At 52.5% G+C, this 410,232-nt stretch overlaps 154 protein-coding genes and 2 non-coding genes across 156 annotated transcripts; 89 read left to right on the forward strand and 67 right to left on the reverse strand.

The window, feature by feature from the left end:
• Positions 1–9,550: 9,550 nt before the first annotated feature.
• BO66DRAFT_455291 (glycoside hydrolase family 28 protein) lies at positions 9,551–10,860 on the forward strand (the record flags this gene model as incomplete). Its single annotated transcript, XM_025652078.1, has 4 exons — positions 9,551–9,817; positions 9,871–10,296; positions 10,347–10,476; positions 10,529–10,860. 4 exons carry the CDS (start codon positions 9,551–9,553, stop codon positions 10,858–10,860), a joined length of 1,155 nt encoding a protein of 384 aa, XP_025502086.1.
• An 873-nt stretch (positions 10,861–11,733) lies between these two features.
• BO66DRAFT_455294 (alpha/beta fold hydrolase) lies at positions 11,734–13,031 on the reverse strand (the record flags this gene model as incomplete). The annotated part of the gene is made up of 3 exons (XM_025652079.1): positions 12,624–13,031; positions 11,873–12,568; positions 11,734–11,812 (listed from the first exon to the last, which is right to left on the reverse strand). Exons 1-3 carry the CDS (start codon positions 12,953–12,955, stop codon positions 11,734–11,736), a joined length of 1,107 nt encoding a protein of 368 aa, XP_025502087.1. The 5' UTR covers positions 12,956–13,031.
• A 1,463-nt stretch (positions 13,032–14,494) lies between these two features.
• BO66DRAFT_412852 (flavin-containing monooxygenase) lies at positions 14,495–16,050 on the reverse strand (the record flags this gene model as incomplete). The annotated part of the gene is made up of 7 exons (XM_025649379.1): positions 14,495–14,616; positions 14,680–14,819; positions 14,859–15,005; positions 15,045–15,268; positions 15,308–15,535; positions 15,580–15,831; positions 15,928–16,050. 7 exons carry the CDS (start codon positions 16,048–16,050, stop codon positions 14,495–14,497), a joined length of 1,236 nt encoding a protein of 411 aa, XP_025502088.1.
• A 698-nt stretch (positions 16,051–16,748) lies between these two features.
• BO66DRAFT_440193 (BTB/POZ domain-containing protein) lies at positions 16,749–17,669 on the forward strand (the record flags this gene model as incomplete). Its single annotated transcript, XM_025651228.1, has 2 exons — positions 16,749–16,871; positions 16,935–17,669. 2 exons carry the CDS (start codon positions 16,749–16,751, stop codon positions 17,667–17,669), a joined length of 858 nt encoding a protein of 285 aa, XP_025502089.1.
• A 1,240-nt stretch (positions 17,670–18,909) lies between these two features.
• Positions 18,910–20,558, forward strand: BO66DRAFT_393122 (uncharacterized protein). The gene is made up of 3 exons (XM_025647682.1): positions 18,910–19,947; positions 20,010–20,491; positions 20,541–20,558. Exons 1-2 carry the CDS (start codon positions 19,403–19,405, stop codon positions 20,293–20,295), a joined length of 831 nt encoding a protein of 276 aa, XP_025502090.1. The 5' UTR covers positions 18,910–19,402; the 3' UTR covers positions 20,296–20,491; positions 20,541–20,558.
• Positions 20,559–21,420: 862 nt separating this feature from the next.
• BO66DRAFT_403013 (cupin domain-containing protein) lies at positions 21,421–22,473 on the forward strand (the record flags this gene model as incomplete). Its single annotated transcript, XM_025648839.1, has 1 exon — positions 21,421–22,473. The coding sequence occupies one exon, from the start codon at positions 21,421–21,423 to the stop codon at positions 22,471–22,473; it is 1,053 nt and encodes a 350-aa protein (XP_025502091.1).
• BO66DRAFT_353102 (alpha/beta fold hydrolase) lies at positions 22,319–23,637 on the reverse strand. Its single transcript, XM_025644798.1, has one exon. The coding sequence runs from the start codon at positions 23,611–23,613 to the stop codon at positions 22,615–22,617; it is 999 nt and encodes a 332-aa protein (XP_025502092.1). The 5' UTR covers positions 23,614–23,637; the 3' UTR covers positions 22,319–22,614.
• A 279-nt stretch (positions 23,638–23,916) lies between these two features.
• On the reverse strand, positions 23,917–24,796 carry BO66DRAFT_327196 (uncharacterized protein; the record flags this gene model as incomplete). Its single annotated transcript, XM_025643934.1, has 3 exons — positions 23,917–24,146; positions 24,202–24,524; positions 24,654–24,796. Coding segments are annotated over 3 exons (696 nt in total), but the record flags the coding sequence as incomplete, so codon positions are not given.
• A 1,882-nt stretch (positions 24,797–26,678) lies between these two features.
• BO66DRAFT_440199 (uncharacterized protein) lies at positions 26,679–27,607 on the forward strand (the record flags this gene model as incomplete). Its single annotated transcript, XM_025651229.1, has 4 exons — positions 26,679–26,865; positions 26,930–27,171; positions 27,227–27,328; positions 27,383–27,607. The coding sequence occupies 4 exons, from the start codon at positions 26,679–26,681 to the stop codon at positions 27,605–27,607; spliced, it is 756 nt and encodes a 251-aa protein (XP_025502094.1).
• Positions 27,608–30,468: 2,861 nt separating this feature from the next.
• BO66DRAFT_327124 (O-methyltransferase-like protein) lies at positions 30,469–31,951 on the forward strand (the record flags this gene model as incomplete). The annotated part of the gene is made up of 5 exons (XM_025643932.1): positions 30,469–30,696; positions 30,749–31,030; positions 31,089–31,136; positions 31,201–31,727; positions 31,828–31,951. 5 exons carry the CDS (start codon positions 30,469–30,471, stop codon positions 31,949–31,951), a joined length of 1,209 nt encoding a protein of 402 aa, XP_025502095.1.
• An 855-nt stretch (positions 31,952–32,806) lies between these two features.
• On the forward strand, positions 32,807–34,575 carry BO66DRAFT_440202 (uncharacterized protein; the record flags this gene model as incomplete). Its single annotated transcript, XM_025651230.1, has 8 exons — positions 32,807–32,950; positions 33,029–33,065; positions 33,127–33,211; positions 33,391–33,595; positions 33,661–33,728; positions 33,787–33,962; positions 34,043–34,230; positions 34,432–34,575. The coding sequence occupies 8 exons, from the start codon at positions 32,807–32,809 to the stop codon at positions 34,573–34,575; spliced, it is 1,047 nt and encodes a 348-aa protein (XP_025502096.1).
• A 181-nt stretch (positions 34,576–34,756) lies between these two features.
• BO66DRAFT_353105 (uncharacterized protein) lies at positions 34,757–36,407 on the reverse strand (the record flags this gene model as incomplete). Its single annotated transcript, XM_025644799.1, has 8 exons — positions 36,333–36,407; positions 36,097–36,262; positions 35,949–36,001; positions 35,576–35,795; positions 35,459–35,509; positions 35,382–35,405; positions 35,218–35,325; positions 34,757–35,157 (listed from the first exon to the last, which is right to left on the reverse strand). Exons 1-8 carry the CDS (start codon positions 36,357–36,359, stop codon positions 34,757–34,759), a joined length of 1,050 nt encoding a protein of 349 aa, XP_025502097.1. The 5' UTR covers positions 36,360–36,407.
• A 993-nt stretch (positions 36,408–37,400) lies between these two features.
• BO66DRAFT_377583 (alpha/beta-hydrolase) lies at positions 37,401–39,106 on the reverse strand (the record flags this gene model as incomplete). Its single annotated transcript, XM_025645760.1, has 2 exons — positions 37,401–38,434; positions 38,530–39,106. 2 exons carry the CDS (start codon positions 39,104–39,106, stop codon positions 37,401–37,403), a joined length of 1,611 nt encoding a protein of 536 aa, XP_025502098.1.
• A 2,488-nt stretch (positions 39,107–41,594) lies between these two features.
• On the forward strand, positions 41,595–42,146 carry BO66DRAFT_403021 (uncharacterized protein; the record flags this gene model as incomplete). The annotated part of the gene is made up of 1 exon (XM_025648840.1): positions 41,595–42,146. The coding sequence occupies one exon, from the start codon at positions 41,595–41,597 to the stop codon at positions 42,144–42,146; it is 552 nt and encodes a 183-aa protein (XP_025502099.1).
• Positions 42,147–42,759: 613 nt separating this feature from the next.
• On the forward strand, positions 42,760–43,971 carry BO66DRAFT_412859 (uncharacterized protein; the record flags this gene model as incomplete). The annotated part of the gene is made up of 2 exons (XM_025649380.1): positions 42,760–43,514; positions 43,626–43,971. The coding sequence occupies 2 exons, from the start codon at positions 42,760–42,762 to the stop codon at positions 43,969–43,971; spliced, it is 1,101 nt and encodes a 366-aa protein (XP_025502100.1).
• Positions 43,972–44,796: 825 nt separating this feature from the next.
• On the forward strand, positions 44,797–46,517 carry BO66DRAFT_440208 (pantothenate transporter liz1; the record flags this gene model as incomplete). The annotated part of the gene is made up of 5 exons (XM_025651231.1): positions 44,797–45,690; positions 45,755–45,940; positions 46,015–46,121; positions 46,172–46,311; positions 46,372–46,517. 5 exons carry the CDS (start codon positions 44,797–44,799, stop codon positions 46,515–46,517), a joined length of 1,473 nt encoding a protein of 490 aa, XP_025502101.1.
• Positions 46,518–48,110: 1,593 nt separating this feature from the next.
• On the forward strand, positions 48,111–49,423 carry BO66DRAFT_412861 (2OG-Fe(II) oxygenase; the record flags this gene model as incomplete). The annotated part of the gene is made up of 4 exons (XM_025649381.1): positions 48,111–48,329; positions 48,363–48,511; positions 48,578–49,304; positions 49,367–49,423. 4 exons carry the CDS (start codon positions 48,111–48,113, stop codon positions 49,421–49,423), a joined length of 1,152 nt encoding a protein of 383 aa, XP_025502102.1.
• Positions 49,424–50,026: 603 nt separating this feature from the next.
• BO66DRAFT_440210 (uncharacterized protein) lies at positions 50,027–51,785 on the forward strand (the record flags this gene model as incomplete). The annotated part of the gene is made up of 3 exons (XM_025651232.1): positions 50,027–50,525; positions 50,906–51,295; positions 51,361–51,785. The coding sequence occupies 3 exons, from the start codon at positions 50,027–50,029 to the stop codon at positions 51,783–51,785; spliced, it is 1,314 nt and encodes a 437-aa protein (XP_025502103.1).
• A 585-nt stretch (positions 51,786–52,370) lies between these two features.
• Positions 52,371–53,239, forward strand: BO66DRAFT_327108 (carbonic anhydrase family protein; the record flags this gene model as incomplete). The annotated part of the gene is made up of 2 exons (XM_025643930.1): positions 52,371–52,818; positions 52,869–53,239. The coding sequence occupies 2 exons, from the start codon at positions 52,371–52,373 to the stop codon at positions 53,237–53,239; spliced, it is 819 nt and encodes a 272-aa protein (XP_025502104.1).
• A 371-nt stretch (positions 53,240–53,610) lies between these two features.
• On the forward strand, positions 53,611–56,128 carry BO66DRAFT_455321 (GMC family oxidoreductase; the record flags this gene model as incomplete). The annotated part of the gene is made up of 5 exons (XM_025652080.1): positions 53,611–53,629; positions 53,961–54,255; positions 54,386–55,298; positions 55,402–55,903; positions 56,007–56,128. The coding sequence occupies 5 exons, from the start codon at positions 53,611–53,613 to the stop codon at positions 56,126–56,128; spliced, it is 1,851 nt and encodes a 616-aa protein (XP_025502105.1).
• A 375-nt stretch (positions 56,129–56,503) lies between these two features.
• On the forward strand, positions 56,504–57,827 carry BO66DRAFT_412864 (FAD-dependent oxidoreductase; the record flags this gene model as incomplete). Its single annotated transcript, XM_025649382.1, has 5 exons — positions 56,504–56,532; positions 56,584–56,721; positions 56,770–56,873; positions 56,932–57,035; positions 57,108–57,827. 5 exons carry the CDS (start codon positions 56,504–56,506, stop codon positions 57,825–57,827), a joined length of 1,095 nt encoding a protein of 364 aa, XP_025502106.1.
• Positions 57,828–57,922: 95 nt separating this feature from the next.
• BO66DRAFT_127072 (uncharacterized protein) lies at positions 57,923–58,924 on the forward strand. The gene has a single exon (XM_025641963.1). It carries the CDS (start codon positions 58,019–58,021, stop codon positions 58,847–58,849), a length of 831 nt encoding a protein of 276 aa, XP_025502107.1. The 5' UTR covers positions 57,923–58,018; the 3' UTR covers positions 58,850–58,924.
• BO66DRAFT_377590 (uncharacterized protein) lies at positions 58,868–59,625 on the reverse strand. Its single transcript, XM_025645761.1, has 2 exons — positions 59,444–59,625; positions 58,868–59,393 (listed from the first exon to the last, which is right to left on the reverse strand). Exons 1-2 carry the CDS (start codon positions 59,607–59,609, stop codon positions 58,960–58,962), a joined length of 600 nt encoding a protein of 199 aa, XP_025502108.1. The 5' UTR covers positions 59,610–59,625; the 3' UTR covers positions 58,868–58,959.
• Positions 59,626–60,719: 1,094 nt separating this feature from the next.
• BO66DRAFT_440216 (uncharacterized protein) lies at positions 60,720–61,493 on the forward strand (the record flags this gene model as incomplete). The annotated part of the gene is made up of 3 exons (XM_025651233.1): positions 60,720–60,948; positions 61,011–61,063; positions 61,119–61,493. 3 exons carry the CDS (start codon positions 60,720–60,722, stop codon positions 61,491–61,493), a joined length of 657 nt encoding a protein of 218 aa, XP_025502109.1.
• Positions 61,494–61,842: 349 nt separating this feature from the next.
• On the reverse strand, positions 61,843–64,050 carry BO66DRAFT_472755 (glycosyl hydrolase family 43 protein; the record flags this gene model as incomplete). Its single annotated transcript, XM_025652983.1, has 12 exons — positions 61,843–62,086; positions 62,147–62,558; positions 62,621–62,711; positions 62,773–62,864; positions 62,925–62,968; positions 63,016–63,021; positions 63,076–63,220; positions 63,272–63,306; positions 63,367–63,419; positions 63,477–63,688; positions 63,748–63,839; positions 63,918–64,050. 12 exons carry the CDS (start codon positions 64,048–64,050, stop codon positions 62,055–62,057), a joined length of 1,347 nt encoding a protein of 448 aa, XP_025502110.1. The 3' UTR covers positions 61,843–62,054.
• A 1,833-nt stretch (positions 64,051–65,883) lies between these two features.
• BO66DRAFT_403030 (uncharacterized protein) lies at positions 65,884–66,684 on the forward strand (the record flags this gene model as incomplete). Its single annotated transcript, XM_025648841.1, has 2 exons — positions 65,884–66,560; positions 66,645–66,684. 2 exons carry the CDS (start codon positions 65,884–65,886, stop codon positions 66,682–66,684), a joined length of 717 nt encoding a protein of 238 aa, XP_025502111.1.
• A 3,408-nt stretch (positions 66,685–70,092) lies between these two features.
• BO66DRAFT_455334 (uncharacterized protein) lies at positions 70,093–72,056 on the forward strand. The gene is made up of 6 exons (XM_025652081.1): positions 70,093–70,191; positions 70,243–70,324; positions 70,509–70,716; positions 70,941–71,036; positions 71,136–71,617; positions 71,690–72,056. Exons 1-6 carry the CDS (start codon positions 70,133–70,135, stop codon positions 71,831–71,833), a joined length of 1,071 nt encoding a protein of 356 aa, XP_025502112.1. The 5' UTR covers positions 70,093–70,132; the 3' UTR covers positions 71,834–72,056.
• An 868-nt stretch (positions 72,057–72,924) lies between these two features.
• BO66DRAFT_403032 (uncharacterized protein) lies at positions 72,925–74,303 on the forward strand (the record flags this gene model as incomplete). Its single annotated transcript, XM_025648842.1, has 4 exons — positions 72,925–73,384; positions 73,464–73,621; positions 73,878–74,128; positions 74,201–74,303. The coding sequence occupies 4 exons, from the start codon at positions 72,925–72,927 to the stop codon at positions 74,301–74,303; spliced, it is 972 nt and encodes a 323-aa protein (XP_025502113.1).
• A 633-nt stretch (positions 74,304–74,936) lies between these two features.
• BO66DRAFT_393127 (uncharacterized protein) lies at positions 74,937–76,433 on the reverse strand. Its single transcript, XM_025647683.1, has 2 exons — positions 75,075–76,433; positions 74,937–75,005 (listed from the first exon to the last, which is right to left on the reverse strand). Exon 1 carries the CDS (start codon positions 76,298–76,300, stop codon positions 75,365–75,367), a length of 936 nt encoding a protein of 311 aa, XP_025502114.1. The 5' UTR covers positions 76,301–76,433; the 3' UTR covers positions 74,937–75,005; positions 75,075–75,364.
• Positions 76,434–76,667: 234 nt separating this feature from the next.
• Positions 76,668–76,757, reverse strand: BO66DRAFT_t223. Its single transcript has one exon. It is a non-coding gene; the product is annotated as a tRNA-Asp (tRNA).
• Positions 76,758–77,110: 353 nt separating this feature from the next.
• On the forward strand, positions 77,111–78,199 carry BO66DRAFT_127144 (uncharacterized protein). Its single transcript, XM_025641964.1, has 3 exons — positions 77,111–77,477; positions 77,560–77,963; positions 78,140–78,199. The coding sequence occupies exons 1-2, from the start codon at positions 77,336–77,338 to the stop codon at positions 77,871–77,873; spliced, it is 456 nt and encodes a 151-aa protein (XP_025502115.1). The 5' UTR covers positions 77,111–77,335; the 3' UTR covers positions 77,874–77,963; positions 78,140–78,199.
• A 1,653-nt stretch (positions 78,200–79,852) lies between these two features.
• Positions 79,853–81,244, forward strand: BO66DRAFT_327008 (pyridoxal phosphate-dependent decarboxylase family protein; the record flags this gene model as incomplete). Its single annotated transcript, XM_025643927.1, has 1 exon — positions 79,853–81,244. The coding sequence occupies one exon, from the start codon at positions 79,853–79,855 to the stop codon at positions 81,242–81,244; it is 1,392 nt and encodes a 463-aa protein (XP_025502116.1).
• A 179-nt stretch (positions 81,245–81,423) lies between these two features.
• Positions 81,424–83,188, reverse strand: BO66DRAFT_455336 (FAD-binding oxidoreductase; the record flags this gene model as incomplete). The annotated part of the gene is made up of 5 exons (XM_025652082.1): positions 81,424–81,697; positions 81,764–82,140; positions 82,190–82,590; positions 82,645–82,858; positions 82,907–83,188. The coding sequence occupies 5 exons, from the start codon at positions 83,186–83,188 to the stop codon at positions 81,424–81,426; spliced, it is 1,548 nt and encodes a 515-aa protein (XP_025502117.1).
• A 1,772-nt stretch (positions 83,189–84,960) lies between these two features.
• On the forward strand, positions 84,961–85,496 carry BO66DRAFT_440225 (uncharacterized protein; the record flags this gene model as incomplete). Its single annotated transcript, XM_025651234.1, has 2 exons — positions 84,961–85,389; positions 85,443–85,496. The coding sequence occupies 2 exons, from the start codon at positions 84,961–84,963 to the stop codon at positions 85,494–85,496; spliced, it is 483 nt and encodes a 160-aa protein (XP_025502118.1).
• Positions 85,497–86,706: 1,210 nt separating this feature from the next.
• Positions 86,707–89,092, forward strand: BO66DRAFT_393131 (MFS general substrate transporter). The gene is made up of 3 exons (XM_025647684.1): positions 86,707–87,024; positions 87,273–87,883; positions 87,940–89,092. Exons 1-3 carry the CDS (start codon positions 86,744–86,746, stop codon positions 88,869–88,871), a joined length of 1,824 nt encoding a protein of 607 aa, XP_025502119.1. The 5' UTR covers positions 86,707–86,743; the 3' UTR covers positions 88,872–89,092.
• A 2,451-nt stretch (positions 89,093–91,543) lies between these two features.
• On the reverse strand, positions 91,544–95,772 carry BO66DRAFT_455340 (ABC transporter ATP-binding protein). The gene has a single exon (XM_025652083.1). It carries the CDS (start codon positions 95,575–95,577, stop codon positions 91,591–91,593), a length of 3,987 nt encoding a protein of 1,328 aa, XP_025502120.1. The 5' UTR covers positions 95,578–95,772; the 3' UTR covers positions 91,544–91,590.
• A 1,262-nt stretch (positions 95,773–97,034) lies between these two features.
• BO66DRAFT_455346 (ankyrin) lies at positions 97,035–99,302 on the reverse strand (the record flags this gene model as incomplete). The annotated part of the gene is made up of 2 exons (XM_025652084.1): positions 98,876–99,302; positions 97,035–98,834 (listed from the first exon to the last, which is right to left on the reverse strand). Exons 1-2 carry the CDS (start codon positions 99,011–99,013, stop codon positions 97,035–97,037), a joined length of 1,938 nt encoding a protein of 645 aa, XP_025502121.1. The 5' UTR covers positions 99,014–99,302.
• A 5,312-nt stretch (positions 99,303–104,614) lies between these two features.
• On the reverse strand, positions 104,615–105,754 carry BO66DRAFT_440230 (uncharacterized protein; the record flags this gene model as incomplete). Its single annotated transcript, XM_025651235.1, has 1 exon — positions 104,615–105,754. The coding sequence occupies one exon, from the start codon at positions 105,752–105,754 to the stop codon at positions 104,615–104,617; it is 1,140 nt and encodes a 379-aa protein (XP_025502122.1).
• A 339-nt stretch (positions 105,755–106,093) lies between these two features.
• Positions 106,094–107,402, reverse strand: BO66DRAFT_440231 (terpenoid synthase; the record flags this gene model as incomplete). The annotated part of the gene is made up of 4 exons (XM_025651236.1): positions 106,094–106,129; positions 106,211–106,422; positions 106,479–106,858; positions 106,906–107,402. The coding sequence occupies 4 exons, from the start codon at positions 107,400–107,402 to the stop codon at positions 106,094–106,096; spliced, it is 1,125 nt and encodes a 374-aa protein (XP_025502123.1).
• A 1,257-nt stretch (positions 107,403–108,659) lies between these two features.
• On the forward strand, positions 108,660–109,813 carry BO66DRAFT_421613 (reductase with broad range of substrate specificity). Its single transcript, XM_025649972.1, has 5 exons — positions 108,660–108,873; positions 108,921–108,997; positions 109,044–109,127; positions 109,175–109,243; positions 109,293–109,813. Exons 1-5 carry the CDS (start codon positions 108,674–108,676, stop codon positions 109,691–109,693), a joined length of 831 nt encoding a protein of 276 aa, XP_025502124.1. The 5' UTR covers positions 108,660–108,673; the 3' UTR covers positions 109,694–109,813.
• Positions 109,814–109,997: 184 nt separating this feature from the next.
• On the forward strand, positions 109,998–111,380 carry BO66DRAFT_472763 (NAD(P)-dependent alcohol dehydrogenase; the record flags this gene model as incomplete). The annotated part of the gene is made up of 2 exons (XM_025652984.1): positions 109,998–110,017; positions 110,084–111,380. A coding segment is annotated over exon 2 (1,143 nt), but the record flags the coding sequence as incomplete, so codon positions are not given.
• Positions 111,381–112,767: 1,387 nt separating this feature from the next.
• Positions 112,768–113,929, reverse strand: BO66DRAFT_393134 (amidohydrolase family protein). The gene is made up of 2 exons (XM_025647685.1): positions 113,468–113,929; positions 112,768–113,402 (listed from the first exon to the last, which is right to left on the reverse strand). Exons 1-2 carry the CDS (start codon positions 113,906–113,908, stop codon positions 112,791–112,793), a joined length of 1,053 nt encoding a protein of 350 aa, XP_025502126.1. The 5' UTR covers positions 113,909–113,929; the 3' UTR covers positions 112,768–112,790.
• A 534-nt stretch (positions 113,930–114,463) lies between these two features.
• On the forward strand, positions 114,464–115,781 carry BO66DRAFT_377611 (uncharacterized protein; the record flags this gene model as incomplete). Its single annotated transcript, XM_025645762.1, has 6 exons — positions 114,464–114,486; positions 114,545–114,725; positions 114,785–114,852; positions 114,918–115,230; positions 115,290–115,350; positions 115,418–115,781. Coding segments are annotated over 6 exons (1,010 nt in total), but the record flags the coding sequence as incomplete, so codon positions are not given.
• Positions 115,782–117,861: 2,080 nt separating this feature from the next.
• Positions 117,862–119,252, forward strand: BO66DRAFT_353138 (putative glycosyl hydrolase). Its single transcript, XM_025644800.1, has 2 exons — positions 117,862–118,385; positions 118,503–119,252. The coding sequence occupies exons 1-2, from the start codon at positions 117,894–117,896 to the stop codon at positions 119,181–119,183; spliced, it is 1,173 nt and encodes a 390-aa protein (XP_025502128.1). The 5' UTR covers positions 117,862–117,893; the 3' UTR covers positions 119,184–119,252.
• A 739-nt stretch (positions 119,253–119,991) lies between these two features.
• Positions 119,992–121,967, reverse strand: BO66DRAFT_421617 (sugar transporter; the record flags this gene model as incomplete). Its single annotated transcript, XM_025649973.1, has 3 exons — positions 120,418–121,967; positions 120,085–120,352; positions 119,992–120,030 (listed from the first exon to the last, which is right to left on the reverse strand). Exons 1-3 carry the CDS (start codon positions 121,632–121,634, stop codon positions 119,992–119,994), a joined length of 1,524 nt encoding a protein of 507 aa, XP_025502129.1. The 5' UTR covers positions 121,635–121,967.
• Positions 121,968–122,367: 400 nt separating this feature from the next.
• On the forward strand, positions 122,368–125,449 carry BO66DRAFT_455377 (beta-glucosidase H; the record flags this gene model as incomplete). The annotated part of the gene is made up of 4 exons (XM_025652085.1): positions 122,368–122,488; positions 122,541–123,147; positions 123,211–124,462; positions 124,526–125,449. The coding sequence occupies 4 exons, from the start codon at positions 122,368–122,370 to the stop codon at positions 125,075–125,077; spliced, it is 2,532 nt and encodes an 843-aa protein (XP_025502130.1). The 3' UTR covers positions 125,078–125,449.
• Positions 125,110–126,874, reverse strand: BO66DRAFT_377622 (Zn(II)2Cys6 transcription factor; the record flags this gene model as incomplete). Its single annotated transcript, XM_025645764.1, has 3 exons — positions 125,110–125,959; positions 126,023–126,558; positions 126,626–126,874. The coding sequence occupies 3 exons, from the start codon at positions 126,872–126,874 to the stop codon at positions 125,110–125,112; spliced, it is 1,635 nt and encodes a 544-aa protein (XP_025502131.1).
• Positions 126,875–127,942: 1,068 nt separating this feature from the next.
• Positions 127,943–130,145, reverse strand: BO66DRAFT_472770 (neutral amino acid permease). The gene is made up of 7 exons (XM_025652985.1): positions 129,756–130,145; positions 129,685–129,698; positions 129,560–129,632; positions 129,172–129,503; positions 128,761–129,119; positions 128,513–128,710; positions 127,943–128,462 (listed from the first exon to the last, which is right to left on the reverse strand). Exons 1-7 carry the CDS (start codon positions 129,920–129,922, stop codon positions 128,232–128,234), a joined length of 1,374 nt encoding a protein of 457 aa, XP_025502132.1. The 5' UTR covers positions 129,923–130,145; the 3' UTR covers positions 127,943–128,231.
• Positions 130,146–131,929: 1,784 nt separating this feature from the next.
• Positions 131,930–132,335, reverse strand: BO66DRAFT_393138 (uncharacterized protein). The gene has a single exon (XM_025647686.1). It carries the CDS (start codon positions 132,273–132,275, stop codon positions 132,090–132,092), a length of 186 nt encoding a protein of 61 aa, XP_025502133.1. The 5' UTR covers positions 132,276–132,335; the 3' UTR covers positions 131,930–132,089.
• A 35-nt stretch (positions 132,336–132,370) lies between these two features.
• On the forward strand, positions 132,371–133,287 carry BO66DRAFT_472771 (LOG family protein; the record flags this gene model as incomplete). Its single annotated transcript, XM_025652986.1, has 2 exons — positions 132,371–132,405; positions 132,484–133,287. 2 exons carry the CDS (start codon positions 132,371–132,373, stop codon positions 133,190–133,192), a joined length of 744 nt encoding a protein of 247 aa, XP_025502134.1. The 3' UTR covers positions 133,193–133,287.
• A 352-nt stretch (positions 133,288–133,639) lies between these two features.
• On the forward strand, positions 133,640–138,081 carry BO66DRAFT_421622 (NACHT and TPR domain protein; the record flags this gene model as incomplete). Its single annotated transcript, XM_025649974.1, has 3 exons — positions 133,640–134,030; positions 134,127–135,305; positions 135,355–138,081. The coding sequence occupies exons 1-3, from the start codon at positions 133,668–133,670 to the stop codon at positions 138,079–138,081; spliced, it is 4,269 nt and encodes a 1,422-aa protein (XP_025502135.1). The 5' UTR covers positions 133,640–133,667.
• Positions 138,082–138,367: 286 nt separating this feature from the next.
• Positions 138,368–139,399, reverse strand: BO66DRAFT_472773 (uncharacterized protein; the record flags this gene model as incomplete). Its single annotated transcript, XM_025652987.1, has 4 exons — positions 139,046–139,399; positions 138,838–138,927; positions 138,721–138,745; positions 138,368–138,564 (listed from the first exon to the last, which is right to left on the reverse strand). Exons 1-4 carry the CDS (start codon positions 139,127–139,129, stop codon positions 138,368–138,370), a joined length of 396 nt encoding a protein of 131 aa, XP_025502136.1. The 5' UTR covers positions 139,130–139,399.
• A 506-nt stretch (positions 139,400–139,905) lies between these two features.
• Positions 139,906–142,011, reverse strand: BO66DRAFT_393139 (ankyrin repeat domain-containing protein). Its single transcript, XM_025647687.1, has one exon. The coding sequence runs from the start codon at positions 141,951–141,953 to the stop codon at positions 140,160–140,162; it is 1,794 nt and encodes a 597-aa protein (XP_025502137.1). The 5' UTR covers positions 141,954–142,011; the 3' UTR covers positions 139,906–140,159.
• Positions 142,012–142,389: 378 nt separating this feature from the next.
• Positions 142,390–144,364, reverse strand: BO66DRAFT_472775 (MFS general substrate transporter; the record flags this gene model as incomplete). Its single annotated transcript, XM_025652988.1, has 5 exons — positions 143,975–144,364; positions 143,583–143,925; positions 143,463–143,534; positions 142,864–143,408; positions 142,390–142,789 (listed from the first exon to the last, which is right to left on the reverse strand). Exons 1-5 carry the CDS (start codon positions 144,202–144,204, stop codon positions 142,390–142,392), a joined length of 1,590 nt encoding a protein of 529 aa, XP_025502138.1. The 5' UTR covers positions 144,205–144,364.
• A 1,226-nt stretch (positions 144,365–145,590) lies between these two features.
• On the forward strand, positions 145,591–147,067 carry BO66DRAFT_421624 (5'-methylthioadenosine/S-adenosylhomocysteine nucleosidase family protein; the record flags this gene model as incomplete). Its single annotated transcript, XM_025649975.1, has 3 exons — positions 145,591–146,119; positions 146,165–146,540; positions 147,019–147,067. 3 exons carry the CDS (start codon positions 145,591–145,593, stop codon positions 147,065–147,067), a joined length of 954 nt encoding a protein of 317 aa, XP_025502139.1.
• Positions 147,068–147,403: 336 nt separating this feature from the next.
• BO66DRAFT_455405 (uncharacterized protein) lies at positions 147,404–149,882 on the reverse strand (the record flags this gene model as incomplete). Its single annotated transcript, XM_025652086.1, has 1 exon — positions 147,404–149,882. The coding sequence occupies one exon, from the start codon at positions 149,880–149,882 to the stop codon at positions 147,621–147,623; it is 2,262 nt and encodes a 753-aa protein (XP_025502140.1). The 3' UTR covers positions 147,404–147,620.
• Positions 149,883–150,405: 523 nt separating this feature from the next.
• On the reverse strand, positions 150,406–152,327 carry BO66DRAFT_472778 (uncharacterized protein; the record flags this gene model as incomplete). Its single annotated transcript, XM_025652989.1, has 3 exons — positions 151,834–152,327; positions 151,399–151,777; positions 150,406–150,513 (listed from the first exon to the last, which is right to left on the reverse strand). The coding sequence occupies exons 1-3, from the start codon at positions 152,172–152,174 to the stop codon at positions 150,406–150,408; spliced, it is 828 nt and encodes a 275-aa protein (XP_025502141.1). The 5' UTR covers positions 152,175–152,327.
• Positions 152,328–152,497: 170 nt separating this feature from the next.
• BO66DRAFT_393144 (alpha-mannosyltransferase) lies at positions 152,498–154,441 on the reverse strand. Its single transcript, XM_025647688.1, has one exon. The coding sequence runs from the start codon at positions 154,140–154,142 to the stop codon at positions 152,721–152,723; it is 1,422 nt and encodes a 473-aa protein (XP_025502142.1). The 5' UTR covers positions 154,143–154,441; the 3' UTR covers positions 152,498–152,720.
• Positions 154,442–154,943: 502 nt separating this feature from the next.
• On the forward strand, positions 154,944–157,123 carry BO66DRAFT_377642 (C1 family peptidase). The gene is made up of 4 exons (XM_025645765.1): positions 154,944–155,144; positions 155,207–155,319; positions 155,404–156,279; positions 156,342–157,123. The coding sequence occupies exons 1-4, from the start codon at positions 155,048–155,050 to the stop codon at positions 156,777–156,779; spliced, it is 1,524 nt and encodes a 507-aa protein (XP_025502143.1). The 5' UTR covers positions 154,944–155,047; the 3' UTR covers positions 156,780–157,123.
• Positions 157,124–158,766: 1,643 nt separating this feature from the next.
• Positions 158,767–159,409, forward strand: BO66DRAFT_455409 (uncharacterized protein; the record flags this gene model as incomplete). The annotated part of the gene is made up of 3 exons (XM_025652087.1): positions 158,767–158,887; positions 158,956–159,161; positions 159,240–159,409. The coding sequence occupies 3 exons, from the start codon at positions 158,767–158,769 to the stop codon at positions 159,285–159,287; spliced, it is 375 nt and encodes a 124-aa protein (XP_025502144.1). The 3' UTR covers positions 159,288–159,409.
• A 518-nt stretch (positions 159,410–159,927) lies between these two features.
• Positions 159,928–160,988, reverse strand: BO66DRAFT_393146 (uncharacterized protein). Its single transcript, XM_025647689.1, has one exon. The coding sequence runs from the start codon at positions 160,896–160,898 to the stop codon at positions 160,110–160,112; it is 789 nt and encodes a 262-aa protein (XP_025502145.1). The 5' UTR covers positions 160,899–160,988; the 3' UTR covers positions 159,928–160,109.
• A 526-nt stretch (positions 160,989–161,514) lies between these two features.
• BO66DRAFT_326993 (SDR family NAD(P)-dependent oxidoreductase) lies at positions 161,515–162,318 on the reverse strand (the record flags this gene model as incomplete). Its single annotated transcript, XM_025643926.1, has 1 exon — positions 161,515–162,318. One exon carries the CDS (start codon positions 162,316–162,318, stop codon positions 161,515–161,517), a length of 804 nt encoding a protein of 267 aa, XP_025502146.1.
• Positions 162,319–163,739: 1,421 nt separating this feature from the next.
• On the reverse strand, positions 163,740–165,503 carry BO66DRAFT_455418 (amino acid transporter; the record flags this gene model as incomplete). Its single annotated transcript, XM_025652088.1, has 8 exons — positions 163,740–163,860; positions 163,907–164,388; positions 164,441–164,809; positions 164,862–164,936; positions 164,991–165,131; positions 165,188–165,220; positions 165,273–165,312; positions 165,376–165,503. Coding segments are annotated over 8 exons (1,389 nt in total), but the record flags the coding sequence as incomplete, so codon positions are not given.
• Positions 165,504–167,918: 2,415 nt separating this feature from the next.
• Positions 167,919–168,945, forward strand: BO66DRAFT_412887 (cytochrome P450; the record flags this gene model as incomplete). Its single annotated transcript, XM_025649383.1, has 3 exons — positions 167,919–168,396; positions 168,460–168,824; positions 168,901–168,945. 3 exons carry the CDS (start codon positions 167,919–167,921, stop codon positions 168,943–168,945), a joined length of 888 nt encoding a protein of 295 aa, XP_025502148.1.
• On the reverse strand, positions 168,908–170,862 carry BO66DRAFT_127415 (fungal specific transcription factor domain-containing protein). Its single transcript, XM_025641965.1, has 5 exons — positions 170,772–170,862; positions 170,393–170,709; positions 169,903–170,316; positions 169,557–169,795; positions 168,908–169,486 (listed from the first exon to the last, which is right to left on the reverse strand). The coding sequence occupies exons 1-5, from the start codon at positions 170,809–170,811 to the stop codon at positions 169,054–169,056; spliced, it is 1,443 nt and encodes a 480-aa protein (XP_025502149.1). The 5' UTR covers positions 170,812–170,862; the 3' UTR covers positions 168,908–169,053.
• Positions 170,863–172,661: 1,799 nt separating this feature from the next.
• BO66DRAFT_429999 (RmlC-like cupin) lies at positions 172,662–173,772 on the forward strand (the record flags this gene model as incomplete). Its single annotated transcript, XM_025650496.1, has 2 exons — positions 172,662–172,961; positions 173,029–173,772. 2 exons carry the CDS (start codon positions 172,662–172,664, stop codon positions 173,770–173,772), a joined length of 1,044 nt encoding a protein of 347 aa, XP_025502150.1.
• A 544-nt stretch (positions 173,773–174,316) lies between these two features.
• Positions 174,317–176,370, forward strand: BO66DRAFT_455432 (alpha/beta-hydrolase; the record flags this gene model as incomplete). The annotated part of the gene is made up of 5 exons (XM_025652089.1): positions 174,317–174,519; positions 174,624–174,899; positions 175,004–175,185; positions 175,267–175,631; positions 175,732–176,370. 5 exons carry the CDS (start codon positions 174,317–174,319, stop codon positions 176,368–176,370), a joined length of 1,665 nt encoding a protein of 554 aa, XP_025502151.1.
• Positions 176,371–176,783: 413 nt separating this feature from the next.
• Positions 176,784–178,764, forward strand: BO66DRAFT_455436 (flavin-containing monooxygenase; the record flags this gene model as incomplete). Its single annotated transcript, XM_025652090.1, has 3 exons — positions 176,784–177,406; positions 177,462–178,564; positions 178,627–178,764. The coding sequence occupies exons 1-3, from the start codon at positions 176,839–176,841 to the stop codon at positions 178,762–178,764; spliced, it is 1,809 nt and encodes a 602-aa protein (XP_025502152.1). The 5' UTR covers positions 176,784–176,838.
• An 898-nt stretch (positions 178,765–179,662) lies between these two features.
• BO66DRAFT_421628 (esterase) lies at positions 179,663–181,012 on the reverse strand (the record flags this gene model as incomplete). Its single annotated transcript, XM_025649976.1, has 1 exon — positions 179,663–181,012. The coding sequence occupies one exon, from the start codon at positions 181,010–181,012 to the stop codon at positions 179,663–179,665; it is 1,350 nt and encodes a 449-aa protein (XP_025502153.1).
• Positions 181,013–181,632: 620 nt separating this feature from the next.
• Positions 181,633–182,864, forward strand: BO66DRAFT_472785 (MDR family NADP-dependent oxidoreductase; the record flags this gene model as incomplete). Its single annotated transcript, XM_025652990.1, has 3 exons — positions 181,633–182,314; positions 182,442–182,513; positions 182,566–182,864. The coding sequence occupies 3 exons, from the start codon at positions 181,633–181,635 to the stop codon at positions 182,862–182,864; spliced, it is 1,053 nt and encodes a 350-aa protein (XP_025502154.1).
• Positions 182,865–183,119: 255 nt separating this feature from the next.
• Positions 183,120–184,054, reverse strand: BO66DRAFT_472786 (NAD(P)-binding protein; the record flags this gene model as incomplete). Its single annotated transcript, XM_025652991.1, has 1 exon — positions 183,120–184,054. Exon 1 carries the CDS (start codon positions 184,026–184,028, stop codon positions 183,120–183,122), a length of 909 nt encoding a protein of 302 aa, XP_025502155.1. The 5' UTR covers positions 184,029–184,054.
• Positions 184,055–184,507: 453 nt separating this feature from the next.
• On the forward strand, positions 184,508–185,650 carry BO66DRAFT_421630 (NmrA family transcriptional regulator; the record flags this gene model as incomplete). The annotated part of the gene is made up of 4 exons (XM_025649977.1): positions 184,508–184,612; positions 184,665–184,903; positions 184,968–185,326; positions 185,388–185,650. 4 exons carry the CDS (start codon positions 184,508–184,510, stop codon positions 185,648–185,650), a joined length of 966 nt encoding a protein of 321 aa, XP_025502156.1.
• A 574-nt stretch (positions 185,651–186,224) lies between these two features.
• BO66DRAFT_327174 (amino acid transporter) lies at positions 186,225–187,736 on the reverse strand (the record flags this gene model as incomplete). The annotated part of the gene is made up of 1 exon (XM_025643933.1): positions 186,225–187,736. One exon carries the CDS (start codon positions 187,734–187,736, stop codon positions 186,225–186,227), a length of 1,512 nt encoding a protein of 503 aa, XP_025502157.1.
• A 491-nt stretch (positions 187,737–188,227) lies between these two features.
• BO66DRAFT_455454 (aldehyde dehydrogenase) lies at positions 188,228–189,897 on the forward strand (the record flags this gene model as incomplete). The annotated part of the gene is made up of 3 exons (XM_025652091.1): positions 188,228–188,355; positions 188,410–188,775; positions 188,886–189,897. 3 exons carry the CDS (start codon positions 188,228–188,230, stop codon positions 189,895–189,897), a joined length of 1,506 nt encoding a protein of 501 aa, XP_025502158.1.
• A 957-nt stretch (positions 189,898–190,854) lies between these two features.
• BO66DRAFT_455461 (NAD(P)/FAD-dependent oxidoreductase) lies at positions 190,855–192,557 on the forward strand (the record flags this gene model as incomplete). The annotated part of the gene is made up of 3 exons (XM_025652092.1): positions 190,855–190,918; positions 190,988–191,544; positions 191,616–192,557. The coding sequence occupies exons 1-3, from the start codon at positions 190,903–190,905 to the stop codon at positions 192,555–192,557; spliced, it is 1,515 nt and encodes a 504-aa protein (XP_025502159.1). The 5' UTR covers positions 190,855–190,902.
• A 482-nt stretch (positions 192,558–193,039) lies between these two features.
• Positions 193,040–194,611, reverse strand: BO66DRAFT_455463 (NAD(P)/FAD-dependent oxidoreductase; the record flags this gene model as incomplete). The annotated part of the gene is made up of 4 exons (XM_025652093.1): positions 193,040–193,305; positions 193,356–193,926; positions 193,999–194,288; positions 194,371–194,611. The coding sequence occupies 4 exons, from the start codon at positions 194,609–194,611 to the stop codon at positions 193,040–193,042; spliced, it is 1,368 nt and encodes a 455-aa protein (XP_025502160.1).
• A 1,151-nt stretch (positions 194,612–195,762) lies between these two features.
• BO66DRAFT_353179 (uncharacterized protein) lies at positions 195,763–197,823 on the forward strand. The gene is made up of 2 exons (XM_025644801.1): positions 195,763–195,801; positions 195,873–197,823. The coding sequence occupies exon 2, from the start codon at positions 195,987–195,989 to the stop codon at positions 197,721–197,723; it is 1,737 nt and encodes a 578-aa protein (XP_025502161.1). The 5' UTR covers positions 195,763–195,801; positions 195,873–195,986; the 3' UTR covers positions 197,724–197,823.
• Positions 197,824–198,859: 1,036 nt separating this feature from the next.
• Positions 198,860–200,069, forward strand: BO66DRAFT_403077 (uncharacterized protein; the record flags this gene model as incomplete). Its single annotated transcript, XM_025648843.1, has 5 exons — positions 198,860–199,224; positions 199,309–199,568; positions 199,696–199,702; positions 199,966–199,979; positions 200,062–200,069. The coding sequence occupies 5 exons, from the start codon at positions 198,860–198,862 to the stop codon at positions 200,067–200,069; spliced, it is 654 nt and encodes a 217-aa protein (XP_025502162.1).
• A 1,221-nt stretch (positions 200,070–201,290) lies between these two features.
• Positions 201,291–202,820, reverse strand: BO66DRAFT_289637 (uncharacterized protein; the record flags this gene model as incomplete). The annotated part of the gene is made up of 1 exon (XM_025643162.1): positions 201,291–202,820. A coding segment is annotated over one exon (1,530 nt), but the record flags the coding sequence as incomplete, so codon positions are not given.
• Positions 202,821–204,245: 1,425 nt separating this feature from the next.
• BO66DRAFT_440268 (uncharacterized protein) lies at positions 204,246–206,307 on the reverse strand (the record flags this gene model as incomplete). Its single annotated transcript, XM_025651237.1, has 3 exons — positions 204,246–204,914; positions 205,011–205,770; positions 206,270–206,307. The coding sequence occupies 3 exons, from the start codon at positions 206,305–206,307 to the stop codon at positions 204,246–204,248; spliced, it is 1,467 nt and encodes a 488-aa protein (XP_025502164.1).
• Positions 206,308–206,431: 124 nt separating this feature from the next.
• Positions 206,432–207,352, forward strand: BO66DRAFT_440269 (uncharacterized protein; the record flags this gene model as incomplete). The annotated part of the gene is made up of 2 exons (XM_025651238.1): positions 206,432–206,514; positions 206,572–207,352. 2 exons carry the CDS (start codon positions 206,432–206,434, stop codon positions 207,350–207,352), a joined length of 864 nt encoding a protein of 287 aa, XP_025502165.1.
• A 2,960-nt stretch (positions 207,353–210,312) lies between these two features.
• BO66DRAFT_327011 (ankyrin repeat domain-containing protein) lies at positions 210,313–211,320 on the forward strand (the record flags this gene model as incomplete). Its single annotated transcript, XM_025643928.1, has 1 exon — positions 210,313–211,320. A coding segment is annotated over one exon (1,008 nt), but the record flags the coding sequence as incomplete, so codon positions are not given.
• Positions 211,321–211,757: 437 nt separating this feature from the next.
• On the reverse strand, positions 211,758–214,263 carry BO66DRAFT_430006 (nucleobase cation symporter-1 family protein). Its single transcript, XM_025650497.1, has 8 exons — positions 213,842–214,263; positions 213,752–213,781; positions 213,627–213,694; positions 213,347–213,563; positions 212,944–213,289; positions 212,717–212,887; positions 212,342–212,661; positions 211,758–212,207 (listed from the first exon to the last, which is right to left on the reverse strand). The coding sequence occupies exons 1-8, from the start codon at positions 213,915–213,917 to the stop codon at positions 211,780–211,782; spliced, it is 1,656 nt and encodes a 551-aa protein (XP_025502167.1). The 5' UTR covers positions 213,918–214,263; the 3' UTR covers positions 211,758–211,779.
• A 3,464-nt stretch (positions 214,264–217,727) lies between these two features.
• BO66DRAFT_393149 (spherulation-specific family 4 protein) lies at positions 217,728–219,238 on the forward strand. The gene is made up of 3 exons (XM_025647690.1): positions 217,728–218,326; positions 218,379–218,736; positions 218,818–219,238. Exons 1-3 carry the CDS (start codon positions 217,935–217,937, stop codon positions 219,133–219,135), a joined length of 1,068 nt encoding a protein of 355 aa, XP_025502168.1. The 5' UTR covers positions 217,728–217,934; the 3' UTR covers positions 219,136–219,238.
• Positions 219,239–220,170: 932 nt separating this feature from the next.
• On the reverse strand, positions 220,171–220,821 carry BO66DRAFT_127541 (uncharacterized protein). Its single transcript, XM_025641966.1, has 2 exons — positions 220,654–220,821; positions 220,171–220,594 (listed from the first exon to the last, which is right to left on the reverse strand). The coding sequence occupies exons 1-2, from the start codon at positions 220,739–220,741 to the stop codon at positions 220,305–220,307; spliced, it is 378 nt and encodes a 125-aa protein (XP_025502169.1). The 5' UTR covers positions 220,742–220,821; the 3' UTR covers positions 220,171–220,304.
• Positions 220,491–221,918, reverse strand: BO66DRAFT_393150 (DUF4238 domain-containing protein). Its single transcript, XM_025647691.1, has 2 exons — positions 220,658–221,918; positions 220,491–220,594 (listed from the first exon to the last, which is right to left on the reverse strand). The coding sequence occupies exon 1, from the start codon at positions 221,857–221,859 to the stop codon at positions 220,903–220,905; it is 957 nt and encodes a 318-aa protein (XP_025502170.1). The 5' UTR covers positions 221,860–221,918; the 3' UTR covers positions 220,491–220,594; positions 220,658–220,902.
• Positions 221,919–222,768: 850 nt separating this feature from the next.
• On the forward strand, positions 222,769–223,628 carry BO66DRAFT_127560 (uncharacterized protein). The gene has a single exon (XM_025641967.1). It carries the CDS (start codon positions 222,968–222,970, stop codon positions 223,469–223,471), a length of 504 nt encoding a protein of 167 aa, XP_025502171.1. The 5' UTR covers positions 222,769–222,967; the 3' UTR covers positions 223,472–223,628.
• A 417-nt stretch (positions 223,629–224,045) lies between these two features.
• BO66DRAFT_353186 (glutathione S-transferase omega-like 2) lies at positions 224,046–225,539 on the reverse strand. The gene is made up of 3 exons (XM_025644802.1): positions 225,095–225,539; positions 224,572–225,036; positions 224,046–224,525 (listed from the first exon to the last, which is right to left on the reverse strand). The coding sequence occupies exons 1-3, from the start codon at positions 225,512–225,514 to the stop codon at positions 224,358–224,360; spliced, it is 1,053 nt and encodes a 350-aa protein (XP_025502172.1). The 5' UTR covers positions 225,515–225,539; the 3' UTR covers positions 224,046–224,357.
• A 1,624-nt stretch (positions 225,540–227,163) lies between these two features.
• Positions 227,164–228,474, forward strand: BO66DRAFT_472794 (xyloglucan-specific endo-beta-1,4-glucanase A). Its single transcript, XM_025652992.1, has 2 exons — positions 227,164–227,751; positions 227,808–228,474. The coding sequence occupies exons 1-2, from the start codon at positions 227,420–227,422 to the stop codon at positions 228,211–228,213; spliced, it is 738 nt and encodes a 245-aa protein (XP_025502173.1). The 5' UTR covers positions 227,164–227,419; the 3' UTR covers positions 228,214–228,474.
• Positions 228,475–230,062: 1,588 nt separating this feature from the next.
• On the forward strand, positions 230,063–230,574 carry BO66DRAFT_127626 (uncharacterized protein). Its single transcript, XM_025641969.1, has one exon. The coding sequence runs from the start codon at positions 230,113–230,115 to the stop codon at positions 230,464–230,466; it is 354 nt and encodes a 117-aa protein (XP_025502174.1). The 5' UTR covers positions 230,063–230,112; the 3' UTR covers positions 230,467–230,574.
• BO66DRAFT_421635 (PLP-dependent transferase) lies at positions 230,483–232,350 on the forward strand (the record flags this gene model as incomplete). The annotated part of the gene is made up of 2 exons (XM_025649978.1): positions 230,483–230,795; positions 230,853–232,350. Exons 1-2 carry the CDS (start codon positions 230,683–230,685, stop codon positions 232,348–232,350), a joined length of 1,611 nt encoding a protein of 536 aa, XP_025502175.1. The 5' UTR covers positions 230,483–230,682.
• A 2,413-nt stretch (positions 232,351–234,763) lies between these two features.
• BO66DRAFT_440277 (YwbE family protein) lies at positions 234,764–235,258 on the reverse strand (the record flags this gene model as incomplete). The annotated part of the gene is made up of 1 exon (XM_025651239.1): positions 234,764–235,258. One exon carries the CDS (start codon positions 235,256–235,258, stop codon positions 234,764–234,766), a length of 495 nt encoding a protein of 164 aa, XP_025502176.1.
• A 1,035-nt stretch (positions 235,259–236,293) lies between these two features.
• On the forward strand, positions 236,294–237,498 carry BO66DRAFT_377670 (putative endoglucanase-1 precursor). The gene is made up of 4 exons (XM_025645766.1): positions 236,294–236,690; positions 236,749–236,873; positions 236,936–237,266; positions 237,337–237,498. The coding sequence occupies exons 1-4, from the start codon at positions 236,410–236,412 to the stop codon at positions 237,401–237,403; spliced, it is 804 nt and encodes a 267-aa protein (XP_025502177.1). The 5' UTR covers positions 236,294–236,409; the 3' UTR covers positions 237,404–237,498.
• Positions 237,499–237,988: 490 nt separating this feature from the next.
• On the forward strand, positions 237,989–238,646 carry BO66DRAFT_393155 (terpenoid synthase). The gene has a single exon (XM_025647692.1). The coding sequence runs from the start codon at positions 237,999–238,001 to the stop codon at positions 238,527–238,529; it is 531 nt and encodes a 176-aa protein (XP_025502178.1). The 5' UTR covers positions 237,989–237,998; the 3' UTR covers positions 238,530–238,646.
• Positions 238,647–239,419: 773 nt separating this feature from the next.
• On the reverse strand, positions 239,420–240,067 carry BO66DRAFT_472799 (uncharacterized protein; the record flags this gene model as incomplete). The annotated part of the gene is made up of 3 exons (XM_025652993.1): positions 239,819–240,067; positions 239,688–239,761; positions 239,420–239,548 (listed from the first exon to the last, which is right to left on the reverse strand). The coding sequence occupies exons 1-3, from the start codon at positions 240,012–240,014 to the stop codon at positions 239,420–239,422; spliced, it is 399 nt and encodes a 132-aa protein (XP_025502179.1). The 5' UTR covers positions 240,015–240,067.
• Positions 240,068–241,043: 976 nt separating this feature from the next.
• BO66DRAFT_393157 (uncharacterized protein) lies at positions 241,044–242,013 on the forward strand. Its single transcript, XM_025647693.1, has 3 exons — positions 241,044–241,117; positions 241,300–241,374; positions 241,483–242,013. Exons 1-3 carry the CDS (start codon positions 241,109–241,111, stop codon positions 241,618–241,620), a joined length of 222 nt encoding a protein of 73 aa, XP_025502180.1. The 5' UTR covers positions 241,044–241,108; the 3' UTR covers positions 241,621–242,013.
• Positions 242,014–243,663: 1,650 nt separating this feature from the next.
• On the forward strand, positions 243,664–245,213 carry BO66DRAFT_353203 (TauD/TfdA dioxygenase family protein). The gene is made up of 3 exons (XM_025644803.1): positions 243,664–243,926; positions 244,016–244,732; positions 244,801–245,213. Exons 1-3 carry the CDS (start codon positions 243,707–243,709, stop codon positions 244,956–244,958), a joined length of 1,095 nt encoding a protein of 364 aa, XP_025502181.1. The 5' UTR covers positions 243,664–243,706; the 3' UTR covers positions 244,959–245,213.
• Positions 245,214–247,037: 1,824 nt separating this feature from the next.
• Positions 247,038–248,321, reverse strand: BO66DRAFT_455482 (uncharacterized protein; the record flags this gene model as incomplete). Its single annotated transcript, XM_025652094.1, has 1 exon — positions 247,038–248,321. One exon carries the CDS (start codon positions 248,319–248,321, stop codon positions 247,038–247,040), a length of 1,284 nt encoding a protein of 427 aa, XP_025502182.1.
• Positions 248,322–251,160: 2,839 nt separating this feature from the next.
• BO66DRAFT_455486 (uncharacterized protein) lies at positions 251,161–252,447 on the forward strand (the record flags this gene model as incomplete). Its single annotated transcript, XM_025652095.1, has 2 exons — positions 251,161–251,683; positions 251,948–252,447. The coding sequence occupies 2 exons, from the start codon at positions 251,161–251,163 to the stop codon at positions 252,445–252,447; spliced, it is 1,023 nt and encodes a 340-aa protein (XP_025502183.1).
• Positions 252,448–253,268: 821 nt separating this feature from the next.
• Positions 253,269–254,138, reverse strand: BO66DRAFT_440286 (uncharacterized protein; the record flags this gene model as incomplete). Its single annotated transcript, XM_025651240.1, has 1 exon — positions 253,269–254,138. One exon carries the CDS (start codon positions 254,136–254,138, stop codon positions 253,269–253,271), a length of 870 nt encoding a protein of 289 aa, XP_025502184.1.
• Positions 254,139–260,526: 6,388 nt separating this feature from the next.
• On the forward strand, positions 260,527–262,605 carry BO66DRAFT_393159 (TPR-like protein). Its single transcript, XM_025647694.1, has 2 exons — positions 260,527–260,579; positions 260,645–262,605. Exons 1-2 carry the CDS (start codon positions 260,575–260,577, stop codon positions 262,410–262,412), a joined length of 1,773 nt encoding a protein of 590 aa, XP_025502185.1. The 5' UTR covers positions 260,527–260,574; the 3' UTR covers positions 262,413–262,605.
• A 547-nt stretch (positions 262,606–263,152) lies between these two features.
• BO66DRAFT_455491 (MFS general substrate transporter) lies at positions 263,153–265,279 on the forward strand (the record flags this gene model as incomplete). Its single annotated transcript, XM_025652096.1, has 4 exons — positions 263,153–263,665; positions 263,719–263,834; positions 263,881–264,986; positions 265,238–265,279. Exons 1-4 carry the CDS (start codon positions 263,439–263,441, stop codon positions 265,277–265,279), a joined length of 1,491 nt encoding a protein of 496 aa, XP_025502186.1. The 5' UTR covers positions 263,153–263,438.
• A 506-nt stretch (positions 265,280–265,785) lies between these two features.
• BO66DRAFT_377682 (glycosyltransferase family 2 protein) lies at positions 265,786–267,850 on the reverse strand (the record flags this gene model as incomplete). The annotated part of the gene is made up of 3 exons (XM_025645767.1): positions 267,559–267,850; positions 266,383–267,495; positions 265,786–266,318 (listed from the first exon to the last, which is right to left on the reverse strand). Exons 1-3 carry the CDS (start codon positions 267,767–267,769, stop codon positions 265,786–265,788), a joined length of 1,857 nt encoding a protein of 618 aa, XP_025502187.1. The 5' UTR covers positions 267,770–267,850.
• A 1,551-nt stretch (positions 267,851–269,401) lies between these two features.
• On the forward strand, positions 269,402–271,336 carry BO66DRAFT_127716 (Metallo-dependent hydrolase). Its single transcript, XM_025641970.1, has 4 exons — positions 269,402–269,915; positions 269,965–270,096; positions 270,153–270,455; positions 270,513–271,336. Exons 1-4 carry the CDS (start codon positions 269,639–269,641, stop codon positions 271,286–271,288), a joined length of 1,488 nt encoding a protein of 495 aa, XP_025502188.1. The 5' UTR covers positions 269,402–269,638; the 3' UTR covers positions 271,289–271,336.
• Positions 271,337–272,043: 707 nt separating this feature from the next.
• BO66DRAFT_127759 (putative endoglucanase) lies at positions 272,044–275,293 on the forward strand. Its single transcript, XM_025641971.1, has 8 exons — positions 272,044–272,339; positions 272,398–272,542; positions 272,598–272,796; positions 272,847–272,970; positions 273,019–273,135; positions 273,184–273,237; positions 273,284–275,095; positions 275,145–275,293. Exons 1-8 carry the CDS (start codon positions 272,237–272,239, stop codon positions 275,156–275,158), a joined length of 2,568 nt encoding a protein of 855 aa, XP_025502189.1. The 5' UTR covers positions 272,044–272,236; the 3' UTR covers positions 275,159–275,293.
• Positions 275,294–276,809: 1,516 nt separating this feature from the next.
• BO66DRAFT_353213 (MIP transporter) lies at positions 276,810–278,633 on the forward strand. Its single transcript, XM_025644804.1, has 4 exons — positions 276,810–277,455; positions 277,604–278,158; positions 278,229–278,299; positions 278,396–278,633. Exons 1-4 carry the CDS (start codon positions 277,173–277,175, stop codon positions 278,477–278,479), a joined length of 993 nt encoding a protein of 330 aa, XP_025502190.1. The 5' UTR covers positions 276,810–277,172; the 3' UTR covers positions 278,480–278,633.
• A 415-nt stretch (positions 278,634–279,048) lies between these two features.
• Positions 279,049–280,492, reverse strand: BO66DRAFT_421642 (uncharacterized protein). The gene is made up of 8 exons (XM_025649979.1): positions 280,422–280,492; positions 280,118–280,355; positions 279,833–280,040; positions 279,686–279,784; positions 279,486–279,601; positions 279,367–279,400; positions 279,286–279,307; positions 279,049–279,241 (listed from the first exon to the last, which is right to left on the reverse strand). Exons 2-8 carry the CDS (start codon positions 280,256–280,258, stop codon positions 279,085–279,087), a joined length of 777 nt encoding a protein of 258 aa, XP_025502191.1. The 5' UTR covers positions 280,259–280,355; positions 280,422–280,492; the 3' UTR covers positions 279,049–279,084.
• A 64-nt stretch (positions 280,493–280,556) lies between these two features.
• BO66DRAFT_353216 (o-methyltransferase) lies at positions 280,557–282,508 on the forward strand. The gene is made up of 5 exons (XM_025644805.1): positions 280,557–281,187; positions 281,255–281,381; positions 281,446–281,569; positions 281,624–282,084; positions 282,141–282,508. The coding sequence occupies exons 1-5, from the start codon at positions 280,915–280,917 to the stop codon at positions 282,455–282,457; spliced, it is 1,302 nt and encodes a 433-aa protein (XP_025502192.1). The 5' UTR covers positions 280,557–280,914; the 3' UTR covers positions 282,458–282,508.
• A 906-nt stretch (positions 282,509–283,414) lies between these two features.
• On the reverse strand, positions 283,415–285,665 carry BO66DRAFT_127857 (MFS general substrate transporter). The gene is made up of 10 exons (XM_025641972.1): positions 285,621–285,665; positions 285,081–285,524; positions 284,920–285,035; positions 284,806–284,872; positions 284,608–284,747; positions 284,284–284,557; positions 284,127–284,227; positions 283,889–284,078; positions 283,726–283,839; positions 283,415–283,660 (listed from the first exon to the last, which is right to left on the reverse strand). Exons 2-10 carry the CDS (start codon positions 285,325–285,327, stop codon positions 283,428–283,430), a joined length of 1,482 nt encoding a protein of 493 aa, XP_025502193.1. The 5' UTR covers positions 285,328–285,524; positions 285,621–285,665; the 3' UTR covers positions 283,415–283,427.
• A 1,598-nt stretch (positions 285,666–287,263) lies between these two features.
• Positions 287,264–289,710, forward strand: BO66DRAFT_327203 (uncharacterized protein; the record flags this gene model as incomplete). The annotated part of the gene is made up of 5 exons (XM_025643935.1): positions 287,264–287,681; positions 287,914–288,284; positions 288,329–288,663; positions 288,718–289,065; positions 289,113–289,710. 5 exons carry the CDS (start codon positions 287,264–287,266, stop codon positions 289,708–289,710), a joined length of 2,070 nt encoding a protein of 689 aa, XP_025502194.1.
• A 71-nt stretch (positions 289,711–289,781) lies between these two features.
• On the reverse strand, positions 289,782–291,241 carry BO66DRAFT_393168 (sulfurtransferase). Its single transcript, XM_025647695.1, has one exon. It carries the CDS (start codon positions 290,948–290,950, stop codon positions 290,096–290,098), a length of 855 nt encoding a protein of 284 aa, XP_025502195.1. The 5' UTR covers positions 290,951–291,241; the 3' UTR covers positions 289,782–290,095.
• Positions 291,242–292,353: 1,112 nt separating this feature from the next.
• Positions 292,354–293,767, forward strand: BO66DRAFT_455525 (uncharacterized protein; the record flags this gene model as incomplete). Its single annotated transcript, XM_025652097.1, has 2 exons — positions 292,354–292,572; positions 292,626–293,767. The coding sequence occupies 2 exons, from the start codon at positions 292,354–292,356 to the stop codon at positions 293,724–293,726; spliced, it is 1,320 nt and encodes a 439-aa protein (XP_025502196.1). The 3' UTR covers positions 293,727–293,767.
• Positions 293,768–294,681: 914 nt separating this feature from the next.
• Positions 294,682–296,086, forward strand: BO66DRAFT_440298 (uncharacterized protein; the record flags this gene model as incomplete). The annotated part of the gene is made up of 2 exons (XM_025651241.1): positions 294,682–294,726; positions 294,782–296,086. The coding sequence occupies 2 exons, from the start codon at positions 294,682–294,684 to the stop codon at positions 296,084–296,086; spliced, it is 1,350 nt and encodes a 449-aa protein (XP_025502197.1).
• A 1,177-nt stretch (positions 296,087–297,263) lies between these two features.
• On the forward strand, positions 297,264–299,110 carry BO66DRAFT_393169 (putative histidine acid phosphatase). Its single transcript, XM_025647696.1, has 3 exons — positions 297,264–297,497; positions 297,585–298,262; positions 298,331–299,110. Exons 2-3 carry the CDS (start codon positions 297,660–297,662, stop codon positions 299,048–299,050), a joined length of 1,323 nt encoding a protein of 440 aa, XP_025502198.1. The 5' UTR covers positions 297,264–297,497; positions 297,585–297,659; the 3' UTR covers positions 299,051–299,110.
• Positions 299,111–299,906: 796 nt separating this feature from the next.
• BO66DRAFT_403110 (uncharacterized protein) lies at positions 299,907–300,950 on the reverse strand (the record flags this gene model as incomplete). Its single annotated transcript, XM_025648844.1, has 6 exons — positions 299,907–299,963; positions 300,046–300,050; positions 300,172–300,544; positions 300,579–300,613; positions 300,685–300,883; positions 300,948–300,950. 6 exons carry the CDS (start codon positions 300,948–300,950, stop codon positions 299,907–299,909), a joined length of 672 nt encoding a protein of 223 aa, XP_025502199.1.
• Positions 300,951–301,125: 175 nt separating this feature from the next.
• BO66DRAFT_412918 (RTA1 domain-containing protein) lies at positions 301,126–302,161 on the forward strand (the record flags this gene model as incomplete). The annotated part of the gene is made up of 4 exons (XM_025649384.1): positions 301,126–301,294; positions 301,352–301,594; positions 301,662–302,089; positions 302,138–302,161. The coding sequence occupies 4 exons, from the start codon at positions 301,126–301,128 to the stop codon at positions 302,159–302,161; spliced, it is 864 nt and encodes a 287-aa protein (XP_025502200.1).
• Positions 302,162–302,859: 698 nt separating this feature from the next.
• On the forward strand, positions 302,860–305,826 carry BO66DRAFT_472813 (sulfotransferase family protein; the record flags this gene model as incomplete). Its single annotated transcript, XM_025652994.1, has 5 exons — positions 302,860–303,263; positions 303,356–303,531; positions 303,634–303,737; positions 303,812–304,161; positions 305,732–305,826. Exons 1-5 carry the CDS (start codon positions 303,143–303,145, stop codon positions 305,824–305,826), a joined length of 846 nt encoding a protein of 281 aa, XP_025502201.1. The 5' UTR covers positions 302,860–303,142.
• A 980-nt stretch (positions 305,827–306,806) lies between these two features.
• On the forward strand, positions 306,807–307,242 carry BO66DRAFT_440302 (DUF2406 domain-containing protein; the record flags this gene model as incomplete). Its single annotated transcript, XM_025651242.1, has 3 exons — positions 306,807–306,930; positions 306,998–307,069; positions 307,130–307,242. The coding sequence occupies 3 exons, from the start codon at positions 306,807–306,809 to the stop codon at positions 307,240–307,242; spliced, it is 309 nt and encodes a 102-aa protein (XP_025502202.1).
• Positions 307,243–307,938: 696 nt separating this feature from the next.
• On the forward strand, positions 307,939–310,232 carry BO66DRAFT_128051 (glycoside hydrolase family 72 protein). The gene is made up of 5 exons (XM_025641974.1): positions 307,939–308,335; positions 308,385–308,422; positions 308,470–308,495; positions 308,546–309,316; positions 309,366–310,232. Exons 1-5 carry the CDS (start codon positions 308,258–308,260, stop codon positions 310,070–310,072), a joined length of 1,620 nt encoding a protein of 539 aa, XP_025502203.1. The 5' UTR covers positions 307,939–308,257; the 3' UTR covers positions 310,073–310,232.
• Positions 310,233–310,832: 600 nt separating this feature from the next.
• BO66DRAFT_403114 (sterol desaturase family protein) lies at positions 310,833–312,130 on the reverse strand (the record flags this gene model as incomplete). Its single annotated transcript, XM_025648845.1, has 4 exons — positions 310,833–310,888; positions 310,954–311,628; positions 311,690–312,025; positions 312,085–312,130. The coding sequence occupies 4 exons, from the start codon at positions 312,128–312,130 to the stop codon at positions 310,833–310,835; spliced, it is 1,113 nt and encodes a 370-aa protein (XP_025502204.1).
• A 1,615-nt stretch (positions 312,131–313,745) lies between these two features.
• BO66DRAFT_128021 (putative monooxygenase) lies at positions 313,746–316,155 on the forward strand. The gene is made up of 6 exons (XM_025641973.1): positions 313,746–314,244; positions 314,297–314,376; positions 314,428–314,711; positions 314,765–315,082; positions 315,129–315,271; positions 315,324–316,155. Exons 1-6 carry the CDS (start codon positions 314,016–314,018, stop codon positions 316,139–316,141), a joined length of 1,872 nt encoding a protein of 623 aa, XP_025502205.1. The 5' UTR covers positions 313,746–314,015; the 3' UTR covers positions 316,142–316,155.
• Positions 316,156–316,833: 678 nt separating this feature from the next.
• BO66DRAFT_128539 (uncharacterized protein) lies at positions 316,834–317,609 on the forward strand. The gene has a single exon (XM_025641976.1). It carries the CDS (start codon positions 317,047–317,049, stop codon positions 317,509–317,511), a length of 465 nt encoding a protein of 154 aa, XP_025502206.1. The 5' UTR covers positions 316,834–317,046; the 3' UTR covers positions 317,512–317,609.
• A 399-nt stretch (positions 317,610–318,008) lies between these two features.
• Positions 318,009–318,444, forward strand: BO66DRAFT_455533 (uncharacterized protein; the record flags this gene model as incomplete). Its single annotated transcript, XM_025652098.1, has 1 exon — positions 318,009–318,444. One exon carries the CDS (start codon positions 318,009–318,011, stop codon positions 318,324–318,326), a length of 318 nt encoding a protein of 105 aa, XP_025502207.1. The 3' UTR covers positions 318,327–318,444.
• A 109-nt stretch (positions 318,445–318,553) lies between these two features.
• On the reverse strand, positions 318,554–319,806 carry BO66DRAFT_430033 (pectinesterase; the record flags this gene model as incomplete). The annotated part of the gene is made up of 6 exons (XM_025650498.1): positions 318,554–318,810; positions 318,871–319,064; positions 319,112–319,319; positions 319,367–319,449; positions 319,500–319,636; positions 319,690–319,806. 6 exons carry the CDS (start codon positions 319,804–319,806, stop codon positions 318,554–318,556), a joined length of 996 nt encoding a protein of 331 aa, XP_025502208.1.
• A 3,299-nt stretch (positions 319,807–323,105) lies between these two features.
• BO66DRAFT_421654 (thioredoxin-like protein) lies at positions 323,106–324,333 on the forward strand (the record flags this gene model as incomplete). The annotated part of the gene is made up of 5 exons (XM_025649980.1): positions 323,106–323,194; positions 323,260–323,359; positions 323,440–323,726; positions 323,809–323,989; positions 324,281–324,333. The coding sequence occupies exons 1-5, from the start codon at positions 323,114–323,116 to the stop codon at positions 324,331–324,333; spliced, it is 702 nt and encodes a 233-aa protein (XP_025502209.1). The 5' UTR covers positions 323,106–323,113.
• Positions 324,334–324,543: 210 nt separating this feature from the next.
• BO66DRAFT_t222 lies at positions 324,544–324,635 on the forward strand. The gene has a single exon. It is a non-coding gene; the product is annotated as a tRNA-Pro (tRNA).
• A 146-nt stretch (positions 324,636–324,781) lies between these two features.
• Positions 324,782–333,151, reverse strand: BO66DRAFT_377725 (putative polyketide synthase). The gene is made up of 12 exons (XM_025645768.1): positions 332,480–333,151; positions 331,915–332,415; positions 331,174–331,861; positions 330,660–331,118; positions 328,431–330,604; positions 328,282–328,378; positions 328,186–328,211; positions 327,182–328,099; positions 326,847–327,128; positions 326,713–326,787; positions 326,317–326,657; positions 324,782–326,262 (listed from the first exon to the last, which is right to left on the reverse strand). Exons 1-12 carry the CDS (start codon positions 333,089–333,091, stop codon positions 324,885–324,887), a joined length of 7,551 nt encoding a protein of 2,516 aa, XP_025502210.1. The 5' UTR covers positions 333,092–333,151; the 3' UTR covers positions 324,782–324,884.
• Positions 333,152–333,526: 375 nt separating this feature from the next.
• BO66DRAFT_393179 (thioester reductase family protein) lies at positions 333,527–334,888 on the forward strand. Its single transcript, XM_025647697.1, has one exon. It carries the CDS (start codon positions 333,643–333,645, stop codon positions 334,699–334,701), a length of 1,059 nt encoding a protein of 352 aa, XP_025502211.1. The 5' UTR covers positions 333,527–333,642; the 3' UTR covers positions 334,702–334,888.
• A 316-nt stretch (positions 334,889–335,204) lies between these two features.
• On the reverse strand, positions 335,205–343,528 carry BO66DRAFT_455555 (uncharacterized protein). Its single transcript, XM_025652099.1, has 11 exons — positions 342,878–343,528; positions 342,227–342,740; positions 341,049–342,171; positions 338,816–340,998; positions 338,621–338,740; positions 337,623–338,486; positions 337,287–337,568; positions 337,162–337,236; positions 336,773–337,113; positions 336,238–336,715; positions 335,205–336,185 (listed from the first exon to the last, which is right to left on the reverse strand). The coding sequence occupies exons 1-11, from the start codon at positions 343,435–343,437 to the stop codon at positions 335,295–335,297; spliced, it is 7,431 nt and encodes a 2,476-aa protein (XP_025502212.1). The 5' UTR covers positions 343,438–343,528; the 3' UTR covers positions 335,205–335,294.
• Positions 343,529–343,924, forward strand: BO66DRAFT_128609 (uncharacterized protein). Its single transcript, XM_025641977.1, has one exon. It carries the CDS (start codon positions 343,620–343,622, stop codon positions 343,866–343,868), a length of 249 nt encoding a protein of 82 aa, XP_025502213.1. The 5' UTR covers positions 343,529–343,619; the 3' UTR covers positions 343,869–343,924.
• A 439-nt stretch (positions 343,925–344,363) lies between these two features.
• On the forward strand, positions 344,364–345,202 carry BO66DRAFT_327123 (uncharacterized protein; the record flags this gene model as incomplete). The annotated part of the gene is made up of 2 exons (XM_025643931.1): positions 344,364–344,571; positions 344,631–345,202. The coding sequence occupies 2 exons, from the start codon at positions 344,364–344,366 to the stop codon at positions 345,200–345,202; spliced, it is 780 nt and encodes a 259-aa protein (XP_025502214.1).
• On the reverse strand, positions 345,082–346,571 carry BO66DRAFT_128746 (NAD(P)-dependent alcohol dehydrogenase). The gene is made up of 3 exons (XM_025641980.1): positions 346,301–346,571; positions 345,638–346,249; positions 345,082–345,571 (listed from the first exon to the last, which is right to left on the reverse strand). The coding sequence occupies exons 1-3, from the start codon at positions 346,475–346,477 to the stop codon at positions 345,275–345,277; spliced, it is 1,086 nt and encodes a 361-aa protein (XP_025502215.1). The 5' UTR covers positions 346,478–346,571; the 3' UTR covers positions 345,082–345,274.
• Positions 346,572–347,011: 440 nt separating this feature from the next.
• BO66DRAFT_128655 (uncharacterized protein) lies at positions 347,012–347,979 on the reverse strand. The gene has a single exon (XM_025641978.1). It carries the CDS (start codon positions 347,721–347,723, stop codon positions 347,115–347,117), a length of 609 nt encoding a protein of 202 aa, XP_025502216.1. The 5' UTR covers positions 347,724–347,979; the 3' UTR covers positions 347,012–347,114.
• BO66DRAFT_327032 (GNAT family N-acetyltransferase) lies at positions 347,886–348,837 on the reverse strand (the record flags this gene model as incomplete). Its single annotated transcript, XM_025643929.1, has 2 exons — positions 347,886–348,136; positions 348,360–348,837. The coding sequence occupies 2 exons, from the start codon at positions 348,835–348,837 to the stop codon at positions 347,886–347,888; spliced, it is 729 nt and encodes a 242-aa protein (XP_025502217.1).
• Positions 348,838–349,940: 1,103 nt separating this feature from the next.
• Positions 349,941–350,503, reverse strand: BO66DRAFT_128724 (uncharacterized protein). Its single transcript, XM_025641979.1, has 2 exons — positions 350,288–350,503; positions 349,941–350,185 (listed from the first exon to the last, which is right to left on the reverse strand). Exons 1-2 carry the CDS (start codon positions 350,382–350,384, stop codon positions 349,977–349,979), a joined length of 306 nt encoding a protein of 101 aa, XP_025502218.1. The 5' UTR covers positions 350,385–350,503; the 3' UTR covers positions 349,941–349,976.
• A 2,702-nt stretch (positions 350,504–353,205) lies between these two features.
• Positions 353,206–354,708, forward strand: BO66DRAFT_403125 (uncharacterized protein; the record flags this gene model as incomplete). Its single annotated transcript, XM_025648846.1, has 1 exon — positions 353,206–354,708. One exon carries the CDS (start codon positions 353,206–353,208, stop codon positions 354,706–354,708), a length of 1,503 nt encoding a protein of 500 aa, XP_025502219.1.
• A 383-nt stretch (positions 354,709–355,091) lies between these two features.
• BO66DRAFT_403126 (uncharacterized protein) lies at positions 355,092–355,436 on the forward strand (the record flags this gene model as incomplete). The annotated part of the gene is made up of 1 exon (XM_025648847.1): positions 355,092–355,436. The coding sequence occupies one exon, from the start codon at positions 355,092–355,094 to the stop codon at positions 355,434–355,436; it is 345 nt and encodes a 114-aa protein (XP_025502220.1).
• Positions 355,437–355,811: 375 nt separating this feature from the next.
• BO66DRAFT_128766 (DUF3716 domain-containing protein) lies at positions 355,812–356,785 on the forward strand. The gene has a single exon (XM_025641981.1). It carries the CDS (start codon positions 356,076–356,078, stop codon positions 356,628–356,630), a length of 555 nt encoding a protein of 184 aa, XP_025502221.1. The 5' UTR covers positions 355,812–356,075; the 3' UTR covers positions 356,631–356,785.
• Positions 356,786–357,857: 1,072 nt separating this feature from the next.
• Positions 357,858–361,897, forward strand: BO66DRAFT_128770 (hybrid sensor histidine kinase/response regulator). Its single transcript, XM_025641982.1, has 5 exons — positions 357,858–358,272; positions 358,392–358,533; positions 358,593–359,872; positions 359,931–361,597; positions 361,657–361,897. The coding sequence occupies exons 1-5, from the start codon at positions 358,040–358,042 to the stop codon at positions 361,875–361,877; spliced, it is 3,543 nt and encodes a 1,180-aa protein (XP_025502222.1). The 5' UTR covers positions 357,858–358,039; the 3' UTR covers positions 361,878–361,897.
• Positions 361,898–364,445: 2,548 nt separating this feature from the next.
• On the forward strand, positions 364,446–365,756 carry BO66DRAFT_353265 (glycoside hydrolase family 28 protein; the record flags this gene model as incomplete). Its single annotated transcript, XM_025644807.1, has 3 exons — positions 364,446–364,773; positions 364,825–365,244; positions 365,298–365,756. Exons 1-3 carry the CDS (start codon positions 364,546–364,548, stop codon positions 365,754–365,756), a joined length of 1,107 nt encoding a protein of 368 aa, XP_025502223.1. The 5' UTR covers positions 364,446–364,545.
• Positions 365,757–366,977: 1,221 nt separating this feature from the next.
• BO66DRAFT_421663 (peroxidase family protein) lies at positions 366,978–368,137 on the reverse strand (the record flags this gene model as incomplete). The annotated part of the gene is made up of 5 exons (XM_025649981.1): positions 366,978–367,261; positions 367,331–367,602; positions 367,665–367,712; positions 367,767–367,959; positions 368,032–368,137. 5 exons carry the CDS (start codon positions 368,135–368,137, stop codon positions 367,086–367,088), a joined length of 795 nt encoding a protein of 264 aa, XP_025502224.1. The 3' UTR covers positions 366,978–367,085.
• An 802-nt stretch (positions 368,138–368,939) lies between these two features.
• BO66DRAFT_403131 (uncharacterized protein) lies at positions 368,940–369,377 on the reverse strand (the record flags this gene model as incomplete). The annotated part of the gene is made up of 1 exon (XM_025648848.1): positions 368,940–369,377. The coding sequence occupies one exon, from the start codon at positions 369,375–369,377 to the stop codon at positions 368,940–368,942; it is 438 nt and encodes a 145-aa protein (XP_025502225.1).
• A 427-nt stretch (positions 369,378–369,804) lies between these two features.
• Positions 369,805–370,609, reverse strand: BO66DRAFT_455564 (uncharacterized protein; the record flags this gene model as incomplete). Its single annotated transcript, XM_025652100.1, has 2 exons — positions 369,805–369,862; positions 369,963–370,609. 2 exons carry the CDS (start codon positions 370,607–370,609, stop codon positions 369,805–369,807), a joined length of 705 nt encoding a protein of 234 aa, XP_025502226.1.
• Positions 370,610–371,485: 876 nt separating this feature from the next.
• BO66DRAFT_440323 (uncharacterized protein) lies at positions 371,486–372,650 on the reverse strand (the record flags this gene model as incomplete). Its single annotated transcript, XM_025651243.1, has 4 exons — positions 371,486–371,900; positions 371,956–372,076; positions 372,131–372,291; positions 372,340–372,650. 4 exons carry the CDS (start codon positions 372,648–372,650, stop codon positions 371,486–371,488), a joined length of 1,008 nt encoding a protein of 335 aa, XP_025502227.1.
• An 873-nt stretch (positions 372,651–373,523) lies between these two features.
• On the forward strand, positions 373,524–374,597 carry BO66DRAFT_393186 (uncharacterized protein). Its single transcript, XM_025647698.1, has 3 exons — positions 373,524–373,714; positions 373,811–374,078; positions 374,136–374,597. The coding sequence occupies exons 1-3, from the start codon at positions 373,631–373,633 to the stop codon at positions 374,243–374,245; spliced, it is 462 nt and encodes a 153-aa protein (XP_025502228.1). The 5' UTR covers positions 373,524–373,630; the 3' UTR covers positions 374,246–374,597.
• A 366-nt stretch (positions 374,598–374,963) lies between these two features.
• On the forward strand, positions 374,964–376,719 carry BO66DRAFT_377747 (Zn(II)2Cys6 transcription factor; the record flags this gene model as incomplete). Its single annotated transcript, XM_025645769.1, has 2 exons — positions 374,964–375,034; positions 375,099–376,719. The coding sequence occupies exons 1-2, from the start codon at positions 374,973–374,975 to the stop codon at positions 376,717–376,719; spliced, it is 1,683 nt and encodes a 560-aa protein (XP_025502229.1). The 5' UTR covers positions 374,964–374,972.
• Positions 376,720–376,935: 216 nt separating this feature from the next.
• Positions 376,936–377,535, reverse strand: BO66DRAFT_430046 (uncharacterized protein; the record flags this gene model as incomplete). The annotated part of the gene is made up of 1 exon (XM_025650499.1): positions 376,936–377,535. The coding sequence occupies one exon, from the start codon at positions 377,533–377,535 to the stop codon at positions 376,936–376,938; it is 600 nt and encodes a 199-aa protein (XP_025502230.1).
• Positions 377,536–379,722: 2,187 nt separating this feature from the next.
• BO66DRAFT_280179 (uncharacterized protein) lies at positions 379,723–382,181 on the reverse strand (the record flags this gene model as incomplete). Its single annotated transcript, XM_025643058.1, has 3 exons — positions 379,723–379,977; positions 380,119–382,006; positions 382,054–382,181. Coding segments are annotated over 3 exons (2,271 nt in total), but the record flags the coding sequence as incomplete, so codon positions are not given.
• An 885-nt stretch (positions 382,182–383,066) lies between these two features.
• BO66DRAFT_440327 (uncharacterized protein) lies at positions 383,067–386,972 on the forward strand (the record flags this gene model as incomplete). The annotated part of the gene is made up of 14 exons (XM_025651244.1): positions 383,067–383,931; positions 383,984–384,036; positions 384,093–384,589; positions 384,642–384,697; positions 384,755–384,933; positions 384,986–385,161; positions 385,211–385,237; positions 385,299–385,662; positions 385,774–385,858; positions 385,916–385,974; positions 386,034–386,250; positions 386,318–386,435; positions 386,490–386,581; positions 386,644–386,972. The coding sequence occupies 14 exons, from the start codon at positions 383,067–383,069 to the stop codon at positions 386,970–386,972; spliced, it is 3,117 nt and encodes a 1,038-aa protein (XP_025502232.1).
• A 183-nt stretch (positions 386,973–387,155) lies between these two features.
• On the reverse strand, positions 387,156–388,558 carry BO66DRAFT_421666 (zinc-dependent alcohol dehydrogenase family protein; the record flags this gene model as incomplete). Its single annotated transcript, XM_025649982.1, has 3 exons — positions 388,165–388,558; positions 387,713–388,102; positions 387,156–387,650 (listed from the first exon to the last, which is right to left on the reverse strand). The coding sequence occupies exons 1-3, from the start codon at positions 388,324–388,326 to the stop codon at positions 387,156–387,158; spliced, it is 1,047 nt and encodes a 348-aa protein (XP_025502233.1). The 5' UTR covers positions 388,327–388,558.
• An 864-nt stretch (positions 388,559–389,422) lies between these two features.
• Positions 389,423–391,332, reverse strand: BO66DRAFT_377758 (F-box protein; the record flags this gene model as incomplete). The annotated part of the gene is made up of 4 exons (XM_025645770.1): positions 391,294–391,332; positions 391,219–391,229; positions 390,347–391,162; positions 389,423–390,274 (listed from the first exon to the last, which is right to left on the reverse strand). The coding sequence occupies exons 1-4, from the start codon at positions 391,295–391,297 to the stop codon at positions 389,423–389,425; spliced, it is 1,683 nt and encodes a 560-aa protein (XP_025502234.1). The 5' UTR covers positions 391,298–391,332.
• A 745-nt stretch (positions 391,333–392,077) lies between these two features.
• Positions 392,078–392,947, reverse strand: BO66DRAFT_403140 (2EXR domain-containing protein; the record flags this gene model as incomplete). The annotated part of the gene is made up of 1 exon (XM_025648849.1): positions 392,078–392,947. The coding sequence occupies one exon, from the start codon at positions 392,945–392,947 to the stop codon at positions 392,078–392,080; it is 870 nt and encodes a 289-aa protein (XP_025502235.1).
• Positions 392,948–394,238: 1,291 nt separating this feature from the next.
• BO66DRAFT_440330 (2EXR domain-containing protein) lies at positions 394,239–395,168 on the reverse strand (the record flags this gene model as incomplete). The annotated part of the gene is made up of 1 exon (XM_025651245.1): positions 394,239–395,168. The coding sequence occupies one exon, from the start codon at positions 395,166–395,168 to the stop codon at positions 394,239–394,241; it is 930 nt and encodes a 309-aa protein (XP_025502236.1).
• Positions 395,169–396,679: 1,511 nt separating this feature from the next.
• On the forward strand, positions 396,680–398,281 carry BO66DRAFT_455586 (uncharacterized protein; the record flags this gene model as incomplete). Its single annotated transcript, XM_025652101.1, has 1 exon — positions 396,680–398,281. The coding sequence occupies one exon, from the start codon at positions 396,680–396,682 to the stop codon at positions 398,279–398,281; it is 1,602 nt and encodes a 533-aa protein (XP_025502237.1).
• A 916-nt stretch (positions 398,282–399,197) lies between these two features.
• BO66DRAFT_472837 (putative C6 transcription factor) lies at positions 399,198–401,932 on the forward strand (the record flags this gene model as incomplete). Its single annotated transcript, XM_025652996.1, has 5 exons — positions 399,198–399,245; positions 399,391–399,497; positions 399,551–399,965; positions 400,024–400,421; positions 400,476–401,932. The coding sequence occupies 5 exons, from the start codon at positions 399,198–399,200 to the stop codon at positions 401,761–401,763; spliced, it is 2,256 nt and encodes a 751-aa protein (XP_025502238.1). The 3' UTR covers positions 401,764–401,932.
• A 1,087-nt stretch (positions 401,933–403,019) lies between these two features.
• Positions 403,020–403,592, forward strand: BO66DRAFT_440333 (uncharacterized protein; the record flags this gene model as incomplete). Its single annotated transcript, XM_025651246.1, has 3 exons — positions 403,020–403,122; positions 403,151–403,489; positions 403,564–403,592. 3 exons carry the CDS (start codon positions 403,020–403,022, stop codon positions 403,590–403,592), a joined length of 471 nt encoding a protein of 156 aa, XP_025502239.1.
• Positions 403,593–410,232: the final 6,640 nt, after the last annotated feature.

The following is a 410,232-nucleotide window of genomic DNA, read 5'->3' on the forward strand; positions in this document are numbered from 1 at the left end:
AACCCTAATGTAAACCCTAATGTAAACCCTAATGTAAACCCTAATGTTTATATAGTTTATATCTAATAAATATAACTTTTTAACAAACAGAATACTTTCTAATATAGATAATTACATCTTTATAGAGATTTATCTAATAAAACTTTCTTCTAAGAAGGGCTTCTGTTTTTAATTATTCGAAATAGTCTGCTAGCCGATTATTATAATAAAGATTTAATAAATATTACCGAAGGTTTTTTTCTATAGAAATATACAAGCAGTACTTATATATAATAAGATTATTTTTATTAATTTTCTAATATTTAAAACCAGGATTATCTTATAAAACGGCAAGTTTTCAACGATATATTTTTATATTTTTATTTTAGATTCTTTTAATTAGATAATATAATTTCTTATTAATTTTAGAACAGAATAAGTTTTTATTTTTATATACTCGGAATGCTGCTGATATATTAATATATTTATTATAAAATAAGCTTACTTTAATAGTTTTAGAATATAACAAGTTTTTATATTTATATGCTCGGAACACTGCCGATATATTAATATATAGATTATAGAATACTTTTATTCTAATAATTTAGTTAGCTGTTTTTATACCGGCTTTTTAATTTTTTTAATTTTTTTAGAAGCTTAATATTATATAAATACTAAGTTTAGAACTCTTCTATAAAAACATCTTATTATACTTAAACTAGGATTTTACTAAAAATCTACCAGTTATTCGATGCTGCATCGACTTTAGAATTTTTATATTAAACAGGACTTCTAAGTCTTTTTTTATTTTCAACGGTAAATCGGCAGGATTACGCCTGCCGGACCGATGCTGAATAATAAAGTTATAATTATTAAAATATATATACTATCGAGTTTAACAGCTGTTTAGTTTCGGCTGCTTTATAAAAGTCTAAAGATTTTAATAATCTAAAAGAATTTTAACAGTATATAATAGCTTTTTAAGATATTAATACTAATACTTAAATAAATAAATAATAGCAAAAAGCTTTTAATCCGGGGTCGAATAATAAGTTTTAGTACTATTAAATTTTTTCGACCAGAATATAACAGAATAATATACTTTATAGTTATCTAGCTAGAATAATATTTCTACTATATTTTACTAAGAAATATTTGTTTTTAACCGGATCTTTCTCTAAAGATTAAAATGTCTTAATAAAAATACAATCTTAAAACTATAAAGAAGCTATTAGAATACTGCTGTTTTTTTACTAGTTAATACTACTTTTCCAGGCTTTTTTCTATTTTTAATATTTTTTAAAAGGAAAGTTAGTGGTAATATAATCAAAAAATAATTTTTAATAAAATACTAATAGAAGTTATAGAATCCTAAAAATACTTAGATCTTACAGTATATAGTTGATATCGGCTATATAAGAATATTAAATATCCGCCGAATATTTATCGATATACTATACGAGAATATAATATATACCAGAAATTCAATATAGTCTTGGTAAAAAGTATATTTTAATAGTTTAATATAAAGATCTGCTTTTTATAAGCGTTCTAATACTTGTTGTAAATAAAAAGTATAAAAAGAGCGGTTTTTAGAAAAAATAAGAATATTATCTAAATAGACTATACAGAAGACGTCCAGTATATTATAAAAAGCTAAATAGATATAGTTTTGAAATATAACCGGAGTGTTGGTTAATCTAAATAATATAACCAAATATTTAAAATATTTATAACGGATTCGAAAAGCTGTTTTCTATTTATCTTTCTATTTAATACAGATTCGATAGTATATATTTTAGATATTTAATTTCGAAAAATATTTGGCTTCTGCAATTCTATTTAAAATTTCTGAAATTAACAGTAAAAGATAGTAATTTTTAATGAAAATCTTATTAAGTCTTCTATAATCTATATACAGTCGAAGATCTTTATTCTTTTTTAGTATAAAAAAAATAGAAGCTCCCGCAGGGCTTTTTAAAAACTAAATTTATTCTAATCTAATATTTTTATTTATATAATAATGGAGAGATTGGAGCTTAACTTAAAATAAAAAATAAATAGATTTATACAGCGGGATTTTACTCTCTTTTAAATTAATAGTATGGTCTGAAAGTCTATACAGAAAAAATTATTAAAAACAGCTTAAAGAAAATATATCTAAAAAATTATAAAGTTCTAGAGGTAATATAATTTTATTATTTTTAATTTATAATTAATTTAAAGAGGTTTTATCTTTAGGTAATTATATATCTTTTAGAAGTTTTATTACAGCGTAAATATAAGTAAGATTTCGGCAGGTCTTTGTAAACTTATAAAAGATTAAAATCTTTAATATCTGAATTTTATACTACTACTGTTAATTTTATACGGATAGATAAATATATAGATTTTTTAAAGTAGTTATAGAGAGTAAAATAGGACTTCCGAAAAAATCTAAATCTCGGTTAATAGTTATATAATATCTTATAAATAATTATATAATTCCTCTTGAATTTGTAGCGGTAATAGAAATCTTCTATACTTTATAGATATTTATAATAAGACGGTTAATTGCAGCAATTAACAGGACTATAAAATAAGCTGTATTTAAACAAAATTACTAAATAAACTAATAACTAATAAGATTAATCTTAATATATAAATCTAAATCTATATAGGTTTTAAGAGTATTTTTAAAAAGAATAGATATATAGAACTAAGTAGCAGTCTCTACTTTAGACCAGTTTATTAAAAATATAAAAATTTCTTTAATTACTATCTTTTTTTTATTAGTTCTAGTTTAGTTCTATTCTTATTTCTATAGAAGTATTTATTAGCTAAATAATATTTACTATTATATTTATAGCAACAAAAAGTTTTCTCTTTTTGATTTTTTCTATTCTAAAAGATTTTCGAGAAAAAAAACTAATTATTTATCTGCGGAGATTCTGATCTTCTAACAACTTTATTTAAATAATTATTTTATATATCTGAATTTTGTTTTTTCTTTCGGCCTAATATATTCTAATAGTAAGTTGTAATAGATACTATTTTCTTACAAATATCTGGTAGTTTTAATATATATTTGTAAATATATCGACTAAATTCCGGTACCAACTTTAAGAAAAAGATTAATATATGTTTATAGTTCTGTTTAGGTTTAAAGTAATATTCTAAGATATCTAAATAAAAATAGAACTTTTTTAGATTCTAATTATTTTACTGATAAGCTTGTTCGAGCTGTTTTATTATATCAGACTATAGAATAATTATATTTCGAATAAGAAAGAAAATCTATTAAATAAAATAGTTTTAGAATTTCTTAGCTTTTTAACAGTTTTTCGGGGACTTTTTATTAATATATCGGTACTATCTCTGCCTGTAGATAGAGTCTAAATAGCTAACTGCAGCTAAAATCTTCTGATTTTCGGTATAATACTTCTAAGAAGCTCTCTTAAAAGTATATTATAGGTTACAAATCCACTCAGTTTTCTATTATAAACTAAATTGAAGTATAAAAATAGAGATTTTTTTAAGTTTAATTTCTTCTTTTTTCTGTTCTAAAGACGAAGTCGAACTGGTATAATATTATTAAGATTCTACTAGTAATTCGATATTTTTATATTTTATCTGTAAGAATCGAACTTGTTTTTTTAGTTGCTTTAACTGTTTTAATCGGTAAATAGTAGCTTATACTTCTTAAATATCTATTTAAGTTAAATAATTTATCTCTGAAGTAGATAAAGTGCCTTAAAATAATTTTAAAAAGAATTTATAAGATTTTATATTACTTTTTTTTAGATAACCAAAAAATAGAAGAATTAGAAATTATTAGAAACTATTTAATGCAGTAGATACGCTGGTTAGATAAGATAAGCAATATATATAGTAGAGAATAGTTAAAAGCAGTCTTTTTATTATTTTAAAACTAATTCTTAAGAAATCTCCTCCTCTAAAGAATTTCGGTATAATTTATTATACACAAAAATAAGAAGTAAACAGTATAATAATATAGGCATCCGGATTAAAAGCCCGGCGAATCAGTACCGACCTAGAAGCAAACTGTCTTACTGGTAGATAGAGGCTGCTGTAGGAGTAGGTATTATATAACATATATTATATTGGTTTAATAGATTATATCTAGGAATATACCAGCTAATTAGAATACTTACCGGGTCCTATCCTAGGTCTGATAAAGGTCCATCAGACCAACCCTTGTGGATTAGAATTTTTTTTAATAGGTTTAAATACTATTTACTGTCTGTATAATATAATTATATTTATATTCTTAACAATATAGTATATTATTATTAAAAATAGGAATTCCGGGAATTAGTAATTAAAGCTGAATAGAAAATAATACTATATTAAAATCTGATATAATATTATTTTATTATATAATATTATTCTGGATTGCTGTGGCCTGGTTGTAGAAGATACTATAAATAGATTATTTTAAATAATAAATAATTTTATTAGACTAAATTCTATATTAGTATTATTTATAAATTACTACTGGTAGTATATTAAGCTAAATAAAATATATATTTTTTATTATACTATTTAAGTTGGTGAAAGCTGAATTCTTAATACAATAAAAAATAGATAAAATATTCTAGTTTTAAGATTAATTATATATAATAATATTATCGCTAAATGATCCTATAATATTAATATTAGAGTAGCTGGACTATTATAAAATAATAATAGTTATAGTTAGTAAATATTTTTATTTAAAAATTATAGATTTTTAATTTATTATAATTTAAATAGTTTATTATATATTTTACTATCGCTTTAAAGATAAGTAAACAAGTAATATTTTTATGATCTAATAAAATTTTAAATAATTTAGCTGGTTATTTTCTCTTCTAATCTATTATATTATATTAATCTGATAGATTATATTTAGAAATATACCAGCTAATCAGAATGTTTACCAGGCTCTACTCTAGGTCTGATAAAGATCCATCAGATTAATCCTTGTGGATTAGAAATAAATAAAAAATTAAAAAATTCTATATATTATATATAAAATAATTAGAAAAAATAGTAAAATTACTAAAATTAAGAAGTAGAATAGGTCAGACACAGATAAAATAGGTATATTAGGTCTGTACTGTGACAACATTCTATAGGTATAGTAATAAGAATTTAATTAGAGTTTATAATTTTAGATTTATATTTTTTTAAATAATTATTCTTTAAGATCAACTATTATTACTATTAATTCATATAAAAAAAACTTTTAAAAATAATAAAAATATATGTTTTTATATATTTGGTTATAAAAAGTTTCAAAAAAAAATAAAAATAAATATAATATTTAAAATTATATTAGGGCTGATTAAATCAGTTTATTTGCTATTAATCTAATACTAATGATATAAAATTTTAAATATAAAAAGAGGAAAAAAAATAAAAATACAAAAATATATATCTGTAGTTTATCTGTTATAGAATAATTAGAAAGATAAATAAGATAAATATAATAAAGGTATTAAATAGGATTAGTAAGGCAGGCTCGGTAGGTGATGTATACAGGGTTGTTCTTATACTATTCACAGAAGTCTAATTTGAATCTTATTTTTAAATAAAAGCTTTTTAAATTATATAAGTTAGTTTATAGAATAATCCTGCAGAACTTTTTCTTTTATTAATTATAATTTTTCTAAAATTATATTATAAAATTCTAAATCTAATATTAAAAAAAATTTATTTAAAAAGCTTTTTTTTATTATAAAATTAAAATAAATTATATAGATTAAAAGAATAAATAATCTTTTATTAAATCTAATTATATTTCAAATATTTTATAGATTATATAATTTTATTTTAAGAAATATTCTTACTTTAACTATAAATTTAATATTAATATAAATCTAAATATTTATTTTAATATTTTTTAAAGTCTAAATAAAAATAGTTATTATGTTTTTTAAGATTAGAATTTTAATTATAAAATTATTTTTAGAAAATTTTAATAATATTCTTAGATTAATATACTACTAGTTATGCTTATTATATTAAAAATAAAGATTCTTTTTGAATTAAGTTTTTTACTAATATATCTTTAGATTTAGCTTTTTTTATTATTTTAATAAAAAATATTTTTTTAAAATAATTATAACTTAAATATTTAAGTTTTTTATAATAAAAATATTTTTTTTAACGAGTAATATAATACAGGTTTTTTTATTTCTATAAAATCTAAATAAGATTTTAGTTTTATTTTTATAATCTATAAATAAAAATTAATAATAATATTTTATATTTTTATTTATATTTTTAGAAATTTTAATATATATAATAGTATACTACTTAAAGTTAATATTAGACTTATAAAATTTAATAAAAATTAAACTTTTAAAATTTTTTAAAATATCTGCTTTACCGACTAGATAATAAAACTAAATATAAAAATTATAGAATTTTTATTTTAAGATTAATTTAAAATATATATATTTTAGTTTGATATTTTATTTTTAGTTTAGATTAATATAAATTTTAGTTAAATAAAATCAAATATTTCTTATATTCTTAAAAAAATATTTAACTTTAATTTTTTATTTGAAAAATAAATATCTATAGATATTATTTTTATAATAATTAGTAAAAATATATTTTTTATATAACTGGATTTTTATAATAATTAGTATTAGTTTTAAGTTTTTTTTAATTATAAATTTTTAATATTTAAAAATAATATTCTTTTTATTATTAAATATTAGAAAATTAAAAAGTTTTATAATTTTTCTAAAAATCAAGATTTTTTAGTTTATATTAATTATCAGAATTATTATAGTATTTTATTATATTTTAATTTAGAATATTTTATTTTTTAAAATTTTTTTTTTCTATTTTTAATAAATTAATATTATAGAATAGGATTTTTTAATTAATCTTTGATTAAATCAGACTTTTTTTTAGCTTATTTATTTTAGTTAATAAATTATTAATTTTTTTAAAATTTATTATAAATCTTTAATATTCACTTAAAAATATATATAGAATTCTTATTATAAAAATTATAAAAATTTTTAAATATAATGTCTTTATTAAAAGTTTTATTAATTTCATTTATAAATAGAGTTAATCTTTATCTTTCTTTTTTAAATAATTTAATTTTTAATATATCTTATATTATTATAATTATTTTAATATTTTAGTTCTAATACTGGTTGGTTTAGGATTTGGCTTATTTTAAAGTCTAATTTTTATTTATTAGTTTTATATAATTTATAAATTATAATAATAAAATCTTTTTAGTTTTAATAATAGTTTAATTATATATTAAAATTTAGATTAATTTTTTTTTATTTTTTAGTTATTATACAGCCTACAGCTATAGTAATAAAAATTTAATTAAAATTTATAATTTTAGATTTATATTTTTTTAGATAAATATTCTTTAAAATCGACTATTATTACTGTTAACTTATATAGAAAGAAGAAAACTTTTAAAAATAATAAAAATATATATTTTTTATATATTTCGTTATAAAAAATTTTAAAAAAAGATAAAGATAAAAAAATATATATCTATAATTTATTTATCATAAGATAATTAGAGAGATAAATAAGATAAATGTAATAAAAATATTAAATATAATTAGTAAAGCGGGCTGGATAGGCAATATATACGGGGTTGCCCTCACAAATAAAAGATTTTTTAGGCTTATAACTATTAAAGTTCTTGTTTTTTTAAATAAGTTTAATTAACTTTTATTTTTCTATACAAATTATGTATAAATATAAGATGAAAATAAAGTTAAAATAAAAAATTATAAAATTAAAAAAATTAAAAATTTAATAAATAAGAAAATAAATAAGATTATAAATGTCATATATAATTCTGATTAATTAAACTAAACTAAACTAAACTAATTTAAAGAAATAAAATTACTTGTTTACTAGTTTTCTAAATAAAAAACTAGAAATATTTACTAAACAGAAATAAGAATACAGGGGTGGAATAAATAGAGCGGGCTAGAACAATAGCTCTTATTCAGATAACTAAATTAAAAAGGCTAGGGCTTAGTGTTTTGATACCTAGGTGACCTTCCAGTCTAACAAAATCTAAACCAGCTCTTTTAATCTTTGCAGTTATTATAAAAAGATCTATATAGCAGATCTTGGATTATAGTTATATAATAGCTAACTAAGCTGGCTGTAATTATTTATAAAAATAATAACAGCTTTATAAATAAATCAATTGTAATAATATTTTGAAATAATATATTAAGATTTTAGATTCTGCAACAGTTATTTGTTTATCACACTATTTTACTACTTCAGCCCTTATATCTTACTTCTAATGCACCATAGATAAGCAAGGTAATAGGCAAATGGAATAGGTTTATATGTCTTGGCTCGCACTTATTAAGTGACATGTCTTGTTTAAGAGGACCGGCTTGTTGATTCTCGTAAACACCAATGGCTGGAATGAGTAATGTTAAAATGTTTAGGATTAGACCTCGGCAAAATACCGGAATCTCCTCACCGTGGATTAGTCCGATCAAGTATGAATCCACTCAACTCTTACTCAATACTTCTTGAATCTTAATTCCAGTGACCCCTCGTATTCTTCCGCGACTGACTACGGTGCATTACCGTGCTTTGACCCGATCACAGCCGGCTCTTGTATTCGGACGTCAAAACCCATCAATAGGAGAATTCCTCAAACTGTTGGGCAGTTTGCGAGGCAAGATCTGCCAAGGAACTAGAATAACCAAGGTCAGTTTGTGTATAATTCATGTCGAATGCCCTGTATTTCCTGCATTGGACAAGGGCGTGTTGTGGAGGTATCGGAGCGGTGCCGAAGTGGTAAGGGGTAAGATTCCGTTCCTGAAAGGGAAGAGCAACAACCACCTTGGACGCCCGCCACCCCGCCAGTGTTGATTATGCGGGCCTCGAGAGTAACAGGTATAGTCAAGTGCTCTATAGGTGACCTTCTGGTAGCAAGGAGCTTTGAGGAGATGGGCTTATCAGATGCGATGATTGGTGCAGCAACTCGGCTCGAGTGTGGCTGAAACAGCTGGAGGTTCGGATTTCCCCTGGGCGGTGATCCTGGTCATCTCCACTTCTCCCCGACCAAGCATTCTCGGAGCTCCACCGGACTATTCTAAGCATTTGCGTCCGAACTTGGCAGCCTTGGCCGGTTCAGCTTATCTTTGGCACTTGTTGATGGCCGGCTTCGCTCGGCAATTGCTGTCATATTGAGCCCCCACTCATAAATGCCGTCAATATAACCGTGCGTATGCAGAAGACCTGGGCGTGGTCCCGAGTACAGCGAACTCCTGGTAACTCCCCATGCAGTGGAGACTGTGACTATTCCCCATCAGGCAGCGAAATCCGGCACCACAAACGGTGCGGCTGTTCCAGGACGAACCTGGTTCCGCCACGGGGACATCCCTCCATCCCCGAAGCGAGATTAGCTGTCGGAGCTGGTGGGCTGTCCAAAAGAGTATAAAGGTAAAGTCATACCGACGCCTTGTACCTATCTATCCACCAACATTCACTCTCCCTCATAGACTCTCTTTACACCTGCCCACCCTCTGTCATTCTTTATTCTTTCCTACCAGCAAAAATGGTTCGTCAGCTTGCATTGGCCTGCGGACTGCTGGCAGCAGTGGCCGTCCAGGCAGCCCCCGCGGTACCGGCTCACCCGATGGTCACTGAAGCGCCGGACGCCAGCCTCCTCCACAAGCGAGCCACCACTTGCACCTTCTCAGGCTCTGAGGGAGCGTCCAAAGTGAGCAAGTCCAAGACGGCCTGCTCCACCATCTACCTGTCCGCCCTGGCTGTCCCCTCCGGTACCACCCTGGACTTGAAGGACCTAAACGACGGAACTCACGTAGGTATTGCCCGACGTAAAGTGCCAACGGTTGCGCTGATGGAGTCGATTAGGTCATCTTCGAAGGCGAGACCACCTTCGGGTACGAAGAATGGGAGGGCCCGCTCGTCTCCGTATCCGGAACCGATATCACGGTCGAGGGCGCAAGTGGTGCCGTCTTGAACGGCGATGGCAGCCGCTGGTGGGATGGAGAGGGAGGTAACGGTGGCAAGACTAAGCCCAAATTCTTTGCGGCCCACGACTTGACTTCCTCGACGATCAAGAGCATCTATATCGAGAACTCCCCGGTGCAGGTCTTCAGTATCGATGGTGCGACCGATCTGACTTTGACGGACATCACCATTGACAACACCGATGGTGATACGGATGATCTTGCTGCCAACACCGATGGTTTCGACATTGGAGAGAGCACCGACATCACAATCACGGGAGCCAAGGTCTACAACCAGGATGACTGTGTTGCCATCAATTCTGGCGAGGTAAACTCGACCCCCTTTGCTGAAGAGACCCAATCCTAACCATCCTGTAGAACATCTACTTCAGTGCCAGTGTGTGCTCCGGTGGCCATGGGCTGTCCATTGGCTCTGTCGGCGGTCGGGATGATAACACCGTGAAGAACGTCACCTTCTACGATGTCAATGTTCTCAAGTCTCAGCAAGGTACTTTCCCTGGCATTCCAGACCACGGGCCTCGTGCTAATCAACCCTTCAGCTATCCGTATCAAGGCCATCTACGGAGACACTGGCTCCATTAGCGACATCACCTATCATGAGATAGCCTTCTCGGATGCCACCGACTACGGTATTGTCATCGAGCAGAACTACGATGATACCTCTAAGACCCCAACCACTGGCGTCCCCATCACGGATTTCACCCTCGAGAACGTGATTGGCACTTGTGCGGACGACGATTGCACCGAGGTTTACATTGCGTGCGGTAGTGGCGCCTGCTCGGACTGGAGCTGGTCCAGCGTGAGTGTCACGGGCGGCAAGGTCAGCTCCAAGTGCCTGAATGTCCCCTCCGGGATAAGCTGCGACTTGTAGGGGATTTGCCGCTGGAGTCGGCTGGACTTACCTAGGGAACTGTTCTATCTCGCTATGGCTGTGGACGTACCAGAACATGCCACCAAGCGTCTAGTCAACATATCTATCTTCTGCTAAATGAATACTAATTTCCAGCCTCTACCTACCTGTATAGTCCATAGTCCACCATCGTAGCATCCCACCCTCACTTATGACGATCGCGGTGATTCTGACAGAGACTCTGCTGGGAATGACGGAGCGGCTTGAAGTTAACGGCGTAGCCATCCTGCGACTGGTGACTAGGGAGATAAAAGCCACCAGCGCGTCACTCTGGGTGCGTAAAGGGTCGTTTTCCATCTCTGTTGGCCACGGCCAGGAGAATCTGGAATGTGTCGCATGAGTACATTAGATGAGAATATGCATGTGTAGAATTGTTAGAACTGATGGTCCTAAATGCTTGTTCTTCGTTTTAGATGTCGGTACTACTCTCATAGTGCCAGTCCGCCGAAGCATAATTAGGTGCAAGCTATAGTGTCGCCGCCCCTTCGTTTAATCGTTCTGCAGCCAAATTAAATCCGCGTCGCTCAGCACAGGGGTTACGGCTCTTGAACATGAACACATAAACAAATCACGGACGAAACTAGAGATTCCGAGAGGGGGCGGGGTGCTTTTGAGAAATGCCGTGGCGATAGTGCAGGGTTACTCTCATGGACGGCGGATAGAGCAATCTGGAAAAGTGATGCATGCAAAACCAGATAGACACTGAAGATACACCGCGTCGGGTGTTCCTTGGCATATACAGTTCTTCGTTCTCCGACTCCCGCGTCGCTTTCAAGGCTCACCTACATGCATATTATGTTTGTCTCTATAGGCCTGGACCGTTCCTAGCAAGCCTCACAGTCCCTGTGCTTGAAGGAATTTGAATATTAACTGGAAGGCCTGGGGTGCGACCGTGTGAAGGTTGAGATTGTGTCTGGGGAGGGTTAGGGTTAGTACGAGACAACCATATCTCAAGACTGTGCAAGAGACTCACCCGGCAGGAAGATCATCCACCCAGCTTACCACATGCGAATTGTTGAATGTGGCCGGGCTATTCTCTAACTGTCCCTTACAATTGCCGCCACAAGAAGACAGATCAAACTGGCCCTGAACGAGGTAGACCGGGGCAGTGATGCGGGAGTATTGGATCGGGGAGGCCAGCAGTGAAGGGAGCTCCCCCACCGCGAAGGGCTCTCCCTCCACCGTCGCTGCCCACTGCGCCACCTGCGGGTCGAAGTGCGGAGCAGCAAAACCGTAGTAGGCCACGGCATATTGGTCACCGGCCGTCAAGTAGGCCGAATCCAGCGTGCCCCACCGAGAGGGCGACAAGGTACGCGCCTGGCGCAGATGCGACCCGGCCAAGAAATACCCAAAATAGTCGAAGGCGCTGCTGAAGCCGGTCAGCACGAGGGCGTCCACGGCGACTGAGGCGGCCGATGCGGCTGCCAGATAGCTTCCGTAGCTGTGCCCGACAAGCCCGACCTTGCTGACGTGCGGCAGTCGGCGAGCATAGTCCACCAGACTGTTCAGGACTGCTGTCTCCACTTGGAACTGAGCATCAAACAGACCGTCAACCCGGGATGACGAACCGACGCCGATGCGATCGTAGTTCAGCACCGAATACCCGGCGGCGACTGCGGCCTTGACGAAGTTGTATGGGTCAGATCCGGGGAAAGTAGGGTCCCAGTACCTGCACAGACATTTGTTACTGCACTTCACCCCTTTTCATTGGGTATGATACGTACGCTTTGGACTCGATGATACCATGAGTGAGAACCAGGATCGTTGCGCCGGTGCCGCAGAGCGTGCCTCCAATGGTATAATTGCTTTGCACGGGGCTGGCTGTAGACCCAGAGATCGGAATAGGGTCGGCGGATGAGCCAGAGTCGCGTCGGGTCAGATTAAAGACCAATGATGCTGCATCCCAATCATTGCTGATTGTGGTGTTAATAATGAACCGCGGTTCCTGCACAGTGATGGGGATATCGACCGCGCGACACGCTGGCGTTCCTTGCGATGGGAGCGCCCAGCAGCCGGCGGCGAGGAGAAACAAAGACAAGAGAGAGGCGGTGGCCATAGCTGCAGCGACAAGTAACCAGCGGAGGAGGCCTGTGAATAAGGTAGTTTCGCTTCTTTATGTCAACTTCTTCGCCCCCATTTATAGGGTTGGCGCAGGCCACTAGCCGGTGACGAGGGAAGACCGAAGGCAGCAAAGATGAGGTTCGAAAGGTCAGGGAACTTTCCGATATGAATACGACCTCGCCAATCGCCGTGCTGATCCTTCTTGGGATTCCACCCCCGGTGATTGGGTGTTTGGGGTGCCAAGAACCCCGAATCCGCTGACACGAGGCGCGAAACAAGCACCAATGCACCCTGACACGAACAGACCCCTCCCCCTGGCACTCTCAATGTCTCAGTCCCGGTTGCTTTGCTGCCAGAATGTCGACTGTAGATCATCCACCTTCGTATAGTGCGGCGGGAGATAACCGAAGGAGCCAGTCTGGTTGACGGACAGTACCGAGTTGTGACTACCCACTAGTCTCGGATCCACAATCTGGCAGACAACGTGCGCTTCCGAGATTGCCTCAACCACTGTCAGCTCGACATCAGCCCCAGGTACCTGCCGGTACATCCTTCACTCTGGTGATGGCGTCTTCCATCTATGTAAGAAAATGCCGCCGACCCCTGTGGCCTCTCAATATCTCTGGTGAGTAGTCTTGATCAGAAGGCACAAGTCGGTGGCATCCCCCGGCATATCCCCGTCTATGTATCACATTAAGAACTTCGCAAAGCTAAAGCAGATTCCGGTTCTGGTCGAAACTACTATGCTTCTGCTGGCCACCGAGTCCCACACACTCCGACTGGAATAATGTTGGTAAACTAGGGTTGACAGACAGAAGAACGACGTGGTGATATATACTCCGTAGGAATATCCGATACGGGTGATGACGGGCTCACTGTGCTGCAAGGGGTCCACAACCGACACGTGGAGAATAAGTCGCTGCAAACAGTTCAGAAATACCTTTTCATGCTGTCAAGCAAAGCCGGACTCACCAGCGACCCACCACATCACCACAAACCTTTACTGTTCCCGTGTAACCTGCGAAGTCAGCACCATGGATTGTCGAACTTGGCTGGTGCTTGGTCGATCAGCATTTGAGAGGAGTGGGTTTAACGCACAAGGTCTGTACAGCCAAGCCCAAAGTCTGGATAGGCCTTCAACAGGATGGGTCGTATTTGTCAAATCTACGCCAAGAATGAAATAAGGTGGAAACATGGATCTTCCCCGGCCTGGCCCTGGTTAAGTGACTATCCGTAACCGGCTTTCTCGCCATCCGGTCATTGATTAGGCCGCGTCACCGGCCATGAACCAGCGAGAACGTATTCGTTCCGAACAGGCGTAAATGTGATCTGCCCTTCCACAACGAAGGCAAAGATACCTTTGATTCTCGGCACGCCCGGTTCACAGCGGCCCTTATTGAATGATAAACCCATCCCAGTTCTGCAGAGCCTTGCGACACAGATCCTCGTATAATGGCAGCCCACCCGGGAAAGCCAACATCTCCCGCTTCCTGCCCGGGATGTTTGCCCCAATCGCGTCGACAATCCACTGGGACTACATCTCAATTGAAGCCGGGCCGTTGCTCAGTGCTGTTGGGCCATGCACAGCATAACACAAGAACATATTGGGATACCCCTTGCGGGTCATGGTCAGGAATGCGCTGGCGCCGTTATTACCTCACTCGTCTGCGAGCGATGTACCGGAAGTGTTGCGAAGCGCAGCAATGCGGGTTAGGCTACCAGCGAAACAGTTGAGCCCCGTCGCAAAGGCACTTGCGTCGACAGGATAAAATCCACCGTCTTCGGTGACTATCCCCTTGGGCCTGATAGCCGAAATGCCGTGACTTGCGTCGCGCACGTTAACCAACTCCACATTTGTCCTATTGAACATCTCGTAATAGTCTTACTCGAAACACGACCTCTTGGCACCGATCGGGTGTGGCGGCTCGAGAGGGGCCAGGATATCTCTCCTTGAAGGGTCGGTTATTCTCGCTCGCGTCCTCTTCGCCCGAAAGTCATAAGCCTCTCGGTTCGCCTTTTCGTTCGTCAGCAGGTGACTATACCCTCTGGGCGGAAACGCGAAGCCCCCTCGGTTGTATAGCTACTCATAAAGCGCCTCGCGTTTCTCCGATGGGACGTCAAAGGTTGCCTGCGGACTCGGCTTATCCAGATACCCACTGAATGTCTTTTCTCGCTGCATGAAGATGAGTCGTGCGTCCTCCTCAGGCGCATTAAGCCCCGCGGTGGAGAAAGTGTGCTGCCTCATGGGGAGAGCCAGGTTCGGCGTCCGCTGAAATACCACCAGCGATTCTGCTTGCTTAGCCCAGGACTGTACAATCTGCACGCCTGACGCCCCTGTCCCAATTACGGCAACCTTCTTCCCCTTCACATCAATCCCAGCTTTTGGCCAAAATGCCGAATGGCACACCTCTACTTTGAACGTCTCAAGGCCCTGAAACTCGGGGACAAATGGTTCTGCGGCAAAGCCGACACACGAAACGAGGAATTGCAAGCGCGTGACTCGTCCGTCGCCAGTTTCAATCCTCCAATTTCTCTTCCCTTCCGCACTGACATCGTACCAGGCCCCAGTCACAGTCTCTCGAAATCCACGTCCTGCTTGATCCCAAGCACCTACTCTACATGCAAGAAGTACGCCCTTAACTCGTCTGCAGAGAGATACTTCTCGGTGAATGCCCGTGTCTCCGAGACCTCCGGGATAGATAGTTGGTAGATGAAGCCCGGTGTATCGACCCGGCAACCTGGGTGAGTATTCCAGTGCCACACGCCGCCGAGGTCGGTGCCCGACTCGTCTATCCGACAGCTGCTCCCTAGCCTGCGGAGACTGTGAAGGAGGTTGGTGCCTGAAAAACCGGCGCCGATGATGACAATGCTCTAGCTAGGGTTCTTCGTGGGCATTTTCGGGCATACGTGATGAGCATAGCTGCGCGGCTACTAGGTGCGGAGATCTCAAATAATAATACTTCATACCGCTGCAAGCTGGCGGGGTGATTGGGGGTATACAAGGAAATTCTCAATGAAAGTACCGCACTGAGAAAGGAACTCCGGGATCATATCATACTTTGGAAGGATTGCTGCCCATGATACTGGCATAGCTTATTCGTCGGTTCGGTAGAGCTAAGGCACTGCGGGGCAATCCGTGCCTGTGTCCTGCTCGTCAAGGCTGACGGAGCATCATCGAAGACGGCGCTAACGATAGCTTCTGGATAAAAGCTATAGGACCCGGTAAGATTATGTTTCTCTGAGATTGGCTCTTGAGAACAAATCTGGCACGAACGAGATTATTGGAGAGGCAGAGGTCGGGTTACATTTCTTGGACATGGAGAGAAAGCCCTGAGGGAGTGACTGGGGCACAATGACCAGAGGCACAAGCAGCCCGTGAACACCGCCGAGTAATGGTGGTAAACACTGGCGACATCTAGTAGCATCTAATACAGTACTAGTATGGCTCTTTGATGACCGTATGTATTCAGGGTAAGATATGATCACGTTCGGCTTATGAGTTTGTGACGAAATTCTTTCTTCAACTGTCGGACCTGCACTCCGAATCAGACTGATACCCCTCTATATATAATTCAGCAATCAGGGGCCCCTTGAAAGTTCGTTTCGTCTACTATTCCACACACACACACTCTCTCTCTCTCTCTCTCTCTCTCTCTCTCCACACACACACTCCACACACACACTCCACAAACACACGTTTTGATGGTATTGACTCCTTCTTACCATAGCAAATGGCTTACACAGTCGGCAACCATAGCCTGGATCTGCAAAGTACCTTGACTCGGATCATGAGTTCGGGAGGATTCAGTGACCTTCGGTTTGTCTGCAATGGACAGAGCTTGAATGTCCACAAGGCGATTGTCTGTCTCCAGTCTCCGCCGATCAAAGCAGCTGTCGAGGGAAACTTCGAAGTACTTATTCTGCTACCGGGGGAGTGACAGCGATAGTAGGCTAACGAGCCGGACCTTGTCCAGGAATCCCAAACTGCTACCATCAACATGGACAACTTCCAGCCCAGCACGGTGACGGCGCTGGTTGAGTATTTCTACACCGGCGGGTATGGAAGCCTCTCAACGAGTGATAATGCCGTAGGCGTTTCGCAGACTCCTTCCGATCTTGAATCATCGTCTTCGAGCCCAGATACGGCCACACTTCTGCTTGACCATATTCGTGTTAACGCCATTGGTAATTATTATCAGGTCGATGGCCTTATGACCGCTGCAAATCAGAAGATCAAACACCTGCACGAGAGCTCCAAGGCTGACAAATCCTGGGTTGCAAGTCTTCCCGCCGCGATTCAGCTGGCCCTAAGCTGTACAGCAAATGAAGGCCTGCTTGACATCTTGGCTGAAGTGACTGCTAAAGAACTGGCTTCTATCATCCACCTAGAAGACTTCAATTCAATCAAGCCCATCTATGGGTTTGCCGGGAAAGTGCTGCATGGGTGCTGGGGAAGAATTCAGGGACTGTTGAATGAAAATGACCAGCTGAAGTCCGATTTATCCAGCAAGGATTTCGAGCGTCGGGCGGCAGAGCGTGAACATGAGAGAGTTCAGTCACATTATAGACGCATGGAGCAGTGCTTGACAGTCCTGAACAGCACATCGTTCTGCAGGAACACCAACTGTGGTGCGGAGTTCTGGTGCGCTATTGATGCCAAGGAGTGCATTGTCCGGTGCGGTAAGTGTCGGTGTAGGCACTACTCGTGATCGGTGGTTTGGCCTTGTGTACCTCAAAGATTCCACGCGGCCAGAAGGAATGATATCAGCCTAGAGAAATTATGATGCGTGGTACGGTGGGCTACTCCGTGGTTTTCTTTTTTCTTCTGTGGTTTGTTGATCGTAGCCGTGGAGGCTCAAATACCGTTCACCATATTAGTCTGCACCCAGCTACTCTTGATAGTTGTCTGCAGACTGTGTTCGCAGGTTCTTATAGGGACGTCGCCCTTGAGGCTTGCTATTTACCTACATTATTGGAAGCTATTTCTCGGGGATAGATAGACGCAAGACACTACTGCTAGCTTTTACCGTCCATCTGGACCTGCGTGAGTGACCCGCACGAAATTCAAGGCAGATCTGGAAGCTAGGTACTCTGGGCTTGTATGAGGGATGCCGGACGGTTCATGGGAGATTAGGAAAGAGAGTTGTTGGTACCTCAGTGATTGACCTCTGCAGTTGGTTGTTGGTTTTCAAGGTTGCCAAGGGTTTTAGTACAGCTCAACGAATTATCAGGTGTCCAATGAGTACGGAATACTCGGTGTTGGATTTGGCACGGGGGTTGGCGGGAGTGCGAAAGCCATTGCGGGCGATTTGACTGCATAGTCCAAGATGGGCTAGCTTTTATTGAGCACTACGTACCTCCATGGCTGACTAGAGTGATTATAGTCGAAGACAATCACAAATATGATATTGCGGAGACACAGATGGAAGAGTGGAGGAGAGAATGGCGAGAGTGACGAACACTGTTTTGGTTGTTGTGGTGGTGCTGGTGGTGTTTGTCTTTTGTTCTGCGCGGCTCGGTCGGGGACAGACAAACACTGCAAACCACGGCTCCAAGTAACGTCGTACGTCCCACGTGACTCGCTCCCTGTTGACTAATGGTGTTCTCTCATCAACAACAACTGCGCTCTGGTTTGCTACTGTGGTGAATGGAGACTCTAGGCCCACGATTGGAATTCGGCAGAATACCGTGGTACTCTCTCGACGTCTGACTATTCCTTCTTCTTCTCATAAGTGGACTATGTAAGGCTCCTAAAGGGGTTACCTTTAGTTTCAACCCAAGGTCTAGGTGCGGCTATATATTCCGGAGCAATAGCAAGGACGCTATCGTTTCGTCACCCGATAGATCGTCCCACCCCTACTGGGTCAACACTGCCGTTGGTCGGGCTACAAGTACGGAAAGGGCCAGCCATAAATACCTGCTGTGAGCTCAATCCCGGACTCGATCTCCCGTGCCTTGGCTTTCAGCTCGTCCACATCCCAGTTGGCCCAGGCTTGTCGACCCCGGAGGAAAGAGGCCTCTGAACTAGCAAGCCAAACAGTAAATTCGGCTGGCAAATTCACTGAAGATGCGTTAGCCCCGAATGATGACTTGGAGCACATACAACGTACCAGTGTTCATTGGCAACTGATCTGCCTGGCCGCCGCTCTTGTGGAAGATCTCGGTCTCTACCATACCAGGATGAAGAGTGGCCACAAACAGCGATGGGTTCTCCGCCGCCAGGTACTCCATCATCTTGATCAAGGCCAGCTTGGAGCTGAGATAGGCCGATAGTCCCGGGACCATGGTGGGCGGCAACACAGTGGCAGCAGCGACGGCAATGATGGCAGCGCCTGGACTAGCCCTGGGGAGAAAGCACTTAGCCGGCACCATCGTTCCTTTGACATTGGTCTGCAAACGACGTCAGAAATATTTCTCACTTGACAAGATAAACCTACTCTCGATGACCAGCAAGGTCTATCCCGAGCTCCGCACCGCGACTGCCAACTTGACCTTTTCGAACGATCCCCAATTCTCACCGCGGTTTTGGGAAGTGGTACAGATCTTCGTGGCGGGAATTCAACCGCTGACCGACATTGGCGGCGTCGCCATCTGGGAACTAACCAACGGGACATTCGTAGTATCCCCCGTTACAGTCCCTGGTGGCACACAGGCACTCTTGCAGACCTGGCTACAGCCTACCTTGGACCTACTGGTTCGGCATCAGATGAGCTTCAACTATACCATCCATGAATACACCACCTTCTACGACAGTTACAGGGAAATGAACCGGCCTAGCAACGTAACCGAGTACCAGATCGGCGGGCGCTTGATTCCACGGTCGACGGTAGACAGGAATCTCAGCAAGCTGTTTCATGCTCTGCAGACTATCACCGAACATGGAGCTGTCGTGTCTGGGGTGTCGTTGAATGTCTCCCGCACCCCCGTCCCGGATAACGCGGTTAATCCGGCCTGGCGCGACACAGCTATCTCCATTGTCATTGCCATGTAAGTCCTTGGTTCACTGCAAGACCATAATCGGGTTGAGGCACATCTGACTCAACACACAGGCCTTTTGACTACCACAAACGCACTGCGAACCGGATCAGCCAAGGATTAATCACCAACACCCTCCTCCCCTTGCTTGAGGAGCTGACCCCAGGAAGTGGCGCCTATCTCAACGAGGCTGACATCAACCAGCCCAATTGGCAATCCACATTTTATGGAAGCAACTACGTAAAACTGGCCGCTATCAAGCTCAAGTACGACCCCGATCATTTTTTCTACGCTCGCACGGCAGTTGGGAGTGAGTACTGGGTCGAATCGGCGGATGGGCGGTTGTGTCATGCGGTGTGATCATGGGGTTGAAGTAGCGATAAGTATTTGATACTTGTAAGAAAGGCCATATCCTCACTTTCTCTCGCGGTTACCTCCTCTTCGATGGTTATTAAGCCCCTATCCTTAACTACATGGACGTCTATAGATCTGCTATCCGCATAATCGACTGCTTAGTAATGTTATGAAATTGTGTGCTACCAAGCATATCTTCTGAGTGAGTCAGCATGGAATAGTTACTAGGTAGTTAACTAAATTACATCAAGGACCAACCCAGTCCTGTACTGGCCAACGAATTCAGGTTCGGTGCAAATCCAGGGGCAAAAACGTGTTCCGATACTCTTTTCACGTGGGATTGTAGGATAAACAGAATAGAGATTTTTTATCTTTCCCGTGTCATATTATTCGTGATCGGATGCGCACAGTTACTTGTGCCATCTCAGTTGTGTTGTGCAATATATGATGCGCCCCGGCTTTCCCGCCCTCCGGATATCACGGCAAAACCGGAAGACTGTCCCCAAGGAACTCGCTACTACGTCTTTTTGTCAAGGTATCAGTCTAAGACCATTGGACACACGGTAGGCACCGAAGTTGCTTGAGAGGGATCTAGTCTGTTCCCGGAGAGCTGATCCTGCGACCGAAAGACCGACTGCGCTCGAACAGTTTCTGAGGAAGCCTATGACGTATTCTGTACGATACGAAGGATGGTGGTAGGGTCTGGGATTATGTCATTCTCGTGGAAAGCCTGCAATCTGGAAGCACGGAAGCCCTACAAGGAGGGCTGAGGGATTTTGGTCCACTCGGAAAACCGGGGTTTTCAGCCCTACAAGGCACAGGCTCCACTCCCCTGATCCACTCACCAGTCTGGATTGGAGATCAAACCAGGATTTCTGGCAAACTCGACTGGAAAGCTTGACCAAGCTGACGCATTGGCCTTAGCCGAACACCAGGCTTGTGCAATCTTGACCCAAGGCACACTTCAAAGACTCCTTTCAAATGGCTGTCACCAACATGATGCCATCAATCTGTCGTCAGTGTACGGCTCCTCAGCATATAAAGCAATTAATCTGTCGGTTCTGGAGTCGCTCAACAGACCATCAAATTCCACTCTCCATCTCATCCTCGAAACAAGTCTAAATGGTAACGATGTCCGATTACTCGCCCCACGTGGCCTCTCTCCTGCACAAGAAACCGCATTACCACTCCGAGCTGGGCTCCATCCAAGCCATCACTGCCGAAGATCTCCCCATCCTCAAGAATCTGTCCATCAAGCGTCTACGTCTGGCGCGCAATGCGATCCGCGAGCCCCACTGGCACGCCAATGCCAACGAACTGGCCTACTGCTTGCACGGCAAGGTTCTCATCTCCATCCTCGACAGCGGTAACGAATTCTCCGTGTTCACCCTGAACCGGGGAGAGATGTTTTTCGTGGAATCTGGCTCTCTGCATCACATTGAGAACATCGGCGAAGGTGAAGCAGAGCTGATTATCTGTTTTCGCCACGAGCGGCCGACGGATTTCTCCCTCGCCGCCTCCCTGGGGGCGATGAGCGATACGGTCCTGGGCAACACCTACGACCACCACGCGTCTGACTGGAAGAACATCGCCAGGGATACGCAGACCAAGTATATGGTTCGCCGGCAGGGAGAGGTCGATCTGCCTCGCACTGCTCTCCTGCCCAACCGCCACAAGTTCGACGTCGAAGGCATGACGCCACCCACCTCCCATGATTTCGGCACCGCACGAACAGCCAAGAGTCAGTTTTGGCCCGCCCTGCCCAACATGTCCATGTATTCTCTGCGAGTGGAGGAGGACGGTATGCGGGAGCCGCACTGGCATCCGTCGACGGCCGAGATGGGGTACGTGGCTGAGGGTACAGGGCGCATGTCGGTCATGGACCCCGACGGGTCGGTCGATACTTATATACTGAAGCCCGGTGATGTGTACTACATCCCTGTGGCCTACCCGCATCAGATTGAGGCAGTGGGAGATGGTAAAATCCACTTCTTGATCTTCTTCGATCAGCCCATGCCGCAAGACGTGGGCTACCGGAATGCTGCCACCTTGTTGACGCCGGAGAGTATGGCTGCCACCCTCGGGGTAGATGTCAAGAACCTCCCCAAATTCCCTCACACCCCGAAAGATCCTCTGATTGTGAAGAAGCGCAACGAGGTGGATCCAGTGAAACCCAAGCTGTGAGGCCTTACCTTGGCTGTAGACTGGCTGGGTGGGAACAGCACCCCGAAGGAATGTTTCATTAGTGATATAGGTAAAGCATCTCACATTATGAGTATAGTGCATAGAGTCTACTCAAATAAGAAACACACCTTGCCATCTCCTTCAATGTCCTGGTACTCTCCCTTTCAATTGATCCACCACCCACTGTACTTCCTCAACCAAGATCTCCGGTCGCGTAATAGGCAGACTGTGGCCCTCCTCTAGGACCTTTCGAAAACGATTGCAGCCCGACAGCCTGAGTTGACCCGCCCGAAGCTCATCATTGAACAGCTGCGCCTGCTCGAAGAACCGTGTACATTCCTCCCTCTCGGCCCTCGTCCCATTTCCCATCCGCACTCCTGCCTCGAAGATCAATCGAAAATCCTTCGCGAAGTCCGCGCAAATGACACTAAGAGGTGCATTCCCAAGCACTTGCCGGGCAAATTGCTGTTCCCCGAGCAGCCGCTTAGCACTCAGCCTCGGGTTCTCTAGGGCACTGCCACGCGCGCTCTTCTTCAACTGAGCTTTTACATATGCCCGCTCTTGATCTGTCAGACGTGATCGTTCGATTTCATGCGTGACAGCCTCAATATCCACTCCGCGAGCGATGGCCGTGAATGCTGGCGGTGGAACGGACGGCTGGAACAGCTCGAACATCAGCTCGGTCGCAGATTCGGCCAGGACCATCCCCGCGACGGACGGCTGCATGGGGTCGAAGAGTCCAGCAAACGCTCTGGCACAGATGGCCCCATACGAATGACTCAAAAGGATATACGGGGGGGCCACGCCGATCACGTCAAGTAACTCCCTCAACTCCCTGGCCGCGGTCTGAGCCGTCAACATTGTCCCCCGATGAATCCCAGTACCACCTGGCCCGAGTTCGGAGTCGCCATAACCTGCTCGATCGTGAAAGTAGACCCGATGGCGGACGGATAGGAGACGTTGCAGGCGCAGGTAGAGGGCACTGGGGACGCCACCACCGGTAAAGAAGAGCACGACGGGGCTACCGGGATGACGCGGGGGGCCGCTGGTGGAGATAAATAGGCTGTGGGTCGATATGCGCACCAGGGCGGATCGAGTGCTTGTTTCCCACGGATTTTGGGACAGCGTTCGAATAACCATAATGAAGGGTTCAGGACGTTATATCGTTATATCAGTGTCGGATCGTCTCGGAAGAAACGAGGCACTGGCAAGGGGCTACGAGCGGGGAAATTGTGCATGCATTGCTGACTCAGACCCTTCATAGCCTGCATAGCCCATCTTACTAGGTCGTGCTATAGATCTAGAAAACCGGTAAATATACAAGCGTATCTGATACTATAATAGGACAAGTAACGGGAACAGCAAATAATAAAACCAATACATAGACCGAAGTATGGCACCTCCTACTGCACCAGACTTCACACCTCACCCCGAATTCCATACTCAGTCAGTGCACTTGGTGGCAGCGCTCACCCATCCAGTCAACCGGTTAGCAATATCAGAAGCGTAACAAGCCGTCGCCCCAGCTCCACTCAGATTACCAGAAGACGGGATAGACCAGGCACCCGAGTTGTACATTCTGGCCGCACGATAGAAGCCCGCGGCATTGGTCCGGGCAGACTTGTCGAGCAGCGAGGCGAGACCGTATCCATCAGCGTCGCTGGTTCCAATAGCTGGGGGGCATTAGCTGGGTGACCTAGAGAGACGTTCCCGATGGGAGAATCATACCTCCATCCTTGATCATCTGCACGATCTCCGTTTTAGGGCAGGGGTTCTTCACGCTGCCCCCGTTGTTGCAGGTCCCAGTGCCCTTGTAGCTTTGCATCAGGCCGGGGTTGCTGACACTGTACGTCGAGGTCGGGGCCCGCACGCAACCCTTGGACTCCTGCATCACCACCGCCAGGATGAAGCGGTGGTCAACTTTCGAGCTGGTCGCCACCTCCTGGATCGCATCGTACAACTCCTGGGTCTCAGTCGCGGAGTTGTCGGCCACTCCGAACTGGGCACAGGACTTGCCGATGGTGGCCTTGTTGGCACTCCACCTGTCAATACTGTGTTAGCTGGCAATCACGGGGACTTTACTGGCAATGAATTTGGGGATTGGCTTGCATGTTCTCGAATGAGACCCTAGAGGAACGGTTAGAACGGGCACCTGGACCGAGCATTGAGGACAAACTTACCAGTCAGACTGCGCGGGCCAGCCGGCGCTGGTCGAGCCGTCCCCGGTATACATGGTGTAGGAGTCCTTGCCAGCCCCTTTGCCATCCTTGTTATTGATGGAGGTTACTGCCAGCCCGCTAACAGTCACCGTCGCACTGGTAGACCGGGAGCTCAGACTATCGTCGCGCTCAGCGAGTTCGAGGTTGCGGTCGCCCACCGGAGCTGCAGAAGCAATTCCAGCCAGGGAACCGGCTCCCACAATCTGGTGAGAAAGATTAGTACGGGTATAGGAAGATGGCCGGGTTCTCTTTTCCCACACTAAGAATCTGTGTCCAACGCATTTTCGAATGTAGTGCTCAAGGAGATTGGACAGAAAGTAAATCACGAATTGAAGAAAAGAATGAGTGACTGTTCGAAATGCTGCTGCTGCAAAGGAGTGTGATGAAACTACTCGATAGCTTCAGAAATACTTGAGAAAGAATGGCTGAGTCGAAACCGGCTCGAGATTTTGGATCTGCTTGCTTGATGCCAGACCTACTCAGCGACTAGACATTCGACCCTTTTATACTGGGAAGTCCGGACAAAATTCATGATCACAAGTCAAAATGCCGAGACATCATTAGGAATGATGAAACATCATTGTTGGTTGGCAGGAACAACTAGACGGGCATTAGATCCCTTGGTGATATCTTAGAATAAGGGAGTGGAGAAATGATGGCCTTCAAAGACTCACGCTGGATGAATGTGATGTTACCAAAGGGTTCAGTGGGTCATGAGCACCCTTAATCTCCGTGAAGAAGATAATAGAGCAACTCTAGGTCGTCGGACAATATCTCCCGAAGGACTAAGCATCCGCGCTTATTTAGAAAACAGATGTAACAAGTTTACTAACTCCCAACAGGGTGATCAGGGCCCAATTGCCACAGTTTACCAGGACAGTTGTGTCAGGATGAGGCTGTGCAGCTAACAGCGACTTGTTACAGGTAACATGGAAAGTGGAATTCTGGAGTTGCGATGCGCGAGCTGAATATTTCAGATTGAAGGCACTCACAGAGTTCAGATTGGTGTAGGGAAGGGGTCCAGTTTGACCTAAGAGGCCCAACTTCGTGGACACGCGAATTGCCAGGTGCCGGTTGCTCACGATGATAACTCCCCCAAGTGGACGAATCGGCTCCTCAAAGAGGTGTTCGTGACTTGAAGTAGTAGGCTAGCGACGGGCAACAATGTAACATGGGCAAGCTAGTTTCTATTAGTTAGCAAGGTCTTCTTCGATATGGGGTCCTTTTCAGGATGATAGGTCGACTGGAGAGCCCTAACCGCTCCCGCAATGGCATACAGAGGCGCAGCGTGGGGGCCATCGCGCAAACCACTCCCGATGTCATCTCCAACATTCGGGCCCTCTTGGCGTAAGAGCTAGTCCCTGGCTAAGAACGGGCCGAATCAAGGGCTATGGTTGCATTTGTTGGTCCCAGCCAGTCAGCTCCACCGCTAGCCCCCAAGCTCAATATCAAGTTGTGCTCCCATGCGGAGTTTGAGGTTGGTGCTGACTTACCGGACCCTTGATGGGAGAAACGGCCCAGAATTTACCACCACACCTGAAGTTCCTGTTGCTCTTCTTTAATTCTCACTTTATTACTCATTTTTTTTTATTTGCGCCACCGAGACTTCGAGACCACAGAGTATTGTGGGAAGGGTACACATTCAGAGAAAAAAGGGTGGGGGAAGTCTGAAGAAGGTAGCACTCTGACCAGGGTTTGTTAGGTAAGTTTGGATCTTGGATCTTGGCATTGGAGCGCGGTTTGGAAGGAAAGGCCTTCTAATGGTGTCTGCTACGTCTGCAAGACTTGGACGATCAGGTCCAGAAAGAGACGCAGGCGTTTGTGGCTACTCGCAGGCTGCAGGTTTAGAAGCATCATCCACAATGACACTAGCTTGTCCGGGCCAGGAAACAATCTTGCCTGGTGAACTTCGCCGCATAAGAACCAAAGGGACGATGCCTTTCACCGCAGTCCTGATTTACAAGTTGAAAGACACTCACCGATAATATGCAAGCGTCAGGCTACCTCACACTCTACCCAAACGGCTGCCATCAAACCGGCCAGAAGTCCAATTCCAGACGTTTCCTATATCTCCTCGCAGGCGTTGTGTACCTATTGCCCTTCCTCTACATCGCTCGCCTCTTCCGACCGAGCCAATATGCGGGCTCGAACGGGCATACTCCACCAGACTATGGTATTAGTAGACCCTTCCATCGAGCTGTCACTGCGGCGAATGCTAACCTTAGTATCGCATGCAGCGTTGAGACAGCCTCTCTCCACTATCTACAGTCCACTATATTGGCGCACAGAATACAGCGCACCAGGAAAAGCGCATTCAGAAATTGATGATCTCTGGGACGCCATTCTCCCTTCCCATGGCTTTATTGCAGTTGACCGCCAATGGGCCGCCGCTCGGAATTGGCCGGACACTATGTCCATGCCTAACGACACCAGCAAGGGAGTCTATCTGCTCGAGGCTTACCTTCATTTGCACTGCCTCGTAAGTAACTCATATAAGGGAGCGCGGAACTGAGAGTAAAGAGCCTTGATTTCAGCGGATCATGCGAACCACCTTTTGGGAAGCCGTGGAGAAGCGACCCTTCAGCCACGCAAGCGGTCTGAGGCATGTTGAGCATTGCTTTGATGCCTTGCGACAGGTATGATACCATTGAAAAGCAAACATGAGACTTGCTGACCACAGTATCTACCAGGCCATCCAGTGCTACGCAGACAATACTCCGCTCTACACCTTTGGGAAATTCACGGCTGGTGATGGTCAGGTGCATCAATGCAGAAGTTGGAATGAACTTCGCGACTTTGACACCAGCCACACCGCTTGCTATCGAGATAGTGTCGAGCCGATTCCCCTGGGAGCTCATTTTGGTTTCTGTGACGACGGCGGTGACGGGTTGGAAGAAGGTGCAGATCCGATGTAACGAGATCCGTGATCCTCAAAAGCAAACAACCCTTGTCTGCGATAGCTTTCAGTCAAAAATATTTCACGTGAATAACGCATCGACGACCAAGAGAATGACGCACGTACGCTTGGATTCCGGTAGTCTTCATTACTGACAAAGATATCATACTGAAAGACTTCTTCCCAATAGAAGCCTGGAGTCTGCGTCTTTGTTCAGCCACTCCGTGGTAACCTGTTATATAAACGGACTTTAGTTTCAAGACCTTCGAAGTCCAAGGAGTCTTGGCATTTACTCGCAAGTCATCCACCATATTGGGTCTCGAAAGACCGAGATCGTGATATCTGATACTGTATTCGCGATGGCTGACGAGTCTCCCGAGCTTACCCCCGAGGTCTTTGAGGCCCGAGCAGACTTGTGTGTTCAGTTGACCCACCGGTTTATAGAGCTCAGCCGCGAGGTCTACAAACCGGATATCCGAGATTCGCCGATCACACACCGGTTGGGCCTAGTCGATTTCGATCTTCTCCGATTCCTGGGGCTATGTGTGTACGTTATGAGGCAATCTCGCAACATGGGTCACCGGCCCAGCCACCTCTTCCTCGCCCAGCTCGAGGTGGTGTCAGTGACCTGGGCCCGGTATAGTCGGATGTATGATGAGATGTGTGCTGGGCGACTACGGAACGTTGCAGACACCGACAGCTGGGTCGCCGAGTTCGGGCCCGAGATCCTGCCTGCGCTGGAGAGAGAGCGGCATCCGGGCTGTTTTTCCTCTCGACTGGTCACCCTGCAGGATGCCACTGTCCAGCGCATTGTCCGCGGAATCGTGCAGCAGTACCTCGGCGCGGAGGCAGCAGACCGGATGGGGATTGATAATCTCCCCACGGCGCCTCGCTCAAGCCAAGGAAGTGAAACGTGCCTGATCTGCCAGCAGCCGCTCGAGGAGACCCAAGGAGTGCCTCTCGAGTGGTGCAGAATCCAGTGTGGCTACGCCTTCCATTCCCAATGCGTGATAGAATGGTTCACGTCCCCGCATTCAGCGCACTCTGCGCCCAGATGTCCACACTGTCGCCAGCTGTGGCTGGCTCCCATGATAGGTCTCCTTGGAAGTGTCTGGCGAGAAGATCTGGCGCTGGCATTATTTATTCTCTCTCTATCAAGTATAGAATAGAGACACATTTTTCATGTGGGCGTTTCTTTGACCCACTTAATACAAACGTAATCGAAATTCAAATCGAACCTCCTTGAAACTAGTAAGAACATAAATACTCTTCTAAGCCCCGCCAGAAAGGACGCTTAGTACCTGTAACAAAGTAGACCATGCTCGGTGTCAATGAAAGGATCCACCCAAACATCTGATCCACGCCCTCCATGTGAAGTCGTTCATTGAGATGAGCAGAAAGTGACTCAGGGAGTGTCTGCTGCCACGCCCACCATAATCGGTCCAGCTGAGAGTGATGGAGGAAGAAGACGGGGTCCATCTGTCTGTACCTTGTCCATGTTACCAGTGTTTTCCGAAACGGGAAATGATTGACAGTTAAGACAAACAAAACAGCGGCAAGAAAAGACTAGTAGGGCAAACAGAATGAGGACAAAAAAAGCTACAGAGGCAGTGATCGTCCTCAAGTCATCGTACACCGTACGCGGGATACTCAGATGCAGTCCATCCTCCAGGGTCAGAACCAAGTCCGACTCGTCTTTGATCAGCAGCAACTGCTCGTTGGAGGAAGAACTTTTGATATTCCCCTGGTCTCTCAAGCCCTTGTCCTAGGCATAGTTACGCGACAGGCAGTGTGGGGAAATATATTGGTTGGCCAAAAGAACCTGGAGAGCAGCGAAGAAACTGGAGGGGACACACGATCCGTGGATGGTTTTGGGGTCATCGTTAGGATTCAAGCTCGGGCTGGAGCCCTACCTGAAGCCGTATGCCATCGCCGCCAAGCCCGCACTGCTGATCTCACACGTGATTGGCAGTTCCTTTCGCCAAAACCAGACTGCAGACCCAGTACACTGCATGGCCCGTGTAGCCATAAACATCGCGGAGTGTTTGCTCATTAATGGGTCAAACAGCGGTGCTGGGCTAGAAATTCGATGGTGTGGTGTTCTGGTCAGTCACTGGTCAGCCTGGATTGTCCTAGTGGGTATATCACACCAGGCAACAGTTGCCTACATGAGTTCACCGCGTGAATGTGTACCTAGGGAAAGTCATGGTAGAGAGTATGTCAATGTGCAGGTCGAGAGAGACGGTTGATCTTTCAGGCATTGCACAGCTTCGATGCACCCCAGCTGCTCATCCCTCGACAACGTTCGCCATTCTGGATGAACAGGGCACTCATTGTCAGGAGGCCTAGGAAAAAAGAGGTCTAGATAAAAGAGGTATAGACGGTGACCCAATCATTGAAACTCATTGACCGTGGTGTTGATGGGAGACTGACATGATTCTGAATATCATCCATTGTTCACAATGATTGACAGGTCGATTCTTTGTTGTCGCATTCTCTGTGAATTGTGGAATCTTAGGTAAAGCAAACATGAATTTCGGGATCAAACACCTTGTAAAACTGTCAGTCATAATGCCACTCAACCAACAGTATACCATAAAACCCTAGCCAGTGGATGTCTGGCAAAATATAGCTTTGGCCAGTGAAGTACCGCAGAAAGGACCAAGGCACGTTGGTGAGACAAATCAGCCGCCTTTGCTTGTCCTCGCTTGCAAAATGGATCATTTTCGTCTCTTGAATTGAATTCAGATTGATCATTCCTACCCATTCCTCTCTCGAGATTCCGCTTTACTGGTAATCGTTCAACCTCCATCCGGTCAAAATCGCACCGAACTCCTCCTCAACCTTCTTCAGTCTGGCGAATATTCCGTCATGTTCAGCATGAATCCTAGTCGAATTGTGGAGTTAGCAACACGCATTCAAGAACTGACGAAAGAGATCGACAGTCATCTACGGGAGAATAACCTCCAGGCCCCTAGTTTTGACGAAGACGGTCCCGTTTTGCTGGGCCTCTCGGGACACATGTTATCAGCCCGCGAAGAAGTCTTGTCGTCCACTCTTGAGCTTCACAACCTTTTCTTGGGGCCGTCAAATTGCCTTCGTCCGGTGGTGAGTCATCTAATAGACGGAAGTTACTCTCACCACTGATTTTCGTTTGCAGTTGAATGGAGTCAGCCTGCAGGCAATCTACAGATTCGACATCGCCCGCCACGTTCCCGTGAACGGAGAAATCTCTTTAAGAGAGCTCGCTGAGAAATGTGGATTCGACGAGGCCAACTTGCGTCGCACACTGCGATTTGCCATGGCATACCATCATGTCTTCCAAGAGCCCCGCAAGGGTTTTGTCGCTCATACCGCGGCCTCACGCATGCTGGTAGATGATCCCACCGCACGCGCTGGGCTCGGGTACATGTTTGAAGAAGTCTGGCAGGGATTTGCCCACGTATGCATGCCTTCTGCTTCACCTGGATCAGCCATGCTCTCATTCTTACCGGCCGTAGACACTTCTTGCGTTGGAACAATACCACAGCGATGATCCTGGGCGAACGGTCGGTTGATTGGTCTTCTGCCCCCGCCCTGCTCTTCAGTTACGCTAACTCATATGTAACTCAGGGTTGGGCTCACTATCTCAACACCGACATGCCTCCCTGGCAGTACTATTCATCTCACCCTGAAATGGCTCGACGATTTGCCTCTGCAATGTCCACATTTGCCAACGGCCACCATAATGCACCGTCCTTCCTGGTACAAGGGTACAATTGGGGTCAACTCGGGCAAGGGACAGTCGTAGATGTTGGCGGATCGAAGGGCAATGTCAGTAGTCTGGTAGCCCAAGACTACCCCGAGCTCCAGTTCATCGTCCAGGATCTGCCGAGTATGATCGACGGCGCAGCGGAGAGTCTGCCAAATGAGGTGCGGGATAGAGTGGCATTTCAGGCGCACGACTTCTTCACACCGCAACCCGTGCAGGCCGATGCGTATCTGTTCCGGAACATCTTCCACAACTGGTCGGACTCGCATGGCGTCCGGATTCTTCAGGCGCTGGTTCCTGTTTTGCGGCCCGGAGCTCGGATTATTGTGAACGACTACCTGCTCCCTGAGCCAGGGTTGCTGTCCCTGGTTAAGGAGCGTGCTGTCCGGTATGTACATACCTTCTGTTCCTAGACCTATGGGGACGGAATCGCTGATATGATTACCCAGGGACATGGACATGATCATGTTTACACTCTTCAACTCTAGGGGGCGAGAAGAGGCGGACTGGGTTGAGTTGTTCCGGAAGGCTGATTCTCGCTTTGCCAATTTACGTATTTGGACGCCGGAGGGAGCATTGATGGCTATTATTGAGGCCGTGTGGGAAGCATGAAGGACTACATAGGTGCAATAGTTTGTCTGATGTATTTACAGGAGTTCCATTGATTGTTGAAGTTCTCCCGTCGCCTTTCAGAGCCCAGCAATGACTCTGGATCAAGAGCACAGCGGGCGTTTAATAGCCGTCTCCGATCGCGGAAAAGTCGACTGTATCAGCGGTCTCGATGTCTCGTTTGGTGTCTATATTTCTCACGTTAGTAAAATCAGCATTCCAGTAGCTCTTGCTGTCAATTGCCCACCAAAGGGTGCATGTGCGGCGGCACGGATGAGTACCAGAGTAAGGATCACTGCGGACATGTAGTGGAAGGACCACATGGTGCTTTCGAATCACGGGAGGCAGGTCGAGAGGACAAAAGTTAGAGAATTACACTTGCGCTTTTGAACTTGGGTGAGGAGAAATTGATGTTGGAGTTTTGGGATCGACAACCCCAGGCGAGTGGGAATCGTCATAAATACCTAGCGCCTATCCGCATTGACACGAATCATTGACCTTGACCGGCAGTCACCCTTTTCGTCATGCTCGATGAAAAGTAACCATCAAACCACTCATCTGGCACAGTGCATATGCTGTGTCACAACGATGTAGATCAGCAGTCCCATTGTCAATTGTTGATTCTCAAGAACAGGCAAACAAACTGTAGCCCTTGCACTTGTCGCAGGCACAGCCCGTCGCCCCCATTTTGAAAACCCCCTCCGGTCATTTACTGTCCCTCATCTTCCAATTCTAAGCAGCCACGAAGAGAGTACTAATATGTGGCACTCGCAACTCCTCTCATAAATGAAATCTCATCCCCTCAGACGCGAGACGCACCTTCTTTTTCTTCTTTTTTTTTTCTTTTGGTAAGACAGGATGACTTACGTCAACGAGCACAGCGTGCTTGGAGTGGGCATTTTGTTCATAGTCAAGGGCACGGTGGCCATTACCACTCGCTTTTATATTCAATGCAGGAGTAAAAGACTGGGAGTCGACGATTGGCTTGCACTGGCAGCATGGGTACGCTATCTACTCCCTCGAAAATGGACTTAGGCCACCTAGGCCACCTCACTGATCCTACTTCGTCGTGTACGGCAGGTCCTCGTCACAGGAGAAGCCGTCATCATGATAATTGGTAGGCACCTGCTCCCTCCAAAACGTAACAATGAATGAAGCTGACGGTACGACATGTCTAGGCGCCGTAACGCACACGGTGGGCGCCCTCTCCCCTGTCGACATCGGCGCAGCCATCCTCTATTACGACGGATGGGACCGGATCTTGTTGGAAAGAGTAGTATTCACCTTTTCTTCAGCTTCAATCTCCCACTTACACGTCGCCTTCCCTTGCAGTTGGAATTTCCATTCGACATCATGCAGCCCCTTGCCCTAGCTTTGCTAAAGCTGTCTGTCCTATTCTTTTACCGGTGACTCTTTGTCGGACGAATCTTTGACATCGCCAGCTGGACACTGATTGGCGTTGTAATCGCCTGGGGGGTGACATTTGTGATTGCGCTGATGACAACGTGTGGAGCGATCATCACGGCCAATTTCGGCACCCTGAACGACCTCATGACCAGTTGTAGCCATAGCTTTGCCGTTCTGATTGCGCCGTCGGCATCGGACGTGGCCGTCGATGTCATCATCTTAACCATTCCACTGCCGCTGGTGAGCTTTTCTGCATGTATACTGGGTTAAGACCCCACCAAACAAGATGTTTCTGACCGCATCAGGTTCTGTCTCTCCACCTCAACTTGCACAAGGGCATTGGTATTATAGTGGTGCTGCTTGTAGGGTCAATGTGAGCGTCCCTCATCTCCTCATTCACTCTGTGCTAGTCAGCTAAACTACGATCCCAGGGCGACGGCGTGTGGCATCGCGCGCATGTCACTATTCGCCGAGATTCTCGGACCCACATGTATACTTTCCATCACCACTGTCTCCGTAGCGATGCTTTCTGGTTCCCATACTATTCAAATACTCGCAGTGCTCTCCACTCAAACCGTAGGCGGCGTATCCTCGACCGATGACATTGGTGAGTCTACTGCATACGCTTCACCTCAGCACTTATCCCTGCCTCAGACAACAGACGCAGCGCTGACCCAGAAGCCACAGGCATTGTCAGCATCCTCATGTTCGGGGGGATGCTCGAAACCGGGGTGGCGATCGTGGCGATCTGCCTCCCCATCCTGTACCGGATCGTGCGCGACGTCTCCCCCGGTGCTCAGCTGCACAACCTGGTCACGTTCCGACAGCTGCGAACGTCGAAGGACGACGATAGCTCGTCTCTAGAGGGTGCCAAGGTGGGTCCAGAGGCAGGTTCCACGCCTCGCAGATTCCGCGGAGTTAGTTCCCTCCTGAAGTGTGGTGGGTGGTGGGAAGAAAAGTCGCACAGAGAGGGCAATGGACCTGGAAAGAAAGCTAAGGGGATGGCAGGTGATAGCAACGCAGAGATGAAATTATCTTTGAGTTTTAAAAGAGAGCGAGGGACTGAGGAGCCGTAGCCTGGGAACGAGTCCACCGTCGCTCTCCCGAAGTTGATGCATCCCGTCGTCACGGCTGATGTGGTGCTCAATGCGCAGCAGCATTCACCGAGGAGCCAGATCTGGGAGATGAAAGAGATTCAACGTACGGTTGAGGTGGTCTGAGCCGAAGAACGGGGGCAAATCTACAATCTACCCTGTACTCCCTTACCCGAATCACACGACGTAAGCTTCCTGGGTCACAATTATATGAAATTATTCTACTAAAGAATGGATAGTTTTGTTTTTCCTCGCGGGTCAAGCTCCGCAAGATTAAAGAGATCTTGTTAAGGGCCAAGACTAGCCTCTACCGAAAGCTTCGTCCATCTGACTCCCCCTCGTGCACAAAGTACTCGCGCGTGACGGCAATTCCGGCACCATTTTCCAGCGACAACGGCAAGGCGCCATGATCCTTGACCAAGCCGTCTTCGGAATCATGCCGGGACAGATCGTCCGGGGTGTTGGCCGTCTGCGTCACCGAGACAGTGGTCCGCTGTTTGCTCGTGGGGCCGCCGGTGGTGTTGTACCCCGAGTTGGACAGCTCGTAGCCGCGCCGGCCGCTGTAAGTCCCGGTGCGCGAGTGGCTCCCAAAAACCAAGGTGCGGAGGACAGGAAGGCAGGAAGCGATGATGGCGATGGAGGCCTCGATCATGGAGACGGTGCATGTGATCATTTGTTCGTTGAGATGGGAGTAGATGGCTCGGATGACTGCATCGATCGTTAGACATGGCACTGTGCACTGCTTGTTGAGCTGATGGTACAACTTACTACTCGAGATAACGACCAAGACACCCAGCAAGAAGACGGAGATGACACCCCACTTTTGCTTCTTGGGCATCTTCAGGCGGGCGACCTGCGAGATGGGGAGACAGATGACTGTTCATGGGGTTAGAATCGAAGGGGTGGTCCGTAGTTAAATTGTGGTGTCTTACTGAAGACATCAGTGAAGATGTTGACTGCGACATGGTTAGCATTCCAGCAATTGCAAATCGGACACGGGGCTGCATACAAAGAATCGTTAACCAGTAGTTGATCGTCGATGGCTTGTCTGGGCACGCCACTGCATTCCAGTCCCATTAGTACTGCTGCTATTTATGACATCTCCACCGCATTCGCATCCACTTACATTCCGCATCAACCACGCTCCGCCATTGTCGGGAAGGAGGATAGCACTTGAAGACGATATCGAAGAACAGGACCAACCAGGTCGCCGCCAGAACGGCCAGAGTGATGTTGTACACGGTCTGGTACCGGGTGCGATCGGCGAGACGCTTGTAGAAGATTACCAGGCTGGCCTTGATGAGCCAGAGCGTGGTCACATAGAGGGTGGATCCGGGGATGATCATCTGTCACAGAGCGATCGATAGTGGCCGCAGTTAGTCTCAGCGTAGTGGGTGTGTAGAGGATTCGCGCGGGCTGCAGGCCTCGGATCGGGGCAGGGCACAGAGAAAGAGGGGCTCCGGGTTCGGGCGTTGTCCGATTGCTGTCTGTAAACTGACCTTCATCATGTTGATCATCTGATCTGAGTCCATGTTGGCCGCATCCGACATGCCTAGAGGACGTCCACCGTTAGATCTCTCTCGCACGGATCACTCTGCATGCAGGTGGATTTGGACAGCGGGGGAAGCAGCGATAGACAGTACATACCCAGGTTAAACATATAATGCTGGATGACCAGATCTCCGATCAGGCAGAGCGCCGCAGCCGTGACGAACAAGTCGTCGAGATACAGCCGTTTCAGCAACCGCCATCGCACCCAGAGTCGACAGACGAGAAAGATGCACGCGATGATGGTGACAATGTACCACGACACCTACCCACCGCAAAGTAGTACGTTAGCAAGAGAATACCGCTCCGAACAATCTCTGATGACGACGACCTACCACTTGGCCGGTATCTGGACGACCCATGGCGACGAACAACCCACGATGCGGGCAGAAGGTCACGACAACAAAAACAGACAGAGACAAGAGGGCATCTCTGCAGCAGCTGCAGCTGCTGGCAGTCAATATTAATAAACCGGGATCGACCCGCGCAGCCTGCCAGGGAGCGTTACGTGGTGAAGACTTTGGGAAAACCTTATCCCATGCTGGGTAGCTCGTTCTGGCGGTTTGTTTGGAGGAACCAGCAAATCCGCGAGTTTGGATCGGGGAAAGGCCGCAGGGACCTCCCTCTGGAATCCGGATCTGGATTCAATGGTGTGCGGTTGTGTGTGCCTGTCTGTGTGGTCTTTTCGTGGTGTGGCCACTGCTTAGGGGGGGGGGATGATGGGGTGGTGTGGTGGGCAGACCAGCACTGGAGGGGAGTATGGCCCGAGGCATTGGGACCCTCGTGGACCATACCATCTCGATAACCCTGCGTGACGGGGAATTGGGGATCGGGGTAGCAGAAGGAAATCGATAGTCTCTCCGAATGTTGGTGGAAATGGCCGTGATTGCTCCAGGCAAAACTTCGGCGGCCCACAGTTAGGGTTGCGGATCCACCCAAGTGAAACATTCTTCGGACATCGTCCGTCTCCCCTACAAAACACCTTTCTGCACGCTGCACGACATGGTACGCCATGTGCGAACTATTGATTTCTAGAATCCACTAACCAGTTCACACCGTTACACTGGGATCAACCGGATGCAGCCAGCTGTGCGTTGGAAAGATCACAGGTCGGGATGGAAGGGTAAGCTTTGTACGGATCAAACTCTATCGGCGATTTGGACGCATTCGGATTATGGAGTGACGATGATTCACGTAAATTAAAAATTGCTACACAGGCTTAATCATGCAATGAGCCCGCTGACAAATCCCACAATAGGAAGCGAAAGTCTAATAACAAGAAAAAGAAATTAATTAATAAAATCTGAAGCCGAATGGAATGTGGAGGTTCGCTATGCTGCGCTGAACAGACTTCCCCCCCCCCCCTATTTTCGATTCCTCTCCTCTCCTGCGCGCCTCCCCACTTAAGAGCTGGCCGCAGCCAACTCCACGGGATTCTGGACAACCGGGTAGTTGGGGTAGTTTGGCTTGTAGACCTTTTGGCAGCGCTGGTTGTAGGTGCCAGTCTCTCCGGTCTCGATGGCCTCCTCGTTACCCGGCACACCCAAAAGGGCCAGAGGTCCGTTCACCGGCGTGGCTTGATCCCAACCGGGGCCAGCGCTGGGGTCCTTGATCCAGGCAACAAACCAGTCGTTCATGTAGTCGGCCAGGTCCTGCTCAGCAGCCGTGACTCCGGTCAGCTTGGCGAAGCACTCGTTGCCACCGTGGAAGAAGGGGACCTCGCTGCCGTGGGAGGGGCCGATGTCGGGGATACCCAGGACGTTGGAGTAGTTGCCGAACCAGCGGTAGATCCAGGTGTTCTGCTCCTCCGAGCGCATGTCCAGGAAGTAATCGGTCGCGCAGTGGAAGCGGGCATCGCCATACGAGGCACCGCTCATCCGGGAGATGGAGGAATAGTCATCGGGGTTGTAGGCCTCCAGCAGCTCATCGGCGGGCACAAACGCCAAGTCGGCATCGTAGGTGCGGATCCACGAGGAGAAGTTCGTGTCCTCCGACCCATAGACAATGCCGAAAAGCTTGCCCTCCTTGTCCGAGTTACCGACGATCAGCGGCAACGACTTGGGGTAGTGGCCGTTGGCGAAACGGTCCGAGTAGTTGGAAAAGCGGGTGAGGTTATCCACGACGGGGCCAAACCACGTGTTGGAGGTCGAGTTGAAGTAGCTGGTCTGGAAGGCATAGGTATCCACCTTGCGCAGGCAGTCCAGAGTGTAGTCGTCGGCAGTGCAGTCCAGGGAGACACCCGCATCGATCATGTCCTGGACGACCTGCTTGAGGGCGACACCCACGGGCGCATTGGCCGGGCCAGACTGAGCGTTGGCCGACATCTCAATGGCACCCGCCAGGAAGGTGTCGGGGTGGTTCCAAAGGTAGTCATCGACGTGGACACCACCGGAGGAGTGACCTCCCAACACAATGCGCGACTTGTCACCACCGAAGGCTGTTCAACGCAAAGTCAGTGGGGACGGTTACCACGTGGCAGAGAGGGGGAACTGAGGGATGTTAAGCATTAGGAAAAAAAGTCAAAGTACGGACCTTCGATGTTGTCATAAATCCACTGCAGGGCGAGCTCCACATCCAGGATGCTAAAGTTCTGCGACTCGCCTTCAAGCTCGGGAGCATAGGGAGAGGCATACATGCTCTCACGGTAGTTGAAGTTGACGTAGATGACATCCTTGCGGGCAAAGTTCCATCCCTGCCATTGCTGGTTGCTGCTACCACCCGTGACCATAGCACCACCGTAGATGTAGACAAAGACGGGCAGGCCAGTGCCACTGGGGGGGGTCCAGATGTTCAGGTTGAGGCAATCCTCACTCTGGGCAACGATCGTCGTGCCGGACATGGCCTGGGCGCACGAGGGACCAAAGGCCGAGGCATCGAAGCTACCCCCCTCATAGGCGGTGGCAGCCAGGGGCGCCTTCCACCGGTTCTCACCCGCGGTGGTCTGGGCGAAGGGAATGCCCAGATAGACATTGGTGTCGTTCTGGGAGAAACCATAGACCACACCCTGCTCGGTGGTGACGCTGGGAGAGGCCTCGGCAGCACAACCCAGAGCCAAGGCGGTCGCACTCAGACTCAAGGCCAAATTGGCACTCTTTTGCAGAAGACCCATGATGACGATGGCAAAGATCAGTCAATTGATCTGCAAAGAATCTAAACTGTGCTTGGTCAGGAGGAAAAAGTGCTCAAGACCGGGCCCGTGGGAGGAGTATTTAAGGAGTTTGGGGGCCAGGGGGAGAATGCTTGCTCGCCAGCTCGCCAGCTCGCCAGACGGCACACCGGATCGACTGCCGAGCCAGCCCGAGGCTACCAAATTAGCTGGTGAAAGAACTTAGTCTCGTTTACACTTCTTCTCGATGAACGCTAAAGTACGACCCAGACCATGGTTACACCGTCTGTTCCTTCACCTGCGCTAAGACAAGACCAATGACTCCCCCTCGGGTGGGTTTTTCCACATGGCACCACACGTGGTGCAATGAGCTTGGCTTTCGACTATCGATTTTTCGAGTCAGTCCCCCCTCGGAAAACCAGGCAGGATGTACGCCTCTACGATATCACCTCGTGGTGGTGGCTGTTTTGCTGCATTCTGACTGCTGGGTTCGGAGTCTCTTCGCGAGAGGATCCTCTCTTGGAGCACGAAATGGTCGAAACGAGGCAGACACCGGGCAATCCGTTGGGATTCCTGACTAGTCGACGACTGATTTTACCTAATTGAATGTGCTATAGATGTGCTATCTGGATGGTATCTGAAGGATTGAGTGGTAGGATCTGCTGCTGATCGTCTATCTCGTCATATTCGGATGATCTGCCGAGATCTGGCTGCCCACGTGGGAGTTGAACGCTAGCCAAGACTGACTCACTAGCAGTAGACTATGTAACTTGCTTGGACAATGATGGTTCTCCTTGGTAAATTCTCCGACTAATACTATGAGCTGGACTGATTCTGAGTCGGATAGGGGCGTTTGGGGAGGGTAGGCAATTGCCCGGTCGACCGGACGAATATCCGGCTTCATCCACGGTCGCAGCCAGCTGCTAGCTGCTGCTGCATATCGGACGCCCTCACAAAGTCTCAAATGATCGATGTAGTTGCTTCCAGTTCAAATTATTGCAGAATTGGACATAATATCTCAGCGTCATTGATCTCCTTGGATAAAAGTAGAAGACAGTGTATTCTGTGCTTAAAATATATCTTGGTGAGCCATTCGGAATGTTCGGGTGGCAGATATATATTTCTATGAGGCCTTGCCCTAACCACCGGATGCGAGTGCACAGAATTTGAGAATCTGACACTATTTACCATTAAAAACAATACGCAGAATGCGATCCAAGAAATGACACAGCTGTCCTGAGCCATAAGATGTAGTCTACAATTGAGGATCACTATGAAGCATACGACATCGGGGGTGGGAATGTCAAGTCCTCCAGAACGTGCGAATTGCTATATATTGCTACACTCGAATACCATCTCAGCACGACAAACATGCCAAGAGCCAGGGGATTCGAACTTCGATCCCGGGCATTGACACGGTTTTCACCCTCGAAATGCGACCGAGTCGAAGTTGCATCATGCCCGGGCATTGAACCAGGGAACCAGCAGTTGGCCGCCCGAGGAGGAAATATCCACGGATGTCCACGGATGTACGGAGTAGTTAGTTATGCTATCATGGATGCAGCTTACGCAGCATAAGTGGGGAAATACCCCGAGACGAGACCTAGTCCAGTCCCTGATTTCCCTACAACCCAAAATCACATAACTAGGTAACTTACAGCATGACTTGGGATACAATTGATGGTCGCTAAACCTGCGTTCATCGCATCCCAAATACCATGTCGCATGCTCTTCTCACTCCCACAGAATCCACCCACGATGTCAAACTGTCATATTAATCTAAATAAATTAACAACCCGGGGCTCCAATCCACTGCCCGCCGCCACAACCAAGACAACTCCTTGGCGAACGCCTCCCACCTTGCAGCAGGCAAATTTACCCGCGTGATGATGGAAACCTTGGGTGAGACGTACGGGAGAGGCGGATGGCTGTGAGGCTAATCGGCCGGGTCCATCACCTTGTTCCGACGCGGTTTCAGGTGTTGAATTCTGTAACACTGGTCGTCGCAGACATCGCCCAAAAGCCACCTAGTTGATCATCACATCAGGGGTATAGGTGGTATAGATAGGTACTTCAACAAAGACAGAACTGAGGCAGGCTCACTCAAATTGAGACTGCCGATCGTGCTGCTCAGACGGTGCCATGACTGTATGTTCGCTTTGTTTTGTGGTCATGGAAGTTAGGGCACAATTCTTTCAGTACCATCTCATAGTAGAAGAACAAAGACATTCCTAAGCAAGGTGATGAAACATCTCGGCAAGTTACAAGGTCTCACATGTCGGTCCACGTAAAAGCTACAACTTGATGAACATCTTCGGTTACTTCATCTCTAGAACATGCCTCTATGGCATCCAACATGGGATCTTTAAATAGACCATAACCTGCGCATCCATCCAAGTCTGCTCGTTGAGAGCCATATTGGTCCCTCAACCCTGACACCGAAGAGGACCCCAAGTGCTTTTCCACCATAGATTCCACCGTACCAGCAATCATGGCCAGCATTGCAGACTCTGACTCGACGGCCGTCATGTCCGAGGGAGGCGCCATCGAGTGGGATCGCGTACGAGGGATCCGTGACACCACGCGGGCCCTCCTCGAAGCCGAGTCGCCGTATATTGCCATTCCCGCAGCCGCCCAAGTCCTCCAGATCGGACCACGCAGCCTGATCGTGCGGGTGAGATGGCAGTGGGCGCTCCGCGATCCCACTCGGGAGGAAGTCGGGGGGTTGGTCAGCACGCTGTGCGGACAATTCGCCCTGTTGCGGGCCCAGCGTCCCACGGCGGAGCCCTTCCATGGCTTCATCCAGATTGGGTCCGTCGTCGTCCTCTACACGGAGGTGCGGTTCATCCCTGCCCCGTGTCAGGGGGCGATGTGTATGCCCGGGGAAACGCTCTCGGGCCAGACCCGGAGCTATCATGTCGAGGAGGATAGCCCAATCCTGCAGCACTGGCTCAAAAATGAGGTAATGCGCGGCGCTCCAAGCCATCAGGAGTTGCTGGCTTGGGGAATCCCTGACTATGGACGGGTCTTTCGGAATGCGTAGGCTTTCTATACACGTCAAGTTATGTTAAATAAGATACGGAATCACCAGTGCAGGTGGTTTTATTCAAGTAATCTCACTATCGTCCATTCCTCCCAGTATGTGGTGAATGCAAGCGTCTCGACTCGCTCAGTTGCCAGTTCCAGGATGCAAATAACCGGCGGTCGGATCGGCATGATGCTCAAATATTCTCCACGTTATTCTGAGCCGTTATTGTTCGGAGAATCATAGGCCTAGCCGGAGTGATAATCAATCCAACAAAGATGTACGGCCTTCTGCATTGATCTCTGCTGGTACAAGTAACCTTTTCCCGTCAGCTATTGATCTCTCGTACAATAAGTTGCGAGCTTGGCGAGTTTGTAGGAGGCGCATGGTGATCAGGCTTGACAATCATTCCTCCGTTCCAAGATATGCTCATAGGCACCAAAGGCTGCACAAAATGCGGTGAGGGCGTCGCACCCTGCATGGGACAACAAACAAGGAACACCAAAGACACGTCAGGAACCTTAAATTTGGACTCGAGATACTTAGAAAGGAGATCTCCAAGATTCCCCTTTCTACCTCCTCTTGTCATGAACCGCAAACCTAGCCTCGCTATTGCTTGTATTCTCCCAGCATGACAATCACGGCGGACTCACTTTTCGATGAGGTAGGAGCGAGCTATGAAGCTGCCTTTGCAGACAATGCGCCGCTTTGTGCCTTCATCGATCAGGCCAGCAAGAAGTTAGCCCCCAACAGTCGGGTGCTGGATGTTGGATGCGGCACCGGCAAGCCCGTCGCGGAGATCCTGGCAACCGCAAGCCATCGAGTGCATGGAATCGACATCTCCCCAGGTATGGTCAAGATTGCCACGTCGCAAGTCCGGGGTCAGTTTGAAGTGGCCAACATGAACACCTTTCACCCTTGCCCGTCCTATGATGGTATCTTTGCGATTCTATCGCTGTTCCAGCTCACTCCAGGAGAGCTGTACTCGATGATCTTCAAATTTGCCGAGTGGCTCAGCTTGGGTGGCCGCTTAGCCCTCGCGGTGACGCCCAGCACCGGACTGTTGCCGGACAAATGCACCTACGATCCCATCTGGGATTGTGTGAGGATGCTCGGAAAGTACTGGATGAGAAACTACACCAACAAGGTCTTCCATTCGGAGGATGGATGGGCTCGCCTGCTGCAAGCGGCCGGTTTGGTACTCGAAATGGAGCCCGTTGACCACATCTTTTGCCCGACTGGCAACCGGGAATACACGCACCCTGAGGCTCAGCACTTCCTCCTCGCAAGGAAGGTTGAGCCGCAGCCTTTGCTGGGCCCGTATCCAGTTCCAATTGCTGAAATGCCTTCAGACTGTGTCGACCATCTTGATATTTTCACCGATCAGTGAGCGAAGACTTCAAAAGCCTCTCCAAGGAAGTCGCAGTGAATGGAAAGAAGGTGCTTATCCTCGGGCAAGACAGTTGGAGTCAGTATGCAGGCTGTGCGGAATTACAGTCCCTGCCAGACATCACCGATAACCTCCCATATGCATGCACCTGACTCGTTTGATGTCATCGTTGCGCCCTGGACACTCGATAAGCTTCCGAGCCTCAGACAGGCCATCGAGAAGACGACCCATGTGGCACGTCAGAAAAACTCACAACTTGTCATCCTCCAGGGAGCTCCTGGAAATGAGGCGGTGATGCACCTGAACGCGGCCGCGCGCTCACCTCGAATCCGCCACCAAGGCCAGATTCTGCAGAAAGCGGCGCAGCTGTTGACAACACAGGGGTTCGGGCACATCTCTCTAAAGCGTGTTCGTGCACATTATGCATTCCCCGAAGAGGACTTGCCAACCTGATGCTCGGTGGCTGCGGAATGTTTCGGCCGCGATCACACATCGACAGCATCCGAACTATGAGGTCGTCAAGCACATCCTGACTGCGCGGCTGAAGCTCCAGTTTCAGGGCAGCGCACACGCGGTGGGAATGGACATGGTTGGCTTGATTGCGAGGTCGAGCGATGCGGAGAATTGACCGCTCGAGTTGATGAACAGTAAAGTGAATATATACTCACATAATCATGTACCGAGCGATCTTCTCGTATCTTCGTTGAGCTCATGTTCAAAGTATGACTAAAGGCCTCCTCCTCGGGTACAACAAATTGGAATAAGATTATATGAGTACGGGGTATCATGCGCAGCCCCTGTTGGTGGCCCGTTAGGACAGACGCTTTGACCCAGTCGCTTACCCGTCTTTCCTGCAATTTTCGAGTGGAAGATTACCTAGAACGTGGCCATGAGACAGCAGAAGTGAGGAGCATGAAGAGGGGAAGTAGAAAGCAAGGGGTATAATACCAGGTTTATAGGGCTGTGATCGGGGGTGTTTCCCGAACCAGCCCTAGTTTCGGGGTCTTCACATTAACCCTGGCCTGCAATTGAATCAACAAGTGAGCTCCCCGCGGTTTCATCCCGTATCTCCACTAGATCAATACTCCTAATGCATGTCGAAGCTGGGTGATTGGGTGGTGCTGGTGTTAATCAATGAGCCTTATCGCGCAAAGATCACGCCAACATGTCGTGATGCACCAAGGCTTGGCCTGAGCTGCCACTGATAAATCTATAACTCCGCAACATCGTCATCTCCCAAAAGCACCTGGAGCACGGTCAAAATACCCAGACAGAAGCATGGCGGACCACGGTTCAACCTTGAGTGCTACAAAGCAGCCTGACCCCAAGATAAGTCAGGTTGTGGACTCCAGCTCGCCACCGCGCCGCACGTTCCGCTCCTTCATCTGGGACACGGACACGCACCTGAAAACCCCCGAGGAACGACGCTTGCTCCTCAAACTCGACGCAGCCATCCTCAGCATCGGATGCCTGGGTTTCTTCATGAAATACCTTGACCAGGGGAACCTAGCCAACGCCTACGTCTCGGGGATGCAGGAAGAACTCGGCATGTATGGCAACCAGTACACCTACGCCGGGACCCTGTACACGATCGCGTATGCCGTGATGCAGATCCCCAGTACACTCATCATCCAACGCGTGCGCCCGAGTATCTGGCTCGCTGGGATGGAAGTCGCTTGGGGCGCGTTCACCTTCGCTCAGGCAGGGGTCCGGACCGTCCCTCAGTTATATGTGTTCCGGTTCCTGATCGGCCTCTTCGAGAGTTCCTTCTTCCCGTCCCTGTTGTACCTGCTAGGCAGCTGGTATACCAAGACCGAGCTCGCGAAACGCGTGGCACTTTTCCACATGACCGCGCCCCTGGGCACCGCGTTCGGGGGGTACCTTCAGGCGGCCGTGTATGAGAACCTCAATGGGGCGAGGGGGATCGACGGCTGGCGCTGGTTGTACCTTGTCTGTGGGTGCATGACCGTTCCTGTGGGTCTGGCGACGTTTCTGTTCCTTCCTGACACACCGTATACCACGCGGGTGTGGTTTCTATCGGAGGAGGAGCGCGAGCTAGCCAAAGCGCGCGTCAGCAGGGCGGGCGTCGCGCCGCCGGTGAAGATTACCTGGAAGACGTTCACAGGCGTGTTGAACTCGTGGAAGTGGTATGCTTTTGTCATTGGTTATGTGGTGTGTACTCGGCTCTTGTTCTCGTTAGCAAATGAGATGGTGAATTTATGCTAACATGTCACAGCTGTACGGCTCCTCCTGCGGCGGCAACGGCTACTTCGCCATCTGGCTCAAGTCAGAGAACTTCTCTGTGGCTGATCGCAACCTCATTCCGACGGGGACTTCGTTGATCTCCGCCGCGTGTGTGGTGCTGTGGGGGTTTCTGTCTGATTATACCGGAAGCCGGTTTGCTTGGGTGCTTATCCCGCTGGTGAGTGGACTGCCTTGTCCATCTGGTGAGTTAGCCTGTGCACGGTGCTGATGAGAGCCGGATATGAACAACAGATATGGGGCCTCATCCCCAACTGTATCCTGGCCGTCTGGCCCCACAGTCTTGCACTGAAGGAATTTGCCTTCCTGACCATCGGGATGCAGCTCATGACCGCAGTGTTGTAAGTTGTCCGACAATGTTGCACCTTCCACTAGGATACTGACGGTCCAGCTACTCATGGGCCAACGAAGTATGCGCGGACAACAACGAGCAGCGCGCGGTGGTGATCAGCAGTATGAATGGCTTCCAGTACGCGGTCGCTGCCTGGTTGCCGATTGTCATCTTTCCGCAGACCATGGCCCCGTCGTTTCGTGAGTGTTTCTCGATCATCTCGGGATTTGTCCTAGATCTAATGGTGTTGTGTTGGCTAGGGTACGGCTTCCCGGCCACGTTTGGGTTGGTGATAGCGGCCATCATTAGTGTGGTGGTAATACAGCTGTTTGTTTGGCGGGATGAGCGGAGGGCGAAAGCACGTCTGGCGAGTCTGGGATCGGATGATGAAGGGGTTGTTGTGTGAGGTGTGGATACAGCAGGCAAGTGGTGTTGGTGACTACCGCCATATCGAAGTTGTCGGTGCTGTACAAATATCCTTGAATTCCGTAGGTGTTAGAATCTCCATGCAGGAATATGGATTCAAATGTTTGATTAGCGCACGGAAGATGCGGAAATACATCCCGGCAACATCACCGTTCTACCGTCATATGCCAACAGAATGAGACCAGGGCTGTGTAACAGGAATCTGCACCAGGGAAAGCTCCGGCCTGCTGTCTTCGATAGCCATAGCTGAATCCATATATACAGCAAATAGCCCCCAGCAGCACCACAGCGGCTAATTTTTGAGGTCCTTAAAATCGCCGCCCCGTCAGCAATTTCGATGACCTGAGCGACTTGCTGACATCATGGTCAAACTCACCGGACTCGACTGGGGTGCTACCACATTGGTGACGACCTATTCTTCTACTATGTATACATCGATTGACCTGTCTGTGCATGTTGCATGGGCCTTGCCTGTGATGCTGCCCCCCACCGATGCAGGGGCTTTAGGGATACGTCTGACGGGGGCCACGCACCCACTTGGGCTGCACTCGGTACTCCCTCCCTGGCGGTGGTGAATTTGTAATGCTTGGCACGATCTGCTGATTTTTGATTTTCTGTTTGGTTGTTTTGCTTTTCTCCTGAAGTATATTGCCAATGGCGAATGCTTTTCCTTGGGGAGGGTTCTTCCACAGCTAAGGGTTGGCAGACCATACGCGATAGACAGTCACACTGCAGGCAATCTTTGGGGAGAAAAAAGGGAAGTACATCTGCGATCTTCCTTCTGCCAGAGGCAAGAAGAAGACAATGTCAGAATAGAGAATAGCAAAAAGACATACAACAGAAGGGATTCGCTGGTGGTCACCCACCCAACTACTAACCTCCCGGCGTGTGGCTTAAGTACGGCTGAGCGGACGGGAAGCCCTGTTTTCCACACCCTGTGGTCGTATGTGCTTGCTTGCACCTATTGCAAAGCTATATACTGCAGCAACGCAGTGAATCAACTCCTTATCCACAATTGCCTGTTCACATTCACCCAGTCATCCAACCAGTCAAGGAAGATGGTGGGAGAGATTGATAACCGACGTAAAATGAACCTGACGGCGGCCCTGGGGCCTTGGTGCCTGAGGTGCCAGCTCACCACCCGCCCGGCTGCCTAGCTGCCTAGCTACCTAGTAGTTCTCCGATAGCCTCAAATAGAGGAATCAACAAGCCTTCTCCACCTCCCAGAGGCCTCATCAGAGCCCCCTACCTTCTCCGTCCTGCATCTTTGCTCCTCTTCAACTATTCTCGGCTGTCCGACCATAATTCCATCTCACCTGTTTGTTCATTCATTCCCCCCCACACTTGGGTAGAGAACGATCATCCTCGACACGGTCTCGTGATTCGTGTCCCTCTTCATCGCGCGTACAAAGTGCGGTTGATCCTGATCGTCCACGCGCTCCTTCGTCTTCTCCCACAAGAACCTGTCCACATCTATCCCTGGGACCTCTGAGCACTCGCGCAGGGCAGAAGGTGATCCCCTATGGCAGAAATGGCATCATGTTGGAGTGATTCCGACACGGAGGATGAGATGATGGGCCTGCGATCCAGTCTACTGAATGCTTTAGATGCCATTGAAACGCCCGCGGCTTTTGCATCCTCTGGAGAAATTGGCTTTGTCGATCCAGGGGTGTTTGTCCACGGTATGGGTCCAATCTACCTCCCCTTGGATGAATCACAAGCGCGACAAATGATCGAGCAGGCGCATCAGGCCCCCTATGGCAAGGGAAGCGAAACGATCATTGATACCTCCGTGCGCAACACCTGGGAATTGAACTCGGGTTAGTTCGAACTGCGAAGACCGAACTGGAACACCTTCCTCGAGCGAGTGGTTGCCGGTGTCGCGCGGGAGCTGGACCTTGACTCGACCGTTCATGCCGAGTTGTATAAGATGTTGATCTATGAGGAGGGAGCCATGTTCAAGCCGCACACCGAGTAAGTCACATGCTCGGCCAAATGTCCAATCAGCTATGTCTCTAACAAACAATCTACGGAGTGAAGTACAGAGAAGGCGCCTGGGATGGTTGCGACTCTGGTCATTGGTCTCCCTTCTGCTCACGAGGGAGGCGAGGTGGTCGTGAACCATCGCGGACAGCAGAAGACCTTCAAGTTGTCCAACACTCAATGCTCCCATGCAAGCTGGTATTCAGACGTCGTGCATGAAGTGCTTCCGGTCACCTCCGGGTATCGGTGGGTGCTCACCTACAATCTTGCCCTGGATGCTTCGCAACCGCGTCCCGCGGGAGGTCTCCAACCACCAGACACCTCGCATCTTTACAAGACCCTCAAGCTCTGGGTGGAGCAGGATGCAAGCCTCGGCCCTACAAGCCACTTCTGGTACCAGCTCGACCACGAATACACGGAAGCCAGCATTTCCCTCAGGGCCTTGAAGACGCGAGACCTGGCCTGCGTTCAGGCGCTATACGAAATCTCCACCATGCTGCCCGTGGATATCTTCCTCGCCGTTCTAGAAAAGATAGAGCACGGGACCTGTGATTATGATGAGGACGATCTCTGGCGGGACCCGTACAAGGTAATGTATTCAGAAGGCTTAAATCATTCCCTGGTGGATGTTACGAGCACCACGTATAAGGTCAAATCGCTGGTCGACCTTGATGGGAAAAAGGTGCTTCGGGGAAGGACGCTAGACGCCAAAAGTATTCTCCAGGCAGATTGTTTCGAAGATGTTTCCCCGGAAGAATCCTACCAAGGCTATTTCGGAAACGAGGTACGCCGACCGGGTTCCTCCCATCTCTTCACCACTGGCGTCGCTGATAGTATCTCGAATAGGGGCCGGATGTGACGCATTGGTACCGAGTGACGGTAAAACCTCCTCTCACCATATAGACACGACGTGCTGTGCTGATCTTTGCAATAGGCAGTGGCAGTGGTAGCTCGACGTTCGACCGCGTCGTTCCTTCCAGCTGGTCTGCCGAAGAAGTGATGGATGATGACGATAGTTCTATTCGCCTAAGCCTATTTTTGCATAGGAGCCCGCATTTCGAGTATGTAAGCTATGAAGATGTCTTATCGGCGTAAAACCATACTCTAATATTCTAACATGTTTCTTGTTTCAATCCATAAATTAAACTGAATTAAATTATTTTTGTACTTCTTCTGATCCAGGCTTTTTTATAGATCTGATTCGTAGTTTGTTTAGAATACATAAAGCAATTATTTTTAATCTAAAAGTCCGATACAGAAGTAATAGATATAGATCTATATTCAAAGCTAAATTAGACTAATTTAACTATATAGAATATATTATAAAATTTTGAGTAGACTTAATTTATTCTAGGTCTATCGAAATAAATATCTTTAAATAGAATATATAGCTGTAATATAATTTAAATCTAAAGCCTTTAAGATATAGTAGGAGTCCCAATTCTTACTGTCACCCGAAGCCTAGCCGACGACGTTCTACTACTACGCCATCTGCGTGGCCGCGGCATGTTGTACATGAAGAATGAGGATAACATCGAGTCAACTATCAAGTACTATGCTAAAGTTGTGTTAGTGCCGGATGCTGACCCGCTCTGGATCAAGACGCTCAAGGAGCTCGTGTTTGGGCTGTGGAGAAGGAGCGAAGAGAATCCAAGGCCGTCGTACCCCAGCGGTCGAATCTTCGCCGACGAGACAATGATCAAGATCCTCAAGGCCGCCTTCGGAACCGAGGATTCAGCGTTCTTCGAAGAAGCCGCCCGGTGTCACAAGGGCAAGCTGGCAATGGACTTCTTCGCTTGGGCTCAGAAGCAATTCGCGTGTGGTGGAAGTTCCTTCGCTAAAGTGCAAGACGGATATGACTTCGGTCTGCTTCGGGTCGGTCTCATCTGGCAACTATGGATTGCATTCTACGGTCCTCGCCTACCCATACTTCAAGCCGAGACATACAGCAGTAGCGCGCTTGGTTCTCCGGACTCAATTCATTTCCGACAAATTTCGGAACTGGGTGCACAGTGTTCATAGTCAAATACTAAGAAATAATGCCGCAGCTGGAGCTGAATCAGCAAGACGGTCATGCTGTAGTAGGTATAGCCAGAATTTATCACAACCTTTCCTACCTTTTAACGTGATACGTCTTATTATCTCGCTCCTTAGCTTGGTTCTGACTTGGCACAAGTATTGCCTACTCCCTTAGTCAAAAACACCGATAGGGTCCCATTCTTTACCCTCGGCTTCCTCTCCCAACTCGACCAGCAATTGGAAGTCGGCACGTTTCCCAAGGAAGAAGGATTCAAACCTTACAGAGAGATTGCCTGCGGGCTGCTCAGTCGAATGGACGTCTCCACCTTTAACGTTCATGAAAACTAGACCCATCTGATACGCTAGCGTACTATCAACGACTCCGAGATCTGCAAAATAACAAGGATGTGGAACTCGACCAAAAGACTGGCCCGGCCACACCAGAAGAGACACTGGCATTTGTCGAGTCACTGGTTCGTCACAGTCTCGACAATGATCTGATCCAGACCTTCTGGCAAAGGGTCGTCACCGGAGCCCCCAGCATAAGCTCATCCACATTCCACTACCTCCGGCTCCCCTTTATGCCTTCCTTCCTGCCATTCTGCCAACAGAGCCCTGCTCACCCATCCGTCGCAGGCTTCAGCCAGACGCTTGTGGCGATCCTCTACGCCTACACCAGCAACTACTTCGGCCTGAAGCCCAGCCGGCCACCAGCAATCTCGTCCGCCCCACGGTACAATCCTGTTGCGGCGACTGGTACGATATCAACAGCTTCCTCCGCGACCCCGTCAATCGAGTATGGGTACAGCCCATGAACAAAGAGCGTCGCGCGCATATCCATCAGAAGCTCGACCAGGCGCGCGTGGACTGCACTCACGAAACGGACCATTCTCGCTGGACCAACGCCAAGTTGGTGGTGACCAAGAACTTTGCCCAGGTGGGGGATTCCCAGCTCGCGTGGCAGCAGAGGAAACTCGAGGCCAGTAAGCAGATCCAGAGCTTTGATCAGGTGCGTCTCGCAATCCTGCTCCCAGATGACTACGAGAATATCGTGCGCATGCGCGCGCTGGATGTCCCGTCTGAGCAGCCTGTGGCATCGAGATCGGAGTCTACCCCTGCATCGATGAGCCAGCAATATCAGCCGGGCTTTTGCAATTTTCCACCCGCACCCAACGTGCCATTGCTAGCTGGGATGAAGAGGACAGCGGAGGAGGCGGACTTCGTAGATCTGACGTTGGATGATTGAGCACGTCGTCAATTGAGTGCATTTATAATTTCTTCGGCGGCTGGAATTCGTGGCGCGATCAGGGTCTTGCTGGCTGGAACCTCCGAGTGATTTACTTGGTTCGATTTACAGAGACACATAATCTGTGAAGGCTTGAGAGCGATTTGATCTGAAGGTGACTACAATGACCCGTCTGTTCTTCGGCAGACTTCTCGCTGGACATTGACGCTGGTCCCGGTACGCAAGCAGAGTAGCTCATGATTAGATTGATTTGAGTGAAATGTCAGAACAACTAGAATAACTGGAACTGGCTGGGGCTACTTTGTAGACAATCGAGATCCTTGATATTCACTCCCGTTGTGTGAATACTCTGATGAAGGATGTCATCATTCCGCAGTTCCACATCGCCGCGGGACTTACATTCACACATCTACAGTGACTGAAAGAAATCAGAATAGCGGAAATTTGATGAAGGGCTATATACATTCACACAGAGACCCGGAAGTAAAGTTCTTCCAGAGGATCTTCCGAACATAAGGCGAAAGAGCTTTGATATCACAACCTGGAACATGCCACACCTACACGTTCGTCCACAAAGCATCCACCATGAAGCATCTTACCCTTCTCCTCGTGGCGACCACAGCCTACGCTTTCTGCATCAGCGAGACCTTCCTATTCCCTCGCACTGCCGGTGATCAAGCCGCCATCAACCTCTTCAACTACACCGAGCTGGGAGGACCGTTCACGTGGCACCATATAAACAAGGCCAACGCTGCCTGCTCGCAAGGGAAGCATCAATCCCCGATCGACGTCCTCAGCGAGGAGGTTGACTACGTCGCATCCAGCAGCCTTGTACTCGATATCCCCGCCGCCGATGAAGCCAAGATTTCGAACCTGGGCTCAGGTCTAGAGGTAGCACTGGCGCAGGGCACTCTCAGTGTCAGCGAGGACTACCAGTACCAGCTGGCCCAGTTTCACTTCCACACACCGAGCGAGCATCGCGTGGACCAAGAGTACTTTCCGCTGGAGGTGCACTTCATCTTCAAGGACTATGGTAAGCTACAACCCAAACGAGTTCCTTCGAGCCAGGCCTCACATCACTAGAAACCAATATAGCAGTGGTAGCCTTCCTCTTCCAGCTCTCCTCGACCGGCGAAGCCGTTCACCCCTTCGATTCCATCTTCAACCATCTCGATGACGTCGACAGGCCCGGAACATACACGGAGACCGGATATCTCGACTTCAAATACTTGACCGCGCATCTCGAGACCCACGATATCTACCGATACATCGGCTCCCTCACGACGCCTCCGTGTACCGAGGGTGTGGCCTGGTACATCAGCGCTGAGCCGCTGCCGTTGGATGTAGTGAGCTTCAACAAGATCAAGCGGACTTTGAGGTTCAATGCTCGCTTTACTCAGAACGCCCTTGGTCGGGAGAATCTGCTGAAGGTGGCTGTTCACGCGGTGGATTAGAATTTCTGGAGGAATGCAGCTAGAACAAACGGCGAATTGTGGAGCATGGGAGATATTCTGGCGAGAATTGGGTTGTGCGCTTTGACTAGCCTATTGAAGATGTTGTAATCGTACACTCAGAAAACATCAGAAAACAAACAAATCACATACTGACCTGTGCTTCTAGGCTCTTGACATGGGCACTAGGATAGGAGGTGCAGTTCGGACTGTTATATCATCTCCGCAACGGGATCTCCATCACGTGGATGTTACGTTATGAGAGAATAGCTTCGGACCATCAGGAAGCATCTCTTGAATCACAGGAGTGTCGCCTGGAAGGGCATGATTCTTCAATTTGCCATTAGAACTACGATGCTCCAGACTGATCAAGCATGTGCAGTTGTCTCACCAGTGTGATAGAGGTGACACAGCCTTGAAAGCCCCGGGTGTATCATATGCCATTCAGGCATCGAAGAATAAGCCGGGCACAGTAGCATTGGGCGATCGCTCTGTCTCCAGATATCGGATGTCTGCACACGACGTACCATATATCACCTTTTAACCTACTACGCAACGTGCTACGCGTGAGAGTCAATACTCAAGCCCGCGGATTCTTTATAGTGGCCTATAGAGCTGACCTCCCGCATCGTCGTCATGCTTTCGCTCAGAGCCCACCTAACCATTCTACTGCTCGCCCTTGCAGGATATTACGGAGCGGAAACCAAACCACATAATCTGACAGAGGGGGTCTTTGGGGTCGATGCTAGCTTTGACTATGTGGTTGTTGGCGCCGGGACGTCCGGCTTCACGCTGGCAGCACGACTCGCGGAGCAGAAGCTGAGCGTGGCTCTCGTCGAAGCCGGCGACTTCTATGAGGCGGTTTGGCCTGTGGCGAAGATTCCAGGGGCAGTGATTGTCGGCCTGGGATCGAGTCCGACTGCAACCACTCCAATTGACTGGAATTTCATCACGGCCCCCGTCCCTGGCGCGAACTACCGCCAGGTACATTATGGCCGACACAAGACGTTTGGGGGTTGGTAAGAGGACACTCTTCGCCCGACTGTGTGTTTGAAAAGTATGTGGCCACGACACTGACTCCGTCTAGCTCAGTATGCAACGTGATGGTATACCAGAGGTTTCGAGCCACAGAGTGCCCATGCCATTGAGCCATGGATTGCTAACCGATCGCAGACCCGATAACGGCTCCATGCAACGGTGGGCCGACCTCGTCGAGGATCAGAGCTACACGTTCGATCAGGTCCTCCCTTTCTACCAACGAACGGCCACCTTCTACCCTCCTCAGAACGAGCTTCGACCCCCCAACGCCTCCGTGCAATACAACCCGGCCGCATACTCCCCGGCCGGGGAGCCCCTCCAAGTATCCTACCCGATCGACAGTATCCCATTCTCCAGCTGGATGGTCGGCGGAATGCAAGCGATTGGCATCAACGAGACACAAGACTTCAGCAGTGGGCATTTACTAGGTGCGCAATGGTGCCCCTTCACCGTCCGCCCATCGGACCGAACACGGAGCAGTTCGGAAGCTGCTTTCATGGGCGCCGCAGCGAACAGCGACCGTCTGGCGACGCTCACTCTCTACAAAACCACGATGGGGAAGCGGATCCTGTTCGACTCCGACAGGAAGGCTACCGGGGTGCAAGTCCGCACCGGGACATCAACGTACACCCTGCACGCCAATCGGGAGGTGATCGTCTCGGCGGGGGCCTTCCAGAGCCCGCAGTTGTTGATGGTCTCCGGCATCGGGCCCTCGGAAGCCCTAAGTCAACACAACATCCCGCAGCTCGTCGATCTCCCCGGAGTCGGTCAGAACATGTGGGATCACCTGCTCTTTGGTCCGTCATACCGGGTCCGACTCATCACCGGCACGAATATCGCCAACAACTACGCCTTTGCGGCCGAGCAACTCGCCCTGTATTTCTCCGTGCGGCGGGGTCTCTTCACCAACCCATCGGCCGATTACCTGGCCTGGGAGAAGATCCCAGATCCCCTGCGCCAGCGCTTCTCCGCTGATACATTGCGTAACCTGTCATGGTTCCCGCCCAGCTGGCCGGAAGCAGAGGTGCGTCTCCCCATCAACACCCCTAGCCCTCCCCCCCGGCTTCCCTCCGCTCCCTTCCATCACCAACTGACTCTCTCTCCCCTCTCCTTGCCTGAGAGGACAGTACATCTCCTTCCACATCTTCATCGGCGACCTGGCGAACCCGCTGTTCGACCAACCCAGAGACGGATTTATGTACGCGTCGATGATCGGGTCGCTGGTGGCGCCCAGCTCGCGCGGGACGGTGACGCTGGCGTCGAACGACACGGACATCCTACCGATCGTGCAGCCGAACTGGCTGTCGACGGAGGCGGACGCGCAGATGGTGGTGGCGATGTACCGGCGGATGCGGGAGGCGTGGCACAGCGCGGCGATGGCGCCCATCGTGATCGGGGAGGAGTACTTCCCGGGGCCGAAGGTGCAGACGGACGCGGAGATCCTGGCGGTCATTCGGCAGACGGTCATGACCATCTACCACGCGGCGTGCACGTGCAAGATGGGGACCCGGAACGACAGGATGGCGGTGGTGGATCATCGAGCCCGCGTGTTTGGGGTGAGTGGGTTGCGGGTCGTGGATGCGAGCGCGTTCGCTATCTTGCCGCCGGGGCATCCGCAGGCCACGTGTTGTGAGTTTTGTCTCTTTCGCTAGCCCAGTGGTTGCCTTTCGATTGTGCAAGGGGTGAATCGAAGGTGTAAGGCTGTTGTGGATCAAAGCTGATAAGTGGGTAGATATGCTGGCGGAAAAGATCGCGGCGGATATCCTTCATGGTCCTGGAAATGGGGACGGGAATGGGGACGACGGCGACGACAATGGGGACAATGGAGGAAATGGGGGAAATGGGGGTGGATGATGCTCTCCCGTAGATCACTGGGTTGGAATCTGTGTTGTGGTCATGGCGAATGTTTTGGATGACGGGTGTTGGCGGGAGAGACTTTTGACACCAAGGCAGCGAGGAAATGAAGCTATTCAACTTGTAGGATCTCATTAATGAGATTGAAGTTAGGTAGTGTACTGTACTGTACAGTACCGTCAGTATGTAAGGCGAGAGAAGGATCGCGGGGAGATAAGATCACGTGATCTTATCGGCCTATCGCCTGGTCACGTGCCCATCGCGATCGATCTCCACCCGCGCTGCTTGACTTATCTCCATCCCGCCGTAATCGGTCTCGTCAACACTCGCGAATCATCCATCCATCCATCCATCCATCCACCAGGAACGGAAAGCATGGCAACAAACACTATCGTGATCGTTGGGTGCGCTGCTCGGCCCATACTGGAAGCGCTTTGCTGATGATGCCATCTCAGGGCAGGCGTCTCCGGACTCACCACCGCCTTTCTGCTATCGCAAGACCCGACCAACTCCATCACGGTGGTCGCCAAACACATGCCCGGGGACTATGACATCGAATACGCGTCTCCCTGGGCCGGTGCCAACTACTCGCCGTACGAATCCCCCTCTCGTGGCTCTACTACACTACTGACACATTATAGAATGGGTGCAGCTGGTAGCAACCAAGCCAGATGGGAACGAGAAACCTGGCAACCGCTGCAGGAGATAACGGAGAAGCACCCAGAAGCCGGCATCCACTTTCAAGGTATCTTCACCCACCCTCTCTACCCGCCAGTGTCGCTCCAGACCTAAGTATAATTCAGACAATGTGATCTACAACCGCATCAAAGATCAAGAGACAGCGACCGGCAAGAACTTCGCTGCCCTCATGAACGCAGAGCCGTGGTACCGCGACGTCGTCCCCAACGTGTGTATTTGACCGCCACCCCCCCCTCCCCCCCTCCCTTCTTCTACACCATTCCACTAAGCCACAGCACAGTTCCGATCCATGCCCAAAGACCAGCTTCCTCCTGGCATTGACAGCGCCCAGACCTTCACTTCCGTCTGCATCAACACCGCAATTTACCTCCCGTGGCTCCTGGGCCAGTGTCGCAGAAACGGAGCCATATTCAAGCGCGCAGTCTTCAAGCACATCACCGACGCAGCACAGGCCCACCACTCCGGACGCCAAGCAGACATCGTGGTAAACTGCACCGGTCTTTCCTCGAAGACCCTCGGGGGCGTGCGCGATGAGACGCTCTACCCGGGCCGCGGACAGATCGTTGTCGTCCGCAACACGCCCGGGAAGATGGCCGCCCTGTCCGGAACAGACGACGGGGAAGAGGAATTGTGCTATATGATGACGCGCGCCGCCGGGGGCTGCACGATTCTAGGGGGCTGCTACCAGCAGAACCAGTGGGATCCGCTGCCGGATCCGAATCTCGCGGTGCGGATCATGCGGCGCGCGATCGCGGCGTGTCCCGAGCTCGTGGCGGAAGGGCAGGGCATTGAGGGACTGGACATTGTCCGGCATGGGGTGGGGTTGCGACCTATACGGAAAGATGGACCACGGGTGGAGCAGGAGTCTATAGGAGGGGTGGCGGTGGTGCATAATTACGGGCATGGCGGGTTTGGATATCAGGCTTCGTTTGGATGTGCGGCGGAGGCTGTGCAGTTGGTCGAGGACAGTCTGCGGCGGAGGGCGCAGGCGAAGTTGTAGTTGTGCTTTACGCCCATTTGATGCGGTGATAGAAGCGTCTCGTATCGACACATCCCGGGCCCACCCGCTAAGCGATATCGGTACTAGTATGATCTGTTGCTTGTGCCCTGCCAGGCTGAGATTCCTGGGTATATGACTTCCTTCCTTGCCTATCAATTATCGTCCAGATAAGATGCCCCCGAGTCCACATCATGGGCTTCTACAAATTCTCCTATCTCCCAGCAGAGCTGCGAACACAAATCTGGGAGGACAGTCTTCCGCAGAAACTTGGTCGTCCCATCTACCGCTGGAAAGAGGGGTGTTGGCAGTTGAGCCCCTGCGACCCAACCACCGGGGCTGGACAGCCTACGCTCGAGTTCCGCCATACGCTCTTGCAGAACGTACGGATGGACCTCCCACAGGTCTTTGTGAATCGGGAGGCGCGGACTATTGCCTTGAGATGGCTCCAGCGCCAAGGAGCAACGATCACAGTCGATCCAGCGCAGCAACCCTTGACGGTAGCACGGGTGTTCGACCCCATCCACGACGCGCTGTACATCTCCTCAGGCGCATCAGAGGATTACCTGCATTTCATCCTCGAGCCGTTCGAGCGACTGGAGGAGCTGGAGGGACAATCCGTCACCACCATACCGCCGGCCGTCCGGCAGATCGCGCTGGCCAGAGAGCTGTTCGTCAACTCTGCCGGCCTGTTCCACGACATTTTCCGCCATTTCCAGCACATCCAAACAGTCTACGTGATCGAAGACGTACCGCCGGATCTGGAACAGCCGATGGAGAATACGCTTCAGGACTGGTGGGAACTCGAACGTACCACTGGCGTGCGGATTTCGTGGGACTTTACTCGGGACCGGTTCACGCGACCCCTGAGTGATGCAGCCGATGACCAACGACTGTGGGCACTGCTCAAGCGGGCCAGCGTAGGGCTACGCCGGCAGTTGCCACCGGAACTGCAGGCTGTTTTTGAGGTGTATCCCGTTGTCGCTGTGCGAAGAGGAGCACAAACACCCAGATTAGACCAATGAAGTACTGTAGCATCAGCTGTCACGCAACTCCATTCCACGTACGAACCAATCAACTAGACGACTAGACTTAATATGTCCACACCAACCCAACACCCGATCGAACCATCGACTTAGCGAACAGCCTGGATCGCCGCCTCAACATCCATGAAATCATCCGCCCGCCTGGCCGGCCGGCCCCAGCGCACGATCCCCTCGCCATCCACGGCCCAGAACCCCCCCGCCTGCCACCGACTGCCGCTCTCCGTCGGCCGGTTCCAGATCCCCTTCTCGCGGCCCAACTTGACGATATTCATCAGCGCGCTCGGGCTCATCACGTGACTCCAGGAGGCCACCCCCGAGCCCCAGCGCGCATACAGTCGCCGCTCGACATCGACGATCACCCGCACCGGAGTCGATCGAGACCCCGACCCAGGCGCTACCGCCCCACCCACCGCCTCCAGCCACCGCGCCGTGGAGGGTGCATCGCTATGCGAGACCGCGACGAAGTCGAGCTGCGGGTGCTGGGCGGCTGCTAGGCGGAGGGTGCGGAAATCGGATTCCGCCACTGGTGATCTCGTCAGCATGGTCGGAAGGAAGGGGAGGAGGCAGACGAACCTGGACATCCGCAGTGGCGGAGAAAGAGGATGATCGTGGGTTGGCGGTTGGGGTTGGGCAGGGGGAGCTCGGGCGATGAGGGGGCGGGGTGGCCGAGCCGCGGCGGGGTGGACACCTCTACGGTGGACGGAGCGAGCCAGGAGGAGAGCTCCTCGGTGATGGTCATGATGGACTGTGCTGTGTGGATGCGGTGATACTGCGGTTCGATGTTGCTATTACTTCGGTGGTCAATGATTAATTGATGGAATGATTGATGGGTGGATGGTGAAGGGGTGAGTAAGCTATGATGCCATTGGTGGGGGCGGGCACGCGGGCGGAGTTCATCCGAGCCGAGCTTCTTGCCCTATCCATGAGCGGCAATGTTACTTACGGGTGTATTTACACTGAGTATTGTGAGTCTTCTGCCTGGCTAGCGGTAGAGAATGCGGGGTGCAGAAGGATTGGCACTAAAGCACTCAATCGTGGCCCGGGGCTGCATCCCCGGCTCGTGTTGAGAGGCTGACCTTATTTCCACTCTCCTTGGCGGAGCTGGCATCATACATGAATTTCACCGCCAACCAGGATAATTCAGGGGATCTTGAGTGTGTTCACTACTAGGATACCTCGGTCAATGCATCAGGGTTAAGTAGTGCAGACAACTGCTGCCATCGATAGCTGGCACGGCAGCGGGATAGTTGCTCAATAGTTCGGGACCAAAGCGAGGAAGCGAGGCTGCTACATGCGACAGATGTGCACTAGAGACCCTGGCTAAGGATTGCACTACCGGCTTTCTAGTCTGATAGGCCGCTAGAATGGGCCAATGCGCCGCTATCAGTAACTCTAACTCCCCCTCGTGAGACGGCCATCCACCCTTACACCTCGGTGCTTAATTGAGATCATCGGCCCAAGACAGGCGTCAAAACGCTGCTTAACGTAACCGCTCTGCTCTCCACCAAACAGCTGCACTTTTCGTACTCTGCAACGACCGCCAATCCAGTCAACCCGGTCTTAGCACCAGGGGATCAACAGGACTCGCCAAATCGACTTCCTTGGCTGCAACCCTCAATGGCCAGGGGACTCGTATTCGCAGATTAGCCGCCAGGAACAAGCAAACGCGATGCAGGGACCTCGTATCCCGGTGCTGGAGATATATTCTGGCACGACCAACAAGGCCAACGGCAGAGAACTATAAAGGCTGGGAACTACGCCCCCTGCTGCTCCTGTCCCAATGTTCTTTGTCCACCCTGATTTGTCTTCACCTCCACTCGTTCAATCCGTGTATCCTCTGTTGGTCAACATGCGTCCCTCTTTGCTTGTACTTACCCCTCTCTTGGTCACGGCCACCACGCACGGCCTCACTCAGCTGGAGGCTCTGCATCTTCTGAAGCGCCAAAGCAGCGGCAACGGCGCCTTCATCCCCGGTACAACAACCGTCTCCGACTGTCCGGAAGGCTCAATCCTGTGTGGCACCAGCAACACCTGCTACTTCCCCTCGCGGGGTGACACTTGCTGCCCAGGCGGGACCTGTACGTGCCCAGTATCAGCCTCCTCCGTTCCACTGTCAGCTAGCTAACCGACACCCATGCAGGGGCCTGCCCCGGCGACTCCTTCTGCCTTCAGGACCCCTACTGCTGTCCCACCGTACGTTCACCCATCCATCTTCCCATGCAAGACCATCGAGACTGAGCAGGTGTAGGGTCTGGACCGCGAAACCTGCGCCCAGCAGTACGGCGTGACCCTGACTCCGACCGTGTCGAGTGCCGCGGACGTTCCCGACACCACCACTCAACCGACCTCCGCGCCCTCCGCTCCATCCTCTTCCTCCACGTCCGTCGATGAGACACACAGCAGCAGCAGCAGCTCGACTTCCGTCCCTGTCATCCCGACCACAACCTCGAGCACCTCCGCGGGCGCTCCGTCCTCCGTGCCGACTTCCACCCCTGCTGCGTCTTCCCCCGCCACCGCCACTCCGTCGACTGGACTGTTCACTGGCGGCGCTGTACACGCCCGAGAGATGGCGGCCGGTGCACTTTTGCTAGGCGGAGTGGGAGTGATGGCAAATGTTCTGTGAATGAGCTTTACTCCGGAAGAAATGTGTGATATTGGCGCGGGTACTGTTATGGTAATATGGTGAGGGCTTAGCTAGTTGTCAGTAGCGTCTTGGAACAACGAAGAGGTTGATCATGTGTTCGCATGTCAAAACTACCCAGGATCGGATTTGGAATCTCTTCGTGGTGGTTGTAATCTAGACAAGTTATTCCACTGACTTGGTGGTCTGGACCCGATCGCAAGGGGATAGAACCGACGGATGCAGCTCCCAAGTTAGGGCTCGCGGGGCCGCTGGATGGTAATCCTGGCAAGGAGGTGCTACGCGGGACAATCGTTAAGAAGGATTTTCACAATTGCACCTGCCCTAGCTAGTAGCATCAGCGCTACGGAATTAAGGTTGCGAGGAAGCTGCTGTTTACCACTTTCGTGTTATTGTGAATACACTCCGCACCCGAAAAAAAGGAATCGTGATCAACCCCACGCATTTCCGAATTGCCAACAGTTATTCCGCTTCAGTCGCGCATTCAACATGGGCTCCGCACAAACTCCAGCCAGGCCGACCCACCCTAGCCAAATCCGATCTCTACGAGATGACCAAGCCCGCAATGTCAGGACCTAACAGCACGAAGAACGTTAGCCATCAAGCTCAACCGCCCGAAGAGCAGGAATCCCTACAGTATCCCCCGTTGTACGCAGAGAAGGTGACCACATTCCCACTGCCCTGCTTAACCTCCGCATTCAGCACACTGGTCCGCAGCGTCTGCGGCCCGCCGGAGGGCAGGAAGGCGACGACGTGCGTCTTGCCGTTGACGGTGACGAAGCAGTAGCGCTGGGTGCTGTCGCCGTTCCCGTACGAGATCTGCAGGGTATTCTCCCCGGCGACGGCGAAGTCCACCGCGTCGAATGTCAGAGTCCCGTTGTCGGGGCCCCCGAGCCAGCCGATGATCTCGGAGCTGCAGCCGGAGCAGGTGATGGAGGTGGCGGATCCGGCGAGCGTGCCGGCGGATTTGGCGCCGTATGTGGTGGTGTTAGAGACAGTAGTCCAGGTGCCGTCTTTGAAGGAGGGGGTCCAGGCGGCATCGGAGGTCTAGGTCGAGGGTCACTCAGTAATAGGGAAGCAACTAGGAGGATGAACAGGGGACTGCGTACTATTGTAGCGGTAGTTCCGCTGATCGTCAACGGGAGCCAGATGTAGGTGGACGAGGCCAGGTCGGTCGACACCCACCGATCGCCCATGTACCTGCCCTACGGTTAGTGCCTGCGATGGATCTCTGCGCGTCGGTGTATAAGAGTAAGCCCACATCACCAGGCCGTTCACATCGGCGACATAGCTGGTCTGTGAGCTGTAAGTCTCCGAGCCCGAGGGTGCAAAATCTGCCCAGTCCGACCAGGGCTAGCGGGAGTTAGCATCGTGTCCTATATTCATCAAAAAGTGTGCGAGGTGTAGCCATACCCCGGAGAGATTCGTCGCCGTGGTGTACTTGTTATCATTTGGGCCTGGTACTTGCGTCAATACGAGTAGTCACGGAATGGCATATACGTACTCCACCCTACTCTCGTCTGCAATTAGCATAATCACCAATTGTCTGGGTGAGTGAACCAACCGGACAGCTGACTGGCAAACATGAAATACGTGTCTCCGGTCTTATATACGGCGGGCGCCTCGTAGTCCGCCGTGAAGAGATGAACATTGCTTTCGACGGTCAAGTAGTCGGCCGACAGCCGGTCGATGCGCAGACCGTTGGCCCTCTGAAGGCGACATTAGAAGAGGGATGCGGCTCATGGTGCAACAACACCTACGTCTTCGGTGAGAAGATAGCCCGTCCCATCGGTATCTGCCCGATGTCCACAATATCAATCAAGTATTCATCATATCAAAGTCAAGAGGTGCCCACCTTTGAAGAGACCGAGATCTCGCGACTGGAACCCCAGCGGCCGCGACGCGTTCCTGAATTGACACTCCTCAGAACCCTGCCATCATCGCCAGCGAAACGAGTGAACATACAGATAGGTATACGCTCCGCACACCGTATCACTCGTAGCAACGCCTGCGCGGGCCTCCGCATAGCTCGAGTCATCGATGTGCAGCCACATGACGTATTTCTTTGTGTGGTCGTTGTAAATCACCTTGGGCCGTTCGACGACGCGGCTAGGCCCCAGATCCCCGGAGGCTTGCAACGTCAAGAGCTCGTTCTCAAACGTCCAGTCCAGGAGATTCTCGAGAGCAGAATCAGCATCCGACACCACGCATTGCATTCAGTCTGAAGGCCTCCCACCGTGCTAGAGTAGCAGTTGATCGACTGGAAGCTGGAGCCGGAGGTGTGGTTCTCGCCGATTATGTAATACACCCCGTCCACCTCGGTGAGCCCTGGAGATGCACATGCGGTCGCAGGTTAGTCTGCGCGCGCGAGGGCTCTCGGCGATAGTCTGACGCGGGTCTGCCTACCGGTGCCATGGGCCTGGATATGCTTGTTGGTCCCCGCCGCAGTCCACGTCGCGCCGGGGACGATGTCCAGCGAGGCGTGGACGACCTGCGCGAGGGGGATCAGGGCGACCAGGAAAGTGATAATGCGATACATATGGTTAAGCAAGTGACTATAACGGAGTGGTGTGAGGATTCAAGACACGTCTGAGGCGAGGACTAGCTGGTGGGCCTTGATGAAGAATGCAGACCATCTTATACCCCTCTGCCGTCCGCAGAGGGGTGTGGTGGTCTGCTGGTGGCGAAGCGTCATGGTACTCCATGATAGGCGGATAAATAAACATGGATGCCAGTCACACTTCATCACCTCGAATTGCGGGGTCGTGCAAGGGGAGTTGGGCTATTCCGACCGATGTTACATTTGCCCACTCCGTCCATTCTGCAACACCTGCATCATGTGCGCCGCTCGATCTGATCCTGGAGCCGCGGTTAATCAGCCCTTCGGGTCAGCGGCACGGCGCGTTGCGGAATCCAAGGAACAGCTCCGATGCTAGCCCTAAACATCGAGGGCGGCGGATTTCTTTTGCATTGACATCCCTTGTTCGGAGCTTGTCAGAAGCTAGCATTGCTGCATAAAGTCCGCAGCACCGCAATTTGTCTCTCACACACTCAGCAAAGCCTGACTGCAGATTGCGCAGCAGTGAATTCCACCATGTGCGCGATCGGGAGATCCTGGGACCTTCATCGTGATCTGGTCTCTATAGCTCAATAGAACGATTCTGGGTCATCAAACCCAGTAATCTACAATGGGAAGAGAAGAACTCGGACGAGGGTCTAGATTGAAAGATCCCTAAGCACAATGACATCATAGGAAAGTGTTTCCTCCGGAATGATCAAGAGAACGATTCTACTTGGCTCACAAGCTATGGTTTTCTTCTGCTCTTCTCTGCGATTCTGCTATATGCAGGCAGTGTCTTCCATCCGTTTCTCTTCGTGTACTGTACTGTACTCCGTACTCCGTAGGCAATGGCAATGGGGATTTGCGGGGTTACCGCCGTACCGCCTTCCATATCAGGCTGTTTTGCCGTCCTCCGCACGGACTCCCGCACCCCATCAAAACACAGACTGTGTAGGGGACCAATGGTCCCCCCACTGCACTCACACTGGTTCAATGTTATTTCAGATACTCGTACAATGGATGATGGAGAATGCAAGGTTCCGCAATTCATACAAGCAAGGATTCTTTGCGAGCGAGGTTGTTCTTGCACGCGAGCTGCAAGCTGCGAGCTGCAAGCCCTCACAGCTAGGAAAGCAGAGGAACGAGCACAGATCATATAGCTTCCAATCTCTTCGGCAGGCCAACCCGTACGGTTACTTACCATGATGATAGGACCACGCATCTTTGCTCTGTGCCCGGTCTATCTTCTGTTTTCCAAATCCTTTCTCTTTGTGCGGCCATCCGCCACTTCTTTGAGACTTCTGAACACAGGAAGAGGTCCACATAATGTGGAAAGAAATGCTTACAATACAGAGTCAGTGATTCGACAATTGCTTTGTCACAGTCTCTGCACTGGCAGTGATGGGGTGCATTGCTCTACATCTTGTCTTTATGTGCCCTTTGTTGCAATTCCTGACTCTTTATCTCTCTCTTCTAGTTCCTTACAATGCCACCCCGGGAAGACTCAGATCTTTACTTCCTAAAGCAACCAGACAATGAGAAGTCACACCGTCAAGCCCGCTCCATCTATCTTCTCCCAATGTTAGACTGGTTTATAAATAGCTGCAGATGAGCACCACCCCGTCAAACATCTTCATCATCCTTTGCTCTCCCACACCCTGCTCCCGGTCTGCAAGCACAGTTCCTCTTCCCTACCACTACCACGCTGCAGGTATGTCTGTCTCAACCCGTCCCTGTTGTCCAGAACCCAAGGTGGTTCCGTCTGCGGACCCCGCTCTTGACATGGCCGTACTGAAAAAGTTTGCTTCAAAAATGAAGCACCTTGCTCATAGTCTCCATCTAGATTGGACTTCTTGGCGGCTGGTGAAAGGGGGTTCTCCGGTTGCGCATGCGCTCGGCGTGGACCGAGATATGCTCGGCTTCGTGGATTTAGTCGACTTGACGCTGCATCTCATCCTCTGGCAGGACAGGCTCAGGGCGGAGCAAGAGAAGGACGTCAACTATGAAGGCGGCGTGGACTTGTGGAAGGCGACCGCGGGGAGTGATCACCGGCAACAGCTCGAATTCATCTCCCATCACTGGGGCTACTATAGGGGAAGGCTGCATGAGATGTGGACTGAGGGGTTCCGTAGAGTGATACATGAGAATGCCTGGTCTCGCCCGTCATGGAAGCGACCGGACTGGAAGGCCTACGCCATAGTCTGGTGTGAACCACAACTGCGTAACATTCTCTCCATGGTAACGAGTCCAGAGGCGCATTCTACAATGCGAGCTGCGGTCCATCATTATCTAGACCCTGCGGCGGTATCTCGACTCGACGAGTGCCGGCCACCGGTCCACCGGTTCGATCGCCCCTTCATGAAGCCGACTCAATCCGAGGACGATATTTGCCCCATTTGCCGGGGGGAGCTAGAGCCGGACAGTGGCGATTTTGTCTGGTGTAAAACACAGTGCGGCGCTACGTATCACGCACTGTGTTTTGAGCAACAGTATGTGCTCAGGGGTGGTATACGGAATATGCCATCTTGCCCATACTGTCGGGCCCTGTGGCCTAACTTTCCTCGGCCCTGCAGGCGTTCGTGTTCATGCCGGAAGCTGGAGCGGGGAGACTAGAAACAATCCAGAACAATAAATGGCGGAAGTCAGCCAATAACATAACGTCTTTCAAGCTTAGGATGGCTGGACCTCGTCCACTATGGGTGAAGATAAATAGTATACCCCAAAAGTAGAAGGCCAAGAAAACCATGCAGATTACCAGCTTGATCTCTATGGTAAAATCGCTATTCTTATACCTTGGGCTATCAATACAAGCACATGAATAGCAATCAAATCATTCTTCTTCCAGAAGCTAGCTATAGTTATATCGAACACACTTTCGTGAATTATTGCGACTACTTAGATAATCATCGGATACGGACGCCCAATAGCTATGGCAAGGTGCGTCAACTTGCAATATGTCGGGGAGCATGTGCATCGGGGACAGTCTGGCTATCCGGGAGAAACTTCTTACACAGTGGCCAAAGGGGTAAGAGCTGTCTACTAGGTACTTCCTGACTCAGATGAATCCAGACTACGTGAGGCTATCTGAACAACTAGCTAAGAACCATCGAGGACACCGGGGTGGGCGGGCGGTGGGCGGCAGTCTGGTTGCTGAGGCCGCAGGGCCGCCAACAATAGCACTTCGGGACCATGTACTTTTCCCATCCATCTATTTCTTCTACCGAGCCAGCTCTGTTGTAAGAACATTGAAAGGGCGCAGGTGCTCCGGGGCAGTAGACCTGTGTGTGTGTGTGTGTGTGTGTGTGTGTGTGTCTTCTCAGAGGGAAGTTTGGTCGAATAGAGAGGTGTATGGCAGCTGCTGTCGACCACTTGCGGAAATGCACCGGAACACCGTGGAATGATGCCGACCTTGGAGGTAGCTTGGGCGAAGATTTGACTGCGTCGAGGGGATCAGGTTCACGGGCGTGGTAATATGTCCGTTGGGCGCATCGATGTGGCGGCGATACCCTTCTGCAACTGAGATGAACGGGTCGGTCGGCTTCCGCGGGCTTCTCTGCAAGCAATAGGCACATTAGTGTTCATGTAGCATTCTGAGGGGACGATAGGAATGGGATTGGTTTGGGGGATGGGTGCCTCTGGTTGAATGATGGAGATTGCTGACCAGCCTCACTACTGCCCACTGCCTTCGGTAGTGAGTAGGGCTAGTAGGCACGGCCACATCCACGGCCCGTGTAAGCAACAAAGAGCATGAGAGATTGCGGGAAAACGGATTGAAGAGCGAATGCGACCGTTGCTTCGGAGGAAGAAGGAGTGGATGCTTTGGAAAGAAGGGGAAGGGGCTGGGAAATGCCCCGGAGTTGTGCCAAAGGGCAAAAGGATTGTCGAAGGGGGCATGGGAGATGAGGTGCGGATGGCCGCGATCTGCGTTTGCCGCACTTACGCACCGTCCCGTGACGAGATTGGCATGACAGGGGACGACGATTGAACCTTGAACCTTGAACCTTGAACCTTGAACCTTGAACCTTGAACCTTGAACTTAGAGCTTGCAATGCAAGTTCCCCAGAATTTCGACCATAACCATCGGCGCAATATCCGGTTTACGGAGGAGTACGGTCCAGTAGCCTGGAATCTTGGAGCAATCATGCGGTCCACTCTTGACTTCCTTCCATTGCAAGATCACCCTTGGTCGGGGGAATGGAGTACTCCGACTGAGAAGGGGGGAGGGGGAAGTGCCCTCAGAGGGCAGCAAGATTTCAATCTGGACTGGACCAGGGTCAAGCGATTGGTAACTTGTCCCTATGAATCCCCAACACTGTCTCCGGCCTCTGCGCACAACCACACCACAACTCAACGGATTTGAGACATTCATCGTATTCCAGCCCCCTTACCAGGATAGCCATCCACATTCGCAGCATCCGGTGTCCTGCTTTCTCTGCGAGCGAGCATGGCTCTCCGGTTCAGCAACAGATGGACATTGCCGCCATTGCCTGGGGTCTACGATCACGGACGCCCCCTGATTTACTTCCCCACAACCGCCCTTGAAGGTGGCAAAACGGTACCCATGAATAGGGGGGTGGGCTGGCTTCTGTTTGAGTTGAAAGTCCAGAAAGGGGAATATGGCCAGCCAGCGCTCGTCCTGTGTTATCTTGATGAATGGTGCACAAGTCAAGGATCAGCCTGTCTGGATGGATGGGCACAGTCAACTTGCATTCTCCGTCGAGAGGGAGAAGCTGAACTGAGACATTCGGAGAGACAGAGAGAGAAAGAGAGAGAGGCGATCCGAGCCCCAGCACAGCAATGCACCAGCGCAGCAATCCCCCTCCCCGGTCGCAAAAGTGCTGGCCCCCCTCTACAGCCCAGAAAATGTCCCCGTTCTTGGTATTGTCGTGCACTCGACCTGTGACCGTGTATCTCGATCGCTGGAGATATCTACGGAAGGCCTTCTTCGGCTTCCTCCCCTCCTTCAGGCTTGGGCCCACGATGAGAGAGTCCGTTTCTGGATCAGGAGGTCAGGCGGCATTTTCAAGAGTCGATCCTGTCTCACGACGGATGGAGAGGTATCCTACGATTTGGGCCGGTTTCTGGGTTTCTGGCCGTCAACTTCATCTGGTGTGTACGCTGTGAAGACCTGTCCTACAACCGGCCGCATTGCCTGAGACATTATTGCCTCATGCGCCGTCCCAGCCCCTTTGGAGCAAGTATGATCGGAGAGTTGGAAGTCCGGGAGCATCGGTTTCAGCATGGAAACCCTTGAAAGCCTGGTCCTTGTCGTCCTCCTTTCCAACTTGCGTTGTTGATTTACTTGCGTGACCTTTGGTATGCTCGGAGTCATCTTTCTCCTTCGGTCGTCCTCAGCAGCCAGTAGAAGTACAGGTACTCTGACGTCACTAGAGTCCGGCCATGACCATTCAACCTGCTCCCGACTGAAGGGGGTGTCGATATGGCATCAGCTTGGCAATACGACGGCGCCCGTCTCTCAGGTCCCGTCTGGCGCTATGGGGCAAGGCAGCGCCCCACAAGAGGTGGTATCTTTCTGGAAGCGATGCCAACCAGGTGGATGACAGCCTGAACATTATCGTTGGGTCTAGATCGCGTCCAGAAAGAACAGCCCGTGGCTATGTGGCTTTGCGGTGGCTAAACATCTAACCGGGACTCTGGATCCGAACTCTCAATTGCTTTGGGGTGGTTTCCTTCGCCATACAACAGCGATAGCCACTCACTTGTTCCCCTCCAGACAATCTTGTAGACGGACAACTTACCTGTACTGTGTAGATCAATGATAGATAGAAGCGAGAAACGAGGATTTCGGATACCTGTAATGTAGTCCGTATGCTACTATGCGCCCTTCACCATGCTCCTACTATGTCGGGTTCGAAGCCCTAAGACAAGCGAGAGCAGCTCCTCAACAGCAACAGCTAGCGTCAGGTCTAAGCTTCATCGCCTCACCGCGACACGTAAAGTGTCGCGAGCCCGCCACTTGACTTAGACATTTCCTGTCTTCTGTCTTCTATGCGCGGGTATCGAGATAGCACGTTAGCGAATTTCTCCATCGCTATTCACCATGGATAGGGACTCCAACAGCACAGAATGCAATCTTCCAGGCGATCGATGTCAGTACAGGTGAGTATGCTCTGCTTCCCGCTCGATGGCTTTCGACTTACGCAATTGCAGGTGCTTCGTTCGGACTCTGTATCCTCGGAAGTCTCCTGAACCAAGGCCACCACGCTCCCTTGGAGAGTGGCTCCAAGACACGGTATAGAGTTCCGCAGAGTGAAAGGCAGGATAAGACAGGGTCTGAATTCATGAGGCAATGGAGAGTCTAGTCTGTTTCATTCTTGGATAATGACTTGGACATTCAGACGAGCGAGGTTGATAACCTTCGCTGTCTAGTGATGAGGATAGAATATTTAACAGCAGGTTCGCATCCCGATATCCAGATATCCATTCCACTTCCCATCGCAGTCCAGCGCATTGTGCTTGAGAACCAGGCAGACATTCGTGAGTCGTCTTTTCGTCTTTTGTTCACACCGCAGGCATTACTGGTGGGAAGCAGCTTTCTTTCTGACGCTTCTGGCCGTAAGAGTGTGCTTGAAACCCAACGTTCTCCCTGTCTAGCGCTGGTGCATCGCCTGATCAACCGCTTTCGTGAGTGCTTTTCTCTATTAGGCCGGTGGGCTGGTTGATCACTAACGACGGCTTCTGTACCCGATAGTCTTGAGTCGGATCAGCCTGCGGACGTTTCGACATTTGGTTGATTCAGCCCGTCCACAAGTTGTCGAGAAAACAACCCCCTGTGAGGTAAGTTAGCTGTCCGGCAAGTCTTGGAACTGATACCTATACTCATCTGCTTTTCTTTTGCCACGATACAGCCAAGTCCAGCATCAAGACAACTAGAGCCTCTGCGCATTCGGAACATTCGATTAGAAGGTTGAACATGGAGACACTCCTGAAAGCTCAGACGCCAGGTATGTGCTTCCGGAGGCTCCGAGTCCTGGAGGTTAGTCGCTGATGCCCGCGGCACGCCAAAGCGGAGCAAGATAAACACAACGATTGTCGCCAACGAGCCGAAGATACGGCCAGACAAAAGTCGGCTGATTTCACAAGGCCTTCTCCTCGCATCCTGGACCGATCAAGACAGACAGCTCAACCTCCAAAGTCTGCCAACACTGTACCACCTACCGGGGGTGCAACTGCCGAGTCGAGTTCGGAGCAGCCAGGGCCGGCTACCACAGCCGGTTCCTGTGGGTCACTTGGTGGGGTAGAGAACGGTAGCTCAGGGCCTGCCAGCGCCGCCTCTGCTGCGACTAATGAAGCAGGCCAAGCAAGTCAGGGCCAGGGCAGTGATCCTCACGGTAGCCAGATCCAAGGCTCGAAGGATGCGGGGGATACAGCTGGGTCTCCACCTCTCAGCACGGCGGCTCAGACTGCCGAAGGAAGCCCTGTGGCTCATGATCCAGACGCGGGATCGAGTAATGGGAAGCAGAGTGGCAGTCCACAGCCGACCAACACCAATCCGACTCCGAACGCAGCGGCTCAGACTGCCCAGGTAAGCCCTGTTGATGGGCCTCCTATTCATGAGACGCGCTCAGTAAATGGGGAGCAGAGTACTGACTTGCAGCCGGTCAACGCTGTTACAACTACTCCGAACACGGCAGCTACCTCAAATCATTCCTCTGGCACACTTGGCAAGGTGAAGGATCGTACCCCGGCGCCTGAGAGCACAACGGATAACGGAACCAAATCCTCGTCAAGCACAGAATGATGCCATTTTTCTTCCCTTTTCTTTCTTTCTCTTTCCTGTTCTCGGGTGACCTTTTTTCATTTGTTTTCGGGTGACAGCAGCCAAGGTCCAATGCATGTAAACTCCACACTCCTCCCCTTGGAGGTCTTTAACCTTCAGTCCAGTTCCCAAGTTTGGCAATTTCATTGCCATTCTTGGCGAGCTTGTTGACGAACCGGATCTACGAGACCTCGATATTGAGAAGATGTGGAAAGCACTAGGGAATCTGCCATATTATCATTGTTCGGGATGTCTTTGTCTTCCTATTTCCTTCTCTCTCTCGTTTTCTCTACGATTTCTTTTTTTCCCCCGCTTTTTCGGTCTCCCTCCAGATGTGTGTCTCTCTGTCCCTCTTAACCGGCTGGCACCATAGCTATCTAGTGACCAGGCCTGTGTAATCAAAGTCTTTCATCCCACCCTTGGTGCTACTTTCTCACCTTGTCTCATAGCCCGCCAATTCTACGTTGCTTCCATCGAAACTCGGGATTGATCGCTGATGATAGGTTCACCGCGCCGTTCACATCCCCGACAGGAGGATACGAGATGCATCCGCCATTTTTTTTTCGCGCATGCTTCGCTGGTCAGCAATCCAACTGAGCCGAACCTGGACGTCCGACGCGGCCAGGTATCATGATTGAAGGGAACACAAGCGAACCAGGATGGCTCACGATTCGCGTAGTGTTCCCGGAGTGTAGATGGGTAGCGGTTGGTTTTGAAATGTTGAGACCAGAGGCTTTGTGTCACGTTCGGAATCGAGTAGCCACCCTGGGAGTGACGAGACCTACGAAGCTCATGAAGCCCCCCGCTTGGTTCTTCCTTAAAAGCCTGCTGCTTGCTGTCGGCAAGGACCAGGCTTTCAAGGGTTTCCATGCTGACATCTAATCAGCCTGTCAGCTCAGTCTCCTCGCACGGTGACTCCTTATCTTCACTTACCTTTGCGACTTCAACTACCCCATCTTTCATCCTAGACTCCTTTGACAATCCCTGGCCCAAAGGTACGCAAGGCATCTCTGCCCGATTTCTGCCCGTAAACCGTGAGGGCTGTCCAGCTAATGAGCCACAGTCGGACAGCAATGGTGCGCGGGTCCATGGGAACCGGTGGGCGACCGCGGGAGCTAGATGACTTGGGATCCCAACCAGACGTGCCAGAACGGGACCCGTCGCAGGGAGGAGCACAGGATGCAGCACAGGATGCAGCAGGAGAAGCCTCGGTCGAGCCACCCAGCGAACGTCCACGGGGGTATTCACAACGCAATACCAAAGGCTATGATGAGCTGGCAATGCTGCTGGCACGCGAACCGCCGGCGCTCATTTTCCGGCGCTTCACGGAGCTGAACACCAAAAATTTGTTGTATATGCAGGCCGAGCTGACATTTTACGAGATGTGTCTGCAGCGTCATTCAGAAGCGCTCGCTCAAGACCCAGATCCTGAGCAACGCCCCGAAGCGCACTCGGTGCTGGAAATACTCCAGCATCCCGAAAGCGAGCACTGGCAACAGATCTTGCAGGTTCGGGAGCTGCTACAGAAATATAGTGAGTTCTTGCCCTGATTCCCGTGTGGCCTTGTTCTTCTGGTGTCAGATCCTGACCTCAAACGCTGTAATCGCCTCAGATACCGCTCTAGAACAGCATCGGCGATTGCTTCAACTGGAACCCCCGCATCCGTCGGACCTTCGCAACCACCGGATCCTCAAGGAACTCGTGGACAAGAACCTTACACCCGGAGAATACGTTGACGTTGTCCTAGATCCCACCGAGCAGTGGGATGAGGTGCGTTGGGTGGAGGAGCACGTGGCACTCTGCAGTCCGGCCGAGGGAGCAGACCCAGTGACACGGTTTGCATACTATCACGTCGGGCCCGCGTTGTACAAACTTTGGGGGTATAAGAGAACTGAGGTTTTTTGCGCCGTTTCTTGCTTCCTTCCTTCCTTCCTTCCTTCCTTTGCCTGTGTCTCTATGTGTATTGAATCCTTTTGGCGTGCCATGGAGTCATAGTCCCGCATCAGATCACTGACTTGGAGAGCAGAGCCCCAGTTACGATAGGGAACGCGGGGTACACTGGGGATTCCGAAATCGTCGCAAGATCAATGTGTTCACACATTCTCTCTTTCTCGTCCTGACGAGCGGGACGATCGCCTTAGTGATGTGGGGATTGTCCTACATCAAGGGGGGAAATCAACGCCTGTGGTTTGCCATAGCCATGATCCTCCTCTTTGTGATTTTGGTTGGGCTGATGGTCCCCGCTCGACGGGCCGAAATCATTGCGATGGCAAGCGCGTGAGTCCAGGGAAACTCTCCTTCCTTTTCGCGCAAGTAAGGCGGCTGCTAATCGTCCGTGTGTGATGGCAGGTTCGCCGCGGTTGGGGCGTCTCTCCTGGTCAATTCGGCTACCGGGCAGAGCAACCACACTGGCTCCCCGCCCGCCCGGCGGGTCATTGATACCTCCTCATAGGTGTTGGGCGTGGCTCTGCGTGGCTGTTGTCCCATGTGCTCTTTTTCCTTGTCTATGTTCTTTGGCTTTCGAAACTGCGTAACAGATTGCAACTGAGATTTTGAATGCGTTTGGGTTCGAGTTTGGCTACGATGGAATAACCAGATTGGCAGGATTGACAGAAATGGAATGCTATTGTGAAATTTGAGTAGTTTTGCGGTGATGCTGGCCCCCTGAGAGTCGAGTGTAATCCGGACCCCCTCGCCCATCTGTAGCCAGCCCTAATCGGAACTCATACAAACGATGCCACTGGAGTAGAGGTCGAGCCATTGGGCGCTGCTCTTCTCAATGGTTGATTAGGGAGGCCTGACACACTTCCGACTGCCACTTACGACGGCCGGCTTCACTCACTTCTCTGAGTGCAGCCCTCTTTGCAGGGACGGACTCTTTGGGTCGGGGCAGACATCTGGCGGTTGGTAAGTTACGAGGTTGAACCGCGAATAAGTTACCTCTTAGTCATCTATGGCGGCTTGGTGCCTAAGGCATCGAGAATAGGACGCACGCATGACGGGCCGCTAAGGCGCCTGTCAGGCCGGCGTGGCACTGTCGGAGTTTATAGCACCTGCCAGTCGGTGCCCTCTAATCGAATATGAAATGAGATTGAGCTTGGAGCATAGAGACCCAGTCCCCCTCTTGCTGAGGTGGAGCGGCTGGTAACTACCAGTACGGACTATTATTGACTTCCCTGTTCCTGGATTCTGACAAGGTTACAAGGCGACTGACTGCGTTTAGTGACCGTGCGGTCTCCCGTACACCGAGACCTTCCTTCCCGTCTCCTCCTCCTCGACTTCACCTCCTTTCTACGTGCGGCGTTGCGAAAACACTAGTTTGCTTCCTTAATTTCCCTTCCTATGACAATACCAATCACTGTCTCACTGAAGAAATCCCGTCTAGTACAATATGCGGCCTGAAAAGCTCGACGACCCGGACAACCCCCAGAAACTTGAAGAGATGGCTGGCAAGGCAATCCGCCGGCCAAGTTGGGGTTATGCCAGTTTGGGACAGGTAGCCCACCATGAGCCCTAATACAAACTATGCCACTCGAGTGGCGGACAGGGCCGCTCAGGCAAGCCTTTAGACATCTGGCGCGGTGCCTCTTGAGTATCGTCAATCGACCAATCGAGACGGCAGTCACACAAGGGCACCGCGAAACACTCCCCCCAGGGACTCAGCCAGGGTTGACGACAGTGCAGACAGGTGTTTCGGTGCGGGGCTTCTTGTGGGTGCCCCAGTCCCCGTCCTCGACACCACTCCCGAATACAGCCGACGTGGGCGGCGAAGCCGCAGTAGCGCTTGCACCAGAAGATGGTCTCGAGCTTGTCTCCCAGCGGGCGGCAACAGATCTGGCAGTCGTGGCCATGTTCGAACGGGGTCGGATGGCGCGGTTGCTGCGTGTTATCAGTGCCCATGCGAGCAACGGCGGCGGTTCCCACATACTTCTGAATGCAGGCGCGGATGATCGGCTCAAACTGCGAATCACCCAAGGCTGCGAACGCCTGGTCGAAGATGGCCATGATGTGGAAGGCCTGCGACACCCAGTTTTCCCCATAGGAAGCTAGCCAGAGATCGGGATCCAGAAACCTCCGCGCCCGCCCCCTTCTCTCCCGGTAGAGTCGGGCCAGGGTGGGCGCGTAATGACCCCAGTGGTAAGAGACCAGCTCGAGGCCCCCACGGAGCCGCTCGTTCACCATTTTCCCGTAGGCGCTGCTCTCATCAATCGGGCACTGTTCCATGAGACTTGCTGCGGTCAGAGACTGCGTCACGGCTTCCAGGAAACAGGCAAGACCTTGCTGAGGCCCACCCAGTGCACGGAGCCACGGGGTCTCCTTCTGGACCACCCAGGAATAATGAAGCTCGGTATGGTGGTAGTACCAGAGTTGGAGGAAGACACGATCCGCGGCGCCAATTGCAGCTATGTCGAGAGGCGCATCAGATGGAGCACAGTCGGGGACAGACATTCTTACACCCAGTATGCTATTCAGTCGAGGCTAGGAGTGATTGGATTCTTGCGGAGACCACCAGGGGTGACCTGACAATGCGGATGTTCATTTATATACTCTGAACTTTACCCGTCAGCCCACATCAGTCCGGGCTAAGGATGTAAAGAAGCCGGGTAGTTTGTTTTCTCTTTGATGATGTAGAGACAAAAAATCGCGTGTCTTTTATTATTCACCGTCCCGATTGTGCCTCCCGTGGTGATTAGGTCAATGCGCCACCCATTGTAATGCAAGAAAGGTAGGCTGGAAGCAAAGGAAATGCAACAATGGGGACTAGGAAAGAGGGAGAAAAACAAAGAAGGACACGCGGAATCAACAAAAAGAGGATCTCCCCGACTGGGAGTCGAACCCAGGTCTCCCGCGCTTGTTCCTTGGCAGGAGTGACAAGCGGAAATCATGACCGTTAGACCATCGAGGAGGGGATATGACAGGTATTGATACTTTGGCTTTATGTTAGAAAGCTGCCCTCAACGGAGCGACGAGCTGCCCACAAGGCCACAACATCTTCCTCCTGCCGGTTCACTTACTTATTCTGCACCCCAGATCACAGTATAGTTACGGAGTACAGTGGGAGGATATGAGAATGCAATGCCTCCCTTCTGACTTATCCCGAAGGCATCCACCCATCCATCACCTTTCCGCCTACTGTAAAAGTATTGGGAGGCCCATACTGCCGGCAGACTACCATGTGTAGCAGGCGGTCAACAAGCCACCTCGCCTGCACGTCGCGCGTACTTCCGGAGCAACAACATTAACCATCCCCAACCACCATGCCTTGTCTGCACGACGGCACCAACTATTCTGTCAAGTGGGGCAATCCGCCTGCGACCGGCAGCGGTGGGGACTTGCCCTTTTTATTGTACTATGAATCCTCCCCTAATCGCGGCCGCGTCTCATTCAAACCAACGCAACCTTGCGACAAAGCCTGGCGTACAAGTGTCCGCATTATCGCCGCGATGATCCGCTCGCGTCGACTGTACCCTTGGTACGCTATGCATGACCATCTCACTCGCCGCTCTCGGCGCAGCGACCGCTTGGGCCCAGTCGCCCGCGCGGGTTCTCCCTGAGTCTTCCAACTATCTCGGCGTCGAATTCAACACCACCAACATCACTGCCGGGTCGCGGATTGATCCATCCAGTAAGTCCAGCTCAGCTGAATTACCTCGTACCCAAAGCCCATACCACCATCAGCCAATTACTCACCAATTTGCATCTCATAGTTACCACCAATGCCCCCCCAAGCCTCCCAGCCCACCCCCACGACACCCACGGCCGGTGCCAGCTCTTCATGCTCGACCTCTCTCGATCCCCGCGCAGGCCGTCACAGCCACCACCGGCTACCCGCTCGTTCCCGGAGTCGCGGCCAAAGAAACCAGCCGCCTGCACTGGTGGAGATTGCCCAGCAGGTCGGGCCCCCGGTGGCGGCGGATTACTTCCTGGCCGTGGAGTCGTCGGAGTAACTGCGACTGTCTTTTGGTGCTCCTGTGTGTGTGTGTCTGGAGTCACCGAGGCTGCTGTGGAATCTACGCGATGATCGAAGAGTATTCGAGAGACCAGTAGTGAAAGCTACTATCAACAACTGTTGTTCAATTGTCCTTCCGATCTGCTCTCTTCCGTACTAGAGGTATGTTGTTGTAGTATATCGTGACAATTTGTTATGTAAGATTCCTTTGCTGTCGTCTCCGACTACTCGATATCAACGACCACTCTTTCATACAGATGAACTCACGCTATTCCCTTCATCCTAGATCAAAATCAAGGGTCTGCAGTATGATAGCTAATCTGTGCTACACAAACCAGAAGAAATTCCAAAAGCAACACCCTGCCGCATGCAGGATGAGACGAGCAGCACGCCAAGCATCCGGCCCCTGCATATGCCCATGCACGCCAAAGCAGGCGACCACGAGCACGAAAGTTCCGCCGGCCCCCGCTCCCTATCCTTCCGTGCCACGGTTCGCAAGCAGTGATGTGATATGACGTGCAGATCCCCTGCAGATCCTCGTCGTGATCTCAACGACCGGTCGCGGCGAGGCGAGCCAGCAGACACAATCCGATCGGCCGCATGGGGCATACCTGCCTCGTACACGTGTACACGTGTACAAGGTATGTAGCACACGCATGTGCTGACATACTAAGCGGGGTACCTTGCAGCAGCAGCCTGGCGCTGACACCAAGCCACAACTGACGTGAGCTTAAGCCTGCACTCTCTTCTGCCAGTCGTCAGTGACGCTTGAGCTCAACTATCCTCCTTAGTCACCCGCCGCTCGGACTCTCCGACTGTATCGAGGTGTGATTTCCGACCGAAGGAACCTCGCGACGGAACAAGACAATGTGAGCGTTTGGGTCTGGGATGCACGTGACCACCGCGAGTATGCCGGGCTACGATGCACACTGCCACTGGATTGGAGAAGTCCTCGCTGCGTGATCCAGAGGGGACATGATGGAATCGCTGCATGTATTTCGCAAACGCTTACTCCCTTCTACTAAGGATCGGGTGAGCTGGTCTTCAACCCCAAGCTCGATCCGTGGCCAGAGCCCCGTCGCTCGTCGCTCGCCAACCCAGTTGAATCTTCCGTCACGGATAGTCCCGGGACAGGACCTGCTTTCCTGGCCTCCCGTATGGCGACGCTCCTTTCTCGCATGGGCAAAGGTTGGTCGTGGCTTCAATTATCAACTGCCCTCGGCGATGCAAGGTAGCAGTTATACTAGGGCACGCCGGATCACCTGAGAAGACCGTTCACCTGGCACGGACCGACGACAGCTTTCCACCACAGGTGCACCGAGCGTTCCATCTAACATCTTCCTCAGACATCTGAGCGCGCGACTCAGGCCAAGATTAGTACCTGTAGTCAGCACCAGAAAACAGCAGATAGATGATCATCCGACAAAGATAGTCGCATCGACCCGGCGACAATCAACCACCCAAAACTGCCCGACCGGTCGCAAACTCAATCAGGGCTCCGACACACACGCCATGCAGCAACAGGCATCTACCCGCAACCCCTCAAATCGCATCCCCCAATGCAAAATCTCATTCTAGGCCCTTGACCTCACCCCGATGACGGATGAACCAACGATTCGAAGTGGTCCGAAAACCCAAATGGATCGTCCGCGGCACACGCAACCCTGATTTCCCCTCCCCGGGACCAAGAGAGTTCGACCCGACGAGCAGAAAACCTGATGCAGTACCAAACCGCCACCACCTCCTGGACCATGCACGGTCAATGACGGAGTCAGGAGACAGCATTGTCCCCACAATGAGACGGGGGCTTCTCCCCGGACTGACCTTGTCTACGCGGTCTCGCCCAGCCGATCCGGTTGATGTCACCGCACACAGGCCTCTACCTGTCCACGGCACAGCCCATCGCAACCCCATCCCCACCGAGCGGTGCAGCTGTACACACCCAGACTCCCAAATCCACACTCCATCGCAAAACAATGACCTCGCCTACCGCCCCAAGCCCGTCCCCGCCCGTGCCGGAGAGCATCCACGCACTCGACCACGAGATCCGAATGCACTGGCCGCGAATCCAGCACCTCCTCGCCGAGCTGCTGGACATCACGCCGCCGCCCCGCGACGCACCCATCACCCAACACACCAGCGCACAGGACCTCACGCAGATCCGCGGATGGGCGCGGCCGGGCCCTCCACAGCCGCTGGAGACGGTCATCGCGGAGGCGCAGACCATCTTCGACCACCGACTGCGCGTCAACCACCCGCTGTTCTTCGGGTTCATCCCGTCCGGCACGATCCAGCTGAGCTGGGTGGGCGACGTGCTGGTGGCGGCGTTCAACGCGCACGGCGGCGGCCGGAAGGTCGGGCGGGGCCCGTGCGTGGTCGAGGAGGAGCTGCTGCGGTGGCTGGCGGCGCGGCTGGGCCTGCCGGCCCGCACGGCGGGCGGGGTGTTCGTGTCCGGCGGGTCGGTCGCGAACCTGATGAGCATTGCCGTCGCGCGCGACCAGAGACTCGACGGCGCCGCGCGCGGGGTCATCTACCTCAGCGAGCAAGCCCACTACGCCGTCGCCAAGATGGCGCGCGTGCTCGGGTTCGCCGACCGCCAGGTCCATCGCGTCCGCTGCAGTGAGGTCTTTGAGCTCGACGTCGGCGATCTGCAAGCGCAGGTGGTCGCCGATCGGCGGCAGGGGCTGCTCCCGTTCATGATCGTCGCGACCTGCGGATATACCGAGACCGGGACGGTGGATCCCCTTGCCGAGCTGGCGGACATCGCGCGGAGAGAGTCGCTCTGGCTGCATGTCGACGGGGCGTACGGCGCCTCGGTGGCGCTGTCGCATGCCCATGCGCATCTCGTGGCCGGGCTCGGCGCCGCGGACAGCGTCGCCTGGGATGCGCACAAGTGGATCTTTTCCTCCTTTGGCTGCGGGATGCTCCTGGTCCGCGACCGGGGCCATTTGTGCTCGACCTTCGGGGTGCAGTCCGAACTGATGGATCAGCAGGCTGGCGGCTTGAGCGAGCAGCTTGAGCCGTGGGATCTCAGCGTGGAGCTGACCAGACCCGCTCGAGCCATGAGTCTGTGGTTCATGTTGAGAGTCTTGGGTGAGGGGCGGATTGGCAGAATGATCGATTATGGCATCGACATGGCGGCCTCAGTGCAAGCTCGCTTACAGGCTCGAGAGGGGTGGGAGATCCTCACGAATGCGAAGCTGGGTATCGTAACCTTCCGGTATAATCCCGGAACGTGCTCGGGGGATGGTCTAGATAGAATCAACACTACGATCTCGGACAGACTGGTCGAAGACAACCTGGCAGGCATTTTCTCTATTCGCGTGTCAGGAGTCGTGGGCCTCAGGATGTGTTGCATCACTACGCGACTGAGCGAGGAAGATATCGATCAATTTATTCAGCAAGTAGACAAGACTGCGAAACAGGTGGGTAAGGATTTCTAGTGGAATGATCGAGCCTATATTTCCAGAGACCCCTCCTATCCCTATCCACTCAGTTCGGTGCTGCTCAGCGTATAGTAAGATAATTGCTTCCTATTGAAACTCCACTTCCAAGGGAGTAATTCCTTCATGGACACATTCCAGGTTCTCCTGAGCTCAGATATATACACAAGGTAACACTCTCATGCACTATCTTCGGCAATTGGGGTGATGGGCACATAATAGGAGAACTTGTTGCCAGGGTCGTACTCGGTCTTGACGGCCCGTAGCTCCTGTAACCGCCATGCCTCGTAGCCGTATACGGACTCCAGCGACTCATGGCCAAATGCATAGTTGACATAGGTCGCTGGCACTCTGGCTGGCTGGCCGTCGAGCATAGCGTCCAGTATGCCGCTGGCAAGTTGCGATGCGGGTTCCTCAAGACGGAGGGTGGGCAAATAAGCTATCATAGCAAGTCTAGCACGTGAGCGTTAGCTTTCCACTTTCTGAGTCGTAGTGCACGGGGAGGATTCCAAATCGTACACCCGACTATTATCATCACGATGGGGAAATGCGGAGCTACGAGGATCAATTGCTCGGGCCGCTGCCGGGTTATTCGCCTCGAACAGAAGAATGGACGGCTTGAGTGCTGGATACGCCTTCAAGTACGCATTGAACAGTTCATACGCCCGACGACACGCTGTCACGTTGAATCTCCGGAGACCAGTGGTAGACATCATCTTCGATAGTCCCTTCGTACAGGGCAGACTGACCCTGCCGTTGCGCGTCGCATCCGGCATGGCGGGATAGGGCACGGCGCCTCCGACAACGTTGATCGGACCCAGATTGTCGAAGGGCGCCAGGTACTTTTCTGCTTCGCGGTCGGAGCCAAGGAAATTGAATGACCACCAAATCACGGCCTCGTCACTGTCAATTGGGGACGCAACAACGCAGGGGTCTGAAACTCACATCGCTGAGGTTGAAAAGCGGGTTCCACTCGTAATGGCCGAAATGGAAGTCCAGCTCGAGCGGCTGGGTTCCGGTGCCTATGAGGTTGTTGAGTTCTTGGAACAGGGTTTCGAGCTTATCCTCCGTGTAGAAGTAGTTTCGAAAGTACCAGGTCTGGGTCAGGGGTGGGTAGACCTTGATCTCAAGGCTTGTCACGACACCGAAGTTGTGGCCAGCCCCTTTCATCGACCAGAACAAGTCCGGATGGTAATCGTTCGAGACGACGATGGAACTTCCATTGGCAAGAACCACATTCAAGTTCACAAAGTTGTCGCTCATCATCCCATACTGGCCCTGGTATCTCCCGTGACCTCCACCGATGGCTGGGCCAACATATCCGATGCACGCGCAGATACTGGTCGCTAGGGCGAAGCCAACGTCAGCTATCAGACTTTGGAGGAGCAGCAGGCACTTACTGGTGACTAGACCCTCTTTCCAAAGCGCATCGATCAGGTTTTGTGTCTCAGTGCCCCCTTGCACAGTGGCAGTCTGTCTCGTGCGGTGTACGGTAACATCCTGCAACAGGCGTAGGTCGATTCCCAGCCCTCGGAATGTGCCCTGAGACATCGGCCACCCGTGGCCTCGATTGACCGTGTAGAAGGGAATGCTGTTTCTGTTCGCATACTGGATCTACTTCACCTTAGCCAATAGTCGGTTCGCACCACGGAGGACACCTACCACGGTGGAGACATCGGACTCACAGCCGACTTGGGCGATGACCGTGAACTGGGGAGGCAGGAATTCGTCATATCGCAGGGTCGCACCCAGCCAGCGAGGATCGTCGGGGCCAAAGACACTGGATGCGTCGCAGAGTAGTGGGCCAAGCTCGGTTTCAACTTGGAATGCCGTCAGTCCAGCCCGCGTCATGAGACAGAGGCCATCGACGCAGCCGGTCGGCGATGCTTGTCCCAGGGACGACAGAAGGACCAGTGCCCAAGTGATGAGAATAGGGAACTGCATGATGTTCAAGACGAAATATGAGCTAAGAAACCTTTCCGGAAGTGTGAAAGGAGTAATAGGAAAGTATGAAGATGGGTAGATGACGAGATAGAGGATCGAGGTGAATCAGCAGTGGCACCAACAGGGCAGGTGGTGATACAGTCACGTCCACGCTCCGAGCCCTGGGAGAGAAGGAGCAATGAGCGCAGACCCCCTTTGCTGCGACTGCCACTTTCGGGCTTTCCACTCGCTCTCTCTACTTCATAGCGCCGTCCTACAACAGAGCCCTGAGGGAGTTGCATATGTTGGAGACACGGTCACATGATCGTGCCCGCGCAGTGTATGGTGAGTTTCGGCAGTCTATAGTCGAGAGTTAGAACACCTTAGACACTCCTGCTGTGCTGAACAGTATACATCTTGCAATCTGGCAACGTGCCAGAGATTGACATCCATCTCGTAAACTTGATTTGGGCCGACAGTTGACCAGCAGGGAAATTGAAGCCAGAAATCCAACATACAGATCATGTGTGACCTCAATTCCGTTACACTCGTGGATTGCGTTCCCTTGTACAAACCTGTATAAACCTCTACATCACGCTCTGCAAATTCCACTGTGGAGACCGATTGAATGTATCCCTTCGCGTACATGTGAGCGCAGAAACGAAGGAAAGGTCTTGTAATTCGGACATCGACCCTTCCTGCAGGTCGCAGGTCTCCGGCTAGTCCTGAGGCGCCGATGTTCGCAGCTTCCTCTTTATCAAGGGTACGAGCAAAGCTCCCGGGATCTCAACGATCGATGTCTATCAGCGTCTGAAGACCGGATTCAAGTCCGAATGTACCATTTCGCCATCTCAACGAGGTCAAGATCCAGGTCTTGTAAGTTGTTCTGTGTCAAGATCTTGGTGGATATATAAAATGTGTAATGGACACCTCAGAGGCTACCCGAGTAGATCAAGCCACGCCAACCCACCCTAACAGGGGTCTCCAAAGCTTACCCTCGTGGCTCTCCCCTTGTATGTATTTTCCTTACAGACGACGACCGCATCAGTCAAGCCAATTCCTCTGCAGTACCAGTCCACACTTCAAGTGAGTCAAGTCCAGCACAAGTAAACAAAGACGGTTGAATTGCGATGGGGGTAGTTCAACAACTGCAATTCCAAGAATCAAATCTCGGCCTACAGAACAAAGCCTGAATGCCACGCTGCCGCCAACCCTGGCCCTAGACTCTCATCCAAACGATCAACTCTAGTCCTTGGCGTCATCCCAAAGTCCAGCCCCACCGCGAAGAAAACTCAAGCATCGTTCCACACCGGCTAAAGTCTTGCAGTGGGCTGCAGCACGTCAACGGTCTGGATTTGGCTCCAATCTTCTGATTCCCAGCGGGGTCGTCTGTGATGCTTCCAGATGCTGAGTTGAAGATCCATGTGGTCAACTGAAGGTGTTATCGGTCTCTGCGCAGACGACACTTGACAATGAGCGCGAGATGCAGCCAGACTTGTCAGCCAACAGAAACAGCAACAAGCTGCAGGCAGCAGGCCAGTGAACCCACCGACTACCTCCGTGCCATCATCCTTCCAGTCCTCTAGCCTCGTGGGCTCCGGTGCCGGCCTACCCAGTGTCATGATGACACTAGTGGTTCTAGTCCCTGCCAGTTCCAGCAGAACCACCGACTAGTCCGACGGGTGTGTGCCCCTGCGGCGACAGCAGCATCCCGGGCAGCTTGATTGCCACTGAGCTCGAGCCCCTCCGACGTGAGCCATTGAGACAAGCTCAAAATTACTTGACGGAAGGCAATGTCCGCCATCGACGGATGCATTACCATCATCACTACCATCGCCACCGTCCTGACTCGTAGCCTGCCTCTATCGCCATCACCCATCATCGGACTGGAGCACTCAGATCCCTCTCTACCCACATGTGCCACGACGACGTTCAATTCGCCAACCATGCAGCCACCGTTCTTTGCGGGGTCATCCCACCTCTCACAGGTGTATCCGCCTGAACTTCTCGCCGTCGGGCTACCTTCTCCAGATGCGAACAGCGTCGGGCGTGTGCCTACAAGAAACGGCGCTACCATCGCCAGTCGCGGCAACTCGACCGTCGGGCGAACTAGCAAGGGGGTGTGGATAGCCACCGGGAAGGCAATCTCGTTTACGCAGGGGGGCCACCAGTTGCACTCGAAGGCGAGCCCATCAGTGCACCAGATCATGGTGGTGCATGGAGTGCGTCAAGGAACCACTCGACGACCGGCACACATCACATCTCCAAGCTGTAGCGGGTGTGGCCTGGTGCGACCGTGGCGAGACCAAGTGACGCCGAATGCCAATAGCAGGAGTGATTCAATCCCCTCACATCCAATGCTGGGTGCATCCCCGACCAGTCTGCTAGCTAACTTCACACATTACATAACCCTGACTAGGCTATTGAACGCGAGACTCGAGAAATGTAGCCGAGACTACTACAACCAAGTATGAAGAGTATTGTGAATTGAGATTTGTCAAGCAAAGTCTCTCGAGCGAATGTTGAATTTTCCTCCACCAAGTCATTTCATCGAGTGGTCACTTCGCTGGTCGGAGACTACAGAGTTTTCTCGGGTGGGGAGTCAGATAATTATTTATCACGATGCGACCAGTTTACGTTGCAGCCAGGCCACGTACTAGTGGAACACACTAAAATTTACTGTGTGTAGTGTAGTTAGTGTGTAGTCTGTGTCAGACGCTCCAGGGCTGTTGGGTGGTCTACCAGACTCATCCCCACCGGTGACACGGTGAAAAATCTGATACTTACCAGGGCCACGGATCAGATAAGACAAGATCGCGATCAGATAACCTGCATCACTGGGCGACCGGTGACTGGATGCTGGGTAAGTATTCAACCCTCACCGAGAAAACACTCACCGCGACGCGAGAGATTTGTTGTTCTCCACTGACAGCAGACCAAGACCAGTCCGAGAAATTAGCGATAGGTGGAAACGGCGTGAGAACGCACAGTGGGGGGGGGTGTGAGGGGGTGTGATGCAGCCAGAGGGGCGCCAATTCTCGTGCTATCCCAGTGCCCCTCTTTTCTCCGCTTGGCGGTACCGTACCATACATGCGTGATACCACCCCTCCCTTACCAACTTACAATACTATACAGACGTACAGTTCAATCTACACAGTACAACCAACACAGCTCCGTTTCTCTCCGTTCACCCTCTCCCTCCCTCTCCAGCCGGCCGAAGCCTTAGCCACTGCTCAAGAAACTCAAGAAACCCAAGAAACCCAAGAAATTCAAGAAACGAGCCGCCCCACCGTAGCTCCTGCGCAAACTTACTTGCCCACACTAACGCAGCCATGCCCAGCCAGCATAATCAGATGGCCTGGTGGATCGGAGCACATTTCCCACCTAGTACTTACTCAGTCAAAGACTGCTCTCCGAGTCACGCTGCGCTAGCCCCGGCGAAGAACCCCCCACGGCGATGACCACTGCTTATTCTTTTATAAAGGGCATGGACCTCCCCTTGCGCTGCACCTGCTCGACTTCTTCCATCCCACCCTGCCCTTTGGAGTTCCACCCTCACCCACCCCGCCCTCCAACATGTTCACCAAGTTGCGGGCTCCCTTCCGTCGGTCGACGACGGACGAGGCCGGCACCGCCGTCACCCTGCCCTCCCCCTCCCCCTCCCCCGTCGACGGCTCCAGCAGCGCCCTGCCCGGCGAGAAGAACGTCGAGGCCGGCGTAGCCCCCACCACCGACAGCACCAACACCGACTCGGACGAGGAGCACCCCGAATCCACCGAGGATCAGGCCGGTACCTTCACCGTCGAGGCCATCACCGCCACCTGGACCAAGGCCTCTTTGATTGCCGTCTTCATCAAGTACGCCTGCCCCCTCCCTTCCGCGTGGTTTCATCTACCCGACTACCTCAATCCTGAGTGCTGGGGCAATATACCGTTCCCGGGGAGAACCCCCGGACCCCCCTTTCTTTCAGCTCCCCAGCAACCTCAATCTTGAGTGCTGGGGCAGTATACCGTTCCGGGGGAGAACCCCCGGACCCCCCTTTCTTTCACCTCCCCAGCATCCGCAACTTCATAGCATACCCCAACAGCACCACTAACAGACCCAGCATCTGGTTCCTCTACTTCGTCAACGCCTTCCAAGTCGAAATCCTGTCCACGCTGGTCCCCTATCTCGCCTCGGCCTGGGACTCGCACTCGCTGCTCAATGTCATCTACGTGGTCTCCGACTGCTGCACGGCGGCCATCTTCATCCCGCTGGCCAAGATGATGGACGTGTGGGGCCGCGCCGAGGGCTTCGCCTTCATGGCCATCATCTCGACGATGGGGCTGATCATCATGGCGGCGTGCCACAACCTGCCCACCTTCTGCGCGGGCTACGTCTTCTACAACGTCGGCTTCTCGGGCATCACCTTCTGCGTCGACACGCTGACCGCCGACGCGTCGCAGCTGCGCAACCGAGCGCTGGCCTACGCCTTCACCTCGTCGCCCTACATCATCTCCGCCTTCGCGGGCCCCAAGGCCGGCGAGGACGCCCTCGGCATGAGCATGCGCTGGGCCTTCGGCGCCTTCGCCATCATCTTCCCCGTCGTCGCCGCCCCGCTGTACTGCATCCTGCGCTACAACACCAACAAGGCCAAGAAGGAGGGCCGCCTCGTGCGCGAGCGCAGCGGCCGCACGCTGACCCAGAACATCTGGTTCTGGGCCATGGAGTTCGACGGTACGCCCCTTTCCCTGCCCCCCCTTCATCCCCCCTCGAACTAACATCCTCCGCAGTGGTCGGCGTCCTCCTCTTCTCGGCCGGACTGGTCGTCTTCTTCCTCCCGTTCGACATCGCCAGCATGGCCCCGCACGGCTGGAAGACGGGGTACATCATCGCGATGATCGTGGTGGGGTTCTCGATGATCGTCTTCTTCGCGATCTGGGAGTACTACTTCGCGCGGGTGCCGTTCATGAAGCTGAAGTACCTGACGGACCGGACGGTGCTGGGGGCGTGCCTGCTGGACGCGACGTACCAGGTGTGCTACTACTGCTGGGACAGCTACTTCACCTCGTTCCTGCAGGTGGTCAACGACCTGTCGGTGGCGGACGCCGGGTACGTGAACAACACGTTCGACGTGGTGTCGGGCGTGCTGCTGCTGTTCATCGGCTGGCTGATCTCGCGCACCGGCAAGTTCCGCTGGCTGCTGTACTGGGCGGTGCCGCTGTACATCTTCGCGCAGGGGCTGATGATCTACTTCCGCCGCCCCAACCAGAACGTCGGGTACCTGGTGATGTGCCAGATCTTCATTTCCATTGGGGGCTCGGTGTTTATCCTCGTGCAGCAGCTGGCCGTCGAGGCCGCCGTCGACCACCGCCACGTCGCCGCCACGCTGGCGCTGCTGAACGTCGTCGGCACCGTCGCCGACGGCATCGGCTCCACCATCTCCGGCGCCATCTGGACCAACACCTTCGAGAAGGGCCTGTACAAGTACCTGCCCGCCGACGCCCTCCCGGACATCGACGACATCTACGAGGACATCGACACCCAGCTCAGCTACCCGGTCGGCAGCGCCGTGCGCACCGCCATCCAGGAGGCCTACGGCTACGCCCAGACCCGCATGCTGGCCGTCGGCACCGGCCTGTTCGCGCTGGCCTTCATCTGGATGTTCATGATCCGCGACATCGACCTGCGCAAGAAGAAGCAGGTCCACGGCATGGTGTGGTAGGCAGCAGCAGCAGCAGCAGCAACACAACCCACACAAAAATCACCATCACCATCACCATCACCAAAAGGGGAGAAGAAGGGGAGGGAAGCGCTGCTTCCACCTACAGATACCTGGCGCTTTGCCGTTTTTCCACGTTACCCCGTTTTCATCCGCAGCCCCTGACCACGGGCTGTTTAGTTTATACCTCTGTATCTAGTTTTAATTCACCTGCATTGCCTGCATCCTGCATCTGGTGTCTTGCTGTAGTGGGGGGATCGTGCATGAGTGCATACAGTTCTACAGTGTAGTCGGACGAACATCAAACTTGGCTTTTCTTGGTGTCTTGGACAGTCTTGGTTGTGTCTTGGTGTCTTGGTGTTGGTGTCTTGGACAGTCTTGGACAGTCTTGGACAGTCTTGGACAGTCTTGGTGTCTTGGACTCTTGGTGTTTTAGGCTCTTAGACTCTAGACGCAAAGCTTAGACGGGCGAGAACCGACTTGGCAGCAGCCTCAGCCACAGCCAGTCTCAGCGGGATTGCCGACCGTGCAACATGACACCAATTCATCCGGGAGTCCATCCCGTGGGATAGGATTTGTTCTCTGGCACCGGGGACAAGAAAGACGAGGATAAGTTACTAAAGGAGCAATGGAGTGAAAACTCTGCTCGTATACGATCCGGTACCCCGACCAGGTAAGGTAGCACCGCTCCAGACCAAAAGCAACCTAGGAACGGTGGCGTAACTAGGTCCCTAGTAGCTTCCAGCATTGCTCTACCTCTAGTCTACCACCACTCCATCGGTTTACCCTCGACTGTGCTATGAGCTGAGCTATGAGTATGATTATCAGTGCAACCACCGACCGAAGCGTCGTGACCGTGACCGGAAAGGACTGGATCCCGATCAGATAACTCCTTCCACTTCTGCGGAGAGCGGATTCAGCACAGTGGACCCCTCCGTAAACATGACGCCGACGCGCATGACAGGCCTTGGAATTCGGGCGGAAAGAGGAGTTTGACCTGGTCCACTGCTGGTGGGTTCCATGATGTTGTTGTGGGTGCGTGATGGGTTCGGGTGCAGCGCCGCTTGCCGGGCGCCGGTATCGCTACTTCCTGGACTCCAGTGGATGGTTATTGATTCGGTCGGCGTTGGTTTAGACTGCTGACTTGCAGTATCGATAAATTTGTTTTTGTTTACTGCAGAATTCCGGAGATGGGATGGGGAGGTGGTGGCCGGAGGTGAAGCGCAGAGATTTTATCTGATCGTGCCTCGTTCGCATCCACGGATTCTGAGCTTGACTAGTCTAGTGGGCGAGGTGCGAGGATTCGAGGGCGCCACGGTGGGGAGGGGGGATGGCTAGGGATTCCGGTTTTCACCATGTATGGATGGACGTCGGTAAGGGTAAGTGTGGTGATACGCATGGTACAGCCGTTGGTACAGTACTGTTTATTGTTCCTTAAGCGAGAGTGCCCGACCGACGTTCAAACAAGGTACGCTGCAGCTGTGGTGTAATGTTACACCACCTGCGGCAGTACGTATCTATAGACCGTAAAGCTGTACTACCTCAGAGTCCCAACTGACGTTCAAACAAGGTAGACTGCAGCTGTAGTGTAATATTACACCACCTCCTGCAGGCGTACGGTCTGTACTACCTCTGACGTTCAAACAAGGTAAACTGCCTTTGTGGTGTAATGTTACATCACCTCCTGCAGGTGTACGGTATGTACTACCTCGACGTTGAAACAAGGTACGCTGCATCTGCCGTGTAATGTCACACCACCGGTACAGTACACACGCAGGACGGTATGCTGTACTACCTACCGGACCGGACCTGCTGCTGTACTACCACACGACAAAGTAGCACAACATACCCGCAAACCACCCGCCTCTGCTGTGCAACACAATCCCAAACAACTGCGTGTAACCACCTATACCGTATGCTGTCCCACCTTACACAGATAAACTGTTACACAATACGCCCCATCCGAACCCAAACCCGACCGCACCGCAACCGCAACAGCTGCAACAGCTGCACCCGAATCCCCAAGCGGACCATGGCCCAATCTGATTAGACAACCGGCGGATCAGATAGTGGGCGGGCCCCGGTAGCGGTCGGTGGCGGTCGCTGGTCGGGATCTGATTAGATAGTTTAGTTGGGCTCGGCTGCGCTAGCTGGTTGGGGCAGCGGATAAATGAGCCAAGGTGCTAGGCGGTGCGGTGCCGTGCGGTGTGGTATGGGTGTATTGCGGTATTTTTGGTAGTTGTTCTTGAGCTGAGGTAGAGTATAGATCTTGAGTTGAGGGTGAGGATGCATATACTCCTTGTTCCTTGTGATAATCTAGGATTTTCCTGTAGGTTTGGGGGTAGAGAGAGTTGGTGAGGAATTTTGCTGTATAGTTACTCCGTACTATGTCCTACACATATCCAGAAGACGGTAAAGTTAGCACGCGGATGGCAGCACGGTGAAATGCTTAGATCTCCACAAATACAACAACACTGAATCGAGGAGCATATTCGCCATTCAGCCTACACATATTACGTCTGTATCCAACAGTCCCAGCTACGTGATCCATATTGTCAGTCGCATGAAATACTGTTCTCCGCAAATTGACAGATAGCAGGTGAGGTGTGTCTGTACATCCATCCTAGGAGACGGAAGGAGAAACGAAAATCTATTCTATTATTAAAACCACCCTACCCAAAAGCAGTTAATACTATATCTATCACAAGGACCATCAACAGCCCTAAGCAACAGTCTGATGCAGCACATTGGCGCGGTAGCTCTCCGACCGCTCAAGCAGCTCCTCATGCGTACCGGAATCGACACACCGGCCCGCCTCGATCAGGAAGATGACATCCGCCTTGCGGATCGTATTCAGCCGGTGCGCGATCGCCACGACCGTAATGCCCCGGGCGGCGCGCTCCAGCCCATCCTGCAGCAGTTTCTCGCTCTCCGCGTCCAACGCGCTGGTCGACTCGTCCAGAATCAGCAGCTTGGGCTTGCGGACGAGCGCCCGCGCGATGCTGAGCCGCTGCTTCTGGCCGCCCGAGAACTGGCTGCCGTTCGGGCCACACAGGGTCTGGTACCCCTCCGGCAGCGCCATGATCGTCTCGTGAATGTTGGCCAGCTTGCAGGCTTCCTGGATTTCGTCCAGGGTCACCTCCCGCCCCGGCGGCGCGCCCAGGCTGATGTTGAACTCGATCGTCCCCTCGAAGAGCACGCTCTCCTGCGGCACCAGCGAGATCGTGTCCCGGAAGGACACGCCCCGCGTCTGCGTCACGTCCAGGTTGTCGACCAGGATCGACCCGGAGGACGGGGTGTACAGTCGCTCCACGAGCGAGATGATCGTCGACTTGCCCGCGCCGGAGGGGCCCACCAGCGCCGCGAATTTGCCGGCCGGGATGTTCACGCTCAGCCCGTTCAGCACCTTGATGTCCGGGCGCGCCGGGTACGAGAAGTGCACGTCGCGGAGCTGCACGGTTGACGCACCGCCGCTGCCGACATGCTTTTCACTGCTCACGGCATCGGATTCAATGTCCGCGGACAGCGCAGGCGGCAGCCGGTCCACGTTGCCGCGCATCTTATCCGAGCCGATCTCGATCAAACCCAAAATGCGGGCCATGGCGCCCTTGGACGCGGTCAGCTCCGGGGCCAGGGCGAACATCTGACTCCACAGCAGGGCGCTGACCAGCAGGGAGAAGACCACAATCAAAAACTGCGTCTGCGTGTAGTTGCCGTTGGAGATCTGCTTGGCACCCCACCAGTACGCCAGGGCGTTGACCATATTGCCCAAGAAGTAGGTCATCGCCTGCCAGAAGCTGGCCTGCAGCGTCACCTGCAGAGTCTCCTTGCGGGGTCCGCGCAGCGAGCGCCGGTAGGTGCGCAGGGTCACCTCCTCGAGGGCCAGCGAGGCGACCGCCTTGATGGAGGTGATGGCCTCGACGCCGATGTCGACGGACTTGGTGTAGGCGGTCTCGTGCTTCTCCTCGAACTTGCCGAGCACGCGCAGCTCCATGAGGCCGGCGCCCAGCAGGAGCGGCACGAGGGCCAGACACACGAGGGCGATGCGCCAGGCGATGATGTGGGTCATCACGATGGCGGCGATCAGGTTGATGGTGATGGAGATGACGGTGCCGATGACGGAGCCGCTCAGCCCGGCCAGCGCCTGGCCGTCGCGCGTGATGAACGAGAGCAGCAGCGCCGGCGTGCGGCCCTCGGACTGGTGCCACTGCAGGTCCTGCTCGAACAGCGACCGGAACGACAGCACCCGCACCGTGTACACGATCTTCTCCGAGATGCGCCCGAAGCCCGCCCAGCTGACCACGTTGGCGAAGAACTCGATGATCGCCAGGATGAAGAACATCAGCCCGTAGAAGTTGCCGCTGCTGCTGATGCTGGACGCCCCCTTGCACGGGTTCAGGCTGCCCACCGTGTTACCGAAGATCACCGCTTCGCCCGAGAAGGCGCCGCCGACGATGGCCGAGCCGATCAGCGCCAGGAAAATGTACAGGAGGTGCGGTCGGAGGGCCGGCGCGTAGCCCTTGGCCAGCGCCCAGAGAGACTTCTTCGGGGTGTTGAGCTCCTCCGGATCGACCTCTTCGTTGGCATCGGGGGTGTTGGTGTTGCTGGCGTCCGAGGCCGGGCCTTCGTGCACCACCGGGGTCTTTGCCGTGGGTTCGTCGGTGTTGGCCAGGCTGCCCTTCTCGTTCTCGATCTCCACGTCCGTCAACGAGGGCTGGTCCGATCGGCTGGCGTTGTCGGCCGCGGGGGCATCGTCCTTGTCCGCGGCGGAAGACATGCCCTGCAGCTTGACGAGGTCGGCGTACGCCCCACCCCGGGCCATCAGGGTGGCGTGATCGCCCTGCTCGACGATTGTGCCCTTGTGCATGACGACGATGTTGTCGGCGCCGGTGATGGTCGACAGGCGATGGGCGATGGTGATCATGGTGCGGCCGCTGGCGATGTTGTTGATGGCGCGCTGGATACGCTGCTCACTGCGCGAGTCCAGCGACGCGGTGGCCTCGTCGAGAATCAGCACGGCAGGGTCCTTGATCAGGGCACGCGCCAACGAGACACGCTGCTTCTGCCCACCACTGATCAGTCGACCGCTCGAACCCACCATCGTCCCGTATCCATACTGCAGGGCGCTGATGAAGGTGTCGGCATCGGCCAGCATGGCGGCGTGCTTAACCATTTGCACCACCTCCAGAATCTCGGCGCCACGGCTCTGCGCCGCCGCCATCAGATCCTTGCCCTCGCGCACCTCCGCAGCGAGTTCCTCCAGCTGGGTGGTGAGGAGCGTTTCCTTGAAGCGGTGGTGCTCCGGGTTACTCGAGTTCATCAGGCCGTGGGCAATGTTCTCCAGCAGCGAGCGATCGAGCAGCGAGGGCTCCTGCTGCACCAGACTGAGGTAGCTGCGCAGATCCCGGGTGTTGATCTCGCGCAGGTCGTGTCCGTCGAACAGAATCTGGCCCTCGACGGGGTCGTACAGCCGCGTCACCAGGCCGGCGATGGTCGACTTGCCGCTGCCGGACAGGCCGACCAGCGCGGTGTGCTTCTTGGCGGGAATGCTGAGGCTGACCTTGTCCAGCACGGTGATCTCCGGCCGCGAGGGGTAGACAAAGGTCACGTCCTTGAGCTCGAAGCCGCCCTCGGCCTGGCCGTCAGTCAGTCGCAAGCCCTCGGTGGTGGTAGCGTCGATCTGCGGCTGGCGGTCCATGTCCTCGCGCAGCTTCTCGTAGGAAGCAACGCCCGCGATGAACAGATGGAGGAAGGGCGCCGTCTGACTGAGCAGGAGGGTGGCCTCGACCAGGATGAAGATGACGGTGAAGACGGCGCCGACGCTGATGCCACTGGTGCCGTCGCGGACATTGGCGGCGACTTGCTTCGCGCCCTGCCAGAAGGCCAGACCGTTGGCCGAGTAGGCGATGAAGTATAAGAAACCGGCCTGCACACCGACCGCGGTCGCCTTCTTCAGCCCCTCGGTCTCGGCGGACTTGAGCGCGGAGGCGAACTTCTTCTCAAGCCGCACGTTGGCGCCAAAGGCCTGGACGACGACCAGATTGTTGAGGGCCTCGGAGGCAATGGAGGCGGCGGTGGCGGCGTAGTCGGACATGGAGCCGGAGTATTTCTCGATGTAGTGGCTGCCGATGAAGGACATGATAAAATAGGCGGGGATCAGAGACAGGAGCTCGGCGGCCAGCTTCCAGTCCTTGATGAAGGCGACGATGTAGGCGGTCACGAAGAAGGAGATACTGGACAGCACGATGCCGACTTTCTCACTGGTGCCCGAGCGGATGGTCTGGATGTCACTGCTGAGGCGAGAGGCCACCTCGCCCGGGGGCAGCTTGTCGAAGTAGGAGGGCTCCTGGCGGATGAGGTTGCGGAGGTATTTCTCGCGAAGACGCTGGGACAGGCGAGCCCCGGAGAGGGTCCAGCAGGTCAGGTGGACGTAGATCAGGACGAATTGCGCGATGCCCAGGTAGACGATCAGGAGAATCTCGTGGTTGATGCTGCCTTGGTCGGAGCTGTCGCTTTCACCGTTGGATTCCGCGCAGGAGATGGAGTTGAAGTTGTCGAGCAGTTCACCGAAAATGATACCGATAATGGGAAAGGGGACGCCAGCGCCAATGGCGGCGACGATGCCGGTGAACAGTGTAGCGACTTCATATTTGGTGGGATTGCCGGCCAAAAGCAGACGGGGAAAACCCGCCAGCTTCTTGAGGAACATCTTGACAGATAGGAGGAGGAGGAGGTTGTGTCGGTGAATGGGAGGTTGGAGTGCGGGGAAAGGTGAGGCGCAATTCACAGGTGGCCAGCCATGCAGGTGCAGGTGCAGGTGCTGCTACGCCCTTAGGAATTGCCTGCACTCGCAAAGGGAAATCGCATGCGCACTTTTGGTGGAGGGACAGAAGAAGAAGAGGAGGAGAGGGAAGGGGAGGGGAGGAGAGGAGAGAAGGAGAGGGGAAAGAAGATGAAGAGAAATGGAGTCAGTGAAGGAGCAGCAGCCGCTACTGAAGAATGGAAGATTGACAGGGGACCAAGTCACTGGTTTTACGTAAGGTGAGGAACTTCGGAGCTGCTTGGCCGCTTGGCTAGAAGGGTAAAGAATGGGCACCGAAGAGAAAAAAGAGGAGTCCAAGAGGAGTCCAAGATAATCAATCAGTCCCCACTTGGAGGTATGGCCGTATGGTTCGAGTATGTTAGGGTATGTAACACAGAGTATGAAGGTATGTATGGTATGTATGGAGGGTAAGAGTGGTATCCACTGGTATCAACCGGTATCAAGTGGTACCGTGCAGCGGGCCCCGAAAATTCTTCCTCCCGCTCCATATCAATCAGCCAATTCATTGGTGAGCTACCCCAGCACGTCCCACTGCACTAGACTCTCCTAGCATTAGCACCAGAAGATAGGCAGGATCAGATAATTTCCCGGCCCAGCCATGGATCCTGGATCCCCTCACCAGAAGTAGTCAGTCTTTGGATGGCCACCGACGTGACCGGTGGACGGGTTGGTTCGTTGCTCGGAACCAGATTCGGGAAATCTAATCTGATCATCTCTCCCTGCAGTCACTCTCGCTCACAACACTCTCTCCAAATGGGAGGAAGAGTGGATGATGGGATTGAGCCAAAGTGGAGTTCGAGGCAAGTGAGACAGTCCAGTCTTCCCTCCCTTTGCCGGACCTTCCTTGTCAACCACGCGGCAAAGAAAAAAAAAAGGCAATCTAAAAGTAAGGCCACTCGGAAGGAAGAGGAGGAGGTGGCTTGAGTCAGTCAGTCTCCGGTCGGAGGTCGGAGCATTCACACTTAGCTCTTAGATTACTTGCATCGCTGCAGGCTACGGCGCGTATGGCGAATTCGCCTGATCATCATGTGCTTGGTCTCATTTAGCGTACTATTATGTACGGAGTAGCATTAGAAAAAGCAGGAATTGACAAAAATGAATCATGCGGCAGTGCGACTTTCATGCCTCAGGCTGCAGTAGCTCGTCACACGTGACCGTGCTTGGCACCGATATCGCATCGCCCACGAACAACAGAGAGAAGACAAGAAAACAAGAGTAAACCAACCCGGCCCTGAGATACAGAAGACAACAAAAAGTTCGAATTACTAGTCGCGCGAAGACCATGTGATAGTGGCCGAGCGGGCAATACCAGGGATGTGCGCGCATTCCAAGGGCTGATCTGATCAGTCACCTCTCATCGGCAACTCGCGCTGCAAAATGTAGGCATGTAGCACACTCTGGATCCCATCGTGTTTTTTTCTGACAGCCCACGCCAATGCAGTCCGCCCACGAGAATCCGTGACAGCCGGATCTGCCTCGAATTCTATCAACACCATGACTACCAGCAACCAACCTTGTTTCGCCGCGCACATGAGACAGGTATCCCCCTGGGGAGTGCGGGAAGACACCAGCGACGCATCGTGTTCCAGTAAACGACGAACGATCTGGTGCTTGCCCTTGATTGAGGCCAAGAAGATAGGCGTGTATCCATAGGCATCGACCACACTGACATCGACGTCGGGCCGGTGGAGTAACAGCTCGACCACCCCCAGACATCCCTCCTCCGCGGCATATGACACAGCAGATCGCTCATACATGTCTAGGTCATTCACTCTCACGTCGGGCCGACTGAGAAACCTTGCGACAATATCTACCTCACCAGATTGGGCCGCCAGGGAGAGTGAGGATTGACCTTTGGAATCCGAAGCGTTGGCATCGACACGGCTGTCTCCCAAGAGAGCGTCAACCATCGGCATCTCGCAGTATGAGACAGCAGTGTAGAGAGTGGTCACATGGTCGAAATCCTGGATGTTAGGAACCAGAATGTTAGGGTCCAAGTCTTCTCGCTGCAAGAGAAGCTGCACAAAGTCTACTTCTCCAACTTTGACAGCTTCTGATAAAGGAGTTCCGGCTTCGCGATCAGTTGGTACAGGTCCACCGTTCGGATCCACATCCTCGCGCTGCAGGAGCAGGCGTACAACTCTCGAGCATCGGCAACTTGTCGCCCACCAAAGCATAGAGAGACCCGTGTTTCGAAGCTTTTCGGAGGTGAAATTGCGTTTCCGCTGTCCAAGTGCATCAAGGATAAGCTGCACAATCTCGACATCGTCCTTCAGGAGTGCTTTCCACAAGGGATCAACCAAATCACCATAGGTTACTTGCTCCTGCAATACAGTGAGAAACAGTTGGACCACCGGCAAAAGTCCTTCTCCAGCAGCTGCACCGAGGGGTGTCACGTTGTCCTCGTTCCCAATACGCCAATCGATCTGAGGGTGCCGCAAAAAGATTTCCGCGAGAGTGAGATTTCCCGACTGGCAGGCCCAGAACAACGGAGTGCCGTCGTTGCATCTCACGTTGACATCAACTGTTGGATACGTCAAAAGAAACTTCACGGTCTGCTCATCTCTCCACATAGCAGCCGCGGCCAGTGGGTTGCTCGCAAATGCAACAATGTTTGCGTTGGCTCCTCTGTCCAAGAGCAACTGAGCAATGTCCAATCGACCAAGCTCGAAAGCCGCGAAAAGTGGTGTCCCCACAGCCTCATTGTAAGTGTTCACATTGCAACCGCGGCTGATCAACGCGCGTACCACCTCGAGATGTCCGGTGCACACGGCGATGATGAGCTCCTGTCCAGTCAGATGGCGAAACACGAGGCTTGAAAGGTTGGGACTCAAAAACTGCTGGCATGTTTTGATGCGGCACTGGAACGACATGACACAGTGGCTGAGATTTTTGACTGTTTCGATAGCAATGTCCTCGAGATCATCTGTATTTGCCGTAGGTGTCAAAGCATGTGCCGTTAACTCATCTATGATCGGCACGAGGAGAGAGCAGGAGTCAGGCTTCGCCACGGAGATTTCGCACAAGATCTTCTGTGTAAAGAGTCCTTCAAGCCCCTCGCGTTTCGTCATCGCCCAGAATTGTTCCAAAGAGGCCCAATCCATTCGGAGCAGGGCGAAACGCAAGATGAGGGTATAGAATCTCTCTATTCATCGGTAGGTATTAGAATCTTGGGTAGAAGTACGTATGGGGACGACCACTTGCTAGACACGAGGCGGAGTTCGAGGCATCGCCGGTGCTCTTTGGCCCGGTTCCAATCCTGAGGCACAATGTCGCTCAGAATGTCCTCCAGGATCTCAATGGGAAGACAAAACAAATCCATTCTAGCCCTGATAAATCCTTGGATCACGGCTGAAATGGATGTTGTTGGGTGTTGTTGAGGAAAAGACCTGTGAAGTGCGCAGAATGTTGGTGATGGAGATCGGTGATGGATAGTGGGAAGAAGAAAGATGACAGCAGGCAAAGGGAGTCAACAGGCAGAGGCTTTTCAGTGTGAGAGTGCGCTTTTCCAAGTGATAGAGGGGGGGTATATGGTGAGCAAGATCTCCCGATCTTGGATGTACCGCGGATCTAATGGGATATGAAATTCACTGGCAAATGTCAAAGGCGAGACACAGTACATGACTTTGTGCCTCTCGCAAGCCGTGATTGATCCTACATCCCATTTTGCTTTTCTCCTTTCAGTAAGCATCACATCTGCCTTCGTTGTCGTGGTCAACGTTTCCTATATCCACACCAACTGTTCGTACACATACTCCGACTTGGCTCAATCCCAGGCCAAATGAGCGCCAGTCTTGGCATGGCCAACTAGTATGCGGGGTAAGCCACACTAACTCAATTTCTCTTCAGCTCAGGCCATTTCCCACGGTTGGTCTGCAGATGGCCTGCATCGCATCCCTTCCAGATGGATCCCCTGTCGATATCATCCGGAGTGGCAGGGCTGATTGGTTTAGCTCTGCAGGTAGCCCCAGTCCTCCAATCTTACGTCTCGAACTTCAGGTCAGCACGCGAGGATGTCCAAGCTTATCTCGACGAAGTGAGGGCCCTGTCCCAGGTCTTGGATCGGATGTACACATTCCTCGATTCGTCCTGCATGACAAGCGACAAATTTCAGACGACTGAAGCTGTGCTTCTGCAAACAATCAAATCATGCGAAAAGTCTCTGCTAGAGCTGATTCGCATGCTCCGAAAGCCGGTCGGTTTGACAAAGAAACTGCTATGGCACCTCGAGAAGGAAAAGATTGAAAGCATTATTGCGCGGGTCCGGCAATGCAACCAGCTGTTCAATTTCTCGTTGACCGTCGAAGGGTGGTGAGCAACCCACTTCCTGATACTTTCACTGTCACCTGCTGACCATCAAAGGGCTCTTCTCTCGCAGACGCCCGCAGAGGTGACCACGATCCTGCAGCTTCAAATGCAGATGTCGGAGAAGATGCACAAAATGGTTGAAGCAGCGTCGTTATCAGTAGAATCAGCCAAGCTGTACCAGGACAAGACAAAGGAATTGGTGTCGTTGTTGGAGAATGTGTCTATATTCGCGAAAGCGGTCGGGAAACTGTCGGAGATCCAAGAGCGTGTGGAGGAAATCAGTCGCGGCATAACAGGTGAGCATAGATCTTTATCAGGTTGCTTCCTCCAGTATCTGTCGCCCCTACCACGCCTCCTGATGCCCTTCCCCATGGTGAAACAATGGTCGGTCGATTGTGGACCACGCCATAGGCAGAGGCATGCCTAGCCCATTCGAGTTGAATGATGGTTATTCCAAAGATGACCAAGGTATCTAGCTTCGGTCCCCATCGGGGGAGTTCTCGATCTTGGTCTGCTTCTAAGAAACAGCTAAAAGGGAAAGAAATGACACGGATGATTGCAGCAAATCTCAGTGTGCCGTCGCTTCAGCCTACTCGCAAGGCTACCCAGGGCTATATCATTGACGGCGCTAATGTAGGAGGGGCGACAGCTCGAGAACGTTAGCTTCCAGTCTGATTGATCGATCTAACTCCGAGCAAGACGAGCGGCAGATCGAGATCCTCGAATGGCTTGCGCGCGACCAAGCACCAGGACGCCACCATGAGATCCAAGGACTTCGAACGCCCGGAACGGGCAAATGGATCTTCGCTCAATGGCAATTCAGACAATGGCTCGAAACCGATACCTCAACGAATATTCTGTGGTGCATTGGCGGACCAGGGTCTGGAAAGTCGACGTTGATGTAATCACAACAAGTATTTCGTAGGATGTACTGGCTCGCTAATATCTCACAGGTCGTTTGTCATTGATGAGATCAAACGGTCACACACCGGTCCCGATGCTGGTGTTGCGTATTATTATTGCGACTATCGAATGCGCACTTCGCAGCCAATGGTGCTCGTACTCGGGTGCATGATCAAGACTTTTGCCGAGCATCTGGACAGTCTTCCACAATCCCTCAATGCACTATACGAAAAATGCCGGCGAGAGAATCGGCAGCCCGTTGTCGCAGAGCTTGAGGTCATCATAAATGATATTTGCGGTCTGTTCGAATCCCCCTTTGTTCTCATTGATGCATTGGACGAGTTTAGCCCCGCAGATATGACGCAAACGAGACATCTGGTCCGCCTCCTGGACAAGCTTGCTCGCAATGGCGCACGCGTCTTCGTGACAAGTCGATCAAGACCTGAACCCCTGTCCGCAGAGAACAATGTTGTACTAGAATATACGGCGGATAGCGAAGACGTCCGATCGCATGTTTTGTATGTTCTTAGGTCCGACGACATGATGGTGGACCTCTTAGATCACCAGCTCGAAGAAGAGATATGCAACACGATTGTCATTCAAGCAGGTGGAATGTAGGGGCAGAACGCTACATCTTCCGGTCGCAGCTGCTAACAACCGCACAGGTTTCTGTTGGCAGTCCTTCATCTTCAGAACATTCGTGACCAGGTTAGTCGAGCTGGTATTCGCAAAAGCCTCAAGACACTCAGTAGTGACCTGGGTGGCGCCTATGACAAATCCTTCGACGCTTTGTCCCACCAGTCCGCGGCACGAAAAGAGCTTGCGCTCCGTGCCTTGCGCTGGGTGGCTTGCGCCTACCGCCCACTCAGTGCACTGGAGTTGCGACACGCTTTGGCGACCGACGATGAAATTTGGGATTGGGACAAGGTATCCCCTCTCAGGCTCATAATCAGTAGCTGCTGCGGATTACTGTCGGTGGACGGAATGGAGGATCACGCACAAGTACGGTTGGTGCATCATACCTTGCAGCAGTATCTTCAGAGTACCCAGCCGGACTGGTATGCCAGAGCCCATACAGTCATCACTCAGACGTGCCTACAATACCTTTTGCTGGGGGAACTGAAGACACCTGAAAGCCAAGGCGAGGTCAAGTCCAAAGGCATTTCGAAGAGGGCCTTCAATGTTATTTCACATCCGCATATGCTTGCTCCAAGGAAACCGGAGAAGAATAACTCGGATTCGAGTGCAGACGAGATATTCATTCTCGTTGGATATGCGAAGGACTGCTGGGGCTTGCATGCTGCATTGGCGCCTTTGAAAGAGTATGTGAGTTTGGCCATGCGTCTTTTCAACGACCAGCCACGGCTAGAGTTCCTGTTCGCCGAGAACGAACGCATCCATGGACTGCATATAGCCTCTGGTTTTGGGCTTACGGAGCTTGTGCATTATATGGCAGAATGTGGTCATGATGTTGAGTGTTTCGACACTGGGTCTCAGAGCCCTCTTCATCATGCCTGTGCGCACAATCATCCGAACACAGCCCTCGAGTTGATCAAGCTCGGTGCCAATGTCTCTCACGTAACACCTAAGCGTGACACCGCGCTGTTTCTGGCCGTTGGAACTGGGAACCTGGAGTTAGTCAGAGTTCTCCTGGACAACGGTGCACCGCCTGGTCAGATCGCAAGGGATGGTTGGATTGCTTTGCACAAAGCCGCGGATATGGGATTCTTCGAGATTGTGGTGTTGTTGGTCCTCCGAGGAAGTTCGGTCTCGAGCAAATCCGCACGCAGATTGACTGCCTTACATCGTGCAGCAGGAAGAGGTCATATAGAAATCATCGAGTTCCTGATAAAAGAAAAAGCCCCTTTGGAGGCAGTCACGCATGACTTGTGGACACCGCTCCATGGCGCATCATCCAGCGGACAATCTGAGGCAGTGGAGTTGCTGTTGCAGCACGGAGCGAATCTTTATCATCAAAGCCTCGATGGGAAGACCGCACTGCACCGGGCTTGCCAAGGTGGACACGTCGAAACTGCCCGGGCTCTCTTACAGCGCGGTGCTGATGTCATGATCGGTGACTCCAAGGGCAACCTTCCCTTGCATATTGCAGCGCGGGAAGGGCACACAGCGATGGTGAGCTGCCTGCTGGAACATTCAACACAGCAACTGCTGCATTTGAACAAGGCTAAACGTACACCGTTGCTGGAGTCGCAATGGAGTGGCTCGCGAAGGACGGAAGAGCTTCTGATGCAGCGAACTCACGCCATTTCCGGCTCAAGTGTCTCTGATGACGCTGACTTGTCAGCGACCATACACCAAGACGATCCCGACGCAGTCAACCAACTTATCAAAAGTCGAGGGCTTGAAATCGACTCGCGAGACTCCATCGGTCGAACGCTTCTTCAGCAAGCCCTTCACGCCGAGTCCTCCAAGGTCGCACAAGCTCTTCTGGAAGCAGGAGCAGATATTTACGCCCGATCGCACATCGACGAATGGCAGCCGATTCACTTCAGCGCTTTGGCAGGGAACGCCGAATGCGTTGAGTTGTGTCTAAAGTACGGAGCTCAAGTCAACGCCCGGACACAAAGTGGCCAAACACCGCTTCATCATGCTTGTAGGAAAGGGGACGAGGACACGGTGCGGTTACTTATCAAGAACGGATGTGAGATCCGGGCCACAGACAGCAGGTACTGGCAACCGCTTCACACGACCGCGGATGCCGGCCACGAGCACATCGTCCGGATCTTGTTGGAGCATGGTGCCCTCAGTCGGTACAATGACTTGCAGTGGACAACCTTCCAGGACTTTGCGGCCCTGCGTGGACATCACAATCTGGTGGAGTTGTTTCGAGAACTGAGGTATTCGCGGAGGCCTTACAGTAAGTAGGCGGAGGGGTCGATAGAGAGGAGATCACCTCTGCAGGATGGCTGGTAAACGTGAGGCTGGATCAATGGTAAAAGATAGTTCACATATACTCAAGCAGTCAGCAAAGATAGATTGAATGGTCGGTGGCTTGTCTGAGATTGAAGCTTCTACACTTTGACAACGTGCTGAACTCTACAGCATATCTCAGTGCAGTCAGATCATAGCAAGGAAGATAGAAAAGAATGTTGTGTTGATGAGATCATGGATATAAGTTAACCCACCTGAGCGGATGGACGCCGCCTTCCTATTCTGGCTCACGCGCCTCTTTATCCGAGGGGGCAGAACCAGTGATCACGTGCACATCATACCAATACTCCAGGCCAGAAGTCCAGGCTTACAGTCATGGAATTCACTTGGAAAATATGATCACAGAATAGAAGAGCATCTCACAAAGCTGGTATCTGACCGAATCCCAGCGACTGGACCGGGTAGCTTGAGATTGAGGCTTGATGCGACAAGATTCAAACGGGGGATGCCCCAGGGATATATCTACAATAGATACCCGACTTCCGGCGACACAAATCTACACAAGCTTAAGGTTACAGAGCTGAGAGAGAATTTGTCAAGATATCAGTTGAATCGATAACATGAGCGGATAGCAAGAGAACAATCTAGTAAAATATGTTTCCGTAAATACACCCAGGTTGACAGCGAACAAATGAAAAGCCATGGTCGACGCTCAACTTGTACCAAGATTCTTATGAACAGAAACCCCATCCATCGTAGATCGTAATCATAGATGCGGACGACGATTGCGAGTGGGTAGGCTGCAAGAGAACACCGGCAATCAACGACTCAGTGCACGCAGCTTCTTCTTCAACTCAATCATCTCGTCCAGACGAATAAGCTGTGCCGGGTCGTACATCACAGCGAAACGCGTGGAATTCTTGCCGCGGATCTTCATCGTAGTGGCGATGGTAGTCGCAATGTGAATCACCTCGCGCATCGAGACAACGAGACAAGGCCTCTCGCAGTCTCCCCAGGCCAGCTGCGGTTCGGTCTCGTCAGTGTCCTTGGCCCTCGCCTTGCCCTTCCCCTGGTACTTGATGAACGGGATCGTGAGGTCGAAGATCAGAAATGACATGGGTGGGGCCTTCAGCAGCTCCTGTCTCCAGGCTCTGCCCAAGCAATAAATATCCAGACACATCTGGCCGGGCTCGCTATGATCCGCGCAGAAGTCGGTTTTGTGATTGGTGCAGTCAGCGAGAGTCTCACTGTTCGCAAGGGGCTTGAGCAGAGCGAGCTTGACCGGGTGATTTCCCCAGAATTGAGGTGTGGATGGTCCAGCGCCCAGTTGTGAGAGACCCGCTGTGATGAGACTCTCCTGAATGCACCCTGGGTGATCGATCTCAATCATGTCGCCTTGGGTCTGGATCAACAGGACGCTGATCTCTGTGTTGACAGCCGCGCGTTCCTCTGAAACGTTGAACGTGCGGTGTGCACGGCCTTGCTTGTGCTTGTTTGATTTGCGTTTCGCTTTCTCGCTTGCCTCCTTCTTCTTCCTCTCGTTGTACTGCTTTAGCTCCTCGTCTGTAGCACCTTCGGGCCACTGTGGGAATCTGAGGATAGGTCGGGCTTGGGGTGCCTTCCAGGGAAGCTCTTCAATATCTGAGTCCTCGTCTGGGTTGGTCGGGTTGACCCCAGGGTCTGATTGCTGTCCAGCTTCGACTCGTATCTCAGGGATCGCCCCAGCTTGTGCTTCATGCTTTGGTTGGTGCCTTGTTTTGTCCTCCACCTCTCTCAGTCCATCGTCAGCGCCGAGGTCCATGTAATCATCGTCAACATCTGTTAGGAGAACGGCAGGAGTATTTGAGACGGACTCAGTGTCGTGCTTTGCTTCGTGGACCACTCTGTTTTGAGCTCCGTGGTCGACGCGACCTTCGTCTTTGGGTTTAGGTGGCCTGCTGGCTTTACGGCTTTTAGCCATGAGTGAGGTTGTTGATAGATGTTGGTGGAAGGGGAATGGAATCTGAGGATGGGTTGCGGTGGTGGTTGGTCGAAAGAGTGTTATGGGAAGAAAGATTAGGGAGAGTAAGGAAGGGATAAAGAAAAGGGGAGAAGACGATGACAGAGTTGCTTGACTGCAGGACAGTTTGAGTCGGAGTGAATGGAGTGCTTTGTGAAGGAAGAGAGCCGTAAGTCTACTTGCAACGACCAAAGAAGTCCCTGTCACATGATCCCATCAACATATCCTTTGGATCCCCAGTGAATGTTTCGCTTCCCACAAAACACCAAGCAACTGCCATACACCCTCTTGTTGTGTTCCTCAGGTTCCATCCATGCCCGTGTAGGCTTCATGTCTCTGCCACGGCAAACCAGACATCAAGATAGCTCAACACCCGGTTCTTGCTGGGTCTCCTTTGTCATCTACCTCATTACTTACGACAAGAGGCTGTTGCTTTTCATCGGAGGATGCGAATGTGAAATTCTCAGACTGCAGCGCAGGCTGACAAGCATGCAGCAACTTGAGCCAGTACTGCGAAGACCTGATTCCATAGGCCCACGACCCTTGGAGGGAATAAACGATCGCGTCCACAATTTGTGAGATTGCCTTGTCCTGCCTGAACCGGCTCTTTACCACTATCGCAGCGTGAACTAGACGGTATGGTATCAGCTACCCTTCCTTTCCATAATTCCTGAGTGTAACTGACCAACCAAATCATCTAGATGGTGGATGTAGTCCCAGCACCGATCGACGGCCTCCTGCAGACTCTCGCCCGTGCCCCGCATAAGCCACGCCACACAGTTCATGCTTTCGGTGTCTACTCGACAGTCGTTCATGAGTATATGCTTGGGAAGGGAGTATAGATCATGGACGACGCCAATCTGAAGACAAGCCTCGTCCATGAGGAGTTGCACGGTCGGATCATCCCAGACGCTATCGGGGATGTGAAGATCTAGCGCAAACTCCATCCAGTGGAACAACATGAACATGCCCGTGCTATCAACGCGAGATCGCTTCCATTGCTCCAGGTCGTCTGAACAGGCCTTGCTTGGGCTGTGCTTTCTTGAGTGCATGGCCGTGATGGCTCTGTCCCTGTTTAGTACCGCGGGGCTATAGCCAAGAGAAGGGCTCACCTTTCTAGGTAGTCTGCCGCACGGAGGAATTGTTCCCTCCTCGGGCTGAGACGGAACATTTCAGCGAAGATTCCCCGCATATATTGCACATATTGTGGTTGACTATTCTTGTCACTGGCTAGCGGGCCTTCAGTAGCAAGTAGTCTCAAGTCACGCGGTAGGCTGTCAAGTCCTCGTCCCAAGTGCAATGCCTCTTCCTGGCTGAACCAAGGATATTCGAAGAGGTTTGCGAAGAGCAGCAAACAAGTCAGCCATTTGCAAAGCATGACCAGTCGGTCATCGCTGGTGGAATGCGGAACCATGAAGGCTACGAGCGCGGGCAAGCGCATCGCTCGGATGCGTGATGCTTTGCTCTCGTCTACGCTTGGGAGAACAGCGAGGACCTCGTCCATGATCTGGTCACACATCAACCTGGTGAAGGACGGGTGAGGGCCTCGAAGATGGGCTGTGGATGGAAAGTAAGCAGGCCATCGCAAACTTTGATCTTTCGCAGCCATAATGTCAGTATGCAGAAATTGCGACGATGTTGAAGCGGTTACCAGAGATTGAGGCTGACTTTATAGAACATAGCAACTAGGTAAAGCTCGCGGTTCAGACTCTTTAACGACTTTTTCCAACCTGAACGTCGCAACAAACATACCAATGCAAGTCGCTTGTTTTATACAGTCTATCCTCGACCAGTGGTAGCATTGTATGGCCGCGTTCGTGCAACTGACAAGGCATGACAAGAGCACTGGCCAACAATTCCAAGATTGGAAAAAGCCTATTACATGGGATAGAGTTTCTGGCCGGCCCCTTGCCGATACACTATACATGGATGAGGCGGCCACCGAACCAGGCCCAGGGCCTTCCCCGAACCACTCCCCGACAGCTTAAATCCCGCAATGACATCTTCTTGCAGCAAAACCTGGCGATCTGGGAGTCATGACTCCGGTCATTCGGTGCGTGAGGTTCTGGCTGTTTTGTTGCACGGCTGCTTTTCCTTGGAATGATCTTGGCAGTGGTTTCCTACACGATCTCTTACCCATTACAGGAACTTGTTGTCCCTGTCGACAAGTTATGGTGAGCATCCGGGTCAGCGGCCTTGACTATAGTTGGCGACCGTCCAATCGGAGTCTCTCCCACCTGTATGCTGGTGTAGCGAACCACGACCTGCACTGCAAGGAACTCTATCGTCAAGTCGACCCGACACGTCAACAAACATCCGGCATCATCTCAGCCCGTGTCATCTGCTCCAGTGCAATAATTCCAAGGTCACTGTCATCAGTCTTCGAGGACCCTGAGGACCTTCAACAAACTTGACATTACTCATTACCAAGGGCCCAATTTTGCTCCACCAGCCGCTTTTCTTATACTATCGGTCTCATGCACCTCCGGATTCCTCTTTCATCGTGTGAGATCCTTCCTTGATGCCCTGTCTCAACTCACATCTCATTCTCTATATCTTGCTAGAAACCCAGGACATTGGTCCTCACCACTGCCGATCGACAATGCCATAAATCGAGCGCACAACAGCACCCTCGTGATAATCCCCACTGACCTCCCGAAGCACTTTCCACCGATTCAAAACCATCCACGTTCTACAATGAAAACCCAACATCCTACGCGCAAGCGACCGGAGTACAGCGGCCCGGGCGCGACAATTAGCCGACGCTGATTTACCCGACCCTCGAGTCGGAGCATGTCCGGCGACACCCCGCATAAATATGACGACACATCCAGCACCCCTCCGACCGCAACAATTACCCCTACCTCACGCACGCGCAAAATGTCCATGACCGTGACAGACAGCAACCAACCCCGGGAGGGCTTTCCGCGCCCATTCCCGGGAACCCCCAACAACGTGCTCGAGCAGTTCCAGATGGCGGGGAAGGTGGTCGTTGTGACGGGCGCCGCCGATGGGATCGGGTATGCGGTGGCGGAAGCGATGGCCGAGGCGAGGGGACATGTCGCGTTGTGGTATAATTCGTGAGTTTGCCTTCTGAGGGTGTGGGTATGCTTCTCATCTGTGATAGCAACAATGCAGCGGTGGAAAAAGCAGAGGTCCTGGCGCGAGACCACGGGGTCAAGGCGGTCGCATACAAAGTCGATGGTCGGTATCGTTGGATGTATCGAGAAGCAAGACTGACCGGTAGCAGTGTCTGACCCGGAGAGAATCCAGGCCGCGTTGACGGATGTGATTCGTGACTTTGGGAAAATCGACGTCTTCGTCGCCAATGCGGGTATGACTTCGAGACCAAAAAAGAGGCAAACCGCTAACAATCTTCAGGAATGGCAATCTCCAAGCCTATTCTCGAGCAGACACTGGACGAGTACAGGAAGCAGATGTCCGTGAACGGTATGTCATGGCTTCCAAGGGCACTGACAGTCAGAACTGACTCTCGCAGTGGACGGAGTGGTCTACTGCTCCAAATTTGTCGGTGACATCTTCAAGCACCAAGGGTTCGGCAACCTGATTATCACCTCAAGTATGAGCGCGCATATCGTCAATGTGCCGGTGGACCAGCCGGTGTACAACGCGACCAAAGCGTTTGTCACGCACTTTGGCAAGTCGCTGGCCCGCGAGTGGCGGGACTTCGCGCGGGTCAACATCGTGTCGCCGGGCTTCTTCGACACGAAGATGGGCGCTGGGGAGGACTGCCTACAGGAGGCGTACCGGATGGCGGTGCTGGGCCGACAGGGGAACGTGAAGGAGATCAAGGGGTTGTACCTGTATCTGGCGAGCGATGCGTCGACGTATATGACGGGGAGTGATTTGCTGATCGACGGGGGGTATGTTCTGCCTTAGGCGGCTGTCTGGACTGGCTATGCTGCTTTAAGCCTGGAAGTTCTTGATCGTTCAGTTTGCGATCATCGTGATGTGCATCTAGCCGCAATGTATAATGCGCGTTGATAAGCAATAGATGAGGATAGGTAAAGCCCAGTATTGATCAAGGTGGGGTGTTGATGAGAAGCTTGGCTATTTTAGCGCGCGCACAGACAGCAGACCGATCCTAGCATCAGAGAGAATCTGTGAGGCTAAACGCGCATTCGGCGAGTTTACCCTTCCTTCGGTGACATCCGGCGAGTTTGGGGTTCAATCGGGATCAGAACACACCTGTTCACAAGAAAAGGGAGTATACATCCACAGACTAAAACAGCCCAGCAGCCCCAGCTAACTTAATGTTTACTTGAGCAGGGACTTTCGTCATACTTCTGCTGCAGCAGCTTAGCGCCGAGCGGAGTTCGGCATTTGGCATTGCACTCCCCGACCAAGACATCCCATCTTCTCCTCCCCCTCAAACAATCCAACGCCACTCCATCCACCATCAAACTCCCACCCACCTCCAAAAATGACTGCCTCCACCATGCGCGCATGGGTATACACCCAGTCAGGCCTACCCTCACAAACCCTGAGACCAACGACCACCTTCCCCGCGCCAACGCCCTCCTCCCTCGGTCCCACCGACCTCCTCATCGAAGTCGACTACGTCTCGCTGAACGCGATCTGCACGACGATGATACGCGCCCTCCCCCCGCAGCCCTTCTCCCTCGGGCTCCCCTTCCGACGCCGCATCGCCGTCCCCGAATTCGAGTTCAGCGGACGCATCCTCGCCACAGGGACGCAGGTGCCCGTCACCCGACCCGAACTGACCCCCTCCACCCGAGTCGCAGGCTGCGTCTCCGAGCAAGAAGTCTTCGGAACAGGGAAAGGCGCGCTCGCCGAGCGGTTGGTCGCGCCAGCTAGCCAGGTCATCGCGCTGACCAGTAGCCCCCTGCCCCTTCACCCCTCACCCTCCGCCCAGTCACAATCCCAACCCGCAACCCCACCTGCACCTGCACCGCAACCAGAAGAACCACTATCACCATTAGAAGCATCCGGCCTAACGGCCTGCGGCAGCACCGCCATACAAACCCTCTCCCTCACCGGACTAATAGCAGGGGACAAACTGCTCGTGAACGGGGGCAGCACGAGCGTGGGGATGCACACGATCCAGCTCGCACGACACATTCTCGGCGCCACCGGGACGATCGTCGCAACGTGCTCATCGCGCAACGCGGCGCTGGTGGGCTCGCTCGGCGCCGACGAGGTCATCGACTACGTCGCGCACGACCCGCTGCACGAGCATCTCCGCGCCCACCACTCCCCCCCCTCCTCGGCTGCCGCAAAAACCCGCCCCTTCGACGCGATCATCGACTGCGTCGGCGACGCCTCGCTCTACCGCCACTGCGCGGCGTACCTCGCCGAAGGCAAACCCTTCATCAATCTGGGACAGATGAACGCCGCGCCCGGGTTCTGGGGCCAGCTCGCGTGGGCGTGGGAGCAGGTGGCGCTGCGGTTTTGGCCGGTCGTGTTCGGGGGCGTGCCCCGCGGGTATCGGTTCTATAGCGGGCGGCCGCGGGCGGAGGATATGGGGCGGGTGCTGCGGTTGGTGGAGCGGGGGGTGGTGCGGGTGGTCGTGGATTCGGTGTGGGGGTGGGGGGAGGTTCCTAAGGTATGTTTATGTTTTCTTGCTCAGGGGGGATGGGTATGTGCTGACGTTGAGGTAGGCGTATGAGCGGATGGAGAGTAAGCGGGCCAGGGGGAAGGTTGTTGTGAGGGTGCGGGGTGAGGATGCGTGATACTCGCTGGTGGTTTCCTGAGGGGTTTCGGATGTTCGTTTGGATGCCGTTCCAGAGATTGGGTAGATTGAGTGATGGCGGATCTGTGGGCGGAGGAGGGATGTTTTCAGCTACGCAGCCAGTTGAACACGACTCTCATGTACACATTCTCGGAGGTAACGGGACAAACACTTATGTGTGTCATATTGCTGCACCCATGCCCCTGTAGTCCGTATAGAGCTGTAGCTTACAGTAGTGAGAGTACCACTAAGAATAGCATCATAACAATTCACCTTGACCCCTGTTCGTTGACACGAACCAAAATTTGATAGATACTATCCGCGAGGGGGGAACCCCCACACTCCTTGTCAAGCAGTTGCAATATACCGAGCAGACTCAAACCCAAACGAAAAGAAGTAGACAGGGTAAGATACAGGAGGATTCCCCAGACCCCTCATATTTCTCATGATCACAACCCATACAAATACACATTCGACCCGCTTCGGAAAGATAATGCTAATGCACACAACCCTAGATAGAGTATGCACCACCTCCCCCGGAATCATGTCTACCCAATCCTGTCAGCGGGACTGCTCACTGGGATAAGATACCTACTCGGTGGTCTGCCGTTAGCCCAGCTTTGCCGACCCAGTTGGCCACCTGCAACTTGGAAGGTGAGTGGAGGGTCCGGTGTGGTGGAGTTCTGGCCATCCCGGGAGCAATGCCGCCCGAGCCCTAAACTGATAGGCGAGTAGCGTCTGACTCCAGCTGGACTCGGGAAGCATTCCTGGATGTCTAATCGATCCAAATACCCCAGTATAGTACCATCCATTCCTTCTTTCTATGCATGTGACGGCGGCCCTGGGGTCTTAATATTCAAGGTACCAGCTCGCCGCCCACCCGGCTGTCTTAGCTAGTTCTCTGATAGCCTCATATAGAGGAATCAACAAGCCTTCTCCACCTCTCAGAGGCGTCATCAGCATGTGTTCCACACGACTGGAACCCGGTTGCGTGTACACTATACGCAATAGACACGATCATCCCAGATCGACGCCCGCGATTGCCAGTCTCCCCAAGCAATCCACGGATAAGCAACAGAGATGAAAGCGCCTCGCCCACTGAACCAGCCTGTTGATAACTATACATAGAGCGAATCAAGAGACACGACTATACACCTCCACCCCACCTAAGCCACCCCAACCCCACAATTCACCACCCCCGCAACACAGCCGCCACCCTCGGAAACAACCGCAGCGCATTCCCCGCATGGATCTCCACCATCTCCGAACCATTAAACCTGCCATTCACCTGAATCGTCGGCAACGTCGCCGCGATCTGATCACCGGGAACATACGGATCTGCAAGCACAAGCAATCAGCACGACCGTTCCCACCACACACACGGGAAGAAAAAAAGAAAGGGGCGGGACTCATACAATCCGTCCCGGTCAGGATCCTCCCCGTGCCCAGAAAACTCTTCAGCGCCGCCAGCTGCACGGCGGACGTCGCCGACGCCGTCTCGAAGTAATACCCGGCCAGCTGGGCGAGCGAGTCGGCGACGCTCCGCGCGCCCATGAACTCCATCGACGCGAGGCCGGCGATCCGCGCGGCGAGGTAGGGCATGGCGCCGCCGCCGTGCGCGAAGATCAGGGTCGCGCGCGGGAAGCGCGCGCGCTGGCCCGTCAGCAGCAGGTTCTCCATGGCGCGCACCGTGTCGAACGGGTATTCCGTGAGCGGGAGGGGGTGGCCCAGCGCGACGGCGGGGCAGGACGGCGCGGCCGGGTGCACGAACGCGGTGGCGTTGCGGGCGCTGAGGGCGGCGAAGATCGGGTCGAGACGGCGGTCGCCGAGATACATGGTGCCGTTGAAGTTGGTGTAGAGGCCGATGCCGGGGAAGTTGAGGGTGTCGAGGCAGAACTTGGCTGGTTAGTTGGGGGTGGGGAAAGGGGCGGGAGGGGGGAGGTGTGGAGGGTGTACTGTACCTCGAGCTCGGCGAGGGATTCGTTGATATGCGGCAACGGTAGGAGGCACAATGCCCCCAGTCGGGTGGGGTGCGTTTGCGTCCAGTTGTGCATTTGCAGGTTGATGCGTCGGGCGAGCTGGCTGGCGGCGGCGGCGTCATGGCGCAGGAAGGCAACGCCCGGGGCTGTGATGCTGACGGTCGAGAAGTTGATGCCTCGTGCGTCCATGGTCGAGAGGTGGGAGTCCAGGGTCCAGTCGGGGACGGGGAAGTCGTCTACATATAAGGTGCCATTCTTGAGGGGGTAGCCGGCGGCGATCAGGGCTTCCTTCCAGATGGGCGGGATGACGTGGGAGTGCACGTCGATGATATAATCGGCCCCAAGAGTGCTATGGCTGTGGGCGTGGGCGTGGATGAGGGTTGTGGTGGCGAGGCCCAGCACGATGGCTCGGAGCGAAGGCATGTTGAGCCGAGTCGACTTGAGAACGGAACGGAAGTGAAGAAAGGATTTTTTCGACGGGAGAACTGGGGGATCGCTTCATATAGCGACGCGTATGCGATAACTAGTCTCTCGCTAGCTAGTTAGTATTGTTCCGGTAGAAACCGGTGATGCGCCGGAGCCCTACGGAGGATAGTATGGTACTATACTTCCCACACGCTAAAATGACCGGGGAGCATCACTAAAACCGTCCGTTGCATTGCCGGCTCAGCTAGCTTGGACTAGGTTCAGGGCTACGGACTAGTGTGCGTTTAGAGCTATCTGGTAGCTGCATAATCAGCTCATGCCACGCCCAGACATGGATGAGATCCTGTCAGCACTAACCCGCGATCCGGTTGACACCGATGGAGGCCAAGGAATTGGCAATATCCAACCCTGGTCGTTCTTTGTTCGATCGCACACAACCTATTCCCCTATTAAAGTGCGGTGGTACTATAAGAGGTTTCCTTTTCCCAACCTACTAACCCGCAGAGACGATGAACATCCACACTCCCAAGAGATTTGCACCTATCGCCGTCTCCATGACTGAACGACCCAACGAGGTAACTACATGGCTCCGACCAAGCTTTCATTAGTGACCCCATATTAACAGAAGGTTAGGACGCCAACCGCGGACCCTCCCTGGTTATCATCAACGCCACCTTCACCGCCATGGCCACGCTCACCGTCATCCTCCGCATCATCGCCCGTGCCTTCATCCTCAAGAAACCCGGCTTGGACGATGCAATGATCGTCGCTGCGACCATTCTCGCCATTCTGAACGTGGTCGTCTCGGGACTAGGTACAGTACCAGACCTCTCTTCCCCTTCAACATGACCCCAGCCTCAGCTCACGACCCAGGCGTCACCCACGGCACCGGAAAACACACCTGGGCCCTCAACCCCAGCGACGCCGTGCCCGCAGCCAAAGTACGCCCCCGGCAGGCCCCCGCAGCATCTTCCCCAAGCAACCGATCATCAGACTAAACCCACAGCTCCGCTTCATCACGCACATAATCTACGTCCTGGCCAGCGGAAGCATCAAGATCTCCATCTCCCTACTCTACCTACGCCTCTTCCCGACGCTGCGCGGCCCCACCCTCGCCACCATTGGCTCAATCACCGCCATGACCACCGCGATCTTCCTCGCCACGATCTTCCAATGCTCCCCGCTCGACGCCGTGTACAACCCCCGAAAGTACGCGCACGCCGCGTGCCTCGACGCCGTGGCCTTCTGGTCCGCGACGGCGGCGCTGTACCTGCTCACCGACGTGTGGGTGCTGGTGCTCCCGGTTCCAACGATTCTAGGTATTCCTTGCCCCGGCCACTGCTCTCACCTGCCAGGTCGGTTCTGACTCGGTCATCAGGTCTCCAGGCCAGTCGCAGGAAGAGACTCGTCCTGACGGCGCTGCTTTCGCTCGGAGCATTGTGCGTGTCCCTCTCATCTCGTCTCACCTTACCTTACCTGACCATGACATGACGCTAAGAAGGGCAGTGCCTGTATCGCCAGCATCGCGCGGATGGTCTACATCGTCCGACTGTACCGGGGCGTCGACCAGAGCTGGCACAGCGTGGACGTCTCGATCTGGTCCGGGGTGGAGCTGGCGCTGGGGATCGTGGCGGCGAGTGTTCCGAGTCTGAGGCCGGTGCTGGACCAGCTGGCGCCGGGAGTGTTGTCGTCGGTGGGGCGGAGTCGTTCTCGCGAGTCGGGGGCAGCGGGTCAGAGGCGGTTGGCTGGGCCGTTCCACGAGGATATTTCGCTGGTCCGGTTGACGGGAAAGGGAGGGGATGGGGGTTGTGGTTCGAGTGCTAGTATTCTGCGGGGGTCGTCTGGGGGGCAGTGTCTCGCAGGAGCGTAGATAGGTTATTCTCGAGCTAGCTTCTTTGAGGTTGGAAGGTCTTGGGGGCTTGGACGGCAATGAAGGTGTGCTCAGCTGGGAGCGGACACAGTCAGAGCCGGCGGTGTCTACACCTCCGGGTCCATTCGTATGATCGATGAATACTGGATGCATCATCGAATAGTCGGTCAGAGAGAATGGAGCGTCTGGAACAGAATAGGCGAATGAGGGGTAGACGGCGAGGGAATAAGTGTCTGGTTGGATAGCTTATCATCCCTTGCAGGGATCCCGGGACCCCGTCATGCAGGGAGTCGTGCTCCTCGTGCTGTTGGGTGAGTCGCGACAGACCATCGCCCTTTGCTTGTTGATGACAGACGGTCACGGAAGCACTACTGGCCATTATTCCGCCTGAGATGCTTCTGCCCGTCATCCTGCTTCTGCCAGTCATCCATGGTGGTGTTAATCAGTTGAACTGGGGCGATCGACGGTGGACGGGATTAGGGCTTTCCCGGTCAGCCACCCGCTCCGGAGGGTTCCCTCCCCACCGTGCAAGATTCCTTATCGAGACTCACAGGCAGACCGTCGCCTCACTGACCCATCAAGCCCACCCTTGGTGGGCTCCCGGTTGATCCTTACGCCCAGAACGGTCTTGTCTCAGCTGTATCACGATGCATCCATCTCCATTGACAGATCGCCGCGCCAAGGGGTCGAGATCGGATGCACGCAGTGGCATCCCCTAAAGGTGGCAGGATCATATACCATGTACAAGACGTGAAAACATACTCAGGTAGTCTGCCTACTGCCTCATCTGTCCTTCAGCACTGATCCCCTCGAAGGCGACAACAGCGCTGAGACCGGGAAGTCGGATGGCTGGCGGTAGGCTGAAAATCGGCGCTCGGTCGGCGACAGATTTGGAGAGGTGGAGGTGGAGGTGGAGCCGCCTTGCCTCGGCAGGTCACGTTACTGAGTGACCTCAAGCAACCAAGACATTTCCACGGGAGATACACCCACCTTGCCTTATCTGAACGAGACCTCCGGCTGAGAATCTGCCGTTCGAGCAAGACCGAATTTTTCTACGAGTACGAGTAAGAGTACAGTACCTGAGTCCGTCGATGGGCCAGCCCAACAAATGCCGAGTGGAGACAGAGCGGTGGGCCGCTGAGTCAGCCGGGTAAACTCCGCTCCGCGATCGGCCCTGGCCCCGCCGCATCCACCAAGTGAGGGCACCAGCAACGCTACGCCATTAAGAATGCGACCAAGACACCGAGTAAGAACCCTGAATTCCCCCCGCCCCCGGAATTTGATAGTGCGTTTCAAGGCAGTCCAACTGCCAACATGACAGATGAAGTCACTTGGGCTCTTAGATCTCCAACAATCAACACCCGATGCCTCTATCCCCCGTCCAAATCCCAAATTCCAGCCACGCAGCATCGCCAACCATGATTGGCTCCCAGAGACAAAGCCACTGTGGACGAAAGTCAGCAGAAAACTTCTTCCCTCTCGGAACCAAACACCACTTCAATCTCCCTCCCGAGCCCAAAAAGCCAGTCGCGCGACAGAGTTCACCGACCCATGAGTCGATCCAGGGCGGATAGGCACGAACGACCGCGAACTGGCTATCCACCAGCAGAAAATTCACGAACCAGACAAACCAGCTCAGGCGCCAAAAGTTCGGCGGATGTGCCTGGCCAGGATCCAGGTCCCCCCCTCCCAGCCACCGCTAATGCAGGTGCTAATGCAAGGAACAAGGAACAGGGTTTTGCAGTGCCAGTGCCTGCCAAGCGTCGCGCATCTCCCTACGTAGCCCGGTAAATCGGCCTATCTTATCAGTCCAGTCCGGTGTGGCGGGTTGCGGGTTTTTCGGCCCTCCTTGCAGGACAGACCGTGGATGTGGATGGGGGATGTGATCCGTCACTGTGATCCGTCACTGTGATCTGTGGTCGGGGATTTGGAGTGTGCATACGTAGAATTTTCTCGGTAGTGGAGACACAGCGATGTGATTGATTTTTCCTGTCTGTGTCTCAATGGACAGATAAAAGGGAGGTGCCCGAGAAATACCATGCAGTTTCTCACGCTCTTCCTCTTGCTCTCCCCCCCCCCTCCCCCCTTTAACTCTCCACTACACACCCCAAAATGCACACCCCAAGACTAGCCCTGGCCCTGGCCCTGGCCCTCGCCAGCGGCACCACCGCGACCAACCACACGGCCATGACCCGGGCCGTGACGGCGCTCACCACCCTGCAAAGCTACTACAACCCGACGACGGGCATCTGGAACACGTGCGGCTGGTGGAACGGGGCCAACTGCCTGACGACGCTGGCCAACCTGGCCCTCAAAAACAGCACCGTCAACGCCACCATCGCCACCGGGGTCATCGAGAACACCTTCCGGGTGGCCACGAACACGAACCCGTACCCGGCGCGCGGGATCGACGCGGACTACACGGCGGCGAATGGGACCGCGTACACGATCCCCGGCCAGCCGACGGGGGCGGCCAACGCCTCGCTGTGGCTGGACGGGAGCTACGACGACGACATGTGGTGGGGGATGGCGTGGGTGGCGGCGTACGACGTGACGGGGGAGCCGGATTATCTGGCGCTGGCGGAGGGGGTGTTCTACCATCTTGTACGTTCTTTTCTTTCATCCTTTCCTTTCCATTCCTTTGCATTCCTTCGGGGGCCGTCTCTCTTACTTCAACCGGAGGGGTTATTGCTTGAACACATGCTAATATGCACTGGATAGAGCCGCGCCTGGCCCTCGCTCTGCGGCAACGGCGGCCTGGACTCGGACTACACGCACGTGTACGTGGGGGCGATCAGCAACGAGCTGTTCCTGGCGCTGGGCGCCTCGCTGGCCAACCGCGTCGCGACCCCCAGCGGCCGGGCCTACTACCTGGACTGGGCGAAGCGGCAATGGGCGTGGTTCGAGGGCAGCGGGCTGATCAACGCGGACCACACGATCAACGACGGGCTGACGGGGGCGTGCACCAACAACGGGATGACAGTGTGGTCGTACAACCAGGGCGTCATCCTGGGGGGATTGGTGGAGCTGCACCGTGCCACGGGCAGCCACGCCTCCAACTCCACGTACCTGACTGCCGCGGCCCGGATCGCGCAGGGGGCGATCGCGGCGCTGGCCGACGAGGACGACGTCATCCATGAATCGTGCGAGCCGGACAGCTGCGACTCGAACGAGACGCAGTTCAAGGGGATTTTTATCCGGAATCTCAAGGTGTTGCAGGGCGTCGCGCCGAATGAGACCTACGCCCGGGTCATCAATGCGTCGGCGGCGAGTCTGTGGGCCAATGATCGTACTGAGGCCACGGGGTTCGGGGTCGATTGGTCGGGCCCCGTCGATGCGGCGACGGTCAATGCCTCGACGCAGAGTTCGGCGCTGGACGCGCTGGTCGCGGCGATCTGGTAGATGCCCCCCCCCCCGGTGTTGGTTGGTGCATTTGGGTTGGTTGCATTTATAGATTAGAATAGACTTTTGATGTGGGATTGGGGAGAGTGCATTGTATATACTTGCATAAAAGCATGCGTTATTTATACTACACATCGAGATGCTTAGCTTGAGTTCCTGTAGATGTACAAGACATCTACACCCCAAGGAGCCTGATATCCGCCGTGATCGCGACCAGCGGCGCTGCCTGTGGGACCCGACAGCGAGGTAGCGGGGCCGCATTGAACCCCCCATCGGAGTGGAAATTCTCAATTGGATACTGTCAGGCTGACGGACGTCTCTCCCAAGTGCAGTGTAGCTTGACACATAGGTACAGACATGAACTATGCAGTATGCCCTGTTGCCTCAGACCTCTTGAGTGGGAACAACCAAAAGTGCGAGCACCGTGGCTGTCCAACCGAAACAGCGGCCCTATATCCTGACGCTTCTCGCTGGTAACCCCCTTTCCTTGGTCTTAGGCACTAGCTGTTCGACTTTGGTCCTCGTCCTTCCGGAGATTCTGCCAGCCTGCCTGGAGGACGTCCCTACATCCAATGCTCATCCCGTACTGTTGCGAAGATACACTCTCTATCCCTTAGCTAGAACATTCAATATGGGCTATACTTCTGCGGAAAGGAGCGGGACAAGGTCGAAGAACATAGTATACTGTATATGTAAACCCAATCATAGGACCAATATATTTACAGCACCAACCCCATGTTGCTGCCATCCTTCACAATCAGTGCAAGAAGAATCAATGGGCAATAAGTACACACCCTCAGACAACCCACTAAACATCCTCAGCATGAACAACCTCGTCCCCCTTCCCCTTCCCCTCCCGCCCAGCCTTCCCCCCCTCGACTCCACCGCCCACCCGTGGAACCGCTCCCGGCCCGTCGAAAATCACCGCGATCTCCTCCAGCGAATACCCCTTGGTCTCCGGGTACCAGAAATACGCTGTGACGCCGAACACCACCAGCACCGCGATGAACACAATATAGTAGCGCCACTCGATCGCATCCAGCGCGATGGGGTTGACAAAGGTATTGAAGAACATGGCCACGATGGTGGCGCACCACGTCACCGTCAGGCCGCGGGAGCGGAGGCGGTAGGGCCAGATCTCGCAGGGGTAGGCGGTCAGAAAGGGGGTTCTTCGCCATCACCTGTTAGCACAGTGCAAGCTTGAAGGGGTCAGGTCGGAAGAAGGCAAACTTACAAGGCAATGCAGTAGCCCGCGAAGAACACAAACAAAAACGGAATGACGGCGGCGCCCGTCGCGGAGTCCCCGGTCGACTTGAACGAGCCCGACAGCGCAGTCACCAGCACATAGCTGACCAGCATGATGCCCGCCGAGGCCAGGAACAGCGGTCGGCGACCCAGTCGGTCGATCAGGTACGCGCCCAGCGCGGCGCAGCCCAGGTCCCACATCTGCAGACACGCCGAGATCAGCGTCTGGTCGCGCACGGAGGTCACGCCCACCGAGGTCAGAATCAACGACAGATAGTACGAGACCACGCCGTTGCCGGACCACTGCGCGAAGAACCCCAAGCTGACGGAGATCATCAGCCGCCACCGGTTCCCCGGCGTTTGCACCATCTCCGCGTAGCTGCCGCTGCTGTGGGCTTCCTGTTCCGCGCGGATGGTGGCTCGGATGGTTTCGAACTCGTACTTCACCAGCAGGGAGGAGTCGTCCCCTGCCGCATGGTACTGGGCCAGGATTTTGCGGGCTTCCTCGTCGCGACCCACGGACAACAGCCAGCGTGGACTCTCGGGCGCCCAGAGGAACCCCGGCAGGCCGACCACGGGCACCAGGGCCTGCAGGACCGAGGGCAGCCGCCAGGACCACGAGGAGGGGTAGGTGCGCGAGGCGAAGACGACCCATGCGGCGACCGTGCCACCGACGTACCATCCGGACATGAACAATGAGTTGAGGATGCCACGGTGCGTCGGGTAGGCGATCTCATTGATCAGCAAGGGAACCGAGTTGCCAAACATCGCCGAGGCGAAGCCCAGGAACAGCCGAGCCAGCATAAAAGCCACGGGGTTGGGGGCGGCCGTCTGCAACGCAGTGCCGAGAGCGAGAAAGACATACCCCACGTACACGCCGGGCTTGCGTCCGTACTTGTTCGCAATCCACGAGGCCGTCGGGTATCCGACACCACAGCCCAGCCAGTAGATGGCATTCAGCCACCCCAGCTTGGCACCGGTGGGATGGTTCATGAAGCTCTTCCATTGATCCAGAGCCTCAAGACCGTTCATGAGGGATCCGTCAAATCCGTTGGCAGAGGAGAACATAACCAGAGAGAGAATAATGAGGTTGAGGCGCAGGAGATGGCCTTGTCGATACCAGGGACTATCGCCAGCTGGCAGGACTGCAGCAAGCTCATCCCCTGCAGTAGGCTTTTCGCGGATGTCTTCTTTGCTCGAGCCCATCTTGACAAAGGTTCTAGATGAAAAGGTGGTTAAGAAAACCAAGAAATGCTAGACCAGCCACGAGGGAAAGCAAAGGTTTTATCCCAACTGAGAGTCCCTATTGTTCCGATCGGATGGTTCATTTCACGCCTTGCTCAGCCGGGGTAAGACTTTTTCGTATGGAAGCAGAGTATGATGCAAGCGAGGTAAAACCTGTTCCCATCGTGGGCAAACTCCGACCTTTTCCTTGTGGCTGAAAACGCGGAGAAATGATACGAGCAGCCAATGGAAGTCTAATCCGTGCGCTCGTCAACCCATACAATCGGCCATCGGCTTGTCACCCGGATATGCAGCAATACCCGGGGTAGAAACGGGAGGAGACGTGGAGAATTGTTGGGGAGGGTTTGGGGGGTCGGGCCACGCGGGAGGAGCGGAGAAACGGAGAAAAGGAGAAACGGCGAAAAAGGCGAAACTGCGGACGATGGAGCCACTGGGTTGATGACACTGACAACCAATCATGACGGCATTCGGTATACCGTCTGGTGTACAATCAAAGCTTGGGATCCACCTCCATGTTCACTCTGCAAGTTACTCATCGGCGAAGGTGTTAGGGTCAATTGTCGTCGCCGGGGTTGGGTTCTCGTTAATTTCAGCGAACATATCCATAATCGCTCGCATTCGGCGACGCAGGTAATTCAAAGCCTTTTCCCTTCTCCTTTGTTCTTTCTCATTGCGTCCTGGACATACCATCAACATGCCGTTCGTTGAACCACCTCCCCCGGAGACGAACAGCGCCTTCGCCCAGATCGCAAATGCAGATCTGGAAGTACTGTTAAAACAGCTCACACTCGACGAAAAGGTCGCACTTCTGACGGGTAGGTCCAGCACCATAAAGTCAATCGCATCGCTAACGCACGGCTCTCGCAGGCGATGACTTCTGGCACACGGTCGCCATTCCCCGCCTCGGAATCCCATCGATTCGACTGTCTGATGGCCCGAATGGCGTCCGCGGCACGCGCTTCTTCGGCAGCGTCCCGGCAGCCTGCCTACCGTGCGGAACCGCTCTAGGAGCCACATTCGATAGAGATCTAGCGGAGGAGGTGGGCGGTCTGTTGGCGGATGAAGCCAAAGCCAAAGGCGCCCACGTCATCCTCGGCCCAACCATCAACATCCAACGAGGGCCCTTGGGCGGGCGAGGGTTTGAATCGTACTCCGAAGACCCTCTTCTCTCGGGCATCATGGCTGGCCATTACTGCAAGGGACTGCAGCAGAAGAACATCAGTGCCACCCTCAAGCACTTTGTATGTAACGACCAGGAGCACGAGCGCATGGCCGTCAACTCGATTGTCACAGACCGGGCCATGCGGGAGATTTATCTCCTCCCTTTCATGCTTGCAATCGGGGTGGAGAAACCAGACGCGATCATGACGGCCTACAACAAAGTGAACGGTATCCACGCCTCCGAGAGTCCAAACCTCCTGCAAGACATTTTGCGGAGCGAATGGGGCTGGGACGGGCTGCTGATGAGTGACTGGTAAGCGCAGTTCCTCGTACCATGCGAGCCATAACTAAAAGCAGACAGGTTTGGTACCTACAGTACATCCGAAGCCGTCCAGGCGGGCCTGGATCTGGAAATGCCAGGTCCCTCCAGATGGCGTGGCAGTGCTCTTACCCACGCAATCACCGCCAACAAAGTTTCCACGGCCACGCTAGACGCTCGCGTGCGAGCTGTTTTGAAGCTTATACAGAAAGCCAGCCGATCCGGGATCCCTGAGCATGCACCAGAACAACAACTCAACCGCGAGGAAGATAGACAGCTTCTGAGAAAGATCGCGGCAGAGGCAATTGTCTTGCTCAAGAACGAGAACAGCGTCCTTCCGTTGAACAAACACAAGAAGATCGCCGTGATCGGTCCCAATTCGAAGATTGCGACCTATTGCGGCGGGGGTAGTGCTGCGCTGAACCCATATGAGGCCATTTCACCGTTTGAGGGCATCACATGTGTAGCTCAAGCTGACGTCGAGTTTGCACAAGGCGTGTACGGTCATCAGATGCTGCCCTTGCTCGGTAAGCGGCTACAGACCAGCGATGGCCAAATGGGCTTCACCCTAAGGATCTTCAACGACCCACCAACCGTTCTCACCAGGCAGCCACTAGAAGTCAGACACGAGACGGACGCCCAGGTCTTCTTTCTGGACTACAACCATCCCGAACTGCAATCAGTGTGGTATGCTGAAGCCGAAGGCGACTTCATCCCTGAAGAGTCTGGGCTGTATGACTTCGGTCTCTGCGTCCGTGGCACCGGAAAGCTCTACGTGGACGGAAATCTGCTGGTGAACAACGCCGACGTACAGCGACCGGGGCCCAGCTTCCTCGGAAGCGGCACAATGGAGGAAACTGGCACGCTAGACCTTGTAACCGGCAGATCCTACAGGGTTCAGGTGCAATGGGGATGCGCCAAGACTGCAAAATTCAAGATTCCCGGCGTGGTAGATTTTGGACATGGCGGGTTTCGATTCGGTGCATGCAAGCAGCTGTCCCCTCAGGAAGGAATTGAGCAGGCGGTGGAGCTAGCTGCCAGTGTAGACCAGGTGATCCTCGTGGCCGGGTTGAGCGCTGAGTGGGAATCAGAGGGCGAGGATAGAACCAGCATGAGCTTACCACCACACACTGACGAACTGATCTCACGGGTACTCGAGGCGAATCCCGACACAGTCGTTGTCGTGCAAAGCGGAACACCAGTTGAGATGCCATGGATTGACAAAGCCAAGGCTGTTTTGCATGCATGGTATGGGGGTAACGAGACGGGCAATGGTCTGGCCGATGTCATTTTCGGTGACGTGAACCCGGTAAGCTCACGCATCTCATTGAATTTCATTTTCAGGACCCCGACTAACAAGATCATCACACAGTCCGGTAAACTTCCTTTGACCTTCCCCCGCCGTCTGAAAGACAACCCCACATACTTCAACTTCCGCTCCGAAGGCGGCCGAGTCCTTTACGGAGAGGACGTGTACATTGGATACAGATTCTATGACGAAGCGGAGATCGAGCCGTTGTTTCCTTTCGGACATGGTCTTTCTTACACCACCTTCGTACTGTCAGACCTGTGCCTGGAGCGGAATGCAGATAACAACGTCCATGTACGCTGCAAGGTGCGCAACACCGGCACAAAGGCTGGCGCAGAAGTGATCCAGGTGTATGTGGCTCCAGTACAAGCTCCACTCAAGCGTCCTCAGAAGGAACTCAAGGAGTTCCGGAAGATCCGTTTGGAACCTGATGCAGAGCAAGCAGTCACAATGCCGCTTGATCTGGTACGCGCGACCAGCTTCTGGGACGAGAAGGCCAGCGCTTGGTGTAGTCACAGTGGTACATATTGGATTCTGGTTGGCACCAGTAGCCGTGGACATTTCCTGGAGGATTCCGTGGACGTGGAAGAGACGACATTCTGGTCTGGAGTTTGAGAGAATCTAGTGCAAGTAAAACAAATGTCAATTCATGTTGGGCGAATTCGATCTGTATCGACCCAGGCCTGTAAATTCATCGTATTCACACTTTCACTGGTGTCAAGCCGAGACAATATCTCGGTAGCGAGACGGATGTACTCTGCCGCTCTTTCTGCTTCAGGCTCGCCGGCCTGGAACGGGCAAGTCAACATGACGGAGGCGATATCCCGCACTTTGTAGGCTAGATGAAGACCGTTGATTTCCAGGTTGAGTTCCGGAACATTGTAGAGCAGAAAGAAAAGCTGACGACAAAGCTCCTCCCTTGTCCGCCAGAGCATTCTTGTGTCTGCAAGGGATGTGTTCAAGCCCGGGCTATCGGCTGCTGACAGACCTTGCGCCGCCTGCGAAGCCTCTAATTGGTCAAGGAGCAGGCTCTGCAGCCAGAGATGAGTAACGTGGATGTTGACACGCATGGACTCAAACGACGACCGTAGCAGAGCAGAGAATTCATCCGAAGCCAAGTCCTGGAGGGAGTTGCCCGATACTTCCCAGAGCCGCAGCGATGGTGGCACATCGTGCAGCAAATTCTGCATGCACTGTAGCCGGTCCCGCAGGTATGCCAACCGGACATCAGTGTCTTGGGCTCGAACACAAGCGCAAGGTTCGGCTAGGCCGTTCTTCGGATGAGGGCTGCGGATGGCAGCCCAGAAGACGCGTGAGTGAATATTGAATCCGGTGGTCAGACATGATGTCGGGACAGGCGGCATCAGCACCTCGTGCTCGAAGATAAACTCGTCGTCAACCTCGAGGGGCATCAGATCGTCGGGGTTGATTAGTTGGAGCTGAACAGGATCTAGATACGAGAGCCGCTCGCCGAGCATATTCTGCAATTGCGAATGGCTAGTGAAAGCAGATAACGTTAGACAGTGTACAATTTAGCGGCAATGTGGAAGTCGAACTTACACAAACCCATAAAACACCAACCAGAAGCCCTTCTTCCGCAATTGCGTCTCAATGCAATTTAGCCCGTCGTAAGCCGAGATAGAATGGAGATTCAGAAGACGAGCAAACTGCATCGACTCCACATCCAGCATCCGGGCGCGATTATGGTCTCCCAGCTGCAGAAAGGCAGCGAAGAGCAGGAAGGAGGCGGCAAACTTCTGGAAATTGATCTCGTCAAAGTAGTAGGACGTCCTCAAGCCCAGGTTCTTCTCGTAGCAGAAGCGAACCATCTCACGGCGCGTGGCAAAGCGCAAGGGAGGGTCGTGCGATCGGTACGACCGGAACTTGCTGGGCATCGTCGCGACAACCACTGCGGCAATGGCGACGGTCAAGGCAAGGAACCCAGTGTCTTCCTCGTGTCGGCCTCGGCGCAGGCATTCTTGGAAAGAGGGGCGGTGAACGATGGGAACGAGGGGGTAGACGTGGTCCAGATAATCTTGCATGATGCGGTGGAAGAGAGTTTCCTCGCACAGATCGTCCGCGGCGCAGATGCCTGCCTTGCGATGGCTTTCATTCGCCGGCCGGGGCTGTTGTACCACGGCCTGGACCACACTGATTTGGGACCTGCTGAGTGTTACCTCGAGATCTGCCATTCATTGGAAGAGACCGAACATACCGTTTTTTCGGGCCTCTGGTTTTACAGGGGGCGAGAAAGGTGCAAGGCCGATTCAATCGCTCGCAGCGCGCGCATCGTGAATTTGGTGCTCCAGATGGAGAGTCTGGGAGCTGGCATTTGACCTTGCGCTTCCGGCAGAGATCGCAAGCTTGTGTGGAAATGTCAATGCGCTGAGAATGGGGCCGGAGAGGGGGCATCGTGATGCATTTTGTGTAGACGATAGACTAGTTCAAGCGAAGAAGCTGAAGATCCCGAGGGAAGACCGAGCCGAGACGAAGGTCGGTACGGCGACAGCCTCCTTATCGCGACCGATAAGAGTCACGTGTGTGTGTCTTATGTGGGGGACGTTTCTGCCACCGCCTAAACCTACCACTTTCCGGCCTGCTTTTTTGGACACTGTTTGTGGTCAAAATCCGAATTTCCCTCGCGAGGTTGCGAGTGTTCTGCCGGGGGAAGCGGTGAGCATAGTGGTGTGGAGTGCAGGCCAAACCTACCACTTTCCAGCTCCAGTTTTTGGGGACTCTTTGTGGTCAAATCCCGAATTTCCCTTGCGAGGTTGCGAGCGTTCTGCCGGCTAAAGCGGTGGATCTGGCGGTGTAGCCAGATTTGCTGGTGCATCTGTAGCAGAATGCCTCAGGCTGCAGTTCCCTAAGATACCATGTCACACCCGCGACTCTAAGACATGCCTGATGCGCCGTACAGTGCCAAGTGCCCACCACCTATACACTCACATACCATCCAGACCTGTATCCGTACTTCCAGTGCTTCCAGCTGCTCTAAGCATCAACTCAACCCCTAAAACCACTGTCCAGCGTCATAATTCCCGCAGACTTTCGTGAAACCCGGTACAATCGGACAACCCGGAAGCCGCGGGAAGGTCACCTCAGCATCGCATGCCTCTCTTATCGTCAAGCTATCGACACAGCCACGTTCCTTCTACAGGGCATGGATTGACACGGCATTGGGCTGTTCCAGAGCCATTGTCCCCCTCCGACGCCGGACTCGCGCAATGTCGATCACGACATTTCCCCGGACCGCGTTACGTACAGAAAACTCCACATGGCTCGCTTCCCCGCAACCCCAGTTGTCAAAGTCATACGACGGAGCGGCCATGACGCGCCGACTTTCCCCAGATCCCATCCCCGATGTAACCTTACGTCGTTGCCCAGGCTGAGGGCCGAGGGCGAGTCGCAGTATGTCCGAACCTGGGGTTGTCGACGTAACTATAGCATCTGCAGAGGTCTAGACTACGCACTTCGGAAATTGCAAACAGAACACATGTCATTCAAATCAAGTCTCCTAACGCCTTTATGCCATGGAATAGTGATATCACGATGCGACCGCGGTCATGCAAACAACGCTCGCTAGATGAAAGCCCTTCGGATAGCAGAAGTCCAGCTGCTAAGACTCAAGACATGATGCATCGCGGGTAGTAAAACATTAAACTATAAGTGGGAGAATGCGATCAACGAGATCCGTCGTCATTGGTATGCATCGCATCGTCAACGAGAAGGTCGTGTCATGTCGTAAGAAAGAGAACACCAAGTCGCATGTTTAGCTGTCGGTATTGGCGCAAGTGAAGCTGTTGCTGTTCGCGTCGTCGTGGATGGCGGTGCCCGAGGCGTAGAGACCCAGGACACACAGGATCAGACCGAACAGAGCAATGCCAATGTTGAGCACGGTGAGGGCAATCTTCTTGGGGCTGGAGAGCCACTGGCCCCAGTTGAGGTGGAGCCAGTAGACACCGCTGAGACCGTAACTGAACCAACTAGCGAAGAGAGCGCTCTGCAAATCGATTAGTGTTGTGCTGGATGATGCTTACGCGAGCAACTTACAATCAAACCGTTCAGGTCACTGAAGACGGGAATAGCCTCGGCAATGATCCAGGCAACGACCCAGCAGGAAAGGCCAAGGCCGATCCAGATGGAAACCGAGCGCCAGCCGCGGCTGTGAATGAGATCGGACTTGTGGCAGGTGCGGAAGTAGATGTACTTCAGACCGATGTGACCGTTGACAACACCAGCACCAACAATCTAACCAGGAATTAGTTCATGTCCGTCTAGGTAGAGAACAGGCGACTTACAGTAGGAATGGCAATGCCATAGGCGATCTTCTTCAAGAGGGGACCGGCGGAGCTCAGGGCGGGAGACTGGACGTCCTTGCCGACGTAGTAGTAGACCACAATGGCCGCGGTGGTGTACAAGCAGATCTCAAAGCCCTGAAGCATGAACAGCGACTTCTTGAAGTCCTTGGGCTTCTCCATCTCAGCAATCAGGCCGAAGAAGGCGACGTGGGCACAGTAGGCGAAGACGATGTTCGAGACGGCGCTGAAGGCCCTGTAAAGAGAAGTGTCGACCGTGGCTTCGATGATACGACCGGGGTGGTCCTGGACGCCGACTCCAATCATGGTGATCATGACGGCGCTGAAGATACTCAGGAAAGCTGGGCCACCAGTCAGCGAATGATCCAGAGCGGAACGATCAGGAATACTCACAGAAGAAAGAGATCCAGGTCATGCCCTTCATGGTACGGGGAACCGACAGAGCCATGGAGATGACCATACCGATCACGCTGAAAACAATCGAGCAAGTACCGTGGTCGGTGATGGTGTTCATCATGACACGGAAGGTCAAAAGATGGCTGCCCATGACGAAAATGCAGAAGAGGAACTGGCCCAGGCCGAACAGCTCACGGCCGAAGGGGCCCAGCAGGATTTCGCCGGCATCAGCCAGGTTCTGGATGTGGGGGTAGCGCTCGCGGAAGAGACCGATGTTGTAGCCGGTGTACGTGGCGAGGATACCGAGGCCGACAATAAGAATAATAGCACTAGATGAGCAATCGGTCAGTGAACGCCCCGTGCGATCGACCTTCGACCAACTTACGGGACGAGACCCAGAGCAGCCACGGCTGCGGGCAGAGAGAGCACACCCAGGGAGACAGACTCGCAAATCATGACTGGAAAAGTGGTTAGTGGGAGCAAGTCAGTCTCATTGACAGGAGCCCTTACGCAAGCCGCATTGCCTGTAGATGACGTTAGCATGAATGAAGAGCGCGGAGTGAGCTGCAGTTGAGACGTACCACCACTTCAAGGTCTTGTACTTGATTTCGGCCAACTCCTCGTTACCGAAGGCGTCAGCCTCCTCGAAGCCAGGCTTGTAGCTGGTTTCAAGGTCGACGGAAGCATCCTTCTTCTCGTCGATGCGGTCGGTAGCGTAGGGTGGAGGGGAACCGTGGACAGTGTCCATTGTGTTGGTGAATGGGTGGTGTGTGGAAGTGTTGGAAGAAGCAGCGACGGAACGGGTAAAGGGTGACTTAAGGTCGGGAGGAAGTGTCCGGGATGCTGCAGACAATGGTGGATGGATGAATAGAGACAGAAACGGAGGAAATCAGCAGGGGAAGGAGAGGGTTATAAAGAAGATTCCGGAAAAACACAGCTGGGGCCAGATGAAGTTCGGTAGAGAAGGGAATGGTTTGACATGCCGAAGACCTGGGGAAAGAAGATGGGGAATTGGCAAGTATGGAACTCGAGCCAGGCACACAGTGGACACACACACGAGCAATCGGCCCGGCGCCGAGACAAGCAATCGCCGCAACTGCAGCAGATCTGGAGGGAAATTTGTGAACGGAATTGGTCACCAAGCCGATCATCGGCCAACGCGGACCAATGAGACGCATTACCGCCTCGGGGGGCGGAGGCGGGTTCCATGGGAGGGAGTTCGGGCGGTGCAATTGCAATTGCGGTGCTACTGCCAGCATGCAAGAACCAGCCGCGGCGGAAATGGCTAGAGCTGCAGTGCACTGCAGTGGAAGCTTTTCTCGCCCGGAGTTGGCCTGCAGGGCCGGCTTTCTGTCTGTCTGTCTGCCTACCACTGGCCAACGCTGGCCAGACTCTCCGTCGATTTGCAGTCCAATCGTTAAGCCCGAACCATCGGCACTGTCGCTTAGTTGCTCCTCTTTCCTCGTGGTTCCCCATCTGGATTCCACCATTGCTCGTCCAACTACGAATAACAATTGCTCATCTGGACTGGTCAGACTGGCTCACATATCTTAAGGTTGTTTTATTTGCCGGTCGGGATTTATTTCTGCCCCGGGGATCCCCGAAATGGTGGACAATGGGCAATATGACATGCAGGTCATGTGATGTGTCCGCCCTTGCATCGTCCACCTTACTTCTCTTCATGTGTTCACTGAGTGAGAGACAACATGCTGCGGACTCCGGTGGACGCCGGACGCACGTCTCACACGGTGCCAATCATTTCCCAGGGTGTCTGCAACGAGGGTGCGCCACCGTCGCCCTGGAATAGGCAATTTGCACGGGCTGCCCCCCGGTGCCAGAGGTGAAGGTGCAAATTGAGTCGGTGGCGCCGCGAGGGCAGGCGGAAGGATTGGCTGGCGGTCTAGCGGCAAAATGCTTATTTTTTGTACGTAATTTGGTGGCCGTTAGCGGCTGATACCACTCCGTAGGGTTGCATTCACCGGTCGCCCCATCAAGACCGCCCGCCAAGCTTCAAGCTTCGAGTCGGGTGGATGTTCCACTGCGGTGCGCTGCTTATCTTGCTGGCAATTCCACCACCAGTGACTGGTTGGGCTGTACGTAAAGCAAAGCCGGAGGCCATTGAGACACTATTTATTCTCTATCTAATCTCTCCCTATCTACAGAGGGCATCCGGGCATCCTGATGCGCAGTGTATCACCGGTGAGTCTCAGACATGCTTGGCAGGCCTCGAAATAAGCATCACGCTACAAGGAGACAAAGTTGCCGATGATGAGGTGGCTCGTCTTAAATCCTGTAGCCAAAAGGCCAGGCCAGCCACTCATGCCCATTGGTCGGGAAGCCCCGGGATTGGGCTTAGACTTTGCACGCGGGCTGTTTGCAGCTCCGGGGCTATGAATAATCCGGCCGATTCTCTCTTGCAGAGAGCACATCCTACGGGCAAGTGTCACGGGCGTAAGGTAGTGCTCCGTGGTATCAACAACATGAGCCTTGGACAATCTTCAAGTTTTTATACTCAGCTGCAAGAGAGACAGTATAAAATTCCATTGGTCACTCGATCACTCGATCCTATGATCAAACATGCCCAAACGTACGAGAATTGTCTTCGAATAGTCCCCAACCGAGATATATATCTACCCACAAAGTCACCACTACACAATAGAGACCACAAACCTAATGCACGAATAATAGTACCACACTATCTGAGTATTCGAACATCCTTTTCGATGCATCCACTTCATACAGTAAATCGGACTATCTCGCCACTCAAACAGCACCGTCAACCCCACCCCAAAAACCAGCGAGCCTTGAACTACTCATACATGACTAGCGCACCCAACCAACCCCGGAACAAGCCAAGCAAAACAAACCCAAGCAAGCACTAGTCCACACCCTGCGTGCAAAATCTAGATCCTGAGTCACCATGATAGCATCCCTGCATCATGGCATGGCCATAGCCTAGCCCTCGACCCCACCTGCAGCCGTGGCAGCCTGAGGCACAGACCGGGGTAAACGTCAGGCAGACAGGCAGACAGGCAGACAATTACCCCGCCAAGCCCAACGCAGCGCGGCAACCGCCACGCCACGGGATCGAGTCGAGTCATAGCTGAGCTGAGCTTCCTCCAAACCAACCCAACCAAACCACCTCCCACCTCCCACCTCACACCTCACAACCACACCACAAACCACACAAACCACAATGAGCACCCCCAAACAAGCAGTCGTCTGCGTCTTGTAAGTCCGCCCATTTTGACCAAACCTCCCTCCCTCCCCCCCACCTGGCACTGACCACCGAATCTCTCCCAATACCAGCTGCGGCTCCCGCTCCGGCACCTCCCCGGCCCACCTCGAAGCCGCGCGGGCCCTGGCGCACCAATTCCACGCCCACAACGTCCAACTAGTCTACGGCGGCGGCACGGTCGGGATCATGGGCGAACTGTCGAAGACGCTGGTGTCGCTGTCGGGCCCGAAAGCCGTGCACGGGATCATCCCGCGGGCGCTGGTCGAGGTCGAAGAGGGATACAAGACTCCCACTCCCACCGCTACCCCCACTCCTACTCCCGGGAATGGGAATGGGGCTGCCTCCGGCGGAGCAGGCAAAGCGCCCGAGCGCGTGGGCGGGGGCGCGGGCGACACGATGGAGGAGACGGAGTACGGGCAGGTGACGGTGGTGGCGGACATGCATACGCGGAAGCGGCTGATGGCGCAGAAGGTGTTGGAGGGGGGGCCGGGGTCCGGGTTCGTGGCGCTGGCGGGCGGGTTCGGGACGATGGAGGAGCTGATGGAGGTGACGACGTGGAATCAGTTGGGGATCCACAAGGCCGGGGTGGTCCTGCTGAATATCAACGGGTACTGGGATGGGGTGCTGCAGTGGGTGCAGGCGGCCGTGCAGCAGGGGTTCGTGAGTCGCGAGAATGCCGGGATCCTGGCCGAGGCGACCCGCGCGGAGGACGTGCTGCGCATGTTGCGCGAGTATCGCGTCAGTAGTGATCGGATGGCGTTGGATTGGGGGCAGGAGTAGATGTCCTTACGAAAAGGGGTACGGCGGGATGCAGTGGGGGTAGAATCGCATTATAGACTAAGGTATATATCATTAAAATGCTAGGCCAATGGAACGGATTTCTATTTCACTTGGCATCAAGGTTGGCGCAACACGAAGCCCGATACAGCCTGAGAAGGGATACAATGCTCAGAGGGAGAGAGATAGATACTCCGTGGGTAGCTGAAGTACGGAGTACTAACTAGTGCCTCAGGTCAAAATCTGCAGCAGGCGGAAATGAGGAGGCTGGACCAACCGGGTTAGTCTGACAGTGACCGTCAGAGTGGCTGTCACTAACCGATCGCCCCCATCGCCCCCATCGACCCCGCAGTCCCTGATCTCAGCTCCCTACGTATTTCGATTTTCTATATCTACATCCACTGGCCCCTTATTCTGCACCACCAAAATGCACCCCCCTCCATCTCCACCCCATTCCACGGACCCCCCCCCCAAGAAAATGGCAACAGCCCAGATCCCCCAGCTGTGGGCCACCGCCCTCGCGCGCTACGAGAAAATCACCCACAGCCCGCTGGACCCCCACGCCTGGCGGGACCTGACCACCGTCGACGGGCTGTGGGGCGCCATCGAGGCCGAAAATCAATCCTTCCAGGAGTTCCGCCGCCAGCGCGCCGGCCTGTGCGCGGCCCTGAGCCAGGCGCTGCGGCCCATCGAGCTGGTCGGCGATCTGGCGGCCAGCGCCGCGGGAATGTTCTTCGCGCCCAGCTCGTTGGTGTTCGGGGCCGTGCGGTACCTGGTCGACGCCGCGAGGGGGGTTTCGGCGAAATATGATGCCATTGTGGAGTTGATGGTGACCTTGCAGGTACCCACGGTCTTCCCATGCTTTGCTTTGCTCCGCTGGTCAGGGGCGTGCTCCTCTGGTTATAGGGCATGCTGAACTGACTTGCCCCGTGCACAGGACTTCACCACCCGTTTAGCAGTCTACGCACAGCAACAGATCTCCCCACCGCTGCAGGAGAAAATCACCGCTATCCTGACCACACTCTTGGAAGTGTTCGCGATCTCGCGCCAGCAGATCCGCCTCGGCCGACTGCGGAGTTTCGGGAAGAACGTGCTGCTTGGCAGCGACGACGGGAAAGCGGCGATCGCCAAGCTGGCGCACCTGGTCGACGGCGAACGGAACCTGGTGGGCGCGGAGACACTCACCGAGGTCAAGGGGGCGAAGGTGGTCATCGACCGCGTCGACGTCCACGTCCTCGAGCTCACGCGGCGCATCGACGACCTCAACCGTCTGCAGGAGCACGCGGCCGCCGAAAAGGAGGCCGACTCCGTCCCCGAAAGGAACCACCCCAACAAGGTCAAGAGCGTGCTGCAGCCCGCCACCAGCGCCGACGACCGGTACAGCATGATTGCGCGGGCGCGGGTCCCGCAGACGGGCGACTGGGTGCGCGACGAGCGCGAGTTCCGCGAGTGGCTGCGCCGCGACAAGCCCCTCCTGTGGGTGACGGGGACGCCCGGCGCGGGCAAGTCGTACCTGGCGGCCAGCATCATCGCCTATTTGCGGGAGTTGTATCCGCAGAACGTCCAGCATCCCTCGCATGTCTCCGTCGCGTATTACTTCTTCAAGGACGACAACGTGAAGACGCGCTCGTGCCACAAAGCTCTGCGCGACGTCGCCTTCAAGATCGCGCAGAATGACCCCGCCTATGCGAACTTCGTCGCGGGTCGGGTGGACTCGCCGGAGGATATCGGAAGTCTGTCGAGTCTGTGGCAGCAGCTGTTCGTGGAGTACTTCATCGCGCACGAGACCGGAGACAGCCAGGCGTACATCGTGCTGGACGCGCTGGACGAGGCGTTTGCGGAGGAGCGACAGGAGCTGTTCCAGCTGGCGGGCGATATTCAGCCGGGGGGCCGGTTGCAGCTGCTTCTGCTGGGGAGGCCGCATATAGCCCAGGAGATGGACGAGCTGATGGAGCAGCTGGCCGTGCCGACGATCTACATCTCAGACGTGAACAACTCGGACGACATCGTCCGGTACATCCAGAGCAGCATCGCCAAGTCGGTGTACCTGCGACGCGCCTCCAAGGCGCTGCAGGCCGAGATCGTGCGGCGGGTATCCAGCGGCGCCCAGGGCATGGTATGTGCACATACTCAACTGATCTTGATACTAGACTAATATAGTGCAGTTCCTCTGGGTCGACTTCATGCTCAAAGAACTACTGAAAAAACGCGACGAGGCACGAATGCGAAAAGCACTCGAAGAGGCGCCGCGCGGGCTGTCCGAGATGATCCGGCACGTCCTGAAGAGCTACTCCGAGAGCCTACGGGATGCACCACAGTACGCCGAAGATCTGAACGAGATGTTGGCATGGATCGTGTGCGCCCACTGGCCGCTGAAGCTGCAGCTGCTGGAAAGCATCGTTCAGTGGCGGTCGCCGGAGGGCGAGGGGTGGATCTGGCTGGAGGGGTATCTCCGGCGAGAGTACGCCTCCCTGTTCTCGCTGATCCGGGAGGATGGACTGAGCACGGCGGATTTACAACGGGCGAACATCGGACGAGCCGATTGGGAGGTCGACACCCTGGTGGATGACGGCTTCGACGACACAGACAACCCGTCGGACTTTGACTCGGACCCGGCGACTACGGAGGTGACCTTGAACCACGCCTCGCTGGGAGACTTCTTCCGCAACGAGGCCGAGGTACCTGTTTCGGCGGACGACGGGCCCCTGGTGGGAATCGACTACCACGCGGCGAAGGTGCTGGTGTTCAAACGGTACTTCGAGATCGTCGCCTGCGAAGAGGGCTCCCCCAAGCAAGAGATCGCGCAGGTGCTCCGCGTGCACGCTGCCGGGTCGATCGTGTCAGCCCTGCAGGACATCGAGATCGACAAATGCAGCCCAGAAGATAAGGGCATGATCGGTCTGAGCATCGCGCGGCTGCTGTCCGTCCCTCCCATCCTCGAAGCGTACGTCAAACACAGAAGCGACCTGTCGTACCCAGGCGAGCACCTCGAACTCTTCATGAAGTGGCTCAGAGACCCAGACGTGCAGGCCTCGCTGCCCCCGACGGAGAAAGCCTGGTTCGAGGAATCCACCGCCTCAGGCGACGTGGGGATCTACCTGCTGACGGCGAAGTTCATCGCCGAGCAATGGCTGCAGAAAGGGTTCTGGCTGGCCGGGCCCTGCTGCCGCTACATCATGGAATACATCAAACTCAGCCAGGACGCACCGCCCTGCCCGGACAGCCCCGTCGAGGCCGTGCTCTCCGCGGCGGAGTGGTGCGGATTCGCGCCGGACCAACTCTGGCACCGCCGACTGGCGATCGCCCTGCGCGATCTCGGGTTCCTCGACGAATGCATCCCCCGCTTCCAGCGCGCCGTGGACCTGGACCCATCCCCGAACCCACAGACCCTCCTGGCGCGAGCCGGTATGGCGAAAGCGTACCTCGAAATGGGGCAGTTCGCGCAAGCCGTCGAGCAGGACCGCGTGTGCGTGGCGGAGCTGAACCCGCACCGCCAAGCGGACCCGGACCAACCCGATCTACAGGCGCACGCGTCGTACGAGCGGCTCGGCCAGAGCTACACTGCGCTCGGCGAGGTCGAGTCCGCCGTGGCCATGTACAGGGCTGGTCTGGCGACGGCCGGATTCTGCAACACGTGTCTGTGCGCGATGCTGGAGCAGCTCCACGCGCAGAGCCGCCACGAGGAGATCATCGCCCTGCTCAAGAGCCTCGACCGGCCCGCCGTCGGCCAAAACCCCGCCTCCTCCACCACCACCACCACCACCACCCCCTCAATCCTCACGCAAAGCATCCTGACAAACCCAGACTGGTACGACGACTTCATCGACCGCGTCACCGCCGCCGCCGCCAGCACCCAACAAATCCCCTTCCTGATCGACGCGTACACCACAGCCGTCGCGACGGCGCACAAGCAACGCAAGGCCGTCGCAAAAGCGAACCTGGAATTCTGCCTGGGGATGCTGTGGCAGACGCACGGGCGCGACGGGGACCGCGCGGCCGCCCTCTGGGAACGACTGATCGCGACGTACCGCGGCAGTCGGGCGGAGGGCGAGATGGTTTCGGTGCTGGAGATGGCGGCGGGGGCGCTGGCGACGCACTACCTGACCAAGGCGATGGAGGTGGGGGTCGCCTCGGAGCAGGGCCGGCGGTACGGGGTGTTACTGGAGCTGTTGGCGCGGGGGAAGGCGGCTGCGTCGCATGGGGAGGGCTGGGATGCGTCGCGTGCGGATGCTCGGGACGTTGTGGATGCGCCGCCCCCGAACAAGGTCTTCGTGACCACGTCGCCCGTGGGACTGATCCTGGGGAGTTATTATCGGCTGTCGGGGCGGGAGGCGGACGCGATGGCGTGCTATAAGGCGCAGGTGCAGGCGGCGCTGCGGCTGGTGGAGGATGAGCGGGCTGGCATGGCGATGGTGGGGTATACGCGGTTGAGCAGTGTGTTTGCGGCGCTGGGGGAGGACGAGGAGGCGTTGGCGATGTGGTATCAGGATCATTTGATGTATGAGCTGATGGAGAGGGATGATGATGAGGACGAAGGTGATGGTGAAGCTGAAGCTGAAGCTGGATCTGATGCTGCTGACGACCCCGAGGACTCGAAAAGACCCACCTTCTTCACGTGCAACGGCTGCAGCACCTCCGTGGAGATCGACGGCAACTATATCTGCCGGTACTGCCACGATGTGCTGTTCTGCCTGGGGTGCATGCAACGACTCGAGACAGGGACGCTGGGAGTGAGGGTGTGCAGTGCGCAGCATGCGTGGGCGTTTGTGGCGCGGCGGCCGGAGGCGGTGCGGCGACGGGGGGAGGAGCAGCGCGGGATGCTGTGGTTGCGGGGGGAGTGGGTGGAGGGGGGGGTGTGGAAGGCGGAGTTGCGGCGGCGGTGGGGGTTGTAAAGAAGCTGTGTATCAGTACAGTAGATTGGTGGTATGCTTGAGATCGATTTGGGCAGGTAGAGCAGCATTAGCCAGTAGACTCAACGTTTATGCTATCAATAGTATCAAGATCCATTAAAACCAAACACAGCCCCAGCAATCCCTTCCACCCACCCTACCTCCAAACATAACATCCTAATGTAAGCCCTACCTCTAGACATAGCATACACCACCAGCACCAACCCCCAGCCGCAGCCCCAGTCCAAATCCCGATCCCCCTCAAACCCCCAAACAAACCCTGTGTACCTCAAAACCAACTCCTCAAGACAGCAACGCCCTGCAACACCGCCCCCAACCCCACAACCACCGCATTCTCCTTAATACCATGCCGGAGATACCACGCCGAGCTAGCCCAGAGCATGGCGTTAGTGATCAGCGCAATCGCCTTGTTAGTCGGGTCACGGAGGGCGAGCGGGTTGCGGGCCCATTGGTAGTGCAGGAGGCCTATCAGTATCCACCATACGTCAGTATTAATATCGGTATCGATATCGGCAATCATGGGGTAAAAGGATCTTAATGCTGTGTTGAGTTGTATTGTGTTGTTGCGCTCGTCATGGTCATGTGGGGGATGGTTTCGTGATAGGGAAGGTGGTGACGAACCCGTTGTGAAGAAGAAGGCGCTTCCCTGTGCAGTGCATATCCGGTTCATTAGCATTGGTTGGTATTGGTTGTGGCATTGGTTGGGGTGGACAATGGCGCTGGTGCTGGGCAACGTACCTGGAACCAGCCGACAATGCCCAGCGCCCAGGGCTTGGAGTTGCTGATGATCGTGTAGGCCGGGTCGGCGGTCCATTGTTTGCCTCCTAGCTTTAGCATGCATTGTTGTTAGTATTTGGATTTGCGGACGGATAGGGTTGCAGAGCATTGCAGAGCAGAGCAATTGGCCATAGCCGACAGTTGTGGTAAGAAGGGAGGTGCAGCGTACCGTATGGCCGATGGACAGGGCGATGAAAGACAGCGCGGAGGCTTGCAGGGTGCGGCTGGGGACGGCTGGAGCGGGGGTGGCCATTTCTGTATGTTTTCTTTTCTCGGGAATCAGGGATTGGATGGAATCTCGGTGTTGAGAGCGATTGATTTGAGCAATAAAGTGATTAATTAGAGAAACAGTGGGTGAGTGTAGGTTACATGAATCTAAGGAGGGCGAGCCGTACGCTGGCTAAGTACGGGCACTTCCTCCTGCGGGGTTCGTGTTTCGTCGACGTCAGAGCATCCGTTCCCGACCCGTACCACCCGGCTGTGGATAATGTCATTAGCTGTAAGTAAACAGCCCGGAACGGTTAGGCCGTCCGTTTTGTCGCCGATGCCGTTCCTGTCGGTCGCCGAGGGTTCTTCTACTCTGGGTATAAGATGGTATTCTCTGATAGTAATTAAGGGAACTTCACCTAGGCTAGCTCTGTAATATATAGGTGTTCTTGGATCGATCGACAAGATACAGTCATGTTTGATTGTGTAAAGATAGCGCTGGATTGAGACATGTCACGTGAGGAGCGCCGCGAACCACATCCGGGTCAACGAGGTCCGTGTTCGGCGACTTTCGTCCAATTAACTTACACCTGGTCTGCCACCCACTGTATAGTTACAGTGAGACCACATTTCTTGACTATCTGGGTATGACTACATCAGGGTTGAATTGTACCAGGAAGCTGAAAGAAAGGGGGGTCCGGGGGTTCTCCCCCGGGAAGTCTTACCTGAGGGTACATATTAGGGTTGAGTGGTACCAGGAAGCTGAAAGAAAAGGGGGGTCCGGGGGTTCCCCCCCGGGAAGTCTCATTCTAGGTAAATTGACATGGAGTGTCCAGCCAGTGACGGCGCGGTAAACGGGCAAGACTCCAGCATTAGCGTGCGGATTGTGTACGCTTTACATATTTTCATAAATCCCGAAACATCCCGAAAAGGTCCATCCTAGGCCCTGTCAACCAAGGACAAGGTGATCAGACATACTACCCAAAGTCGAACCAGTAGTCTAGACAACCAGCTCCAATCCGTGATACATCCATCGCCAAGGACGTTACATCAGCCTCATCGTCTCCTAAAGCCACTCAAGGCTGGTGGTTAAGAGGCCGGAAAGCGCAGGCAACAGGAACGGAAAAGGAAGACTCAATGCCGGTCAAGATCGGTCGAGCACGTCGGCGTGGAACGGGCCCCGAGACATGCTGAAACGCAGGATCGGCCCCGTGCTCCAGCAGCAGCTGGACCAGTGCCTCGTCCTTCTGGCGCGCCGCGACCGTCAAGGCCGTCAACCCGTGCTGATTGCGCTGGTTGACGTCCAGCCCCGGCCAAGCCAGCATGCGCGCAACGGTCCCGTAATGCTTCGACATCACCGCCGCATGAAGGCAGGAGAGCGTGCCTTGTGGGTCGTCTGGTGCTCGCCGGTGTACCTCTTGGAAATCCACGCCCGCGTCGAGTAAGAGGGCAACCACCTCCTCTCTTCCGTCCAGAGTCGCATTCCAGAGGGCAGTCGCATGCGATAGGCGGGCATTGGGCCAATACCTCGCCTCCGCATCCAGGAGAAGCTTGACCACGGAGGCGTGAGCGTCCGATGCTGCCCATACTAGAGGCATCCAGTTCCCTGTTGGGCGTGGCAGCTCCGACTTCTTATCGAGCGCGGCGAGCAGCGCCCTCAGAATGGCCTCCCTATCTCGATCCGCAGCGCATGACAGCGGGGAAAGTCCGGACTCGATGCAATCGAGATCGCCGAGGTCCCGGTCCGCTCCCCGCTCCAGCAGCAGCTGGACGACGTCCAGATGTCCGCCTTGCACAGCACAGCAGAGCGACCACCGTCGCAGCATGCGCGGCCGCTGCGGTCTCCGGACGTCGTAGACCGGATGTGGGGATGCCCCGCGATCCAGAAGCGCCTTCACAATGGGAGTAAACCCATTCTCGGCCGCTTGCGCTAGCGCCGTCTTGTTCAGTGAGCCTTGATCCTCTAGGTCCGCCCCGTATTGAAGCAGAAGGTCGAGGATTGTTTCATACGCCGAGCCCGCGCACCATGGCAGACCGGGCGGTACATCCGGGCCGTCAGCGGGGTCCCGCAATCCTTTAGGGCCGCCGAATCGAACCGCGATAAGACGCTTGCCCTTCATCTTTTTGCGCCGGCGCAGCCTTTTCTCCGACCCCTGTGGCTGAGGCGGGCCAGCCTGACTGGACTGACTGTTTTCGCATGGCCATTGGCTCGCATCTAATTTCCCGTTCAGCTTGAGCGGGACCGCCTGCCAGCATTGAGAAGGCCGTGCGGCGCGCATCAACGGGACCGTCTCGCCTAGAAGTTTATTTGTTGAGCCCGGAGGCGCCCCATGGCGGAGCAGCAGCTCGACCATCGCGACATGGCCATTTTCCACGGCAAGTGCCAGACTCGAGGATTGATCCCGGCCGCGAACAGTTGCGCCGAGCCCCAATAGAGTCTCAGCAATGTGAACATGGCCAAAAACAGCAGCCCAATCTAGGGCCGTGAGCCCGAATTGCGGATCTCTTCCATCTAGATCGAGTGAGAGGTTGAAACGACTGGCAGCGGCGATGACATGGTCAATGGATTTGGGTTGGTTGGTTTGCGCAGCATAAACGAGGGCGATGTGGCCATGGCCCTCTTTAGATTCTCTCTCTAGCCATCTTCTGCGCAATGTTCTGAGAAAATCATATTCTTCTGGCTGTCGGCATTTCGCGGCGTGTGCGCGGCGGTTGCTCTTGCTGCCGGGGAGGAGGAGCTGGCGGTAGAGGTGCGGGTTTAGGATGGCGTGGAATTGGCGACAGGTGCGGACTAGGGCGTTGATGTCGCATTGCCTGAGGCTGGGGATGATGAGGAGGAGAAGCTCAGGAGGAAGGATGGCAAGGGACATGGAGATAAGATGAGAGAGATGAGCTGAGCTGGTTGAGTGTAGGGGGGATAGGGATGGGGGAAATGCGGAGAAATGGAGGAGAATGAATGGGCCGATTGGTGGTGGAGGGACGGTGGGTGAGTCGGTTGACAGCGGTCGGGACGGGCCCATGTTGTGCCGTGGTCCGAGCTTTATGCTGCTGACTAAGTAACCCACTAGTTAATGCACAGTCTATGCGCACTTTCATCTTGTCTCTCTGGCAGATTTTACTTGTGACTCATCTGCAACCTCTCAAAAACGATTTCATTTGAGGATTTACGAGTTGATTGACTCGATCCAATACGCATATCCCACCTATTCGGTATATCTGACAGAACAAGTGCAACAATTGTCCCATGCTTGCAGTATATCCTGGGATCCAACGATAAAATCTATATACAAACCACAACCAGGCCACCTACTCCTCCACCCCCTTCCGCCCCGCCAACCCCACCACCCTCTCGCAGCGAAACCCTTCAAACTTCCTGGCCGCGACCCTCTCGCCAAACAACTCATCCAACTCCTCAAACGACCGCCCCTTGGTCTCAGGCAACTCGAAGAACAGCACCACAAACATGACCGCCCCCATCCCGGCGAAGATCCACCCGATCAGACCCCCCAAATCCGCCTCATCAGAGTTATACAGATACGGCATGACGACATTCCAGACGGTCGAGAAGAAATAATTGAAGGTGAAGCCGACGGCCAGCGACTTGGCGCGCAGACGCACGGCCGAGACCTCGCCGGCGATGGCCATGGCGGGGCCGATGCCGGGCCCGTACACCCACCACGACAGCTGCAGGAAGATGCCCACCACCCTACGCCCACCACCACCACCACCACAGATCAGCCACCACACATTCTATAAAAAGCACCAGGGAGAGAAACATACCACAGCGCCGCACTACTGTGCGGAAAACAGCCCGCCACGCCCATGGCCGTGAACAAGCCCGTCGACAGCCCCATCCCGAACAGCACCAGCGGCCGCCGCCCGAACACCGTCATCGCCCACCCGGTCACCAGCGAGCTCGCAATCCCAAACGCGATCCCGATCTCCGTCATCATCCCGATCTTGCCCGCCGACATGCCCGCCTGCACCAGGAAGTACGGCCCGTTGGTCATGAAGCTCGACCCGATCACCTGCGGCAGCGCGTTGCAGTACAGGATGATGCGCGTGCGCCGCCAGTTCGGGCCGCGGAAGCACTCCGCAAAGCTGACGCCTTCGGCCTGCGCGGCGTGCAGGCGTTCCTCCTCCGTCGTGCGGATGATCTCGTCTAACACCGAGGGGACGAGGGCAGGAGGGGTTCCGAGGCGGGTCAGGGCGCGGGCGGCGTGCGAGGGTCTGTTGTTCGCCACGAGGAAGTAGGGCGATTCTGGGATGAGAATTAAGAAGAGGAAGAGGAGGCCCGGCCAGACCCAGCCGCAGGCGAAGAGGACCTGTTGTTTAGGTTAGTGGGGGGATTTTGGGGACGTAGAGGGAGAGGGACAGACTTTGTAGGCTGCGTCGGTGGTCATGGTCAACCGGGGCAGGGCCACGGATGCGGCGATCATGTAGCCCAGGTTCTGGACTGGTTAGTGACTGGATTTCTCGGAAGGAGTCAGGTGAGGTACCATGCAGAAGGTATAGGCCGATAGAGCGATACCACGCAAGGGAAGCGGGGTGATCTCAGAGACGTAGGTTTGTCCCGTCGTCAACGCGATCCCCAGCGCCAGACCGTTGATGATCTTGCCAGCGAGAAAGACGCCAGGCGTGTTGGCGGTGTACACTACGGCGAACCCCGCAGCCGACAAACAGGCAGCGACCAGGAATGCAACCCGTCGACCCAGCCGGTCGGAGATGAATCCGCCAACGGTGGATCCGATCATGGTGGCTACCTGCGAGAGCGCATTCCACAGAGATTGCCAGTAGGCGGGAATGGTGTATGTGCCATTGACCAAAGATCCGAACTTGTGTCTATTCGATTGTCAACTCCATACTTCACATCAGGAGCAATGTGACTCACTCAAAGGCCGGCATAGACAACGACAGCGACAAAATCAGATTGTCAAACCCATACATCAGAGCCCCAACATTGGCATACAGACAGAACAAGACAATCAACGGGTTCTGGCGTAGGGCCGTCCATGTTGACGGCGGGCTGTCATTGTGGGTGAGCTGTTGGTCGTGGTCTTGGGCTTCGTTCGCATCGACATTCTCGAGGTGATTGGTTTCGGTCTTCTGGTCGGTGGTCATTGTGTGATGGATGTATTAGACGACCGCAGAAGGCAATGCAAGTGTGGGCTGACAAGATCGCGAACGTTGGGCAAGGGATAGTTCGCATTATAGCAGAACCAGCAGGGGATAAGGCAGGGTTGGATACCCCACGGGGTACCGGAATTGCCGACGCCCGGACCATGTGGGGATGGCCATGCAGCCACGTAATCCTGGTCGGCAAACCCGGGGTACGGCTGGCCTCACAGCGAAGAGTCATGATCTTGATACAAAGAGGAACCTGCATATACACCCAAGTGATTAAGGGTGTTGTGCTAGAGATTCCTGAATCCTAAACCTTAATTACTCCTCCTCAGTGGCACTCCTCTGTTCTGCCGGCTTGGATTTGCCAATCGCTTGTCGATAAGTAGGCATTCTCAGCAGCAGCCGTCCGCCGCTCCACCCAAGCGAGCTCTTTCTCCGCACGGTCCGTCCATGTGGGCACTTTAGTCTAATCGCCCCTCGGCCCAATCCCATCACCGAGGATATCTTCTCAGAAGAACAGAGCACACATATCAATCGTACATGACACACCAACTGCCGGAATCCTGACAGCACTGCAACTGACAAACCTTCACCACCAACCCACAATAGCATTCCTACAAGAGTAATCAAATTGGACAGCTGTATCAACACCCCTCGGACCTCACTACACCGGAAAGCGAGCATGCAACGCCACCGCTCCTTCAGACCGAGCGTGATCGTCCATTTCGGACCTACAAGGATGAGGTAAGCGCAGTTCAATTTCTCCGCGCTCGGTTTATCCGAGCATGCCAGATGGGTTTTACTTGATGGATTGGATTGAGTTCAGCGGCCGAAAGCTTGGACGGTTGCACGCATTGATTGGGTGTAGCAACTGTAGTTGATTTATGCCGGTCGTATGCTTGTCCACGTGCATAATGCAGTTTAATTAACATAGACTGACTGATTGCCGGGGTATATTAGAGCAACAATAGGTTTTGGGTTGCGCTCAATTCCTGAGCAGCAGTTAGGGACCGAGTCATAGGCAGTTTGTTGGATGGTCGTACTCGGTAGGAAGCATGGTGCGACTATTGGCTAGGTCAGCAAAGGGATCTTACCACCGTAAAACACTCAACAACCCCCCCCCCTCTCCCTTGTTATGGTTTGGGGAACACAGCCCAACGCCTTAAAATGGATCTTCAATACGTACCACAACTTCAGCCCTGTTAGTTCGCTAAGCGCCCGGCATGAAGGCTAAGCGCCGGGAACCGCCACGTCAGATTGCAAGAGGCTGTGTATAAACATAGACTTCCTCAGCCTTGCTGCTCCTGACTATTAAAAGTATGTAATGGTACCAATCTCTCTTTGAAAGAAGAGCATCAGATCGGACCGTAATTCGGGGTTACCATGAGCTCGGAACATGTCTCCCTCCGCCATGAGGACTACACGATCGCCTGCATCTGCCCCATGGGCGTAGACCGGGCACTTATCGAAGCCATGCTCGACGATATCCACTGCAGTCTACCCATGCCACACCACATCGGCAATCACATATTGGGCCGCATGGACCAGCATAAAGTGGCCATCTCCCACCTCTCCAAAGCGGGAAACAACAGCGCAGCGTCAGGCGCCGTGCAACTCCTTAACGACTTCCCACGGCTTCAATTCATCATTCTGACAGGGATCGGAAGCGGAATCCCCGATCTGGCCAGACACGTAGACATCCGACTGGGCGACGTGGTCGTCAGCAAGCCCACAGGAGTGTTGTCGGGAGTGGTCCAGTTCGACCGGGGCAAGATCCTCGCCGGGGACCGCTTTGAGCGGACTGGGGCGTTGCATCTGCCCCCGAACGGGTTGCTGGCCACCGTGGCAAGGCTGGAGGCACGGCACCGGCGCGTGAAGAGCGAGATGCCGCGGTACCTTGAGGGGATGCTGCGTAAGGTCCCTGAGGAGCATCGAGCGAAGTACTTCTTTCCGCGAGCGGACGATGATCGTCTTTTCAGGACTGAGGCGAGCCATGCACTTGGAGGCGGATGCGGAGGCTGCGATCCAGCGGGAATCGTGGTCCGAAGCAGCCGCGAAGATACCAGCCCAGTGGTGCATTACGGGACGATCGGGTCAGCGGATGTTGCGATCGAGGATGGTCAATTGAGGGATCAGTTGCGGGATGAGCTGGGAATACTGGGCGTCAATATCGAGGCTGCCGGGGTGGCGGCCACGGTTTCCTGTCTTGTGATCCACGGGGTGTGTGATTATGCGGACTCGCACAAGAACAAACGGTGGCAGCCCTATGCGGCTGCCACGGCAGCTGCGTATATGAAGGAGTTGGTGTCTGTGATTCCGGTCTCTGAGACAAAGTCGGTGGAGACGGAGGATGCTAGGGTTGATGGGAGTCGGGAATCAAGCGATCTTGCAAATGGGATTGTGGCAGGGCCCGGGCCGTTGTTCCTGGCGTGCCTCATCGGCATGTTGGGTGTATCGCTCGCGCTCAATGGATATCTTCTTTCATGTTTGAGATGAGGTTCGCTGCGCGTTGGAGAAGTAAACGAGGGCTGGTAGCTCGGTATATATCGCAGAGCACGTGATCCAAATAGTGTGGTTTTAGTGACGAGATATGGACGATACAACTTGGAGTCGGTCGAGGACAGTCAGGAAGGCTTGAGTCAATGATTAAGTTGTCAAATCTTTGCTTGAGCAAAGCTGCTGAGCAATATGAGTGGGCAACACGTTTGGTGGATGGGACACGTCACGTGGCGTATGCCCGTCAACTTCTCTGCTCACCTATAGCCACTGATACAATCACCATACCCGAGATGCCTTTACTAACGATGGTAGTATGTGCGCCAGGATTGCTACGGCTGGAATGCATGAGGGTGCGGCTTAGAACAGCCATCCGCTGCATTTATGTATTTCGTTATGGTCATAAGTCTTAGTGATGGTTCTATCAAATGTTGGTTGTGCATCAGTAAATATTCAAGAGTGTTGTCCCAACCTTCCAGTTGATCCTCTTGTCCAGTACAGTCGCTTTTCTCCGTCCCCAGACCGGAGATGCACGTTCACGTGATATGCATTGTCCTTCAACCACGGTCGCGGCAGGACATCCATCACTGCTGGCATAATGATCATCTGGCTGAGAAACGGTAGGAGCAAATGCCCCTAACCACTGAGCTGGCTACTGCACGTGAGACCCACTCGTACCTGCTATGCCCCTCCACGTTTCTCATTTCTGGCCAGAATAGATGACGAGCAACCACTCGAGCCATCGGCGCTTGAACCCGACCAGTCTGCCAGCTTCCGCAAGACCTCACCCGCAGGTAGTGTGTAAAAGGTGCACGACATTCAGCAGTCTTCAGCAGTAGTGAGGGCCGTTTCAGCACCACCAAACATACTGCAACCTTGCCCTTCAAATCGATTCATCATTTAACGAAGGCTCTGTCCTAGGGGCCTCTGCCCTTGCCGGACGGACCTTTGGCACCGAAAAAGGTATGCTGTGGTCGCACGGGTTTCACCCGGGGCTTGACTTCCACCTTTTCCTGTGGCGCTTTCGGATTTCTCCCTGGTTTGTGACTTGCGCCCGGCTTGAAGAATAGGTATTGAGACACCGGGCCGCGGGGTTTGGGTTGCTGTTTCACCGCCTCGGCCATCTTTCCTTTCGGCGTGTTTAACATCTTTCCTGATTTGGAGAACCCACGGGCCGTGAAGAACGTGTTTGAAAGTTGTTTGGCCTTAGGTTGCGGGCTGGTCGTGTCATCCAGCTCCTCCGGCGTGGCGAGGTCATCCTTTGGCCCTGGCTTGTTCTCAGAGAGCCGGAGAGGGCGGAATTTAGGCCAAGGATTTCGGGGCTGTGATTGCCGTGAGGTGGAAGATATCGCTTTGGCTGACTGCTCGGTCATCTCCAGGGTTGTTCTGGGATCTGGCTTTGAGATCGTCTCTGGAATGGCGTTTAGGTTTGCTTCTAAGGTGGTCTCTGGGATGACCTCTGGAGAAATCTCGGAAGGAGCATCAGTGGCCACGTCAGCCGACTCATTGATCGCCTCCTGTCTCGTCTCGACACCGGCAGGATCCCAGTTCGCTGGTATCTGGTCTCTCGCAGCATGCACAGGGATCTCTGACACTTTCACCCACTCTCGTGGCTCATATGTTCTCAGGGGTGGAGCCATTGGCGTCCCCAATCCCTTCCAGTCCTCGGCAAGCTGCGCTACCAACTCTAACTCCTTCGCAGACACATGCACATTTGACTTCTCCTCAGGGCTTCGTACAAGAACCTGCGCGAGCTCCGGTAAGACGGGCTCCTTGGAAAGTGAAAATCGTACCAAATACCGAGCTAACTCATCAATTTGGGCCATTTCGACATGCGAGAGTTGACGTATGTCGTGGGGTCCGGGAACGGTGTTGAACAAATACTCGTTGATTAGTGGAGGGTAAAACGGTATATGGTACCGATGTTCCGTCCTCAGATGTCTTTGGAGATACGGATGCAGTTGTGGATTCGCGTATGCCAAATACCACGCGACTTGGTGTAAGAGTTGCGTCGTCAGCGTCCCGATGTAGCCCTCACCCTTCGGGATCTGTTTCTTTTGAGAAAGTGCAGTGACCTTCTGTTCTAGAAGGAAAGCCTGGGCCTTTGCTGCATCGACACTTCGTAGAAAATCAGCAGGGAGCCACCGTGGATCGACCTCCCAGTCCTCGGTCCGGTCTGGGTTGTGTTCTCGCTCCAGTGGTGGCAACGCTTCATCGGGAAGGCTGGGGATGGTTGAAAAGTCCGCCTGCCAGTCCAACTCGTGGATCAAGGTGGGGAGCCGAGACGTGGATATCAAGTCGAAATTTTGTATTGTAGGACGCCTGGGACCCCCTGTTATTGTGACATAACCATGTTTGGCACCAAGTGAAAGTCGGATGGCAATGCCCCCGCTGGCTTCCCAGGCCTCCTGGTCCCAGTCAAAATATGATACGGCGGAAGGCTGACTCTCATGCGCCATGATAGACTGCTGAGTGGTCGTGTCGGTGGACGCAGATTCATGGGCCTTCAAATCATGATCGATGACCCCGAAAGCAGGGGTGGTAGACACGGGGTCAGACGTCAAGTCAACATCCTGCCCAGTGCTCTCTTGGCCTTCCGCCGCAGGCGCCCGGAGTCCATCAGATTCTGTCAGGCCAGAGCTTTGACCCGCTCCATCATGGTTTTGGCTTTTCACAGGCGTAGGCTCCGGGCTGGGCTCGAGAGACTTTTCCAGCCCGAGAGCATGGATGATGTTGTACATGGAGTGGAGATTCCCATCACTGTCTATAAAGGCTGCTCCGATGATGGTGCCTGCAGCAAGCTTGATCTGCATCGGATCGATATTGCGCCGCGCTATGGGCCTCCTGAACACGGAGGCTGACAAGATAGCCTCAGATATGCTCTGATTCAGCTCAAAGTCGGGACTCCTCAGAACTGCGATAGGGGACGGAGTAGGGGGACCGGCGTATGAGTGGCTCTGGCTCCAGCTTTGGCTGCTTGTGCCAGGTCGGGCTGCGGCTGTGCGCATCATTGTTAATACGGAGGATGCGACATTTAGCAGTACCGCGCTGCCACTGCGCGAGAACCGAGGGTCATCCGGTCTCTCGCCGAGTGTCCGGAGAGCGTCAGTGAGATTTCGAGTGTTTCGAAAGGTATAGCCCAGCTCACGCTGCAACTCCATTAACCTGACATGTCTCATGGTTGTCGCTCGATCATGGCATCCAGATTCCACGATCGGCAGGGTGTCATAGCAATAGACAAGGAGCTTGTCAATTTCCCCGGCAGGAAAAGATCACGAACTTAGAAGGATCTGAAGTGAGCAAGATGGCATGATGTTTTCATAACAATTGATAGCGAGACAAAGACGAGACATGTGCTACTGAGGAGGTTGTCAGGCGCGTGAAGGTTCTTTGATTGTTGTTCCGCGGCGTCAAATCCGCTCACCGCTGTGGTGCTTCCCCGCATCAGCGCATCTGCCGAAGGAATATCTTACCGCCTTTCAAACTCCTTCCACCGCCTCGGGGGTAATGGGTCGGCCGATCACGTGCCAGGAACAGCGGCGAGCGGAATCTCAAAGAGGTGGAGCGCGACCCGCAATGCTTCGGAACTCTCAGCCTTCCCCACAGAGTTCAACTCGGCAGCCAACAGCCGCGTCGCAGATCATCCTTAGGATGGAAGGTCCTCTATGTTGTTTAATGGTGACAATCCGCCGCTTCAACAATTCATTTCATGGACCAAGGGGCGTCTCCCACGTCGTCGTACACTGCTACCGTTGCTCGAGCCTTCACAACGCGACCTGAGGATCCGCAATACCGCTTGAGTTGCGGTCGCTACCGAGATCACAATTATTAGCACGTCCATAATTCCTGAGCCTAGACAGTTGCCTAGCTCAATCTCAAGTAATGTGCATGAATCCACCAAAGAAACAATCAGCTGAACATGTTTGATAATTAGATCTTATCGAGGAGCCTAACACGATGGAATTTCCCCTTAAATGAACGTCCGTGCTGATGCATCGCCCGATACTCGGTTACAGTGACCACTCAGCGGAACACCGAACTCAGCATCATATCTGCCAGCTGTCACAAATTCGAGGCTATACATATTTATCACGAGAGGATTGAATTGAAGGTCTAGGATACTCGGGATTATCACAAGTTAATGACACCTGCGAAAGAGGTGGAAGATGTCTACGTCAGGCTATCTCGGAGGAACTAGCTAGGGCCACCGAGGTGGGTGATGAGCAGGCAGCCTAAGGCAAGGCCTCTGGGCCGCTGTCACAAGTACAAGCGAAAAGGTTCTGGAACCAGTCGGACGAAATGGCAGGATGAACCGGGCCGAGCACAGACTCTTGAGAGCTTTCGAGGGCCAGACAGGCTACTCTTTCAATGCATTCACGCGTTCACGCACGATGATGACTGAACAATTACAGCGAGGGTTTATTACTCGGCGAACCATGAATAAGCCTCTGCAAGCTGGGACCATCACCCCATCAACTCCACTGGCGACATGTCTCCTTTCCGATGCAGTTGTCTCGTTCCATCGAGCTCAACAGGCCATTGGGTCCGCCGCCAGTCTCTTCCTGAACCCGTTCTCTGTTCATGATACAAATTCGGAACAGTTTTGGTGGTCGCTTGCTGTCTTTTTCGACGATGGAAGATGTACAAAGCAGCCAGAAGAGCGATTGCACCCAATACGCCCAGTCCTGCTCCTACCCCTATGCCCACCTTGATGCCCGTAGGAAGTGTGCGGGTAACCGTGGGTGGAGCTGGGGCGGAAGTTGATGTCTTATTACTGGTTGTCGATGGTATTCCAGAGGAGCTGAAAGTGGATGGAAGCTCCGGTCCAGTGGTTATTGATGCTGTTGTGGCAGGGGCAGTGGCTGTAGGAGTCACAGCGTCATAGCGAATATTCCAACCGACCACAGCAATGGCACCGACAGTCCAGCTGCGCGTCAATGTGGTCGTCACGATCTTCCACGAGGTGGCTTCCCCGGACGGTGTCGAAGCGTACGTCAAGATCATACCGGACGAGACGTCTGACTCACAATTTCCGTCGATCAGGGCAGTGTTCCCGTCGCCGATGTAGTATTGTCTAAGGGCATTTCAGCACGTTCTACAGCTACTCAAGTAACACAAGACGAGACTCACGAGGGACAGCACATTACCAACGTGCTGGAGGCATCTTTGACGGACGATTTCATTGTCGAGAACGCTTCCGGACAGGTGAAGGGGCCGAGACTGATCCGTGTGGGCAGTGTGCCTCCGTTTCCTAGCAGCCCTTGCTCCCACCATGTGGTTACCTCCGGGGCATCGCAGACAACGTCGGAGTTCACATCCAGCCCGTACCCGGGATCCCAGTCGACGAGACTGGGTCCATTGAGGCGGTAGATGCTTGCGCAACCGGACGAGGAAGGCCAGGCGGTAGTGAGTGGGAGGTAAGATGTGACGGTGCCACTGTTGGTCTCGGCGGGGTAGGATGTGATTGACATGATGAGAGGTCTGAAAGATCGACAGCAGTCTGATGTGTTGTTTGTCGCGTTATCCGCAGCCTGTCTTTAGAGAAGGCACAGGTCAACGCGGCGTCGGAGAATAACAGGCAACATCTAGACCGGCATCAGGAGGAAACAGGAAGGGATTAGAAGTCGTGCCAGGGAGTTGACTCGAGAGTAATACTACTCCCCCCTTTTGTTACTTGTTGAGTCGAATGCTCTACCTTGCCGCCCTCATACTGACGCTAGACCTACCCCTGCTCTCCCCCCTGTCAAGGCCACGAGGAGGACCAATCCACATGGTATAATGTCTCAACACGCGCCCTGAGATTCAACAAGTGCCGCCAGCAAACAAGCCTTGATATAAATAGGCTTGTGGTAAACTAGCCTCGTTTCTTTCTCCCCAGTTCACTCAAATTACACGTGAATGGCTTGGGGTTCGCGACCTCTCCAGTACAATGCTTAGCACGCCGCCGATTGCCTATTTGCCAGAAGCCAACCAAAAACATGCAAGAAGCCAACCCACGATCAAAAAAGCTTAAACAATTAAAATCCCAAACCAAGCGCATCAACTGCGAAAACATCCGTGAAATGCGCCCGTACCTTCTCGCACAATCCCCGTTTCCCCTCCCACGACTCAAATACCTCCTCCATTTCGCAAGCCACAGCAACCGTCTCCTCCCAGAACACCCTCTCCGCATCAAAGCCAACTCGAGCTAACGCCTCGGGCGGATACGTCCACAACCTGGCCGGCCGTCCATCCAACCCCTTCAGCCTCCTCCCCAGCAGCTCTTTTCCTGGATTGAACTCAGGGTTGCCCGCGTGGATGAAGAACGCCCGCGGAGCACTCCCATTCTCTCCGCCCGAACGGACCCTCGCGTAATCCTGTATGGGGTCTGCCTGAATAAACCCCGAATTGAGCGCCACCGCCGACTTCCCACCCGTATTCATCCGCCCCAGGTCCACCGGAGGCGCGCTCACCGCGTAGAACTCCGCATCCAGGGCGGTCGCAGCATGGAGGAAGGTATCCTTATCCCCTGCGCCCGGGGCACCCTGGCTGAGGAGGGGGTAGTAGAACGCCGGACCGTAAACGTTATAATACACCGCCAGCAGCAGCATGCCGAAGTGCGACTTCTTCGAAAGGAGAAGCATACCCGCTTCGCTCGCCGCCCTCGCCCTCGCCCTCGCATCTGTCGCATCCAGCTCCTTCCGCCGAGAGACCTCAAAATAAACCGGGCTGGCAGTATCAGCCCAGAAATCAGGCCAGGTCACCAGCCCATTCGTCGCGAAGGGCTCAGAGCCAAGCAGCGGAGCTGGATCATGCAGGGGAACGCAGTCGGCGTCCAGCCAGAGGACATCCTCGAACGAGGAGAAGAGTATCGCCAGGGCCTTGAGCTGGAAGCCGGTGAGGTTCTCAAAGTCCAGATCCGGTGTGAGGTCGGAGAGGAGAATGCATTTCGCTCCCAGCGGAGGCAGGATGGTCTCGCAGGCGATGGCCTCGTACTCCGTCGCGTCCTTCATGAAGACCTCGACGGGGAGGGTGGAGCCGGTGCGCCGGAGGAGCTTGAGGGTTACCGTGAAGGTGGGGAGGTAGGATCCTCCGGCTGCGGTGACGATGCCCTTTGTTCCGTGGCGGTATGCGGATTCGAAGTTGGTGGTGTGAATGGCGCGGATGAAGCCGTCGTGTGCGGTCTGCATTGGGAGTAGGATCTCTTCGCTGTTGAGGATGAAGTTCGCGCGAGGGAGGGGGTTGGTGGGGTCGAATCGGTGGGTGCCGGCTGTGCCGTGGAGGATGGGTGGTGGGCAGTTGGGGGCATGTTGGGTTAGTAGAGGGAGGAGCTGATGCCAGAGCTGCGATCGCCGGTGTTCAAGTGTCTGTTTCGGCTTGGTAGGCAGTTTGTGCCAGAAGTAGCAGATGTTGAGGATGAATAGGAGGGAGGCGAGAATCGTCCGGCGGGGAGTGGTCATTGCATTGAGGCTGGCTGAAGACGAAGAGGGTGGAGGGAGAGGAGGTAATGTTGATCACAGCAGCAACCATCATTGACATGTGTGTGTTTTAACGATATCCTCAGAAGGTTCAGGTGGCTATTTTGTATTGTGGTTCGTCCTGCTAACCGCTGGGCTGTTCAGGGGCCGCCAGTAAGAACAGCCCTACAGGCGCTCGAGGCAAGCCAGATGCCAAACCATGGCACGTTGCCGATCGAAAAAGTGAGCTTGTCATGGAGTAGTACCCTTTGCTTTCTCCTTGGTTTTCTCTTAAGTTCAAGACATCTCTATCCCTTATGGAAACTAAATGCAGAGTAGGGAGCCTTATATCTGAATTTCCCCGCATGAGAGATGGCGTTTCTGCCGGGGGGGGGGGGGGGGCGTCTAGCTGTCAACAAGCCACTATCGTTACTTGTCTTAGCAGTAAGACTGCAACTTGCTGTTTAGGAGGGTCACTGGTATAATTCTTCAATGACATCTGAAGAAGGTCACTGGTACAATTATCGAGTGTGAACTCTCTGCAACCACATCAAGAGGAAGGGCCCAGTGCCTGGCATGCAACAGCGGTGGAGTACCCGACGGATAACTAATCATCACACCTTCACGCGACCGGATCAGCCCAGCGTGCAGCCATCTGACTCGTCGCAGGCCCTGCATGTGCAGCTGCAGCTGATAAGTCGCTAGCAACAGACCAATGGAAGGGGAGGGTGCTATCCCACTCGACGGAGGTTCCCCGCTCGATTGCTCCCCGGGTCCTTGTGGAGTCTGCTTATCTCCCATCCCCGGTTGTTGGTTGTCCGTATTTATTGCAACATGCCGCCATTTTCCTGTCTCTGAGTAAACCTGATTCAATTTTCCCCAGTGTAATCGTGAGCCAGTTTCTCAGGATGGGAACCACGTACTCCAAGCCCGCTGCTACTCCCAGCGAGAAGGCTGCCTCATCCTTTGCACCCGTCTACGCCGATGACGAATCCCCGCAATCTCGTACGCCTTCCCCAACTTAACCCTACAATGACAGACCATCTCTTTAACAGTGCCAAATCCAGCACCACCCTACCAATATCCAGATGACGACCTCGAACCCGAGGCAGAGCGTATCCCCACGCTATCCCTCTCCAACCTGAAATCCTGGAACGAGTCGCTCCTCCGCGATCCCAAGGTACGGCCTCCCCTGTCCTCCCCCTCCCCCACCACTCTCCCGCACCCACCCCCAAAACCAGCCAAACTAAGATGTACATAACAGAACCGCCTCGCAATCACCACCCTCTCCAGCCAACCCTATCCGCAACTCCTCACCAACCGCACAACCCTGCACACCACCGCGCAACACATCTTCAACCTACGAATCCCCAACGAAGGCGCCCCGATCACGAACCAACGCTCCTCAGGCCGTTGCTGGCTGTTCGCGTCGACCAACATCTTCCGCCTCCCGCTCATGCACGAATACGACCTCGGGGAATTCGAGCTCTCGCAAGCCTACCTCTTCTACTGGGACAAGCTCGAAAAGGCCAACTGGTTCTTCGAGCAGATACTCGCCACGGCCACGACCGAGGACCTGGCGGGCCGACTCGTGCAGAAGCTGCTCGAGGACCCCGTCACCGACGGCGGCCAGTGGGACATGGTCGTCAACCTCGTCCGGAAGTACGGGCTCGTGCCGGCGACCGTGTACCCGGACAACTACAATGCCATGAACAGCAGCCGGATGAATTGGTTGATTACCGCCAAGCTGCGCGAGCAGGGGCTGGTGCTGCGGAGGCTGAAGCGCGAAAGTGGCGGACAGGGCGTGGCCGAGGCGAAGACCCGGTTCCTGAAGGAGATTCACTCGTTGGTCACGATTCTGCTGGGGCCGGCGCCCAGTCCGGACGAGCGGTTCGTGTGGCAGTTCTATGATGCTGCCGGGAAGGCGAGGACGGTGCGGGTGTCGCCGAGGGAGTTTGCGGGGCGCGTGAGTACCGAGACGGGCGTGAGGAAGGTCGGTGGGAGGGTGGCTGTGGCGCCTGCTAGGTTGTTTAGTTTGGTGAACGACCCCCGGAATGAGTATAATCGGTTGTTGACGGTCGAGCGGTTAGGGAATGTGCTCGAGGGACGGCCGTTGACGTATGTTAATGTTGAGATGAAGGTATTACCCCCCCTGCCCCCTCCTGTTCTTCGTTGTGTGGGGAACATGCTGACAGCCACCAGATCCTGAAAGATGCAGTCATCGCCATGCTCAAAGCAGGCCACCCCGTCTTCTTCGGCTGCGACGTCGGCAAATCCTCCGACACCTCCCTCGGGGTGATGGACGCGGACCTGACCGACCTCGCCCTCGCCTTCAACGTCTCCCTCGGGATGAGCAAGGCCGAGCGGCTGGCCAGCGGCGAGTCGGCCATGACCCACGCCATGGTCATCACGGGGGTGCACCTCGAGGACGACGGCACGCCCGTGCGCTGGCGCGTCGAGAACTCCTGGGGCGAGGCCGCCGGCCAGAAGGGCTGGTTCGTCATGACCGATCGCTGGATGGACGAGTATACCTTCCAGGCGGTGGTGGACGCGGAGTTTGTCTCGCGCGAGGTCCGCGAGATCCTGGAGCAGAAGCCTAAGGTGTTGCCGCGGTGGGATCCGTTGGGGGTTCTTGCTTGATTTTGAGCTGGAGAGGGAGTTGTGATGCTGTGTGAAAGTATAAAGAGTTGAATGGTTCTCGATGTTGCACGAACTGAGATTAAGGTAGAGACTTCAAGAATGCCCATCGTCCTCTCCACCTTGCGTTCAAGTGGACATGTCTGCTCGAACCGGCGTGTCAGTATTGCCAGACCCGATAAAAAAGCCAAACCTTCTGAACCTCCGGGTCAGGGCAAGCGGACGGGGTCGGTTGTTCCGGTGCGGCTATAACAAACAACCTCACAACCGCATTCCTCGGTCAAGTGCCATTAGATGGTGAGCAGAGACCTTCAGCATATCTTAGCTCAGTGAGAAAAATATCAAATACTCAACCAGATCACTTGAATACACCCAGGGGCTGTCTGTAGATAGTCTGTAGATATGAAATTATTCCTCGTCAAAGCAACAAGGATACGCCATAAAAGTTGGCCCAAACTGCTGGCAGATAAAAAGGACTCACATGATCAACATGACAATCAACATTTTCATCATCCTCAATAGGACGCCAGGATAATCGTTCATACCCCTCAGAGGTGCATTTGTGTCCGCACGATTTGATCGTCTATGCATCGGCTCTTGAAGTGTGAGTTCTGAGTGGGTAGTAAATCGACCACTTCAGTTTTCTCCAAATTGCGGGTACTCGACATGTCCCTGGTTGTAAGATGATGCCTCTGCTGCATCAATGCAGCCATTCCCCGCCGCTATGCATTGAGCTGTCCGCATGATGAGGATCCTGCAAAGTGGCATCCGAGAGATTATGATGTGCCCACAGAAAGAAGAGACTCTAAAAATTGTTTTTGGAAGTTGCATAAAGGATATGCGAGCCTGCGATTGGCGCGGGATAGACGATGCGCTCCGTGTGTCGTTCGTAGTTGAATTTTAGCAATACGATGGCATGCACAATGCTAGTATAGAAGGCGCAAGTACTATCATCGGAGAAAGGAAGACTGCTTTCACCCCATGATAACCGGGAATCCCGCATGAATCTGCAGAAGGGCTCATAGTCCTTCGTATGATCTCGAACACTGATTGCATTCTTCTCAGCCGTCGCAATTGCATCGAATCCGTGCGACTGACGACGATTTCATGAAGGTATACACATAGCCTAGCTAGAGCTCTGCGGAATAACTGGACTTCGCAGCTGCAGTCTGTTAGCGATAATATCTCGTGATGTAGTGGGAAATAGTACCCGTGGTCTGGATTCCGTCCACGGAGGAAACATGTCGTGCGGTCACCTGCTGAACTCGTTTACGATAGACTATCGTGCTGTTAAACCGGTTAATGATCTCTTACCACCTTAGTAGACTCTGTGCTTTTCGCTTCGACTATTGACCCAGGTCCTGATGTCGCCTTTCGTGTTCTTGCAGAGACCTCATTTCTTGGTTCTCCGGTGGTTACTGATGGTTGAATTATCTGGGTTCAATTCGCTTGGTGAATCGCCTCGGATTACATGGGCTGGATTACTCAAGAACGCCCACACCCCTGAAGAGATGTGGGTCCGAAATATGTGGCTGAATTGCATCTGGCATAATGGTAGGCCGGAGTTGCACAGTCCTGCATGAATTCGATGGCACAGCCACAATTTTAAGCACGTACCTATATAGGTCCACGGTAGTTGTTAGGACTGATCCATGATGTTACCTGTGGCGTCATCCAACATGTTCAATTGGGCAAGACCCAAGGGCTGTCGCCGATGCATCCCTGAATCGTTTTCGTCTGCACGTTGTTGTCTTTGCTAGGTCACGCTTCGCGTCCTTATTTCTCGCTCTCTCACTCGCATTCAACTTGACATCCTTGTTACCCGCAGCAGTGATCATAGCATACGGCGTCTTCTTTCACCCGTACTTGGGCCAGGAGTATATAACCGCTCATCTCATTCCTCATTTCCACGGCAGTTTTGACTTCAAATCAGAGGACTACCGGATCCAGAATCATTCCTCAATCCTGCCAGGTCTTGTCTTCTTTCCAAATGGGCCTGTCAGCAGAGACCATCATCGCCCTGGTAGCTCTGCTAGTTGCCTGTGTCCCCGGTCTATGGTTCATGATCAAACATAACGCTAGCATCCGCCGATGGTGGAACAACACCCAAGGTATGCAGCACAGACGGAACATAAGCACTCCCTGACTATCGATTCATGATCCTGACCGGTCGGCGGAGTGATAGGAGACTCGATCCTACCTCATCCGTCCCACACGTCCCGTACCACTAGTTTCTACAATCTCGGCTCGTCCCGCCGATCCACCCACGGGCAAACCATACTGCCATTCTTCAACCCCTTCGATCCCATCCTTTACCGATCCAGTCCCTCCCGAGCAGGGCCCACGCCCCAACAATCAGAAATGACTTTTATTTTCTACCGGGCGGTAAGTTCATTCGTCACGGATCCCAGTGCATGCAATGCATACTTGCCACTGGTACTGATTCTCTCGCGCCAATGACAGATCGTCGACATGGTTCCGGACAGAGAACAGCCTTACGCAGGTGTCTAAAGTGAAGATCAGAGTTGATGAGGCTGTTCATCATAGGAGGCGGTTTCCCTATCTCGATGTACGATTTTTTCCATCTTGTTCTATAGACCCGCTGCTTGTAATGTCTGATCTATACCCCTTCCCTCCCGACCTCGCGAAGCAAGCAAGTGGGAGGAATTGCAGCACGACGGCATGGTTGGTATTATGGCCTTTTCGGTTGTTCTCTTTTCTTCTTTTTCTTTTTTTCCAAGGGGTTTTCTTCATTCTCTTTTTTACCCATTTCTCACACACTGTAGATCTAGAACAAAATAGATGGCAAGCTGGATGATATAGAAACTGTCGGCGTCCCTGAGGAATCCAGCCCACGTGATCCGAGGCGATTCACCAAACGAGTTGCCCACCTTCAAGACTCAGTTCAACAACCCACAACCATCAAGAATTCAAGAAACCGTTTCATATTGTCCACCCCTTAGACTTCAGATCGCTTTACAGAAATGTCAATCAACTGAGCTGCGCGCCCGAGGGAGGGGCGGGCGGCAGCTTTTACATAGACGGCATTCCTAGTAAGAGCAAGCCGGCCACGTGATTCAAGGCGGCTTACCAGGCTGCTTCCTCCACTCGCCAACCACCCAGAACTTAAGTTGTTCTGTATCGCTCACCCCTGAGGTTCATTAGATCGCCTTCGAATGGTAACCTGATTCAAGTAACCACCTTTTCGCTACGATCACTATCATCATAGGATCTAGGCCTTCTCTCTTCTCACGTGAAGCTTCTTTCTCTTGTTTTATCTATAATTACTCTCCTCTCTAGCTCTATATCCCCCCGCTCCATCCCACCGCGTCTTCACCTCCGCCACTTCCGCATCTGCACGCGCGTCAACCAAGTCACCGCAAACAATAGCACGAAGTTCGTCACGCAGAACGCGAGGAACACGCCCGCGTCGCGGCCACGGGCCCCAAAATAAAAGTGCAGCGAGCGGGCGTACTCGTCCCCCACCGAGTACGGACAGACCGCGCACGCCTGGACGGCCGAGGGATTGAGCAGGTAGCCCGGGTTGTTGTCGAGGTAGGGCCCCAGATACTCGCGGCAGGTGCCGTTGGGGACGTCGAAGACAGCCAACTCGGTCGACGTGCACTGCACCTGCACGTCGTGGACGACCGTGGAGACGGTGGCCTCGAAGAAGTAGGTGAGCGGGTCGGCCCACCAGAGCCAGGGGCGGTAGAAGTCGTTGAGGGCGCCGTGGGGGCTCGCAGCGCCGGAGAACATGAGGACCGTCACCCGGAAGAGCGACATGGCATAGCCGGCCATCGTGGCGTCGGGGAACAAGGCCGCCATGAGGTAGATGACGCCGAGGCCGAAGAGCGCGAACAGCAGGTACATGCCGTACACAACGCCGGCGATGCTGGCGGTGCTGGCGAAGCCGAAGGTCCAGAGGGTCATGAGGAAGATGAGGGTGAACAGGCCCAGGAACCAGGGGATCTCGACCAGGACCAGCGCTCCCAGCAGCGCCTTGTAGTCATACACACCGTTGCGCTCGCGCGCCTCGAAGATCGCCCACTTCTCGTACCAGACGGCGTGCACGTCGGCCGCCACGCTGGGAATCAACCAGGTGCACAGCAGGATGCCCAGCATGTGGTTCTGCAGGCCGGAGGTGCTGGAGGGTACCTTTTTGTTACAATTTATCAGACAATGAGGAATAAAGATAGAGAATAGAAGTTCGGCCAAGGTATCAGAGTTATAACAAACATTTCTATAGAAAGCCTTTTGCAGCATACATATTGGATGTTGAAACTTGTTAAAACAAGTCTCACTTTGTAATTAGATTGGAAATCAGTATATTCGTTTATAGGCTTGATAATAAAGCAGAGCAGAGCTCAGTAGCACGCTTTAGCAGTGTATTGATGGATGATATACTCGGATTTATTTAAAATGGACCGTCCGTCGGCCTGCTGATGAGAAGGTTCAGGATCAGTAAACTGTTTTGGATCAAATTGCCGGTTGTTTCTCGGGACCGAAAGACCTTCACGTTTTGCAAGTTGCCTAAGTTTCTATACCAGATGCTGGTCGGAGCTATTGATGTTGTCTTGGGTTTCTTGAATGGGAGCGAGCTTTGCATAAAAGGTGGGCTAGTAAAACGAATGACAGACATCAATCCCTTGATCAAAATACAGCTGGTTCAATAGAACCAGCTGTTCAAGTCACATCTAGGATGTATCAAGCGCTGGCTCCTTCTATGCGGCATGATCCCTCATACCATACACAACCCGCCATTGACCATGATGTATTCTCCATTGATCCACTTGGATCTTCTGTCCGCCAGGAATGCGACAGTCCAAGCAATATCACCAACATCCGCGAGCCCTCCCTCAACTGGGGTATCTTTGGCAAATGTATCGAGGATCTCCTGAAATTGATCTCCACAGCCGACCCGAAATGTTGTCGTGTCTACTGGACCCGGGGCCACGCCGTTTACTGTGCAGCCATACACAGGGGGGAGCTCCTTAGCCCATACTTTGACCATCGTATCAATAGCACCCTTGGTTGCCGAATATATAATAGCATCAGGCTGGGGCAACCGACTGGTCCCGGAACCAATGCATATGATCCGTGAGACCTCTGCGACACCAGACATGAGAGGTGGTGAGGAGGGCTTATAGGACGGCAGGTGGGGAAGAACGGCTTTTGTCAACAGAAACATTCCGCGAGCGTTCAAGTTGAAAGTGTCGTCCCATTGCTCAGAGGTGGCCTCCCAGGTAGCACCGCCGGGAACACGTCCTGCGTTGTTGACGAGAATGTTGATTGTGCCGAATTCTTTTACCGCCGCAGCGACGAGTTGGGAGGGTCCATCGACGGTGGAGAGGTCCGCGCAGACTGCGATCCATTTTGTCTGCAACTGCTGGCCGACTGCCTGGCATTCTTCCTCTAAAGATGGGAATGGATAATTCAAGACGATGTTTGCTCCACGGGCAGATAATTCAATCGCAATTGCGGCACCAATTCCAGCAGATGAGCCGGAGATGATTGCCGTCTTGTGCGCTAGAGATTGAGGCATGGGTCGTATCGGAGCGTCCATGGTTTTTGCAATGATGTAATAACAGCCTGCCAGAAGATTGAGAAACAAAGGCCAGAGGGTTGGCATAAAAGGTATCGGGCATGACGACTCGAAAACCCGGCTGAAGCGTTCGTAGTGACGCAGATACTGGATCCGCGAGCGTGCGGCATTTCCTTTCGGAAACCTCAACCCTCCGGAACCCGAGAGTCCGTTTATCAATCAGAGCCGGAACCAATTGTGCCGGCAGGTGCCTTATCTGTCCTCGTTTTGTTGGGCTCCAAATAGGGTCTTCGAGTCGCCTGGGACTCGAGGAGTTACACCTGTACACCCAACGACAAATCGTGTCATATAGCGACAAGATTCAGTAATGACATATTTCAAAGCCCTCATCTTCAGCACAATATTCAACATATCTCTATCAAGGGTCATATTCTCAATCTCACTGATGGAGTGATTCGGCGGAAGTGAGGTAGTCGTAACAATGGAAATAGATACCGCTTGCTAGGTATACAATACAATATCATTCAACCCTTGATCCCTTCATTATGATGCTTACAATTTGCTCTTCCATCTGCTCCCTCTCAGATGCCTCGGAGGGGTTGTTAATGGCTGTGGAACTTCGATAATTGCGGGTCTTGGTTTCGGCTTCTGACATAATGAGCAAGGCAGCTCGAAAGGATACCTCAAAAAATTTGGATTGATGACGTGGGCGGGTTGTATTTATTCCAGGGTATAAGCCATGGTACATTGCGTGTGACAGCTGACCTACAATCCGATAATGAAGTTGGCGATAAGATCAAGAATGTGCGCCCCCGCTGCCATTCCGGCCAGATGGGTTTCGCAGTCGCGTAGTAGAATTCCTGACACAGCTGCATTCCCTCCGCCTCTCGCTTGATCCGAATCACTTGTTGGATTATTAGTGGCTGGACGGGCGCAACGGCGAAGGATATGCAACAGAGCGATTCCCATTCTCCCAGCTGTGGGCTTGTGTCGAGCAAACACACTCTGAGCGGCAGGCAAAAACCGAACGAAAACGTAGAACAAATGACCCTCACCTAATTTGCTCCCAAGGCGCTACAACAATGCTCCCTCCTGGACCTGAGCTTTCTCTTGTACTCTTGCATATTTCGTCGTAGCTCCCTAAAGGATTTAAGATAAGTGACGTTGATCGCGCATCTTGCCAAGCATAGCAAGCATTGCGTAATGTCAATGAATAGTCCCGGATATTCCGATTTTGGTAGATGAGAGCTAGTGGTATTTTGGATGCTGGTAACATCGAGATTTGGGAACCCCAGTGGAACCATACTAAGTGATAAGCTTGTACAGGGCACGCCCTGCCTGAACAGCAAGCCCGAGCTAACAGCACATTTAACACGTGCTATGTAAATCTTCGTGCAAACATCGTGGCCAGGAATCCAACTCTACTCCCAAGTCGACGCTTCAATGATAGCCCTAGGACCAAAGTACTTTTTTCTTCCCCAACATGAATAAAGTAGGGTAGTCAACAATGTGGATCCCCCAAGAAGAAGGCAGGCATAGTTCCTAATTATGTCAGCTTGGATCTATGATAGTTGTGCCACATTCTTACATGTTCGTTGCTGACACCGGCAAGGTCGTGGGAAGCTGCATGATGACAAATAGGAAGACATAAATTAGAACGGCCAAAGTGTTGACCAAGTAGCGGGAGTTTCCCATGCTCCACGGGCCGTAAACGATACCAAGCTTTTTTCCATATAGCAAGTTTAAGAAGATGGGAAGGATATAACTGAGCACTTGCATTGCAACAACGCCACTTGCAACTCCATAGTAGGCTGTAGAATTGCCTACATAGAGCACAGCAATGAATACCTGGAGGAACAGAGCCAAGTGACAGGCGTTGAAAGGGCTGTTATATTTGGGGTGTAGCTTGGCGAATTGACTACCATAGGGGATGGCATCGTCCCGACCAAGAGCCATGATAATGCGGACGACGGCAGCAGTTCCGTCTATAGCAGCGGTGAAAGCGACAATAATGAGGGTGGCGCTTAAACACATGGCTGCAGCGTTTGATCCGGTAGAATTCAGCGTAATCTATCATCGACATTTGGTGAGATTCGAATGGCAAAGAGCTCGATGCGCTTACCAATGCTAACGGATTAAGATTCACGATGGGAGACATGAGGAGCTCATTGGGGTCACCCATGCAGAAGGCTATAGCCAAAACGAATGGCAGGCCGATGGCAGTGGTTGCCAAAATCCCCCAAAATATCGACTTGGGAACATTGACTTCTGGGTCTGGTACTTCCTCCGAAAAGCGGACGGTGACATCAAGTGAAAGAAACCCAAACGCTGCCGGCAGCATACCAACACAGAAAGCTGCAAAGTTATTGTTGTAGCCCGTGTGATCCTCAATGGTTAGAAAGACCATTCTGGCCGAATTCTTGTTCTTGGTGGTCACTAGTAGTGTTATGATAATAACGAAAAACCCAAGAATGTGGAACACAAGTCCTGCCTGAAGAGTCAGTATCTGGATTCCGGGCCGTGTCTCATTTTGACTTGCCCACGATGGTGATCTGGTGGAGTAAATCGGGGAAGAAGCAGTTGACAACCCACGAAGCCACGGCAACTAATATGAATATCTACTGTGAGATTAGACAGAATCTATTGATAGATGAGTCTTGAGGGGAACTCACAAGATATGCGTGCCACCTCGGGAGCGCATAGTCATAATTTCCAATGTAGATAAGTGACTGAATACACATGGTCATAGAGTAGATAGCTGCGATGTTACCCAAAATATTCATCCACAAAAGTATCCAAGCCGTCTGGAACCCCTATATAATACAGTCAACCTTCCGAGACTCTCTGCAGATATTCTTGCACAACTTACAACCATCTTTTTGAATCTGGGAGGAGTTAGAGCCTTTGACTTGATTAGTATGTGTAGCCTCAACCGACTGTGTGCTCAAGCTTACTACGCTCCAGTGGGCCTGGCCAGCAGGAGAGGGCCAGATGCTATGCAAAGGTTAGCAACCACTTTTCTAATCACGAAACATTTGCGTCGGTTCTGAGGCATACCTGGCGTATTCGGCGAAAGCAAAGGACACACAGATAGCACCAATAGCAGCGAGGATGTATCCCCAGACGAGAACAGCAGGTCCGCCGCCGATGAGGACTTGGTAAAGAGACATGATTACCGACTCCCACTTTCAGATTGTACTCATGTGTCAGCAGGTGGCGAAGTTTCTTGCACATTGGTACATATTGCTAATAGAGTGGATGGAGCGGAGCTTGTTCAAAAGATATGTTGCATTTCTTACCCCTGCACTTAAGGAAATGAACATGAATATCAGCGTTTGGTAGGTAAACCGTTTTTTCAAGACATTGGTACTGTTTTCGATCGGGGTTGTCGATTCGGTGGAAATGAAAGTGTCATTGAACCCCGTTTTCTTAGTCGAGTCGTGGCGAGTCAACGCCTCCGCAGTGGATGAGGACATGATGAGTGTGTTTAGAGGATGTGAGTAAAGATAGAGACGGAAAAAGTTGGAATATCACTGCTGTTGTCTGGCACAGGTTACTTGTAAAAAGCAAAATCTGTCGAGATGGAAGACACATATATAACGTGGATACTTATTCACTCCCACCGTTCCATCAAGTGCCGTATCTTTAGGTTTCCGAAAAAAGAAGATACGCCTGTGGCCGATTATCTTTCGGCGAAAGCAAGCCAACCGGAATGAGTTTCAGGCAAGTTGCCACCTAGTAAAGGCTTGCTACGTGATAAGATTCCACCCGCTAATTAGTTGTCCTAAATCATTCTGAGGAGTGGGTTGGGTATGTTGGCTTGATGAGTATGTTACTGCGATGAATTTCAAGCATTAAACAATTGGGAGCGTAGGCTTAAGGGCAATAGCTCGATTAAGTCTGATTGTCCATAATTCAGGATGAGTATCGGACGATGGTGAAGTTTTTACTCACGTGAATTGGTTGGGAAAGATTCTAGTACCTTATAGACCAAGGTGGAAACATGGAGCCCGAATAGCACCGGGAATAAATGTCTCCAAATCCCGGATCCATGATGCTGTTAATGAGCCCCCCCCCCCCCCCAAACAAAGTCCTGCATTACACCGTCTTGATATTCACAGATTATTGCTTTTCAAATAGTGCGTATAGGGTCCGATCACCGAAATTATAGCTGGATCTCCGAAACAGGCAGTCCTCCATAAAATCACACATAGTGTCATTGGATATCAATGTCAAGACGTATACCATTTTGTGCTGCGTTCCCCCGGACGGAATCATATAGCCCTCCAGTAAACTAGTATCGCAGTGGATTTCTGGCAATTGAAAGGGAATCAGAGGAGAAAGGGAAAGGGCTTGCTTCGGAGAACATCCGCGGGGTTGGTGTCGTCGGCTTTCCGGAAACCCGGTTTGTGAACTTCGTAGTAACTCCGTACCTCTTCGGAAACGATCTCAAACTTGTGCCTGACTCTTCGCTGTATAGACTGGAAGTCATATAATCGCTGCGACTGATGCCCCCGCCATGGAAAAGCCGCTTCTTCAATGTCTGTTTGTTCTGTCCGATTCGCACGAACATATGTTCTTTCTTGACCTCACTCCAATCCGTTCCTAGCTGTCACACAATTCAACATGGCTACGAATGCCACGGCTCCGGGTATCTCCCTGGACATGGATGGGGGAGCCAACTTGATCAACTCCCCCGGACGCGGTGTAACAACCGTGATTATGCTTGTCGTATTTTTGTGGATGGGTGCCAGGTTGAATGGAATGAAGTCAAAGCTGGACATACCAATCGTGCTATCCGACGAAATTCGCTCCAAGAAAAAGCGAATCGCCGAGTACGGACGTCGCCCGAGACAAATAGTGTGGAAAGGGTATAAACAGGTATGTATCCCGTTGTTCCTCGGATATATTGACGATTCTGAAGACTGACCATGTTTAGTTTTCCGGCAAAGTATTTGGTATTGATACGAATGATGGTCCGACCACTTGAACTCCTATGTTAAAAGCTTCGAATTCCAAGTCGCTCGGCTCTGTTTCTAACTGTCTGTTCTGATTTATAGGTGTGAAGGCGGTGATTCCTCATGAGCTAATTAATGAGATGAAGAGTCACCCGGACCTAAGTTTCAAGGTGTCGATCGACAATGTAAGGCTTAATCTGCTCGATGGATTCTCGATCGCCAACGCTTATCAAATTCCAGGACATGCTTGTTGATTACACATTATTCGGTGGCCCCCCGGAGTACTTCATTCAGGCGATCCGCTCAGGACTGACACCAAGTTTGCGTAAGCGACTCATCATGCCGATGGCCGCAAGAAAATCAGAGTGCTAACCCTGGGACAACCTTAGCCCAGTACGTGCCTGCCTTACACGAGATAGTCAAGGCCAACCTTGTTCCTCTGATCGGCTCAACCAAAGGTGTGTATCTCATAAAAAAAACCCCCATCAGTTTTTGGATGCTGACGCGACGTGAATAGAATGGTCCCCGATCAAATTTTCTGAACCTATGCTGCGACTAGTTACGAAGACCACATCCCGCGCATTCCACAGCCGTGCCGCCTCAGATAATGAAGAATGGCTGGACCTCGCGACTGGTTACATCATGGCCGTGGAGGAATCGATACAGCTACTCAAGTCATACCCTCCATATCTGCGATGGATAGTACACAGATGTAACCCGTACCGAGCCGCGATCAAAGATCAGTGGGGGCGAGCACGCAACATCATTAAGAAATCCATCAACGAGAAGAAGGCTACTGGTTTGCCCCTTGAAGATCCTGCAACCATGCTGGATCACTTGACATCGGGCAAGAACGCTGCGTTGATTGATGACTTGGACACCCAGTTGACGCATCAAATGACACTCACGGCCGTTGGCTCAGTGACTACTTTTGCCTCAACTATGCAGTGCTTGTATGATCTAGCTGCTCAGCCAGAAATGGTTCAAATTCTCCGCGACGAGATCATCGCCGTCAAGGGGAGTACATCCGGCCCCATGTTCGATAAGGAGTCTATACAGCAGCTGAGGAAGATGGATAGCTTTATGAAGGAGTCACAACGACTCTCTTCGCCCGATTTAAGTTGGTCTTCCATCATCTCCCCCATTTTATCCACCAACCCCTGCTAAAATGCACTAAATCTAGCAACATTTCAGCGCGCTGCCACCGCCGACATAACACTTCCTGACGGTACCTTCCTCCCTAAAGGTACGAAGCTGGAGACGGCGACGTGTGCAATCCACGCAGATGATGACAACTATGAAAATGCTAACCAGTTTGATGGGCTTCGCTTCTACCGATTGCGTGAGATGGACGGGGAGGAGAACAAGCATATGTTTGTCAGTGTTGGAACCAAAGACCTTGCCTTTGGTATCGGCCGACATGCCTGCCCCGGAAGATTCTTGAGCGGCATTGTGATAAAACTAATTTTATCCGAGTTCTTGCTCAACTATCACATCAGGTTGCCCGATGGTGCAAAGCGGCCAGCCAACAGGGAATATGAGATCAGCGTAAGTATCATCTTTTCATTCGATCTTGTTCTTAGTGCGTGGACTAGCCCGATGATTTAACAGTCTTGTTCAATAGGTGATGCCTGATCCAGATGCCGAGATTATGATCAAAAGGATTTGAGATGAGGATCTGATGTTCCAGCCTCTGAATTGTCTTTACACAAGTGGTCAGATACAGAATATATACTTGCCAATTCTTTCTTTCTGCGATGATTTCCGCCCAGAAATATCAAAAATCTATCATCTCCATGCCAGGCCAGTCAAATAAGTCTAAAAGGTCCGATCCAAAGTCTTGCGAAGAACCATCCAGCAGCCTTCCCAAGAACACATTCTCTGTGTGGCCAGAACTATTGAGCTGCATCTGGGAAGGAGCTTGTTGAAAAGCTGCTATAGGCAAAGCTGCTGGTGGTTGACCTACTAGTGGCCTGTTCGTAGGAATTTGCCGATGCCGCTGATAAATCGCCCTCTCCGCAAATCCGGCATACATGTCGACCAAAGATTTACATAGTTGATGAAGTGCTGCAAGACAATGACGCGAGGGAGCGAGTAAACCCAGCTTCTCCGACACATCTTGCATCAGTTTCAGATCCAGGGCATCCGAGAAAATGACCATACTTCGGAAGAGAAAGAAAACAGGGCGGAGCGTAAAGAGTGGCACGACCCTCCTCGATGTCAGCGTGGTGAGCAAGACCAAAAGCCCACAGATTTCGAGTTAGTAGGACAATCACTTACCAGCAGACAGAAGCCAGAGCCTTCATTCTGTATGAAGACGAAACTGTGGCGCATTTGAGTAATTGTAGCAAGGATGACAGGGCGTTACGGGCATGGTGAAGACCCTCCTGATCTGTTGAGCGTGCATCGCCTGCACTCAACCGTACAAGACTCGCCATCATTGAGAAGTAGATAAAGTCAATAGCAGCCCACTCTGAGATGAGATATGGATCGGTTGAAGCCGGAGGCCGATTTCTAAACTGTTGAAAGATGAGCACATTGCATACAAGCCAATATCATTCCTTTCCGTTCCTTTCCAAGAACCATTATGTGTCGGGATTACAATACGAATAGTGTAGGATCATACCTCATCTGATCTTGCCATTATCCCCTGCAGGACTTTGACTTGCTCTTGAACCATGGTTTTGTTGATCTGTCTTTCACCGGCCGCACTATATGCGCGGGCCTCGCGGAATAGAGCGTCGGTGACTTTCGCAATATCAACCATGGTCAGTAACATGGCATCGCATGGTTTCTCCTGGTCCAACAGATCGGTACTGATAGGAAGATCCATCAAGCTGGATGGCTGACTGAAATCAGTAGATAGCGCTCTGTCATGTATGTAGCACTTCATTAACGCAATGCGAATTTGCACAAGCTCCTCAGCGGGTAGTGTAGACTGCCTAAACCAATCCTCGTCGAGGAGAGCGCCTACACCACAGGCTGCCCAGTTCAGTCGCCAGCAGCGACGCATATATCCCGCGTCTTGCATTACCATGGCCTAGTGTTAAGCATGTCGTGGTTAGATACCATAGTAATACTACAACGAGAAAAGGGGCGAATGAATGGAAACTTACAGCGCTCAAGAGGGCTTGAAAGAGGAGTGGATCTCGGCGAGGCTGTGTGTCTACATGTTGTAGTGCACACTCAATATTCCTCAAATACTTTGCTTGTGCCGCCATATTTAGCTCCACATTGATATTATCTTGCTCATCGACATCCATGGCTGTCAAAAATGTATAGGCGACACAATTGACGGATAGCATGTACAGCAGTCTGGTGGTTCCATGCACCGAGCCATCCAGAAGAGCAAACGCCATTTCTTTTACTTTCGCAAGCGAGAAGTTGGTGCCCATCTCCCAGTGATATGTTGTCGCATCGCTACCACGAGGGGCTACAACTTCAGGTCAGTCTCAATCACAGGTTTGATGGGTTGAATCATACGGCTGTCCTCACAATTAAAAAGAAGCGACAGGAAGTCGGCCGGTGGGTACATCGCAGAGTTGTATTGGTCAAGCTCAGAGACAGAGCCTCTGTGAAAAGTCGCTGGCTCTGATACTGGCACCTGTCTGGCCAACTTGAGAGCGGCTGAAAGCAATGCTCGTCTGTCTGGGTCCGACGCGCTTCCGATATCGGATGTGGGCATGAAATATCGCCGCATATCGGCCTCTGCTACCGCCTTGTCCTCGGGACTCCTGGTATCAGCTTCCTCTGCCGGCAAGTGGTAGAGCTGTCGACTCCCTGATGTGGAACCCCCGGAAACCTCTCGTGCCGGAGTTGGTAGTTGGCAAGTCATGGGTTCATCGGTACTCTGTTCGTGGGCAGGCGAGGAGTCTGAATGTTCTGTCCCACTAGTGGCTGGCCGGGGCATAGACTCGCCCGAGCAAGAGTTCTGCCACCCATCTGGAGTTGCTAGGGGTGGCTGAGCCCACTCGAGCGACCTTTCCAGCTGCGATACGCGATCCAGCACTATATTCAACTGTTCTCTACGAAATGAGTATGATCTCCGAAAGGGGAGGCAAGCTTTGCCGGTGAGGGGGAACGAGGGCGAGGGGATGCGAGGCGTTGGATAGTACGGGAGATGATGACACTTACTGATTTCTAGTGCTGCGGCGACCGTATTGTCTCTGGCGACGACGAAGACATCGGCTATTGGAGGCAATGCATTGCGCGCAAGGGTCTTGGCGATTGCATCTGACCTGGGACCGTAGTGTTTCGATTCAGCTTACTTGGATCGCGTACTTGGTGAGCTCATCGACATACCTTTTTATTGTGGCAGTAATCACACTAAACATCAAATTTAGCTCACTTGCGCTATCAGCCGGCGAGGACACGGTCACGCTGGACATACAGCAGCCATAATCCGAGCATTGCCATCACTGGCAGCCGGGGGGGTCATTATGCCGTGCACTTTTTACAGTGAACACAAAGTTATGGGGTGCCGTTGAGTTCAGGACTGATACTCTGCATGAAGCGAGATTAATTGGAGCCGGGTGGGAAGGGCGATAAAGAAGAAAAGTAATAGCTCAGGAAGCGGGAATGAAACCCCAGGATTGCGGGCATGCGCATACATCTTATCTGTCACACTGATCCAGCACCAATAAGATTCTCATTACTAACTATGCCAAGTGGCAAGTTCTAAGTCCCGCTGGTACCGTACCTAGTAATCAACACTGATTGCCTCTGATAGATTAGGTAGCGATAGAGCCTTTCCTTAAGTAGCTAAAGGGGAGGGGAGGGGGGGAACCCTGCCACCCCCACACTTTATCCGCAGTAAATATCACTGCTGACCCCACCACTGCACAGCTTATCAGTATCCTTATCCGACGAGCTGGGGTTGCGAGTGGTATTATTCGTCAATCACAATGTCCCGGAATTTCGGGATTCCAGAGGTGTCTGCCTAATATTATCATGGTTGGGGATGACACCAAAGCAGGCTTCCTAGTTCAGATCGATAGCACCGTATCGTTCTCCATGTGTTCAGCTTAACCTGTTTTCGCCACTTTATGCCGTTTCCAAGTGACCAGTGGGCCTCGGGACAGACCTCAGGCCACCGCCCACCCCGAATGCTGACTATGTTCTCTGCCTCGGAATCCAGCCGGCGGGACCTCGGCGGTCCGATTGGTAGGTCCTGGTATTGCTAATCCGCTGTAGTGAATCGACTCTTTCGCAATACAAACCCGCCTGTAGGGGTTGCTTGCCTCCACCTCAATTGCATATAATCCGGTCCATGCGCTCGTCTAAGTACCCAACGATGGTTCTTGAATGATCAGCGCGACCAAATCTTCCGGATCTTCGTCCTCATTTCCATCTTTGCCGGTTCATACATTTGCACGGCACCTTATTATGTCAGTCCCACGAGTCACGAAGCCCCTGGAGAATGGAGGGTCTTACATTGTTCATCGCTTCAATGGCGAGATACTCACGATGCCCGGAAGTAAGGGTGCGTTTCGCATGTATGCAACCCAGAAGCAAACGAATAATGGGATGGCGGTTTTTGGCTGGGATGGTCCTGCCAACGAACAGGGCTACCATTACCATAAAATCACACACGATGCATTCCTCATCACTGAGGGTCACCTCAAGATCTATTGTGGTCAGGACTGCCGAATCTTGAGTCCCGGGGACTTCGCCTCTGCCCCTCCTGTATGTATTGACCATTTTGGAACAAGTCTACTGCGACCCTACTTTCGGTTGTTGACTAGTAGACCAGTTAGCGATCCATAACCCGATGCCCCTCGGTCCTTTCGTTCGCGCCCTCCCTCTAGTATCGCCTGCCGATTGGGTCGATATCTTCCGCGACACACAGGACCCTTTTACTGGTGTCATGTTTCCCGAGTACGATACTCAGGACCAGAACGCAGAGTTCGAAAGGCGTTTGCCCAAAGACTACGAGGAGCCTTACGATACATATCCGGTCGAAGAGCCCGCAGTTGCTGAGGTTAAAGAGTGGAGCGAGAAGGATACTGTTTTACCCGATGGTCCGGAGCCATATTTCCTTCGCTATAAGACCGGACCTAAATGGGTCCTGGGTGGTGTCACCTCACAACCTTTTATCACGACAAAGCAAGCTGCCGAGGGACGATTCGCGATATCCACAATTGAAACCTCATCTACGTACCAACACACCATCTTTTCGGAGTTTCTTCGATTTCCAAAGATTCACCATGTGCTTGTCCTTCTCGACGGAGCCATTGAAGTTACACTCAATGACAGCACACCTACGGATATGTATGCTGGCGAAGTTCTGTTTATCGATGCCGATACAGCCTTTCGCCTTCGTTTCAAGCATCCCTATATCAGATTCATGTGCTACGTTGATGGCGACGGTCTCGAGGCGCTGATCCACGAGGCTGGTGACAGCACCAAAGCGGTTGCACTGCCGGATAACCCAAGCGACGTGGACGAAACCAAGTTTGCAGCTGCTTGCAAGAAACTGAATGTGCTGAGGGGATAAGCTTACCTAAGAAACATTTGATTAGTTCTAGCAGAAAATCCAAGCACACTATACATATGGCATTTTTCTTGACGTCGCTCTTGATTCCATACGTAGACGCAGCTGGTTTGAAAAGGCATTGCCTGCCCGCAGAAAACCTTCATACTTCTTGAAACAGACAGCCCCCTGCAGAGGGTGAATTATCCACTAAGCTTGGTTCGTACTCAACACTCCTGGTAGCTGGCCTGCGTTCAAGCTCATTGATCTATATCCAGGTATTTCAGATGAACAAGTAGCCGATGTGTTCGTTAATTTACACTCTTGTTTACGTAATACTGGGAGCGCGGAAACCCGAAACTCCGGATTGAACTAGCATGGATTCCCAATTAAATGTCCACTATCAAAGGATAGAGCAGATAAGCTCTGCACACAGCTAGTGACACAGAAGCATTTGCATGAGTATCGCTCTGCACCGTTTGCTTTATAAGTTAACTGAAACCGACCCCTACCTCAATCTGAGCTTACCTGCTTCTCCGAGACAGTCCATATACCCGGGACAACAGTCATGGCCACCGGACCAGTGCTTGCAGATCCTATTCCGCCGCCTCCACCCTTTCATCATCCTGCACTTGGCACTATTCGGGGAATATCGAAGAATGGCGCTTACCAGTATCTCGGCATCAAGTATGCCACTCTAGAGAATCGCCTGGCTGAACCACGATTGATGCAATACAATGGAGATGGCGAGATCAACGCCACAATGCACGGGTACTGGTTTATCGTTCTTGCTTTTCATAGTCCTTTCTTACTATGTGTGCTGATTAGAAACTTGAACGGCTGTGCTGACGCTAAACTTTCTGCTCGTGGCATAGTGCCCCTGTAGTTTCTCCAGAGTTCTCCTATGACATGGAGGCAGCTTTTATTCACCGGGGCCTCCCCAAGGATGAAATCCCCCCAATTTCTGATCTCGACGGTTTGAATTTGAACCTCACGCTACCAGCGAAGGGAGGCAAAGACTTGCCCGTCGTCGTTTACATCCATGGCGGTGGATTTGCCTTCGGTTCCAGCTGGTATCCACACTACGATCAATCTAAGGTCATCTCCCTGGCCGAGGAAATGAATCAAAGCATTATTGGAGTGAATTTCAAGTAGGTTCGACTGAGCTGTTTCCCACCTGAGAGTTATCCCTTTTCGGATTAATTCCATCGTTGCTCCCTGTCAACTCGAACAATCTCTAACATGCGGCCACAAGTTATCGACTTGGTGTACCTGGATTCTTAACCTCCAAAGAGTTTGAGAGTGCTGGAATTACGGGAAATCGAGGTCTCCAGGACATACGGGTTGCACTGCAGTGGGTTCAGAAATACATTCTTGGATTTGGGGGCGATCCTGGCAAAATCACTGTTGTTGGTCAAAGTGCAGGAGGAGGTAAGTGTGTCGCAACACAGCATGATGATTAGAAGCACTCGCATGTAGTCGGATTTGACTAACAAGTGTAATCTGCTCACTACCTAGCTGCAATCAATTACTTGTTGCATTCTGATGAGCCCTTGTTTGACCAGGCCATGCTGCTCGGTGGCACGTTCCTCATGATGAGGCCAAGCTCGCAAGAAACCACCGACAAACAGTACGAAGCCATTGTGAAGCATCTTGGCTTGGAGGACTTGGAACCTGCTGAGCGCATCAATGCGTTTTTAACAATGCCCTCCGAGCGTTTTGTTAACGACATGGCTCCGGAAATGATGTCTCTCACGGTAGCGTTGGGCGGCCCTCTCGTTCCAGGACTGGCAACCTTTGCCAACCTGACCAATAGTGACGAACTGCCTCTTCCAGGGAGAAGATGGTGCAAGCGAGTGTTTACTCTGGACTCCCAGTTTGACGTAAGTGAAATTCTCGAAACGCGAGCCCTTGCCAATGCTTCTTCAATACTATTTCAGCTTGCATGGTCACGGAGAAGTTAAAGTTAAAGTTTTCCCATAGGGATCGATCATGGGCCAGGCCTCTCTGAACGATCGCGAGAGTGGTATCAAAGAAAGATTTTGTACTGCCATGGAACAGAATCTGGGGACACATGCCGCTGCCAAGCTCCTCGAGCAGTACGAAATAGCACCCGAGACGAGCGATAGTGAAGCTCTCTTGAAGATCCTTCAAATTGTTACTGACATTTCCTTCTTTGCACCGTCCTTTCGTATGGCGGAGCTATTTGATTCCGACGAACAGAAGTGGTACATGGGCTTCTTCAATGAGCGCAATCCGTGGGACGGCATCTACAAAGGCCGTGCCAATCACCTCTTGGACGTGTCATTTATCTGGGGCAATTACAACCAGAGCTACCCAGCCAGATGCTGGACTGTGGCCCGAGCCCTTGCGGAGACGTTGATAAATTTCACCTTTGGGAACGACGACGGTGAAGGCGCATTGCCACGATTTGACACTGCCGTGGAAGCTCGGAACAGGTTGGTCAAAATTTACGGACCTAGCGATGATGGGATTGACAGCAAGGTCGTACAATTCGGTGATGAGAGGGCAACACAGCGAAGCTTGAAGATCTTCAAATTGGCCGATCAAACGCCCGGTGGATTGGATGCCTTACTGGATGCAATAATGGCTTTTCTGTAATGTAGCTAGTTCAATCTGTTTCTAGACAACCAAATCAGCATTTATCTCTGTGATGATGAAATGTACCTAGTACGATCCCTCATCAATCTCTTATCGTCTCCCAGTAAACCTCAGACTCGGTGGCTAGTTGCTACAGACTCTTTGAACTCAATTCACCAACTGCACTTGCCGCCTCCTTATCGAACAGACCTAGCTGGCCGAGGGCGCTATCTGATAGCGGGACTGGCCTTGGAAGCTCGGCGCCGACAATCAGAGCACCGGATTCCGAATTTCCGAGATAAACCTCATCCGTACTTACAAGTTACAACCCTAACTGATTGTGCCTTTCTTGGCCACCTTTTTATGAATTTGGATATGATATAACCCCCACCTTGTAAGGTCTTGAGAATCTCTTGTTGAGCATGTATAGCCTCAACAACATATGTCTAGTGTTCTCTTCCTGACCCAACTACAACTGCGATCGACACAATGGCTGACCTTCCGCCTCTCCCTGCTCTGCCAAGCTTTTCTCTCCAAGCGATTGAACCAGAACATGTCAACGCTTCCAAGATCGTTCAGAGATGGATTGGCCAATTCCTGGAAGTGATCGAGGAGGACAACCTGAACAAGATGTCTGAACTGTTTGTTGAAGACTGTTACTGGCGTGATTGCGCTGCTTTATCCTGGACCATCGCCTGCAAAAAGGGGACTTCCAGGATTCACCAATACCTCAAGAACTCTGCAGCTGAGTTGGGGCAGTTGTCAATTGTGAAGACTGGAGCGCTGATACCGAAATTGGTGACTCGCGAAGGGGTCGTCTACCTGCAGTCGGGCTTCACTTTCACGACAAAGTTTGGGAGCGGTCAAGGTGTGCTTAGGCTCGCCAATACCAGTCCATCGGAATGGAGAGCATGGACAGTTTCTACAATACTCCATGATCTGGCCGAAAATATTGACCGCCCAGTATCTGGATTGGTAAATGGCGAGTCCCGGAACCACGTCACGGTTAATGGTTCTAATCAACCGGAAACCCTGCAAGTTCTCGTTGTGGGTGGAGGTAACTGCTCATTATTCCCAAAAGATGATCTGACCCTTAACTTAATATTATGTAGGACAATCAGGTGTCACCATAGCTGCATGGCTCAAACATCTCGGGTTGCGATCACTGATTCTGGAAAAAGGCTCACGGCTCGGTCAGGCCTGGTGGTCAAGATACAAGACCGTGCAGACTCACACTCCGAGTCACACTGACGACTTCCCCTTTCTACCGTTTCCAACCACTTGGCCATACGGCATCAGCAGGGATCGACTCGCTGGTTGGATCGAACACTATGCCGAAATTATGGAGCTTGACTACGAAGTGAATGTCCCCGTTCAGACCATCGAATATGATCAGACATCTCGACTGTGGTCAGTCATCGTCAAGGAGACCCACAACAGCCAACGCGTCTTCAAAGCTCCGCATGTCGTTTTTGCCACGGGAGTTTTCGGACCAACACCAAGCATCCCCGATATCCCAGGTATCGCATCATACATGGGATCAGCCTATCATTCGAGTGAGCATACCACTGCGGCACGGATTCCGGATGTGAGGAAAAAGACCGTGACTATCATTGGATGTGGCACAAGTGCTCACGATATCGCCCAAGACTTTGTGGCCCATGGTGCAAAGGCTGTCTCGATGATACAGCGAACGCCTATCTGGTCCGTGTCAACCGACTCCATTGGCAGGATCCAATTCGCCGATTATTGCTCCCCGGACATGACAACCGACGAGGCAGATCAGCTCGACATGTCTTGGCCTCTCGGGCTTACACGTGCCTGGGGCGTGGAAATCACACAACGCATCGTTGAAAACGACAAGGAACTGATGGACAAGCTCGAAAGCGCTGGACTGCATCTGAAACGTCGCCGAGATGATGTGTCGCTTATTGATCACCAACTCCTCATCGGGGGCCATTACTACATCGACCAGGGAGCCGACAAGATGATTGTTGATGGCAGGATCGGTGTCCACTGGTGTGACCAAGGCGTGAAGGAATTCCACAAAGACGGACTCACTCTACACAATGGTAACAAGATATATGCTGACATTGTAGTGCTTGCCACAGGCTTCAAGCCGCACAATCAACACCTTTCAGGAATTATTCCGAGGGAGATTTGGGATAAGGTCGGAGATTTGGGGGAGCCCGACGAGGACGAGGAGTCGATTGGAGTATGAAAATTGCCCCTCTCGCCATTCACATCAAAGTATCACAACTAATCCCCTTTTTTTAGCTTTACCGTCCAACTGGCGTTCCGGGGTTCTGGAGGTTTTCAGGTGGCCTCAGAGACTGTCGACAGTACTCTAAAGTGCTTGCGTTGCAAATTCTTGCTGTTGAGCGCGGTTGGGTGGAGGGATATTGGGAGTCGTAGATCATGTATGCTATTTACATATAGTATCACGAGAATGCATGGCTGTTGCCGAGAGCGTGGCCGGGAAAAGACATCTCGGAGCTTGCGCAGTGTTTGGCCATCCGCAGAATAACCACGGAGAAAGAAATCAGACGACGCTTTGGAGGAAAGCCCTTCTTTGTAGATTGAGTCCCTCAGTTCTTCCATCGATTCTTGGCGCGGTTCAACCTCACCGCCAAGCGTTGTCCGCAATGGACAAGATTGGTACTTGGAGGGGAGGGTGCGGGTGGTACCTCAAATTCCTGCAGAGTTTGTAATAATCTGAACAAAGCCGCCAATAGCTATGATATCTTCAAAGATTTGCAGAGGCTGAAAAAGGCCGCAAGAGGGGCGAGGACACAGAACCAGTGGCGGTGTTACCGCCAAGCAGATGGTTAGACTGCTTCCAACTATTTTCACCGAGCTTTCAGCGACTGAGACGGTCTGTGAGGATATGGATATGATGGTACAAGAAGTCAGGATCGATGTCAATCAACACGAAGCCAACGGCTAACCTGGACTTGCTGAGCTGGGAGCCGGTGTTGTATGCAAATGCTCTTCGGACGTTTTCTTTGATAATGTTTACATGCGTCACCTCCGCCTTGGTTATATACAGTTCAGTAGCTAGTTATTATTATGATACTTGCGTTCATCTAATACTATAAATTTTATTCTACAAAATTCAAACCAGACTGAGAGCCTGCCTTGGAGAGGTATCAAAGACAAAAAACCAAAATGAAATTAACAAAAAAAAAGAAAAAAAAGAAAAAGAAAAACGCTAATACAGCTGGTAAACAGCGTAGAGCTTTTTGCCGAATCTAGCGACTTCATATTGAGCATCTCAATTGACCGTATTCATACCCGGTAACGTGGTATCAGGCTATTGACTAGCAAATTCAAATACAAAGTCCTCATCAATATCGAAATGCTTGGATCGGAATGCGCAGACATCATCCGCAATGCAAAAATGTGCGAAGAGGTCCCGAACCTGATGACCGACCCGTTCTACGACTTCTTTTGCTCCAGTGCCTTGAAGCATGGGTGCAGCTTTCCAGGTGTCCCATGATCCAAATAAAAAAGGTAAATCAATGCAATGAACAGCCCCATGTGTGGAACCTGCAGGGCTCCAGTCAAGGCTGTAAGTAGACGAGTTTCCGCCGCATGCCAAATATTTCCTATGGTATTCTTGTGTTGGCCAGACAAAAAGCCTCCCGGAGAATTTCCAGGTCGCCACGGATTTGATCACCGTGCCAAGGATTGGAAACTTTGCCCATAATGAATTCTCGTACTGTACTGGCACAAAAGCACTACCCTCATTCATGGTCCACCCAGAGAGAACAGGAACTGTTTTTGCCGAATCTGAAACTCTGGACTCTGACTCGGAAAGATCAGGCATAGGGTATCTGCCAAAGTGTGGCCAGTATGCAAGAGGAAGACCCATGTGGTTGGCCTCGGCGATCAACTTGACCTCAATCTCCAACAAATCATGCGTGGTGAGACTCTGTGGTTCTGTGCCAATCAAGGCTTTTGCGTATTGAGAGAGCTGCTCGACTCCATTGTCCGCATAAACTTCACCGAAGGGGGGACTCTGTAGGATGACACGCCGAAACAATCCTTTGGCATCATCCACGATCGTCATCAAGAACGCTGAGTGTGCACCAGCGGATTGCCCGGAGATGGTTACCTGCTTGGGATCCCCTCCGAAGTGTTGTATGTTCCGACTGACCCATCGAAGCGACTCGAGCTGGTCCATGAGCCCAAGATTGGAAGGCGCAATTCCATCAACTGGCATGAAGCCAAAGATACCAAGGCGATATGTGACATTGACCACAATGATGCCCTTTGAGGCCAGAGATCCCGGGTAGTAACAATCAAGATCGCCGCCACCGGAGAGATAAGCACCGCCGTGGAACCAAACGAGAACGGGCAGTTTCTGTGACTGCTCCAAGCCTGACTCTGGCATAGTTATTGTCAGATTCAAACAGTCTTCGTCCATTTGACGGTCCAATTTAAGATCCCCTGTGATAAAGTTCAGGCGGGATGGTCTTTGAGGACAAATGATGGCTGGCTTCGTGCAGTCAAATGGGCTGGGCCAATTTTCAGTGAGTGTTGGGCGCTGAAACCGACTCGCCGTTGCGTAGCGCAGCCCACGAACGTGTACAAGACCATTTGATCGTTTGGCCAAGATCCTCCCTCCTGGCAGCTGGATTTCGACCTGATTGGAATCCATTCTTCTTGTTCTGCAGTATTGAGAGTGTAGATCACGCTGGGAGGAGGTGAAACTCTGGGCGACCGGAGAGTTATCACCACGGTGATTTCAAAGACCAAACGGCGTGGGACGAGGAGGTCTGCAGTGTGTGTGTGAAGACGTTTCTCGGCAGTCATTCTTAGGGGACTCAAACAATCGAGCAACAGACCACTAGTAGTCATATCTCGCTCTTCGTGGCAAAGTACATCCAACAAAAGCCTCGGAAAGTAATGTTGCGTGGCGCCGGATTACGATTGGGGATCAAAGCGGCTCGGACTTTCGGGAACCCGGGCGGCCAGGAACACCTGGCACTGTAGCTGACGCCTAGGGTTGACTGGCCCGTCAACGAACCGCCTCACAAGAAGCTGAGTGACGGGCTTCTAGCAGTTGTCGGATACCAAAAATCCCGATCTCTTGATTGTCGGGTTCCAAGCAACAGTGAAGAAATGCATTACAAATCTGTCCGTTCTCGTGGCCGACATTACACCATAGCATCTTGTGAACCCAAGAATAACCCTGTCGCATCCTCGCGAGCAAGAGTGCCATTAATCCCTCCACTGCACCGTTGGCATTCTATCGAGAAAGCTGCCTTCCATTCAACCATGATCCAGAACAAAGCGTTGATTTTCAAAGAGCCCCCGGAGGCGCTTCCCGAGAAAGGGAAGCACTTGGATCTCCGAATTGGGGAATTTCACCCTGACGCGGAGCCGCCGCAAGGCGGATTCACTGCCCAGGTTTTACATGCCTCCCTTGACCCTTATCTGCGGCACTGCATGGTCCCTGCGGGCGCGGCTAGGGATGGCTTTCTACCAATGGCGCCCGGGAGCGTGATTTCCAACTCCTGTGTAGCGAGAGTTCTCAAATCTGACACTCAGAACCTGGCTTGCGGAGACGTGGTGATTGGCATGGCGCCAATTCAAGAATATATTGTCGTCGCAGCACATGAAGTCGCGGAATTCGAGAAGTTGGACAACCCTTTGGGGCTGGACCTCAAGTTGTTTTTGGGTCCCATGGGCTTTCCGGGACTGACAGCTTACTCGGCTCTGTACGAAGTGGCCAAGCCTAAAGCAGGTCAGACGATCTTTATCTCAGCGGCTCTGGGCGCCGTGGGCCAAGTTGTTGGCCAGATTGCGAAAATCGAAAACATGAGAGTTATTGGCAGCGTTGGTAGCGACGAGAAGTTGAGACTACTCAAGGACAGGATTGGGTTCGATGATGGTTTCAACTACCGGCGTGGCAACATCACGGAGCAACTCAGAAAAGTCGCACCCGAAGGCATTGATAGTAAGTCAACAAATTCCAGAGTCGAGAGACGGGTCTCTTGTCGCATTGCCTCCCCCCCCCCCCCCCCCCCAGCCTGACACCCCAAGTATCGCATGGCATTAGCGACGTCAGACTAATCTTGGGGCAGTCTACTTCGATAATGTTGGGGGTGAGCAACTGGATGCAGCCATTGAAGCGATGAATGACTTTGGTAGAATTGGTAAGTCTTCTGTTATGGAAATTCGGGATCGATGTTAATGCTGGGAAAACAGCGCAATGTGGCTACTCGTCACAATACAGCGTTCCCCATAATCAACGATATGGCCTCGTTAACTACCCACAAATCATCTCGAAGAGGGTCAGCTGGCGAGGGCTTCTTGTCATTGATGAAAATATGGGTAACGCATATCAACATGAACACCGGGAGAGAATGTCTAAATGGATTGCCGCCGGCACACTTACCCCGATAATGTATGACATTAACGGTATCGACAATAGCGTGCAAGGTCTGATTGAATTATTCAAGGGCAACAACGTTGGCAAGGCTGTGGTTAATTTTGTCTCAAACTAGCTGGATAAATGCAAACCTTTTCCGCGATAGCTTTTATCTTGTTGAGCTACCACTGTCCGGCCCGCTTCCAGTCACTGCGTTCGTTGTGTATGGGTCGAAATAAAGGCGATTACGAGTATAAGTGTTTACTTCTAACTCCTTGACACCGCGTTGATTAGTGTTGGTTGGGATTTTCTTGGTTATATTTTTCAAGAACCATAGTGGGGTTCTCAAAGGCCTAATTTGCACGAGCTACATTTCAGGTCACACATCAAATCAAACAACCTGCCCCTTCTTCACTAGTCCTTCATCAAGTAGCTCTTTGACGGTTCGAAACTTGAGTCCCGTGAAATAGATCTCCCTGTGCTTATCAACCCTTGGCTGTGGGAATTTCAGAGCCTCGCTATGCCCCATAATGTCAAACACGGCCCCGTATTTTGCCATTTCATCCGTAGAATTGATGTAATCTTGAATACACTCCGCAAGCGATTTGTGAGTCAGAGTGTAGCCGGGATCACGTTCCTTGATAATCTCGTAGAGTTCGGCCCAGGTAAGTTGTTGACCAGACATATACGTGACGCGTTCCAATGGAACTTCGGTTTCTGCCAAACGAACAACGGCGTTGGCGGCATCCCGAGCAGGCGTGCAACTAACAGTCTGAGTTCCGCTCCCGTAGAGCTTGAAGGTTTTCGCTTCATGATCCTGCACCCAGAAAGGGTCGTCAGGAAGATATCGCTGCTCCGTCGGAAGCACGTAGTCGATAAGCCAGCCAAGGCTGACGATGGTCCATTCAACCGTGTTCTGGCTGCTGAGGAGAGAAGCGATTTGACGAACGCCCTCGGCCTCTCCGTAAGGTTGATCTGGGACATCCTCGAAGTTGCCAATCCAGATAGATGGAAACAGCTTCTTGCACGTAGGGATGCTTTTGCACGCTTCCAAGAGCTCCCGGTGGATCTGAACTATGTCTGGCGCACTAAAGCTCACGGTGCAGATCACCGCTTCGCATCCCTCAAGGAATTTTGACATGGATTTCGCAGTGTACTCTATCTCGTACTGCACAATTGGAAGCGATTCGAAATGCTGCTTGCGAGTACGACTAAGAGTGATGACATCGTGGGAATTCGCAAGAAGTGCATCAACCACATAACGGGCGACACATCCGGTTCCGACAATTGCGACTTTCATTGTGTTCTGTTGAGGAGACTTTGAAGTGGGTAAGCTTGTGTCAGGGGTCAGAGTTGATTGATGTGATATCCAGCCCAAGGAAAAAGCACAATATCATGACGCTGCTTTTTATACGTTTCTGGGCAACATGCCTGGCATCGCGGGACTTAGAGAACGACTTCTACATCACTGCCTGATCGGAAATGGTACGCTTCGCGACGGAACCCGGGCGTTGCGAGCGCGCGGACGCCGCCACACAAGGTTGCCGAGGGATGCCTGGCCCCAGAACATTCAATTCCCACGGAAGCGGAACTCGCAAACCCGAAACGCTCCGTGGACTCGAGCCCCGGGCCTTTTTCATCCTCACCCTAAACATTACATAAAAGCCCGTCTTTTTTTTCCTCATTGGCTTGCGCAACGCTGCTCCCTACTAAGTCTACAGACATTGCGCCTCGTTAAAAGCGACTTATCTTGTGTTTATTTGAAATTCAATTTGCAATATGGTAGTTATTGCTCTCGCCGGTGGGTCTGGTGACCTGGGGAAGATATTGTTGAATGAACTTGTCGCGTCCAAGAAGCACGTCTGCTACGTGCTCTCCAGACGGGTAAGTGTGCACCGTGTTGATCAAACATGATTATCCTACTAATTATAAACAGGCCAAACCAGCCGAGGGTCCTGATTCTCCAGAACACTTGGCAGTAGACTATACCAGTGTTGAAGCCTTGACCGAAGTCCTCCGACAAAAGAAAGTCGAGGCAGTCGTCTCAGCATTGAATTTATACTGGGAAGGGGTACCCGCAGCGCAGCTTAACCTGATTCGTGCTGCTGCCCAGTCTGGAACGGTTTCTAAATTCGTTCCCAGTGAGTTCAATTTGGACTACAAGCTACCGGACGAGTAGGTCTTACCATTTCTCGCGGTTGTTACGGAAATATCTTCCAATGCACTGATCGCTTTCTAGCATCCTTGTTTACCCACCTAAATTGCAGCAGGTAGAAGCAGCGGAAGAATTAGCGAAGTATCCGCATCTGAGCTGGACGCTGCTTCGAAATGGTATATTTCTCGACTATCTTGGACTGCCCTACCAGCCTATTCAAACTTCTTTAACGCCACTGTGGCTCTTTCTTGACCTCGACCACAGGATTTGTCATGTTCCTGATGACGGATCACAGACACTTGTACTAACTCACTCAAGCGATGTGGCCAAATATCTCGAGCGCTTGATACGCCTCCCGGGTGAGCAATGGCCCCGGGAGAGTGCTGTCATCGGTAACAAGATACAAGCTAAAGATATCGTTAGTATTGCTGAGAAGGCAACTGGTGAGTTGTGCGAATGGTCCAGCTCATATTCATGTCTGGATAATTGACGCGCATTTTATAGGGCAGAAATTTGAAATCGTTTTCGACTCGATAGACAATATTCGAGGTGGCAAACCAGCAATCTTGCCATCAAATACAAAGCAAGAGGTGCTTGGTGGTGATATGGAAACGCTCTATGCTGTGGTTGCTGGCACAATTCTTGCAGCGGCTGGAAACGGATACGACATTCCGGGCACCGATCTGAGTAACCTCTTCCCGGATGTACGCAAGACATCTATTGAAGACTTTTTGAAGTCATGCTGGGCGCTGAAAACGAAGGCGTGAAAGTGAAAGGGCTTTTCGACCAAAACAATGGGGCTCTAGGACAAATGTTATGCGTTTTCAGTTTGTCCCAATTTTCAACGAGCCATCGTGGAGACGCAAGTCTCGCAGCTGGGACATGACACAATATTCGGATTGGGATAGAGAGCATCTGCTGGAAATCCTGAGTCTTGTATGAGCAGCGAACAAGTAGATTTCGTGTCGACGACTCAACCCAGTATCTCGTAGTACCGCCGAAGGAGATCTAACCTTGCATTTGTAGGTGACGGCTGCTTGGCGATGACTCCTCCTACGGCTTTTACAAGATATTGAACAAGCATATCGGGCTGCCTTCGGTGACACCGGCCACTATCCCTTGGTAATATTGATCGTCAATGCATTTTTAAAGATGCCCTTACCCAGGGGGGAAAAGATAAAGCTGGGAGGGTGGTCTTTTCGAACTTTGAAATACCTTTTTTCTAGACGCAAGCATTTCTCTTGTTTGGTTTGCGTGCTACACATTACGTGAAAGATTTCTCTAATTGAATTTTGAACAAAAGACTTGATTGTACAGTACAGAAGGACTCATCAAAGCAAGCTAAGTGACGGGCGCTAAATTTAGTTCTCGACCCATTGACTCTGTCGGAGGTCTGAACTTCTTCCGACCGGAAACAAGATAAAAAGCGACCGCCAAAGCCAGGAATGCCACCAAAACTATCGATGTGTAGTTCATCGTGCTGGGGGTGACATCCTTGTAGGGAGGGAAGGAATAAAAAATCAAGGCAAATAAGGTCCACAGGACCGCAACAATGTTGCAGACGTATCCGAAACGCCCAAGCCAAAATGGTCCATGTGGAATAGAATCCCGCCCTCGCGCAAGAAGGCAAACAATGCAGAACGAGTAGCAAATATATTGCAATTGAATCAGGCATCCTGAGAAGGCGTTGAAGGCTAGGGAGGAGCCCAGGTACAAACAACCCAGCAATGCAACGAATATGCTCGAATAGACATGAGACCAGAAAGGGGTCTCGTATGGCGCCGGTGCGATTCTCTTGGTATATTGTGCAAATATGAGTCCGTTATCGCGAGCGATACTCCAGGCAAGCCGGGACTGCCAGGTTTGGATACTGAAGACAGCCCCCAAACCTCCGAGAAACAGCATACACTGAAGCATTATAGGCCCTGCAGTGCGCCCTTCGAATATCTGCATAAAGAGGGAAAGAGATGAAAGACCGATGGATGAGTTAGAAACATCCTTGATGTTTTGTATGCAACAGAGCACCGCAATTGCCATAGGCCAAGATAGCACGGCGTTGATAATGACGGTACCAATCAAAGCTTTGGGGATGTTTTCCCGCGGATTTGGGATTTCCTCGGCCATATGTGTCACAGCGTCAAGACAGGAAAATCCCCAGTTGACGCCTAAAAGACCCGTAAGAAACGATATGCTATCAGGCCAGCCAGTTAGATTGGTGAAGTCGATGAAGATGAATGTTGCAGGTTGTTTGACTGGTGCTCGGGCAAGCATCGAAACGAAGCAGATGAAGCTCGCTGCCAAAGAGACTGCCAGCCAAAATCGACTCAGAGCCGGCAATATGTCTTCCCGGCAATTGAAAACAAACATTATGAGGTTGATAGCCTGATAAATGACGAAATTGACCCAGGCGGGCAACTCAATGTAGCCATGTCGAATTCCATACATAGCACTAACCATTTCCGCCAGCGAGACCAGCATAGATGCACAGGCGCACACGGCAGAAGCCCAACTCAAATGGCCAATGACAAATGCACTTGCTTTGCTCCATGACTTGGGAGCCAACACTGCAGCCCAGTAATACTGGCCTCCGGCGCTTGGGTATGCTGAAGATAACTCGGCGAGGCAACAAGCCATGCAAAGAGAGACTAAGTAGATCGCAACCTGGCCCCATATCAACGTCGTTTGTCCACCACTTCCGATAATCACACCCAGCGATAGAATCAAGGCGCTAGGTGCCGTGCAGATGGAATAGCCTATTGCAAACACGCTAAGCAGGTTGAATTTGCGAGGAATATCCACGACGCTACCGATCACCGAAGGGTCGGAAGCGTCGTTGGTATTTAGATTCAACATGTCATCCCGATCACCAAAAGCTATTGTATTTTTGGGATTCTGTGCCACTGAATATTGATCCTCGGGCATTGCGGCGGCGAATCGATCGAAGAAGATTGTCGTATAGGTTTGACACCGTGGTCAGAGAGATCACAAATTGGTGGGCAACTGTCCTGAAAATATGTGTTGCGGAATGCAAGTACGGGACGCCCCAAGTTGTGGTCGGTGGCAATAGAAGAGATCACTACCCAGTAGCCGTAAAGAGTGAGTGTTTACGATCATTCCGGATAGCCTAGAATTGGTTAATTCCTGCTCGTAAAGTTGGATTTCAATGGGAGTGGGCCCTTGGCTAGATTCGGTAACTCTATACGATGTCAATTTCCCCGTTGATTGTCTCGAAATGAATTGGAAGCCCTGGGACTTGGCGAACACCCAAGCGTATAATTTAACAACGCCGAGATTGTCTGACTTCAGAAACGCCACATTCCGTGAAACCATTCTTGCGCTTCAATATGTCTGACCTTGCCGAATCCATCACAGCGCCAAATGGCGTGACGTACATCCAGCCTGTTGGTCTTTTCATCAATAACAATTGGGTTTGTTCCTCAAACAGTCAAATGATAAAATCGATCAATCCAGCGTATGCTTTTCTGCGAAGCCGACTATGCGAATTTGGGTTAACAAATCATGTTAGAACCGAACTTGAAATTGCCTCTGTATATGCTGCCACTGCCAGCGATGTGAACAAAGCTGTGGGAGCCGCACGAGCTGCGCTTGGAAATGATGCTTGGCACGGCTTAGACGGGACCTCTCGCGGTAAACTACTCTCGCGATTGGCGGATTTGGTTGAGCGCGAGCAGAAGACATTGGCGACAATTGAAACAATGGACAACGGGAAACCCTACAAAAACGCGCTCGGTGACATCGCAGAAGTCTTCAATGTATTTCGCTACTATGCGGGCTGGGCAGACAAGCAATATGGTCAGACGATTGAAACCTCTCATTCAACTGCCGCGCAAACCATTCGGGAGCCCATTGGAGTCTGTGCTCAAATCATCCCGTATGTCATCAAACATCTCTCGCTTTTCTGCGGTGAGCAGGCTGCCTATCCGGCTGTGGTTATCCGAAGAAAAAAGTGTTTATCAGCTTACCAGAAATTTGTTCAATTAGATGGAACTATCCGCTCGGCATGGCAAGCTGGAAACTAGGCCCGGCCTTAGCTTGCGGCAACACCGTTGTCATAAAAGCAGCGGAACAAACGCCACTATCTATATTGTATCTTGCGAACTTGATAGTTGAGGCTGGATTCCCACCAGGTGTTGTCAACATCCTGAACGGCTACGGAAAAGAAGCTGGCTCAGCTCTGGTCCGCCACCCCGAGGTGGACAAGGTCGCTTTTACAGGTAGCACCGAAACGGGCAAGGAGATCATGAAAATGGCCAGCGAGAATCTGACAAACATAACGTTGGAGACTGGCGGGAAGAGTCCTCTGATTGTTTTTGACGATGCGTACCTCGACAACGCCATTCAATGCGCGCACTATGGTGTCATGGGAAACATGGGCCAAATTTGCACTTCAACGTCTCGGATCTTCGTGCATGAAGACATTTACGATACATTCTGTCGGCGATTTGTCGACTTCACGGCCAAGATCAGCATTGTTGGCGATCCATTTGAGGTCACCACATACCATGGACCTCAAGTCTCAAAGGAGCAAAGCGAGAAGATCCTGTCCTTTGCCAAGTCAGCCAAGGATGAGGGTGCCGTGATCTTGACTGGCGGCTCGACTGCTACCGACCGCCCGAATGGCAAAGGTTTTTATGTTGCCCCTACCATTGTGGCTAATGTTCATTCAAACATGACGGTGTATAAAGAGGAGATCTTCGGACCACTTGGAGTAGTGATGAAGTTCCGCACGGAAGATGAAGTCATCGCTCTTGCTAACGAAACCAAATTCGGGCTCGCGGCTGCTGTCTGCACGAGAGATATTGCCCGAGCCCATCGCATGACCCGCGAGCTGAGATCTGGCATGGTGTGGATCAATTGTAACCAAGGAAGTGATTACCGAGTGCCTTTTGGAGGAGTCAAGCAGAGCGGAATTGGCAGAGAACTCGGCCCAGCGGCACTGGAGGCCTATTCCCAGCTGAAATCGGTTTTTACCAACCTTTGTCCGGCCGTATAATTGACTGGAACATCGATATTATCATATCAGCTAGTTCGGAGATGAATGAGGTTTGAAAAAAACCAATTGCCTTAGTTGCACAATCTATGGAGACGGAAGGTCGGAAAGTAATTGGTGTTGAATGAATTTTGCGTGAAGAGGGATGGACATCCACACACCCTCCTAATTCTCCGAGTCTTCTTCGATATTGGGGAAAGGGACGATGATCAATCCCTCATGTTTCGTCAAGCATTAGTGTTACAGTTTTCTAATTCCCGTGGCCTCTCAATGAAATGTTGACATGCATCTGATCGCGTGGCTGCTGTGAACGCGAGCAAGTCGGTGCCCCTAAATTCAAACCCCGAACCTCTCATCGAACAACCGTGCATTTCTATTCTCTGGTCACCCTGACACGCCCATTAGCAGCGCTATCAGAACTCCATAACTACTGCTTAACATGTTTAGTGCTTTTCACGATAAAGATGTGAAAGTAGGTCAAATATTTCTGATGATACCATACAGCATTGCGATATCGCAACGATAAACCCCACCTTATTTATTGCACTACCACGGGCCTTCGAGACCGACGATATCTTTTCGACGTAATACCGACTACTTTCCTGATAGCTTATCAGTGATGGCTAGTCAAATCCAAGCGATATTGTGTTGTGAACAGCATTTTGCTACATCTCCTGAACGAGAAAGTCTATTCGGAAAGCATGCGCGCTTATCGCCTCTTGTTGGTGTTTCCAATTGCGATGAAAGTGCTCCAAAAGGATTATCTCTACCCGTATAGCATTTCCGGATATAGCAGAGTGGATACCGGGGAGCGAAACTCCGGCTACGGCTGTAGTATGCTGGCAATGGAGTGCCGACGGCCTTTCTAGCAAACTCCAGGCTTTGTTGAGTTCACTTTTAAAACTCTCGATAGGATCCTTCCAACTTTACAATCTGAAGATTCCGTAGTGTTTCTTAATACAAGACTAGAGTGCCAAAAAAACAAAAACTCCGACTTACACGTGAAAGATGGCCCTGGTCGAAGGTGTGTGAACATGAAACAGGACATTAATGATAACGAAAGACAGCTAAGATGTGAATCTGACGGAGCTAGGTATCTCTCGGGAAGTGGTTGATGCGATTCACGAAGCTGTAACTCGCGATCCCAAACTTCCTAGTGCCGATCCAACAGTATCAGCATGGCAGCTGCCTCCGCATCCTACAATTGCCAAAATCCAGTCATCGACTCTTCCGCAGGTCACTGATTACGTCGTGATCGGTTCTGGTATCACAGGTTGCAGTGTGACTCAGGGTATCCTTGACATGGATCGTCAAGCTCATGTCACTGTGTTAGAGGCCAGAACCTTTGTCAGCGGCGCCACTGGGCGCAACGGTGGCCAGCTCGTATCACCTGTCGGGCGAACATTCACAGAGATGGTTGAGCGACATGGCAAAGAGAACGCGATACAGATGACTCAATTCAGCTTGATGAACGCTCAGCAACTCCGTGAATTGGTTCGCGATGCCGACCCTCAACTGAAAACGGAGAGTGAGATGCGAGATGTGCGCAAGATAATGGCCGTCACAGACAGAGAATCATGGCAGAAGGCCGAGACTTCTCTTGATGCTTTTTGCGAAGCGTTCCCTAGCCAAAAGACATACCATCGCGTTGTGAGTGGCTATGATTTGCTAAAGGTGAGTTGAACCGGCAAAATAGATCCTTTTGGTTATGGCACTCATAGATCTTCAAGAAACATAATGTGAAAGGCGCTATTGGAGGATTTGACCACGAAGCTGCTGCTCTTTCACCTTATCGCTTGTTTACCGGAATCTTTCAACGGCTGTTGGAAGCCCATGCCGACCGACTGTCCCTTGAAGCCAACACACCGGTTATTGCAATCGATCACGAAGAACCGGCCGAACACTCGAGTGAGATATCAAAAGCCTACCCTTACATTGTGTCTACACCACGCGGGCGCATCAGGGCCCGCCATGTTGTTCATTGTACCAATGCATTTGCTGCTCATCTGCTTCCAGCATTGAGAGGACATGTTTATCCATTCCGAGGCACAATGTCCGTGCAAAGTATGGGAGCCCGTTTCGAGAACAAGGGAGACCGCTTCTCCTGGAGCTCGATAGAGCAGACTTCACTTGATGCGACCTCAAATCTCTACAGAAGTGGCCTCATGTATTTACAACAGCACGCTCGCACGGGCCATATTTGGGTGGGCACTGAAACAGCAAATATTCTAGACGTCTTGACTGCCGATGATTCCAAAATATCCTCTGATGCTCGCCAATATCTTCAGAGCTTTTTACCAACTTATTTCGAACAACCAGCGGTCTCACAACCTGAATTAAAAGAGATCTGGACAGGAATCCAAGGTCATACTTCCGATTGCCTTCCACTAGTGGGATTATTGCCGGAATGTTTGACAGCACGCAAAGGAACCGGAGAGTGGATCTGCGGAGCGTACAATGGCTATGGAATGGACAAAGCCTGGTTGTCTGGCAAAGCCCTCGTGGAGCTGATTATGGGGAGAGAAGCCCCAACCTGGTTCCCTCGGTGCTTCTTGATCAATGAGGCCCGATTCCTTCACCAGATGAACACAAAGCATATTTTGGAGAGGTTCAAACAGCTTGCACAGAACGCTCCTCAAACTACGGCCAAGGCAAGTCTTTGAATCTAGGTAAAATTAGGGCCAGCTGTGCTTTGAGCTACATGAGCTTTATTCATCCTTTACTTTGTTATTTAACAGTGTTCGTTCTCATGTTTACGCATGATACATCTGATCTTGATTCCTACAACAACCATTTATATTGAGTACAATTATCATAGTAAGCCTCAAGAGCCATCTTGACTTGCGTCACTCTAAGCCTGTTTACTCCCATTGCCACCTCAAGCAAAACGTGTTCTGTGCTTAAGTTCTTTTTGCAACGTCCAGAACACCGCGAATGTTAACCAGCAAATAAAGTCATTTCGACCTGTCTAATGTTCCTGATCACAATCTCTATTACATCGTAGGACCATTATAACCAGCAGGGTTTCATTCGCAGACTCTTCTTTCTGTTTTAACAAAGGACTGCTATATGTGCGGTGATTGCTTGATTAGAAAAAAATGTAGCAAACGAACAAAACTTTGACACCCAAGATGAGAAAGAGGTCTTAGAGATGAGACCGACCCGTGGAAGCACGCCAGCTATCTAAGACCTTGTTTGAGCCATTCTTTAGCCGGCTCTCTGTTTCTTCGAAGATTAGAGGTAGCCCCGTATCCTGATACGAGACACCACCAACCACCATGTCAGCCATAGCTTTGGCTGCGAGAAATATTTGAGGCATGCCATGACCCGTCCAGCCTCCCATTACAAACAACCCTTCTTTTCCGGGGATTGGCCCCAAGCGAGGCACCTTATCGCACGAATAGCCCATTACTAGACGTCTTAGTACCTTGCTCGTGTCGTGATCTGCAGATGAAACTTACTGCCTGTCCAGATCTCTTGGACTGAAGCGCCACTCTGTTCCCAGCCTCGGAAATGACGCTGCATATATCCATCGAAATACTTCCTTACACCAGTTATAAGGGTACTATCGTCGACATTTCCGTACCACTGGTTCTTGTCTGCGAAGTAGGCCGACCGAGCCCCTCCAACGATGATAGAGCCGTCTTTACGCGGGATGAGGTAGTCAAAGTCCCAGTCGCTGAACCTGAGCGAATAGGTGTTGGTTAGCAAGGGTGCAGGCTTAGGCGTCGTTATGTGGCAGCTGACTGCTCGGTACGGAATGATGCGATCCTTGTATTCAGGGAGTAAGGCCTGCGTGTAGGCGTTGGTCGCGAGAACAATCTTCTTGGCTTTGATGATTCCACGGTCTGTGGATATCTTCCACCAACCATCCGAATCAGCCGCAGTAGACAAGTGCTCGACTCGAGTATTCGTCTGTATGTTCACACCTCGCTCGAGTGCGCGATGGAACATGTGACGGACCAGTTTGTATGGCCATATATGACCTGCGGTGTAAGTGAAGCAACCTTTCGCATCCTTCACACCTGAAACCTGGACGTCAAGAGAGGTGAGGACCTGTACTAGCAGGCATACGGTACGACGAGTGCAGAAAAATGAACATACCATCGCAGCTTCAGTACCACTCGTATACCAGACATCATCCAATGCTCTTATGCCAGCATCTCGCAGACTTTGAATTTCTCTAGTGGCGGCTTCAACTTGCTTCTCGGTAAACACAACATCAGTCGCACGCGTAAGCACCATCTCGCACTGGATTTTCTCCTTCTCGACAAAATTCTTCACGGCACGGACATTGGCCGCTTCGAATTCCACAAGCTCCTCTGCAGCTGCTGGACCAAATTCTTCACCAATGCGAGAAGGGCTGGCGTACAAATCAGGCTTCAGATGGCCTCCTAGGTAAATTCATGGGAATCAGAGATCCTCTTCTCATTTTCTGATGGCTCGGTGAAGAATTTGGACTTGCTTCTTGATTACCATTTCGTCCGGTGGCCCCCGAACAAAGCTGACGGGCCTCGATCACTACGACTGAGGGATGCTTTGGATATGAGTCCAAGATATGCGTTACAAGAGACGCAGCACTGTAGCCACCTCCAATAATCACAATCGCACTTTCAGATGGAAGGTGATCCGTGGATCTGATATTGTCGATGTCCCCGTCTCCGTCCGTCCAAAAGGTTGGCATCCCGTTTGGATGCGGGAATTGACTGCGGCTCATGATTGTAAGGGCACTGCGGAATAACTTCAGGTTGTATTTGTCTGGGCGTTGACTGCTTGCAACTGGATCAAATGTCACAAGCATTGCTTGCTAGCTCGCCAGCTATATGGAATCGCATAAATGGATGATGCAATCACCACCTCTTGGGCCTTTAGCTTCCATGGTCTTGTTCCTTGCGCCACCTTCGACCAGTATTCCTCGTACTATACTTCCTCAATAGGCATATCAATATGCCACTAATGACTTCACATCGCTATGGCTCCATTTTCCTTCTGTGGAGGTGTGACCTTACGTACTACTACTAGGTAGGTAGGTAAACGTATAGACTTTCCTATCTGGGGGTTTGGCAATTCATTACGTAAACGGTTATCAGATCGGACCCCAGTCACCCGGACAGGCATCTTATCGCCACCCACAGCGATTACAGCCCCCACCGACTCGTAGCCTTTCTAAGTGATTTGGATGAGACGTGATCTCCGCACGGAACCACGAGCTGGAAATGTCAATTGGGGGTTGCCTAGGATCCTTCGCAATGCCAGTCGTGATATTTGCTTTCAGAGCTGAGGCCGCCTTTAGCTTATCAGATGATAAGCCCCTCCCTTGGGGTAAAGAGCAAAAATACGCCTTCTCACACGCAACATTACGAATTCATGTAGCAAAGTCGTGCTCAAAATGTAGAGCAAGTCATCTCCTATTGAACCATGCTGCTGGTAGCGTCTAGGTTGTAAGAGCGTGGAAGCAACGATTGAACTTAGGTCGCTCGGGAAGCCTGGAGTAGTGCAGCACAGATGTTAGCCTTCCTTCCGTTTTTGACAGTAGAATATTCGGTGAGGCATGTTAATGAGAAATGATGAACAGAGGCCACGGGCAAGACGTGTGTGGTGTAGATTTCAAGTCCATGAGAGGTCGACAATGAACTTTCCCAAGTAGAATGATTTCCGTGGGGAGGAAATGTACCCATGGATTTACCCCGCATTCCAAGGCTTCATTCACGTGTGGGGCCCGATAAGGCTACAGCAGGTGATTCGCCAGATGTCAATTGCTGACTTGGAAGATAAGTTTCCTATGCGTCTTCGTGTACGCCCGAGGCTCTCGTCATCTCATCTTCAACAGCAACACATCCAGCCATGTCTACAAGAAATTATCATTCAAAGTCCCGTGGAGGCTGTTCCACCTGCAAATCAAAACATGTGAGTCTGCATGGGAATCGAGAGCAAAGTATCATATGGCCCAAGTTGTAGCTTACGATGCTTCGGCTTAGTTGAAATGCGATGAATCCAAACCTTCTTGCAAGAGATGTCAAGAACGCGGAGTCATTTGCACCGGTTACACTCAAAGCATCAAATGGCCCGCAAAAAACCAGTTTACTCTAGGCATGGTCGGCCAGAGTAAGGCACGACCAAGACATCAACAGTCCATAGCAAAAAAAGGTGCCGGCGGGAAACCCTTCAGGCTCTTTGAAAATCCCAATGTCGAAGACAACATATTCTCAGGGCTGGAGAATCTGAGAGATGAAGACCTTGGTAATGAAGGCCTATGGGTGGACTCTTCTTTGCTCAACGGCGAAATCGACCTTTCGGCAACCTCGGCGCCTTTCCCTTTGCTGACTGGCACAGTGGGCTGCTCTCAATTAACCGATGACCAATTTACCCATCTCACAACCTCAGAATTCACGCAGAGTGCCTCACAGATCAATCTCGTTCCTAGGAGCAGTCCTATCATGACCCCAGTCGACGACTACCAGGGTCAGAGGCCTGTAAAGGCTGTTAGTGTGCCCAGGCCTGCTCTTCGTCACCTATCGCACGAGGAAACAGAGCTATGCTCCCATTTTTTCAAGGTCGTGATTCCACTATTCTGCGTCTGGGACAACGTCATCAATCCTATGCGGACCATGATTGATTCCCTTTGGCAGCATTCAGCGCCTCTACAGCATGTCATTCAAAGTATGAGTGCTGCTTGTTTGTCCAAGTCGCTCCCTCGAATGAAGGCAATTGCTTCTCTGGAACATAGGAAGGCATGGGCTTGTCTTAAAGACTGCTCCAATCAAAGTTTAGCCCAGGACGATCGACTCATATCTGCATGGCTCATTGCTCACACATATTCATGGCTACATCCACAGAACCTCGGCCTCGACATCTTCGATCGTATTAAATCTATCGTGTTCAATATCGACTTGCGTGAGCACAACATTGAAACATCCTTCGGATTCTTTCAGAGTGCTATGATCTATTCCGACATGCTTCTCGCATTCATGCGAGGAAGACCTGTTCCCCCCGCGCCACAAGTTGGACTTGACTCTTCTTATCAAGATATTACGGAGCCATCTCACCCGTGGCTCGGTATCTCGTCCGAGACTGCTCAGCTTGTCACAGAGGTGGGGTATGTGATTTACGAACAATGGAGGAGGCAATATTCGATCAATGGTTTCCTAGAGGATGCAGAGATAGACGGCTTCCGAGCCTGCCTGAAACAAGCCAGATGTATTGAAAGACAACTTCTGAATTACACGCCCGGTCAGGCAATTGTCTCTGTCACCAGAGAATCAAATACGAATCCGATGGACTTGCAGAAAACGGATGAAGCGTACCGTTACACAGGACTGTTGCAACTCTATCGCGTATTCCCAGATCTACTCGTGGAGCGCTACACACCATGGGATAAAGCGAATTTTCTTTCGGTGGGGCCCCCAACTTCGCGGCCTACCAGGCAAGAACAGAATGCTTGGCTCGCCAACCTCGCACTTGATATTCTCGACAAGATTAGTACAATACCCGTCGAGTCTGGCGCGCGTTGTCTGCATCCATTCGTGTTTGTCGCCGTATCGGGTGAACTTCGGTTTGAATCATCTAGCAACGCAGAAGAGACCTTGATGGATACCAATCAATTTAGAGCATTTTCGACGAGTGATACCAAGTCGGCTATCGAGATTGCTCAGGCGCGACAATTCATTCGCGCCAAAATGTCGCTCTATTCTGAGATATTGCCGGTACCCAAAATAGGCCATATCTTCCAGCTGATTCTCAAAATTTGGAGCGCCATGGATGACAAACCAGGGTTCATCTTCTGGCTGGATATTGTTCACCGTGACAACTTGCATACCCTTTTAGGCTAAATGCATGTCAAAAGGTCGCGGTTTCAGAGCCTGATATTGATCTCTGTGCCCAAGACATTCTCTAGCCCGTTCTATCGCGGCACTGGGAATGAGATACTGCAGATGAACATATTGCTGCTGTCTATCAGTGTATGCTCTGGATATCCGGTCTGATGCCTAAGTTGCATAATAGCTATTGGACGGCAGCCACCCACTCCCAGGCTGCAAACGGCCGACCAGCCCTTCCAACCTTCGCAGTTATCCGCGAAGGAAGATCTAAGAAGTGTTTCTGCCTGAGGCATATGTCCCGCGATTCATAACATTCATCGAGGGACCGCGGCCACCGATAAAGGCAGTGGCTGCCTCGCAAATTTGTTCGATCAGCAACAATACCTTAAGGCAACATATTGGCACCTTAGGCCTCGCGAGAACTATTCGTTCATCACACTACTTCACTACTCCGGCCCTTATATATGGAAACAGCTTTCCAGCTTGCGTCTTGACGAGAATACACATGGCAAATTGTGTTTTGAATTTCTGCAAATAAAGTAGATTCCTTCAAGATCTCACGGGGAACTGTCCCCCGGCCGTGAGGGTGCCACATTCACCTCAGAGCCACCCATCTTCTTGCAATGCATGCGGCGACGAGGAGGAAGAAGAGACATGATTGTGCGCCGGGGATGTATACTCGGCGTTGGTGCTCCGGGTTGGGCCTAATGTGGACAAGGAGATGACCACTATTGTGCCCCAAAACTGCTTTATTGGATCATGATGGCGGTTGTTCCTTTGATCACCCTTCATACAAGAATCTTAGTGATTAGGACAGGGAAGGAGAATAAAAGGATCGGCGGAGAAGGGAAAAATCAACGTAGAAGATATTTTGGACTTACGCGCAAAGCATAATCGCCATTGTATTCGACACCGCATAGGCCTGCTATTCGAAGTGCAGTGCTATGATGGTAGCGATCATACTCCTGCCCAACAGAGATTGTATAGTCATATATCTTACGCCCTTTTCTGTAAGTTGATTGCTTTTGCCTTTTTTTTTTGTCTCGGCTGTAGAGGAAAGCTCCAACCCCAGAGCACTGGTCCGACCGTCAGCTTCTTGCTCGGGGGGCAGATGCAGGTTCTAGTTGACGGGAATAGGCGAGCAGAAGATGAGCATGTGCCAGTGTAATGAGCCTGAAGAGCATGCCCGCCAGCGTGGTGCCCGTTTTACACACGGCCAGATTCATCAGCGTCGCTTCGGCGGTGTCGGGGTTGCAGCGCATGAACTTGGGCGCCATGACGCACATATACACGAGTCTCACCATGGCCATACAGGCGTAGCAGGTCCAGCGCAGCTATTTCTGGATACCGACGAGCTCCATATACATCAAGAGAATCGGCACCTTAGTCGTCCAGAGCTTAAAGGCGATGAGCACTGTGATGACCACGGCCATGCATTTGAGCCAGTTGAGACAGTTGGCTGGGTATATAAATCCTGGCATAATCCCCGTGATTATCCTCCTCTCGAGGGGAGGTAGTATCCGTCAGTCCTGATCGCTTGTTGCTCTGTGTGAAAATAAGCCCCAGAACTCACGCTGAATAATAATATTGTTTATAGAGAAGGCGATCGTCGCGAATGTCAATCCGGGGAAGGGGAGATATGTAAGCGGGCAGAGGAGATTGAGTGCAACTTTCAAATATCCTTTGGACTCTTTCAGAGTGCTGCGCGGTCTTTTCTTGGTTATTGGAAGAACCATACAGTCTGCAATGAGCCGTTTCTTGTGTACTTGGCAACCCATCCAGCATCGGAGAGCCACAAAGCCCGCACACAGGACAATGAGAAGCGTCGTAACGGCCACATAGGCGTTGGTGATGAAGGTACGTTTGGTCGACATACTCCCGCTGTTCACTGTCAAGGCTTATGGACAACTCGGCAAAGGCTTTTGACGATCAGAGGACGGGGAAGCAATAGGTAAAGGTTAAAATATAAAAGTTTCATTTACAGAGCAAATGTAAGACCTTGGTTTATTCTGCACCATTAACAGAGAGGGCCGTACGCATAGGTTAGACGAAGGTCAAGTGTGAAGAGGGACGATATTAGGCCTGCTTGATTTTTGCCGCGGCCCAAAAAGCCCTTCTCAACATCTACCTAATGTCTCATGGCTCCAAAAGTCCCTCTAGCCCCTTGTCACACAGCAGATCCACTTTAGCCCACCTTTGCAAGATACTGCCTCTTGGTATCTATAATGGAATAACAAACAACTTGCTACTATAGCCAAAAGCTCATGCGTGAGTTCATCTTCAAGCAGTTTATATATTAAATGACAAACATCTATACAGAATTGCTAGATATGATAAAATCGGTATATAGAAAACTAACGGTGAGCTAAAGAGTTAATTCATTAACTAAATTTAAAGATCAGCTGGTGCGGCCTAATGTTCACTACTCAACTTACACACTAAGACAAATTAGAACAAGGAATCAATATCGCTATTCTACATAATTACAATATTTCTTCTTCTTCTTCTTCTTCTTCTTCTTCTCCTCCTTCTTCCGATACTTGCTTACATATAGGAAAGAGAACTAGAAGTTATTGTATAAAAGAATGACGCCATTCTACGGCTTCTAAGAAACATGTTTAAAATCATATCTCGCCGCTAGTTGCTAGATCTGCTTAATATTTCTGGTCCCATAGCTTCCCAGAGGTTTTTGTATATCGCGGTAGCAAAGCTTCTATATTCAATATCTAGAAAATAAATTCAATTCCAATCAGAAACTATACAGTTTTTGCTATAGTCTCAATACTTTTCCATGTTTTAGTATTATCACTTTTGTTCTTAAAATATTTATAAAAAACAATCCATTCTATCTAAACTGGATTGAATCGGTACACTACTTCAAAGCATTTTAAAACCTCTACTATACTTTTTATAATCTTTGTCAACTTGGACATCTGTTTCACCAAATAGCTGAATAATATAATATAGCATCGCGCCCGTTGGGGGGATTTTGCTAATCTTTGTTGAATATGAGTTATTTTTCTTCGAAGATCATGTAAAATCTAGATTATAATTGTGCAGATGTATTGCCTGTATAGATATACAGTAATGTTGGTAAATACCAAGAATATGTTTTCAGCTCCTGACATGCACTTTGGGGCTGTTTGTTGGCTAGTATGAACAATGTCAGGTTCCAATTTGATACTCTATTGCTATTGGCATCCTTGCTCAGAAAATGCAAAGTGGGCTGTGGGGCTCTTCGGTAAGTAATCTTCGTCTCATTCTAAGGGATGAACACTACGATGCACCAGAACAATAGCTGTCTGTTTTTCCTAGAGAGAAATTGCGGGGCTCCAGCCCTTACACTCGATTGCAGTTTATACCCGTATTCTCCTTGAGTTTTCACTTCCCTGAAGCTCGAACCAACTCATTCCCACCAACACCCTTGGGCAGCCGGTTTGTTTCTCACATCCCCGATACCATGATCCCAAAACCGATGGCCCTTGTCTCATCTACGCACAACCCTCACAGAGCTGGCGACTTCACCTCTTCCTCACCGTCGAGCTGCGGGCTGGCCTGTGCACGGCACATATCTGCGTCTTCCAAAGTGACCTCCTTCCACGCCCACGCGAACGCCCAGACCAGGGCGGAGAGACAGACCGCCACGATCAACATGAGCTTGTACGTCTTGCTGTACGCGGCGTTGATGGCGTCGCGCACGGCACTGCCGACGGGGTACGCCGTCTGCACGTTCAGATCCTCGTAAATCTCGTCGACGAGGGGGATCTGTGCCTCGTTTGCGGGCAGATCCCGGCGCAGCATACCGGGGAAGATCGCCTGCCACATGGCCGAGCCGATGGTCGAGCCGATAGCCCTACCTAGGTCGGATACCATGTTCTCCACGGCGAGAACGGCGGGGAGATGTGGTGACGAGGACGAGGAGGAGGCGACGGTCGCCATCAGCACGACCGGGAACAGAAGGGCCATGGTGCCGAAACCGAGGGAGACCAGGATCTGACACAGGACCACGTACCCGATGCTCGCGCTGGCGCGGCGGAAGCGGATCATCAGCCCGACGCCCAGCACGATGACGGGGGCGCCGAAGTAGATGGCCTGCGGGCGGACGCGGCCGTACCGGCGGAGGAGCAGGCCGACCAGCAGCGCCCACAGCGAGGCGCTGACGGCCCAGACGTTGGTGACGTACGTCGCGGCCAGCACGCTCAGGTCCCACACCACCACCAGCATCGAGTAGAAGTAGCTCTCCCACACGTACGAGGCGGTGAACATGGCGAGCACGGCGGCGTAGGTGACGACGATGTTGCGGTGGCCGAGGAGCCGCCACGGGATGACGCCGACGGCGGCCCAGTGCCGCTCGTAGACGCCAAAGGCCACAACGAGCAGGCCCCCGACCACCAGGAAGCAGACGACCAGCGGCGCGCGCCACTGCCCCGGCTGGTCGGCGGCCAGACTCATCCCCAGCAGCAGCAGGGCCAGCCCCGTGCAGAGCAGCAGCAGCCCCACCAGATCGACCTCCCGGATGTAGTGGGCCAGCCGCTGGCGATTGGAACGCGGGACCGGCGTCGTCGCCCCTCGATCCTCCTGCTGAGCGTCACTGTGGAAGAGCAGCCATGCGAAGGGGCCTGCGACGACCGGGACCACAATGGCGAAGACCCCCAGCCCCCACCGCCACCCAACGGTGTCGAGCACCGCCTGCGCGGCCGGCCCGTACGCCCAGACGGTGAGGATGTTCGGGGAGGAGGCGAAGGCGATCCACCACGCGCGACTCGCCAACGGCGCGGTGTCGGCGATGAAGATGGTCACGCTGAAGGTGATGCCGCTGGAGCCCACCGTGAAGAAGATCTGGGCGGCGCTGTACATCTCGACTGTGGTGCACGCCGCCATCAGGACCATCCCTACCGTGGTGCACAGGACGCTGAGCGCGAAGGCGGGCGGCCGCCCCCAGAGTTCGAGCAATTTGGCGTAGGGCAGCTTCATCAACCCGCCCAGCAGGCTGGAGAGGATGGTCGTGGTCGCTGTCACGGAATGCGCCGCGAAGGAGCTGGTCACGTATGGCGTGAGGGTTTGGATGATCCCGCTGGCGAACGATAGCACGAAGTTGAGCATCCAGATCCTGGTTTAGGGGGTTTGGTTAGCGTTCGCTTCCAGGAACGGTTAACCCGAGGGGGGGAGGGGGGTTTCTCACATGATGTACGCTGCAGCCAGTGTGCGTGGGCTGAGCTTGATGCAGCGGTGTCGAGCATCGGTCTGCCGAGGATGAGCTTTGGAATGGCTTCCGTTGTTACGGGGGCTGCTGCTGTTGCTAGGGCCAGAGGTATCACGGGGAGATGAGGCCCGACGCAAACCAGCCATATGAATGGAACTCGAGGGTGCATCCGCTTTGCACATCATCTTCTGGGCTGCCCTCAAACCTCACGGGACAGAAATCGAGTAGATGCAGGGTATGGCGGCGAGCTCAACCCTTCCAGAGTCCGTTGTCGAGGTTCATCAGTTCCGTTGGGTCTGCCGGGTGCAACGCCTGAATTCTATATACTGGACGATGTTCAGTGCTTGCGCACAACAAGACCGGCCAGCGAACTTGTCGCCTTTTGCCCAAAGGTCCAACCAAAGTCCACAGCTGAGCTGCAGGACTGCAGGACCCGACATCAAAACTGACGAGCTTACCTAACAATCAGCGCACGGTGGGTCTCGCTCCGTGGTATCCAGCAGGCTTTTCTCCAGGGCATGTTCAGTCATGATATGATACGACTCGCCGGTGGCCTTTGGACCCCCCGAGGAGAAGATTGCGGAGGTGCTTCCCCGGCAAGCTGTCGACAGTCATGCCGTTTATTTGAGTCCCCGTCGCATGGACAGTCTTCGATCGGCTGATGGCTGGTCAGGGAATCATGTAGACCCTAAGAATTCCTTGCGAGGAGAACTGTAGCTTCGACAATGGCAGCTCATCAGCGTACCTCTGTGAAACTTGCCACAGGTTTTATCTAATTTAGATGTTCTGCTGGTGATTCGAGATAGACCGGATGGTATGGTGGGAATTGGTTAGAGGAGTGGGGGGTCTAGAAATGGAAAAGCCGGGACCTGATGGACTGTGACGGGGAAGCAGCCTCTCGGCCATGCTCCACCATTTCGCGGAACTAAGCTTGTTCTCACTGGTCAGATTGTATTATCTGTGCATGCAGTGGGTAAGTTAAATGGTGTTAGTCATCGGAATGTACGCGCTGCCACGCTGGCGACAAAACGGGGATGGGGAAACTAAGGTAAGTGTACCCCAAGACGAGGTCAGTAATGGACTCACCTGCATCAGAGCCGATACTCGTCGGTAGCTAGGACTCCTAGCACTGATATACACCTATCTTCCGTGCGCTTATACTGCGTGGCCTGCATACTAAAGGGTGCCTCTGTGCTCGAGATGGAGCTGAAACCAACTGCATTGTGCTCATCTTGGCCTACTGTAGGGTGGTGTCTATGTCGAGACCTGTGATCGCATCATACTTGTAGGATTGTGTAAATACAGCATTCCCCGTCTGCCGATTCACGCCCTCACACCCTATCCACCATTGGAGGCAGCTGGCCACTTTCGACCAACTGCCGAACTTCCTTACAAGACCGTGAATATTCTTCACGCGTGAGAGTCGGAGTGTTGTACTCCAACGCAATCCCTAGCACGCGCATCTTTTGCTTTAATTGCTCCATGCGATCCCATGGATAATCGTCCGGGTCTACATAGCCTAGCCAATCGATATACGGCACGAACTCGATCCGAATCGTCCGCAGCGCCTGGCCTTTGCCCGCCAAGGCGCCCTCGGCAAACGCCAGCAGCCAGCGCGCCTGTGGCTCGTCGAACCCCAACAAGCCTGGCCCCCAGAAATCTCCGTAGCTGATCAGGTCCCAGACAAACGTCCGCACTGTCGGGCTTAAGAGCTGATCAATCGCTGCGGCAGGACGCCAGTAAACGCGGGGATGCGTCTCAGACATGACGTGGAAGGGCAAGCAGACGACCGTGTGCAAGTTGGGGAAAGTGGAGGCCCGGAACTCCAGGCCCAGGGCGTAGAACGGGATTGCACCGAAGACCATGCGGCGGAGAGTGTGGGGGTGGGCCTGCAGCCAGGGATAGAAGACTTTGACGGTGGCGGGTGTGTGCGGGATTCCGTTCTTGAGGAGCTCGTCGAAGGCCAGGCTGAACTCAACCAAGCCGTAAGCCGCATCATCCTATTGCCGATAAGGGGTAGCGGTTAGCCTGCGTGGTCTTTGGCCTTCGAGATCAGAGGTATTTTGGGGAGACGGCCTCTAGCGATGTGAACGAACCAGGAAAGACAGGAGGAAAGGGGGAGCGAAAAGGAAAAGAATGATATCGGGACCAATGGAAGGAGAGAGACGGACCTGTAAAGCAGCGCAACCCTCGTGGGCCTCTCTTCTGATCGCCGACGGGGTTGTCGGGTCTGTGCCGGGCAACGCACGCAGCTCCGCATAGCCCTGCAGCTGACATTCAAACCGGCCCCCGAAGCCGTCACGAGGTTCATTGATAACGCCCATCAGCTCCACCCTCCGTAATGCTGGAAGGTGCCGGAGAGCATGCTGTAGGAGCTCCCATTGGCCGTTTCCGATAGACTGTCCAGGCTCGAGTTGTGATTGGAGGCGTTCCTGGTCCTCGGGCGACCAAACCACCTCTCCCTGGATCCTCAGCGTGTAGACCTTGGCGCCGCAAAAGAGGCTTAACACATTGGCTGCAGCCGCATAGTCCTCGAGTGAAATGCAGGTCTTGGTCCGATCGCGTTGTAGGACCAGGACAAGAGATCGGACGGGCAAGAGTAGGCTCGGGTCGGATTGCAAGGAGCGGTAGAGGCAGTTCGTTCTTCTTCCAGACGGGTAGCAAAACTCCAGTTCGTGATACAGCAGGGGAACTGTGAGGCGGTAAAATTGCTGACAGGTGAGGAGAAGGGCAATGATGCCGGTACCTGAACGCAGGATGCCGAGTCGCCGTTCGAAAGAAATCCGGCCCAGAATAAGGCCGAGGATCTGGCTCAGGATCTCGGGAGGGAGATTGAGGATGGATGACCGGGGCATTCTGCTTCACGCTCAACGTGGGGTTGATGAGAGAGAAAGAGATGGGGAGGGAAGGTGCGAGACACGAGTAGAGTCAGACTGTCAGTCACGCAGCACTGATTATTTTAATGAATTCAGTTGTGATAAATGATGCCCAACTGGTCAAGCACGGCTGGCTGCTGAGGTTGCCTGTATTCACAGAAGTTTGGAGGGGACTGGGACTGCTTGAAAAGAAAAAAGAAAAAACGTCAGACGGATGGGAAATGATGATGTATGCCTTACACCACTTTTGAAGAGTAACACGCTCCGCTAGTGAATTCTAGATAGTGAGATAGTTTCTGTTGGATCATTCACTACTATCTCCCCCTCGTACTTCTCGCCCAAGGCTTTTTGAGTTGCAGCAGCGTATTGTATTCACTGATTCACTGATTCACTGATTCACTATGTTACACTGCTATCGCAAGCCAGCATCCTCACTCTCCCCAAGCTTCCTCTTCTCTCTCTTACTCTCTCTCTTCCACCCATCCCCTACATTGGAGAACTCCCCACTCTTTAACATTTCAAGGCCTTCCAGCTCTCGTCACTTCAGCTTGCCAACCACTTCCTCTTAACACTCAGAGGTCTCCAGAACAGATAGAACCTGAAGTATTCATCAGAAAGAGAACGAACGAAAGCAACCTCGCATGGCGAGGAAGATCATCGGCATGTTGCCGAAGGAGGAGGCTGTGAAGCCCTCCAGTATTCCTCCAGTGGCCTCCGGACTTCCGTACGTCTTACTCACCCAAGTAATGCATGTCCTGTCAAGCTAATATATGGCCTGCAGATTCTTCGCAAGCAAGATGGTCAACCTCAGCGTCGAACCGGACGTCCCCATCTGCATCCACACCGACCTTCTTGCTGCCAAAGCCCCAAAGTTCCACCTGTCCACGATCCGCGACAACAGACTGGCCATCCTTGCTCGTTTTGTTGAATGGGCCTACACCGGCTACTACACCGCGCAGTACGATAATACCAAGCTCAACGTTGGCGTGGGCGAAATCCTTTCTGTAATCGATTATGCGACCTTACATATCGATATGATCGCCTTTGCAGACAAGTACGAAATCTCCGAGCTCGTCGCCTTGGCTCAGGACTATCTCAGCGCGGTCACTGAAGATTTTTTCGAGAACTATCCCCGACCCTCCAAGGTCTCGGTTTTTGTGAAAATCTGTGCTATGGCCGTTGCGGAGCTAGGCGCGAGCCATTCAGCCTGTCGGAATCTCGCCCGTTTCACCGTCCGCAACTTGGACGTCGTGCGGGCGGCCGACATCTTTGACTCGTTTCTTGCAGACCATCCCGAGTTTGCGGTGGCCATGGTGAAGTATTTCGAGGGGCCAACTGCTGGCTATGAGGCTGATTCTTGTGGTTTGGGTTCTGGCCGCGATTTAGATAGCGAAGATGCTCTTTCTTGGCATCCCGATTCCTTCGTCGTGCGTCGTCGCGCTTCCGAGGGTGGGCAGAGTCGTTCGGTCTCAGACATCGATGATCCCTTCCGCGGGTGGCCTGTTTGTGCTCCTTCGGGTTCGACTGGGAATGATAGGAAAGCCTGCGAGGTTCCTTGGTAAGGTCTGTTCGCGGCACTCGAGGATCTGAAGATCTCCAGTCTGGTACATATTGGGATGGTTGAGATTATGGTGCGCTTGGATTGGGGTTGTCTTGCAATATTGCGTTACTTGTGATTTAGTTGCATTTGCTGAATACATTGCCTTCGAAGAGAAGGTCATTCCCATCCCAAAGTCTGCCTGCTGAATCACAGCGTGACTATACGCTTATTCAGTACGTTGGTCAATCAGCTAACCAGAGTAACGGCCCCCCCTGGACATTGCTATCGAAAATATTCTAACCTTGTGATGGTTAAAACCTGCGAGCAGAAACAAAACAGATAATTTTGTAAAATTGATGTTGAGCCCCTCAGCCACCTGTTTACTTCACCCACCCCAGAAGCCATTCACTCACCCACCTCTTCACCTCTTCTGGGAGAGGCCTACACCCCTCATAACTTCCCACATCACCAACCCAGGAACCAACCCAGGAACCAACCCAGGAACCAAGCTCAGTAGATCTTCTCTTCCATAACTTCTTCTTTCCCACACCACCACCTTAATTCTTTGTCCCAGCACACCTTCCCTCCCGAGAAACACCCCCTTTGTCTCATGCTTAAGAACAAAGATCCCACCCACTTGACAATCCACCATCCTTTGTTACCTCCACCCACATTATCAAAACAAGGCTCGTTGTTCGCACAAAGAACCCAAAATAGCATCACACAGCACTACACAACCCTCGAAACAGAGTGGAACGGAGTGAAACATCGAGTACTTTTCTACAACATTTGACATCGCTATCGCAACAAGATTCACAACATAATCTTTACTCCACATCATCAACGTAACCTCTACCCACATCATCGACAACCTATCTCTCTCCTGCACTCGACACACACACACACTGCAGACCAGTATTCCTTCATCATCAACACGTTATCGTTCTAGATTCAAACAATAAACATCAAAATCTGTACCTCTCATCTCCTCTCGTCTCATCTTTTCCCACTCGCCTGTTTACCCAGACGTACGCGTCGCTGAATCTTCACTCTACACTAGATCCCCGAGATCCGACTCGGTGGATATAATCAACGTTCATCACAACCCAGAAACCAAGCGTTTCTACACGCTACACCGACCCATCACACTCCCAAATCGAATTCTTTCTTGGTCACTAGAGAGAAGAAATGGCCCGTCCATCGAAACAGAAACGCGCCGCGAGGATGCGGGCGAAAGTGAGGCGCGCGGCACTGCAGAAGCAGACACAGTCGCCCCAGAACACAGAGAACCAGCACTCTGCCGAGGAAGAGATGCAGGTTACGAATGAGGATGAGTTCCATACACCGATGAACGATGAGAATCATATGCCTGTGGGGATGTCCGCTCAGATGCTTGAGGCCGACTCCGCCAGCGAGAACCAACATTCACAAACTTCGGAGCAGGTGATGCAGTCTTTGAATAATGCCAACGTCACAGGGGGAGTGAGCGTCCGCGCAGCACAAGACGAGACAGAACCCGCAGATGAGAACGAAGGTCTACAATTCTCTACACAGGTTACACAGCCTACAAATGATGCAAAGAAAGAGACTACGGATGAAGTGAGCGTGGTCAGTAGACAGCGCGAGGACCACGCGATCGATGATGAAACTCAACAACACGCAAACCAGCAGACAAATCAGCAGACAGATCAATCGAAGTACATCAAGAAGGAGACGGAGGCCACCACACAACATGAGACGAAACTCCCCACCAATCCTCCCCAAACCATCAAGCAAGAGACACAACCTCCGACCGACACCGAAGAAACCACCGAGCGAGTAAGCATGCTGGCAAAGAAGCGCAGAAACCGCCCAGTCCCAGTGCCAGCACCGCAACCCGCCCCAGAGCCTACACCAACATGCAAATTCACATCACCGACGACCCTCGCCCACCCCAAGACCCAACCCACAATCGCCAACCCACCACCCCCAAAGGCCCCAAAACGCAAAGCCTCAGAGCCCGCCGAGAGCATCGACCTCGGCTCGCTCAAGAAACTGAGCCCCAAGAAACGCAAAGCCCGAGTCGCTCCCGAGATTGTCGATCTATCTTCACCCAAACCCGCTTCGAGAGAGCACGGACAGAGGCCAAGCCCCAAGAACCTCCGGAAGCGCAAGCCCGTCGATCTGCCCGAGACGATCGATCTCCGCTCGCCGATCAAACGTGCGCGGATCTTGGCCTCCACGTCGCCTCGCAGGACCAGAAGTTATACGAAGCAAGCTGTTCACCCGCCGCAGACGCAGGCTAAACCCAACGGAGACTCTCAGAAGGGGAAGGGGGGTAAATGGGCCCGGGTGGAGTGGGCGGACCGAGACACCCGCAAACAGACCTCCGTTCCGCAGCAGGACTCGACCAGGATAAAAAAAGAGGAACAACCGAACCGCATCCTCCGTGATAGAAGCCAGATGCGCAAACCAGCACACGCCTACGCCGACTCCCAGCCCAAGGCTCAAGTGAAAGTGAAGCGCGAACCGACCTCGCAACCACCCCAAACTCCTTTCCCCGAGAACGAGAACGAGAACGCAACCCCCTTCTACACGCCCCTGCAACAAGCCCTCCTCTCCCAAACCCAAGCCGTGACCAACGCGACCTACGAGGTCCTCGAACGCCGCCTCGCCAGCACCCAAGCCACCGCCGCGCGTCGCGCCCGCACAACCCTCGCCACCGAAACCGAGACCGACACCGAAACCGACACCGACATCGACGCCGCGCACGACCCGATCCCGCCCCTGCCCCTCGGCCGCGTCCTCAACGTCGCCAAATACCTCGACACAAACGTCCTCTCCCGCCTGACCCAAACCTGCAAAACCCTGTACCGCCAATTGACCCACGAGCTCCAACTCCGCCAGGACACGACCTCCATCCCGGACAGCGCCTGGCAAACGGAGATCCGGCTGGGCCTGTCCGACGCCGAAGGCCGACGGACCGTCGAATGGCTCCCGGGAACAGGATACTACCCCGGCCCGATGGAGCTGGCCACACAGCACGGTCGCGTCGACGACGTCCGGGCATACCTCCTGATGGGGGCGGACCGCAACTGCCTGAACGCGTACGGCATCCGCCCGCTCCGCTGGGCGGTCGCCACGGGCCAGCTGGGGGTCGTGCGACTCCTGCTTGAAGACGAAGCGGACCCGAACCTCCCCGACGAAGACGGCGCGGGGGGCGCGCTCGCCGGCCCATTCGTGGGGCCGGGCACGGAGACCGAGACGTTCATCGAGACCCTCCTGGACGCCGGGGCACAAATCACATGCATGGACGCCTTCACGAACCTGTGCCACTCGCGCAAAGCGGCGGAGTACCTCAAATACGCGCTGGCAAACGGCAGCGCCAGCGCGCTCGGCCGCCTACGGGGCGCCGCAGGGACGACGGTGCTCCACGTCGCGGCGCAGACGGGCGACAAGGCCATCGTGAACATCCTGCTCCACGAGACGGAGGGGGTGGCCATCGACGCGGTCAACGACCACGGCCAGTCGCCGCTGCACCTGGCGCTGCGCGACGGCAACGAGGCGACGGCGCTGGCGCTGATCGACGCCGGCTGCGCGCTGAATCTCGCCGACAATTTCAACCGGGATGCGCTGGCCCTGGCGATCGAGAAGGGGTACGTCGAGGTCGTGCGCGCGATGCTCGACGCGCCCCCCGCGGCCCGGGTGGATTTCCGGGCCACCCGCAAGTACGGCCATCGGCCCTCGGCGGAGATGACCCATCTCGAGGGCGCGTTTTTGTATCGCCGGTTCGGCATTATGAAGCTGTTGCTTGTCGGGAGGGTGCATGTCGTCGATGAGGCGTTGCAGAGGCGGTGTCGCGAGTTGGCGAGGACGGATCCTACCTATGGGGAGCTGTGCGAGGATGTTTCGTTGTTGATGGGGAGTAGTATGTTGGGATTTGATTCGGAGGAGGTGGAGACGGAGGTGGGGACTGAGGTGGGGACCGAGGTTGGGGAGGAGTGTGATTGAGGTGGGTGGGGGGGAGGTTGGATGACTAGCGGGAGGGTTTGGGATAGAGGAGGGATTGGATACGACCAGCGGGAGGACTTGGGATAGAGAGCGAGTGCATATGATTTGGAGTTACTGTTAGTGTTGGGGCTGTATACCCGGATTAGCGCTGCTTTGAGAAGAACAACGAAGTTGAACATACAACCACCCAAAGAACTACCCCTCGTAAGAAGTAGAAGTCAGAAGCCACAAGTCAAAAGACCGTCAATCATTATTCACCCCCATCTATACAAGAGTGAAGATATGTAAGTATGCAACGCAATGCAGTATGTACGGTATGTACTTCCCCCAGTTAAAGTCAAAGTCCAAGTCCAGGTGCAGGTGCAGGTCCAATAGCCCGACCCCCATTCTCCTCCCCCATCCCCAAGTATCCCCCCACCCCCAAAACCAAACCAACCCCAAAAGCGAAGCGAAGGAATATCACAACCCGCGCTTCTCGACCTCACGATCCTTCCCCCCGACCACCACCTCCTCCGTGGTCACGCCGCCCACATCCCGCGCATTGAGGTACACCTCGCCCTCCTCGTCATCGACCGCGGCCTCCCACCCCAGCTTCTCCGCGCGGATGCGCTTCTGGTTCTCGGTGGGCCACACCCAGCAAATCCCAAAATAGCAGACGAAGGCGGTCACAAACGACAAAATCCAGCCGAGGTCGCCCATGCGCGTGGCGGTCGTCGACACGGAGGCGCCCAGCGAGCCGACGAAGCCCGGGAACGGGAAGGCGATGCCGATGATGTAGGCGAGCACGGCCTGCACGTTCCACCCCTTCAGGTAGTAGTAGCTCTTGTTGAGCGGGGTGCCGTCGTACAGGGCGGGGATGAAGATGTTGCCTTTGGTGAAGCAGAAATCTGCAGCCGGATATTGGGATTAGCTTGGTTGCCGGGGGAGGTTAGGGTATGGGGAGAGGTGAGAATGGGGGATAGTGGGGCATGGGGAAAGGGCAACGGGCAAGACAAGGGAAAAGGGGCGAGGGGCAACGTACATTCACAAACCATAATGGCGACCACACTCCCCATGAACAGGGCGTACCCGGACAGAAAGGTCTCGAACTTGGTCGCCGACGCCAGGATCTCCCACGGACACACCGCCCAGGCCAGCGTGTGCACGATGTACTGGCCGCGGCGCATGTTGATGAAGCGCGGGAACAGCATGGACGAGTCCGCGCCGAACGAGATCATGTTGGCCGCGACGTTGGTGCCCAGGATCTGCACCAGCCAGGCGAAGGCGGCCAGGAACACGGCGAACCGCGTCGTGCCCGACCAGTAGCGGTCCAGGATGAATTCCATCAGGTCCCATTGGTTCCTGTCGTCGTTAGGGGGGATGCTGGACGCAGCGCCGCGGTGGATGGGGCACTTACCAGATGGAGGTGCCGTATTTGTTGTTGATGGCGGAGGTAGCCAGAATCCCCAGGCTCGCGGAGAGGGTCGTCGCGATCGGGTTGGAGATCAGCTGCGTCCACAGCGGGGCGTTCTTCGTCTTCGCCCACCGGCAGTAGTCCGGCTGGTTGGTGATCAGCGTGGCGGTGTTACTTTGCCTCTGGTTAGCCTCACCTCACCCCCCAGCTTTTTTATTGGAGGCACTCACCCCAGGCCACTGTTGATCCCCGAGATGATCAACCAGGCCATCGCCGTCGTCGACTTGCTGTCCTGCGTGTACACCGACCCGATCTTCCCGCCGGTGTTCACCATGGCGAAGATGAACAGGCCGAACATCGCCGGCAGCGAGATGAAGGTCTTGAAAATGAAGAACCCGCGCAGCTGGTACGGCCGGAAGTGGCAGAACGGGAGGTGCACCATCCAGCACAGGAACAGCGCCAGCATCTGCTGCGTGGTGATGTGGGCGCTCGCCGGCAGGTGGTTCGGGATGTCGGTGAAGTGGTGGCCGAAGATCGCCCGGAGGATGTTGAACATGTACTCGGCGCCGTAGTACACTGCTGCGCGTCAGAGAGGGTTCAAGTAGCGGTTCGAGTAGTGAGTGATATACGCACACTGCACGGAGTACCAGACAATCGCCAGCACCGCCCGCGCCCCGACGAAGTAGAAACTGCCCCACATGCCGAAGACACTGCGTCCCACGCACGGGAAGCCGATGTGGTACACGCTGGCCGCGCGCGAGTTGAAGGCCATCGCGATCGAGGAGATCATCTGGGAGACGAAGATCACGATGATGGATTGCCACCAGTTAAGGCCAATTCCAATCATACTCTGCTGCGGTCAGAGGGGGGTTCCGTGATGGTGCTCACTCAGGGCTGAGGCGAACGCGCTTACCGATCCCAGAGTCCAGTTGGTGAACGAAATGGACCAGTAGAAGGAGACATAGTTCCACCAACGCCAGGCTAGGGTGCAGATTAGCCCGGGCTCTCACCGATGTCAACACACCGAGAACAACTTACTGCACTGCTCCGGGGGAGTGGGTAGCAGATCTGCAGGAAGGCCAAGTCAACAACAGGCGTCGCGTGCGCGGGCAAGTAAAGAAATCCAACCTTCATTGGACCACCGCGAATCCCGGCTGGAGTCCAGCTCGAGGGCGGAGACGATTCTCGTGCCGACCTGGGCCATGATTGAGGTTTGGTGATAAGATACTGGGAAAGACAAAGGTAGCAGTCCCCCCAGGCCCAAAAATTTGGGAGGGGAGGAAGAGGGAGGAGGAGAGAGAAGGAGGAAACGTCACGGCGTGGACAGGATTTTATTCCCAGCGGGAGGGAGTGAATGAGGGCAGCCAAGCCAAGAGGAGGGGAGGGAAAATTCAAGTGGGGTTCGTGGTGTATGGCAGTGGGGCTTTTGGCTAGCTTTAATTCACTTTGGGTGGGTGAGACGATAACAGCGAAACCAGAGCAGTGGACCGATGGGGAGGTGCAGTGTGTGATAAGAGGGTTTCCCGCCACGCAGACTGGCTGCAGCCCTGAGTTACCCAGTGGTGCAGTGGCGGAGATTGCCCAAAGGAGAGTCGTGCGGTGATAAGCTCTGCTGGGGTGGATTCCTAAGGTTGCAACCCTATTTGCCTCGCCGGTTCTTCTTAGTCACAGTTCTTCTGTTTAGCCTATGGGTGTGGCCGGTGGTGCTACGCTAGACCTCAAGGGAAAAGAAGGCACACGCGCACCGAATCTAGCCTGATTCTCCCGGATCGACGTGAAGTCTGGCTCATGGGTCGATGCTATGCTATTTTCATCCTCACCGGACAGCCTCCGAACAGGTGGCAATAAAGTTCAGTGAGACAGATGATGTATTCTAGAAGACATATGGGAAAAAACGGGAGATAAAGCAAGACTGCTATCTATCAACAATATCAAGCAATATCATATCAAAGAAGAAGGTTGCATCAGCCATCAGCAGATATCAAGGTTTTTTTTTTCTGATCCTTCCGGCACGGTTCGTGGAAGGTTTTTGGTGCGGCCAAGGGGAGGAAAAGTGGATCGGGAGGGCAGCCGGCTTGCCAATCACCTGACTGTGTGGAAGGCAATCCCAGCCACACACGCGGATTCGCCGAGGATAGCCTCAACTCCTCTGCTCTGCCCACATCCCCGGAGCAGGAAGATCCTTCACCCGACTGTGCTGCCTTCGCTGCTGGAGCCGCCATGACTCTCTGTGAAATCAATGTCCACCCGACTTCGCCATCCCCGACGTTCCCCCGAGTCATGTAGCGTGATCAACAGGTGTGGAAGGGTGTCTGACAAGCTCAGGTCTCCTCCGATACTCCGTAGAAACGATGGCCATATAGCTCACCATGCGGGCAACGACAGCAGCAGTCATGTTTTGGACGGTCACTGCGATAACACTGCACTCGCCTGAGTTTGCCCCAGGTGTCAGCCTGCTGGGGCTGGGAGACCCTTGGCACGTTGCTCCGGGCTAGATCAACTAGTCTCCCGGCTGCCAGTCATTTTCGAGAATCCGACTAAGAGTTCTAGCCGGCATCTTGGCACTTCACCCACGGCCAGAAAGCGTTTGCTCCAACCTGGAGGTAAGACATGTGATGCACTAATTAACCCCAGGGTTGCACTGCAGCGGAATGAGGTTGATGGGAGATCCGTGCTTGGGTGGCCATCCAACGCCGACCGACTCGAGTAATCGCTGATCACCTTATCTTGGAACGGTGGAGGCTGGTGACTGCTCTCGGGGAGTATCCTCTTCTCACCCCTCAACAATCAAGACAATTTTAGCCATCGCTTTGCGGAGTTCATGGTGACATACCAACTCCGCCGGTCAGACACGTTGAAATCCAGGCTGGACCCGGCGGACTCGGTGGACTCGGTGTAACCGACGGAGATAAGTACTCTATCAGCGATCCTGCAGGACAATAGAGCACAAGACATTATAGTCAGCTTACAAGTTCGGGCGGGAATTCGCCATCGATGCTGCGATAGCTGCCTTGGTATCAATAAGACTGTCCCTGCTTGACGGCGGACTTCGCCTAGCGACCTGAGGCTCCCGCAGTTGGGGGCGATAAGGCAGGAGGACAGGACTGACGCGACCAATGGCCACGTTGGGTTAGAGATAACTCTATCAACCTAATCGGCTGCTGTGCCACCTTTAAGCACTGGTGTCCAGTTTCTAACGCCGCTGGGAAGAGACAAGACAAGCACTGAGTCGCAAATTCACTCAATCCGAGTCAATGCTGGCAGTATGCACGGGTCGCGCGCAATTGCTAAGCAGCTGCCGAAGTCAGGATACGAGCCCGTTTGTGGATGCAGGTTCGACTCCCGCCGCGCTCGTCTTCCTTCTTCCCCTGACATTGGCGCCGCCTCGTGATGACCGGTCTTGACTAATCTTGATCGCGCAAACTTGAATCGACTCATCAGCAGGTGTCAGCCAACCCCAGCTGGCAGGAGTCGCCCCTCGTCAGTTCACCGCTACAGCCCGGGTCGAGGATTTGTTTGTTGTTTGAGCATGCAAGGACACCCTACATTGACAGATCCAATGCAATCTGCTTTGTGCTCAGGTACGGGCATCGGAGCAGACACAGAGTATGCTCCGTCGTCCGAGGAGCCCTACGTCCGGCCCTATCCCAGGAAACAGCGCCCAATCATAGTTCCCACCCACAGCACCCTCCAGCGATCGCAATCTTGAAGGCAAGTCTTTGTGGTCCAACCGTGTCTACCGTGACAGTGCCAGGAGTATCACCTTCATTTCGGTGATACATCTCAGTGGTTGTACACACAAAGAACTCCGTAATGACCCCTTTTGATCACCTCCCTGGCGAGGTATTACTCGGTCACCGCGAGGTACAAGTACCACCCCCCGAGGTGACAACTACCGGGCCTCCGAGCCACGGTTCGAGCCGGCGGGCTTAATTCCGACCCCAAGGATTCCCACTCGGCCTTAACTATCCTCAAGGCCATCTTCCCTGGACCATGACATCTCGAATGCGAGCCATGATTCTCGTTCAAACCATCCGATTGTCACTAGGTCCAGCAGCGAAGTATATTGACCGGTCACGGTACAAAGCAGTTCAAAATGTGACCAAAAAACAACACACCCCCCCGACCCATTCTACGGTCGGACTTTCGCCCATCGCGACCAGCAAAGCCATCCATCCCCCAAAACATTCTTTGTCTGTCCCGGTGGTTTGTGCCCGTCATCGAGAACCTCGAACAGCTCAACCCAGCACAGATGAAATGAGAGGAGATGAAATGAGATGGGCGGCCGTGATCGGATTAGATAAACGCCACCGATGGGGCGGGTCCAACAGACGCCTGTCCGTGCGGACCAAGGGATTGGCCGGGTTGGCAATTCGAGGTCATGGGCGAGGGGAAATTGGACGGGGGCTGGCCCAGTGCGCGGTGGGGGACAGAAAGTAGGTCGGTCCTTGTCGATGGCTGTAGACTGAGTACTAGGTAGGTAGTTAAGGGCGCCTACACGAGTCGTGATCTTACCTAGCCTGCATTGCTGCATTGCGCGCATTGGTCTGATGGGCCGCGGGGTCAGCGAAGACATGTTGACCCGGTAGTATGCACTCCGTACTCCGTAGTGTACGCTGTAATGTACAGTACAGGGTGCGGGAACACACAAAGAAAGCAGTGAGACGGCCACCCCATCGCATCTGCAGGGGCAAACCCTCATCAAAGAAACCTCGACCGCAATTGTGATGGGTACCGTCAAAGGAAGAAAGGAAGAAAGAAAGAACGAAGTCGGAAAAGTTTTCTAGCCCTCAGTGCCAGGCACATCGACTAGAAGTACATAGTAATTTCCAAGCGAGATCCAATGAGGGCTGGCGGTGGAATGACAGTCCCCCTGCAATCTCCACTCGGGCCAGGATCTGCCCGTTTGCCCGCTAATCGGATCCTCGCCTGTTGTTTCACATTAAATGTCCGATCCCCAATCCCAGCGCCTACTCCTCTGACCTTGAAAAGCGACTCCATTGACTTGATGACTGGCTTCGGCATTGGGCCAGGCACACACGCAATCCTCACCCTGGCGGGGACGAGAGCTGAGTATAAAGACTCGATGGTCTGTCCCTCAGGGCCAGAAGCCCGGAACCCAGCGGGACTTCAAGAGCTTCTGGCAAGCGTCTTTACCTTTTACCTTCAGTTTCAACTTCTTTAACCTCAAGTCGTTCTTTTTCTCTTTACTTCCTGCACTATGGTCTGGACCACTCCCTCTCGTGCCCTCGGGGTGATGCTGAGCTGCATCGCCCTGCTCCCCGCGCCGGCCACCGCGGGCCACCATCAGCACGACCACCTGCACCGACGCCAGCACCACCACCACCAGGGCTACAGCGTCGGGCCCCCGATCTGGCAGACCCGGCCGCACGACAGCGAGACAGCTGCAGCGACTGTGGTGGCGCCCGCGACCGCGACCGCGACCACGACCACCGCGATCCAATCCGTGATCCCGTCCGCCCCCGTCGTCGCATCCTCGGCAGCAGCGGCGGCCTCGTCCGCGGCGGCAGCGATCAGCAGCCTGAAAGCGCAAGTGATCATTCCGTTCTACGTGTACCCGGACCCGGGCAAATGGACTCCCTTGTTGGACTTGTATGTCACCTACATCACCCACCCCCCAAGACCCAGAACTGATTCAACAAAGAGTGGCATCCTTCCCGGACGTGCACTTCACCGTGATCATCAACCCCAGCAGCGGCCCGGGCACCAGCGCCCTCCCCGACGCAGCCTTCCTCACCGCCGTCCCGAGCCTAACCGCCAACTCCAACGTGCTGGCGATCGGCTACGTCCCGACCCAAAAGGGCACGCGGGCGATCGCCGACGTGGAGAAGGACATCAACACGTACGCGAACTGGCCCAGCGCGTCGGGCAACAGCTCGTTCGCGGTGCACGGGATCTTCCTGGACGAGGCGCCCAACGCCTACAGCGCCGACCTGGTCAGCTACTACACGACCTTGTCGAATCTCATCAAGAGTAAAGACGGGCTTGGGCCGGAGAACTACGTATGCCCCTACCCCTTACCCTTCACCTAACCTCCCGGTCCCGGTCCCCCTCATCCAGCACAGTACTAACCGATACAAAAGGTGGTCACCAACCCCGGCACCCCCCCAGACAACGCCTACCTCGACCTAGCGGACAGCACCGTCGTCTTCGAGTCGCCCTACTCCTCCTTCCAGGACGCCATCTCCGCCGGCACCTTCACCAAGCTCAACGCCTCCAGTAACAGCCACACCAAGCTGGCGTCCATGGTCTACGGGGTCCCCGACACCGTGCATTTGCCGACGCTGCTGACGCAGGTGGGCAACATCTCCGAGCAGATCTTCTTGGGCAATACGAGCTCGTACATGGTGTATGATACGTATATGAACTCGGTGGTGCCGGCGTTGTTGGAGTTGGTTTAGTTGGGGGGTTTGGGTGGTTTGGATGGCTTGGTCGGGGTTGTGTGTGTGCTGGTGGTTGAGGGGGTGCATCGTGCATCGGGCATCATGTGCTGGTGGTGGAGGGTGTTGTGGCTCGGCTGGAAGATTCAGTGGCTGGGGGGGGGTTGGGTTTGGGTTTGAGCTCCTCTACCTTTCTATTCTCTCGTTGTCCTTTCTATTCGGTGTATATATAGATGTGTGTGTTGTGGATCGATATGCATGTTTCCTTTGTGTCCTGGTGGCATGGGAGTGGATTATGGGCAAATTGATGATGTTACGTTACGCTTGAGCTTCTTTGCTTGGGTGTTATTCTTCTTACTCAATCAATGCTACGGCATTGTCCTGCTAGATGGGTGCTATGTGGTTGTTTGTTGGGAGACGCAGCGAGAGATGCAGCTCCGACGGGGTCCATGTCATGGATGCAAAGTCAACTAGTTAACTAACTTATGTCGCGCCTGGCTGAGTCATCCTTGCATCTGAAAAGCATAAATGCTCTCGGTACCCACGGGTTGGTTGGTCGCCTCCACCCCACGAATGAGTAGAGTGGTTGTTAAAACTCAAATCCCTGCTTTCATTCTACAATCAAAAACTCCGGGAGTTTAGAGGACAAGAGCAAGGCTTTCTAATAAGCTTCAAACTTTGTTACACCCCTCTCTGCTTAAGGCTCGGGGATATCCCATAGAGAGGTACAAGATCTTCCATGGTCGAAATCTCGACTGACGTTGTTTGTAAAGAATATATTCGACTCAAGGAGTCTCTGACAGCTTACTTTAGATGGGGTCCCCCCCTGGTCGATTACTGCATTAATATTAGACCTCTTGACCATATTCACTTCTGTAATGAAAGGAAGACTTGGATGGATCACATATTGAAATCAAATTGATACCAGGTAACCAGGCTGGGGTCCGGCGACTCACCTCGAACCCGGCACTACCGAACACGAAAAAGACTACCTACATTTCGAGACCAGTTATGTTTTGTCATGGCAATAAATTCGCAGTCCTCAACTCGTTCCAACATGTGAGTGATGAGTAGCTTGTTCCAGAGCCTGCTCTCCCTTCCCCTTCAGAAACGAAAAGAAAAGGGCGAGATACGCCTCGATCACCCTGAGATCCATACGCCGCGAACTCTGACGGCTCCCAACCTGACAATCAGAACGGCGTGCTCCATAACGTATCTTCAGGGCCATTCAGGTCCAGGATTGGGATATAATCCAGAGTATCGCCCACGTCACACCGGCTCATGTTCCGCGCGATCTTCCACAGCAGCCACTGTCTTCCAGGGGGGAAGCTCCCGAAGAACACATCTCTTCGGCCCCGGACCAGGGCCTTGGCCCCCTCTGTGAGCTTGGAGGTCGAGATCGCCCGATCAATCTTTGTTCTCAGCACCATGAGTCGTCTGGCCTGATCTAGGTCGTACCAGAACGTCTCCAGGGTGGCGTCTACGCGACCGCGTCAGCATCCACGGGCTCTGTGATCGCTCGACTAGACTACGACTGACTTACCTGGTCTGAGCCGACGATACACGGGCGGCAGGCATCGCGGCGGCAGGCTCTCCAGCAGTTGGACCCCAACCAGCAACCCCACATTCATGGCCATATGGACCCGGACTCGCGCCGCCGCGAGGTCGAACGGGTGGATGCGACACCGGGCCGAGCCGCCCAGATCGGTGAGGACTTTCTGCAGTGCGCCGAGGTATGCGCGCCGTCGGTCGCCCGGCACGTCCAGCACTTGTTTCAAGCGAGGGTCCTCATCTGCCAGATATCGCTCGATGCTCGTCCGGCTGGTGGTGGGCCGCGCGCTGTGCTTCTACCAGGCTGGCGCGTAGGGATTGCGCGAGCCCCTGATCGCCCGGGAACGGCAGCAGGTGGCTCCGCAGGATGATCGCGAGTCGAGGCGCGAGCGGTGCGAAAGTGTGGAACTCGGTGTACACACTCACCTCCCGAAGCCCGCTCTGCGGGTCCACGGTCGTCGAGCACGGCCCCTCGAAGATCCCAAACGCGTTCTCGGTCAGCAGAAACTCCTCCGGGGGGTCGTCCGGCTCCCCGAACGCCATGAAGCTGTGCAGGAGATGATGCTCGAACATGGCCGCGTCGTCCGGGTAGATCCGGCGGCGCAGCGTCTCGCGCCAGCTTCTCCTCGGGTCATCCAGCTCCAGGTCCAGGATCTGCCGCAGGTTGTCGAACCACACGTCACGCGGCGCCGTGAATCCTTTGGTCTGCATGTACCGCAACATACGCGCGCGGTCGTCGGCCTGGTAGCTGCGGGCATCGTCGTGGTTGTACCGGTCGAACATCCCCGTGTTCCGATACTTCATGAGGAAGAGAAACTTGCGCAGGGTGTCGACTTCGATCCGTTGCAGCGTGAGAATCGAGCCCCGGGCGGCGAAGGTCCGACGCGCTTTGTCGATGATCTCGCTCGCGCGACCCTCGACCCTCGAGAGCTTCTCTTCCAGGTGGTTCGGGTTCTCGTCGAACCCCGGGTCGCGGTACATGTCCACAAGGGCGAACTCCGTCGACACCGGACGCTGGGTGAGCGCTGGAATCTGCAGGTCGACTTTGTTCACGAGAAAGTCGCGACAGCGCGAGGCTGCGCTGGGGGATGCGGCCGGGCCGGCTGGTGGCTGCTCCCTCGGGGCGAACTGTCGCAGGATAAACCGGGGAATAAAATGATGTTTCTGCTGCCCGCGATCTGTCATGTTCGCCATTTCTAGACGTAAGAGCTTGAAGGATCGGTAGGTGGACAGTGGGGTATCTTGGGAACGAAGAGAGCAGCATGGCGACGGCGAGAATGAGGGGGTCTCTTGTCTGTAATGACCCTCCGCACAGTGTGCGCCTCGTCAGCCTTGACCAGAAACGACAGGCCACGATCTCTTGATGAGGTGCAAGCCAGCCACGATGCAAGCGCCGTCACATGGTGACGAGGGTACCGTCGTACCCCAGCCGTGACGTTTAGCGCCTCCACCAACGAGGCATGCCAACTGTGCCGCATTTATCTTTGGTCCGGTCGGACTCGCCTATGACGAAAATGGTGCTTGTCTAAATCAGATATGCCTATGTCTGTCCTTGTCGATATAATCATCTCTCTTGGGATAAAGTTATTACAGCGCACCACTTCAGTGACTTGCGGGTCTTGGGGTCGAGCCTAGAGAAATCTGGATGGGACTACGATCACTTCCCACGAATTGTCGGCAGTGAGTACTTGGTCTATGCGACAAAAAGTAGGTAGCTTCAATCCAGAGGGGACTGGCTAGCAAGGATCAAGTACTCGTTTGACAGAATCGTTGATTGGGATATCGGGGACTGATGACTGATTAAACACCGATATGGTAGTAGTAGAGCAGGATGATATCAACCAAACAGGCAAGCCTTGCTTTACCGATCCACATGCACACCTCATGGTAATCATGTTACCCATATCTCAAGAGATTAGTACCAGGTAATCACTACTGCACTTTGACTCCACAGCTACCAGGTGCCACCGTATGATCCTTGCACCTCGCAATGACCCACAACGGGAAACACAATATCATAACCTCAACTTCCATTAGCGAAACTAAAGACAAGAACTGCTCGAGACCCAGTCTCTCTCCCTATGTCTGACAGCCATCCGACCAACCAACCAACCAACCGAAGATGATTCCGAACTTAAATAACCCATCCATACCAACCACCGCACTGCAAAATTCACCAACAATGAATCCGCCTTTCAACTACTCAAGAGAAAGATAGGTTAGCGCACCAATAACAGAGCGCCAAAAGATCTGAACCACTTACCAGCCTCTTGATCTCCGCAAGCTGGTGGGGGGCTTAGATATGCACTCCCGCGCCCAGCCCCGCCCCGGCCTGCGCGGCAACCTCGGCGGCCGCGTTGGCAGCGGCATCGACGCCGAAGCCGATGTTGAACGGCTCGGGGTTCGCCTCCGGGTTGGCGGCGGCGAAGGCGGCCAGGAAGAGGGTGGTGAGGGTGGTGAGGATGGTGAACTGCATTTTCTGTTCTTGCTGTTGCTGTTGCTTTTAGAATGTCGGATGTTGGGGTGGGGGTGGGGGTGGGGGTTGGTTTGGCTGTGTGAAGGGGAGGGGGGCGCACGATTAGGATTAGGGATTATCTTAGCTGGTCTTGTTAGAGATTGGATGGTTGGATGGATGGTTGGATGGTTGTGCGGAGGGAATGGAATGGAGTGGACTGAAGAAGAAAACCGAGCCTGCGATGTTGTTGATGGATTTTGGGCTATAGGGGGAGGAGACGGGGTTTATATCTTGCTTCTTTTCTGTGCTGCACAGTACTGCACTGGGTGGTGGGTGCGTGGTGGGAGATAGGGGTAGGGGCTTTCCTGAGAATTGGGTTTCGTATCTGAATCTCAACTTGCAGGTTCTATTGTCGGAGGTTGAGGTGGCTCGATTTTTGGGTCGCGTTGGGTTGGATCGCGTCGGGAGAGATCCAGCGGGGACTGAATTTTGGGCCGGAGGGTTTGTACTTGTGCTCGTGTTTTGTCCTCGGGGACTTGTTTTTGGGGTGGTTTGGTTGGGGAAGAGTGGTTTATGGTGGTAAGTGCCTGTTTGTTTACGATTTCGAGTATGGATATGGTTCTAGGCCTATGGAAAGCGGGCGAACAGGTGGTCAGTGGTCAGTGGTCAGTGATCAGTAACTCTTGTCTGCATGAACTCCTGCAGGACTCCGTGGTCGGAAATAGATGGAACGGTGTGGGGTAGGGTGAAACGGCGGGGTGCCTCCGGACTATCCTGTGACATCTTATGCAGGTTAGCGAGACACTGAAGACACATTTCACTCTGATGTTCATTCAGAACGCGATGCATGCGGAGCCTCCAAAAATGGGAACTGTGGTAGGTTCCTGGCGATCTCGAGCCGATCGTCCCGGCGGGTTCCTGGTGCCCGAAATATACTTCAGCTGCGACGCTGGTTGCTTCGCGTTGGCCGAGGCACATTAATGATCGTCACCCTTCTAATTCTTCGAGATAAGATCCTAGTAGTGAGTTGCAGTCTTTGCTCAAATTATGGTGAGCATCCTGGAAAAGAGTATGTAGGAAGCGATCGCCGTTTTCACCTGCACCGAGGTTCAGGAAGCTCTGGCTGGGTGTTGCTTCTCTCTTGACAGGCTACTGCTAATGAATGCTCTACATTTCACCATCGGGTCTTGCGACTGACCACTTTCAGGGATATCCTAGACATCCTGACAACCCAGTCCTAAACAGCTACATCCGGAATCCCAGCCTCATACTCCAAAACCTTCGGGTGCTTCACCCCTCCCACCCTCAACACCCCCCAATCCCGCTCCACCCCCTCCTCAACATCCGGATACGGCCCGACCGGCGTGATCGCCCTCGGATTGATCATCTCGTGACTCTTGGTATACTGCCTCCATCAGCTCTGCCCAACCCCCCCGGGAAACACAACTTACATTCTCCTTGATATGCCGGAAGTCCGTACTCGCGCGCGCCGCCGGCACATCCCAGTACATGCCCTTCAGCCAGTTATGCAACACGGGGTAGTCGTGCCGAATCGTCCCGAGATTGCACTTGAAGTGCTGCACGTACACCGTGTCGAAGCGGATCAGCGTCGCGTACAGCAGCACGTCCAGCTCCGTCATTTCCCTGCCCAGCACGAACGGCCCGCCGTGGGCGGCGACGAGGCGCTCGAGCTTGTTGAGCGCCCCGAACACCGGGATCACCTTCTCGTTGTAGACCTCCTGCGTCTCGGCGAAGCCGGCCTTGTACACGCCGGTGTTGAGGTCGGCCTGGAGCCAGGGGCTGATGGCGTCAATCTTGGCGCGCAGGTGGGACGGGTACAGGTCGATCGCGGCGAGGGCGGGCGGGATGTGCGCGTCGAAGGCGCGGGGCAGCCAGCGCAGGATGTCGATGCTTTCCTGTTGCTGTCTGTGAGCGGTTGAGGAGGGGCCAAATCCGACGACCACAGGGACATACGTTAGCAACGGCCGTGTTGCTCTTCGTGTCCCACAGCAACGGCACCGAGTACCGTCCCTTGTACTCCGGATCCGCCCGGAAGTACACCTTGTGCAGGTAGTCCTCCCCGAAGAGGTGGTCCACCGTCGCGCCGGGGTACTCGGTGTCGCTGGCCGGGAACTTCCACCCGGGCCAGCCTTTCGAGTCGCCCTTGGGGTATGGCTTGACCACGCTGGTGCGGATGATGTTGGTGAGGCCCTTCAGGTGGCGGACGAAGTTGACGCGGTGCGCGAACGGGCAGAACAGCCCGATGTACAGGTGGTAGCGGTGGGGCTCGGCGGGGAAGGCATTGCTGGGGATGATGCCGTGCCAGCCGTCGGCGGTGCCAGGCTGATGTACCTGCTCGGAGGAGGGAGGTGTGGCGGCAGATTCGGAGGCCATTGTGTGCTGATTTGGGTAGATGTGAAGCTCAAGTGTGAAGCTCAAGTTGCTGCGGTAGGTTGGTGGTGACATGCGGTGCGGGGACGGCCCGCTGACGTCATTTGCGCTAACTACGGTAGTTAACTCAACATACAGTAATCGGCAGCAACCCAGTAAGGCCACCGTAATAGCCACTTCACCTATCAAAGTAAGTATGGGCAGATATCAATGTGTCTAGTAGGGCAGCAACATTACACTCATCAGATTGAGAAGCTAGACCTCTTTCTCAAGTAAAGATTGTTACAGAGACCAAGTTCATTCGATTTATGAAGTGATGAGTACAGGTAATTGTTTAGACAACTGTCAAGACCACTGAGAGAATAAAGCTTTCATGATTCCAGGTATATGGACTACGATATAGCAGCGCTAGGCGACTGTGCGAGATGACAATAGCACGCTATAAAGTCTGAACAACCCTACTGGGGAAGACGTACTACCGCTCGATAGCTTGATCGAGGCATTTTTGATTGGAAACCACTCCGCACTCCCGACGCGCGGCCAACGAGGCAAATGTGAATGCATGAGGGCACCCGATGGGCAAGGGCTGTACAACATAAGAAACCGAATGCCGATTGACAGAGGAGAATGGGGCCGCTCACTTCATCGCCTGGCTAAGTCCAAACGGATTTGCATTCCGGGATTGAATAGACCTAGTAGGAGTCTCCTCCGTTAGTTTGTATATACTAGAGAGAAGAGAAAACGCGCGATAGTGCATCTGCTGCTGGAGCTCTCATTCTGTGCTACCTAAATTTCTTCCAATGACTACCTACAAGCCCAATGGGATAGTGATAACTAGATACAACGCCTTGAGGTGACGATTGACCGCGAAGCTGCTTGTACGACAAAGTAGTCATAATTTGAACAAAGAAGATTATAAGGCTTCTGATGGTAAAGGAATTCAACTACTGGCAAAACATGCAACTGATCATAGATCGAGCCTGAGCCAACCGACATATCACTTACGTATGTCATGTGGTGTCTCATCTCACCAGAGGTTTATATCTTATATTAGAACAGCACAATAATACAATCTAGATATTGTCTTCGAGTATCACGTGGCCGTGTTGCTCCCCGCCCAAGAACACGGTCTAAGGATTATTCTTTTGAGGAAACGTGTGGGCCAAAATGCTTTGGATGCTGCCTTCGAAGGTTGAGTGAACGCACAACAACCTTTCAGCAGCAAGGAATTCTTCTGTCTCTGGCTCTGCTATCGCGGAATGATCCTAGGGTGCGTCGATGAATGCCTGTGATTCTATACTAGTACGGTACCGTCAATCACCTTGGCTACACCGCTCAGCTTGCGGGGATACATAGGAATATCCCAGAGGCGTATATGGGTGGCTGCTTTTCACGGCTAACCCCGAGATTAATTCTTTCTGGTGGTGTGTCTCTGTGTTAAAGTGAGATTGACCTGATTTGAAAATACTTCCACGGAATTAGTTTAAGATGAGGAGGACGGTGAAGTTGAGAAGAACCGGTATTAGCGATTCAAGGTCACGTGAATGTCTATCGGAGTGTCCTTCCCGTCAACTACCGGGGATCATGTGACCATGAAGCGATGTGTGAATCCTCAAGCAAGGCAGACAGCCTGATAGTGCGGATATCGATCTGCCAATCGAACTTGGCATCGCCCCGAGGTGGACCCCAAGCTTCAAGCAACACCGATCTAATTCCGGCTCAGCCACCAACATGGAGTCAGGAACAGGCAATCAGAGGATCAACACTGCCATGGAAGCAGAGACGCTATCACGCTAACCCGTGGGGGCGGAACCCCCTGAATTTGCGACCGAGGATTTAATCGCGATCATCTTCGCTCTTCTCAAGGTCAGTCAATCGGACAAAATTCAACTCCGTCGTGCTATCGTCATGAGACCGTACGCTGTTGCCCTCCTCGCTGCGCCCGCGCTTGCCGCGCATCGCACCGCCCGCGACGCGATCGAGAGCATCTGCACCAAGAACAACATCATCACCACCGACGACTTCATCCTCTACAACAACCTCTGGGGCGAGGACTACGCCACCTCCGGCTCGGAGTGCACCTACCTCGACTACGTGAGCGGCAACTCCATCTCGTGGCAGACCTCGTGGACCTGGGCCGGCGGCGCCGACTACGTCAAGAGCTACCCCAACGCGGTGCTGAACGTCGGCGCGAAGCAACTCAGCTCCATCACCAGCATCCCCACTACGTGGTCGTGGAGGTAAGTCTTTGCAGCATGCTGCAAGCGACAGGCACCCCCCACTAACCAGTCAACAGCTACACCGGCACCGACCTCAAAGCCGACGTCTCCTACGACGCCTTCTTCTCCACCACCGCCTCCACGACCGCCACCCACGAGTACGAGGTCATGGTCTGGCTGGGCGTGTACGGCGGCATCGAGCCGATCGGCAACGCGGACGGTCCGATCGCCAGCCCGACCATCGGCGGCCGCGTGTGGGATCTGTACAAGGGCCCCAATGACTGGACCGTCTTCAGCTTCGTGGCCCGTGAGAATGTCCAGGACTACTCCGGCGATATCATGGACTTTTTCAACTATCTGATCGACAACGAGGGCGTCTCGTCGAGTCTGTACCTCCAGACGCTTGGGGCGGGGACGGAGCCGATGACGGGGTCGGATGCGTGGTTTACTGTTGCGCCGTATGAGATTAGCATCAACGCTTAGTAGGGTGGTTTGCGAGCTGCGCAGAGGGGAGATGGATAGTGGAAAGTGTGTAGAGTTGGTGGATATGCGATAGCTCAACCGATGTGATAACTATTCCTGCTGGCAATCAAAAGATAGTATGCGAGCTGCGTAGAAGGGAGATGGATAGTGGAAAGTGTGTAGAGTACTGTTTGCCCGATAACGATCGATGTGATAGCTATTGCCACTGGCAATCGAATGATACTGTGCGGGAGATTCCACGATTGAGGATGCGAGATTGGGTTGCGGAAATATCCGGTCATGGGATCTGGTCACTAGCTTTGAAGGGGTGATTGGACGAGAACCGCATTCCTGTCACATTTCGGGGCGTTGAACGGAGGACTATACAATGGACGCTAGAGAGCGACAGTGCATGATATCCACCACCCCCCTGCGTATAACCCACGCATACCCCGCTCGGTACTCGCACTCGCAACACCCCCCAAATCCAGATCAGATGGTCGCAGCAAATGCCGTCGACGCGACTCACCCTCACCGACCGTCCGGATTCCAAGGCTCACGCAGGTCTCACATACACGAGTCACCCTGCGCGGCCGTGCGACGCTGGGGTGACGCAGACCATGCCGCTGTGTGACCCGGGTGATACCGGTGCCGGATCCCATCTATAGTACTTCACGAGTCGAATATCTTCGATTAAGAAGGCCAATGCGATTAGCGAGGACTATACCACTGCGTGTTGGTGGAGCAGCAGTGACCCTGAGCCGTGGATCTGCGGAGTGCCCGGCGGCCAATGCAGCCTTAATTAGTGGACACCTCCGTAGGCACCCTTAGTAAACTCTGACTGTCGAGCCTGAACTCCAGTCGACGGTTCGAGTGATGGCCAGTGCAGTCAGGACGCGGATACATCGGTGGGCGCAACTGGAATCCTTCAATCAGATGCCATGCACGCAGGAAGGAGAATTAGCCGCCGTGATTCGGTGGGCTGTGATGCGATGCATGGGCAATTCCAAATACTCGGTCTGTCGGGCTGCGGTTGGTCGTTGGGTATGTCCGTCATACTGGGGGGGATTCATGCCTCAGGGGAGTAGATGGGTTTGTAATGGTTGAATTGAAGATAGAGCAGCGCTGGGAGATTTCCCCACATAATGTAACAAATGGATTGTGAGTTGTAGATCAGTTGTAGATCAAAGCATTGATGATTGAGTTTGGGGGAGGGGAAGAAGGAAAGAAGGAGAGAAGGAAAAGAACAAATGGTCCGAGCGGGCGGTGAAAACATCTCCGGATTGGCTGGCGGTCGACCGAGGAAGGCTTCCTCTTCCTTTGCTTCATCCCTGATCCTTACCAACGATACTTGTTTATCTCCGCCTTATGCCGCTTGACTGTCTTCGACATCAACGATGGGAACGGCGTCGGAATCAGCACGTTTGTCACTGTGATATCATTCCAATTCCTCCGCTAGAGCAGCCAGCCCAGTCCTGCGACGCCACCAGGTATGTCAGCAAAGTGAACCTGAGGGGCAGCTGGGAAGCTGGCATTCGCCCAATCCATCGACCAGCAGATGACCTCTATGCTTTCTTTCCCGACCAGGAACACATGTTCGTACCAGGGTCTGCGAGATGTGCTAGTGGCGAGTCGCCCTAGGCCATCTCATAGGCTATTCAGCGCATTAATCGCACTAGGAGCAATAGTCTGGCTGCTATACGCCGGCCAATTGAAGCGCAATGGCTAAATCGCTGGCTCGAGCGAGTGTCGCTTATTCCGGCTATTGTCTTGTCGTGTCCGTCCTGCGAACAAGGCTATTATGTCTAGATCGACAGTCAGCTCTCCTCATTTTTCTGTCGGGAATGCTAAGCTTACCTACTATCTCCAGAACACGAACACTGCCCTCACAGGACCGAATTTTGGTCTCGTTGGGCCCCAATGTCGCTTGGCTGCTTGGCGGTACAATGCGACCTGCTCACATCTTATCACCCCGCAACAGGGTTCTCGTCGTGCCAACCGCATCCAGCTCGCATAAGCATCACAACGAACGCCGGCCACGGTGACTGCACTGCCGTTATCAGCACGCAACAGAGCTGGACCTGCATGAGGATATCCACTATCCAGCTAGGATACTCCCTTCCCACCACCCCTGATCCATGGCGGGTTGCGCCGTCTGCGAATGACGGCGGTCAGCAAACACGAGTCGGGGGTCGTGGGGGGGAGAGACGCCGAGGCGCAGGATTCTCTGGCGCAGGGGGAACCGCACCCGGCTGGCTCGGAGGGTTCGCCTGACAGTATCATGGGATTTCCTCGGGCCAGATTGACGGCGGGAGGCTGATGGTCTCGATCGAAGAATGGCTTTGTGTGCCCGGCTGAGGAACTCAATCTCACAGCATAGGGGTCCCCTTGCGAAGCTATAAAGGCGACCCCTCGCTGGTTGTCTGCCTCAGGTCCAACCATATTCTCTACACACCTGATTATTGATTCGTTACATACTTGCTTCCCAACATGCAGTCATTCGTCCCGCAGATGCTCCCCCCGGCTGACCTGAAGCTGGCCATCCCCCCTTCACTAGGATATACCCTCAAAGCCCCTTCCCGTCTGCCTCCTACCCCTCCTTCGTCTACTTCCAGTCTTCCAACCAGCGAGCTTGAGCCCGAGGTTGCTGTCAGCACCAGCCGGAATATTCTGGAGACTTTTCCTGAATACGAGACGACTGCTTCATTCGACCGGCTGCGTGCAACCGAGTACAGCTACCTCGACGAGAACAACCATGTCTACCTGGACTATACTGGGGCCGGACTAGCTGCCAAAGCGCAGTACCAAGCACATCAGGCACGACTCAGCGTGGACCTGTTCAGCAACCCGCACTCCGCCAACCCGACCAGCGAAGCTTCAACTAAGCTCGTGGAACAAGCCCGCGCCGATGTGCTGCGCTTCCTGAACGCGTCCCCAGATACCTACACCGTGATCATTACAGCAAACGCCACCGGGGCCGCCCGACTTATCGGGGAGTCCTACCCTTTCGGCCGCAACTCGACTTTCCTCCTCACCGCTGACAACCACAACTCGGTGAATGGCATCCGAGAGTACGCCCGTCGCCGACACGCGCGCACGGTCTACCTCCCGCTCCAGACCCCGTCGCTGCGCGTCGATCCTGATGCCCTAGCCTCTGCACTCACACCAACCACATGGCCCTGGACTCGTCGATCTTCAGATGCGAAGGCTCGTCCGAAGAAACGCAAAGGTCTTTTCGCCTATCCGGCTCAGAGCAACTTTAGCGGCGTCCGCCACCCACTCGAGTGGATCACGACGGCCCAGCACGCCGGCTATGATGTTCTGCTCGATGCAGCAGCGTACCTTCCCACCAACCGACTAGACCTTTCCCCGGCCAACCCGCAACCGGACTTCATTCTGATGAGCTGGTACAAGGTCTTTGGCTTCCCGACAGGTCTGGGATGCCTAGTCGCCCGCAAGGACGCCCTCGCCCGCCTCTCCCGGCCGTGGTTTGCCGGGGGGACCGTGCAAGCCGTGCTCACTGGCGTGCACTGGCACAGCCTGACCACGACGGAGGGGGCGTTCGAGGACGGCACGGTGAACTTCCTGGCGATCCCCGAGATCTCGGTCGGGCTGAAGTGGATCGAATCTTTGGGCATGGAGAACATCCGCACCCGGGTCCGCTGCCTGACGGGGTACTGTCTGGCGGGGCTGCAGGCGCTGCGACACAGCGACGGCTCGCCGATGGTGAAGATCTACGGGCCCGCGCCTGACCCGAACAGCCCCGGCGTCGATCCCGGCGGCGACCGCGGCGGCACGATCGCCTTCAATTTCCTGGATCGAACCGGAAAGATCGTTGACGAGCGCATCGTCGCGACGGAGTCCGCCGCGGCGGGCATCTCGCTGCGCACGGGGTGTTTCTGTAATCCCGGCGCGGCGGAGCACGCCTTTGGGATCACGAAGTCCTTGCTCCGCAGCCTGCGGAGACGGTTCAGGGACACGCTGACGGTGGAGGAGTATATCCAGCTGCTGGGGCTGCCGTCAGGCGGGGCGGTGCGGGTGTCGTTCGGGCTGGTGTCGAACGTGAGCGATGTGGAGCGGTTCTTGGGGTGGGCGGAGGGGATGTATCGGGATCGGGTGACGGGGACGGAGGGGCTGGTGGCGAGGACGGAGTGTTAGCTTGGTGTATAGGATTTGGGGAAAGCATGCTTGGTGTGGATCTGTTTTCACTAGTCGGGTTAGTTTTTATATGATCTTGATAGTGTAACCTACAATACTACAAAACAATGATGCCATCTCGCCCGCCCAGAAACTCAGATCCTGATACTTGACTCCTAATCCCTCAATCCTGATTTCCAATCCCGCATGTTATTGGTGGTGTGGACATGTCGCCACATAATTGCTTTTTCGGCAGCAATAGTCCCATCCTTTGACCTCGTAGTAAGTTAGTGTCCAGCCCCGCAGTCCACTCCACTCCGTACCTCCCAGGAAGATCCGATCGTTCGTCCTGTCCTATCTCCACTGCACCATCACCATCCACCCATCCACATATCCTAGTGCCTACTTACTTGTAGCTAGCGGAAAATCTGGTTAGCTCGACAACCCACCCCCCGGCCCTTGACCCTTGAGCCCTGTTTTGGGTGGTTGCTTTTGCGGCTGAGTTGAGATTCTCTCAATTCAAGTGTTGGTGCACGGATGGATGGACTACCCCGGCCATCTTGAATGAGAGACAGTGAGCACAACGCTATACCTGAGTTAGCGATAGTCTCGTCTAGGCGGGTGATGCAAGAAGAATGGGATTGTTTGGTTTGGTTTGGTTCGATGCCTGGAGGGCTCTAGCTTTGCGCTAACGTTAGTGGATACTACTATTCTTTACGGTCCTGGATTATAGTATAAGTTAAGGCAAGGTAAGGTAGGTGGGTTGTCGATCTCGCCTCGTCTGTATCTGGCGGGAGGCTCGTGTTCGGGACTTACTTTTCTTTGATTGGATGGGTGTGGGGTGGTCTGGCTGGGTTGTTGTGTAGCGATTACTTGGTTCTAGGTGGTTTGGGGTTTGGGGTTTTGGGATGTTGGGTTGTGTTACTGTATGAGGCTCGTGCTCGTGGGCTGGGTTGGATTTTCGGTGGTGGTGGTGGTGGTGGCCGGGGTGGTGGATTGGGTTCCGGATACGGGAGGGCTGGATGGGGCTGTTTCATGTTTTCGAGGGGGGGGACAAAGGAGGAGGGGGAGGGTGATTGGGCTGGTGGATGGTTGGGTAGGGATGGAGTCTGGGCCTTTGTGTGCAGGTACATGTATGTACTGTACTATTCTAGTTTATAGATCTTACTAGGGATACTACTGCAGGGTATGGTGCTGTTGTTTAGGATAGTTATGAGGTGAGAACATGGTCGATAGTACATTAGACACTGGGTGGATGTTACTGCTGGGTAATAGGCGATGAATGTATAGGTAGAGTTCTTGCAGATCGAGAGTGTATAGTACTCTTGTATATAGGTTATAGTATATGCTGCTATGACAGTGGAGAGGTGCGCTCGAGTGACGTAGTGATTTGCTAAAGCTGGATCGAAATGAGGCTGCTAGCGGAATCCATATCTGAATTAGTGTTGGATTCTGGGTAGTTTGATAGCCAAGATGACCGATCTCTTCCGAGGACCAACCTAGAACTTACCAGACACAGAGGAAAGAAAAGTGGAGGCTGAGCAGCATTGGGCTGAGGACAGGACTGAGAAGTGAGGGCTGAGGCTGAGGCTGAGGTGGAGCTGACGCTCGCGGACTAGCCCGGCGCCCTCACCCTCGTATTGGTGTAGCAGCAGTGGGGGCAAAGCCGCCGCCACGCGACGCCCGCGGCTGCAGTGCCACGGATGAGCAACTGCCACATGGGGGATTACCTGTACCTTCATCCTTACCCTGGCTGCCTGGTTGTGCTGGGTGAGATCCATCCTGGTGATTCTATGGGTAAGACAGTTCGATGAGCGATTAGCGTCTACCCAATGGGTTTAATATCGCTAGAATGATTTAGTTGGATTCTCCGCGTAGAACTTGACTACTGCACTGGACTTGGGGTGTCTGATTTTTGCGCTATCGATTTTGGGCCTTGTTCTGTGGATACTTCGCAATAAGTATACTTGCTGCCTATCCATGATGTTCAGGGTTGTGGGTGTATGTCTGAACGGATTTTGAGATCTGTCCCTAGAATGTACATTCTAGAGTTGGTTGAATAGAGTGAGGCAGCCCTCAGCTCGACTTTCCCGCCTTTGTCGATTGCATCATTGCTTGATAGACCATCTCGAGCACTCATCCCATAGCTCTGGGGTGGAAATTCCATGTTCATCATACTCTTTCTCCTGCCTGTAAGTCTTCGCTAGCCATGTCGTAGAGGCCGTCTAGACCACAGTCAGCTAATCGCATCCCGCCTGCTGTACAACACCCGAATAACTTCAGCGAAGCCAGAACACACTAACCCGCGACAACAGAGCGCATCCATACACCTCCCGCACAGTAAAGTCACAAAACTGCCCGCTCAATCCGATCAATTCCACTACCCACCACTCCTACCCCAGTCCCAGTCCCATCCAGCGCCACCACAACTCCCTCAATCAAAATGCGAAGCAACATGATACGCAACAGCCGCCTCATCCCCTTCAAAAACCCCACAAACCGGACAAGTCACCGTCGTTGCTGCCGCCGCAACCGCCGCCGCACCCCCATCCAGCCCCCCTCCACCAGCAACCTCCCCCCTCCCACCCCGTCGCTTCTGCCGCGACGGCTGGGTGATAAACGCATCCAGCCCGATATTCTGCGGCGGCTCGGCCGCCTCCCCCCGCCTGTCCCGGGGAGCTCTTCCCCGGGGGAATTCAGCTGCAGCAGCAGGGTCTGAAGACTGCCCCCCCGTGCTCGTGCTCATGGACTGCACCCTCCCCACCCGCCCGTCCGTGAGCCGCACCTTGATGCCCCGCGGGTGGTTGCCCCGCGTCAGCACGTCGGCGATGGTCCCTGAGACGGTGCGGCCGGTGGGTTGGTCGGCTTTCAGGACTATGTTCACGTTGGCTCCGGGGAGGACTTCTTTGGTGGTGGGGACGCGGGGCATTTTGTGATGGGATGGGGCGGGATGGTTGATGGGGGAGGGGTTGCAGGTGCAGTGGTTGGTTGTGGGTTTGATGGGTTTGGGTGGGGGGGATCACGTGAGCCATTAGTCATCCGTGCATGGTTTGTGCGGGCTTTGTGCAAGCGGTGGTGGGGTGGATTGAGGGTTGGGTATGGGTGTAAAAGCTATTGATGCGATGCTCTGTTCCTTTTTGAGTAATATGAAAGGTTGATTATTGGTTCAAGGTGGTAGATAGACTTTTTGTTTTGAGATGTCAATTGGTGGCGAGGTGCTTTCTATATGCCTCCCTAATACTGTAGAAGATGCTGCCTGGGGTGCGCAGAACAATGGATAATCTAGACTATATAGGTAGCTGCTTCTATAACTAGTTCAATTTAGACTTCCCTCATTTTAGAAAATGCGGTATCGAACAAGCAAGCGCCCAAGGTATTGCCACCTGAGGCATTCTGCTGCTCCATGGTAGTGTTAAAATATGTCAGACACCGAAGCAAAGCATTCAAACGAGTATATAATGTCTGGGAATAGGAGATGTACTCGAAGATCCTTTATCAGATCTCCGAAATGGGAAAGGAGTTGAGAACCTAGGGCTGTCCCTGCCAAGAGGCAGCGCGATCGGCCCACTGCACTGGACCCCCTACAAATTCTGATCTGAATGATGGAATCTACCACCGGATAGCAAGGATGACTGTGGAGAATGGCATCGAGCCATCTTGGACATAGATAGAGCATCATTTATATGTGGGATGATCTATTTACCTGGAGCTAAGCGCTGCTTGTACACTGATATATCTGCTCTCTACATCAAGCAGACTAACCTAAACAATGTTTTCAAGGAAACTACGTGTGCTAGGCATCTTACACGGCTGGATTGAAGTGGCCTGCAAATCAGAACACCCATCGAATACCCACCTCTCAATGCCATCCGCTCGCTGTCTCAGAGTGGTTCCATATGATCCCTTCATCTGCCTCTCCCCACTCCCGTTTCAGCTTGTTGTCCTCCCGTCCGAACACCATTAATTTAAGCTTAATCCTTAAGAACAGCCATTGCCTTCCATTTCAACTTATTCTCCCCATTGTTTGCATTCTTCTTCTTCCTACAATCGTTTCACTCTTTTATTTACACACTCGTTAAAATGCATCTCTCCGCCACCCTCGCCCCCCTCTTCCTCTCGTCAGCGCTGGCGCTGCCCGCCGTCTCCCGCCGCGCTGCTGCGCAGTCGGCCACCACCCTCTGCGGCGACTACGACTACATCATCCTGCAGGACACCCCCTGGATCGTGTACAACATGCTCTACAACGCCGCCGAGACGGTCGGCACCCAGTGCACGGGCTACGACTCGCAGACGACCTCCGCGAACGGCACCAAGGAGGTTGTCTGGAGCAGTGTGACGGACATCGAATATGTGGAGGCGACGTATGTTCCCTTGTCACCATCAATTCCACAAACACATCGACTAACAAGCCGGGTGCAGCAACAACGTGCCCAAGGGCTACTCCTTCGTCGGCCTCACCGCGGACCTCGAGACCAAGATCTCGGCCATCTCCTCCATTCCGGCCGACTACACCTGGACCAGGACCAACACCACTGCCTTCAAGGGTATGCGCCCAATCCCTCCATTTCGCTCAACCCTACTCCAGAGCCAGAGCTAACGAGAAAAGGAAACACCTGCTTCGACTTCATGACCAACGACGTCAAAGGCGACTCGACCTCCTCCTCGTCGCACGAGCTGATGCTCTGGCTGCAGTACGAGGGCGGCCAGCTCCCCATCGGCTGGACCGACGGTGCCGTCGCCACCATCGACGATCTGTTCGGCACCTCCTGGAAGCTGTACGAGGGCGTGAACGACGACTCCGGCATTACCGTCAGCTCGCTGCTCCCGGATACCCAGTTCGAGGGGGCGTTCGAGGGCGATCTGCGCGAGTGGCTGATGGCGATGGTCAACTTGGGTCGGTTCACGGAGGAGACTTATGTGAATGTTGGCAATGCCGGGTGAGTTTCTTCCCTTTCTCGGGGAGTATGTGGTGATTGGGTGACGGGGCTGTTGCTAACGCTGGAATAGCACGGAGTTCTTTTATGGAAACTCGGTGTTGAATGCGACGTTGGGTCTGCAGATTGATCTGGCTTAGGTCTGGGTTGTTGGGAGGTAGTGGTGGTGGGGAGTTGGGCTGCAAGTACCCGCATGCGAGTGCCTCAGGCTGGCCTGCAGATAATTTTGAAGATCAATAGAGAATGTATATGTATATGCAGAAGGTTGAACATTACTCCAAAGGGCTGACTGCAGAGTGGGGTGCGTAGCTTACAGCACTAGCGGCGGCTAAGTTATAGTATACTTAAACGTCAACCTCTGATCAACTCACCCAAGCATCGCATCAACCCATCCGACTAACCCACACCATGGAACCACAGCCCTTAGAACCACACGATGAGGGAACCCCCATTATCAGCAAACCCCTGAGACAAACCCTCCGCGCCCCATTCAACCCCGCAACCGCAACCGCAACCGCAGAAAAGGTCTTCCTCCCCAAACCCACCTCCCAAGTCCCCCCTCACTAAACCGAACCCCACCAGCTCTGCACAGCACCAATAGAATACACGCAATCCATCCCCGGCAAGAACACCCTCGCCAGCTTCATCGACAGTCTTACCGTATGGTTCCCCCTCCGCGACGAATACTCCGCACCCCTGCGCGAGATAACCGCCACCCTCTTCACCACGATCCTCATGTACCCCCCCTCCCATTCCCCCCTTCATCCCCATTACCCAAATAACGCTAAGGAAACCAGATTAGACGATATAGAAGACTCCTCCCCCCTCCGCCGGGGCCATCCCTCCGCGCACACCAAGTTCGGAACCGGACCGACCGTCAACGCAGCCACTTACACCCTAATGACCCTCACCGCGTCCATCCAGAAGCATCTCGGAGCCGAAGCCCTGGACATCTTCCTCGAGGAGATGCAGCACCTCGGAAAAGGGCAGGCGCTCGATCTCCACTGGACGTGTGTGAGGGAATGTCCCACGGTGGAGGAGTATGTGGGCATGGTGGATCTCAAGACGGGGAGTTTGTTTCGGTTGGTGGTGCGGTGGATGGTGCTAGGGGCAGGTCGGGAAGTGGATGAGGAGGTCACGGTGGTGGGGTTGGGTACCTTGCTAGGGAGGTATTATCAGGTTAGGGATGATTTGTTGAATTTGACGGGGGAGGTGAGTTCTTTCTTTTCTTGTCGGGTCTGGGTTCTTCTTTGGTGTGAGAGATGAGGGGTCTATTGGGCTGGGGTGTGATTGCTGATTGTGGTGCTGTAGTATTCGGTGGCTAAAGGTTGGTGTGAGGATTTGGATGAGGGGAAGTTCTCGTTTCCGCTGGTTTGGTTGTTGAGGGTCCAGGGGGGTGAGGTTGGCGAGGAGGTTTATGGGTTGCTTTTTGGTGAGGCTGGGGGCAGAGGGGAGGGGGGAGGGGTCTCGGGTGAGGTGAAGGGGAGGGTGGTTGAGCTTTTGAAAGGTGCTGGAACGCTGGAGGGTACGGCTAGGGTGTTGGAGGAGATTCTTGAGGGGATACTGGAGGTGTTGGGCGGGCTGGAGGGGAGGTTGGGGGTTAATGCTGGATTGCGCGGGTTGGTTTCGCGTCTGAGGGTTTGAGAAGTGCAGTCTTCAACAGCCGACTGGCGTCTATCTATGCTTCAGTGGAGAGATGAGAGATGGATATGCCGTTTCTTTCTGTACAAGGGACTGGCTGAGAGCGTGAGACTCAGAACGTTTGTATTGGCCCTTACAGCCCCCAAAATCATGCGAGCAAGGTCCCACTGCAATCTGGGCTACTGCGGTGACAGGTCAGTGACTCGACAGGATAAGGAAATGGGTAAAGTGATGACTAGCAGGTCCTGAAAGCTCCGTTAGTTCCACTCCTCTCGGGTCAATTTGAGCGCTGCAGTAGGCTTGATAATAGGTATTTCAGTCTTCAGTCAAGACAAGAGGTTGTAATGGACTATAAATGGTCTAGTCCATTCCTCCAAGGGAGATATTCTCCGAGAATTTGACCTTAGCAAGATAGCGATCATTGTCGATCTGCATCAAGACCGACCCTTCAAAAAGCGCAACATGCTTGCACTCCTCCCCCTTACAACATGTTCGACTTTCTCAAGTCCATTGACTCAGCGCTTGTTCTCTTCTACCCCCTTCTCCCCTGCCGCGTCTGAGGCCTTGTCCGAAACCTCATCCACTGCCTTGCCAGTAGTCTGCCCCGGAATCGGCTTCTGACAGTACGCAGCCGCGTCGTCTCCCTGGTGAGTATTTATACGTGCGTTAGCCCCATCGAAGTGCAAAAACACCAATCTGGCCGAAATCGGAAAGGAAATCCAGTTCAAATCGCGCAGCAGGCATAAGCCTAACTATGAGGGATACAGAAGAGAAAGAACATACCGAGTTCCCCGCACAACACGCCAGTGCATACCCCCGCGCAACATCACAGTCTGTCGCTGTTGAAATCGCGTCACCTGCTTGTTTGTTAGGTTCATGCTGTGGAGAATTGTTTTGCAAAGGGGAGAGCGTACATTCAGCGCCCACAGTCCCTAGCAACTCCGGGTCGAGCGCCACACCCGCTCCATCCGTCACGTCGGTGACCGCACCGTCGGCCAGCGAGTTTCGGACCTTGCAGCATTTGAGGTTGTGGTTGGGGTTGCATTTTTGGGCCAGAGTGGTCGCCGAGAAGGAGAGGAGGAGGACGGGGAGGAAAGTTGTGAGATGCATTTCTGAGGGTTCGCAGATTTCTGTGGCGGAGGAATCGAGATTGGAAGATGGTTGGTGAGTGTTTGGGGCTTGGGTTGAGGTTGATGGTCTCGAGGAATGACAAGTTCTTATGTTAATCCTTGCGAGAATTGAGTTTGTCTCTCTCCTGAAGATCGGTTATATGTCAGATGATGGGCATCGTGATCGGCCAGCAAAAGTCTATGGTGCATCTACTGGTTTCCAGGGCTACGTCGGTGGTCAAGCCGATGTAGCCGTTCTGGTTGCCTGGCAGATAATCATCGAACCCATCAGACTTCAACGGTTGAAGTCGATCGCAGAAATGAAGTGAGCTCAACTGTTTTTCTACAGTCGAGTATAAAGGAAAGAACTGAGGGGAAATGTACGTAGCAGGGGGCTGCCGTCTCACATGCAATGATATGCAGGGCCAAGTGTGATCGTCTTTATTGCATCTTCATAGTGACCTGTCATATGGCTAAGAGCTTGTGCATGGCACTTGACAGTTGACACAGGATTGATATTCGGGACCACAGTGCAAGTAGGCTGACTGTAACTTACTATGGGTGGAGCTGGCATGTTGTATACCCCGCTTATAAGTCGGTACGCAACAGATGACAAAAGCAGAAACCGGGCAGCCCCATTACACCCGAGTAACATCTGATGTATATAGCAGGTAAAAGAAGACAGCTTCACTGATTAAGAAACAATATACTCTACACAATTCCATCCTGCTCATAACCATCGAAATCGATAGTTTAGATCGCATGGTATGCTCCCACCCATGGAATCGCCCGTGATAACCCAAATCCACAACCTCGGCTTATCCCGACCGGGTTCTAGAACCATTATTCCTGCCTCAGGCCAGGATCCATCCTCATCAAGTCTAGCGTTCTCTTCCACACTAAGCCCAAACCAGCAAGACCAAAATGTCCGACGGCAGACGATAAGCGCGAGAAAAAAAACTCCCCCTCCCCGCTTCGCCTCCTTTCAGAAAAATTTCCCCCGCATCTCACGCATTCTTACTCACACAACAACGCCTAATATCTTCACCCTCCACCTTTCTTCACACCGTTGCCAAAAGCACCACAACCATCACCATGGGAAACGTAAGCGACTAACTGACTTTTCTTTCTGCAAGATGCGATGCGACGACTTGAGTCGGGTTCTCGGTCGCATTTAGGGAAACGTGGCTGGAGAACCTTGCTCAAGTCGAGCGGACAACACATGCAAATAGACACTGTGACTGCAGTGTCGGCTGATTCTCAAATACTTACGACTCATTCTCCAGGGAGCCAAAGCCCAGATGAAGCGCGAGCGCAACGCCAAGGACGCTGGCAAGGGTGGCAAGTCGCAGTTGAAGGCCGTACGTATTTCTTCTGCTCTTTTGGTGTCGTGTCTGGTGGGGAGGTGAAGAGCAAGAGGAAGCGCAAGAGGAGCAAAAAAGGGCGACCACTTACTCACGCTGCCCTAGAACGAAGCCGCCAAAGACATCATCTGCCAGATCTGCCGATCGACCTTCCTCAAGACGGCCAAGGCCCCCGCCCTCACCGAGCACGCTCAGAACAAGCACAACAAGACCCTCCAGGAGTGCTTCCCTTCCTTCGCCTAGATTTTCGGAGACACGAGCGATGGGTGATCGGTGGGATCAGCGGGGTTCGTGCTTGTGATGGGGACACTACGTGCATCTGTGCTGGGGAGTTTTTGAGCGACTGTTCTTGAAGTGCATATTTCTTGGAGATGGAGATGGGGGAGAATTGATACCTTTTGATTTTCTGTGCGACTACTGGTTTTCATGGAGGAGCACGGCTGCGACTCAGTAGTTTGGGCGTTGTAGGCAGCGGTCACCAACTCGTGGTTCATGTCGGCTGTTACCGTCTCTCGGACGAGCGAGGAGATCTTCATCTAGAATTGGACGAACTTCACTCTCTATAGTGTCGAGTATTGTTTCTTGCAGGAAGGCGGAGCATATCGCGGTGACCTTCTTCGTCCAAGCGATTGTCTACCCGGATGGACTCTATGTGCTGTCCAGAAGACTCTTATTCCGATTACACATGCTCGTACTATATGGTAGCACGGTTCATGATGCGTAGGCCAAGATCGTCACTGTATATGATGGGTCTGATCAAGTCTGGACAGGGCTTGTTGACCCTCTGTGACCAATGTCCGACAAGCAGCACGTCTTTCATCGTCCACTGTTTGCCGTCTGCCCTCAGTATCACCTGTGCGATAATCGCCTCACTCAGTGTCTTATACATGTAGTCTCGCATCCTGGGGCCAGTCGAGGTATTCGTAAATCAATCTTCACATAGTCTACAGCTGGTGTAAAAGATCTTCTCTGGGTTTATGTACACTTGGTCTAACGGAGTACGTCGCCATAGGACACCCGACTGGCAGTGGTCGGCCCTACTTCCGGGGGTCTCTGTCGGGAACAGACAGCTGAACAGGGTCGTCTATATGCGACCGGCAGCATCTCCTCAGCCTCCCCACAGTCGATCAGTGTCCTAGCTCTTCTTGCGTAGTGTCCTCTATTGACCAGTTCGTACTTTCATCGCATCTTTCAAAGTCTGTGAATCAATGTGGTTTCCGGAAGCCCAGTCGCAGACAAGATTCCCGCGTACAACCAGCCCTAAGGAAGTACGGATCCTGGAAGAGAATCGGTATCGCTCTGGGAGAGTAGATCCAAGGTAAACCGGTCAGTGAACAGTCTTCGACTTCACTTTGCGCCATCCTGCGGACAACTAAAACAGACACCATCACTACTATCCCTATTCTTCGGCAAAGATTTCCGCCTTCGTCCCTCCAACCCTATATGCGTTCCGTGGCGTTGGCTCGCCTAAACCACACCCCGCAGTCGAGTATCAGTCATCATCTTGTTGATCCATGTCCTGCATGCAGAAAGTCAAATACGCCCCGAGAGGATGCATGCTGGAGCTAGAGGTTGTGCTACTTGGGCTGCAGCAAGCTACCCGGTTTCGTACATATTGCGAGGGATGGCTTCAACGAAATGAAGTTGGGATGGGGTTCAGTCCGATGCTGCCTACTACTGGCTGCGAGACTGCAAGCCTCGTAATTACTCTCCGTGTTTATCAGGAGGTGGTCCCACGGACTGAGTACGATTTGCGACCAGCTTCAGAACCCAACTCTGCAGAAGTCGATGTGTGTATGTGTCGTGTCTATTGTGGGAGTTTTGTCGGCCATTGTCTCGACAATTGATGTCTAATTCGATAGATACGGCGCCATTGGATGCAGAATTGTCTTAGGTACTAGCCAGCCCGGTTTCACCGGGCCATTGTCTGTCTAGCATGACGTGGAAACCCCCCAGTACCCCCTCGGCCACCCTCCGGCAGATAACCAAGAACCGAGTGACGGGACTCGGCAATCCATAAAGAGAAAACATGTCCGATAGGACAAGAGACCTGCGGAATGCAACTTGATAAGATGGCATATTGCGCCATAAGGCGACATGCGGGGTACATCAATTGCCGGAATGCCGATGCATTGTTGGTTGGTGGTTGCATAACATGCATCGCGGATTGCGTGATACGTCCGGGATAAGGTGGGATGTGTTGACTGACTCGCCCGGCAAGACATGGCTTTGTAGTGATTCAAATAGACGGAAAAGACGGTTGTCACCACCCCTCCATCATCTACCAGATCAAAATCAATCGTACCAATCCCTTGCTCGGACCTTCACCATGGCTCCCGGAATCAACGAAACGCCTATTCCCATCCACCCGCACCCCGACGCGGAAAGACAATACCCCAAGCCCCTCAAGGTCAGCGGCGCCTTGGACAAGTACGAGTATGAGGAAACCACTCCCGTGATCGGACGCGAGTATCCGACCGTCAACATCGTCGACGACCTGCTGAATGCCCCAAACGCGGACGAATTGGTCCGCGACCTGGCCATCACCAGTACGTAGCGCAGCCCACAACAACCCTAACTCCCCATCCCTCCCGCAACACCTTACTACTCCCAAAAGAACCCCCACTAACAAGCCCAGTCTCCCAACGCGGCGTCGTCTTCTTCCGGGCGCAGGATAACCTCACCGACGCCCTCCAAAAACAGCTGGTCCAGCGCCTCGGCGAACTAAGCGGCAAACCCGCCACCTCGACCCTGCACATCCACCCGGTGCTCAACAACACGAACGAGTTCGGCGTGGGCGACGCCGAGATCAGCACGATCAGCTCGCTGGCGCGCAAGAAGCTCTTCGGCCCCAGCCACGCGCTCAACCGCCGCAAATACGACTCCGCCCAGTGGCACTCGGACATCCAGTTCGAAGCCGCCCCGGCCGACTACACCTCCCTGCGGCTGACGCAGCTGCCCCGCACCGGCGGCGACACCCTCTGGGCCTCCGGCTACGAGATCTACGACCGGCTCTCGCCCAAGTACCGCGCGTTCCTGGAGGGGCTGACGGCGACGTTCTCCGGGGACGGGTTCCTGCAAGCCGCGGAGCGGAATCCGGAGGAGGTGCGCATCTACACGGAGGCGCGCGGCAGTCCGTTGAATGTGGGCAGGGAGCTGACGGCTGTGCATCCGGTCGTCCGGACGAATCCGGTGACCGGGTGGAAGAGCGTCTTTGCGATTGGGCCGTTTCCCAAGGTGATTAATGAGTTGACCGGGGAGGAGTCGGAGGAGGTGTTGGGCAAGTTTAGGCGGGTCGTCGCTGAGAATCATGATTTGCAGGTGCGGTTGAAGTGGAGGAATGCGAATGATATTGGTGAGTTTGGGGCTTTTGCTTCGGGTAGGGTGGTTTGGGGTAGCGCGGTAGGGCTAACGTGTCGGCAGCGATCTGGGATAATCGGAGTGCGTTCCATACGGCGACGTTTGATTATGAGGGCCTCGGGGAGCGGTTCGGGCATCGTGCCGTGGGGATTGGCGAGGCGCCGTATTTGGATCCGAAGAGTCGGTCGAGGACGGAGGCGTTGGCGGAGGAGGCGGCGTGATGGCGGTGGTGGGTTTGTGCAGGTTGTCTTCGGACGGAGTCCTCGGAAATAGGTTGGGTCATGCTTGGTGCCGGAATCTCGTGGCTACTGACATCAAGCCCTCGAACAGCTTCTTATCTGTTCTGTATCGAGTGTAGAGGCCTCTTTCACTGCTATGACGTCTCTAGATGAGTGACAGATTTTAGATATTGCAACTGAGCCAGGTCATGACCAGTTGCGGTCCTACAATAACCTTACTATCTGCTACGTTATCCGGACAATCGTTGACCTCATATATACACCGGGAAACTAACTTTTGATGAGATGGGAAAGGCCGGGCGAGGAGCATTCGTTGTATGTTTTTGCTTCACCCTGTTCGATTGTTTCTGAAACTCGAAAAAACAAAAAGGAAAAAAGACAAAAGAAAAATCAGCAAAATGGGGTATCCCCATCGTGACCCGGTTCTATATATACCCTTCACGCGCGTCGACTTCTTCTCTTGCTGAATAGTCTCTCTTCCGACTTGGGGGAACCTATAACAAGTTTCAGCCTGCTGTCGAGTTCCAGCCTACTGAATGCTCGATGTATCGGATGCAAGACTCATCCTAAATGTGCACTGGACAGGCTCGATTGACAATGATACCGAGAGCCAGATCCAAGTACCACGAAGATATTCTGGTGAGGGTGTTCGAAGGAGCATGCGAAGAACGAGTCGGATCAATCTTAATTTAAATTTAGTGATAAATATTTTAAATATTTAGAAAATATTAGACCATTGTAATGCTATATAAAATTTCCAAGTTCAAAACTCAAAAAGATTAATTTTAATTATAATTATATTAAACCTTTTATAGTTTATCTAGAATTGAAGATCTCTTTTTTTTTAACATAAAAAAGAAGAAGCTTTTATAGAATTTTTTCAAAGCTAAATTTACATCAGTCAAGAATTTTTTAAAAGCTGTAATGGGAAGTCCTTGCAGATTCCGTCTCCAATCTACAAGCAGCTTAATTTACTTAAGTATTTGGAGTGATGTATCAAGGAGTATATGTACAAGCCCCTATCAGATACCTGTCGTTCTTTACAAATTAGTCTTTGTACTAACCCAGAATCCTAGCCCTCTATCTTTACCCTGTTATCCCCCGTAACCAGCGCGAAGCTTGTAAAGACACTACCCTACCTTTAGGCGGCGATGAAGACGGATTTTCTCCCGTCTTTGTCCTTAAGGGAACTCTAGTCGTGTACAGTGTCTATGCTATTTATTGTCGAGTCGATTTGTACAGCCGAGATACTAATAAATTCCGTCCCAAGTGCTGGGAGAATGGCATATTGCAGTGGCAGCTGCGCTGGGGCTATCTATTGCTTAATAGCCGCCCGTGTATCTGTTTTGATTAGCGGTATGCTTTGACTGAAGCGAGCTGTGCTTTATTCGCATATTCTAAGAATGCCAGGGGCTGGAGAGTCGGAATTCTGGGCCTTGGGAGGGAAGTCCGGGCCTTGCGCTTTGCTCGAGGAATGGGACGCTTGTTGGGCTGATTCACTAAGTAAAGAGATAGAATCCGATGTCTTGGTATTATGCCTGTAAGAAATGTAGTGCTTATCGAATTCTCTTGTTGATTAACTGAATAATTGAGTGTTTTTTGCTGGGACGGGCTCGGTATATTGACGCCTGAGGAATTGTATGGCCGAACGTATATTGGATGACTTCGGGTCCAGGCACCCTCATGCGAGCTTGTGTGTTATCGCGTGATACTTGCACCCTGCTTAGTATGTCTGAGTCAACATGGAGCTGCCTGATGGCCTCAATTGTCTATATAATATGGTTGCCGCCCACTTCTCCCCAAGGCTCCAAAGCATCACCTACAAATCTAAGCTCTTCGAAATGATCGTCCAGTCTGCCATTGAGTCAGGCTCCTTGTTGACCGTTTCTGTTGCAATATTTCTTGCAATCTTCTGATGTTTGGATCCATTACCCTTTCTGATAGTTCGACTTGCGTCTTACTATCTATCTCTTCTTAAAGTGGAAAATTGATCGAAGTCAAGTTGACATTGAACTACATAACTGACACAAGATTCACCTTCAGCTCTTACAGCCACAGTATTCAGTAAAAGGCCTTGATCCTCCGTACCAGGTGGTAGCGGGGGCTTGACACTCGAGCCTCGCTGTTTCGCCAGCACTCCGGCCAGGCGTAATCGGCGCTGGCGAACAAGGGAAGGCATCTCCCATCAGTGCTCCACCAGAACCCATAGAACTCTGACTTGTCCTGCTGCTGCTGCAAGTGGGCGACTACGTTGTCGCCCGCGTCGCAATTCTTCTGCGTGTCCTGGACGGACTTGGTTTCGCAATAATAGTTACACAGGATCTCCCACTCATTCCAGGTCTTGTCGGGATTGAGTGTGGTGAAAGTCATTGCATTGAGCCTGTTATCCCTGCAGAGCCCATCCAAGTGCGCATTCGTGACAGCCTCGACCAGATCCTGGTTCTCCTTGGACAAAGGATCTTTGATGCGCGTGCCTCGTCTAGTGGTGATGATCTGGATCTGAGCCCTCGCCTCGTCGAGTGCCTTCTGCAGCTGCGCTTTGGCATCCTCGCAGGCTTTCTTTTCTGCATTGCACTTGGTGATGTCGCCCTTGGGCTCCGCCTCGCACTGCGTCAGCTTGCGGTTGCACTCGTCCGTGGCCGCCTGAGCCTGCTGGAGCGCGGCGGTCTGCTTGTCTCGCTCGGCCAACGCATCTTTCAACCGGCTGTCGCAGGTCGCGCCGTCATGCTCGCAGTTCGACAGCTTCTGCGTGCAGGCAGACCTGTCCGCATTGCATTGCGCCACAGCCTGATCAATCTGGGAGTTGCAATCCTTGGTGCACTGCTCCTTGGCTTGCTCGATCTGGCCCTGGCAGTCTTTGGTGCACTGCTCCTTGATTTGCTCGGTTTGAGTCTTGCAATGCTTGCTGCACTCCTCCTTGGCTTGCTCGATCTCGTGCTTGCAGTCATGGCCACCGCTACATTGACCCGGGCCACTCTTTTGCAGCAGGATATAGGTGTCATCGCTGCCAGTGGTGACATCTTTATCGCCTAGATAACAGTTCTGAAGCGTCGTGTCCCAGCTGGCCCAGTAGCAGCGGGGGTCGCGGCTGCATTCCTGCATGCATTGAGACCCAGCCAGGCCCTCGTGCATTGAATACCGACCCGCCCATTTGCCACAGGTATATGTATAGACCTCGCCATCAACGCAGACCGTTCCGCTCGCGGTCCCCGAAGCGCAGCATGACTTGAGAGTCGGGTCAGTTGCACAGGAAGAATAGGAGGAAGAAGGAGCCGGGTCAACTTGGCTGGCCGCACAGGCGAAGAATGCATAAAGTGCCAAATTGGAGAAAGGAAAGTGACGCATCTTCGATTCTCTTGTGCCCCAGTGCTGATTGAACTGAGGTTTAGATTAGGCGCGTTTCACGAAGGGCAGTTTGAACAGTAGGTGTTGTTTCAACAACAATCATCTACTACACAGCTATATACAGTTCCTGCTATGCTGATAGATGATGCCTTGAGTTGAACTGACATTCACGTCAAGACTCTTCAGCATGCAACGAAAGAAAGACTAGACCCCTCGGTCCCCATCTGCTAGGTGTAGCCTTGATGGCTCTGATGCAGCGATGACTTCACTTCATTTCGGGTCCAGAGTCAGGTTCTGGAAACCTCCGGCTCACACTTGAGAGAAGCCTATCCTCATCATGGACTTTCCCAAAAACAGTGCACCATCCTGGACTTCCGTGGCGGCCGCTACGGCACAGCTAACCTAGTGATAAGAATGGTGTATGTCATGACTAGGAAGTTAGACCGCTGGCTCTTCCCATACTGTTGCTACGGTGTGATTCTGATGAGACTTTTGATACCAACCGAACACTACGCGTAATCCATGCACGATCTTGGACTCGAACAGAGTTTGTGATCCACAGTCGGAGACCTCAGCTCGAAATCCTTCATGAACGAAGACAAGAGAATCTCTCAAGCGTAGAGTCAGTCAAGAAGTAAAACCTGACGCCACGATGATCGCCATATTCTTTGCCATGAGGTCGTCGGAGTCGATGAGGTCAAGACGTCTATAGATGCCCGCGGCGGCTCATTCCGACTACAACGAATCCAGGTTATTTATTTGGCCTCATGGACTCGCGAGTTCCAGTTCCAGTTCACCAAGAGCCACAATCCACAATCCACACCTCAATCTCCATTCCCACCTTGCAACAGATCCTACCGTCACCGTCCAATTCCGGAACCCTAGGTTCGTACCCCAGACACGAAAATTGGTGTCTTGCCCACAAGCTCACCCCCCCTTGGGGGCTCTCTTTAGATCAAAATGAAGACCCAAGCCGTTCTCAGCATGCTCGTTCTCCCGCTGGCTGTGCTTGTCCAGGGACAGGGTGCAGCTTCCGGCGATCCGAGCGCTGCATCGAACACCCCAGCAAGCTCATCGCCGGGTACCTTCCAATACCCCCAGGGCGACGACTGCCTGAACTGCCAGAAGGGCCCCGCGAGTGTCTGCGACACTTGCACCACAACCCTCCTGCCCTACACCAGCTATATGCCCCAGCAGTACCACGCGTGGACCGAGACCAAAGTGATGTGCACCGGCACACCTCCCCCGCCCAAAGCTTGCCAGACCCACCTTTAAACTGACACGTGCTCCCCTATCCGCGAAGATCCTGGAGTGCTAGGTCTTTGGCTTCATAAATCCTCTATTCTCAAGTGTCGGTATCGCTCATTAAAGATAATCACAGGCTTTTTTTGGACTGGTTTATCCTTCCTTCCAATCTGTTGATGATTTGGGTAGTGGTTTCGGGTCTACAGGGTTTTGCCCACGTCTTGGACAGGCACGAATGTGAAAGCAGCACCAGTTCTGTAGCTACAGAGACATAATATCAAATCCTTGGATAGGGCGATCCAGCGTGACAAAGTAGACTCGTACTCATGACTTTTATCTTATTGCGTCAAGAATGACATGAAGCTCTATCGACTACACAAAGCAGGTGAATCCACTTTCACAAAGATATTTCATCCTGTGCTGTGAAACGAGGGCATTCTGGTCCAACTGAGTGGTTCAGCTACTAGAAGCCCTCGAATCAAGCTGGATTTCTAAAGTGATGTACCCTCCCGGGCCAGATCCCGGGCCAGATAATTTACAATTCTCTGATTCCGCTATGCAGCCACAACAAATTAGTCCTCTTGAGCATCAAAGTATTACACTTGCAAGTTCTTCTTTCAGTATATGGATCTCACAGTATTGAAGTAGATTTTATTTCAAGAAAAGAGTTCTCTGAAATCATCAAATACATACATCTATATATATTTTGATATGAAGGCACTCTGAAGAAATGGTGTCTTTTTCTTCGGCCTCCTCTCTCTTCTACTACAGGTTTAATTACCGATTGCAGCCAAAGCGCTTGACCTCCGTTCGCTGCTTCCACCAGTGAGTATCGAAGAGTTTAGAGTAGTAGACCTTCAGTTCCTCAGTCTCTCAGTTCTCAAGTTGGGGCCGGGGAGGCACCGTACAGCATCACTCCGGGGGTGTCGGACTGGGTACTACCGGGGTAAATCCTACTCAGTCGAGTATAGACTGGGAGACTGGGCCTAAGACTCCCTGACAACCCGGACCACGACCAGTCAATTACCACAATCTCCCAAGATGGCCCAGTCTTGAGGGAATCCATTGTGCTTGCGTGAGTCCGAGACAGCCGGGCTGAAGAGATCCGCCGTTTACGGAAGGTCTCGAAGTAACCGCTGGGTAATGCAGCATGAAATGTGGCAGCTGAATGCGACAACAGATGGCTTGTGCTGGAAACGTGAGGGTGGGATGACCACTACGAGTCTTTCGGTTGGTTAGGTCTACCAGTAAGGTGCCACTATCATCGAACGAGGATGCCCGATGCCACGCACCCCACCTGGAGGCATATGGGAAAGAGACGTAGGTCAAGACGTCAACGACATTTTATTTCTGCTGTTGTACGCGGAGAGAGGCCTCCCACTCCACCCCGGTTCCCTCCCCCCTAGGGCCCAACCAGGATACGCCAACACACCCTACCGCCAAAAGAAGAAGAAAAAGAGAAGAAAGCTACAAAGGCCGCTTCACATCCAAAGCACTGATCGTCGACCTCCACTGGAAATCCAACCCTCAATCATTGTCCATTGATTTGTCCCCCTCTCAGGACTCCTCATTCGGCGCACGAAGAACAATGAATATGCATCTTCTCCTGGCCACCGGGGCGCTGATCCTTCAGACTGCTTTAGGTCTTGCGCCCCAAGCCAACGCGAATGGGGGATTGAACGTCTTCGAGATCAAGCCCAATGCCAACATCACGGGCCATTCCATCACCTTCGAGGAGGCCGACTGCCCGCCGTCCCTCTCCTGCCGGACAACCCAAACGTGCAAAGACAGCAACGCGGTACCCTCCATCCTGGACCTGCCTCCGAAAAAGTACTTTGCTTGCTGCACCTACGGCACGCACCTGCTGGGGAGCCCCCAAACTGCCTGGGACTGCTGTGCCGACGGCCACGAGTTGGCGGGACCCTCCGGCCAGGGCGATTACCGCTGCTGTCCCACCGGCAACATCTACACGGCAGGCAAGTGCGCGGAGTGCACGGGTGGGAAGACGCGAGTCGACAACAAATGTGTCTGCCCGGAGGGCATGATCGAGGGCCCCAAGGGGGACTGCCAGCCGCCGCAGACCTGCCCCCAAGGCAAACGTCTCGTCGCGGGCAAATGTATCTGTCCGGAGGGCATGATCGAGGGCCCCCAGGGGGACTGCCAGCCGCCGCAGACCTGTCCCCAAGGCAAACATCTCGTCGCGGGAAAATGCGTATGTCCCGACGGAATGGTCGAAGGGGAGAAGGGGGGCTGCGAGCCTCCGGTGGAGTGTCCGTCCGGGGTGGATCCAGGTACGTACGTAGGGGCTTTCTCTTTTCCGGTAGAATGGTATAAGTTAGGTATGGGAGCGGCGCACTAACCTTGGAGCCCACTCGGGTTAGGCAAATGCTACTTGATCTCCCGTCGGAATGGGCAGTACCTGTCCCTCGGAGAAAAGGGCGAATACTCCTTCGCGCTACCGGACGGCCATCGTCTCATGGGCCGCTTCCAGGTCTGTACGGAGCAAAGCTGTAGTTCCTCCCATAAATCCGTCAACCCCAGCGACGCTTTTTATCTGCGGGACACCTTCAACGGAGGTGTCTGGGTTGACGGGTCATCGAACGGACGGCACATCTCTCAGACCACAGATTTCGAGAGTGCTGGTAAGTTCAGCCTGACCAAATGGGGGCTGGGCTCCTACTGTCTGGGCGGATCAGGCGGAGGGGTTGGGGCGGCCTGCTCCAGTGATACTCCAGGCATTACCTTCCTCCCCGGCAGCCCGCAGACATGTTTCCCAGTGATCCTCACTGAGGTTCCTTGCGACACGAAGAGTCACTACAACAGTTGTGGGTGGGGAGTTAGGCCTCCGGGAAATGGAAAGGTTGCTGCTGATGAATTGTAGTGGTGTTGTCAGGTTAGGGCCTGTCGTACGGAATGCCCGGAACCATGTCACGGTGCGGACGATTGTCTAAAATGAGGAATGTTTTACTGTTATTTTCATCTTCTGTTCTCTCTTAAATTTTTACTTTCTTTTTGCTTTCTCTTCTTGTCCAACAAACAAAAAAAAATAACACTAACTGAGTTCTTTTCCCCCATTGTCTATCTGCTTGCTTGGCTATTTCTAGTGGTGACAGGTTGACAGCGGCTGTCATCGAACTTAGTTAAATATAGGCTTTCCCGAAACTTCAAAAAGAAAAAAAATCACAGAATTCATCTCGAGAAGAATGATTTGGGGCATTTCGGGGCAGGCTCCCAGCCCCAGGAGAAGGGAGAAATGTACAGTACTAAGTTATGTATATGTATATATGCCGCACTCCTTACTTCCCTCGTTCGGGACGACCCCAGGTGCTCTCTTAAATTTGTGGAATGTCGCTTCATCCAATGAAATGTCCAGATACTACACGCTACTACTCCGTACTTCAATCGGGAATACGGAATGTCTTAAGATACGGAACTCTCATGGATATAAGGCAATTTCTCTTCGCTGCTTTACTACACCAAGCTTGCCCTAACTTCGCGCGACTTAAGCGGCAATTCCCCAAATTTCGCACCAGTGTCTCACAAAGCCTAACCGAAGGAACCTTTTGGTTACCCAAAACCGTGACCTGTACCGTCATCACACATTTGTAGCTTTTAAGAATGCGAAAAGAACACAGGACTGTGACACGAAGATTGCAGTCTCCAAATCCCCCCGCCCCTTGCTTGCCTCGAGGTCATTCCCCCTCACAGATACTCATCTGCGTGACTACCGTAACAGACCTCAAAACTGTCCTCAAAGGCCACCCGATCCGACCAACAGACCCCCTGCACGGTGGTATGGGACTGTTCGTGCAGAACATCGCGGTCTCGCAGGTAGAACCGGCCGCTGAAGTCGCGGAAGGTAAAGATCTGCTGGTCGCCGCCGGTGACAATCAGACCGTCGTCTTGGTCGTCGAGTCCCACGCGCAGCGACTTGCCCTTGGCGGTGGACCAGGAAATGGCGACGTGGTCGGAGTAGATGAGGGGCACGCGCTCCTTGGCCTTAGGGGTCCAGGGGGTGCCCGCGGCGTCGGTGATGGTGATGGTGAAGCGCGACCGCTTCGTGTCGGACAGGTAGATCATGCTGCCGTCGCAGTACCAGTAGCTGGTGGTGTAGCCCCGGCGCCGCACGAAGAAGCTGTAGCCCGACAGCGTGTCGAACTCCCGGTCGCCGTGGCCCAGCTCCGGCAGAACGCGCGACATGCCGGAGCTGTAGGCCCCCATCCAGTAGCAGAGCATCTTGCCCTTGATGGGGTGGAACACGGAATCAGTCTCGCCGGTGTCGGAGGTGAGCGCCACCGCCGCCCCCAGTCCACTGAAGGCCTCGAGGTTGTTCTCGCCGATCTGCACCGTCCAGAACCGCGGTGACGCACGCGTGATGGCCTGCGGTGTAAAGCGTCGATCACCATAGGTCGGTCCGCTGGGGACCTTCAGCGTCCGGCCTAGGTTTTCCTGCAGGATCCGGAAGCAGTTGTCGGCGGTGTTGCGATCGGCCGAGATGAACAACCACACCCAGTACGGGACATTGCCACCAGCACTGTAAGGGCTGGCGGCGATGTAATGCGAAAAGACCATCTTGGACTGTAGGGGATAAAAGAATGGCACGATGGCTGTTGGCTCTAAGTGAGAAACGATAATGTTTACTTTAGATAAGGGAGCACTCATCGTGGAGCTGGAGACAGCGTTGGTTAAGTATTTGCAATTTCCCCAATGAGATAGGGATAGGAAAGATCGTGCACGTCACGACTGAAATTCTGGACTCATGTCGTAATCTAGCCTGCACGGAATTGCGGTTTAGATTGACTGCATCTCAAGATGACATGTCCTGAAAGCAGTCCGGGCCAGACCCAGTGGGTATCCCAGCTCCAGAGTGATGAATAGAACAAGGTGGGCCATGTCTGTCCCCCTCCCTCCGTAAACAGCTATGACCTTTGTTCATGACCCGTGGTAGTCAGTACTGGAGCACTGGAAGCATACGCCCGCATCATCTCATGCCATCAGAGTCAGAGAATAGAGTTCGATCTCAGGGATTACGGCATAGACTACTGCGGATCACCGTCCGAAGACATACCCTCAAAATCGCATCAATTCTATCATATGACAGCAGGGTGAGGTGATATCACTGACAGGCCGACAACCTCAGTACGTAGCACTTAATCGAAGAGGATCAGCACATTTCTGGCAAGGGGTCTGTCTCCCCATTGCATATATCTTTGAATATTACTCTTCTCAATTGATCCTCCTCACCCTTGGTAACACTGCTAGCATGCGGCCCATCCTTCTAGTCCCTCTATTCTCTCTTAATTACACGCGACTAATGGCCGCGGCCCAGTCTTGCCCCGGAACCCTACGCTGCTGTCGAAACGTCTATGCTGCCGACAATCTCTCCTCGCCGATCCCCGGCCTTCTCGACACTTACGGGAACGGCGCGCCCGTTGGCGCAGGGGTGGGTACCTTGTGTAAATTCACCTCTGTCCCTTGCTGCACCTTTCAAGTGTCCTGAGAGTGTTCACTGCTATCATGACTAACATCACCAAGGCGTTGATTACCCCAGTAACGAGACCTGCGAGCAGAGTTTCGACCGCTGCCTTCAGTCTGCCTGTTGTGCAGCCAACCAGAGCCAAGCATTGCAGGTACGTTCAACCCCGATCCCCACTGTTATTGCATCTACTGCTGGTCCGGGCTGCTGTAGCACTTGTCAAGGAGAGAGGCATATCACTCGACTGCGCTCTGGCCCAGTAGTTGGGTGGTGTTTGCGGTTCCCATGGAATTCTCGTCATCAGTTGTAAGAGTTTGATATTTGGGCCGGTTCAATCGGGAAGTGCTCCATGCTGCAGGCAGAAAACCCACAGTATTTGTTCTAGCGTTGAGTGGGAATGTTTAGCTATGCCTTTCAGACTTCTAGTGGAGACGCAAACGCATGGAGTTCAATGACAACATCTCCTACCCGAGCCGAGTTGATAACACAGTCGACAGGTTGTATCCCGGGCTCTTTTTATTTCTTGTTTTCCACGTACATGTTTTTGGATAGGGAGTATATCATTCTTGTATTGATAGACCATGTCAGTCTTAGACTACTGTCTGCAGCTAGCAAAATCGAGGAGGCATGATTTCTGTTGCAGTTGTTAAAAGATAGCTGTCCAACCTTGTAGCATAACTCCGTTGTTGATTTCAATAGCGAGCCTCTCTTGTCTCAAATCAGTATCGCCTACGGCGGAGGAATTCTCTTGTTTCTTTTGCGACTTCAATTCGGGTGATCTCCTTGTGACGCGTTTCTCCAGTCGATTATCTTACTGTTTAGAACTCAACCCTTTGATTGCCTCGTTCGTGGCATCATCTTCCTTGGGGTACTATTTGGTTCGTCAGAAACTGTGACTTTTTGCGGCGCGAGGGAATTTCTTATATCAACATATCAACAACCTGCCAGATGAGGATCACTCGGTAATAGGGTCTAATGGCATTGCCCTGAGCAGCGGCCAAAAATGGCGTCTGGGGCTTGCTCGAGCAGTATTTGCGGCGCAGAACTAGGATGGGGCAGAGACGGAGATGCCTCACACAACAACACACGCAGCGATGCCTACGAAGAGGCTCATCTGAGAATATTTTCTTGACCATTGCGAATACCATCCATGTTCCATAGCCGACTAGTCTCAGTCTAGTCAATTCACCATTACCATAACACTAGAATGTTGAACAAACACGGGACCCGTGAGCACCTTGTTACTATATGGAAGAAAAAATTCAAGCTTCTAGATACTAGTAGAATTGCAAACCCAACTAGAAATATTATACAGGGTTCCTCGGCTGGGTAACGTAAGACACCCCACGTCTGCCTTTGTTCCCGGGGAGCCCCTCTCACGATCTCACGCTATCATCCCTATGCTGGCATCTGGATAATATCGTGGACTATGACCACGATGACTGTACTACATGAGGTTACCAGCAACGCTGCCCCCTAATCCTGCTAGAGCAATGCCATCGAGACTAGCGTATCGCCTGAACCATGCCGGAATGTCCGGCCTCACTCTCTGTCAGCGATATTGAGGTCTCAGAGGTGAGGTGTTTGGAACGTGTTCTCAATTCTGTTGGTGGTTGGAACTAACATATCAATATAGGAAGCAACTTAGTTACGTGTTGTATTATATAGCCGGATTACTCAGCTATACCGATATACCCTCTTAATCCGCGCCGTATGTAAAGCCAAAGCGGCTATATAAAATAAAGATTAACTAAAATATATAGTATTTCTTATCCTCTTCTTGGTGGCAATCTCTCGCTTATAGTGGTTCTTCTTATTTTTAGTAGTAATTAGTTCTTACCTATAGGCCCTAGGCGGTAATTTCTCGCAATCTTGCGGCAATCCGGTTCTTATAAAAACTTGTATAGCAATTCTAATACTAAATAATATTAAAAGAAAGTATGTATTACTTCTCTAAAGACAATATTAATATATTTAGTACGCTTAGTATTAACAGGATTCTTAAATCTCTCTGCTTTTAACTCCAGGTTTAGCTGCTAACAGGCCTTCTTCTTATAACCGTTTTTTCTACAGTAGTCACAGATCCAAGCCTTATATCTTTTACGTAAAGCCTTAGCTAATTGCTTGTTCTTCTTAGCCCTAACAATATTTAACAGAGAATCTTAATATTGCATCTGTTTTTCGTATTTAATTATCTGGGCGGCGAGATCTTTGAAACTTAATTTTTTAAACTCGTTGAGATAAATAGTAACAAAAACTTCCTAGTATAGATTATCAAGATTTGCAAGTAAAAGATTATATAAAAACTATTCCGAAAACTGTTTCTTCTCAGAGAATAAACAAAACTTAATTAAGCGAATATTATTTTTAACTTTAGCGATGTAATTCTTAATATTAATATAATTACTTAAAAAAGTTTTTATTATAGTTTAAAGATTTTAAAAAGACTATATCTTATTAGAATCATCATATTTCTTTTTAAGAAACTATCAAAGGGCTTTAATATCGGTATAATAAGATAAGAATTTAAAAATCGAGTTAAACAGCAAGTTTAAAATTAAACTAATTGTAATTTCTTACTTTTTTTGGTTTTCTCTGCTGTTTTTTTATTATCTTTATCAACGGTCTTAGTAAGAATATCCTAGGCTGAATAAACACAGAGTTGGGCTTTGATGCGGAGACTCTAGAGGTGCTAGTTCTGCGAGCCGGTAAGAATATATAAAAACTTAGTAATCTCGGGCATCTTAGCAGTGGTGTGTTTTATTAATAAAAGAACTTGATAAGCATAAAAAGTATTAAATTTAATAAATAAAAAAATAAATAACATATCCCAGAATCTTAAAGAGGCTCCGGGCTCATAACCTGTCAGCGATATTAAGGTCTCAGAGGTAAGGTATTTGGAACATGTTCTTAATTCTATTAGTGGTTGGAACTAATGTATTAATATGGGAAGCAACTTGGTTACGCGTTGCATCACGTGGCCGGATTACTCAGCTATGCCGATACTCTCCACCCCCTTAATCGAAAGCCTCTTTCACCCTAGTCCAGCCGAAATTAACTCATTGCAATCGTTTTTACTCAGTCCGATTCCTAACTGGCTAGACACAACTGATATCTTCAGCAGCAAGGATCACTCTAGCTATTTCAGTCGATCAGTCAAGCACAAATCAAAGCACTACTTGTATGAAGGCTATAGCTTTGTGAGACAGATTCCGCTAGAACAGAAAACCAAGAAGCCAACCCTGACCTTGATGCTGAGATTCGAAACCACTATTTATCAATCGGGTTGCTGGAACACGTGAGCGATCTAGGGATGTGGAGTGGCGACACCGAGGGGAGAAGACCCTACGTGTACATCGTGATGGCCACTGACCATAGATGACATTGGTTCTGAGTGATAATAGGGCCCCTACAGGCCGAAGAACCACTTAAAGCACATACTTCGGTAGTATAGCTGCCCAAACTGTGGTATCAAGCATAGTAAGGTAGCCATCGGTTTCTATCATGTATTTCCACCGCAACAGGCGTAGACAAACCCTGAGGTGGTGCTATTCAGCTGCATCGCTAGAAAGGTAGATGATTGGCCTCGTATCCAGTGCACGAGATCTCGGGAGGATCCCCCGCAGATCGGTATTTGAATCTAGATCTGAGGCCATCAGCAGACATCGACGAGCCAACAAGCTGTGCAGCCTAGATCTAAGCTTATCTGCATAGCCTCAGACAATCTAGACAATGCGTGGATACCTCGTACATTTCCATCATGGGACTTCTATACCGTGCATTTGTGACCTCCATTCGCTGATGTTTAGTCTCGACCTACACAATTCTCATCCGTGCCCAAGTCATCTGGTATCAAGTCCATAGGTCCAGGGTATTTAAAGAGCTGCGTTGCGCCTGAGCTGATTGGCAGAATCGTACTACAACAGCACACTCACTCCCGGGTGAGAACTGCGGAGAGGGATCCATTTTCGACGGGACTGAGCTCCTTCGTTGCAGCATTTGCGCCTCGGATCTGTCGGATTCTGTTCCCAGGAAGGGAATAATCTTTTTGTCCGCACAACAAACGCTCTGAAACGCCTGACCGGCGGATTCGAAGGGAGCTCATCCAAACGAGGACCCTGCAAATGTCCACGGCGGACATAGACCCGTTCGGTTTTTTGATCTCCGGAAAGGAAAAGATCCGCCCGGTCACCTTGGACATTGAAGAGCATTCAGACAGTTGCGATCCGCTCCTCTTCTCCGCTCGTTGGGGAGGCGCAACAATCCAGAGAATACGCTCCAAGTAGTTGCAGAACGCCGAATACGCCAAGCTGGCTAGTCTTGGATACCCTGCAACCGTTGGGGAGGAGTCACTGGTTTCGGCGACGGCGATCTTGAAGATCCTATGCTGTGGACTTTGGCCTGGAATCTTTGATTCTAGGTCTGTATGCCTGGTCCGGAGGTAGATAGAAAGGAAGCCTGGCAAGGGTGCTATGCCTATATTGACTTTGGACATCATATTTTACTCAGACAGTTCTGATGCGTCTCTCCTCTGCACTGAACTCTGGAGTTAATAAGAAAATGCAGGTGGTTTGACTCGAAGTTGAGATGAAGAAAGACTCCAGACATCTTGAGGGCTGGTAGAGGAAACGGTTCACTCCAGATTTGTGGTCACTCTCATATTCATCAACAGCAAGCGATTCACCCTATGCTAGTATTCAATTTGATTATTGTCGTGTGTGAATGGAATGGTCCCTGTGTAAAATAGATCTTTACCAACTTAGATTTATCATGTTGTTTCTTATTAACTGAGACAATACATCCCAGTAAAGTTGATTCCTTCTAAAATCAAATAATATGGTTTGTTTTAATGTGCTCGGTAGTGTATGTTTGGTATCTTTTATGCTGGCCAGCAATGCTAATCTGCCCCGGCCCTAAATGACGCCGATGGTTGAAATGGTTCCGCATCACAGTCCCTCCCGACCATCGCAGTGTTATATCTAGTCTGGACTTACAAGCATATATGTCCATTGCTCTCTAGACATCGCAGAAAACCTTGCTCCAGCTGCACTTAGACTATGCTATTCTGGATTCACCAAATTAGTGCGGCATTGCGCAATTGGTGCCCTCAATAGCATAATCATAGCGCCGGATGGCTCCAATTGTCGATGAATTGCAACAACCTAGAGAGTCGGTAGACAATTATACAGCATGCCCAAGTATACCAAATACGGAGTACTGTTGTGTAATAAATATGCAGTCATCCCCTGTAATCGCCGATTTTCTTGAGCCACCAATGGAGGGATGCAGTGCACAGATCCCTTGCGATGCATCGGTGCAATAGTGGCGGGATCTACATTTCCAAAAGCAGCCCCGCAGCTCGGCGACTCGGGAGGAGGGCAATGGATCATGGATGCCTCCGCTTGCTTCCGTTTGCTTACCCCGCTCCCGCCTTATAAGTTCAGCCCAGCTTATCTTGCCGACCCTCTTCCACAACACAACTCTTCTTCTCACACCACGTCTCCCATCTCCATCTTGCGAACAACCGTCATGATGGCGTGAGTCTTTCCTTTCTTCTCTTCTGTCGGTCTCTATGACCGTCCTGTCGACCTAACATCTCTAGGCCTCCCCCACCCGACGATGTCTACTACAATCTAGGCACCTACTCCCGCACAGTCACCACCACCTCCCCCGCGGCCCAAACCTGGTTCACCCGCGGCTGGCAATGGGCCTACAGCTTCAACCACGAAGAAGCCCTGCGCTGCTTCGAGACCGCCACCAAACATGACCCCAAATGCGCCATGGCCCACTGGGGCATCGCCTACAGTCTGGGCCCCAACTACAACAAAGCGTGGGCCTTCTTCGACCGCGCCGATCTGGCAGTGAGCATAGCCAAAGCCCTGGGCGCCCTCACCCACGCCCTGGAACTCGCCAACGACCCCTCCACCAAGACCACCGCGGCCGAAAAAGCCCTCATCACCGCTCTCTTCCCCCGCTTCCCGCGCTGGTCCGCATCCACCGGCCCCTCCGACACGGACAGCAACTTCCCCATCGACTTCGCCCGCCTGAACCAAGCCTACGCGGACGCCATGCGCACCGCCTACAAAGAACACCCAGACGACATCGACATCACGGCCCTGCTGATCGAAGCGCTGATGTGCATCTCGCCGCGCGGGCTGTGGAACCTGACGACGGGGGAGCCCAGCGGGCGCCACACGGTGGAGGCGCGCCAGCTGATCGAGTCCGCGTTCGCCACCGGCCCCAAAGCCCAACACAACCCGACCCTGTGCCACCTGTACATCCACCTGATGGAGATGTCGCCGTACCCGGAGATCGCGCTGCCGGCCGCGGACCGGCTGCGGCGCGCGGCGCCCGACGCCGCCCATCTCCTGCACATGCCGACACACATCGACATGGCGGTCGGCGACTACCGGCGCTCGGTGGAGTCGAACTCGGACGCGATCCGCGCGGACGAGACGTATGTGGCCGGGTGCGTGGCGGAGGGGCGCACGGGCGCGGGCGTCGGCGGCGCGCTGTACGTCGCGTACCGCGTGCATAACATCTGCGCGAAGCTGTACTCTGCGCTCATCGCGGGGCAGTTCGCTGTGAGTATGGAGGCCGTACAGCAGTTGGAGGGGCTGGTGACCGAGGAGACACTGCAAATCAAAAGTCCCCCCGTCGCGGACTGGGTGGAGTCGTTCCTGGGGAACCGCGCGCATGTGCTGGTGCGGTTCGGCCGGTGGGAGGATATTCTTGGCCTGCAGGAGCCGCGCGATCGCGAGCTGTACTGCTCGACGTATGCGACGGTGCTGTATGCCAAGGGAATCGCGTTGAGTGCGTTGGGGAGGGTGGAGGAGGCGGAGGCGATGCAGCGGCGGTTCGATGAGGCCAGGGAGAAGGTCCCGACTACCCGCATCGCGAGTCTGCCGAGCAAGCAGGTCGATGTGTTGGCTGTGGGCGCGCAGATGTTGCAGGGCGAGCTGGAGTATCGCCGGGGTGAGGTGGATCAGGCGTTTGAGACGTTGGCGAGCGCGGCCGAGCTGGAGGATGGTCTGCCCTACGGGGATCCGCCGCCGTGGATGCAGCCGGTCAGACATGCGCTGGGGGGGTTGTTGCTCGAGCAGGGGCGGGTGGCTGAAGCGGAGAGGGTGTTTCGGGAGGACCTGGGTATGGCGGAGGGGTTTCCGCGGCGGAAGGGCCGGCTCAATAATGTCTGGGGATTGCATGGGTTGCATGAGTGTCTGGTGAGGCAGAAGAAGCTGGCTGAGGCGCGGCTGATCGAGCCGGCCCGGGATCTGGCGATGGCGGCGGCCGATGTGCCCATTGTGACCTCGTGCTATTGTCGGCTAAGCGCGGTGGAAGCAGGGAAGTGCTGTGAGTGTGAGTGCTGAGGACTAAAAGAGATTGGCATCCAAGCGATGGATGGAAGTCGATTCTGGCCGCTAGACAATCAGTACGTACAGTAAATGAAAAGCTCTCACGTATGACATTGGGACATCCCATACGGACCGATTCCATGTGGAACGTCGCCACTCGCCTGGGGCGGGACTTGAAACCCATTGTCTGCATGAGAGAAGATGTTCGGGGTAGAACCTGCTTCTTCCAGCGAGTAAATACCAAGAGTCAGGAGGATAATGTGGTATGGGGTTGAGGTGGGTGGTGCTGTGGTGTGAGTGTGAGTGAGTACTGGTGGTGGTGGTGGTGGTAGTGCCAGTGGTTGTGGTGCTAGTGATACTAGAGGCAGAGCCGGTGGGCGGTTGCCTTGGTCTGAACATCAACCTCATTCTCCCTCTACTCCCATCAACATCTCATTCACCAAATAATTGGCCGGATCCCAACCATCATCTTCCGGCATCTTCTCATGATCAGTTCATCCTTGCTTTGCTAGCCGACTGGCTTCCTACCTACGACGGCATATATTCCCTCTGACGCCATCATCGCACTCTGGTCTAATCTCGCCTCTCTCATTCCTCACACGGAATCTACTCTCGTTCTCGGGCGCATAACATCTCACACTGCATGGGGGATTCCCTCATCGTGTTGATCGGGAATGCTTCAGACGTCAGAGGAATCGCTCCGAGTCATGTTCGCAACTTTAATCTTATCCGGCTTCAACAAGGTCGAATAATTGTTAAACCCCTGGTTGGGTTGAGTTACATTCCCATCCAGGCTCATGATCCTGCAAAATACCTGTTCGGGTTGCAGATCTGCAAATGGGTTCCAGCTCACATTCCAAGCGGCCGGGGAATTCCGGTGTGAAGAGCCTACGCCATGCGAATGCCTACAGTCGACTAAGCAAGTATTGAAAGATGCTTAATGACAGCATGACGTGCATCAGTTGCATATATACTGGGTTTCGCCGCGCAGGAGTGCGTCTAACCGTACACTGTCGCACCGTTTCTGCAAGTTGACTAGCCATGTTGCAGACATTGTCGGACCTTCCGATCATCTATTGCCTTCAATCTTTGCGTCACAATCGTGGGGAAACACACCACGATGCTTCATCAGCAAATGTTGCGAGACCTACTAGCCCACAAACCAAGGGCGCTTCAGCCAGCCATGACTGGGAGGCCCACAGTGCCAACCCGATGAACTGGCCGTTGTCGCGCAAGGTGTTCGCCGCCAGCGTGATCTACGCCTATACGTAAGTATGCCGACTCGATCTCTGGCCATGCTCGTTCGTACTCACTGCGTCAGCTTCGTGGTCTATGCGGGATCCGCGATGTACATGTCGGCTGTGCCGGTGCTGGTCAAGCAGTTTGGCATGAGCGAACAGCGATCTTTGCTCGGGCTATCCGCCTATGTTCTGGGCTGTAGGTATACACCTCTTCCAGGTTTTGAGTCGTCTGACAACTTTAGACGGCGCCGGCCCTCTCCTGTGGGGTCCGATGAGCGAGATCCCCTCCGTCGGTCGCTCCGTGGTATACTTCAGCAGCTTCGTGGTCTTCATCGCCATCACCGCGGGTGCCGCCAGCGTGGACAATTTCGGCGCGTTCGTCTTCCTCCGGTCGATCCAGGGCTTCTTCGGCAGCCCGTGCCTGGCCAACGGGGCCGCCAGCATGCACGACATGTTCAACGAGACCCAATACCCCTACGCGCTGGGGCTCTGGACGGCGGCGGCGTACTGCGGGCCGGCGCTGGGCCCGTTGCTGACCGACCACCTCGTGTACCAGCTCTCGTGGCACTGGTCCATCTGGCTGATCGCGTGCATGTCCGCGCCGGTGGGGGTGTTGCTGTTCGTGCTGCCGGAGACGTACGCTCCCACCGTCCGGCTCCGGCGGGGGATTGCCCATACCGACGCGACCATCAGCGCCTGGGCCCGCCTCAGATTCTACCTCGTCAAGCCGGTGCAGATCACCCTGCAGGACCCCGCGGTGCTCTTTGCCAACCTGTACACCTCCTTCATCTACTCGAGCTACTACATCTTCTTCGACTCGTTTCCCGTGGCGTACCTAGAGGGGTACCAGGTCTCGACGGGGACGTTGGCCTTGTTCTATCTGAGCGTGCTGGTGGGATGCGTCCTCGCCGCGGCGGTTTACTTTCTGGTCCTGGTGCCGTACATCTTCTCCCCCCGGCCGCCTGCAACCGACCATGAGACCAAACCCGACCCTTCGAGTGAAGCCCCCCACAACAACAACAACAACAACACCGCCCCACCCCCGGAACGCAACCTCCTCCCCGCCCTCCCAGCCACCATCTTCCTCCCCGTCGGCCTCTTCCTGTTCGGCTGGACCGCCCGCCCCGGCGAGATCCATTGGCTCCCCAGCCTCATCGGCGTGGTCCTCTACACCGGCGGCGTCTTCGTCATCTTCCAGTGTCTGTTCCTGTACCTGCCGAAGATGTACCCGCGATACGCGGCGAGTCTCTTCGCGGCGAACGACTTCTGTCGGTCGGCGCTGGCGGCGGGGTCAATCCATTACGGGGTGCCCTTGTATCGGAATCTGGGGGTGGGGAGGGGGTCGAGTGTTTTGGGGGGGGGGGGCGGTGTTGGGGGTGGTGGGGATGGCGGGGATTGTGGTGTTTGGGAGGCGGTGGAGGGAGGAGAAGGGACGGTTTCGGGATCCAGAGATTCTTTAGGCCGTCTTGTCTTGTGGTGTGAGGGGGTTCGAGGGCGGTTTGAGTTGTGGGTGGGTGCCAGAGGGTGCTGGATGATTGATGCTGTTGCTCTGGTTGGCTTTGCTTGTAATGCTGGACATAGAGCTGCATTGATGGGCAGGATAGCATCGAGATCCTAGACCATAACAGCAACAGGTACTAGGTAGTACTAGGGTGTGATCTATACTGGTTAAGAACTAGCTGGGACTATTCTTAGCCAATTGTTTATAATGAAATGCAACAGTGGATTAGATCCAATACCTCCATTGTATTTGTTCTGACAACTTACAAGTGGAGAACGGTTTAGTCCCTCGAACAAGGTTAAGTCATAAAAGATGTACCGCAATTTGCAACCAGCGTGCAAACCCTCATCCTCACTCCCCCTTGACCATATTTCCATAATGCGTCATGATCTCAAGTAACTGCGAGGCAGCAAAATCGCAGTGTCCACCCGCGCGCCCGAACCTCCAGCTCACTTCCGCTTCCGCCAACATTCCCATCCGAACCCTCCTAGCCCGGAAATTATTGATTGCCGATTAAACAGTATTCCCATAGTTACAAATTACCAAATAAACCAAACCCACCCACTAACGCAACCTGCCCCTCCCCCTTCCCCCCCCCCTCCAACATATCCAATCTCCTCCCACCCCCAATTAAGTATCGTGCGGTCTACAACCACCAAACCCCGACCCCCACCGCCGCCAACCCGACCCCCACAACCGCCATCCTCCCCACAAACCCCAGCATCGACTTCCGCTGCTGCACGCACGCCGCCCGCACCGCGGCCGAGGGCTGGCGCACCCCGCTCCCCGAAACCTCCAGCCCCGCGTTCCGGTCGGGGAAAACCGGCGGCGCGAGCAGATGCACCACCGGCTCGAGGAGGCTGCCCGTCACCAGGAAGGTGATGTGCAGCATTGGCGGGAAGGCTGCGCCGGTGAGCAGGGTCTTCAGCGCTGATGGCCAGGGGTGGGAGTCGGAGACACCCCGCCACAGGGCGAGGGTGAATGCGGCGATCGTCGCGCAGAGCAGCAGCGCGCTGAATCCGATGCCGTTGTCCCAGAGGTTGTGGGATAGGTTCTGGAGGAGCGTCGGGGCGGCCGCGGCGGGGCTGTTAGAGGTGTTGGTTGTGCTGCCGGTGACGAAGGAGCCTTTCTTTGGGCCGGGGGAGATGAGGTGGAAGCGCAGGAGGGAGAGGAGGTGTGCTGTTTTGTGTTAGTGGGGTTGGGGGAGTGGGTAAAGGTTGGGGTTGGGGTAAAGGGGACTTACGGCCGGCGAGCCAGGTGTTCTCCAGATGGGCGAAGGGGGCGCTTTGGAAGTCTGTGTGCGCGGATTGCAGCGCGGCGAAGAGCCAGCTTAGTGTCACGTGGGCGGTTGCCAGAATGAGCTGGGGTTTGAGCAGGTGGGTGGTGGTGGGGATTAGGGGCTGCGCGGTGAGGAGGAGAGCGGGCACCGCCACGAAGATCGCGAGCAAGGCGACCAGCCGGCCGGTGATGGCCAGCCCGTTCAGCACGATCCCCCACTGCATGGCGCGGGACAGGGTCGCGTTGGTGGGGGCGCACAGCACGCGGGTCTGCTGCGTGTGCCCGATGTGCCAGCGGCTCTGCTGCGCGATGTGGCCCGCCAGCGAGGTCGGCACGAGCCCGAACTGCAGCGGCTCCTGCACCTGGATCGTCTCGTGGCCCAGGCCCTGCAGCACCAGCGACAGCTGCCAGTCCTCCGAGAACGAGTAGGTCGGGTACCCGCCGGCGTCGACGATGGCGCGCCGCCGGAACAGCGCCCCGGACCCGGCGTCGATCGCGCGCCGCTGCAGATCCAGCTCCGTGTTCTGGCAGGTGTAGAAGTGCAGCCGCGACTGCGAGAACGGGTCCCCGCGCGGCAGGTTGTAGAAGTACTGGCGCGTGGTGACCAGCACCGCCTCGGGCGTCGCCAGCAGGTGCGGCAGCGTCGCGCGCAGGAACTCCGGCGCCGCGATCGAGTCCGCGTCGAAGATCGCGCAGAACTCCGGCCGCGTCTTCGCCTGCAGCGTCTGCAGCGCGTAGTTCAGGTTGCCCGCTTTCGCGAACACCTGGCCCGTCTGCCGGCCGCGCGAGTGGTACGACAGGTGCGGCCAGCGGGCTTGCAGCTCCGTGACGGCGGAGCGCAGCGCCGCCGACCCGCCGTCGTCCAGCACGCGCACCCGGAATCGGGTCGCCGGGTAGTCCAGCGTGCACGCCGCGCGGATCGTGTCCAGGATCACCTCGACGGGCTCGCCGCAGCAGGGCAGCAGGACTTCGACGGTGGGGAGGTTCTCATCGCCTTGCAGGCGGAGGCGCTTGCGCGGCGAGTTGGGCGGCGCGCGGCCCGATGCCACGGTGAGGAGCTGGTCCTGTCGCGATAGCACTGGGAGGCGGTTAGTGGTGTGTGTTTCGCATCTGACGGTTTTGGGGTGGGGGGTGCACTCACGCGCGAACATCCCCTCGATGGCCAGCGTCGCCCACATCTGCCATGTCTGCACGGGCGAGCTCAGGATCGACACCAGCCGCAGCACGAAATACGCCTGGAACGTCCAGACCGCCGTTTGCGCCACATAGTACAGATAGCCGCGGTATTTCAGGCCGGACAGGATTCTGGGGTCCGGAGGGAGTTCCTGGACGTGGTAGCCTCCAGTCGACATTTTGCTGCGCTGGGGGTGGAAGATGCAGCTGCGCGGTCTTTTGCGATCTGCTTGCTCTGGAGGGTGAGTCTCCGATTCTGCGGACAGAACCAGCGTGCCACTTAATCCTCAGCTGCGGACGGTGGTCATGGAGAAGAGTACCGGCAGTCGCGAGAGGTGTGAGAGAAGGAAAGAGAAAAAAAAATCGCGATGGACTCCCTGGCCGTCGCAAGGAGGTTTTGTGCGCCGCCGCCAGCTCGAGGCCATTTTAGTTCTGGAATTTACCACCTCCGATGATCCACTTATTGCCGGATCGGGGCGATTCTGTAAACATTCACTTGCACAGTTGGGGGGCACGGATGCGGGGAGGACGTTGCCGATTGGCAGGTTGGCAGGTCGGTGGCTTCACCGCCTCGGGTTCCAAGGTTGTGATTGTGTTGAGGGCGTTGGGAGTTGGTTTTGTGTTGTGATGCTAAATTAGCTTGGTACAGTAGTGGTGGTGGTGGTATGGTAGTACTGGTAGTAGTAGTTCTAGACTGGGTCTGGGTCTAATCGTGGTGACCCTCCCATCAGTTATCCCTTCCTTCATGCCTCGGGAGATCGTCCAACTGGAGGGTTTCCACTGCTGATCTTACAGTATGGAGTCTGATGCAGTACTCCGTACACAGACATAAAATCCTCACCATGGATGCCGTCGGTCTCTGGCTCTGCAGCTTTACCCCTATTACGTCCACACGTGGCTAGACGAGAGGCCAACCTTTGCCACCGCAGCAACAGCAACAAACCCCCTATTGCGGGTTGCAGGTTGCAGACCGCCTCGCCTCTCTCTCACCCGTTCTGTCATTCTCCGGCCCGATGTTAGCGCCTTGGGGTCTTCCGTTGCTTCCGGCTGGGGTGTCGAATCTACATGTGTAGTTGTATAGTATGGATCGGTTGTTGTCCCTGCTACAGTGGAAGATGAGCTAACCAGCCAATTACTCAGACGTACGGAGTACCTTACTTGTTATTTGGATTACACTCATGGGTCAAACTTGATCTAGTGAAGAATTGTTGAAGAAAGATGCCCGGTGCATGTGCAGCACTGCACCATGATTTGCCCCCGCGCAAACTGCTAGCCCGCTTTGCATTAGCGCTTTTGTTGCTGGTGGACTCGGGGTCTTCGGTCAGGTGACTAGGCTCAGCCAATGGGCAAGCTGAATTCGTCTTATGTCAATTCTGAGTCAGCGGATAAGGGTGCGGCTCGCTGGCAATGGCTTCTCCGCGTCGGGTCGATGTCGGCAGATCTGGCGCTGCTTTGCACTCGCTGTTGGAGATCTGGAGATATGTCGTTAGGGTGTTCGTTGTGCACTGCTTATAAGCTATTCTTTGAATATACAAGTGCTTCTCAAGCATACAACGTATTCCTCCTTATCTAGAGTGCTTGATGGCTCTTTTTGTGTTTGAGCCACGGGCAGCGTCCACCGGCGATTGAGAATATATAGTCGGAATCTGCACGTGGCAATCGTGACGTCTATCCTCCTTACGGCCCAAGTGGTGGTTATCTTGCTGAAATTTACATCATCGATATTGTCACTACGCTCACCTTACATGCATCTTCTATACAACACCGTCCCAGCAGGTGAAGCCTTCCCCTCACACATGACGTCGCTCCACTCCTTCCTGTCGACCCACCGCGGACCGCCCGTCAGCATCGCGTTTCGCGCTCGTCTTGGCTCCGAGGCTGACCAATGCACCGGCCATCTAGACCGGCGATCAGATGTCTACACTGCCGATAAAACAAACAGGTTCGCGCGTTTGATTGAGGCCCAGATCAGCATCACAACGAAGACGACCAAGGGATAGCCAACTCCTGGGTGTTGAGTTTATCAACCCGATCAAACCAACAACGAAATGTCATCAATCCTGTTGCAGAATGCGACAATTCTGGTCCCCTCCGGCGACCAGAATGACTACGTCGTTCCGCTCCACAATCACTCGCTGCTCATCGAAGGAGCCAGGATCTCGCAGATCGCACCTCAGATTACCCCGCCTGTCGAATCCACCCAAGTTATCGACTGCACCGGAAAGATCATCTCGCCTGGATTTATCGATACACATCACCACCTCTGGCAGACACAGCTCAAGGGACGCCATGCAGACCATACATTGATCGAGTACATGCCCACGGGTAAGTAATATGCCTCTTCTGCAGAGAACCAAATACTAAATTACGTCAGGAAACCTGCAACAGGTCAACTTCACACCAGAAGATATCTTCTGGGGAGAGCTGGGAGGCTGTCTCGAGGCCTTGGATGCAGGAACTACCACCGTAGTGGACCATGCTCACATGAATGTCACCCCCGCTCATTGTAAGGCTTGCTATACCCCCTGCTTACCACGCCGTCGTAACTAACAAGCCCAACAGCCGTAAATGGAATAGCAGCGACAGCGTCCTCCGGCATCCGATCTATCTTCTGCTACACACCCACCTCGACGGTCAAGAAGTGGCAGCCAGAAATCGAGATGAACACCAGCCTACTCGATGAATGGGTCCTCCAACAACTCGAGGAGCTGGCCGCAGCGGCGCCGTTTGGCGACGGGCGCGTCCAGCTGGGTCTGGCTTTTGACGGGTTCATGCTGCCGAAGGAGATGGTCGTCGCGTTGTACGATCGCGCCCGTACAGCGGGAGTGAAGGTGATCACCACCCACTATGTGCGTGGATATTTCAGTAAGTTCAACCCGATCTTTCCATCTTGGCTCCGAATGCAGACACTAAGTAAAATAGGCGACGGATCCCTGGTCGACCTCCTCGAGGCCTACGGCCTCCTGGGCCCCGACATTCTTCTCTCGCACGGCAATAACCTCTCGGCCACCGACATCGAGAAACTCTCTGCCACGAAAGCATGGATCTCCGCCACCCCCGATACCGAACTGCAGATGGGCCACGGGAACCCCGTCTGCTTCCAGGATGGCTGCACAAACATCACTGCGCTCGGGATCGACTGCCATAGTAACAATTCCGGCGACATCGTCACCCAGATGCGCTTGGCGCTGCAGAGTGAGCGCGCCCGCCGGAATGAGAGGCTTCTTGCGCAGGGGAAGTATATGCGGTCATTGGACGTGTCGGTGCAAGATGCCTTCCGGCTGGGGACGATCCAAGGCGCCCGCGCGATCGGCATGGCAGATCAGCTGGGGTCGATTGAGGTCGGGAAGCTTGCGGATCTGGTGATCTTTGACGGCGAGAGCCCGGGGATGATCTGCGCTGGGGAGAAGCATCCGGTCGCGGCTATTATATTGCATTCGTCTGTGCGCGACGTGGATACGGTCATTGTTAACGGCGAGATCCGCAAGCAAGGCGGTCGGTTGGTGCCGGTGGACATTGAATCTTCATTTCCCGAGGTGACGATCGCAAAACGAAGGGTGGAATGGAAGGATGTAGCGAAAGAGTTGCGGGACAGTCAGGAGAGGATCCAGAATGCTGCGGTGGAAGCTGGGGCTGTGGGAACTCGAGTGTCCGAGGCTTTGAGTATCTTCCATATGGACTCGAGCAAGTTTGTTTGAGCTGTGAGGCGTCGAGGATCTCTGGGAGGGTCGCGTTAGCCTTCGAGTGAAGGGGGTTGTGGTAATGGACGTAGCCTGCCAATATACCTCCGTGCCCTATAAAGCACGGACTGCCCATCCGATCAGCTCTCCTGTTAATATGGCGACTCGGTCCGACGGCCGATTATAATATAGAGATAGATCGAGGAGGGTGGATGCGAGCAGAGGAATGGCGTCATGAGGCAGAGACCAGAGGCCGGCAGGTGACACCCTGAAGGTTCAGGTACCCGTGCGACAGCGGCACGTGGAGGGACTAGCACTGACTAGTTAACTAGCAGGGATCGCAGGCAGTAGTGTGTCCGGTCTTTTCGTCACCTTCCCCTCATCTCTACTTCTTCAACCTATTACCTGTTCTTCATCGCTCTTCAGGGCCCCATCCCCTGCATGAAGGAGTGAACACCATCCTGCAAGTGATAGCCTGCCTTAGCGTCCTGACATCTCCGCCCGGGATTTATCCATATTACCCCTGATCAACAGGGGAGTGCGACGAGACTTCGACGGAGGAACGTCCGTGGACAATCCGTTTCTTCACTTCTTGGCCCATTTCGGACGCCTTCCGCTTGCCAAGGTGCGTGTCACACGATCGTCCGTGCCTGTGATTAGCTGACAGGCTAATTAAAGCCATATTGCATTACAGCTACCTCTGTTGCCTACACTGCATCTGCGCGATGGATCATATCACCATGATTCCCACCAAGACACCAATCCGGTCGAGCGGCAAGGCGGGGTATACTCCGAGGAGGGCGTGACCGGAAATTAAACCTGAGTTAAGCCAAGAACAAGTATCGAATTGTCTACACACCGGGTTCCTGCCGTCATGAGGAGGGTGACTTAAATAGGACCTGGGGTGCACCCACTTCTCTCCGTCGATCAACCGAGCTTGAGCCATTAACCACCATCTACAGCGCCATGGCCCGATCAAGCCTGGCCTTGCTATGTGCAGCCCTTCTCGGCAAGTTCGCAGACGCCACGGCGTCGCAGGCCTACACGTGGAAGAATGTCGTCACAGGTGGTCTGTTCTCTCTGGTCACCTACTCTGGAATGAATATTGCTGACTGCGACGCAAACAGGCGGAGGAGGTTTCACTCCTGGCATCGTCTTCAATCCCTCCGCCAAAGGGGTGGCGTACGCGCGCACGGATATCGGAGGCGCGTACCGTCTGAACTCGGACGACACGTGGACCCCGTTGATGGATTGGGTGGGGAATGATACCTGGTGGGCTGCCCTGCTTTCCTGGCAACGGTATGGATAGATTGGCTAACGAGCTCAGGCATGACTGGGGCATCGATGCCCTTGCCACGGATCCCGTCGACACTGACCGTCTGTACGTGGCGGTGGGCATGTATACCAACGAATGGGACCCCATTGTGGGATCGATCTTGCGCTCGACGGACCAGGGTGATACCTGGACTGAGACGAAGCTGCCTTTCAAGGTTGGCGGGAATATGCCTGGTCGCGGCATGGGTGAGGTAGGCTGCGTTCCTTTCCTGAAGTTGAGTGGAAGGCTGATGCAATGCAGAGATTGGCGGTCGACCCGAACAAGAATAGCATTCTCTACTTTGGAGCGCGGAGTGGGCACGGCTTGTGGAAGAGTACGGACTATGGAGCGACCTGGTCGAATGTCACTTCCTTTACCTGGACTGGTATGATTCTTTGGTGCTGGTGAGTAGGGCTTGGCTAAGTGTGTGCAGGAACGTATTTCCAGGATTCGAGCTCGACCTATACTTCGGACCCCGTGGGTATCGCTTGGGTGACTTTTGATTCGACCTCCGGTAGCTCGGGGTCTGCGACACCGAGGATCTTTGTCGGTGGGTAACTCATCACAAAAGAGAAATCATCCTCTAACGTGTCGATAGGCGTTGCGGATGCTGGCAAGTCGGTTTTCAAGTCGGAGGATGCGGGTGCTACTTGTGAGTTTGATTCAGCCCGCAACTGAAAGCAGCGCTGACTCTCCAGGGGCGTGGGTGTCCGGAGAGCCTCAGTACGGCTTCCTCCCGCACAAGGGGGTCTTGTCCCCTGAGGAGAAGACGCTGTACATCTCCTACGCCAATGGAGCTGGTCCTTACGATGGCACAAACGGCACGGTCCACAAGTACAACATCACCAGCGGAGTGTGGACGGATATTAGTCCCACCTCCCTTGCGAGTACCTACTACGGTTACGGTGGTCTGTCGGTTGACCTCCAAGTTCCTGGCACCTTGATGGTGGCGGCACTCAACTGCTGGTGGCCGGATGAGCTCATCTGGCGTAGCACTGATTCTGGTGCGACCTGGTCCCCTATTTGGGAGTGGAACGGTTATCCGAGCATCAATTACTACTACAGCTATGATATCAGCAACGCCCCCTGGATCCAGGACACGACTTCAACCGACCAGTTCCCCGTTCGCGTCGGATGGATGGTCGAGGCCCTTGCTATTGATCCGTTCGACTCCAACCACTGGCTCTATGGTACGGGTCTGACAGTATATGGCGGACACGACCTGACAAATTGGGACTCGAAGCACAATGTGACGGTCAAATCCCTGGCGGTCGGTATTGAGGAGATGGCAGTGCTTGGACTGATCACGCCGCCCGGAGGACCGGCGCTGCTGTCCGCTGTTGGCGACGACGGTGGGTTCTACCACTCGAATCTGGACGCAGCGCCAAACCAAGCGTTCCACACGCCGACCTACGGCACGACCAACGGAATCGACTACGCCGGCAACAAGCCCTCCAACATCGTCCGGTCCGGAGCTAGCGATGATTACCCGACTCTCGCCCTGTCGTCGAACTTCGGCTCGACATGGTACGCAGACTACGCCGCCTCCACCAGCACCGGCACCGGAGCGGTGGCTCTGTCCGCAGACGGTGACACGGTGCTTCTCATGTCCAGCACCTCGGGCGCGTTGGTGTCGAAGTCGCAGGGCACCTTGACCGCGGTCTCATCTCTCCCCTCCGGGGCAGTCATTGCCTCGGACAAGTCCAACAACACGGTCTTCTATGGTGGATCAGCAGGCGCGATCTACGTGTCAAAGAACACGGCGACCTCCTTCACCAAGACTGTGACCCTGGGGTCCAGCACAACCGTCAACGCCATCCGCGCGCACCCCTCCGTCGCCGGAGATGTCTGGGCGTCGACCGACAAGGGCCTCTGGCATTCCACGGATTACGGTAGCACGTTCACGCAAATTGGCAGCGGCGTCACGGCGGGCTGGAGCTTTGGGTTCGGCAAGGCGTCCTCCACGGGCAGCTACGTCGTGATCTATGGGTTCTTCACAATCGACGGTGCCGCGGGGCTGTTCAAGAGCGAGGACGCGGGCACCAACTGGCAGCTGATCTCGGATGCGTCGCACGGGTTCGGCTCTGCGTCCGCCAACGTGGTGAACGGCGATCTGCAGACCTACGGCCGCGTGTTCGTGGGCACCAACGGCCGGGGCATTTTCTACGGCAATCCCAGCGGGAGCTTGCCGTCCGCCACGGCCACGGCGACGGCGACCACCTCCAAGACCTCGACGACGGTGTCGACGACGCTGAAGACCACCACCAGCGCCTCGACCACTTCTTCCAGCACGACCGTGAAGACCACGACTAGCTCTTCCAGCACGACTTCGAAGGCCAGCTCAACCACCACAACGACAACCAAGACTACCAGCACCACAACAACCACGTCGAGCGGCAGCACCGCGACGGCCTCGGCGTACGCGCAGTGCGGCGGCAGCGGCTGGACGGGAGCGACCGTCTGCGTAAGCGGGTACAAGTGCACCTACTCGAATGACTTTTATTCGCAGTGTAAGTTTGTTGCGTCAAGCTAGGGGATGATTGCTAACTGAGGGTGCAGGTGTTCCATCATGATGACGGGGAAGGAAACGTGATGGAGGAGATTCGTGCCTTGATTTATTTGGTCGGTGACTGACGTTACAACGTGTTATCTCTGCACTTGTTTCAGTGAATGTGTCGTTTCATAATATGATCTTGTAATTGAGTGCAATGTGGTATCTCGGACTTAGGGAGTGGTCGGTGGTCGGTGGTCGGCGGAGACGGCGTAAGCAGAACCGAGGCCGCGGCTCCGGGGCCGGAATAAGTATGTTCCAAGCGATGTGGCGTCGCGGGTCGTACTCGTAACTATGCTGTGCGGTCGGTAGTTGGATACTGTGTGCATGGTTGAGTATAATCTTGCTGTTGAAGGCCGCTCGCATCATTGAAGTTGATATTCCTCACCGGACCGGATCTACTGGCAGAATGGCATAATAGTCTCATGGTTCCGTGCTCGTCTGCATGTTGTAGTTTTTTGGTTGATGCATAACCTGACCTTCCGACAACTTGAACTATCGTGTGGGCATTTCCCGCCATTTGCCACTGCATTGCCATTACACCAGTCTCGAGGGAGAATATCTTCAAGCGCAAGGTCATACATCCCGCAAGGGTCCGTCACGTCCGAAAAGCGTCAAAACCGACCAAAGATATCTACTGTATGGCTACCAGCACGATATGCCATATAGCTTATAGAAGTAGAGGCATGAGCTAGAGCTCTACGATGTACAAGACACACTCTGCACCCACAATCTCACGCATAGATACTCATATACACTCATCCTCCACAAAATCGGTCCGGCATCCGAATCTATCCATGAGCAGAGCATAAGAAGACAAAAGCATACGACCACCTACACCTACCAAAAAGGCAACGCAGTTGGAAGCCTGACCGCACTGCCGAATCCCGCAACGCAGTACGCGATTCGATTTCCCAATTTTTGGGAGGTCGTGATAGGCAAAACCCGGAACCTGGGATTGTCTGATGTCTGATCGGGGGGGGGGGGGGGGGGTGAATGTCCAGGGGTTTTTGGGACGTACAGTACGGAAGACCATACTCCCAAAGACCGTTAGCCAGGAACACCCGGTGACTACTCTGTAACTTACCTGATGCTGCTAGGTGGGATTTTGTGCAGGGCAGGGGGCAGGCATGCACTGGCGGAAAAACAGTGGCCATGTTTGCCAAGGCGGGTTTAACGGGGTGTACGGGTGGGGTTCCACTATGGCGATGGGCGATGGCGATGGGCGAAAACTCTACTCTACTGCGCACTGCTTGCTGTTGCCGTTGCCGCTGTTTCCGTGCCGCTGTCATTGTTTTGACTTTGTACGGTACTGTACTAGACTGTTCCGGAGGGTAGGAAGAGTGAATGGTCGTAGAGAGTAACTAGGACTGAAGATGTGTAGTTGTTTTCGTTCTCATAAAGATGAAGGTATAGCAGCAGGGGGCAGGTGTGTTTGTACTGTACTTTGTACACTCCACAAATCCGCCTCGAAAAATTGCCAGGAATAGATCCAGACCCCGTATAAGCAGTGAAGCACACCAAACAACGTGGCCCAGTCGGCGGGTAAGCAACCACCCGAGCATCGGCCAGACTTTATCTTCCATTGCTCTGGGTCTGATTGGCCTGCAAACCCCGGACAGCACCCAGTGACCAATTCATATTCCAGAAAGCTTCTCTATCTCGGCAAAAGTCTAACTTGCAGACACCCCACCCCACAGGAATCCGGGGTCTGATGGGCCGGTTAGCCGAGCCGAAGGATCCCGTTGTCCACACTTTCCACCCTTCCAGTGCAGCTCCGTTTCATCCCGATACGCTTGATCCTGCAGGACACCGAGATCGGGTTGGGAGCCTGGAAGGTGATGATGATAGCATTACGGATGCGAGGGGGGGGCATCGCCATCTAAGCGAGTTTACCCGTCACTGCCCCTTAAGCTTAAGCTTTGCCTTTCCTCTCCCCAGCGGACCTTATCTCTTCTATCTCTGACCTTTGACACATCCTCCCCCTTGTATCTCTGCTATCTCTGCTATCTCTGCCGTTCGTGTGTCTGCCTCACATGGCGGTGCCCTATCTCCCCGAGTACGAGCAAGAGGAGACGGTGATGCCCCCCGCGACGCCGCACCATCTGCGCGAGCATGGTCTGGAACCGGCCAACTCGCCCTTCGCGGGCCGCATCGGCGGCAACCAGGACTTCGTGCTGGACCGCAGCGACCCCAAGAACCTGGCGGAGCTGGACCGGGTGCCCGACGCGGCGCCGTGCATGAACGCGCAGGAGATCTTCGATCTGCGGGGGTTCCTGTCGCCGGATCTGTGGAAGTTCGCCATGCTGGAGTGTGTTGGTGAGTTCGCCTCCCCGCCGTCATGTCATAGGGCAAAGAACGGGGGATCGCCCGTTGCCATGCCCGTGCCCGTGGCCCTGACACCACCATACTATACCGGAAACTCAAATCAGCCCTAAAGCCGCGAGAAGCTAATGCCCCGAAAAAGCCAGCATGCTCAACACCTTCATCTCCGCCTGGGTCACCACGCACCCGTACGCGCCCATGACCGCCTCGACGGCGGCCTCCGGCGTCTACGGGACGGTCACCTTCTTCTCCCCGACCTTCGGCGGCCTGACCAACCTCCTTCTCACGCCGCTGCTCATCTACACCTTCTCCCCCAGCTCGGGCGGCCACATCAACCCCCTCATCACGCTCGCCACCTTCTTCGCCCGCATCATCTCCTTCCCCCGCGCCGTGCTCTACATCCTCGGCCAGACGCTGGGCGGCGCCCTCGCCGGCTTCGCGCTGCACGCCGCCTTCGGCGACCGCAACATCACGGTCGGCGGGTGCTACATCGACACGACCCAGGTGCCGGTCACCAGCGGGCTGGTGATCGAGTTCTTCGCGTGTCTGATCATCGTGTGGCTGTGTTTCGGGGTGGCGTTGGATCCGCGCCAGGCCAAGGTGTTTGGGCCCGCGGTCGGGCCGTGGTTGGTGGGTGTGGTGGTCGGTGTGATTACGTGGGGGACTTCGTTTACCCGGGTGGGGTATATTGGGGCCAGTATGTATCCTTATCTTAGGGGTTGGTTTGGGGGTGATGGGGTCCAGGTGAAGGCTAATGCGAGTGATAGGTGTCAACCCGGCACGGTGTTTCGGGGCGTATGTCGCCTCCGAGTTTCCGGGGTATCATTGGATTCATTGGGTGAGTTTTCTCTGCCTACCCCCCTTTGCGGAGTGGAGTGGATGTGCTCCTTGCCGAGGCGAGGGCCTAGTAAGGAACACTGCTGACAATACTCAGGTCGGTCCGCTGGCGGCCTCGGTGGCGCATGGGTTCGTGTATTTCGTAGATCCCCTGTGGAAGGATCCTAGGGCCAAGTCGTGAGGAGACAAATGGCTTGCGGATCATTGTACAGTATTGATATGTGTGGTGTCTATTAGCGTGTTCGTTGCATTTCTGGAATGCTTGGCGAATTTCTTCTCGGTTCGCTTGAATAATGATATCTGTACAGCACTGGTTGCTGGACTTCGAACTCCAGGGGTTGCTTTCTGCATATGCCTCTGTCAAGGGGGTTTTTGTACGGTTTCTTGTTGGGGCTGAGTTCAGTGGATTTGTGCAGGTTTGAACATTCTGCTGGTCGGAAACAGTCCGAGGGTCCGTTGTTTTGACTGCCTCGCCTAGTCAGCAGGTTTGTAGTCCTTAAGATGGAGCTGGTGCAGGCCAGTTGTAATCTTTTATGAGCTTGGGAAGAGTCGGTGTATGGGAAAGATCCTCTTGTTGTGTGCTAATCCATGCAAAGATTTACCACATAGTCGGCGACCGCACAACCACGGCTCCCCTCTTCCCACATGCTCATGCTCAACGATCACGGCATCCGTCCGCCGAATGATCCCCAGCATATGACCCCCTCTCCCCTTTGCATCAGAGAGGATATTCTTCTGGCTTTCGGCGGTTGCAACAACAAAATCCATCTTAATTTTAAGCTCCTGCTATGGCTCTTGTGGGAATACTCTGGCAAATTGGACCCCTTGCGACTGTTGTTGTATGAGCTCGCAGTGCGGTTGCCAAGCATGCATTAGTTCAAGGAAATGCTGGAGTGTGGGGATGCAGGAAGCGATGATCCCGATGCTGGACTCGATGCACTGCCTCTTATTAGGATTGATTCGTCTGTGGTAATGAATTGGAGGAACAATTTAGTCCAGATGAACTGGTCTGCGGTTCCGCATGTTGATCGTCAGTTTCACGCACTGCAAGAGGGGAAGAGAGCGCACATGTGTAGGCTTCTTGGTCAGCTAGACCTTTCAACTGCGTGCATTTGATGATAGCCATTCCCGTGGCACGAGCATCGCGGTAAGTTCATGTATACAGCGAACGAATGCCGAACATACACCGAGCCGAGGCCTAGTGCTGCGCATAGCGCCAGGCGCTTACGCAGCGACATTTGAAGCTTCATCAGGACGGTGCTGGAATAGATCACGAGGACTAGATCGACAAATCTGGATAGAGCTATCCGTTGCCTTTAGTCTCTTCTCAATCGTAATCCTTGGGGCAAGTGGCACACCTCCAGGAAAGATGGCGTAGTCAATCAACATCCACACATTCTTGAGGTAGCTTTGCCCTCCGTGACAAGGCCGGTCTGCCACAGAGCCCGAAGTGGGTCGCACATGGTGAACAGAATGATGATGCATACTCCAGATATGATCGCTGCCAGTGTGCTGAGTGTCTAGAGGCAAACACGTTGAATGTGGCTGGCATTCAGGATCTGGTTTAGCTTTGTGGTCACGGCTTGATTGGGAACGGTGAACGAGATGTTGTCGAAGAGAAAGTCGAGACAGTTGAGGAAGGTCGCATGTTCGACTGTGGCGGCACTCAACAACCACGCGTGCTTTCCGGAGCCGAGTCTGACATTGATAGTCGTGAGGATGCAGCATACGAGTCCCATGAGCTGGTTTCTTATCAGCTGCGTCGTTCGCGGAGGCATGGTAGACCTACCAGCGAAAATACAATCAGTCATTCGTCTACCCCAAGATTATGCAGCAAGCCTGCTCGGATGTAGATGCGGCCCGTCACCACGACTATCGTTAGAACTGTCAAGGTCCATAACACGATCAAGATCGTTGGCCCTTTGTCATCACTGGCATATTCCGAGGAAGATGGATTCATAGTGAAAATGTACAGTGTTAGAAACTCCCGGTGGAACGCTTTAGGAGATGGTAGGGAACCGATCGATCCCTCTCAAGGGCAGATGTTTCATGGATGTCTATAGAGTGAGAGAAAATTAGTAAGTTCGCTAGAAAGACTGGGGAGCAAGCAACAAATCTCTTACTGCTGGATGGTCCTGACAGATGGAAGACACGAGTTACAGGCCATCTGAGTCAATGATAGCGATACTTTCAAATTCACAGACTGATAAAATGATGCGATCATAGGTGTAACGTGAGTCCGCGGTCTCGGGAATTGTGTTGTTGTCCGGGGAGACGGAGGCGCACATGTCAAGGATATCCTGTTCTCTACTCCTGCCGAACCATGGCGCTGTCATCTCCACATCTCCCCCGTACTTGTGCGACACCCTAGCTCCGTCTCATATAGCCCATCATATTGCTCATGGATATTGCTGGCACACTTCGGGGGGTACGAAAACTCATTCTCTCGCATGGCGTCCACGACTTGCCGGGTCAAGCGCTACTGACGCAAGCCAGGATGGTCCTCCATTATATTAGGACTGTATCGCGCTGGTTGAGGTTCGCTTCAATTCACCACCTTGCAATCTCGATCTTGTGCCGTCACTTTAATATTGTCTTCGTGGAGTACCAGCCAACATGCCAAGTCCAACCGATGCCACAGTGAACGGCCACAACAACGGCCATATCAAAAAGCCCACTCAAGAAGCTTTCACCAACAACCATGTCGCGATCGCTCCCAACGACCCGGAGGAGGTACCTGGACTGCTGAAGAGAATCGCGCTGCACGGGGAGGCTTACCTCATAGAGAATGACGAGCTCGAAAGGACCAAGATACTGAATTCCGCCCGCTCGCTGGTGTATGCCTTGGAGACGCCGCGCGAGGCAGTCATCCGACACTGCTGGTCTCAGGTATGTGTTTTCAGCACACTCTTCCTCCGTCGCGCTTGACGCATGTTTTCTTGTTGACGTCCCTCAGAGCGCGCTTTACGCGGCCATTGAGATAGGAGTAGACCTGGATCTTTTCACGGCGCTGTCGCGGGATGACAGGTCCAAGTCTGCAGCTGAGCTTGCAACGGCGACCGGGGTCAGCCGGGTGATGCTGTGTATGGCCCGCTCCCATTCCAATTTCGATGTCGACGTGAGCTAATATTGTCCTGCTCCCTCTAGCACGCATCCTCAAGCATCTAGCCGCAATGGGCGTCATCAAGGAGTCCGGACCAAACGAATACCGCCGGACCGGGTTCTCTATCTCCATGCAGTCGCCTCGTTACAGCGACGCCTACCCATGCATGTAAGTGACCCCCCACAACCGAGACAAAACTCCGTCTCACTCTCCCAAAAATAGGACCGGTTGCGTCACAGCAGGAGTGCTCGCTCTCCCCGCCCACCTCAAAGCAACCAACTACATGCTCCCCAACGACGGCACCAAATGCGCCTTCCAGCGCGGCTTCGACACCAACCTCCACTTCTTCGATTTCCTGAAACAGCACCCCCAGCACGCCAGCGAGTTCAACAATCACATGTCCGTCTACCACCAAGGCCGGCCCAGCTGGATGGACTTGGGGTTCTACCCCGTGCAAACCCTGGTGCAGGAAGCCACCGTGACCCCCGACGATGTCCTACTAGTCGACGTCGCCGGCGGGATAGGCCACGACCTGTCTGAATTCCACCGCAAGTGGCCCGACTTGCCTGGTCGACTGATCGTGCAGGAATTGCCCGAGGTCGTGTCCCAAGCGCGCGAGCTGAACCTGAACCCGAAGCTTGAGCTGATGGAACATGATTTCTTCGAAGAGCAGATCGTCAAGGGTGCGTCCACTCTCCCCCTCCCCCTTCCGCATTTCAATTGCTGATAAGTGGCACAGGCGCAAGAGCATACTACATGCATTCCATCCTGCACGACTGGACCGACGACAACTGCCGCCGCATCCTGGCGAACCTCGTCCCCGCCATGCGGAAGGGCCACAGTAAGCTCCTTATCAACGAGAATGTCATCCCCGAGACGAACGCGTACTGGGAGACCACGAGCCTGGATATCATCATGATGGCGGACTTCTCGTCGATGGAGCGCACGGAGAGCCAATGGCGGGCGCTGGTGCAGTCCGTGGCCGGACTGCGGGTGGTGAAGATCTGGACTGCGAGGAGGGGGGTCGAGAGTCTGATTGAGTGTGAGCTTGTTTGAGTGGTTTGGATCCGCTGTGTGATTTGCTGGAGGTGGTAGCTTGAGAATGCTGGGCAGTCTGTGCGGGTGGGGTGTGGGTTATGTTGTATTGAGGCCTTTTCTGGCTTTTTTGAGCGTGGGTATAACTGTATCAACATCCGGACAAACTGGGTGGTTTCGTGGGGTTGGGTCTCTTGCTCTCTCTTTGGAGAGTTCAAATGTCCGGATGAGATGATAAAGGACGTTGAACGCTGTATCAATGGTCGATTTCTGAGCTCTTCCATCACTCGGCGGATTCAGGATTGTCAACGCGCATCGTGACTAAGTATGGGATCTGCGATGCGCGGGGGTAAACTTACTACCATCCCTTATCTCAGAGAATGAAAACGATGTTTTTTGGATATTTTTTGGTGATAGTAATGAGGCGTCCAGCATAGTCAGGCATGAGTAGATGACGATCGAAATGGGCGAGGCGTCGTCATTGCAGTCTCTTCCTTGAGACTGGAGAATGTAATTCTCCGAATCTTCTTAGGACTTTGGCTCAGCGCCCTTTATCCCTCCATCCCCTCATCCCACTTGTAACGGCCCGCTGTCGATTCTAGAGATTCGATACATGCTTCTGAACTCGGTTGGATCCTTCCGTGGAGGTCGAATCTTGCCCCATGCACAGGAATCGGCTAGTCAAAGTCGCGGTCTGGGACAGTTGAGTTGAGTGGAGCACATAGAATCCCAGTTGCAGAAGCAGGATGAATCCCAGGGACGCTTGAAGACAAGCAGGGTATGGGCTGGGTTCAATCATTCAAGAAGAGGTTCTGAAGGAGAGCCGCATGCTTGGATAATCCGGCGGAATCATCACGTGATGTTTATATGAGGACAGGTTCGATCGGGATGAGATTGGGGTCGCTAAGTACTACGAGGATGATCCTTGTACAGATAACGAAGTCACACCGGGATTAATCTCATGACCATCACGCAAGTACCTCGAGATAAACTAAAACATGTACCGAAAGGTCGGCGATTTATCCCCCATGGCTCTCAACTCGTCAATCGTATACTCCGGTCGCAGCGCGACCAACTTATCCACTCGTCGAGCATTGATCCGCTGATAGGCCACCCTCATCCCCATCACGCAGATCACGCCCATCAGAGCGAATCCCAACTCAAGGGAGTGACCGAGGATATATCGAGGGGCGTCTTGTGTGCGATAGAAGTGCGACGCCATCGCTGTAACAAATTAGTACTTTTCGAAGATGATGGGGCTGCAGGTTGCAGAATAGGTATCAGCATACCTCCTGCGAAGTTGCCAATGCCAATATACATGGCCATTCCGGCAGCGCGTTTGTGACTGGCGGCGAGATTGGTGCTGAGCCAGGTAACAAGGTTTGGAATAGCAGGGTAAATTCCTTTGAATCGTTAGTTATGAGGCAGGTAGACTAAGAACGAGATTCGTACCGAGAACTGCAAGGAAGACTCCGAAGTAGATCACTCCCGGAACCCATGTCAAAGATCCCGCTAGGCAAACTAGAAATCCACAGACGATGCAGCAGAGATGGAACAAAAGCAGCGGGGAGCGCTGACCCATGCGGTCGGAAAACCAAGCGGACACGATAGCGGCGACTGCGGCAGCCACGTAGGGAGGGACCTTGGCAGTGAGATTGAGATCACATTGAAATGGAGATAAGAAGCATACAGTCAATAACTGGGCCACTGAGGATGTGAAACCGAGGTCCTTGATGATCGTAGGGAGGAAGAAGGAAATGCCGTACAACGGACACACTATGGCGAGGTAGACTGTGACAGTCAGCGGTGATTGTGGTGGATGACGGTGCCTAAGAGATGGTGCGTACTAAGAATCCCCAGATAGACCTGCCAATCGCACACGGCATCCCAGACATACTTCCACCTGAACTCAATGGTGTCTGGCACGACATTTCCGTTGTCGGACCACTGCAACTGCAGGCGATACAAGATCCAGGCTCTCTCCTCGTTTGTAAGGAATGAGGCGGTGTCTGGGTAGTCGTACAGAAGGAAATAGGCCCCAACCGCAACGACGACCGTAGCAATACCCTCAATGATGAAGATCCAGCGCCAGCCAGAGTAGCCTCCGACGCCATCCATTTTCTTGCAGCTCATTAGAATGTAGTCAAGGGCAGTGGGGTTGCGGTACATACTCCGATCGCAAAAGCTAGAATCCCTGAAAAAGCACCTGCAAAACTTGCGGCGCTGAAGAATATCGCTTGGCGCAGCTGTGCCTCGTGACGGGAATACCACATGGTGATGTAGTAGGCTACTCCAGGGTAGAGACCGGCTTCTACAAGAACATTAGGACACATCCATCATAGCCCCGCTCAATCTAAACAATGTCATACCAGTGATCCCGAGAAAAAGTCGTGCGATAAGAAGGCCATAATAGCTTGTGACGACGCCCGTCAAAGTCTTCAGACTGTTAGACAGCTACGCTGTGAGGCCATGTTGCGACTAACCATGACAACTCCCCAAGCTACCATAATTGTAGGTATCCATATCGACGGGCGGATCTTCTTCAAGATCAGATTGGACGGAAGCTCAAAGACCGTATACGTGAAGAAGAACACCGTGACTAGAACGTTAGATTATAGCCAAGCGATCAAGGTTTAGCACATACGAGCCCAGTTGTACTGTGAACCCACTAGATGAAGGTCCTCCTCCATACCCTCAATCCTGGCATTGCCGATGTTCCCTCGATCGAGAAAGCAAAACAGATAGAGGAGAGTCAGGACAGGCATTAGATGCCAATCCATCTTGCGCAGAAGCCTCTGCTCGCTGACGGGATCCCATTCTGTCTCTTGTCTCTGCCTCGTGTCGCGACATGTGGTGCTTGGTACGTGAAAGCTCAAAGGCTTCTGTTCCATTGTCACCAGCAGACTCTTTGTCTGCACGGCGAAAGAGATGGGCACGAAGAGAGTAGTGGTCCCCAGGTGATCCAAGCTTTCGAACGGGGAACGCCTAGCGGTCAGCGCGGTTGCTTGCTTGACGAGGTGCAACGTTCCTCAAGCGTTACGCAAGGGTTGCTGAGGAATGCGGGCGGCGCAGGTGGCTGTCAGGACCTCTATTTGCTGGCAATCAGTACCGTGCCCTCGAGCAGTAAGACCTGGAATTCGAGCAAGTGGTTGGACTATTGGAGATGATTGTGGTGTAGACATACTTGTAGCTCATGATGAACTATGGTTTAAGGTGACATGTTCATGACAAGCAGGCCGGGATCAGAACATGGCTTGGCCGATACAGCAGGCAAAATGGGGTTGTGCTGTCAGTCACCTAGCCGGCCGGCCGGCCAGCAGTGATGAAGCGCATTGCCGCTATTTATTGATGGATGGTGACCAGCAGCGGGACCACTCATCCAGCAATAGATATCTTCTGGTATTTTGAGGCTCTGGATGGTTTTGCATCTAGCACCAATTATTTGCTAAGAGACATTGCTGGTGGTTGAACAATGGACAGGGGCGTGTTCCAATCAGTGGCGGTGAGATTGCGGTTATTGCATCAGAAGGGAGGGATCGATCGCCCTGGTTGCAGATCACAGGGTCTTGGGGAAGTGCTGCATAACAAGATCATAAGCCTTAGTCAGTGGCTCAGTGGCTCTGTGTGTAGAACTATGAGTTGGAGACTCCGGGCCCGGGAGCAGAGATATTCCGCACTCTTACCTACTAGTATCCACTGGCCACTCACTCCAAGTCGCAAAGATCGACAAGCCGCGCATCATGAGATTTGAGGAGTCATAGCAGCTGGGCCCAATCAGGAAACTAAGGATGCGTGCAGTGGCCTGGAGTACAGTACACAAGATCCTGGGACAGGATGGCAATCCTCGGAACTTGATAGAGTATAATAGGGTACTAATACTTCATGCTCAGCTTGCCTGGATCGAAGAAGCGGATATCACGGGCAGAAAAGCCCACGGCAGCCTCCAAGAGAACAGGATGGGGGGCTACAGTACTTAAGTACTTTACGTAGTTAAAACGTAGGTATGACTTGAGGCTGCTCAACCTACTGAGTACTTTAAAATAGTTCGAGTCGAGTACTCCGTACTCCGTATTTCATCTTTTCATGCATCAAAGCCGAATCCCTGTCGAGCGGGGGTGAGATGAAGCGATGACTGAATGGCCGGTCGCACAAGTCACAAATGGGTGAGAAAACAGGTTTGATGCCTGAGAAAGCGGATAAAATGCCTGAGATAACAGGCAGCGATAACACCCACTGCATCAGAATGGGAAGGCGTGACAAGGCGCGAACAGCAGGCGACCAATCAGTACGCGTCTTCGGTCTGAAACTTTTCCGTCTGGTGACTCGGGACACTCGGGGTAAGGCAATCCCAGCCTAGTTCGCTCTCCATCCATTCCACCTGGCTGAATCTATAGGTCCATCCCCTTGTCCGTACCTAAGGATCTCTTTCACCTAGTACTAATGAGGTCGCTGAGATCTCAGTACGGAGTAGGTTGGAAACAAATGTGAGAGGTTTGACCGCAACAACCTTCTCCCCGTCCCTTTTATCCTCCTCCCCCCTCTCTCCGACCACCCCGATCTCCCCAATGGGCACCACCAAAAACCTTTCCAGTTGAAAACGATAAGATAAATATTCTGGGTGCCCCACATCCTCCTCCCTCGGGTTGAGTCCAACATGGAAGTATCTTCCCTTCCACAAAACTCTTCCAGCCGCCTCCTGAACACCCCCTCGCTCCCTCACGATCATACTGACAACCCACCGATTACCAATTGGATTTCTCCGATCGTACCGATCATGACTGTCTAAAGTCGATCGGGACTTCATCGTCAACTCGAAAGACCTTGGACATGCGCACCAAGAGGGGCCCTATCCCCGCTCTCACTGGGCCCTCTGGCCAACCAGCTGGGGCGTCCGATCGAGTTTCCCGGGCCAAAGTCCTGATCCCGCGAGATCGGTCCCGGATCGTACTATCTAGCTCCCGCATACGCACCTCACGTGCCTGCGATCCGTGTAGACAACGCAAAGCTAAGTGCAATGGTGGCAAGCCAACTTGTATCCAGTGCGATGGCTTAGCCATCGAGTGCACCTATTCCGAACAGAAACGCACCCTCGAGCAGAAAGAGCTCACCCTGTTGCGGAGCACCATCCGACGCCATGAACGAATGATCCAACTCATCTCCGCTCGCCCCACAAACCAGGACGATGATACTACAGATCAGGACCCCACGGACTCAACCCCCTCGCAAGGGGAAACCATGGAGGTAAGTCTTTCATATCGTGTGGCTTGACTTCGGTCGTCACTGACCATGAGGGTGGTGGTGTGCTGAACCAGTGTGATCACAGATAGCCCCAGTGGCTCCACCCTCTCAGGAGGAGGAGCCCCCATCCGTGGAGCTTCATTACCCTGAAAGCTTAGACCAAGCCCTAGGAGTGCTTCAGGGGCAGCTACGGGACCTGCATCAGATCTACCAAGTGGTTCACGATTGTGATCCGGCAGTCCTGCCCTCAGTGGTGGAGACCATCCGGCGGAGCGCATCCGTTCACGATGCGGCCATGCATCTCGACCAGCAGGTGTCAACGCAACGGCCCGGAGTCACCCTTGGCAGAGTGCAGCGGGCCTGGCTGAGTCGACTTTCTGGTAAAGCGGAGCTGGTGTGTCGACATCCCCCGTACACGGTCACGGCGGCGGAGAAGTGGACATCGGTCGTCGATAGTGCGGTGGCCTCGCATCTATTCTCCCTCTTCTTCGTCTGGGACAATCCTACCTGGCATCTAATCGAGCCAAGTGTGTTCCTCGCCGACTTTCAATCCGGAAGGACACAGTTTTGCTCCTCGTTGCTGGTGCACGCCATCCTCTTTTTTGCTTGTGTATGTATTGCTACCCCTCGGTCAGCCTTTTCTGACCCAAGTAGCACTATTCATACGACCTGGAGAAGCCATGGGATAGGAGGGAGGAAATGTCCATTGCCAAGAGACTGTTCCGCGAGATTGGTCGTCTCTGGCAGCGGGACAAGGACAATGTATGTCTAACCACTGTTCAAGCCAGCTTAATTCTAGGGCTGTTTTTCAACGCGTCCGGAAAGGATAAAATCGGGACGCAATACATCTACTATGGTGGCCAAATGGCGTTGCAGCTGGGGCTGCATCTTCCTTCGTCGGCCGTCTTCCACAGCGACTCGATGGCGGAAGCGAAGCGAAATCACTGGGCACATAAGCTTATTGCCTGCGGGATATACGATGTCCAATCGTCAGTGATCATCCTCCAGCATGACGCTGTATACAAGGTGCTGATGCCCGATAGTTTAACAATGCAACTGGGGCGCAAACCATCGCCCTGGAAAGCACCCCCCGAGAACTACCTCTCGCAGGAAGAAGCATTGTTTTCAGATGTCAATCAACAATGGGCGCCTTATCCGTTCACATATCCGACATTCAAGCCCTATGCGAACACAGGGGTCTTCGTCCGCCGCAACCTCCTCATCCTTATCAACGATATCTCGAGATTCGAGGCGCAGATGCCTCACCGCGTCGATCTTCCTAGCTGGCAACAAGGCACTCTGATCCACGAGAAGTTAGTCACATTTGAAAGAACTTTGCCGATCGTGCTTGGGATAGGAAGGAACAAAACCCCCCACAATTTATGCCTTCAGTATGTGGCCCAATCGTTCCAAGCCTGCACATCACTGACTTCTGCAGTCTATATTATCACATGGCTGTGGTCAATCTCTGTGGGCTGTTCAATTCCCGAGAAGCCACCACGACCAAGGAAACCATTATTGCTGTAACACAATTCGACCCGCAGCAAATCTTAGAAGATGCCATGGATGCTATGGCAACGATCATCTTAATGTACCGTGTTTGCCACGGGTGGAAATCAATACCAGTGGTCATGGTCCACTACTTTTTTGTTATTGGGCTCCATGCTGCGTCCAATCTGCGATCTTCAAAGTGGCGCGAAGTGCTAGTAAGCTGCGTGTCAGGTCTTTGGCACATGGGTCTAGCGTGGCGAATATGTCGACCGTTTCTGCGCACAATCCAGTTGGTGTTGAGCACTGGCGCCGACGAAACGTTGATTCCCGTCGAGGCGCAGTCCATCTTGCGGGAATTCAACGAAAAGCTGTGGACCCAGCATGACATCCAATCGGTCTCCGCTAATTACGTCGTCCATCATCATCATCCGGCAAGGGATGGACTTCAGAGCGGCGCCTTCCAAGGAGAAACTTTGGAGAACCTGATCCGAGCCTTCGATCGGCTCAGCACAGCGGATGATCAGGTAAGCGTGGCCGCAGCCTGACACAGTATATGACGACTTTCGGATACGCCCCACTAGATATACGGGTGGCCTACATTATTTCTTTTTTGCGTTGTTGTTTTTGTTTGCTTCATGTCAGACACGATGCATGATCATGAATGAGCGATGAGAATACACGACTCACGCCATCATCACATATTACTCGCCGAGAACGGTTATCGATAGAACACGAAATCATACACGCCTTCAGCATTCTGAGAGGTCTGCCAAAGTGCCATTGGTGGGCAGGCTACAGCTCGTTGGGTTCATCTGGCCGTCAAGATAGCTTGGCAGGCGGCGTGCCAGGACCCATGCGCGTTGGCACAGTAGAACCAGTAGCCACCGCCGAAACCATATTATCTTGTTGACTAACGATCGATAGTGACCCTCAGCTGTTCGTGTCAACAACCACCAGCTCTTCCTCAGCTCGCCTTGTCCACTCCATCCAACTACCATCATATAACCTTCTAGGGCCCTTCGCGCCGATTTCCGAGAGTGCTAGATCCAGTGCAGCGGCAGTCACGCCGGAGTTACAGGTCAAAATCCACGAGCGTGGGACCTCGTTCACAACGGACAATCCTGCTTCCTCAAAGATGTCCTTGAGTGAGCCAGCGGGCAGTATCACCTTGGACGTCTCATCCAATAGCCTTGCCAGAGGCACATTGACTGCGCCAGGGATATGTCCCGACCGCAAGCTGGTGTCCTCCTCACTCTGCTTCCCACTGAATCGACCCGCGATTCTCGCATCGACAATCTTAATCTCTTCGTCCCCCACTAACCCCTTAACCTCCTCATATAAGATCACTCTATCAGGATCCGGAATCGTCGCGACGGGATACGCATCCCCCGGCTCTCCTGGGATTCCACCCCCTTTCGAGATCTCCCCCGAGCTCACCGGGTATCCCAAATCCACATACACGCGGAAGTTGTTCAGAACATGCACCGCTCCGTGGCCGAAGAACGAGCACATCCATGCCACGCGCGGCGCGCTATAGGTCCCGATCTCGTATGCGTCGTACACGACCAGGATGTCGGCGGGCCGGATGTCGAGGGCTGTCATGGCGGCGGCAAAGGCTTCGGCGGTAGGGAGCATGAGGGGGTAAGGGGAGGTAGCATCGCGGATGATGGACTGATCAAAGAATCTGCGTTTGTGGCATGACGAGTTGGTACGGTGTATGAATGTGGACGGGGGTAGTAGGTGAGGGTGGCACAGGTCCAACGTGCCCGAGAAGGGCACAAGCATCGATCATGTAGATAGAGAGGTAGATAATAGGCAGATATGTGTATCTATCAAATGCCAAAGTGCAAGTTCTTCATCTTCTGTTCTGGGTGGTGGAGGAGGGTTGGGTTCGTACTTCGTGCCAGGGAGGTGGTGCGCCTCGAACGCCGGAAGAAGCGCCGGCCGCCCTGCTGCTAGGGGGATGATCCTCCTCGCCGTCTTGGTTGTGATGACTACATTGTGGTATTCTGCGGGTGTGATGAGGTAGGAGGGGAAGGGGTCTGTCATTTCGTTCGACTTTGGGGGAGATTGAATTAGTACGCAGTGAGGTTTTTGGGGGGCGGCGCGTGATCACGGAGTAACTTGGAGCTTCAAGTTGTCGGAAGGTAATGCCGGAGCGGACGGACCAGTCTGGGCCCGGCGCGGCCTGCGTCCTTCTTCGGGGCGGGATTGTGGGTATAATTAATCAGCCGGCATAAATCTGCTTAGTGCACTGCATATTGTGCTTGGTTCTGCTTTTGTCGGGTTGATTATTTGGTTGGGGGTTTTTGCTTTGGGTTGTTTTGGAGAATGCTTTAGAGTTTGGTGCTGTTATTTACTGTCAGACTAGGTTGTTCTGGACAGGCTTGGTTGCTTCAAGCAGATTACTTTCTAAGTCCGTTTCAGTGAAGATTTGTGTTGTGTGAAGATTTATCTTGTGTGCCTGGCAAGAAGATATGCCTCCGCCCCAGCTTGATCGATGAGAATAAGTATAGGGATAGGTTCTGGAGAGTGCAGGCATGGCTAAGGCCTGACATTACTCTGACACAGGGGATGACAGCAGAGGAGATTTCCTTTTCCTGAAAAACAGAACATATATTGCTATATTAGGGAAATCTGGTGAGTCAATGTAGTGAATATCTGCGCTGTAGTAGCCTGTGAATATACAATCTGACATCAGGTCTTTTTCTCTCACTTCATCTGCCTTTTTCTTTCCTCTTTGAACCTCCATCTCTTTAACTCTTCATCTCCTCTCCAGCACGATCTTTTTCATAAATATCACTGAAGTCGTCAGTCTTGGATCATTTTCAAGTATTACTGAGACTATCGATCTTCAACTGATCTGAGAAACTTACTGAGATCATTGATTCTGAACTGTTTTGGAAGTCTTACTGAGACTATCGATCTTACACTTGCTTTAGTTTATTATCTTGAGTAGGTACGCGTTCTTCATTCCAAAGAAAACACTTTCGTTACCCTATGAGACAATTAACTCCAGTTTCCTTGTTGTGAAGAAATTTACTAACGCGTTACTGCGTGTCTCTGAGCTTGATAAGGCAGAAGCAAAAGCAGAGGACTTCTGTGCAAGTTCTTCTTTGCTTATTCGGCAATCGATCGATTCGAACATATTCTCGCCACCACAACTGGGTGCAGCAGAAACCCTCAAAATGTTGACACCCTATGCAGCAACCATAGATGGATTGCCTCATAATGCCCTGGGACGGATCGTATTGCCAGGATCCAGTGAGGAAGATACCGAGATGAATGAGTTGGATGAGACAAACAAGCTCGACGAGGTCAACAAGCTCGACGAGATCAACAAGCTCAATGAGTCGAACAACATATCAAGTCACTTTGCCAGGCTACCCAACGAGATATGGGACATGGTAAGCATCTACCTGCAGAAGCCCCTAGCCATCTAAGCTAATGCATGTTCTAGATCGCTTCGTACTTCGTCGAAGACATCGAGGAAGAGCTCTTCGGGCCAACGGTCCGACTCCTAGATAAAGGCATGGACAAGGCTAGCGCCCGGAAACTGCGAGAGCTGCGAGCCTTGAACAAAAGCTTTTATATGCGGATCTCGCCTCTTTTTGCTCGACACATCCAGATCAACGCAGCACGCGCCGGGGTTCCCCGACCATTTCCGCTGCTTGTCTATCTGACCAACAGCGACTACAACACACATGTCCTGCGGGCCGACATCGCAACCACAATCGGCCTGTCCAGCGGCGTGATGCCCTGCCTGCGCAAATTACCCAACGTCAGAGCTCTGAACTACGACTACCAAGTTCGCGAGTCCCTGACCCCCGGAGAAACGATCTATATCTGCAACATCATCATGCGCACGCTCTACGAACTGCCGCTTCTGTACCTGACCGAGCTCCGCATCAGTTTCCCCGTCATCGAAGATAACACGGGCTTTTTCCCTCTTGCGTTCTCTATGGCCCACGGAGACGTGTCGCACGTCCTCCCGCGTCTCACCAACCTGGAGGTGTCGATCCCGACTTACCGCTTTCACGAAATTCCCATGCCAGCGGGAGCCCTGGTCATGAACCGTAGCTTCTCGGCCTGGATGTTCTGGCTGGTCCACTGCTCGACGAACCTGCAGTGCCTGACCATCCGATCCTCCGGCGGGGTGCTGGACTTCGACTGGGCGGACCTCGAGCACCTGACCAAGCTCCGCGTGCTCAGGCTGGAAGGCGTATGCCTGTCGGCCGCGACGTTCGGGCGCATCCTCAGCCTGTCCTATCAGACACTCCACACCGTCGAGTTGAAGGGCGTCGCGCTGCACAGCTGCACCTGGGAGCGGGTCCTGTGGACGTTGGTGCAGCTCCCCGGCCTGCTGAACTTCAGGATCCTCGATTGCGTGTACTCGGCCCAGGGCGCGAGTCGACACCGCGATCCGCCTGTGCTGACGCCGCATGGCCCCGAGGTGAGCGAGACCGAGGCGGCGTATGCGCTCCGCGCGCTGATGTGTCGGGTCAATGCCAATCGGCTGGGCCTGGGCATGGAGCGCATTGTTCTCTGGGAGATTCTCTAATTTGCCTGCGGAAAGCCTGTCCTTCTGTTGTGGTGTTTCGGACTTGATTGCGTTTCTGGATTTACGCCGCTGGTTTGGGACGGTGCTGACGGGGTTTTCGACAACTTTTCCATTTATTTGGGCGTATGAGAGTGGATTAGGGAGACTGTGAAATAGTGCAACCGGTTGAATTTGGCCTTCAAAAATGTTTGTTAAATCTGGTCTAGTCTGAATCAAATGTTTTACAGGTACTTACTGGGTACTGTTTCTATATTGCCTTTTCAGTGAATCTGTTCCATCGGAGGAACATCCGCTCAGTAAGGCAAGCCCGACTGGTGTGCCTGGGAACCGTCCCATCTATGGTAAGGCCAACCATTCCAAAAGGTCACCACCGTAAAACGCCTCGTTACCATAACACACCCACTCTAGCTTCATCATCTCTCAGGTTTTCTCCTTTTCACCACCGCTGACTGGTCACTTCCTTTAAAGGAAGGCATTCTCTCGCTCAAGAACTTCATCAGTCGGTCGGTGCACAACATCCTTGGCAACAAATGACTGCCGCGCCCGGAACGAGGGTCCATTTACTCTACTATCACACACCTCACTCTTACTTCATCACCTCTGTTTTTCATCTCCTCTGCACTTTCCTTTTACTTATCGCCGCACACTGATCTTCTTCTTCAAACCAAGCTATTTTCATATCCACTTTGGCTTTCTGGGCGCATGAATCGTTTGGCACTGTAAACTTTCTTTGTCTCTTCTTTGTCTCGCGTCTTTCAATAAACCACGTCTAAATTGCCCTGGGTGGTAGCCGCGTTTCAACTTCCGCACAGCCTCCCTACCTCTTCCTGCCCGTTATCTACGAGTGAAAGCCCCACGAACATCGACTCAGCCACGTCGCTACGCTTGACGGGCGAGTTCAGATTCGCTGACGTTCATCGCCCACGCCTGGTCCCATCACCCTCATCGCAGGAAAATGGCAACCACAATCATGGATCTCCCAGCTGAGATCAATGCCATGGTAAGCTCTTTGCTGGGCCCGATACATCATATTCTGAACTGACTGCGGGTTTTAGATTGTGTCCTATGTCGGGGTAGGACGTTCGCACCCAATCGCAATAGGCAGCTTCCATGATCCATCTTCCAAGTTGAGATGCCCCTCCTTGTATAGTTATAATACCGAGTTGGCCAATCTGCGACTGGCCAATAAAACTTTCTCCGCTCTTGCTTCACCACTCTTTTTCAGAGTTCTCGCTTTTTGCGTGGGTATTGGAAAGGTGGCTGCTTTCCACAGATTCCTGGAAATTTGTCGCAGCCAACATGCAATCCATGTACGAGAGTTGGAGCTCAAAATCTGCCATTGCCCGAAAGATCCTAAGAACAAGTTCGATGGATTCTCTGAAGAAAGCAAGCAGCGGTTTGAAAAGGAATTCACCACTGCCTTGTCCCGCCTAACCAACATTGAGACTCTGGCGTGGGTGTTCTGGTGTTTCTCTTCGTGGTGTTCAAAGAATCAACATAGCATTCTCTACGAAGCCGTTATGAGAGCAGATCTCCCCAAGCTGAAGAATCTCAAGATTGTGGTCTTCGGATTGCCTTTTTACCCGAAGATTGTCCCAGAGCTGACCGGGGCTTCGCGAGAGCGGGTCAAACGGCTAATTCGACAGATTCGCTGTTTGTGGATTGATCAGGCTGGCCATTCGTTCTTAGATGGCGATGGATTACCATCGCCCGGTCACGACTTCACAGCGTGGTTTGTCAGTGCTCTGGAAAATGGTGTTGACCGCGATTCCGAGTCATCATCCCGCGATTCGGTGTCAACACCCCGAGGAGCGATGACTGCCCTGCAGGCTCCCTCAATTCACCTCAAAACACTCGTTCTAGAAAGCGTGCCAGTATCGCTTCATGTGCTCAAATTCCTTACAACGCAGGCTAGGCAGACAATAAAACGAGTGGAGTTGTCCATAGTCATTGCTTACTCTTGCCGCTGGCGTAATCTCCTGTCGCTCTTGATTCGACTACCGCATCTGGTGTACATGAGGGTGAACAGATGTATTGCCGTGAAGGAGGCTGGAAACTACGCCCATACTCAAATTGGGACTGTTGGTGGCGTGGCTTCTGAGAATGAGTCCGACGACGAATCCTCTGAGGATGGGCCCGCTGATATCAAGGGGCCTGATGTTGATTTGTCTGGCGATGTAGAGGTCGCTCTGTGTAATGACATTGCATGGGTTCCTCAAGCGTTTGCATGGGTTCCTGAAGCGTTTTCAGAGGAATTGCGTCAAGCATTTGCCCGTCTGCTGCGCCATGTTGATGCGAATAGAAGTGCTACTGGGATGCGTCCACTGATGAAAGAATTCGAGTACAAAGTACGTCAATAGGCCACCCTGCCCACTGGGCTTGCCACATGTGAGTCTGCCATCCCAGCAAATCGAATTCCAAGACGAGGTGCCTATGAGAACTCTGCTTCCAAGGGAAGAATAGTTCAGAATCTACGTTTTCTGGATACACGGGGAGAAAGCAGGAAAACAGCTACGCAGTGTGTTTGATATTCGCGCTTTGCAAACACACTATTCAAGGATCTAGGCTGGGAGGTGGAGATTGCTCTGGCTGAAATTTTCATTATCGTTCAATTTGGTTTCCTACTTGCGATGTCTCTGAGTTGAATTTCTTTACCTTGCTCGAAGCTTGAGGATCCATCGCTTGCTGTCATTGTTGAATCATGCAGGAGCCTGGACCGACTCCGTATTTAAAGAAGTCACGAGACGTGCTGTCTGCTGGCTTCTCCGCCCATAAGCCTTGTCGTGTCAACCTCACTCTGCTCAGTACGATCGCCCACTACCTCCCTTTTCCCAACAGTATCTCTTTTCAACCATGTGGGTACTCTATTCAGATCAACGAAGCACCACTACCAGTGTTCCTCCATAAAATCGCGACTGCAAGCTGTATTTGATCGTCAAAATCAGGTCACAAGTCTGAAAGGTCGCTCATAGACTTCGCGGATGTCATCTGTAAGGCGATATTGTATTTCTGAGACCAAGATGCTAATGAGCATAGTTCTAGACCTAGGTTGGGTTGACCCTAATTATTACGCTACACGGTCTATTTCGGTGCGACACTGTGACCCTCAAGCCGGGCAGCTTGCGCAGGAACAATTGCACTCATGCTGGTTAAACACGAGTCGAGCCTGAACATCCAATGCCAAGCACATCGGCTGGGCTTCTAAACGATTCTCTAGCCAAGATAATGTCTACCCGTTAGCTCACTCGGTTCTCGGCTCATGCTGCAGGAGTCTTCTCGAAGTGATGTTGGTTGTTTACAACCTTATGTCATGGACCCGGACGAGACGGCGATCATTATCCGTTCGGAGAATGCCCAGACGCCGGCAGAACTTGGCGAGTCCGGAACGGTCCACCAATTTGTCGGTGACAAGCTTCCTGTCCGATGACATAGCGACCGAAGGGAGAGCACCACGAACTCCCACTTTCTGCCTCTGAGCATGCATGATTGATGACTTGTCGGCCAAAGCCACTCAGCCACGACATGGCTGGCGGGCTAAATTTATCGCTCCGCCGCTCCTGCAGCGATTTACCTTCTCCCCGACTCAGTGCTAAATTCTTGCCGGGGCGACCCTTAAAGCCGCATCGCGGCGCGGATTGGCCGGATGGGCTCCACCTCGGCCCTGGCGCATCTCCAAGGATGTCCGGCAGATCGGTGACGTATGGAGCTGGCCCATGACTGCATCGTCGCTTGGATCTGGAGATACTTTGGTGCCTGGCCATGATGTAATAGGTAAAACACCCTGTGATACTTTTTTTTCTGCCATGATGATTGCAGTAACCAGGAAACCTATATAGGTTGCTAACCCTCTCACTCAAGTAATGTGCAGTGCAGCAGCAATCATCCCGCAGTACGAATATTCAGCCCTACTCGGGCTATCCGACCCCGTCCACCATGAAGTCCTTCACCGTCCTCGCGCTCAGCACCCTCGCTACAACCACGACTGGAATCGGTTTCAACCCTTTGCACCATCTGGCTGGTATCACACCATACTATGCCCCTCAGGACCCTCCCATTGACCCCAAGCCACACCCGGGCTGCAATGTGACCCGCGCCGCATACCTGGTGCGCCACGCCGCCATCTACGCCAACGACTTCGACTACGAGTCGTACATCGAGCCCTTCGTCGAGAAGCTGCGGAACACCACCCAAGACTGGCAATCGACCGGCGCGCTCTCCTTCCTCCGCAACTGGACTGCCCCCGTCGACGAGGAGCACCTCGAGAAGATCACCCGCGTCGGCCTGCAGGAAGCGACCACTCTGGGCCGGAAACTGCACCAGCACTACCCCACTCTCCGCGCCGACAAGGTGTGGACCTCGACCGCTGACCGCACCGTCAAGTCCGCCGAGGGGTTCATCAACGGCTACACGAACAACCAGTCCGCCGCCCTGGATCTCGTCCAGGTGGCCGAGTCCAAGTCGACGGGCGCGGACTCGCTGACCCCATACAAGGCCTGCCCGGCCTACAGCTCCAGCTACGGCAGCGACCAGTCGAAGGTTTGTTCCCGCCATCCCTTCTCACACCACCCCCCCACCTCCAACCCAGCTAATCAACACTGGTACAGGAATTCATCGACCACTACACAACCCCGATCATCGCGCGGCTCGACACGCTGGCCCCGAAGTTCAACTTCACGGCCGATGACGTGACGGCCATGTTCGAGCTGTGCGGCTACGAGACGGTGATCCGGGGGTTCTCGCCGTTCTGCTCGCTGGCGCTGTTCACCTCGGCCGAGTGGCTGGCCTTCGAGTACGCCAACGACATCATGTACTTCTACAACACGGGGTACGGCCGCCCGCTGAGCCCGCACATCGGGCTCCCCTGGGCCAAGGCCAGCTGGGCCATGGTCTCCGGCGACACCAACACCAGCGATACGCTGTATGTCTCGTTCACCCACCGCGAGCTCCCGCCCACGGTCGTCACGGCGCTGGGCCTGTTTAATAACAGTGCTTTCACCGGCGCGGATGACCTCAACACCACCATGCCCCTCGACCAGGTCAACTACAACCGCGCCTGGAAAAGTAGCCACATCCTTCCGTTTCTGGGCAACATCGCCATCGAGCGGTTGGAGTGTGATGTCCCTGGTTACGAGAGCCCGGAGTACTACCGCGTCTTGGTGAACTCGGCACCGCAGCCGCTGGTGGGCTGTCGCGATGGTCCGGGTGAGAGCTGCTCCCGCGAGGGGTTCAGCAAGTTCATGCAGGAGAGAGAGGAGCTGTACGGTGACTTTGGAGGGGCCTGTGGTAACGGGTCGGCTGTTGATACCTTGAGCATTTATAATTAGTTTGGACGGGGTTGAGGGTGTTGGGGTTTATGAGTAACGATTGATATAGTTGTAATATACATCCCGTTTCCTTTCACTTTCGCAAACCACTCTTGCCTCGTTCAAACCCGTAGTTTCCTACCCTCATGAGGATATCATGATATCATATGTACGAAAATATCCAGGCGGATCGAATCACTTCATAAGATCGAGGTTAATGTTGTCGATGCTCACGATCAGTCCAACCAAGCCTTGCAGCGGGCAGTCAAAGTAGAGAGTCAGCCATTCCGCCACCAAAAGACCTTTGCGTCTCTGCGAGAAGTAGACCTGTGACAGGCCCGTCGTCCTCGCAATCTATCTTGACTAGGTTGGTGCATGCAGGGACCCGATTGAAACCCGGAATCGGCATGTCTGTTGGAACAATCTCCGAAGATGATGTTCACAATAAGTCCACTTCGGTTCTCGGAGGATCTTCAGCTTTAGCAAGCTGAGATGTATTGCGTCGTGCTGTGCTGTGCCAACACACGTGTATTGAAGGGTAGCCAGTGACCAAGGATGATCCGATGAGATGTGTGTGCACAAAATGAGAGTGCTAGATTGGCAGCATCATGAACCGTCTACTAAAGACGTTAGCCAGTGAGCTTGATGCAGACATGACACGCAGTTCTTACAGGTACTGAGCGCTCTGTGCGAACTCATCAACTCAAATGACCTCTGGGCTGTGGCGCGCGTCGAACACGAGCTTTATTGCGTGCATGACGCTCCATTCCTCCTCCATCTGATAGGAACCAGTGTCGTCCTCAGTTCTGACCAGAATTAGAATCAGGTTCCCGCTCTCTCCTTGCCCCTTCCCCCCCCCCCCCAAGATCTGAGCTGTCTATTCGCGCGAGACATGGGGCGCGGCCCGGTGAAAACGTAGCATGGGGGGAAGCACCTAGACACGAACCGATTAATCGTCTCCTCAACCCAGCAGACCATAACCCAAGCCACAATGACATGCAGCCAGCATGACTTACGTTGTCTATAAGACGGATCATTAAACGCCCACCGGCGCACAGCCCACCTGGGGCCGGGGAAGGCCCCACCCCTGGGAAATGTGAGATTTCTGTTGAAGATCCAACGGGAGCAAGGTGAAGACTTACGGTGGGAAGAAGGTCTGAAGATTCCCGTTATTTTGAAGGGAAGTTTCGGAATGAATCCAGGAATCCAAGGATGACCTTGGGAGGAAGAGATCGAGGGTGGACTCTGCGTAGAACTAGTGGGGATTGAAGTTTTGCTGTGAGTCTGTTGGGAACGAGGTTCTGTGGATTGGGTTGATGACTGGAGGTAAAGGTACATGCTGAGGTACCTAGTGAATGGCCGGTCTACTTGGGCGTACTTTGGAGCGTTTGATCTGTTTGGTGTGTTTGATCTTTCCATCGGTCCATTCTTATGAATATACTTGCCTTCTGCACTCGCGCTATCCTTCTTGGTACTGTCGGCCACGCTGCACGTGTTCAGCGTGAGGATGCCTTGCTACTCGAAATGCAGTTTTCAGAAGCAAACCTACAGCAAAAGCCAATTCCGCATTATCACTAATCCAACCTGTGATCTTATCACTAATTCTACATGCAGTGCACAGCCCAGTTGGATGACCCTTATAATCAGACCCCTACCCACACGGGACAGCCCATGGGCTAGACGCCTTTTGCGACCGCGGTCCCTGACAAAGAGCCTCAAGAACCGCAAGCCGGTCATTGATTCTATCCATGGGTCTACGCAGGGACCAATCGCAGACTTGATTTGGCCCCATTTACATCCTTCGGATGGGGCCTGCCCGTCAATTTGGGGGCTAATTGTCTGAAGTTCGCGGATCTGAGTAAGACCAACAACAAGCAACGCCAGTGTGAGTTTCAGGATGCGACAGACAGACACATACCATTGATCTGCAAGGCAGAGTCGGGTCCTCGGTTTTATCATCGTCATGGTTCTTCCTGTTGTAAATATCGCTGTGTCCGGGTCCGCGCCGCGCATCGCTCGCAACTCAAACTTCCAGGTCGATTGACCTACATCGTACCTATACAGCGGGTCTACACAAACTAGAAATCGATGATAACATGAGTTCATCCAGCGCGGATGGCTCATACGAGCTCTACAACTACAATCCTTCCGTCGCTGCCGCCGCCATTTTCGTTTTACTCTTCATTGCCATAACCGCCTGCCATGTCTACCAATTGGCCCGAGCGCACGCGTGGTATTTCACCTGCTTCATTTTGGGCGGACTATGTAAGTGTCTTTAGCAGCAGAGCGTCGTAGGCGATGCCGCTAATCAAGCGGTTGCAGTCGAAGTTATTGGCTACATCGCGCGTGCCGGAGCGCACGACAATACAAGCAACCTCTCCATCTTCACTATCCAGACGCTATTCATTCTCCTTGCACCACCTCTCTACGCAGCAACTCTATACATGACACTAGGCCGATTAATCTTTTACCTCGACAAAGAAGAGCTTAGCTCCGTGCCGACGCGCTGGCTCACCGTGATCTTTGTTGCGGGGGATATCATATCTTTTCTGATTCAAGGAGCAGGTAAGCCCCTTACTTCTTGCATCTATCTCTCCTCCTCCCTCAAGAGACCTAACACCCTGAGCAAAAGGCGGCGCGATCCTCAGCCACACTACAACCGACCCCTCCGCCCTTACCACCGGCCAAAACGTCATCGTCGCCGGCCTAGTCATCCAACTGATCTTCTTCACCTTCTTCGTCCTCGTCGCCACTGCCTTCCACTATCGCATCCACCGCAGTCCTTCCTCGAAATCCATCTCCTCATGCATCGCCACCGACGGCTGGTTCCACGCCACCTGGGAGACCACCCTGTTAGCCCTCTACTTCGCCAGCGCGATGATCCTGGTGCGCTCGGTGTATCGACTTGTGGAGTACGCAAGTGCCGGGACCACCGGTAGCGACGGGTATTTGGGACGGCATGAGGTGTTTGCGTATGTGTTTGATGCGTTGCCCATGCTTCTGGGGATGGTGGTTTTGGCGGTATGGCATCCCTCGCGGGTGTTGTTGTTGAACCGCAAGGTGTATCAGATGGATATGGCGTTTAATGAGGAGGGAAATGATGTGCAGATGAGTAAGATATACCTGGGGTGAGTGAAATCTAGTATATAGCGCCCAGCAAGTCGGGGATTTAGTATATGTCGTGTATGATTTCTGCTAGAGAGATGGTCCTGTATACTAGTCTCGGGTTATGGTTTCACTTCTGGAGTTAAACAATAGATATACTGAACTTATTGTCCAGCCTCAAATACATGTCGCTTGCAGCCATGATCCGGCGAAAGAGTTGACGACGTCTCTGAGCGTATATAACTCGGAATAAGCAAAGATTTTCAGAAATGATGAATATGGCAGCCATAAAGAAGCTCTGTGGCAGCAAATCCATGATCATTAGTTGTTGACTCCATCTTGCAACATGCACGTGACTCGGATGCATTCCTAAACTGAAGAATGCGGGGTGGAACAACGCAGTTGAATTGATCGATGGCCTCTCAGATGGACCGATAGATTGTTAAAAAAGACCTAGATCTGGTCAATTCATAACTGGGTGGCAGCATAAGCTCCTCTATATGGTAAGTAAAATAGCTCTGCCTTGTGTTATCAGATAAGTTGTATTCTTGGTTGCTGACTGGTTCGAGGGTATACTGAGCTGTGGACATCATGGTTGTGATTACGAGCTGACAGCATTGCTTTTTTTAAGGGGGTTGGGATCTACGATGACAGGTCACATTCTGAGAATTTCCCCGCGATCATCACAACAAACGCGCTGGCCCACCCGCACAGCTGTCTCATCAGTTTGCTTATCATCTTCCACCAACGTGATGTGTTCTGCCTGAGATCGGAATCTCTAAGAGCCACCCATTATCTCGGCTGGCCCTGCCTCATCACCAAAGCAATACCCTACGCCGGACACTGAGTCGGTAACCCGTGGCCAAAACGCAGCGCGCACAGGACCATCCCACGGACTGGACGGCCATCGTTACACAAACACCCGATTGAGCAAACCAAGCGAGCTCATCCTGGCGATAGAGCGCAGCATCGAAGTCATCCCCACTTCCTTGACAGCTACAACCCACCATGCCAACCATCGAAGCCGGCAACCGCGTCTTCCATGTCACCGACATCGACCGCGAGGAGTGCTCGCGCATCGTGCCCATGCGGGTTCTTTCGCTGGGTCTGACGAGGACGGGATCCGAGTGTGAGTGTTTACCTGTGGCAGGTTGCCTAAGCTTGACGAGTCGCTCTCAACGTCAATAAAGCGGTAGCTGACATACACATACATATTTCTAGCACTAATGGACGCCCTGCGCATCCTCGGCTACCACGAAGCATACCACGGATACCAAGCCATGATCAACAACCCACGCGACTGCGAGATGTGGCTGAAAGCTTTGCGAGCGAAGTACGACGGGGTGGGACAGCGGTTCGGGCGCGAGGACTGGGATCGGCTATTGGGGCATTGTCAGGTCAGTTTACCAGGCTCTGGCTCTTATCAGTTGTTGTAACCCAGACGCCATGACTTGGTATACGGAAGTCCAGCAGTTGCATGCTAACGCACAATGCCATAGGCCGTCTCCGACCTTCCAGCCATCTGCTTCGCAGAAGACCTCATCCAAGCCTACCCCGAAGCAAAAGTCATCATCACAGTCCGCGACGTCGATGAATGGTACGAGTACGTACACCTATCTTCCAATCCCAGCCGTCCCCGTCCCCTCGTCATAGAGAACAGCGCTAACTAATCCCCAGATCAATGATGACCCTCGTCACCGTAATTGACACCCCGCTCAACAAATACCTCCTCGTGCCCCTCATCAACATCATCAACAACCTCCTGCATTCCCGCTTCCGTCTCGTGCCCGAGACCTTCCGTAGAGCCGGGTTATGTCTCTACGGGGAGGATGTCCGCACCACCGCCCGCGAGACGTACCGCAACCACGTCGCCAAGATTCAGGCCTTAGTGCCCAAGGACCGACTGCTGCTGTACCATGTCAAGGAGGGGTGGGAGCCGTTGTGTGCGTTTCTGGGGCAGCCCGTCCCCGCGGTGCCGGTGCCGAACGGGAATACCAAGGCGGATATGTTGGCGTGGCATTGCGCGTGTATGTGGTTGAATCTGAGGGAGTGTGGGTGGAAGGTGGTTAGGGGGGTTGTTTTGGTTGGGCTTGTGGTTTGGGTTGTGCGGAGGGAGGGGATTCGGTTGGGGGGACTGTGGGATGGAGTTTTGGAGGCGTTGAGGTTGTAGATTCCTGGGTTTGGTTTGGGTTTGTGGATTTGGGAGCTGATGAGAGTGTATAGTGAGCATAGGAAGGTCTGTTGTGATGGTTCTATCTGAAAAGTGCTCCGTCGCTGACATAGATGACACCATTTCTGGCACCGTCTACAACGAACACAGGGGTGGTGATTTCTAGGTACTCTCAACCTGCTAGCAGGCAACCACATCCCCAGTACCTCCTAACTGTACTGTACCAATCTCCTCCCATCCATATACAATGCAATCACCCCACAAAGCACCCCTTAGATCCACACCCGGCCAAAACCTCACCCCCAACCACCATATCACGGATGCCTACAGGCTACACCCTACGCCTACTTCACAACACATTGAAATGGTGGAGCCAAGCACTACACCCTCGACAGACCATCACACAACAGTCTACAGAAGATACACCATTCCAACCAAGAAAGCACTAACCTCCGCCCAACACCGAAGAACTTATCCGGCCGTACGTGATAACAACCATGATGTCTCACTTCTCATTTTAGTCCAAGGCAGCAGGATTCAAGCCTATCTATCGCTCCGATCGCTCTCCAGCGAAATTGTACTATGTACGGACGGACCTTCATTCAACCAGTCTCTCGGTGGCTCCAGAACACAGTATGATAGACACGATGGATCAGCATGCAGAACCGCGCCTCCCTCAGCCACAGCCCACAACCTTACTCGGACGTCTCTGGGGAGAATTCGAATAACGTTACTGTACGCACGTAGGTTCCGTCTGTAGCTGTTGCCCCTTCGGACATTCGTCCATTCAGACTCGGATGTTATTGTCTCAGGGGGTGGGGACTTTACCGGTTCTGGTAACGAGTGCCGACTGCCGCGGAGGTAGACTTGGTGCGGTGGAGTTGTTGTGGGGAGGTACGGCCTTGATTTCTTTTTTGGAGGGCTCGAGTCAGCGGTGCGGACCGGGTTTTGCTAGGAGTAGATGAAGAGTTTTTAGGTTGACTGTGGTTTTATTTGGGGGGTTGTAGAGTTTCTTTGGGGTCTGTATGCGCGTGTCTACGTTCTGGAGTGATGGGTGGGATTCTGGTGAGTTGGGGTTTACGGTGTCAATGGGCAACAGTCCATATGTTGTAAGATGGTTTGTCTACTGGAGAGAGGGTGGTGGAGGATAGTGAGAGGAACAAGAGGATGTGATTTTATCCCCGCTGGTTTATGATTTATCCCCAGGTAAGACATGTCCTTGTACTGATAGTTCGCTTGTGTGGTTCGGCGGTTGATCAATTCCTTCGAGACGAGGCTGGGGTGATGATCAACACTTTGCTAACATCTACTGTAGGCGCGAACGGCTTGTCTAGAGTTTTGACGGCAACCGAGTCAAAATGATGGGCACTTGACTTGCTGCATCACTGACACGCGAAATCGAAAGGTAATCGAGTACGTAACCGCAGGCTGGGCTGGATACTACCCTGCCGATGTCTTGGCGTGTCTTGGGGATGTGCCGCAGATCAAACACGCGAGCACCATGTTTCAGATGCCACTGTGACGGCCGTCTGCTATATCGGAAAGGTGAGACTTCGTCTAGGAGACTAGAATTGCAGGCGGGTGGTCCTCATGGAGCGATGGGGCGCGGTCACGCCTCTGCGAGGGAAAAAATTAATTCTAATCTGATAATACCTATTCCGTAACCTCTGGGTTGAGGGTGGCGAATAGCCTCGGCGCACAAGTGATGCGCCCCCCAGCATTCCGGAATGGGAGAGGATCATCCCGCATTTGGCCATCCCCATCACATTTCTGGGCTGAAGCAATTCTAATTTAGCCAGTGTGAGGCGATCCCTCGAAGCTTAGTTGTTGTCGATGTGAAACTTCGGAGATCTTTTTTCTTTCAAGGTACGGCGTAACTAGGAACTGAGTTCAGGTACGGCGACATCTGCAAATTGAGATTGTGGTTGCCTAGAATCACACAGCCCATCATGCTTGCGTGGCCCCTAACGTAGGCGGATCCCCGAGGCTCGGTTCTTGTTGGCCGCGGGGGTGCTAAGCCTTGGGTCCTCGAACTTAGTGGAAGCTTGGCTCTGGGGAGTTGCAGAATTGCAACCAACAACAGGCGAGCACACGTCACGGGGGCCCCGACCGGCCGCGTCACAAGCCACGGCACGCAGGCACCAAGGCACCCAGTGTCATCATTGGTGCTAGTTGCGTGATCTGAGGTTGCAGATGGCGTTCCATGCACCTTGTTCACATGCCCGTTTCTAAAAACAGTGATTCTCAGAGGGCTGATGTTGGTGTTTCGCTAGCGACCGGGGTTCGCCATTGGTTGACACACCCATGCATAACTTGCTGACTGCATATGTAGGTGTGTAATGACTGACCTGGGGGATTAGTTATTAGACGCCCGTCCAGTCCTGTTCTCCAACGTCAGCAAGACTGCTTTATTTTCCATTGCATCCGTGGTTCCTTGTTTTGATCACGCACGTATCTAGACACGCACACATCGATCTTTGGCACAAGGCAACAAGAAAAAACATGGCACCTTCGATCGCGTCTAGTGACAACCGGCCCGAGTCCGGGCGCCCGGCAGAGCACAACCACAAGGCTTCGCTCTCGAGCAGCGCCGACCCGAACTCGGCCCTAATGGGGGAGCGTGCAGGTTAGTGGATGCAAGGAGATTGCATGTTTGATTGCCACAACACCAGAACTAACTGGCATGGCTGTAGTGGACAGTGTCGGTTCCAATGGCTTCTCCCTACGCTCAATGCAGCATCGCGACCGCGAGGGTAAGCTGATCAGTGCGTTTCCCCTTTCCCCTGTCTCGACACGCCGGTTTGACTGACTGACTGCTCTTATAGCGGATCCTGACTTGTCCAACCCTACCCGTTATCGATTCGAGCGGCCCTTGGATACAATCCGGTCCTTTGAGGCGGCTATTGAACGACGCAGACGAGAAAATGCTGGCTTGTAGGGAGGACGCTGAGAAAGACTGAGGGCGGAAATTCTAGAGGTGTACGATTGATTGTTTATGTTTCAAATCTGGCAGATTGTATTATTGGGAGGCGTTCAATGATGTAATGGAAGCGATGATCGATTTCAAACCTCTGTTTTGTTTTGAGATGAGATGTGTTCTGGAATCCTCGTAGTTGGTAATTCTGCATCTTCGGTCGGGAGCGTCTGGGGCTTGCCGAACTCCGTCGAACCGCTCGCTGCCTCAGGCGTACCTCAGGCCGGGATCGACAACCCGTCCGTCAGTCATCGATGACAGCTCAACTTCTTACACTTCATCATCTGCAGTACATCTACTTGCTAATCTATCTACAAACAACCATGATCTCTTTGTTGTCTTACACTTCCTACCAAATATCTGGCCCCCTCTTCGTCTGCCACCTCCGGGCGACATGCGCTAATTACTGGTACTTATAGCCAGCGCGACTGCCGTCCCCACTCGAGGGAAAAATATTCTTCTCTAAGATCAGGCATCCACTTTGGCACCACGACGACGCATCCTCCACCCACCAATTCGGCCACCGTCCCACTTCACCATCGTTCGTCTACCGAATTTTCAGTCCAATGGCTTCGCGCCTCGCCGCGAGTGGACGCTCCCGAGCAACTCTAATCACTAGTCCTTTGCTAGCACCGTCCTGTCCACTACAACTGTCAACCGGCATGATGGTGGGTGACGCGTTCGCCTGTATAGCGGGCCCCAGCCAGGAGGTTTGAGAGGCCACAGCTCTGGCAACTTGCATCGGAGGAGAAATTTGAGGGTTGCTAATTATACGCTGTTCTTTTAAAATAGCCTGTGCCAGGTTTTTCCTTGGAAGAACGGTTATATGTTCCCCTCTCAGTTCCCTGTTGTAAGCGGACTGAGGTCTTGATATACTCGTCATTCGTTTTTTGTCCTCCATTCACTCGTTATCCTTATATCCCTGGTTGTATTTGCGTTTTTTCTTTCGTGCACTTGATTTGAACAAACTCCTAGCATCATGAAGCTCTCCCTCGCTCTTGGAGCGGCAGCCTTTGCGGGATCTGCTCTGGCAGACATTGATCCCATCGTCATCAAGGTAGGAGGCTGGCTACCTACCCTACTGAACTGCCGTTAATAGCTCCAAGGGCTCCAAATTCTTCTACAGCAGCAACAACACCCAGTTGTAAGTGACTTTGCTCCCTCTGCATCGACCTTGCTAACAGTGCCTAGCTATATTCGTGGTGTTGCCTATCAGGGTATGTGTTCTGAACACATTTGACTTCAAGCAGACTCTAATGCCTTCAAGCCGACTATGACTCCAACTCGACCAGCAGCAGCTCCAGCAGCTCTACCAGCTACGTCGACCCTCTGGCTGATGCCACCACCTGCAAGCGTGACATTCCCTACCTTCAAGAGATCAGAACCAATGTCATTCGTACTTATGCCATCGACCCTACCAACAACCACACTGAGTGCATGAACATGCTGGCTGAAGCCGGCATCTATGTCATCACCGACTTGTCGGACCCCACCCAGTCCATCGATCGGGACAGCCCGACCTGGGAGACCAGCCTCTTCGCCCGCTATAAGGAGGTCATCGATGACATGTCCCAGTTCAACAACACCCTCGGCTTCTTTGCTGGTAACGAGGTCTCTAACACCATCGACACTACCGATGCCAGCGCTTTCGTCAAGGCCGCCGTCCGCGATTCGAAGGCCTACATCAAGGCGAAGGGCTACCGCTCCATGGGTGTGGGTTATGCCACCAACGACGATGCTGACATTCGTGTCAACATGGCCGACTACTTCAACTGTGAGAGTGAGGATGTGGGCGTCGACTTCTGGGGTTACAACATCTACTCCTGGTGCGGCAACTCCACCTACGAGGAGTCCGGCTACGAGGCACGCACCGCGCAATTCAAGAACTACTCCGTTCCCGTCTTCTTCTCCGAGTACGGTTGCAACACCAACGGTGTTCGCGAGTTCACCGAGATTAAGGCTCTCTACGGTGACGAAATGAACGGCGTCTGGTCTGGTGGTATCGTCTACATGTATTTCCAGACTAGTAACGACTACGGTAGGTTGCTCGGTGAACATGTGCATTCTTACATTCTAATATACTCCAGGTTTGGTCTCCGCCATTGACAGCACAAGTGTCAGCACGATGGCCGACTTCAAGTACTACTCTTCGGAGATCCAGAGCGCTACGCCTTCCGGTGTCGACAAGGCATCCTACACCCCGACGAACACCGCGCTCCAGAGCTGTCCGGCGGTCGGTACCTCGTGGGAGGCCAAGGCCACTCCCCTGCCCCCGTCTCCTAACAGCGCTCTCTGCTCGTGCATGAACGCCGCCGCCGGGTGTGTAGTCAAGGACTCTGTCTCCAGCAGCAAGTACGCCACCCTCTTCAGTGAAGTCTGCGGCTACATCTCCTGCACGGGCGTCTTCCATAACGCCACCACCGGCACCTACGGTGACTACGGCATGTGCGAGCCCAAGCAGCAGCTCAACTGGGCTCTGAACCGCTACTGGGAGAGCCAGGACAAGTCGGACTCCGCCTGCAGCTTCGGCGGCTCCGCCACCACCACTGCCGCCAGCACCGCCAGCACCTGCAGCTCTATGCTCTCCCAGGCCGGCACCGCCGGCACCGGCTCCGTCTCGGCCACCATCACCGCCACCGACGACTCTTCCTCCAGCACCTCCACCTCCACGTCCGACTCCAGCTCCTCCGCCGGCCACATGACCGGTGCCTCCATGGTGGCTGTTGGCTCTCTCCAGCTCGGTGCCTACGTCGTCACTGCCATCGGTGCTGGCCTGGCCATGATCATGCTGTAAGGGGAGAGGTGCATGTGTATGGTGGATCCGTACTCTGCGATTCATGTTGCATGTTGCTATATAGAAGGAGATTAGTTCAGCTCGCTGCAATATTCTTTCATCACACTCATTTACTTTCTCCGTGTACATTACCTTCAATCATTTCTATGCCTTCGCTTGTGCAGTAGCGGTTGAACGTGGCTGGAACACGATACAGCCAGTTGCCTCTGAAAGTAATCTACATGAATCACCCAGCCCCCTTATAAACTTATACGGCCAGCCAGCTTTTGTCTTAAGACATTGCTCTGCCTCTGGACCAAGCTACACAGTACACAGACACGTACGTCCTCCAGCCGCGACCCATCTACGCATACGCATCCCAACTCCGAAACGCCCATCACCTTCCTTCTACCCTGGTTTAAATCGGACACAATCAACCCACGAGCATCGCGCAAGTCCACACCTTTACTCCCCCACGAGATCCCGACTCGAGCTTTTCAAGGTACCCGAATGCGGCACTTCATTGCCTTCACACGCTGTTACGCCGGTAGTGGTGCATACTCAAGGCGGAGAATCGGAGCCTGATTCTTGTTTCAGCAAGCAAGCGAGCGAGCCGAGCCGAGACTATGACCAGACCAAGCTACAGTAAAACCTCACCCCCATATTGTGAAAACTCTTTCATATCCTCATATTAATAAACATTACCTATTACGAATATCATACACAAGAATCGAACCCAACCCTAGTCTCAAGGCCGCTTCCCAAGCACCCCGCACGCACTCTACTCGCTCTTCTTCATCTTCTTCCCCCTCGGCCCGGCAACCGTTCCCATCAACACTGCCAACACATTAGCACTTCCATCCTCACCCACACGAATCGACAACAAGAAAGGAAGAACTCACCATCCCAATGCTTAAACGAGCTGGAATAATTGCCCCGAAAATACCGATGATGATCATCATGCCAATCGGAGCCGCCCCACAGCGGGAAGACCCTGCGCAGGCTCCAGGGGAAATCATACCCGGAGTGCGCGTCGATGGCCTGGAACTGGCGCAGCGCGACCCAGACCAGCACGGTCATCAGGTGGACCTCGCCCGTGCACCAGCCCAGCACGAGCGGGGGGCCGATGGTCCCGAAGCCCAGCAGCATCGTCTCCCAGGGGCTGGCGTATTCGGCCGTCAGGCCGAAGGGGGTGGCGTACTGGTGGTGGACGCGGTGGACGGCGCGGTACAGCGGGCCCCAGTGGAAGGCGCGGTGGAGCCAGTAGTGGTAGGTGTCCTCGACGAAGAAGAAGATGGTGGTTTGCAGGGCGAGGGTCTTCAGGTCGGGAAAGGGGAGGGTGTATTGCAGTCCGAAGAATTCCATCATCGGGTGGAAGAGGACGATCAGCGGCAGCTCGACGATGAAGTGGATCGCCAGGATGTATTTCACGCAGTTCCATTGCTCGCGCGCCGACGGCGGGGCCTTCGTGTCTTGGATCTTGAAGCGGTGGAAGAGGCTGGGGAAGGCGTCTGCGATGATCCATGGGATGCAGCGGCTGAAGTACAGGATCTCGTGCGCGAGGAAGGTGATGATTCCTGGGGTTCATGCGGGTTAATTGAAAGGGGTTTGGGGGTGGGTTTTGCAGGGTGGGCGTACCTGTTGCGATGATGTCGTTGTCCCAGTAGGCGTAGTGCGTCCACCAGAGCTTCTCCAGGAAGGACAGTTTGGGGTTCAGGCTGGCGATCTCGTATAGCTCGTGGTAGGAGCCCGTCGCCGGCGCGGCCAGGGTGGTGTTGAAGGTGTAGTCCATGATGGGCTTCCTCAGCGCATATCCCGTCACGCTGTTGATTCGCTTTGAGGTTGTAAATCGAGTCGACAAAAAAGTATATGTACTTTTCTCCTCCTCGGTTGTGGTGGTGGGTATCCGGATGGTCTGATCGGACACACCACTCCGGATCCCGGGCAGAACATCAACTGATCCCGATCCGTGCCCTGAAATTAATTAATCCCATCAACTCAAATCCCGCCCGCCACTCACACGCCTCCCTTACCTTTCCCCGGATTCGGCCAGATCACCATGGCCCACTTGGGATGCATAATGTGTTTGATTATTGGTTCTTTGGACGCGCGAGGTCATTGGTCGCTTGGAGGCAACGGTCGAGACAACCTTGCATGCGCCGCAGAGGTCATTCTGGGGCTAAAACGAACGAGCCGGTCGAACGACGCCGGATGCCCCTGAGCCATCGCTGCCTAATTGTACCCATGTACTCCAGGTCAATCTAGTCCGGTGACGATCGTCTTATTGTTTGCGTCTGGGGAGTGTTGCCCGCGATACGATTGTGGTTGGTACTCGGGCTGGCCAGATCCCGTCGCAAAAGCCGGTAACTCAATTTTCGAAGTTTCTTTCGTATCTACGTGGAGAGACTTGCGCAAGAGGCGTGGGGTCAGAGATTCTCTACGGTCTACAATCGACTGATTTCTGGCTCATAACATCGATTCTCAATGGTTCATCGAGGCCTAGATCGTTTCCTTCGTGTGGTAACTTGAATATCTGTTTTTCTGGAGGAAGTCCACTGCAGATAGACATTTCAGTTCCTGATAGCCTCATGCAGCTGATTCTTGGCGCTGATTTGCGATTCATCTAGCCAATGAGTATCCGCCGCGTCGGCCCATGGTGGAGAGCTCTCATATGGCAATGCGATTCCGAATCTCCTCAAGCAGCACACCTAATTGTTCGGGCTAATCGTTCGACGGAAGCAGCAAGACAGCACGCAAAGGGGGTCTTTTGGATTTAGCCTGACCCATTCTTGACGCACGATCTGAGGTAGTCGTGTTTTGGAATGATCTCGAAGGACAGAAAGGTCTAGGTATCGCGGAAGTGGTCACGCCACTGGTTGATGGCGCTACCGATTAACTTGCTTTTATATGAAAATGCCTTTGCTTGTTTGAGCAAGTCGCCAGTGGCGTTATAAACATCTAGGTTTCTTGCCAACAAATATAGGGCCTTTGGTAGTTTTAGAGCCTGGACAAAGCAGCATTTATTCGGCCGGGTTCTGCTGCTCAGTGAGCTTGAGGGCCAGCATGATTATCAACGAGCCGTATCTGGACATCGATTAAGACCTTCAGAGAGCTTGAAGCTTTTGCAAGATGGAATACGCGGAGTATACAGAGTGCTCGATATCCTCGCCTAGCACACTGAATCTGACTTCGCCAGTGAAGCTGTCGCAACCTGGGGTGTGAACAGCGCTGTGGTTGGCAGATGTAAATTAGCGAAATACAAGGGATCGTCGCTAAAGAAGTGCGCTGCATGATGACTGCTGCCTCTAGAGCTGATACACTATGAGTAGGCGTACTGGTCGTCTTCGCATCACAACTTTGTGAGCAGGCTAGGCTGTCCTCGTCTCCAGAGCAAGTTCGATGGCGCATGGGTGCGAAAGACATGGTCCAGCCTCACTCACCTGCAAAACAAAATTCATTGTGGCCTTCAGACAGACCATTGGTGCTCTTGTGTTCCGATACAAGTTATGGAGAAAGATAGAAGAACAACGCTTTCTGCCGAGCTGCAAAATGGTTGATGTGCAGGGGTATGCTGCAAGCATAGAGGGAGACAACAAGTGGGATCTCGGCCGCGGTCTCACCCCGGTCACTTCCTTCTCCACTCCCGCTCTTCTCCGCTCTTCTCCGCTCTCGTCCGCTCTCGTCCGCTCGCTCTCAGCCTTCTCTTCTTCACAGTCCCAACACTTTTTCTTATCGACCAGTAGTGAGCCTGAGTCTCTCACAAACACACCTTAGCGGCTGAACTAAGGACAGCGATTGCGCATACGAAAAGCCGCAATTCCGTGGCCTGCGATGAGTTGTCTCGCAGGATCCCGCAGGCCGGGCATGCAGTGCCAACACGTCCTCCCCGGTCCTCTTTATCATCTTCCACGAATGCTCAACTCCTAAGCTTTTCTCGCATCGCAACAAGTCAGCCTACCTCAAAATGTCGAATCGACAAGCTTGGGAAACCACCGAAGTGATCATATGTGGCTGTGGCCCCACGGGGGCGATGCTGTCCGCCTATCTCGGTCGCATGGGTATCCGCAACGTCGTTGTCGAGAAAGAGACCGAGATCACGACTGACCCTCGTGGTATCGCATTGGATGATGATGGCATTCGCTTGGTTCAAGGACTGGGTTTGTACAATTCGATCTACACGGAAATTGGAACTAGTACGTGATTCTCTGCCACTAACAATTGACGTGCGCCGCTAATGTACGAAAGGTATGGGGGAATTCAGGTTCGTTAGTGGCACTGGTAATGATCTATACAAGACACCCATCCTCGAGATCAATTGCAACGAGGTCAGTCATCCGTTCTTGATAATAGGCTCGATGGTCGCTCACCACAACTAGACCTCGGGTACAACAGGGCATGTCGGGTACATTGGTCAAAAGCAGCCGACGCTCGAGAGTCAGCTGAGAAGCGCCATATCTCCCGTGTATTGTTCCCTGCGATGCGGTTCCGCGATTGTCGACATCAAGGAAGATGACGACTGGGTGTACTGCACGTACCACAACGTGGATGGGAAGGACCACAAGGTGCGCGCCCGGTACTTGATCGGGGCCGACGGCAAGACGGGGTACACACGTAAACAATACCTGGAGCCACGCGGGGTGATGATGGAGAAATTTCACGAGTAAGTTCCTCGACTATTCCTAGCTGAAGGCGGATTCTCATCATCGAATATAGAGCTTTCTACGAGGAGACATGGGTAGCGCTGAACTGGAAGATGACCCTCCCGACACCCGAAACTCATCCCAGCTTTCCCTTATGGGAACTAGGCTACAAACCAGAGCACGTATACGACTTATTCTTCCCGCCAGAGTTCCGCTTTCTGTGCAATCGCAAGAGACCGGCGGTTTGTGGTCGTTTTGGCCTGCCCGAGGATAGGCTCTGGAGATTCGAGTACCTTGTCTATCGCGATGAGGATGGAGATCGCATGGCTGAGCCGGATGCGATGAAGCGGATTGTTCTTCCTTACCTGACGCACAGAGGGAGCAGATACGGGTTAGTTGATTTCCTGGCTCAGAAGCGCCTGCTAACGAGTCTGTAGACTGGACCAAGATGTACGATTCCCTGAAGACTGTATTGATGTCCTCCGTTGCCGCCCTTTCAAATTCTCGTCTCGTACATGCAACGTATGGGCTAAGGATAGGGTGATTCTGAGTGGCGACGCAGCGCATGTCTTTCCGCCTTGTAAGGTCTCCATTCTGAGCCTCTGATCTAGTTACTTACATCTTCATTCCAGTTGGAGGCCAAGGCATAGTATCCGGTTTTCGTGATGCAATCTCCCTGTCGTGGCGCCTCGCAATGCTCTGCCGATATCAACCCTACAAGCGCAACCACGAGAAGGTCTTGACCGCATGGTACCTTGAACGCAAGCAGCAGCTCGAAATATCTTTAGCCACGACGGTCCGCAACGGCGAATTAGTGTGCGAGAGAAACCTGCTGAAGATCCTCTTTCGGGACTGGTCTCTTTGGCTCCTGCAGCTCTTGCCAGGTTATCGAGAGCAACTACGACATGGCCGTCGCGACAAGGCATCATTCCGGCTTCGACATTCTGCAGGCATGCCATTCGTACCCGAACTTAACGGAGGTGTCTACTTGCCCCAGGTCTATTGTCGGACCCCCACCGGCAAGGTCCTTTTCACCGACGACGCCATCTACCGTTCCGGCTCGAAATCCCTGTTCCGCGTGTTCATTTACCTACAGAGAAGTAATGAGGTCGCTTCTGCACGAGACGCTCTGGAAGGTATCGAAGAATGGTCCCGCGGAGAATTCCATAGCCACGACGTCCCGATCCTCGTGGAAGAAGTGGACCCGAAGGACGCGATTCGGATGCCGAACGTATTCCAGATCGCAAGTGTTGAAGAGTTCTCCCGGTCACCTCTGTGCAGCCAGCGCCCTGCACCCCTGTCGTATGATCCGTGCCTGATCGGAAAGAGCATCAAGGCGAGGTATGTGATTGTCCGACCGGACCGATTCGTGTTTGCAGCTTGCAACGAACCGGAGGAGTTGAAGGAGGCGGTAGAGTGGATGCTGAGGTATCTCTACGGTGAGGTTTGAGGTCTGAAAGCGCCCACCAGGACCAAGTTAATGTACCTTGTGATAAGTTACGTGTATATACTCTTCATTATGAGAATGAACCCCTGTTCTCCAATCCACGGAGTTCCCGTCCCCAAAGGCAAAGGTTGAACCTCTCCACGGACAACCCGACCATCAGCGCCGAAGCAGCGGTCAAAAACCGTCCACAACGCCGGCCTTCCTGGACCGGACATAACCACACTTGTCCAAATCCAGCCTAGTCAGAATTCCCTCAGCACAATTAAAAGAACGGCACCCAATCACAGATGCGTCTGAATCGCGTCCCCCTCCCCCATTGGCTGAAAAATTCAACCGTGGGCGGAATTGTCTCGGGATTCGTGGCCGGGCATCAAAGCGGGTCCACCCCCTGACGAAAGACTCTCATTTCCCCTGATTCAAACCCCCAGCACAAAAATCAGGCAATACAAGGCCACCTCCAGGCTCCTCTCTCGGCCGGAACCTGGACATCTGGGCCTGTGGCAAATTATGCTTTTCTGATTTGATTGGTTGTGTGGTTCAGTTGGCCACATGGGTTCAACTGAACGTACTCGTAGATTGATACCTGCCTGCGAGAGGCTGGGGTTGTACACCCGTGCAGGTTGAACCGTTGAACCGTCCGTTGAACCGTCCGTTGAACCGTTGAACCCCTTCGGCCGGGTGGGGGCTTCATGCATCTTTCACGGCTATGCTCTGTAGCTGCAATACTTACTTCGTACATAGGAGTCAGGTGGTGCTTGGCTAAGGTGTACTGTACTTGGGTATTTGTGCTGTGCAGATGACATTAATCAAGTGTGGTGGGTGCTTGGCAATCGGCACCGCCAGTAGGCGCGGGATGTGTATTCCGCCAGAGGTACCCGCAAGTACCCCGAGGCATACGAACTACAGCCATGACTGCAGACATTGTCAACATTGCTTGTCTGGTGTCACACTCGACTAAATATCCAGAAGTATCTCGGACAATAAGACATAGTCAAGCAAGAAGGCCTGGAGATGCAGTGCAGTCCTCGCCTATATTGCACTTACGGCATTTGAAGCGCAGAAGCATGGAACAGTGCTGTACGACAATATATCTCATGGAGATAGGTGAACGTACCTGCACCAACCCTGCACTTCACGTTCGAATAGCAGGAATCTCATTTCCCAACAGGAAGTGTGCTTGTACCCTCTCCAGCTCGATTCAAAGTCCCCGGAACGTATTATGTAAACATGAAAGAATGATGGGGGGACGAGCAGGCGGAGCAGGAACACCGGGTGACTCAATGAGCCTTGCGAATAAGTTAGCACCCGCAACCTACTCCGTGAGGTCGTGTACGAGATCGTCAGTGGAGAGAAAGTGGCGAAACCGCACTTGAATACTGCCTGGCAGAATCATGGCCAACAAGGCCTGCTGAGCCTCTTGCAAACACCAAGGTGTTGGGCACTGGGCCCATCTTACTAGGATTGAAACACCCTCAGATCATTCCTCAAGAGGATGCGGTAGAGGAGCGATCAAGGCGGTAATATCAATGACGGTGGCGAAAAACGACGGACCGAACCAAGTAGTTCCGGATGACAGCAACGAACATCATCCTCATCATCATAATCACGGTCACCAGACTTCAGGACTATGACCATTCAAGAAATTTTCAGTTCCTTAAACACGAGGTTCCTTGCTCGCTGACACTCGATACAACATCTCCCATCTACCCTTGTCCTGCCAAGAAAATCCACCATTTTCCAGACATCGGTGCTGACTACCTATCTCTGAATCGTACGTTGATATCTCTTACCGAAAAAATACTTCAACAACATACTTTCATCGATTTAGCTCAGAAAGAGAACGAAACGTTGAAAAGAAAGGACCCAAAAGATGTATCACGAGTTCAAGCAAGGACCGATCAAGATCACCGTCGGCCACGGACTCGGGGTCGGATACTTCATCAGAGTCGAGGATGAACGCCTAGCGGCGGATGGGGACGAATTTCCCGTATCCAGCTTTATCGACGCGTGCTACAACGTTGATAGCTCGGGGCTGGGCATATACCTGGCGGCTCGTACTGGAAATGAGGGATCTGGGACCCAAGTTAGCATTGAGGCGATGAGGCGACTGTGGGAGCTATACGGGGTGATTGGGGAGACGATACCGCTTATGGAGTTGCTCGACCTAAGGTTGTCTGATACCGTGTAGGCGCCATCAACCATGCGGCCATGTGCATGAGATCGCATGTATGGTATGTTTACGATACGGGTTGAGTCAAAGTATTGTGTCAAGCATGGGCTGTGCATGCCAATTAAATTGCTTTATCAAAGGGAAATTATTTGACGAAGAGAAAAGTATATGCACCGCATACGGTCAGCTCTGCTGTTGTTTGACAGCCATCTCACGCATCCTCAACAACTGCTCATGCGTCCAGCTTAGAAGTAGGAGGTATCGACCCAGCTGGTGTAGTCAGAGCCCAGGATATCCGTGATGGTGAGCTTGGCATCCAGCTTCTCGGCGAAGCTGGCGCGGGTGCCCTCGGAACCGGCGCCGGTGTTGGCGTACTCGCCAAAGGTGACGTACTCGGTGTTAGGGGTGGAGGTGGACCACTCAGTCCAGCCGAGGGAGTTGATGACGTTGGTCATGCTGGTCTGCTGGAAGACGACACGGGCGTACTCGGACCAGGGGCGGCCTGTACCCATGTTAGTATTGTCTCTAAAGTGCGGAGCGCAAGATAGGCAAGTAATCGTACCAAGGTAGTAGGTGCCTTCGGCAACGTCGTCACCCTCCTTAGCAGCAACGGTCGACTTGTTGATCACGTAGTAAGAGGTGTCAGTCTCGGAGGAGCGGCCGTTGGCGGTGATGGAGGCAGAGGTAGGACCCTCAACGACACGGATGTCGACGTTCTGAAACCAGGCACGAGCGTGCTGGCCAAAGATGAAGTCGCTAGCCGGGTTAGTGTTGGCTTCGTCCAAGGACCGGCAATCACTTACACAGCACCCTCGATGTAGGAGTTGATGTAGAGCTGGTTACCGGTCTGAGCGAGGAGGGTATCCTGGTAACCAGTGAAGTTGCAGCCGTAGTAGCCCTGCTGGTCAGCCCAGGCGGACAAGGCCAAAGCCTGGTGGCAAGCCTGACCACAGGTGTTGGCAATGTTGAGGTTGTAGACCTGAGAGCCGACGGCCTTGTTGCGGAAAGTGGCTGTTCTTGTTAGTCACCGATTATCTGTCTGTTCCAGTGAAACTTACCAGTCAGATCATCGCTCTCACCAGCATCCTCGTAGCTGATGGCGTGGGTAATGGTGACCAGGTTGTCGGCGTAGGAGTCGGTGCTAAAACAATTATCAGCACGATGCTAATCAGAGGCGGCAACCCAACGTACTTCTCGGTTTGACCGTAGATGATGACCTTGCCAGTCATAGCAGGAAGGTAGACCTGCTCATCGTAGGTACCCTCCTCGATGAAAATGGTTTGGGTGTCGGTGGTGCTGGTGCTCAGAGCATCAATGGCATCACCAATCTAAGCGGATGTCAGTATGGTGCCTTGTACATAGCTCATGCGGACATCCTCACAGTGGTATAGTCACCACCAGACTTGGCGACGACGATCGCGCCGGAGGGAGCCGTGGTACGGCTGGCAGCCAGTGCGGACACGGCGAAAAGAGCGGAAGCCAAGACTGATTTAACCATTTTTGCGATTGATATGAGTGTATGATCGACTGGATCGGCGAGGTAAGGTTGAATGCAGAGAGACGAAAGACCTTTTATACGTTGCGTTCAGCAGCCTGCTTGCTTGTCTGAGTGCGCCATTTCCCTCTTAGGTCGGTATTTGTCTCATATCCGCCAGGAGACTGGGGTGGGGTTTGCAGTGGGATATCTGCAGACCCCAGTTGAGTAAAGATAACTATATCTGAAATCACTAGGAAGGTTCAGGCAAGTCGACCGGCGGCTAGAGTGCGGTGGAGGCGTTCGAGGAAGCTTCTACATAGTAATGCTTCTCAAGGCTAGTGGATCCTATCACCGCCCAGTCTTCTCCGTTCCCGGTGGGTGCTTCATTTAAATTGGTGCAATCATAGCAATCCCTGTCTCTGATTAATATCAACGTTTAACCTCCAATGATTAAGCTTAATGACAACCACGACGCGGGCATGGATAGTCGATGGGTCAATAGTACAAGGTGTGGTGAATTGGAGGGCCGACCCACTCCAGATCCGAAACAGGAGAGCTTTAGGGCTGCTCACAAACGCCGATCCCCGACGGTCGGCTTGTGGGGGCATCCAGGGGTGGCTCTAACAGTGTAACAGGGTCTTTTTTGGAACAGAAACAGGTTCATAACTCGACCTCCTTTGTGAACGCATGCCCAGAGTGATCGATATCACACTGAATTAATCCAGTGCTCCCAAGATCCAAGGCTGTTGCACATGGCGAATTCGGACAATGTCCGTGTCAAAGCGCCGAATCTGCCCCTGTCCATGTTCGCACCCCCCTGAAACAAAAAGGAAGTTCTTGAATTTCCTGATTGGCGGGATTCCGGAATCAAGCACCGGAAATCTCGTGCAAGCTGCGCATGGGCCGTGGCTGCAGAACACCACTTCCGCAACATGGCACACCTTGGACACTTTTTCCACGAGTACCTTCATGGGAACACCGGCAGAGAGTTTGATTCATCGGGGGATGAAGTTTGAGTTCTGGTCAAGCATCAGGCGTTGACGCGCCTCCCCGGGCTACCCCTCTCGCCTGAACCAATCCTGTATCAGTCGCGATTTCCCACGTTTCTTGGCATCGTCGGCATATTGAGACCGTGTCCCGGAAAGGATTCTGCATTTCATATCACGCATATTGCACCTATGGGTCTTTCGGATCGGACAGCAATAAACCCAGAGCAGCTATCCTCGGTGGCACCTCCTGATTCTCATTTGTGCGATATTGGATGGATGGCATGGCCATTTTCGGCGCCAATGCTCCGATACCCTGATAATATGTGCGGGGTTTAATATGAGCTGACGTATATCCGAGAGAGCGAACACGACGGATGATGGATGTCAATCAATGACTGGGCCCGAGCATTCACCTACAATCGATTCTAGGCTTTAGTCACTTGATGATAAGATTTAGTCAGTCTGCAAGAAAGAATACTTACTTGCTGCCAAGCCAGGTCAATTTACGGAGTTTGACAAGCTGACGTGGACATATCCATAGACCCGGCACGAGTCCACCTGCAGAGTCGCACTTGCAAATAGCCCAATAAGAGAAATGTATAAGGGTAGAGAGATGTATAAGGATAGAGAACTCTATCCCTCAGGTTGGGATACAACCATCAAGATAGTAGAAGTACGCCCGTCTGGGGGGTCAAAAGCCATGTAGTTGCAACCTATGGTGCTAAAGGGGATAGGCGCGTCAGATGGGCATGATCTCAGCGGGGCAACAACAGCAGTATCATGCTCGAAGAGAGCTCGCAGAGCTGAGCGAAAGAGGGCCTGTGGATACCTGGAGAGGATCGCGCTCTCAGTTCGGCGGCAGTAGATGAAGGGGTCGAGGTTGTTTACAGAAGTGATGGAAAGGGAAGTCATGTAGACCCGTGACCCACCACATGTCAATCCTACACCTTTGTTGCTCAGGCACTTTCGCCCCAACCATTCAGACCCTCCACGGGATAAATCAGACGATATCAGGAGATATAGTCTCAGCCAAACATTCCGGTACCGTCTTTATCCTTTCCCTCCGAGACATAACTGCTTCTTCGTGCTAATCTTGGGTAGAGGAACAGTGATGCACAATGCCATGCCCGTGATCTTGCCTGAGCATCGAAGCTAAAAGGCAGCAACAGCATTACACCCTATCGATTATTATCCATTCCCGACTGCTCCTCTGACTCGGCGTATTGACTATGTATCTCCTAAATCGCGCCAGAAGATGCAATCGAAGTTCATTGTACTATGAATTCTTTGCCACAATCATCGAACCATGTATGACAGTGACACTGTTCCTGAACTGCTTCGGGCGTTGTAGCATAATGGGGCCAATTGCACACTCTAGAAGACTGAGTGAAAGCACGTAGGAAGCCAGTCTGATCGCTCTGAAATCAATCAAGTTTATCGTACACCTGATGAAAAGAGGACAGGCTTGCATATGCCCGTACTAGTGATATACACTTTCCCCAATAATGAGACTTATGCCAGTCCCGTGCAAATGTAGCAAAGGAAGTCCCTATCTACATACTTCAGTGCTCGAGAGGCCACCAGTCGCAAGGTATATCAAGTACCGTTGACTTGCGCAACACCTCAGTCTACATGCGTCGACCAGCCATGCGTGATATGTCCAGTTGATATTAAGGAAACAAGAAAAGCTTGACCTGTCAGCTTGAATGCCGACGGTACGATCTGTTTCATGTGCGATTGCAGATCGAAGCTTGGCTGGTACATTTGTACAGATGTCCCAAGCGGCACGTACAGAATATCCCGCCCTGGAGCCGGATTGACCTGATGCAGCGGATGGGGTCGCTGCCTCGTTTGTGCCTGAGGCTGAATCTCACAGTGACCGTAGACAGTGATTTTTACACAGTACAATAGAGCCACAGAGAATTCAGGAGCACTGCAACTGATAAGAATACTCGAATACAAACAGTCCAAGGCAAGGATTCCAAGTCAAACTCACACGCAAACAGTTGAGCCAACCAGTCGGAATGATAGAATAATCAAAAATCGCGGTTGAGCGGCAGAATGGGTGAGGCAGCCTCAGCGTTTCCCAGAGCGGTAGAATATCCCAAGGGGGTTAGGTTGGGGCCGACACACCGCGTCTCAACCAGTTGAGTTGCGTGCCTGAGTCACCGACCAGGATCCAAGGCTCACTCCAGCCACAGCAGCCACAGCTCGTCCATGGTATACTTCGATCATCTATATAAACTCAGAAACTACCTTCATTGCCCTCTTACGATCGAAACAATCATAACAGAGCATCAATCATCTACTTCTTCTATCAAACAAGTCACCCAACCACAATGGCCCCACCCACCCCCGAGATAAACTTCTACTTCGACCTCGTCAGCCCATTCAGCTACATCGCATTTCAAGTCCTCAAGGTACAGCACAGCACCGCTCCTTAACCCATAAATAACCACTCAGACCACTAACGCTCACAACCCAGAACTCCACAATCTTCCAATCCTGCAAAATAACCTACACCCCCGTCTCATTACGCACCATCCTCACCACCTGCGGAAACCCCCCACCCATCGCGGTTAAAAGTATATATCTCCCGCCTCAACCAACTCCCAGCATCACGCACCCACCGCAACAACACCAAGCTAACAACAACCACTCCCAGACAAACTAACCTACATCAACCGCCACCGCCTCGCCTGGTCCCGTCGTCTCAACATTCCCATGACCCAAGCCGTGCCGACGGGTTTCCCCTTCCCGACCACAGATATCCAGTCCCTCCTTGCACTCGTTGCTGTGTCCCATCCGGAGAAAGTGGTCGAGATAGTGGAGCGACTGTATACCTCCGTCTGGGCGGACGGTGACTCGGCTATTGTTACGGACTCTGGGAGGTACACGAAGGTTCTCGAAGAGGTGTCGGGCGGCGATGTGGTGGAGGGGCTGCTGGATGGGGTATGTTCTTCCCCTCAAGTCCCTTTCTCCTAGAAGGACCCAAAGCTAGAGGAATAGACAGGATGTATTCTGACTTTCGCAGGAGAAACAAACTGAAGGCAAGACTCTGTTAGAGGCGAATACGCATCGGGCGATTGAGGAGGGGGCTTTCGGATTGCCGTGGCTAGCGTGCACGAGTCCTGCCGGGGAGAAGGAGGGGTTCTGGGGCGTGGATCACTTGGGTCTGGCGGCGGAGTTTCTGGGGTTGGATGTTGGGATGGAGGGTGGGTTCCGGGTTATGATGAAATGACCGAATTTGCTTCTGATATAGACGAGGAGGTCTAGAGTCGCTTTGATTTAAGGGTGTGGTGAACGTGGGGAAGACAGATATAGATTGTGGGTAAATAATGTATAATATGTGGGTCCGCTTGATGGCTGTAGGCTACACTATGAGACTTGATGTCGCTATTTCCGACCCATCTCATTGTCAAGTATGTGAAATGAGGCTGATAGATGCTGCTGGGTTAATTGAGGTCTGATAAGTCCATCACTGTTGTGGGAAACATATTGTGTAGCTGAACGATGGCCGGATGCTTGGAAATACAGGCGAAGACACAAACCCAATTGATCACGAAGATGTACTTCGGTTCTGATACAATGGCGAGATGTAAAAGCACTCGAACAGGACATTTCAATTCAAGAATGCAAGCAATAATTATTCAAACCGCACGATTTGCAGCATAGCACGGCGAGAGAGCTGAAAATTGAATGGTGAGTCTTGTCCACTCTCTTGACGTCCCCGTCATCATAACTTCAAAAGCTGCGGATCACATGACAAGCCCGGGTGGTCTAGTGGTATGATTCTCGCTTAGGGATTCCAAACCCAAGCATATCTGCGAGAGGTCCCGCGTTCGATCCGCGGCTCGGGCCTTGATTTTTTGTGTTGATTTTTCTCTGCCCCTTTTTCATTTTTTACCGAACCTCCACGAAGCTCAAACAGAAGGCAGCTACAAGAAAGAAGGAAGAGGAAACAAAGCGATCAAAAAAGCCCACCATCAATTCCACTATCATTCAAGAAGCTATTGATAAATCCACCATGTCAGTTTGATCCACCTTGCTTCCCTCCTACCAACAATTGCTTCTTCTATCCCCAGAAAAAGGAGTGTGTCAACTAACTACCTACTCTTCCTTTGCACCAGCGCCGGGCGCAAATTTCGCCTGAAGTTGGTTCAAGGCCAGGTCAATCAAACCGCCAACGGTCTTTGCCTTGGAGATCTGCGGCAAGGTGACGTCGAGATTCAAATTGCGCCGCATCCAGCTCCTCATCTCCATCGCGACAAGCGAATCAATCACCATCCCCAGTCGTTGCGTCGCGTCCATGCCCTGAGCCTCGGCCCAGTACGCATCGGCCAACTTGAAGAGTTCCGCAGTGATCAGGTCTTGGGTCTCAACGTGATTCAGGAGCGATGGATCCTTCTCGGCCCGGAGCAACATATCCCGGAGGATGTTGCTCCCGGCTATATTGCCTCCCTGATTCGAACCCCGTTGTTCCACGTGCGAGTAGATGGAGAACATCGCCTCGGGGGACCACAACGTCCGCACGTTCGCGTCTGCCCGGGACCTGCTATTCCCCAGACCGGTGATAACGGGGGCACTCGTTCGCGCCACGCAACCACCGGCGGTAGTCGTTGAATCAGCAGGGGAATGCGATTCCAGGATCGCTTGCTGGAAACTCTCAAGAACTTGCCCCTCGTCTAATAACCAGATTCCCGCTGTGTGCATGGCTTGCATGCTGGTGGGCGACTGATTGATGAGCCCGATTCCGTCCACAGCGCCGAGATCCAGGACGGAAGACGGAAGGCCCTGCTGGCGTCGATATTGAGTAAACGCGTCGAGAAACGTATTGGCCGCGGCATAGTTGGCTTGCCCAGCATTTCCACAGATACCCACGCCGGAGCCAAAGGCCACGAAGAAGTCAAGACTCTCCTTTGACGTTGCGTGATGCAGGTTCCAGGTGCCGGTGACCTTTGGTGCCACCGCAGCCTGCCAATCCTCGAACGACATCTTTGCAATCGCACAATCTCGTAAACACCCTGCCATTTGTATCACGCCCTTCAAGGGCATAGGGCAACTTTTCATGGCTGTCGTGATGTCGTCGGGCTCTAGAACGTCCCCGGAGATGCATTCCACGACGCAGCCCATAGCCTGGAGCTCTGCGGCAAAGGTTTGATTGCTTGGAGATTGCACTGACCGAGAAAGGAAGATGAGACTCCGTGCCCCTTGTTCCACCATCCAGGTCGAAACGATACGACCCAAGCCCCCGAGCCCACCTACCAAGAGATACGATGCATCCCGCTGAAAGGTTATCGAGTGTTTCGAGGCCTCAGTAGGCAGCGCAGCTTTGTCCTCAGGAATGCGGAGGAGAATCTTGCCAATGTGGGTCCCCTTCTGAAGGAAACGGAACGCATCTGCTGCTTGATACCCGTCAAAGACGGTGCGAGGTTGGATTGGGGATACTTTGCCTTCCTCGAACCAAGTTTTCAAGGTTGTTGCCAGACTGCGCTCCTGTTAGCATGGTTGTACTGGCCTTAGCCCGTCAAGAGACACCTACCGCTGAAGCAAAGTCGTATCCAAGTCCATTGCCTGAGACAAATCCACGCCGCAGAACGTACGGTTATCCCTAAATCCCCGCATTCCCAGCTGGCCATTTGTCAATATATCCCGTTTCCCAAGTTCGATCATCTTGCCAAAAGGTGCCACACAATCCCAAGAGGCATGTAACAAGGGCCCAGCCAGTGAGTTCAATACTAGATCAGCTCCAAGTCCATTAGTCGCCTCCATCAGGGATGCATGAAACGTGTCACTTCTGGAGTCGAAGATCCTCGCGCGAGGAATGCCATAGTTATTGATAAGGAAGTCAACTTTCTCTTGATTGCCGACAGTGGCGTATATCTGAAATCCTTGTCAGATTGATTCTCCGGGTAATGGAAAGACTGTATTGACTGACCTCAGCTCCGATTATCTTACAGACCTGGATCGCTGCGAGTCCCACTCCACCGCAAGCGGAGTGGATCAGTACAGACTGCCATGCACATACAGCGTTATCCAAGGCTTGAGAATCAGAGGTGGAGGGAGACTTACCTGGCCCTGCTTCAGATTTCCGACATGAATCAGGGAGTATATGACCGTTCCGTACACTGACAGCATGGCCGCGGCTTCCTCCATCTCCATCCCTCGCGGCAGCTTCATGCACCATCGCTCCTCGGCTATTACTCGAGTACCCATAAGTCCAATGCCTACTACAACAACTTCATCGCCCACTTGAAAATTTGTGACTTGGCTGCCCACCTGCCGCACCAGCCCACTACCTTCTAGCCCTAGCTCATCTTTGGTGCCCACGACCCCCATACAAACCATGAGGTCCTGGTAAATATGAAAGTATTAGCTGCGAAGGTATGAAGGACTTTATGCAGTACGAGAGAGGTCAGGAGACATACCCTGAAGTTGAGTCCAATGTACTGCATCTCGATTTCGACCTGCGTGGCCCCCAGTGTGTCGACATCAGTGTTGTGCCATGTTAAAGTATTCAAGAGGCCTAGGGTATTGATGGTCAAGTTCTTTCCCTGGTCTGGCGAGGCGATGATCTCTGCATGGTCATTATCGTCGTTAGTGTCGCTGTTGCGTCCCCACCACACTCTCGGAACATGGACTGAGCCCTCGCAAATGGCAAACTCAAAATCGGGTTCTTGCTGTTGCTGATATTCCGAGCTGTAGACCGTTTGGATGATAGCCGCAAAGTGCTTGGCTGCTTCGAGGTTGAAATGCTCCACTTCCACCGAATAGAAGTGACCTTCCACCTCTTTCCTCAAAGTTCGCGCAAATCCCAAAGCCAGTCCGTAGTTGGGGTTGATACAGGCTAGCTGACAAAGCGCGGTCACCCAGAAGATACGGCATCTCCCAGCAGCCAAGATACGTGTCTTCAAAGTCTCGAATTCCCTGGCGCTCATTGCATGCAAGAAAGGAACAACTAGATCGAGCAGGAAGATAACACAGGACTCCCCGGGATAGAAGGGATCATCCAGCGGAATTACATCCACCTTGTAGTCCAATGAAACCAGCTCTGCTCGGAAGGCCTGGACCCATTCATGTCCCGGCTCGGGACAGACAAGTATAATGCTTCTCTCACCAAAGCTGACACTGTCTTCACTGACTTCCCGCGATACGCGCGAAATCATCGTGGAGCAGAATTGGAATGGGGGCTCGACATCATTCGCCAGTGCCTCCACGCCGACGAACCCCGCGGAGCGCAATTCTTTATCCCACCTCTCTGGACTCACGTAGGGTGCTTCGGCTCGCCCGTCCTGTTCCCCGAGCCACCAGCCGGGTAAAGTTCCCTAGACATGAAACAAAATTCAGTGTTCGGAACGGAAACAGAGATTAAAAACGGAAACGACCCAGGACAAAGAGAGGGAGAACAGACCATAATAAAGTCGATACTTGAAATATCTACCCCGTATATTAGTGACAGAACTCACCTCAACTACATAGGTTATGGATATGTAAGTGTGAGCCTTACTTGGATGAAGTTCATGAAGCAGTAGCCGGCCTCCTGGCGCCAGAAGCTGACGTATATTTTCCAAAGTTGCCTTGAGTGATGGCGTGGCATGGATAACCTAGCAGAAGATCAACGCCAGTGAAAGTAGTCAGTCTATCAAATCAACATACGTTGGATGCAATAACAAGATCATAATCCCCGGAACTGAATCCTTGGTATGATGGACAAAGGCTTATATCAAGAACCTTGTATTCCATATTTTGACGTTCATGAAAGCGCTCCTGCGCTAAAGACATGAAACCCGAGGATATGTCGGTAAAGGTGTACCTTTTATACATGGGCAAACCACTCCGATTTAACGAGGATAAAGCTCTCTCTGTTGCGCTTCCGGTCCCAGCACCCACCTCGAGAATGCGTATGTTGGGGTTTGAATGACAGAGTAGTGTAAGAAAGGTAGACCAGTCACTCAGGTGCATTTCTTGGTCATAAAGTCGGCGAAGACGATCATCCTCCATAAGAAGATTGATCGGTGAGACACTTCCGTCAAAGATCTCGAGGCAATTCTGCCAGATGATCTTGACACAGTCTGCGACGGGTGAACAAAGCTCACGGCCTTCTAATTCAGCTTTAAGGAGCTGGATTAACTGTCGCCTCTCAGATGAGGCCATGTGCGCCCAGCTAGTCGAGTTGAACAAAAGCTGATCCTGACCCCGACGGGCTTTGGCTGCCTGAGTTTGAACCCAGTTCTTCCATTTTTGTAAGTGCTTGTCGCGGGGGTTAATCTCTCGAATCTCTTCTGCTGTCTCTAAAAGGCATAGTAGCCCATGCTGCTCGCATTTTCTGACAGAATCAACTGAAACTGTTGTAGATTTCGGGGAAGAAAAAAGGCTGTATGGTGGCTTGAAATCGAGATGAGGCTGCCAATTCAAATGAGAAATGAGGGGAACACGAGTTGAATGCCGATCTTCATTGTCATCAAGGGCAACAAGTACCACTCCCGTGACTGACATAACTATTCGTCCGTGGTCTATGGCGGTTACATTTGCCGTTAGATGGCTGGATTTGCCCGTAATGCAAACCTCTGCAAGGAGGCTGTTTGCTCCATTGCTGACGAAAACATTTTCCACCGACGCGGGAATGCAGCATCTGTCTACTCTGTGCGCTAAGCCAGAAGTGGCAGCAACTCCTATGAGCTGCAAACACTGATCCATCACGGTGGGATGTAATTCGTACTGACTCCTACCGGGCTGGATCATGCTCGAGACCGTGGCCACCGCTCGGCCTCCGCATGCATCGGCGGTGATCTCTCGAAGCCCACGGAATGAAGCACCATAAGTCAGTCCATACTTTGCCATTGTCTGGTACCACTTCGAAGACGAGGCATGGCGGATGAGAGGAGTTATCGATCTTGCCATATCCCCAGGAAGACCAGCTTCCTTGAGATGGTGACGAACAAGCCCCGTACAGTGCTTGGTCCATGAATTCCCGTCATAGGAACTGATGGCAAATATATGCCAGTCCGAATCCTGAAGGTCGTTAAGTCGCTCTGGCCGTAAGCTGGTGATGATTTCCACCCCATCAAGGGAGTCCTCCAGGACCAAGGGAGCGCGGAAAATCACGTCCCGCAAAGAATATGGAACAGAAGACTCAAAGGATAGCTGCCGGACCGCCTCTCCGACCATTGCAATGTATCCTGCGCCCGGGAAAACTACTTGTCCCTGGATGACGTGCTCCGCCAACCATGGTACGGCATCAAGATGAAGCACGTTTCTCCAGGTTGGAGTGGTGTCAGTAGCTTCAGTACATCGGTAGCCTAGTAGCTCGTGGTATGTGGCACAGAGTCGCCAGTCTCGTGCCAGACGACTTTCGCTCCAATGCCGCACACCATGCTGCCAGGGATAAGGGGCGAGATCCGGTAGAACCTGGCCCGGCGTGATGACCTTGCACAAGGAAGCCGCCCCGCCGCGACTGAAGACGCCGCCAACCACCGATAAAAGACGTTCTTGACAGTCTGTGTCATCTCGAATGAGTGTGGGAATGTACGATGGGCTATACTTGGCTTTGTGGTTCTGGAAAATCTGCTTGAGGGGGCCGGAAAGGGCAGCATGGGGACCGACTTCGACGAGAATTAGATCGGCATTACTTGCATCAAGCATATTTTTCACAGCGCCGTGGAACTGAACAGGAGACTCCAGATTGGCGCGCCAGTAGGCTGCATCAAGTGTGCTAGGTTTGCAAATCACCTCTTTGGTAAGGGTGGAAAACATGGGAAGCATTTGGGCATTGAGCTCCAGACAGCGAGCCACAGATTTTTCATATTCATGGCCGACTCTTTTGATGGTGGCTGAATTGGTCAGAGTGAAAAACGACGACCAGAAGACATCAGAATCTGTACTCACCTGAGTGATAAGCAACATTAAGACGAAGACGGCGACAGAATGTGTCCGGCGCGATTTCGCGAAGGGTTGCTGCAAATTGGTCAATTTTCGCGGACGGTCCTGCTACCGTCACGCTCTGCGGACTGTTATCACAGGCAATCTCCACCCCTTCTATGAGATATGGCCTCACTTGGTCTCGACCCATACCTACAGCAGCCATCTCACCTCTTTCGTCTTGGGGCACCGTGAGAACAGCTTGACCGCGCAGATACGCCAGTAAGATAGCCGAAGATGCAGGGACTGCCCCTGCCGCATATGCAGCCGCAATCTCGCCACTGGAGTGCCCAACCACCACCGTGGGTCTGATGCTCCAGGATGAAAGAAGATTGATCAGACCAATCTGCAATGCCGTGCACAGAGGCTGACTTATGTCCGGTTTGCTCATTTGGTCAGGGTCGTAGGTCTCAAATAGATCTGGTGCTCTTCGCGTAAGTCACAGGTTTCTAAAAAGCAGAAAGTGGAAAATGCGGGAGACTACCTTCCAAGCACCAATCAGGTGGCCGATTAGAGAATTTTCTAAGCACTTCATCTAGATACTTTATGTCCTGTCGGAAGGTAGGATATTTCCGTAGTAGGTCTCTTCCCATACCAAGCCAGTGGGCTCCCTGTCCGGTTAGGACGAAAGCGATACGGGAAGAAGTTGTAGAGTGCAAAGAAACAAAATCGGACTTTTCTACTGGGCGGTCTGGTTGAATTACGGCAAAGGCTCGATGGGCCAAATGCTTGCGTCGGAGGCCTAGTGTATAGGCAAGGTCGGTGATGCGGCGGGGGTGTAAATCCAGGTAGAAGACTATCTGCTCAATGCGCTTCTGCAAACTGTCTCGGTCATGAGCAGAAACGATCAATAAATGGGAAGAGTCGTTCTCGCCGGGATTAGGCTGCGGAAGATTGACTTTTATAGGCTTGTCTGCTGATTCCAGGATGATATGTGCGTTGGCGCCCCCAACCCCAAATCCGTTGACACTGGCACGAAGGTGTCGGTCACGAGGCCACTCAACCGCCTCGACGGGAACTTGAATGCCCTGCTTTTGAAAATCAATGTTGGGATTCGGGCTGACAAAATGCAGATTTGGCGGAATGGTGCGATGTTCCAGAGATAAGATCGCCTTGATCACACTGGTGATCCCAGAAGCGCCCTCCGAGTGACCAAAATTAGGTTTGACCTGCATAAACATTAGCGTATTCTGTCAATGATACTCACAATTGAAGATCTTACAGCCCCAACTATGGCTCCTTTGCCTTCCAGAACCTTACATAAGGCTGACAGCTCCGCTGTATCTCCTGCCATAGTTCCGGTCCCATGACACTCAAAGTACCCCGTGCTCGTGATGTCTGCGATGCCTGCTCGATGGTAGGCACTGCGAATGAGGCGTTCTTGAGAGCCTGGGGAAGGGGTGGTTATCAGACCCGATCTACCATCACAATTGGAAGATGTTGAGCGGATGAGTGCTCGAATTCTATCTTTACAGCGCAATGCGTCACCCAATCGCTTCATGTATAAAACATTGATGCCCTCTCCCCGGCCATAGCCATCAGCATCGGCATCAAATGTGCGACAGGTCCCACTGGCTGATAGCACCATGCTATCAGACATGGTGGTTGTTGTGGTGGGAGCCAGTATTAGACTGGTGCCCGCCACAATGGCTGCATTGCAGGATCCAGTATGTAATGCCTGACAGGCTTCGTGAATTGCAACGAGCGAAGAAGAACACCCCGTCTGGATGGTCATACTATTAGAAACGTCAATTGATCTGTACCACATATATGGATGGATATTTGACTTGCCTGGGCCCACAAAAGTCAAAGTAGTATGAGGTATGATTCGCCAACGCGAAGGCTCCGGTCCCGAGAACATGGTAGCGATTGGTATGTTGGTGGTCCTTGGATGCAAGGCCAAGCCAATCCTCACCAAAAGTACCAACAAAGCAGCCGACATCCTTTCCTTCCCAGTCGGTTTCTCCAGCATTTTCTAGACATTCCCAAACCACCTCGAACAGCAACCGCTGCTGAGGATCCATTCGGGAAGCCTCCTTAGGAGTTAAAGAGAAGAAAGGAGCGTCAAACAGGGCTGGGTCTTCCGTTAGGAAGTACCCATGTCGGGTTTTGCTGACATGAGGCCGCGTTGGATCATAGAAACCGTTTATGTCATATCGAGTCCGAGGTACCTCGCCACGAGCGTCGCGTTTATTCATGATAAATTCCCAGAACGACTCTGCTGTGCGAACATCCCCAGGAAGCCTCATCGCCATACCCACCACTGCAATAGCAGAAAGCGTGTCGGGAAAGCTTGCCGCGTGGGCTTCGTTCGCCACGGAAGTAGGCGTAGGGTGGGTCGTCTGCGATAGACTATCATCCTGGCCAAGTGCCCTCTTTTCGGTGTCTGAAAGGTACATTGTAGACGATGTCGATGGCAATCAACTGCCCGGGTCGACCAAATCGCACCTCGTTCATACATAGTAAGGAGCATGGGTGTGGCCAGATTAAATGCAAGACAGAGTGCCAAAGCCTCAGGATAGATTCAGCAGGCACGTGTGTTACACCTTTCCCGTTTCGGCTGTATGACTTTCAGACGGAACGGGAGGGACTCGGCTTCGGGGCATTTCGGCTTGTACACCTACGACTTCATGTTGCGCAGTGAGGCAGCTCCCGCTGAGGTATCACCTTGTCCTCTCGCTACGCATCGAGTATTTTATCCCAGAACTCTCATTGCGTTTCCTCTCTCGGCGGCAGAACCCTCAACCCATTGTCATTAATCCCGCGCACCATGGACCGTCTCAATCACCCAGAGGATTGGTACAAAGAGCAAGTCGTATTCTTACTAGGTGGAACCGGTACCCTTGGTGGCTGTCTTCTGTATAAGTTAGCTGTGAAGCTACCAACCAAAAAGATCTTCGTTCTTTGTCGCGGGAATATCCAGCGCGCGCTGGACAAGATCGAGAAATCTATGCCCGAACAGTCGGTCGATATTCTTACCACTCACAAGGTCCACTTCGTTGTGGGCGATGTCACAAAGCCCAACCTTGCGCTTCGGGCGGCCGAGTTGGATACGCTGCGCGCGGAGGTGACGGTAGTCATCCACTGTGCTGCAAATATCTCCTTGCAGCAGGAGCTGCGAGCATCGGTAACTCAGCACTGCGTCTCGCAGCTCCAACTCCTTGACCTGTTGTCCGACTTCGTGCGGCTGCAAACCCTGCTCTACCTTTCCACCACCTATGTAAACAGCTTCCTGCCTGGCGGTCGGGTTGGCGAAAAGATCCACGAGCTCTCGTCCGACCCGGATCAGCCTGTTCTGGATGCTACCAAAGAAGTTCAATCTATCCTCGAGGCTGGCGAATCCACATATGCTTCCCAGTTCATGGTGCCCTACGCTTATGCCAAATATCTCACCGAGCGGCTGACGCTGGACCGCAAACCACGGTATACCGTTCTCATCGTACGCCCCTCCCATTTCGGCCCCGCGATTGCGGAACCGTTCCCATATTACGGCTTCAACATGGCCATCCCAATGCACTCGTATCTGCGTTTTCTACTCGGCAGTGACGAGCACGGCCTTGAACAGATCATTGAGCAGACCAGAGACGTCCAATTTACCTGGGACGAGATCCCGGTAGATCAGGCCTCCAATACATGCCTCCTGCACTTGGCGCTTGGAACTCAAGGGATTGTGCACGCAGCGGCGGCGCTCTACGTTACGTACAGCATGGCCGACATAGTACACATGTTTAGTGCTCATGTTCCCCCGGCAGCCCATGCGGCAGTCTGCAATTACGCGAGTGAGCAAGCACCGAGCCATGCGGAGTTCTTCTTCCAGTTGATCACGACCTTTCCGCGCGATTGGATCTATGATTGTAGCCGCTCCGAGGGACTGCAGCATTTCCAAGGTCCCTTGAGCTTGGGTCTAGGGGAGCATGACCCCGAGAGGTTTATGCAGGTCCGAGTGCAACGGGTGACTCGGCAGTTTCTGGAAACATTGAAGACTGCACAAGGATCAAGAAAGACTTGATCATAAGACAGGGGTGAAGCACCAGGATGACTTGCTATGATACCGCAAGTCAGTCGGACAATCGAATCCTCCCAACTCGTCATAAGCACTCCCACCTTTTTGCAATTCAAGGCAAAACAGACAATGTTGAGAGAAAAGGGCAACGGGGCCAGGGAAAGTTACGTCAAGGATACTCAGTACCTTCAACGCTTGTGCAGAGGAAGTAGTGACTATGTTATAGTAGTCTAGTGATGCCAATGCATAGAACCCTTCTCGCAGTGTCTTCGCTGCATATTATTGCATGTAGTCATTGACAGACCCCACCAGCCAGAAGCTCCGCATAGCCAAAAGCCCTTATCTCTCTCTGTGTGACTATATATGAACCTCTTCTAACTCCCGACACCGAGAGAAGACCGCACCTGAGATATAAGAATGTATGATCGCAAAAGCAAGTTTAACAGTGCTACAAGTCAAGCAAGCATAACGCGGGATCACATTTGTCAATCTGTTAACGTCTAACCACACAGCAATACCACAAAGAAGAAAGCAAAGCCCTCGGTCGCCAGTGAAACCAGCCACCAACGACTGCAAGGTCAATCACCACAGGAAAGGACTCAAATCTTCTCTTTCTCTTCAGGTTCATGTCGGGACCTGAGATGCCCCAGACACAAAGTGGCCAAGCCCCCGATCGTCGCCGCCTTCGCGATCTCCACCAGAGTGAGATCCAGCGACATTACGCGTTTCGCCCACGCCCTAATCTCAATCGCTACGAGAGAGTCGATCTGAATCTCCTCGCATTGCTCTTCGGTCAACTCACCCTCCTTGGCGAGATGCGGCATGATCATCTTGCCCACCTCGATCACAATGAGGCCCCGGATTCGGGCATCATTGACCAGGGCGGGATCCCTTTCGATGCTGTCCAGGAGCATTTTCAGCTCATTGTTCTCCATTTCGTGGCGCGACCCTTTCAAATCCATGTTAGAGTAGAGGGCAAAACGACAGTCTCCGCGGCGCCAACTCGGCCGACTTGTTGGATCATCGAGGGGCCTGGTGTTCCCAAGGCCGACGATGGCCGGGTTGGTGATCCTTGGGCCCTGGTAGTCGTCGTGCATGGAATATCCGGGAATGGGCGGTTGCAGAATGGCCAGCTCAACCCCTTGAAGGAATTCCCGCTCATTCAGCAGCCGCGCCGCATGTCGGCGCAGAGTGTAGCGCAGCTTCGGGTTTCTGCTGATTGTTCCCACATCTTCTACCGGGCCGAGATCGAGGATAGACGATTTCAGGCCGAGCTGGCGACGGTGCTGGGTGAAGGCGGCCAGGAATGAGTTAGCAGCAGCATAATTTGCCTGCCCCGGGAAGCCGCTGATCGCGGAAACAGAACTGAAAAGAATGAAAAAATCGAGATTATGACTCTGCACGGCATGATGTAAGTTCCAGGCCCCTTGGACCTTCGGGTCTAGACACGTTGTCCAATCGTCATAGCTCATATTGAGGTAGCTTTGGTCCTAGAAAGAGGAGTCAGTATCGATAAGCTGTAGACTCTGGGAGCCATCTTACTCGCAAGACCATGGACAAGAGCATGACACCGGCTAGGGGCTTCGTGCACCTGGCAATGGCCTCTTGTACATCCTCAAGCACTGTCGCACTTCCGACCACGAAGATAGCTTCACAGCCTTGTGATTTAAGCTCTTCTCTGAAAAGTTGATCGCTCTCGGACTGACCGGCCGAGCGTGAAAGGTAAACTATTTCGCTAGCACCTCGCTCTGCCATCCAGCTTGAAACAGAGCGACCAAGTCCACCAAGTCCTCCCACCAGCAAGTATGAGGACGAGGTCGAGAACCGATAGGATAGTACAGACGGTGTGGATGGTAATTCTTGCGCAGAATCGGGCATTCTGACCAAGATTTTGCCTATATGAGTTCCCGTCTGTAGGTACCTGAATGCACTCGAGACTTCCGCAGCCTCAAAGACCTTGATAGGATGAATAGGCTTGATTTTGCCTTCAACATACCAGACCTTGAACTGCTCTGTTAACCTATAGAGTCGCCATGTTATCAAGTGTGGTGGTAGAAGAGCCTTTGAGGTCACTCACCACTCCCACGTACCGGAATCTTCTTCAGCAAGCCCAATCATGTCTACACCGATAAACGCACGGTTCGAATGAAATGGAGCCATGTCAAGGATGCCATTGGTCAAGAAGTCTCTCTTCCCCAGCTCAATCATCTTGCCGAACGGAGCGACACATTTCCACGAAGCATGAAGGAGTTTGCCTGCGAGCGAGTTGAGCACGATATCAACGCCCCGTCCATTTGTCTCACGCATCAGATCGGCTACAAACGATTCGTCCCGCGAGTTAAAAATGTCCGTCCTGCTCATTCCAAAATGATCGATCAAATACTGAACCTTTTCATCGTTTCCGACCGTAGCATAGACCTAGCCATACTGTTAGTTTTTTCCCTCTTGACCAATGCCCAGTCTAACCTTTGCGCCAACAGCTCGACAGGCATGGATTGCGGCTTGTCCAACGCCCCCACATGCTGAGTGAATTAATACAGTCTAGAAAGGTTAACGTGATGTCGTGTGTGATTATCCATAGTTAGAAGTACCTGGTTTGCCTGCAGAGCCCCGACTCGAAGGAAGGAGTATAGTACCGTGGCGTAAACCGAAAACATGGTGGATGCATCTTCCATTCCTAGCTCGTCCGGAAGCTTAAGGCAATAACGTTGGTTGGCCACAGTTTTCGTCGTGAAAAGACCATTCTGGGTGAAGACGACTCTGTCACCGGGCTGGAACTCGAGGACTTGTGATCCTGTCCTGCAGACAACACCAGTTGCTTCAAATCCTAGACTACTCCGGTCACCAACTAAACCCATAGCTACCATAAGGTCCTAGATCACTGGTGAGCAGGCGACACCAAAGAGCCCATACTGAGAACATCTTACTCTGAAGTTCAACCCCACGTAGCGAACATCAATCTCTAGTTCATCTTGTTCTACCGGTAGGTGTGCCGTATCGCACCAACGCAGGGTATCCAGGAGACCGTATGCAGCGATATCAAGCTTTTTGCACGGGGTCTCGCTTTTTTCTGCTCGAGGTGTCGATCTGTCATATGAAGGCCAATGACACCGACTGACATACACGTTACCCTCATGGAGAACATATTCCTGGTCGATTTCCGCACTAGAGAACTGCTGCGCTTGTTGCATCTTTTCGATCAAACGAAGAATGGCGGAGTATACCCCGGTATCAAAACCGTCAATCTCCAGTACTGTGAATCGTACATCAAGCTCCTGTCGTATCGTCCGGGTGAACCCGTGTATAGGACCAAACCGAGGATCCGGACAGCTCAAGTGCGATGGATGTGTAAGCCAGAGTATCGCGCCTCCAACTATGGTTCGAAGGAAATGTTGTAATGACTCAAAAGTCTTCTCTGTGAGGTCATAGAAGAAAGGCTCATCGAAGTCTAGGAGAGAAACAATGAGAGCGCCGCTGGGATGTTCTTCTCTCATTATTCCAGATGTCACAGAATAGCCACTCTCCACAAGTGATGTACTCAAGCCCTGCATCCAGATGCTCTGAGTTCCACTGTATACTATGTGCACAGATCCTCGTCGTTTCACTTTGCATTCAATTGGCCTGGATAACATAGTGAAATTCGTCTGGAGTGGACGATCGTTGTCGTAGACCGCAGTCTCATTTCCAGTAAATCCCGCTTGCTTGAGCTCTTCATCCCACCTCTCCGGCGGTACGTATGGTCGGTTTCGCCTGTCTGTTTCTTCTCCAAGCCACCAGCCTGGAAGGACACCCTAAATGATGGACAAGCCTCAGCAAAAATAGTTCAATACGGCACCTAAAACAAACTCAGCGACTATGGACACGTACCATCAAAAAGTCTGTAATCCACAGTTCTTTCCTAAAGGTTAGTATGTGTCTGACGAACAAGAAGCTGACCAATTGTCTTACCGGGATTGAGTTCATGTAGCAATAGACGCCCATCAGGACGCAGGAGATCATGAACATGTTTCAAGGAACATTGGAGACTAGGGGTTATATGCACAGCCTGTCGAGACGTTGAATCATGAGAAATGGGAGTTGAGACGGACGAGTCAAGGTTTTTAAGGGAAGACAAACAGACATTGGATGCAATAACTAAGTCAAAGGTATGTAGCTCAAATCCTTGTTCGCCGGGTGGCAGGTTAATATCGAGGGTCTTGAATTCCAGGCCACTGCAGTCCTTGAACTTTTCCACGGCAGGGGCAAAAAAGCCAGGTGTAATATCCGTGAACGTGTAGGACGAGTATAGTCTAACTCCATCCTCTGTCTGGAGGGACTTCAGGACTTCAGATGTAGCACATCCTGTTCCTGCACCAATCTCGATAATCCTGATTCCTGGCTTCGTAGTGCCCAGCAAATACAGAAGGTCTTTCATTTGCTGTGGGCGTGTGACAGCATAGTATCTCTCAAGCATCTTGTCCTTAAGAAAGACCTCGAGAGGAGAAGCTGTGCCGAGCAAAAATTGGGCACAGTTTTCATAGACATTTTGAAGCACAGTGAGAATGACAGCGAATTCTTCCTGTATGGGTTGAATATCGTCGAGCACCTCGGAAATGAGGTCGTTCCTCTCATCGATCCCAACAGATACCCAGTTCCGTGATTCTGGGAAGAAACACTCTTTTCCCTCTGCAACAATGCGAGCCTGGTTCATAATATATGCTTTCCATTTCCTCATGTGGTCAGAACGGGGCTCGACTGATATGACAACGTTCGCACAATTGAGAATGTGAAGAATGGCAATCTTGCTCAATGCTTGTATCGCCCTGTTTGCTTTAGGATTGGAATACATTGGAGCTCGTGGAATGAGAAGCTTATCTGAAGGCACAAAATCAATATCCTTCGTCCAGACCATTTGCGCGACCAATGGAACAACAGGGTCTCCATAGGAGACCTCATCGTCGAGGGAAAAGAAGAAGACATTGCGCAGCGACAGACTCACACACCGATCCGTTGATAGGGTTGCATTTCCAAGTCGCTTCTCAGGGGCATCAGAGGAGGCTGCCGCCTGTACATTCATCTCTTTTCCCCCATAGGTGATGTATATCTCTTCTATAGAGGCTGGAATAGCTAGTCCGGTCAAGCAACGCATGAGACCGTTTGACTGGGCGACGCTTAAGAGTTGTAAACATTGATCGATCGCGATTGGATGTACGAAATATTTGCTATCATGCTCTGATGCATCGTCGACAATCGAAGCGGTCGCAGTGGGCGCAGTTGTATTTGCAGATATGTTCTTTAGACCTCGGAATCGGGGACCATAAGCAAGTCCTTTCCTATTCAAAGCTTCGTACCAGGTTTCCGGGTTGATAGCACGAAGGTAAGTCTCCGATGTCCCATCAATTTGGCGTCTACGGGATTCTGGCCTAACTTGCCCTTGACAATGTTTAGTCCACGAATTGCCGTCGTGAACGATGATGGAAACCGAGTACCACTCTGAGTCTTCCATGTCATTGTATCTGATGGGCTTAAGGCCGGTAATGACTTCGAAGGATTTGTTCTCTTCCAATATCCATGGAGCCTTGAGCATGAGGTTCTTCATGACGAAACCTTCTGTGGACGGAAAGAGTTGCCGTATGGCTTCTCCTGCCATGGCGATATACCCCGCCGCAGGAAATACCACACTTCCTTGGAGTACATGATCGCATATCCAAGGCACAGCGTAAAGTGATAGCAGATTTCTCCATGTCGGCTCAAGTTCGGGTGTTTCTGTCACGCGAGAACCGAGGAGCTCATGGTATGGATGTACATTCAACCTCCATTCACGCACCACTCTACTCTCAGTCCAAAGAGACTTGCCTCGCATCCAGGGATATATCGGCATGCCGGTCAGCACTTGATACTTCTTGTCATGGCTTTCGATGCTGAGTTTGACTGAGACACCGTTACTATGAAGAAGGCCCAGGGTCCTCAAAAGCTGTGCCTCGGGATCATTGTTGCCTCGTATGATGGTTGGGACATAAACTTGTTTCTGGCCTGAAGACTGGGCTCTCCATATTTGTTTCAATGGGGCTGACAACACAGAGTGAGGGCCGAGTTCTACAAAAACGTGCGATTTTATGTCACACTTTAGAATCACTACAACAGCCCCTTGGAATTTCACGGGTGATTCAAGGTTTCGACGCCAATATGAAGCCCCGAGCTCGGTGGGACTCTCAACCATGGAGCAGGTGACACTTGATACGAAAGGCAGCATATGTCCCGTATGGTGCTCCATGTGCGGTGCTATCAGAGACTCATATACGCGGCCGCAGTGTGTCATTTGATCTGGATATGCATTAATACCAGTTGACATGGTTTAGAAGGATAACACTCACGAGAATGATATGCCACATCAACTTTTAGCAACTTGCAGATTGCCTCAGGTCTTTGCTGCTGAATATCATGGATAGTTTCTTCTAGTGGTTCTTTGTAGCCAGAGAGTGTGACACTCTTCGGGCTGTTGATACAAGCGATGACGACGTCTCCTCTTAGATAAGGGCCAACTTCTTCAGAGCCCAGACTAACGGCATACATCGATCCTTGTCCCTGCTCCGACTTCGTGGCTATTCCACGGTAATATGCCAATAGAATGGCACATCTCATGGTGATCGCACCTGCCGCATACGCTGCACCCACTTCACCGCTGGAATGCCCTACCAAGTAGTCGAACTTCAAGCCAAGAGCCAACATCACATGGAACAAGGCAATCTGGAAGGCAGTGCACAGTGGTTGTGTGATATGTGCTTCATGAATGCGGGAGTCAACATCCTTCGAGATCTCATCGGCCAGAGACCAATCAGGACTATCAGGTAGACTTTGCAGAATGCCATCCATTTCACTAATGGCAGTTCGAAACTCGACAAACTTGTGCATTAAAGCTTTGCCCATCCCGGGCCACTGGGGCCCTTGACCGGAAAAAGCAAGAGTTACTAGGTGATCCTCCTCCATTTCATGGCTTTCGAAACTAGACTCGTCAATTTGGCTATTCTGCCGTACCACAGCAAAAGCCCGGTTTGCCATATGTGTACGTCGTGCACGAAGAGTGTAAGCAAGGTCTGAAAATGCCGCACTAGGCCTGTTCGCAAACTCGGTGACAGCTGATATGCGTGTTTTCAGACTATCCTTGGTGCTTGCAGATACTAACAAGAGCTCCGGTGTATCATCAGATTGCATAGCATGATCCAAATTCGCCTTAGGAAGTAAGCGGTAGGATTCAAGGATTGCATGGACATTGGATCCCCCAATGCCGAAGCAGTTGACACTAATCCTTTCTTTCCTGTCCTGAGGCCAAGTCATAGGCTGAGAAGGCAGGTATATCTTCCTCTCTTCAAATGGAATCTCAGTGTTTGGGGTTTGATATATAGTCGGAGGAATGATTCTTTGCTCTAGGCAAAGAGCACTTTTGATTATGCTAGTGATCCCAGATGCGCCCTCTGAATGGCCAACATTGGGTTTGACCTATCATCCGTCAGATTGAACGCCCAGTTCCCTAGTCTCTGTTGGTGACACTTACTGAACCTATTGTAATGCCCCTTCCTCCAAACAATTTAGCAATGACCGAGACCTCGGCGGCATCACCGACTTGTGTCCCCGTACCATGGCACTCAAAGTACCCAGTCTCTGAAAGATCGCTTATACCGGCTGCTCTATATGTTGCTTCAATTAGGCTTTCTTGGGAATGCACACCAGGTGTGGTAAAATTGGGGGTTTTGCCATCGCTATTGGTCGCTGTGGCTCGAATTACAGCTCGAATAGGGTCATTATTCTCGACAGCGCTGCTCAATGCTTTGATATAAATGGCGCTGACGGCTTCTCCCCTTCCGTACCCATCAGCCGCATTATCAAAGGTACGGCAAATTCCGCTCGGGGAAATGATCATATTATCCGACATCGAAGTCATCATAGTTGGTGACAGAATCAGATTCGTCCCAGCGACAATAGCGGACGAGCACTGTTCAGAATTCAGTGCATTACATGCTTCGTGCAGGGCCATCATCGATGCTGAACATCCTGTTTCTAGTGTCATACTAACATTCAATCGCAGTCAGTACCATGGCCACAAAAGGCAATAATGAATCCATGCCCGGGTAAACGGGCGAGATGGTGAAGGGGACTTGACATATCCTAGTTTCTTTTTCAGGGCAGACATCAATCGAGTACATACCTTGGTCCACGAAAATCATACTCGTAGGATATGCGATTGGATAGGGTAAAGTTTCCTGTTCCTAGGACATAGTATCGATCTGTTGCCAGATGATCTTTATCCGTCAAGCCCAACCAGTCTCCACCAAAGACCCCAATATAGCAGCCAACATCTCTGCCTCGCCAATGTGTCTCTCCTGCGCTCTCCAAGCACTCCCAAACCACCTCCAGCAGTTTGCGCTGCTGCGGATCCATCCTCCCAGCCTCATACTGTGAGATGGAGAAAAAGGGAGCGTCGAACTCGGCAGGATCGTCATGAAGAAAGTATCCATGCTTGGCTCTGACTGAATGAGGTCGTGTCTCACTGTAGAATGCATCAACAGAGAAACGATTACCGGGAATCTCGCAATGGCCAGTCTTTTTGTTGACGAGCATATCCCAGAACTCATCAGCGGTTGTCACTCCCCCTGGAAGCCGCATGGCCATTCCCACGATAGCTATCGGATCCACTGCTTTGCTTCTGTCATACTTGTTGTTTACCTCTGAGTTGGGCAGTCTCTCAAAATCATTTTGCGAGTCCATAATCGGACTCCGTGCTTCTAGTCCCGTCTCCTGGTTGTGACGTTCCCTTCTCGTCGCTATTCGTCTCAATCGACGTGCTCGATGACCAGTGGCCAACGGTGGCTATGATACTTGCAAGTGTTTTCTGTCGCTGACTGGTATCTTGCAACGGTGTAGATGGCAGAACAAACGGTCGGAGGGCGATGTCGTTCCTGCGTCTGGAGCCCAGAGCTAGATCCATTATCACTTTTACATGTGCTTCGGTAACTCATTCAGACATGCCTCTGTTGATCTGTTCCCGTAGTTGCAACTGCACTGTACCTGACTTGTCTCACTCGGTATCACCTCTCAGTCCCATCGTAGTGCCCGAATCGGCTGCTGCCGCCTCCTTCCGCCATCGTAACAAGTCATCAGAGCTTAGAATCCAGGGCGAGGGCAAGCAAGTCTCTTAGAGAAGTCACATGTCAAGTGGCAGGTTACTGAGCAAGCAGAAATACTGCGTTAGCCGTCGCAATCCACCGGTTATGTATCCGTCTGTGTAAAAGACAGCACATACCTCGGGTCTCAGTGTGCGTTGCATGCTTCCCTCGAAGTAGTACAGTTTACTGGCGATGTAAAGAAACGATACATCAAACGGCTATCGATAAGACCGATGTAACCAAGAAGCTGAACTCTGGATGTTCGCGTTGCGGTTGATGCAATGCGGCGCGCCGGTTGCTGTTGCACGCGTGCGAGATAGCGGCAAGCACTACAACCACCTCGAAAGCCACTAAACCCAAAGTGGCCTAACCACCACCGCTTATCGGAGAGCTGCAGCAAGCGGGGATAAATCATCCGCCAGCAAGGTACTCTTCTCTTCCTCACCAACCTCTCTACGCAATCCTCGACCGAATTCCCTCGGAACCTTTTACCACCTTTCCATCTCATCAGCTTTCACTTCTCCGAAAATGTCACCCACTACTCCCCCTACCCCCTCTCAAAGCCGCCTCTCCACGCGGATCTCCCTGCGCTGGCCCCCGGCCCCCGCCTTCGAAAACACCGACACAATCGTCATGTCCGTAGCGGGGTGGTACGTCGACCTCCGCATCGACCAAGCCACCACAACCATTGACTGGGCCATTGCTGGTCAACGCGTCGTGGATTCAAATGATTCCAGTATGCAGCACATTTTATTTGTCATACAGCTTAATGCAAGAGACTGACTCCCTTATCAGCCCGCGTTCAATTCACACACGAGCTCGACTCCCGCAACTCCTTCGATGACGTTGACTGTGGGACATTCTCCACGCTCCCGAACGGGGACGACCTGGAGAAAGGGTCAATGCCTCGGGCGGATCTACCCGGCAAACCTGTCTGCGAGTATGAGGAGGTGTGGCGGGAGTTGGAGTTCCGGCGGGGGCCTGAGGGCCCGTCGAGGGGGGTTTCGTGGGTCTTAGAGTCGTCGCAGATTGATTCTGATCTTGAGGAGGGCGAGGAGGGCGAAGTGACTCGGACGTTCATTGGTCGAGTCTGGGGGACGTATCTCGCTCTCCGGCAGGTTCAGAAACATGTTCGCTCGCCTGGTTCGGATGCTACTTCTGTCAAGGATGGAGGGGAGGTGAGTGCCCTCCGTGAGGAGTGGGATGCCACTGCAGGATGGTGCACCAAGTACAATGTCGGTGCAGAAGTGGAAAAGATGCCATCGATGAAGGACGTTCCTGATGCACAGGGATGGACAACCGGACAGACTGTCACGATTGCCGGAGTGCAGTTTACGGTACGCGCTTTTGAGGAAATCAGTGCATGAATGGTATGTCTATTCACATCGAGTCATTAAGTCTATGGCTGGTCTATGTACACAACAACGGAAGTCGTCAATCTACTGCTCGTTGCAGAGAACGTAACGGAATCTGGCCTTGCCAGCATCCATGTCGACGATGGCAGTGTTGGCATCCTTCATGGGACGCTCCTCGACCCAAGTGCGGACGTTCTTCTCTGCGGCCAACTGGAGCATCTCGCCGATCTCGCTGGGAGAGCCGATGAGGGAGCCGCTGAACTTGACGCGCTTGAAGATCAGAGCAGGGGCGGGGATGGAGAGGGAACCGTCCTCGGGGACACCGAGCTGAACGAAAGCACCGTCACGGTCGAGCAGCTGCACGTAGTCGGTGATGGGCATCTGTGAAGACAGCGAGTCAGCGAGCTATTCGACAGTGGTGTTCGAGATGGATTCGAAGAGACATACCTTGGAGGAAGAAACGGTGGAGATGATCAAGTCGAGAGAGCGGGAGTTCTTCTGGGCCCACTCGGAGTCCTCGTCGGTAGCGATGTAAGCATCGGCTCCGAGCTTCAGAGCATCCTCTCTCTTGTTGCCCTTGCGGGAGATAGCGACGACCTTGTCAGCACCGAGGGCCTTGGCGAACATGATACCGAAGTGGCCGAGACCACCGACACCGATGATACCGACGCGCTTGCCGGGACCGCAGCCGAAGTGCTTCAGGGGGGAGTAAGTGGTGATACCACCGCAAAGCATGGGAGCAGCGACGGCGGAGGGGATGGCGTCGGGGATCTTGACAGCGAACCGGGAAGGAACGCGGTTGTAGGTGGCATATCCACCATACGACTTGCCGCCGTTGGCGTACACGCCGTTGTACGTGCCGACCATGGACTTGGGGCAGTACTGCTCGAGACCAGAGGCACAAGCCTCACAGTCGCCGTTGCGGCCCATGCAGGACTCGCTCTGAGCACCAACACCGACACGGTCTCCGACCTTGATGCCACCCTCGACCTTGGAGCCGACGCGGACGGCAACACCGACGATCTCGTGACCGACACAGCAAGGGTAGTTGGTGGGACCCTAAACAAGTTAGCAGACGAAAACAGCATTCGATCTAGTCTGAGAACATACCCAGCCGCTTCTCAAGGTGTGCATGTCAGAACCGCAGATACCGCAGTGGGTGATCTTGATGTCAATATCGGTCTCCTCCCAGGGCTTGGGCTCGAACTCCTGCCAGACCATGTTGCCCTCGGCGGCCTTGGGCTCGAGAGCCATCCAGCCCTCAAACTTGTAATCGGTGGAAGCCATTGCGAATGATGTGATGAGATGTGTGAGATGACGATTGTCTGATTGTCTGGACTGTTGATTCCCCGCGGGTCCTCACTGGCATTTATATCTGCATCCTCCCACCCAGGTCGGGGTAACCCAGGGAACTGCTTAGAAATTCAGCAGAAAAGTGGTGCTGATTCTCTCTGCGTCGTTTTGCCATGTGGTGGGGCCAAATTGTCTCCGAAGATCTGCTGAGAACGACCGTCAACCGGCTTGCAGGCTTCCAGGCAATGTGGATAAGGCGGGAGCCACATCGTGGCACCAGGGGCATGGCTGGACCGAGGCACACCCATGATTCAGGTCATCCAGTGCTAAGTCCGTTGGAGACGGGCATCCGCTGCTTACAGACGGTCAGCAGCAAGTGCCCTTTGGTTTTGCCTCATCGTCACCCATCCAAAAAGTCGAACTGAGCAAATTCCGTTGGGCCCGGCAATATTCGGTACAAACCCGTCATTGGACATTGAGCGTCCCCTTCCCGCAGTATTCTGGAGCAGTACCACAGGAAATGCTGTCATCAACCAAGGAAACGCAGCCCTGCCTCCAGTTTCTGGACGCTAGTCCAGTAATCTGGACGGTAGTCTGAAACGGCAACTTGCTGACGCCCCACTCCACGGAGTTAAGGAATAATAAGCTGCTGACGGTCGCGCAGCCACCCGACCGAGAACTCGTGGTTGGCCCCATCAGGGCACCACACCACAATGCACTGCACATCTAATTCTGCTAAGCTTCTAGAAAGCTCTGCGTCTCCTCTGGCCGTGGAACGATCTGAAATTTCTTCGACGGGAGGCCCTGACGTCATGTCAGCCGTGTGCGTGTGCCCCTGATGGTCGGGATTTGTGCACGCTGCACACTGCACCAACTTTTCTTGGGATTGCCACCGCTTCGGCACTGATGGGCTGCCGATCGTCCTCCGATGGTTTTCCGGGTGCGGTCGTTCTCGATGCTGTGCACATGGATTCATACATGGCACAGTGCCTTTAATTGCATACATTTCTCTAGGTATACTGAGACTAGCTAGGTTAAATTGTTCAAAAACATGGTTCCCCGCCCTCATTCTCGACAATTGAAGTATCGCTATGTACAAATCGTGGCAACTCCAATGCTGCCAATACACACTCTGCAGAGTATTCTTCCAGTCCATAACCACCGATAACTTATCTTCAGGCATAGATCTAAATAGCACAATTGACAAGTCCCACACATCATTACCATTATCATCGTCCATCTATAGCACCAAGTACATCCAAACCCAGCGTCCTCAACATGCCAACAACCAGTCCAGAATCCAAAACCACCAATCCACTCCACAAACACAAAACCCGACTCTCCTCTCATCCCCCTCCCTTATCACAACAACACCCCACATCACCTAGATAAGCCACTGGCACTACACCCCCCTCACCCCCCTCACCAAAAAATAAAGCACCTGGGGCGCCTGCCCCCCGAACTGCGAATAATCCGTGGTGACCGTCTCGACAACCTTAAACCCATGCTTCAGGTAGACCTTTAGCCCGGCGGGCTCGGACATGACATACGTGCGGAGGCCGTGGCGGTCGGCGACCTGCAGCCCGCTGGCGACGAGCATGCTTCCGACGCCGCGGCGCCAGAAGTCCGGGTGGGTGCAGAGGTAATCCAGGGCTAGGAAGGTCGGGTTGCATTAGCTGATGAATGTAATGCGGAGCATACACCATAAGATCACGGCGCACGTGGCATGTTCCTGGTGATTGACAGAGCATCTACCCCTTTCCCGCAGAAGCCAAGCTATACCGCAGACTGGAGGGGGCATAACCCCAGAAAAGCTCTGAAGCATAATTTGCCAAAGTATAGCGACGGAAAATAGAAAGGAAAGAAAAGAACTTACTCAGAAACTCCTCCCCACGCGTAATCGCCTCGTCAGCCTCCTCCAACGGCCGACTCCGGAATTCCATCATCCCGTCCTTCTTCATTCCCGGCACTTGGCCCCCGTCGCTGGCTGCATCGAAGTTCTTCTTGAACACTTGAAGCTCTTCATCGCTCACGGCTTGGACCTGCGCCTCGGGCCAGAACGTCCCTGTCTTGTGCTCCACGCTTAGTACTGAATCCGGGACAATCCACCGCGCGTACCCGACCACCGTCTTCTCTCCGGAATCATCGGTATAGGAGACCATCTGGTGGCGTTTGCGGTCGCGACCAGTGGCTAAGGAGAAGGGGAAGCGGGCGGTGACGTCGGCGATGATGCGGGCTGGGTTAGGGTCGGTCCAGAGGAAGACCCAGTGGGGGTCTGTCAGGCGGGCGAGCATGATGGCGCGGGCGATCTGTGGGGAGTCTGCGGGGGTGCAGGGGGCGATTGTGAGCGACATTTTTCGATATTCGGATTTGACTTGTACCAGTCGTAGGTAAATCAGTCGTGCGATTCGTTATGAGTGTTTTCTGGTATAGCGAGGCTGTATGTGGGAAAGGACGGAGCAGATCCTGTATGAAGCCAGAAGGATGCATTTTATGGATTGCGGTGAGTTGAGGAAAGGTGTCCAGTTCTTATCTCCGGTTAGTATCTGATTAGAAATGAAGATAGAAATGTGTAACTGGTCAGCGATGGTTAGTGCTTACCGGGCGATGGCCGTCCGTGGGAACTGCGGTGCTTATTGAGGTGACTTATAGGATGCTTAGTAGTCATCAACGGAAGGATGAAGGTGGCAGTGCGGCTGGTACGACTTCTTCCGCTCAACGATCCTCCATCCGATGGCACTACTGCTGTGCAGTCAATCCGCGCAGAATTAAGTAATAAATCTACCCAAACAAACCTCATCCTCTTGACCCGATTGAAATATGACATACTTCTCACGAGAAGAGCCCCGAATAGCCAACACTCCTGCTATGTGAGGATCGATATAACCGAATCTAAACATTGACAGTCATTCTCCGCGCTGACGATACTTGGTTTCTGAGACACGCTGCAATTTCTCCAACCACTCACTCAGACGCTGCTTTCACAGTGATCAGCTGACATCTCCGATGCATATACAGCTCCGTACTCAGAATCTCGTATTCAAGTCTGATCATTCTGAGTGAGCCCCAGCTTGGAGAAAATCCAGAAAGACACGAATTGGGCGGTTAAGCGATCAAGGCGCGAATCAGATTCCTCTTACATAGTCGCATGAACAAGATCCAAGGCGAAAAGCCTAACAGTCCTGGGTCGTGGCCGATGTGTCATCTCAAATTCAACCACCTAATGCCTCAAGTAATGGACTGCCCCTGTAAAGAGCTAGCATTGGCACAAATAGGGACTTTTTGTCATTGCTTCGTGAGCTGGAGGACTGTTGCATGTCTGCGCCGACCTTCTGATCTCGTTCGAGACGTGAGCTTATAGATACTGCTTCGAGAATTGGTCTAGACTCCACTTGCGATCGGTTGCTTACGTTAGCTTGTCTATCCCTAGAATTGATATCACCACAACTTACCACGGAGGGTAAGCGATAATCTTGAGACATCGTCTGTCTGTTCATCGAGTCCTATCCACGCTGCAGAGGATCGTTGCCGTCTGACTAGGTGCGCGTCTCGAGAGACAATCAACACCGATGTGTCTCGGAAACCTGCAAGTTGTCCGCCCATTGCCATTCCGAAGTGCATTCAAGCAAAGCTTGGTGTAGAGAGCCCGCAGTCGGACAGGTTGCGCATTGGGTGTGACGATAACGTGATAATCCCATCGAGCTGCAACCATGCGACCGCAGGATTTGCCATCTGGTCAGACGCTGAGCACGGCCTATCTCAGAGACAGAAGACATTAGTGGTAATAGAACGATCAGAACTCACCAAGACACTTTCCGACAAGCATTGCCAACTCGCCAAGTCCCCAGGCATTGGAAAGCAAGGCGCATTGTCCCCAAACAAGGAGGCCGACCTCGACCATTGCAAGGTCAAAAACTCGACATCGCACGGTCGCGTTCACCTTTCCGAGTGCCCGTGCCTTTGTGAGATAGTGATCGCATCACAGCAACCTTGTCGTCATCATCCGACTTCAGATGGATGGATCCCTGGGACGATCCGTGGTGACGCAGTGCGGGATTGGTTATCTTATCGTGAATGCGGGCACAATGACACGGGGTGGGATAACCGATAAGATAAGCACTGCATACCGCCAGACGTCAGCTAAACATCAATTCGATTGAAAATCGAGAATTCAAGACGCGTTTGGGGGAGAGGGACCTGAAGATAGGTAGGGTGAGTCGGTCGGTCGGTCGCGGGAGACACGGGCGCAGGGATTAGGCCGAGAAAGTCCCTTGCACGTACATACACGTGACCGCGACTAGGAAGGGACGAAAGGCCTGGTCCGCTGAACAGCATAGGTACTAGCCGTCCTTTTCTTATGCAATTGATTTTAAGATAGGGAAAAGTAGTTTAGATGATGCTGATTACTTTATGTTGCCTTCTTAGAATAATTGGTAAAATATTGTGGCTTTCATTGTGTGCAGCATGGCTAGTTGTTTTGTGGCTGGAAATGGAAACTCGACGGACGAGGTGGGTGGTAGTTTGACACTGGGGATAACTTCAACTTGGTACTAGCTAGCTGGAAATGAGAATAGCTTCAGAAGATCTCGAAGGGGAAGTGGTGGGGTGGGACTAGCGGGATGGGAGGGGTTGATGTGATGGTAGGGGAATGGGCAGTTGCGCGCCGCGGGCTCGACACCAAACTACGGAAGGGCAATGGGACGAGAGAACGAGAAGGGCCGGAATAGCTTCAGTCAAGAGGCTACTACCTAGCTCATCCACGTCCCAGCATCCGGTATACCATCTTCTGTAGGAGAATTGGGTCCGGGATAGCTTCAGGCTGGCCCAAACAGTCGATCAGCCCCCCCGGGCATCGAACCGCTCGCAATCATGAACTGATCGCAGTGCAACGCCTCAGTCACCCTCTGCAGAGTGCTGATGCGCAGTCTGGATAGCTTCATGCATGGCCGAAGTAGCAAAATTATGTAGCAGATGTAAAAAAAGGGCCAGACCAGTATAGTTAACGATCCCATTATGAACCATGCCGCCTCCGTACGTTTGCGACAGCGGTGCTGGCTAACACCCTGTCTACCACCCGAGTTGAATCGGGGGCCGTACCACTAGGAAGGCTCGTGCACCGACTTCAAATTCGAACAGATAGTGGTCTGAGCGAGATTCGAACGAGCGTGGTCTCCGAAGATCCCGGCTCTAGCGACGTGACACCGTGAGAACATGAGCCTCTGGCCGTTCGGCCATCTGCGGTGACTGGTTTCGAAAGGAGATAGTTACGGGGGGGCATAAGGGAGCAGGCGAAACGGATTTCAGGCACCCAAAGTGGATGCCTGAGGACGGCAGCCTGGGCGCAGGCGGCTTGCAGTGGCTGCCCACTGCCGGCGAGAGAGCCTGGCTATGGCCCCTGTGGCCCCTGGTGTGCACAAGACGACCCGGGGTCAGTCAAGGGTGCGCACAGCCATCCAGCATCCATTGAGCCGTGTCTCCAGTATGCCGAGGTGAGATATATGCCCTGGTAAGCCCAGTGTATAATCACGAAGTGTGTCCATCGAGGAATAGGGTTGACGCTGCAAAGGATGTTAGCATCAATGCCGAATGTATGCATTGAAGAACTCGGAGTACAATACCCTATGCAACTTACCCGTCAGCGACAGCAATGCAGACTCGAGCAACCCCAGCACTCGAGATCCAAGAGAATGGTCACAATCATATCATGGCTTCTCGCACATGCCTTGATCAATCAGATTAGCTGCCAACATGTTTCTTCGTGCTCAATGGCTCTATTGACGGTGTGCTACTTGGTTACTCCCAGGGTGGTATAAATCTGGCTAACGCAACATTATCACATAGCACAAATGAATCCATCCCTAGAGCATCCAAGTGACAAGTAGAGAATCAGACAGACAGGACCTATCAAGCACTACTAGCAGTGGCGGTTGGCAATACCTCGAACGAGAGGCCTATTGAGATCAGTCCGCTATTCTTGCAGGGTTTTCAAATGCTGCCGTGGCCTCTTAGCGAGCGGCAGAAACAAGCGACCGCCTGCCCCACGGACCACGACAAACACAATAAACATATGCCCGCCTCGGCTGGCCAGCAGCAACACCAAATCAGCCTACTCACATCGTGCATTATTTAGGCCAGATTGTAGACTGGTTTGGAGCACAAAATTTCCTTGGTCAGATGCTTGAGATGCCTTGTAAATTTATCTGCATGTCTGAAAACTGCGACACTTGGCTCATCTGACCTGACTGGTCGGGGCATTTATCTCTCCTTCTCCTTACGGTTAAACTATATACTTGCTCTGATGCCTCTGTGTGACTTCAATTAGGTACCCAAACCTGCTTCGAAAAATCTCCATAATAATCCGGCGAGATTCTCGTCCGAGGTGCATGTGCCAAGGATGTCGAAACATAAGCGTCACCAGTCACAAGACTATAAAGCTTCTGCACAACAGACAGCATTTCAGCTGCATGTCAACGCAGGAATCTTGTTTCGGCTGCAATGTCGCGTCAGGAGTGCCACATTAGGAAATATCGGACAATTATTAGCCGAGTGACAGGGAAGCAAGGGCTGTCTTCCCTCGTGAATGAAGTATGACGTTTCGAGCATTGGTATGGTATAAAACCATGGAAGGTGCAATCCGTGCATTTCTCATGACTATCCGACTCTCCTACTATTTCCTCTGAGCCGAATCTTTCGACATCCTGCGCCTCGTCGATATCTTCATGATGCTCCAAAACAGCGAACTAGCCCCTCCAACATTTACCCCATTCCCGCTGACTCCGCTAGATCATCTGTTGCCCCGGCTTCATATGACATGTTTCCCTCATCTAGCGACGAAATCGCCGGCTGAGGACGCATCAATCCTGAAAGATGGGCTAGATTTCTTGATCACACAGAATCCCATCCTTGCGGGTGATGTGTGTCCATCCTCGCGACCGGAAGGGAAGGCCAACAGGTTTGAGTTGCGACCACCAACAGAATTCAGTCTTAAGGAATATCCTCTTATCCAAACACGTGTGCACGCTCAAGAGTATTTCTACCGCCAGAAGACGGTTCACTCGCAACGTGTTACAGGCAGTGACCTAGGCCAAGCCAAATACCGGCCCGTCCCGCTGGATGCAGTCAATCAGGAACGCGCCCCCGGGCTTCGCTGGCAACTCAATGTTTTCGAGGACGGGATAGTGATCGGCATCTGCTTTCACCACTTGTTCGTCGATGCGATGGGCGTGTACATAATTCTTCAGGCTCTTTCTGCATGTTGCCGAGGTTTGAAGCACCCTCGGCAGATCGCACTCCAGCCTGTTGACACCGAGTGTCGCAACAGGATCATTGCAATGGGTGAACAAACGAAAGCCACGCCAGGAATCAAACGGGTTGACATCTTCCCCAGCGTGAACACAGCTCTAGACGTGGCCGTGGGCAGGATCCCGTGCCAGCTCGTGACGGTTCCTTTCGAGGTGATGGGTCGTCTCAGAGAGGCCTGTCAAACCATCACGACAGACCTTTTGAGTTCACTGGCTACAGATGGCGACCCAAGTGTTTCGCAAGTACCTCCAATATTCTCCGATAGTGACGTAGCTGCAGCCTTGATGTGGCTCTGCTGGGCGCGGTCTCGATACCACCGACTTGAGCCCGCTTCTCGACCGGACGAAACCTCCATAATACTGATGATTGAGCTTCGCCAGAGAGGCGTACTCCCGCTGAACTACATCGGGGATGCCGTGGCCCCTGTCGCCGCATCCGCACCCCTTTCTCCCGCCGTTAACTCTCCTGCCAAGGCCACCGCCACTGATTCCCAGCACACTTCCTCTGAGATGTACCGCCAGGTTCCAGGCCTCAGCACGTATGACCTCGCCTTGCTCGCGGACCTCACCTTTCGTGCTTTTAAGGCGAGCGTCGGAGTCGATGAAGAATACATACGAGGGCTAGTTCGGGAGAAGCATAACAGCAGCGACTGGCGGTCCTACTATCCAAGCGAGGGACAATTCCTCTACAGCAACATGCGCTTACTGAATACAGCCGGACTCAATTTCGGGAAAAAGCTAGGGAATATCGTGCGCTTAGAGACCCTTGACAATCGGACAAATGGGCAGTGCTGGGTGTTGCCGGCGCCTACCAGAATGGCTCCCTGGGAGTTCCGCGTGTCGATGGAAAGGGAGGACATGGAGCGGTTCCTCGAGGATCCGTTGTTGGTCTGGGCAATGGGGAGGAATGCGGCGAGATTGTGAAGGGTTCGTTGGTATGATGTCATGGCGAGAGTGAGGGTTGCATGCTATATCTGGATATACTTCTAGACTGTTCGTGGGTATCTGAGAAGTCAAGAGACGAGGTAAATACTATGCAGTGGAGATAGATTAACTTAGTAGTTCGAATGCAGTATGGCAGCCTAAATCTTCAGGTGTCTGTCTTATTGTGCCATCAACAATCCCATCACGTCCCGCGTTACAGATCACAGCAGGCACGTGACCCCGCGTTCGATGAAAACAAGACAAAATACCAACAACAAACTGACCCGACCTCGATCCCTGATCTTTCTTAACTCTACCTCAACAGTGTACTCATACGCTGCAGCCGACTCAAAAAAGCACCCCCTGACCCGTGACATCCTACAATGACCCGCGGCAAAGAAATCACCCCACAGCTCCGCTCCCGTATCTGCGAGCTCCACTCCATCGGCTGGGGCGCACGGAAGATCTCCCGAGTGCACCCCGAGCTGTCGCTGAGCGGCATCAAATACACCATCCGCAAGGAAAAGGACCGCGTGAACTGCGTCACCCGACCACGGCCTGGTCGACCCAAGAAGCTCTCCGAGGACCAGCGGACGCTGATCCGGGCGATGGTCGAGGCCAATCCCGCCGTCAAGAGTGCGGAGCTGCTGGAGGCGGTGGGAAATGCGATCACCAAGCGGTCGCTGCAGCGGTTGCTGCAAGAGAAGGGTATGGGTCAGCGGTGTTGATGGGCTTGGAGAGCATTGCTGGATTAAGGTTCCTTCTGACGAGAGAAGATGGTACCATTGGGCTGCAGGTGAGTCGCTGATGGAATGGTCGAACAGGAATAGCCGAATGTACCTTATTGCAGGGCTCTTTCCCTTTCTTCTCCTCCGAACCCGTCATAGCCTTGTTAACTCAAAACAGAAAGATGGAGTACTCACGTACTCCTTGTCGTCATTCTTTATTGCCGGACACAAGGCACAAAGAAACAAGGCTGAGGAATCGAAGTATCGAAGCGTCTTATCTCTCTCGATAGGCACCACCCAACAGCCCTATTGTCTTCTCCCCCCGTCAAAAGTGGAAACCCCCGGTTTCTGGCCACCCACCTTCTTCATTACTGACTCTTGCCCGACTCCGAGATATGCGTCGATGAGAATTGCCGGGTTATCGTGGCATCTTCGCGGCTCTGCTTGCTTTCGAGGAAACAACAATACTCTGCGTTTGAAGGGCCTTTGTCCCCAAGGCGTTTTTCATTCTCAAAATCTGTCTATATAAAGATCGGACCTTCTGCTGGGCTTTGTCACCTACTCATTATCGTCCATATACTCTGCAAGCCTTCTCATGGTCACAAGAACCACCAGTCTCTAGGACGCACACTCACCAGAATGTCATCGTATGCAAGACCTCCGAGCCACAGCGCCATCCAAGCGATTTTCGAGCGGATTGACGCTGACTCGGCGGCGGGGCGTAGTCCCATCCTCTACGAGGATGAAATTCGGCGTCATATAGGCGCAAGGGTGCGGGGTGTGGGCGAGCGGTTGCTTCGAATGGAGGGGGCAGACGTGGAGTTCCGCAGCGGCTGCATTACTGCACGCAACATCGGCGACCGGCCAATCATTGAGGCCATCCTCATCCAATCGAGAGGCGTCCCACCGGTGCGGCCCTGCAATTGCTGTAGGAACAATCGTTCCCCGCGCACGTTCCCCACGTGCCTCCATGTGCCTGATCCCCTGACGTTCCAGGGCATCTGCGGCAACTGCAAGGCCTCGGGTCGGCCGTCGAGGAACTGCGACGCCATGAGCTCTTTCTTTGAGATGGAACAACACCAAGCACACATGGTTCAGACATTGCAAGGCCCGGCGGACGAGGGCAATGCTTCCCAGCTTCCGAACGGCCTTCCCAACGGTCTCCCAGACGGCGGTTCGCAATCGGACTATTAGCTTCTGGATCTGGCGTTCTTCAGCGTTCTTGCAGTGTCTTTAATCATTAAAGTATAATTAATCGACCACCTGAAACAACTTCCACCTTCGAATTGTATATAATTGATGCAACCCATGGCTGTTACAGTAAAAGCACCCTAGGGTTCATGTTCGGCCCCGACTGGCCTGTCGCAGCGTCGGCCGAAGTCTGCGAGCCGTTGGACCAAGTTCTAGCTGTCCTTATTAACCTTTGATTGTGGTCAATCGTCTGCGGATGAGAGCCACTCAGCCGCACTGGACTTACAATTGACAAGACGGTTCCGAAAAACGGTGGACTACAGGCGTTGCAGAGCAGTTCGAAACGTGCGGGTGACATACTCTCGGCCTCTCTCGGCCAAAAAAAAATCGACTTGCGAAAGAGAGGGAGAGGCGAGATCGGGATAAATCGCCCCACACTAATGCTGCGAGCTAGGCCGGCGGAGGAGGCTTATCTGCCATTCGAAGCGACGGTATTTGATTGGGTCGTGTGAAGATGTCAGGTTTCGATGGCCTCCGGTGTATGGTCCCATTGTTAGGTACAAGATCGATCAGCGTTGACCATGGACAGATACAGTGAAATGGTTTCTGGATTGAATCGGAAGGGGCGAGGTACACGAGGCTCAGCTGTCCCGTGGTGCGGAATCTCCGTTCCTTCTAGCCGTCTGTTTTCTGGAAGAGTGGAGAGAGCTTTCTCCCCCTCACCGCTTACCATGTATTAAGCTTATATGCACGATTGGTCTAGATTCTAGAAGCTCGACCAATTTACGGTATTCATAGTGCGACGAGTATTCAGGATAAATGTGGTACCGACCAGACCAGAACCTACGAGTATGAGGTAGGTGGCTAGATCTCCGCTACTTAACCTTTCAACCCTCCGTAAACACCTTTCAAGTGCAGAACAACAATCCCAATCGATAATATGAGTAGACTGCTCCCACTCGCCACCTTCGGACATGTACTATTAGAAATCTCGATCTGCAGAAAGATCTGTCGATTTTGGTCCTTGCAGAGACCCGCAGCACAGCCTCAATGTGGAAGGCGGTGGCTAAGGTGGACGGACAGGCGCAACGGTCTAGACCCCAAGCTTGACCCGGTTGGGTCAAGCCACACTCTGCGGATGCACATGTGACGCAATTGCCGCCGGACGCTGCATTGAAGGCGAAAACTTCGGGAAGTCGGGGGAAACGCATTTCATTATTATCCCAAGCCCCACACACGGTGACTTTCCTCAACATCCCATCAGCATTTCTTTTCTGGGTTCTACTTCTATTGTCAGATTGAGGATACTGAGCAACATGGACTGAACGGAACAGAGGTCTCACGAGACGGACAGCAGACAGGAAACACCGCATCTAACCTGCAGGTTGACAAGCCCCCGAGGTGTCGACGCGATGGAGGACGTAGCCTCTCCGGCTTCCCAGCAGGAGGAACACGAAGCAGATCGTCGCGCAAGGGAGTTGTTCCATTACTTTCAGCCGGACAACCCTGCTTTGCTCCCTGCTTCTCAGGGCACCGATCCACACGGCTCGACCTGTGCGTATGCTAGAGCCAGCCCAAATCTCGTCCTTACTGCCTTAGCCCAGTTAGCCGCGGTCAAAGTAGGCGTCCAGCGTGCGATCATCAGGTACGTTGTTGATGTTCTTCCCTCGCTTCAACATGATGGCGGTGCGCGTGATCGCGCTACGACTTGTACTTCACACAAGCCCGGCTTCATGGGGGTTTCCACCGCTAAATTGTTCCCAGCTTGATCGATCGCGAAACGCTATATGTGGTGGCCGAGGCATCACGCTCGCTAAACCTCGGGGATAATACACTCTATGAAGATGATGGCGATGGACTCTGGATGGGCTGCTCCCGAGGCCCTGTTGCTGGGACCCTATGCGAGGTAGCTACTTCTGCGAATCGAATTCGCCTGGCTTAAACATGTTGACTGATCGGTGCTAGAAAACAATTACCCTGTCGCCAACCACCGCGGATAAATACCCCTTCTTCGTCGTGGAAGATTTACAACAACATCCCAAGTTCTGCCAAATACCCTGCGTGTCCGGTTCTCCGTTTTTCCGCTACTATGCTGGCACACCCCTGATGACCAGCAGTGGTATCAACATTGGTAGCTTATATGTCATCGATCCGAGGCCCAATCTGTCCTTGACGGCTGCCCACAAGGAGAGCCTGGGCGTCATAGCCACCGGAGTTATGGAGTACTTGGAAACCTCGCGGCAGTCACTCGAAAGCGCTCGTTTGATGAAAGTCTTGTCGGGGCTCAACTCGTTTGTTCAAGACCAAGGCAAAGAAGAGTCTCCAACCCCAGCCATTCCACGAAGCGCCAGCCCTTCCGACCTTGACCGATCGCGTACTCCCAGCCCCCGGCCTGTTTCATCCCTCGAGATCGACCCGAAGCTTACCCCCCGAAGTACAAAGTCATCTACCAAGAACACAAGCCCGCCACAGAACAATAACTTCTCTTCTTCCGGATCTGTACCATCAGGCCCCACGAAACAGCAGGCTCCGTCTAATCGACCTGCCATCAAATCTCATGCATCGTCGTCTGGGAAAAGACACGAGGCATTCCAGCGTGCTGCAGACCTCATGCGTGAAAGCCTAACCCTAGGGGATGAAGGAGGGGTCGCAATTTTCGCTGTCAAGGACAGGTTCGACGGTGACGAAGACGAAGGATTGCCAGAAGATACAACCACCGGGTCACGGCCCGCCGCTACTACTTGGGCTATCTCGACCCGTAATGCCCACGACTCGTCGTGGGGAAATGAGTCAAACCCTACGTCTGCAAAGCAAATAAGTCGGCACTTTCTACGGCGGATGATGCAGCGTTTCGGCAAAGGAGCCCTGTGGTATTTCCATCGCGATGGAACGGCCTTTTCGTCTGACGAGGAAAATTCCTCGCAGACCAGCAATCAGCCTGCCTTGCAGTTACCGTCATTACTCCATCCGCGGGATCGGGACACTCTGAACGGAAGGGACTTAGATCTCCTGCAGACCTACTTCCCGAACGCCACGCGCATTATCTTTGCTCCCCTGTGGGATGCATCGAACTCGCGTTGGTTTGGCGGTTGCTTCTGCTGGAGCTCCGTGGAGACTCGAATTTTCAGCCCCCATGTAGAACTGGGTGGCGTGCTCGGGTTCTGTTCCTCATTGATGACGGAGGACAGTCGTATCCGGAGTCAAGAAGCCGACAAGAAGAAGGGAGACTTTATCAGCAGTATTTCGTGAGTGTTTTTGCTTGCTTTCACAGTGTGACTGTTGGACTGACCAAAAGGGAAACAGGCATGAGCTTCGGAGTCCTCTGCATGGGATTCTAGCCGCAGTGGAGTTCCTTGCGGAACAAACGCTGTCCAGCTCAGCTCGGCTGCTTCTGGACACTATTCGAGCGTGCAGTCAAACTCTGCTGGATACGTTCGAGCAGATTCTTGATTTCAGCAAAATCAATTCATTCAAGCGGAAGGCGCGGGTGGCCGGTTCATCACTGTTGCAAGATGGTAGAGACTCTGTCGCTGCGCAATCCGGCCCACGCTCACTGTATATCCTGAAAGTTGTGGACATTGTGACAATCGTTGAGGACGCGATTGAAAGTATCTGTGCGGGCGCCAATCATCTCAATATCACTCGTCCTGGTGACTCTTCAACCTCGAAGCCATCTTCCCCCTTAGGAGAAAGCCACAGTGCCAACTCTGAGCACGTCGATATCACTTTGGATGTCGGAATGGATGACTGGGTTTTTGTTTTGGAGCCAGGGGCCTTGCGACGTATTGTCATGAATGTTTTCGGAAACGCACTGAAGTACACTGCCACGGGATCCATCTCTGTACACATGGAGATACAGAAGGATAGTAAAAGCGCGCCTCGCGATGGGGCTGATACTTTGCTTCTGACTGTATCCGATACCGGTCGCGGCATCTCCACCGACTACCTTCGATATCACCTGTTCACACCTTTCATGCAAGAAGATCCTCTGTCTCCTGGCACGGGCCTTGGTTTGTCTCTCGTCAGCAGCATCGTCCGGTCTTTGAAAGGCAATATCAAGGTCAAGAGTCAGCTTGGAGCGGGAACGGTGGTCAAGGTCTCGATTCCCCTTACGCGCCCTGAGAAAGAGTGTGTAGAGAGCGCGACATTGCTCGATGACCCGCTTCTCACCCCCTCAGAAGGTCTCATTGATGGCGTGAAGCAAGAACTGGCAGGGAAGACAGTGTGCTTCGTTCAGCCCGATGGCGCCGCTTCTGCTAGTACTATTGCCAGGTACTTAACGCAATGGTATGGTATATCACTCCAGCCGTGGTCACCTGTTGTTGCCGCGGACCTCGTTATTGTCGATGAGACGCAGTTGCACCGCATCAATGGGTTGAATGAATCATCCACGTTGCTCGTTCTGCACCGCGATAGGCGTGCTACGCATTCGAAACCTCCCGAATTGAGTCAGCTTCGCGCACGGGTCGAGTGGTTGAGCCTTCCATGTGGTCCCTACCGCTTGGCCAGAACGATCCAGAGTTGTTTGCAAGCAACACCTCAGCATCTGGGGGTGGAGGGCGTCTCACCACAGATTGCGTCTGAAAATGGCGTACAAAATGGGAATGAGGTATTTGCTGACCAGGGCCCTGATCGAAGCCTCCCTCTCCGTCCGGCAGCATCCATTATTGTCACTAAACCCTCTGAAATACCATTAAAGCCAAATGTCGAATCTCCATCCACCGCACTGCCAAAAATAGATACGCAAGCACACCAAAATGGAAGCTCTAACGGGCAAAACCCTACCCCTCCCGGCCCATCCGAGGACATACCCCGGGTGCTTCTAGTCGAAGACAATCCAGTTAACATGTCGCTTCTCAACCGCATTGTTAGCCGGCGACAGCCCCTTATTGTGCACGAGGCCATCAACGGTAAAGAGGCCGTCGACGCGGTCGGAGCAATGCCCGAAGGCTACCACTATATTTTCATGGGTTAGTTTCCTACCTTTGCGCTCCCAGTTCTATCCTGCAAGCAGCTCTAACCTTAGTAGACATTTCTATGCCCATCATGGATGGTTTCGAGGCCACTAGAGCGATCCGCATGATTGAGAAGGAGCGAAAGACTTCATCACCGGCCAAGATCATTGCGCTCACTGGTTTGGGGTCGAATGACGATGTGGCCAAGGCTTACGCCGCTGGCGTGGACGTCTTTGTCACGAAACCGGTGTCTTTGAAGAAAGTGACACAGCTGATGGATCAGCCGAAGGGGTGAGGTTGCACTGGATTCTCTGCAGTTCTTCCAGGCCTCAATTTCACCCTCTCGAGATGGAGTGTCTTGATTGACCTGCACAGCATTGAATTCTCAGGCGCGTCAAACGGCTCCTGGGGTCGGAATCTCCCTGTAGACTTGAGGGGTCGAGTCCAACCGAGCCTAAGACGAAAGCTGCTCCCCTTCTGAGTAGAGCACATGGCGCAATTGCGAATGGTAAGGTCAACCGCCGACCATGTCCTGAACAAGGATTTCGGGCTCTTTCCATCCACTCATGGACAACACATCCGGAATCTGATCCACCACGATAATTCTTGAGGAGGTACTTGCAGTCAACATAACCCCTCCCGACGGTACATAGCATCACCCGCACAGCTGTCCTATCCTTTGGACGGGTCAACAGTCCTTGAAGGCCTTGGAATCGGACCTTCTTTCGCCGAAAATGTGCGGAGGCGAATTGTTCAGTCTCGATTCCTGTATTCTTGCCTGGTGACCGGACTTCTGAATACCAATTGTACTTAGTTCAAATGTAATGACAAGGATTCAAAGGATCTGCTGGGGACGTCGGACGTATGATATTCAATCATTTAGCTCCTGCCCCTTCGCCGAAGATATGACGTAGGCCGCTGTGTTCCTGTCGGATTGTAGGAATGGGAACGCCGTTCAGTTCGGAGGTCCCAGACACAACAAGATCACCTACGCTCCTCTGTTGACCCTTTGCATGCAGCCAACTGCCGCCGGAGCTGAGACGCATTACCGGAGGACGGTTTTGTCCTATTGGAGGGATAATTCCCGAGAAAGAAAACGGTAGGAGATGGGGCTGCACGGCGTGCTCTGTCCTTGAGGCCCTGCTTATCCTGCGTGCGACAAGGGTACCCTCGACGTTTCCATGTTCTATTCCGAAATCATGCATGCATCTGCTGTCATCGTAACAGTCGCCTAGCGCATCACCCGAGCCAACCACACCCACACCCACAACGAACCCACAAGGTCCAGAGTCCAGAGTCCAGACACCTTGGCACTGCAACCTGCCACAACATGCCATCCAGAACACCCACCCCCAAACTACTGCCAAATACCGTTAGATGTCTCATCCTACGATACCTTAAATTACCCAGGATTTGGAATGAGTTAGTCCAACTCACTCGTGTCGAGGAGTACGAGAAGGGCCACGGCACTTCCGATGCTGGTGCGGTGCTGTCTTAGCCAAGCGAATCGCCTGGATGCAGTCACGAAAACTGATAGTGAGGGGGGGGGGGGGATTAATCTAAATCGTCTCCCTTTAATCTATTTCGCCCATTCACCGCCGGTTGTCTCTGGTGTAATTCCCCAAATTCCACCGCCGGTTGATTGCTCGTTGTGTATTTCCCGAAATCGAACTAGGTGGGATAACCTTATATCGACGGCTGTTATGAGTGGTTGTCTGGGTCCGGGAACTTGCAAGGCTTGGTGTTGATGCGTGGGACGGGGTTTCTGGGCAAGTCTTACTTACATTGTATCAGAACAAAGTTGCTTTCACCAGTGGAATACTCATCGGGCAGATCCTTGGGTACAGTGTGCCGCTGAGATGGGAGAGGATTTTCCAGAGCTTGGAGCAAGCAGACGGATCGTACCCGTCGCCCGGAACCCGCGGGCGGGCAGTGTGAAATGTGAACTGTGAACCCTTCCGGATGATCCGGCGACCGGACCGTCGACCTCGAACCAAAAACTTTTGTTTCTGGCAGGCACCCTGGCGGGCCCAAATGAATCAGGGGTCCTGGGCGCTGGTCCGAAATACCCGGATTTTCAGGTGCGTGTGGGGCCCGTGCCTGCAGGGCCAAGCTGGAAGAAACCCCGAAGAAGCAGGTTTCCCGACCATCGCGCCGAGACAAGCCTTTTAGTGGCTTGGGGGAGGCTTGGGGCAGGCTTGGGGGGAGGGGCCGCGGAAATTGCACACACACCGCCCGGACCCTGGTTTAATTTGTTGCCCTAGATTGGAGTTAGCCGAGGAGGGCCCGGGGGCTGCTGCTGCTGCTGCTGCCTAGATGTTTATTGTTGCCGAGATGGGGTTCGGCTGTTGACTTTACTGCATCTGGAGAATTTTGGGAGGTGGTATCATGGTTCAAACGATTGATGCATCACCATACTGGGAGATCGGGGTTGTTTGTTTGATTCTCCTTCGGAACCAGGCATGGAACATTCGAAGATTCGAAATTAGGTAATGTGAAGAAACAGCACATGAAGACCCAGCATCGAACCTTTCGGAAATATTGCTTGGGAATGATTTCAGCTCGAAACCTGACAAATCACCTGAGATTTCACTGGGCTTGGGAGCAGACCGTTTGAGGAGCTGGCTCTTAGCTTGCTCCACTGTGGAGCGGGAAAGTGAACTCCGGCAATGCAGGCAGTTGCCCTCAGGAACCGTCTCCTGAAGCAGGGTTCGTTCTTCACGCCACCGTTAGAGACTGACACCACTGGTGGAGGTGCGGATATCATCCCCTGGCCCTGGGGGACCCTACCATCATAAGCCCCTACTATAAAGCTTCGCGAAAAACCCGGTCTTCCACTACTCTCATCACACACACTCTCTCACTCTCATTCACTCTTTCCTTTCTGTTGATCAGATCAGACCTTCAGTCATTCTTTCTTTCACTCCGATTTCTGTTGACCAGAATAAAAAAACTAATCCACCATGCGTTTCGATCTCCTCACCCTGGCCGCTCTCGGCTCCCTCGCCGTTGCGGCCCCTGCCCCCCACGATGTTGCTGAGAGAGATCTCGTCGAGAGATCCTCCTGCACCTTCACCGATGCTGCCTCCGCCAAGGCCGGTGTCAAGAAGTGCTCCAGCTCGATCCTGAAGAACATCAAGGTCCCCGCCGGCCAGACCCTTGATCTGTCCGGTGCCAAGAAGGGCTCCACCGTATGTTTTCTTGGACACTATTCGACACCCCCTTTACTAATTATCTGAAAGGTCACCTTCGAGGGCACCACCACCTTCGACTACAAGGAGTGGAAGGGCCCCCTCATCCGCCTCGGCGGCGAGGGCGTCACTTTCACCGCTGCCTCGGGCGCCGTGATCGACGCCCAGGGTGAGCGCTGGTGGGACGGCAAGGGCACGAACGGCGGCAAGACCAAGCCCAAGTTCATGTACGCGCACAAGCTGCAGAGCTCGTACGTCAAGAACCTGCACATCAAGAACACGCCGGTGCAGGCGATCTCGGTGCAGGGCAACGACGTGCACATCGAGGGCGTGACCATCGACAACTCGGCCGGCGACAGCAAGGGCGGCCACAACACCGACGCCTTCGACATCAGCGAGTCCAACGGCGTCTACATCAGCGGCGCCAAGGTCTACAACCAGGACGACTGCCTGGCCATCAACTCCGGCGAGGTGGGCCCCCCCTTCGTTCATTCTTTGGAAAAAAAAAAAACTAACGACACCAGAACATCTACTTCGACAGCGGCTACTGCTCCGGCGGCCACGGCCTGTCGATCGGTTCCGTCGGCGGCCGCGACAACAACGTCGTCAAGGGCGTGCACATCACCAACAGCCACGTCGTCAACTCCGACAACGGCGTCCGCATCAAGACCGTCTACAAGAAGACCGGCTCCGTCACCGATATTACGTATGACAACATCCAGCTCGAGAACATCGCCAAGTACGGCATCGTTATCGAGCAGGACTACGAGAACGGTTCTCCTACCGGCACCCCCTCCAACAGCATCCCCATCAAGGACGTCACCATCAACAAGGTCACCGGCTCCGTCAAGAGCTCCGCCCAGCCTGTCTACATCCTGTGCGGTTCCGGCTCCTGCGCTGACTGGACCTGGAAGGGCGTTGATATCTCCGGTGGTAAGGACAAGAAGTCTTGCAAGAACGTCCCCAGCGGCGCTTCTTGCTAGATGCTTACCATGGTTGATGGCTGTGGTTTTTGTGCCGGTGCGAGTGATGGGGCTTAGGGGGGCAAGGTGTATTCTGCTTTGGAGTGTGTATTAGTAGTTGAATCTTTATTCTATAAACCTAGAAAATAATTAGAAGGTCTGGTGTGATACATTTTCTCGTGAGTAAGATCAAACTGTCTTTCCCATTAGTGTAGAGAAGCGGATTGGGACAATCCAAATTATTGGCGATTGCTATTGGTATACTAAACATTGTCCACCTCTGACGGAGCGGTGCACCAGCCTGCCCGGGCAATACTATCTCGAGACCTACATGAGTAATCTTCTAAGCGTGCCACTCAACCAGCTCACAACCACATTCCCATGTCCCCCTCCAACTCAGCTTGCATAGAAATCCCAAGTACCAACCAGAGCAACAGCACCAAGAAAACCAACAACCGCATCCATGAGAGGGCCGCGGGGGGGGGGGGAAAGGGTCCCGTATGCTTGCCCGTTCTCAACCGATAAGAAAGAGGTGAATTTATACCTCCTCACCTCCATCCCAGGGACGTCGCCTGGCTAAAGCGAAGCTATCCCCCAAATAACAAGCCCAATATCACCCGGTGGCCTCGTATTTCGTTCAACCCATCACATCACCCACACTCCACACGATCATTGGTACTGTACAGCGCGCAGCTTCCTCTGGTTGGCTCCTCAAAGTTCACGGGCCGTACCTACTGTCTCCCACCGGTGGCATCCAAACCTTGCCCTGGTAGGATTAGATCCGTGGTGTGGCAGGTACACCTTTCTCTGCATTGGGTTAGATAGCTCGTGATTGCGGGAGTGGATGAGTCGGACGAAGGGTTTGGCGGGGTGAGGTTAGTGGAGCGCCAAGGGAGGCCAAGGGAGGCCAAGCGGACGGTGGCTTGGCGCGGTGCAGGGGTCCATTCCGCTATTCCCTTTCGGAAGAGGGTGGACATTTTGGGAAAGTGGTTTGTTTCGGGGAGATTTCAGGGGTCACGCCCGGCAGGCACAGGTGCCGAGGGGGGTTATTATTGGTGGTTAGGTAGTAGTGCTGGGTTCAGTGCCGGTTGCATAAATGGGTAGATGTGATAGTTCACTGATAGGCCGATGGTGTGCGGGTGCGAATGAATCATGAGGTCATCGGCAAGTTAGTAGATAAGCGGTTGACTAGTACGAGCTTATAGACACATCTCTTCTTGTTTGGTTCTAGTTTCAGTAGACAAACTACCCCCATGCTCACAAGCACCCATTTCTCCTTCTCTCAAATATCCGCTACAACATTTCCGACCACCTTTCACCTTCCACTCCCTAGCCTGAAGATACGAAGAGCTAACCCCGCCACCCAGAATGCAAATCCCTCTTCTTCCCCGACCCGACCGCTACCTCCGACGGTGTAATCAACCCCGTCGCATTCCTTATCATCTCCGCCACCGCATTCACCTCCTCCACACCCACCGCCTCTCCGCGGGTGTGCCACCCCAACTCAACCGGCAACCGTTCATGCTCTAGCCAGTGCAGTACCCTGTTAGCACCACTAATATAAACCCCCCGAACCCAAAATGCGAGTAACATACCAAAGAAATACTCCACCAGCGAGCGATTCACCCGACCCGTCCCCATATCCCCGAAAGCGATAATGGGAGCCGCCACCTCGCCCAAACTGAACTCCTGGGTTCGGGCCGTGAACGTGTACGTCGGGTTGAACGCCTTGGACTCGACCTGCCGCGCCAGCTTGCCGTTGGCCAGCATGGCGGCGTCGAGGGTGGGGCCCGTCCAGTACTTCCGGGTTTGGGCGAAGATGCTCGCGTTGAAGATGTGGTTGTTGCCGAAGTAGGCGTCGCTTCGACTGGTAACTTGTCAATGGAATGGAAGGTTGACTTGGGGGTGTAGGGAGGGGGCCATGCTGACCTGAGACTTGCGTCGTGTTCGAGGATGTTGTGCTGGTTGAGTTGGTCGCTTTTTGGCAGCGCAATGTTAGTGGAGGTGGTACGGAGCTTATGGGTGGCTTACAGGGTGAAGTAGCTCGCGTTCGGCTCCGGGTTCACGACAATGGCCATCTCGAACATGAGCGTGGCGAGCGAGGAGGTGAAGTTCAACGCGGCGCCTAGGGCCTCGATCAGGCGGGGGCGCGTGATGTTGCGGCCGTCGTGCGGCAGGAGGTGGTGGTTTGCGAGCGTGTTCATCATTGGGCAGGGGCCGCGGTCTGTTTGCCGTTTTGGGTGTTGTCAGTTGGATGCCAGTGGTTAGCTGGTGGCTGGGTTGGGGAGCGGCGTACAGTCGTCTGCTCCGGCTGGTTGCCAGTGGGAGATGTCTGCCGCCCCGTAGTGGGGGTGGGCGCTGGCGAGGCCTAGCAGGAGGGTGATGGGAAGGGCGAGCTTCATGGTGAGTGACTGTTTCATTGCAGTGTTGATGGATTGTCCAGGAGGACATATAGCAAGAGGCAGAGGGAGAGCAGGGTATTTATCTGCGCTGGCTCTGTGCATACAGCAATTGTTTCAGCCTGGAGCTTACCATTCGCAATGATGCGGTCACTGGTCAGTACATACCATTCGGATCATGAAAGAGTATCCCAAACAAGGCAACAAATTGGATGCGCCAATAGTGTTGGGCCTGTTACAATGCAGTTGCATGGTTGTCGCGAATGAGCTGATGGCGGTAAGCGATGCTCAAAACGGTGTAGAGTACGAGTACGAGTACGCTGTTGCGGATCGGCACTGGTGGGGCGGGGAACTTTGTTTGCCAGGGTAATCAGGAAATGCTGAGATCTTATAGGTGCAGATGTAGGTTGATGCCTGGATATGCAATGCGTTGCTGAAACACAGTATTCTCTTGAGGGTGCCTGGAGGCAGTGCTGGCTATCTAGTTGGGTAGTCGGATGCAGACGGAACGAGCCCTAGACGTATTCCAGCCAGCCGTGACACTGCTGTTGACGACATTGATTACAAAGCTCGAAAGAAGGGTTTGGCTCAGTGAGATAAGTCGCCCAGACAATTTGCCGCAGCAGAATAGTTACGTATAAAGACGAATATAAAATTGATGAAAAAACGGTATTTATTGTAATTAGAACTCGGATATGGGACGTGGGGGAGTAGGCCCACCTGAGCGGAACCATCCACCCCTGCCCGTGGGCGCAGTGAACAGCCTAGCTATCACGGCCTCATGCAATGACTGCCAACGGCGACACTACACAACCGAAGACGTGCCCCCAAACCGCACCTCCAACGCCAGCGCCGCCATCGTCGCACAGGGGAAATCATCCAGCCTCAACGGGCAACCCCGCGGCAGCCGCACCAACCAGCAATACAGGGTCTCGATGTCCAGCACGCAGTCCAGCGAGGGCTCTCCGTCGAACTCGTACCGATACACCGCTCGGCCAGTGCCTGTCTCCCCCGGGGCCAGCTCGCGATAGCACCGCACATGCTCGAAGGCGCGAATGATCCCGTGGAAGAGCGGCGCCTGCGGCCGCATCTCCCGCAGCTTCTGGAAGACGGCCCGCAGGCGGTTCTCCAGGATCTCCCAGTCGAAGGTCTGGGTGGCCAGTTCGCGGGTCTCCGGGGCGACAATCACCACCTGTTGGGTGGGGGTGATGGTGCTTAGTTCGAAGGTGTAGGTTTCTTGCATTTTGGTGGTGGGCGGGGTTGGGGTAGATTGGGTATGGGAGGGGGAGGGGGTTGGGGTTGAAGTCATTGTTGAGTGGATTGGAGTCGGGCTTATATAGTGCGTTGCTTGGTGATGGACTCGGCGATGGTGACATTCATGTTTGTTTGGCTTTTTGTGGAGACTTACGGTATAGTGGAAGTAGGGCTTTGTGTGTTGACAATTCATTGATTCGGTCTTTGTTGTAGGGCCACGATTCCCAAAAGACTCTTCGGTTCACTTGGAATTTGAGGGCGTGGGGGACAAAGAAATTAGTCTCGAGTTATTTCTGTAGCCTTACACTGGTCGTGCTTGTCTGCGTAGGTTTTATCCGATATTTAATTCCACTCGACAGTATCAGCACCGCTGGAGAGGAGGGAGGGGGAGATCAGCTCGAGACATATAAAAGCAATTAGAAAGGAACATACACCAGCACACACCCAGCCTTCCACACCAAAAGATCCAATACTCTACCATAGAACAAAGACATTTAACGAATCAAATAATGTAATATTTTTGATCTTACATGCTATACCCCATACCCAAGAAGAAAACAAGGAGAGAACCTACCCCCTCTTCTTGCTCTCCATATAATCCATAACCCACCCATTCCGCACCGCAAGCTGCGCACACGCCAACAGAAACCGCAAAATCTCGTCCGCCCACTCCTCCTCAAACGACGGATTCACCTGCAGCGTGCTCATCCACGCCGCCGTCGCCTCCGTCGACTCGGTGTCGAACACCGTGTAGCCCCGATGATGGAACTGCATGATGCACGACTCGCTCCCGGGGATCGCCGGGGGCACCTCCATGAAGAACCGGATCAGGCCCTCGCAGTAGATCGACCCGCCAAAGGGGGCCGCGTGCGGCCGCAGTTCCCGCTGCTCCCGGATGCAATCCAGCAGGTCCTGCACCGCGTCCTCCCACTGCCAGAACGGGCCCGGCCGGGGGAAGATCAGGTTCACCGTCTCCGTCCGCGGGGCGATCGGGTGCAGCAGCACCTCGAAGGAGGGGTACCTGAAGTCGTCGAGCGTGTAGTTCGTCGGTCCCGGGGAGAGTTCGCCTTCTTCTTTTGGGGCGGCGTTCTCTTTGTTGGCTTCGTTGTCGTTGGCGGTGGGTTCTGGTGCGGTTGGAGGGGGTGGTGGCGGCGATGGGGGTGGCGGTCGTCGGGTCGGGCTTGGAGAGCGACTTGGCGGTGATCTCTTGGCGACGGGCATCGTTGTCCTGGTGGGGTTTCTTTTGAGAGGTTTGGGACAATGGGATGGGTGGGGGATGGGAGGAAGAGGGGGAGGGGCCTTTGTGTTGCCAGGGCTGGTCTTATATACACTGTTGTTGGCTTTATCTGGGGTGACGATCGTCGGTTGATGGGATTTGTGGCGGAGACTTTCGGTAATGTGGTCGACGTTTGAATGTTCGGTGCTGGGGATTCCAGATATGTCTTTATGGAGATACGATAATCTTAAGTACGTGCCCCGGTTCGTTTGTTCGACAGTGTGCATCCGAATGTATTTACCGATAGCTGTGATGCGTTCGACTGCAAGTAGACTTAGTGGTTAGTCCTTGATCCGTGCTTCAGTGACAATGTACTCAGACAGAATAGTCTAACTTTGTGTCTCAATAGGTGCTTAGTCTTCTCTGAGCATGTTCTCAAGGTCTGTCGTGAGCGTATAATTGACGATTCGCGGGCGTAAATTGACAGACGCTGTATAATGCCTTAACAGTGGAGCAACAGCCCTAAGGCAACGAGGCATATCGCGCCCGGACAGCAAGGTCGTAGAACAACACGACCGACGACGAGAGTAGCTGCTACTCACTTTCGAACGAGGGAACCTAAGATTAAGTAGCTAGACACGATGAAAATTCGAATATGTAATCTTGATCAAAAATGAGTATTATGCTCCAAGTTTATATGGCACCAAAAAGAAAGGGCTAGGCGTAACGTACCCTACGCAACGATGCCCGAAGTATATATCCTCCACCAAGTTCAATTCGCGATACGCTAGATTTACGTCAGGTTGTACCCAAAATACCATCGTTGTCCAATGACCTCACGCCAGTATGCCACAAAGCCTCATACTCAAGTTCCCAAAGACCTAACCTCTAGACCTAAGCCCCTCGACCCGGAGACTCTCCGTCTCCGAATCCTTGAAGAACAATGGCTCGTTGCTCGCTTGACTGGTGATTTTCCCACTCATCCGTGGGTCGGCATCCAGGTGATCTATGTCTAATGACTCCTGCAGCTCGATGCTCGTCGCAGACCGAATCTTGGAGCCCCCACGTCGGGCTGGGTAGGGGTTGTCGGGATAGATCGGGGTCTCTGGCTTTCTTGCACGGCGTAGACTGTATAGCGTGGGAAAGTTGGCAACGATAACCGAGGCAATAAACTCGACGGCGGTCCAGTAGCCTTGTCCGACGAGGTCTTGGGTGTCGCCGTGGATGGGGGCGCGGAGGATGGTTGCGATGATGCAGAGGAAGCCAACCGAGAAAAGGGCGATGAGTTGAAGGCGACTAGATCGATTAGATGAGAGTCTCAAGGAAGGCTTAGGGAGGGATGAGGATCTACCGATGCCAGGGTCTTTTCACCCGAACCAGCCATGGAAGAGGGAGCACAATGAGCATCAGGTCTGTAAGGCCATTGAGCAGGATATAGGCGACGAGGTTTCCGACACGTCCGAGGCAAGGCTCTGATACAACACACTTAGTAACCTCGACATCCGAATCAAAAGCAGGAATCATACTCTTCTTGCGGTAATCACAGACCATGAACATCTCAAGCTCCACACCCCCAAAACTCAGTAGTAGTACTGCCCAGCTGATGCGAACGAAGATGAAGGGCCACGCGAGACCCTCAAGGACGCGCGAGATAAACAGGAGAACAACGGCCTTCTGGCCCCAAAGACTAGAACTGTCAGCAATCGCCCTGTCAGCCACTTCGTAGGAACCCTACTAGGCACGAAATATAGCTTGATGCGCCACCAGCATTTTGTTCTTCAGCAACTGCTCTTCGAGCAACTTATCTGTGAAATGTTGGGCTTGGAGGCGTGCGTCCCGAGTCAAGGTGATGACGCTTATCGCAGTGAGCAAACTCACGCAGGCAAGAAGCGTCACCAAACAGAAAACGGTGCAGTAGTCGGCCGCTTCAAACCGCTGGTGCCGATACTTGCGCAGAAACAGTCTCAGGATCATGATGAGAGCGCCCAGTACACCAAAAAGGTCCATCAAGACAAGGGACGTTATCGGACGCGAGGATGCAGCCATTGTGAGATTTGACCAGATGCTGAATGGCTACACCAAAGCAGGGACGATGCAGACCCATGGTTTGGTTTTATTGTTGGGTTGGTTGCAGTCGGGACCTTTTTTCAACAAAGAAAGTAAATGTGGTCAGGGCGGAAGAGACCCGGAAAGTATAAATTGCACGAACCGAGCTAAGGCCAAGTGAACAAAGAAGACCAGTCGTGGTCGGTTGTCACAATCGACGAGTCAACAAAATTCAGGTTCTGGACCAGCTATGGCCACGACTCGGGGTGAATGATTTGTTCCTTCAGTAGACATCAACATGCCACATTGATCAATTGGAGACATTCACAATGGCATCGCGCGAGTTCAGCGATCTGTTGCGACCGAATATGGCGGCATATAGACCGTGCCTGCGCTCTGACCGTCAGGTACTAATGAGGATTTGCGCGAAATCAAGGACAACCCCGGTCGGTACCTTTTGATCGACAGTCAGATTTCGATCACCTGATAATGCACGGATAGGCCCACCAGATTGTACTCACCAAAGTCCCCTGGCACTGCTCCGCATGTTCCCTCGGTCCAGGTGCTATAGCACATCTCACGTATCGCGAGGCATATCATCTGTGCGCATCACAAGATGGGAAATGTCTGCCGAGAGAACGATGAGAAGATTCGTGGGAAAAATAAGGTCCACTGGTGGTCGACAGAGTGCCAATGCCCGGGTATGATCTGGACGAAATGGTGACCTCGAACGGATGGTGCAGATGGTGCAGATGGAAGGAGGACGGAGGAGTGTCTACAACTCAGTATCCCAGCCACGTGACCCAACATAGCAGCTACTCTTTCCAGTGCGACCCGCACACACTTGTACGGAACAACACCACATTTCTGATTCCCACTATGCAAGGCTTTCTCGGAACCATCTTTCTGTCTATGCATGCGGCAAGCCTTTATTTCTCTTCATCCAGTCCTTGAATTGTCCCTGACGATCAGTCCATATTATGGCGAGTCGATCCTTAATCTCGCACGACAACAAGAACCAGCACTCTCGGCGGGAATGTCTGAACAACGTCCATGCCTGCAAAGTAAGAGAGCTCTCTCGATCAAGATAAGTGCTTTCGAGTTGACTTCTATTGCAAAGACAATGTGCTAGTCGAATGATCTAACACGATAGGGATCAGGACTTGTTACAATCGTTGCGCTCACCTTCGAAACATAAGGCCACAAGAATCCCGCATAATCAGGCCAAATCCATTACCGCCGTGTCCACGGGGCTATTCCCTCGCCTTCGAACAATTTTGGTTTATCTCGAGGGGGCTGTGACTTACAAAAATACATTCGCTCCAAGCTGCGGGCTAGAACTACTCCTGCAGGTCTATGGCAAGCCCATCGTTGACCGGATCTTTTATGCTCTCCATCAGCATAAGTCAAACAATGCAAGAATGATCGGTGCGTTCATGATACTCCCATCAAGTATACCAGATCCCTTAGCTTATTGTTTCAAAGTTTATCAGCTCGAGAACGAACTGCACGATAGTGTGGATACAACGCAATGGCAAGATGATTTCGCCCCAACCCTCATGTGCTTCTCGTATGGATATATCCCCCGGGCGTAAGCCAACCTCTTGGCATACACACCAGCTGCTACACTGCACCTATGCATCGGCATGCTGTTCGGGAGCTGGCTGCTTTCTAATCACGTGAAGGTGACCGGTACACTCGACGCGGTCAGATTTCTACCAAGCATCATTCCTTGAACCTGATCGGAAGCTGCACTTCCACATCTTCCCCTCACAAAACAATGACATTGAGTTCCATTGTGGATCAACTGTCAGACCAATTGGTGGACGATAATTGGCTGCGTCGTCTGGATTTCGTTGCCCCACTTGTTAGACCCGATCTCGAATCCTTCGCGGTATGGAACTCCCATCACCAACTACGAAGCCAACCCAGAGTGATAGAACATGGAGTCTGTGTTTGCTAAAATAACCATAGAACAATCAGTAGTTGCAGCGTTTGCGCTGATAGTAAAAGGTATGTTGCATCTTTGCAGTCCGATCGGGTGGCATCGCTATCGATACAAATTCTGTACCCTGAAGTTAGCTTCGATCTAACCATGACTAACTACAGTCGTCTCCGTTAGGCAAGCAATGGCGCAGTTCCAGCATAATATTAAATTACTCATGTATTGCATTGATTGGCTACCCGCCCATACCCCCTGCATGCACTTATTTGGCCTCTTTCTGGGACAACCTTGGCTCTCAGCTTTAAAAAGCACACGATGTCCCTCAATCTTCTGACAACTATCGACCGGCGAATCAACACACCGAGACCAAAAACATCATGATCAACCCACGTAAGAAAGCTTTAACGAAACGATCTCGTACGGGTTGTCGCACTTGTCGGTAATTCATGATTTCCTGTATCACGCCGTGCATGTCAGCTGTGACTAAGACTGGAACTGTACAGTGCTCGTCGCGTCAAGTGCGATGAAACACCTATCGCCTGCAACAACTGCACCAGTTCTGGTAGAGCTTGCGACGGATACGATGTACACAGACTTATTCCTGGGGGTGGCCGACGTAAGACTGGAAATCTTGTTCCAGTTTTCACCATTCCCGCCGACATGAACCGCAAGCTGCAGTGGACGGCTACCTCAGACGAGCGCCGATGCCTGTCTTTCTTTCAACATAGATCGGTAGAGCACTTGGTTGGCTTTTATGATTCACCTCTGTGGCAGCAGGTGATCTTCCGCCTCTGCTACCAAGAGCCCGCCATCTATCACGCGGTAATTGCTCTGGGGGCTGTCAACCAGGCCAACGAGATCGCAGGCTGTATTCCCCGCGCTGGACAGAGTACTGTGCATTTGCAGAATACATGGTACCAGTTTGCGCTTGAACAGTCTGGACGTGCGATCACACTGTTGAACAAAAGACGCATGTCACAAGATCCCCAGCTGCAGGAGGTTATCCTTGTCTGCTGTCTACTCTTCGTGATCTGCGAGCTACTCCATGGGAATCGCAATCATGCTAATTTTCACATCCAAGGGGGACTGCAGATTCTACACGTGATGAAGATCCAGCGGCAAACTACGGGGCTGGAGCTTAGCCAAGAGACCGTCTTCGGTGGGCCATCCGGCCCCAGGTTCTCGGTGGAAAACTGCGTGGTGGAGATGTTTCTGAAGCTTCAGGAATCGTCCGTTTTTTATGGCACCGAGAACCCGTTGGACTTTGACAGCCACTTCGTATTTGGACAACCGTACGAAAGGTACATGCAACATTTTCAAAGTCTGGGACATGCAAAACAGGTATTGAAGCCTTTGACCCAGGCTAACTTCCTCTTTACCGCGCTTTATCTCAAGGCATCGGATAACTACATTCGAGAAGACTACGCATCCCTACAGCACCGCCAACTCCTGTTGCTCTCATATTTTCACCGATTTCTCTGCCAATTCGAGATATTTTGTGCACAGGAATATCCAGACAGCGCAGATGGCACATCTCAACTCAACAAAGGACAACGCGAAGCGGAGTTGATCAAGCTCAGTTGCCGACAGGGCATCCTCGCCTCGAAGGTGGCTCTCTACTACAAAAGTGAATTGTGGCCCGAGAGCCTGACTCACGAATGCGAAGCCCTGATCATCGCATCTGAAAACGCAATGGCCAAATTTGGCGGCGAGTATCCGGCCGTCACAGCTGACCTGGCAATAATGCCAGCGTTGATCATCAGCATCTTCCGATGTCCGGACTACGGCGTCCGCGCGCGGGGGGTTGCGGCCATTCGCTCCTGGCGGTCGGAGGAAGGGTTCATGAGCGCCACCCTGACATCTGACATTATGGAAGAAGGGATGAAGAAGGAGTTGCAGTCGATTTATGATAAGGCGGAGCCATGGCCCCGAGGAGTGGTATTTGTGGAGGACGACGGTCTGGTGACGGCGCGGGTGTCGTATTGGGTGGATGCTGAGGAGAAGCGACACTGTCTACCCCTAAGGCGGAATGAGATCTTGATTGCTGATTTGACTGCGATCGAGAATGCCAAGCACTGGCCGTGTGTTCGCATGTGGGGATTGCTCGATGATGTGAATTTGTGACGCGATAAATTATTATCTGGATCACCACAAAACTCAAGTACAACATCCGTGGAGTACCGTCGAAAGCGGTTCTTTGGTTTTGAAAATGTATATTATAACTCTCATATGCCCTTTCTGGGGTATCTTTTCCTATTTTATGTTTTTTTTTTTTAAATAAGGAGGTCTACTGTCTGTGATGTGAGTTCATCAACCAGCCCCGGACAAAGCGAAGCAGAGCTAACGATCCCAGGAAGAGTAATCAGGCATCCAGCGCCACCGAATATTAGCATTCAGCCCGGGCTGCAACCCGATGCGTTCCTCCCACATCTTCATCCTCGGCCGAACCTCTTCCTCCTCCTCGGCCCCGTCCCCATTTCTCGGAATCAGGCTCTCCCAATACCGCAAGATTGCCTGGTCCTCGATAGGATGCCATTCGCGCACTCCCTGCAGCCAGAACTGATCCACCACGCGCAGCCCTGCGCGATGCACGTCCCCGAGCTCCCTGTGCGGCTGCTCCCGCACCCGCTCGCGGTACAGCCGCACCGCCGTGCGCATCGAGATCGTCCCCCACATCGGCTTCATGTCCGGGTACAGCGTGCGGATGTACTCGAACCCCCGGTTCAGCGCCGGCAGCGCCAGCTCCGCCCAGTTGACGGGCGCCGTCCACCGCACCCAGCACACCTCGATGCTATAGGTTCCGGCACCATGCGGAACGGCGTACACGTTCCAATGGGGCAGTTTGCCTCGCGGAATGGGGTTGGGCGGTTCGAAGGGCGCGTGGAAGGTTAGGGCGTGGGTTACGAAGGGTTCAATCGAGGCGGGGGTGGGAGTCGCCATGGTGGGGTTGGGGGTGGTGGTTTGTGGTTTGTGGTTTGTGGTTTGGGTGTTCTGGGATTGATGGTTGGGGTTGGTTGTTGGATAAGGTTGGGGCGTGATGGTGTTTTGGTTTGAGGTGTGGACGATTGAGACTGGGCTTTTATATGTATTTGTGTTGAAGGGGGAAGAGATGGAGATCTACGCTTGTTGCAGCTGTGCTTTTGGGCTCTTTGTTATGAAGTCATGAGGGGTGTAGTGGCGGAGGGTTTTAGAAAGGTAGGGGGATCTTCGAGATACAAAGTTGATACCGTATTCACGTAGGGTTGCGGGACTTTTCATGCGGCTGTAGCTGGTTGGCTTGATGAGTGAGCGTTGAAGTGTATGTGCGTCTTGTCAATTTCCCTTCTGGAGATAAAGTATAGTCTACATCTTCTGGTCCCTACTGGCCTAGCGTGAAAAGATAGTGGGACTCGGAAGCGTTTCGCGTCATTAATTTGCTTTCTTGAACTAGGCATTATGGTTCTATATAAGCCAAAGGGATCGATACATAAAGGCATTTCCTTGTGTTGAGTAGAATTTAAATCAAATTTGGCGCATCGAATCAATCGGTCGACTTGTTCAAAAGTGATAGTTGAAAAACAACAAGCAAGAAAGTGGAAGAGGAAAGTGGAAAAAGGGAGCGAAAAGAATAGGAAATGAATCAATAAGCCACAAGACAACCCAAGAGTCAGATTTGTTCCGAGTCAGCAGGAGAGTGGTAATCTAGCTACCATCCGACACACGGGCTCTCCCTGCTGCCTGGGGAATCCTCAAGCCTTTTGAGAATATGTGTGCATTCTAGTCCCTTTCATGCGATATCACGTACATCTAGAACGGGCGGTTAGATCTTTCCTGTCAAGTAGTTCCGGCATGCATGATTGGAGGCGAGGAGAGCAGCACTTCAATCACAAGGTCTGGCTCGCTTGAAAAGGTTCACTTGTACTTGCCGTACAGGGATACGAAATAGAGGGAAGGTTGTAGGTGGTGTGCTTTCAATGGAGATCGAGGCAAAAGAGTCATCTAATTGGCCATGTCGTCGTCAACATTACCACAAAGCGAGGGGTTGAGGTCCGAGTTGATGGGCCTTGGTGACGGTCGTGGCGCAGCTATCTGCCCCTAGCGTTTGCGCTGCCTTTGGGCTGGAAGACCCCAGGGGCGTAACAGTTGATGACAACAAAGCGTCCTCCATCATCAGCTCGACTGGAATCGCATTTTCTCATCGGAAGGAAAGCTTGTAGCAAGCGGAGACAAAGAGTGAACTGCTGTGGGGACGATGGAGTGTGGTTCTATCAGATGTTCGGCATCGTCATATGCGGTGGATCCTGTAAAGCAGGGAGAGACATGCTGTTCCGTGCCAAGTGTAGCTCTGCACGCAGAGATGCCGACTTCCTCAAAGAGGCTTGACTATACGGGCCGAGTCGGAGATGTTGCGAGTAGGACACAGTTCTCTTACATGATGAAACCCCAAGGGTTTTTAACCGGCAGTAATGACTATCGGAAGAGGAAATTGCCGGACTACGGGCAGGAGTCCTATCGGAGGAAGAAGGCAAGACCGCCGACGAGGATGGAAACCAGTAGCAACCAACCAAAGTAGAAACCCCATTCCTCAGATTTTTCTCCCTGAGGATTGGCATCCAGCTCACTCATCAGCGTTTCCATTGTCTGTATAATAGATCCGACCTTCTCCAAGACTGGGGAATGTGCCGTGTACAGACTTTGAAGGACTCGAATCAGTTGGATAGAAGCTGTGACAGAAGCTGCCTGTTTCATCAGCTCTAATGTTGCGACCTCCCGGTCGTGTGCTGTTTGCAGATCATTCAGCATTATGACCATCAGCTCCAGGAGCTCTCTGCTGACAACGGCAGCTCGTGGATGCTTTTCTCTGAGAATCAATTCCCGGCTGTTGATGAAGTCCATAAACCGTGTTACTGCATCCATCAATCGCTTCTCACCGGAGTGTCGCGCTTCTAGCCCAATTGCGGTTGACAGAGTTGGGGCATACTCGTCCCCAGGTCGCTGGCTTTCACTGTTCCTCTCGAGAGCTTGCTTGAATTCGATGTCTGCGTCTTTCCACCTCTCTTGTTTAGCGCAAATGATTCCCAGCTTCATCCTAGCATTGATCTCGGCACTGAGCCCTTCTTCCGACCGTGGGCTTTGGTTGGAAAGCATGTCAAGATTCCGCACAAACACACCTTCAGCGTCTGTCCAGCGCATTTGTTCGATATATACAGCCCCGAGGTTTCCTCTAGTAGTAATCGTATCAAGATGTGCTTCTCCCAAGGTCTCCAACCGAGTTGTCAGGGCTTCTTGAAAAGCCTTCTCTGCAGCCTCCCACTTCCTTTGGCTGTAGTACAACGCTCCCAAGTGGTCTGTTAGGCTGGTCGTTTTTGGAGCCCATGGGGCAACCATGAGCTCCATTACTTGCTCACGCAAAGGCCCCTGGAAAATCTTGACAATTCGTTGGTAGATGGATGTAGTTTCGTTTGAGTCATCGTGCTTGCGTTGCAAAATTGCTCTGTATCTGGTTGTGAGAGATTCGTCCTCCCTATGCTCTTCCTTCTGGACTTGAAGCACATGGGTATACAGTCTCTTCGCCTCTACCAGTCGACCCTGACCCTCGTACACTTCTGCGAGCAGGCCCATCGAACCTAGAGTGGACGGATCCCTGCTGCCTAGGAGTCGCTTTTTTGCTTCCACCAATGACATCAGCAGACTTTGGGCATCATACCATTTGCCTTGCATCATGTGCAGTTGTCCCAACTCTTCGACAGCCTCAAAGGTTCTCGAATGTTCATCACCCAGCAATTCCTTCGCGACCTGGATGTCCTGCAAAGCTAGCTCCTCGGCCTGCCTCCATCTCCGCTGTCTGATGTAAACTCGTCGGAGAGTCTTCGAAGCGGATACTGTCACATGATGAGTGTAGCCGTATACTTGTCGGCTACTTTGAAGTACCTTGGCTCCTAGCTCTTCGGCTTGTTGCAGTCGACCTTGCATGAGGTAGACATCTGTGAGTGAGTCCATGGCCTCTAATGTCAGGTAATGGGTTTCCCCACCGAGCTCCTGACATGCCTTGATAGTTTGCAGATGGCGCGCTACTAGCTTCTCCTGGTTTTGTTGGTACTGCAAGACAAGAGCTTCCATCTCATTGACAAAAGTAGCCATCAGGTTCCCCGAGCCGAACAGCTGTTCACTTGCCTCTCTGAGCGTTGACGCCATCTGCTTCATGTCCCTATAGTCCATGCAATATGCCGCATGAGCCACACCTTTCATGAGCAGGGAGATCCAGTTAGGCATCAACACTGGTAAGCTTGGCCTTTCGGCGACTGCTTTTTTGAGGTGAGGGTATAAAAACTCGTACTTTGGCTGATCTTTGGCTTGGAATGGGAAAATGCGATCGAGGCTGTTCATGGATCTGCCTTGCCAGCGTGGCACGAGGCCCTCCCTTTCCAGCCACCCTTTTATAGCAAGTTGGACGAGTCTGTGCATCTCAAATATCTGGGGATCTCGCCTGATCGCGATGAACGAGAACTCTCTCAGCGTACGGATGTCATGCTCGAAGTCGAAGGCGCTATCAGCCGTTTCCCTCGGTACTCCGTACTCATTCTCAGCTTGGGTAACGTTGTCATCTCCTTCCTGCGCTCGTGGCGTGCTTCTGAGTAAGACCTCCGGTATTCCCTGCCGATCAAAGAAGCTCATCAGAGACAGAAGGTCTGCTGCGGTTGGTCTGGACTGTCGGATATAGTCGAAAGATATCTGCCACGTTCTCAAAATGGAGTTACTTGCTTCATAATCCCGTTGAGGCTGGGCAGCCTCGTGGTCCAGAATACGACTATTATTCTCGAAGTCCTTCAAGTACCGCGCAATGGAGTACCTCGGAGCATGATACCGCATGAAAGCAGAGGCTTGGATTATTGCCAGTGGCATGAATTCGAGCGCTTCGAGAAGCTTTCCCGCTTCTTCCTCATCGGCCGTGTTGATGCTAAGCTTCTTGCGTAGAAGGGCAAGTGCGGATGGTGCATCCATCGGGTTGATATGGAGGATGTCGCGTTCGCTAACTAATTTCAGTGCCACCGCCTTGTTTCGCGTGGTGAAGATGATCGCCCCGTGAGGACAGCGAGGAAGCAGTCCTAACAACGGCCTCTGCAGTGTGCTCGTTTGGCTGCCAGCGTCGTTTGTCTGGCCATTTTGCAACGGCTCCTCAAGCAGACCCTCATCATCCAGATTATCCAGTATCAAAATCCATTTCCCGTGCTTCGAATTATAAAGCCAGTTGTTTACCAGCTGGAGGACGTTGGCAGTAGCATCGTGCCGTCCAGGAAGCTCGAGACGATCGGCGATCTCTCGGTAGCTCAACTCAAGACGTGATGCGTTACTAGCATGGACCCAGAAAACCCACGTATCAGGCGATTCTTCGCGCACGCGATAGGAGTATTCAATTGCTAATTGCGATTTCCTTTCGAACGTCAGCAGACGATGAGGCGATCGTGGTTCACAGCTTACCCAACACCACCCAGCCCCTCAAGCGCTGTCCTCGATGCTGGTCTTGCACACCTCGCTTGGATATCGTCTAGTATCGAGCCACAGGCAACGTAGTCGTCATCTCGGGCAAATGGGATGGTGGAAAAGGGCTTTGGTGGTGTTTCAGGTCGCACTGAAATAGCAGCCTGGCTTTAGTCACACTGGTCCTGACGGTTGGGGGGCTGGACTGACCTGGAGGAAGGTGGAACTCGGCGGAAATATGGCCAGAGTTTTCACCAACCTGGAGTCCATAATTCACTGCAGGAAATGTTATCGACTGCATGTCTGACGAGCATCATTTGCGTACGGACCAAGGAATGGGTGGGGAAAGAGTAAGCATGTTGTATGAGGGGTAAGTTTGCAGATAGTGCTTAGCTGCATCATCAGGTGACTCTCCCCCTGGTCGTTTTAGTTCAGTCAGGTCTGCGCTTCAGCTCTTCCCCCGTAACCAATTTAGAACCAGTTAATCAGACACCTCACGATCGTTCGTGTACTGCCTAAAGTTCAACCAGTCATTGTTTAGGATGTGAAGGCTTCCTTACAGCCTATATTTCCAGACCAAGCCACAGCCTTAGGCTTCGAAACCATGGGAATGTGGTACTGGCATAACCTTATGAATCGGCAAGGACCGGCGCCTGGTTGACTCGGATGGCTACTTATTGTTGCCAGATTCTACCAAGGTCGGCAAAACACTCTCCACTAACTGAGGTTTCCTTATTGACATTCTGGTCTAGCAGTGGCCGAGCGCACTGTCGCGGTCATTTGGCGCCAGGCTAAGCAAAAATAGCTGCGGAATTTCCACCGGCGGCGCAGTCAACTCGCGCCATCTTTCACCACTAATAATTCTCAGACTACCAACAGATGCGGCCCACAGCTTTAGTCCCCGTTCCTTTCCGTTTGATCTTCCAGATAAGAACGCCTGTCATAGCCCACGGATCTCTCAGAACATACCTCCACTCTCCAGGCTACGTTTCCTTTGCGCACATAACGGCGTCATGGATGGCAACGCGGACAATCCCAGAACACCCTCACCTTCACCCAAACGTGATCGAGTCCTGCCATCAGTCGAGTTCACCTTTTCATGCAGTCCTTCATCCGCTGGAGGTGCGATAACTCCGACCTCGTCCGTGGACCAATCAAGCTCACGTCTCCGCGGAAGCGATCGGCGCTCGATCACGCCAACTGCACAGTCCCTTTTCGAGACGCTGCGTCTCAGTGAACATGTTAAGCCCCAAGAAGCTGAAGAGTCATCGGTTGACTTCACTCAGCAGGCGCAAAGAGTGTTTGGTTTGAGCCCGCCACCCAAATCTCTCGCCACAACCTACAGAGACCTCCACAATGCCACTCCTAGTCCTGCCGGACCCTCCTCCCGCCGGCCGGATCAGCAGTCGCGGGCAAGCACCCCCGCCTCTCCTCTGGAAGATGTTAAGAGCAAATTGACAAACCTGAATCTGGAAGGCTCAAAGCATACTGCAGCCAATGCTTCTGACAATATTCATCATGAGCTCGTTTTTACCGACCATGCTACTGTCGATAGTGATGACAACGCGACTCACGATGATTCGGAACACGGTCACTCCGACGAAGATGACGACGAAGGCGACGATGATGATCCATGTCGTTACAACGTTCGCCAGGAGGAACTCCCTCGAGCGCCAATATACGATATTCAACTTCAGAATGTACTACGCAATATCAGAGGTCAACTCGCTGGCCTTGCGCAGCAGCTTGGGAGGAGACGCGATTTGGTGAGCGATTCAACTACAATGTTGCATCAATTGTATGAGCAAGCACTCAAAGCGAGTCGATTTGCATATCCGGCAACGCGGACTGTGGGCTTCATCGGCGACTCGGGAATGGGTGAGTATCGGATCCATCCACCCTCAGACAGGAAAGGCTTATCTCGCATCAGGCAAGAGCAGCCTAATAAACTCCATTCTTTACCAAGAAGGGCTGGCTCGGTCGGTAGGTCAAGTCCTCAACCAGGAATAGCATTGGTTTATGGTGATTGACGTTCGCAGAGTGGGGACGGCGCTGCTTGCACGACTGTGGTTACAGAATTCCGGAGTATTAATGACGAACATCCGCAAAACTATACCGTTGAAGCGGACTTCATGGATACGAGCGAGATTCGTGAACTACTGGAGGAGTTGCTTTCCAGTGTTCGGAAATACTACACAGATGCCTTTCGCGAAGTGCAAGTTTCGGAAGAAAAGGAAGACATCAAGGCCGCAGCGCTGAGAGCGTGGGAGACATTACGGTCTCTCTTCCCACATCAAAAAGGCTTTGACCTCGAGTTTCTGTCCAAGGAAGGGGAAGAGCCGGTAGAGACCATCTTAACGACCCTGCAGGAATGGGCCATGGCTGGACTGGATCACCGACCGGGGGGGCGAGACAACCTTCGCTATTCCGTGGTAGCTCGGCATGCGGATGAATGCATGGAGCAGCTAGACAGTCTCATGGCAGACTCCAAAGATAGCAAGCGACCAGCGTTGTGGCCCTTTGTAAAGCTGATCAGGTTTGGAAAGGCTGATACAAGATCTTGCGGCATGTGGCTAATGACGTGGTAGGGTTTATTTGCGGTCGCCTGTCTTGCGCACTGGCTTGGTCTTGGCCGATCTTCCAGGTACTACAACACATTTCTCTTATTCGTTTGCGAACTTTCAGACATTGACATCCTTAGGCTTCCGCGACCTGAACTATGCTCGAGTCCGGGCGACAGAGAGGTATCTCCGTCACAGTTGCGACGAAGTGTTCATCGTCAGCTCCATACTCCGTTGTACCACCGACCAGTCGATCGGCGACATTATCCAACGTTGTGCAAGAGATCAACCCATTCGCATTGTGTGCACTCGTTCAGAGGTTGGTGTCTACTTTAGAGAGATCGGATGATGAGCTGACTGAAGAATGCCAGGACGTCGATGCAAAAGAGACTGCGCGCAGTTCTTCCACTGATGATGCTGCACGCATTCGCAATATGGACAGCCGAATCGAGCGTCTTGAGAGTAGCATTAGGTCGACGCGCTCCCGGAGGCGACGAGCGAGCGGAAGAAGAGGCCAAAGCCTCGCCGCTGAGGAGACAGATCTAAGGTGTGTAAAGCTAACAGAACAATCTCGCCATTGTTTGACATCATTACAGCGATCAGAAAGACGCCCTCCAGCTTGAGTAAGTGATACACCTTATTGTTCTAAGAAGCAACAGCAGCCGCCAACTAAACACTTTTCAGGTTGAATCGTTTCCTCATCACAAGAAGGAACACCCAAGTCACGGACATTCTGTTGGCCGCCTGGGGCAGCAATGCGCGGGTATTCTGTGTTAGCAACAAGCTTTACGCTGATCATCGATTCAACGACATCAAGGAAGCTAATGGGTACCGTGCGCTGAGTGGAATCACCGAGCTTCGTCGCTACTGCCAATCTGTTCCTGCTGATGCGCAGTTCCGGGCAACAGTCACTTACTTCAAAAATGATGTTCCGGCGCTTCTAGGTTCAATAAATCAATGGGTGTTGGCAGGCTCTAGTGGCATCACTGTCGCCCGAGCCGAATTACTGCGTGGTGTCTTAGTGGAGGCGGAAACGACCCTCCAACGGGTACGATCACTTTCACTAAAGAAACCCCATTTTCGTTCAAAGCACACGATTCGTACGGACTGGTGTGCTTCACTGACCTGAGAAGGGAACGACCGTTGCTGACTTGCGTAGAACATTCTCTCGCAGGACTCAGAAGTGCGCCGAGCGCAGGGTACTTTGGAACAGTTATTTACTAGTGACATTATTCGACTCATTCGTGCGTATGAACCTTCACTGGCTTCAAATACTTCGCTAATCGAGGAACATGATGCAGAAAAGTCACGAAACGTCTGGTGCAATAGCGCGGTCGTTGCGAGCAGAGAGTGGGCTTCAGTAAGTCAAAGAGACGTACCAGGCACCATTGATACCAAGAGTTAATCTCTCATGTTAAGTGGAATCACATGACATACGCAGCCTTCTGTCGCAAGTATGGAAGTCACGAGACGGGGAATCAGCCCTACCGTTGCTGGAATGAGGAGATTCTCGGCTCCGCACGTGATTGGCTAACCCTCGCATGGGATGTTGTGTTAAGCCAGTTGGAGGGACATGCGGAAGGCTTCGAGAAGGGACTTTCGCGTCTGTTCAGGGAGGTCTGCGAGTCTATCGCAAGTAAGCAATTACGTTGAAATCAAAAGTGCAGATGAAAGGTGGATTGCTGATACGATCAAACTTTCAGAACACCAGGACCGCGCGCCAGAATCGCTGCAGAATCTGCTTTCGAATATCCGCACCCGGCAAAGATGCTTGGAGGAAGCGGTGCGCAGTTCCTTCCATGATCTTGTATATACCACGGAGTATGGGTTTTAGTGCAAGGTGGTCCAAACGATGTTGGCTGATTAGCTTCACAGAAAAGTCAAAGCCGACACGATCCACGGGCATTCCAGTTCCTATATCGCGGGTGTCATGCGCCCAGTCTATAACATCTGCCAAGAGCAATACGGTAGGGGATCGAGCTCAGCCAATGAAAATGACGAAAGTCTAATTTCAAGTCGGTGGATGCAGGTACCGGAAGCGATTCCCGACGCAAGGGAACAATGAACAGCTCTCTTTCATCTCCAACGCTTTTCATGCAATTCGCCTCAAATATCGCTGAAGACTATCACCGCATATTGAATCAGACCTTCGATCAACTAGACCAAAGGCTGCGCGACGAGATTGCAAACATCACTCGGGACCTGCGGGCTTCAGTCACGGTCGACGGCGAGGTTTCTGAAGCGGGGCAGAACCTTCGACATGCTAATCAGGTGAAGGAGAAGGTGGAAGAAACTCGCATTGTTTTAGATCATGCTCAGATGACGGCTCGAGAGTTGGCAGAGGGGATGGCGTCTTGATCTGTTGGCTTGGATTGAGCTATGCGGGATAGTGGAGCATTGCTAATCAAGCGAGTGGTCGCAACCTGCATTATCATTTTTGTCGCCATACAATGTCCACATCATTTGTTTTTTGGATCTATCTAAGGCTACAAATACATGCTCGGTCGATCCCTGTTCCGCTCCACGCCCATAACCTCTCGTTTAATCAACCTTGATAACCACCTTGCCGAAATGCTTCTGATCCCACAGATACTGGTACGCCTCACGCGCTTCATCGAACCCAAAGACCCGCTCATCAACCACCGGCCTGATATCATTCGCCTCAATCGCCTGAATCATATCCAGCATCTGCTCCTTGCTTCCGATCTGGATACCCCTGACAATCGCCGCGCCCGTCAAAGTATCCAAGATCTGCGGGGGCTTCTCATCCTCGGCCCCGCTCGTGCCGCCAATATACCCGATGACACTAATCACCCCCTCCAGCTTGACGCACTTCAGACTCTGGCGGACGGTATTCGGGCCGCCGACCTCAACCACATGATCGACACCGTGGCGCGTCAGCTTCCGCGCCGTCTCGCCCCAGTTCGCATCCTCGCGGTAGTTGATCACATGGTCCGCGCCCAACTCCTTGAGTCGCTGCGCCTTCGCGTTCGAAGAAGTCGTGGCGATCACCGTCGCACCAGCCGCTTTAGCGAACTACCCAGCAGATCAGTCTTACCCCAACATACGGTAAAAGCAAAAGGGAGAGGTAAACACACCTGCAACGCAAAGACAGAAACCCCACCGGTCCCCTGCACGAGAACCGTCTGCCCCGGCCGGAGCGGCTTGACCCCGTACAGGGCATTCCACGCCGTCAACGCCGCACAGGGCAGGGTCGCACTCTCCACCGGACTCAGATTCCTCGGCGCATGCACGAGACTCATCTCATGGAAGACGCGGTACTGCTGCAAACACCCATCCAAGAACCCGCCCAGCCCGGTCTGCTGAGCGGCCGCGGTGAGATCGCCGAAGAGATGGGCGGCGAAGAAGAGCGAGGTGATACGGTCGCCTGCTCGGAAGGCGGTGACTTTGCTGCCGGTCTGGATGACGGTTCCCGCCCCGTCGGAGCAGGGGATTAGGTCGGGCTTGCTGGGGAAGGGGTATTGGTTCTTTTCCGGGAAATTAGTTGGGCTTCTTCTGTGGAGTGGGGAGGGGGAAGGAAAGGACAGACCATGGGGATACTGGCGTCACGGTAGTTGAGCGAGACCGCCTCGATCTTGACCAGGACGTCGTACTCGCCGACTTGCGGGATCGGGGAGCTGGTGCGCTCCAGGCTGTCGAAGGTGTTGCCGAAGTGGCGGATGATCCATTGGTTGTTGGTTTGGGGGGGCATTTTTGTGGTTGTTTTACCGGGAAGATGATGTGGTAGTTGTGAGGAGTGAAGAGATGGTAGAGGTCTTCAAGGGTAAAATATACTCTCCGGATCTGGGATACCGAGATCTGCTCGCCCAGATTATGAAATCATGGAGATTCATGCAGGGCGGCGGGGCTGACAAATTTGGGCCAATTGTATGAGGGCTTGGCGGGGAAGTGGAGACGGGATTCTGCGGTGGGATACCGAAGTCTGGATTCTGGGTTACTACGTAATTAAATCAGATCTCGATTTTTCATCTAAGGGGGAGGCAGGTCATTGCTTGAGTTCAGCTGTGTTAGTGATGCGGATTCATTGCAATCTTTGTATTTGTTTCGCGGTGATGAAGAATAATTCTTGTTTTGCCTGGTTTTGACTGCTATATATCTACGGAAATCTTCTCCAAAACGAGATTATCCAGTGCTGAGGCTGGTCCCTTGGGGACTTACCATGATCCTTTGATCGCCGAGAAGGTGCTATCAGTAATATAGATACAGGGTTCTCTTCAATAATTATAAGGAAATACTTCAATCTGACATCTCAAAAGTAGTGGTTGAGAGACGGACATGCATTGCCCGGAAGGAAGCATGCAACGGGAAAGACAGAGTCACGTGGTATGCTTCAGAGTCACAAACACGTGATGCCTCGTGCCCTGACATCTGCAGGGTAATAGAGTTATTGAGATCGTGTGTGAAGAGTTTGGGTATGTGCTTAGCTGAGTGCGTCTAACGTATCATATGTTGTGTTTGGCTTCATCAAAAGAAACATGATATAATAACGCAGGAGGATAGAACTGTATAGCAGTTGCGCAATGAATCCTCGACACCACTTAGAGAAAATGTTCGGAGAAAAGTCAGTGTTTCTTAGGTGGTATGTGCTTGGAGTGGCAACCACTTCCGCCCACAGTGTGAAGAAGACGAAGCTGCTGTTTGCTAGACGGCACCACTAGCTACGCTAATATATAGCAGTATATTTTCATGTACGAGAAAAAGAAATAGAGACGCGAGCAGTTCACCGCTAAATATTTGATTTGATACACATACAACAGAGCAAAATTCTCAACATGGAATATGAATCCTCAACCACTACCTTCACACCGCTCAATCCGACGAATAATCTCCTCCACATCCTCCCAAATCCTTCGTCGGTTCCGCAACCCCTTCAACCGAGCCCACTGACTCTTGACCCGAGTAAAAACACGGTGCCAATCGGTGTTCGCCCTTTCCAGCCTCACTTGCTCCGGCATCACAGCAGGCCACGGGACCAGGTGGTCCACCAGATCAACCTGATCCGGCGGCTTGGCACCCAAGACCTTGGCGTAGTGATTCCGCGTGTCATTCACAAACTTGACCTCGTTCGCGTTCACCATCGTCCACCACGAGGGCGTGTGCTCGATCTCTGAATCGTTCCACGCCTCCCAGAGCCAGGGCATCTCGTCGCGGACGAGGCGGTACCAGACACCGTTGGGGAGGTGCGTAAATGCCCGCGACGCCGCGCGGAGGCGCGTGATGTCTGCTGCGTCGAGGAAGCTGATGATGTGGAGACGGAGGTCCAGCGGGAGGGAGCTCAGGTGGTCGACCACGCAGGTATCCGGGTGAGTTCGCTCCGCATTCTCGAAGGTAGCATTACTCACCTCCACCTCCTGCTCCTGACTCGTCGCCCCTACGAGCAACGCCGGTAAGCCAGGCACGTAAAGCGGGTTCGCAGCCAGATACTCTCTGCCGGGTTTATGATCCCACCATTGCTCCTGCGACTCGAGGACATCACCCGCCCGCGGAAACTCATGGAACTCTTCATAGCTGCACTCGGCATCGCGCCATTTGATGAGTCCGTCGACGTTTACCTTGTTGAAGTGCCGTTTCGATTGGCGGGAGAAGATGTCGAAGCACCACGGGTGGAACGGCATGGCAAGCTCGTGGGGTTCCATGGACTGTTGAGGGTGGGTTAGCGATTATCCTCCAAGGGGTTTACTCTTGGATAAACTGTACCACGAATTACTTACCCCGAAATTGACATTGTCCGCCGCCACAGTCTCGACCCCACCCCGCGCGGGCCAGACATCCGGATACCCGCAATCGCGCGATCGCATCCCGTCACATACGCCGGAGATGAACCACTCCGCATCCGTCTCCCAGTTCTCGTGCAGCCCATCGGGCTTCCACGTTCCCTCCGTCTGCGACTTATGCACGAGGAACTGGGCCGTCCGGCAGCCGCGCATTTCGGCAACGGAGATCGCCGAGCCGGGGTAGGCGCTGGGTTGGCCGCACGTCGGGGCGGGGATGTGTTCCAGGTCCTCGGGGCTGCAGTCTTCCGGGAGCTCGGAGAATGTGATTGGAATCAGGATGTCTTTTTTCGTTCCGGTGGTTTTGGAATAGGCCAAGCCTCCGATGGGTTCTCCGGTGTAGTGTCTTGGGTTGAGTGTGCGGAGTGTGTTGGAGAGGAAGTCGCGGTACAATTCTTCCTCTTCATCCTCCGTCGTGGTCGTCTCGCCTTGTTGAGTATCGTCATCGTGATGGTCTTCGGAGAGACTCATGGCTTTATCTGACTCATAATCTGAGTCGTATTCGTACGGCTCGTCAGCTCCATCGTCGTACTCCTCAGGCTGATAGTCGGGATCAACCTCTAGATCGTCATCCTTCTCTCCGGGATATGGGTATTTGAGAGCGAAAACGCAACCCTTCTTAGCACACTCGGCTAGATCTAGATCCTCGATCTCCATGGAGAGGCTATCGTCGCTGCCAAAGGAGGCAACGTGGGGCTCTCCGACATCGCGAGCACGACCGATGTTGAAGCTGACACCGCAGAAATGGCAGTAGGCCTGGCAATTATTGTCAATTGGCTTTGGTACTAGATGAGGGTGAATGCGCCCCGTACCTCGGAGTATCCTGTAGCGGGTCATTAGTTATCGACTCAATTCCCTGTTTGCAGGTTGCTCTTGAGGGAACATACCCATTATGCTTGCTTAATATCTAGTCAGATTGGTTGATGATATGTCCCATGGATTTGATGTGCAGCACAGAAGAATATGTTGTGTGTTGTGGATGAAGTGGTATTTGAGTTGGATGCCAGAAACCGGGTCTCGGCCAGGCTCCCGTGTGGCTGGAGTTAGGCTGCACTCCGCTCCCACAAATACGAGGGGCGGTGTGGCTGTGCAGCTAACCAGTCAGTAGCGGTGGTAAATCGACACGTGACTAAGGCAGCGTTGGACTGGGAGATTGCAAAGGATTTTGCATCAACCTCACGTCCTATTTCTGCGCAAGCATCCCATGCTAGAGGCAATATGTGTCTGTTCTGATCTAGAACCTGAGTATTCGAAGTTGTTTTCCCGTAGTTGAATCCACAGGTTGAGAGTCCGGTGGCCAATCCACTCAATGCCGTTCCTAAAATGTTGTAGATCTATACGATCTAATCCCTTGGAGTTGTCCTGAGAGGAGAATGCGCTAACATTCTACTGCTGTATGAGTGCATTTAAAGAAAGACTTGAATTGATCATTCATGAGCTATTCTGTGCATATTCCAGCTTGGAAGTAAATGGCCTATTACACATCAAGCACCTTAGTCCCAGTACTCTTCCCCCGCAACTAGCCACTAGAACCTCTTGACTAAATGAACATGCTCCCAGAAACAGCCAGTACTAGGTAGCCAAATCCTCTGTTGCAAACCAGAGACAAAAGCCAAGCCGGTTTCCAAGCTCCAGTGAAGCGCTTCCATTGTCTCACGCACGTAACCTTGCTCAGCCCTCGACCGCACGGGCAAACTGAATCTCGAAGTCTATCGGGAATTCGCGCAAGGCCGATTCGCGAAAGTCCTCCTCCGGAAAGTTGTACTTCACAATCTCTCCAAGCAGCTCCCTTGCACTCTCATAGGCAGCCCCCCCATGCGCAGCAGAGCCCTCGGTGATACGCCATCCGCCCGGTCTGGTACAGGACGCGCGGGGGAAGTCGTCCAGAATCTCCAGCCCCCAGTTCGGGCCGTTGGTGACGACCCCACGCAGTGCAGCGGGGGCGTCGACGACAATATACAGGTTCCGGCACCACAGCTGGACACCCCTGCTGGAGAGCCTCGGGGGCGAAACAAATCGAGGATCCATGAGCATCTGCTGGGGCAGCGCCACGCGTCGGATGATGTTGTCGTGCTCGGGGTATCGACCAGGCCCTTCGATCGATAGGACGTAGTACATGTTCCACATCTCCCCCAGGAAGTCCGTCCATTTGTCATCGGGGCAGAACACTATGTCGCGGCGGGGATTGAAGTGGCGCATTGCGAGCCTGTTGTGGTCTTCAGTGTAGGTGTCGTTGTCCACGTCCACTTTGAGACTCGGAGACTGGCGTTGGACCCACTCTTGGGCTACTTTGTGGGCTTCTTTGTTCACTCCGAGGAGCGGGATCTCGACCGAGAAGATGCCCATCTCGATTGGGTCGATGAGGTCAGGGACCCAGTTGTCGTAGTCGTCATACTTGTCGTCCAGCCTGTGTTTTATCACTTCGACTGTCCTCCAGAAGAATAGAGGGTTGTGGATCGGGCCGGGGAGAGCAGCGTTCCAGATCATGAGCCGGATCTCCGGAGGAAGGCGCGGGAAGGAAGGGAATTCTGAGGTCGCCATTGTTGTTGAACACGGTTTGACAGCGGTGGAGGAATGGCTTTTGTAGCAAGGATGGAGGATAGGTGCGAAAGAGAATCGAAGGACGGCAACCGATCAGAATGTGATGGTAGACGATGGGAGTTACGAGGAAAGAGATTGGTTGATGTGGGACAAGATTACTTGATCGAAAAAGAATGGCTGTGTTAACAGAGGATGACGGGGTTGAAAGAAGGTGGTCGAGTTTGAGGAGGATAGGTGCGGTTGCCTGCAGGCAGCGAAGGTATGGAATTGGCAAACCTTTTCTGCTGGTCAAAGGCTGCTTCGAGTGAATGCCTTCATCAACTCCCTAAAGTGCTTGAAAATCACGTGTCCCGATGCTTTGAGTGGACAACTGAGAGACTTGGCTTCTCTGGACTGGAGATTTGCCCTCATATGAATCCTTCCCTGGCTGAAATCCAACCATTCCGCTCGCGCGGTCAAGCACAAACTTGTTACCCTGATCTGAAATGTTCTCAAGAAAGGAATACTAGTTGGATCTCTAAGAGCCTGCTGCAGGCAGCCATTCGTCTCGTACGGCATAGATATCCTGTTCTTCCGCTGCGAGGCCTAACAGTCGATCCATTCAAGATAGAGAGGATCATTGTAGTAGATATGCGTTGAACCTTGTAGGAGCACGCTAAAGTGGAAGCTTTGGTTGCCACGTAAGAGCAGGACGTTGGAACTACTCGTAGTTGTCAGAAAGGTTGTAGCCTAGGCCTGTCTCCTATTGAATGCTTTTATTGCCTTGATGAAGAGTCAGGTGTCGCCTGGTCCAGGCATCTGCTCGGTCCGTACCGCAACGCCTTAGCAGTTGGGCCTAATATCGAGCAAAGCGACATCTCGAGGGGCCATCTGAAGTTGCTTTGAACCTTCTAGAAGTACTCAAAACTGCTCTAGAATTATAGCTTTTCTTTACACAGCAAAGCGGGAAGTTGCAAGGCCTTGTAAATAAATCGTTGTTCTTCAATATAGCTACAGACTGTATTCTTATAGCGCTACCAGATACCAAAATCTGTGCTACAGTATCGGGATCCAAGTCTGGAAGTGGATTGTGTTGTAGGTTCAACACTTTTTATGAAGTACTGTTGCATTAGTGGCCAAAGAGACTAGTAGACACGAACTGGGTTAATTTGCATCCAGATCAACTGGCCACAGATAGATAGACAGGCAGACGGCAAGGTGCGACAGTAGCACAGAGGACTCGGCCCCCAAAAACCCCCACGTAGAACGATTCATCCTATTCAGAGTGTGGAATCGACATATAGCCTCCGCCTCACTTCTTCACTACACGGGCGAAGTAGATATCAAAGATCACAAGACCGACGGAACGGAGCCACCCCTTGAAATGGTCTTGTGGAAAGGCGTTCCGCACAATCCGGTCGAGCAGATTCTCTGCGCGCTCGTAGGCATCCACGCTGCTGCTGCTGCTGCTGCGGTGGGGGCGGCGGCGGCGACGAGGGTGGCGGGGACAAGACCCCGGACGCCCAAAACACCCGGTGAGCCACTTCCCGCCCCGGCTGCGGTTGCCAATCCACCAGGCTCTAGGCAGATCTTCCAGAACCTCCAGCTCCCACCGTTGCGGCACCTGCCAGTCCCATTGCTCCCCGGAGCCCGGTTCAATCTGCCGTAAGTCGGCGGGTGCGTCGACAATGATGTACAGGTCGTGGCACCACGCTTGGATTCCGCCGCGGAATATCTGCTGCAGCTTGTCCGGGTGGTCCTCGAGGATCTGCTGGGGCAGTGCCACCGTACGAATCAGGTTCTCTTTCTTGATGTATTTGCGTGCATCGGGTGAGCCCATCACGCGGTACAGGTTCTCGACTTCCGCCACGAAATCCGGGAATTGGTTGTCGGTGCAGAACACGACGTCTCTCCCGGCGTTGAATCGGCGGCTGGCGGCGGTCTGGTTCGTTCGAAGTCGGGTCAGGGGAGGAAGCTGTCGCTGGATCCACTCCTTGGCTACCCGTTCCGCCTCCTTGTTCACCTGGAGAAGCGGGATCTCGATCTTGAAATGGCCCATGTCATCCGGGTGTATCAGATCATAGTCCCCGCCCATGGAATTTCGCGCGGCTGCGGGCCGCCACGGCGCCCTCCTCCAGAAGAACAATGGTTTACCGATTGGGTCGGGTAGCGCGGCTTCCCAGATCATGAGACGAATTTCGGCGGGAAGACGCGAGAAAGTTAGGGATTCGGATGTTGCCATGGTTTATGGAATCAGCTTTGACAGTAACTCGAAGTAAAGAAGTATCGGTAGCAGGCGGGATGGAGGGCTGGAAGGAGACAACTTGAAGGAAGTGGGACCGATGAAGACGACGGCAGGATATGATGGCAGGATATGATGGCAGGATATGATGGCAGGATATGATGGCAGGATATGATGGTAACTGTGACCGATAACGATGGTTGACATCAAAGAAGATGGTTGAGGTGAATAGAAAAGGTTGAGACGGAAGAGGAGGAAATGGGCTGAGAGATGGCGGATGTGATGGGTGAGGATGCTCATAGGCAGTAAAGGTGGGAAGATAACAATCATGTTTGTCGCCTTCGTCATATCACTTTCAGTGAATGCGTCTCTCATATGTTGCTGAAATTAATAGACAATGAGGGGCCGGCCTTAAAGAATGAGTAACCGGAAGCTATCAACTTGAGCTCGAGCCTGAGATCAACCTCTTACTTGTTTGGAATTGGGTTGGAGGGGCTATGAGCCTTTCGAGTATACCGTATGTTAAAGTCTCTCCAATCTCTTTTCTAATATGCTGTTGCCTGCCTGAACCTGGCATATTGAGCTCTACAGGTACGGACAGTGCAACATATCTCTTCACGCTACCCAGATGAACAGGCGAACGATTTGTTGCGCAAATCAACCAGTTATCATCCTGCATAAAGTGGCCTTGTTTTTGCCTTGACAACCCACTTCAGCATACAGTGCCGTGAGAACAACAGTACGAACAAGCATAAGGTAAGGCTCATTAGTTCCTACATGACATAGGTCGTTTGTTGATGTCTTGTGCTGGGTCTGCTCACAAGACATTAGATCCCCAGAGACACTCGGTATCAATGAAGAGAATGCTCAGAATCTTACAAATTCCTACTCTCATTTCTAAGGCTTCAAATACCTAAACAAATAAGAATCATCGTTCCTCGCCTATCCTCATCTATCCTATATCAGCCCACCACACTGCTGTCAACAACAACACTAAGGAAGCGCTGTGAAGAACCTCAGAATGATCGGTCAACTGCCATGACCATGTTCTGTGTATTATCGCTTTTACTGGTCTTTGCCGTTGACAGAACCACGGTATAGAGGTACTTGAGGATTTTCTATAAACATTAGATTGATGCCTGGTTGTGCGGGCGACTGTTCTTTTGGGTCACTAAGCGGTTGAATCGCCTCCGCAGGTAAGTGGCGGCCTCAGGCCACCGCTCCGGAGATTCACACTGCGGTCGGAGATTTGCTGAAAGTCCGCGGACTTTCAACACCAACCCTAACGTTGCTGGCCCCCGTTGTCTTGCTCCGGATCTCGTCAAAACTCCGTTGTTGAGTGAGAACATATGACAAATACTCACAGACTTCAGGATTGAACATGAGTTATAAGGGCACATTCAGACTGACTCTCCCACTTTCATCCAGAAATCGAAGTCAGGCCTGCCCTCAAGGCGCTCTTTCTGTCACATAAGCTGCAGTCATTGAAAGGATTGAGGATTGATTTGATCATGTCTTCTACCAACGAGTCTACAACGCTTGAGAACCAACTACTTCGCAAAGAGAAAGTCGACAAGGGCGATGATCCGATGTCAGGGCTTGGCGGTGTTGGCGAGCCAGACGCTGGAGGCCCTTCATCCGCCTTTTCATCGACCTTCCAAGAGGTCCTTTTCATCTTTGTCATCGGCCTATCCCAGCTGTTCTCTGTCGGCGGTCTCGGAAATACAGCTTTCTCAGTACAACAGATTGGCCACTCGCTCGGCGCCACAAGCAATGGTCAAATGTCCTGGTTCCTGGCCGCATATTCACTGTGCGGCGGCGTCTTCGTTCTGGTGACCGGCCGACTGGGCGATCACTTCGGCCACAAATATGTCTTTCTTTTCGGGTGGATGTGGATGGCCCTATGGTCACTCGTGAGTGGCTTCGCCAAAGGTGTGATCCTTTTCGACATTGCTCGCGGGATGACGGGGATAGGCAACGGGGCACTGGTCCCCAACTCCTTCGCCCTCCTCGCACGTGCCTTCCCCCCGCTGTCGGTCAAGAAGAACATCGCCTTTGCTTTCCTCGGATTCTGCGCACCATCGGGTTACATATTTGGAGGCCTCGTCGGCGCTGCCTTCGCCGAGAAAGTCACCTGGCAATGGGGGTATTGGTTTTGGGCCATTGGCTGCCTCGTCCTGGGCGCAGTGACGTACTTCATCGTCCCCCACCGCGTGGGTTCGCCAATCCCTGGTCTCAGCCTCAAGCGTTTTGACTACCTCGGATCCTTCCTCGGCGTCTCGGGTCTCATCCTCTTCTCCTTCGCCTGGAACCAAGCCTCCGTGGTAGGCTGGCAAGAACCTTACGTCTACGCGCTTCTCATCGTCGGAATTCTCCTGATCGTCGCATTCGCCATCTCGCAGTCCCACGTCCCGACCCCCGTCCTTCCCAACACCCTCTGGACCCGCAAGGGCTTCTCCCCCGTCGTGACAGCCATGTCATTCGGCTGGATGTCCTTCGGCATCTTCCTCTACTACACGACGATCTACATTCTCACCATCCACCAAGCGCAGCCACTCACAGCAGTCACACAGATGGTTCCGCTCGTGATCGGGGGACTATTCGCGACCGCCTCCGTCGGGCTCTTCATCACCAAAGTCCCCGCGCAGTACATCTTCGGCGTCTCCATGTTTTCCTTCCTGGTCGGCAACCTGCTCATGAGCTTTGTGTCGTACTCCCCCATCTACTGGGCCTTCATCTTCCCCGCGTGTTTGCTGGTGGTCGGCGGACCGGACCTCTCCTTTGCTTCGTCGGGTATCCTCATCTCCAATGCGGTCCTGCCGGAGGAGCAGGGCGTCGCCGGCTCGTTTATTTCGACAGTCGTACAGTACTCTATTTCTATTGGTCTGGGCATTGCTGCGACCGTCGAGGCGCATGTCAATCACGGGGGAGCGGATGTGGTCCGCGGGTATCGAGGGGCGCTCTGGCTCGGGATCGGGTTTGCGGCGGTCGGCTTCTTGATTGTGGTTCTGTTCATTCGGGATAGCCGGTTTGATGAAAAGGGGAAGAATGAAAAGGCTGATGCGAGCAGCACGGATAGCGCTGAGATGCCGATTGACAAGGTGGATGTCTGAGACTCTTGTTCGGGTAGTTGGAAATTGTTGGGGAATTGAGCTAAGGGTTATGTATAGCTAGATTGGGTAGAGGATAGGAGTTTGTACTTAAGTTCCGGCAGAAATAACAGATTCATTGACTTGACTATAACAACAAATAAGACACAACAAAGTACGCAAAACGAGTAGCTGTGGTCAATCGATCTATGTCTTTTCCCTTAGCTCTTCTAGGGTAAGCAACTTAGACTATGTAATCGGTTTCAATCGTAACTCCATGGTTCCTGCGGGTAAATTAAGCAGCCTCTGGATCCTTTTTCCCCGGAGAGCAAGGCACTATTCACTGCCGGTCGGAGATCAGGGAAGATCATGTTTAGAAGATTGTCCCCTGTTCTCTCCATGAGAAGCCACGCACTCTCCTCTTCAAAGGTTCTTTTCGCTAAATTTGTGCGTGTACTGTTTCAACTCCGGCGGCTGATCAAGTAGTGCAGGAAATACGTCGTGCCGTGTGGCAGAGGGGAAACGGGAAAGTCATTGAATTTTGTCCTCGAATGTGGGCAGTCTGAGCAAAGTAGCAAGGTAGGAGACCCCATCCATCGTAGCAATTGGTGATTATCTTTTCTGGTTGACTTGTGATGTCGCCGTCTGTCTTCCGGGTTATATGAGTTGAGTCCGAGCGGGTGATCCCTGGCTAGGTTGGCAGATTATACCTACCTAGTAGTAAGTTACTAGGTAGGGTAAGATCTGGTAGCCGGGATCGGCTGATCACCTGACCCAATGGTCCGTGGCATAAAGCCCCGCGCGGTCAACTGGTCAGCCTAACCCAATCACGACTAACCTCGCGTCAGCTGGCAGGTGCAGGCGGCTGCAGCATTCCAGGGAGCGATTCCCCCCTCCCTACTTTTGGTCTCTGATCTAACCATCACGGAGAGCGAGCAGAATGGTTGATGACGACCGCAGCAAGGCTACCCCGGGCTCGCACTCGTGGGTACGCAAGTTTACGCTGTCGTGTTCCCGTTGTAGGGCGCTGAAGCTAAAATGCGACCGTAAAGAACCCTGTGTTAGTGCCCACGTCATCCACGCGCGAGCGATCGACACGCCCTTGAAGCTGGAGGCTTACAATCCTTTTACAGGTGGAATGTGTCAAGCGTGACCTTGGCCATCTTTGTACCAAGGATGAGCGACACCCGAGGGCTAAGCGGTCCAAAACCGTGCACAGAGGCAAGACAGCGCTCAAGCAGTGAGACACCGTTGTTGAACCAAGGTTCATGAAAACAATGCTTACGCCTGCAGGAGTCTGCCAGCGAATGGAGATAGTGAATTGGAAGCCGAAGAGACCGCTCAACTCTTGGAGCATTTCGTCGAGGGGATTCCCCGACCGAGTTCTATGGCCACAACACCGATGTCGGTCGCCCCGGATTTTCTGAATCGGTACTGGTCCGCTACAGACCTTAAACGACACGGCGAGAGGCTCGCCTTGATCCGAGAGATCATCGACGTACTGCCGGAGTGGGAGGTGATCCACGTGCTTTTTGAGGTATTCGTCACTCGCTGCCAGGGCCCTTTGGGGAATGTGGTGCACACTCCGACATTCATGGCGCAAGCTGCACAGTTCGGCAACTGCTTGAATCTCGCTTCAGCAGAGGAACGGGCTTCCGCGATAGCAAGTGCAATCACTATGGAGACACTGGGCTGTTACCTCTTGGCGGTAGGTGGAGTCTACCTGACACAAAAGCCCCATGCTCACATTATTGTTTGCTTGTCAGCTTGTGCTCGGTCTTGCTTTTCATCCTACGCCCTCGATATTGGGATGGAATCCTACGCCGTCGGCCTTGCGCGTGGAAGAGTTACGATCGTCCCGTTTGCGCGTCAAGACATGGAGGGCTCTAGGCTTGCGCTGTCTCCAGGACGGAGTGTCTCTCTTCTGTGGCTCAATCGCTGGGTTACAGGCCGCAGTCATGCTCCTACTCGACGGCCAAGAGGACTCATTGGCGCTGGACGCGGTTCTGGTCACTGCGATCTCGGGAGCTCGCAGACTTGGTCTACACCGGCTGAGGGATATCAAGTTGGACGCGTCTGCATCATGTTCAGCACGACTCGAAAATCACACGACAGGACCGGCAGAACCGCCACATATTCGAACAGAAATAGGTATTCGGATATGGTAGGGCTGGCCGAGAAGAAACAGCACGAGTCCTTTGCTGACATTTTCGTACAGGTGGGCACTCGTCCAAAGGGACTGGTCTCGCGGACAGGCCCTCGGCTACTACACCATCCAACCATCACAATTCAACACCCGGATGCCGCTGCACGTCAATGACGATGATCTCTCTTTATCAACCTTACGGGTGGATATCAATGGACTGATTGCAGAGCGGCCTCGATCTGAGTTCACCATGACGTCGTATACTCTCCACGCCCTCGAAATCACCGGCATTGTCCGCCAATCCATCCAGTTATGGGATTCACCAACACTTGAGCCCGACATGACCACTCGATCCACCAGATTACGCAAACATCTCAACAATCAATATGAAAAGTATGTTGCTGGTCTGCCGGCGTATTTCCGACTGGGAAGCACGGTCGGACTTACCGCCACCGGGAGTCCAATGGCGGCGATCCCCGTACAACGCTGGATGCTGCATCAGCAACTGTGGAGCTTACTGCTTCGACTGCATCGGCCCAGTCTCTCATCGTCGATCGGTCGTACTTTCTGTCAGCTTCTGGCCCAGAATATTATCGGTACCCAGGGTCAGATCCAAGCGCGGTGCACGGTCTGTGGCTCGCTGTCGACCAGCGAGATGCAGCTTTTCAACGCGGCTGTGGTGTTGATACTGGACTTGATCTTCACGTCCAGGTCAGATGATAATGTGGATAGTGCCAGCGCACAACAGCTTAGCCGACTGATGACTCGCGACAAAATCCGGGAAGCGATGGAGTTACTACGAGCTGAGAACGCCAAGAACGGGCCATCGACGCTCCACGATCCGCACAGAAAGTCAGAGGCCGAAGGGCCCGCTCAGCGCTGCGTTGTTGCTTTGGAAGCCTTGATGGAACTTGAGGAAGAAGACAGTTGCGATCAAGACGGTAGTTCAGCCGCTGGAAGTACTCGCGGAGAACAATTGGGTGGTACAATTCCGAAAAGACTTAGGGTCGCGGGTATTCTGAAAGCCTTGAGCCGAAAAGGCCCTGATCCTGCTAACGCACCAGGGCACGCGCATCCGCAACCCCCATTCGATCCCTCTTCACCATTCAACCCATTACCACCACTTGTCGATGGTGGTATCACCGACGGGTTTTCAGATCTGGATGTGCTGCCAGTTCTTTCCAATGGCCTCGTCAGCCCAGACGACCTTTGGCAGTGGCAATTCTTGGACTTTCCCCTGCCACCGCTGGATTCTTGCGATCCATTCCCTAAAGATGTCCCGTTTGGTACACTAGGAGACGATCTCCCTGGCGCCCTTGATATGGGCGCTTCGGACACTTCGCCGTTTGCCGACTGTTAGTGTAAGCGTTACTCCTGGTACGCGTATGACGCACGCCTTGCGTTCGTCTCCTGGATAGTTCATCTACTCCTTTGGGTGACGCCAAAGAGTTCGCCCAGAATCCGCTGGAGCGCCGCCCATGCCTACATTGCTGTCATGGTGAACCATGTCGGGAGTAATAGAATATGAGGGTCTATAGACTATAGTTCATTCCGCGAGACTGCGGCTAAGACATAATTCTGTCGTCTCTTCTAGTCAAGCGTCTTCACAGCTGCCTCGTCCATAAGCCATTCCAGATCAATGTTTCGTAAACAGTCTTCGAGAAACCGTCGATTGCCTTGCTTATCACATAGGCGCCAGGCAGCAGGCGGAGAGTACATACGACCACAGGGTGTGGAAAACAGGGCTTCCCGTCCGCTCAGCCGTACTTAAGCCACACGCCGGGAGGTTAGTAGTTGGGTGGGTGACCACCAGCGAATCCCTTCTGTTGTATGTTTTTTTTGGTCTTTTCAAATCTTAGCTATATCAAGTTTGTTGTTCAGCATCGTTTCGTGCTCTCGTCCTCCCAGACACAGTCTGCCCCTCTTCTCAAGTGATGCCGCCACATGACCCGATGCAACCCAACACCCTTGTAAATGCATTAGAAATCGTACCTGGTTAGCTACACCAACCGAACCAACCATCAAGATCAAGGAACCGCCCACTGTGCGTACATCGGTCAAGCGAGGGCTCTGGCTTTTGACGAAGGTTTCGCTTATGTCGGGAAGCATTTTAGTCGATTGGTAGCTTTCGAATGATAGAGTGGACGAAGGATCCAATTGTCTTCCCAGATTGTAAATTTCTATTGCAACAATAGTAGAGCTTGACGGTAGATTATATCTCCCCCGGCTAGATGACACGGAGATTAGGGCTGTCGGCTTTGCAGGCGGAGGGGGGGGGGGGGCGGGGCTTCGGCCCCTGTGAGGACGAGGTGGTAGGTCTGGTGAGCCTGAGTGAATGGGGTTGTTTTGGTTTGCGTTGGCATGTTGAAGTGGTATTTGGTTGTAGTGCTTTGTGTCTTGATGCGTGTTTGAGCTTGTGAGGTTTGTTGCGGAGGATCTGGACGAAGCTATGGATCCGAATGAGAGGTTCCGGTGCGGGAAAGAACGAGTCGGGAAGTACCCCATCCCGATTCTTACACACAACTCACGCTGCGCAAGAAGACCAATAAAGCATGTAGTGACTCCTCAGCTGCCCCATTGCCTCCATCCATTCTAGCTATCTCGTGTGCAGATATCATGGCTTCCCCGATTAAAGTGGCGCGCCTCCCTGCCGCCGCCCACGACGGCCGCATGGCCAACGTCCGATTCCAGCAAGCGCAACTAGCCGCCTTGCACGACAGTCTCCGCCCTGATGGTGGACCAAACAGGTCAGCCAGCAGCTGCCCCAGGCGTCCGCGCGAGGCCCGGCCTGCCCTGCGCCGCTCTCTTCGATCGGACCGCTGATGTGGACTACGCCGCCCGACAGATCTGGGCTGCGTGTGCGGCCTACGGCGGTGGGTCACCGCATCGCCCGGGCATTGTCGCGGTCAACGTATGGGCGAAGCAGCCGTTCGTGGAAGCACTTCTGCGACATTCGAGCTCGGGCCGTGGTGGCTGTAAGAGGCCAGTTCCTGGGAAGAGCAAGCAGATCGACATGTGGATGGAAGAGGCAGAGCGGAGCCCGGAGCGAGATCAATACTATTTCCGGCGACGCTTGACAGTGCTTGGTATTAAGGCGGAGTACGGACCCTTTCCTTGACTGAGTAAGTCTATGGGAGCTCTGATCTAACAGTGCACGCAGAACATAAACCTCCTCGCGTCGATTTATGAAGGGGGGGTGTGGATCGCCTTACTTGCTGCTGTTCACCGTGACCGGTCTGGTCGATGCCGTACTTATGTTGAACGATACGTAAGTTGCACCCAACAACTTCACTCAGACCATGTCGGCTTTGAGCCATTCTGTTGCAAACCTCCGACTTTAATCGTCGGAAGAGAACTCATGGTGGCATATTTATTCTCCTCACCCGACGTGGCCAAATACTGGAGCCAGCAAATCAATAGCCATGCCACCTTAGCCAACCACATTCCCCCACCCATGCTACGTGACTCTCGCCCCTCTTCCTTGTCCATAGCTCCGGACCATCGATGGCTGATGCAATAGCAGTCGGACCCGCACTCGCCACGGACCAGAGAGTGATCCCTGTCGAGCGTCGCTATACAACGTGGATGTTCTCGCGCCCGCGGCCGGTGATGATCACCACGATCCAGGCAGGGAAGAGTGGGCTGAAGAAAGGGCACTGTGGAAGGAGAAGTGTAGATGTGTGTATATTTTTGTGTGTACGGCTACGTGGCCCTTTCTCCGAGAAGTAGTGGGATCCGAGGTTATATAACTCCAGATCTGTTATACCCTCTATAAACAAAAAGGCCGCCACTGAGTTATATACAAAAGAGAAAAACATAAGACTGCTCGTGTTTTCGAAATAGAAAATAAATAAAGTATAGATACAGAAATGTTAGATAAGATCTATTATACCAAGCTGTTTAATAAAGTAAGAATAAGTAAGATATTTGAGAGGCTTTATAAGACTGTCGGCTGCTTAATCTATCGTATTAATATAAATAAACTTGACGTTTTTAGTACGTACTTTACACCGTATAAAATACTATTTAATTGATACATATTTGGTTCTCGCGTGGAATTCAGAATTTTTAGTCAGAATAATAGCGGATTGGTTGTCAGCGCGAATTATAGTAGGTTTAGTTATTAATACAGATATAGCCTTAAAATACTAGATATCCAACTCGGTAAACAGAAGTTAAAACTAAAAAAGTTTTTAGATTATAACAGTCTAAGCAATATACTTATTCTTTATAGAAGACAGTATAATAGCGGTTTACTTCTTTAAACTCTAGAAAACAGGCCCGTCAGTAAGATAAAAGACGTAGTTGAAAGTTAATATAGTATTAAAAATATAAAAACCGGTTTAATCGGTATTATAGTAACTAATAAAACTAGAGTCTCCGCGTTTATAAAAAGAATAATAGTTTAACAAGCCTACAAGATAGTACCAGACGAGGTTTATAACTTAAATATAAAATTTATCAAAATTCGCCGCGAAGAACGATAACTTACTAATTATATATATAATATCAGAATATATATTAAATATAATTTATATTAGAGTACTGTTATACTTTTAATACAACTTAATATCGTCCGGCTGGATAGTTCCTGTATATTTAAATAAAGAATTTTTATAGTTAAAAGATATAAAAAAAACTTTGTATATTAATATACTAAAATACTTTAAACAGTCTTTAATATATAACTTTTATAAAAGATATATACTGTTATCAGTTTATATAATATTAATACTAAAAAAACGAATACAGAGACTATTATCGGTAAACTTAATAAAATTATTCAGCAGATTCTTAAAAATATTAATTACGGAAATATCTGGTGCTAAAAATAGAATATTATTAATATAAACAAGTATATAAAGATTTTTTCCGACGAATACAGAGTAGTTTATATAAAGATATTTAAAGCTGTTTATAGTAAGAAAGTTATAAAGTATATTATACTACTCATATAATATCTGCTTTAATCTGTATAATAATTTAACAAATATACTGTATATACCGTTCTTCTAGAAGTCTTCCGGCAGTTCAATATATATCAGTTTATATAGTTCGGCGTTAAGAAAGATTATAATAATATTAAGACTATATAACAACCAACTAAATATAATAATAAAAATAATAAAAATCTTAAAGTTAATACTTTTCGCAACAGCAGCGTAGATCTCGTCTATCTAATAATTTTTATTGGTATACTAGTAAAAGCCTTTAACAATAAAACAGGTTTTATATATACTGTTATACTTAATTTTTTATATTTATTTAAGAGGCAGAAGTCGGAATTTACAGAAATATAAAACAACGCGAAAAATACCTTATTTAATCTGTTATTATATTTTCTAGTAAATAGTATTATACTATTTAGAGGCTTTAACACAGGCTATAATATTAGTATAGCTGATAGAAGTATAACCAATATTTTATAAAATTAATTTCTTTACAGTAGAAGATTTTTTATAATCTAAAAATAGATCTGCAGTCGGCTGTATAGCTGCAGTATTAAAAAATAAAACATATACAAAATAATTATTAATTAGAAGATTAAATAAAATATTAATATAAAGATCCGGATTATTATTAATATTAATAATATAAAACTATAGCAACTCAAGCAAAATATAAAACAGTTTTTATATATAAATCAAATAATATAGCAGTTACTGAGTTGCAGTCTCCGTAAATAAAAATACTAAAAATAAATTACTAATAACTAAACAGTCTATAACTACTAATTTATTATTAAAGATATTATTCTTAATAGTAGAAGACGGTGTATTAAAAGTATTAAATAGTATATTATATATAATATTATTAGAAATATTTAATAAAAATAATATACTAGTTTATTTATATTTAATAAGCTAGTTAGAATCCGAGTTACCAACCTCTTATTTTAAAGCCGGAATACTAGAAAACTCCATTTATAGTAGCTTCTAGCTTTAAAAAATATAAAAAACAGAAATCAGCAGTATATATCTTTCTGAATAATTTCTTTATTAGAAGTACTGTTATATATAAAATTAAGATTATATATAAATACAATAGTAGATATCTATAAAATCGGTTTTTTATTAAAAATAATATTATATATATATACAATTTAACAGATCTTAATATCGTATATTTTATAAACTAATTCGGAGTAGTCTATAAAGCAGTTTTTCTATATATAATTCTTTAATTTATCGCAAGTTTTTTTAAAAATAAGATACTAATAGCAGCAGCCAAGAATTCTTTAGCAAGCAATATCAGATTATATACTATATAAAACTTTATATAATATCTTACTAATAAAGTTATATACAAGCTGATTCTAAATATAGTTTACAGTAAAAATAATATAGTTCCAAAAATAATAAGATAATTAATTATCAGCTATAACAAAAATACAGAACTCGACAAGATATCTGTTCTTAATCTCGGTAATTAAATTAAGATTAGAATAATAATATAGAGCCGGATTTTAAACAATATTCTATTTCTAATAATAAATTATAAGTAGTTAGTATTTTAATATATTATCGCCGTAAATATACTTAATATCAATATTTAATTAATATTTAAAATAGTTCTATATTATAATAAACTTATTATAAATCTCGCTACGGTTTTTAAAGAAAAAGACCTAGTAGTAATAAAAAATATAATCTATAAAAATAATAAAATAGTAGATACTAGTCTAGCTGTATATAGATAGCAGACTATAAATATTAATATATATAAAATCTTTAACTCGAAGTCTAAGATTATATAATTTAGTATATAATACTAGAAGTACCTGACTTTTTCCGCGTAAATATAATTCGCAAAATACTGATAAAATACTCTTTTTAATATTCAGACCAACAATATACTTTAAAAAATCACAGATTTTATACTCAAAGACATAAACTATACAATAATAAATTAAATAAATTAAGATTAACAGAATAACTAATTTTTTAATTATATAAACAATAAGATTGGTAAAAAATAAGCAAGTTAAAATACTATAGTAATATAAATTATAAATAGTCTTACAGCTCGTAGCACCAGTAGTATTTATAAAATATTATTTCTTATTTATAATAGTATAGCTAATTTATTTACTATTCTAAATAAGAAGTATAATTCTCTTTAATATTATATATAATTAAACGCCTAAGCGAGCCAGCTGTTTGTATAAGATAAGATTATTTAAAAAAGCCGAAGCAAACCAGTAATAGTTAATATTAAATATACCAATCAGATTACCGTCTTTATTTACAAATTCAATAGAAACAGTATTATAGCCGATAGTACAAAAAATTTTATTAATAACCGTCTTAATCCAGTAAACACAGGGTATAAAAGTTTAAAAATAGTATTTAAAATAGTTTATATTTTTTACAGTTCCGAAATCAAATATTTACTTATTTATATAATTTAAACAGGCGTTCTTCTAGGCTACAGCTGCCACATTAAAATAAACTAATACAGTATAAATACTAAGCAAGTTATAATTAATATTAATAATATTAATAGTAGATAATTCAGACGGTAATACTACCTTCGCTGATATAAATACTGTATTAATATATATACTTATATTCTTCTTTTTATCTAGATTTAATAAATACTTACTTAAAAAATAATTTCTGTTATATTAATAAAAAGTATAGAATATCAAGTTTCTGTCCGCGACGTCGAATTTTTTATATTCGAACTAAATATTAGAATTTAATTATTCTCTACTGTAACTATAACTATTACTATATCTACAACTACAGCCTCTATCTTAGTTATAACCGCCGCGATTACTATTACTATAATTAAAAATATTATTAGTAAAAGTCTTATTACTAATAGTATATATAAATAGCTATAAGAATTAATTCTTCCGAGTATATTCAAACTGCGTGAATTAAATATAAACTAATAAAAATACAGCGGCTTTCTTAAGTATTATATATTAATTTATAATAAACAGTTAAAGTACTATAATATCTTAAATTACTATAAAAAACTATAAAAATTTAGTCTAATTATCTACAGTCTTAATACCGCGTAACTTATTAAAGACATCTATAAACTTTATTAAAAATATATCTTAACTAAAGATATTATTATAGTATATAAACATCTACTTATTATATAAACAAACAATAATTACAAAGCTGAAAATCTTATAAACTTTTTAGAAAAGTCTATATACTTTAGCTGCTATATTACAGTTCTAGAAACATACTGCAGGGCTGGGCTTATATATAATACCGAGAATAATAAAAACTAAATAGTTTAATTAATTCTATCTTTAAATATTTATATTATATATATTTAGTAGAATACGATTTCTTTCTTTAATCTTAGTAATACCATATTAAACATCTATTTAAATAAACATATTTCCATCCTCTATTGCTCGGACTGTAAGAACTTAAACAACTTGTTCTTTAAATTTAAAATAAAAAACCGGTTTCTTAAAAACAGTATAGTTATTTTAAAGTAATTTTCAAATATCTAAATTCTTAGACCTAAGATAGTTGTGTAGATTATATTACTATATTAATTAGTTAAACTAATCTTTTAACTTTAATATAGCTTTAAAAATATTAATATTAAATAGATCTTTTAATAATACTATAATATAACGTGTGACCACGCCGCTCGCGTAGTAGAAGTATCTGGTTGGTTGATTCGGTAGATTAATAGATATTAAATCTGATTACTAAACTGGTTAGAACGCCTCGAAGGCTTCTCTATCTCGCTGTATATAAAAATTGCTAAACAAAGACGTAAAAAGCTGTTAATATCGTGGATATCAGTATATATAAAAAGATTTTAATAAATAGAATAAGAAAGAATAAATTCAACAAGAAATATAGCCACAAGAGCTTATAATCTGTAGAAGAAGAAGCGTAGATATGTATATATTTTTATATATACAGCTATATGGCCCTTCCTCCGAGAAGTGGTGGGATCCGAGGTCACGTGACCCCAGATCTGTCACAGGCACGTCCATGGAGCGCTGAGCAAGGAGGTACTCAAGTCACTGCTCAAAACCAGACAGGGGCCTGGGACTTCCACGGGCTTCTTCGAGCAGGGGATTCTGGTGGGGTTTGTGTTCATTGCTATACCGGTTGTATCGGTGGCAGGGCTCTCGGTGTGGACGTTAGCAACAAAAGGGGTCTTCTAGTTTCTACTATTGTTCTTGGAGGGTCTCTGTCGGAATTGGTATATGTGGTAGATGCAGCAGACGAGGCTACTACGGAGGAACTATGAACATGGGCTGTGGTGGGCGCTGAGCGAGCGGCCGACCACTCGCCTCAGGGCTGTAGGTCGAAATCATAGCTTTCATACCGAATCGCGGTTTGAAATTCCATACGTTGCTGCGTAGTGAAAAGATGAGGGGGCCGAGGCTCGAGTCAGAGACTTTAGTGAATATAAGATGGCCATCGATTGGAGGAGAGCTACTAACCATACAAAGCCAAAGCCTTCACTATAGCCCTGTTTTTCTGTGATTCACTCCAAGCTGTCGATCGTCTTAGCAGCCCTTCCATGGCTAGCCAAAATGGGCGGGCTGAGTCCAGCGGGCTTCTTAGGTTAATAGGGCTTGACTTGAATGTAGCGTGAATTGAATGTAACGTGAATTCAATTGTCCTTGCACTGGATTCAATGGAATGGATTTCAATGGGCTTATATACCCCCTCCTCCCTCCTCCTTCTGTCTTCTTCCTTCTTCCTCCCAAGCCTTCCACTTCTTCTACATCTATCCTCTTCATCCATTCTCTTCATCCATCCTCTTCATCCATCCTCCTCATCCATCCTCTTCATCCATCCTCTTCATCCATCCTCTTCATCCATCCTCT

The sequence above is a fragment of the Aspergillus aculeatinus genome, assembly GCF_003184765.1.
Source record: "Aspergillus aculeatinus CBS 121060 unplaced genomic scaffold BO66scaffold_35, whole genome shotgun sequence".
Taxonomy (NCBI): Eukaryota; Fungi; Ascomycota; class Eurotiomycetes; order Eurotiales; family Aspergillaceae; genus Aspergillus; species Aspergillus aculeatinus.

What these genes read in the sequence shown, in the direction of transcription:
- BO66DRAFT_393122 (XM_025647682.1), top strand. Translation starts at nt 19,403, where the DNA reads ATGACCAGCAAGGTCTATCCCGAGCTCCGCACCGCGACTGCCAACTTG. An exon ending in ATCTCCATTGTCATTGCCAT is followed by an intron (nt 19,948 to 20,009) that starts GTAAGTCCTTGG and finishes CTCAACACACAG; the next exon opens with GCCTTTTGACTACCACAAAC.
- BO66DRAFT_353102 (XM_025644798.1), bottom strand. Translation starts at nt 23,613, where the DNA reads ATGGTTATTCGAACGCTGTCCCAAAATCCGTGGGAAACAAGCACTCGA.
- BO66DRAFT_127072 (XM_025641963.1), top strand. Translation starts at nt 58,019, where the DNA reads ATGGGCTTCTACAAATTCTCCTATCTCCCAGCAGAGCTGCGAACACAA.
- BO66DRAFT_377590 (XM_025645761.1), bottom strand. Translation starts at nt 59,609, where the DNA reads ATGACCATCACCGAGGAGCTCTCCTCCTGGCTCGCTCCGTCCACCGTA. An exon ending in CCGCCACTGCGGATGTCCAG is followed by an intron (nt 59,394 to 59,443) that starts GTTCGTCTGCCT and finishes CGAGATCACCAG; the next exon opens with TGGCGGAATCCGATTTCCGC.
- BO66DRAFT_455334 (XM_025652081.1), top strand. Translation starts at nt 70,133, where the DNA reads ATGGATAGGGACTCCAACAGCACAGAATGCAATCTTCCAGGCGATCGA. An exon ending in GAGAGTGGCTCCAAGACACG is followed by an intron (nt 70,325 to 70,508) that starts GTATAGAGTTCC and finishes CCCGATATCCAG; the next exon opens with ATATCCATTCCACTTCCCAT. An exon ending in TCGCCTGATCAACCGCTTTC is followed by an intron (nt 70,717 to 70,940) that starts GTGAGTGCTTTT and finishes GCCACGATACAG; the next exon opens with CCAAGTCCAGCATCAAGACA.
- BO66DRAFT_393127 (XM_025647683.1), bottom strand. Translation starts at nt 76,300, where the DNA reads ATGTCTGTCCCCGACTGTGCTCCATCTGATGCGCCTCTCGACATAGCT.
- BO66DRAFT_127144 (XM_025641964.1), top strand. Translation starts at nt 77,336, where the DNA reads ATGACCATCTCACTCGCCGCTCTCGGCGCAGCGACCGCTTGGGCCCAG. An exon ending in GTCGCGGATTGATCCATCCA is followed by an intron (nt 77,478 to 77,559) that starts GTAAGTCCAGCT and finishes TGCATCTCATAG; the next exon opens with TTACCACCAATGCCCCCCCA.
- BO66DRAFT_393131 (XM_025647684.1), top strand. Translation starts at nt 86,744, where the DNA reads ATGTTCACCAAGTTGCGGGCTCCCTTCCGTCGGTCGACGACGGACGAG. An exon ending in TTGATTGCCGTCTTCATCAA is followed by an intron (nt 87,025 to 87,272) that starts GTACGCCTGCCC and finishes TAACAGACCCAG; the next exon opens with CATCTGGTTCCTCTACTTCG. An exon ending in CTGGGCCATGGAGTTCGACG is followed by an intron (nt 87,884 to 87,939) that starts GTACGCCCCTTT and finishes CATCCTCCGCAG; the next exon opens with TGGTCGGCGTCCTCCTCTTC.
- BO66DRAFT_455340 (XM_025652083.1), bottom strand. Translation starts at nt 95,577, where the DNA reads ATGTTCCTCAAGAAGCTGGCGGGTTTTCCCCGTCTGCTTTTGGCCGGC.
- BO66DRAFT_421613 (XM_025649972.1), top strand. Translation starts at nt 108,674, where the DNA reads ATGTCCATGACCGTGACAGACAGCAACCAACCCCGGGAGGGCTTTCCG. An exon ending in GTCGCGTTGTGGTATAATTC is followed by an intron (nt 108,874 to 108,920) that starts GTGAGTTTGCCT and finishes CATCTGTGATAG; the next exon opens with CAACAATGCAGCGGTGGAAA. An exon ending in CGTCTTCGTCGCCAATGCGG is followed by an intron (nt 109,128 to 109,174) that starts GTATGACTTCGA and finishes AACAATCTTCAG; the next exon opens with GAATGGCAATCTCCAAGCCT.
- BO66DRAFT_393134 (XM_025647685.1), bottom strand. Translation starts at nt 113,908, where the DNA reads ATGCCTTCGCTCCGAGCCATCGTGCTGGGCCTCGCCACCACAACCCTC. An exon ending in AATCCCTCGCCGAGCTCGAG is followed by an intron (nt 113,403 to 113,467) that starts GTACAGTACACC and finishes TAACCAGCCAAG; the next exon opens with TTCTGCCTCGACACCCTCAA.
- BO66DRAFT_353138 (XM_025644800.1), top strand. Translation starts at nt 117,894, where the DNA reads ATGCACACCCCAAGACTAGCCCTGGCCCTGGCCCTGGCCCTCGCCAGC. An exon ending in AGGGGGTGTTCTACCATCTT is followed by an intron (nt 118,386 to 118,502) that starts GTACGTTCTTTT and finishes TGCACTGGATAG; the next exon opens with AGCCGCGCCTGGCCCTCGCT.
- BO66DRAFT_472770 (XM_025652985.1), bottom strand. Translation starts at nt 129,922, where the DNA reads ATGGACACTGTCCACGGTTCCCCTCCACCCTACGCTACCGACCGCATC. An exon ending in GACCTGGATCTCTTTCTTCT is followed by an intron (nt 129,120 to 129,171) that starts GTGAGTATTCCT and finishes CTGGTGGCCCAG; the next exon opens with CTTTCCTGAGTATCTTCAGC. An exon ending in ATGGCATTGCCATTCCTACT is followed by an intron (nt 128,711 to 128,760) that starts GTAAGTCGCCTG and finishes ATTCCTGGTTAG; the next exon opens with ATTGTTGGTGCTGGTGTTGT.
- BO66DRAFT_393138 (XM_025647686.1), bottom strand. Translation starts at nt 132,275, where the DNA reads ATGACTCGACTCGATCCCGTGGCGTGGCGGTTGCCGCGCTGCGTTGGG.
- BO66DRAFT_393139 (XM_025647687.1), bottom strand. Translation starts at nt 141,953, where the DNA reads ATGTCCCTTGCCATCCTTCCTCCTGAGCTTCTCCTCCTCATCATCCCC.
- BO66DRAFT_393144 (XM_025647688.1), bottom strand. Translation starts at nt 154,142, where the DNA reads ATGACCACTCCCCGCCGGACGATTCTCGCCTCCCTCCTATTCATCCTC.
- BO66DRAFT_377642 (XM_025645765.1), top strand. Translation starts at nt 155,048, where the DNA reads ATGGGAACCACGTACTCCAAGCCCGCTGCTACTCCCAGCGAGAAGGCT. An exon ending in TGACGAATCCCCGCAATCTC is followed by an intron (nt 155,145 to 155,206) that starts GTACGCCTTCCC and finishes TGCCAAATCCAG; the next exon opens with CACCACCCTACCAATATCCA. An exon ending in ATGTTAATGTTGAGATGAAG is followed by an intron (nt 156,280 to 156,341) that starts GTATTACCCCCC and finishes GACAGCCACCAG; the next exon opens with ATCCTGAAAGATGCAGTCAT.
- BO66DRAFT_393146 (XM_025647689.1), bottom strand. Translation starts at nt 160,898, where the DNA reads ATGCTGGGCATCCTGCTGTGCACCTGGTTGATTCCCAGCGTGGCGGCC.
- BO66DRAFT_127415 (XM_025641965.1), bottom strand. Translation starts at nt 170,811, where the DNA reads ATGTACCCACCGGCCGACTTCCTGTCGCTTCTTTTTAATT. An exon ending in CCTGTCGCTTCTTTTTAATT is followed by an intron (nt 170,710 to 170,771) that starts GTGAGGACAGCC and finishes CTGAAGTTGTAG; the next exon opens with CCCCTCGTGGTAGCGATGCG. An exon ending in TAATGGCAAGATCAGATGAG is followed by an intron (nt 169,796 to 169,902) that starts GTATGATCCTAC and finishes ATCTTTCAACAG; the next exon opens with TTTAGAAATCGGCCTCCGGC.
- BO66DRAFT_353179 (XM_025644801.1), top strand. Translation starts at nt 195,987, where the DNA reads ATGGTCGGCCAGAGTAAGGCACGACCAAGACATCAACAGTCCATAGCA.
- BO66DRAFT_430006 (XM_025650497.1), bottom strand. Translation starts at nt 213,917, where the DNA reads ATGGCCCAGGTCGGCACGAGAATCGTCTCCGCCCTCGAGCTGGACTCC. An exon ending in TTCGCGGTGGTCCAATGAAG is followed by an intron (nt 213,782 to 213,841) that starts GTTGGATTTCTT and finishes GCCTTCCTGCAG; the next exon opens with ATCTGCTACCCACTCCCCCG. An exon ending in CACTCCCCCGGAGCAGTGCA is followed by an intron (nt 213,695 to 213,751) that starts GTAAGTTGTTCT and finishes TCTGCACCCTAG; the next exon opens with CCTGGCGTTGGTGGAACTAT.
- BO66DRAFT_393149 (XM_025647690.1), top strand. Translation starts at nt 217,935, where the DNA reads ATGGTCTGGACCACTCCCTCTCGTGCCCTCGGGGTGATGCTGAGCTGC. An exon ending in TGGACTCCCTTGTTGGACTT is followed by an intron (nt 218,327 to 218,378) that starts GTATGTCACCTA and finishes GATTCAACAAAG; the next exon opens with AGTGGCATCCTTCCCGGACG. An exon ending in GGCTTGGGCCGGAGAACTAC is followed by an intron (nt 218,737 to 218,817) that starts GTATGCCCCTAC and finishes CCGATACAAAAG; the next exon opens with GTGGTCACCAACCCCGGCAC.
- BO66DRAFT_127541 (XM_025641966.1), bottom strand. Translation starts at nt 220,741, where the DNA reads ATGTGGGGTTGCTGGTTGGGGTCCAACTGCTGGAGAGCCTGCCGCCGC. An exon ending in CGTCGGCTCAGACCAGGTAA is followed by an intron (nt 220,595 to 220,653) that starts GTCAGTCGTAGT and finishes GCGGTCGCGTAG; the next exon opens with ACGCCACCCTGGAGACGTTC.
- BO66DRAFT_393150 (XM_025647691.1), bottom strand. Translation starts at nt 221,859, where the DNA reads ATGGCGAACATGACAGATCGCGGGCAGCAGAAACATCATTTTATTCCC.
- BO66DRAFT_127560 (XM_025641967.1), top strand. Translation starts at nt 222,968, where the DNA reads ATGCACTCCCGCGCCCAGCCCCGCCCCGGCCTGCGCGGCAACCTCGGC.
- BO66DRAFT_353186 (XM_025644802.1), bottom strand. Translation starts at nt 225,514, where the DNA reads ATGGCCTCCGAATCTGCCGCCACACCTCCCTCCTCCGAGCAGGTACAT. An exon ending in GCAACACGGCCGTTGCTAAC is followed by an intron (nt 225,037 to 225,094) that starts GTATGTCCCTGT and finishes AGACAGCAACAG; the next exon opens with GAAAGCATCGACATCCTGCG. An exon ending in TCCGGCATATCAAGGAGAAT is followed by an intron (nt 224,526 to 224,571) that starts GTAAGTTGTGTT and finishes TGATGGAGGCAG; the next exon opens with TATACCAAGAGTCACGAGAT.
- BO66DRAFT_472794 (XM_025652992.1), top strand. Translation starts at nt 227,420, where the DNA reads ATGAGACCGTACGCTGTTGCCCTCCTCGCTGCGCCCGCGCTTGCCGCG. An exon ending in CCCACTACGTGGTCGTGGAG is followed by an intron (nt 227,752 to 227,807) that starts GTAAGTCTTTGC and finishes ACCAGTCAACAG; the next exon opens with CTACACCGGCACCGACCTCA.
- BO66DRAFT_127626 (XM_025641969.1), top strand. Translation starts at nt 230,113, where the DNA reads ATGTCGCTTGGCTGCTTGGCGGTACAATGCGACCTGCTCACATCTTAT.
- BO66DRAFT_377670 (XM_025645766.1), top strand. Translation starts at nt 236,410, where the DNA reads ATGCATCTCTCCGCCACCCTCGCCCCCCTCTTCCTCTCGTCAGCGCTG. An exon ending in ATCGAATATGTGGAGGCGAC is followed by an intron (nt 236,691 to 236,748) that starts GTATGTTCCCTT and finishes AGCCGGGTGCAG; the next exon opens with CAACAACGTGCCCAAGGGCT. An exon ending in GTGAATGTTGGCAATGCCGG is followed by an intron (nt 237,267 to 237,336) that starts GTGAGTTTCTTC and finishes ACGCTGGAATAG; the next exon opens with CACGGAGTTCTTTTATGGAA.
- BO66DRAFT_393155 (XM_025647692.1), top strand. Translation starts at nt 237,999, where the DNA reads ATGTACCCCCCCTCCCATTCCCCCCTTCATCCCCATTACCCAAATAAC.
- BO66DRAFT_393157 (XM_025647693.1), top strand. An exon ending in GCAAGTCGCAGTTGAAGGCC is followed by an intron (nt 241,375 to 241,482) that starts GTACGTATTTCT and finishes ACGCTGCCCTAG; the next exon opens with AACGAAGCCGCCAAAGACAT.
- BO66DRAFT_353203 (XM_025644803.1), top strand. Translation starts at nt 243,707, where the DNA reads ATGGCTCCCGGAATCAACGAAACGCCTATTCCCATCCACCCGCACCCC. An exon ending in CCGCGACCTGGCCATCACCA is followed by an intron (nt 243,927 to 244,015) that starts GTACGTAGCGCA and finishes TAACAAGCCCAG; the next exon opens with TCTCCCAACGCGGCGTCGTC. An exon ending in GAGGAATGCGAATGATATTG is followed by an intron (nt 244,733 to 244,800) that starts GTGAGTTTGGGG and finishes ACGTGTCGGCAG; the next exon opens with CGATCTGGGATAATCGGAGT.
- BO66DRAFT_127716 (XM_025641970.1), top strand. Translation starts at nt 269,639, where the DNA reads ATGTCATCAATCCTGTTGCAGAATGCGACAATTCTGGTCCCCTCCGGC. An exon ending in GATCGAGTACATGCCCACGG is followed by an intron (nt 269,916 to 269,964) that starts GTAAGTAATATG and finishes AAATTACGTCAG; the next exon opens with GAAACCTGCAACAGGTCAAC. An exon ending in GAATGTCACCCCCGCTCATT is followed by an intron (nt 270,097 to 270,152) that starts GTAAGGCTTGCT and finishes CAAGCCCAACAG; the next exon opens with CCGTAAATGGAATAGCAGCG.
- BO66DRAFT_127759 (XM_025641971.1), top strand. Translation starts at nt 272,237, where the DNA reads ATGGCCCGATCAAGCCTGGCCTTGCTATGTGCAGCCCTTCTCGGCAAG. An exon ending in TGGGTGGGGAATGATACCTG is followed by an intron (nt 272,543 to 272,597) that starts GTGGGCTGCCCT and finishes TAACGAGCTCAG; the next exon opens with GCATGACTGGGGCATCGATG. An exon ending in GGAGGATGCGGGTGCTACTT is followed by an intron (nt 273,238 to 273,283) that starts GTGAGTTTGATT and finishes CTGACTCTCCAG; the next exon opens with GGGCGTGGGTGTCCGGAGAG.
- BO66DRAFT_353213 (XM_025644804.1), top strand. Translation starts at nt 277,173, where the DNA reads ATGGCGGTGCCCTATCTCCCCGAGTACGAGCAAGAGGAGACGGTGATG. An exon ending in CGCCATGCTGGAGTGTGTTG is followed by an intron (nt 277,456 to 277,603) that starts GTGAGTTCGCCT and finishes GCCCCGAAAAAG; the next exon opens with CCAGCATGCTCAACACCTTC. An exon ending in GGTATCATTGGATTCATTGG is followed by an intron (nt 278,300 to 278,395) that starts GTGAGTTTTCTC and finishes GACAATACTCAG; the next exon opens with GTCGGTCCGCTGGCGGCCTC.
- BO66DRAFT_421642 (XM_025649979.1), bottom strand. Translation starts at nt 280,258, where the DNA reads ATGAATCCATCTTCCTCGGAATATGCCAGTGATGACAAAGGGCCAACG. An exon ending in CAGCACTAGGCCTCGGCTCG is followed by an intron (nt 279,401 to 279,485) that starts GTGTATGTTCGG and finishes AAATGCACGCAG; the next exon opens with TTGAAAGGTCTAGCTGACCA. An exon ending in TGACCAAGAAGCCTACACAT is followed by an intron (nt 279,308 to 279,366) that starts GTGCGCTCTCTT and finishes GCGGAACCGCAG; the next exon opens with ACCAGTTCATCTGGACTAAA.
- BO66DRAFT_353216 (XM_025644805.1), top strand. Translation starts at nt 280,915, where the DNA reads ATGCCAAGTCCAACCGATGCCACAGTGAACGGCCACAACAACGGCCAT. An exon ending in GGTCAGCCGGGTGATGCTGT is followed by an intron (nt 281,382 to 281,445) that starts GTATGGCCCGCT and finishes TGCTCCCTCTAG; the next exon opens with CACGCATCCTCAAGCATCTA. An exon ending in CGAAGAGCAGATCGTCAAGG is followed by an intron (nt 282,085 to 282,140) that starts GTGCGTCCACTC and finishes TAAGTGGCACAG; the next exon opens with GCGCAAGAGCATACTACATG.
- BO66DRAFT_127857 (XM_025641972.1), bottom strand. Translation starts at nt 285,327, where the DNA reads ATGGAACAGAAGCCTTTGAGCTTTCACGTACCAAGCACCACATGTCGC. An exon ending in TAGCTTGGGGAGTTGTCATG is followed by an intron (nt 284,873 to 284,919) that starts GTTAGTCGCAAC and finishes AACAGTCTGAAG; the next exon opens with ACTTTGACGGGCGTCGTCAC. An exon ending in TTCTAGCTTTTGCGATCGGA is followed by an intron (nt 284,558 to 284,607) that starts GTATGTACCGCA and finishes ATGAGCTGCAAG; the next exon opens with AAAATGGATGGCGTCGGAGG.
- BO66DRAFT_393168 (XM_025647695.1), bottom strand. Translation starts at nt 290,950, where the DNA reads ATGCTTGTGCCCTTCTCGGGCACGTTGGACCTGTGCCACCCTCACCTA.
- BO66DRAFT_393169 (XM_025647696.1), top strand. Translation starts at nt 297,660, where the DNA reads ATGAAGTCCTTCACCGTCCTCGCGCTCAGCACCCTCGCTACAACCACG. An exon ending in ACGGCAGCGACCAGTCGAAG is followed by an intron (nt 298,263 to 298,330) that starts GTTTGTTCCCGC and finishes ACACTGGTACAG; the next exon opens with GAATTCATCGACCACTACAC.
- BO66DRAFT_128051 (XM_025641974.1), top strand. Translation starts at nt 308,258, where the DNA reads ATGAAGCTCTCCCTCGCTCTTGGAGCGGCAGCCTTTGCGGGATCTGCT. An exon ending in AGCAGCAACAACACCCAGTT is followed by an intron (nt 308,423 to 308,469) that starts GTAAGTGACTTT and finishes AACAGTGCCTAG; the next exon opens with CTATATTCGTGGTGTTGCCT. An exon ending in CCAGACTAGTAACGACTACG is followed by an intron (nt 309,317 to 309,365) that starts GTAGGTTGCTCG and finishes AATATACTCCAG; the next exon opens with GTTTGGTCTCCGCCATTGAC.
- BO66DRAFT_128021 (XM_025641973.1), top strand. Translation starts at nt 314,016, where the DNA reads ATGTCGAATCGACAAGCTTGGGAAACCACCGAAGTGATCATATGTGGC. An exon ending in CACAGAGGGAGCAGATACGG is followed by an intron (nt 315,083 to 315,128) that starts GTTAGTTGATTT and finishes ACGAGTCTGTAG; the next exon opens with ACTGGACCAAGATGTACGAT. An exon ending in AGCGCATGTCTTTCCGCCTT is followed by an intron (nt 315,272 to 315,323) that starts GTAAGGTCTCCA and finishes TCTTCATTCCAG; the next exon opens with TTGGAGGCCAAGGCATAGTA.
- BO66DRAFT_128539 (XM_025641976.1), top strand. Translation starts at nt 317,047, where the DNA reads ATGACTGCAGACATTGTCAACATTGCTTGTCTGGTGTCACACTCGACT.
- BO66DRAFT_377725 (XM_025645768.1), bottom strand. Translation starts at nt 333,091, where the DNA reads ATGTACCTTTCAGACACCGAAAAGAGGGCACTTGGCCAGGATGATAGT. An exon ending in ACTTTTGTGGGCCCAGGCAA is followed by an intron (nt 332,416 to 332,479) that starts GTCAAATATCCA and finishes ATGACCATCCAG; the next exon opens with ACGGGGTGTTCTTCTTCGCT. An exon ending in TATGTCTCCTGACCTCTCTC is followed by an intron (nt 327,129 to 327,181) that starts GTACTGCATAAA and finishes CATATTTACCAG; the next exon opens with GACCTCATGGTTTGTATGGG.
- BO66DRAFT_393179 (XM_025647697.1), top strand. Translation starts at nt 333,643, where the DNA reads ATGCCCGAACAGTCGGTCGATATTCTTACCACTCACAAGGTCCACTTC.
- BO66DRAFT_455555 (XM_025652099.1), bottom strand. Translation starts at nt 343,437, where the DNA reads ATGGACTCGCAAAATGATTTTGAGAGACTGCCCAACTCAGAGGTAAAC. An exon ending in GTCGAGCTGTTGGCGCAAAG is followed by an intron (nt 337,114 to 337,161) that starts GTTAGACTGGGC and finishes CAGTATGGCTAG; the next exon opens with GTCTATGCTACGGTCGGAAA. An exon ending in TCTTGTCCATGGTCTTGCGA is followed by an intron (nt 336,186 to 336,237) that starts GTAAGATGGCTC and finishes TCCTCTTTCTAG; the next exon opens with GACCAAAGCTACCTCAATAT.
- BO66DRAFT_128609 (XM_025641977.1), top strand. Translation starts at nt 343,620, where the DNA reads ATGTCGTTCCTGCGTCTGGAGCCCAGAGCTAGATCCATTATCACTTTT.
- BO66DRAFT_128746 (XM_025641980.1), bottom strand. Translation starts at nt 346,477, where the DNA reads ATGGCTTCCACCGATTACAAGTTTGAGGGCTGGATGGCTCTCGAGCCC. An exon ending in ACACCTTGAGAAGCGGCTGG is followed by an intron (nt 346,250 to 346,300) that starts GTATGTTCTCAG and finishes TAACTTGTTTAG; the next exon opens with GGTCCCACCAACTACCCTTG. An exon ending in CCACCGTTTCTTCCTCCAAG is followed by an intron (nt 345,572 to 345,637) that starts GTATGTCTCTTC and finishes CTGTCTTCACAG; the next exon opens with ATGCCCATCACCGACTACGT.
- BO66DRAFT_128655 (XM_025641978.1), bottom strand. Translation starts at nt 347,723, where the DNA reads ATGGACGATGATAATGGTAATGATGTGTGGGACTTGTCAATTGTGCTA.
- BO66DRAFT_128724 (XM_025641979.1), bottom strand. Translation starts at nt 350,384, where the DNA reads ATGGTCGAGGTCGGCCTCCTTGTTTGGGGACAATGCGCCTTGCTTTCC. An exon ending in GCTTGTCGGAAAGTGTCTTG is followed by an intron (nt 350,186 to 350,287) that starts GTGAGTTCTGAT and finishes GCATGGTTGCAG; the next exon opens with CTCGATGGGATTATCACGTT.
- BO66DRAFT_128766 (XM_025641981.1), top strand. Translation starts at nt 356,076, where the DNA reads ATGTCATCGTATGCAAGACCTCCGAGCCACAGCGCCATCCAAGCGATT.
- BO66DRAFT_128770 (XM_025641982.1), top strand. Translation starts at nt 358,040, where the DNA reads ATGGAGGACGTAGCCTCTCCGGCTTCCCAGCAGGAGGAACACGAAGCA. An exon ending in GTCCAGCGTGCGATCATCAG is followed by an intron (nt 358,273 to 358,391) that starts GTACGTTGTTGA and finishes AATTGTTCCCAG; the next exon opens with CTTGATCGATCGCGAAACGC. An exon ending in GACTTTATCAGCAGTATTTC is followed by an intron (nt 359,873 to 359,930) that starts GTGAGTGTTTTT and finishes AAAGGGAAACAG; the next exon opens with GCATGAGCTTCGGAGTCCTC.
- BO66DRAFT_393186 (XM_025647698.1), top strand. Translation starts at nt 373,631, where the DNA reads ATGGCGAGTCGATCCTTAATCTCGCACGACAACAAGAACCAGCACTCT. An exon ending in ACAACGTCCATGCCTGCAAA is followed by an intron (nt 373,715 to 373,810) that starts GTAAGAGAGCTC and finishes GATAGGGATCAG; the next exon opens with GACTTGTTACAATCGTTGCG. An exon ending in AAACAATGCAAGAATGATCG is followed by an intron (nt 374,079 to 374,135) that starts GTGCGTTCATGA and finishes ATTGTTTCAAAG; the next exon opens with TTTATCAGCTCGAGAACGAA.